Source organism: Falco punctatus, assembly GCF_963210335.1.
Source record: "Falco punctatus genome assembly, chromosome: 15".
Lineage (NCBI taxonomy): Eukaryota > Metazoa > Chordata > Aves > Falconiformes > Falconidae > Falco > Falco punctatus.
This window is the reverse complement of record NC_137595.1, coordinates 11,025,689-11,455,138: the sequence shown is the minus strand read 5'-3', so window position 1 is coordinate 11,455,138 and position 429,450 is coordinate 11,025,689. Positions and strand designations below refer to the sequence as shown.

Sequence of the window (429,450 nt, the reverse complement as noted above, 5' to 3'; positions counted from 1 at the left end):
CCAAGGTGAGGGGGCACCTGGGATTTCTCTGTGCTGCAGCAGGGACAGGCCCTGCTCTCCTTGCGCTGTTCTGGGTCTTGCAGCTCCCGGTGCACCTGCAACTCGCATGGCTACGGGCGGGATGGCAGATCCCAGCATCTGTGAGCTGTGCGTGGCAGGAGGTGTTTTGTCAAACTTTCTGTGCTCTCACTATGAGTCTTGCCGATGCCAGAGCCCAGGTGAAGGCTGAGCTTTGTGTGGGGATGGGAAATTACCTCCTCGCTGCCACGTCTTGTTCATGACAGTGGGGATTTCGGAGCTATGGCCCAAAGAGCACGACCCAGAGGAACAAACCTGTCCTAGAGAAAGGGACCACCAGCTGGTGGGCAACGCACACCAGTACATGGGGCAGCAGAGGGGCAGCAGGGTGATGAGGAGGATGTACAGAAGTGCCTGTGGGAAGTTCTCTTAGAGGTGAGCCCACATGCTTCTCAGATAGTCTGTCGGCCAGGACCAGCAGGTGCTTGCAGAAGAGATGTTTCCTAGTGACTGTGAGGAAGTGATGGGAGAGGGATGTGAGCCAGGGCCTGTGCTCCCAGGAGGTCGACAAACAGTGGTCAGGACTGCTTGCTTCAAGGGGCTGGCTAGTGGCAGGCCAGGGGACATTCAACCCTGACTCAGATTTCACATGCCTGACGGCAGCAGGGACACGGAGATGAAGGGGAGGGCGAAAGCCCGGCGCTGAGTCAGGTTGAGCAAGCGCTGCCTCCCTTGAGCCGCCGATCCCCACGGATTGTGAAATGGATGCTGGGGCCTGGAGGAGGGCCCCTTTCCCCAGCCCTTATCTTTGCTGCTTCCTCCTCCTCCAGGGCTGTGCCCGGGCAGCAGGAGCTTTTGTAAAATGAAGCTGAGAAGCTCCAGGGCTAATTAATTACTAGCTGCTGGTAATACTGACTGAGCCCCCAGGGACTCCAAGACTGGAGCACAGGAGAAAGTGCAGAGAGATACTGGAAAATTACTGTTTAATTTTTCAGCGTTATACTGGAAAATTACTGTTTAATTCTTCAGCATTACGTCTGACTATATGGCATCTGGTAGATGAGGGACAGGAAGAGGCTGATAATGAGCCAGCCACCGTGACAGCACGGCAGGGCTTCTGCTCCCCAGCAGCGGGGGCAGCCGGGGCCCTGGGGGGCTGGCGCTGGCCCTGGGGAGCATTCAGCGCCTGGCTGGCTGTGGGTACCGGCGCGCTGCCCGTGGGTACCGGCGCGCTGCCCGTGCCTGGCCCCGCAGCCATCAGTATTCCTGCTGAGTGTCGCAGCCCAGGAGCTCTATCCGCAAGGCAATGTGGTTGTGCCACTGGCGGGGGTGTATCCTCACGTAGCGGGCAAAGAGAGGGGGCTCCAGGGTATTCATCACTGTGCTGGTGTGGTCTTGGTTTGCCCTGAAAATCTGGAGCGGAGAGAGAAATCAGGGATGTGCTCTCCTCTGCTGGTATAGTGACCTCATGTCATTCAGGACATGACCAACCCAGACAAGCACCGCTTGGGAATGCTTTGGGGAAGAAAAAGCACAGCCCGGCTCGCTGCTCTTGCAAAAAATCCTGTGAGCATGTTGGCTGCCAAGGGCTGTGCTTGCTGCCCCAGGGGTGGCCATGAGCTGCCTCTGGCCATGGAGCAGCTCTGCATACCTTCTCCTTGCCGTCCTGCAGGACTGGGCTCCAGTGCACACCGTTCTGGCTGCTGGAGACGGCGAACTCTTTCACAAACATGTGGGTGAAGACAGCTTTGGCACCTTGGGTTATGATTGCAGTCACCTTCTTGGTTACTTCAAAGTCCACCTGTAACCACTCGTTGGGCCTGTTGCTCTAGGGAAGGACAGACTGCCTTCAACCCTTCAGCAGCAATGAGAAAGACACATTCATTGCAGCTAAAGCCAAGGTGGCCCTGCACATAGTCCTGGACTTCACCTGCCCCACCAGGTGTCTGGTTGGAGCTGCTGGGTGCTAACTCAGTGCAGGAATTCTCCTGTCTGCGTGCAGGCAGCTTGCACAGTGCACGTGGCTGTACACACTCCCCATGCAGCCCTGGCTAGGGGAGGCTGTAAGCACCCAGCCTGCGTGCTGGGATCCCACCTGCCATGCCCATGCCCCAGCTGCCTGCCTCAAGTTCTCCTTGCGTGGGCTACCTTTGGCCTCCATGCGTTGGTCCTCCCCTGCAGGTTCAGGCGGGCCTGGGAGGGTGACCAGCTGGAGAAGATGTTGGTGCTGTAGGAGGATGCAGAAATGCGCTGGTCAGGGATCATTCTGTTCTCCATTCCTAGGGGCAAGGAGCAGCCTGGAAGAGAGGAGTGATGCTTGTCAGAGGAGGGGAACAGACGGACCCATCGTGGAAATGCCTTCTGGCTGCTTGCTGCTCCGGCCATGCTCCATGCACTTTCCTTGATTACAGGTTCTCCTGTGCCTTGCTGCAGCATCATGATCCGTACAGTGCTCAGGGCCCCTGTTTGCAGTATGGCTCTGGCTGGGGAGTGCCAAACTGCGCCTGCCACTAGTCCCACCTTCTTTTCTCACTAGATTTTATCTAGGAGGAATGTGAAGAATTTGTGCGTCCATCAGGACATAAGGAGAACCTGTCAGCAGGGGAAGGACAAGAATACCTGGCAGGGAGACAGCCTGCACATGGCGTGACCGTGTGTGCATATGCACAGCTGCCTCAGAGCCGGCTGGCAGGCTTGTGGCATGGGGCAACAGCACAGCTGCTACAGCCTGTAGCTGCTGGAGGGTTCGCCCTGCTGGTGTGCAAAACTAAAGAAAGGATCCCAGAGCACAACTGCTCCGGGTCACACTGTGGGCTGGAGCAGTCTCACCTTGGAGAGGCAAAACCAGTGGAAAAGCCTATTGGCGTCTGTCTGTCCTTGTTCCCTGCTCCCCAAGACTGAGGCAGCAGCTCTGCAGCTATCAGCTTAGCTGCTGCTGGAGGTTTCTGGTGGTTCAGGAAAAAGTGGTGGTGAGAGCTGGCTCCATGCTCTCCCTCTGGTATTGCTATTGCTAAGACCATAACAAGATTTTCCAGCTTTGTTCCCCCAACATCTCAATGCCATCTCCAGCCTTCTCCTTTCCCCTCCACAACTGCCTGGGGTGTCCTGAAACATGTGGAGCTGATGCCCAGCACCCCACCGGATCAGGCCCTGGCTTTGGTGCTTGGTGTCTGGAGGTGGGACGTACTGTTCAGATCGCAGCCGATGAGCTCCATCCGCAGGGTGGTCCGGATGCTGTAGTGAGTGGGGTTAATGCGGATATACCGGGCTATGATCGGAGGGTTGAACTGATTTTCTTTCACTCCGGTTGCATCCACATTTGCAAAGAACAGCTGCAGGGAAAGGGAGAAAAAGGATTGTTGTACCAATGGAAAGAAAGCTAAATAGAACAAGTATTAGCGGGGAGAAGAACATTTCTGTCTGGCACTTCTGTATCTTATCACCAGCTTTGTAACAGAATGGCAGCTCAGGGAAATGATTTGAAATGTGATTCAGACCAAAGAAGTGTGAATGCGTCAAATCAGGGTGAACCACTGATGAATGGGAGGAGGAAAAACTTAAGGTCCACGCAAATGAACGTGTTTTTATATTTTCACCAAAACGAGAGGAGAAGTCAGGAAAAAAAAAGTAAGTCCTGGGACTTTTGAACCTGGGAAAAGTTTTGGCCACAGCTGGTGTACACTATGGAGGCTTTTCTGGCTATTTTTCTTCTCCCACTGGAGTGATCAGCTTATGCATATTCAGATTGTGTTTTTTTCTGATGAGTCAAGATACCACAAATTGTCTGCATCTGCACAATGTTTTTAGAAAGCCAGATTTGCCTTTGGGGTCAAAAAAGGTATTCAGGCAAAATCTTATGCCTAGCTGTAAGTAATGTGCAACGTAACGTTAAGCAGTGGATCTCACAGCCACCTGGGATCATGGAAAGAAATAGTTCAGTCAATTTAAAATTAGACAGATGGACACAGACAGCAAATCCCTTGCAGATCTGTGATCTGCGATTCAGTCATCTTGGCAGTGAATGCTCACTGTTCCTGCTCTGATAAATTATCCTAGGGTCTTGGCAGATCTCTGCCTTGTGTATGGAGCCCCCTAGTCCTCATCACCGCAGGAGACCCCATTCTAGGAAGACACCCTCCTCAAGACCTGTTCACTTTACCATCTGGGTGCTGGTGGCATTCCCCTTGTATTTCCTCCACCTTTGCCCATCGAGGCTGTAGAAGACAACAAACTGGGAGATGTAAAGGCTGGAGAACTTTTGTCGGGCCCCTTGGGTTTTTATACCATGAATAATCATGAGATGCAAAAGGTCCACCTGAGAACGAAAGTCAGGGATTCATTTTTGATGGAAAACCCAAGCCATGTTCAGGCAATGCACTGCAAACCTGTGGAAATCACTTCCTTGTGACATACCTGAGCATGGTTTACGAAACTAGTTAAAATAGTTCATAAGAGCACAACTCAGCTAACTGCTGGGAGAGGGCAGGGGAGAGCTGTTTGGAGAGATGAGCTGTTCTCACTTGGCCTTTGGGGAATTTTTGCACAATCCAATGCTGCAGCTGGACCACCGAGTGATTCCTCTGCTGCATGGAGGGTGGATCCGGGCATCAGGCCAGCAGCAGCCATGGCCAGACCAACTGCCACTAGGCTCTCAGGGCTCCCCTCCCAGAGGGGAAGCAGGGGAAATAGGATGTAGCTGGGGAGACAGTGGCCATCCTTGTGAATCCTTCTGTACAGTGCATCAGCCACAAGCATGCCCTTGGAATGCCCCCAGCGCTGCCTCCAGCCACAGGGCCCCTCTCACCTGGATCCAGGCATTGCTGCTGCGGTCAGTGCTCCAAGCGTTGATGGAGCCGGTGTTATCCAGCCTGGCCAGGTAAGGAGCCCACTGCCCTGTGAGGAGAGCACACAGAGATGAGGGTGCTGCTGGCTCCTGGTGCTGCCCAGCCTGAGGTGGTGAGAAGTCCACCCACAGGACTGGGGCCCAAGGACCACCCTGGGGTTCAGTAGCCACATACATGGTGGCAGAGAGATGGGCCGGACGATGGGCCAGACATGTGGGAAGGCACCTCCAGGTCCCAAGTGGGATGCTGGCATGGGCATGGATGGAGGAAGGACTTTGCCAGGGACCCGATGTAGCAGAGCCTTGGGCAAGCATGCACCTGAGTTGTGTTGGCTGAAGCTGCCCCAACCTCACCTGCCTTCTCTGCAGCAACAGCCCCTACTCACCGTACTGCCCCGATGCTGTGATCTGAGAGTCTGCAATGTGGCCCGAGGCCAGACCGAGGGCGTTTCGGCAGTCTGCAGCCAAACAGGGGAAAGGAGGGGGAAAACCAGGGAGAGCTGGTTAGCCAACAAAGCTCTTGAAGGAAAAGCCTAGGCTGGGTAGCAGCCTCCAGTCTCAAGCCTCCAGGAGCCCCCAGTCTTGTCTCACACCAAGTGGTGGGTTTCAGATGCCTCCACATCCATCCCTGAATTTTAGGGGTGCTGGAAGTTCTTGCTCCTGACCCTGATGTCAACAGCAGAGAGTTCCCAGTATCCGCCACAGCAGCCTTTTGACAAACTCCTGTCACTGCGCCCTTGGCCTCTTTACCCCCATGTCCTGATGTCCCAGCAGTGATGACAAGTGTCTCTTCCTTATACACGTCTTGCTCCTGGGCCATTTTGTTGCTAGGCAGCATCTTTTAAAAACAAGTATTATGTCGCTAAAGGAAAATCTGCCTGACACCCCTGTCTCTCTGTGTCGCTCTTCTGGTCTGCTGAGCTGTTTGTCTTTTATAATAACCATTATTATTATTAACTAGTCACATCCTGGCATCTCTGCCACGTGGCAATTTCTTCTGGGAAAATGCAAATTTGAAATCTTAAGCAGATTTTTAACTTATGGCTGACATTTAATACTGTCTTAAGAGGAAGAGGAGAGAGATTGTCACTGTGTGATACAATACTACTCTCCCCAACCACTTCCCCCAGAACATACTTACAGTGAGGTAGAAACCTGTTGTTCTGGGGTGAATGGTCAGATGTTTCCTGTGGATTTTCCGGTTGCTCTTGGGGCTGTTTCTATCAGAGCAACCTGTAGTCAGGCAGTGTTTCTTATTGCCTCCTACCCTCACTCCGTGCCTCAGTTTACCTCTTGTTGTGTGGTTAGGCAGCCGGGGACTGTACCTTCCCGACAGCGTGGGCAGGCACCAGTGTGTGCATGCAGCTGCTGGGGTAAGCACATTTTACAGAAGGTCCAGGGACCCTCCATTTGGAAAACGAGAGCTCTCGAAGCAAATATTCACAGGCAAATGAAGCTGGTCTCCCAGCCTTCACCCCAGCTGTGTCCCTGACTCTGTGCTCTCTGCTGGGTTGTGTAGGGTGGCAAGGGCCGAAGTTGTGACTTTCTTTCAGAGTGAAAACCCTGAAGACCCCACTTGGGTCACCCCAGGGAAAATAACTGAGAGATCTGGTGGAGGGAGCTCAAGAATGTGGTGGTCATGACCATGGCAGCAAGTGGGCCAGGGTGCAAAGAGAGTCACTCACTCTGGTTGTACACGAGGAAGAGAGCACTCATCCCAGCTTGCTGGTGCTCTCCCACTTTGCACTCTACTCGCCAGATCCCGGCATGCGAGGGTTGCATCTCTACCGTCCCAAAGACACCTGGCCAGGAATGGAGAGCAGAGCAGAGGAGAGTTACTGGCTGTAATGGGATGCCACAGTGCCAAGCGCTGTGCAAACACAGAGCCAGACTCTTCCAGATCCGTTCCCCTCCTTGCTATCCCCGTGCAGGCTTGGTACTTCCTAACAGGCATGGACATGAAGCCCCAGCAGCTGGAGCGTGCACGGTGCCCATACTGCTTCTCACCGGGATAAAGGTTGTAGACTCCCATGCGATACTCCTGGCTAGTCCTGACACTGAACAGATGCCCATGAAAGTGGACAGAGTGGATATCCTCAGTGCTGCCCATGTTCAGGAGGTGCCATCGGATCCGTTGCTGCTGAGCCATCACCAGCCCGGGCAGCGTGTCACTCACGTAGCCATTGATGGCTGAGAAAGGCAACAGTCAGGAGTGGCTCAAGGCTCCAGGGTTTTTCCATCCCAATGTAGATTGTGGGATGGAAAGGGCAAGGGCAAGGGTCCTCACCGTGGAAGGAGTGGTTTCTCTTAAAGTCAGGGTTGTCCTGCTGGATGCGGCAAGGAGGGCGGCAGTTCCTCTCCATGTTCTCTAGGAAGTACCAGCTTTTGGTCTCATCAAAGATAGTGAAGAGCAGGGAGAACTCCTGCACAGCCAGCTGCCGCCTGAAAACGAAGTTCAGCACCCCACGGCGGCAGATGATCAGTGGCCCAATAAGGCCCGAGTGCAGGTCCTTCTCCTGCCGGGGAGCCAGGAAAGAAGGGTTTGCCTCGGAGTGGGAGGCAGTGCTGATGCCCGCAGGTGGCACAGCAACGAGGAAAGCAGTAGCCCTGCCTGCATCCCTGGCCTGGCTCCCACTCATGCACAGGGCATGGCACGTGCAGGGTGGGAAGGACGTGCTAGGTTCACTGGGAGATCTCCCATTAGCTAAAAAAAAGCCGTACAGCAAGTGTTCGCACATGCTTCCAAGAGAAGTGGTGTCTGTCTGTCCAACAGTCCCTGCCCCACTAACATTGGAACCCACGGGCCAAATTCAGCCATGTTTGGCAGAGGGGTAGCGGGGCTGCAGAGTGCTAGTTTCCTGCAAGCCTCATAAGCTGGTACAGCAGGGGAAAGGGGGGGGGAAATCAATTAAGAGAAGGAAAGAGAAACAAAAGCACAAGCATGCACTCGTCACTGTATTAGACACCTGAGAATCTACACAGCCACAGGCTGCTTTCAGCCCAGCACCACAGCAAAAGCCTTCACCTCACAGCCAGGACCCAGGCATGCTGCCCATCCTGGGATGTCCCATGGAGCAGGCTCCCACTTACCAGGTCCACGTTGGAGAAGTAAGCCCAGGACTTGCAGTCGAACTCCTGCGTGGTGGGTGCCATCTGGGGCAGGACTTTCCAGGAGTACTTCCGCACCTTGCCGGGCTGCACCAGCTGTCCGCTCTGCGTGGCATCCTGCACCTCCTCGTAGGCTTGCAGTGTGGAGTGGAAGGAGAAGGGCCGTGAGGCTAGGTTCTTGAATGTAACCTGCACCAGAGGGAAGGCAAAGCAAAGGGAGTGTGGGAGGGGGCTAGATGTAGTGCTGAGAGCGTCCTGGACCCTCAGGTTGGATCCAGGCAGCTGGTGGGAAGGAAGAAGCCGTGTCCCCAGTGCTCAGACCTCCAGCTGGGCCCCATGCAGTGGACAACCCCTGCTGAACCACAAGCTGTGGCTGTGCATTGTGATCCCCAGTGGAAAGCCCGTCACGGTCATGTCAGCAGGATGAAGCCCTCTCCCTGCTCAATGGAAACAAGGTCAGCTACACTACTGTATCTGGAGCCCAAAGGTGCTGAATCCATCTTGGTGAAGATTTCAGTGAAAACTGGGCAACTTCTCCAGGCATACAAGTCCTGAGCCTGGTGAAAAGCCTTTCACCTCTTCCTTAGGTGGGTGCTGAAGGACCTTTGGTGGTGAGGGAAGTCAAAGCCTGCCCTCACATAGAGCACCCAAAGAAGCTGTACTGAACCCTGCTTACCTCATTACCCTTTTTACAATCCCTTCACCCAAAAAGCTCCCCATAGAGCCCAGGAGCCGCTCAGGCCGTGCTGTTACTGGGGTTGGGGTTGTCGCAGGTCCAGGGCTTTGCATCTGAACACACTGACATTCCCGCTGGCCCATAGCTTCAGACACTGAGGTTCCTCTGAATGGTGGCTCTGCCTCCCAACCTGGCACCACCCACGTGCCACACAGGGTGCCAATGGGGCAGCTCCTGCCCCTGAGCCCTGAAGGTGAACCCACGGTGACTGCAGAGCCTGCAGGCCCACCTCGGCGCTCCCTCTGGCTCAGCACAGCCAGCAATGGGGGTTTCAGGTTGTATAGGAAACGGGAACTTTCAATTCACCATGATGACATCTTCAACTTCTGCCCTGATGTATGGCCCGAGGATGCCCAAGTGCTCATCCAACTCTCCCCGCAGCAGCGGCTGCGTGAAGGAATCATCCATGTACTCTCGGAAAACCACCTTGCGGTACTGCCGGAAAGGCTTCCTTCTGCTGCTCCAAGGGTCCCTGCTGGGGTGAGGGCAGTTAAGCAAGTCAGGTGACACTGTCCCACAGGGAGGGCAGCCATGGCAGGGCTGCTGCAGGGCAAGCATGATGCAGAGCCTAGAGCATCCCTGACCCACTTGCAAGGAAGCTCAAGGTTGCTGGAGTTACAAAACTCCCCAGGTGGAGGGGAAGTGCTGGGCGCATCCTTCCCCTGGGCTGCTTGGCTGGGTCATACAGTCACAGACCTGTGATCCTGCCTGCCAGGACATGCCAACTCATGCATCAAGCCATGCCACACAGTGCAGGAGGAATACACGAGGGACAGTAACACTTACGTGGCTTTAAGGAAGTGCTGGGGTCTCTGGTTCCCGTATTCCCACATCACCTCCACTGCTGCAATGAAGTATTGCCGTACCTCCCCCTGGAAGGAGCGCGGGTCATGCTCCTCATCCTCATAGATGTCAAAATCCTCTATGGTCTGCTCTGTGTCACTGTACTCGTCGTAGTCCAGCTTGTCTGGCTTCAGCCTCGAGGAGCCAGAATGGGTCCCATTGTTCCCATCCAGTCTCTCCCTATGTCCTGGGCCGTGATTCCTCTTCCCAGCTGTGCTGTTACCTTCCCCATCCTCCTTGGGGTCTCTTAGGTCCTGGCCCTCTCTTTTTCTGGTTTCTCTGAAGACATCTTCCCCACTGAGCACCTGCCATCCATCTGGACTGGCTTGCACATATCTGGCTGGGTTTTTGTTAGTGCTGTTGTGAGCGGCACTGCTTGGAGACAGGGAATAGTTCTCTTTGGAGTCTGGTTTCATAGGGATTTCTTCTGGGGTTTTCCCAGATGCGCTCTCAGGCACAGAGTCTTCCGTGGCATTGGCCTTCAGCTGCTGAGGCCCGGGACTGAGCTGACCCAGATGCTCCACAGAATTTGTCTCTTCCTCCATCCGGCTTCTCCCCTCGGCTTGCTTGCTCCCAGGAGTGCCCCCAACAGCACCTCTGCCTGGCTGCAGATCAGCCAAAGCTGGGCTCCACAAGCCCCCGGCACGTCCCACTGCCCCCAGGGAGACCGGATCCCAGTTTGAGGGCAGGTCTGCAGCTGCAGCTTGTGTCTCTGAGCTACTCGCTGCCATTGCTGCCTCACTCCCCGCTGCTTTCTGTGTGGGGAAAGAGCGTCCACTGCGCTGGGGCTCCTCGCTGCTGCTGCGTCCACCCCCAGCTGTGCTTGGCCTCCCCACAGGATGCGTCTCATCAGCACTATCTCCAAGCACAGCCTGCGGAACATCCCTGCCCAGGTGTAGTCTTCCCTCAATCATGTCTGATTTTTCTTCCAGGTTTTGCTGGGCCACCAGCACCTCAGGCACAGTGTTGCCTGATGTCAGGGACCTCTTTCTGAAGCGGCTGCTGCAAAAAGGGGAATGAGGTCCACACACCTTTGGTGCTTTCTTATTCACTGCTGTCTCAGGAGTCTGACTGACCAGATCCTGCTCTGCTCTGTTAACCTCGGAGAGGGGCTCCCTGCTGCCAGGCCAACTGGTGTTGGGAAGACCCAGACCATGCGCCAAGCCTCTGCTCTCCAGTGACCTGGCTTGTTGAGGCCTCTGGTCAGGGCCACTCATGCCTGGGGCTGGAGCTCTGTGTCTCAGAAACTGCTCAGGGCTGTTCAGGAGAGCATTTGGGAACTGCATTGTGTCATTGGCCATGACGTTCGGTTCAGGAAAGGCAAGACTGTTCATGTCTGGCAATTCCTTAGTGACTGTAGCATCCTGAAACATGGCGCCCAAGATTAATTCATCCCTCTCTTCCATCGTTATATAGCTGGAAGGCTCCAGGTCATTGGTGTGTGCAAAGGTGGTTTCTAGAAGGCTTGTGCCTCTGGCAAGTTCATCAGCTTCTTGTTCTGTGCCACTTTTTGCAGGCAAGGAGTTACTCTCATCTGTGAGGATTTGTTCTTGTACAGGTTTGCTGGGTCCCAGATCTGAGGAAGAAACATTTTTCCCTTCAGAAGATTCATAAAAGCCTCGCAAAATAATTTCATGAGGTCTTTTTTCCAGCCTAGCATCTATCTCATTTGATGAATAATTGTTTTCTCTGGTTTGATTGTGAACCACGGCATGAGAAGTCCTGTTGTCTTCTGTCTCATTCAAAGATGCAAAAGGATTGTCCAGTGTAGAGGAAAAGTTATGATCAGTACTTAAAGCCGGTGCTGTATGGATTATATCCTTTGACTCATATGGATTTAAGGATATTTTATCATCCCCTCTTAGCCACTTGTCCTTAGCACTCTCTGAAGACATGTCTTGGAGTCCCACATTGGGTTCCAGGTCATTCTGGTGAATTAAGTTCCTGTTCCCTTGAAGAGGATCTTTGCTAGCAGCATAAGCAATTGAGTCCCACAAGCTTGTTGCATGAGTAGTTGTCTTTTGAGGCTGTGCTTCCAGGATCTCCAATGTACCACCAGACTGGACCATTGTCCTTTTTACTGGCTTCTGCACCTCTGAGATTCTTGTCATCTTCCCTGCCAGAGCATCTTCTGGAGCTGGCGTGCCTTGCTGCAGCCATTGCTGACCTTCTTCTGGGCTCACAGTACCATGGACCCTACCACCTACACTTGCCAAGTGTTCTCCAGGTGGGCGAGCTCCAAACCCTTCATCCTGGGTGATGATATTTGACAATTCTTCTTCATCTTTCAGGAAGGATTCATAGGACACTGAATCATAGTTTGTCTCTGGCAGAGAAGACATGGAAATATCAGGTGGATATGGGATTGTTTCTAGAAGTGTTGAGGTGCCATTAGAAGAGGGGTCAGAAATCCTGCCACCACTCACGCGGGCCCCATAGCTGGGTTCTGGCAAGCACGATCTTGGTTTCTCTGTATCATTTCTGGAAGAGGTGATGTTGAGCTGCTCATTCACACATGGCTTGTGCCATCTCTTTCTTTTAGAGAAGCTCCTGGGTTGGAATTCAAAGGCACCCTCCACCTCCTCAAAATCCTCATAATCTTCCCCATCAGGATATTGCTCATACTGGCACTGCAAGACCGTGAACTTGGCACGCATCCCTCGGTCTCTGAAATCAGGATTCAGGCACCCCAGCATCCAGACACCTGTCTCAAGAGAGGACAAGAGGACACCATCAGCCCACCACAGCAGGAAATCAGAAGAGCTGCCACCCCCATGCTGCTCCCTTGCTAGTGCAACCTGTATTTTCCAGGCAGCCTCTGGTTCATGGTAGTGATTTCATGTTTTCATAACCCCTAGAGAATCTTACAGCTGGACTCACAAGACATCAGGCTTGCTGGCAACGTCAGAGCCAGTCCTGACAAGCACCACCAGCAGGGCCAGCGTTTCCTGCCAGAGCCTGGCGAGCTATACACACCCGCGAGGCCCCAACAACAGCTTGGTAAGAACAGTTTATGCACTGATAACCTCCAGGATTATTGCCAGCAGCAGGAGTAATCACCATAAACCGCCCCCACAGACATGCTGGTGCTGTCGAATACACCTCTCTCCCAGACACAGTCATCACGTCTCTCCCACTCAAGGAGGAAGAAATGGAAAGGCTGCTTCTTGCTCACATCCTCAGCCAACACATTTGCTCCCCGCAGTGAGTGCCTCTTCTACAGGCGCCAAGTGAGTGAGGAGGTGTGTAATAACCAGGCTCTGACACTGGAGAGAGCCGTCATCTGCTGCTGGCTGAGCTGCTCGCCTGCTTCAGATCAGCAGGCAAAAATCAGAGCTCAAAGGGATGCAATGTTTGGCTGGGTTTTAGAAAGCTTCCTGGGGTATCTACAAACCCTGTCAGCTTGGCTTGGGCTCCAGCACTCATGGCCATCATATCAGACTTTGCAATTAGATGGTAAATTATGTGTTTCCTCTGTGAGTGAGGAAATGGTTAACAGCACCACTTTTGCAGATGCTAAGGAAAAAATGCCGAGTGGGGGGAAATAAAACCAAACTCTGAAGTAAATCATTCCTAGTTCTCTATGGCTGTGATTTCTGTCCTTGCAAAGTGTGGAGATAAATGGGATGCCATGACTAGTGGCTAAACCCACAGCAGGGACAGCACTGCCACTCCTCTTGACCTCCGAGCTTGGAGCCAAGGGTGCAGATGCGAGGCCCATGGGGCTCACGTTACTGCAGCCAGCTTACTGGCTTGGCAGCATGTGTGACCTTAACTCATCCTATTAAGGAAGTAAAATACAGTAGTTTAATTCCTTTAAGTTCCAGCAGGTTGTGCATCCTTTTGCCCTCAGGGCTGCCAAAATGCAATTGGGTACCAGAGCCATGGCTGGAGGTGCTCACTTATCTCTGCTGTGATGCCAAGTCCGTGGTTTATAGAACAGCCCATGTTACCAACCTGGCTTTTCCAAGCTCATGAAGACCGTTTCTCCAGAAAACGGGAAAAGGGTAAGCACATCCTCAAAGACCATGTTGTGTTTGAATGTGTTTCCAGAGAAGAAGATGGAAAGGAAATCTGTTTGGGCCCCAACACTCAGGACATACCAATACACGACCTCATGCAGGCAGAGATTTGTTTGGAGGTTGTCAAATACAAAGCCGTTAATAGCTGGAAGAGAGCAGGAGTGAAACATTTCATCAGGACTTGATTCCCCCACGGCTGCCAAGCTGCTGCGTGTTCCCTGCTTGTTCCCTGGGGCAGGGATGAACCTGTGTGTGCTGGGGCTTTGCAGGGAGCCCCTGCCTGAGCACTCACTGTGCATCACGTTGGAGGCGTAAAACTGGGGGTCCTGGGTATCCACATGGGCTGCGTCAGTGCAGAACCGCCTGATGTTCTCCTCCAGGTACCAGCTGCGGTTCTCATCGAAGACCGAAAACAGCACCAACCTCATATTGTCTGACATTATCTGGAAGGCGGAGAGGGAAGCGGTTATTCCTGGTCTGACCAGGGCACCTCTGGGGCCCAGTGCAGCTGCCAGATTTTAGCCTGGGAAGCAGTTTACTGCTATTTCACAGGAATTAGTGTCCAAGTTTGGAGAGAAGGGAGCATGCAAGAGAAGATGGAGAAGGCAGGGACATTGGGACTGGCAGTAGGGTTGAAGAGAACAGGACAGACAAATTTGGTTTTTCCCAAACATTTCACCCACTGCAGTTACTCCAGCCTTTCAGCCTGGCAGTTGGGGTAACAAAAGAAGGACCCACCTGATTTCCCCTCTGATCCATGGACTTCTTAAAGCAGATCAGGAGGGGCCCAATCAGGCCTGAGGCCATGTCTCGGACTGGGTCGATGGAGCTGTAGTAGAAACGGGTGAGGCAGCGAGGATCCGCCTGCGTTGGCCCATCCTCAGTGGTGACCCTCCAGCTGTAGGTGAACGACTGGCCAGGAGGGACAGGAATGTCCTTCACATCCTTATCTGGCAAGGAATTTTTAACTGTTTTTTAAATGAGCTCAGAAAGGAGGTTTCCCAACTATGCAAATTGCATAGAAAACTACCCAAAGCCATGCCCACCCCAGGATGGCACCCTGGCTGCTATCATGCACTTGCACGGCAAGTTGATCTGGACAAAAGGAGCCTCTGGGACAAGGTGTGGATAGAGAGGCATGTGCCTAATTCTGAAAGCCCTTAAAACTCCTGCAAACTGGAAGATCTGCCAGGTCTCAGCTGTGCCTGGGCTCTGGGCTGCTTAGAGGAGATGGCAGATGAAGGTGCAGAGCTGGCCAGGGCTGAAATGAGTGAGAAACAAAGCATCAGATCAATTTTTCAAGTAAATGTGGCTAGACGGTGAGAAAAACAGTGAGGAGATCTGGGAGGAGCTGAAGGAAAATCCAAATGCAAATTAATCCTCTGAGAATTCAGCAGGATTTTGCACTGATATAACCTTAGAAAAAGACCCTTCTCTGCTCCAAGTGCCCAGCTGAGCTGCTGTAAGAGCAGGGTTTGCAAAGCTCATGTGTCAGTCAAAGTAGGAACAACTCTTTTTATTTATAATCCCCTAAAAAGCATCATCCCTGTGGCTCCAGGACCACAACTCACCCACTTTCACAGAGCTGGATCGCTGGCAAAGCCAGTGAGCCGTGTCTGGCTAGGGGATGTTGACAGAGGGCAGGGCAGGGCTCCCAGCGCCCTTGTGTGGCTTGGCACCTTCGGCCCGGCCAGCTGATGGGCCACTTTGCCCTTTTGACTCTCCCGAAGGAAAACCTTGACTTAGATAGTAACAAGCCACAAAGCTGACCCAGTTCACTGAACTCCTTAGCGGCTGCTGTCCTGGTTCTGCTACCTCTGCTGCAGCAGAGGAGCCTTTCTCCAGCCTCTGCAATTGCTCCCATCATGGTGATGCACCCAAAAGGACAGAGAGGAGGAAGGAAGAGGGATGGGGCACAATTTTGCCCTGGTGGGATGGCCTTGCACGAGCTGTGATCTTGGGAGCATGCTGCCAGGGGATGAAAGCAGTTCTGGGAAAGGACCTTGGTAACTTGACAACCTCAGAGCAAAACCCACAAATCTGCAAGAGGGAGAGTCAGAATCATAATGAACGCTGCACATTGCAGCGGGGCAAGGGAGTGAGGACTGTAAGCAAATTAGCAAACACAGCCAGGATCACCAGGGTGGTTCCTGCCGCATCAGAACGTGGGGGCCTCCCAGATGGACCAAACAACATGGTCCCAGCTCCCTGGTTGACAATGCCCCTTCTTCCATCCATCACCCAAGCCTTCCTTACATGGCACCAAGGGGGGGCATGAACCAAGCACTGTCATCATCTCCAGGACTGCAGGGCTCAGGTACTTGGATGGATGTGTTGGACAACCAGTCTTAGCATAGGCAGCAAGAAGCTTTCCTGGCCAAGAAGAATGGCAGTGACCAAGTGATGTCCCAAATTCTCATGGTTTGCCTTACCTTGAGAGGGCTTCATGGCGTGGTATGGCCTTACACTGGTGAGACCGTGAGGGTAGATGTTGTATGGTCGGCTTGCCAGGTTCCTGAACACGATCTGAAATGAGGACAGCCAGCACAAACGTTTAATGCTTTCTGAACATTGTGAGCCCTCAAGGCTGCCCTCAGTGTCCTCACAGGGAGGGAAACACTGGGCAGTGTTGCTCTGGGACTGGCTAACTGCCAGTGTCCAACAGGGAGGAACCTGGACATGTCTGGGACCGCAAAGTAGGAGTCAGAACAGGAGAAATGACTGTTTATTTCTCTACCAGTCTACACTACCCATCTTTCCAGGAGGTGCCTATTTTAGAGAGGTCAGGAAAATAACAGATTTATTAAAAGGAAAATTGCTGTCTTCAGTCTCACTTTGCATATGAGACACAAGAGGTCTGTCAATCCAGGGGGCCTCAGAGGATCTAGACACTAAGTATGCACAGCAGTCAAAGCTTCACAGTGCTCCCCACTTCACTGCATGAAGCCCTTCATCTATTTCTCTAAATAGCTCTGTTGGGGCTTTGCCACAGGCGTCACCTTCCATTCCATGCCCACAACTGCACAGGCAACCCCAGGCAGGGAGCAGAAATGTGAAACTCCTGGAAACCATCTCATTCCTCCTAGCAGCAAAAAAGTCATGTGGTCAGTAGAGGTGCCTGGGGAGACACAAGCGACAGTCCCCAATACTGTATGGTAAGAGCACACAGATGGAGAAGAGTGGAGGATGAGAGGACACTCCTGCCTCAGAGGAAGGTGCTGGATGCCACGTGTCATGGAGTAATTTGCACAATTCCTAAGACGCCTGCAATGAAGTCAGATCAAGGGGACTGGGCCATACCCTGCACAAGGATCTCACCAAGAGCATTTAGCTTTAGCTTTCAGTAATGTCTGCCTTTCTGATGAACTTTGGACATCACCAAATGTGACAGAGCATCTCAAGGACTTATGCCAGACCTTAGCCACAAACCAAGAACTACTAATAACTCTTGAATAAAATATAGATATAGAGAGGAATAGCATCCAGCTTTAAAGTTTTCCCTTCCAGTCCCTATTTGTGGAAAGCAATCTCTCTCTTACCTTAAACTGATCTCCAACCTCCCCCTTAATGACAGGCCCCAGAATTCCCTTGTCCGGTTGATCTGACACCTTGCGCTTCTTGAAGGTTGCATCCTCGTACTCCACAAACATCACTTTCTTATACTTTGAACCGATCTGCCGGGGGCCAGCCTCCAGGAACAGGCTCCTGACGTTTCTGCAGGCAAGGCAGAGAAAGAGCGAATGGCCACGTGTGGGACACTGTCAGAACCAGAACAAGACTTTCCATCGTCCAAGCACCTATACATCTGTCTGGGGACTACCAGTGCACAGTGGGGACGCTCATTCCTGTAATCACAATACACATCCTGGGGAATAACTCCAGTTATTCAAGTGATTCAGTGCTTCTTTAATTGGAGAAAGCTCCCACCAGGTTACGCAGCAGCAGCTTGGGCTGACACTGCCCTGTCCTGGAGGGAAGCGGTGACTGTGAGAGCTGAGGGCATGGCAGGTTGTCCTGTGTCAGGGAGCACCCCCAGTAAGTGGGCATAAGGCAACGAAGCAGCTGCTTTTTCTTGATTATCCCAGCTCCTTCTCAGGAGCAAGGCCAGCCCTAAGCTGGAGAGGTCATCTCCCCTGGCTTACCCTGCAGGGGGCTGCAGGTGGGCATTTCTACCACCTTCCTCCCTTCACTAAGGAAGAAATTCTTCACTATAAGGATGGTGAGGCACTGGAACAGGCTGCCCATTCCTGGAAGTGTTCAAGGCCAGGTTGGATGGGCTTTGAGCAGCCTGATCTAGTGGAAGGTGTCCCTGCCCATGGCAGGGGAGTGGGAACTAAATGATCTTTCCATTCCCTTCCAACCCAACCCATTCTATGATTCTATGCCTTGCTCCAGCAGCTGCTGTCTGGGATCCCCATCTAGGGCAGAACCTGGTGACCCCACCACCAAGCTGGCCCCAGCCCACACAGCCTGTGTCAGCAGAGTGACATTAAGACATCTGTCATCACCACGCACTGCTGACTAAGGTACTTCTGCTGAGATACTGCACTTGCATCACCTCTCCTTCCAAGAAGTGGGGCAACAGCAGGGGCTAATTGCCGCTGCCATCTAGATCATGTCCTTCCAGACAGGGCAAGGACACCCACACTCTGGGGCTGTGGGCACATGTCCTGGCTACGCAGGGCCTCCTGGCTGGAGGGTGAGAAGGGTTACCAGGCATTTCTGCCTGCTCGGAAGGGGCTGACCCTGGAGACCTGGGCCTCAGAGAGACAAACGCCATGGAGACAAACGCCTCTGCGGGGCATTTGGTAAAATGAAGCGAAGCCAGGTCCTGCCTTCCCACGGCCTCCCCAAGACCGTCCTTGCCCTGCATCCATACGGTTAGCATTAACAAGGAAAAATAAACCTGTCCAGGTTGGGCAGAAGGAAAATAAATTTCTGGGTAAAAGGGGAAGAGCCGGCAGGGCTGCCTCAAGGAGCAGCCTCACGAGCACACATGCGCACTGTCACCTGTCCAGAGACACTGGCTTCACCGGGGCGTAGTCCCAGTCCATTTCCTCAGCCGCAATGTAGTGAGTCCAGGTCACAGGTCTCTCTTTGGCAAAAGAGCGCACTTGGATCACATGATAAGCTTCCTCATCTTCATCTTCTTCAGGGTAATCCACGTCCTCTGGCTCATCTGACAGTTTCCCCATCTTCACCAGGCGCTCCTCCAGACACTCCTCCACCTTCACAATAGCCTCCATGCCAGCTGGGTTCAGACAAGCCGGACAGAAAGGGTCACACTGACATGCCAGCACAGACATGCACTCCCCCATGCTTGGGAGATGTCCTCTCCACTACTGTCCCCACCAAATGTACCAGCATATGGGTCAACCTATGCTATCCCGGCCACAGGCCAGGTTGCACATGGATGTAACACTAGGGAGCAGGAGGGGCCTTGGAGCTGCAGCACTGCATAGAACCCTAAGCCCAGGCCATCCCCTGAACTTCTTTTCCCCTGAGCTCTTGCAAAATAAGGTTACCTTGCTGATGGGATGGTATCTGGCAGAACATCCGAAACCAGCCAGCTGTTGCTGGCATGGTCTGGGCTGTGAGATACGTGGCAGAGGAGATTTCTAGGCTGCTGAGACGGTGGCTTCTCACCAGGAATGTGTGGGCTTCCAAGAAGATGGAGTGGACTTCTGGCCCAGTGCCCATCCCGATCACGTGCCAGTGGACTTGCTTCTTGAGGCACAGTGTGAGACCTGCCGGGAGAGAAAGAAAGCACCCAGGAGTCACCACTGTGTCCATCCCTTGTCCCCACTCTTGGTGTCACGGACTCAGTCTGCCACATGCTGAGTAGAGTGCCCCTGCCCTGCAAGGTGGTGGCTTCAAGCTGGAGAAGTCACATGTGGATGTGGACTGTCTGAGCAAAACAGGGGCGCAGACTGCATCACCCTCCTGATGTAAGACTAGTGTTACAGAGTGGGGGACTTTGGCGGGGACTCTGGGAGGCGTGCTGGTGGGAGCTCACAGCAGGATGCAGTGGCAAAAGAGGTAGATGTGATCCTTGACTCTGCGAATAGGGGAACTGGGCACTGGAAAAGGCGATCATTTGTCTGATCACAACACCGGCAAGCCTGATACTGAAATATTGCATCTGAGGCATGTCCTCAGCGGTAGTTGAAATACCCCAAAAATTGCAGATAGAGCTCACCAGGATTATTTGAAGGCTAGAGAAAATTCCCTCCTCGGAGATACTCTAAGAGGTCGGTGTGCTTAGGAAATGGGAGAGGACTTGACTGCATTGTAAAAATATTTTCCTGGGCAGAAATTAGTGTGTGCTGAAGGGCTCTGCAATCTAGCAGGGAACTGAATAACAAGAACAAGTTCCTGGAAGCTGAAACCAAACAAAGTCAAATACCAAGTCAAGCGCTTGATTTTGGCACCGAGTGTGATAGGTGACTGGAACAAATCGCAAGAGCCTGGGGAGGTGACAGCGTGGAGGCTCCATCCTGAGGCCCCCAGCTCTGCACTGCCACTCCATCAGACACCTCTCAGGCGTGGTCCTGCACCCAGACAGGGGGTTGATGGACAGAGGCGGATATCTTCTCAAGAGGAAACCTACTGCAGATACAGAGGTTGACCATGAGGTTTACTCAGCTCTTAAGCTCAATGGATCCACCAGGACAGGAAATTCAGGCGACTTCTGCTTTTGCCTATGACTGGAGAACAGCCAGACCAAGGTGGGAGGTTTCAAGGCGTGGTTCACCAAGGTTACTGATGGAAATAACTCTCCTGACAGTGTTCCCAGTTTGCCCTGGAGATTCTTCAGTCTCAGGCAGCAATGGACCTTCTTTCAGAAGAACATCAGAAAATGCCAACTTTTGTCCTCACTGAGACCACAATCAGCCTTTTCTTTTGCTTTCTGGGGAAAGGAGGCTGAGGGGTGACCTATCAATCAACTACCTGAAAGCAGGTTGTAGTGAGGTAGGTGTTGGTCTCTTCTTTAAGTAGCAAGCGAAACGACAAGAGGAAATGGCCTCAAGTTGTGCCAGGGGACGTTTAGATTGGATGTTAGGAAAAATTTCCTCACCGAAAGGGTTGTCAAGCACTGGAACAGGCTGCCCAGGGAAGTGGTTGAATCACCATCCCTGCAGGTATTTAAAAGACAAGTAGATGTGGTGCTTAGGGCCATGGTTTAGTGGTGGACTTGGCAGTGCTAGGTAAATGACTGGACTTGATGGTCTTCTCCAACCTAAAAGAGTCTATGATTCTATTCCCTAAATCCTACAGAGGTGTGTTGTCAGAGCCAGGCTGGTGAGAGCTGAGTTTTCCCCTCAACACTACCTCCAGCCTCACTCACAGGGCTGCAAGAGATTAACCTTTGCTACCAGAAAAATTCCTGGAGAACTCCGAGGTCAGCTGCACTTGGTAACACAGCCAGCCAGAAATAGGTCCTTCTGCACTGTAAATGGGCAAGGCAGAGCAAAGAGTTGAGATGCAATAGTCGCTCCGGGGTGAACACAGCCTAACAGATCCATCACCTGGAAACTCTTCTTGATGTCATTTCTCACTCCTTTCACAAGCTACCTTGAGCTTACAGACCTGGCTATAGCCCTGGTCCTAGCACCTCCCATGCCCTCCGTCCCTGTCCCCAGCACACCGGTACTCACCAGGCAGCGAGCCATTGATGTAGCCATTGATGGTGTGCAGCTCTGTCCTGTTGTGAGGCAGGGGCTTAGGAGCTGCCAGGGAGCTGGTCTCAGAGTACCAGCTTTTCCCTGTGGAGAGAGGAGGATGCAGTCAGCTTTCATTTCAGAGCATTTCAGAGAAAAAGGAAACTTTCCCACGGGGGTGAAACAGTATGAAAGCCAAAATGCACGGAGGTCAGATGTGTGGTGCCTGCTGGAAATCCACAGCAGACCCATGCAAGGTTCTGCATAAATGCGGTGGTGACCATTGCATGTGATAGGACATTACTGCCTGGCAGCTTTAGCCTGTGTGATGGGAACAAGGCCATGGCATGGGATGGGGGGGGGGGGGGGGCGAGCTGCAAGCTCCCTGCACCTGGAGAACAGAAGGAATGGCAGCACTGCACCAGGAACACATTGGCTGGGGAGACTGTACAAGGCTTGGGAGACAGTGTGGGAGCCGAGCAGCTGCGTTCACACCATGGCCAAAGCACGAGCCATGGACCAGGCTGCATTCAGGGTCCAACACCAGTCAACAGGGTAGTTACCTTCATCAAACACTGCGAAGAGCATCACAAACTCCTGCTGCACGCCCTCGTTCCCATCGCTAGCCAGGGTCCCTGCAAGATGCCATGGGATGGATCTCTTTAAACATCAGCAAGCACCATGCTGGTCTCCTCAGAGAATTCCCTTTGTGCCCTCCAAGAACTGGTAAATCAAGGCCAGGCTGTGGATTGCTTTTGTCATGTCTCACGGCTGGCACAGCCCCGTTTCCTGCCTTGCACTCCCCAGAAGCCCGTGGTTGAGAGGCAGCTGCCCCCAGAAGGCGTTGAAAGGTCAGTTTGTGCTGCCTTTTCCTTGCAGGCTCTCAGGATCCGCTTAGTCACCTGAAAGAGCCCGTTTTATCTACCCCCCTTGTCAGCACCATCATCTGTGCTCGTCTAGACTTGGCTCAGTGGAGAAACTCCTGGTGAGTCACTGGAGCCTGCAGACGGTGCCCTGGGAGGAGGTGACTCGTGCCCATTCCTCTCCAGTGACTACAGAGGGCTATGGACAGCTACCTCCAGGAGATGACTCAGCCAGGGGTGACCAGTTCCACCCCAGGTACATTTCTGGGTTCCTTGCACCCGGCAAGTATTAACAGGATTTCATCACCTCTGTGTTTACAAAGGAAGGAGAGCAGGCACAGGTACCACAGACCAGGTACCTGGGGTGTCCTGCCTCTCTCCTGCCTGATCCTTAACCCTTGCTGATACAAACTTCCCTCTGGTTCTTTGACAAAACCCTGATTGATAAAGCACCCTGGCTGATACTGAACAATCACAGCTTGGTGAAACTCTGAAGGAAAGACAAACATTTGTGCCTCCATAGCAATTCACCTTATGGATAGATAAGGTTCAGGATTTCATCTGTGGTCTGAAATTTTGCAAAGGAAAGAAAAATTTCTCTCCAGAAGAGAAATCTAAAGAGTGTTTGGCTCCTGCACTGGAAAAAAGACTCTTTTAGGAAAGGGCCAAACCCCAAAAGTGTTGTTGATGACAGTTTACTGACTCCACTGCCATGTTCAGCCTCTGGAAGGTGTTTTTGATTTTTCTGTTTTTCAACTCGTGATTGTATGTGACCTGTCCACGTCCTGTCCTGTCCTTACCAGGTCGGCACACAAGCAGGGCTCCGATCAAACCAGAGTTGATGTCCTTCACACTGTCGGTGTTGGAGGAGTAGGAGTGGGTCAGGCACGGTGAGTCACCATCTGTCGGGCCCTGGTTTTGCTGGATTTCCCAGATGTACGTGTGTGTCTTCCCTGGATCCACCCTGTCACCTTCCTTCTCTAGCTGGCTGCTCTCATCCTCATACCCTGCCCCTAAAGCGAAAGGAGCAGCCAGATGTCACTGGAGGTTCATCCCCAACACACCATGGCTACAGAAATGCCTCTTCCCCCAGCCCAGAGCACAGCCCCTCTCCACCCCAGCCCCCAGGACCAGCCCAGCTCCCACCAGTGATAGCTGGTCTCAGGGCAGCAAAGCAGAGCTGTGCCGGAGACTTGCTTGTTGGGGCTGTGCACCCACCACCTGCCCTGATGCTGGAGGACACAGCCTTCCTGGCCCTAAGCATCCAACCTCAGGTTTACCGTATGTATTACCTCTATAACCGATACGGATTTGCTCATCTCAGCTCATTTCTGGGCTAGGCATGGTCTTGTTCCCCCAGGCTAAGCCACCTCTGTGACTCTCTGTCTTCACAGAGGGATGTGAACACCAGGGTCAGGGAGGGATGTGCTCTCTCCTGACAGGCAGGCCGTTGAGCAGGAGGTGCTGTACAGGGCTTGCAGCACCTGGCTATGGACCAACTCACCTTCTGACGCCTTCCAGTAGGACACCCCGATGGCGTGGAGGTTGTATGGACGGGAGGCCAAGTTCTTAAACTCGATGACCACTGTGTCATAGACTTCTGCTCGGATGGTGGGGCCCAGAAGACCTGAAGGAAGGAAGGCAAAAGGGTCAGGCAGCTGGGGTCAAGCAGCTCCCACCCAGCCATGGGCCCCAAAGGGTCTCAGCATTCCACCTGCACAGTTAGCAGTCATCTCTCATGTAGCATGGCAGCATCAACTGCTCTGGCACCAGCAAGGCTCCCTGCATTCCCAGCAGCTCTGCTGTACTGGGACTCTACCCGGGTGCTTTCCCATTCCTGGCCATGGAGCCAGCACCCAACCCAGGGCGAGTTTGGCCACTGCACTGTGGGTGCTCCTTACCCATCCATGCTGGCTTGGGCTTGGGCTGCGTGAACGAGGCATCAGGGTACTCCACAAACACGGCCTTCCTGTACTGAGTGGGGACACCAGGCGCGGGGGGCTGTGGGCCCAGATGCCCCGATGCACTGCAGGAGGAAGGAAAAGCCAAGGCTGGTTGCTCAGCCCCATCCAGGAGCAGCAGCCATCCTCCTCCTCTCCTCCCTGCCAGCTTGCCTGTCCACACTGGCCCCAGGGATCACTCACCCTGTTGTGTTCTTTGGGTTTCCTGACAATCCCCAGGAGTGTTTGGAAACATTTTGATGACAATGCCGCAGTAATTAATGTCACAGTGTTAGTCACAAAGGAACAAGACACAAGGGCAGGAGGTGCAGCGCTGTGCCCAGCTGCAGCCAGGAGTGGGCACAGCCACAGGCATCACTGCCAGCCTCCTGCCTTGTCCAGCTTTATGCTTCCCTGCCAACAGAGACCTGGAGCACTGGGAATGCTGTGATAGCAGTGGCACAGTGACTGTCCCGCAGCCACCCCCCACCCCATCCCCAGCACCTTCAGGTATAGTAGACACATCGCATATAACTTGAACATCCTCCTCAGCTTGTGCCCAGGAAAGAGACTGTGTCAGGCTGTATGGCAGGTCATAGCAGTTTGTTCTGCGGTCTGAGCAACATCTCCACATCCATTTCTTTTCTGACCAAACTGGGATTTAAAGCCATCCCCTAAAAAACTAATCCTTGCCCCAGGAGGATGAAGGAGCCTTGAAAGTATTTCACACCCCACTTATCTCTGCTGGCCACTTTCTATCTGTAAGCAGCTTAACAAATTCATTTTCCAGAAAGGATCCAGCATATTTATCAGGATAACAAAGCTATGAATTTCTCCAGGGATTTTTAGAGGCTGGCTTATCAGCCCCAGGACTGAGACCATTTCCAGTAACCAGACAGACCACTTCCAGTTTTGTTTTGTTTGGAGCAAAAGCCAGGTGGTATTTTCTTCCCTCTGAAGAAGCAGGGAGGATTGCTCTCCCTGTCTGACTAAGCCTTCATTCAAGCAGCGGTTCCCTTTGTGACTCTTCCTCAAGAGGAAGAGGAAGGAGCCAGAGTGACTCAAATTTAGGAAAGGGCGATGCGCACTCGCCCCCGTGCCGCCGGTTGGAAGCCACCTGCAGCCAGAGGATGCTGTGGGGAGAGCGGGGTTCGCCCTCCCTGGGGGCAAAGCAGGAGGGGCGCCCATGAAAACCCCATGCACGCTTTCCCACCGCGGTTATAACCCCTCGTTCAGGCTGGCAGGAAGCCCCCAACAGACATAGCCCCACTGAGCAGGGCCACTGCATTCAGCTAACTTTGCCCACGAGCTGTTATCATTCCTGGCTTGATGGCAGTAGCGTCCTGACAAAGCTTTGCTCTCCAGGGTGACCCCATGCTGGGAGGTGGCAGTGTGGCAGGGTCACTGACACTGGGCTGTCCGCTGTCAGGAAGCTGTGCCTTAATCTCTAACTCACACAAAGCCCAGCGTTGAAAACACATCCCTGACATATGAAGGTCTGGTCCTGCTAATGCCGTGGTAAACAAGGCAGAAATCCTCTGGAGCCAGGGGGATTTTGCTGGCATGTGAGGGCATGGCTGGGAGGAGACTTGGTGACACCAGGGCTCAGCGCTGGGTCCCAGCTGGCACGGCAGAGCCTGGCAGCCTTTGCGGCGGATGGGGAGGCAGAGTTCAGCACAGGGACATCTGATCCAAGTGCTTCTGGCCTGTACTTGGTTCCCTGCACTTGGGTTCCCCATGGACTTCCTACCCCAGGGCCACTGAAGCCAAGGCAAGGAGATACGTTCCTGGCGCCTTCGATCAGCATTGTTAGCCGCACTATCTGTTCATCTCTCGGAGCCGGGAGACAGCCAAGGTAAACAATCTGCACTGCTGAAGCACTCAAACGTGGGCTGCTGCTGCTATGTGGCCAACTCTGAGCCGGAGCCGAGATCCCTGTGGCCGTCGCAGGATGCGACCCCTGCCCCGGGGTTGCATGTAGGAGGCAGAGAAATTGAAACCGTGGGGAAGGCACAAGCAGCTCTGGCCTGGCGTGCCATATCCCATTCATTTGGCCGAGCTTTCCCACAAACATGCCAGAGAAACACTGGATGCATAGAGGGGTTTTGGAGGTCCTACCTGGACGTGCACCCTTGGGGGCTGCCATGGGATGCTGGTACTAGGAGGGAAAGCCGGTGGAGCAGAAGACAGCCCACGCACAGCTCGGGGGCACCTCAGCTCTGGCAGCAGCTCCCCTTCTGCCAGCTTCTCCTGGCTCGCTCCCGCACACCCCTTCTCCCCAGCCTGGCTGTTTTCCTGCGCCGCCTCCCAACCGAGCTGAGGCTGCCAGGCCAGGCAGAAGAAGGCACTGTTATCCAGCTGGGAACAGTCACGCCAAGCAAACCCCAGCTCCCACCACAGCTCCGCTGGGAGCCGTGCTTCCCAGGCGTGCCCTGCCTCTCCGGGGTGGAGCATGCCACCAAGTCCCTCTCAGAAAACCAAAGTTATCTTTCCTGTTCCAGAGAAGGACAATTGACCTCAGGCTGCCTGCTGATGGCCTACTTGTCCCCAGGGCATGGCCAGGTGCCTGAGGCACTCCCAGGTCAGAAATGGTCTGCAAGTGTGTCCTTAAAGCCAGGGCCAAAATGGAAAGACACAGGGTTGAATTAACAGCCTGAGTGACCTCAGCTCCACCACCACACCCTAATGGATCCGAGTGCCACCTTAGTAAAAGCAGGGTGGGAGGCATTAGTAAAACAGGGGGTGCTGGATGCAGTTTTCCAATTTGAAGTAATCAAAATGGGGGAAAACCCAATGTTACTCTGATACAGCAACTATGGCACCAGAGCCTGGTTTCAGTGCCTGACCACAGCTCCCCACTGCTCCAGTCACTGTGGGTCTGAGATGGGGCTGTAGGCTGACACCACCGCAGCACAAAGCCTGGGGAAGGGCACGTGGCAGGGCGGCAGAGGGAATCAGCATGGCTTGATCCACAGGGGATGTAGCCATCCAGCTCTGTTCCCCGTGCTGTAAGCTCAGAAAGCCCATTCACAGCCATGGGCGTCCAAGCCAGCTGTGTCTCCAGACAACATCATCCTGATGCCTGAGCAATGCAACTGCCACTTTTGTTCCTACTCTAAAGTACTTGGGCAAAACTGCCATGCCTTCCTCCTTCTTGTCACGGTGTACAAACACCATTATTTGCCCAAACACTAAAAAAATACTTTCATTCCCTAAAGGAAAAAATTCAGCTCCAGCAATGTAATGTACACAAAGATATAACTAACTAAAGCTGAGTTTTACTAGAGGCAGACACAGTGGACACCCTTTGCTGCCCTGAGTTATGTCAGGAGGGCACAGCCAACCTCCCTCTGCAGCCCCTACAGAACCCCACCTCCCCTTGCATTTCCCCAAAACTTCCAGGATGCAGAAGAGAAAGCACAGGCAGGAGAACCAGCTCTTGGCTCTGGGCACAGACTTTAAAGGATCACAGCAAACAGCACTGAGATAAAGCAGTGCACAGCAGTAGAGCAGAGCAGGTCTGTGTCTCTCTCTGAAGATTTATTGCACCTGTGCATTATCAGGTGTTGCACTTACTGACTCCCCTTTGTGCAGAAACACCCATTCCCAGCTGCACCAGCAGCTCAGTGCACCCACCTTGCCCCCATGCACCTGCCCACACCCGAGCTCACAGGGCTGTGTGTGCCAGGGTGGGACAACACCAATAGCAGGGTGCTGGAACTGCAATAGAAAGAGCTTTACCCTGCAGGCGCTTGCAGCACGGAGAGCAGATCGCTGTGTACGTAGTTCCAGGCAGTTTCCACTGCACCGATGTAGTATCTTCTGACTTTGCTGATGCCCTTCTCAACCAGGCAGAGAAGCAGGAGGCCATGCAGGGCTCCCACCAGCATCATGCCCGCTGGCTGGGAACCACTCTGGCTTCAGGAGGAAAAGTGAAAAGAGAGGAATAAGAAAGGAAAGAGGAGAGAAAAGCCTTTATCTTCTCATCCAGCTGTTGTAATCCACAGGAGATGATGATTTAAAGCCAGCACCCACAGGCTCAGTCAGAGCACTGGAGACTTTCTCAAAGACATCAGGAGACTAATCACTCGAGCAGGTTCGTGCAAAGAAGAGCATGCAAGCACTGGACTCTGCCTCTCTTCCTCTGGGGTGGCAGTGACAGGAGGAGAGGAAAAAACAAAAGGAAAGGGAGGGCAGTGCAGTGGTAAGCTCTGCTGCAGGACCCAGCTGGCTCCGTATCCTGGCCTGTGTCCGGGAGCGAGGTGAGGAAAGGGAGGGTTGCAGAGGAAGGGGAATTTAGGTGTGGTCTCTGCCTGGTCCCACCTTCCCTCTCACCACAGAGGGGAAGGAGAAGAACAGGTTACAGACCAGTGCCCTGCTGCCGCCCAGGTTACAGGAGCCTTTATTTCCCCAGCAGGTTAGTCTGGGCTTGCATCTGGGGCTGGAGCTCCCCAGAGAGCCAGCAGGTGCCTTCTGTACCTGCTAGCCCCCATAGCTTCAGGAAATGGGGATTTCGGGGAAAATTTGTCTTCAGGATGCAGATGGTTTATTGCAACGAAGCAGGAGAGGCTGCTGCATGCTCCCCAGTGCTGCGACCCTCCAGGGCACGTTGCATTGGCAGGGGCAGGGCTGGAGGTGAGGCAATAGCCAGGAATGCCTGTCCTGTGGGTGCCTGCACCCCAAGCCGTGATGATTTAACCTTGATTTGAGCCATATGGGAGGGAGAGGGTTGGGGTGATCCCTAGGAGTCCCCATCCTGCCAGCTGCTCCTCACCCTTCTCTTCTCCCAGGGTCCTGCTGAACAGGTCAGAGAAGATGCACTGAAATGTTTTTGCAAATTTCTTCTGTTTTTAAACTCACCAATTTTCAATATCTCTTTTTTAACAGCCCAGGAAACACTGTGCCCAAATGCACACACACGTGCTCACACACACACACACACACACACACACTAGCAAGTGGTTCTCCCTTGGCTCACAAAGGCAGGAAGATGAGGAGGAACAGAACACCCTGCATGGCCCCAGCATCTGCCGGGTGAGCGAGGTGGGGAAATGTCCCATAAATCACACTGTAGGGCAGCAGCAGTGCAAGGGCAGCGGTGACCCCTTTGGTGACAGTCCCAGTGCGTGCAGATGCATCCATGTGACAGGTCTTGGTGCCTGGGCAACAAAGGGAGGTGGTGGGGATGGCAGAGGGATGGGTGTTTTGGGGGTCCCAGACATAAATCCTTAGTATGAGGCAGGTGGGACTGGTAGGGGATGGGATGGGAGACAAAAGCTGAGCTGCCTGGGTAGGGGCAATCCCAGCAGATGCAGGAACACGTTCTCTGATGTTCCAGTGCCCCACGTAGCTAAGCATAATGGGTATGGGAATGACCTTGAGCATCCCAGCCCCACGGGCTCACCATGCAGAAAAACCCAATGCCTGTGTCCCTCTCATGGCTCTCTGTCCCTCTCCCTCAGCGAGGGTCCAGTTCTTACCACCTCACTGGGGACACCCCCTCTCTTCCCACCCCTCTCCTTATGGCAGCCCCAGGCCTGAGGGGGAAACCATCCTGGGCAGTTGTGCGTGGCTGGGGCTGCCATGGCGGCAGTGAGGAGCACCCGGGGGGGCTCCCCCTTGGCCCATGTAAAACCCCAACGCATCGGGGGGCTGCCCACTCCTTCCTGCGCTCACCATGGGGCTGGCTGACACAGCAGGAGCTGGGGCAGAGAGCGCTCCCCCCGCACCACCCAGCCTGCTCCTGAAGAGGCGAAAAGCCAGTAAGAAACACATTTCCTCCAGCTCGTGCGCTGGCGGCTGGCTCGCCGCCCAGCCTGGGGCTCCTGTTCTTTGTGAGGAAGATGAGCAACCATGCTCCCCATGTTTTTCAGCGAGTATTTTGGGGCAAAACAAGCGGTGTGTCACATTCGGGGATGCCCTGGGTACTTTGCACCACCTGCTCTGGAATGGCGAAGTGGAAGGATATTGTTTAGTGCTGGAGGGGAAAGGGTTGTCCGGAGGTCTGGGTGAGACATGGGAGATCCGGGCTGTACTTCTGGCACTGGTGTCCCTTGCACTATGGACGTGACTAGATTCTAGTCATCCTGTCTGGGAATGTCCCGGTGCTGTGAGAATGTGCTCACCCAGAAAGGCTGGAAAAGGTGTTTCTTCCAGAAACAGATGGGGAAAACATCACCAAGCAGACAATGTGACCGTGAAGAGGGCAGTCGGTGGCGGTGGCAGCGTGGGATGGCCACATGGGAGGGTTGGGGTTGGCTGCCAGGAGGGGTGGTCCAGCTCTGGGTGCTGGAGATCTGTATAGGTCAGCATGGAGGGCATGGAGGCTTATTGTCTCTAACCCTGGCAAGGAGTGCTCCAGGCACAGTGGGATGGCAACATCCAGGGATCACAGAAGGGAGTCAGGCAAAGCTTCCCTTGGGGGGCTACAGTGGCAGGAGCCTGGAGACAGTCAGAAATTAATGGTTGTGACACTGGCAGGTGCTGAATTACTGGGTTTAACCATTTTCAGCTACCCGGAGGCAGCTCCAGGTTCCTGGCCCAGAGACATAAGAGTAAACTGGTGCGATGGGGTCTAACCTGAGGGAGCAGAAAGAAAATTGTATTATCAAGATACTCAAGGCTGTGAGAAGGGGAATCCAGGTGTGAAACTGGAGGACACTTGGAAATAACTTGGGAAGGAGGCCCAGACCCTGGCACTCGCTGCACACAGCAGGTATCTTTGTGCAGACACATGAGAGCTAGTGCAGAGTGAAGTGCATTGAGGACAGCCAGGCATCCGCAGGGAGCCCAGGCACAGCCTGCCAAGGTGCAGCCCACATGTCCCAGCAAAAGCATGCATGGGCCCAGCAAGTGGGGTGGCATTAGCAGCCTTGGCACTTCCAAGGGCTCTGCAAACCTGTGCGGGTGCCACTGCAAAGCATCGGAATTACCCATGCATGGCTGGGCTGGGCCAGGCAGACAGCTGCGCCTTTGAGAGTTGCGGAGACACATTGTCATTCTGGTCCTGTCTGGAAAGATGCACAGCATGAGCACATCCCTCCCTGTGACACAGTGCCGGGGCACTGTCCTCCCAGGGAAGCCAGGACAAGCTATTGCCACTGGGAGTCCCAGAGAAACCTGCTTGGCCAGAGCCAAAGACCCACGTGCATGCAGAAAGTGCTGGTTGTTTCCCTGAATTGTGCAGTTCTCAGCTCAATACGAGGCTGGGGCAGATAATGACTCAGAACAAAGTGAGCTATGTCTAATCTCTCCTGGGACATTTTTTGTGTGTATGTGAGAGTGAGTGACTCATGGCAGCTTCTCAGGAATGCAGAGTATGTCAGAAGTAACACTCACCTTTCCCAGCACTCACATGGGCAGAGGGCACCGAGACACTGGCTGTGCCATGTGGCACTGGTGATTTGGCCAAAGGACCAGGCATGGCCCCTTGTACCAGCACTTCTGAGCTGGAGCGTCCCCCGCTGCTGCCTGCATCCCACCTGGACCCTGCCTGCCCTGGGGAGGGCTTGGTTTTGGTGCATGGGTGCTCCAGCCTGAAGGTCAGCAGGATGCATCCCTGCTCTTCCACAGACATGCCCTGGGCAAGTCCCTGCCACATGGGCTTGCCATGCTTTCTCCCCATGCCGCCGGGCACATGCTGCTGGCTGGCTCCTGCCCAGCCCGCCGGCCATGCCCACCTGGGTGTGTGCCACGCTGACTCATTTCACCAAATGCCGCAGGAAATCCTTGTCATCTTTCCAGCGCCTGCCTGCACAGCTGGAGTGAAGGATGCTGCAGAGGTTTCCAGCCTCCTCTCCAGTGCCAGTTCTGGGGTTTAGTCACAAGGGATGTATTTATCCCATGTAACAAGCGCCATCGTGCTCTACAAGGGCAGAGGTGCTTTAGGGGAGCTGCTTTTTTCAGAACTGTCTCAGAAATAAAAAAATATTAAAACAAACCACCAACCCATCAGCCAAAAAGGCATCTCTCCTGGAATTTTTGTCTTCATCCAGGCTGCTGCAAAACCAGCCCCGATGAAGAGAAAAACACTGGCATTAGTGCAGATAACTCACTGCAGGACCAAAGCCCACACCTGTCTTTGAGGGCAAAAACACCCTCATTTGGAACCAAAGCTCTGGGCTGGAGGACAAATGCCTGGCAGACCTTGCTCAGCCACTGCACCCCAGCAAGGATGGAGCAAAGAGGGCGTGCAGCCCCGTGCAGCTCACAGATCAGCTGAGCCGCAGACAGCACGGCCCTGAGGGAGCAGCGGGACTGATGGCACTGACAGCCCTGAGTATCCAGCAAACCCAGCCCCGAGGTTCCCTAGCCCCAGAGCAGAAATGCCGATATGCAGGAGGTCCCAAAAATAAGCATGGTCTCCTGCCCTGGCTTTCCCCGCAGTAAGCGGGTCAGCAGAGCATTTCTCCTTCCTCTGTCATTCCACACGTTGGAGGCATCTCTGAATGATTCAGGCAGCAGGAGCACAACGGCTGTGATCTTGACACAGGGCGCCCAGGGGTCTGCACCTGCAGAAGCTGGGGAGGACAAGAATTTGGGGGTCTCACCGGCTAGAGGATGCTCCCTGCAGCTGCTGGCTTTGCACAGCTGTTGCTAGAAGATCTTTGCTCCTCAAGTGTCAGAGCAGATTGGAGAAAACAAGAGCAGCCTCCAGAAACACGCGTTCTTTGTAAATCACCTATTTACCCTGGCTGATTAAATGAAGCTCAGAGCAATTGTTCTCCCCCTAGCTTGCTTTGAGGGTTGCTGCTGCTGGGTCAGCCTGGAGATGGGGTCACGTTCCCAAGGGGTGTCTCATTTTTTTGCTGTCTGCCATGCACTGTGCCTAGCTCATCTCCTGAGACACTCTGGCTGCTGCAAAAATTCTGGAATAAGACCCAAGACCCCAGGGCTGCTCATGTTCAGCAAAGATTCCCCTGCACCATCCAAGAAGCATCTCTCCTTCACAGGTGCTGTGCTTGGGGCCATGGGGAAGGGTCATGGTAGTGCCCTGCCTTACTCATCCCCACAACAGTCAGTACTGCTCGACCCTGGCATCCTCACACCATCAGAACTCCTTGGCAAGCCAGAAAAGGGGATAAATTTAACACCAGAATTTAATGGCACTCCACGGGAATAGCTTATCTCAGAAAACTTCTCTCTCAATTGTTGCCAAGAAGAACTGGATGCAGGGAGCTGTAGCAAGCTCCTCCACAGCCTGAAGCCCTCCACCCAGCTGGCCCCCAGCCCTGGTCTGTGCCTGGCACTGGGGCAGAGCTCTGAGCCTGAGGAAGTTGCTGCAGCTACCACCCATGGGTGTCCCTGCACTGCACTCAGCTTGTCCCCACGTGCCCAGCCCAGGCTTCGGGGCTGGCAGGGGTGGCTGCTGGCCAAGCAGCAACAGGAGAGGGTGCAGACTCACAAGATTGAGGGATTGTCAGGGATGATGGGCCAGGATCTTGGCCAAAGGGGCAGAAAACGGGGAAGTCAAATGAAGAGATTATGGTGCATCCAGGAATTGTTATTTACCTTTTTACAGCTCAGGAAACCGCTGCAAGGAGCAGCAGGACTTGCCCATGGTCACCTGCAAGGCAGTAGCAAGTCAGAAAGCGAGTGCCTGTATCACCTGAGCAGCCACTCGGTATCATTTGCTGTGCTCCAGGCTGGTTGCATCCATTCACTGCCAAAATCAGGGCTTCTCAGCAGCAGGGACCGCTCGAGGGGCAGCTGGGGGCTCACTGCCACTCTCAGCTCAGTGCTGTGCCTGATGCCACTCAGCCTGCCTTCCTGTTCCCTAAACCCAGCTGGCAGAAATCCCAGCTGCCCCTCGAGCAGTCCCTGGCTTCAAGCCTTTCCTTTGTGGCTTGAAAATGGGGGAGAGCCAGCCTGCGCTGAAAAGTCCCCCATAGCAGCTGGTGGGGAGAGAACAAGGGCGGTCGCCCCCACCTATAGATATCGAGTAACATAAAGGGCTGGAGTCTGAGTTTGTTTCATTTCCAGAAAATGAGAAAAGAGTGAGAGACAGTGGCAGAAAGAAACCCCGCTGAAAATCCCCGCACTCTTGCTTTGACAGAGCTGAGCTGCAAATTTCCTTTCTGCAAGCTGCAGCATGTCCCCGACCAGCCACCAAGCTGGGGCTGTCCCTGCGCAGCTGCATGACACCAGCACGGATGTCCCAGCTGGGGGAAGGGGAATTCAGACGTCGCTTTCGCTGTACTAAAGGCAGCAACACGGTGGTGGCCTTGGCAGAGTGCTGTGGAGCCGGGGCCGCAAGGCCGGCAGCATCGCAGCCACATCACGCTGAGCCACCGGAGCAGCAGCTTGGGAGCCCCAGGATACTGCAGCCCTGCAGGTCCCTGCGCACGGGGGGCACGTTTCATATCGACGAGGGACCCTGGCATCTGGTGGAGATGGCCAGGTACGGTGCCTTGCTGAGGCGCCCGGAGGGGCGTTGTGGGTCCATTTACAGAGCATTTCTGGGAGCTCTGCAGATGGGGACTTGCCAAGGGGACACGGTTTTGCTGACTGTTATTTCCTGGTACTGCTCGCCCTGGCCGTGCACAGCTGCTGGAAGCCCACATGGGCTGGCAAGCTGCGGCTTAGCCCGGGTGGCACATGCTGGGAGGCAGTGGTGGTGCTGGGGGTAGGGGAAGCCTTTGAGATGGGGAATGGGTTTTTGTGCCTGTGTTTCCTGAGTTGAACAGGGCTGCTTGCCAGGCAAGTGCCTTGCAGGGAGCCCCAGCGGCTGAAGTGCTAGTGCTGGGCTCTGCTGCTGCACTGCCAGCCCCTGTGCCACCCTCTGTACCAAACTGGGCCTGACCCCATTGCACAGGAGCCCCCAGCTCGCCAGCCCCTCCAGCCCCCCTGTCAGCCCAGTTCCTTCCCCACTGTGGAAGAAAGGCAGGTGCCTGCCCCAGGTGATGGTGCAGGTGCGCTGGGAAAGATGGAGCCATGCTGCAGATGCTCAGGCCAGGGGTGCCCCTGGGACCACATGTGCAGGGGACACCCCAGCTGGCACTGGGGAGAAGACACAAGAGGAACTGTGCCTGGCCCCAGGGTTACAGGGGCAGCCCTTTGCCCAGGGCAGGAAGGCAAAACCAGAGACATGTGCTGTGTGGGGATGGGAGCCCACCGCATACCGGACTTGCAGGAGACCCCAGTGTTTGGATGGGATTTCCGAGATGAAACACTACTGCCAGGCACCTACTTGCCCCCAGCCATTCCTCCCCATCAGGCATCCCCCCCCAGCCACCCCATCTTCTTTTCCCAGGGGAAGCTGCTCTGCTCACTGCCAGTCCTACCTAGAGCCAAGGTGGAGACCCAGCAGAGACATGGTGCTCTTGGCTGCTCAGTAGTCGATGTAGGATCTGTCCGACAGTCTCACTAACAGCTACATCTGATTACTGGGTCACCAAAGGGTGACCACGCTGCACCTGCAGGAGCTGCCCTTTGATCTGCTGGAGACAGGAGGACCAAGGCTCTCCAGGAGCATGGCGGGGGCAGAGGGAGCTCTGATCCTGAGCAATGTTGCAGGGCTTCAGCCGCCCAGGAAAGCAAATGCAGCTTTCCAGTTGCCAGAGAGTAAATAAACCCTTGTGGAGTGCACTTTCCTTCTCTGGGTGGTTATGAAAGCAAAAGCCCTTTGGAGCATCCTGTTTACAGGGTCCCTGGGGCTGAAGGCTGGGCGCTGGGCTGGACACCCGGCTTCTCTCCCCCTGCACCCCCATGGCACCCGTCCCTCCAGCTGTGCCTTGCCTGGCCCTCGGCACCTCAGAAGGCCGAGTCCCAAAGCCCAAACCTGCTGTGGGCAGCAGCCCCCAGCCCCCACGGGGTGACTGTGTGCAAGACATCACGCCTCGGTCCCTGGGGAAGTGCTGTCCTGCCACTTTGGCAGGTTGCGCACACACCACTCCAGCCAGTTCCCCCTAATCAGGGCAGCGCAGGAAACACATGCGGTGCTGCTGCGGCTGCCGACACGTCCCGCCTGCCTGCCAGGGGGAAGGAGCTGCCGGGCTGTTTGTGAGGGATGTCCTGGCCACCACGCAGTGCTGCCCTGGTTCCCAGAACGTTGCCTGTTCCACCACCCATCACCTGCTCCCACTCATGCACTGGTTTAGTTAGCCCCACAGGAGGGTCAAGCCTGCTCCTCCTTTGCTTACAATCTCTCCAGGAGGATCTTATATATATCTATATATATATATAAATAATTTTATTTTTATTATTATTAATTCTATTTTTTTTAACCTGTTGTATCTCAGGTTTCCCAGCTTTGCCACTCCCTGAGCAGCCACGTCCCCAGGTGGGAAGCAGGTGGCTCTTGTTCTGCAGCAGCTCAAGCGCCTACCGGCCCAGCCGCGGGAGGGCTGGCGGAGGCGGAGGCGACGGCACACCGTGTCCCCGCCGCGCTGCCCAGCCCAGCTCGGGGGCGCCGCAGGGCACAGCCGGGGGGGGCGCCGGCCGCAGCCCCTCCGCCCCGCTTCCCACCCGAGCCCCGGGCCGCGCCCCCCACCGGCCCCGCTCGCCTGAGGGACCCCCGGCGGGCGAGGCCCCGGCGGCCCGGCCCGGCGCGGCCGGGGCGGTAGCGACTGGCAAGAGGCGCCGCCGCGGCCGCTCGCAGCCGGGCAAGAGCCGCCGTGGCGGAGGCAGCGAGCGGCCGCGGGCGCTAAGACACCCGGGGAGCGGCCTCTGCCCCCGCCCTGGGCACCGCGGGACCCTGCCCTGGGGGACAGCGGCGGGGGGCCGAGCGGGCCGCGCCGCGGCAGTGACAGAGGCGACGGTCCCACGGTCCCCCCCGCGGGGCGCTCGGACGGACGCGACCGGCGGCGCAGCCGGTGCCACGGCGACCCCGCCCCGCGCGCTCGCGGCCGCTGCGCCCCACGCGCCTGCGCGGCCCCGCCCCACGGCGCCGCGTGCTGGCCGCGTCCCTCAGCTCGGTGACGCGCCGGGGCGCGGTCACGTAGCGGCGGCGGCGAGCGGAGCCCTGTGGCGCCATGGCGGGGCCGGGCGGAGGTGGGCCGGGCCGGGCCGGGCGGGCATGGCGGCGGGGGTCCTCCCATTCCCCCCGCCCCCGGCGGCGGGTCCCTGGCGGCCCCAGCTCGGCCTCCCCGGCAGGGAGCGTTTCCATTGACAGGGCGCGGCGGCCGGTACCGGGGCTTGGCGCCGCCTGAGGGCCCGCAGGGCGCTCTGGGGACGGCTCCCGGGACACGGTTGCTCGGCCCGCGCCCTGCCGCGAGCACCGAGGGGGGTGGGGGTCCCGGGGACGGGGTCCGAGGGGGTCTGTGGCCCGGGGGGGATCCGAGGCCCGAGGGGGGAGGGCGTGGGGCCTGAGGGTTCCCAAAGGCGCAGGGGCAGCGGGCGCCAGGCCCCGCGGGCGGGGTGGCTTGGTGGGTTCCGTGTCCCTGGGGAGGCCCTGGGCGGCTGTCGGGGGGCGGGGGGCCAGCAGGCCCAGCACTGAGCCTCTCCGGGTGCCCGCAGGTGCGAAGGAGGACTTGTTGAACGTGCTGGACCTGGCGGAGTACACCAAGAACCGGCCCTGGTGGCGCAAGGTCTTCGCCCCCAGCTCGGGGTCGAGTGCTGAGAAGTACAATGTGGCCACACAGCTGGTGATCGGAGGGGTCACGGGATGGTAAGATGTGCTGGGGTTGCTGTTGCTCGTGGCGGGCAGGATGCCTGTAGGCACTAGCCAGGCTTTCGGGAACACGCTGGCAGGTGCAGGGTGATCATCTGGCAATCTTTCAGAGGAGGCAGGTGTCCAGCTTGCTCGTCCCACTGTGCCCTGGTGTGGTCTGCTGAACTGTGGGAAGTCTTAAAAGCTGTCACTAAACTGGAACTGTTAGAACTAAGACTTATCTGCTAGGGAAAAAAAATGGCATCAGTCTTTAATTTTTGAGGTGAGATAATTCTCTTCTAGCTTCTGGTGTAAAGTGGTAGTGTTGATTTTAGGACAGGCAAATAGAGTCTCTTGGAACGAGGATACCTTCTTCCCTGGAGATGGATGTGCTTTAGAAGTCTGCACAAAAGCCCTCCGTGGAGGTGGCTTGCTGCACCTGTGGATATGGTTCCTGGGGTTTTGTGTCACTTGTAGCAGCTTGGAGCTGGTGGCCTGTGGCTTTATTTGCAGCTTCATTCCCAGAGCAGCATTGTTTGAGATGAAAACTTGGTGTAATCACGTTGCTTTGCTTCTTGCTGTGCCGGTCATCTTCATCTGGCACAGGTGTGACCATTTAAAAGTGTATGACAGACCTTCATTTTCTGATAGAAATACGAGCTGTCCACCTCTCTCGTATCTTCACTATGTGTATGTATTCAGAAATGGGTAAAAGCAAGTTGCTGTGTTGTTTTGCCATGTTGATAAGGAAACTGTGGTCAAAGTAAAGTCTGGTTTGGGAGGTACAATACACTAGCCCTTTTCTGCATGACTGAGCAATGGCCTGGCGCTTGCTTGAATTCTGGTGGCTGCAATGATGTCTTTCACATTGAGAGCATGTAACCCAATTTGGAGACCAGTATAGCTTTAGACCACCCTTGTCTGCTTGTTTCAGTGTTTCTCTTCTGAGAAACAAAAAGGAAAAGTTTGGGGAACCAAGAGGCTTGCCTTGTGATCTGCTCCCTGTGCGCTATCATGAAGCAGCAGCAGATGTGCTGCCTAATTTCCCTTCAGAGATGATATCAGTTGTTTTTTTAAAAAAAAACAACTAAAATCACTTGTTGCTTTTGGTGAAATCATGAGTTTCCCATTACTCTTTTGGGAGAAGATTAACATTGAAGAGATAAGAATCAAAACTGCAAAAGGCTGAAATGTGATAGTGAGAAGTAAAAAGCTATAAAGCGTCATTTTTGGCTGAGTGCAGATTCTTTCTCTGTGGTTGCATGTGGGTTTCTTCTGCTGTTCGTCAGGCTGTCTCCAAGTCTTGGGTAATTACTGTCAAAGGCAGCCTTGCCTGTGGGAAGCATGCTGAGGAGTGTGTTTGGCATCTCGTTCTCCTGACTGGATCCTTGTTGATTTGTAGGTGTACTGGATTCATCTTCCAGAAAGTTGGAAAGCTGGCGGCGACAGCAGTGGGAGGTGGCTTTTTCCTACTTCAGGTGTGTATGAACAGCGGGCAAGCTTTTCAGAGAACTGTGCTGTGGGAGACGAAGGGCTGTCTAGTGATCATTACCTGCTGGGACGTGTGGGGCCAGTTCCCCGCTCTGCCAGGAGCCTTGTGTGGCCATGGATGTCAAGGGTGTGTGTTCCCCAGGGTGCATAGATGCAGCAGCAAAATAGGGTCAGTGTGTGTAAACTTAAGGATTGCCAAAAGGTTCTCTCCGCTTAGGGTCTGCTAACAAAGGCCAGGCCAAAGGTACGTGGGGGCTGTTATTGCAGGGGTACCCGAGTAAAGCAGGAGGCAGCCTTCAGCTACTGCAGGACTGTCTGGTCAGAACTGGGTACTGAGTCCTATGCTTGTAGAGATGGTGTCCCTGTAGGAACAGCCCTGGATGTCAAGAGGGATTTGTCCATGTCTGTAATATGCTTTCTGTCAACCTGGCTACTTGAGGAGTCAGGTCAGCATGGATAGGGTAGAGCATTGGGAAAGCGAAGAAAAACTCAGATCTCTCTCTCCTCAGCCATTTCTCCTGGTTTGCAAGAACCTTGGCACTGAGGGGAGCTGCTCAGTTGTAGACATCTAGCAGGTACATCCTGCAGGAGGCAGAACAGCTCTCAGGCCTTGCCCAGCAGTCTTGTTTGCTTTTCAGGTGTTGTCTTGTGTGTAACTCGTTCTCCCCACTCTTCTGTCTCTGTTTGTTCTGCTGAAAGCCAGAAGCATGCTCTCAGCAGGGAGAGTTTCACAGCTGAATCATCCTGACCAGATAAAATATTTAGAGAGGAACAGGCTATTAATAGCTGTGTCCACCCACAGCAGCAGGAATGCTGCAGAGTCCCAGCGATATACGTGGCAGTTGTGAGTGGGAGGTGATGCCAACTTTAATATATTAGAGAATAGAGGCTGAAACAGGCTAAGCTCCAATGTGTTCCCTGCTGTTAGGGGATTACTGTGGGAGACAGATGTTGCAGGACAGTTAATACAGCTACAGGGGTGGTCCTTTGTCCAATTTTTAAGCTAGTGTGCTCATCCTCTCAGCCCACTGGACCAGTGGCTGTGGTCAGGGAAGGTAGGTCGGGAAGGGGGTCTATTTAGCCATGGTCATGCAGGACTTTACTCCAGGAACTTTCTTTCCACCCCTCAAAACTCTAGATTGCAAACCACACGGGATACATCAAAGTGGACTGGAAGCTAGTAGAACGGGACGTGAACAAAGCCAAGCAGCAGCTGAAATTTCACAGCAGTGGTAACAAAATGTCTCCAGAAGTGAAAAGCAGAGTGGATGAGGTGAGACAACTCTCCCAGGGCGTGTGCAGGTGCTTAGCTGGAGGGACAGCAGGAGACAGGATTTACTCCTGGACTCTTACGGATCTTCTATTGTGCAAATACAAGGAAGGAATGCTTGCGTGACAGCAAGACTGGAGAGATGGCAAAGCCTGTGGATGTTGTCTGCCTAGACTTTAGTAAAGCCTTTGACACCATTTCCCACAGTGTTCTCTTGGAGAAACTGGCTACTCATGGCTTGGACGGGTGTACTCCTCACTGGTAAAAAAACAGCTGGATGACTGAGCCCAGAGGGTGGTAGTAAATGGAGTTAAATCCAGCCAGTCACAGGTGGTGTTCCCCGGGGCTCAGAACTGGGGCCAGTTCTGTTTAATCTTTATCAACAATCTGTATGGGGGGATGGAGCGCACCCCCAGCCGGTCTGCGGAGGACACCAGGCTGGGGCAGTGCTGCCCTGCTGGGGGGCAGGAGGCCCTGCAGGGGGTCTGGGCAGGCCGGGCGAGGGGCCCAGGCCGGTTGTGTGAGGTTCAACCCGGCTCCGTGCCGGGCCCTGCCCGTGGGGCACAACAGCCCCAGGCAGCGCTGCAGGCTTGGAGAAGAGTAGCTGGAAAGCTGCCCGGTGGGAAAGGACCTGGGCGTATTGGTCGATAACTGGCTGTCTATGAGCTGGCAGTGTGCCCAGGTGGCCCAGGAGGCCAACAGCATCCCGGCTTGGATCAGAAACAGTGTGGCCAGCAGGACAAGGGAAGTGATGGTCTTCCTGTACTCGGCACTGGTGAGGTGGCACTTGGAATCCTGTGTTCAGTTTTGGGCCCCTCGCTACAAAAAAGACACTGAGGTGCTGGAGTGTGTCCAGAGACGGGCAACGGAGCTGGGGAATGGTCTGGAGCACAAGTCTGATGGGGAGTAGCTGGGGGATCTGGGGGTGTTTAGCCTGGAGAAAAGGAGGCTCAGGGGGCACCTTGTTACTCTCTACAACTACCTGAAAGAAAGTTGCAGCGATGTGGGTGTTGGTCTCTTCTGGCAAGTAACAAGCGATAGGACAAGAAAAAATGGCCTCAAGTTGCACCAGGGGAAGTTTAGATTGGATATCGGGAAAAATTTCTTTACGGAAAGGGTGGTCAAGCATTGGAACAGGCTGCCCAGGGAAGTGGTGGACTCACTGTCCCTGCAGGTATTTCAAAGACATGCAGATGTGGTGCTTAAGGACATGGTTTGGTGATGGACAAGGCAGTGCTGGGTTAATGGTTGGACCTGATGAGCTTAAAAGGTCTTTTCCAACCTAAACGATTCTATGATTCTGTCTGTGCATATGTGAGACAGCCAAGGCGGCTTCTAGGCATGACACCAGCTCACAGTGTGTTGCTGCAAATTCCTTGGGATGGGAAGAAAATGTGCTGCAGTGCGGGGAGAAGTGTCTCTTCAGTCTGATAAGGATAGCTAAGCAGATCTGGTAGCAGGGGGCCTAGTTACCCTGGACTCTGCTGTACCCTGGTCTGGCATGCACAGACTGTGCTGATTGTGAGAGAGCCCTGGAGCATGTAGTTCTCTGAGGATCTGAGCTGCGCTGGGACTGGACCAGTTCAGGAGCTGTACATACAGTGGGGAAATTAGGGAGGCGAGGTCGTTGAGTAGGATACTTTCCCAGACCTGGACAGTAGTCTCTCTCCAAGCATCAGCCACCTTGGAGAACAGTCTGAGGGATGTCTTGTTACGGGGAGGGTGTGTGAGTGATCTGTTGTTGTTGAACACTGTTGGCTCTTCTCTTCCCTTCCTTAGGTGATCATATTTCTGAAGAAGAATGTTATCCTGACTGGAGGGTTTGCTGGAGGATTCCTGCTTGGAATGGTGTCCTAGAAACTGCGCTCAGCTCTCCCTTCGTGCCCAGTCTCCCCTGCCCTCCTCTACTGCTGTTCTCTCTCACTTCGAAGTCAAAGGATGTTGCCAATAGGCTCAGTCCTTTCTCACAGGTTCCAGCCCTTATTTCTTACAACACTGCTTCTGATTTCCAACCTTTTCCTCTGGCTGGGCTGTTGGGGTGCTGGGATCAGTCTGAAAGCTTATGACTCCTGGTGTATCATTGTGATTCCTTTCCCTGCCAGATATGCCCAGTCCTAAATTTTCTGATAAATTGTAGCCTTATAAACATGTAGTGGCAGAGAAATCTCTTAAATGTGCTTCTTCCCAGGTGCTCAGGGCTGTTACATGTACATTTGTCTGCCAGTATGTGTGTACAACAACTGTCAGCTGTTCACTGCTATTTAGCTTGCACTTCTTCTGCCCTGGTACCTGGAATGCCTGTTCTTCCTTCTGCAAGAGATGGTGTGGTCAATCTAAAACGTGCTTGGCTGTTCTGGGGAGGATGCAGAAGTGTCAGGGGACAGCCTGGGCTGTGTCCAGGGCGGGTGGATAAGGAGCAAGTTCATGCTCTATGCGGTGCTGGGGTTTTTCCTGCCCTACCGCTGCAATTGCACTGCACGTAGATGGCTGTTTGGCTTCTTGTCTGCTGTTATTTATACCCCTTACTGGAACTGCGGCACTGGCATTTCTGATGGAAACTGAGCACCGTGGGTGACTCTCTAGGCCTTTTCCTCATCATGTGTTCTGAAAGTCACCAAGCTTCCTGCCCTGTAGGGCACCTCTCTGGCTTGCTAGCCGACTGCTCAGCCTTTGGAATGTGCTGAGATGCTCTCTTGTGGTGGGCGGGCTTCCAGAGTGCGTGACCTGTCTCTCAGGCTAGCTGGCTCTGCTGTGCATTTCAGCTGCGCCACATACTGTAAATCACCTTGGGCCTCAGACTGGTGTTTCTATGTCTACCATGACCTTCTCTGGCCACTTTGGTGTTGGTGACGCTCTAAGAGCTGTAACGTGTGGGATGGGATTGTAGTCAGGAAATGCATCCCTGTTTAGGATACGTTGTACTGATCTAGGGTCCCTGTTGCCAGCTCTGCTGGAATGGTGGCAGGGGAGGATGTCAGATCTGGACTGCAGTCCTTTACCTGCCCCTGCAGAGCACAGACTCCATCTCCCTGGCCTCTGCAAGCAACTGAAATGACAAAACTGTTGGGAAAACCGGGTTGTGATCTTGTGGGAGTGGCTCATTTCCATACTTTCTGCCTTGGTTATGTTCCCTCCTTGTGTTTACCATTTCCACAAAAAATGCTGCTTGCTTAATTCCATCAGCCATGGCTCTTTTCCTGCAGGTGGTGAGGCAGCCCAGATGCAGAGCTCAGCTGCTTTTGAACAGTCTGTCCCAGTACAGCTGTGTGCAGAGCAGAACTCTTAACCTACAAGAGAATATTACAAAAAAGAAAACAAAAAGTCCCTTAGAGGTGTTCTGCATTGGCTGTGCTGGGCTGGCATTACCACTTTCTAGAGTGTGGGGACTTGCATGATGATGCAGTGATGTCCCCCAGCAGATACATGTAGGAGTTCTTGCCAAGAACACTTTTTGTATGTGGGAGTCAGCCCATCCTTCAGTGGGAAACTGCTCAGGAGCAACGACACGCACAGCTGACTGGGACGCAGCACCTGCTTCAGTGGCTGCACCCCATCTGCAGTGCTGGGTAATGCCTTTCTGATCATCTGCTGCTGCTCTCAGTACGGCTAGAAATGGGGATCTTCCCCCGAGGGCTGCTGGAAGAGCTGGATCAGTGGGATTTTCTACCAGAGGTTTTGGGATGAGCACTTGCCACTGTTTATTTTGTTTCAGCTCTGTCGATTGAAGCGTCAGTGTAGCCACACATTGACGTAGCTGAAGTTTTCTCACCTTTGGGATCTGAAAAGAGGCTGCAGGTGACCAGGAAACAGAACTTATATTTGTGCCTGTCCTGCCATCCATGGCCAAGGAGAACGATGGAGCAGCTGGGCTCACGTAGTTTTAATGGTGGTCTTCCTAAAAGCCATCCAGGACTGCAGGAGTGATGTGATCCAGCAATAGGTCTTCACTGAATTGGTGTTTGGGAGTGACAGGTGGTGGTGGTGGTTTTGGGATTATTTTTTTTTTTTGGTAGTAACCCTGCAAGACTGAAAGTGCATGAATTGATACGTTTGTATTGCAGGATATTTCTTCCTGTAGGAAAACAGCGTTGCTGCCTCTCTGCCTGGTGTGTTGCCTAACACAACTTCTTCTGAGATGCACTAATCTCCAAAAAGCTTTCTCCAGCGACAAAGTTCAAAGTAAATCATTAACAGACCTTAGGGATTTTTTTCAGGCTCAAATAAGTCACTATTTCTGCCCAGCCCCAGGGAAGGGTGTCCTGGGTTCTGCTCCGCAGGGTCCCGACTTGCTGCTATGGAGAGAAATGGGCCAGAGAGGGAGCTAAAACGCCTCAGTTGCTGCTGGAAGGGGCAGTAAGTGACAAATTTACATTGAGTTTGATATGAATGCAGGCAGGGAATGGACAAGAACATCAGGATCTGGCAAAGCTTTCTGCTGTGCCACTGTTGGGCTGGTGGCTGGCAACTTTTGATGCTGTGGGCCCACACTGGAAGCTTTGATGCTAAATCAACCTCTGTGGGGATGCATTTTCATTGTTGCAGGTACCGAGATGAGGTGTTACCCCCCCCCTTCCCCATCCCTGCTCCTTTTGGTCTCGTTTCAACAACTTCTGGCATCTGTTCTAGTATGACAAGATTTAAAACACACTAGGCTTTTAAAGTGTTTTTATATATTGTATGTAAATGCTTGTTGAAGTGATATTTTTATTAAACAGTTTTGCTCTAATAGCTTTTGTGTGAGGTCTGTTAACTTCTTGGGAACCCGCGTGGTTATGTCTTACCCTGTGTGTTGCGTTTGACTCACAGGAGCAGCTACCGCCACTCCAGTAGCATGAACCTAGGTGTGTGCCCAGGTGGCCAAGAAGACCCATAGCATCCTGGCTTGGATCAGAAACAGTGTGGCCAGCAGGACAAGGGAAGTGATGGTCTTCCTGTACTCGGCACTGGTGAGGTGGCACTTGGAATCCTGTGTTCAATTTTGGGCCCCTCGCTACAAAAAAGACACTGAGGTGCTGGAGTGTGTCCAGAGACGGGCAACGGAGCTGGGGAATGGTCTGGAGCACAAGTCTGATGGGGAGTAGCTGGGGGATCTGGGGGTGTTTAGCCTGGAGAAAAGGAGGCTCAGGGGGCACCTTGTTACTCTCTACAACTACCTGAAAGAAAGTTGCAGCGATGTGGGTGTTGGTCTCTTCTGGCAAGTAACAAGCGATAGGACAAGAAAAAATGGCCTCAAGTTGCACCAGGGGAAGTTTAGATTGGATATCGGGAAAAATTTCTTTACGGAAAGGGTGGTCAAGCATTGGAACAGGCTGCCCAGGGAAGTGGTGGACTCACTGTCCCTGCAGGTATTTCAAAGACATGCAGATGTGGTGCTTAAGGACATGGTTTGGTGATGGACTTGGCAGTGCTGGGTTAATGGTTGGACCTGATGAGCTTAAAGGTCTTTTCCAACCTAAATGACACCGTGAGGCCACCACCAGCCTTCTTTCTCTGCAGGTAACCATGGGCTGCCTTAATCCCTCTCCTCGATGATCCTGGTACCCGTGTTCCCAATAGGTGGGGTGGTTCTGGGGCAGGAGGCGATTCTGTTGTCAGGCTGGCTTTAGAGCCTCCCTGCTGAGCAAGTTTGCTCCACCTGACTAGAAATGGGCATGGAGGCGAGGCTTTTCTTTTTAATAGGCACAGCAGAAATGTAAATAGTTCTTTTTTATCATCTGTTAGTGACTTTCCGCCGCCTCTGCTCAGACAGGGCAAAAGGGAAGAATGAGCTCCTTGCCAAGCGTTTGAGCTGCTTCACATTGTCATCACTTTCCCTTACTTCGGAAATATTAAACCCCCTATTTTGTCTTAAGGTTATTTTTTGGGGGGGAGGGGAAGGCTAGCCCTGAATTATTCTGATCTTGAGTCCCAGTTATAAAAATAATCAAGCAGCTTCTATTTTAAACGTGGTATCACATGTAGCTTGGGACTGAATGGCAGCCAAGCTGCCCAGCTTGCAGCTATGTTGTATTCTCAATAAACAACCAAACTGAGACTACAATTTGTTCCAGTCATTTATTTTGTATCATGGTATTTCAGAGCAGTGAATACAGATGGTTTGCTCTTCTAGGCTTCAATACACTCAACTATTGTGCCTAGACTACAGTGGTCTGTTTATAGAAGCTGTATTTCATAAGTTGTACTTGATCACAGCACAAAAGTCCTTTACGGCTAGATCTAATGACAGAGTTAGGAGCCTAGTGGGTTTGAAGTCTGATACTTGGGTGCCTGGACTCCTGCTACAGGGGACAGAGAGACTTAGGCAGCTCTGAAGGGTGATGCAGGAACCTGTCTACCAAGCTCTTCCTACAGGTCACAGGAAATTCTGCTGCATGAGTGAGAGCTTCTGAAAAGCCATCTCTCCCTGGGGTCCAGACACAGCCGGCTTGTGAGTGAATCTGGAATGCCATGTTGAAAGCAAGTGCTACAACTGCTTGTTCAGTAAGCAGCACCTAAATCAGTTCCTTGGATCTAGCCCAGGGCTTTGTGACAGGCCTCTGGGTACCAGCAGGATGGACTACGCTGGGTTCATAACATATTGCTTAAAGGTGTTCAATTATACATAAATTTATAAATTTTGTATCAACAGTCAGATCTTTCAAATGAATATTGCTTTTTTAAAAAACATCCTATTCCTGTAGTAATCCCTGAAATAATGTTCCTGTAACATCTTTGTCATGCAAATAGCAGCGTGTAGGCAATTCAAATACAAAGTAACCAAAAGACTGTCCAGTGGGAAAGTGAGGCACTTAGGCAAAGTGACTTGTAGTCACTCATGATCTATGCAAGACCTAGGAACAACCCCCAGACCTGATTCCCATTCTTGAGCTTGAACCACTGGACAGGCAAATGTTGTCTGGAACTACTGCACAATGGCAGCAATACCTTTGCTGTGTCAAGATGGGCTTGTTTCATGTGTCACGCTTAAATTCACTCACTCTTCTGAGCTCATTTCCTGTACCTCTTGCTCCAGAAGCCAGAAAAACTTGGTTCCAGTTCTCCGTTTTGAGAGCAAGGATGGATTAGAGTAAGGTAAGCATTCTAAAAACATCAAGTTGACTTTTCACAGACACAGTTGCAATGCAAAGACAACGTACATGATATTTTGGTACTGAAAATAGTCTGTAACCAGGCCATCTGTTGGTACTGCATTATACTTTTTGGTGTGCCGGATGGTGTGTTCTAGGAGCAATCTGGCTTTCCTGAAAGTCTAAGAAAGGCTTGAAAAAACACACACGAGCTCTGCAGGTGAGTCTGTGCTCCAGCACCTGCTGGAGCTGCATTGTGTTACTGAGGTGGTTGGGGAATTCCTTCTGAAGTCGCCTTAAACTTTTCTCTCTCCCTTTCTTCTTTCTCAAACCCTGAACAACAGATGGATCTGCCCTTGGGGTACCGGGCACAGCACTTCCGCATTTCCTGAAGCATGGCTTCACACTTAGACTCCATGTAGTTGTTCACTGGAAAACAAAAAGGAGACACTAAGTCTGCAGAGGGGAACAGGTTTTGTCCCCGTAGGTGACACATCCAGCCCAGCCCTTCAGCTGCTGGGCAGCATGTATCTCTGAAAAGCAAGAGCTGCTTACAAGCATTTCATCGCTTTCTCTGCTCTACAAAAATCTTTCTTTAGTTTCAGCTACCTAAAGCCATGCAAAGGCAGCTTTGCTCTTGTGGACGGGAGCGTTTTTAGTCGCCCAGTTTTGTAGCCATCACACCTCACTACAGTAAGAACGAGGCTTCCCTTGTTGCTGCCCTTCAGTTCTTTCTTTAGCCTGTGTGCTTTTAAGCTGGATCTTGTCATCCATGGTCTTCAACCCATCTGCTGTGTCACTGTAAGGTTTACAGCTGGGTGTAAATGGAAGAGCATCCAAAGAGGACTTGGTATAAACAGGGACACGTGCACCCTTCAGCACTGTGGTTTGTAAACGGAAGGGGTGAGGAGCATGACTGCCCACCTCCTACCTGAGGCCTGTTGTGGGCAAGCTGTATCTTTGCAGCCTAACTGAAGCAGGCAGCACGCTAGCAGGAGTGCCTGAATCCGACTGCACAGAGCCAGTGACGTAACCACCTTCCACACAAAGGCCCCAGCTCTAGTGCAGGAGGTCCTTCAGCCACACAACTGTTATTTGACCTCCTCTCACTTTCCTTCCTGGGCTTCTCCTCCTGGACACTGCCAGAGCTGGGACATGGGGCTAAACAAGCTCCTAGTCCAACCTGGGATGACTGGACTTGTGTCATCTTCTGTCAGCTTGTGACAGCTACGTCCACCTCTGTACTTTCTCCGTATTGCCTTTGCTTCAGGCTCGGAGAGATTTCACTCCACCACCAGGTTCAGGCGCTGCAGGACACTGGTGATTTGTCCAGCATCCTTTCTGCCCTAGCGCTTTGCTAGCTGCCACTATCAGCTGAGCTGGCAAAGCCCACTGTGCTTTACAGGTGCTGGCCACCAGGCTCTCAGAGAGAAGCCCTGTGAGCAGACTGAGCCTATGGCTTGAATTAATAACTACCTGCCTGTCTGCGTAGAAGCACAGGGTGTGCAGAGCTACTTGCTCTGCTTTGGATGAGCTACACAACCACTACACAGCTCCACTCACACACCCCCCACCACCTGCTAAAGCAATAGCAACCCAATGTGAGCCAAACAGCACCCACTGGAGAGCCGGAAAGCAGCAGTGAATGCCCTCCAGTTAAAGAGTAAGCCAGCCCGCTCTAATCACTGGGCTATGAATTCCTTGACTGGATTGGTGAGTGACCTGTAACGCAAGCACAGAGATAACCCCTGAGAAAAAGGTTATGGTGATGTTACTGCTTTGTGCAAAGTGGCAGCCTAGGAGGCATGGCAGGCCCTTGGAGAGGAGAACTAGTCTCTCTGTGCCATAACCTGCAGATGATGGGTGCTCCAAGGCTCTCCTAACTGTTCCTCTGTCTGTGCAGGTTGGTTTCTAAAACTATGGCTACATACAGGCACACCCGGCTATCTGTCAGGGATGCATTCCTGAAAAGCACAATGGTTAGTCATGCAATGGATAGCAAAACACAAAAGAGCTTTACAGGGGGCATTCAGTCTCACAGAGGAAGCAGGCAAGATCTTTTGGAACAATGACCCACTGCAAACCCAGCCTTTTAAAAGGCAGCGTCTCCCAAAGGTCCTGCCTTCCGCCCTCCGCCCTCCGCATTGTGTGCACTGCCGCTGCCTATTTGTCAGGCTCCGTATACATCCTCTATCGTACTAATTCTTACAGGGAAAAATTGCTTTGCTGTCAATTCAGCTGCTTCATCTGTGCAACTTGGACAACGGCACGGCACAATCACACATGACCAACAGCAGCACTCCGAAACGGTAGCTAGAGAAGCAGCGGGCAGCGGAGTTTGCATGTAGCAGTCAAAGGGCTTCTTTGCTAACATATAACCATTCAGATCAAAGCTGTACACAAGTAAAACACTTGGAATAACCTCCATGAATGTTATAAAAAGAACATTTCACAGATGGGACCAAAACAAGGTCAAACATTAGCTTTTAAGTGCAGTTACTACAGGGAGAGAAAGCAGCCCTTCATGGGAGAATGCTCCAAACCACGGAGACAGTAAAAGGTATTTTCTAGGCAAACAGGGACATGTAGAAAGGGTTGTTTGAGCCCTTGCTTTGAGCTGAACACAGCTTCCAAAAAACAATCCTGGGAAAGACAGACATCTACCAATAACTGACTACTACTTTTCCCTACTTTTTTCCAGATGGTTTTCCTCCTATGCTCCTTCCCAGCCATCAAGGTTGTGTTACCTGCACAGATTGCAATTACTATATTTGCTGCAGCTTGCAGAGCCACCCCTCTCCTTTCCCGGCAGGACCTCCTCCTCCCTTCCTGATATATTTCAGTTAACCTGCTTGTAGTCTGCAAATAAATTAATGCAGAAATGAGTTGCTGTGGAACTGGCCTGGCTAATTTCAGCTGTGGCATCACTAGTCTCCTGCCTCACTGTTCCTGGACTAACACCATGGGTTATTCTCAAGTGAAGCTCAGAGCACGCTGGCTATGGGTTCCTCCAGGTGAATTAGGAAGAACTTCCCATATGGCTGAGCTGCCTTGGCACAGAGGAGTGTTTTACATTACGCATTCCACAAGGCAAATCCTTTTCCAAGAACCAAGTGGAATTTTTTTAAAGTATTAGTCCTCTGCCAGTAGCAAGCCTGCTCTCCCCAACTCAGGCTCCCAAAACACATTATCACAGAATCTCCCTCATCCCTATAAATGTTTAGCTAGGCGAATAAAAAAACAGCTGTTAAAGGTCTCCAGAGGGAGACCCTTTCATACCTTGAGGCCAGATCACGTATACCCAACCCATTCCTGACAGGCATGTCTGACCTGCTCTTAAAATACTCCTGGGGCTAGAAGCGCTGCAGTCTTCCCATACAATTCACCCACTTCCCTCACTACCCACTCTGCAAGAGAGCTCATTACAATGTCTAGCTCTTCCTGCCTACAGCCGAGTCCAAAGACTACACTACCCACTCTGTAAGAGAGCTTGTTACAAAGTCTAGCTCTCCCCGCCTACAGCGGAGTCCCAAGACTACACATGGGATCTCACTACCAGCATGGAGAACACGAAAATAAGCACAACATTACTGCTACAAACACTCCGTTTTGTACTAATGGTGTCTCGTTATTTACAGTCAAGCACAACGGAATTCTGTTTAAACCAGACATTGTAATTTTGTTTGCTTTGCAACCAGGTGATGCCAATGTGCTTGCTTTGTTCCTTCTCAAGGTGAAAGGAGAACAGGGTTAAGTTAAAAGAATTAAATTCCACCAAAAATCAAGACACCAAAAAGACAAAATGACACTTGGTACCTTGCAAGCATTTCTGTATTTCACAGGCTTGTTTCTGGCAGGGATCCTTCTGGGACATGTTCAGAGAACTAAAATGATAGGAAAAAGTTACTGTAGAAACAACGTGCTTTTCAGGGGGTGGGGGGCAAGACACTGTCATAAAAGCCAAGGCTTTTAAGAGCTCCCAATATCCCTCTCAGTCACAGACAGTTCAGAAAACATCTATTGCTGCTTGCAGATGCTGGCCAACACACACAAGAATTCTGTGTCTGGCTAAAGGATGCTAATATGGACAATGCATACAGCAAGTTTTATGTTTCTAGGCTTGCAGGCCTTTTTCTTTGATCAATATGCTTCCTTTCCACTCAGATGCACAAAGATTCCAACAAAGAATCAAATTAACATGGATGACTAATTTTAGCTGTTCTGTGCTTCTAGATCTTATACTAAAACATGTGTAAAACTCCTCTCTGTGAGCTCTACATAACCAAGGATTTGGTGTTAGTCATATAACTGCAGCTGGAAGAGGCATTTAAAAAAAACAACTAAACAATTTAGTTATGTATGTCCCATAAAGACAACCAGGAGGCTTTTTTTTTTTTTTTTTGGTTCTAGGAGAAAGCCTCTTGGAAACTCCCTCCCACTCTGCAAAAAACTGACTGGAGGACAGCTCCATCTTGTTCAAATCCCTAGACACTCAATTTGACTTTCTGCAGCTGTGAGACCTGTAACTGTGATCTTCTATGAGCTCAAAAGACAAGCAAAAAATGGTAGTACTAGCAGTTGGATGGGAGACCTCTACAGGAAAGCACCGCTGTTAGAGAAAGCGGTGGTGGGCCTTTGGCTTCCTCTGAGCCACAGTTCAGCTCCTGCCCCTGCCCAGGGCTAGGGAGGGTGCTGCCTTTCATATTTCTGATAATTCACCAGCCCACCACGCTTTTCAGTATCGCTAGGGCAGTATTTCCAGCATCCTGGCCAAACTCCACTTGGAGCAATTACATTCTGCCTACCTAGAACTCCCCCTGATGTTTCACATGGACACAATACTCCTCTTCACTGCCTGTCCTAAGCTCTTGTGTGATGTTGCTGTGTGTTGTTTAACTGCTTCCACCTCAGAGGTGGCTGCATTTCAGTGGAGAGAGAATCATTTATTGTACAAAATATACAACGACATCTTCCTAGAGCCACTGCTCCTGAAAGACAAAAATTCATATTAAAGAATGACTGGGAATAAACAGAGCACAGTACAAAGCAGGGGTAATGTCTACACATACCAGATTAATCACCAGGCACGAGTTTAAGCAGCAGTTCTTCAACACCACCAAGCTGTAAGCGACAAGGAAAAGTTCAATACGTCTACAGTTACTGCGGCTGAGCTAATGGACTTCAACAAAATAACAGTCCTTTGCCGTCCCTCAAGGATCTCAAATGACTTCACAAACAGGCATGACTATGGTCTATTGTTGCCACCATCCTTACCATGAGATGGTGCTCTATCTCCCAAACGCGAGAGTTACTATCCCTGTACTGCTCACCCTGGGACAGCTGCCACATATGAGGCAGCCGGGATGGGGGGAGCTGGCTGGGTCGCAGCGCCTCACCCAGGGGAACCTGAACTCTTTGGATCCGAGCCCTCAGCATACCTTCCTCCTGGGGGAAAGTAACAAAAAGAGCAGGCAGTTACTGGCAATTCAGTAGAGGCACCTGCAACAGCAAAGCTACAATCACTGGGAAGCTCAAAGGACACTTGCCTCTTCCGCAGCCACAAGCCACGTTTTGCGGTGCTCATCGCAGTAAACACCTACGCGTCGCACCCACAGCCGGACAGGAGGAGCGCCTGCGTGCCCTCCTTCTGCCATTCCCTCAGTCACTTCAGGATGGTCCCGTTAGGTGGACGGCATCAACTCGCAGGATGCATGCATGGTCTCTTTAGCTCTGAATACATTCACGTAGAAAGCTCTCAGACCTCAAAGGCACCTCTGGGTGGCGTGTGACTTACTGTACGAGATGCTATGTGCTGAAATGTCCCTAAAAGTCAGCTTGGAACACTAAGGTGGTGCCTAAGTGAACAGAAATCTCATGACAAGTTGTGCACTGGGACATGCGTGCTGTATGGCGTTTGTAAGGCATTCTGGGGCAAAAGGTGCTATTGGTGCAAAGTTAAACCCTGTGAATATTGGCTTTGCTTATTCCACTAACAGTCCTATTAACAGTCTTTGTGTGAAATCGGGGCGGGGGGGCAGGGGTGGGTGGGGGGAAGAGAAAGAAAACAGTGATTTACACAGGAGTTCCGTGGCTAATGATGGTCTAAATCCCAAAAGCAAAACTTGTGACAAGAGGTGAAATTAGCTTAACAAGAACGAAGATCACTCTGGAGACAAAGCATGAAACTCCGTATGCACGACTCTCATATTTGGAACTTGCGGAGCTGTCATTGTGAAGGGTCCTTCGTCTCATCTCTCAAGAAGATGGCAGCATTGTCCATTCACACACAAGCTTCTTGTGAATAGCTCTCGTGACTTTGCGTAGTTCAGCTTTTAGATGGTTACAGAGAGCCACCAATACCAGCAGGGGCAAAGGAATTTTGGACATTGAGATGGTTCTTCCTACCGGACTTTTTGTTTAACAGCAAGTTTATCTGTATACCAGTTAGATCAAGCTGAGCCATTAGCAAATGAAGGCCAGGGGGAATGATTCTCTCTTTGAACCCTAGAAGAGGTAATCAAAATGGTACAGACAGTCTTCATTCTTTATCTAGGTTTAAAGTAGAACAGAATTAAGCTTGTAATACATATAACATCCTCCTGCTATGAAGCAGATGCAATATCCCTATCCCAGTGAAACACAGTGGTCTTCTGAAAACTTGTAAAGTTATAAGGCATATTTCAGACAGGAGCAAGAAAATCTGGATACAAACTAAAGCAGGGAAAGTTGGGGAGAAAAAAAATATTGTTATACATTGGGGTACATCTATAACAGGAAATACACTTCCATGTTTCCTTCTATATTTTACATCAGTGTTTCTCAACCTTTTTGAAAACAGAACACCAACCGCAGATCAGTCTGAACAGCACTGTCACAGTATTTTAATTTCTAACAAAGAAAACTTTTTTCCTTGTATTATTTCTTTTTCTCTTATTCTATTTGTTTCCTTGCTCGATGTGTGGGAATGTTTATGTGCATTATAAAAAGCACCACTGTTCTGAAGACCATCCTGTGATGTGGTACAGCCATTCCAAGCAATGCCCCAGCAGCTGGATCACTGGCATTTAGAGGAATGTGTCAGCAAACAGACAAGCCTCACAAGGCCTTCAAGAGCAAGCTATAAGGATTAAAGGGACGTTTCTGTAAGTCCCTTTCATTCTCCTTTACCCTGAGTCACTTTACAAATCTAAGCGCATGTGGGGAAATCACTTTGCCCAACAGTGAAATGCAGCAGTCACCACTGCTCATTTTCAGTCAGCTGAATGTAATCACCAAGGTTGGAATTCGGCCAGGATACTCTCCTACTCTTCAGTAAACTGCCAAAAGCTCCATCATGACCAAAAATGCTCAAGAATTTGCTTTTATTCCATTCAAACTGGAATTTCTACAGCTCATCCCCAGATCCAGAAAATTCAAGACTGACTTCAGTACTGGAAAAATACCACTCAGTAAGTGAACACTACTTCCTACAGCAAGTAAACTCTCCTGGAAGGTCTCCTATCCAAACACTAACCTGGTTCAGTCTTGCTGAACTACAGGTAGGAGGACTAAAGCACAACATGCACGTTTGTGTTTATTGTGTATGGACATGGTAGTAATGATAGATACAGGACCGACAGAACAAGGTCTCATGCAGAGAACACCGTGCAGAATGGGCAGCAGTTTAACATGTGTTTTCACCCTTTGCCCCGCTAATTTGTTTTAAACTTCCTCTGAACTCCATAGTTCCGAGTTCAGTTGCCAAAGTTCAAAGGCCCGCTCTTTTCAACAGTCTCTAAGACTGTTAACAAAGGTGCCCAGTTAGCGTCACAAATAAAATCTTGAGGTCAGACAAAACCGTCACTTGGGTTTGAAGTAAGACAGGTCTGATCTTTAGTACTCAAAACATACAAAAGAAACAGGAGATTTGAAACAGCATGCGCTTAGACATTTGCACTTGAAACTTTAAAAAGAGAAAAACATATACAATTCCTATTTTTGCAGATTTTATCAGAAAATAATAAAAAAGTCTGGAGGAAGACATGGGTGAAAGGAGAAGTAAACTTACTTATATTTAAAGCAAGTTGTAAAACCTGTTTCTTATATCGCTTGCTTCATAATCTATTAAAAAACCCACCACATCAACAAAAAAACAATCAGCTCAAACGTGCAGGATTGTAGCGTCATGCTTTGACGCAGATTTTCATGTTCCCATCAACATAACTGCAGAAGTCTGAGCTGTTTAAGTTATTGATTTGGGGATATTTAAAGCCCAGTCCCCATGGACAGGAACAAGGTTTGCAGGTATTCTGTCCATCTCAGCATCGGGCCTTATAAGTTTAATGCTGTTCTGGGACCTGGGTGGATTTCTGAGCCATACAGTATAAGAATAAATGTGAAAATGGCCAGGAGGAGGACTGCATCTTGTGGTGAAGACAATTTATTTGCTTTTAAATTGGGTACATTAAAATATTTTACAAAAACAACGAAAGAAATTGCTCCAGCTGCTGCTTGGACCATCCCCAGAGCCGGAGCTCAGCATGCTGAACAAACTCCACCCTTCATTACCTTCTATTTTAAAAGGGGACTGGGTCAGATTGTTAGAAGAGTTCAGCTGCCATTTAGGCACCAAGGGAAAAAAAGTGCTGCTGAGGCTCAGTGAACCGGGCAGTGTTGTGCTAACACGGCTACACAGCTTCTGGACCAAGGCTGGCCAGTCTGGCCTTGCGGTGAGCGCGCGCAGCTGCCCGCACACCCCTGTGCACGCAGCCTTCTGGGAGCTAAAAGGGAGCTGAGCTTTCCTGAAAAACCCAGTCTGCATCTTGCAACAAGCCAGGGATCAGATGAGGTGTCTGCTGCTGTAAGAGCATGTTGACTCACTCTAAAGCTTCTTCTTGGGGGTTTGGACTCTACTCTGCTCGGAGCACTGGCCCCAGGCAAGCACCTCCGGGACTCCACTCTCCGCTCCGCCCGACCTACTGAGGGATAACGATGCTCACCGACCAGCCGGGGCTGTCCCGCAGCGTGGGGAGGGAAGGTCTACCTGGGGTACCATCTACAGAAACGGGAAGACAAAAACAGATGCACAGCGTGAGGGGAGCTCCGGGGAAGGAGGGGAGGACCGGGAACGGGTTGCGGGAGCCGCGCCTGGCGAAGGGGCCGGCCGAGGAGGGGGCGGGGGTGCGCTGCGGAGAAGGGGAGCGGGAGGGCGGGCCGGGGAGGTGCGGGCCAGCCGCGGCGGGGAGGAGGCGGGGAGGGCCGGGGAGAGCCGGCCGCCGCGGCGGGGAGAGGGCACAGAGCGTCTCCGTAGCAACCGCCTCCCACCCGGGCCGGGCCTGCGGGGCTCGGCGGCCGCCCTTCGGCGTAGGCGGCACCGGGCGGGACGGGAGGCGCTGGGACGGGCCCCGCGGACCGCCCGCCCGTGACCTACCTGCAGCCCCGCGCCAGGTGACAGCCAGCGCCGTGTGCACCGCGCAAAGCCTTCCCACCCTCCCCTCTGACCCCGCGGCCTCCCCCGGCTGCTCGCAGGCCCCAATGGCCGACGCGCAGCAGAGCCCCGCCCCCACCGGGGCGGAGCGGGCCGCACCGCCTCGTCTCATCCCGTCCCGACCCGTCCTGTCCCGTCCCCCTCCACTCCGCCGCCCGCCCCGCCCCGCCCCGCCGCAGCCCGGCCCGGCCCGCCCCGCCGCGGGCAGAGGCCGCAGCGCGGAACCCGGGATTCCCGTTCGCGTGGGCGACACGGCCCTTCCGCCGCGAGGGACCGCTCGCCTCGCCGGAAGCCAGGCTGCGCCGTGCTCACGCCGATTGGCTGAAGAGCCGACGAGCCCCGCTGGGATTGGTCCCGCGACTGAGCGAGGGCGGGGGAAGCGGGGCCCGTCCCCGCCTCCTTCCGGGAGCGGCGGGGGAAGACGGGCGGGCGGCGGTAAGATGGCGGTGCAGGCGGTGCATCTGGAGGCTGACGCCTTCCTGGTGTGCCTCAACCACGCGCTGAGCACCGAGAAGGAGGAGGTCATGGGGCTGTGCATCGGCGAGGTACCGGGCCGGGCGGGGCTGTCCTGGGCAGAGGCGGGCGGGACTCGCGGCCTGCGCCGGTGCGTGCCGTGGGTGGCGCCTGCGGGCACGGGGCCCGTCGCCACGGCGGAGGGCGTTGTGCGGGCCCGTGTGGGGACGGTTTCCCGGCAGAGCTGTGCCCCGGCCTCGGGCCTGCCCGCCCCACTGCTGGCACCGACTCCCGTTCCGGCCGTTGTGGAAGGCAAAGCTCAGCGTTAGGAAAGCGGCCCGCCTGCGCGCCGGGCTGTGCGCTGGTGCTCGCCTTTCCCCTGCTGAAGGCACGGCAGCCCACCTTTTCTCTGAGAGTGTTTATTTCTTCAGCAGAGGAATGACTGGGTTCTCCTTTTGTGGCATTAGGTTGACACCAGCCGAATTGTTCATATCCATTCTGTGATCATCCTGCGCCGCTCTGATAAGAGAAAAGACCGCGTGGAAATTTCACCAGAGCAGCTTTCAGCTGCTTCTACAGAAGCAGAGATATCCTTTAGCAGAGACAGCAGCAAACTAGCCAGCAAAGTGGTTTACCGCAGACCTTTTTTTATGTGCCGTGTTTCAGACTTGTCCTAGTTGGCTTGAAGCAGTCTGCTGCTTCCCTCCTACAGCCGTTTGGTTTGCAGGGCTGTGCGCCAGCACAGTCACAGTTCTCTGGAGCCTGTGATGGTTCCAGTGTCTGCAGTGGGATTGTGTTACAACTGGTTTTTATAGTTTCTATTTATTTGGTCACAAGTAAAACTGAAGTATGTTTTTAGGGGAGGATAGCAATTCAGCAGGGAGACAGTAGAAGATCAGAGGTTGACAAGTCTCCGTTTCGAGCCATGGTGCAATGGAGAGCCTTTTCCCTACGTACACTTAAGGATGCTGTTTTGGATAGCCTGCTGCCATGTTGCTTCCTGCCGCATGCAAACAAAATCCAATTTGCTTCTGCAGCCCTGGCATCCTGCTGGTGCTGGGGATGAGGCTTCCAGCAGCCTCCTACCATGTGTCTTGTCACCCCTCTAAAGGGATCTGGAAATCTGTTGACTGATGAGAAACTGTTTTTAAAATTCTGCCGTTTTGTCTTGTACAAGAAACTTCTTCCATTTGCTCTATGGATTTCAAAAGCACCTTGACTCACACACAGATTGGCTGAAATGACAGGACGTCCCATGAGAGTCGTGGGCTGGTATCACTCCCATCCTCATATTACTGTCTGGCCATCGCATGTCGGTAAGAGCAGTTTTGGTGTAGATTCTATATGAAAAATCAAGGTGGCTAATCTTATTACTCAACTTCCTGGATTTTCAAAGCTGCACATCCCAACCATCAGAGTTTGGTTTCTCAAACATCCTCTGGTAAGACTTGTCTGGGTGGGCTTCAGGAACCTCTGCCACTATAGCCCCATTCCTGTCCGTGTGCTCCAGGTGCTCAAACTGCATGTGACTCAGTAGTCACAGATCAGCTACTACTGGTACTGCTGTTCTTTCTGACAGGAAAACTAATCCTAGGATGTGCTAAACAGCAAAAAAAAAAAAAAAAAAAAAAAAGCTGTGGGAATCATAGGGTTGTTGTGATGATTTTTGACATCTGTGAATGCTAATGCAAAAATGAAAACTTTTTTGGAAGAACTGCATGAGTGAGTATCTTCTACATCTTGAATGTTGTGGCTATATAGTGATCTGTGGCACCAGGCTGGTGCTAAGATCGTTTCTTGTTTTGTTAACTCATCTTGTATTTTTAAGATTTGCTGTTTAATTACATTTTAAAACTAGATATTTTTTTTTTAACTTAGTCACTTGGAGTAATGACTTTAAAATAAAGCTTGTGACACTTGTTACTGAATTCCAGGTCACCCTTCAGAAGGTGGCAAATCTTTTTCCGCTCCTTCAAGCGACCAGTGCAGTTCTCATTCTCTTATTTCTTTGTCTGCAGATGTCCGCACACAAGCTATGTATCAGATGATGGACCAAGGTTTTGTAGGACTTATCTTTTCCTGCTTCATTGAGGACAAAAACACAAAGGTAGGCAACTTAAAAATGGCAATAAATTCTGTAAGCACTCATGAGAAACATCAGCTCCAGGACAAAGCTGAAATCCTTGGATGCATTGTGCAAGAAAGGCAGAGCTCTGCTTTGAGCACAGTTAGAACACAGCTAGCATGGTGATGTTTTGATTGTAATCAAAATGACAGCAGAACATGTTATTAATTACTCTGTGCTGATCCACAGCCTGGCTCTCCGGCCAGCACAGCTGGGCTGGTACTGGGACTGCATCAGATGACTGCAGCATGTGCATGTGTTGAAATGTGTGAGTGCCCTCAGAGCTCTTTGGTCCAGCAGATACAGCTTATTGCATCTCTGGCCTCTTTAGGAGATGCTGCTGTGTGAGATAAGCTGACAGTGGTGTGTCTTGTCTAGGTTTTCTAGATAGCTATTGTTTAAGATTTTTTTTCCATAGTTAATGCGTCTTGTCAATATCTGCTTGTAAACTTTGCTCTTGGAATCTGACTTTCTGCTGTCTCTATTAGACAGGCAGGATTCTCTACACCTGTTTCCAGTCCATTCAGGCACAGAAGAGCTCAGAGTGAGTACAGCAGAAGAATATTACGTCCAGTGTCAGGTTGTATTTCATCTTGTCTCTCCTCCCTGGGCTGTCTCAAATAAGTGGCTTTTAGGCTCATCATGAGGAACAAATATTTTATAGAGGTGCCTGAACAAGATCTCCTTACTTCTGCTAATGCAGGCTGCTTGAAGAGAATCTAAAAGATTAGGACTGATTAATTTAGCCTAGATAATTTAATAGCTTAAAATTTGGTGTAGGACACTGTTGTCTGGGTGTGAATTTATGCTGTAATCCACTGTGTAGAAGGCTCACCTTTTTGCTTGCAGCTGTAGAGGTTGCAAGCTTGCATGGTGTAGAGTCCCTGCTGATACTGGTGGTTGCCCTGACCCAGTTGCTGGACCTTGCCCTTGGCCTTGTTGAACTTCATGAGGTTCACTCAGGCCCACCTCTCAAGCCTGTCAAGGTCCCTCTGGACGGAATCCCTTCCCTCCAGCGTGTCAACTGCACCACACAGCTTGGTGTCATCGGCAAACCTGCTGAGTGTGCACTTGATCCCACTTGTCTGTGTCACCAACAAAGATGTTGAGCAGCACTGGTCCCAGTACCGACCCCTGAGGAACGCCACTTGTCACTGGTCTCCACTTGGACATTGAGCTGTTGACCACAACTCTTTGAGTGCGACCATCCAGCCAATTCCTCATCCACCAAGTGGTGCATCTGTCAAATCTATGTCTCTCCGGTTTAGAGACAAGGATGCTATGTGGGACAGTATCAATTGCTTTGCACAAGTCCAGGTAGATGATGTTAGTCACTCTTCCCTGATCGGTCAACATTGTAACCCCACCATAGAAGGCCACCAAATTTGTCACGCACCATCTGCGCTTAGTGAAGCCGTGTTGGCTGTCACCAGTGACCTCCTTACCTTCCATGTACCTCAGCATAGTTTCCAGGATCTTGCTGGGTACCGAGGCGATTGGCCTGTAGTTTCCCAGGTCTTCCTTATTTCCCTTTTTAAAAACAGAGGTTACATTTCCCCTTTTCCAGTCCATGGGACCTGCAGTGGACTGCCATGGCTTCTCAAATATGATGGACATATTGTGTTCTTAGTGGCTTAGCCACTTCATCCACCAGTTCTCTCAAGACCCACAAATGCATCTCATCTGGTCCCATGGACTTGTGCACCTTCAGGTTCCTTAAATGTTCCAGATGGAGCTCCGTGTCCAGACAGAGCTCCATGCACTCCAGCTGGTTGCTGACATAGAGGGTGACACCCTCTTCTCTTGGCAGATGGGTGTCTGTACCTCCCAGAAGAGAGTTGCTTTACTACTATCACCCATCGCTTTTTCTTAGTTGCACTGGGTGTTATGTGATGGGCAGATGGGGCTGCCGTATTCAGCTGCAACAGCTCTTCTGAAGTGCAGGTCTCTCCTCTTCAGTCTGCAGAGCAGCAAAGCTGTTCTGCAAGGGCACCTCAGGCTTTGGGGGAAGTCTCTTCCTCCTGCAGGTCCTTGCTGTTACGGATTTCCATTCTTCTGCATTATTGGCCCCCTTCCCTTCTGTGTGCATTGGTGGGGGAGTTTTTGGTTGGTTGGCTGCAGGCTGTGGGTCCATTGCAGGCCGTGCTTGGAACCAGCTGTCTAACTCCTCCTCAGCCTCCCTGATGTTACGCAGCTTTCTCGCCACCTTCTGCAGCACAGCCACCTGCTGCAGAGGTCCTGCATATAGGCAGGATACCTTTTGCAGGCAGGTCTGCTGCCGGTCCCTGACCCAGGAGAAAGGTCTAGGTGCTTCCTGCAGCCTGAGGTCTGCGCTGCACCCCCTCCCTTCAGCAGCTCCGTCTGGGTAGAAGCATTGGCCACCACCAGGGTAGGTGGTGCAGAACCCCCAGCTGGCTGGAGCTGCAGCCTTGGCTCTCAGATGAGCACCCACCATTCTGCCTTGAGGGTTAGGTAGGATGAGTGGCCCTTGAGCTGTGCAGGTGGTCGCAGGGCAGGACAACAGCCTGGTTGCTGGGTTATGTGTGCTACAGGTCTCTCTGCTTGGCCAGTGGAATGTCCCTCCTTCAAAGAGGTGCCCTGCCAGGCCCTGGTTGCTGGTGCTCCCTAGGGCTGCCCTGTGTGGGCGCGGGGGGTGGCCACCATTACTCCTGCCCCTGTGCACACCTTGCCAGCTGCTCTTGTGCGAGCTGCCCTCGGTGCTCCCATGGGGTCTCCCTGGCTCAGGAAAACCCCCTGCATGCTACGACCCCACCACTCTGCTGCGGAACGTGCCTGCACCAGCACTGATCGCCTCAGCGAGGTGATGAACTCGGACACGTGTTCCCAAAAGTAAACCTGCAGCAATGCCATGTGTTGGACAGACTGTTGCAGGTTTGCAGAAGTACTTCTTTTTTCTTTTTTTTTCCCCTGCTGCTTTGAAGTTAATTGTATCTTTTTAGATATGAAAGGATTGAAATTCCTATTCATGTTGTCCCCCATGAGACCATTGGGAAAGTGTGTCTGGAATCAGCTGTAGAATTGCCCAAGATCCTTTGCCAAGAAGAGCAAGATGCCTACAGGAGAATTCACAGGTAACAACACTGGGGCCACACCTGTATCCAAGACTCTGCTAACATGTTCTACCACTGCTGTACTTAAAGTACCGTAACCTTAGCAAGGGTATAGAAAATACGAAACATCAGCATCTCATGTGCCTTTGTAGGAGAACTGATTGAATACCTTCACATGAAGGAGTTTAAGTTCTCTCAACCTTGCACACGAGCTAAGCGTAACTGCTCCTTTGCTGCCAGGAAAAAAGAGCTAGACCATGTGTGAGGTAATGGTAGCACTTCAGGGATGTTTGTGTGTGACAGTAATTAGTGGTTAACCAGGGTGAGAGCGCCGAGAAGTCTGAAAAATCAGATTAAATACCGGCTTTTTTTTTTTTCCTTTCCTGCCTCTGGTGCTCAACACTAATATTTCTGTGCTGTAAGCTCTTTGTTATCCTTGTGAATGTACGTACAGGGCTTCAACAGTGAAGAGGTTTAGATGTACCTGCAGTGTCAGTGACTTGTAGGTAGCTGGTTCTATAGCCTGGGTTTGCCTAATACACAATTCACTGCTGTCTTGTCACTAACCTGCTTTCTGTTCATTCTTTTAGCCTCACCCATCTAGACTCTATAACCAAGATTCATAATGGCTCAGGTAAGGATTCCTTTTTAGCATGTGAGAATCCAGTCTTGAGCAGGGGTTGGTTTGGCTCTGACTTCAGGGGACAGTAGACCACAGCTGTGTAACAGTCCTCCCTTTGCCATAAAAGGCACATGTAGATAACTATAAAAGCACAAACTTTTGTCTTATTCTTTGCCATACAGTTAATTTCCAATCACAAACACTGTGTAACCCAGAGAATTCCCTGAGACTGTCAGGTTGTTACATGAAGCGTAGTGGAAGAACAGAATTTTAGCTATAAACGCTTTAAAGGAAAACATCAAGGACTGTAAAATAACCTAATCCTGGCTTTATGAATGCTGTTGTATTCTTCGACCTTTGTACAATGGTTTGAAATTATAGTAGACTTTTGGTTGGTTTGGGGGGGTTTGGTTTTGTTTGTCTGGTTTTTGCTGTTAGAACAGCAAGGGGATTTTAGATTTGGTGAGTCTTAAAGTAGTGTGTGGCTGATCTACGCACATGCTTGCATCTCCTGGCACTTCCTGTATGTTATATGACATCTTTGCTTTTGCCAGTGAGGTAGGGTGAATCCTAATCCCGCAGGTTTCCGATGTAGCTCTGGCATCTCTCCCCTGAGTGTCTAAAGGTCAGACTGAACTAGCTTGTTTTTCCCTGTTCAGGAAGCTGCTGATTCTGACTTTCCTGTGGGGCTGTCTGGTTGCCTTGGCCAGGGTGTTGGTGGGTTTCCTTGGCTGTCTCTAACACTCTTGGCTTCTTTAGGGTTGTAGCACAGCGAGTCTGTTATGTGTTTACACTGGCATGATATGTTCTTGCTTTTTCCAGTGTTCACAAAGAACCTCTGCAGCCAGATGTCTGCCATCAGTGGGCCGCTGCTTCAGTGGCTAGAGGACAGACTAGAGCAGAACAAACAGCGGGTGCAGGAGCTGCAGCAAGAGAAGGAGCAGCTCCTGGAGGAACTAGCTGCTTTAGAGTGAAGGAGGAAACACAGACCCTTCAGAAAAGAGACACGGAAAAAAAACCAACTCTGCAAGACCTACTCCTGGCTGAAGGGTGGCCCTACATTGCCTTACAGTGAAGATACTAGCTGTGCCTCTTCTCTCGCCCCATGCAGCAAAGAGCAGTTCTACAGGATAAGGGCTTTATCTACCCCAGCTTGATGGAAAGCAGCAGTATCCCTCCAGGTGCTGCATGGTGCAGGGCAGTTTTAGCTCAGTGGTGGGGTTGGGCAGCACCTGAACAGACTTCAGTTCTGGAGGGCACACACCTAGGGAACGTGTTGTTTCTCCCTCCCCTACATTTTCACAGAAGTCTTACTGCTTTACGTGTATTTCAGGGGCCTAGAACAGGAGGGTTAGAAGGGAAGAGCGCGTCCCTGCAGTCATATCTGATGCTGCCAACTTCTGCCGCCGTTTAGTAGCTTCAGTTGACCATGATCTTAGATCTAGTAATGTTCTGGATTACTGGTTCTCCACCTGGGCGGGTAAGAGGTGGGAGGGAAACTTGGGAAGAGACCTAGAACAACTTTGACAAGGACCTGTGTTCAGCATACTTCAAACCAAATAAAGAATTCCAAAGCCAGAGCTGTTTGAAGTAGAAATGAATACAAAATGCCGGTGCCTTCATTTTTTAGATGCAGTCCGTATCCTCTTACTTGATGGAATGCTGTTGTGTGCCCAGCACTGAGGTTCTCTGCAAAATGCACTGTTTCTGCTGGCTCAGTGGGAGGAGCGTGGTTCCTTCCCAGCAGGAAAAAGCTTAATGCGCTGAGAACTGATCGATGTGCAAACCTGTCATTCTTACATGCTGAACTTAATTGCAGGAATTTCATTAGATCAAAATGGAACAAAATAACAGTTGTTGAACTAATCCTTTAAATGTTCTTGCTGTTGCATTTCAGAGTTTCCCCATCACCTACATTGTCATCTGCATTGTTATGTGAAGTCTGTCTCATGTGAGCAAAGGAACCAACAGCAGAATTAAAACTTGTTTCAGCTCCTTGGTTCTAATCCAAGTCCTTACATCCTCAAATAGATGAAAATGACCTGCCTGCATTACTGCAACGGAGAATGTGACATTCCTGACAACTCATTAGCTTGACTTGCTTTGGGAGAATGAAAGTAATGTAGCCGGGAAGGAGGCATTCGCTTTCCAGTGAGCAGCCAGTATTGATGAGCAACTGTAAATTGCTGTCCGAGCTGGAAGCCAGCTTGTTTTTGTCAGACTTCACTTTTCAGTCTTTCTGCATTGATATTAGCAAAACCTCAAACAGTATAACTGTGCAGTAAAACGCTCACTATTTTTTCTTCGCCCTTAAAGTGCTGTGAATAGTATTTTGATTAGTTTTTGAATGGTCAGTGGCTTTGTTCTGTTGCTTTTATTATTGTTATCTAGTTCAAAAGCTCTCTAACTTGATCTTTGCTGGGGTAGAGGGTAGTGTGCCTCACGGCCCTCCAGTGCAATCTCCCAGGGCATCCTGCTAAGCACATCCCAGATAAAGCTAAAACAAGCTGTCCTGCAGTCTAAGCCTAGAATTCTCTTATTTGTTTTGTTTTGCTTCTCTCAAGACATCACCTTGCATCTCTGGATTGCCACCCCACCCTAGGGAGGCTAGGGGCCATTCCCACTTGAGGTTACAGACGGTCTACAGTGGAAAGGAACGAGTTTGGTTTTGAGCATAACCACCCGTGATCCAGTCCCCAAGCAACAGGTTTTGTCTTTTGGGACTCACAGCACTTGATGGGTTCCCATCCCCGCGCTGCCATGTGTGGTCTGAGCTTCAGCACAAAGCTGTGTTTGCCCTTGGATGGAGTGCAAGTGGTAAAATCCTCCTTCCAGAGCTTGGCCAAACAGCGGTTGTCCAACAAAAGCCTAGTTGGAAGCTCTAATATAAAAAAATAACACCTAATTTACACTCCTGAAGAGGGTTGAATTTAAAACCAAACAACCCTTTCCCCACCACCAAAACCTGAACGCAAGATGCTGCAAAAGGTTTTTACAGTTGGAATTGGCTTGAAGAGGAAAGCAACACTGCAGTAAGTAGTTTCCTGAAATAATTCCAGATCAATTTCAATCAATAGGACAGCAATGAGGAAGACTTGGAGCAACCCATTCTTTTAAAGGGAAAGATGCTGGTAAAGCCTCATCAAGTTCTTGACAAAGAGCACAGTCTCTAGTCCATGGGTTGCCCCTTCCAGCCACAACCCTCTCGAGCACCCGTCAGCTGCGTGGCAGAAGGCAACAGCTGAGGTACAAACGGGGCTTTTTGGAAAGGGCTGTCCTGGTCTTCCAGAGGGCACCACGGCCTGGCAGAGCCAATTCAGGCCCCGAGTCCAGAGCCACATACGTTGTAAAAGTGAGGCACTGCTCGAGGTGAGCATGGATAAAGCACCTTTCAGTGCAAATTTCCAGCTGTTGCGGTGTAACCCAGCGCCACGCAGCCGCTTGCTCACTCCCCCACCCAGAGGGATGGGGAGGAGGATCGGAAAGGAATGTAAAACTCGGGCGTTGAGATAACAACAATTTAATAGGTAAAGCAAAAGGTGCACACGCAAGCAAAGCAAGGAATCCATTCACCACTTCCCATGGGCAGGCGGGAGTTCAGCCATCCCCAGGAGAGCAGGGCTCCCTCACACCCAACGGTTACTCGGGAAGACAAACGCCATAATGCCAAATGTCCCCACCTTCCTTCTTCCTCCCGTTTATATACTCTGTATGACATCATATGGTAGGTATACCTCTTTAGCTACCTCGGGTCACCTGTCCTGGCTGAAGACCTGCCAGCAGAGTCATCTGGAGGAAGAAACCTCCATCCTTACCCTCTGGATGCAACCCAGTCTGCAGAGACTCAGCCAGGAGCCACGTGCAGGCCCTCAGAAGGCACCCAGCTCAGCCAGCAGCACACCCAGAGACGCTGTGGAAGAGGCAGGTGACCACCCTCAGCGCACATTGGCTGCTCCGTCAGTAGAGCCCGACACAGAGCCAGCAGCCTTTTGCCTGGCCGGAGGTCCTGGGGACCCAGGGCACAGGGAGCCTCTCCTCGCATCAGCAGCTGAAGCTGTGGAGTTGTTGGCTCCTCCCTGGCCTGCAGACACGCTCCAGGCAGCAGACGACAGTGCCAGTGTTGTGGGAACTGCTCAGGGCATCCTGGGCGACCAGTGCTTGGCAGCGGGGGCTGAGGGCCAGGGGCTCGTCCCTGCTGGCCGCACAACATCTGATGCTGAACTCACAGGCTGGGAGGAAGAGAAGGAAGAGGTCCCCGACAGAGACACCACAGGAGAGGGAGGTGGCAGCACACAGAGTGCATCTCTTACCCTATCAGAGGACGAAGCCACAGCGGTAGCAGCATCTTCCCCAGCTGGAGGTCCTGGGTACAATCGGCACAGAGCACCTATCCCCACTCAGCCCCTCACCTACAGCTCTCATTCCCACACAGGCATCGCCAATTTCCCCCACACACACCAGCTGGCTGGTGATGGTCCTCCATCCTCAGGACAGTTCGTTGGGCGCTGTGCAGGGCTTTCCATTGCAGCTGCCTCACGGGACAGTGAGAGCAGTGGCACCTGGCTGCCAGCACCTTGCCAGCACACTCACCTGCGCCTGACCAGAGGAGCCTGCCCTGTTTCCTTAAATTCCTTCCTGGCTCTGTCCTGGGTGAGGCTTCTCTATCCTGTGTGAGGCTTCTCTATCCTGTGTGCACACACGTGTGCGGGAGCATGAGTGCCGTAGCTGGTGTCAGACCACAGGGTCCCTGTGTCATTGGGGCAGTGACCGGGGCGAGCGTGATGGTCAGCAAAGATCAAGTCACATGAGCCAGTGAACAGGTGATTTGGTGTTGCTCACTCTTGTCCATTTTTGAAAATTTCTTGAGTTCTTCTTTAATAAAGTATTTAATGCTAAGGGATTAAAATTATCTGGAATTCTCTGAAATGCATTCTTAGACACGTTGGACTTAGTTACTTCTACATGCAAAATTTAAGCAGTATCAAGAAAGGAAGCATATGGAGATATTACAAGGAATCTTGAAGTCTAGTTTTTAAAGCAAAATCAGCACTGAGTTTCCGCATGACTTCTGCATGACTCAGCCCATACTGCTCTCTTTTAGTAAGTCCATAGTTTTCTTTGACATACTTTGCAAAGGGCGTGAGATGTGTCCTAGCAGGAGTGCCATCCTTCCGAGTGGGCTGATTCAGGACCAGCTGCCCCCCACAGAATGCACACACAAAGCGGTCTGTGTCCAGAGACTTGGAATGACGTCCAATCCTAAAATGAAAAATAAGTACTTTGATTTCACACTTATGGTAAGTCAGTACTTGTGGGAAAGGGCTCGTTTCTCTTCTGCAAGGCTACTTCGGTCAGATTTGTAAGTTAGCATGTTAGAACAGGAAACAGACTACCTATTTCACACAGTGGAACAATGAAACCTGTATTACACATTTCTCTACCCTAGAACTTTTTCCACTGCCGCTTCAATTTTGTTCCTTCCTCTCTCTTACTCTCAGCCTAGCAGTATGAAGTGCTACAAAATTTTAAAACTCCTCCCCAACCCATGTATCAACTACCCCTTGGAGTTTCTTCTCAATGCTCTGTTGCATCTAAGCAACTAGTGCATTACATAGTCATATTAAACATGGCAGGAACATTCTTCCGAAATACTGTTTCCTTCCAGTGCTTGTGGAATTCGCACATACGGTCCTGAAAAAAAATAATTCTATGCATACTTTCTAAGCATCATAGGATCTGTGCTGATCACAATATCAGAGATAATTGATCAAAAACTTTCATAAGTTGACTCAATATTAGCTACAGTAGAAAGTGAATCCAAATTCGCATAATTTGAGCAATGTTTGAAAAGTGAGAGCAGCCACACGGGGTGTGACCTTTCCCTGCCACGTCCTTCAAAGCTGAGGCACACATTCTGGTCTCTTACTGCTGCCCAAAGACCTTCCATCATCACCAGCTGTCCTCAGAAGACACTTCTGCCTGTCCTGACCTCTGAACTGGACCTGAAACTACCTGGAAACAAATATGTGTAATCACATAGTGAGGTTCTTTTGGCTCAGGAAATGTGAAGTGACAGCTCAGCATGTACCCCAGTTGCTTCACAGATTAAGAGACCCATGATTTCTAGACACAGGAGCCTGCCAAGTCAGAGACAAAGTTACTGCATGGCCACATGCAAGAACAAAACATTACTCACGTAGCTTTGCACAGAACACACTCATAGATGAATTTGTAATTAATCTCATAGCTGTGGCATCGTGTTACTATTGGCAGTTCCGGATGAATCTTAGCTGATTTATTGGCATAGAATCTCCAGAATCGTCCATGTCCATCACGAACACCATTGATCAGCCAGGTGGCTGCATGGCAAGCCTCATGAATGAGCGTGTCTCGAAGACGATCTTGTGGTAAGGCATACAAAAGACAGGAAGATCAGTCAGATACGGGGAAGCACAGACTTTCATCCTGGGTCACTACTTCAGACCTTTGACACTCATTCTTCATTTAAGATACCAAGAGTTATTTTGGGGTTTGGCATTACCTTGGTATTTGGGTAAAAAAAATGCCCCAAACCCAGGTTTTACTTGGTGAATTTCCAGGTTTGTGATTAGCCCTAACTGCATCCTAGTTACTTCCCTGCACATCTAATCCGTTTGGTTTTGGGTTTTTTTTTTGTTCTTGTTGGTTAAGGTTTTGGGTGGGTTTTTTTGTGAGGTTTTTTGGTTATTTTTGCGGGGTGGGTAGATTGGTTGGTTGGGTTGGTTGTTTTTTTGAGACCTGAAACATCTTTTTTTAGACCAAGATTCATTGATTGTTTCTGTAACGTTGACATTTTTCATCCAGAAACAACTACAGCAGAGCACTGAATTTTCTCCACTATTAGAACAGAATATTTCAGTTGGAAGGGACCTACAATGATCATCTATTCCAACTACCAGACCAAAAGTTAAAGCATGTTATTAAGGGCATTGTCTAAATGCCTCAAACACTGACAAGCTCGAGCCATCAACAACTTGTCTAGGAAGCCTGTTCCAGTGTTTGACCACCTTCTCAGTAAAGAAATGCTTCCTGATGTCCAGTCTAAACCTCCCCTGGCACAGCTTTGAACCAATCCCACACATCCCATCGCTGGATACCAGGGAGAAGAGATTAATACCTCCCTCTCCACTCCCGCTCCTCAGGAAGCTGTAGAGAACAATGAAGTCACCCCTCAGCCTTCTTTCCTCCAAACTAGACAAACCCAAGTCTGTAGCCACTCTTCACAGGACATGCCTTCCAGCCCTTTCACCAGCTTTGTTGTCCCTCCCTGGACTCATTTGAGTACCTTCACATCCTTCTTAAACTGGGGGGGCCAGAACTTCACACAGTACTCAGGGTGAGGTGACACCAATGCTGCATAGAGTGAGATAATCACCTCTTTTGACCAGCTGGTTATGCTGGGTTTGATGCACCCCAGAAGAGTTTGCCCTCTTGGCTGCCAGGGCACGCTGCTGACTCACGCCGAGCCTGCTGCCAACCAGGACCCCCAGATCCCTCTCTGCATGGCTGCTCTCCAGCCACTCCTCTCCCAATTTATAACTGTGCTCAGCATTACTTCATCCCAAATGGAGAATCTGGCATTTGGTCTTGTTAAATTTCATCCCATTAATCATTGCTCAATGCTCCAATCTCTCTAGATCCTTCTGCAAGGGCTCCTTTCCCTCAAGAGAGTCAACAGCACCTCCCACTTTAGTATCATCAGCAAACTTGCTAATGGTGCATTCTACTCCTGCATCCAGGCAGCTGATAAACGTATTGAACAGGACTGGCTCTAGAACTGACCCCTGAGGAACACCGCTGGTGACTGGCTGCCAGCCAGACGTAGCCCCACTCACTGCAGCACTTTGAGCTCTGCCCTTCAGCCAGTTCTTCACCCAGCACACCATGAACCTGCTCATCCCTCAGTTGGACAACTTGCCCAGAAGGATACCATGAGGGACAGTATCAAAAGCCTTATTAAAATCCAGAAATACTGCATCCACCGCTTCCCCTTCATCAACTAGGTGGGTGACCTTATCTCAGAAGGATCAAATTAGTTAAACAGGACTTTCCCTTTGTGAACACATGTTGACTGTGCCTGAGATTGCATTATTCTTTAAATGCCTTTCAGTAGCACCCAGTACGATCTCCATAATTTTTCCAGGAAATGAGGTTAGACTAACAGGTCTACAGTTTCTTGGGTCTTTCCTCACCTCCTTGGAAACTGGAATAACATTGGCTAGCTTCCAGTCAGCAGGGACCTCCCCAGACTCCCAAGACCTTTGGTAGATGATTGAGAGGGGTCCTGCCATAACACCCACTAGCTCCTTCCGTGCTCTGGGATGAATCCCATCAGACCCCATGGATTTGTGAACATTCAGCTGATACAGCTGGTTCCTGACAATTTCAGTGTCCACAAACAGAAAGGCACTATTTCCAGTCATGATCCTCTGACCTCGGACTGGGCAGCCCAAGGTCTGTCAGTTTTATTAAAGATGGAGGGAAAAAAAAAAAAAAAAAAAAAAAGCAGCATTGAATGCTTTTCTGCTTTTAATTTATCCCTATTAGTTAGATGTCCATCTCCAACAAGCATCAGTCCAATGTTTTCTGCTATTAACATACCTCATCTGACACAACACTGGCCAGTTTCAACTCAAATTGAGCTTTGGCTTTTCACATCTTCTCCCTGCACATACAAATCACAGCTCCATAACTTTTCCGTGAAGCCTGACCTCACTTTCAGAGATCTTACAATTTCTTTTTCCTCTTGAGCTCTATGAGGAGCTCCCTGTTCAGCCAAGGTGGTCTTCTGCCTCACTTGCTTGGCTTCTGACAACGGGATTGCCTGCTCCTGTGCTTCTATAAGGTTGCTGCTTAAAAACTCAGCTACGCTTGTAGACTCCTAAGCCCTCAAAAGCAGGTTCCTAGGGTACTCTGTTGTATCTCTCAACATATATATCTATTAATCACAGAACCAGTTCCCCTATGGTAACTGCCACATTGATTTCCCCAAATTGTGAGGGGATGAGGGAGAAATAACAGTTACAACACCCACCACATAATAGAACTTAATCTGGCACTGACCTGTCTTTATTCCAGCTTTAAGTACTACCAACGAGGTAGTTAGCTATGATGGAAGAAGTCAGATTTTAGATTGGCATTATAGCACATATAGCATTAGAGTAACCTAAAGGTCTTCACATCAATAATTAATATAAACAAAATACTGCAGTTAGCATGAGTACATCTCTGTTCTCACATTTTGTAAATTTGCCCAGCCTCTTAGGCTTGTCAGGACAAGTACTACCATTAACAGATTTATTTATTCAAGGTAATAGGAAATTTAAAAGCAAGGTCCAGTTCCAGATCCCTTAGGCCTCAGATTCATGCTTTTATCTCTAGAATTCACTTTCTCAAAGAAGAGCCAACACGTCTTTCACCTACCTGCAGAGTCACAGACTTTCTCAGAAAGTTCTATGCGAGCATAACGCTTTGCTTCAGGACCTTCTGTCTGCCCAGTTACACAATATCCTGCTGTTCTTCTCATTTTCTTATTCCAGGTTATTGCCATTTTCTCTGGTAACTGAAAAACATTATATGTAATCTGTTCCCTCCTAACTCTTTTCTTCTGGCCCTCCGGCTTCCCCCTATATTTACTGCAAAGCCAGTACAGGATGTCTAGTAGTGCCCTTAACACTGTTGTCATTTAAGATGCAAACCCACACTCCATGGCTGCTTATTCCCATCATCAGTTTTTCTGTAACCAACACTGGGAGTTTCACAATGCAGGAAGAGACAAAAAGTCCCTCAGTTCCTCTGTTCTGCCTCCAGCATTAAGAGGAAATGCAAGGTCTGGTCAGACATAAAAGAGAATTTTGTATTCAAAAAAAGTACTCTTCCCAACTGCTAGTCATTTGCAAGACAACACCTCACTGAGCCACACGTGGTTCCTTTGCATTAAATAGCCCTTAAAGTTGTTCTCTGTTGTTTTGGGGAGAGTTTAAGAATATATGTGTTGTTAGCATCCACAAAAGCCTACGATCAGAAGTCCTACCGCTTAATAATTTACAGGTCAAGTACCATCTGCTTTGGTTGTTCTGAACCTGCAACTTGCTATTTTAATTTAATGTACTTTCACACTGCAAGAGGGTGAATAATCACCCCTTGCTTATGCTCTGTGCTGATCCTGATTTTGTAAGCCCTCATCCTATCTATCTTGGTTAGCTCTGTTCTTTTACTAACAGTTTTCTGTCATCTAAATTAGTTAATGAGCTTTACAAGGCTGAAGCACGGGGGAGCAAGGTATTTTGCTTTCAGCAACAGCGAGCCTGTTCAGCTCAGCTTTCTGTGAAACCATGACTTCAGCCTGTCCTTGGTCAGCTCAACAATATTTTCTCAGCTGCACAGAAACATTTTTCTTCCTGAAGGAAATTCTACTGGAATTACCAAGGGCAGCAACCTTCCCTTCAACAATGTTTCTCACCAGAGGAGGGTCTCCAGTATCCTAGCAAATTAAAGGTCAAGAACAGCAGTTGTCTGAAAGTGAACCTTCAATTTGAAACACAACTTACAGCTTTAGGTTCATCCAAAACTGTTACACAAAGGAGAAGCAGGTTTTTAATCTGTTCCAGATGGCAGACATGAAAACACAACAGGAATGAATGAAGACAGCATGGAGCATGACCAAGAATGAGGCAACAGGCCCTAACAACAAAGGGAAGTGCTTTTATCCATCAGCTCCCTGCTCCCCAAGATATACTCCTACCACTTGCCTTTTGCCAGCTGCAGGCTGGAAAGTTGTGCTACAACTAGCAATTAGGCCGTGGTAATGCTGCAGAGTTCACTAGTACATGTTACTTCAGTAAAAGCACGAGCAACAGTGGTAGGCAACCTTGAGCTGCTTTCAGTAGCAGAAAGCCACAGCTGCTTTTGCTGGAGTCTACTACCAGAGGCAGCAACAGAAACTGCTCAGGCTGCTGAGCTGATGACCACGCAGGTACTAAAAAATACATGACGATAAGCATCAGTCACCTCCTCAAAGATGAAATTGATCCAAGAGCCACTCATGTAGCAGTCTCTCTCATCAAGGACTCTTGGACACCATCCAGACCGCTCCCTTAAGGATGGTACACCATTACAGCTGGGAAAGCAAGCCAAGCTGAAAATGGCTACATCAGTGGTGTACATCACCCCCCTTCAAAGAAATTGCTTGAGGTAATTCAAACAAAAGCCATTGCTATAAAGCTTAACTTCTACTAACTGAAGAAGATAAAAAGCAATCACATAAAAAAAGTGAGAAGCAACATATTAACCAGCATTTTAGAATTATGGGTTTTGTTTTGAACCAACCTTCTGCTCAAAGATGGTACTATTATACAGACAGTAGAGCTTCTGTGTCAGCTCCTCTTTATTTTTCTTGAAATACTTCACATAGTGGGAAGCTGGATTTGAGAGATCTTGCAAGAAACAGCCAGGCACTGAGCACACCCTGAGCCTGCAAGAAAAGTCATAAAGCAGTTCATTGGTGTACAGAGATATCACACTGAAAAATAGCAGCCACTTTATAGCCAATAAAGATCTCTGGGATGCTGCCACTGGCATAAACCTCTCCTGACTCTTTTCACTAGCTTGCCCTCACAAGGCCATTGGGGCGCACACGGATAATTATACTGCCTTCCTCCCCCTTTAAGGGCATGAAGGGGCAGAGCTCTTGCAGTAGTTCTGCAGTTATTTCATTAATTCACAAAACTAGATTATAAGGACTCCTAACGTAGGAAAAGAGGGTGGCTTATATCTTTGTGACACATCAAGCCACAATTATACCTTGTTCAACATACATGAACAGCTCTAACATTTTCAGAAACAGACTGAGATGTTCTCAGAATCCTCCAGAATTCATTTGGGGGAAGCAGATATTCCACTAGGATTACTAACTCCAATGCTGCAGCATTCTGACAAAACATCAGCTCTGAAGGCATCATTTAAAGGTTTTGTATCAGTATATGCCATTATAAAATGACCAAAGGAAACATCACATGGCTAAAAGGCAGAATAAAGGCAGCTATTAAGAGATGAAAGACATTCTTCTGAAAAGCTTAAGCTGTATCCATGTGTAGAAAAAGAAAAAAATTCTGCAAGTTATCAGGATACAGGTCAAAAATTTCAGGACAAGCTAGTTAAAAGGCATGAATTACTAATACAATCAGTTTTGATTATTTTTCAGAGGTAGGCACATTCAGATAGAATCTGTAGGGCCAGCACCCATTAGAAGTATGCTGTGCCAATACAAGGAATAGCAAGAGAGCTAACGTTTACAAAGATACGACATCAGATTTATTTGTCATGATTTCCTCTAGGTGGAGATTAGCTTATATTCTCCCTGTTATATCCGAGATTGAAAGCTTTGATTTCCAGCTACTTAACCATTAACAACTGTTGAATTGGTAGCAGAAGTTTCTAGGTACCAGAAAAATCAGAATGTCATCCTACGCAAAACACTTAGCATCTCTTTGGCCTAGAATGTAGCAAAGATGGAGAAACACTTGCCTTTTCTCTGTTTTTGCCGATTGTGAGCATCTGACCAATTCACTCCTAGGAATTCTTGCAGAAGCTGTTATCCTGGAAGGTGTTTCTTGAAGTGAAATGGAGCTTGGCCTTGGTGTCTTGACTCCCTCCCCTTTCAAGGGCTGGACATCTTCACAAGGTGGCTTGATGTTTTCTAGTTCAACAAGAAAGAGCCACAGGATTACAAGGTGTCAAAGAATCGGGAGCACAGATATCAGCAACCAGGTAACACAACACTGAAAAAAGTCAAATATTCCACCTCAGCATACACACTTTCACTGTGCATACTTGAATGCAAAGGTTTTTACAGCTGATGTGAAAAGGTAATTTGCTGTTATATACTAGAAAGATTATCATTCAATTAATGAGTGGCAGACTCCAAACTTTCAAACATTCAACTAGGAGGAAGTGAAGGGAAAAGCATTTGTGACCTCACTCGGACATTTCTGTGACACGTCACTGATTCAAAATACAGCACCAGCACATTGGGAGCAGTAATGCAGAGACACCATTTGAACAAAAGAAAAAAATATCCTTCTAACTTTGTCCTAAGTCCCATTGTTTGTTCCACGGGCAAGTCATGACCAGATTTCCCCAGTCCACGTCTGGAGAGACTGCTAAAATGACTGACCCTCACACCAGAAATCAAGGACCACTTCAAGGTTCATGGTTTCAATAGATGTTTTCTCTGCTGGCTTTTCTGTATCTGTTCCATTTGGGCCACTGGTCTCCTTTTACCGTTTAACCATATACAGAGAAGCAAATGCAGCTGCCAGCCCACTTACAGAATATGTTTTATAGGTGCAATGACATATTCCAATTAAAAAAAAAAATTGTCTCTCTCAGGGCATATTTCTATGCTGTCAGCCATCCTCTTCTATAGGTCTCCTAGCCCTGAACTAGTCCTTGTCACTGAGGAAGGCACCATACGCTTACTTTTTTAGAAAGAGATTTGTTTTCACCTGCTCTTACTCAGCAATAGCCCTTTTCTCCCTTTACAGTCTTTCAGTTGAAGCTTACTTTAGTTAGTCAAAGGAGAGAAGGAGCTACTGATTTTGGAAATTCTCATTATAAACTGTATTTTAAATTTTAAAAATTCAATTATAAATCCAAATATTAAATTAACAGCACCTAAATGGCTCAAAATTTCAGTCTTACCAAAATGACAGCTTCACATTAACTGCTATCATACATAAAAAAAGTAATTAACATTCAAAACCACCAGTTAGATTTGTTTTCAGAACAATTTTAGAAACCAAAATCACCTACAATTACAGAAACAAGCAATAATGACTCTAGAATCACTTTGCAGAATGCTCAGAGGAATAATTTCCGATTGCATCATATTCAATTGTAAGATGCTGGGTTGCGCTTCCAAAGCGTATGCACACAAGTTAAAAGAATTGGGTCATTAGCACCACCATTGCTGCCACTAGGTGGCTTGGGAGTTAGCTAAGAACAACTGCTTACCTATTGTGCTTGGCTGGTACACAGTTTTACTTGTGCTTAAGACTGGTTTTCGGGGTACACTTCGTTTCCTTATCTGTTCTATTACTGATTCAAAATCGTCATCTGAGCTATCTGACTCTGCCTCTTTACTTTTTTGTAGTGCTGCAGCTGGAACCCTATTTTCTGTGCTCTCTTCACAGCTTCTTTCTTTCCTTCTAACAAGCAAGTCTAGACTGCCTCTGGAAATTGACCCTTGCAGATTCTGTGGAGGTGGGACTTTCATGCACCTTCGACTCTCTTCCAAGTCTTTCACCCCCCCTTTTTGGTAGTCATGCCATGAATTTTCTAAAAAGACAGAATCTTCACTGTCACTTGAAGCCTCTGAATACTGCAGTTCTTGGCAACAAGTGTTTTTCTTTCCAGAAGTTGTCAACTTCTTTGGGATCTGAACACCCTTCTGTGCTGCAATTGAAAAGAAACAGCTTGAAGTTTTGGTAATTTCATTTATGAGATCTGCTTTTGTCTTAACACACACACACAAATCCTTTGGAAGATAGGAAAACACAAAGAATAGAAAGATCTTTGAATTTTCTTTATTACATCCTGGTCATTTACCATCATACTACATGGAAAGTCACTGAAAGATGTATAAAAAAACAAGTAGCTTAAACCCTCATCTATATATCTATCAGCTATCAGGCCTAGCAATCCTGAATAGGTAGGTAGTGTTGGCATAATCTTCATTCCCAGTAAAAAAACCTACATGCAAATAAGAGTAAGGCCAAGTATTTCATATGAAAGTTTTATAAAACCACCAAGTAAAGGGTGACTTCAAAAATGCTCAGCCTTAGCTCATCAGACCATAGCCTACAGCACAAAGTGCTCACATGCCAACCAACAAGGCTTCTGGCATCTCACGTTTGACCTATCAAGATCAAGGGATCATGTCAGATCTATTGGTGACTTTTTTTTTTTTTTAAATGATGCTTCTGGTCCACTTGACTGCCCCTGTTTCCCCTCCAGAAACCATTCCATTAGTTTTATACAGTCTGCAGCTGGCACACATGTTTCAGGGTTGACATTCATGTCATCTGCAAGAGATCCTGCCCTTCCTGATCAGGGGTCAGAGCTTCTCCAGATTCACATGAGATCACTGTTAATCATCCCTCATCTACTAAAATTCTACCATCTGATCACTGGCCTAGAGGCTGTCTAAAGAATTCCAGAGCTCTGTTCACTCCTTCTAGGAAAGTTCAGTTTGCTCGTATCAATGAGAAGTGCACCAGACAGGTGTAGTCAGGCTCTGCACGTTAGTTAAACGAAGGCACTTTCCACCCCTTGGGGGAAAACAGGGATCCTCTGCTCAGACAAGCACTGAAACAAAGCCTTCAAGTCATGCTTTGCCAGAGTGTCTTGTAGCCAGTGTTAACAGGATTACACACAGGACTTTGGCTAAAGAAGCTCCAAAGGACCCCATCTGTGGCTCTGCAATACCTATAGGCAAGACTTGGCCCGACTGCCAACATCTGCATCGCATTAAAGGTATCTAGCTTAAGAAGTTATCTTCATTCTTTAGTCAGTGTCTTCTGGCCACAGAATGAGCTGGTACAGCCATAGGAACATTCTTTTTCACATCCTTAGCCCTCTCTCCACAGTGACCATCCCATATTTGCAGCTGAGTAATCGACCATGAGTTGCTACTCTGCGCAGACCCAAATACTAGCAGATAGTCACAGTATCTGCAGACCTACAGCAACGCTTCAAAATGTACACTTGTCTGAACAGTATAACCATGCTTTCCTGTTACCCCCAGAGAAAACAGAAAAGCCTCTCCTCTGCTATCCCCAAGGAAGATCCAAATTGATCTTATGTTTAACAAGTTCTCTCAGAAATTCATAAGCACAGCAATGTATCTTTCCACGCATTAAAACACCTGCTTCATATCTGCTGTTGAACAACTACTTGCCATTCTTTGTTGTTCTTTTTCTCACTTCAAAGTCCCAGAAATCATCCAAGTCATCAATAAAGTCCTTCAAACTGTAAAACATGCAAGCAGTGTGGAAAAAAGTAGCATAATCAGGAAAACAGAAGAATAAATTTGCCTTAGAAAAAAAAAGCACCACCCAATATAACATTATCAATTGCTCACAGCAAATGTTACCAACTACATCCAACAGGAATGGCAACAGAGCACGCACACCTCCAAACATCCCATTTTACATTCGACCTGAACACACAGATTGAACATAACAGTTCTTCTGTCTGCACCCCTATACACATATCTGCCTACAAATCACAAAAACTTTTGATTGTTTCTCTGTATTCTGAATAGTAGATGTGATACAGAAAACTAATATATTATAAACTGAAAATTCATTAAGTATAGCACCCACCTTGCATCCTCCTTTTTAGAAACAGATTTTGGAGTTTTCATTCTAGCTAAAACTGGAACAATAAAAGATTAATTAAGCGCAAAGTTCTGTTTCTTTTGTTATACATTTATTTTAAGAAAAAAAGTTTGCAACTGGTAAAAATCCAGTCTAAAACCTTAAAAAAAAAACCCAAAACCAAAAAAACCCAAATGTAAGAATCCTTTACATGTAATTCCATCTCTCAGTTCCTCAAAGCTGACAGCAGCTTTCTAGCATCTCCTTCATTATTCAATCCTTGCCCAACACAAGGGCAGATAAGTGCTGTTACATATCCTGCAGTATCCTCCTCATATATGTGGATCGTTGTGGGTGGAACTGAATGAGTTTATCAATATTTTTCTCCTAGCATTTCAATGACTGCAGGTAACAGTCTTCCTACTGCAAAAGGGTGTCCATATGTTCATTCCACTAAATGTCTCCAAAAAAACACATTGAAATGAAGTGGTAACAATAATCCCCCACTGCTGAACAGCAATTCAATACTACATCTCAGAACCAAATGCATTCTAATCCCTCCAGGAATACTGTGGTGACTGCTAAACACAAAACCAGTTCAGGCAGCAGTACTGCGCATGCTTGAAGTCGTGACTCTTGAGAATTACCAGAAATACCACCAAAATTTCACACGCTTTCAACATCATGATTCAGGAAAGTTGAAGGGGAACAAACTTCATTAAAACATAAGTCAGGCTGGGGAGAACAGAAGCCACTGTCCCTTCCTCAAAACATAATAGGCAAAAAAAAAAGCAATTAAGGAGTGTTTGCTCTCACAGTCTGAAGCTGCATGCATGACTTCTATTGGATTATAAATATTTGCACTATGCTGTAAGCCCAAAACCAGAAGACAGGTTTGCTTGATAAAGCTTTTATGGCTTATTTGTAGATTCTAGTACCAGGAAGAGCAGCTGAGCTACATCCAAATGCTACTCTGAAAGCACATTCTAAGTTAAAAAGCATAGGATGGGATTGAGCATTAACCTCTTTGAAGAGGAGCTCAAGGAGTTGGGGGGAGAATCTAAGACCTTGAAGCTCAACAAGTACTCGGAGAAATGAGTTATTTTCCATTTTAGTACCCAGCAGCCTTCATGACTTCATTACAAAAGAAGCAAGCACACCATCCGCTGCCTTCCATCATCAAGGTGGCTCACTGAAGCACAAATGGCCAGCAGACAGAAGCTTTCCTAGATGATCACAACCACCATTATGGTTCTTAGACAATGAAGCAGGAGCAAACTAATCAGGCTGACAGCTGGTCACAGGAAATCAAAAGCTTACAGAAAAATACAGCTTCCTACTTAATAAATCAATTATCTTTATCTTGTTTCTTGACACATATTTTCAATTCACTTTTTCTTAACTGCCAGTATAGTGGTAGCGTGGCAGTTTAGAAAAAGAAGAAGAGTAGAAAAAGAGAGCGACTGTCAAATACTTAAGTTTAAAAAATTACAGGGGAGTGAACAATGATGTAATGAATGGACAGGATTGTAATATTTATCATCTTTAAAAGCCCAGAGGTAGTGCAGGAACTGTACACAGCACATTGTAATTCAACCGGATACAAGTAGTAAGGCTTGACAAAGCTTACGATCATTCACATGGCACTGAGCTGGAGCACAACAACAACTCCGAAGTAATGAGAACCTACTTTAAAAGCAGCTGGATTAACAAAAGGATGATACGCAAAAGGCAAAAATAAACAGGTATGACTTCTTACCTTATCCTTTCTACCATCTCTGTTCAAATGTTGAATACATAATGAGGAACTTATGGGCAGATTTACAAACCTTTAAATTACTTACCAGTTTGAAACCCACTTGAGATGTGGCCGAGCCACAATTAGTCCATCTAAGGAACAAGCTAAATAGAACTCTTGCAACTGTGTAGTCAACTACCCTCGCGCAAAACAACTGTCATAATGGCTATCATGAAAAAGAAAAATACAACTCTCAGGTTTTGTATGTACAGGCTTAAACAAAGATCGGAAGTTATGCAGAGCAAAAGCCACCATATAAAATCTAGTATTCAAGTTCCATCTTACCAAGACCTTGAGCCACTATGAAAAGCCAAAAACACCCCTTCAACTGTCTAAGACTCGTGCAGCAGAAGCCATGACCCATAACGGAATTCTGAGCAGCTTAGACGTGTTTGGAACTGTAACTGCTTAGAGAAAATGTTTCTTCAAAGATGCTCACAGACTAAGAAGGTAACAAATGAGTGACAGGGAACAGACAAAACTGGGGCAACAAGAAAAAAAATAATGCAAAGCAAAAAGCATCCAAGACTGAGACATGAGATTCAAGAACACTCACTGTGGCATACAGCCACCAACATCGCACTGCAATGAGAAAATTCATTGCTCCTGTTGCAAAGTAAAGAAAGTCACACATAAAAACTACTCTGCTATAACTAAATAGAAATGTGTCCCTTTCAAAATCCTTCAGAAAACAAATTATCATGTGCTATTACTTACACATTTCAAATTCATCATCACTGCTGGAAGAGAAGTACAGGGCACGTCTGCAAAAAATGAAATGCAGAATAGTATCAAGAACATTAGGTCAACAGCAAGTAGATCTGCATCTCCACTTGGGCTGAAATAATTACGAACACAGAGAACCAAATATATACTGAAAACCAGTGAACATCTCCAATAAGCTGAACTGTTCTAAATTTTTTTAAATAGAAATACTATAAATTTTAATACACAAGTTCTAACAACCACGTATGTTCAATAGTCAGGTAGTAATCCATAGCTGCTAAAATCTGAATGACTGAACCCTTTGAAGACACAGGCTTAGGACACCGCATTGGTTTAAATTCAAATTTGCTGTCAGAAGTCCGAAGGTACAAAAACCTTGTTTCCCATCTTACACAGGGGATACGATCAGGCAGAGAACGCTGTGTTGTATGAAGTCTGAAATCTCAAAGCACGCAATGCTGAGCAACAAGCAGCTTTTGTGTAGAGTGCACTTACATGGCTGCCATTATTTAGCTAACTATAGTAGCTTCCACAGAGCTATTGTAGGGCACAGAATGAATGCATGACCACTTGGACTGGAATTCTAATGCAAATATAGTGGCAAACTGTAATACTCTTACCGATTATTTATTTCATCTTTGACAAAAACCATTAACTTGAAAAAACATGCTGCACAATTGCTTAGAAATGCAGACTGCTTCTTTTGAAGTTACTCAAAGCTTAGAGGCTGTAATTCTAGAACGCGCCATTACCTCCCAGTTACCGTACGACAGCTGAGGGAATGATCCCAAACTACGTTTCCCAGGATCGGTACGAGCAGGCCGCTGCCCCCCGCACTCCGCCTCACCTGTCGCCCCAGTGTGAGGGCCTGGGGGTAGCGGCGACCGGGCCCTTCCCATCCCGGTGGGCCAGCGGGCGCCTCTGCAGCGGCGGGGTCCCCTCCGGTGCCTCCTCCGGCTGCAAATGAAAAAGACCGTGAGCCGTGAAGGTGCCGGGACGGGGGCTGGGGCGGGGAACAACGGAAGGAGCCTAACGCACCGCGGCACGCTCCATCCCGCCTCAAACCGCCCGCGCTCCGCCTGACTTCCGGTGTACCATGCCACCCCGTGACGCACTTCCGGTGCGCCGCGTCTCCCGCGCGTGCGCACAGCGGCCGCGGCCAGCAGTGCCCGTAGCTCTGCCCGTAGCCCTGCCCCCGGTCGCTAGCAACTCAGCCCACTTCCCCGCCAGCAGAAAACATGAAACGCCGGTCAAATCAAACTGGCAAACCAAAGCTTTATTTTTTTTTTTCTTCCAAGTCTTTGCTACAGTACCTAGGACTGCTGCGCCTCTATACATAATTCACAATCGTTCCTGAAATCATCGGTTATTTGGCACCAGTTTGTGTTTACCTTCAAAACACTTGTGGGGAAGGGAGGATTAATTTCTGATCAAGATTTGGTTTTTCCAACAGAATAGGAGCTGCCGTCGTGAAGCCAAATTAGCTGAGTTATTGGAGAAGCTTAAAAACAAAAAAAAAAAAAAACCCAAATCCTTACCTAAACCAACACATTACAGAGAGCTCCAAAACAGAGGTCAAACATTAAAAGGCTGATATAGGCTCAAGTGGTTTATAAAACCTATAAAAAAAGACTACACCAGCAAATATGCCCTTTCAGTCCACACAGTTTAGAAATTAATGCAGGGAGCAACACTCGCTAGCTGGAAATCTTGTCATGGGAGAACCACACATATATACCAACAGGAGTACCCCAAATCAAATGTTAAAATGCTCCAATTCCCGATCCACGTAAAAGGAGATTCACAGGAAGATTCAATCGATCCATGAAATCATATTGGTTGGGCAGTTCAAACTTCCCCCAGCAACCACTAAGTCACTCATACAGGCTCACATGTACACGGCTCAATCCCATTCAAATTCCTCATGGAATAAAAGGATCCCAGGCTCTACTGAGTCTTTCCCTATCATGCAAGAAATAAGTCTGGCTGTGCTTTAATCACCATCATGTATTACTTCAGCCACAGAGTACCAGGCAGATTAAGTAGAAATGCACAGTTTTTAGCTCATCATCTGCAGAAGTGTTTGAGAGGCTCAGATCCTGGAGAGTTCTAGGTGGGCACACAGTCAGTCTCTCTTCATGCAGACTCAGTGGCCTCCACTGGCTTAATCATGTGGTCTGGTTTGTTGCCAGCAGCATAGTGATCCCACATCTGAAGATAAAGCCGCTCCAGGTCCATTGTATACTGTTTCGTGTTGAACAAAGGACTGGATATTCTCTGCTTCCAGACTTTGCCACGTATTTTTTTCAGGCTATAAAAAAACCCAAACCCAACAGTTAAAGCAGTCGCAAGAGATTCCAAACACTTCACAGTACTGCTTGCTTTTGAAATCTGCTATTTTCAGCTAACCCAGAACTGCCAGTACAACCGTTTCAAAAATATCTGCTCCCCGACTTCCACCAAATTTATACTGCTGTTCCATCCCCTCATAATTTCAGATACAGACTACCACTTAACTCAGAGAGCTGCCACAGTAACGCATTAACTTGTTGCATTATTTGTAATGTACCTTTTTTTTTTTTTTTACAGTACAATTTTTGATTTGTAATAAGTGACAAACGGCTTAATCTTCAATTTAAAAAGAACAAAAAGGTGAAATATATTGCACTTTTTACCAGGTAAGAGCCTGCACATGAGCAATTTAGAACAGGTAGCATTATTACTCAGTTGGGAGTGCTGTGAGGTTTACTGTAAAAGCAGAAGCTGGCTTAACTGCAAGACAAGAAACCTCTAGATGAGGATTGCCTAGCTATTTTAAATATGTAATCTGCAGGATTAAAACTCCTGATAAATCTCAGCACTGTGCCCAACTACAAGCACTTTACATTCTTGATGTTACCACATCAGACAGTACAAGTTTGCTTACTATTCCAGATCAGTTCCCAGTTTCACAGCAATATCTTCATATTCCTGTCTACTTTTTGCAATGAGCTCAAGACAACCCAGGCAAGTGAGCTGGGAGGCAGCAACTCGCGATGCAAGAGTCTCGCCTGTAAAAAAAAAATAAAAATTTGATAACAAGAGTAAGCTTATCAAGTAACATCAGCAGAGCATGAGTTACTTTCCTTTTGCCTCTATATGAAGCAACAAAGTTTATTGGGTTTGCTCTTCGTTATTAAAAACCTAATAATACTCCAAATCCATCTGTTCTGTGTAGGTTCCCCACTGCATTACCTGGCATAGTGACCATAGGAGTCCCAGCCCAGAGCACATCCATCCCAGTTGTGTGCCCATTGCAAAGGGGAGTGTCTAGACAAACATCAGCCAGTTGCCCTCTCCTCACATGCTCTTCTTTGGGGGCAACAGGAGAGAAGATTATTCGGTTTTGGGAAAGACCCAAGTTTTGTGCATACTGCTGAATATTGGGCTCTCCTACAGCTGGGAAACGTAGCAGCCACAGCACACTGTTCGGAACTCTTTTCAGGATCTGTAACGAAAATAAGGAAGCAAATACAGAAAGTTCAGTCAGAAACATCTCCTTTTCCAAACAAGAAATTACCATATACCAAGATGTAGCAAAAGGCGCATTCAGTACTTCATTTTAATCTTCTGAGATACAGAGCAAGAAAAAAACCAGATAATAATTTCAAGTGAAATAATTCAGATTGCATTTCTAATTCTGCTGAAAGAGACAGCAACTCTGAGCAACAGTTCACAGAACGCTACTTAAGAGAGTAAATCTTAAAATTTATGATCTCATTTATTTACAGGCCCATACTATAGAATATAAAAAAAATTACCTGAGGTAACTGCACCACACTATAAATTGGACCTTGATACAGACACTCAGTGGTCAGATCTATCAATTTACCACCAGCCAAGGTCAGTTAACTTAATTGTGCAGACTAGGGAAGCCCAAAGTTATTTCACAATGGAGTTCCAGCATACTTAAGCTGTGGCAGACAATTTTTCACTGGCTAGAAGCAGAGATGTGATTTGAAGTCAGTTAAAAAATTCTATATTCCATTAACACCAAGTCCTGCAACATGAACATCTGTCCTGATTTTAGCTGGGATAGCATTTTCTTCTTCTTAGTAGCTGGTGCAATGCTGTGCTTCGGACATGGTGTGAGAACAATGTTGACAGCACATTGATGGTTTTAGTTGTTGAGGGGACACAGCCAGGACAGCTGACCCAAAACTAGCCGAAAGGACCTTGTGTATCACTGGGGGAGGTTGGCTGGGGCCTGCTGATTGCTGCTCAGCTGGGTGGTGAGCAACTGTATTGTGCATCACTTGTATCTTGCTCCATTCCCTTTGGATTTTATTCCTCTCCCCTTCTCCTTCATTTTCATTATAATCGTTACTATAGTTGTTATTACCATTACTGTTTTGGGGGTTTTCCCTCCTATTTTATTTTAATTATTAAATTGTTCTTATCTTAACCCTCAAGCTTTACACTCCTTTCCCATTCTCCTCCCCATCTCTCAGGGGCGCAGGATGAGTGAGTGAGCAGCTGTATGGTACTTAGTTTCTGGCTGGGGGTTAAACCATGACAGCATCATAAGGATTCAAATAACTCAGGGTCAATGTTTTCCACAGAACAGTAACAATTTTAACCTGTACGAAGTTTCTACTAACTTGAACAGAATAGGTATGTTCCACAAGTCTGACCTTAGATTTTGTATTACATACAGGTACTCACATTGGCCCACATCTGTAAAGTGGAAGGATCAATCTTATACAGCTGATTAAAATTACAGTATACAACAGCATCCTCTGGTAAGCCATACTGAGAACGAGTAGTAACAATTATAGTCCGTGGAACTTCCTCACCAGTTGCTGCTTTGTTGTTAATCTGAAGAGAAAAAAAGAAAGCTATTGGAACACTGAAATTGCAGCAAACAAGACTACACCCTGTGGGACTGTAATGAGACACACTGCAACATCTGTTAGCATTACAAGTTAATGCAAGCACATCCTTGGTTCTATTATACGAAACAAAATTGTTTACTTAACTCATAACAAGAATTTAATTGGTATGCATCCATGCTTGTGAACACTGGGCATTTTCACGCCCTTGCTGTATCCCCCTGAAAATCCAAGTAACTGGAATAATCGGAATAATGAATCATATAAAGAAGCATTACACTTGGACTGCTCCCCTCCTTACAGTCACTGCATTTCCTTGCAACCAAAAATGAAATTAAGACTTCAAGGAAGAATAAAAGAAGTCTTTAGAAAGCAAAGCGGTTTCTTGTGGTCTGTTTTCTGGTTTGTATGTTTTGTTTTTTCACTGTTGTTTTTTTTGTTTTGTTTTTTTTTTTTTTTAAGATAAAAGACAACAGGCACAGAACAGATAGTCAGGACTAAAGATACAGACTAACATGTAACTGATAAACTATAAAGGAACCAGCTGACAAGGAAATAATGGGAAACGCTGAAAGTTAAAACTAGAAGTGTTATTAATAGACTTTAAAAAATGAACAGATCTTACAGCCTTCACAAAGAATAGGAACATGCTAATAAAAGACAGCAGAGGACAAAGTTGGGATAATCAGAATATCATGCAAGAGTCTTGAAGATTAGTAAAATGTAAGTACGATTTTTAATTTTTTTTTTAATAATAACAGGCAATCATTGGATCAAAGACAGATAAAAATGTCAATACAGACAGGGCAAAACTTAAGAGCCTTTTTCTTTATATGTGTATTTTACATACATACATATTTAAAATTTAGCTCAGTGGCAGTGTGGCCAGCCAAAGTATACCGTTGACAAACCTGACATGAATGACAATACCTCACTGTCACTGACTCCATTAGAAGATGTATGAGATAATCTAGTTCAACGGAAGTTGGTAAAATGCTACTTATCCAGGTCACTGAGCAGACCTCAAACCCACACTGCACATTTCTCATCAACCTATGCCCAGAAGTAGCCGGTATCAAATTAAAACAAGCACAAAGAAGGATTATATTAGTGTGATCCAAAGATAGAAATCCTGTTTTAGAAGTGTACCAACAGAGCTTGGATTGTTACATCTTGGTGGCAGAGTGCCAAGACAAGAATTCTCTATTATTCTCAGGGGACAATAACTTCAGAAAAAAATGCTAATAAGCTTACTGACCAAACTAACACATGACCTATTACCTTAAATGAAAGTCTCTGTTATGAACAAAAGAACTCATGAAAAGAAACCAAGGCATGAGATTATGAATAGAGTAGTGATAATAAAAGGTCTAAGAAAATGATGAAAAACTCTCCTGAAGGACTGTAAACTGAGTAAAATTCATAAGTCAAAAAAGTTATGCCAATGTCAAAATATAGTATTTTTAAAAAGAACAATTCTGCAAAGGAAGAAGTAATAAACAAAACCAGTAACTGTCACGATCACTAAAATCCAATTAACTGTTAAGCACTGAGAGGTGACAGTATAGTGCATCATTAAGGAAGATATAAGGAGATAATACGTGCTGATACAGTGGAGTAACTTTGCCTGTATTACCCAGCCATTTTTTTCTAAAGGAATAACACAACTGAAACTGAGTAAACAGCTCACAAATGCCCTGCAGGCTGCAGGCAATGAACAAATCTTGCCTTTAAATTCTGAACAACCAAGTGTCTTCTTTATGTAACAAGATTAAATTTCTTCGGACTTCAGACAGCCTTGTGATATAACCTGTCTATCTTTGGGAGGAAAGATCATCTTCCAGTACATCTGCAGCTTCCAACACATTTGCAAGTTAACTTCAGTGTGAGACTGACTAAACCATCGTGACAGAAGACAGACATTTGCTTGGAGGTTTTTCTTCCTTGTTATGTTAAAACACACAGACACAATGTAAGACCCAAGAGAACAGTATCTTGAAGTGCCTCACCTGAGTAGTTGCTAATCCATTACTGATGTTGAATCCATTAATAGTTATCTGAATTTGCCCACGATTAATCATCTCAATCACAGCTTCTGCAATTGTGTTCATAGGAATGACTGGCATACTGAGGGCAGCATTGCCGTCTGCATTGTCACAACTGTCAGGACACTTCATCTAAGAGAAATCACATAAGCATCAGAGAAAGTACCAGCTTCAGTCCCTAGAACTGAAAACAAAGAAGTAGCTCTCACCTTAACAATCTTGACATCGGGGAGGCTGTCAAGGAAAGCCTTCAAGTCAATACCATTCAACACAATCCTATTATCATAAATATGACCATTGGACTTGAAATCAATGACTGCTTTTTTCTGTTAAAAAAAAAAAAAAAAAAAGATTTTTTTTAAATGTAAAGGTTCTTTACCAAGCACCATTTTATGAAGACAGCTATGGAAAACACCTGCTTTTCTTGGTCTATTTCCCAACATACCTTCAGATGAGGGAACATGTTGGCATGGTCTCCAATAAAGAAAGTGTTTGGCATGTAAGCTAATTTCTCCGAATACTGCTCAGCCACCTCAACTGGCGAAGTTTCTTTATCTGTGATGATATAATCCATGAACAATGCCCCACTGGTGCCAGGATACCCTAGCCACATTGCCTAAAAAACAAGAAAGCAAGGGTCCAGTCCCAGCTGCATTGCAAAACTAAAGGAAGGTAAAAATCAATACATTTCAAGTTGTATTTTTCACCTACAGATTCAAGTTCCTTCTTGTGCTTTATCAACTGAACAGCAACCACCAACCCAAACTTTTCACTATGGAGACAGTGAACAGTTCAAGGATGTTCTAAAATAGATCCCTCAAGCAAAAGGCCAAAGTATCCAACTTTGTGCAGCTACGGCCAGAATACCAACCATCAGTGATAACAGCTTCTCTTACTTAGCTTGAGACAAACTTTTGTAGCCTAGAGTAACTCCAGTTCAGGCTTCTCCCATTCTCTTTCCACAGGCATTTTAGAAAATCCTTAATCAAAAAAAATTACTCTGACACTGATTCTGACTTATTGTAACTTGAATTTCACTAAAACTTGATATTAAAACACCACAACTAATTTCCACAACTGCTTCAAATACCGTTTTTTTTTGTCCTCACTAATGCAAGAAAGCCAGTGGTGTACAGGAACCTCACAGAATTAAGTTCTCATTCAGGACAGTCAACTGACCATAAAGCATATAAAACAACTCAAGACTCCTCAGTTTCAACAGAATGATCCTATTTGCCTCACATATGCTAAGCCCTATAAAGTCTCTCTCACTTACTGATCAACATGAACCTTCAGAATTTTTTTCCACTCTACCAGAAGAAAAAGAGAAACTTCCTACTCACAAGTGGTTTTTTTGAGATACAGAGCTCTCTAGCTACCTGAATAGGTGCTGGTCTCAGGGCAAATAATTCATTGCGGGCTCCTTTGGTGTAACCATTCATATTAATGAGAATGTGTATCCCATCCTGATGGATGCGGTCTGCTGCTTTTCCATTACATGGTATCTGAAGAATAAAGAAATACATAAATAAAATTTATTTTCTTTAAATAAAAAAAAGGTTTTTTTCTCAGTCTTTCAGTAATAAATGTGGTTAGTCATCAGTGTACCAATAGATAAATGTCAACTGCATAATTTAAGTGAGACTTAAATCCCATTACTTCTGGTTTTATAGAGGTGTAAGTCCTCAACTCAGTCAAAAAAACCCTGCTGAAGCCAAGAAAAACATAAGTTTGCTAGACACAGTTGAAGCAGTTGCTGACAGAAACTGTAACTGTGGCAGGTACTTGAAGATTGCCTCTGCACATTCACATCAGGAGTGATGCCTAGCATTGCCAAGCTCAGCAAGTCATGCAGAAAAATATCACATGTGAACCACAGAAGGAACTCTGAGCAATACTGAAACTGTCCTTGGCTAAATCAAAAACAAAGAGCAGAACTTCACACAAGATATTACCAATGACCTTCAAGAAGAACAGCAAAGCCTTGGAAATTACAACGTGTTTCTTCCTGTCTAATACTGAAAGGTAAATAATTTTCAATAGTTTTAAATTCCTCCAAGAATTATAGTCACCTACAAGCAGATAAAAGAAAATACTTGATAGATGTCTCTAGTTCAGCAGTAGAAAAAAACTCAAAAGCTAGAAACTGAGGCTATATAAACCACCACAGCCCCACCACCACTTCTGTAAGCTCTGATCATTAATTAGCCTTATGTAGGGCAAGATTCCCAATCTAAGGCAATACAGAGAAATTACTTCAAACTGAAGATCAAGAGTAAGCCAATTAGCTACTCTACCACTAATGCTGACTCACCCTGCAATTAATATGCACCATAAAAGTACTTCATTTTTGTAAAAAGGGAAAGCTACTTCACACTTCATAGCAAGGCAAACAGATGCACACAGGCAGTTGTATCAATGAACAGACAACAATTGGAGTTCCCACCTTAGTTTAACTTTCAGTGAGTTACACTGCTAATGCAATAGATCACAGCAAACCATTTCTACCCGTTTAACCCTTCTGTACAAATCTTTTAAGAGCTGCACTATAACCTAAAAATACAAGTTGATGCCTCAATAATTTTAAATAAGAAAACTCAGTGTATCACTCTGGGCAAAGGAAGGAATTCTTCCTAGATAGCTGCTAAGTGCACCAACAAACATGAAATTGCTGTCCTACTCTTACTGTGACCCAAGGCTTTCTCAATGTCCACAGCTGCAAAAGCAGGGGGGGACAACAGATGGCTTTCCACAAGCATAACTGAAGCTCATTATTCTAAAAGAACATTTTAAAGGATCAACTTTGCAAAATTTATCTCAGAGAGCAATTCTGCTGACACCAATTTAGCACTTTTACTTATGAGAGCAGGTCCTGAACGACATGATAAGTTTAAAAACTGCATGCAAGTTTTACCTATCACCTAATCTGGGACTGTCCAGGTGCCAATCCAGTTCCATTATTAATGTACCCTAATTATCCTGTGTTGCTTTAGGGTTTTGCAGATTATCTTGAGAAAGTGTAAATTTTTGACTTCTACGTACACTAAAATTAACATCAGTTTTCACACAGAACTTAACAAATCAAACTCACCTGTATATGTTGCCAAAACAGCCTTTTGATAATGGGGCAAAATCCCCCCATTAATCATCAAGCCTCTGTCTTGCCTCACTGGAGTAAAGCAAGCTTAAATATATTTAGAGTTGTGGCATCTTGACTTAGTCATATCTAAATATCATGGATATTATCTTAAGACCTAATGGAACAGTTATTCAATATTGCTAACATTACTTTCTAATAATCACACAGAGGTCACGCACTAACCACTGCATCCCAGGTAAGGTAACACTAATACATCTACAAACTCCAAAATTCTCAAGACTAACATCAGCCTCATTCAAGAAACATTTGCAACTAAAAATCTCAAAACTACAGGCTGGTCTCTTCCTTCACTTACATCTGCTAAAAGGTCAATGCATCAAAGAAGCTCACCTGAGATAAATCAACAAAATGATTTGCTTCAGCCATCACTTTTACACGGAAGTTTGTACCATCATCAGGACTCAGGGCGTAACAGAATACCTAGAATACGAGGCACCGAAATTGAGTATCTGCAACAACTTGCCAACATAATAACTTCACTATAAAACATACAGTATTACAATTTTAAATTACATTAGCAAAATTACATCTAGTTTCATACAAATTATATTCTATTTGTGTGGCATTTGCCAGCTGAGAAAGAAGTGCAAAAAATAAGGGGCATTTGACACATCTGCACCAGGTCCCAGTTTTACCTAGTTCTGGCGGTAGAGTATGGCACTGCATCTTGCAGACATACACACAACGTTCTCATCTGTGCAAGGTAATTTGAACAAACTTATTTGCATATGCATTAATTTCTCTAAGAATGCCTTTTAAAAGACACCTTTGAACTTGTAATTAGTGAGAATCATAATTATGAGTCAGGTTGAACAGATAAGCTAAGCTTTGGGGAAGCTTTTTAACAGATTATATTAAACAGTGACTAGTTTTCTCCAATTAAGAAACTGCAAATGTATCTGAGAAACTCGAAGTTGCCAGGTTATGTAAACAGGCATCTTAAGCTAACCTAGCACATACAGATATAGAACCAATACAACCAATACACAGAGAGATTCTTGCAGGACGAAAGCATGGTTTTACTAAAACAATAATAAACTTCTATTTAGTATTTAAATTAAGTTCTGTGGAGCTTTATAAATCCAGAACAGGAAAGACTGCCCTTTGTCTCAAGCTGACTCAAGGATAACGGTATATTCTCCCCCACACCCCATGTACTCAGCCCACCAATGTAAATGTTTCATGATCTGATTCATAGTCATGCTTCTGATAACAATTCAAGCAAGCAACTCTGCCACAAGGACTTCAGACTACAAAGACTTCATGACCAGAAAAAATCAAGAGTTAGGAAAAAGTCCCAAAACAAACAAACAAAAAAGATTCATAAAAAACACTTTTGCAAAAAGGAAACACAATCCTTTACAAGGACAAGCAAATTCTCATGTCTTGGAAAGCAGGAGCTCAAGACCAAGGCAATTTAAATAGTCAAAGAGCAAACAAAGTAAGTGGGAATTAGTTTTGTTTACAGCCTCAGTCTCTTATCATGACACCCAAATATAGACGTGACTGTCTTTAGCATTGTTAAATTCCATATGCTCCTACTGGAGTAAATGTAGTGTATCATTTCCTTTTGAAAAAGATGTAGTCAGACCAACCTGAAGTTCATGTTTGTGATTCAGGTATCCCAGACAAAAATACATGTAACAAAACCAGCAGCGGAGCATGAATAAAAGTAAGATGCATAACTGTAAATCACAAGTAACCTGACAGTAGTACCTCGATGCTGAAACACAACTACTCAAAGAAGAGCAGCTGAAGCTTAAAAAAAAAAGTTTTCCATAGGCCACCAATCCTACCTACAGCAGTTCTGAGGACAGGTATCTAATCTGCCTACCTTCTAAATAACACTTCATATTGGTAAAGAAGGATGACTCAGGCTGGAGAACTCTTCAACTCATTAAAAAACACCTGCTAAGAAAAAGCCCTGAACACCTGGAAACTAAAGTTTGCCCTTGCCTAGTTTACCTGTCTGCACCAAGAAAAAGAAATTGCCACTTACAGCTGTATTTAAAGCTTTAAGCATTCCATCTGTATTTTTACCTCAAATTTGTCTGGGTTATGCATGCCTGGGATTGACTGCATTAGGTGTGAGGTTGGATGGTTTCCAAAATCAGAGCTCACGTAGCCAATACGAAGTCGACCTTCACTGGCTTTTAAATCCTTGGGATGCTCATATGGTGGTTTGTGAAGAACATTAATCTGTCAAGAAAATATACACAACTGTCTATAAACTCCGGAACCAAACCCAAATGCTCAACAGAGGGGAAAAAACCCCACCCATGAGTTGTAGAATTAGCCTTACGCCACATTCAAGTGGTCTGTGGGCATCTATTGTTTCAAAACTGCATTATACGTAATCCACTGGAGCCAAGTGTAATGCCCACAAACTGTGTTACAAGTGGGTACTGTCACATACCCACATTCAGCCAAATAAAGACAGACATCACTACTGCAAGCTGACATTTCTACTTCTCTACCAGTTTAACTGTTCCACCCCTAATTATTAAATATACTGACACCACACCACTATGACTAGGGAGTTCTCAAACTACAAGCCACTTGTGACCCGAAGAGTACTCCTGTGAAGTACCACAGTATGCTTTCTGCTCTTATGCTGACCATCTTCCCCAGACATCAGCTTCTAGCCACTATCACTGACAGGATTATTAAGCTATTAAGACAAGCCAATCTGTATGCTAAGTGTTATCATCTGAAGTCTGAGATCTTTACATTAGTTAACCAGACCCTTCCACTGGCTGACAGTGTATTTTCAGTTACAACTGCTCAAGTAGTCCATCTCAACATTCACAAGCGTCAATAGCTGTGACTCTCTGGCTGAAAAGAAGTTGCATCAACTTATAGTTACAGAACTCGCCACCGACTGCAACTGCAGTCTTGGCAGCTTGAGGTGATGTGCGGTCTTGTGGAAATGGCACACAGTTAAATAGTAACAGCAAGAGAAGCTACATTTTTGGAAAAATCTACTATACATAAAGTATTCCAAAACAGATTCACAGCAAATACTCAAGTACCTCCTACTGTGATGCACCACCCTTGCACATTGCTGCCATCACCACTAAAGTGAGTACATTTCAAAATCCCAGAGCCTATCAAAGCTCACAGGTTCCAGCCAGGATTCGCTAAAGGCAAGTTCAGGATCCAGGCACTATGAATGATGGAAGGACAGATTTTCAGAAGTATGAACACAGAGCAGCCTGGATCTGTTTTATGGTCAGGAAAGACTATTTTACTCACTCTGCTTTTCCAAAACAACCCTTGCAAGTACTTTGCAAAACTAGACGAGTACCACTACATCCTACCTCTCAGAAACCTTACAAAGGCTAATAACTATCTGAGTATCAGATTTTCAGTGGGATCAAGCAAAACCACAAGGTACTTCAATCATAACTGGCCTGTATTAAACTTCCTACCTTGTCCAAACACAGATTTCCATGTCTCTCAGCAATAGCCTTCCTAAAACTGTGAGAAAGGGGATACAGCATGCTATGATGTGGGTGGACAGAAGGTAGTCTGTTTTTCTCCAGTTGATCAGCTACAATGCTAACAAGCTTCTTCATTCTTTCATCATAGTCTGTCCAGTCACAGACAATCTAGAAAAAGGAAAAAATAAAAAGAACATTAGGACAACAGCTCCCTTTGATCTTTATCGCATATTTCACAAGTTGAGGCTCATGCTTCTTCCAAAAATGGAAGCAAGAATTTTGGTTATTACTGTTGATGACTTATAATCTTATCTTCTGATTTAAGACTTAAGTTTACCCTTCACATTTAAATTAGTGACTGGTTGAGATGATCGCGTTTAGCATTTGCCGCACAAAAAATCTTAAGATTTACAATCAAAGCCCCATCTTCCTCACCTGCAAACAGTGGGCCAAGTTGCAGTAGGCATCTGGGAAATCAGGCTTCAGTTTCAGAGCAGTGCGGTAAGAGGCAATGGCTTCTGGTATATTCCCTGAATCCTATAAAGACACAGAAATGAGTCAGCAGATAAAAATATACTTAAAAGTAAATACAGTGTCCCACCATACCCTAAGAGTGAATCATTCACACGTGCTACCTTGTGAATAGAGGCCAGGTTGCTGTGGGCGTCAGCAAAAGCTGGGTTTATCTGAATGGCACGGGTGTAGCACTGTAGAGCTCCCTGAACGTCCTGCATCTCCTTCAAAGTATTTCCCATATTAGAATAAGCATCTGCAAATGTGGGGCTGATTCTGAGAAATAAAGATAATATATTGTCATCAACAATTAAAGCTCCTCCTCCATTGAGAAGACATACCTGTACCCAGACCTTATGGTTTGCAAAGCAATTATTTCAGTGAAAATATGCTACTGTAAGTCACTCTCTGTAAGTCACAATCTATGGCACTGTCCTTTATGAAAGGCTGGGACTATTACAGATAGTATCCATTTACCTAATAGCCTCTTTGTAATGCATCAGAGCTTCCTGTAACTTTCCTTGCTGTTGCAGAACACTTGCCAAATTTGAATGCGCAGCAGCAAACTCCGGAAACACCTGGAAGAAAAAGAAGTAGAATCAATCTCTCAAGTGCCCCAAGTAGACCATATTAAAAAAAATACTTGTGCATTTCTTACTCTTTCTTTTACACAACTTGTGTCTCTGAGCAGACACTCCCCCACTTACAAACTAAGAGGGAAAAATCCTCTGTTATATTACACACTCCCAACTTGCATTCCCCACCTGTCCCTCATCAAATTCCACTGTACCTCAAGAGCCTTCCGATAAAGACGGACAGCTTCCTCAATATTCCCCTGCTCCCGTTTGATGTTTGCTAGATTGTTGAGAGAATCTGCATGAGTGGGACAAAGTCGAAGAGCTGTATTGTAGCATTCTTCTGCTTCTACCACCTTCAAAAAAAGGGATATTGTTGATATGGTAATATTTATTTTAACAGCACTGTTTATAAGAAGTCATTACACAATCACTTTGAACAGGTTCAAGGTGCAGGATTTCCTGAATTAATTCTTCCTTATGACTAGAGGGCAACATCCCATCTCAATAGAGCTGGTAACAGCTAGCGTCTAAAATACACTTTCACAGTACTTCTAAAAATTTTACAAAGGAAAAGTAGCACTTCTTACACTGCCTTTCTCCTTCAGGGCGTTGGCCAAGTTACAATAGGCATCAGGGAAGTGGGGCTGTAGCTCAATAGCCCTCCTGTAGGTGTCTATCGCTAGGTCTATTAGTCCTTGCTCATAATACACACAGGCAAGGTTGCCATGTACAACTGCATGATTCGGACTCAAACTCAAGGCTCGTAGGTAAGCTGCTACAGCTCTGTAACAAGAAAAAGAAGGCAAACAATCATCCACGGAGCAGTAATTATATTTACCTTGGTCAAAAGAATAACCCATATTAAAAACCCCCAAACTTCAAGGGATATGTATTATTAATACATTATACACAAATTTGTCCTGTAAGACGTTACTGAAAATGCAGAAGAGCATTGCCTGAATTAGAACCCCAATCAAGGGATGAATTATTATTATACATGTTATTTTAAAACTATGCTGAATGCTGTAATGAGTAGCAGACTAGAACAATTAGGTTGTCAAATAGGAATGTTTTCCTCCCACCTGATGCTGTACAGTAATCACAAGTTTGTGGAAAAAAAAGTAAAGCCTTTGTCTACTTTTGTTAAACACTCTTCATTACTAAAATAAGAATGAGACCTTGGCTCCATTCCCACCCAGCCCCACCCCCCCCCCCGACCCCACTTTATTATTCATTTCATAAATGGTTTGGGTTGGAAGGGACCATAAAGATCATCTATTTCCAGCCCCACTCTTGCTGTGCCACAGGCAGGGATACCTTCCACTACATCAGGTTGGCTCAAAGGCTTTCAACACTTACAGGGAGGATGAATCCACAACTTCACTTGGGCAACCTGTTACAGTGTCTCACCACCCTCAGAGTAAATAATTTCTTCCTAACATCTAATCTAAATCCACCTTCTTTCAGTTTAAAACCACTACCTCTCGCCCTGTCACTATGCTCCCTGGTAAGGAATGGTTGTGCCTTATCCTGTGTAAACAGGTGTAAGGGGATTCATTATTCCTCTGGACAGGACAGTGAAGAGACACTGCACAGCAACTGTTACAATAGGAACAGTAGCATAAGGCTACACGCCTTCATCCTCTCTGCTAACCAAACACATGTATCAAGCTTTACTTATACTTCAGACTTTACTTTCTCCAAAAGAGAGATCTTTGATTATATGCTCCTACAGTGCTATATAGATACTGTACGTATGAGCTCAAATCTGATTTCTAGAAAAATCACAACAGTATACACAGTAAGTAGAATCTCAAAAAGTTGATGTGAAGTCCAAAATGTTGAGGAAACATGCTCCTATTTAGCTCATTAATTTGTGGTTAAAACAGAGATCACTGAATGATTTACACTGTGCAATGCAACTAGTTAAAATAACTAACCTGTTCCTTGCAAGCTTTTATTAGATTTGGAGCCACAAACCACAGCTACCAGAAATTATAATCCAATTAACAGATACAATATAGACACTGCATACAAATAACACAGCCTGGATTTTCTTACAGAAACAAAAGTAAGATATACCAGGTCAGAGGTCTTGAAACAAGTTAGTTCAAGACGACAGCAACAGTACTGCAATCCAGAACAGTAACATGATGCCAACACGTAATAAATACAGAAACACTCATTTTTAACATTTTTATTAAGTACAGGAAAGCGACAAAAAGGAATACATTCCACAGGACCTTAATTTTTTTTAGAATTCAAGTAACTTGCTCTGTATGCATTTCAAAGCGATCTGCCTGCTTAGCTTACAGCACAAATCTTCACTATACAGTCCGAAGATACTTTACATCAGGATACATAATTTCTATCTTGATACATCTGACAGGCCACTAACAGAACAATAGTACTTATCTGCTTACCTGTCAAATATTCTTGCCTCCTTCAGGACATTTCCCAGATTGATGTAAGCATCCAAAAAATTTGGGTCAAGTGTTACAGCCTGAAAATATTTTTGAATATTAACAGTTTTGAGCATTAACAGGAGAACATTCTATGAAACCTAGCTGGTTTTCTGTTTGCTTGGGGTTTTTTAAATTTGACAACCCCAATCTGTAAGCATCTAAGACTTTACCAATAACCTAGTAAAAAAGAAAACTTAAGCTATAGAAATCAATCACAGAGCATCCAAGCTATTTATCTGTAGAAACAAAACCATACGGTACCTTCAAACGTATTCATTTGCTTATCTAGTCAGTTGCAACTACTGCAGAATAAAGCATTAAAACATTTATTTCACATTAGGCTGATTATACTCAACACTCCTACCTACCCACGCCACGATGCCTCTAATTTGGGGGTGGGGGGGGTGGGGGAAGGTATCAGAGAACTAGTTAATGACACCAATCTAAGAATTCTGAAACAATAGTGGTAAAAAATAATCCTGAAGAAGAGGAACTAGTGTGTCACTTAAAATTGTTCTCCTCAGTTACCCATAGGACTGTAATACCTGCAACAAAATCACAATGAAAAAAAGATTTTAAGCACAAAGTAGTTTCTCCCTGTAACACATGAAACATACAAAACATCATTCCCATCAAATTAGATTTTTAAAAAGTTTATTCCAGAAAAGGATTGTAAAACCACTTAATGAATTTTCTTTTACATGTGTGTGAAGTCTTTAGGGCAACTGTAAACATATCTCTGTAGTGGCACACAGGCAGTCCGAAACATCAGGAAGTAAAAAAAATCCTGAACAACTATTAACATAGGATGTTAACTAAAAGGATCCAAAGAACTCTGTTCTCTGCTGATCAAAACATTTAATCTACAAGCAGATAACTGCACGTACGTTAAAATCTAGCAGCGAAGCTGACTGGCTTAGATAGTTAGTTACCTTTTCAAAGTGATGAATTGCAAGCCAAATTTCTCCTTGGGCATTGAAAACACAGCCAAGATTACTCCAAGCCACTGCAAAGTTTGGTTGAGTCTCAATTGCTTTTAAGTAACAGGCCTTGGAACAGTTAAAGAAGAGAGATACAAGGGAAGGGGAATATTTGTAAAAAGAAAAAAAATAAGAAAAAAATAATTGTTAGTATGCCTTCTCTAACCAGCCAAAAGTGACCCTGCAGTATAGGCTAGCTTGCGCCAAAACTAATGCGCTGCAAACTGTTGTTGATCCTGCGCCAGCGCAAACCAAAACCCAAGTGCAAGCCCACCATTTTTCAGTTATGCTGGTAACAAATTAACATGCCTTTAGACACCAGGTCACCACAGAAATAATCTTCAAAATAATTCGAGTAGTTCGGAAATATCTGCCATCCTTAAGTACACAAAAAAACCCTAATGTGTAAATACAACTTTGCTGTGAAATGTAATTGTTAAATTGTGTATCATTCTAAAACAGACAGAAATTACTTAAAAAAATAGAAAAACTACTGAAAAAGATGAAGCCATTCTTCGGTTTCAGCTGTCCTTGTCAAGTGAGATGACATACCCCATCCATATCTTGTTCCCCTCCCCCCCCCCCAAATACATCGAATCATCTGCAGCTTCAAAACCTCAAATGACAGGATTGCATGAAGGTTTAGGTCCCTGTAATGCAAGCGCAAGAAATCGCTGCGCATCCTAAACAGCACGGCGCCACGCTATCGCTGCGAACTGCTTTGCTATATTGATTGCCCCTAGATCCAGTGAACGGCCAACCAGAATCATTAATCTACCAGACAGGCCCATAACAAACTCTCATATTAAATTTGATATCTGGACTCTTAAATGTGTTACAACCCAATTTCATCCAAAAGGCTGCAGCCTGGAGCTTGGGCAGTCACCCAATCAGAGATTAATCATCTAGTCAACCGTTCACGAGGGCTTAATCGCACGCAATGCGCGTTACCGCTGCGCAGCCTTTGCGCTACTGCAGGATCACAGCGCATCATCAGAAGAGCAGAACGCTGCAATCCAAACAAAGAAGAAAAAAGGAAAAAAATGAACAACCAGAAGAGTTAGAAGCTTTTACTATTAACTATCTCCAATTATTTCTTTAAAAATATTTTAATTTACTTTTACTTTATTTCTTTGAAAGAATTTGTGGCTACTAGTATAAAATATTCTTACATTACTTGCTTGTAATTAAATATTTTAAGCTGTTTCTGAAGCCACAAGACAGAAGATTCAGGCATGGAGGCAAATGGTTTTGCTGTGGCAGTTACAAACCCGTTACCATATTTCTCATCATGTGACTTTTCGGTGCGTTCCTTGCTGGAAGAGGAGGAGGAGGTGTGTGTCTGCCCTAGATCCAGGCCTCGAGCTCCCTTCAGCGAGGCACCTTACGCATGGAATAGGAGGTTTCACCCACCTGAAACCTTCTAAATACAATATCAGTGGTGAAAAACCAAAAACAAGAGAGAAAATAAAACAAGATCATTAGTAAGAGTTCAACAAAGCAATTGCATTTTTTTGGATATGTCTTAACACATGGGAATGAGGACAATCTGTCTGTAACAAGGGAGACATGCAGAAGGGAGAGGGTTAATCAGGGTAATTGCATACAGCAGGGACTTTTTTTTTTTGGAAGAAAGGCTCTGAAATATCTACAAAGAAATTAAATTTTAGTTCAAACTGTAAGGAATCTGCTGGCTTGATCTTTCAAATGGACTGATAACCAAAGAAACACATTGCAATTTACTCAAGATGTTTTTCCTCATTTATTAAGTTCTCACAAAACGGAATAACACTTTCAAACTAGGTGTCTCCAGAGCTCTGAAACAAAGAAGTCAGCAACCTAAGGCAGGCGCAGTGTCTTGGCCTATACCAGTCACACTAAAGCTGCAGTGAAGTGCAATTCATGTTAGCTGTCCGCTTGGTGGGCTGAGAACCAAGTGTCTCAAAGACTGTTCAAACTGTGAATGCTGCTACAAAATATTTTCAACCTGGATCCGACCAAATCAATTAGGCTGCCCTAGGATGGTACGCACATCCAAGTTGTTAAGAAAAGTCAAAAAGATAATGAACTTTGAACCCGCACTCCAATTACCCCATAAAGATCATTAACCCTCCCCAAATGGTGCTGCAGCCAAACAGACAGCTACGCTGTTCATACACTCCACTTTTTAGCATGCGCGTGGGGCTTGGAGTGACAGACGTGGAGTCCAGAGTGTTTTCCGATTTCTCCACACTCCTCACCCCTGCAGCGCGGACGCGTAAGGTGGCTTGTAACAAGACAATTTCTTTGTGCAATCCAAGTTTTAACATGCCAAGAATTTTAAACTCATCTTGGTGTTCGAATTCTCAGTTTAGGAAACACAAGACTGCTAGAAGCCACCTTTCCACTACAGCAAGTTTTCTTTCGATCAGTTCATTTCCCAAACAAACCAGCTTTGTCCTTCTGATTTCTTTATTTTGGGGTAGGGGAGAGGGAAGACATGAGAAAAGATATTCGGGGGTTTCGCATACTGCAGCTATTGATCGTTTACTAGCCTTTCTTCCACTATCAAGGGAAGGGAAAAGTTAAAAGAATAAAAATCTTTAAAAGCCAATATTACAAGGTAACATTTGGATAAGTTTCTTCTCCACTTACAAGCCACAAAGGACTTTAGAAGAGCAGCATTTTCAATAGCACCTGCATCGTACAGGGGTCTCGAGCTAACCACAGGCTCTCTGCTTGGCACCAGCAGGCAAGCCTCAGATTTGAAGGACTGTTACTTATTTCCAGATAAGAGCATGATGGAGCCCCTGCCCAATACTTCAGAATGGTATCAGACAGTCTAGTTCAGCAGAAAGGCTTGGTAATGTTCCATTTCTTGACTTAAACCAACTTTTAAACATGGACATGCCATATCTTGCCCTGCAACTACTCTGGGGTGTTTCAGTGCCTTCAGTTTTCAGCAGTTTCTCAGACTGTCTGTAGATCAACGCAGATTTGAAGACTTGGTGCAAAGTTCAAGTTTTCAAAACACTGACGTTTACATGTATTCTACCCAACACCTACCTTGGCTTCTTCCAAGCGACCCAGGGCTTTGAGCAGGTTCCCCAGGTCACTACGAACACAGTACAAGTCCTGGAAAACCAAAGTCATACTATCAGCTTCAGGACTTCAGACACCCCAAAGGTCTTCACAGAGAACTTATAAAGGACACCCCAGCCCTCTACAGCTTATTTTTAATTCTTAATAAATACATCACAAGTATCAATTACTTATTCTTGACCTAACATTACAGCCAACAGATAATCTTCCTGGTTTTAGTACTGTAAAAATACAACTCTAAGAAGCAGGAAGTAGCATTTCATACAATCCCTCTTTATACAGAAATATAAAACTGAAACCAAATGCCTCTGCCTCCAAGCAGCTTAAGTTCTTTTGCCATATGTACATGAAGATCCCCCTTTTTTTTTTAAAGCATGACTGCAAACCTGCATTCTTAACTTACACCATTGCCATTATGATTTTTTAATAGATTAAATATAGCAGTTTTGCTTCCTGTATCCCCAAAGCAGGTTTTCTCCCTGTTTTTCCAACTAATCCATGCATTTTAAACAGCCCTGCCACTTATTCTTTCACTTGTAACCACAGCACAGGCTGCAACTGCATTATCTAACAGTAGAGATCACAGAAAACGGGGACATTTTTGTCAACACTAGCAAATGGAGTTCTAACCTAAACAAAACTCAACTCCTCTAAGAAAAAACAAGATTCCGAGCTCTTGTTGGACTGGGTTTGCATTTGCTTTTCCAAACAAGAAAGGATATATGCACACTAGACAGACGATGCATTTCAAGTGCTTTTTGACAAAACATACAACCAAACAGCAAGCAGATACCATCTTTTTTAGTACTATAAAAATTATTTGAGTACAATGCAAAATGAACAGAAGACAGCAGTCTGGTAGATAGTTTACTAAAAATGTCAATTCAAAGCAGTTACAACCAAAAATCCAAAAACTGGATCTATTTTATTGGAGTCACTTATAAACAGATACTCAGTTTCAGCCTATAAAACATAAAAATGGCATTTCTGTAAACCAGACAACAGTGGAAATTAAACCAGGTAACTTTTGTCACCATGAAATTTCTGACTTTGTGATAAAGTAATACCTGATCATTTTTCAAGATCTCACATTCAAGTGCGAGCAGAGATTCTCTCACCGTAATAAGTGTGCCTTAAAAAGCACACAAAACTACATGAGGTTATTCACAAACTTCTGACTTCGGGGGAGAAAAAAAACACACTCAAAGACCAAAATAAAACCCCAATTCCTTGCTTTTCTGTTATCGCAACAGCACAGGCAAGTACACAACCAGCAGCCCTTACTGTATTGCAACACAGAACTTAGAACTTTTTGTGACAGAAGTCTTCCAATGATCCTTAAGAAAGTATTAAGTAGACCATTAAGTTTATGGTGTACAGGTTATAGGGAAGGATTATCACTTGTTCATTCTTTGAAACCTGCTATTTGTGTGTCCTGGGACAGTACTAAAGCAGGAAGAAAATAAAATGTTACTTACAGGGTTGTACTGAAGGGCAGACACATATGCTTGTACTGCTCCTTCCATATCACCTGCAGCTACCAGCGCAGCAGCCAAATTAATATATCCATCAATGAAATCTGGTTTGAGGCGCAGTGCGTGTCTATAATGTTCAATTGCTTCTTGTAGCTGTCCACGTTCCTTGTACACATTGCCTAGATTTGAGTAGGCTTCGGCCAACAGAGGATTCTGTTTAATAGCTAAAGTGCTGAAGTGAGCAGACCTGGAAAAAATCAGACAAGTTAGCAAAAAAAAAACCCAAACCTAAACAAAAACCAAACCAAACAAAAACAAACAAACAAAAAAAAGCCCACCTCTGACTTTCAGCATTTACCTATTTTCCTAGTTACTTAATGAACATTCATGCTTATTTCAAGCCAAACATACAGCCAACAAATCTGGACTTACAGAGCTGTCCTGTTTGTTTAGCTTCTCGTAGCTTAAACTATCATCTCCACTGTTCCTATTTTAGATTCCACTGAAAACTCTCATTTGCAATCAGTAGCATTCAAGTCACCTCACCAAACCTGAGCTCATCTCAATTGGAGAAAGCACTACAGAAATCCTGCAAAGCCTCTTTCAACACTTGTATACTTTGCAATGTTCCACTCAATACTCTTTTCAAGAAGCAGTAAATAGCTGACAGATGTAGATGTAGAATTCTGTTGTATCCTCCCCCATTTTATTTTTCCATATCAGAACATTTATCACAACTTCATTCAGAAGCTTATAGAAATCTCAGCCGAAAGTTCTTCCTTCCTTCACCATCACACACATATTTACAGCTAGAAAAAGTGCATTTCAAAACGCTTGAGGCACAGAAAGCAAGATCAGTAACAGGCAAGCAGAAAAAATATAGACAACTTTCAGATGACAAAAATCGTTAACTGATCATGCCATTTTGCAACATTTTTGTAACTTAAAAAACAACAACATAAACCCAAAACCCCCCACAGTGCAGGTGGAATAAATAACCAAAAGCTTTTGTTTACACATGTAAATACCTCCAGTACACAGAAGTGTGGCTGACACTCTGATATTAATGTGTTCAGTATGAAAATAATATGAGAATAATGGCAAGATCCATTGCTTGTTGTAAAGCGGGTCCAATTTGTATTTCTCTTACTCTAACAACATTAAAAAAGTAAAAACATTATTTTTGACCAGTCCTTACTGCTGCCATGAAGTCAGTCAGTGCTTGTGTTCAGTGATAAAAACAAAATGTTAGAATAGAACTTCTGCTAGCTGTACTTAGTACTATTACAAGTTCAAACCATAAAGAAAGCTTGACAGAACACCTCAAGTCTCCTACCTGTCCAATCTGCGACACTGGAAGTGAATGGACGATAGTAATAAAAGCACACCAGTGTTATCAGGCTCTTGTCTCCAAAGCTGCATGCAGTGTCTCTCTGCTGCTTCAAAGTCTCCTGCCTGATACTCACGATGAGCCAACTCCGCTAACCCTTGGAAGGAAAGCATACGTTTCGTTGGTTCTGGAGAATCACCAAAACATTTAAGGGGGGAAAACAAAAAGTTAGATAATGGGAACAAAACAAAAAAAAACAGAACAAAATGAAAAAGAAGAGTACACAACTGAAGGATGAAAAGGTTTGAAATTACATAAAACACTACAGCACGTGGCAGTTTGAACTCTCAGATCTTCGTGTCCCCACCTATTACTATTTCTAACATCATCTGTACAAGTCCATGACTTCATCAGCTAGTAATAGGAAGCATGTACACGGTAATGACTGTGAATATTTGCAAGTCAACCGTTTTCCATTAACCTGAAATATATTTTAAAAGATTCCTGGCACGATACTGTACTTCAGCTCACAACAGCAGAAGTGCTGCCAACAGAACAATAACTCTCCTCACTCTCCCCAACTGTAAATCTTATGTTTTGTAGTATTAAAAACAAGTTCTAAAAACCTATTAGGGAAATGAAGGACAGCAGAAAAAGACCTCAAAGGACTTGAACAAAAGAAAGTTTTGCTGTGTTAGTAGTGAAAGTCCCTTAAACAACCAACAAAACAAAAAAAAACCCACAAAAACTGTGTAACATTCCTTGAGTCCTCTACACTCCTACATTCTCTGTAATGAGGATTCCTTCATAGAAAAAAAAAAATGGCCTAGGAACAACATCTGATAAGAGACAAACACACACTTCAATGATTATGCAAATGGTCTACAGAAGGAACCATTACCAGACAGGGTACAGGAAAGGAGTTACTGCTTCTGGATACTTAGCTGCAATGGGATTGACACAATGTTTTTTGTATTTAAGATCCAACTGTGAAGAACAAAATACTTAAATAAAACACCACCTGTTTTAGACAATCTGAAGTGTGAGAAGTAAATTTCTTACAAAGCACAGTTCTGTATTAAAATATAGAGAAGCGTAGCTTGAAAAAAACCACAACCGTTCATCCTAGAAAGAAGTGCTGACCTTCAAATTCTGCCTTTATACCAATGATTATTACTATTAAAAGTCTTAATTACTGCAAGCATCTCTTATGTTTCTTCCTGAAGTCCAGCGTTTCCAGTACTCTGCCGTCACTTAATTCCATTTATGAAACACTTCTAACCTGGACATACAGAGTTTTACAATTCTGAATTTAAACGAAACAGAAAAATCCTTCCTAATACAAGGAAGCACTTCAATATCCAAATACACACATCTTTGCACTTCGGTATTGCAAAACTTCTCTGAGACTCATAGTTCTTTTGTGAGAACTTTAAAGATAGCAAAATAATGACAAAGACATTAGGTCCAGAGTTACTATCTAGTGTTTATTTTATGAAACTGGGATTTATGTAAAATAATTATTTTCAAAATTGCTTTTTGAGCACTACGTTGAAGACAAGATTGTAAACGCTACATAATTTAACTGAAGTTGTTTTTCTAGATAGTATGTTGTCTCTGTCAGCTCTAAAAACTTGAAGCGTTTCACAGTAAGTTGGAACTAGCAAAGCTACTTGCTTTCAGATACTTGACAAATTACTAACCAAGTATTTTCATCAAGATTAGATTCCCACTTCCTAGAAGCCTAGCTTAAGAGTTTTCCAAACCCTCGCTAAGGCAAAAGTGGACTTCAGTACCTAGTTAAACCTGCTGGCAATAGCAGGTAACAACTGTTACCCAACGTGAGAATGACAGCACCACTTATGGAAGTCCAAGGAGCTGACAGTAATGATGATACTGGAGTACCAACACGCTGTTCCTCACTCCCTCCTTCTGCCGTTGTTAGTCCCTCTAGCAGTCGGTGTATTTTCAAGTTCTGCTGATGGCACATACAAGGGGAAGCAGGACAGAAAAAGCCTGTCTCCTGGACCTAACTGAACCATTTCTTCTTCAAAAAAATTTCAATAGTGTTATTAAATTTCAAAGCTAAACCAAAAAAAGAACCCAAAGTTTAGACTTACAATTCTTACGACCACTTGGAAAGAAGCCAAAAAACATTACACAAACGTTACATTTTGCCAACTTAAGCAAAAAGTGAAACTGAAGTTGTAACTCCCAGGGCAAGAAAGAAGGTGGTGCAGAAATACTGTATTTAATACCTCAGAATAATAATTGCTAAAAAAAGCAACAAAATAAGTGAAACACTTAACATTTTCTTTCATTTATCAAGTCTCTTCACAAAACCACCCCCCCCGAGGAGATGAAGGAGACTGATCACTCAGTGTAAAACAGGCAGTCATCTACCTCCAAACAAGTATTTTAGCAATGATCTTTGAAAAGCTCATTGAAAAATAGGAACCAGACAGCTAAGTCACAAAGTTCAAAATGAGCTAAACTTTTAATAGAAAGTTGGCTGGAAGAAAAGTTCTACAACCCATAAAATCCGTAACACAGTGATTGCATAATTCAGTGTCTGCTTACTGAAACCATTGGTAAAGAAAATAACTGCAGCAAACTGTCACAGACAGAAAAATTCTTTATCAAGCCTTGCATGCATAAATTTAGGTACCTAGGCTAACCTGTGCTACGTGCTTTGATTACGACCTTGGAAACACCTAGTACATGCTATGACAATGACCCTTCCTGAGACTTCTACAGAATGCAAGCAAAATAAAAACCCGCACAGAACTACCACAAGTGTACCCAAGGCCGTTTTTTTTCCCCAGAACTAACATCCTAAGCACCCACTACATGCTCGTGCTCAACCTTACATCTGGGTAAAACCTAGGCCCGACAGGAGCCAGAACCATCTGGGACGAGGCGGTGACAAGGAGCACAAGATGCTCTCCAAGCGTGCACACGGCTCTTTTCACCTCCACAGATCAAGGATGCTGCATCCTCGCTGACGAGACCTGCAGATCTAGCTGAGGAGCAATGAAATACTGTATTGCAGCACTTAGCCTCTCCGTTTCCACTTCTGTACCACGACCATTCCTTTTTACCTCCCTGTCTCTGCACTGCTATCCCATCTTCCTCCATAGATTCTATTTTTTTCCTACTTTTCCCAGGCACCTTTTCAGCTTTTCAGACCCTTCCTTCCCTCTGGTTACAGAAAGACCTCAAAAAATCTGGGGCATAAAGCCGCGCTGACCTTTTATCCTTTCAGTGAGCAGAATGCTGCTTTTTATTGCTTTACGGGGACAGCGAGATTTCTCCTCTTCTGTCGCCCGGCCCTCAAGTTCCAGATGTGCAGGCCAGATGTAGGGCAGGCCCTTCCTTATCGAGGGCACGCTATCTCGCTGCCCAGCACAGCGGTACTCCCTGGGCGTAGCTAGTGATTCTAGACCAATTAAACCGCGCTCTGGGTCAAGTTTTCACCCTACTTCGCCCTCCGCAAACACGCAGTCACCTGCTGTAGATAAATTTAGCAGCAGGAGAGCAGGGCGGCAGGAGCCCCCCCAGCGCGGCCCGCAGCGGCAGCACCCGCCGGGGGCCGAGCCAGGGCCCGCCGGCGCCCCGGGGCAAGCGGAGAGCAGCACAAAGGCGGCGGGACCGCGCCGGAAGCCACCGCCTCGCCCACGCCGCCGCTTCTGGAAAGTTCCGCCGGGAGCGGGCCCGGCGAGCGGGGAGCGCCGCGCTCGGGGCGGGCCAGGCGCGGCCCCGCGGGGCACAGGCCGCGGCGTGGCCCCGGGCGGGGGCAGGGCCCAAGCTCCGCAGGGCTGCGGCGGTACCGGCCCCCGGCGCGCCCGGCAGCCCACGGTACCTGTGCTGTCGGCCACGTTCCCCACGGAGGTCGCCATCGCGAGAGGGGGCCGGCGAGGCTCGGGCGGAGGCAGCGGAAGGGCGGCGGGTGCGGAGGGGCCCACTCGGCTGAAGCGGCCGGCGCAGGACCGAGATGCCCGCGGTCCCGGCGCGCTGAGGCGGCGGCGGCTCCCGAAATGGCGGTGGCGGAGGCAGCAAACTGCCGAATGGCTGCTGCCGGAACTAGCTCCCCCTGGCAAGTAGTCCGGGCGGAGCCAGCCAGCGGGCCCGTACGAAGCCGCTGTGCGCCGGCGGAGGGACCTCTACCGGAACTTTCGCCGTCTCCTTCCGCCCAGCGAGCCCCTCCGGAGGCAGCGACGTACGAGCAGTCGCGGGGCTCAGCTTTGTCAGCGCGGTATCCTTCCGCGCAAAGCCGTTGCGACAAACGCCGCCGCACTGCGCGGGCGCAACCGCCCCCCCCCCCCCTCCCCCCCTTCCTCCGCGCTGTCGCGATCCCCCCCCGCCCGGTCCCCGCGAAGCCCCGCGGCTGCGCGTACTTTCCCGGTGACAGCGCGAGGGCTCCCCTGTGACTAACGAGCCTTCCCGCAGCCTCCGATTACCGGGTTCCTCATGCAGGGGACCGGCCGCACGTTACAACGGAAATCAAACTCAAAGCAGGGCAGCCGGTGCCCGAAGCTTTCCCAGCAGTTCGGCAATTCCCAAACGCACCCCGGGGCGAGGCCTCGGCCGCTGCCTCCAGTGCCCTGCTCCCAGCGAAAACCGGCCCTTCGTGAAATGAAAATTGTTCCACAGTTGTTTATCAACGGCAGCATTTTTTCCCCTGACAGACAGGCGTGTATGCCACCAGGCCTGTATTTATGAGAAATTATTTTACATCTATTAAGACCAAAGAACACCACACAAATCATCATCCAGGCTATGACGACCCGCAGCTTCAGCAGGGCATGCTTGCCTAAAGCTTATTTTTCACCATTTACTCAGTCACATAACATGTTTTAAAACCAATTATAATAGTATATACACAATCTACTTCTTGTTAACAGTCCACGCTATGCTGTTCCGTACACCAAACTGGGACAAGGGAAAGGCAGGAGCCCAGAGCGGCCCAGGACACCGCCATCTCGGGAAAGGGCGTTATTCATCCGAGTCCAGGTCGCTGTCTCCTGCAATGGAATGGAAGTCCTCACTGTCTTCCTCATCTTCAGACAGATGGACCTGACTTAATACGCTTGGCCCACAGCGCTGCTGTTCTTCCTCTTCCTCCTCTTCCGAGACCTCATACCCTCCAATACTGCTGAAACTAGTATCCCTTGTGTTGGATTTTGGGTCTGGCTCTTCATAGCTGCCGTAACTACAAGAAAGAAGAAATACATTATCTATTAATTATACTATCAAATATTCAAATCAGCTGCTGATACCAACAATTCTGTATTTAACTCCTGTAAAAGTTCCCTGGCTTGAAGTCCTTGTGGAACACTCGGAGCCACTGTGCACTTCAATTCTGTCAATGGCCAGCTTTTTAAAATAGAAAAAAACCCAAACACCCAGCTCTCCTGGTGAAACAATTGCCTACTAGCATCCTCATTGCACTCTGATATACTCAGGTGAGGAGAAACAGATTGCTCCAGCACCTTCCATCTGTCACCTTTACTGCAGACAGAAAGGCAGACAGCTCATTCTCACCATCTTCTCTAGCATTTTCTGCTGGCTACCATCAAGCTACTGGACTGGACCAAGCATTTGTCTGACCCAGCAGAGCTATCTGTACAATAATTTATTAAACAAACATCAATAATAGCATTAAGGGACAGAATTACACAAGTTGAAAAATAACAGAGAATCTAATGCTAATACTCTATATAATGGCCAGAGAAGGAAGAATAGGTCAGTATTCCCTCAAGTGAATGCAAAACAAAAATGCAAAATAAAGCTGATATTGCTGTACTTGTAATTTTCTAATAATGGAACTCCTTCCAAAATACAGACTATGCATATTCCTATCCTTTTGGATTTCAACTAAGCAGTCTCCTTTCAAGTAAGGAAATGTTTATTCTTAGAGAAAAAAGCCAAAAATCATGAAGTTGATCAGCTAAATCATCTTGTAACTTCAAAGGCATCTTGTACTTTCTGAAACAACCTATAAAAACCTTTACTGGTCCTGCCTTCCAAAATCACTATGTACAGGAAGTCTACCTACAAGAAAAAACTTTTTTACTTCAACACTTTCATTAGTGAAAATCTAAAAGCAAAACCAAGTTTCTGTCAATAGGAAGTACATTGCAATTATGGTAATAATGGTTGCAGCAATAAAAACAATGACAAAATAACAGAAAAGAAAAAATGTGAAATATTCTTCAGCTTTCTATGATAAACACTTCAAAATCTTTAAGAGAAGGGATTTTGTTTTGAAAAACAATTATAACAAGATTCTCAGCTGTAATTACCTGATATTACTGTCCTCCATAACATGAGATGTCTCCCCACCGTCTCCTTCATAAGACATCATGCTCTCTTCATTGTCCATGCCCATTCGTGTGTTCTCTTGAAGAACATGAGGTTGCTTAGGTCTCACTGCATTGGGCTCCACATCTGAGTCGCTGCCACTCTCACTCAGTTGGATAGCTGTGTGATAAGCCAACATTTGGTCACAAATCGAAAGTTTTGTTCTGTCAGTTACATACCTGTTGTCTTTGCTTAAAGGCTATATATAATATTGACTGTAAGGAATGTACACAAAGTAGTGTCTCCACAAGGTAGCAGAAGGGGTATTTGGGATGTGATACCACTTACTGGATACTCAATTCTGATGTTATTCAAATGCAATCTCATTACCACCATTACTCAAAAAGGCCTTATTTGCTTGTCTACTCTGAATAATTCCTCCTTGTTCCCCCCTAATGACTTTCAGAAGCCATCACTAAATGCCACTATAAGCTTTTCTGCATGGCCAGTTTTTTAGTAAAACGGGGAAACACTGTGAAGAACCTCCAGACACCTCTTAACAGTTCTCTATAACACCGACCACTGTTTCACATCAAAATAAATGTTGTGCTTTTACTAAGCTGCTCATTCCTGGCTCTGCACACCAGATCATAGTCCCCTACATTTCAGAACCATTTGCAGTTTCACTTTATGAAATACAGTTGATCAGATCTTGTCTTAACTCAACTTTCTTTTGTGTCCATGCTTACAGCACTCTTACTCCACTTTGGTTTCAGTTCCATTTATGTTTATCCAGTCTTCTCATATTGCCCTTTGGTGTCTCTTCTTTTTTTGACTACTAGACCACCTGGCCTACATATCCCAATTATGTTCTATTCTCTCTACTGCATGTTTTTGTGATGGAAGCATGAGAAGATTAGCTGGGTTTGTGAACAACCAGTTCCTATTCAACCTTTTATAAAAAAGGACACCTACATGAGAAAGGATTATCTCCCTCTTCATCACTCCCATCATCATCATCTTCTCCATCAGACATGAGCAAATCTTCATAGAGGACACTGGCCTGTGGCTGCTGGGCTGATCCTTCTTCTTCATCAGCAAGGTCACCATCTGCATCTTCAACTTCCTAGGTGACACAGAACAGGGCTAGTGAAGATCAAAGAACATAGAAACTACTGCTGCCATTTCTAGCACATGCCTATTATTTATCACACTGTTCATTCTGAAGCGTTCGCTTATTTCACAATGCTAACATTTTAAAACTACATTTAAGAGTCTAGCTGTCACTACTCATACTGCTGTGTTTCAGGGTGGCAGACATAGCAGACAACCCTTATACTATGGAGACTTCTACCACAAGTATGCAAGTCAACACGTAGACTGTTGGCTGGGATTTCTGTAAATATACTCACTGGGGCTGGAGTCTTAGGTTTCCCATCATCATCCTCATCAAACCCTTCAATATCTACGTCAGAGTCTTCCTCGCCCAGCCTACCTCGCCCCTGGCGTGTCTGAATGGAGAACACAAAGAGTAATACCATTGAGGAAGGCACCACTGGACATATATCAAAGGGTATGACTGACATGTGGACCACAATGATGAGTGTGGGAGTACAGGGGCGGAAAGACAAAAAGAAAAGTATCACTCTCAGAGCAAGGATCCTTCCTCTCTTTATTCCAAGATCAGAGAGCACACAGTCTCCACACACTTTTATCCTGATGTGTTCATCCTTGAAAAGGGAATCTCCAGCCTTACAGCACCAAGAGTTCTTTGCTTACCTAGCCATTTCTGGAAAATACCACTAGGTCTCAAAAAGTGCTTATTTTCACAAAATATTTTAAAAGCAGACATCAGTTTCCACTAAATCTTCTCCTGCTCTTCTCTCTCATATCCTTCCCTCAATCACCGTGAGTCCAAGGTAGAGAGGACATGCAGATTCTGTCCCAAACACTACAAATTGAAAGTCTGTAGAAAGCTTGAAGGCTTCCAAATCTAGAAGGCATTCTCAAAGCTACAGCCAGCCACAATACTAGACAGAACTGTTCACATTCAGTCTCTGTTTGGATTGCCCAGAACAGCTCTCACCAGTATTTCTGATACCACTTTCAGTCTTGTGGCCCTCCTCACCTTCTTCCTCCTCCTGGTAATTTATTTTCATGGTTATATTACTGCATCTCCTTCTGCTATTCCCTCTCCTCCAAGATTTTTTTAAAATTTATTTTTACAGAATAAAGAATAAGAAAAAATACTCTGTGGTTACTGTAACAAGTTACTGTAACCTGTCACCTTTTTTTTGTTTTCTTTTACAACTATAAGGTAACTACAGTGGCAACCATCTCTTCCTAGGTGTTTGTAGAGCTTCTAATCATCATTGGATGTGACCATAATAATCTAATTATCTTCTTCCAAATCTGTAGAATATACTTCACCATTTCCCTATTCAGAATCAACAAGGGATTGCATATTAGCCCGCTGTAGCATGAGTCACCAGGTTTTTTACTCCCAGAAGTAGTGAAGCAAACAAATATCTGGCCTTAGGCAGATTCTTCTGCAGCTTTTGATTCTCTATTCTTTGTTTTGCAGTGTCTCAATTCCCAGTGCTCTTTAATTTTTTCCTTTTCCCTCAAAGCAGTCAAAATGAAGGAAATTGTGTAACTTTTGAAATGGATTCTCTTCTCTGCTTGGGAAAACTGCTGATCTTTGTCACCTGTTTCCTACAAAGTAACTGCCTCCCTTCAGTAATTTGCTTATACAACCCAACTCTCCAACCACATGAAAAAATGGAGGATTCTGACCTGAGTTCCTCGCTTCTCTGGGGTAGTGATGGGAGTGTCCATAGCAGACAAATTGCTCTCATCTTGATAGACTGAAGCATCATGTGACATACTGAGGGAAGTGCTGGTATCATACAAATCAGGTGGCTAAAGTATATGTAGAAACAGGAGACATAACATTCTCAGACACTGGACTGAGATTAGAACAGTATCTTGAGAGGCAAGACTGGGATTTCAGGACAAAATGCATTTTTGGGCATGGTGTTTATATTTTTAAATCCTGTTTAATCAAAATAAGCTATTTATTCTTAAAGAACAAACATGGTAAAATGCAATGGATCACAACCTCATGTTTGGTTTGCCAAACAGCAGATTTCAAAGTAGAAGTCAGTACTTCTATACAGTGCAATCCTACAGAGGCCAAAATCGTAAATGGACTCCAAAAGGATTAGATAGATTTATAAAGAACAGGCCTCTCTGCAACTCATAAATACAATGGTCCAGATGCAACACCAGTTTAAGGTGCCTGAACAGCCAATTGCCAGAAGCAGAGAGGCTTCACTGTAAGAAGGATCACTGTACGTTTGCATCCACTTACTTCTGGTCCCTGCTAGAGACAGAATACCTGATTACATGAACCTTTGGTTTGACTCAGCATGGCCCTTTTCCATTCCTACAATGGAAATGGTGGTGTAACCACAGTGCTGCTATCAGAACTGGGAAAAGTCTATTGCATATGAAATAGCAAAGCTTCAGCTTTCAATCAATTCTATGTAAATCACTGTCTCAAGAGTCCCTAAAGCTGACAAAAGCAAGAAAAAAGGGAGGTTTGGATAAAACGTTCTAAAAGCCAATCTGTAGCTTGCATGCCATTTGACCACTGAAGAGATAATGAGGAACTACAGGTTAGGATTTTGATAAGATGCCCTTACAATACACAGTTTATGTATCATAACAATCCTGAAAGTGTTATGAGCAGTAGCAATACTGTTTAAAATAGTCAAAACAAGCTGCCTAAGAATTTAAGCAGACATGTAAACCACAGGCAGCCTTCTACTTGCTGGATTTGCTTTTTATATCCTGGAGTGGAGTCCAGCTCCTGAAGACACATACAGGGAGATAAATATTAGTCATCACAACTGCATTTGAAATAAAGGGAACTAAAGCCAAGCAACCATCACCAGACCTGCCTATCTGTGACAAGTTTGGGAGTGTGGGAAGCAGGAGTGTACCTCCAGCCAAGAAGCAGAGAGAAAGCGTGGCCTTCAGATGAGGAGAAGCTCAGGATGCTGTCTCCTTTAGCAAGCACAGAGAAGGAGCAGACAACTAGTAGGCAGTTCACTGCTCAGGCCTCTCTTCCTTTATCCTGATCATCAACTTCGACAAAAAATCAGAACAGGTAATACAACTCTTGGGAAGGCAACCGCCAGATAGAAGAATGACATTTTTGTACCTCGTTCTCTGAGGTATTGGGATCATCCTTGACTCCATCTAATATTCCTTGAAATGTGTCAATAGATAGTTTCAACAACTGATCTCCAAAGATTCCCTTGCAGCCTGCCACTTCCCATTGCCTGGAACGTCTTTTTGCATGATACTGAGCTTCAGTATTCCCACCCCATTGAATTCAATCATCATTCCCAGCAAGTTTTTCCTAGCTTCCTAAAATGCTACATTTTGGGGTGTTTTTTTGTGGGGAGACATGGAAGGAGGGTGTTAAAATATTGCCCTACAATTGTTTGTAGCCTGCTATCCTGGCTCCAGCCATGTAATCTTTGTATACTTATTGCCTAAACAAAATTTTCTGTTAAAAATAATCTTTGTAAGTTCTAAAATAGATCCTGAACTTCAAGCCCCTCTTTTCTGTTCTGACTTTACTAAAATTCAATGCAACTTTCCAGATGTAATCACACCAGACTTGCACAGAATAAAAAAAAAATTATTGATCTACAGTTGGGATGAAAAACTGCAAAGGAAGCTTTGCTCTGTCTTTCTACACTGGGTATACAACAGCTGAATTTTAATCATTCAGTTACTGGTAGAGAGATCTTTCCTAAGGCTTATGAACTTCAACAGTTTTTCCAAATAAACAGAAGGCAGATCTCAGACACTAGGATGACATTCCTTGAACCATTACATAATTTATCAGGCAAATTCCAATGGCAATTTTATTTTTCAGGAATGAACTTGTCATTCCTGATTAAAATTTTTTTACTGATGTTTTTAAAAACCACCACACAGACAAAAGCAAGAAGAATCATTATCAACAACAACAAAAGGTCTAAATAGCTTATAAAACTTTGTCAAACTGTAAACACCAAAAAAGCAGTCTGTCATACAATCTCCACTATGAATTATGCTTTCAACTTGGTCTATAATCCATGCAATGTAACTGACACACAAAATTGTCTGCTATAAAATAGTAATGAAGAGTAAAAAATGTTATTTCCATTAGAACCAAAATAAAGAAATGTGAAGAATCCCAGCAAAGAATGCAGAGGAGTCATACTTTGCTGACCATATCAGGCAATTTCTTTGCTCATAGCAATAAGCCTTTTCAACAACGCCCCCACCAAACAGGTCTCTGGCTTCTCCTCAGCACTACAGTATTGATGGTTTTTCCTCATGTTTTCCTTACCTTTTCACTGCTTTGCTTTCTGAGGGTTTCTAACTGCTACACTTGCAGAGTCCTTGAATTTCTAACCAACATTCGGTTGTACCTGACTGAACACTACAAGCTCATCTTGAGACCAGTTTTGCAAGTAGCTTGGGAAATTACTTTCTTTGTCTTAGGCAGCTCACTCTCAGAAGCATCATAACTGCTTCTCATATTTATCCTTAAAAAATAGCTGTTAGCACACCATCCAACAAGATACTCTACTAAAAGACAAACTGCAGACAGATGGAAAACAGTAAACAAAGAGGCACCTCTAGAACGACCATACAGGAGACTGAAACCAAAAGAATGGAAGTGAAAACTTAGCTTGGTCACTTGCCTGTGGAGTGTAGGGACCAGGGGTCATAGGATCAAGACTTTCCAGATCTGCCTCCTCTAGCGCTGCTTCCTTAGCAGTAGAGATGTCTCTCTCAAGTTGAGTCAGGTGCTCATCATACTAAGAACAAAGAAGCTTACTGAGGTTGCAGAACAGAAAATTAAAACAGAAAAATCTGACAGCAGAGTTGTCCACATACCTCAGCTAAAGTCTGATAACAGATGTTTACAATCTCCTGGGCTGTTTTTGTGTACTGACTGTCTGGCCCTGTGGTAAGAAACAAATCTCTTTATGCATTCTGACATTTGCTCAGTTCCAGCTACTGAGACAGAAAAAGACAGGTTTCGGTTACATAGCTCTCATGACACAGATCCCTAAATCCCAACACATTCTGATCTAAGGAGAAAGATAAAGCAGGGTTCACATCCAACTAGCAAAGAGTAACCAGTTTGTTCCAGCATTAAAAATACGATTTAGGAGATGGGAAGTTTGTACCCTGTCAATCTCAAGGAAATTCCCAGAAACAAGTCACTGAATGAGAAATGCACACTGAACAAGTAGAAAATCCTCCCCAAATGTAACTGCCCCACTCTGCACAAGATGGTAAATAAAGCACCATATGGCAATGAAAACATCACTGTTTAAGCACCTCTTTTTCTCAGCAGGAATGGAAAACAATCAAGCTTAGGATTCACAGCTTCAGGTTTTCACAGCAGTACAGAACATGTGCCTAGATCTATTTATTTAAGTACAGAAGGCAGCTGAAGCCTTAGTTTCACAACCTACCATTGTACTTAATGCTGTTGGCAAGGATGAGGTTAACATCATCCAGGAAAGTCTCTCTGTTCTGGTATTTGTGTTTGGAGATATTCTGGAAGAGATCATCACTCAGTAAGTAATCAAATTGAAACATCTCTCAAGTAGCTGCTCAGTTCAAGCTACATACCTTGCGGATAGTCTCCAGATCCATTGGATTAGCTATCACCTTGTAATAATCAGGAACAAACTTTTTGTTAACTGGATGATGAAAGGGCCAAGACTGAAGGAAAGAAAACAGAGAAGTTTAGAAAGCTTCTGTGTAGAAATTTTTACAGTTTCAGCTACAATTGTCATAAAGCAAGTCCATATATACACCAATTTAACAGTTCATCATGGTGTGACAGCACAGACAAAAAAAACCCTCTAAAATCTGTTTCTAAACATAGAAATGAGAACTTGGTGACAACAGAGAATGGAACCAAGAAAGTTTTCAAAAGGACAGGCATTAAGTCCTCTCTCATTCAGTCTAACCACTACAAACTCTTGTTGCTTACTCCATTTAGATAAAATGCACTTTATAGATGAGTGACACTGAAGTCCTTATCTGTGCAGTTTTATTTGGTAAGCTTAAAAGTCTGGGCTTTTTTAATACTAATGAACTAGTACAACAGAGGGTAAAGCTGATCCATTAGAAATCAGCTGCTGTTTCATTTGCACCTGAGAACTGCACCTTTTCAGAGTGCTTCCAGTTCTACCAGTGCAAATGCTCTAAGCAGCTGGAGAAGAGTATGTTTTATAATGGCCATGCTTAATGAAAACCAGTGACTTCATAGTAATGGGAGGTTGATACAGGCACTATTCAGGAGTGAGAGCAGCAGGAAAAAAACCTGGAACCCAGACTTCACTTCTGGACCTTTGCTCCAGTGAGAAGGGGGTGAGTGTGCCAGTCAGAAAATGACAGGCCAGCTCCCTAGCAGAGCACTTTTTTTTTTTTTTTTTTTTCTGGTAGTACACTAACAACCACAATGTAAACACACAGTCACAGGACTATAATCACCACGTTTTACACATCATACACACTCTACTCAAGCTACATACATCTGGAACTGCCATCATCTTTTGAGTGACAATGTTATCCAAAATGAAGGAAAATGCCACTTGATCATCATCATCCAGGAGGGGATTAATTGCTTTTTCTAACCGAGCGAGTTTATCTTCCTTCTGCAATAAAAGTAAGGAACATCAGTGGCTGACCCCAGATTAATCACTGTTAATATCAGGATACTCTCTCCTAAAGAGACTCCCATTCACCTTTTAATGTAGACATTTGTAAATAAGGGGGGATAATAGCCTAGATATAAGCCTACATACAAGATGAAGTAACTAGAGTAACAAATGAGCATCTATTTTTTGAGAAAGTCTCCAACATTTAAAACTGTAAAAATCAAATACACCCTGGGGCGCAGGGAACGAGTTCCCTTATTCTTCCACTGTATTTTGCATGCTCATGTCCTCTATCCTCAAACTCCTCAACCACCCCTGACCATCCCTCCCCTTCCACTCTGATCACAACTCATTCGCAAGACTTGCCTCTTTTAGCTTTTCATCACACAGGTCCAGCATGGACTGAGATATCTGTGTCAGTGAGTGCTTTGGCCCTGCAAACACACAGCAAGTACAGTGAGATACTCCAGCCTGATTAAAAAGGCCAATTATGTCACAGTGTGACTTAACCTTTACTCCTAAAGCATCACTGATTATACTCCTAGTGCAGCTGGGAGTATATCCTCAGTATATGCTCAGTACACACAGTTACTATATTTTAGTACGGATTTTATATGAGAAAAGGTTAATTGTAGCAAATATTCATACTTCTGTTACACATTCTGTTAGGGTTTGGAAACCCTATGGGAAAGCAGCTGTGCCTGTGGAAGACTGGCCTCTAAGTCCTCCACCTTTGCCAAACTTCCAGAATATGTCAGGAAATTTCTGTCTCCTTCACTAAATCCAGTCAGTGAAGCAGAACTGCTAAGGAAGACAAGATGGGCATTTAAGGAATATTCAGAAAACCACAGCTTTAAATAATTTCACGATTCCTCAGACATGGAAACAAGTATTTGCAAAAGAACTATGGAAAAAAAATCTCATTTATTGGGATAAAACAGGGACTTAGCTGTCCAAATAATAAAAGAAGCACTAAAGGCACAAAAACAGTGAAGTCAGTGTCACCCCAAATGCTGCACAGCCCACAGAGATTCAAAGCAGCTGTGAGGGGTTTTTTTATCTGTCAAATGAATACTTTTTGGACAAAGACCTTTCTGTCAGCAGTCAGAATACAGCTGACCTATAGTTGCTCAATGAATCAGCACTTTTCCCTAGCAGATGCACGCTCTGCTGCAGAATCTATGGTTTTTTTTGGTTTTCAGACTAGCTTTCTGACCTTCCCAAATGGGGAAAAACATTGCGACTAAGAACCAAAATACGCAAAGTCATTACAGTAAACTCTACTCAAAGCTGCATGCTCCAAGGCAACAGCTTCAGAAGGTGTGAACAATTCCTATTTGTACTGAAAGAACCACTAAAGCATAATGTAGAGAAATTAAGTTCAGAAGCATCTCCCCACCAATCCACGTCTGAAAGCGAAAACGAAGGACACTCATTATTAAATCTACTGAAAATGTTTTGCTTAGCTTCACGCTACATGAAGGGGATATGCAGAACTTTGCTTCGGTGCAGTTTGAATTAATACATGCAACGGTGTCTTCAGTCATCAATAGGTGCATAATTGCACTTCAGTTACAACATCACAGTCATCACTTATTGTTAAATGCTGGAGTCCACTTCTTTCTTATGTATGAATTAGGTCATTAACATTAACATAATCTTTCAGGTATATCTGGAAAAATATACATTTATTGCTGCCAGCTGACAGTGAATTTATTCTGCTTTTCAGTTGCTTTCATTATTTCTAGAAGATGTACAGCTCACACGTGTACAATGTATTAGCAGAAACACAGATCCCCTGTGATATTAATGGCCTACCATTGTATGTTGCACTGTTCTTAACAATTAGTTCCAGATGTTCTCTGAACTCTTCTCGGGATGGGTACTGCCGCTTCCGAACATTTTCACGCAGGGTCTGTAAATCCATGGGACGAGTAATGATCTTATAATAATCTTTGACAACTTTTGGATTTACAGGTGTATGAAAGGGGTATGTCTGAGGAGGAAAAAAAAAAAAAAATGCTTATTAACACAGTACTAGCAAAGCTAATCTTAGTTTAACTTCCACAATTGAATAGGTACTAACATACAAAACCTTTATACAATCAGTTCCTTAACTGCACCAGGGAAATATGATATGCTCAGACCCACAGTAGCTATCACTTTCCTCTACAAAATATTATTTAATACCATTATAAGAAGAAAAATCTCACAAAGAATTCTCAGATGTTATGCAACACAAAAGTCAGGAAACTAACTTTCAATTCTCATTTCAACTCAAATCTTGCATTTAATCTTTTGATTTTGTAAGTTCCTAGTAAAATCTGGTCAGAAACAGTGACGTACACAATTTTCTCCAGTGCCACATACATAAAAGTATGCCACATTGCCACATCGAGTGTTATGCATCTTTTTCTGGTTTTGTTAGGGGGAAAAAAAAAAATCACATCCCAAGCTTTGAATATGTATCCCTACAGAACTATTCAACAGTATTTTCTGATATGGACATTTTCATCTCAAAAAGATTCTGAGCTGAGATAGTTTATGAAATAATGCATACAAACTATGTGCAGGGCAGGAGAAAAGGGGTGGCACACCAGTTATCTCAGAAAAGCCCAGCCTAATTTTGGTGTCTGCAACATATAACCTACTTCAGCCATATTGCTTAAGACCCAGGTTTTTGGTCTCATAGCTCAAGCTTACATTAGGAAGATCCCTTATGTCATTGATGATGCCCTCCAAGATGGATGACAGCGTCACCATGGGATCTGTTCGCCGTCGGTGGATAGATTTATGAGGACGCTAAAAAAATGAAGAGATAGAAAAATTAAGGCAGTTCCAATATATTTACCCACAGAAATTCTAGGCAATTGAGTTTATTAATTTCCTGGGCAGGTATCTGCTTTGCATGCAGAAGATGCACAGGAGCAGCAAAGAAACTGGCCGGTTGGTACAAACAGAAATAGAGATGCTGCAATCAGCTCAGTAACACCTTCACTCACATTCAGATAATCACAGTGAACGGTTGTCCCTACTCGCCGCTTCTTCTTTGGAGGAAGTTGCTGTTTAGGAAACTTCAGAACCAGGGATTTCCTGCGAACCTCATCCGCACTAGGTAAAAACAAAGAGGCGTAATACTTTCTCCAGCCCTCTTGTGAATCGAGACCAGTATAGGCTCTGGTCCCATCTGTCGTAATACCAAATACACAATCAAAGTACTGTAGTAATAGTCTATGTAAAGCCCTGTCACTTTATTCCTGGGATTAATATACATATGAGTGTTCTGCACTAAGCTCTAAACTGTTTTTCTTACTACCCATCAGTATCTCTGCTTCTTCCCTCACCTCTCAATCAGTTGTTTTCCCAGGACAATTTTTGTTCCTTCTACTTTGATGAGTTCTTCATTATCATTGTGAATTACTGTTTTTTCCAGCTCTTCCTCCTGCTCCTCTGTCATTGCAACAGGATTAGAAGGTGGGGCATTTGTTTGGTAGTAAAGAGGGCAGAACTTATTAGTCCTCATATGGCCAATTGCACCACATGCTCCACATTTTAGCTGCAAAAATATAAGAAAGATGACAGATCAGAATTCATACATAGGCTCCTAGTTTAGATGCCAAGTATCATTTAAATCCCCTAGTCAGACCTTTAGTACGTCACTAGAACAGAAAACTTATCCAAATACCCAAGACCCGTTAGCATGCGTTACATATGGGTATGCTTACTTTCAAGTCTGGACGCTCTTTCATTTTCTTGGGCTTCTTTTCTGGAGGGCCCTTGAGTTTCTCTTTTTCTTGGTTCCGTTTTAACCGCCGTAATTGTTCCTGGATCCTGCGCCGCTCCTTCCGCATTTCCTCACGGTGCTGTTCGTCAAATAGAGCAAACTTTCGTCTTGGGGGGGGTGAGAAAAAACACACAAGTTTTTCATCTGAGTTGTTGACTTACCAGGTATTCTTATGCCAAGTCAATCACTGCACAAAATTCACAATACCCCCCTAAATGGACAGCCATTAAATCTCTCTCTACACAATTACAGTGCCGGGCTTCTACACTCAATTCTGCATTTCTACATATTGCCAACAGAACGAAATAGTCTACAGGCAAAGTTAAAAAGAAAAAAAAAATCATACAAGTCTTACATAAACTCTTCATCCTTGGTAGTCCGTATTCGGCAGTAGGCATCAATAACAGCTGGCTTCCGAACTGTCTCACACCTCACATATTCCTTCCCATCTTCATCTCTAAATGTGCGATAGATTTTGAGGCGGCGGCCAGTGGCAGAGGAATTAAGGCTGGTAACAGATGCAGTGTCATCATCTTTGTGAGAGTTTGCTGAGGCTCCTGAAGCTGATGCTACAAGAGAGTGTTTTATTTACTTCTAATTTCTTTCATACTGTAGAAACATCAGTTTAAATACAGCAGATAGTTTTGGCTTAAAAACTTCCAAGACACAAATTCAAGAAAACCTAAGCTATAAAAGTTTTTCCCGTGCTTGTTCTCCCATCAAGACTTAGATCAACCTGAAAGAAAGGTAAACTACTGAATTATCCACATGGATTATAAAACCAGAAGGAACAGCTACAGTCAACAAGGACCCGCAGGTGCCTAAGTGCAAGCACCCAGGGAACTGCAACATGGCCTTGCAGACTGCTTGTCGTTCCAGTGGTTTTGTTCATAGGTGTGGAGATCTGGCAGAAACTGCAGGCCAGCAATTATCCAGTCCTCCAACTACTATTAAAACCAGTGATCTAGCCTTGTCTCACATGACCAGGATCTTTCTAGTGCCATCCATAATTTTGGTTGAGAGTTTTTGTTCAAAAGAACACTGGATATCTTTTCATAAGGCAACAATCAGCAAATCTTCCACATATCCCTTGCTAAATTATTCCAGTAATTATTTAATTAGTGATTTATTCCCAGTCTGGGTTTCCAACAGCAACAATACCATTGACCCAGGTGCAGCACAGCTCAGCTTTGCTCATACACATGCAACAAGTAACAGTGGTCATAAGAAGAGTCATACAGACAGAAGTTCATTCACAGGTCAAACACTTCCACCTGCCAGTTAGGGATACATCAAGTTCTCTGTTGGAATGCACTTAAAATAAGCATGCCTCCAGGAGATTCAAATCTGGCAGCTGCCCAATTACCTCCCAAACACACTGCTGTGAGCCTATATATTGTGCCTATCTGTTTCACATACACAGCTGTGCTCACACACAAGATCCAATTAGATTACCATAAGCTGGTTGCAGGAACTATTTGTGAACACATCTTGAGAAAACTACTCAAGAACACCCAGCCTCCCCAAAAAAGAAAAGCAGCTTAAGCAACTAGCAGCAGTGAATATCTAAACAAATACCAGAGTAAGTTGATAGTTCAAAATAAGCAAAGAAAACACTTTAAATGCATTTTCAGCCAGTAACTGCTCAGGAAAAGGAAGAAGCCCCAATATGCATGCCTAAACATTCTCCCTGTAAGGAATCCACACTTCCCTCTGAAAAGGCCAGATCAGCACACTTTGTAGCCTGACACAAAGCTCTGAATGCCTTCTATTGGTTGCAATTACTTACACAGCCCCTTTTTGTCTCTCCTGTCCTTTTTGCCCCTCTCTTTGTCATTGCCACTGTCTTCTCCCAGAAGCATCCTTTGCAATTCCTTTCGTTCCTGCTCTTCTCTTTCCCGGGAGAGCTGAGAACTAGTTTTCTTGTTCTGTAACATATTCTCAATATTCTTTCCCATCTCTTCAAAGTCACTGTCTTCAGCTGAGCTGCTATCTGTGTCTGTTGACAGGATCTCTGTGGATTCCAGGACCCTGAAAAAGGAGTCACCTTGGAAGTCAGTCAGTTCCCCCGCGCCCCCCCGCGAAAAAAAATGAGCCTGTTACCTTCCCAGAAATACAAAGGTTAAAATGACAGAAAGGTTTGAAAATTAATGTTGCAAATCACTACTATAAGAACAGGCATAATATATGCCCTCCTCAGTCCTCCTGTAATCCCCACGTCCAAAAGATCAATTGCTCCAAGCCAATATTCTCCAACAAGTTGATTTTTTCATCAACAACAGTACTATATTCCCTCTCCACTCTCAGGTCTTGGGCCAGAGCAAGGAATAATACATCAGTTCTGACAGGTCTAAAGAGTGTGACATAGAATTGGTAGCTGCTACCCAAGACAGAGATTGCAAACTGCTGTTAACAAAACAAACAAACAAACAAAAAAACCACCAGACAGACAGACAGGAAATAGGGTGGTGAACTACTGATCTGTGGAACAGTGGAACACCTCATGCCATTATACACGGCAGACTATGCAACTCATTCTACCCTTCCAAAAGGTCTATGACAGGAAGACACTAAGACTAACCCATACGTTTCTAGTAACAGCTGAAGTCTCCTTCCTCAGTGCTGTTATTTTGTTGGCCCAACCAGTTGAATCAAGATCTGTATCACTACATATCAGCGAGTTCCAGGCATACACAGCTCTGGACTTGTCACGTTGGGACAAGGTGGGGTTCAAGTCTGTAAACATCAGATAAGAACTTACTTATTCTGTAAATCAAAGATGCGCTGACACTCTTCTTTGTATCTCTCCTGATGCTCTGCTACAGAAAACCGAGACCCACGTGCAAATTTGCTCATAGGACCTTCACCTGAACGAGCCTGCTCTGTAGACATTGTACGTACAACGTCAATCACTTCCCATCGGGACAGCTTCTTTATCTGGAAAGAGGAAGACCGACTAGAAATTACTTTAGAGACATACAACTGAGGTAGCTGACCTTCAACTTCTTTCCACACAAATCAGAGTAGAAACATATACATCCTTTCTACCATCAGCTACTGAATCTGTTAGAGAAGAGAACTGTGTAACCTGCTCCAGATTCATGCTCACCTCCTCTTCAGGCACGCCAAATTTACGCAGAAGCTGTTTGGCATTTTTGAGAGAAAGTCGGCGCAGATCAGCATCTGTCCCAGTCACTGTCTTTTTCACTGGCTGAGGTTCTTTATCATCCTGTTCAGAGAAAGATGCAGCCTATTAATGTCATCACATAACAGTCTTTCCCAGGCTCATCTTCTGACATTTTCTGTTTTGGCTGCCCCACATTTACTCCATTTCTCCCACATGACTTCGCAGTTCTCGCTCCTTGTCCAACCCAACCTTGGGAACTATACCTTCTGCTGAGTTGGTTTGTTTGGAATCTTCACATAAGAAAATCCTTCACCACAACCGGTAGGATCTGCTACACCAGTTACTTCTAGGAGGCACTTGCCCTTCATAGCAGCAATGAAGGCTCGCGTGGTGTTCCATGGAGCTGTGCGCACCTGCCAGCAAGCAAAGAAACACACCCTCACAATCCTGCTACAACAGAGGAGAATTCCAAGCTTTTTATTTTGGACTCTTCCAATCATACTGAGAACTTTTCAATTGACATGAGGATGAATTCCACTTCTTGATTCTTGAGCTGCTCTGATAAAACCTCTATGAAGAACCAAGGTGCTAGGTAACTCATAAAAATGCATTTAGGGCAAAAAGCCTAGTCCTGAAAGGACCTGACAAGAAGGATCCCCAAACACAGGCATACGCTTGGCAGCAGAGTTCCTGGGAAAGTCACAAGAACATATGATCTACTGAATCCTACTTTACATACGTCCTTTAAATACAAAGACCTCGTTTCTCTCCTGCCATGCAGATTTATATATTAGCATTCATGCTCATGCATCGCTCTGACAGTACCTCATCATCAATCTTCATTTGGAAATCCTCTTCATTCTCCTCTTCTGGTGCAAAGAAGGATTTCTCCCCATAACCTGCATCCTGCAGAGAAGTATTAGGAAAAAATGAGAACCCTAAGTCTTAAAAAGGTTACTGGACAGAGAACTAGAAGCATATCATGAATATCCTGTGGAGACTGATGCTGAACAAGCGTAATTCCACAGACAGTTGTTTGCAAGATTCACTGTTACCCACAGTATCACAGATGTCAAACTGCCCAGTGTTTTGTCAAACTCCATAACTAAATAGTGCACTCAACTTCAAAAAAATAACTGGCCACTCTCACAGCCACATACTCATTACTTTCTGCTGTAGAGCTCCAGGTAGAAACGTACGCCTTTCTTGTACCTTCCCTTTGCTACCTTTGAGCATAGCTAATTCCAAACCTAAATAAATAGGTGGTAAGAATATAACAGCTTTCTTTAAGAACTCAGCTCCCATTTTATGCAGCAGATAACTTAGCAAGTCACCCAGTAGTCAAGAGTCTGATTTGCCTACTTTATAGCAAAATTAGCTTCAGGCAGAAGGTGTTACCTAGCCTCACCCTTCACAGAACTACTTGTCATTAACTTGCCTTATAGCCTACAAGGAGCTTTTACCTTCAGTCGCTGCTCAGCCGCAATCATGCTGTAATAGGCACAGCACTGTTCTGGTGATACCATTGCTCTGATCTCTTCCTCTGTTGGCAATCTGAAATCCGGCTTTAAAACCCACCAATTTGAGTCCATCCCTGAAAAATGCACAGATCCAACACTGAGTAGTTTCCCACAAATATTGGACGCCATCATAATCCTATTTCAAGATTTGGTACCCTGCTGCAATGCTAGCAAAAGGAGCAAGTATGACAAAACCATGACACTCAGACCACTAAAACTGATAGGTTTTTAATTCTACATTTGTCTAAATCAACGTCTCCTAACTCAGCACCTGCTCCATCAGCAAGCCCTCATGCATCCATGCTCATTCAATGTAAAAAGTACATTCCAAAAGCATTTAATCCACTTTCAGTTCCTCACCTCAAACTACTTTTCCCTGTGGCTAGCCTAAAAACCTTTGTATTACCACCTGTTTATTATTCTGTGTATACAAAAATCAGAACTCAGGCTCTCAAAGCATTATTGCACTATTACATTCATGAAGATGGGCCAAGCTTTTGCTGGCATCACGCAACACAGCCATACACAGAGGGAAGGGAATGTGTATGTGTCAGTGTCATTCTTTTAAAGTAACAATGTAAGTCATTGCCCGAAAGGTTATAAAAAAAAAAAATATGTCTAAACTATAGCCATTTCTCACCATCAAGCACACTTGTGCCAGAAGAAATTGCACGTTTATAAAAACTGGAACAAACCTGCCATCAGATTACATTTCAGTTCTTCACACAGATGTTTATAATGGTTTATAAGGAGGAGATGTTGCCTCCTCCTGCTGCGTCTGGAACTCCCAAGAGCAGCAAAGAAAGGCTACCTGCCACATAAAATCTTTTAATACCTGTACGTTTGAAATCAGCACAAAGTTTTAGCCGCTTTCGGATGCTACTCTCCGAGTGTGAGGGAAAGGCCTTCTTTATATCCTCCATGCGAATTCTCCGAGGACGGTCTCTGCTTTTCCAGAAGAGGCGATAGATAAACACCTATAAAACAAGACTCATTTGTGATGTTCAAAGAAAGAATACAACAAACATGCAAAGACATTACAGACAATGCTGTTTCTAGTGACTACTTCAGAATTCCTACTTAAAACCCATTGTTCTTAAAATAAATTTACTTAGTAAAGTTTTCCAAGCTACACATCCACTTCAGGTTCAGCTGCTTCCAAGAATGAGACATGGAAAAAATATTTGCCTTGAAATTGTGTATTATCATATTAGAAATGTTCATGCTTTGGTAAAGAAACTTGAACTTTGGGAATGGCAGGGATTTTCCTGCTCTGCAAACACCTCTTGAATTATAACTTTGAATTAAACTGTCAGTAAATTACTAGAAATTTTCTCCAAAATCTAAATTTGGAAATATTTATTTGAATGGTCACTGATAGTCCCAAAGCTTAACTATCTCAAGATCTAGGAAATGAACAAAGATGTATAAAGCAACTCTAATTCTATGCTGTGTAGTAGGACTGTGCTAAGGCTCCTTAACTGCCTCTTAGTAACCCACGTAACTGTAATTTTATACAGCATACCCACTTCAAAGTTCATTCTAATTTCTTCAGTTTCCTACACTTTTATATAATTTTATAACCTTTTATTTTGGCTAATAAAAAGCCTCTATTGTATACTTATGAGGTAGGATGCAAATAAACAGAAGGAGCATGCTATAAATTGTTGATTAAACAACAACCAAAATGGCCTGTATGGTTAACATCCAACTCTTGCAGCACTCTCACAACCAAAAAACCCAAAACCCGAACAAACAAAAAAAAAAGGGAGCCATAGCAGGGCAATGCTGCCTGTATGAGGCCTGTGCCTACTCCATGTGCTTCCTCGAAAGACCCCTCAGATCCCCAAACTGTTTCTTACAACATACCTGCAGAAAATCTCTGATATGAGTGTTAGCTCGTTTAGAGTTGGGACCAGGTACTTCATAAAGTGGGCACTCCTGACCAACTACAAAAATATCCACTAATTCTCGAACATAATAGCCTTGTCGTGTTCGGATAATCAGGAAATCTGTTTCAGGCATCTTATGTAAATAGATAGGGGCCCGGAAAAGGTTGTTTTCAAATGCCTGGTAAGAGAAATACAACATTTTGAAAGTCAGGTTTTAATCAATTTTTCTGTAACTCCATCTATAAAAAACAGTCATTTAAATGGTACACCATCATTTACATCACAAACATACGTAGATGCACAGTCAGAACATTCCTTGCTTATGCAGAGAATAACCACGGATAAACCCCAAAAGCATAAGAAAACCTAGAACAAATGCAGAGTTTGAAGGGCTCTTTGGACTGACCTTTAAGGAAGTACTTTAAAAAGGGACAGGAAGAACAAATATGCAGAAGAACACTATAAACCAGCCCAGGACACTCGCACAGTCTGGGCATGGGAGAAGGCAACAGAAACAAGGGCTGAAGACTTTGCTCAGGAAAGGAGGTTGTAAGAACCTAACCAGAAAAGCAGAGAGCAGCAGAGTTCAGCATTTTAAGGTAATACTACACTAGACTGAGTGGAACTGGAAAGACCATCTTCTAGAAACGCTTTTTTCTCCACCTGTAGGGCTTCCACAAGCCTTACCCACTGCTGCTCGCCCACACTACCCTCATCCACATTGCAAAGCTTTCCCTGAGATGGCCCTGTCCTCACTTCAAGCTTTCCAGAAGTCCTGTTTTAACCATGATGAAGTCTTCTTAGGCTTGAACAATTAGCATTGTCAGTTCTGTCATGAATCCTTAATATCAGCATTCACCCCTTTTTTCCTGTGGTGCAGCATGGACAGAATTATTGCTGCAGCAAGAGCAGCTAGCATTAACTGAAATCAATTTATTTTTACATTTATAATGGATTTTGTAACCAGGTGGTCCTTACAACACTCTTAATTCCTCTCACTATCACAACTGTATGTATTTCAACAACAGATAAAGGCTCAAAAAAGCAGGAATCTACACACCTGACTAGTAACTGGTAGACTATCCAGCAGACAACTAGCAGTGCATTTCTCAGAAAGTACACATAAGGTTTTGCTCACACATCCTGGACCATGACAAATCCATGTTTTCTATCCGTGTTTCCTATTTACTGAGCTCACCAACACTCAAGCAGCTTTAGCCTTCCACCGAGTCCTCTGTAATAGTATCGCTAATGCCATTACAAAGCAAAGCAGCAAATACTCACTTCCTGCAATTCCCGTAATTCCTATGACAATTTTAAAAACATACTACAGAGATTATTTAAATAAAAAAAAAAGGCCAAGAAGTGAATTATTATCAGTAAACAAAGAGACTTAAACTGGAAATGAAACAGAATCTGTTTTTTTGGAAGCTAGGCATTATTTGTGATTCAATAAACAGGGCACGAAACATTTTGCCTATTACTCCACATTCAACTTTGCTATCTTCTTGTGCTTGCTTTTCTCACCTGCAGTAACTGGCCTGGATGCAGAGAACCCAGGAACGGAGAAGTGTGACAATAAACAGTCTCACCATATTTACAATCTGGAGCTCCCGGATCTTTGCCAGGTTTCTGCAATGTGCAACAAACGTGCAGTTAGCACTCAGTGAAAGGCAGAAGAAAATCACTGTCCAACAGCAAAACCTGCATACTCACCCTTTTGTAATAATTCTTGATCTTTGTTGCCATGCCAACCTGCATCATTAAAGGGGCATTTTCCTCACTGTATTCAGCAAGGATGAGATCCCCATCCTTGCCAGTTAGGTCCTGTGGTGTGCGCATGAAGAACATTTCACCCCCGCCAGAAGCCTGACGCTCCTGCTCTCTCATCTGTGCCAGTCAAAAGACAAGAGTTAGGAAAACAGCACATCAAACAGACCTGCTGTGCAAATGGAGCCACAACAGACATCAGATACAGAGAAAAGTAACTGTACCTTGGCTTTCTTTTTTATATGCTTCAGCAGGGGTTGCACAGCGTGGGGCCCTGGCTGGGACAAGGCACCAAAAGAGTATTTCTTCAAGGGAGGCCGATGAAATTGTCGGAGCTTCATAGGACCCATATGGGTGGGAAAGAATGGCTGGCGAAGTTCCACTGCTGGGATAGAGTGCTAATACAGGAACAAAATGTGTATTAAGAACAACACCTATCACCTCAAAACGAAGAGCATCCTTCTATCCCGCTAACCCTTACATAACAGAACCTAGTAATATTTTTGGGTCTGCTAGCAGTAACACTAGTGCATTGAAATTCACTTGTTATCATACACGTTGCCTTCTGACAGAACGTGCTTAGGTCCATATATAGATCTTTCCTTTCTGTACAGAGGCAACTTTAATTTTACTGTTTCAAATGGTACCCAATGAGACGTTGTTTTTATTAACTAGAAGCATGCAAAGCCATTATCCTATCAGTGGGAGACAAGTGCATTGGGAATTATATATTTTTCCCATTACAGAAGCGGCTGGAATCAGATGGGGTTTTAGAAGAGGTCACTGACTACCACAACAAAGGAGGAAAAAAAGCCCTCACCTCTTCACCTAGGGCTAGTGAGCAGTAGTTCAAATTCATCATTAACTAAATTATTTTGGTAACATCCAGATTAAAACACACTAATAGCAGAAGTACAGCTTCACTTCTTGACTACCTGCACCACTTTCCCCCCTTCCATACTGCTTCAGAAAGTACTACAGAAAGAGACACCAACCAAAAGGATGGCAAGTCTGATACAGCAAGACCCAAATCTCAGTTTGATGGGGCAATCAAGAAAAGCTAGTTCAAATGCTTTTCTAATCATTTTAATTAAACATTAAAAAACTCTCTCATGAACACTTAACTGACCTGCTGTAATCTAAATTGGTTTTCTACAGATCCTAAATCACACTCTCAACTAGAACCCACCTACCAACAGACTCTAGCTCTCCCTCTATAGCCAACACTACTGTGACTACCTGAATGATGTTGCCTCCAAAGGTTCCTCGAAGTCCCTGCTGTTTGGGGTAGTAAAACTCATCATTGGAGAGGTTCCAGGGATCCTTCACCTCTGGCTGAGACATGTTCTAATTCAATTTTAAACAGAGAGAGAGGTGTCAAGAAAACCAAAAAGCCAAAAAAACCCACACTCCTTCCACATCATTCCCAACCTACAAGGTGCTAAAGCTTATGCTGACCTGCTGTGGTTCTTCCTTGATGACACCTGTTTTTCCCAACAGGATTCGACTCTTCTTTAGAGAAGATTCTTTCTTGTTTTCCTTGGACGGAGAGTTCAAAGTCATTTCTTCCTTTTCATCAGGAATTTCTAAAAACACAAGGAATCACACTCTAAAGCACCTGTCCTAGGGTTCCCTTTCCAACACCACAACCTCCTACTGAGCTGCAGCTCGCTCCAGACATCTTAGCCTTTTTGTTCAGTTTCTGGGGTGACTATCCTCCTTCCACACTCCTCCCCCATTTTCCTTCACACAGATTAATATGAAACAAGCTCAACAAACACAGAAAATCTCCATGCTTAAATCTCTAACTTATCTTCTTCAGCAGTGAGTAAATTTGAGTGGGAGGAGGGTGACTGTGGGGATTGCTTGTGGTAACTACTACTCAACACAAAATTTACTAATAATCTAATCAATGAAAGTACAAGAAATAGCATCTGTTCTGCCAAAGCTATTCTAAACAGTTGAGAGTCAAGGCAAACAGGAGTGCCAGTACTGTTTCCCAACTACATGTATTAATAATCCTTTTCTTCCCCACATACATACAACATGAATGTGAGTCTGAAGTCAAAGATAATACAGACCTGAACCCAAAATGGATGCCTGAAAAATTCCAGGAAAGTAGCATGAATTTTAAAACTTAGCAATTTGTGAAGTAAAATTGTCACATGAGAAGCAGGGCCTACTAACATGGGCTTGGGAAACTATCAACGTCATGCACAGACCTCATGTCACTCTATAAGAACGGATTCACCTTTGTCACTATTTACACAAACACCTGCAATTTTGTGGTGTATTTCAGACTTGGAAAGAAAATACTGCAAGTCTACTTTCTTTACTTTAACCAAGCTCAAATTAAGAGTGATTTTCAAGGTTGCTGGCTAATACCAAAACCAAACCAATTAATAGATATAGGAATTCTTAGAACTGACCCGCTTCCCTGAGGAAGTACATGCACTCCAGACCACATGGAAGTGTAGCAAGACATGCCTATCCTTAAACTACATAAGGCTGCTTGAAGATTACCAACACACAGATCTAAGAGAAAGTGCTGATTTTAGTGGTCCAAACCTCTCCAGCTTGTAGCAATACACAGGGAGTACATTTAAATCAAACTCCAGGAACACTGAGCCATTTTGTAGCTTGATGTAACATAACTGCTGACAGGTATTATGCAAAGCCATTGCTCTCATGTGCCAGTACCATAGCCTGAAAGAGGCTTAACGAAATCTGCTTCCACAGGCTTTGAATACAAGCCATGCTGAGAACGGCATGGGCTAGTTTGTGGTTTACTTCTCTACCATCCCTCTTCAAACCAAAATGCATGCAAGTAAAATTAAGATAATCACTTCTAAACCACACCAAGAGTCAGTTTAATTATGTTAAATTTAAGTTTCAGGGCATTAATTTTTACTCTCCTCTTACTGCTTTTAACTTGTGAGCTGAAAGTATATACCACACCATTATTGTGTTGCCGTCTTCTGCTTAGACCTTTGATTACTTGCAAGTTATCTTGCAAAACTAGAACAAAGGAACACCGTAAAGTATTGCCCCAGTCCACTTATTTCCATTACAGTCTGACCATAAATCCTTGCTTCCATTTCCACTTGTCTTTTCCCATTTGAGTACAATTTCTGGATGCCATAAACATACCTAGAATAATGTTTTCATCGTTTGGATCAAGCGTTAAGACAGGGGGATCCAAGTAGGTTTCCATTGCCTGATCATCCCAGATGATACTGTCTTCCCAACGGCCGTATACTAGCTCTTCATTATCAATTGGGAAAATAGAGTACCAGGGCTTGTCTTCATCCAGGGAAACTGCAACAATCGTAAGGTAGAATCCTTAAGAGTTTTACACGCTACCTTGGCAGAAAACCATTTCACAGCTTATCCCCACATCTTATTCCCTCAACTTCCCCCATCTTTCAGGGCCTAAAGAAAACTCATCTTGGAAACAAAAAGGAAGCTGAGCCCCAAGTCTCAGTTTTACCCGTGGTTATAGATTTTGCTCCTCTGAAACACAGAGAAGCCCAAAGAATGAAATAGGGTCTCTATCAGGTCTTAGAGACAACAAATATCCCTTTTATCTACACCTTGCTGCTAAAAAAGGACCCAGAATGCAAGTCTATACAGAAACACCTCTCACATGCACCTATTCATAGGCCAAAGATTGACGTCCTCATTACCTTGCTGTTCAGAGGCCTGCTTTTCTTTGCCCTTTGCTATACCTAGGACTCCTGCTACACTTGGTTTCTGTGCTAGTGGAATTGGTGGATTGAGCAAAGAGCCACTGCGGTTCAAACCTAGAGAAAGGGAAAACAAAAGGAAGGTTAGCTGCAGTGGGAAGGTTAGGGGGCGTTGCACTGCCTTAAATCAGAACTTACGGGCTGCATGCAGTGAATCCCAGCCTGAACCAGCATGGGCCTGCTGCTCCTATCACCAAGGGTCATCTGTCATTAGCACAGGTACGACTTAACAAAAACACATTCACTCACAGCTTACTGCTGGAGTCTGCAGGCTCTACAAAGTTATGTTTGGCTTGCTTTGCACATGCTCCATGGCAGTGCGTAAGGTGCATTTCTACTTGGTATCTATAAAAGTGAGAGGCCTTGAGCAGACAGTTGCCACTGACAGAACAGCTGGACTGGCCTCCGGCAGCTTCCTGTCTTATGGTAAACTGTCATAAAAAAAAAAAGATGGCCAAGCAGACCTCAAGGAATTGTTCTGTGCAGAGAGCTTTTCCCAGGGCAGACCAACTCACCTATGCTCACGTCACTTGTGTCACTTAAGTTAATGCTTCTGGAAGGTGTAAGATCTAACACATGTGAACAGACCAACCGTGTTTAACGTGTTACTATAGCTTTTGATGGGACTGAAACACAGCAAGCCCAGGCCTGGTTAGCTCAGGCACAACTGTGCTGAAATGAAAACTGTTATAAAAAGCTATCTCCAATTCACCTACCCAAATTCTCAGAGTGTCTTGTACTCATAGCTGAACAGTAAAAGCTTGACACTAGTATCCAATAAAGATTTGACAATCCCATTAGTCCTTCCTTGTAGAAGCAGGGTAAGATACAACAACCAGACAATAAACATGCATTCTGCACTAACAATTTAAATTTAAAAAGCATCTGTGTCTAAGAGAAGTCTGAGGCTTGTAAGACTTGTTACTTCCTATCTAGAAAAAACAGAATACCATTATTAGTTCAGGAAAAACTTCAGAAGACTTTTACACAATTCTTCCAACTGAAAAAAAAACCCCACATATAAAGAAAATTCCATTGGCCTATAAACAGCAAATATCCTAAACGTAGCATTGCTTGAAACTAATGTAGTTGTATCTAGCATCTGGTATTTCACATGGAGAGAAGAAAGCCAGAGCTGATATTTTCTTTAACAGAAGGGACCTACCCTGTTTTTGGAAAGAATGAAAAGTTTCAGAATTCTGAGCGGAGTTGTGATTTTGCCTAAAAACATTCCCTGACAGGAAGAATTATGTTCTGTATTTGAGATGAAAGCATGCAATGAGTCAGCTCAGGTACAGCAAGTACAATTCATAACAGACCATTGATTACCTTGTTGTGCATTATATGCGGTGGCATTTCTAGTCATGCTGGATGGCAGCCAGCCTGCCAAACTTGCCCGCTGTGTCTTAGTCCCTTTGTGCTTGACATCTTCTCCATTCCAGATCACATCATCCTCCCATTGGAGCTGTGTCACCATGAGGAAGTGCTCATCAGCTAGCAGATCATCCTTCTCATCCATCAACCCTGCATCCTGGAAGGAAAGAATAGTTACTTAAAGACCTGCACTGATTTTACGACTTCAAACTAAAGCAGGAAAATTAAAACTCATTCTGCATGGTACACAACCACCCACCGGCCCATCACCTGTGCAGCAATCCCCAGAGCCACACACATCTCCACACCTTCTCCCACAGTTCCCCTCTTACCCCGTCATCTGCATGTCCTTTAACCTCCTGCTCTTTCTTCTCTTTCAGCTTGAAACCATAATCAAATCCACTGCCATCTTCAGGGATCCCCAGCATATCATACCAGAGCTGTGCCGGGCCATAGCGCCATTCTGCCACTTTAGGCTTTGTATCTGTCACTTTGTCTGTATCACCAGCTGACTGGGAAAATTTTGATTCCACAGGTGCCATCATGGTAATCTGAAGCACAGCAAAGGAGGAAATGGTTACACTGATGGTCTATCTAAGTGTCAGTAAGAGATTTCTTCCTTCCAAGTTTCTCAGCTTATTCTCGGAGGAGAAAAGTATTTCTCAGAAGTGCTTTTCCATACTTACTAGCTGCCTTAAGAATGTTCTGCAATTAGACTTCCAAGAACACAGAGATTTCTTCTTGAAACAAAGAGGATAAGCTCTCCTATTGATCGTGTACCATGGATGCAGCCTTCTCAGTAAGAAGCAATCACCTGAAGTCACTGACTAGTATCTGGAGAAGAGCTTCTGCACAGTTGAAATACAAGCCAACCCTGTCCTCCAGTTTTATTTTAGAGGAAAAGCTCTTTACCCTAAAAGTCGCTGTCCAATCCACTACTACCCCCAGTGCTAGCTGGCGACCCTCTCAGATATCCCACCTCATCATCTGAAAGGCACTGCTCAGGAGGGGGAGGAGCAGCAAACTCATATTCCCAAGGAGATTTTCCTTCCATTCCACTCTCAACTACAACTTCACCCTCCTGCATCTGCACTTCCTGTGCCAACTCCCGATGTTTCTTCTTGCGTTTCCTTCGGGCACTACGCCAAACCGATGGAACATTCTTTCCAGGGCCAAAGAGACGCAGGAAACGCAGCACCTAGAACAGAAAAAAACAAGAGGGTCAGAGAAAAAACCACTGTGGAATGCTTGTCTGTCTTTCCCTCACCTGAAAAGCAGTAACAAAAGAGACCACCCTGAAATTCAGAAGCTCGGCCTGTACTACAATCCCAGCTGCTGATGCAATGAACAATCTCTTGGTTATACTTGAAAAAAATGTTTTTGATCCATCTGTTTGATAAGTCCTTCCTTTTCAAAACGATTTATTCTTAATTTCAGACACAAGAAAACTCAACAGAGGGAAGAAAGATTGCCTTTACATATTGGGCATGTGGCAAGACACCACCTGGAAATAATTATTTTCATTTTGAACAATCCACAACCTTCAGAAAGACACATGGAGATTGAAGAAGAGCTGACAAAATTATTAGCAAAAGAGACAAAGCTAGAAGAAAGTTATATAAAGCAAGATTTTTAAGCAACATGCATTTGTATTTCCACCATAACGTAGTTCTCCTATATGCATACTCCATAACTCCATACCTCCATAACCTGCACTAATGACAATGACAAACTTTCTCTTCTGTTTCTTCTGCAATTAAGATCGCTGGGTTTTAAGCACTGACAATGGTTTCTTCAGAACACTCTTATAAAGAGGGAAAGCATTATTCCCAAACTGACAGATTTAGGCAACAGGAATTAGAATCCAGGATTTGTAAAGAGACATCCTATTAATGTTCCCTGTTAATCTGTTCCACTGAACCCCAAGGGAAACGATGTTTATATGATCACTCTGTCTATCTCTGCCCACATCCACGTTATCCTTCTTCCCAAAACTCCCCTAGATCACTTCTGAACCCTTTGGCCATTTTCAATAACCCTTCACAAAGGGTAAAGGTCTCAGACATAGTTTAGCTGCTAACAGTTTAAATGAAACACAAAACTCCGCTTCTCCACATGCTATTTTAAGTGGTTTCCTCCAGAAAAACAGTGCTACAATAACACGCACATTCTTAGACACCAATCGTCACAGCCAAATCTACAGAATTTCAGTCTTTGCCAGCTCTGGTGCTCATGAATTATTACGAGAAGTACTCAGCATTAACAGCTTGCACTGATTCCTACACCCATTGGGCGTGTTCAACACCGACATTATATGTTGAGGACCAAAGAAATGAACAGGTCAACTGATAGAGAATACATTAACACAGGAAACATCAAATTTGCAAAAGCCAAGAGAGCATCCAGAAGGCTAACTTCTGTGCTAGAGCCTCACCTAGATTTCTAATAGACAGCAGTTAGCTAAATCATTAAAACATGACATTTAATTATGCAAACTGCTCAGCTCCTTACACAAGGCCTATGATGGAGGCACACATAAAACCAAGTTATACTGGCTCACAACCATCTGCTTGGCAACTGTAAGCTCACCTTTATTCTCCTTCTCCTCCCACCTTTCCTCTCCTCTTGCAGCTTTGAAACTTTCAAAATCATTACTGAAATACATCCACTACATTTGCTATTTGGGAGCATTTAGGAAAGTATTGTAATGAATTTGCTTTGTGCAAAGAACAATCATTCTTTCAACCAGTTTGTTATTGAGCTAATTTCTGATCCACACTCAGAGCAGTTTTGAGGAAGGATTAACTAAAGGATACAAATCACAAATTGTTTCAGGAAAAGCACATCAAGTTCAGGACAGCATGAAAGGAGGAGCAAATATTTTGCCAGAAAAGCCAGAAAGCAGACAGATTAGCATTATGGTTTTTAATCATCTGGCAAAAGTAATCTCTACTACCTCAAAGAAACAATTTTCACAAAGCAACAGCCTGTGCAATGGTCTTACAGAACAGCAACATACTATTTCACACCCTGCTTTATATGACGCTTTTTAAGAGGCTCCTGCAAATGGCAGGAAAGGCATTACATGTTCAGCTGTCTGGAATTAGCAGCACACAGAAAATAAAGAAAATACTGAGATGAGCAAGAACATCTATGCAATTACTTACTACATACCCTTAATACTATCTCATTCATATTTAGAGGCTTGCATGATACAGTTTCTGTCACTTCCACGTATCTCTTACAATACCTTGCCTGGTCGAAACTCCGGGAAGAGCTCTGTAACACTTGGCAACTGTTTGGTAGCATCTCGCTGCATGATTCCTGCAAGAGGAAGTGTGAGTTTGCCTTCCTTGGATTCTGCCTGCCTGGCTTCTTGAGGTCCCATCTCTGACTCAGAATCAGAGCTGCTGCTGAAATCCACCTTGTCGGAGGCAGCAGAGGAAGGAGCAATGATGGAGGGCAAAATGATACCGTCTCCATCTTCAGATACTACAATAGAACAAGCACCTTATAAACAAACAGGTTTCCTCCCTGTCCCCTAGTACAATCCCATAATGCCACATCTACTGTTTATACCAAGTTATGCAAAAACTAAGCCTCTGCAGGTGTTACGAGTACCATACTGGTTTAACCTTTCATTTTATCCTAAGCGTTCCAGGTGAATTTCCCAGCCACAACTGAGAGGACGAGATAAAAAAGTAGTTTCATTGTCAATATCAGTATTTTAACAATCACTGGAAATATTTCACCCTGTGTTTCAGACAGTCCTGTAACATTGTGTATCAGAACAAAGACCCACCTTTAGATGCAGTCTGCAGAGCAAATTGTGACGACGTGTGGTGCTTGCCGCAGAACAAACTGCTAAACAGCAGTGTTTGCTTCCTTCAGACATTCATATTGCTAGAAAGAAAGTCCTCACTCACCAGTGGATGCTGCATCCTTTTCATCTTCTTTCTTTCCAGGTACTGGAGGCGGTGGTGGCGGCGGCATCAGCTTGGAATCAATATCTTCACAATCAGCATCGTAATCATCCTCATCATCATCTAACCAGTCAGGAGACAAGACTGCATATTAAGCAGGCAATAAAAGGGAACCAGGCACCCTTCCCATTTATACTGCCTCATACCTGTCCCAACCTGATGAGAAGACCATTCTCATTTTGTAACTAGATGCAAAACTTACAAATTTGGCTTCCTGCACAAACTTATTTGCAAGATTGAAATTTAAGAAAGAGTGGGAAGGAAAGAAAAAGGCAAACTGACAGAAAGATGACTGAAGCACTTAAAATATACTTTCTTTTTTTTTTCCTGCTACCTCCTCCCCTATTCACACTTTGCAGAGCAAATAAAGCTGCTAAAGCAGCAAGGAAAATGTGGTTACAAAGACCAAATTACCATTACATCCCACTAAACACAATATATCAACAGAAAGGTTAAGCATAAGCCAGCTTTAAGGAATACGCAAAGATTTAGCATTTACACTAGCAGCCAGTGAAAAGGAAAAGCTACATGTTTTTGAAAATCTGTTCTAGGCCAGACAGAGATCCCTAGGACCAACAAAAGAACCAAAGTACCTTCTCAGGTCATTTCAGAACAAGATTTCAAAGGTAAAACAGAAGAGAGATATTAAGATTGAAATGACTCTCTAAGGGATCAGGACCTTATGTCTATCTTTGAGTATCTCTGAGAAGCACCTGGCCTCCTGCATAACCCTCTTCCTAAGAACAGCTTAAAAAACATGAGCAGGTATTGAATATTCTCTGCAGGGGATCCCAGAGCAAAAGGAGGATCCTGGTTTCTCTTCTGCATAGTTTACTGAAGAACTAACTCTTTAAAAAAGTAAGACACCAGGCAGCGGCTGCATCCCATGAACACCGTTTCACAAAACCTTACATTGTGTTCTTGAAGCAAGGAGTGAAAAGGCATGACATTAGCTGTATAAGGCACTGTCGGGGCCCGCTGCCCCAAAATACCTCCTACAGCTAGAGCTGAAACGTGAATCCCATTTACCTGGTCTTCGAACCAGCTGCAGGCTGCCCATTGCCTGCTTATACCTACGGCTCTCGTCTTCTGCCACTTCATTAATATCCGAATAATCAACAGCATCCTCTGTGCTCTTAACCCAGCCTAGGAAGAAAACAAATCCTGTCACACAAAACTTTATCCTAATATATATATTGCTAACTTCAGACTTCACCGTGTACATATGATTTTTTTCCTATGCTTCCTTTTCTTAGAGGAACAAAACCATCTGATTAACATGATGATAACCATCAGAGTATTCTTCCCCTTGTTCCACCCAAAAGCTTCAAGAGCTCTGAATTTACCCTAAAGATTGGTAACCAAGGAGAAACAAGTTAAATAAAAATATATTAAAAAAAGAAAGAGAAGAAGTGCAAAAGTCACCAGGAGAGAACGTGGGATTCACTCTGGCAAGAAGCAGAAGGCAAGGCGTTTGCCAGAGGCCCTCTGACCAGACACCACCACAACATTCCTTGCGGCCCCAGATGACCCGGGTGTGTTTCTTCCTCCCCAGCAGAGCTCTGACCCCGCAGCCCCTGTTACGTGTAACCGCGGGCACCCCAGTGCCAAACCTTCCTCATCCAAGTGGGCTCCATCAGCCTCTGGGCTGTCGTCCTCGCTGGCTGTGATCTCAGTGATCAGGTTGCCCAGTCCCAGCACACCCAGCCCGGCCAGATGCTTCTTGGATTCCTGCAGAGACCATAGCAACGTCCCAGCCGGGAGGCTCCGCCGGGAGGCCGGGCCGAGCCCTCAGCCGCCTGCCCGGCCCCGGCCCGCGGTGGCACCGCCCTACCTTGTCGAGGACGCTGTCCCCCTCCAGCTGCCCCGCCTCATTGATGTTGCCGAAGAGGAACCCGGCCAGGGAGAAGGGCTCGGCGCGGCCGCCATCCGCCTCCTCCTCGCTCTCCGAGTCTGACATCGCGCCAGCGCCACCCGGAAGCGGAAGCGCGACCCCTGCGCTCCCCGCGGGAAACCCCGCCCCGCCTGCCGCGCCCCGCAGCGCCCCCCCGCGGCCCGGCCCGCCCCAAGGAAGCGCGGAGGCTCCGGCCTTCACCGAAAAATCGTTTATTGCGTTTAAGAAACGGGGTCTGGCTTTCCACAGGAAAGAACTACGTTTAGAACAGGTGCGTTACAAACAGCAGGGTGAGTTAATACGACAGCCAGAGAGATGAGGAAAGGTTTATTACAACTTAATTCTGCATAATTTAAAAAAAAATAATAATCATCCTTTAAAACTGTTAGCTGTAATACAAATACTTTTACAGTATAAAATCAAGTTGCCAGTGTATGTATCAGTACCACACTTCAGAGTCTTGGGCTCCCACTGCTGATGGGCCCCGCAGCCCACCCAGGGGGTTGGGACCCCCATGAGCCCTGGCCGCCTCCCCGGGGGCAGCCCAAGCAGCACCAAGGTTCCCACAAAGCCAGGTTTAGCACAGGGGGACAAAGCACAGTGAGGCTCTTCTAGTTTTAATTTCACAGAAATAATTGCAAATGTAAACTGGAGAAAGCACTTAGACATTTAAGCATGCCTCGTAACATCCTTTGGACATAGAATTCCTGAACTGCTCAGCTCCCCTGTGGATGGCTTCAGCTATATTTTAAAACATAAGTATTTCAGAAACAATTCAAACCGAAAGATTAAAAACGGTCTCTGCATAGAGTCTCTTTTGCAAATTAAAACATACACATTGGGTTTCTATCCAGTAATAAACCGAGGAATCTTGAACAGTTCGGGAAACCCGCACAGCTTAACCCAGGTTTTCTGATCTCCTGAAAACAGACAAAATCCAGCTGCAGGGCTGGATGAAGTCTGTATTTGTTACCTGCCCACAGGCAAAAAGCAGGAGGAACAGAATGGATTGTAGACTGAAGCACTGGACTACTTACAATAAAATGCACCAAGAAATGGGGGAGGGGGGTGGTTGAGCCACAGACTGAGAATGCCCACCTAATGGAAAAGCTCATTCAATCCGTGCGCTCCTGAAGCTTGTTCTCATGAAAAGCAGAGGCTGGAGGAAACCAGCTGTCAGCCAGCAGGACTTTTGCTCCTGGCAGAAAGCAACAGAAATATAAGGCATCTAAATGGCTATTGATGAGGTACTCCAAAGTCAGTAAAAGGTTTTTTACAGTTCAAAGTTCACTTTCCGCTCATTTTCATCATTACTGCGTTATTCTCCTCAGTACTATTGTGCAACCCATTTATTAGGTAATCTACATGGGGATAAAGTGTTCTACCATGATGTAATCAATAATGTAATCAATTCAAACAAATTAAGTAGTTGACTTATTTATCTGACCATACTCTCTTCCAGTTAACACCAGGATGGCTGCTCTGTGAGCCTCCAGAAACAGGGTCAGGGCTGTGCAATAATACTTGCTCAAAGGTTTTCTTCACAAAATTATTGTAATCCAGTTAGGAATAACCACAAAAGATGCACAACAAAGATTTGAATATGTAAAAAAGTAAAAACTTTAAAACAGTAGTAGCTTCGGTACAAAATCGCAAATATATGTAGGGAAAAAAAAAAAAAAAGAGGTGCCTGTTGTTGAAATTAAGTCTATTAAGAGCAGTTCAAAGATATCACAAATCTTTTAAAGTACATCTGTGAATGAAGCAAAGGTTATGGGCTTGCACCAGGGTAACTAGACAGTTGATTTAGGCCTGACCAGCATTAAAAAAAAACATGCACTGGCTTAAATAAATACATTTTAAACATGATAAAGTCTATGTACTCAGTTACTGAAATTTACCTATAGAAAATAATCTTGAATTACAAGGCACAGAGTTAATTGCTGCCTGTGAGTCAAGCCCACACTAAAGGCCTACTACTAAAGCAAAGGCAGAACGTGGTGAGTGGAGGTTACCTCACTGAAATACTCCTATGCCCTCACAGCGTGCAGGGCACTGCAACAGGAGCCACATCTGGAACAGCACTTCTTCTATGAGTGCAAAAGATGCAAAGACACTCCAGGCAATGGCACTTGGTGAAGAAAAATATGCAGAGTCTCTAGGCTTCTGCAAACATCATGCATAACAGGTGTTTTGGTGTTGCCTGCAATCAGGCAATGTTTGGAAGTCAGTGTTGGTTCACTAGCCACACATACTAGTATTTGGATTAACTGCAATTTAAAATCTATGGGCTGCAGTTTCAGTAGGAGCATTCCTCAGATATACAAAAGTTGCAGTTAAGTGTCAGCATCAGTTACACCAACTGAAGAAAGGCACATCCTCTTCAAAGAGGGGAATCAGGGCACAAATACAAATGTTTCTATCCACTGGGTATTTTTGCCCATATCAGATAAAGCAAGGTCAAATTAACACAAGATCCCCAATAACCTTGTTGATGTATTTTCTGTTATCTTGCTAAAATGAGGCTTTTTTTCTGCCCAGGGTATACACCAGTGCAGTTTTGCATGTGTGGGAATCACAAGAAAGCAAGTTCTGAATTACCAATTGAGGCTGCATCCGGACAAAGACAGCACTGTCAACTTCAGACAACAAAGCCCAGTCCAGCACCATTGGTTTCACACAAAGTATCTTTGAAGCATGCTGCTTTCATACCACCAAGCTGTAAGGGTAAGTCTAAGGAAGGTTTCATGCGCTCACTCCTCAGCTGGTCCCGGAATCACACATAAAGAACAGTGCACATCCTGAAAATAAAAGCCAGCTGCCACTCACTAAAGCTGCTAAAGAAAGTTTAAAAGTACATAAACAGACCTTCAGTTAAAAGAGTTTATAATAACTGATCACCTAGTAGGGAAGAAAAACTGTCCAGGTAAACCTATCCAGTGCCTGGCTAACAGTTAAAAACTTAAACTGAAACCATCATTGAGTTGCCAGGACAAAATAAGGGTTTCTGGTTCCTGTAAACAGAAACTCCAAATTTTCTGTGAGTATTCTCCCAGAAAACCAATAAAGGAATTTGCTGTAAAAATCTCAGGTTGTGGCCCCAAAAACATTAGGGACTTAAGCAATGAATTCCTCAAGAACAAATGGGCTGCTATCAAGTCTCTGGGATTCAAAGGGATGACACTGAAAATCCCATTTTGATAAGTGTCATCCCAACTACCTCAGTCAGTCTGAGAAGATGACCGTTAACTTTATTCTCAGGGTGCAAAGCCTCTTTGGAGAGTGAAATAAACTCAGTTCAGATGATTATGGAAGACCTGCATCTAAATTACTCTTCCACCTCTCCAATTCAAAAGCATGAAAAAATCACTCATTTGAGTGACTCATCATTATTCCAAGTTCCTTATATCAGAAGAAATCAGCTCCTGCTTCTATTAACAAATGCAGGTGTTCCCTGGGTCCTGCTCACTGCATTAAACATGCCTTATACTAACTCTGCGTATAAACGATCACAGTTCACTATAAGGTGAATCTCAGTAATATCTCAGGTATTTTTGCATGTAAACAAATTGTTTTCAAGCTTTAAACTGACAAATTAAAACAACTGGACAGCCAGACTTCTGTTTGTAAAACCAATTCAATCAGTAAATAAGCGATGGGAAAAGCAGCAGCTACACTTAAAGCCAAGTTATCAGAATTTGCTATTTTCAGCAAAATCTAGTAACTGACAGCTATGTAGTAAAGAAGTCTGGCTTCAAAGAAGTCCCTTCTTCTATTTTCCTCCACTAAATAAAGACAGAAGCCAAGTGATGCCTGGAGAAGCTGAAGACCAGAACTTTAGAAATAAAGTAGATATTTGACCTCTTAGCTGGGGGGGGGAGAAACCCAAACTGTTCTGTTTCAGTATCCCTGAAGCAGTAAGACTGCAAGAATATTTGTTGCATAAACCATTTCTGCTTAGAGCTGTTAGTGCAAGATGCAAATCTTCAATTTAACTCATTAAAGAACCCTCCAATATTCAACTTCGAACATCCATCACCCAAGGTAACTACAATAAGACACATTTTCTTGCGTTCTTCTTTGTCACAGGATACAGAACCGCACGCACAGCTTCAGCAAACACCTCCCGAACACCCTCCTGATTCAGCGCTGAGCACTCCAAATATTTGACTGCTCCAATTTGTTTAGCCAGCGAAGTCCCCTGCTGCGGGGTAGTGGGAGACAAGCTTTGCTCTTTCAACTTTTTAACTGTTTCCAGGTCATTTCTCAAGTCTCTCTTCGTGCCCACTAAAAGAATGGGAACATTTGGACAGTGGTGAGAAACTTCAGGATGCCATTTGTGCCTTACATTTGCATAGGAAGAGGGGCTGCCGATGGAGAAACAGATGACAAATACATTGGTTTGAGGATATGAGAGCGTGCGCAGGCGGTCATATTCCTCCTGGCCTGCAGTGTCCCAGAGATTCAGGCTAACTGTCCGGCCATCAACAGTCATTTGGGCACTGTAGTTGTCGAACACAGTAGGGATGTACTCTTCTGGGAAGGCATTGGTGGTATAGCTGATGAGAAGACAAGTTTTTCCCACAGCACCATCTCCAACAACTACGCACTTTATAGTCTGCATTCTTTACCCAGAAACAAAGTCCTGCACAAAGCAAGAAAAAATGTTAGGAAAAGCACACTCAATTATAGTCATTTTAAAGATAAGCTTTAGCAAGTGTTTTTAATGTTGCTAACACTTTCTTATCACAGCTAGACACACTCAGTGTCTCAGAAGCCATTATGAAGAGCTCACAGGCTAGAAAGACAATAGTGAAATGGAGATGCAATGACTTGAGAGCTCCGTGACAAGTGACTGCATTCCAACCATGTAAGTACAAATTCCCACAGTCTGGCCTTACTGCCAGTCAGTTTCCCACAGGCAAAGGGACAAGTCCTTAGAGGTACCTGCAAATGGAAAGGGATCATGACCTCAAACCTAGTAACAAGATACTCTGTCATTTGTAGGTTCACACACATACACCTCTGTACACCTGTACACACACACTCCAAGATTCACACTTCTCGTCTACATAGTCTCCTGCCTAAACAGTTTTAGCGTAAAGAAAGGTCAAAAAATTATATAATAAACCAAAATACTTGTGCTGGGCTGCACTGCTACTGTTTACTATAATAATTCACTCAATTCAGAATTAATCAGACATCAAGAAACTGCATTAGAGGACACCAGATAAAAGCTCCATAAAGTAGCACATACCAGAAAAGCTGTTCTTTGAAATATAACTAGCCATAGTACCCAGATTAGAATACATAAAGAATTTTTCTGAGAAGCCAAGAACAGATTATTCTCACTAATCAGTGACAGATCAAGCAGAACTTAATAGGCTTCAGCCAAACTAAGAAAGCTTATACCGAGTATTTGAAAAATACATGCTGTAAAAGATCAGCAAACAGCTTTCCTAGGCAAACTGGGGAATTGTTACAGGAGATATTTGACACTTAAATGTCAAATTTCCTGGTAAAGTGAAGAGTAGGTTTGATAATCAAATGGATATAGCCTAAAACTCAATTCATTCCAAATTTTCATCATATGAACAGCAGGAACTTTGGAAATAGCATGGAATATAAGCAGTCATTTGTTGTATGGTAAAGCTTCCACTGCCAGCCTGAACAAGAAGGAACTTGCATCTGCCTTCTCACCCAAATGCCTTTGAGGTACGATCAGTAATCCTCAACTTGCACCCAGCAGCAAATACGCTGCTTCAAAGAGAAGAAACAAACAGTGGGAGGAACTATACTGCATATTCCAGAAAGATCACAGCTCCAAACCCATCAAAATAGCAAAAGGAACATATAAAAAGGAGAAATAGCGAAGTATTTCACTTCTAAAACTTATGAGACCCCCTTCCTTCAACTTTCTCTTCAAGACCATCCAAACAAATCAACAGCTCATTCCTATTTAAGTCTTAGCTTTGTCCTTTTTGACAGTCTTTATCTATATCCATATCCTGCTGTCTTCCCACTGGGAACACACATGATTCTGCTGTACTAAGTGAAAACAGACTACATTAAGTTTTGGTACAAAGCCATAACAGGCAACTCCAGTGATACAGACTGTGGTCACTACAACATGCAGTTCTTAAGGAAGTATCCATGTATGTATACACACACTATTGAAAACCAATCACTGGTGAGAAGCAGTGCAGAAACCTTGTCCAGAAAGACCCAGCAGGACATCGGAGGGGAAAAATTTGGAGGAAAACAAGCTGAAAGAAGATGCAGAAGCAGTTTACCCTTTTCGAAAATGGCAGGAATTAGATTTCTAAAACAACATGAATCCCCTGAAATGAAATCTGGCAAAAACTTTTGAGCTTTGGCAGAAAGGCATAGATGTGAGTTTCAGCATACAGCAAAAAAAAATCAGTCATTCCATTTAAAGGCTCCAGTCAAATGTAAAGAGATGAGTACGCAACTGCATATTGTAAAGGTATCAGTAAAACGAAGAACAGCACTGACCATCAAAAGCTGACAGTAGGACTGCGTATATTATTCCAGAACAGTTGTACCAAGATTTTCATTTAACAGGGCTAGGGAGAGAAAAAAAAAGAAGAAAAATTAAAAAAAAAAAGTCTATCAAATTAGAGGCTTAGAAACATTTCAGGCATTTTGCAAACCCCAAAATTGAAACCCCTTGTAAAATAAAACTATGTAAAATGTCACAAATTCAACATTTTTAGCATTGTATTATTAATAAAGGTTGACCACTGTTACTGGCAGCATACAATACAACGTAATATTCCTGAACACAAAGGGTCTAATGCTACAAGCAAACAGTGACAGAAAGGCAGGTGTATTTTAATACCATAGCACTGCTGTACCTTAAGATGTAACTGTTAACTCACCATTCTAGTCTCTACTGCTGCTGTCCGTGTAGGGCAGATCACTACCTGCTTTGAGACACTGCCACAGTCTCTCCAGCAGCAAGGCTGCCTTCAGAAGTTTCCAAACCACGTTTCCCCTTCCCACCCAAGTAGCACGCCACCTCCTAAGCTGTGACCACACACTGAAAAAGGGTGAGGAGTTGTTTCATCCAGTTTACCAACAAGTACCACAATCAACTGTGTTGGTACAACCAAGCCAGTGGTAGCATATGGTGGAAATGAATCATGGGGGAGGAACACCACACACTGCAACTGCTGCCAAATCATCACTGGACTGCAGCACAGAGAGATTTTAAAGCTTAATTCCTGCATTTACTTCAAACCACTGAAGTATCAGAAGATGCTGTGCTAGAAACCTTCATGGTAACCAACAATTCTAGGGCAGAAATTATTTTCCAAATTAACTACCTATGCAACAGACTGCTATTTTGATCAGTAAGAAGTAGCATCACAGAGATGGTAGAACTAAGTCAGCTGGTTCTGCTTTTTTATAAAAAAAAGTTCTGCATGTTTATAACATGCAATAAAAACTCAAACTATAGCAACAAAAATGCCACGGAGAACAAGTTATACAAAGCCTTCTATATGCCTAGTTCCTAAAATAAAAAAAATGGCAAAGACTTGGAAACAGACCTCTCTTCAAAACAAAAACCATGAGCTCCCCCAAGAGCTTTCACCTCTATGCATTTCTGTCCAGAGCTTTTCACAGAAAGGCAGGGTATCCCAGAATTTCACCCCTACCTGCACACACCAGGCACTGATATCCAGAGGGTCATCACACCCATATTGCAAGATGATACACGCAGTTTCATATATTGGTAAACTACAAAGCCATATGTATCCCATACCCATCAGCAGTTAAAATAGCTTTAGTCAACATGATTTAAGATTTCTAATGAAACATGTTACCCAAGGGTTGTGTTGTTGGGGCTTTAACAGGTTATTAGAGCTTTCGATGCAGAGAACAGTAGTAAGGTAACAAAAAAGCCTGGAACATGCATGCTCTTTCACAGCATTAGTATCTTGAATTACCTCACTAAGGCTTGGATTTTAGAAGAGCAACATTTGCAATAGGAAATAACTCCATGCAAACATGCCAGGCCTCAGGCTAAGTATGAACTACACAAATACAATTAGAGCTTGTAGTCTTTTAAGTATGCTTTTTTGCAGGGCTCCTTTAAAATAGGTCGTCTTAGCTGAAAGGAATCATGTGCGGCACATACAATACCAGAGAAAAAAAATAACACCAGGATACACGTGTTGTAGTACTGAAAAACAAAATTTAGACAAATTAAGCAAAAAAAGAGTAGAAAGAAGCTCCTATACCCCTCAAACCTGTACACTGCGAGCAGGTGTAGTTTGGTTAAAGATTTACATTATGGAAGACACAGGTTTTATTAATGTAAGACACAACCAAGCAAACAATATTACCGCCATCAGGCCTTTTCTATTAAATCCACATACCGCTTTGTTCAAAATGTATGAAATCTCTATTTTTTCCTGTAAACAATTTGCCTAGCAATAAAACTCTCGTAAGATAGCAAGAAGCTGGGGTTGAAATCTGCATGGAAAAATCTTTCTGTTTCTCAAGCACCCTTGAACTTGGCGATGCATGGTATTTGAATATAAATATTTGCTGGGGAAAAAAAAAAACATACTCTGAAAACAAAATTACCAACAAACATTATTAAGAGCAGGAAAATTGGTTTAGGGTTTGTCTGGGATTTTTTTGTTTGGGTTTGGTTTGGGTTTTTTTGGGTTTTTTTCCTGAACTTCAAAACAATTTTTGGGGAAAACCTTAGAGAGAAAAACTCGACGTACAACAGGCAACAAGAACTGAAAAAGAGAAAAATACAGATTAACATGTCAACACATTAAAAACAAGACTTAGAATTTAGAAACAGAAAGCTGGGCATAAGCTTCAAAGCCAAGTTTAAATGTTACTCAGCGAGAAAAAGGAGTGAATGGAAAGTCTACAGTAGTAAGAGGTAATTTGGGTTGCTTAGAGAAAGGACTTCTGTTACAGTTAAGATCATCAGAACATGAAGAGTTCTATCAGTCACAGCAGAATGGGAATAATTTTCAAAGAATAAAAAACCAGAAAACAAATCCAATCACCCCATAAAGAAGTGTTGAGCAAAAATATGTAATTAGAGTTATTTCTATCTTGTCCATCACTGCCTGTGAGAAACTGGCATTCCTGTTTGAGTTAGCTTCCTTCTCAAAAGATACTACAAAGTCTGCATTCACTGCCTGCACACCTGGCACTTCCTTTGGAATGTGCAAGATTTCAATTGACATGTTGAGACATCATCAGGAGAGCTGCTCCTGTTCTGACCTAATTACGTATTTTCTGGTATTATTAACATGGACAGCTCGCTCTCCTGTTACCCAGCCAGAAATCTGCTGGGGAAATTCACTATTTGGATTCCACTTCCCCTCCTCACAAAGCTATCATAACTTCATGTTGCATCAATATTTTTTTGTAGGAGAGAAAAAACTTCTAGATCCTTTCTTTAACACTTCTGAAGGAAAGTTCCCTGTCTGCTGAGAGAAGGGAGAAAACAGTGACAGAAAACAGAGAGGAAACATGAACCTGAATTCTTCTGGGGCTTTCTAGATTTATGCTTTTAATACTTCCTGCACTTCGAAAAATTCTTGGCAGAGGAATTACTTCATAGCAGGGTATGTCTCTGCCCCTTGCTACGTTAACACCAGATGTCCCTTTGTTAGGTGGATTTTAGTTTTGATATTGCTCTTTGATAACCCCGTTTTCACAGTTTGTCAGGTCTTCCATATCTGTCTTTCCAGATTGGATATGGCCCTGTTTTGGCCAAAAACTAGCAGAAAACACACAAGGAGTTCAGCCAAAATCATCTGTACTGAGCTGTGTTGTTTTGTTCAGCCACCACCTTTGATCAATGTCTTGCAGGCTCAGAAGTTTGATACTGCTTTATCAGGAGCAAGCAGAAGTTAAGATATCTAAATGACTTAATTGCTCATCTTTCAGTCACAAAAACTAGATCAGAGATGATTCACTCTGTCCACCTGATACGTGAAGTCAGGCAGAAACTTTCAATATTGAATTGGGTGGGTGGGGCAGTTCTAAGTATATCCTACCATCCTCACCCATGCAAAGGAGTTAAAAATTTTTTCATGTGTGCAGCTTAGCCACCAGACCTGACAAATAAAAGGGCTCCCTGCAATTTAATCAAGACTGTGTTACCATTCCACAACAGCTCAACTTACTCACCATTGTTTTTAGGCAAGCGCCAAATGAATAGACAACTGCCAGACTTTTAGAATGCATGCCAAGAAAGAGTAAAAAAAGTTAAATAGGAGACCTCATCCCTAATACCATTCAGCAATGGAATGACCTACTTGGACTTCTCAGTGCCTTTCAAAGTTTTCACACCACTTTCTGTCCTGCCATATACCTGCAAGAGAAGCAAAACACAGTGGCACCCGGGGGGGTTGTAAAAAAGCAAAACAAAAAAAAAAACCAAGCCAAGCCAGATTTCAGCAGCATAGCAGTCCACAATCCAGAGGTCCATGTGAACACGAGAACTGAAGAACCTCGCTTTCTGCAGAGCTCTGATCAGAGTTTCAGCTCCCATGCACACATTACTGATGCTTAACAAGAGTGCAATTCTCACTGGTTGTTCCCTCAGTGTGAATGCTAGGAGGGTCTTATCCCTTTTGGCACAAAAAGCTGTTCCAATGAAATAAAAGAAACCACCCAAAACCTTTTATATGATGTTTTTGAAACTTCCACCCTTGTCAAATTAGGCTGAAATTGGGTTTATTGATTTAAAATTGGGGTTTTTTTTTCCTGGGATGAAACACACATAAGATTTACCACGTAAGCAGTATTTCTTAGGGAACCACAGTGAAAACAAAGTGGTCTACATGAGGTATTCAGGCACCTCAACCTCAGTGCATCAACACTCTTACTACGGCCACTCATACTCCAGATTTTATATAAGAGCAACAATATTAGTGACCAAATATCAATGACCTTAAATTCTATGAATCCAAGATTATGTTTATTGGATAATACATACCCAAAGGGCATTAGAAACAAGCACCTGAACAGCTGCACAGCTGTGAAATAACACTACGCCGAGGTGCACCCATACAGCTATACAGAAACTAAAAACTAAGACTTCAGTAGATACCTGAATCCCCAGTATATGAACATAACATGTATCCTGCCTTAATCAAAAGCTGCAGAGTATTAAACTTTATTTTCCTTCTGCAACCCCATGCAAAAGCATGGGTTCACCAAGACAGCCACCCTTTGCCATTTATTTGAACACAAGTGACCCTGACACACCTCGAGGGTGAACCCAGTAAAGGTCTAAGACTAGGAGGTGAGACTGCAGGGTTCTGTGCCCAGATCCACTACACACCTCCTGGGTGGTACAAGCAACTTGCAGAGGTCCTGGGTATCACAGTCAGTTCATAAAAAGTGAGTAACATACATCCTTCCTAGCTTTTACAGATTCTGTCAAGGCCTTATTCATTACTGCTGGCTAAAAGGAAAAAAATACAGTACCTCAGGCATGAGGTTCTGTGAAGAGGCACATTAAGCACATTGCAGGATGAATGATAAATCCAGTTAAAGCACCCTTGATTCCTGTTTGAGGTGGAAAAAAACCCTGTTAGTCTATCTTCCCATCATCTTTTGTCACCTGGCACTCCAAATGTTCTTTATTTTTAAGAAAAGCCATAACAAAGCCACTGCTGTATTTGAAGGGCAACATGTATACCAGGAAAACCTAAGCTTTTTCCTCGAGAAAAAAGCCCCCACACGTTTTTCATTCCCTTTGATTTCTACGCTGCCGCCTACAGATTTCACTAGGGAGTAAAAAAACCCAGCCAAACAAAAAATGTACTTGGTCAATCAACAACAGTTTTCAAAAGTACCTTTAAATATTTTTGATACAATTACAACATGAGTTAAAGCATGCACTTAGTGTATATTGTATCATCATTTGTGCACAACAATATTGCAATACTTGCCAGTCTTGTTTGCATCAAGTATTGCATTTCTAAAAAGCGAGCAGAAGTTACCAGCGACAAAGAGCATCGTAGCAGTCTGCCAGATTTACACATACAGTCATAGGGAAATAAAAAAAAAGAAAAATAAAATACACCTTGCAAAGGCATGGACCTTTATGTGATACCAAACAGTGTGAAAACACTTCAGACTCCAAAAGAATCACAGCCTCATCATGTAAGCAAATCAAACTGTGTATTCAGTTTCCTCCTCCTAATTGCAAACTGTGTATTTCATTGTTTTTCCAAGATCTCAGTAAAGTTCCTTCAAGGAACATTTAAAAGCATCTTCTTTTTTTTTTTTTTGTAAGCTAAACCGCCAAATACATCTCATAAGCTCCCTATAGAAAAACTTGTGTGCAGTTGAACACTGGCAAACTGGCCAAACAGCCTTTAAGCTCTGTATTTTACATTTGACACAGGAAGAATGTAAACTTTTTAAAATCAAAAAATAAGTTTGGGACAAAGAGCGCACAGCTAGTGATGCTGGCACTAGGAGCACCGCACTCTAGCGCAGGACACATGTTGCAAGCACAGGATACACGTAAAGAACAAAAGCATTTAAAGCTTTTTTTATAACTCACGAGTAAATATGATGGGAATCACAAGTGTTTATAAAGAGTAAACAGATACCAACAATTCACTGGGTCTTAACAAAAGAACAAAGAGACATCAAATTAAATCAGAAAGACGGAGGTTCAAACCAAGTAAAAGGTAGCGCTGCTTCTCAGGGTTTGAGGTTAAGCTAGGAATTCCTCAGTACAGGATGTTACAAATACTGAAAGTTCACAGGACTCAAGAAAAGAACCGTTACACTTATGAAAGACAGCTCTGTAGCGGCTGGTAAATGAGACAACAATACCTGTAACTCCTGAAACCCTTCAGCACTCAAGAGTATTCTAGGTCACCACCATGCTCTACTCTTCCCCAGACCAGAATTTGGCAGCTTTTAGAGAGTAAACCAAGTATGACTACTCTTACATACCCCTGTAAAGGAAAATTCACTTTCAGCACTGAAACAAGAAACCTTTAGAAAAGGCTAAATCATCATATGCCAACCTTTTATTATATCTGCTGGGAGCAGAGGTCACCTTAAATTTGTCACAGTGCTCCTAACAGGGATCAGCACGGGCCTGGCTGGGAACAGCCCTGCCCAGCCTTCGCCCCGCAGCAGAGGGGAGCGCAGGACTCGCCCGCGGGGCCACGCCGGCTTCCCCCACGTCCCTGGGTGAGAGATGGGGCCGCAGATAAGCTTGTTCCGAAACATCCCCCCTCCCCTACGGCTTCAGCACCCTCGGGCTCCCCGGCCACGTTCAGCTCCACAAGCACCGCCGAGCGCAGGAGCCGGGACCGGCCCCCCCCCGCAGCCCCTGCGAGCGGAGCGAACACGCCCTGCGGCTGGGGCCGGCCGCTCCGCCGCTCCCCGGCTCGCCCTTCCACCCCGCGGTACCAGCCGCCCCCCAGCGGGGCAGGTGCCGCGGGCAGCGGGCCAGCAGCCCCCCCGGGAAGGCGACGCCGCAGCTCCCGGCCAGCAGAGGCCGGCGCCGGCCCCGGGCCACCGCCCCCTGACAGCGAGGGCGGCGCGGCCGGACGCGGGGATGTTCCTGCCCAGCGCCGCCCGCCCGGCCGCCGCCCGCCCGCCCCGCTGAGGAGACACGCGCGCAGCCAGGCGGGAGGCCCGGGCCCGCCGAAGCCGCCACGCCGCCACCGGGCCCGCGGCCAGCGCGCCTCCGGTCCCCTCACGGCCCCTCAGGGCCCGCCACCGCATGTGGGGAGCCCGGGGCGCCGCCCGGCACGGCACCGCGCCGCCGCCGCCGCCCCCCGGCCCGGCCGCCCTTCCGCGCCGCCGGCCCCGCACTCACCTCTCACGCCGCCGGCAGCCACCGCTCCCGGGACGGCAGCAGACCCTCGACCCGGCCGCACCCCGCCGCCCGCCCCTGCCGCTACCGCCGCCGCCGCGCGCACGCGCCCCGCGCACGCCGCCGCGCAGGCGCCCTGTGACCCACCGCCGTGCCCGGAGGGCCCGCCAGGGGGCGCCGCCGCGGGGGGCGGGGGGCGGGCCCGGCCCGCTCCGGCGGTCGGGGCTCGGTACCCGAGTGCTGCACTGCAGGCGGTGAGTGGCGCCCGCCGCCCCCCGGCCCAGCGCCGGGAGGCGCCAGAACCGAAACCCCTCCGGGGACACCCCGCTTCCCCGGCCTCCTGGTCCCCCGCCGCTCGGTCGGTACCGGCCTCTCCCCTGCCAAGGCCTTTGCGGAGGAGGACGCCGAGTCCCTCCGGAGCCACCGACGTTTCCCTTGAGCCGCCATCCCGTCTTCCAGCACCCCGGGCCCGGCGCCGCAGCCCCGTCACGGAGGGAGCGAGGCGGCGGGGGTCCAGCCCGCTCACCCGGCTGCCCCGGATCTCTGCTCCGCCGGGAGTGCCAGGGGCGGGCGGAACACGGGGCTGTGGCTCCCCGGTGCCCGAGGTGCCGACACGGGGGCTCCTCCCGCTGTCCTGCCCTGGCCGGGCGCAGCAGAGAGACACATGGGCTCGGCCCACTGGTGTTTCTTAAGCGCCTGTCAGGAATTTCAAAGTATAACCTTTGCTCTGGATTTTTATTCCTTGCCCCTTCTGACGGGGGAGAGGGCACGCTGCAGCGTGCATGTGGCTTAGGGCTGGATCTGCTACTCCGGAGCTGGTGCCAAGGTCCCCAGCAGCTCAGGAGCCAGCACCGCTCAGCTGCTGAAGCACTTGACTGTCAGTTGCTCGGTGTTCCCATCTCCAGCTCCTCATCTTCCTCCTCTGACCAACTCAAGCTGTCATCTGAGTCCTCCTCCTGCACTGCCCCGGGCTCCTCTGCGTTGGCAGCTTCCTTCTCCTGCCCGTCACAGGAGTGCAACCTGCTTTGGGGGTGCTCTAGCCTGGCCCACAAGCCAGGGCTGGCTTTGCAAAGCGTGATCTCCACCTTGGTAGGGACCATGGTCACAAAGCTTTTCTCTACTTCGATGACCTAGACAGAGGGAAGGAAAGCTGCGGTGAGCTGGGCACGGGAGGGCAAGGAGCATGTGCTCATCCTTTCCCTTACTGGCAGAGCCCTACCAGAGGAGAAGAAATGAGCCAAGAGATGGAGCGGGATGAAACCCGGGCTCCAGCTGAGCTTCAGGGTGTTCCGTTTGAGCAGCACGACAGTGCTGGCACAGAGCTCAGCTAGCCACAGCCACGCACACAGCTGCGGTACAGCCCTCTCCCCACGGCAGCGAGCTGCGCTGAGACACAGCCATACCCGCACCCAGCGGCACGCTCTGCTGCCGCAGGCACAGGCAGCACACCCCAGAAATAAAGCCAAGAAATGTACATGCAAATTCTGGAGTCTCACTGCTCCTCCACAGCCAGCAAGCAGCTGAGAAATCAAGAGAGCTTGTGTCTCCCCCTCACGCCACCGCCTGCCTGCAGGCACAGCAGGGCTGCAGTAGGGGAGAGGGACCTGCTGGGCCAAAGACCCTTTGGGGCAGTCTGGGACCAAACCCAGCACACCTACAGACCCAGCAGCGACGTACAGCTCTGTTCTTGGTGCAGGATCGATTGGTGCAGCCACCAGCAGCCACCGAAACAGCCCTCCTCACAACCCCTAAGGCATTTCCTAGCAGAGATGGCTGTAAATGCTGGTACCTGGGTGACCTGGCCCAGGAGCAAAAGCAAGCACAGGCTGCCTCACAACATTGCAGCCCAGCCCCACAGAGACTATTGGCACACAGAAATCAAAGTAAACAGGATCTTACCCCCCAGAGATCTAGTTCTGTCTGGAAAATCTTATTCCCTTCAAAGATGACATGAACCTCAAGCTGAAAGATCAACAGAAAATTATCTGAATGGATAGCACAACACTTGCCAGAGCTCTTCCCTGGGGCAATGCAGCTGACTTCCAGCATTGTAATGCATCCCACGTCCTGGCTCCAGTGTAACAGCCCTGCAATGGCCTCAGCACCTGGGAGCATTTCACCCCCTTCAGAGCATGCCAGGTTCACCTCTGCCACCAGTCGAGGGATTCGAGGCCAGCAGAGCCACCCACTGAGGCTGAAAGCCACTAAGCCAGAGTGGTAGGGCAGATGCTGCTGCAGCAGCAGTGAAGCCACTGGGCTGTCAGCTTGGGGACAGCAGGTAGGCAGTGCAGCAGCAGACCAAAGAGGCTATCAATGAGTGCCAGCTCCTGGCTGTTGGCTCACCAAAATCAGGTGCCACAGAAGTGTGCATCCCCAGCACAGCCCTGCCCACCCCACTCACCACAGTGCGGTTGGCTTTCACGCTGCTGAGGGCAGGCAGGGGGTTCTTGGCATAGACAGTCACCACCACCTGGCTACTGGTTTGGTGCCAGTCCTGCCGGCTTGACACCGCCTTCTTGTCCTGCTGGTGAGAGGAATCCATCACGGCATGGCATCTAGCCCAAGTACACCCCAAAACAAGAGGGGCTGTCTGTGCCGGAGGATGCTTCTTCACACATCTTCACAGAGCACTGGCTGAGGTTAGCATCAGCTAAGCAAGATCAAACTCTGCCTTTCATGCAGGTTTTTGAGGGGACATCATTCATGCAATGGTGGGCAGCCCCTGCCAAGCTGTCCCATGCAACATCGGGCATCTGTGCTGTGCTTGGGGTTGCTCCAGAAGGAGGTGTTAAGACCAGAGACATCCCCCTTCTTGTTCCAGAGTCACTCTCCTATGCCCAAGCTCACAGGCACTATGCAGTCAGGAAATTTGGTCTGGAGGGCAGCGCAGGAGCTGTTGCTGGACATGAATCATGCCACCATGTTAAATGTGGCACATAGATGAGCCCCAAAGGGGCACGTTTCACATTTCTCCCACGGGATCCCACCTTATCTGTGCCACAGGCAACTTTGGCTCCACTAGACATTTCTGAGCATCACCAGGAGACAGACCCACTGCAGCCCTCAACATTACCAGCCAGAGAAACACCACAGGAGGAACCCCAGCCCCAAACTCAGGTGACAATTAGCACAAACCATCTGCATCACAACATCACAACAGTACATTCACTGCAGCCTCCTTTACATCCACTATAAGTTTTCTTCTTCAGGATAAAGAACAGACTGGGCTCAGAGGGTGTTGCTCAGAGTAGTGCTGACTCAGACTTTCAGGGTTATCCTGGGCCACTTTGCTGCAACTTTCCCAGCTCAAGCCTGTTTCCAGCCAGGAGCTTCCCTGGAGAAACTTACACATGCATACGCACACACTAAATATTGGGAACTGGGGTCTTCGCCCCATTACCCTGCCACACCACTGTGTCGCTATTGTAGATGAGGTCCCTCCTGGGAAGCAGTTGCAGAGTGAAAGCTTCATTAAAACCAAATTCAGTCATCTGCATTCACGTTTCAAAACTTTTGGTGTGTTTTGCAAGGCTTTTCCCATGCTTAGCTGCCTCCCCCTGTGCAGCAGCCTGCAGCGCTGGCTACGCTGTGCCTGGGGCCAGCTCCTGCCTCATTCAGCTTCCTATCATACATCTGCCCGTTGGGGCTGAGAGCTGACACATTTTGTGAATGAGGGAGATGCATTTTAAACAGCAGATGGGTGAAGATTAAGCATTCAAACCCTGCACAGTCATCTGTCAGCAATTATGAAAATTAAGAGAATTAAATGCAGAAACCCGTGTGAATGCAGAGCCAGGGAAGGAGCACTCCTCAGGTGCCAGTAATGGCACTTTGCTCACACAAGTCACTGCTGCCAAGAGCCCCCTTACCCCCTTCCCTGTCCAGCAGTGCTTCCCAGTTCTGCAGCCCGGCTGTTCCAGGAAGGTGCTGAAGTCCGTCGTTTTGAATTTGCAGCAGCTCCAGTACTTCATCCTGGAGAGAGCAGGGTGACCTGAGCAGGGAGCACCCACGGGAGCAGGAGAGGGGACCACAGCAGACTTCAGGGTGGCGGGGGAGAGGAACTCGGAACCAGCATCTCCTCCTGCCCACCTGTTGCTGGGGGTGGGGGGTCACCCGCAACTGCACCGGCTGAGGCCACCCAGCCTTGCAATGCAGCAATTTCAGCCCTCAGCAGGGTCATTTTGCTCCCTGGTAAGAGGTTGTTTCTTACCCCTCGTGGAAGACAGGAATGCCAGGATGGAAAACACAAACCTCTGTGTTGCCCTCTGGGCCCTGGTAGATCTGTGGAGCAAGAAGCAGAGGAAAGTTTTGGCTGTGCCTCTGGCACAGCACAGCACAGCCAGGCATTCACCCATCGGTGCCCATCCCTGCAGAGGGCACAGCACGATGCCCAGCATCACCCTTTCACTGGGTCCAGCATCTGTGAGGACCTCCTCTGGGACTATGCCTAGCTGGCAGCCTGGCACTGGTCTCTGCTCCCTGCCAGCAAGGCAGCCACCCCACCTGCACCGGGACCCCAGTGTCATCCCCCCGACCACGGCAGCAGCCCTTCCATATGCCCTCTCCCAAACACAGCCTGGTCCCAGCCCAGCCACTGGGCAGCACAGGGACAACGGGCAAGTTTGCACACCACAGAAACACATTCTGAGGTGCAAGGGGCTGTTTATCCATCCTGCCCTTTCCCCTCCTTCCCAGAGCATGTCAGTCTCATGTCCTTATCCACCTCCCACCTTTTGCTCCCTGCTTGCTCCCTTCCCTGCTGCTTTCCAAGCATGCTGGCCCTCCTGCAGCTTGGTCCCTTCGCCAAGTGCCTTGAGGCAGACAGGCAGTCTTGGGGCAAGATAGGAAGTGGGCTGTGCTGTGTTAATTAAATGCAGGTGGGAATTATTCTACGTGCATTTTACCTATAGGCCCATATCCTGAACATGTGCTATATTTCATTGCAAGCAATTAGCAGCAGTGAAACACAAATGTACCACTAGTCCAGGAATCTGGAAGCCTCTTGCAGGAACATGGCTGGGAGGTGACAGAGGCAGCCACTCCAGGGATGGGATGAGCAGGAGCATACGGAGCGGATGGGCACTGTCACCTCCAACCCACCTGGCACCCTGCCCCACACCTGATGGTAGCTGGGACACAAGCCACCGCACCAGACCTGCAATGCTCCTGGCCATGTGGCACAGACCGTGCAAAGATGGGACCCTGCCCGGTACTTACCGCCTTGCAGCCTGCATTCTTGCAGGTGCTGCCAGCTCTCACCTGGGCAGCCGCCTCCCCTGTGAGAACAACACAGCTTCACCCTGGGGAACACTCCATCCATGCTTGCCCCCAGACCTTCCCCACAGCCCCACTCCCAGCTCCCGAGCTTCGCACAGACAGCCCCTGAGCACAGCCCATTGCAATGTACCTCCAAGGTGCAGCTCTGTGGATTTGCAGGTGGCTGAGCACACACCTGCCATCCCGTGCTGAACCTGCCATGCAAAACCCCATGCTGAACTTGCCACATGCAACCCCACTGCCACCCATCAGCTCATCGCTACCTGTGCAACTGCCCTCAGGTGACTCGTCCTTGGAGGACAGGTTCAGTTTCTCCAGTGCCTGCTCCAGAGACCTGGATACTTTAATTGGCAGCAGTTGTCTAGGCTCATCAGAGCTGGGAAACAGCAGCAGCAAAAGCCAAGTGGTTTTTTTTTTGCAATGTAAGTGTTGTTGCCTCTCTTGAGGAAGCAGCAGGTCAAGACACATGCAGAAGAAGCAGCACGGCAGGGCAACGCTGTTAGCTGAGGCTGTCTCACCTTGGTCTTTCCCGCTGCATCTTCTCAGCTGATTTTGGTCCTTGGATGATGAGCTCCTGCACTGGTTTGGCCTTCAGCTCATCTGAGGTCTCCTTTTGGCTGAAAGGCTCAGGGGGCTTCTCCTTGCTGTGAAACCCCTTTGTGCATCCCTGAGCAGCAGAGGCAAGCCTGACGCCTGCTTTGCCTTCCCTAACCTGGCAGCTGCTCCCAAACCCTGTGAGTTCCCGTGGTCTGGTGGCTCTGTGTCCTGCAGGGATGGGCTCTGACCCCGCACCAAGGCAGGGGCTATGTCTGCAGGGATTCTCAGGGACGGTGTGGCAGCCTCACTGGTGCCACGGCAGAGAGGTCTCAGCTTTGCTGCACCCCAGCCTGGCAGCTGAAGGGCACCAAGTCTCCCTCACATCCCTGGGCCTCTGCTGCCTCCTCCCCCCTGGCCCGGACAGCCCAGACATTCACAGCTGTGCTGGCACTTGGGACATTTGTCCTCATCCCACAGGATCCTGGTGGGGGATCTCAGCCCTTTCCGACACCCTCCTCTGGGACCGCCTGCCCCACACCTTGGGAGCAGCACCCTTGTTTGCAGGCTCCTGGGCAGCAGATAGGAAATCCCCACCCAGCAGGGCGAAGGGGGCAGCCTTGGCATGGGATGGGGCTGGGCCAGGCCAGGGCAGGGCAGTGGTGAGGAGGAGAGGACAGAGGAGCAGTGGGTGCATTTGGGCTGGCAGGTCACTCACCTTTATGGAGAGGAACTCGGAGAAGTCTGTTGTGCGTTTCTTGCAACAAGACCAGCCCTAGGCACCGGGAGATGACAAAGTGGTCGGGTGCGGGCAGTCCCTCCAGGCACGAGGTCCCCCCCTGCAGCTGCAGCCTGGCTCCTGCCCTACTCACCTTCAGGGCATCGTGGAAGATGGGGACACCCGGGTGGTACAGGCAGGAATCTGAAAAGGGCGATCAGGCAGAACATTTCATGAGGAACAATCCTGCCCACGAGGCACCTCTGATGCCCGGCAGCTCCTAAGCCAGCTCCTGCCATGTGGGCTGCCTGTACTGGGCTCAGCTCAGCCCTGCTTGGCAGCTTGGGCTGCAGACTGGGAAAGTGGCATGCATTCCCACTCACCCCAGTGCAAGGTGGATGAGCCCACTTACCCTTGGCGTTGTGCTCAGGATCAAACCTCTGCCCACAGCCCTTGTTGTAGCACAGCAGCGCCATAGCTGAGGTGTACTCACAGCGTCCTTCACTCCTTCCACAAATATCCCACCAGTCTCATCCCTGCCTGTGACCTCCCATCTGCTTCCCGGCAGTTTCCAGCCCAGGCACAGGGAGGTGGCTTTGCCTATCTTTGGAGGCAGCTGGAGGAGGTGGCTGGTAACTGGAGACCAGGCTAAAAATGGACACAGCAGCTCGGCAGCTGACGGGACCTGGCACCCATGTTATCTCAAGAGGCATTTTTGTCCTGCCCCTGTGCCCAGAAGAGGGAATGCTGCGGGGTGGCTCCACACCTGGGGTGGGCAGAGGACCTCCCAGTGCCTGCCATCCTGCCGGCATCTGGAATGGAAGCATTGGCATTGGGGTCACCCTGGTGTTCACGCTCAGCTTGGGGCAACCTGCGACTCTTCTTGACCAACTGCTCTCAGTTTCTTTGGCATTTATAGAAGCAGCTGAAAGTTTCCTGAAAAAGAAGGGAAGAGACTTCCCAGAGCCTCAGGGCAAAATGTGTGGTGATCTCCCCCAGCCCCAGAAGGCCCTATTCTAAACAGAAACACCGTCACACCAAAGCAGTGCATGTGGCCAAGACATCCTCCAATGCAGGGTCTTGTGCAACCCAGGGATGAAATTTGTCCCCTGGAAGATCATTGTCATCATAGAAAAAGGGCGCAAAATATTATATGGGCCTCCCAAACCCCAAACCCAGGAGCGGTTTGCTTGGACAACCTGCCCCCATTCCGGGACCCCAGGGTTTTTCTCTACAAACAGGAAACCTTCTTGAGATCAAAGGTTTTACTTAGTTCCTACAGACATCTAAAACAACTATTACTTTCTTTTTGTTGTTCCTGTTCACAGACAGCTGTTTCCTGGGTGCTGCCCTGACCTGTCAGAGCACAAAGCACCTGCAGAGTGTTTCTGCTCAGGAACCAGGTTCAACATAAGCCCTTGGCACTATCAGGCAGTGCAAAGGGCAGGTTCTGCAGGCAACAGCCTGGGAGGGGAACCCACAGGGTCCACTGTGGCTGATGTAACACCATCCTGGTCCCATGATGTTTGTTTAACCTAGTTAATCCCACTACAACAGCCTGCAGGACCTGCTGCCACCCCGAGGGGATCTCCAAAGTCCAGAGTTAGGATGAACTCTTGCAGAAATTCTAGAGCTCACCAAGAAGATGACTCCAGAGTCTTTTCACACTGCCCTGCTGCTCCATGTCTAGCTCAGTTTTGCCATCCCCACCTTGAGACACCCCGGCCAGCAGCAACATTGGGCTGCTTGCCCATCAAAGCAAGGCCTTGGTTGCCTTGTCATCTCATTAGCAAGTGAGACAGTCCCACTGGAGGGGAGGTCGTGTATCACCATCAGGTCTCCTTATGCAAGAGTAGCCTGTATATAAACCCACATCCAACCCAAAAGGTAGGAGGGAAATGTGAGGACACTGAGGAGCTGCCACACCAGCATAAGCCACATGGCTTCAAGCTGATACCTCCCTCAAATGACTGCGGTGCCTAAAGACACAATATATGACCTAAGGGACCCAAAGGTGGGTAAAAAAATGCTGCTGGCATCCAGAGCCTCTGCTCAGATGGGAGGGATCACTTGGGACCCAGGAAGCCAGGCAGAGCCCTGTGATGGGAGAATTTGTGGTCCCGGGGGCTGAGCAGAGAGCTATAGGGTTTCAGATCTCCTTGTCCGTCCTTTCTATGAGCTGTCAGCAAAGCTGCAGCTGTTGCCATCCCTGTGCCAGTGGGAATCTGGAGCTCAGGTTACGTTGCATGCCCCAGAGGAAATGCCAAGGGGATGCTGTGGCTGACCTACGCACAGAGGCTCAAGGCTCATCGCAGAGGGACCAGCAGGTAGCTGGGGGGGCTGTGGCTGAGCAGAGCACCCTCAGCACCCAAGGAGCAATGGCAGGCAGCGGAGAGCATGCAGCAGCACTGCTCTGCCCTTGCTCCTCTGCTGCACCACTGCAAATGTCTGCAGGGAATAAGGTGGCTTGACAGATGGGACATAGCATAGTGAAATACAGTAAATCGGGGTGTCCACAGCTCCTAGCCAAAGGGGGTGGTCCCCAGGGAGGACAAGGTGAGGGGGTGCAGCCTGGGAGACAGACACAAGAAACCTGCCATGAAATAGAGATAAGCTCCAGGGGAACCAATCGGTCAGCCACCAACAGACTCAAGGCCCTGCTAGTGCTGGTGCTTTAAAGATGAGGAAAAAGAGGATGAGAGAAAGGCAGAGAATGGAGAGAAACTCAGTTCACCCTTTGGTCATTTGGGGTGCTCTGGAGCTCAGGGCAGTGGGAAGGGAGAGCGTTTCTAAAGCATGGAGTTGCTCCTCCATACAAAAGGCTGGTTAGGAGGAGGAAGATCCCTGACATACATATTACCACTACGAATGCTACACAAAGCTAGTAGGCAGGATTCATGTTTTAGTTATTTGAGAAATAAAATCTTCCCGATAAGAATATGTGCTGAGCAATTCTACAGCAGAAGTTCTGCCTGGATGCTCCTCTGGCAAGCACTGCTCCAGGGTTACATACCAACGGTTGTCCAAGACGTCTGCACTGATTGTACTCAACAGCTCGGAGAACAGCTTTAAAAAAGACCAGAAAACCATCGGAAATGGGGTTGTGGACAGTATTCATCTCTCCATTCAGGAACACTGCCCTTCTGCAGCTCGTGTTATTACAGGGCTGTTGCCCCAATGCTCTGGTCTCACTGAACAATTACATCTTCAAAGTGGAATCAGTTTCCCAGGTGATGGGAATTTTCTCCCTGTAGTTCAGGCAGTGTCTTGCTCCCACAGATAATTTTGTCTCCTTGCAGCCAAACTGCTGAAGGAGACAGTTACTCCAGTGCTTGCTCTGAAAATGCATGCGACAGTCCTCATCAAAAAGCGCGCTTTGGTCCTCAACAGGAACCGGTCCAAAAAGAATAGAATTTGGTCTACTCCTAAGATGCAGTTTTCTTGGCATTAGCTAGCATCCGTAATAAAAACCTGCTGCCCCAAACAGCCTGAACTGGTGGGGAGTATGGGGTTTTACAGGTTTCCCTTTGGAGGGTCCTGCTGCCTTACAGCATGGTCACTGTGAGCTCAGGCAGAGCAGCGTGGCCAGGCTATCATGAGGGAAAGCATCCCAAAGGCAGCGTTGTGCTAGGGTGAGCTCCCTGCTTTCTTCCTCTCCTTCTGGCTCTCTCTGGCACTCAGGTGCCTCACCAGGCAGACAAGCAGGTACCTGAGCCATGACCAAGACAGAAGAGAGAATGATGGCTCTTTTCAGCAAGGCCACAGGAAATCACGTCTTCTTCTTTCAGCTCTCAAAGGTAGCTCACTAGAGAAGCACCTCTCCATATTCTACCATTTGTAGCTTTCTATGATAAATGACAGCTTCTAGTGAGATGCATTGTGCCAGGAAAAAAAAGGAAATGTTTGTCTATTGCTTTCATGTGACAAAATTATCCACGTACCCACTGGATTTTTCAGATTTATCCTCAGTTCTTGTGAATGCAGTCACTGTTGTTTAAGGAGAAGCTGCATAAAGCACAAGCTGTAACTTCTGAAGCCCACAAATGATGAGGGTTTAAAGCTAAGAGTGAAGTGATAAGAACCAGACTGCTCATGAGTCCTTGCTCTGATATGAACTGATACTGTGTTAAGTGGATTTTAAACAAGCTGATCAGATACGACAGCAAAAGGCAAGGGTATCTCTTCGTGATAGTCAAAATACTTCATCAGTCTGCAGTGACGTAACAGACAGCGACCTGGAAAAGCATGCAGAGGAAAGCGTTCCCGTCTGTACACTGCTTGGACCTCAGCACACCACAGCAGTGCTTGTGCAGAGTCCAGCCTCTGGAGCTGCGCTCGCTACCTTACCCAAGCTGTGCAAGACAAGGCTGACAGCAAAACCGCCAGTGCTCCAGCAGACTCCAGTATCTGGAAGTGCTCTGGAGTAGGCAGCCTTGCTTGCTCCTGTGCCCAGCCTTAGATGCTTCTGCACTACAAGCAGTCCCCGGTGCCATTTCCTCCTGCTGCATGCCTCTGAAAGCCTTAGTAATGGTCTGCTTTATAATTTCCTTACTAGATCCTCAGTCACAGGTTTTCAGTCTCCTCCTTTCAAGTAAATGAGAATAGTTACCTCTGTCATTCACAGCAGAGTGTAGTTTTAGTTTTCTTCCTTTGCTGTCATTTGATCTTCAATTTTCACCTCGTACCGGTCTTGTTAGATGGACTTTGAACAGCGCTAAATCCCTCCTTCCCCGCAATTTTAAACACCCTGTTAGTATATCTCTTTTCTCCCAGGGAAAGGCAATAACCAGACCCATCCTCACCTCATACTTGAACAGCATTGAGGCGGCAGCAGAGTAATGCTGAAGGTTTGAGCTCTGCCATTTTCCTACAGCAACAACTTCTCTTTTGAGTGCTCACCAACAGGCAAGCCAGCTGAGCAATGGGCAGGAGAATGAGATAATACAGACACCTGGGTGCAACTTCAGTTTCTTCTCCCAATATTTCACGCTCTGGAATTAAACAATGTACTTAGCAAACACCCATGGCATTAGTGAATGTCTGCCAGCCATGTTCCAGACACAAGCCACAAGAACAGATGCATCCTCTCCACAGGGCAACAGAAAAACTAATCAGCAATTCCCACCAACTTGAGATTTTGCAGTATTGATCTATCCTAGGAAATGGGTCAGGTGAAAAAGATCGGCAAACTCTTCATAGTGTACCTACAGGTAAGTTGCAATCCTCCGACAATCACCATTAAATAGCGATTAGTTATCACTTCAGCAAGCCATCTACTAGTGCTGATGCTTTTGAATGTGGAAAACAAAACAAGCAAAAGAAACAAAAGCATCAGCTGCAGCCTCTCTTCAATGCAGCTTTTCATCAGTCATGTCATTCCAGCCTAATTATAAGCCATCAAATGACAGGGGTAAACCAATAAAACCTCCAGAGCCATTATTTCATCTTTCCCTACTTAAGAGTACCTACAGGACCAAACCCTACATTTTTTAAGGTTATTGCCATGGTAACAGGCATCTGAAAACGTTTTCATCTTCCCTATTATTTCTCAAGTCTGTAAGGCAGCTCCCTGTGCTCTTAGGCTGCGACTCCTTCCCCCTCCCTCTCCCACCTAGATTTCTTCCTAAGCTTTCCCCCCTGCTCCCCCCTCCCCAGCCTCGAGAGCTTCAGTGGGAGAAAACAACTCACAGAAGGCTCCCCCTTCCTACAGATTTCCTCATGTATTACACAAGATGAAGAGTTACTGTTGCCATAGACAGTTCCAAGTCCTCTGCTTCCTGCTCCAGCACAGAAGCTCAGAGCTCTGTGGGAAGCTCTGCACCCCAGCCAGAGGCAACTGCAACCCAGGGGCAGCGACAGACCAGACAACTCTGTACTACACAGATGAGACACGGAGTTGAACTCCACGGTCCCAGTGACACGTGGACAAGTCTTACATCTTGCTTCCACAACACAGATGAATCCTAGGTGCATCAGGAGCTCCCTTGTGTTCCGAAATGCTGATGTGGAAGGTCTCATTCCAACACACAAATAAAACTTGTTCTGCGATAAGGGTAACTTAGAAAATTCTCAGGGGTTGAGCACCCTCTCTATAAAGAGCTGTACAAGAACAATTTTTGTACCATAATCTGAAGCTTGATTTACCTCAACCCATACGTACGCTTTTTCATTCAAAAAACAGAAGAGACAACACACCAGATAAAAAAGGCTTAAAATCCACTTTAATAATGCATTCCTGTAACATTCCTCAGACAAACACAAACTTGTTAGTGGGACAATTACAGCTTGTGTTCAAACAGTTTACACTAAATGAAAAATCTTGTAGTACTTCTACACAAAAGACAGGCAAGGTTAAGATTATACAAACATTTTTTTTCAGTTAAATCTTCAGCATGAGATACAGTATTTTTGTCCAATAGATTGTACTTTACTACCAGTAAAAATAAACAGCGATACAACACATTATCAAAAAATCCATCCAAACAAGAGCTTCCCAGCCGTTCAGGCTGCACATGACAATCAACTACTTTAAAGAAACAGATGGTCCAGATAAAAAGAATAACTACAAGTTAGGAGGGGGAAAAAAAAAAAAAAAAAGAAAGAAATAAACAAACAGAAAACCTCCCCCAGTTCACTACATGATGGATCATTTGGAGCTATATAAATTTACAGAATCATGGGAGCTCCAAAGTGCCCAGATGCTGCCCTAGTTCTCCAGAGACTCCCCTGTGCTCTTAAGCAAGGTACACTACACTAAAAAATGCCAAGACATACCGCAATTTTATCTAGTTTAGTCTCAGGATTCCAGCTGCAAACAGGAAACCTGGAATGGTCAAGGCATTAGGGTCCTTGCCATATTTTATCATTACTGAACAACCATGGCAGCCTCCCAGAATCCATTTCACATTGAAATTATAGGAATGCACCACATGAAATTTTCTAAAACCTTTACCAGTCAGACTGCACTCCCCTTGTCTTAAGAGTGGCTTTACCAAAACAGGCCCTAATTAACTATTTTTAATATATCCCCCACCCCCCAAATATGGCCTGCTAAGATTCCTTTTCTCTTTGGGGTGTGTGCAGGGGGTAGCTTAATCCTGTTAGTATCTGCGACGCTTATTAGGGCCAAAATCACCACCTGGATTTCCTCTGTTGAAGGCAGGTGGGTTCCCTCCCATCGCTCCAAGGCCTTCCATCGCGCCACCCTGGCCAAAGCGATCTGCAGGCGGCGGCGGAGTCTTGTAACGAGGACAAGTGCAGGAGAGGCAGGAAGAAAAACAAGGAACAAAGAAGGGCAGTTAAAAGCCATTTGAGTTGATTCAAATTCTACTGGGTTTCCACAATTCCATCTGACCTTGCTACAAACTTTCACCCCACCAAAAATATCCCCACAGCCCCAAAAGTAGACTGACAGGACCACTGCAGGACCAGGTCTTTTCCCATGTAACTTTTAGTCAAGTGCACTAGAATACAATTTGCACCATCTCACTGACTAGTGCCCTGCTGTAGGCATGTGAAAAATGCAGTCTGGGAAAGAACTTCACATTTCCACCATATTCCTTCACCCAAACTGAATGCAAACGAGGAGCAGTACACCGATACTACAGCCCTATCACAATCCAGGTGTACACAATACTCCAATTCCAAAATAAACCTACAATACTGGTTGTGTGCCCTGATCATATCCTCTTATTTCCATTCTTTGGCTCTCCTTCTTCCAGCTGGTTAGTGCTACTGCACAGTCTCTTCTTTCCAGCAGGGAGAAGACTATCAAAGGATAATTTGGGTTGGAAGGTAGCTCAGGAGGTCTCTAGTCCAACCTCCCGCTCAAAGCAGAGCTGGCTATGAAGTCAGACTAGGTTAGTCACAGCTTGACGCAGTCAGGTCTTGTAAACGTCCAAGGATAAAGACTGCACAACCTCCCTGGACAATGTGTGCCACTACATGTCCTCATGGTGAACATGGCACTTGCTTTAGGGAAGGTACTGGAGGCAACAACCACTGCCGCCTCCATCCCCCTGGACTGGGGCCAAGTGCCTACACAGAGCAGAACTGCTTTACACCAGTCTCCTGAGTTGCATTTATTCTTTGTCCACAGGTTTACAGCAGTGATACATATACAATGTAACGTGATACATATATGCACATCATAATTGGTATTAGTACTGTACCATGACTCCATGGTATTGCCTGCCTGGTTCTACAGAACACAGACCCTAACTTCAGTAAAATTATCAATTGGTAGGTCCCAGGGACTCTCAACGCTCACTTTGCTGGCAGTGGAGGGGAGGCACTATCAGTAACAGCACTCTTTCCACCTTTCTCTCTTTCCTACAGATAAAAAATTCTGAGCAATCATGAAATTTTCCAGCACAACATATCATAGGGAAGGACAGTGCAATCACTGCAAGCAGCTGGAGCAGACATGCAAACTGCTCCCTACATGAATAAAAATCTGGAATGCACGGACCCAGTAACAACTAAAACCAAGCACATGGTCACAAAAAGTTTCCAAAATGTCTATATACATATTTTTCTCCATTAGAGAAACAGCTTATTGATTTTTGGTCTAAATGGTATTATTTCATCATGTTGATCTGAACCCACCTGCCCTTTCCATTCTTATCTTCATCTTACCTCAACCACTCCACTGTCCCTACCACTTAGGCACAAAAGCTTATAGCCAAATAAAACTGTTCTTTATGACAAAAAAAATTTCTATGATCAAGAAATCTAAGTAGGGAGGTTTGCAGGAAAATTGCTTATGAGATCAATTGATATAAACTGCCAAAAGAAGATGAACTTTGAGGACAAATTCGACTATGACTGCTGCTGTTTCTGCTGCTGACTGGAGTGCTGACACTGTGAGAAGATCGATTCTCTGTGTGACAGAGGAATAACAGATGCCACAGAAGCCATGGCCTATTGTAAAGAAAAGCGCAAATAAATAAGCATAACCTCCACTGATTCTTTGCTCTTCACCTCCTAAGCAAGTTAGCCAAATTTAACCATATAGTATTGCTAAGATATTTCTAACAAACATTTTAGCACTCATTACCTTGAAAGTAAGTAGTTATTAGATTCGGCTCAATCTCCTGAAAGTTACCAACTGGTATCAAGGCAAGATTAACTTCTAAAGATTTCAGCAGGAGTTAAGAAACAGGTCTAGGTAGACAATCAAGCTTCAACTTTAGCAGCATAGTGCTTAACAATGGAAACAACAAATCTGCATTTGAAAGGTGTGCACAACAAAAGGAGATACATTACCATTCCCATGGCTCCATCAGGTATCATAGCTCCAGGACCAGTTGCAGGTGGTGCAGCAGCTGGGACATTGGTACCACCCATAGCTCCTCTATTGTTCATGCCAATGGTACCTGGAGAAGAAAATTCAAGAACAGTCCTGGCAGGGACAGTGACTGGGGTCTCCTCATCTCCCCAGAGCCACCCAACACCATGTAAGCTCCCCACAGTGTTTTCCATTCAGGGACAGAGTCCTAATCTATTAACTAGCTTTGCACTATTAGGTCAAGATAAACTGATCTTGCATTCCAGTATCACCTGAAACTCCAGCAGGCTCTAACACTCACCACCTGCCTTAACCACTAAGCCCCCATTGCCTCTTCACTTGCTCTTGTACATGTGGCCTGAAACTCTCAATCATGTAGTCAAGATAGGGAAATACAGAAATCAAGATAATTTCCTGGGCTCGAGGTCTAACACTCACTCTCACACCAGTCTCCGTTATCAGTACAAACTTCTGAAGCACACTGTGTGTCTGATAGAAACTTCAACCAAGTCTTTTGCTCGCTGAACAGAGTCTCACAAAGTACAATACTGCCTCATACCCAAATTCTGCTGTTTCCTGTCAGATGAACACCTCCTGTCACTGAACTTGGAGAAGATTACTACAACTGAGTTTCTAAGTAAGAAACCAATAAAATAAGACTACTCAACAAATGTAACAGATTTTGTAAAGGAGGAAAGGAACATGCATAGGAACAAAGATGGCCACAGAATACTCTTACCTCCCATACCCATCTGTCCCATTCGCATCTCTGGTGGCTCTCTCTGGTGAAGGAAAAAAAAAAGAGAAAAAAGAAAAAAAGAGGAAGAAAAAAAAAAAACGAGACTCATTTCAAATGATAAAAATTCAGGCTTTTAAAAAATGTAATTATACAAATTCAGTGAGTTCTGGGGTTTTACTACTGAAAACTATATAGAGAAGTCATTCCCAGGGTAAACTTCAAAAGATTATCTGAGCTACCTTCACACAGTAACTGCTGAACAAACAGATCTTATACAAAATATTTCCTTCTGTAATATTGTTTTTCACAATTACAGTAACGCATCCAGCAGCAAAGCTGCACATGCAGATTTTACCAAACAGCAGCATAAAGAGATACATGGCATCTGGAGGGAAGGATCTCCTGAGTGGCAGCAGTACATTAAATACAATTAGTTTTGTTACTTCCTCAGCATAGCTAAGAAGCTTTTCCTGTTGAGAGGAATGCAAGCTTACACGAAAAGAGGCAGCGCTGGGTCACTCGCATTATAATACCACTTTGTGAGATCAACGTTTCTCTTATTAACTGAGCACAGGGGACACACCACATCTCCTGCACTGCAAAGCCAGGAGCACCCCCTCAATTCTGTGAGCATACTACTTTTTCCACAGTGGGAACCGAGTAACAGTTTCACTTCACCTGTAGTCTCATTGGCACTATTTATGATATGAAGGCACTATTGTTCAGAGAAACTAGGAGTTCTGCTACACTGGGTAATATCTGCACATTTAGGTCAGTCACACTGCCCTTTTGGTTTGACACATTTAGCCATTTTGCTTAGGGACCAATTTTTCGCTAGGATACATAAACACCTGCCACTCAGTTGTACTGATGCCATTATACCACCTCGATAGCACTGCAGCTGCCTCCACAACAGAAAGTTGCTGGGACTGGAAGTTAATTGTAAGACTTCTTTATAGAGCTAGAGGTACTAATATTAAAAGGCAGGTTACCACACATTTTGCATTACTAGAAAACACTTGACCAACTGACTTTTAAGTACAAGCAATTACCATGCCTGCAGCAGCGCCTCAAGTTGGGATTATTTCATCTAAGCATGACTAAGACAGACTGCAGGCTAGAGATATAGCTAGGTGTATGACCATAATGGGATTCTGAAGCAGTACTTCAAGACAGTCCATCTTTGTCACTGTTAGAATAAAATTAGTTAGCATATATTCTTCTGAACAGCAAGGCAGCTAGTGAGGGTCCTGCATGAACAACAGTGGGATGGTTACTGGGGTATGTATATTTTCCAGGCTAAACTGTATAAAGATTGGAGGGAGTCAGTAATTTAGGACAGAATGTATCCAAGATATAGAGTCCCTCAACCAACAAGTTGAGCATTCACAGAAAACCGCATGCTGTGGAAGGGCAAAAATCGAACATCAGTGTCCAGATGCAATGGGAACGTAGAAGCACTCATACCGCATCAGCAAAATTCCCTTTAAAGCCTTCCTGCTGGCGTCTCATCATCTCTTCTTGCTGCCTTCTCATCTCCTCCTCACGGCGCCTGCGTTCTTCCTCCTGCCTGCAAAAATCATCCAAGAATGCTCAGCACAACATACACCAACCATCTGCATCCCAGCGTTGCAGTGCTGCCTAATGGGTCTTGTTTGGAAATCTACAATTTTAAGAACTGAGGCTGTAAAATATTAGGTACTTTATGATGAAAACAGAAACACATATGCACAGAAAGTAATTTCCAACACTTTCAATTTCAAGCAGTTCATTATAAAACCCAACACGAGCAAAACCATGTGTCTCATGAGGGGTGGGTTGAAGAACTGGGGGTGTTTAGCCTGTTGAAAAGGAGGCTCAGGGGAGACGTTACCATGTTCTACAACTACCTGAAAGGAGGTTGTAGCAGGGTGGGTGTCAGTCTTCTCCCAGGTAGCAAGTAATAGGACAAGAGGAAATGGCCTCAAGTTGTGCCAGGGGAGGTTTAGATTGTATATCACGAAAAATTTCTTCAGGAAAGGGTTATCAGGGATTAGAACAGGCTGCCTGGGGAAGTGGCTGAATCAGCATCCCTGGAGGTATTTAGAAGTGTAGATGTGGCACTTCGGGACATGGTTTAGTGGTCGAGCTTCTTAAAATGACCCTGAAACAAGGAAAAGCCAGAATGGACAGAGAAATCTCTGAGACTAAGTTACCCCTCAAACGAAAGGATAGATACTAGAATGGGGTTTCTCAACCTGCAGCACTGAAACCACTGAATTACCGCACAGATTCTGATTCTTCTATCTGCCTCAGTCAAGGAGCTAAACTAAGACACAGAACTGTAGGAAACTAAATACTAATCAGTGGAAGAAACTCCTAACTCTTCCATTTTAAACCAACTGTACACTCTTCCTATGAACAAAAAGGCCCGAAATAACAGCCGTACTTTAGGTAGTAATTAAATGTCACACTGAACAATTAGGTGCACTGAAGCAGCATTTAATTTCATATTATGGATTCACAGCATTTCATAACCTGCCCCCTTACCTGAGTTCCAACTGTTTACGTTTTTGTACTTCTTGGTTATGCAATTCCTCCATTCTCCTCAGCTCCTCCTGGCGTCTCATTAAATCTGTAAAAGACAACAGTAAAAAACCCAAACTCATCTCCCATGTCCCCTCTTAATTCCTGAACTAGAACCATAACACACAAGAGAACAAGGTAACAGAGCTTCCACCAATACAGTAACATCTCCCCATTCACTTGGCGTTACCATGCTTGGTTACAAGTCAAGCAGCTACACCACGGCTCACCTTCAGTGGGCTCTAGCCCATCTAGTGAGCTACCCATCCCTTGATGCTGCAGGGCCGTGTTTTGATACTGTATTTATCTTTGACTGGTACCTTGCCGCATGAGCATAACTTGGTGCTCATGGCGGGCTGCTTCCATTTCCATTTCCAGCTTCTCTCGAGCTTCCTTGATGTTGCGGTCTACTTGTTCTTGCTGCTGTTTCTCCATTTCTATTAGAGCCTTCCAACGCATGGCATACTCATACTCAAAACTGCCAGGCTGTGCAAATCGAGGAGGCTGCTCACGTTCCCTGTCAAACAAGGAGGAACTAGTGAATCCTTCAATAGAGCAAGGAGGAACCAAGAAAAACACATTTGTGTGTTAAATGTACCAGTAGACCCTTTTAACAGTTAGAAATGCATTTAGTGCAAGAAATAAAGAATCACTTTGTCTTCTACTTTCTCACAAATAGCTACGCTTGGGATACCAGTTTGTCTGCTCCTCAGGAGCCATTTAAAGGAGAAACTTAGGCAGAATCATCCTGCAGGATTAATTATACATGGAAACAGTGTTCCACCTTCCTCCACAACAAGCAATGACACTGCTTTCGTAAGACATCAAAAGATTCTGGGTAAACACATTCAGAAATACTCTTGAAAAGAAACAGCCTTTGCTCCTGCTGCACATCTCATAGACAGACCCACTCCAGAAACAAACACTGCCCAAACATGCATGTGTATTTTACTGATCTCTGCAGCCCATGCACCTGGAGCACATGACTATTCCTAATGCAGCCTCCCAGTTCCTGAAGCTCTCATCTTCCTTGAAAAATTCATGAGCACACATGGTTTACTAATTCCCACTGCTGGGATCACATGATACCTTTCTTACACTGGGAAGCCTTCAAAGACCATGGCCTTACACCTGGATAACTCTACAATCTTTTAATGCTATTCAGATCACTATTTAAATATTCACTGTGGGTTCAAATCTATTTTCCTCTACAGACTTTCCATAACACTTAGAACAAGAAACTTAAGTCTTTGCTTCAGCTTCTCATGTGAGTAAGGGATCTCATGTTATCTCAAACTGACATGATTTTTTATTCCAACAACTGAAACAGACTTATGAAAAATATGTGGAGGCTGCCAGTCTTAGCCAGCAGTATGGATCCAAACCTACTGCTTTCTTTCAACTAATCATGGCAAGGAACAGTGTATGCAATTCTCCTTCCACAGTCAGGTCACGTTTACAAAAAAAGGAGGCCCTTTAGGAGCACTGATGAGCCACCGTCCTAAGACTGAGGCACCAGTTAATGTCCTAGTCCACAGGTAGTCTCATCTCCTCACATACTTGTGATATTGCTGGTTTTTGATGACTAGTTTCTCTGGTAGTCCTTCTTCATCATCATACTGATCCATGGGCTCCACAGTGACAGGCCGAGGGAATCTGTAAAGAAAAGATGAGGTGCTTTCAACAAAATTCAAGAATGAGCTTGTGTGCAGGACAGCATGTGTACTGTGTCTGAGGTTATAAAATACTGCTTTTAGCACTGCTCAAAGAAATATAAAAGCACTTGGGGATCTCAACCAAGTGAGACCAGAAATCACTTTAAACACCTTTTTTTTCTTTCTTTCTAGAACAGAAGCTGAACTGTTAATCAAAATCCTTTTTGAATCCAACCCAAAATTGTATGAAGAACCATACTTCCAGTTATTGGTTAAAAAAAACCAGCTTAAGCAGAACCTAACATTCTCCAGTAGGATTTAGTTGGCATGAAGTCTCGTAGTCCCCAGAGTTCTGGCTTTCTCCCTTTCCTCCACTGCTACATGGCCAACCATGGGCTGCAAAGTCCTTGTGTCCCTTTTTATAACTGTCTAAAGCAAAGAGTAACTATACTGCTCCTCGCTGGAGGTTGCTGGCTGTACCATTCAGTCATAGTCTTCTGGGGAGACCACCACATGCCATTACTGCTCAGCAGCAGTGCTCTTAAGTGCCTGCTGGACCCTGTCTGAACTTCCTCCCCCCAAGAAATCCACTGGTGCACTCTGCAACACAGACACTGCACACATGTGCTTCTGTCCTCCTGGTTTCTGTATGCAGAAGAAAGTATTTAACAAAGGTGTCCCCAATGTCTGAATTAGCTCCCCTTCACAGCACTGACACTGCTCATCCTCGGCACAAAGCAGCACCACAGCCTCTTGTTAGCTCCTCAACCTCACTTGCCAGAGCTGGGGAAACAGAAAAGAAATGATCATGCTATGCCAAGCGGTGGCCAGACTCCGGCAGGAAGGCAGGATACGAGAGGATAAAATCCCTCTCCTCAGCTGAAGATCCACAATCTAGCTTTTCACTTCAGTGTGACATACTCCATTATTAATGTTTTCCAGTGTGTACCAATTCCAATCAGTTCATCTAGCTGCTACTGTCATGAACTAGGACAAACCAGGACAAGTTTAATCAAGGCCAAGCCATAACTAGAAATAAGCAAACATACTGGTTTGCTGTCCTAGATATCAGAATCTAATACACTGATAGCTACAAAAAGATTGATCCTTACCCTCAAGTGCTCTCATTTACACACTGGTAGTGACTTAGTTTGCATGGTTTTTTTTCATGGTTCCTTCAGGATAGAGACTTCTGAATCAGCAAAAGCTCCTTAACAGCAATCCCCCCACAGAGCGCTATGTGCTATGCTGGTTATCCCCATATAGTCTCAGGGAGAGAAACAGGTATAAAAAACCCCAACAACCCAAAACCACCTGCTTTTTGAAACTCAACATGCTTGTGTATGGCTGTGCCATACCAAGAAAAAGGAAAGAAGCAAGAAGCACAAAGCTTATAAAGTTACTTTTCAGGAAGTATTCTATTCCCAGATTGTAGGTGCATATATATAAAATATAAATTACTTCCAAAAGATCAGAAATTACTCCCTCTTAATACTTAAGAGCAACAGTCTGTGCTCTGTGGAACACATCTAGAATTAGTCATTTACTTGAGCAAGTTCACATAATTAACGCAAGAGCATGCTTTGTTGCCTTATGATATTCAAGCACAAGGAAAACAGTTCATTATGGTGAAAACTCCAAACAATCCGATCTATCTGACCAGCTCCTCCAACAGATCCCATGCCCACAGTGGTGGATCAGCATTCCACCACAGCTGTGCATGCTGCTGAGTGGAGTCCCATCCCAAAGAGCCATCTCTGAAGCAATCCACAGTGCACAATTAACACACTTTAGCTTCATTTCCAACAAATGATATGGATGGTCTCTGAAACAGCTCTGCTTCTTAAAGGCTGCTTTAATTGCCCTAAGAAGGCTTTACCAAGAAAGAGCTTATCGGGAAGTTTTACACACTTACCCCACTATCAGCTTCCCAGAAGAAAGTTTTCAGACCTGAGTTTCAGCACAGACTCACTCTTGTTGGAACAAAGCTAATTAAAGTTCTCCCCAAGCAAATCACCGACCACCTCCTACCCCATCTGTCCTGCTCTGATGTTAAGAAACATTGCTCACAAACCAATGCCACCCATCAACCTGCAACACATGCCAGTATAGCACTTCTCACCCTCCACACTTACGTAGTTAGCAGGAAAGACCCATCACTACATCTATCCAGGGCTTTCCTAGCAGCAGGCTTCCCTGAGAACTCCACAATGCCTTTCCCAGAGGATCGTCCTCTGTCATCCACAATAACCACAGCCCTTTCCACCTGGCCAAACACTGAGAAGGCTTCCTCCAGGAGCTCATTGGACACAAACTGAGGCAGGTTTCTGACTGTCAGCGATGCACTGTGGCATGCAAAACGCACTCTTAGCTGCTTCCCACGTAGAGGCATGTTGTCTAGTTCCACCTTTGCAATCTCTGCCAGAGTGCGAGTTTCCTGAAGATAAAAAAAGTTATCATTAAAACCCTCAATGCAGTACACAAACAGCCAGTCACAACAGTCACAAGCCTATTTCTCCTGAACAAGTATCTCAGAGACAGGAACAAATAATCCTCCCATAGCATGGTAAAAAGTGTCCTAACAGACCATAACTATTCTGTTATGACTCTAGCTGAAGAGGCATGTATAGAGATTGGAGGGGAAAAATAGTAATAAAAATTCAAAATGCATCAGAACTGAGATTAATCCAACAGCCAGTACAAACCTAAGCAAACAATTAAATCACCATTATCTACAGACATAATTAAATATTAAGGCTACAAAGTAGGCCTTTTTTTCTTTAAATAAATACATTTTTTAAAATAATCAAGATTTAAGTATTAGCCAAGCCTGACAACTGTAAAAGGAAATGCTGGTTGTATGACAATCCACGAAAGATGATATCCTATGCCAGTTTCACACCTTTCCACTCACTAAAGTCACCACCAAGCAGCTACACTAGAGCAAAGCACCCCAGACTTTGGTGTGGGAACCTCATGCTCCAGTCACTCACCTTGGGGCTTTCAGAAAGGTAGCATATGAGCCAATAAAGTCTGAGAACCATTACTCTATGTTGGTAGCTAACTCCTTCCCAGTCACCATTCAACATGATCATAAAGAGATCCCCTACTTCAAAAGCAGTCATCATTCCAGTAGTACTGCATGACAACCTATGTTCATATAAATCCCATGTTCACACCCTTCCAGAAAATGCAAGTCCACCCTGCCTATAATAGCATCATGTTAATGGTTTCTTTCTGTTTTGTACCAGCTAACTTCAGAATAACTTTATCAGATATCTCGTAAATCCTGCCACAGGCTGCCTGAATTCACATTCCTTCTCATTAACAAGCTCTAGACAAACCACTTATAGAAGCTGATCCCATATTCCTTGTTACTGAAATCAACAGCGGGCTTAATTAGCAAGATATCTGAACACATACTACTGTCAATTAGCAATACTCCTCCAGTGTGAGTCATTGCCACAAAAACACCTCAAAGGTAGCAAGTCACTCACCAGCCTGATAAAGCCAAAGCCTTTGTCCTTGTGTATGAAGACTTCACCGGCCTTGCCATACTTCTCAAATAACTTTCTCATCTCTTCCTCTGTAATATCGGGGGGCAGATTCCCCACAAACAGGCGGCTTCTTTGGGTGAAGGTCTTTTCACCAGGTTTCCGGAAATTCTTCAGGTCAATAGTCAGGCCTTCATCTGAGGGGAATAAGGTACACAGCTGCTCTACAGTTGGGGGGATAAATTCTATTAGGTTTCATCACAGTGAACAGAGAGACATAGGACAACATTGGTAACACCACCCATTCGCTTTGGTCTCAAACCTCTCCAGCCATTTCTACAGCAACAAGGGGATTTTATTTCAGAATGGGGCCCGTGTTCTTTTTAATGAAAACACACGCTTTGACCTCAGTGCTCATTAACGCAAGCGAAAGATAGTCTAGAAATAGAGACTAGAAGTACACTGCAGCTTGAAACAGCGTGAGAGATTTCACCCAACTTTTGGAGATCTGGTCAAGATGACTGACCTGCAACAAAGTCAACTGTAGTCACGATACCGGATTTTGTTAATACAGTCTGAGTAAATATAGAATAGCCACAGTTTGGCGAGCAACCAGATTTTTACTAAAAAACCTGAGCCATCCCAAATATCTAGAAAAATATGCAAACAAGAGAAAATTTTCCTCAAACAGGTAACATTCTACAACAGGGGTCCTCAAACTACGGCCCGCATGTCGGATATGGCCCCCAGGGTCCTCAATCTGGCCCCTGGTATTTACAGATACACCCACACACCCCCCCGCCGGGGGTTGGGGCCGGGGGGGGGGGGGGGAACCAAGCAGCCACAGATGACTGCCTGCCACTTCATCCACGCGCCGGCCCCCTGTTTAAAAAGTTTGAGGAACCCTGTTCTAGACTTGGGTTCTAGACTCTTGGGTTCCAAGCTGAAGAGAAGGCTGGAATGGTGGAAACAGTGGAAAAAAACCCACCCCAAAAACCAGCCATATAGGTGAGACCTCAGAGAAATCACAAAGTTAATCACAAAAATCTGTATCCAGTAAGTAATGTTATATAAATCACTAACAAACAAGAGAGCCGGCATGAACTTTTTCAAATTCTCACATGCATATAATCTTTAACCTTTAATTCTGTAAGAGTCCAGCGTAATCCTGGAAGTTTTACTATACACCAGACACAGGCGTGGCATTATTATCCCTTTACCTTCCCGTGTCCCATTTTCTTAAATGTATATGGTACTTCCCCGCACAGGACAGCCAGCCACAGTAAGCCATTCCTTTGCTTTGCAGAGGACACATCTCATGGCCATGCATATGAAATAAACTACAAACATGAGTGGCTTAATTCAGACTACAAAGCTTGTCACTAACCAGGAAAGCCTATTCAGGCAAAGACAACATGCAAGACATGCAAGGACAACTTTTTAAGAATAAGCACATGGCTAACACACACACACAAATAAGACTGACAGTGTATCTATAGAAGAGTAGTGAGAGTAAGTTATCCACTTCACACAGCCAGGGTGCTTAAGTGAACTGTTTTGTCTTGTGAACTTCTTCACACCGTTGTCAGAAGTATTTGGGGATCAATTGCAAGGCCTGTGAATACACTAGGAGGGACTTATACCACTATCAGTGTTCTGCCTTAGGTAGATCTACTCAAAGGCAGCTGAGATACAGTCACTCACTATAAGCTGATCGCTATGAGAATACCACAATACACTTGTTGTGTTGTATTGTTTCCAACCTGACTGGAAAGGGACTGGTCTGCCACCTTTGTCTATTATCTTCTATGAACCGAAAAGGAGCCTGTTTTACAGGGCCACCTAGTAAAAACATACAGTTTTTTTTTTGGTTTTTTTTACTAGCTCATTATCCCTGCACACGTGTGCATATAGTTAAACCTGCAACTTTGACAGAAAACCCAGAGGAATCACACAAAGTGCATGTGTGACTTCAATATGCTTTTGTTTGAACCAACAAAGTGTCCGAATTTGAAAAAAAAAAATTTCTAATATAACTAAAGTACTTCCCCACCCAAAAACGCTAATGGCAATGACCTGCTGCCATACTTCTAAACTATCAAGTTAGATCAGTTAAGGCCTCAGAAGCCATTAATGCATACTCTCTCAGCTCATAAGCCCCGACTGCATCCCAAGCAACAAGAGCTACAGTCCATGCTGATGAAGAACAAACACGGAAACACACCAGATTAGTGTAACAACCATCATCAATACCAAATGGTACTTGAACGCTAAAATATTAAGTAAAGCTGGGTATCTCCTAGTCCCTCCCATGTAAAAATATTAAGTGTTAACGGGTGACCGCAGATTGCTGTAACAACATTCTTACTACAATTGTATCTTTACAGATAGCAAATTTATTTCGCTAGTATTTAAGATAACCCGTGTTGAGAAGCCATCTGTTATCGTTGGGGGGGGGCGGGGGGAAAGGAAAGAGGCGACAGAATAAGCCACCTCGTATTTGCGAAGTTTACAGAAACACCGTTGAAGGCTCAGAGACTTCTAAACTCTTCAAGTGAGCTTTGCTTGAGAATGAGACAAAGGAGGAACCTCCACATCGCTGCCCAGTTTCGGGATCAGAAGAAACTTACAGACAAACCCCAGCCAAACTCACGGCAGCCACACGCATCTTTGCGTAGACCGAGCAAAAAGAAAACCCCGAGAACCAGCCCAGCTGCAATTCAAACCCCTGTCCCCAACAAGGGAGCAGCCCGACTGCTGCCGGCAAACAGCGAACGCAAGTCGCGGCTTCCTTAAGGCCCAGAACTGTTATCGGTTTAAGCCGAAAGAGCGGGTCCTGTGCGCTCGGCCCGGACCCACGGCACCCAGCAGCGAACCGGGACCCCAAGTTCCCCTCCGCAGCGAGCGCGGCCGCTCAACGCCTACCCAGAGCGGGGCCGGGCGGCCCCCCGCGGCGGGCCCGGGACTCACTCTGGCTGTTGGCCTGCTGCCCGTTGGTGGGGATGGACGGAGGCGGGTGCTGCTGGTGCTGGTGCTGTTTCCGCGGAGTGTGGTTCTGCTTCTCCATGTTGAAGCCCTTGTTGCCCTGCATCTTCCCCACCTGGAGACAGACACGCCCGGTCGGCCGCGGCCCGGGGCTCGACGCCAGCTCCCGCCCGCGACCCCAGATGGCTCCCGCCGCCCCCAGCCCCGCCTCACCGGGGGCCGCCCGCCCGCCAAAGCGGCCGCGTGCAGCGGCGGGGCGGGGCGGGCCGCGCAGGCCGCGGCAGGCCCCGGCAGGGCCCCGGCGTCGGCGGCCGGCCGGGAGCGCCCGGCCCGCGGCGGAGCGGAGCGGAGCCGCTCTCCTGCCCCCGCCGCGGCCTCACCTGGTGGCGGACGCCGGCGCCGAGGCGGATCGCGGCCTCCTCGCCCCACAGCAGCCCGAAGAGGAGCGCGCGCGCGGCCGGAACTCGCGCAACCTAACCCGGCGCCCGCCACCCGCGCTCCCATTGGCCTCCCAGACTACAACGCCGCACTGCCACTGGCCGTGCTTGCCGCCACTCACGAGCCCGGCCGCCATAGGGCGGGAGTAGCCGTCCCCACAGCCCTCCGTGCGGAGCCGATTGGCTGCACGGCGGAGCCTGCACGCCGCGCGCGCTGCCAATCATCGCCTCGGGCATGAGGCTTGGGTGAGCGGCGAACGAGGGACAAAGGAGCCCAGCGAGCCGCCGGCGCGCGCCGCGCAGCCGCACTGGGACGGAGGGGGCGCGCAGGCGCGGCGGGGGCCGCGCGCTTTAAAGGGACAGCGGTGGTGCTCGCCTGCCCCGCCCCCATCCGTCCGCGTGCCCAGGCTGGTGGCGGGAGCGGCGGCCGCTGCGCCTCTGCTCCGCCGGTCCCGCCACCGCCCGTAAGTACCAGAGCCCCGGCGGCGCCTCTGCAGAGCGCCGCGGGCCAGCGGCAGCTCCGTGCCCGCTCCCTTCCCAGGCCGGTCGCGGGCGCCGCCTCACCTCGCCCACCAGCCCCCGTCTCCGCCGGCCATCTCCGCTGGAGCGGCGCTGCCTCGCCGTGGGCAGCCGGGCCGGCCGTGGGGAAGGGCCCGCCGTGCCCTGTCCCGAGCGGCTGTGGGGCGCCGGGAACGGAAGCGCGGCCAGCCGCTGCCTCCTGCGGGCTGGGCCTCGCCACCTTTTAATAAAACCTCCCGCTTCCCTCCGTGTCCCGTCGCACGTAACCGGGACGGGTGCTGCGCGGCCGTGGCCAGCCCGCTGCCCGGGCGCCGCAATTGCTTCCCCCTCGCCCCGGGAGGCACTGGGGGGGGGTCACCCCGCGGCCCGGCCCGTGCTCAGCTCCTGCGCTTTTCTGGGGGTGGGCGCTGCTCCCTGGGGAGGAGCAGGAGAGCCCCCCCCCCCGCCCAGGGCAACGGGGCGGCCAAGGGGGAATGGGGTCCTTCGAGGATGGGGGGGGGGGTCGGAGCCCCTGGGGAGGTGCGAACCTGGCCGGGGGGAGCTGCGGGGGGGACATGGCTGAACCCGTGGGTGGGTGGGCGGGAGGGGGAGGGGAGCTCGGTGGGGGCTGTTGTGGGGGAGGGGAGCCGGGGTGTGTGTGTGTGGGGTGCAGCGGGTGGGGGAGGGCAGCCGGGGGGGGGAGGGGGGCGCATGGAGTGGGGCGGGGGCTGACCGGGGGAGGGGAGCTCGGGTGGGGGGGTGCCGGGGGCGGGGCGCGGGCGGCGGGCGCCGGCCGGGGCAGCTCCTCCTGGGGGCGGTGCCGTGTCCCGGGCCCCCGCGGAAGCCCCGCCCGGCCGCGCTGTCACTCACCGCCCCGGGGAGACGCTCCAGCTCCAGGGAGGCGGTGGCGGCGCCTGGACCCGGCCGGGCGGCTCCCCCCGCGCGCAGGTAGAGGCTTCGGCGGCGCGGCCGGTCTGGGCCCCCCGGGGCGGCACCAGGGCCCGGGCCGCGGGAGTCGGCAGCGAGAGGGTTAAGGTGTGTGTGGTGGGGGGGCAGTGGGGTGGCAAGCCCACTCCGCGCGATCCGCTCCGCACTTTGCGGGTGGTCGCGCGGGCATCGGCGAGGACTGGGTTGCCCCGTTCCGGCCCGCGCCCCCCCCGCCGACCACCCCCGGCACCGCGCCGTGCCCCGCTGGGGTGCGGCCGCTGCCCGCGCTCGGCTCCGCGCTGTCTCTTCGCGCGCTCCTGCTCCGCTGCTTTGATCCGTTCCGGGTTTTCCGGCCTCCCGGCGAAGTCCGGGCTGCTGCGCCGATCCCGGGTTCGGGAATCCGTTCCACGTTTCCGAGGCCGCCGCCTGCAAGCGAGTCTCGCGAGCCTGGGCCCCGCCGCGGCCAATGGGAAAGCGTCCCTCGCTCTGCACAGCCAATGGAGCGCTGCCCCCGCCCTCCTTCGGGCTGCAGCGCGCTGAGGGCTCCGAGCGGCGCTTCCATTTAAAGGGGCCGCGACCCGAATCCGGGCTTTGGGTAGAGAGGGCGGCGCAGCGTCGGGGAGCCAGGTACGAGCGGTGCCGGCCGCGGGCGCCTCCCTACGGCTGCACGGGAGGCACAGGTGGGGCGGCGGCGCGGCGTGGGCGCCCGTGGGGGCCGTCCGTGGGGCGCCCGCCCGTGGGGCGCCGGTGCTTGGCCCCACGGGTGGGGGTGGGGCAGGCGCGTGTGGCGCGGGTCCCGGGGGGGCGGGGCGGGTGGGACCCCCCCACACACACAGGGTGGGGGGCGGGGCGCGGCGCGCGCCTGGCGGGAGGGGGCGGGGCCTACCGCTCCGCGAGGGGGTGGGGCCGGCGCTGCTCGCTCCCCCCCCAGTGGCGACCGCTTGGGGGCGCCCTGCGGCGTGGGGCGGGTCCCGAGGACCCCACCCCGATGCGGCACCGGCCCCGTGTCCGCTGGGGAGGGGAGGGGGTGTGGGAAGCAGGCCCCGCCCCTCGGCTGGGGCGGGGCGTGGGGGGTGGGACCCCGTGGCGACCCTCACACCTGCTGGGGCGAGCAAGGCCACGGGGGCCTGGGGCCCCCGCGGCCTGACACCTGTCCCCCACGCAGCCCCTGCCCTGATGCCGGTTAACACGGGGGGGTGGCGGCGGCTGGCCCCCACCCTGGTGCTGGGGGTCGGCTGTGCCCTCTGCCACATCGGTGCCTGCCCAGGGGGTCGCGGTGCACTGACCTCCCCGGTGTGCCCACCCCAGGGGACCCGTCCCCGCCGTGGGGAGCTGCAGCAAATGGCCCCCAGCCACCCTGGGGCTCGCCCTGCCCCGCCACCCACTGGGCTTGCCTCTCCCCGCGGGCAGCGGCTCTGGGCGACGCAGCCTTTATGCTGCTGTCACTACGCGGAGCAGCGTCTGTGGCGCTCGCAGAACACCGCAGCTGCCAGTCCGTGACCCGGCCGCCCACTCTGTCCACCTGCCCCCGCCGTGTGTGGGGTGAGCCTGGAGTGGGGCACGGTCCGGGGGTCGGTCCCCCTGTGGGCTGGCGCCTGTGCTGGAGCCCTGGGTGCCATGTGCTGCTCTCGAGGCCCAGGCCCTGCCAGGGATGGGTGCAGCCCCGCGGGACCGAGCTGCCTTGTGCCGCTGGAAGAGGCAAAGCCCCCGTGTGCGGGAGCCTGGCTGGGCTGGGCCGCGCGTCAGCAGCATGGCCATGGCCACCGAGGTGCGCTGGGCAGCATCGGCGCCTCCCGTGTGGTTTGCAGAGGCAGGACTGGCCCCAGACGGCAGGGTGAGCACTGGTGAGGCTGGGAGCTGGTGGTGGCAGGGCGAGCACCCGCGAGGCTGGGAGCTGGCTGTGGCGTGTGCCCAGTGTGGGAGAGGGCCCTGGCGGTCGGACATGCCGGTGTGGGCAGAGGGCAGCACCAGACACGGTGTGTGTCAGGTGGTTGAGGGTAGGATGCTCAGCCGAGCACTGGGGAAATGGTTCTGGAGTCTCTTTCTGGTGATGACCAGAGCAGCTTCATTTGTGTTCTTCCCTTCTGTTGTGCTTCAGGTCTGGCCGTTGTTCCAGGCTGTAACTTCTTCCCCTCTCGCTGCTGCTTGCTGCGTTCCCCTTAATCTGCTTTTTCTTGCCTAACCCTGCCTATGCTGGAGTCAAACCTGGTGGCAAGAGCATAGCTGTCATTGCTGCCAGCCCAGCTTTACCAAAGGAATAGCCACAGCCTACAGAGCTGCTGCCTGCAATGGCCAACCTGCAGCCCGTGGCCCCAGCGTGCGTATTTGCACAATCCGGTTTCTCTCCACCTGCTTAAATGCCCCTTCCTGTGAGTGCCCTTGCTTGGAGGATGCCAGCCAGTCACACCGGATTCCTCCGCAGCTCCGACAGCCAGCCCAGGGGGCTGAGGCTGAGCCCACAGCCTGACTCCGGGGACGGAGCCCCTGTGTTATTTCTTTTACAGGTGTTTTATGGTCAGTGATGCTGGGATGCATGACCCTGAGGGACACAGGTGTGCTAGCAGAAGCCTCTAGTGCAGAAGGATCATGGTGAAAGCAATCCAAGGGAAGCATGGAATAGGCCACAGCTGTGACAATGAATTTCTTAGCTTAGCGAAGGCTATGCTAGCAGGATTTCGCTGGAATTATGTTTTAATCTTGGTAGAGTGTTTTAAATGTTAACTTCTTCCTTTGCTGGCAGCATGGGTCAGGAATGTGCAGTGCTTGTGACCATCTTCACCCGTCCTGCTGGCCGTGGGCTCCCCGTAAGCCCGCTCTGCTGGCTTGGCCCCCGGCAGGGTGAAGGGAAGGGAATCGGTCAGCAGGCTGGGGGAGAGCTTGGTCTGTGCAACACGGTGTTACATCCCAGTGCCGGAATGCCTGTTTGTGGGCCTGGCAGCAGGCACCTTGCAGAGGGATCTGGGACTGTCCCGAATGCTGAGGAGACAGCTCACCTTGCGCTTCCAGTGTTTTGGCTCTGTAAGGCCACTTAAAGAGCCACTTAAGATGTTTTGCCCTCAAAGATACATCCTCCCTGAGACACTGCCCTCTTGTCTTCTCATTCTTCCCGTTGTAGTAAGGTTTATTCAAAGAACCACAGACAGGTTTAGGTTGGAAAGGACCTCTGTGAGGTCTCTAGTCCAGCTGATCTGATGCTCACGGCAGAGCTGACTTGAGATCACGTTGTTCAGGGCTTTGTCCAGCTGAGTTTTGAGGACCTCCAGGGCTGAGGAGTCCATGGCCTGTTCCCAGGCTCTGGCACTCTCCTTTGGAGAGTCACCTGCTCTGCCAGGGGTTTCCTCCAGCTGGCTGTGGCTGCTTGTGGGAGGTGTCCAGGACTTTGCATTAGGTGGCCCGACACCCTCCTGCAGCATTTGGGCAACAGGTACCATCTCTTTATGATCACTTTCAGGTCTGCTGTCTATTTCTGTCTTTTAATCAGTGTCTTAATATCATCAGGGCAGTTTCAACAGCTGCTGCTCAAGCATGCTGTGTGCCTCCATGGTTTTTTTTTTTGCGCTTCAGACAGTACTCCCAAAGCTTTTTTACCCACCTGCTCCTTTCCCCTGTGTATAACATGATTTTGGCAGATGTCATGTGGCAAGTAGTGAGCCTTGGAAGAAATGTTGCTTATTCATGCTATAGACACAAGTGGCCGGAGAGTTTTTCTCTCTGACTTGATCTGTAAGTGGAGTTGGTTCTTGAAGCTGAGTTGCCGCTAAGACCTCTGCCTTAACATGTGTAAACAAAGCAAGTTGTGTTAGTGTACCTGGACTTGCTGCTCCTTTCTCTGTTGCAAAGCCTTGACGCTTTGTGCTTGGGGGGGGATCTTGGTCTTACAAAAAGATGTGAAGAGTATCCAAGTGGTTTCAGACTGCTGCCAGGATGGCGTTCCAGATGGATGAACATGCTCCTCTTGTCTTTTTTGGCTACTAGTACAGAGGTGTTAGTTTAGCAGCAAATAACACTGAGATCCAGGAATAATGTTGAGTACCTTTGAAGTGTTGCAGGGAGTCTACAGGTAAATGTAATTCTAGACAATTCTGCAAGATTTCTGAAATTTGTCTTTCTTGCACTTTCTTGAAACTGGGATGAAGTTTCTGGAATGCAAACTCAAAATCTAGTTTGGTCATTCCTGCCTTGGAGGAATTAACAGGAAACTCATGGTGCTGTTTTGCTCTGTGTTGGAGGGTTCGGGATTTCTGGATTCTGCGTGACTCTATACTAACTTTGAGGACCACACCCTAAGCTGGTGCTCCTGCTGTAGAAAAATCTAGTGGTCGTCTTGGTACCTCCTGGCTTTGGGAGTGCTGGAAAACCATTGCTTGAGGGTTGAGGCTGCTGCTGATGCTCTGGGGAGGCCCTTCTTTTCCCCATCTACCCATTCCTGTTGTGTAGACAGTTCCAGTCACACGTGAAGACTGGTCCGAAGGGGACATGGTGACAGCTACTGCTGTTTGCACTCTAATTGAGAGAACCAGTAATATGTTTGGAGATGAGAAGAGATAGCTGTTCGCTAAACCTGGCCTGCAAAGCACAAGCTCAAGAGCTTGACTGGTGACATCTGCAATAGCTATGCTGACACGGAGGGAGTCACTGAATGCTGTTGTAAAATCTCCAGGTCACCGAGGGTTTACACGTCCCTGGGTCAGTTGTTTAAGTAATCAGCTGTAGTGTTAATCTGGAAATAGCTGTTTCTGAGTTCATCCAACTTTGACTTCCAGCTTTTCGAGTCCTCATGTTCATTTGTCTGTGTCTCTGAAGAGTCCTCTGCTGTAGATCTTACGTTGTGGGGTTTTTTTTGTTTTTTTTTTTTTTTTCAAATGGGTCATGTCTTCCCATTTCCTTTCAATAAACAAAATAGGTTTGTCACTGAAAGGTGTTTTCTGAACCGTGTTTGATTCTTAATGCAGTGGGATTCTTGCATGACTGTGTCAAATATTTATTAATTTTTTTTTATTTGAAACATCTCAGCTCTTCCAGTATCTGTCATCAAGTGTACACAGTAGCCAAGAATGAGACGGTAATGGTCTAACGTGGTACAGTGTGCAAGCAGCACGGACCAGAATGTCACCGATGGGCCTTGTGCTCTTTGAAGACTGAGCCTGGGCTGCCAGGTGGGAACTCAGGCAACTGCCCCTCCGAAAACACTGGTGAATAATGAAATCATTTCTGCTCCTTTCTGGAGAATTTCGACTGGACTGAAGCCTGGTCCTCAGCAGTGTGCTTAGTTTACTGGTGAATCTTCATACATTCATTTGCTTTAAAATGAGTTAACCAATCTGTAATAAACATTTGCAGTGCTTGAATCTGGAAAGCTATCAGCTGCCCAGATAAACTGGGATTAGTCACAGCAATGAAGTTGGTTTTTGCCATATTTGTCACTCGGGGTATAATAGTGTTACTGAAGATCTGTTGACTGAAACCATGCTGGTAGGACATGATATTATTTTCTTAATGTTTTATTGATAGAACTGTGTATTGAACACTGTTATTTTTGTTGAGAAATACTAGGTTGGGTGTTACTGTTTATTCTAAAATTTGGCACAAAAAATAGGAACTTCTTCCAGAGCTTTGCTCAGGTCTTACAGAACTCACAGGTAGGAGTTAGCTGGAATGTTGATTTAAGTGTCTTAATTTTTGTAGGTTTTTATTGAATGTTTTTTCTATTTCAAATTATCTCTAATAGTGAAAACGATAAACCCTTCAGCCTTCAAAAGTCTTGGAAAATCTGACTCCATATCCACAAATAAAAGTCTAGGACAGGTACCCAAGCATTTGCTGTTACTCTGCTAGAGGAAAGGAGTAACTGTGTGGCATTTTCGTAGGCAATAGAGACTTCTGAGGTATTCAGTTCATCATGAGGGAGTAACAACAGTGTTTTTTCTTACTGTCTGATTTTAATTAAATATTTGATGGTGGCTCCTTATTTTTGTAGGTAGGCCATGTATTCCCCCGCTGGTAGTTAGCTGAGGACACTGACATGTGGAAGATCTGTGCAGATACAGCATCGCTGATGTCTTTAATAAGCTAAGTAACGTCCCAGGTAGTCACTTGGGGTACCTGAGTGTCCTGGTAGAGATATCTCACTCTGAGCTCCCAGGTCTGAGAGGAGACCCATGTGCCCTTTCTTTGGCAGAAAGGACAGGGCAGCTCTGGTGGTCACACATGTCGGATTTGGTGGTCAAAGTTGCATTCTGTGGTCAGTCCTATGCACTCGGGGAGGGCCCTCAGCCACCCCATCACTTCTTTGGAGACTCTTGCGTGCTACCTGAGAAGCACTCTGCTTCAGGCTTTTGTGCAGGGCACTTTGGTCCATGAACTTGATCTTCCCAGGAATATCTGTTACTGAATACTCTGGAGAGTGTGATGCCAAGTCCTAAGTAAGGAATTCCCAATTGTCCAATAGAAGAGTTGTATCTACTGTAATGTGCAGGATTTCAGCACACTGCCTCCTCTTTGTTTGGCCAAGTCTGTTCCAGTGTACTCTCCTTGCTGCCAGGTATGTGGCTGGGAAAGAGGATGATTTTAAGCAGACCAGAGCCTGGTGACAGAGCTGTGCATTAGACGGTCCTGGAATAAAAAAAAAGGTGATGACTTGTTGTGGATCATTTCAGCATCTGCCAGAAACAATAAGCTATTTTTCTTCTGTTGGAGAAAGTGAGAAGAGCCTTTACCACAGCAGCAAAGTGCAAATTCCGTTGGCATCTTAACTGACTGTGAAGCTCAGCAGAAAGCCCAGGTGAATCTGAATGCTTGGAGCAAACAGAAGAAGTAGCGTTTTTCACCCTGATGCAGCTGGGCAGCTCTAATTTTCTCAGGTAGAGTTTGACTTCAGAGCAACCCATAGAGCTGGAAAGCATCATTCTCTCCTGTTCTCAGGGCTGCTGTCTTCATCCTCATCATCTGGCAGTTGAAAGCAGACCTCATTGTCAGGGAAACAGAATTGCAGCGATGGACAGGGACATTTCTTGCTTTCTCAGTCAAACTGCTTGTCAGCATCACCTCCTTGGGTCCTGCCTCAACTCTTAACTCCATCAGCTTTTCCAGACTCTTATAAATACATCTTAAATCAGCACTCATCTGCTCCGTATCGCCTTGTCATGGAGGTCTGCTGCAGCAGGTTTAAAATAAACAGCAGGAAAATACTTTTTAAAAACTAGATGTTAGGCTGCAGAATGTATTGCCACCTGGAATTTTTGGAAGCCCAAAGTACAAATTGGTTCAAAGGGGGATTAGGCAGATACATAGAGGATTTGTCCACTACTGAGTCTTAACAGTGCCGGTCTCAGTGCAGCTCAAGCCAAGCAGTTCTTCAGCAGCTGATTGCCGCTCTGTCAGAGGATGTGCTGAAGAGGAACGTCCTATTAGTTATGTTTCTTATACTCTCTCCCCAGGTATCCATTCTTTGTGTGAATAGGCACAGGTTGTTCGAATATATGGTCTTTTTGTTCGATTGACTGCAGCAATCCTTAGCTTTGTAAGTTTTGGGTCATTTGCTAGAACGTGTGAGCTGTTCTGCCAGGGTGATTCGGAGAGAGCTGATTAAAGTGGGCAGGACCATGAACACGCAGGGCAAGCGCCATGCTTCCAACCGGAATGTACAAGTGAGTGGTCTGCAGAAAGATCTGTGTATCTGTCCCAACCGCATACTGATTGTTTGGAGCTGACTTAATCTCCAGAAGACTTGTTCTCTTTTAATACCATTTTGTTGGTCAATCTTGTCATCATTAAGTTTGTCAGAGTCTTGCCTTGCATCATAATGCTCTTGTGCCCAAAGCGTGAAAGCAACGTTAAGGTGCGTGCTATTGAAACTGGTTGCTTTTGGTCTATTTGTAAAGCCTGAGTAGCCGGGCAAGTTCATGGATGAATTGTTGCTTGCCTTATCCTCTGGGAGGGAATGCCCAAATGGATTTCTTATGCTCCAGAATTATTCCCATGGTCTATTTCTACCAAGCAGAGACTAGGCCACCTGAAAGTGGTAAATACTGTAGGAGTATCACCTGCGTGGTTCATTGCAGACTCGGGCAAAGTGTCTGAAGATGAATTTGAGGAGTATGCTAGTCCTGTTAAGTACACCTATAAATTAACTTTCCTTATCCATCTGGGTGGCTTAACCTTTCTGCTGCTTATTGTTGCAAGGTCTGCTGTCTGCCCTGGAAGGCTGCGTGGGGGACATCCTCAAGAAGGAGGCATTGTTTGTGTTCCTAGTAGGAGAAAAAATGTGTTTATCATCTTGGGCAGGTTCTCACCTGCTTCAAATCCTTAGCACCTTTCTTTCATATGTCTTTATTTCTATTTAACTTTGTTCTTTCTGTCAGAAACATGTATTAGATCCTCTGTTGCTCTGGAATTGTCTCATTGTAGGAGCTTTCTCTCCTCTGTGACTAAAAAAAGTGAACAGAATCACCAAAGTCTTTAGTGGTGAAACTTGCTGAGCGTCTCTGAAGATTACATCTTCTGTAGTTTCTGTTTGTGATTGTGGGAACGGTGCTTATCTGCCACTGTGAAACAGAAAATGTCGCTGTGCTTTTAGATAAAATAAGGAGGCAATGACTTTGAACTCCAGCTGTAGGGTATGATTCCCTAAACTCCTGCTTAAATGAGTTTCAGAAGTTCTCTGTCTAAATACGTCCTGTTAAGTTCTAAGTAAACCGTTCATGAGTGAGACTGGGTTATCCTTTCAGAGGGAAGGATATAAAGAAATAATTAATCAGCCATCATCAGGGGAATTATTTCAGGCTTCCTCCTTCACTGATATAGATGAGTTATGCCCATAGTAAGCCCCAACAGAAAGGAATACTGAATCTTCTGCTTCAGGGCTTAAAACTGCCAAATCTAGAATTAGAATGACTCTGATAGGGCGGAATAGGTTGGTGCTATATCTTTTGATTCTAGTGCCTTCCTTGTAGTGTCTACTTACAGCCTCTTTTGAGGATGTCATGCTACTTCAGCTCTTACTCTGCCTCACCACTTGTAGACTCCTGCTCCTTCTCCCTTTCCCCCTTCAGGTTTCTCAACCGTTATCTCTTTGTGGAGGTATAATTAGTTTCCAGCCAATATTCATACAAATGCTTAGTTGCATCACCTCAGAGTCTTGCCCTTTCTGTCCTATAGTAATGTTGACCATGAGGAGGTGGGCTGTAACTTTGTCCCTCTGATGTTAGCAGTCAGCGTCACATCTTCCTGTGCAAGTGCACTGACTGTGCCCCACAAAGTCACGCTGGTTTTTTCCCCCCTAACTCTGCATTGCATGCTTGAGTCTACCATGCTACTTGTTGTTCCTCTTCTAACGACTACTTTTTAACATCATGGGCTTTACACCTTTCTTCTTGCCACTCTCCAGAATTCCTCATAGTTCTGACTTAGGCGTTTCCAATTGTTCTGTGTCTGAATATTAGCCCACGTAATTTTGGGGCTATGCTGCAGCTGTAGTTATACAGTGTAATACAGTTTGTATCTCTCCTCTGCCAAAATTAACGCATCTTGTCATCTTGTATCTTGTTCAAGGCACAGGCTACAGAGGAGTAAAGGAGTTCTTTCTGCCTCCCTGTTTAAGAGAAAAGATATTTCAAAAATAAAATGTGTTAGCTCCGTGAGAACAGATCAGGGGAAAAGGACAGACCAGATTATTTGTGTCTGGTGAGATAGAGAGGAAGGCAGGGAACGGGGTATTACGTACCGCAGAACAGCCATGGGAAGCCTCCTGAACTGGTACTCAAGTAGTTTCTGATACCCCACTGTGTCATTCAGCATAAGCAAGTCTGTTTGCTGAGCTGGAGTGAGGTGTGTGGAGGCTGTGGAGTTCCCAAAGCTCTGCTATACCAAGCTACCGCATCATGCTGCCGCTGTTTGGCTTTAGAGTTTTGTAGCCTCCTGAGTAGATGTGGTTGGCCTGCTGGTAGCCTGGTTATGCCTAGCAGTGGTCCTGGGTCTTGCTTTACTCCAGCAGTGTTCAGAAGAGTGGACAATTCATGCACTGTGTTAGACTGCTTTTCATTAACTTGCAAGTCTTTCTCTCATTTCCAGTTGCCATCTTCTAAATGGATTCCAGTGAATTTTCAGGATCTTTGGAGCCCCTGTCCTTGCCTGACAAACCGCTTATTGGTGATCTCCCTGCTGACATGGAGTTCGGTGAAGATCTCCTGGGCTCCCAAACAGCTTCTACCCAGGAAGTTTCAGTTCTTCAGCCCCCTGACTGGGATCCATCCAAACAGATGACTGTAGATGCGGACTTGGACCTTCTAGTGAAAGCAGACAGCCTGCCTGAACTAAACAAATCAAACGACCTCGTTCTAGATAAACCTAGTGTCTTGGATATGCTGGAGAAACCTGATGTCTTAGATGAATTGGATAAAACTGCTGACTTGATGGAGCTAGATAAATCAGAGGGTCTGGATGGGCTGTATAAGGCACATCCTTCCCAGGATGTGGAGGATGGACCGGTGGACTCAGCCCTCTCTAGAGAAGCCCTTGTTCCAGAAACATGGAAAGAAGGGGAAGATGCACCAAAAAATGATTCTGGGGACCTAAAGGAAGATGGTGCTGCTGCTATTCCTGCACTATCTGATGACAATGCCCCTGAATTACCCCCCCAGGCCATTCCCGACTCTGGGAGCCTCAGCAGTGCCCCAGCCACAGAAGAAATCACAGCACAATCCTCAAGTCCGCCAATGGCCCCCCCTCAACTCACTCTTAAACAGACAAAGAAGACTAGGTTGAAGGCACCAAGGAAAAGCTCACCCACACAGAGGGAAGGGCTGGCAGGGGAAGCAGAGGCGGAACTGAGCCCAGACAACAATTCTGCCGCTTTGCCCCCTGAGCCCACAGAGGAAAACCAGGCAGAGGAAGGGGATGATAGTGGGAAAAACTCGCTTAAAGAAAGTAGTGTACTGAAAGCACAGGAAGCCTCACCACCAGCAGGTAGGTTGTTATCTGTCGCAGCACTCAAAACTATCAAGCTGCAACACGGTCTTTTACCATCTCATACCAGCATACTCTTCATGCCAGTCCCTCTGCTGCCTTCTCCTAGTCTCACCCAGGGCATGCTCTCTTTCTTTTCCTCTTCTCTCTGCTTCTTCCTCTTCTCTCTTCCTTGGCTGCCCAACCACTTAACAGAACCAGCCGCAGCTGCACCTTATCTACATCGGCCAACCCGCTGCCCCTGAAGCCAGCCCACAGCTGTATATTATCAATGCTAATTAACCCAGCTTCATTCCTCTACAGTTATCTCTGCAGAACTTGGCTTCCTTTTGCTGAGGAGGTCATCCTGCTGCACGTTGCTGAAGCTGGAGTCTCTTTTGTGCTCCAGCTTTTCCTGTCATCCCCTGCTATGGAAATTGTCAACACTACTGATGGGCTAGATTTGGGGAAGGTATCTTGCTTACAGGGAATAACTGTCTGGAATGTGCCCCTTAGTGCACGCAAGCTCTTGCTCTGACTTTTGTAGCTTTAACTTTGATTATCAATGCTTGCGTCAGCTAGGAGCTTCCCTGATAAAGCTGCAGCTGTGCATCAGCCTAGCTCACACTCTTCATCACTGGAGTCTTTGCTGGAACTGCAGATCACTAGGAGAAGGTGTTTCCAATAGGCAGAGTCCCTCTCGATTCAAGGGATGCTCAGTCTAAGTCAGAAGCAGTTGGAGGTAGCTGCCCAGCATGCCTCCCCCATCCAGGGAGGTCTTCCCTTGACAGGACTCCTCCTAAGCTGCATGTTTGGATCTCTAACTACAGGTGGTGGGTTTAGGAGCTGTCCTGTGTCTGATCACCACCAGAACTGTGCTTGTTAGCCAGGACTGCCTTGAGGTTTCATGTGCAGACTGACCCAAAGGGTGCCTGCATTTGAAAAACACCTGTCCTCTTCTGTTGGAGAAAAGCAAGATGTCAAATGCATGCTTCTTCTGTGCTTCTGTTCCAGGAGAAGGCCTGCCTGGGAAGGGAAGCGAGCTGCCAGCTGAGAAGGTGAGGAGAATGCAGTCAAGTACACATGCTGCAGGAGCATGGAGGGTGGCTGGTTGTTGTCAGACTCTGTGAGGGACACTGGCTGTCTTGTCACCCCTCTGGGAAGGAGTTTGCCATGTCTCCTGTGACAGTGATCCCTGTGCACTGCCACAGTACTGTAATGTGGTTTCAGTGCATCCCTGTTACCCCCCGCCGGAATGTCATCCTCATAAGCCTGCTTTCCCCTCTCCCCCATCTTGCCAACTCTGGTCAGGTATCCATGGAGTTTTATCCATTTTCAGCCGAGTTACTGGGAATGCAAATCCCAGAAGCTGGAACGTCACCATGACCTGGGATATTTATCCATGGTTGTCCTAGCAGGTAGTTAGCCTAAGTATTTTCTGAATGTCTTCTAGGAGCAGAAAAGAAGTGAACGAGCCAGAAGATCAGAAGCTGCCAGGCCTGAAACTGTGAACTCCTCTGAGAGCAGTGAGTAACTGGGGCTGGGCAGCGCCTGTTTCCAGCCAGCGAGCAGGGCCCAGGCTGTTGTGGGCAAGTGGTTTGTTGTGTGAGTGCGGTGGGAGCTCTGGAGCTTCTGGGCAGACTTTCCTCTTACACAGGACAAGTCCCTTCACCCCATGAGTCATCATCCTGGGGTACGTGTCTTGCTTTCTCAGGGCACTTAGGTTGAAGGAATGGTTGTAGAGTTTTTACAGTGGTGTATGGACAGCAAGCACCAAGTAACAGGATGAATCTCTGGGGGCTCTTCCCAGGAAATCCATCTTCCATCTCTCTCAGCCAGGAACTTTTTTCCTTTATCTCTTTGGCAGCATGCTGTCTGAAGGAAGGTTGCATTTTGGGGGATTTTCCTGCAGAAGTACGTGAAGTCTCTGTTCTTTGAGATGTTGTGTCACCCTGCCTTTCCCTAGTATTTGTGTGTTGCTCCTTCATTACCTGCCTGTGCTGGAGGCTGGTGCCAGCTTGTTCTCTTTAAGGTCTATCAGTTCTTGGAGGGTTTTCTGCTGTAAATTTTCACACTTTGGGCTTCCGCTCAACCTTGGCAAATCTTGACTTCCTAGAGAGGAACTGTACTTAAGCCCATTTTGCTCAAAGACCTCCCGACTCTTCTCCAATTCCAACAGAGTATCTTTCAAGGGTTCCTCTGTTATTCCCAGGTACAGAACATGTAGAGGGACTCTAGGAAGGTGACCCCAGAAAGCCCCAGCATGTGTCTCATGGCAGAGGTTTCTGTCTCAGTTCCTCATGAGGGTTTTCTGTGCATCTTTCTCTGCTGCTTTGCAGTTCCAGTCTCTGATGAAGACTCTGATGCAATGGTGGATGATCCCAACGACGAGGATTTTGTTCCTTTTCGTACCAGACGCTCAACTCGCATGTCTTTACGCACTCAGATGGCTCAGCGAGCTGCCCGCTCTACTGTCACCAAGATGACTTGTGCCAACTGCCGAACCCCGCTGCAGAAGGGGCAAACTGCCTACCAGCGTAAAGGGCTCCCTCAGCTCTTCTGTTCCAGCTCCTGTCTCACCACCTTCTCAAAAAAACCACCTGGCAAGAAGATATGCACCTTCTGTAAAAAGTGTGTGTTCGTTCACCTTTCCTCAATGCTCCCGTGCTTGTGAACCCATTCACCTGCCCCACGGCCCTGCCTGCCAGTCCCCATCTCTTTGACCCCATGCATCCTATTCACCCACATCATTCCTGCCAACTGCCAGCTGCTGCTGCATGTCTTCCTTCACACACTGCATATCCCATGCTCCCTACACCCCCTTCACATTATTACCTTTCCCTGCCTATCCCCAGGCTCGATGCCCCATATCCCCACCTCCTCTCCAAACAACCTCGTGCATGGTCTGTCTTCAGGCACTGCCCCTCTGGGCCAAGACAGAAGCTGCTGTGAGACAGTTCTTGCCACCCTTTTGGGACACCAGAAAGTCCTGTGCATTGCAGGGTGCCATCCTATTCCTTCATGCCAGGACTGGTGTGTCCCTGCACTAACACATCCCATCCTGATCCCCAGGGAGATCTGGAACACCAAGGACTCTGTGGTTGCCCAGATCGGTTCAGGTGCCTCTTTCCACGAGTTCTGCACCTCTGTCTGCCTCTCCCTCTATGAGGCCCAGCAGCACAGACCAGCACCTCAGTCCGCAGATGCCTCGGACACCAGCCACTGCAGCGTCTGCCACAAACCTGGCGAGGTAAACAAATCCCTTGTCCTTCCCATGTCCTGGGTGAGGTGCTTGTGACCAGCAGCACTTGGCCCTGCCTGGGAACATTGCAAGGCATTTGCCAAGTTCTTCTGTGGTGTGAGGCCTCAGCCCCTGAGCCGGCTTAGGCTCGCTCCCAGGTCCTTCCTTGTTGCTGTGAGCCAGCCCTTATTCCAGCAAAAGAAGGAAGGTTTCTGCTTCTCCCCTCCCTGAAGGTCATTGCTTCCTGCCATTCCACTCTCCCAATTGCTCTGCTGTCTTTTGGCGAGGGAGGCCAGCCTGAGTCCACACCAGCTTCCCATATGGCACATACCTGGGTTTTCGTGTCACAGCCTGTTATCCCCAGGACTGTGGTAGTAGTGGTGCACGTGCGTCGGGAGGAGGCACCTCGTGGTTTGGGGGGAGTGACAGCAATGTTGTCTCTGCAGATCCAGCATGAGGTCAGCAATGGGAATGTGGTTCACCGCATCTGCAGCGACGCTTGCTTCACCAAGTTCCGGGCCACCAAGGGGCTGAAAACCAATTGCTGTGACAATTGTGGACTTTACATCTATAACAAGGGCTTGCCTTTGGAGTACCTCTTCCACGAAGGCCAGCAAAAACGCTTCTGCAACTCTGCCTGTCTCAACAGTTACAAGAAGGTGTGTGGAGTCAGCTGCCTAGGGTGGGGGATCTCCATGGGCACACAGCCTCTTTGCACGGTGTGGCACAGGGCACTTTACGCAATAGCAGATGACTTGAATCCCCTTGGCCTTTTACTGCTGACAAAACGTTTAAGAGATTCCTGTGGAGAAACTTTAAAGCAGGTAAACAGAATTTATTCATTCTGCATGGGGCCCATCTTGGACCCAAGCACAGGTCAGGCACTGGGTAAGCTGGACTGTGCAGCAGCACTGGTATATGCAGCTAGCAAGGGCTGGCTTCTTCTGGGTGTCTCCCCAAAGCTTGGCTGGATGTGTTCTCTGTGGTGAGCCGGCTTCATTTAACTGTCTTGATGGGATTGCCAAGCTCTGTATTCCTGCCAGGCTACCCTAGAAATGAGAAGCTGAGGTGCTGAAGGCAGCCTTTTTTGCTACTACCACCTGAACCTCCAGACTGCAATCCTGGCTCCGGTATCAGGTGTTCCCTGCAGGAGAGCTGTCCTGTGGTGGATACAGGAGTGGAGTGGGATAAGAGAGTTGGACCTTACCAGCTGTGATGGTCTCTCTGGCAACTCTGTTCTTTGTGTTTGCAGAAGAACACTCGGGTCTACCCTTGCATGTGGTGCAAGACGCTGTGTAAGAACTTCGACATGCTGCCCAACGTGGACCGCAGTGGCAAGATGGGCCTGTTCTGCTCCATTTGCTGCACTACCTCCCACAAAGTGAAGCAGTCAGGCTTGGTTGGTAAGAGCGCCTACGTGCAGGGAATCGGTCACCTCTCCGCTCTTAACTCCTTCCTTCGTACTATTTATTGTTTGTGGATGAGACTGGAAAGGAGGCATGTTGCTTGCCTGGGGAGGAGCCAGTGAGACAATGGAAGGAGAGAGGAACCTTTGCAGCATGTAGGCATCTTAATACTGAGGGTTAGTGTACAATGCTGTTCTTGAGAGCTCAGAAAGCAGTTGTAGTGCTGTACAGTGCTGGCATTGCCCTTTCCATTACATGGAGTACAGTGGTGTCCAGGAACGGGTATGGTCTCTGGTGCAAGTATTGCAGCCTGTTTTGTCCAAATGCCTGTAGAGGCGGGGTCACTTCCCTGGACAATTCTGCTCTCCATCAGTGTTTAATATTTCTGTCCTAGCAGAATCTGATGCTTTTAGTTTCCTGGTGTTCTTGTCCCTTGCTTTTTGATAATGGCTTGGCAGACTGAGGACGAATGAGTAGTTTGCATGTCATCCTCAGAATCCAGACCCACGTCCTGTGCTGCTGCCCTCACCAACTCCTGTCTGTTTCATCAGGTCCCCCTAGACCCTGCAGCTTCTGCAGAAAGAGTTTGTCTGAACCCTGCTATTACAACAAGACAGACCGGGTTGTCTACCAGTTCTGCAGCCCCAGCTGCTGGACCAAATTCCAGGTACTGAAATATCCTTCATGCTGGGCTGTGCCATAGAGCTCATGCCTCTTTTCACCCGTAGCAGAGGCTCCACCTTCCTCAAGCTCCTCAGGGAGGGTCCATAAGAAAGTCTCTGCTGGAGCACAAGAGCTGCAGTGACTGTAATTGCCAATAGCTCAGTCTTGGCCTTATCTCCCCCTTCGCTGGGATAAGGTGGTTGTAATTCACTCCTGTCTATCAGGTTATGCCCAGCAGGAGTGCAGCGCAGAGCTGTGCTGCACAAGTGGTTTGGGATGCAGTGGCCTTATGAGGGCACAAGCAAAAGTACAAGTAAGCTAACAAAGCACAGTGAGCACCTGCTCTGCTAGTGGGGTGACACCTGCCCTCTGAGCCAGGTGTCACCAAGGAACATAAGTCTTGTAGGATGGGCTGTCTAAAACTTTACAACCAGCAGACCTGGATATATCATGTTTAATAATCCTCAAACACTTGATTGGTGGGTTTTAATCTTCTGTTGTTAAGTTTCAGCACATGTGAAAAGTTTGTGATATTCAAAGGCAACTGGAAAAATACTGGGTTTGTGCAGTCATCAAAGAACATAGCAACAGCCAGAAAGACCTGTGAAACTTAGGCCAGGACATGCCTTGGGCAACTGAAAAAACTTAGAGGATCTAGAAGTAGAGAGTTAGTTACTGCCAGTTGCAGCATTTAGTTTTGGTTATTGGGTTTTTTTTCTTGTGGTTTTGTGTTGAGTTTTTTTTGGGTGGGTTGTTTTTTAAAAAAAATATCTTAATGTAATCCTTCACTGAGATCACAAATGGTGTTGGTAGGGTAACTAGAGTTTTTACAGTTGCAGACTTCGTAAGACCCGAATCATAGAATAGTTTGGGTTGGAATGGACCTTTAAAGGCTATCTAGTCCAACCCCCCTGCAGTAAGCAGGGACATCTTCAACTAGATCAGGACACTGAGAGCCCCATCCAACCTGACCTTGAACACTTCCAGGGATGGGGCATCTACCACGTCTCTGGGCAACCTGTTCCAGTGCCTCACCACCCTCATAAAAAATCTCTTCCTTGTATCTAGTCTATATCTGCCATCTTTTAGTTTAAAACCATTACTCCTTCTCCTATTGCTACAGACCCTGCTAGAAAGTCTGTCCCCGTCTTTCTTACAAGCCCCCTTTAATTACTGAAAGGCCGCAGTAAGGTCTCCCCGGAGCCCTCTCTTTCCAGGCTGAGCAACCCCAACTCTCTCAGCCTGTCTTCACAGGAGAGGCGCTCCAGCCCTCTGATCACTTTTGTGCCCCCCCTCTGGACCGGCACCAGCAGGTCCGTGTCTTTCCTGTGCTGAGGACCACAGAGCTGAACACAGTACTGCAGGTGGGGTCTCACCAGAGCAGAGGGGCAGAATCACCTCCCTCGACCTGCTGGCCACGCTTCTTTTTGGGTAGCCCAGCATACAGTTGGCTCTCTGGGCTGTGAGCACACATTGCTGGCTCATGTCTAGCTTCATCCCCCAGCCTGTATTGGTAGAGGGGGTTACCCTGACCCAGATGCAGGACCTTGTTGGACTTCATGAGGTTCACATGGGCCCACTTCTCAAGCTTGTCCAGTTCTCTCTGGATGGCATCCTATCCCTCAAGGCATGTCAGCAGCACCACTCAGCTTGGTGTCATCTGCAAACTTGCTGAGGGTGCACTTGATCCCCACTGTCTTAAGTCATTGATGAAGATATTAAACAGTACCTGAGGGACACCACTTGTCACCAGTCTCCATCTGGACATTGAGCCATTGACCGCTGCCCTCCAGTTGTGACCATCCAACCAATTCCTCATCCACCAAACAGTCCATCCATCAAATCCCTAACTCTCCAATTTGGAGGGAAGGATATTGTGGGGGACCATGTCAAGGGCTTTACAGAGAGTCTAGCTAGATGATGTCCATAGCTCTTCCCTTGTCCACTGAAGTAATTGCTCCATTATAGAAGGCCACTAGATTGGTCAGGCAAGATGTGCCCTTGGTGAGGCCATGCTGGCTGCCTTGAATTGCCTCCCAGTCCTCCACATGCCTTATTACAGCTTCTAGGAGGATCTGTTCCATGATCTTCCCAGGCACAGAGGTGATGCTGACAGGTTGGTAGTTCCCAGGGTCCTCCTTTCTACGCTTTTTAAAAATGGTTGCAATGTTTCCCTTTTTCCACTCACCAGGGACTTTGCCTAATTCACCTAATTTGAATTATTGTCCTGTAAAATCAGTGTTGTAATGTATGAGTAAACTTATGCATAACCTGCATTAGGAGCTGTCTTGCTGGTAGATGTCAGAACATACTTGTCAAAGAAAAACCGCTGAAGAGAGTGTTTCAGGATAGCTTCTTGGGGATCAGTGTTAAGCCCAAGGAGTTCAACATCTTCATCAGTCATCTGGCAATAAAGTCAAAGTAAGCGTGATAAAATTTTGCAGATGAAACAAAAACTGGTGAAGTGTTAACTCACGCTGAGGTCAGAGCAGTCACAGGAAGCAAAGCAATGAGATTGCTTGACAAGACTGGTTCCTCCTAATGGGTACTTAAACACAGTTCGGTGCAAGATCCTGTATCAGCCTTTCTCAAGTAGTGTGGGAACATAAGTCTTGGGAAAGTAAGGATTTTGAAAAGGCGCTGGGATTACAGAAGATAAGCCATTCAGTATGTGTATCTCATTGTACAGCCACAGAGGGAAGGAGTAATTAAGTTATTGCAAGTAAAAGCAGAGGAACAGGGAGTTGAAGTTTGGGGACCAGGGAGGAGGAGAGCTACCTAGATTGTTGCACATATAGGAAGGATGTTCGCCTGAGGTCTGCTTTATTTTCAGTGTTGAAGAAAAGTTGGAAGTATGTTGAAAAAAAAGATAGAAAAGTTACATTTGGGCTTGAAAAATGTGTGTGCTGAGGCACTCGCAGAGCACCTTACCTGAGGTTATCAGAAAAAAACCCAGGAAAATCACTTTATTAATAAATATATCCTTGTGGACAAGACACAAGGTGTTAAATGGCTGTTTAATCTAGCAGATGAAGGTGGGATGAGAACAGTTGCTTGGATTCTCAAGTTGCGTTACCTTGAAAATAGAAACCAGGCACATGTACTTCAAGATCTTTTGGAGAAGCTCTCAGAAGAGGTAGCGGAGCCCCTGTCTCTTAAGGTTTTCAAATCCAGAGGGGTGGCAGCTTGAAAGCTTGCTTTCCTGAGAAGAGCTGGACCCAGTACACTGGAAGCAAAGGGAAATTGCTCAGGAATCCACTCTCCAGGAGCCTGAGACATGATCTGATGGATTGACTGTGAGTCACTGACAGTGACAGCAAGCACAGGTCTGAGCAGGGGCAGGCAAGCTGCTGTGAACGGCGGAGGAGGCAGGAGGTGGTGGCAGTGCGAAGCGGGTGCTGCCTGCCCTCTGTGTGCCTCTCCTTGCATGAGCTGTCTCTGTCTCCTGCAGCGCACCAGCCCGGAAGGTGGGATCCACCTCAATTGCCATTATTGCCACAATCTTTTCAGCGGGAAGCCAGAGATCCTAGACTGGCAGGTGAGGACTTTCCCCAGGGGGATGTTGAGCCCGGGTGAGGGCTGCAGGGCTCCTTCCTCTCATTGCTCAAAGCCGAGCTCCTGCGCCGGTGCTCTGCGTGCCTTAGCTGCAGAGATGGGACCGTACGCTGAGTGCTGCGCTCCTGACGTTCAGCAGCATGTCAGAAGGGCAGGAGGAGACCATTCTGCCAAACCCCGTGCCAGGAGAGCTGGGGACTTGGCTGCGCCCCGTAGTCTTGCTCTGGCTTCCCTGAGAAGCATTGGGGACCTCCTGCCAGCCTGGCTGACCCAGTGGTGGTCTCTTCGGCAGGACAAGGTGTATCAGTTCTGCTGCAAGGACTGCTGCGAGGACTTCAAGCGGCTGCGCGGGGTGGTGTCTCAGTGTGAGCACTGCAAGCAGGAGAAGCTGCTGCACGAGAAGATCCGCTTCTCTGGAGTGGAGAAGAACTTCTGCAGCGAAGGTACTTGGGGAAGGCACGGGAGAGGCAGAGCCCCCATGCCAGCCCATGCTGGGGGAGGAGAAGAGAGCATGGAGAGGAACAGAGGGGAGACTGTCTTAGCCAGGCCCTGGGGCGAGAGCCTTGCCATGCAGTGAAGGGAGGACTGTTGTGGGGATGGCTTGCTGTCCAGCCAGGCCCTAGGGCAAGATCTTTACCGTTCATTGTGTCCTTGGGGAGGGCTTTCTCACAGCTTTTCTCTCTCTGGGGGCTGGGGAGACAGCAGGTGGCAGCTCCGCTCCTCCTGTCATCATGCACTTCTACGCTCTTGCGTCTGGGCTGGCCTGACCTGGCCTTGCCCTGCCTGCTGGGTTCCTGCACACAGGAGGTTGGAGTCAGACTCTTCCTAGAAGCATGGAGGTGAGAGATGGCAAGTCCCCATGAGGTCCCATCTTATCCCAGCCCCAGGGGCCAGTGCTGGATTGTTCCCTACAGTGTGTTGCGTGTGCTCTGTTGTCTCCGCAGACCTGGATTCTGGTCATGTTTGGGTCAGGGAGGCCCCCAGTTCATCCTGGGAAGGTTTCACTCCTATTGTTTCTCCGCAGGGTGTGTGCTTCTTTACAAACAGGATTTCACCAAGAACCTGGGCCTGTGCTGCATCACCTGCACCTACTGTTCTCAGACCTGCCAGCGGGCGGTCACCGAGCAGCTGGAGGGCAGCACCTGGGACTTCTGTAGTGAAGACTGCAAAAGCAAATACTTGCTCTGGTACTTCAAGGTCAGTATTGGCACTGGCAGGTTGTGCTAAGTGCTGTGGTGGGCACGGCACCCAGATAAGTGGGCATTGCACTGAGGAAGTTCACACTGCTGGAGTCTGGCTGGCACTGCTGCGGAGAACCTGGCACTGCTGGAGTCCTGCCTGGCAATGACGGGACACTGCTACGGGGAAGCTCACGTAGCTGGAGTCCCCAGCTGATCCTGCCAGAGCACTGCACTGAGGAAGCTCACAGTGCTGGATCCGCGGCTAGTGCTGCTGTGAGAAGTTCGCACCGCTGGAGTCCCTGGCTGGCACTGGCAGGGCACTGCTGTGGGGAAGCTCACAGCACCTTGCTATGTGCACCTTTCAGTGGAGAGTTGTGTTGCACTCGGAGGGGGTGTGGTTAGTTACTCGTTGTTTCTCTCCTGCTGATGCGGGCTTTAGGCAGCTCGGTGCCATGCCTGCAAACGTCAGGGGAAGCTGCTGGAAACCATCCACTGGCGGGGGCAAATCAAACACTTCTGCAACCAGCAGTGTCTGCTGCGATTTTACAATCAACAGAACCAGCCCAACCTGGACACGCAGAAGGGGCCCGAGAGCCTGCTGAACAGTGAGTAGGAGGGAGGGAGGGGACCTGCATAGCTCAGTCTGAGAGACACAGGGAAGACTGAACAGTGAGGGGTGGAAGCTTCCTGCCCGGGACTGGATGAGACGCTAGGGAACAATCCTGCACTGGCCCTTGGGGGGGAAAGGATGGAGTGGGACCTAATGGGGCTTCTCCACCTCTAACGTCTATGGTTCTATGACACACAGGGCCCAGACGGGAGGAGCCGGTGCCAGCGTGCTGCCTGTAGCTCACACTCTTAGTGAGGATACTCGGGGATTTAACATCCTCATGTTGCCAGCGGAGAGCTCCATTTACAGGGTTAGGGGACAGCATGGTTTGGCATGATAATCCACCTGCAGCCCCACACCACCTCCGAGCTGTGACCTTCTCAGATCTCATAAGCTAATCAGGATTGGGCCAGGTCAGTGCTTGGATGGGAAACATTCAAGGAAAACACAGGGTGCTGCAGGAAGTGGTGCTGGTGATGCTGTAGGTGGGCTCTCCTCAGCCAGAGCTGAACCTAGAACGATCTTGAGGGAGCGCTGAGCTGCTGGAGGCACTCTCATTCTTGCGATGTTAGATTGGAGTCCTACCACTTACCCAAAGATCGCTGCAGCTTTGGGGAGTTGCCAACCCCGTGTCCCGGATAACCCCATTCTACATCCGTGGAGTTCCACCTGGAGAGGAGATTTTCACTGCCTGTTGCCCCATTTCCTATCATTAACTTGAGCCAGTTGCTTATGGAAGATTGCAAAGTGCTTTGGGGTCCCTCAGGATGGAAGGTGCTCATAGTGACAGTGACAAGACATCGCTTGGCCCTTGGGACACTCACGTAGTCTCATTCTGCTTGGTCTTTCATAGGCTGCAATCTTCTAGGCAGTCTGTGTGATCTAGTTACAATGCCTGCAGCCTATGCTGGGACTCGCTTCGGTGCATCAAGCTGCGACAGATACCTGCATGACAGGCTCAGGGCTTTGCTGCCCTCCCTGGGATTTCATGAGGTGTAAAACCCTGACTAGGGTGCGCCAAGGAGGGGAAACAAAGACGAGGACCTTCCCGTGAGAGACCTCATCCTCTGTTTCCAGACTCTTCTTGGTTCCTCTCCTGGACAGCAGCGGGCTGGTTGCAAGACGGGGGGAAGCCCTGGATGTCCATGCTGCTTAGACAGTAAAGCACAGCTGCTCTGCCAGAAGCAGCAGGTTCCCCCAGCCGAGGGAGTCCCAATCTGCCGTCCAAAGAGCCGCGCTCCGTAGGCAGCTGGCTGAGGCAACGGCTCAAGCGGCACACTGGAGTGACCTGGATAAGGAACTGGTGGTTTCTGCTGGCGCTGGGGTGCCCAGGGGAGTCTGCTTGATGGGGCGCAGACTGTCCTGCTGCCTAGGGGAGGAAGAGGTGTTGAACCGGCTGGTTCCTGTAGCTTGCGAAGTGATTCCACAGCCCTAGCCCTGCTGTTCCATTCGTCCTCTGCTTTCAAGACATCTCGCTTGTGAGGGACCAGTAACTGCTTTTGGGACACAAGCACAGTGAGCAAGCTCTGCCTGCAGAGGGAAGCATGTCTCACGCCATTTGGCCATTGCTGCCTTGGAGCCATGGACTACAAGACAGAAGTACCTTCTCGACTACCAACAACCTCGGGAGTCCAAGCCCCCGGCCCTGCCATGTCTCTGGAGGACCCCAAGAACTTTGCTGTTTGGCATGTTCACTGTGCCCATGGCTGCCTCTCTGTGCACCCAGTGAAGCAGAAGGCAGCCAAGGAAAAGCCGGTCAGCAGTGGTGGGTGCTCGGCTGAGCACAGGCTCCAGGCTGCCCCGGCAGCTGCCGTGCTTGGTGAACACTGCTGGTGGCACCGGGCCCTCTGTGTGTGCTGGCACACCCACCCCCTGCCAGCTGCAGGGTGGCTGTGGACATCCTTGTCCCAGGACTGTGGCAGGCTGCTCAGCTTGCAAAGGCAGGATGCTGGAGCTAGGGCCTGCCATGTGCTGACGCAGAGAGGTTTCCAGCCCAGCCTGCTGTGCAGGGAATTTCGGGAGGAGCAGCTTGTCAGTGTGTGGTGAGGAGCCGCTTCTGCTGAGCCAGGGTCTCCTGTAGACCTGGCAGCTGTGTTGCTAGCTCAGGGTCTGCCTGGATTTCAGGCCTATCTTGGACAGAGCTGCTGACTACTTGCTTCTTCTCTTGCAGCCAGTGGTTGCCTAAAACCATTCATTCATGTGACCCAGTGGCTGCTGCCAACCTGGTGATCCTGTGAGTGCTTGCTGACAATAAGTGGCCTTTCCTTTGCTGGGAACAGTCTGTGTAACGAGGGATGGAGGAGTTCCTGTCATGAAACTGTGCCCAAAGATTTCCAAGGGGAACTGGCTTTGCATGGGGCTGCCCAGCTGGAGAGGATAGAGGGCCAGAAGTCACGGTTGGAGCAGGCAATACCTTGACAGCTCTTTGCTGGTGTTGGGATGAGAGTAAAGAACAAGCTGCAGCTTTCCTGGAAGCCTGGACATGTAAAACATGGAGCTTTGTGGCAGGAGGATCTTGGTTTCCCTTAGTCCTAAATCATTGGACTGCGGAGCAGCCAACTTTGCTTTTGATTCTGCTGCAGCAGAAACTATTCATACTCCATGGCTTGTCTTTTCTCATGCAAGCCATTGACGTCTCCCGCCTAGACCTGCTGCCCATCCGTTTTGGGCTGGTCAGGGGGAGTTCTTGGACCTATTGAGACCATTGCAGATCCTATGGCTGAATGCTCAGCTGCAAACTAGGGAGCTTCCTCCAACTGGAACTTAGCTGTCCCCGCGTGGTGGTCAGCAAGCAGACCCTGCTGAGCTTCCAATTCCTCGCGAGCTCTCCTGTGTTTCCTTGGGGCAGAGGACATCTGCACAGTGCAAATGCCCATGTGTTGGACCTTGGGGAGCCTGGGGCCTTTCCTGAAGGGCCTGTCTTGTATGTAGGAGGTGCAAATGGACCCGCCACTCCCTTCAGGTGCTGAGACCTGCTGCTTTCCTTGCAGGTGTCTCCTTCATGCATGGCCCACGGTTAGTCAGTGCTGTAGAAGGCAGTTCTTTTTCCCAGCCACATGGGTAACCAGGGCTCACAGGAGACTTGGATGAAGGTGCTCTTTTAGCTCATCAGCTTTTGAGGTGGGTGCAAGTTCTCTGCAGAGCAAATGAGCTGGAATTATCCAAGCCAGGATGATACTGTCACCACCTGAGACTAGTGTCTGCCACATGTGCCTCTTACCTGCAGGTGATTGCCTTTTTCCTTAGGGGAATCGACTTCGTTCCTAGGGCTGGGGCAAGCTGTCTCTCTGCTTTCTGGGATATCTTGTAACACTACTGCTAGCTCTGTCACCTTCTTCCTAGGGATCTCGAAGCACTTTGCCATGATATTTGTAGCAGGGAGATGGAGACACAGGGAGGGGCCATGGCTCGGTACAGCAAGCCAATAGGCAGAGCTGGGAATAGAGCCCTGGATTCCTCTCTCTACAAGGGGCTGGGATTTCTCCTGACCTGCTGTGATGGGGATGGGGTGGACTGCAAGGGAGGACAAAATGACATGGGAATAACTTGATTTTGGAGTTGTAGTGTCTTCTGAGCTGCTAGGGCTAGAGACTGTGGAAACACTAACTGTTCCTGGAGTGGCCGGGAGCAGTTTCTGGGGAGCCTGTCCCTGCCCTCTGGCTGCTACCACCTCCAGTCCCAGCAGTGGGACCTGTTGGCCCAGAAGCTCTTGAACTCAGAGTCACTGCTTTCTCTTACAGGTCAGACGTCAGAGCCAAAACCACCTGCCCCTTCCTCACAGAAGGCGGAGACTAACATGGTAAGGCCCGTTGGAGGTAGGAGTTTGCAAAATAGCACAAATAGGCTGTCCTGAAAGAGAGGACAGATCTGCCGTTACCCAGGGAGATTTCATTCTTCTACAACCAATACATTTTAAGATGTCTGGGTAGCGGGAGCTGGTAAGAGCTGCTGGGGAGGGCAGCATCAGCATATCTCCTCAAGGGGGAAGAGTAACCATTCCCCAGGAATTGATGATGGGCTTCAGAACAGCCTGCCACTGTGGCACTGGCTCCTCTTTGCACGGTGCTTCCCTGTGCCTGGGTGTAGTCGCTGTCCCACTGTGTTCCTCGCTGCCCCACGGGGCCGGAGTGACCAGTGCCAGTCCCCGCTGGCTGCTGCAGAGATGCTGCCTGCCAGGAGCAGCTTGGCAGTCCTTCAGCCAGGTCTGACCATGGGAGTGGTCGCATGTGTGCGTGGGTGTGTTGGGGACTGCCGAGCTCCAAGAGGTGCTTCGGGAGTCTCTCCACCTTCCTCATGGTGGGGAAGAGGTGCTGCTGCCTTAGGTGGACACCAACCTCCTGCTTTCTGCATTTCCTCAGCTGTCAGCAAAGACCTCCTCAGCCCAGATGTCTCCAGCTGCACCGCCTCCCCCACCCCCTCCAGTTCCAGCCACCCCTCGGAAAAACAAAGCTGCCATGTGTAAACCATTGATGCAGAACCGGGGTGTTTCCTGCAAGTTAGAAATGAAGTCCAAAGGATGTCAGACAGGTAGGAAAACAAGATCTAACTGCAGGATTACAGGAGCGTTTTTGGAAAGGCAAGTGCACGTCCCTGCTCCGTGACTAAATGTGACTTCAGCTTGAAATGCTGTACAGAGTGGCTGCGTGTTTGGCACCGTGCTGAGGAGTCTCAGGGCAGTGCAAGGCACACGTGGCAGGGCTGGAGGTAGGGAGCCCGTCTCCGTCACCAGCAAAAGGAGAGACACAGAGAGCACTGCAGCATGATTCCACCTCTTGTGGGACAACTCCTGTTCCTCTGGAGATCATCAGCTTGTCTGAGGGGCTGTCTGCTGAGCAGGTTCCCGTTAGGCACGTGTGCGTGGTCTCCAGCAAGGCCACTAGACCTCTCAGCAGGGCCACCTCTGGCTAAGGCAAGCCTCTCGTTGCAGGCCTGTTTGGCTTGCTGCTGCTCCAGCTCTGCCCATGAGTTACAGAAGCTGGCGGCTGGAAGGGCCATGGTGCTGGATGGCTGGGGGCATGGCAGTGCGCAGCGGGGCTGGGTGGAGGAGCTGCTGGGAGCAAGCTCACTGATGTACTTTTGCTCTTGTCAGAGGCTGACTGGAAGCCCCAGGTGATTGTGTTGCCAATCCCCGTCCCGATCTTCGTGCCTGTGCCTATGCATATGTACTGCCAGAAAGTACCTGTGCCTTTCTCCATGCCTGTCCCGGTAAGCGACACACTCCACCCGCTTGTGTTCTCTTACTGTCTCAAACCTGCCTTGCTGCAGCCTCCTTGCTTCTTTGTTCGTCCTCTCCTGCCTCTGCTTGTACGTCAGTTTGGCTGAGTGTCAGTTTTCTGCCTGATGTGCTGCTGCTGACAGGTACCTGTGCCAATGTTCCTGCCCACCACGCTGGAGAGCACAGATAAGATTGTGGAGACCATTGAGGAGCTGAAGGTGAAGATCCCCTCCAATCCCCTGGAGGCTGACATCCTGGCCATGGCTGAGATGATTGCAGAGGCTGAGGAACTGGACAAGGCCTCCTCGGACCTGTGCGGTAGGTTCTGCCGTGGCTTGGTCTGGCCCAACAGCTGGGATCACATGGGGTTTGCCGGCTCTTGGAGGTAGAACCTCTGCCTGGATCGCAGCTCTCCCAAAGCCTTTGAAAAGGGAGCAAGGAAGAGCAAGTCCTCAGGTTCTGCTGAGAAGGTACCGGGAGGGAAGAGCTGCAGCAGGGAGCAGTGTCTGCGACTGTCCCTTTTGGAGGTGCCAGTCTTGTGGCTCGTGCAGCACTGTTAGTTTATTCAGGTGCCTCTTCAGGCTCCAGAAGGCTAGCGGTCCTGATCTCGCAGGTCTTTTTGCTTGCAGGCTGCATTCCTCAAGCCCCATTGACTAGGGCTGTGGCTGGGGAGAGGATAAACATCCAGTATCTTGCTGTCCAGGGAAAGCTGGGCAGCGCAGATGTCGTGGGGCTGCTCTGAGCACAGGACTATGCTGCAGGGAGCCCGACTTCGTTTTCCAGCTGTCCCGGGAAAAACAGACAAAAGACTTTCATGATAGTTGGGTTTATGATCTGCTTTTGCATTGCAGACCTGGTGAGCAACCAGAGTGCAGAGGGTCTCCTGGAGGACTGTGATCTGTTTGGACCGGCACGGGACGATGTGTTGGCTATGGCTGTCAAGATGGCAAATGTCCTCGATGAGCCGGGCCAGGACCTGGAGGCTGACTTCCCTAAGAGTAAGAGCAGGGTGAAGCAGGCACGCAGGGCTGCTGATGCTGCAGCAGGGTCCTCCTGCTGCCCTCGGCCAACCGTTGCCAGCAGCATTAAGAGCTGTGTGAACTTACCTCCCCATGCCCTCTGACTGACCATGCTTGAGGCCAGGAACTGAGTCTTGCAGATGACTGCTCACAGCAGGGGTGAGGACACCACCACTTTTGAAGGAGTGTGTGTTTGTCTAGACTAACTGACCTGTTGCGAACATAGGTCTGCAGAGAAGGGGGAGTGAGAAGCTGATTTTAACAGCCCAAAGAGCAGGGCAGTGGCACTGGTGTGCTTATGGGTGATGATTCCATAGGATCCAGCGAGGTGAGAGAGAGACCTGGACAGGGCATGGCATCCTGGGAGACAGCTGAATTTCTGAGTGTCCGTTAGCAGGCAGGAGGTGGAAGAAGAGGCAGGGGACTTGCAGGAGCACAGCAGTGCTGAGGCAGCATGTTAGCAGCAAAGGACAGAGAACTGGCATGCCTGTGCCAGGCTGTCCCCAGTACTGGCCTGGCACAAGGGGATGAGGAATGTTCTTCGGGTGTAAAAAAAAAAAAAAAAACCAATCAAACAAACAACTGGCAGAGGGGAGAATGTGGGGCTCTGGTTAGTCTGAGAAGGCTTAGCATCATCTGCCAGAGCTGTATTTCCTTTGCTGGGCTGTCACTAAAATTTCATGCAAGGCCACGGTGGAGGGTGTGAAGAGTTGGGCTGTGTGTTCCTCCTTCATTGTGCTGTAAGAACCAGGCCAGCACGGGGGACGAGATGTGAAGTCTCAGCTGAGCCCTTCTGCCTGCAATTCCTTTCAGACCCCCTGGACATCAACCCCAGTGTGGACTTCCTCTTTGACTGTGGGCTGGTGGCACCAGATGAGGTGTCCACAGAGCAAGATCTGCCTCGTGCTGTCCGAAAGGTGAGCTCTCCGTGGGTACTGCCCGCTTAAAACTATTTGGGTTGGGAGCGGGAGCTGCCATCATGGGACATACGAGGTGAAATGTGCCAGTCTTGCGTGTGCTGGGGAGGTTGTGCCCTCTCCCTAGGCATGCCTGGCCTGTGGATCACTCCTTCAGTGAAAATACTTGCCTGTCACTTCAGAGGAGCTTTGAATGCTACAGGTTATGTGAGAGCTGGCCTCTTCTCTGCCTGTAGTCCTCATGATTAATGAGCCTTGTTGGCTTGGCTGTCCAGCAGAAGTGTGCCTGCTGGCATGGGCACAGGTACGCTGGGAGGGAGCTGACAGCAGGTGTGAGGGCTGGCCAGGACTCTTCCATCTGTCCCAGGTAGGTGCCCAGTCTCACAGTGCACCTCTCTGCAGGGGCAGAAGCGTCTGGTGCTCTCCGAAAGCTGTTCCCGGGACTCAGTGAGCAGCCAGCCCACCTGCACAGTGCTGAACTACTCATACGGTGTGAATGCCTGGAAGTCCTGGGTGCAAGCCAAGTATGCAGGGGGAGAGACCAGCAAGGGAGAGGAGCTACGCTTTGGCCGTAAGTGCTCTGGATGGGGTGGAGTGGCAGAAACCTCCCAAAAGCTGGGTCCCTGGGTGTTAAGGTGCTGCTGGCCTTGCAGGCTGTTGTCTGAGGCTACTGTACTTGTCTCTGCAGCCAAGCCCATGAGGATCAAAGAAGATATCTTGGCCTGCACAGCAGCTGAGCTCAACTATGGCCTGGCCCAGTTTGTTAAGGAGATAACACGGCCCAATGGGGAGCGCTACGAACCGGACAGCATCTATTACCTCTGCCTTGGCATCCAGCAGGTGAGGGAGGGCTTGCTGCCCTCAAGTCCTCCATAGCCAGACCTGGGGGTCAGATCTGGTGAGGGGAGCTTGCACCTTTTATTCTGCCTTCTGGGTACCCAGAGAGGCTTGCTGGGCGCTCCTTCAGTGCCTCACCCCAGGACAGCAACCCACCTGGTTTGGTCTTTGTTCCCAAGCCCAGTGAGTAGGGTGGCAGCTGTTCTCCAGCCTTGCACCCTTCTTGCACATCCTTGAGGAGGGCTGGCAGATCTCCCCAAATTCAGTCCCTTCTTCATCACTGAGTCTGTCTTGTTGTGTCCTGGCGTTTTCCTCACAGCTCTCAGAAGTGGCTGGTTTTGGGTGTCCATCCTGCAGCGCTGGCTGTACGAGGGGCGCTCTGCATGTGTGCCCTGGGCTTTCTGGGGAGGGTTTGCATTCCAGGTGCCGCTGTGTCTCTCTTGACTGTGTGTTCTGTCCTTTCTAGTACCTGCTCGAGAACAATCGTATGGTGAATATATTTACAGACCTTTACTACCTGACCTTCGTGCAGGAGCTGAACAAGTCCCTGAGTGGCTGGCAACCCACAATCTTACCAAATAGTACGTGTCTCCAAAGTACCTTCAGTCACCACATGTACCCAGTTTGTGCTTCTAGCCTTGGATCCTGTGGTCTGTTTGTGCTCCCCTAGCCTCAGCCCTCTTCCTTGGCATAGGCAGCACAGTCCCGCTGTGTCTGGGGGTCATACTGACCCATAACGACAGCATATGCCTCAGCAGCTTCTGTTGCCCAGAGTCGGAGCAGCTGGGAACAGAGCATGACTGCTTTGTGTCCTGAGACAGTTGGAACTTTTAAAACGTTTCACAGTGATGGCTCCACCCTTTGGCAAAGACGATACCAAGCTAGGAGGCATGCTGGCCCATGCCTTTGTGTTCCCAGCACAGGGGTGAGCCCTGCACAGTGTTAAGCATTGGACAGAGTTGCTGTGCTACTGCCTTGTGAGCAGACTAACTTAGAGCTCTGCAGAGGCTTTGGCTTTTCATGATGCTGTGATCTGGGCTGCCTTCCCTGCTGTGTCTTGTCAGTGGTTAGTTCACAGATCCAGCCTCACCTCTGCATATTGGCTGTCCCAGGCAGAGGCATTTGGCTCCAGACCTGTGTGTCTACACAGGAGCTGGCTGTGTCTGTCCTGCCTGCTGCTTTTCCTTTGTCTCACTGAATGTGGTGGAGCACTGACCTGGAGTTCACTTTGTGGCCATCTATAGGGATGAGCATTTAGGATTGATTTGGGTTCTGGCCCGTGGTTTGGCTGCGCTCTGGGATAGCTTGTGGCTGGGCAGAGCCACCATCTAGCTCTGCTGATGGCTCTGGAGAAGTAACCTCGTGGAAAAGGGGATGTTGCAAAGCGTTGGTCTTTTGCAAGGAGTTTGCCTGGACAGGGTAAAGGGATTGCCACAAGGCCACCATTGATGTGACCTGGTTCTTCCTCTGTGCATTGCAGACACAGTTTTCTCGCGTGTTGAGGAGGAGCACCTCTGGGAGTGCAAGCAGCTGGGCGTTTACTCACCCTTTGTGCTCCTCAACACCCTCATGTTCTTCAACACCAAGTTCTTTGGGCTGCAGACGGCAGAGGAGCACATGCAGCTCTCCTTCACCAATGTGGTGCGCCAGTCCCGCAAGTGCACCACGGCCCGTGGCATGACAAAGGTGGTGAGCATCCGCTACTACGCTCCTGCCAAGCAGAAGAAAGGCCGAGGTAGGGTCTGATGGAGCATCTTTGTCCCTCCCCCTGCCTCCCCCATTAGGTCCCAGCCGTGATCCTGCTCTCTCCCTCTCTGCAGATGGAGGCTCTGGAAAGCGGAAGCGCGAGGAGGAGGTACCAATGCTGGAGCAACGGGAGAACAGGATGAACCCACTCCGATGCCCAGTCAAGTTCTATGAGTTTTATCTCTCCAAATGGTGAGCCTTCCTCTGGAGAAGGAGCTTGTGCATTATGGGGCCACCTCTCAGTTTTGCTGGGACCCTGTGGAGTGGCTCCTGCTCTCCAAACATTTGTACAGGGGTGTGAAGCCTTGCCCAGTGTCTGTGCTGCTTGCATAGACTGTGGTTGAGAGAATGCTTCTCTCTGGCCCCTTCCACTGCTCGCCTGTCTCCAGATAAGACAGCAGTGTGCAGTATGAGTCTTGGTACTTGGCTGGTTAGGGGCTTTGGTCCTGAGCAAGGAGCTTCAGACTCAGTTTCTGTCCTCATCCTGCTGAAGGCTGTGACAAGCCTTGAGCCCCACTTGATAACCATGAGAGCAGGCCAGGCAGGCTGAGCCTGTGGAGCTGATAGCCCAGGGCTCACCTTCCTCTCTCTTTACAGTCCTGAGAGTTTGCGGAACCGCAATGACGTCTTCTACCTGCAGCCCGAACGGTCGTGCATCGCCGAGTCCCCGCTCTGGTACTCTGTCATCCCCATGGACCGGAGCATGCTGGAGAGCATGCTGAACCGCATCCTGGCTGTGAGGGAGATCTATGAGGAGCACAGTCGGTTCAGTGGCCTGGAAGATGACATGGACTAAGAGCAAGGTGCTGCTGGGCTGGCTGCACTCCAGCCCTGGATGCCTCATTTCCCTGCCTCCGCTGCAGGGTGGGGGCCGTGCAGCGTGGGAGGGGATGGTGCTGTGGCAGTGCTGTCCCTTCATTGTTACCAGACTTGGACATCCCATCCTGCTCGTTACAGGCCTCTCCTATGTACGTGGCCCCTGCGCTCAGCCCTGCCTCCTGCCCCAGCTGCTGAGTGAGCCATCTTCCCTGGGCCTAGTCCCCACAGCACAGGGGTGGCAGAGCTCCTGGGGCAGCTCCCCTTGCCCCAGCCCTGTTCCCCGTACCCCTGGCCCTAACTCTGCCCTCCTCTCCCCCTTGTCCTGGGGCAGGAACCGCACAATATGGCACAGTGCCATCTGGGACCAGCAGCCCCCAGGCTTTTAATTCCCCCTTCTTTTAGCATCCCCTTGCAATGGTGTGGGTGGTACAGCAGGAAGGGTAGCTCTGCTGCTGTCGCAAGAAGGTGTTTTCAAACCGGTGGCCCCACTGGCAGCTGAAGAGTTGTTGGGGCAGGGGGAGGGCTTGTTCCCAGGGGTGGGAGAGGTTTGGGCTGGCTGTGGGGAGTGGATGGAGCCAGCACTGGAATGTGGGGGCAGAGACCTGGCCTTGCCTGGGAACACCTGCCTCACATGCAGCTGGGCCACCTCCCTCAAATTTGTCAGTGTTTTCTTGAGTTGGTGGAAAACTGATGGAGACGGGTCTGTGCCAGCACTGCTCGCTCCCCTCTGTCCCCTGTCCTGGCGTAACCCCCCTCCCCGGTGCAAGGTGCCATCAGTGGGTCCCTCTGTTCTGGCCAGGGGCTCAGGCAGCGAGGAGCTCTGCCTGGCCTCCCCCTCCCTCCTCAAGCAGCAGCGGGGTGCCAGCACCCTGCCCGGGGCAAGCCTGGCTCTGGCTCTGCTGCTCCCTGCTGCCTCCTGCCCATCGTCGTGTTCTGGTCAGTTTTCCCGAGCTGTACATGGGTCTCCTGTTGAGCCTGTATATATTGTTCTGGGCCCTGGCCTGGGGCCATCTGTTCTCTGTGTCCATGTGGAGAGTGAGCCGCTCACCAGTCTTGTTGTAGTGATGCCAGGACGGTAGGACTAACCCTGTGTTTCTGGAAACCATTCATTTCAAATAAAGATGCAGAAAACTTTTGGCAGCCCCTGCTTTCGCCCCGGGGGCGGTGGGATGCTGCAGGAGAGCACAGCCGCTGTCCCACTCGCTCCTGTCCCTCCCTGCCTGGGCTTCCTGCCTTGTCTGGCTCCCAGTGCGCTGCCCTCTCGGGAGTGCTGGGACCCCACACCCGCTGGTGCCCCCCTGGCGAGCCCTACCTGTCCCTTGCCCACAGAGCTGCAGCCCAGCCCAACCCAACCCCGCGGTGGCCCTGCCCTGGCCATGCAGTGTGCCCGTGAGACAGACCGGTTGGAGAGTGATGCCACAGAGCCCGCAGGCAGAGCAGGAGTCGAGTGAGGTGCAACGGGTATTTATTTACTCCCCCAGGGCTGACAAGCCCCTGCCCCAGCCCAGCCCTGCTCTCAGCCCTGCTGCTGCCAAGAGCACAGGGAGGGACCGAGCCTTGTCCTCGGGGCTGTGCCCATCTCTGCTGCTGGCCGTGGGGTCCGTGGCACAAGCCTGGCAGAGCCCGGAGATAGAACCACAACTGCGTGGCCACTCGTGCATCACCCATCCCTGAGCATCCGAGCAGTCCACATTCACACTGCCAGGTCTGCTGCTCGTGCCTTCCTGTAGGGTCCACTGGCTACCCCCAGCCATGAACCAGCCTTCTTCAGGGGTGCCAGGCTGGGGGGGCGTCTGCCAGCAGCCATGGGGCTGGCATGGCCAGGCAGAGTGCCACGGGTGCCACGGGGCCCCACAGGGCCAGCGGGACTGGGCAGGATGCAGGATTTGGGGCTGGGCCCCTGCCGGCACTTGGTGAGACCCAGGTGGTAGATCTCCACCAGGTTGAGCAGCAGGGACGTGCAGGCCACCCCTAGCATGAAGAGGATGAAGATGGTCTTCTCGGTGGGCCGGGAGATGTAGCAGTTGACAGTGTTGGGGCAGGGCCAGCGGCTGCAGGTGTAGAGGGGCTTCAGCTGGAACCCATACAAGGCATACTGGCCCACAATGAAGCCCACTTCCAAGAGAGCCTTGAAGATGACATTGCAGATGTACGTCCTCAGGATGGCCCCCCGCATGCAGACCCGTCCCCGTGTGTCCCCCACAGGGAGCCGAGGCTGCCTCAAGCGCTGCCGCCTGGCCCCACTGCCAGCCCGTGCAGCCACTTGCTGCTGTGCCTTCTCCTCCAGATGCACCAGGTGCAGGATGTGGCCCAGGTAGACGAGGCTGGGGGTAGAGACGAAGATGATCTGCAGGACCCAGAAGCGGAGGTGGGAGATAGGGAAGGTGCTGTCATAGCAGGCGTTCTGACAGCCAGGCTGCTGTGTGTCACAGGAGAAGCCAGACAGCTCATCACCCCAGACCCGCTCAGCGGCCGCCCCCAGCACCAGGATGCGGAAGACGAAGAGGACAGTGAGCCAGACCTTCCCCACCACTGTGGAGTGCTCCTGGGCGTTCTCCAGCAGCCGCCCCAGCAGGCTCCAGTCCCCCATGGCACGCGCTGTGGTGCCCTGCAAGACAGTTGCCCTCCAGACACAGCCACCCCACACCCCCAAGAACGCCCCCCCATCCCCCAGCTGGGCGGGCATGCAGGTTGTCCCCGGGGTGTCCCCACCCAGTGTCCGACGGGACCCCCTAACCTGCCACAGGGAGGGAAGTGGGAGCAAAGACCTCCAGCAGAAAGCAGCCTTGCCACATTGGGAGCACCGTGGGGGACACCACAGTGGCGACCCAGCATGGGGACCCCTCACCGTTGGTGGGCACGTGGGGCAGAGCCCGGTGCTCCCGCGCCGTCAGGTGCCCTTGGCGGGGCGGGGTGGGATGCTGCGAGGCCCCTTCCTGGCTTGTCCCCAGCTTCTCAGTGGGGCGCAGAAAAAGGATCTGCCCGGCTCCGTCCGTCTGCCCACCCGATGGTGGGCACAGGGTTATTGGGGCATGAGGCGGCTGCGTGCCCCATTGGCTTTCATTGTGACTGGCAGATGAAACAGCCACTGGGGAAACCTTTTCCCTCTATTTTTGGTCTGGGCACTTTTCTAAATATATTCGGGGCTGCAGGGGCTGGTGCTGGGGGAGCGCAAGCCCTTGGACTCTGCTCAATGCCACCCAGGGGTCACCGCTCCTGCATGCCAGCTGCCAGGGCACAGTGGCCATGGCCCCAGCGCAGCCTGGGCACTGCAGCCCCCACAGCCCCTGGTAGCACCCACCTGGACTAGGGTGCAGGGGGAGGCACCCCACACGGACACCCCAGCCCCCAGCATGTCCTGGCCAGAGCAGAAAGGAGGGAGGCAGCGCCTGAGAACGGAGATTTAATGGCCCGAGATGCCCTTCTGGCTGTCCGGTAGGGCTGGACCGGCGCCTGGGGGATGCTCTCCATAGGGCAGGGACAGCACAGGGCTGTGGGGCGGGGGCAAGGGCTGAGCCCCCAGTGGCTCTAGCCCTAGCAGGCAGAGCAGCGGTCGCCCTTCTCCTGCAGCCCGGGGTTGCGGCGCAGCATGTCCTTGAGGGAGCCGTCCTGCTCCGTCAGCAGCTGGTTGATCTCATTCTGCTTGTACTCAGAGGAGAGCTTGTGCCCATAGAAGGAACTCTTCCCCGACGAGGGGTTGGAGTGGTGCTGGCCTCGGCGGGCACACGCCCGCACCACCAGGTAGACCAGCTCCGCCATGTTGAGGATGATGCAGATGCCGGAGGTGACCAGCATGAAGACGGTGAAGACGGTCTTCTCGGTCGGCCGGGAGATGAAACAGTCGACAGTGTTGGGGCAGGGGTAAGCCTCACACTTGACAAGCCGCACCATCTGGTAGCCCGGGTAGAGCATGTAGAAGATGTACATGAACACGGCCTCAAAGAGTAGCCTGAAGACCACGCTGCAGACATACGTCCACCACAACGAACCTGATATGCGCATCTTGTGCTTCTTCACCTCTTCCATGTGCTTGGGGTCTGCGTGCCCTGTCAGCACCAGCAGCTTCTTCTCCTGGTGCTGCTGGTAGGCCACGTGCATGGCCACGAGGAGGGCTGGTGTGGTGACGAGGATGAGCTGCAGGGACCACAGACGGACGTGGGAGATGGGGAAGAAGTGGTCATAGCAGACACTGTTGCAGCCAGGCTGCTGGGTGTTGCAGGTGAAAGCAGATTTCTCATCCCCCCAGACGCTCTCAGCTGCCACCACCAGCACCATTATCCTGAAGATGAAGATGACAGAGAGCCAGATGCGCCCGATGGCGGTGGAGTGGCGGTTCACCCCGCTCAGCACCGTGTAGAGGCCGGCCCAGTTCATCGTTCCTCACGTCTGCAGGAGCGATCAACGAGAGATGGTGTTATGAGCGGGACGGGCCCCTGGCTGAGAGCCACCACATCCTGGCCCTGGTGGCAGCAGCAGGAGGGACCCAGGAGCAACTGGCCACCACAGCCCTGGTAGGTGGACAGCAGGATGGATGGATGGCAGGAAGGCAGCGTGGCTCCTGCTGCTGACATGGCTCAGGGCAGCGTTTTGGCAGGAGCAGACAGGAGACCCCGCAGTGCCAGCTGCTCCTGCCCTACTGCCCCACACTGCCACGGGGATCCTGATCCACAGCCGCACAGGCAATGGGGTGAAGCTCTCACACTTCCCCAGGGACCCCCCTATCAGCACCCAGCACTGAGCCCTCTGGCTAGGGACTGACCCAAAGAAGCTCCATGGACTCCTCTACACCAGCACCTCACTGCCCTCACCCCCCCATTCCCCGCAGGAGTGGGGCCAGGGAGCCCCAAGCTGGGGTGACCCCCTGTGCAGCCATGCATTGCCACCCTCCTAGAGCTGTCCCTGCATGGTGGTCCCTGCACACCCAGCATAGACCCCCCACCCCACTGGGGCCACCCACCGGCACTGGGCAGCCCCAGGAGCTGCTTCCCACCCCAGGCACGAGGCTGGGGGACTGGGACCTGCTCTCCGGCTGCCCCTGGTGTGGAGGGTCCCGGCAGCACATACCTGCCGGTGAGGAAGGGTCCTCGTGAGCTGCCCCCAATGGCCCCTCTAACGTCTCATGTCTCCTGCAGGAGAGCTCTGCTCTGCCTGCCCTTGTCTCTATCCACCACTGCCCTGCGCTGGAAGTCATATGCTGCTTTATAAACTATTTGCATACAATGGGGCCTTTATCGGCCCCTGAACAACACACTTTAGCATTCAGATCCAACGCCCTGACTTCCGCCCACCCCGGCCAAACAAAGTGCCTGTGTGCTGCACTCCCGCTGCTCGGCCCTGCACCCGCTCCCACCTCACCCCGCGCCGACCGTGGCCACAGCCCCCCCCCCGACCGCCAGCCACCGGGTGCTTGTCGCTCTGCCTGGTGGGACCCGCGCCGCAGGCATCACCAGGCTGGACAGCCATGTGGGGTGCCTGGGAGTCCCTTCCCCAGGCCGCATGGCAGAGCCCAGCTGTGTGCCCATCCCGCATGGATGGCACTGGGTGCCGTGACCGGAGTTGGGGTCTGCTGCTTCCCAGCATGGCAGTGAGCAGTCCGTGGGACCCGTGGGGCTGGGCGCGCTGGGTTTAGCCCCCATGAGTCCTGCCGTGCCCTCAAGTCTCTGCTGCGGGGGGGGGTGGTGCCAGCGGCGATGGCTGCGAAGGCACTGGAGCTGCCCTGCGCGTGCTTTGTCCAGTTGGGAACTGGGAACGTACGGAAGAGCCTGCCGGGGTGACACTGTGCGCTAACGGGGGCTGTGCTCAGTGCCCAGAGCCACGTACCACGGGAGCTGTGCTCCTCTCCTGGAACAGAGGGCCACTGACACTGCTGCACAGTCAGTGGGACACGCTGGTGAGGGCAACAGCCCCTGTGCTTGCAGGCCCCCTGTGCCCATGTCACACAGGGCTGGTGTCCCAGCCACACCGTTGTGCTGTGCCCCAACCCTGCTGGCTGGGTAACATGTCCCTCAGGTTTTGTCCCCAGTCTCAGATGGGGAGCAGTACACCCAGCAAAACCTACCAGCTGGGGGCCCGCAGGGTGGTGGGCACAATGCCATCCCAAACGCCACCTCCACCCCTTAGCCCAGGGTGCAAGTGCCCGGAGCCGCGCAAACAGTGCTGGGCAAAGGCTCTTCAGTGAAGCCACAGGGAGGGCAGCTGGTGCCCAGACCACGCTCTGCTCCTTGTCCCATTTCCCCCCCTTGGGGCCAGCAGCCCTGACTCTACCCTCCCTGGCCCACGGCTGAGCCCTTTTGTAGCCCCCACTCTGGACCCCCTAGTGCCCCCCAGCCGGGGGACAGGTGACCACCCCCACAGCAGTGCCATGCACACCAGGCTCTCACCTCAGCGCCGGGACAGGCAAAGTTCTTGGGCAGCACAGTGGCCTCAGCCTCCAGCACAGCACCCTGGACTTTATACTGCCCTCCGGCACGTTACCCGCCCCCTCCCAAACAGCCTCACTCCTTCCAGGACTTGCTCCCTACCAGGTAAACATTGCAGGTATGCCCAGCCCACACTTACAGCGCTGAGGCACCCACCAGCACCCACTGCCGCAGCTGAGCATCCCTTGGGGACAGCCCAGGGGCCACCACAGCACTGAGGCAGGGCCAGTCCCCCAGGATGGTCCCTATGGGAGCTCTGTGGTCCCCCTGGCCACATCCCCCTGCTGCGAGCATCCTCCCCGCCAGGACCCCTGCAAGCCAGGCACATGCACTGTGGTGGGACCCCGCTCTCCATCCCGGGGGACAGCTCTGGGCACCCTTAGCACCCAAAGCACCTTGATCCGCTGCTGCAGGCTGCCGGCTGGTCCCTGGGGAGCCACGAACACCCAGATTTAATGTGTAAAGGTGCAGCCGGGGCAGGCAAACAGCCTGTCAACGATTAACCCGGCTAACGGCCCGCTCCAAGGTCTCGCCGCCCAGTACCCGGTGCGGTGTCGCGGTGCGCCGGGACATGGCGACCCTGCCCCGCGTCTTGGGGCCCCGGGGCGGGGGCGGGTGGGTTGGGGGTGCTGCAGGACCCCGCGCATCACCCCCTGCGTGAGGCTGGCAGCGGTGCCACTGCCCCTGCATGGGGGTGGCAGGGTGGCAGTGCGGGACGGCGGGGGGGTTCCCCCGCAGCGTGGTGGGGGCGGTGGGCAGCGAGGGGCCGGGGGTGGCCCGGGGGTGCGGGGCGGGTGGGGCCTGCCCGGGGCCGCAATCACGGCCCGCGATAAGCCGCCCGCTGAGTCAGCAGCGCCCGGCGGGGAGCGGGAGCGGCCGCAGCCGCCGGCACCGCCCCGGCCACGCACCCGGGGACCGCGACGTGCCGCGGGACCGAGAGGGCCCTGCCCGGAGCGGGGTGCGGGGGGTGCGGGCAGACGGGGAGCACTGTAGGGTGTCGGGGGGCAGACTAAGGGGGATCAAGCTGAGCGGGGGGAGCTGGGGGGTCCCGGGGGGCGGGGCCGGAGTGGCGTACGGGCTAGGTTAAGTGGGGGAAGCGCTGGGGGGGCTGCAGGGGTTAGTCTGGGGGGGGGGCACTGGGAGCCAGGCGGGGATCAAGGGGTGCTGCCGGTGGCAGCACAGGAGTGGTCGCTGCGCCCGGCCGCGGCGGCAGGTGGCGCTGCGGGGCCGGGCCGGGGGCGGCGGGGCTCGGCGGCACCCGGCGGGGCTCGGCGGGTGGGAACCCACCTAAAAGTATAATTAAATAAATAAAACAACCAGGAAGGAGGGAGGAGGAACGCGGGGCGTTGCTGCCCAGCCCGGTGCCCGACCGGTGTCCCCAGCGGGAGCGGTGGGAGGGCCGGGGGCTGGGCGGCAGTGCTGCGCAGGCCAGGGGCGGGGGGCGCGGGGCAGCCGCCGCCGCTTCCCGCCGTGAGAGAGCTGCCCCGTGCGTGACCACGCGGACCAGAAACAGGCTCCTTGTTAATGACGTTAATTGTGAGGTTAGTTGGGTGTCCGGAGCTGCAGTGAGGAGCTCGAGGACGTGGGCACGTCGAGCGCAGACGAGCTGATGAGAAGGGCAGGGCTGAGCCAACATCCGGATGGGGGGTGTGGGGGGGTGGGGAGTGTGACGCAGCTGCTGGCACCTTGCTGGGGTCGGGGACCTCACAGCCCAGCAGTCCGCATTGGTGTGATGGAGGAAATCAAGCTCCAACCACCACTGAGACATCTCTGCTGCCAGGAGGAAAAGGGTGCTGGCAGAGCAGGCTCTCCGAGCCCCCCTTCCCCCGCCATCCTGCCCCAGGCGGGGGTGTCCACATGCGTGGCTCAGCCTGGCCACCAGCCTGGATGGTAACTGCAGCGCAGGGGCCGCTGGGCTTCCAGGCTCTGGCTGACAGCAGCACAGGCGTCCCTGTATCTAGGCTGCTGCCCTTGCAGAGACAACACCCTCTGGTTTGACTCAGCCCTGCCAGGAAGGGCATTGGTAATGGGTGAGCACAGAAATCCTTTGTGCTGCTGCAGCATGGGGCAGAGGGGGTTGCAGCACATGGCATAACAGCTTGTCCTGCCTGCCTGTGGGTCTGCTGTCCTATGCCCTGGGTGCGTCAGGGTGCAGGGACCAGGACCAAGACACTGTCCTGGTGCTGCTGCTGCATGGAGCAGCATCGCTGCCCTCCTGCTGGCTGTGACTCCTGGAGCAGGCAGGGGCCAGGCACAGGTCCTCCACCGCCTCCCCATGCCAGGGACACCTTTGCAGTTCAGTTCCCTTATGCTTCTTTGGCAGCAGCCCTACACTTGTCCCCTGACGCTGAGGATGTCCCACATTCGTCACACAGATGTGAACTGCACATATCCTCTGGGATAGTGTCCCCTGGGCTTTGCCAGGTCTCTAAAGAAACACTGCTGGTGGTCAAGGACACCCTGGACAGATGGTAGGCTTGGGAGTTTTGCAAGGGCAGTAGCATAACAGAAACGTGTTGTCCGTCACCAGCTTGCCCTTGGGGTCCTAGCTGGGGTGACCGTGCTGGCACATGGGGACAGCAGGCAGCTGGGGCCGTGCAAGGATGAGGGAGGACAGAAGGACATGGTAAGCCCCTATTCTGGGGCAGAAAGTCTTCTCCCCTTCAAGAGGGCACTAGTCACTGCAATGTGGCCAGTTGGCAGTGATGCTGGTCCATCATTGGGATGGGCCACTGGCCACCAGGCAGGGCTGGCCCTGCTGCTAGCACCATGGTAAGGTGTCTGTTGTTGGAGCTGTGCTGCAGAGCACCAGTATTTCCATGGTAACCCGGCCCCATGGCCTCATGTGGGTTTTTCATCTTGGTTCCTTTTGCAGCCAGTCACTAAACAGGGGCACCTGTGGCTGCAGGGGAGGGCCCCGGGACTGCGGTCCTAGGGCTGCTGCATAGTCGGACCAGATGGGCCAGCATTCGGGGCAGCACTGGATGAGGGCTGCAGGGTGGGCCACCATCCCTTGCCTGGAATGCTGAGGACATAAGAAGCCGCTTTGCCCATCGGCATGGAAAAGCCCAGGGGAAGGCAGCCCTGTGTCCTGGGCAGGAGTCCCATCAGCCCATCAGAGCCCTGCTGTGGCTCAGCTCTGCTGCTGCCCGTCCCAGGTGCTCTGCAACATCCCTGTCCATGGCAGCATGGCATGGCACAGCACAGCACATTGCCTGACTTTGGCATCTTCCCCACCTTCTCCATTTGCCCCATGCTGCCATCCCAGGCTGTGCCCACACTGCCTGCCGTGTGCTGCAGCTCCAGTGCACAGGGCACTGGCTGCCAGGGGCTGTGAGACCCCCACATTGGGCAGCACCGGGGGTCTGGCACAGGGGCTGGAGCATGGTGCTATGTGCCAGTGGCCCTGCAGCTGCAAGGGCCCCTGGCAGAGCAGGGCAGAGCCCCCCCCCATTCAGTTCCCTGCGCAGCCCCCTGCCTATTCCCTGCCTGCCCCCCCCCTCCTCCCTCGGCCCCCCTGGCTTGGGGCCTCGGCCCTGGCTCGGCTGCCTGCACGCTGCCTGGAGGCGATTCAGGCTCCATGCCTGGTTTCCATGGCAACTCCAGTTGAAATTACATTAAAAAGAAATGAAACCAGCAGCTTTTCTGGTTGGCAAGCAGGGGGAAGGGAGCTGGGCTGGGAAAGGGGGGGGGCTTCAGTGGGAGGGGACTGTGGGGCAGATGAGGTCCCACATGGGGTCCCAGTGCTGGGAGGGTGCCCAGCAGGGCTGGGGGCATGTGGGGACCCCCCCACTGTGGCAGCTGGTGTTGGCAATCCTGGGTCGCATGATGCTGGCTTGCATCTGTGCTGTGCTGGGGGTCCAGCACCACAACCTGGCGGGGTGGTACGGGGGTCCTCCTGCTGCCCCTGTGGGGTGGGTGCCAAGGACACGGGGACTGTCCAGACCCTCTGCCAGCAGGCACAGCCATGGCTGGAGTGACTCTGAGCCAACACAGGGCACCCCACCCGGTTGGGGAGCCCCCAGCCCCTCCACACTCCAAGAAGAGGCGAGACACACCGCTATTAAAAATACCACTTCTGTTTTATTTGGAATTTGTTACTCTGCGTGGGTGACAGGGTATAAATACATTCTCCAACGAGCATCCTCACCCTCAGCCCTGCCTGGGGGCCAGGGCAGGGTGCAGGGCCAGGGGTGCGCTGGCCCCAGGCAGTAGGGCCAGCCGGCACCGGTGCGTCACGGCCGCCAGCGCGGGCAGCGTCTGCCAGCCGGACCGTCTTGCACAGGGATGACGTGTGGTGTCCCCATAAGGATCCATCCTTTCTCCCTGCCTCCCCAGGCCCTGGGTGCCAGCGCCCACTGGGGGGGGGGGGGGCGGGGGGGAGGGGGGCACTGAGACTGGGTGCCCTCCGTGGGATGCCAGGCAGCAGCCTCTCCACACCCAGCCACACTGAAGCCCCTCACCTTGAGAGATGCTACCCGCAGCTGCGTGCGGTTCGGTGGCCACCACCAGCCCAGCGAGTGCCCCAGCACCAGGGCAGGTGCTTGCAGCCCCAGCTGGTCACCCCGTGACGGGCAAAAGGCCCCAGCTGAAGCGAGGTGGGAGGCAGAGTCAGTGTCGGTGCCTGGCTCACCCTGCTGCTACCAGCCCCACAGCTGCCCACCCCTGCCGCAGGCTGCAGATCGCTGACTCTGCTTTCAGGCAGTGGCGCAGGCAGGGAGGGCACAGCGTGGCCCTGGGGCAGTGACTAAGGGATGGGATGCTCCCCGGGGATCAGGGCAGTGTGGGGAGCACTGGGACACGGTGCTGGAGAGGGGATTGCCCTGGGTTGATAGGGGTGGGCAGATGGTGCTCACAGCGGGTGATGCCCAGGCAGGGCAGTGGGTGGCACTGGCCGGTGGGGCAGCGGGGTGGGCTGGGGTAGGGGGTGCTCACAGGCGGGCCATCAGGTAGGCTATTTGGCTGAGATACGTGGGCACAGGCGACAGAGGAGGGAGAATATCAAAAATACAAAAGAGCGCAGCCCCGCGGCGCAGGAGGCAGTGCCCTGCCTGGTGCCCGCCCGCGGCAGGTGGGGGCCGTGGGGGGCTGGCACCGCGCGCACACGCTGGCTTCTAACTGGCTTTTTATTTTATATCAAGAACACTTGGTTTTAAAATCTTTACAAAGGACAAAACGCGGCGACTCCGTTAGTGTGTAAAGAACTAAAGATCTGCTTAAAAAACGTCTCTGCAAAGAGAAACGACTGACACAAAAGAGATTCTCTGCAGCGCAAAGAGGGGCAGAAGTGCCAAGTCTCCAGCCCGGGGCCCCACTCCCAGGGTCCCCGGGGTCCCTGAGCCCGGCACTGGCCCCAGCGCCCGCACCCAGCACGAGGCCGGATCCCCGGACCCTGCCCACTCCTTCTGCCTATAGCACCATGGCCCGGGGCCGCTTCTGGACATGGTGAAGGAGCCTTTTCGAGGGCACTCGGGATGCCAAGCTGCCAGGGGATGCTTGGGCACCGGCTGAGAGGCATTATCCAGCCCTGCTCCTCATCAGTCCCGGGGTGCTCAGCAGGTGGAGCGCTGGGGATGCGATTGCCCCATGGGGAGGCACAGCCCCGGTGCAGGGAGCCCTGTGGCCGCTGCCAGCAGGGTCCCCCATGCCTGCCCGTGCCGGTGCGTGGGCACAGGGGCTACACTGTGTCCCCCCTGCACCCCATCGGCACCCCGGGGCAACCCGTGGGACCCTCTGGCTGGGAGCCAGGAAAGTCAAAGCACTTCTCAAAAGTTAGATAGGAACGAAAGAAAGCGCCGGGGGAGAGCGGGGCATCCAGCCACACCAGGACCCCGCAGATCTCCGGGCTCAGTGCCACACTGTCCGTGGGCGCTGCCCCTCTGTCCGGGGGCTCCATCGGCCCTGCCGGTTCCTCTGCCAGTGTCTGCTGCTTGCGTGTGCGTGCGTGCATGCGTGTGCGCCGGTGGCGGGCAGCTATACCCTGGTGGTGGAGTGTGAGTGCGGGAGCCCCGTGCTGTTGAAGCCAGCGGTGAAGGTGTTGTAGGGGTGCAGGGTCTGCAGCCCCACCAGCGAGTTAGGGATCATGGTGATGGTGTTGGGGGTCATGAGCGGGATGTCATCTGGAGAGCGGCGCAAGGTGAGGGTGTAGTCGGGCAGAGCGGCCAGGCGCAGGGCGTCGTGGGGCGGCACAGCCTCACACTCGTGGTGCCCCTGGCTCACCTGCAAGGAGGGCATCTCCTCGTCGGGCGCGTGGGCAACGTCGTTGGCGGCACCGCGCTGGGGGCTAGGCTGCTGGTGCGTGTCCTGCCGGCGCTTGTCCTTGCGGTAGTAGAGAGCAGCAAAGGCCAGCACGTTGAGGAAGAGGAGGGAGGCACCCACAGCAATGGTGACACTCAGCTCGGTGGAGTAATCACGAGGGCTCTCCAGCAGGGTGCCTGCCTCCTGCTCCGGGCTCCACTTCTCCTTCCCGTTCTCACTGTTGTAGGCAGGCGAGATGGCGGGGCGCTTCGTGGTCCAGATCTTGCCATTGGGCCGGCGGGTAATGTGGGAGTTCTGCGTGGTGTCAGGCGGCGGCACTTTGGTGGTGGTGGAGGTGTAGTGGAACATGTCGTGCAGGTTGTACAGGTGAGGGACCAGGTGCTTCCAGAAAGCCACCTTGGTGGCCCGGTAGTGGTCACGTACCCGTGGCTTCAGCCCGATGTGCAGGTACAGCTGGTCACGGGGGTTGTACTTGGACCAGGCCACCTCCTCAAACCGGTTGGCCTTGGTGTGGATGAACTTGGTGTCCTGGGGGACAGGCTTGTTGGGGTCCCTGTGAAACACAGGCAAAACAGAACTACCACCAGGAAAAGCTGGTGAGGCAAGGAGGGAGAGCCAGACGCAGAGATGGAGACTGCGGGACCTTTGCCCGTGGTGGCACAGGGTGGGCTGGCAAAAGGTCCTGCATGGATCAAGTCTAACCCACAATACCCGCGACCAACCAGCCTCCCAACCCCTGTGCGTGGCTGGGTCCTGTCCTGGGGGCTGGCTGCGCTCTCAGCCCTCACTGTGGGTTGATGCCCTGACCCCAGTGAAGGCACAGCACACAGACCGCTGGGCACGGGTGGGCTCAGTGCCCCAAGCCAGGCATGACACCCCCCCACCACAGCATGCTCCCAAGGGGTGCAGCTGCAGTGAGTGCAGACCCCCCAGGCACAGCACCCATCCCCACTCACCCTGTCTTGGCAAAGTTGGTCCAGTAGGTCATCACCACAGCGCTGAGCATGACATCATTCTTGGAGAAGTTGCAGGGAAAGAGGTCTGTGGGGCCAATCATTGGGATCCCGAACACGTAAGGCACCTCATCCCCGTGGGCCGCGTCGGACCACGCAGGCTTCATCAGGCTCTGGCAGTGGTGGTAGAAGGCGTAGAAGTAGGTGGGAGAGCCATAGCGGGCGTGCAGGTCAGCCGTCACCACCGACGGCTCTACCCACTGGTGGTCAGTGAAGAGGGCCACCAGAGTCTTGCGGCGTGTCTCGGGGTTGTCCCTGTCAGCCCAGTCCGTGTACATGAACTTGATGGTCTCCCGCAAGGTGTCCTTGCCCTCGGGGTAGCCGTACAGGTTATCTACAAAGTTGGAGACTGAGTAGTCAAAGTCACTGCCCGAGACGCCGTCCTCAGGGTCCACCACGCCCTCCACGAATTTCAGCCCCTCGCCCTGGTTGACCCCCAGCATGATATCGTAGTTGAGGAACTCGCCCTGCTCCATCAGGATCTCTGGGTCATCCGGGATCACATCCCCATCAATTACCGGCCCAAAGGCCACATGGTAACGAGCCGGCTGGATGTCTTGCTCCACCAGCTCCTTAGCACTCTTCTGCCGCAGGCAGTCCACCATGTCCACTGTGTCCAACACATTGCAGCCCACCTTGTCGGCCAGCATGCTGGTGTACTTCACAGGCTGGTAGTTCACCGCCCAGCTGGAGAGCGCGGAGCCGCTCTGGATGATGGCTCTCTGGAAGAGACCTGCAAGACAGGCAAGGAGCGGAGGAAGCTCGCAGCAGAGTGAGCACCATTCCAACACCCCAGCGCTGTAGTGTGGAGAAGGCTTCGATGCCCTCGGACCCCTGCAAGAACGCAGCGCTCCAGCCCGCGCCTGGCCTTGACCCAGGCTGTGCTGCCCACTGAGCCTGGCTCACAGGGGGGCTCCGCTCAGGGCCACCACGAGGGTGGCAGGGTAACAGCTGGGCATATAGTGGATGCTCCTGGGAGCAACCAAGGGCTTCTGTAGCCTCTGAGGATCCCATTGCAGGGGCTGGTCGGGCACCCCTCTGTCCCGGTGCAGGGAGCAGAGGTGCCATGGCTGCACCGCAGCCTGGCTTTGCCGAGCAGCCTGTGCAGTCCCAGCCGCCCCAGGACACGTTGCCTGAGCCCCCGAGGGGCACACGCTGCCCCCGGCTCGGTGTCATCCTCCAGCCCAGAGTGGCACCAGCTTCACTGAGCAGCCAGGCTGAAGGCTGGCAGCAGCAGGAGGGTTAACGCCTGCTCAGGGACACTTAACCCTGCACATCCCACCCCACTGCTTTGTCAAGGTCCCCCGGCCCCCTCCCTGCTGCTTCCTGCCCAGCTGGGGCTGCTCGGTGCCAATCCGGCCCCACAGGAGCACACTGCCAGATGCACAAAGAGGGCCTTTCTGCCACCGGGAACACAGAGGGAGTGGACTTTCGCCCTGGAAAACGGGGCCACAAAGGCCCTGGCCCAGGCGGAGGAATGTGTGGCTGCGCTCCAGCCCCATGTCAATGGAGCTTGTGCTCAGAATACAAAGGGCGGTGAGGAAGCGGAGCCTCCGGGGTGGTGAAAGGCAGCCAGGCTCGGGGTGCACCCTGGGGTCCCTGCTTTTTGGCCAGCGCTCTCCTGCACCCTGAGCGCTGCCTGCACCCTTGCTGGACGACTCCGGCACTCACTCACCATGAGGGACTGTCTCAGGCGTCCCTGGATGGTGCTGACGCAGCAGCCTGGTGGCTATGGGGCTGCCCCTGCCCCCCTGAAATGCAGAGCACCTGCGTGAGACCCTTGTACAGCCAAGGCTGTGCCGCTCTGCAGGGCAGCGTGCACCTTCCCTCAGCAGAAGCGTTTCAAGTCTCCTGGCTCCTGGCCACCATGTCCATCGCTCTTGCCTGCATGCACAGTCCTTGCTCTGCCAAGTACCTGACGTACAGTCCCATGTGCTGGGACAAAGAGAAGTCACAAGCTCTGTTTGTCACCTCCTGGTGCCCTAGAAAGCTGTACCCAGCCTACAGGCTGGAGACTGGCCATGGGCTTGCTTGCTCTGGGCCGTCATCCACATGCCAAAGAGCCAGAATGGGGGTTCCCTGGCTCCCAGGAGATGCTGTCCCAGCAGCAGCTATTGCTCCCCACCAGCAGCATCACTTCACAGACAGAGCCACCAGGCTGGACTCTGTTCCTGCCTGCCCCTGCCTGGGGAAGCACAGGCAGCTGGTGTCATCAACAGCTGTGCATGTCCCTGATGGAGCCCCCTCGCTGTGTCAACGGCCACGTCCATGGCCATGTCCTGACACAGGAGGACCCGCAAGTCTGTGAGAGCCCAGACTTCCGCCTCCATGCCAGCACCCAGCTGAAGCCCAGCAAGCACCCCAGGGATGTATCACCACCCTGCAGCTCAGCCTGGAGCCCTCCAGCCTGCTGGGGCCAGGCAGGAAGATGCAGCTCTGCCTTCCCAGCCTGCTCCCCTCAAGGTGAGGGTACCGATGCAGCCTGCAGAGCTGGCTGTCACAGCACAATGGAGCCAAGCAGTGGGACCAGGGCTCTGCCGGAGGATTCCCAGTGCTGCAGGCTGCTGCCAGCTCCTGATTTCCCCTTTGCTTTGGGCAGTAGCTGAGACTGGAAACACCTTTGGGGTTGTCTGCGCCAAGCCCTGCTCAAAGCAGAGTGCTGGCTGCCTTGTCCAGCTGAAGTCTGAGCATCCTTGGAGCTGGCAGTGAAGGGCAGCAGCCCCTATGGAGCAGGAGATAGGGCAAAGGAAGCACAAGAAGTTTGCCTGGCAGCAGCATGGCTGCCCGGAGAAAGAAACAGCATTTTGGTCCTTGGTGAGGAATCAACCCACCTACAAGGGCTGAGGCTGGCAGGGGAGCTGCGGGTCTCCCTGGCAGCCAGACACAGTGTGTGCTGCACCAGCCTCCAGTGTCTGCCTCTCACAGCACCTGGCAGAGCAGGCACAAATTAGCAGCTTCATTAATAGCTCTTGATCACTATGAGTTTTATTTTGATGCGATAAAAACAAACCCGCCTGGTCTGCAGGCTGCATCTTAGCACAACTCCCCTGCTGTGCTCCGGAGCTGGCTGCCCTGTCCCTGGGGAGATAGGTGCTCTGGCACAGGGTGGGGTTTGAGGTCATTTGATGGCCATTTGCTTTGATGTAACACTGTCAGCAGCACCGAGTGTTCCCCTTCCACCTCATGGCATTTACAGCCAGCAGCAGCTCCCCTGCCACAGCAGCGAGGGTGCCTGGCAATGCAGCAGGGACCACACCACTGGCATTGGGGCCGGGTGGGGTGGCAAAGGACATGCACCAGGTGCAGGACTTAGTGGCAGAAAGCCTAGTGTCACCTAAAAAGTGCTATACTGGATGACAGTTTTTTTCATGGCTGGAAAGTCAGGGAGCAGCCCCTCCAATCCAACCTCAGCCTCTCTCCATGCTGCTCCCTCCATTCTGGGCCTGTACAAGAGGTTGGGGCCACCTGGGCAGCCAAGCACATGTCTTGCTTCCAAAGAGCTGTCACTGTCTGGCTGAAAAAAAGTCTGCAGCCTTGGGGCTGTCCTGCCAGAAGCACCCAGCCCCAGAAAGGAGACTCCTGCACAGAGAGCACCTCCCTGTGATCCCCACCTCCCTCCCAGGCACTCCTGTGATGGAGAAGAGCACCCTAAGAAGCATCACGAATGCGTTACACCCAGCATCCCCTCCCTGGCTTTTCACACTCAGTATGGGCAGAGAAAATCCTTTTTCTTTCTGCAGGAGCTTTCATTCTATAAAAGAATAGGTGCCTGTGCAAGGGCAGGAGGGCCCAGGGTGCCTGTGCAAGGGCAGGAGGGCACGCAGAGCCCTGGGTATCCACACAGGGACAGCATGGTCCCTGATGGGCCCCTGCAGCTGCAGAACATCCCTTGCACTGCCCACCGCTCAGAAACAAGTCTGCAAAGACCTACCCATGCTCCTTTCCTACATACTGCTCAATATACCATCTAAGACAAGTGAAGCAATCTCTGGCTTCAGTTGTCAAAAGCATCTCCTCCTGTGGGCTAGAGAGCTGCTGCCTGCCCTGCATGGCTCTGGGTAGTTGGGAATCCTACCCCAGGAGCCTCAAGGCCGGTGAGGGCAGCCCTGGTGCTTCCCTCCACTGGCATTGCACCATCGGCAGCGGCTCTGTAGGTATAACTCGTATTTTCTATGTTCTTGAGCTTACTGTAGTCTAATACCCTTTAATATTTGTTCAAGTCACCTGAAGAGGATAAGGCAGCAGGCTGAGAAGGATCCTGCTCAGGGGCTGGCAAGGGGGGAGCAGAATGACAGTGGCACTGACTTCAGGCACCAGTCACTCATGCAGGAGCATGGACTGAGCACAAGCATCCTGAGTGCCCTGGGGTGGCAGGGAAAGGGCTGACCCAGAACAGACAGGTCCTGAGCAGTCAACAGCAGCTCCATACATGCTGCCAAGGCTGGATCACTTTGGTTTCACCTGTCTTTTTGTTTCTCCCTGCATTACTCAAACATGGCAGGGCACTGGTGACAGCGACAGCAGAGCCAGCAGGCTGCAGGGCAATTGTGGAAGACCAGGGACCACCATGGACTTAATGTGGAAGTGCCCAAGCTTCCCAAGGAAGCAGTTGCCCACCAGGTCCAGACATGCCTCTGTTGTCAGGTCTGTGGAGCAGAGCATCCCTCAGATCTCTGGTCCTTGCGGCACCAAGGGGAGCCCAGCAGTGGGAGCAGCTGCCCCAGGAGCAGGAGCACCCTGCACAGGGTGGGTTGGTGCTAAGTTTGCCACAGGCTCTGGCACAGCGGGACCGTGGAGCACTGGTGGGCTCCAGAGCCCACTTGAGATATCCCACCACCTAGGAGGGTCTGGAGCTCCTCTGCATCCTCTGATCCATGGGCCACAGCAGCATGTCTCAGCCTCTCCTCTTCAGTTCCCTGGTCCATCTGAGGAAAGGCTGGCATCCAGCTGTGACTGATGGGCAGCAGGCATGGTATGGAGATGTGGCAGCCTGTCAGCCCCACTCTCATCCCTGGGGAAGGGCTATCAGTGGGAATCAGAGCCCAGCACGGTGACGGGTCTCTGCATGGGGATGGGGTCATTGCAGGGCAAGCGGTTTGCTGGAATCAGGCAAGCTTAACCAAAAGGGCAGCTGGAGAAATCTGGGAGAAGAGAGCTGGTTTGGGTTTGCCTTTGACTCCACGGTGAACTGCCAGCATCCTACGAGCCCTGTTTCATGTCCAGGCTCAGCAGGGTGCTGCCCTTCACTCTCCACCATGAGCACAGGTCCTGCCAGCTCTCATCACACCTAACACCAGCCTCATGCTGCCCACAGCACCTGCAGACCCCCACATCTACCAGTATACTACCAAGCAGCCTGTGATGCTGGAGCTGGTGCAGCCACCTTCGCAGCAGCCAGGGCTGAGATCATTCTTGCTTTCCATATTGGGGCAATCAGTCCGTCAACAGCTCCCAGGGCTAGAGGAAGGCTGCCTGACTTTGCCAGCAGCCTGGCCAGCACCAGCTCCTCCCATACTCCCTCTGCCATGCCATCAGCCCTGCTGAGGTTCTGAAGGTCTCCTTCATTCCTGTGCGGTTCCCATGCTGTTGAGCAGGGCTGCAGCTCTTTGCAATGGCTTCAAGTGCAATTTTCGGTGTGTCCCAGTCTCAGTCTTGTGTCCACTGTCCATTTGTGTTCCCTTCTTCCCTGCACCATCCTTGGGGACACAGCACTGGAAGAGGGCTGCACCCTCATATAAAGCCCCTGTGACCAAGTCCTTGGCAGGCTGGTCCCCTGTAGACCACATCCAGTTCAGGCTTTGCTCCTGCAATTTCCTTTAGGAAGTTTATCGAGAACACCTTTACTCCAGTGGTTATTTCCTCCCCCCCCAGTGCTCAATGTAAATGTCTTTACAGGTGATTTACATGCATTTGCTTTTATGCCAACACAAGCTTTAGTGTAAATAACGCCTTTCTTTATCTAGAGTAAATACTCTGCTATATTAACAGATACCAACCATATCACTTTCACCCGTGTTTTGCTCGTCGCAGCACTTCAGCTCTCCCAGTCTCACAAGATGGGACCTTCCATCCCTCCCCAGGCTCAGGTCTGGCTTCCCCTCTATTCCTAGCACTGAGATCCATGCTTCTGGTGCCCTGCATGATGCCCTATGTCCCCTCCACACCTGCAAATGGGCGAGCCTGGGCACCTGGGTAGGGTGCCGCCCAAGGGTTCCCACCTCTTCCCACACCCAGGTGCTGGCCCTGGGCTGCAGACCCACACACTGAGAGCACCAGCTCCATCCCTGGCTCCCACGTGCTCTGCTGCTGGCCTCTCCCTGCCCATGATGAAAAGGTTCTGCTTGCCAGCACTGGGTCAGGCTCTCACCAGCGACTAACCAAAAAGCAGCCCTGACTTTGCTAGGGTGGCCAGTGGTACCCGGGTGGGCTCCCTTCCCTGGGTTAGTATTAGCAAGGTGCTTGTCACAGCTGCAGCATCCTTGGGCACAGCTGGCACCTACCTTCAGAGTGGTGAGAGAGGGTAAGCAGGCTGACGCAGGAGGCACCGATGCCAGAGCCGAAGACGGTGATCCGCAAGGGATCTCCCCCAAAGAAGGCGATGTTCTCGCTGACCCAGCGCAGGGCCTGTATCTGGTCCAGCAGCCCATAATTGCCCTTGGCAGCCTGGTCCCCTGTGCTCAGGAATCCTGTGGGCCAAGGGGAGCCTGGTTAGGAATGAGGAAGCAGGGGGTGTCCTGACCTCCCACTCCCCTTCCGCAGGCCTAGGGGAGCTTCTGTGGGACCCTGTCCCACAACAACAAGAGACTCCACTACCAAGAGAGTCCTGTGAGCTCTGAGCTGGAGCAGGGACACCACCAAGCTGCTCCAGCCACCCTCTGCACAGCACAGAGAGGCAAAAGGCTGGGAATGCAGTTGCAAGCCCTGGGGAGCCTCTCCAGCCGGCTGCAAGCAGTGACAGGGTGATGGGCACAAAGCCCTGTCCTACACATACCAGCACCTGTGCTAATAACGAGTCAAGATGTCTCACTCATGCTCCAAGGAAAGCTGAAAAAGCCCCGGTGGCTGCAGGCGGGCTGAGTGCGTGCACAGCCAATGCTTTCCATGGACTAGCGTGGCCTGGAGGAGGCTCTATAAATGTAAGGTGGTGGGCTGGGCAGAGAGGAACCGACTGCAGCTTAAAATACAAAGTCTCTCAGTGAGGATGATGCTGAGAAATGCTTTCAATAACAAAGGGAACACCCAAGATAAGTTATCAGTGTTTAATTTGCTTTGACTCAAAGCAGGAAGCCAAAATCATGTCCCAAGGCAAAATCCAGGTGGATAACCCTGGCAGGCAGGGAGCGGCACCGGTGCTGCTCCAGCACTGGAGGTGCTCTGCTGGGCATGCTGCACCACTTCAATAGAGATGACAATGGCACCATTAAAGTCTTATTGCATATTGTGACAAGTCTTTTAAATTTGCACCTGTCCATCTTAAAGGCCTGATGTTTAATATTGAAAGGACTTGAATAGGCTTGTTTTTACTGCAAAGCAGGTAACTGCCATCTTCCCCAAGAGACTATGGGGTCTGAAGGCCATCGGAGCGATATGGTGCCCCAGGTACTGGCCAGGAACTCAGCTGTCCAGGGAGAGCACTGTGCCAGGCTGGATGGCAAGGAAGAGAGCCATCCCTGCCAGCAGTCTGGCTGGGAAGGAGCTCTCCCCAAACTTCTGCACTCCTTGTTCTCCCTGCTGCTAAGGGCAGGCAGCAGTGATGCTCTAGACAAACCTCCTGTGTCCCAGCCCCCGGGGGTTTCTGCTGCAGCAGGCAGGGGACCACACTGCCTTTTGACCCCGTGTCCCCATTTTGCCTCTCCAGGTCATCAGTGTTCACGAAAATGGGACCGCCACCCTCCTCTATATGGCACCTGGCACCCTTCAGCCATCCCCTCTGCAGACAGCCAGGCCATGGTGCATGGCTGTGGGGGTCCTGGCAGCTCAGCTGGCTTGGAGGCAGCCCGTGGCCAGGGAGGGAGAGCCCTCTCAGGAGGAGATGCTGGGTAAACACATTTATTATTTATTTAACCGCAGACCAATATTTGCTTTCAGTTGAGCCAGGTTGTGTAAATGAGCCTGGGGGGGGTGGCTGGTGCCAGGAGCCAGACCATGCTGCAGCCACCCAGTGGGGGCAATGCCACGTGGCACCCAGCTTGGCTGCCAGGGCAGAGGGCAGGGTCAGCACCTGCAGTGCAGCCCCCATCCTGCTGGGCCCCACACCCCCCACCACCCCCTTCCCAGCTGGTTCCAGCCCGGTTGGCCATGGGGACTCATCCCGCCGCCTGGCCATGCTAGCAGCACAGCCCACGCTGGCCAGCCCATACCGAGCACTCCAACGCGGTAGTTCAGGGTGATGACAATCACGTTCCCGTAGCTAGCCAGGACGCTGCCGTCTATCATGTTCCCTGTGCCCTCCATGTATGAACCACCGTGGATATACACCATCACTGGCTTGGCCCCGCTGTCCCGGATGTCTGGAAGGAGAGGCAGTTAAACACAGGATCCCACCGGTGGTCGCCGCACCCTGCCCGACAGGCAGACCAAGGACGAGGGCAATGCCAGCTGCCAGGACCAGGGAGGGGGCTTAGGAGCCAAACTGAGAGCTCTCCTGGGGACCACAGCGTGGCCCTCCAAAGCCGACCACCACTGAACAAACCCCACCAGCCCCCTTCCGGATGGCAGCAGCCACCGTGCCATCCCCACACTGCTGTGTCCTCGGGGGTCTCAGCACATGCAGATGAGATGCTGGCTGGACCCCGCTGCTCTTCCTCAGAGCCGGGCTCTGGCTGCATGTGGGAGTCAGACCAGTGGCACCTCCGTTGCAGGTGGGAGTTGCAGAGTCTAGCCCCAGGATGCAGCTTCATGTCCTGTCTTTGTCTGGACCCAAGCCCTCGGCTCCGGGAGTCCTGGAATCTGGCATTGCAGGGGGCAGGGATGGGGGTGTGCAGGACCTGGAAGGCGGGGGGGCACTGGTGGGTGCTCCAATGTCTGACTCTCCCGTCCCCCACTTCCCATCCCCCTGGGAAGGCAGAAACCTGCCAGCTGCCTGGATATGAACCCATGGCACCCCAGTGCCCAGACACAGACATGGTGATGATGCAGACAGTGTGTGCACGTGTGCGTGTCAGGGAGGTGAGCACGGTGTCCGGACGAGGACAGGGCATGAGGCATGGAGTGAGGATGAGGAATGAGACCCCGATGGCCGGGGAGGAAGAACAGTGGGAGCCTAGGGGACAGGGAGCAGCCATGCTCCCTCTCTCGACTGGCCCTGCCTGGGGGACATCCTGCCCCTTCTGCCCACTGGCCTTGGGTCCCTCATGGAACCAAGCCCTGGTGTGAGGAAAGAATGCCCGTGCTCGGCTCTTGGTACGTCTTGCCCACGTGACACAGAGGAGGGAGCTGCGCCCATTGTGGAGACAGTGCCAGGTCCCACATGCCCTCTCCTGGGCTGGCGAGCCAGCACCGATGGACTTTGCCCTCCCCTGTGCTCACACGCACCCAGCACCTTGCTTGGGCAGGCTGGCATTGCTTGCTGGGGCTGCCTGGCCTCAGCTGCCCCAGCCAGCCGCTGCTCCCTGCCTTCCTCCCTCACTGGTGCACCACATTGTCCCGGCAGCCAGTCCCCATCGTGGTCCCTGCAGGGCTGGGACTCCTGGGGCGCAGCCACACCAACGCAGTGGGGATGCCCAGCCAGGGTGGACATGCTCCCTCGCACCCACCTAACCCCTGTGCATGTCCATGCCTCCCCACGGCTTGCCCATCGCAGGGGGCTACAGGGCAGGCTGATGGGTACCTCTGTCCATCCCCACCTGCACCTGTGGCCTGCAATGTGGCTAAAGGTGGCCTCCTTCCCATACAGAAAACCTCTTCCCTCCAGAAGAATGAGGATATGGCAAAACCTGTGCTGGCTTTTCCTGTCACCAGGATGCAGCCAGGCAAATGCAAAGACTTGGGGAGCAAAGAGTACTCGTGGCTCCTCTGGGACAGACGTCGCCCATGCAGCAGAACTATGGCGAGACAGCTCTTCCCAGGGCCACCTGGCCACCTGCTTGAAATGCAAAGGGCAGGAACGTTGGTGCCTGCGCCCGTGTCCTCTCCTCCCTGCCACATGCTCCCACCAACACACAAAGGGACATCCTCACAGCAGAATGGCAGCGATGTGTGGAGATGTACCAGGGAATAAATGGCTCCTAATTGCTGCAGAACATTTCAGTGTGCGGGCGTTTAGCACAGTCAAGTCACTTAGGCTGAATGCCAGTTTATGCCTTGGTACAAGAGATCCTGGGGCACAGGTTAGTGGGAGAAAACAACAGGGTTTTGGTACTGCCAAGGAAAAAGCTTTTCATCTGTTTCCCAGATCCTAAACACCATCTGCCAGGCTGTGCTCGAGCTGCCCTGGGACTCCCGCACACCATGAGGTTTTACTGTCCTCGGCATGTTAGGGCTGCACCCTGGCTGACCCTTTCTCCTGCCTCCTCTTCAAATCCATGCAGTCAAACACACCGACTCCATACCCTGCAGATGAACAACCTTGTTTTACTAAAGCTAGCTTATTCTGCAGCTTGCTTAGCCCTGGTGTACATCTAGAATCACATCTGCTTGAAAGCCCACTTGCTGTGCCTGGGCTAGTGCTGATACTCTGGTTGCAAACAAGACCTTGCTTACACTGGGTGGAGAAGGAGAGAAGTTACCAGAAACCATGTCCAAACAGACCTCGGGTCTCCTGGGCATGGCCAGGTACCCTGTGGGTACCAAGGGTGCTAAGCTGTTGGCACGGCCAGCCTGTGGTGATGCCCACAGCAGGGCCAGGCAAGGGTGGAGGGGGAGGTCGCTGGCTCCCAGCTGCATGTCACCGACTCCGGAGGGATGAGGCTGGAGGTGGGATGTGACCGGGCTTGGGGTGAAATGGGCCCAGGTGCCCAAGGGCTCCTCTCCTCCCAAGCTGCCATGCTTACTCCCTGCCCTCGCTCAAGCAGAGCAGGAGCACACTTCTCCTAAAGCAAAAAACCCCCACGAGCTTCCCCCCCATCCCGAGGAGAGGAAGGACCTGGGTGCCCTGCACAGCTGGCCAGCCTGCCCCCCGCCCCGCGCAGCTGCCCGGCACAGCAGACGGACACACACAGGGCTCCCTGGGGATGGCAGCAGATGGCGGGCAAACGGACTTGCTTTGCGTGTCATGCAGTGGCAGCCTCGAGCACAGAAATACCTTCGTCTTCATCACCGTCATTATCCGCTAAGTCCTCGCCCTGTTTCTTAGCGCTGGCTCCTAGGGACCAAACACGAGGAGACAGAACAAAAAGGAAAACAAAAGGAAACAAAAACAAAACAAACAAAACAAAACAAAACAAAAAACAAAAGAGAATTCAAAAATAGCATGATAGCAGAGATGGTGGGGCCAGGCCTGCGCCCCACAGCACTGCTGGCTACTCACACTGCACCTCTCCCAGAGCCAGGGCGGCGCAGGGTGCGGGCAGGACTGCCCTGGGAGCTGCGCCAGGATGCTGCTTCACCTGGACCCCTTCCCACATCCTCCCCAGGGAGTGCCGGGGCGGCGGGGAGGAGGAGAGCAGGCCTGTGGCAGCATCAGCGCTGGAGGCAGATCAGCCTCTCAAAGCACTCACTGATCCTCCTGCATCCCAGCCTGGCCCCCGCCTGCTCGTGCACCCTCGGCTCCCTGCGCGGCGGCAAGGCTCCTTCTCCCACTGCCAGCTCTGCTGCCACCAGGGACAACCATCCCCCTACCACCAGCAGAGCCCACAAGAAGGGTTCCCCTTGGTGGCCACTGACCACCAGCCGGGGTCCTGCCCATCACCCCCACGCAGTGCATGGCCCCTTGTTGTGCCTGGCACAGCTAGCCACAAACCACCAGTGCCACAGCGCGGACCACCATGGCACGCTGCAGGGAGCCATCCTGACAGGTGCTCCCCTGCACTGCCTGGCTCCGTCCTGTGCCAACTCCCTCCTTAAAAGACCAGTTGCATGGTTCACCAAGGATTGAAAAGGCACCAACAAGCTTGCCCTGACCCAGGCAGAACCCTAAAAATACCAGTTTCTGTAACAGCCTGAATGTCTTCTCACCGTTGCATGGCCTTTAGCAAATCTGCGGTGCCAGGGCATGGGTCGGGTCAGGCCAGCAGCCCCAGCCTGGCACCGTGGGATGCTGCTGTGGATAGTGTGCACTGAGCACAGCACTTTCCAAGCTGCACGTGCCTGGCATGAGCCAGGAGAGGCAGCCTGCATGCTGGTAGGGAGCAGATGCAGTGCAGACCTGTACCGAGGCTCCATTGCTGCAAAGGGCTCCATGCCTTTGTGGGCACGAAGCTGAGTTGTGCCATCCCTGTACCCTGCAGCCCCAAATTTCAGGAAGAGGTTTTGCTCTCCTTATCCCCTTAGAGCTGCAGACCAGCACCTGCGGTCCTCTGCTCCCTAATTCCTGCACCAAAAAAGTTCCCCAGGTAATGGTGACAGCAGGGTTTCCCCTAGGTGGGATTGCCAGTGCTGTGCCTGTGCTGCCCAGTGACCTCCCCCAGATATACAGGGCTCTGAGGTCCTGCCAGGCCCTGCTGCTATCACCAGCCAGCTCCATCACCACCACAGCGAGGGTTCTGCATGGCCTCCAGCAAGGCTCCCACGAGCAAGGGCAGCCCTGAAGCTGGATGAAGCTACGACAAGGAGAAACTGGCCAGGAAGACTAAATCAGGGAGTCATCCTCACTACCACTCTGGGAGTGGGATCTCGCAGGTGACACAGGTAGTGGATAACAGAGATGGCAGCATGACAAGGGGCGGGATTTGAATTTAAAAGAAATTTGTGTGGGGGTCTGAAATGGCTGTGGGGCAGCTCCACTTGGGCAAGAGGCTTGCACAATGCCTTAAGCAGCCATGACCTGCTGAAGAAAGTCTGGAGGAGCAATGACCAGAAGTCTAGAAAAATCCAGCAGGCATGAAAAGTTTGCAGGAGGCTGAGTCATGCAAATCCTGGGAGCAGATGAGTGATGGGAGCTACAGCAGCAACCCGACTCATGAAAGGCCACTGAGAGGTGGTGAGGTGGAAGAGCAACTCCCTCCTCACTGTCAGAGGACAGGCAGCCCCAGAGCTACACAAGGCAGGTCAAAGCTGGACAAGAAGAGAAGCTTCCTGGCACAAGGTGCAGGAAAGCACTGGAAGAGGTGGCCTGGGGAAGTGCTTAAGACCAGACAAGACACGCTGCCGGGAAGAGGTGAGGTAGACCTGTTCCTGCCCAGGGCAGGGATGGATTGGCTGTCTCCAGAGCACTCCTGATTCTCTTTGATTGGAAGTTCACCTCCTGACCTACTCTTGCCAAGTCCCAGCCCTGCCTCCTCACCTCTTGCTTCACCATCCAGCCATGCCCTGAGCTCCTCACTTCGTTCTCCTGTTTCTACCCAATGCCATCCCCACCCCTGCCACCTCTCGCCCCCACTTCTGCTGCATCCTTCCTGCATGCTCCCCCCCAGCCCACCCACCAGCTGAACACTTGGCCAGGCATGTGCGGCTGCCCAGCCTTTTGCAAGCTTGACCTACTGCATCTTCATTAGGAAGAGCTGCAAGCCCAGAAAGCACTTAAATGACGAAGTACTCATGCAATATTTGCTAACCAGTGCTATGTGCCAACCTCCTTGGTACTGCTAAGGGATAGGGATTTTTCTCTAATGAAGACCACAGGCAGCGAGCCTTCATCTACACCGTGCTTCAGAGCTGGGAAGCCAGTCACAGGCATCTGGAGATCCCTTTCCACTGCTGAGGGCTCTGGTGCTGTTAAAGCCCCAGGACCAGTCGGCTGTAGCCCTGAAGTCTGGTCTCCTTCAGGGGACAAAGGTCTCCATGCAGACAGGGATGGAGGAACTGGCTATGAGGAGCTGTCAGGCTGTAAGAGAGGGCAGTGGACAACATCCCTGTGATATGAGCTACTGTCCTGACTGAGCAGGGAGGGATCTGGCTGGAGACCACTGCCCCGGAGCTCAGGGATGGCTGGGACAAGCCTAAGGCAACCTGAGCTTCACACACCGCAGAAGGGGCAGTAGAAAGCAGCACTGGGAAGCTAAGCAAAGCAGGAGCGCAGTAATGCAGGCCAGGGGGAAGGGGAACAGCAGCGGCATGTGTGTGTGGCAGATGCAAAGCATGAGCCTTCCCCATTGGCAGGAAGGTGCCAGGGTGGCTGGGGTTACAGTGAACACAGACTACTGCAACCAAGCGGGCTTTTTGCCTTGCACTACATTGTTCACCTCCACAACAACCCACCGATGCCCCACAGCTCATGACAGCAATTACAGCTTCACTTCCCTCACCCATCCCTTGCACTTCGCTCCACCAGTTATTGCCATGTTCAAGGACACCCATCCCAGGAGATCTTCTTCTGCGCTGGCAAAAGCCAACACATAGAGCTCGCAGCACCTACTCTCATGGGGATGGATTTAAGCTTGTTGATTCACAGCTGGAAAAACCAAAAGGACTCATGGCTCTTACTCTCTTACCCATTGAAAACTCCCTTGCACTGTAAATGCCTGTTGTGCTGCTTCACTTTAAGCTGACTACGAAGTGACATTGTTCAGGATGATAGGAAGGATGCATATGCCCTTATCTGAAGGCTCTAGAAAGATTTAAGCTCAGGTTCAGTAAAAAATAAAATCACTTTCCCTGAAACAGGGGCATCCATGCCGGATTTATACTATCTTAAGTAAAGCATGCCAACAGCATTGACACCAGCGCAAACAGAGATAAAGGAGGGCAAGGAGCCTCAGTCCTTGGAGCCTTTGCACTCAGCATGGTACGGATAAGAGAAGAGCAGGCGCCTGAGCTCACATCTTTCCAGATCCAAATGTCTGCTCAGGGCAGCCCCGGGCAACCCCAGCAGCCCCTCCTCTGTCCAAGCTCCCTGGGACACCCACTCCCATGCAGCAGCTGCAATGCCACAGAGAGCAGGAGCCCACAGCAGTGCTGCCACCGTGTCTGACAGCCACATGCACCCAGAGGCATACATGCTGATGGCCACACTGGCTCAGGTGTTTCTCCAGGAGCGACAAGGAATGGGACCAGGACTGATGACAGTCGTTGAACCTGCTGCTGCACAACCCCACGGGCAGGGGCAGCTCCCCTGGGACCTGTGTTGGGTGGCTCCTCCAGCCACCAGCCCTTGCTCTAGGACTGCAGTGCACCTTGGCGCTGCCCTGCCCCTCCCTGTCCCTGGGTGATGCAGAGGAGTTACCTCCATCCTTGAGCAGACTCCATAAAAGCACTGCATCTTCTCATGATCTGCTGCGTCCGCCAGCACAAACACCTACTCTCACCTTTGCAAATCGCTCCCCGGAGCAGCAGTGGAGCTCCAGGGCAGTGGTCTGCTCCCAGCCAACTCTGCAAAGCAGCAGGCTTTGCAGGAGGCTGCTGAGAAGCCTTCCAGAAAGGGAGCACTGCAAAAGTCTCAGCCGTAGGGAAGCCTCAGCCAGTACTCAGGCAAATTTGCTTCTTGGAGAGCAGCGGAGAAGCCATAGTGCTTCTCCCGCAGAGCAGCTGAAGTGTATCCCAAGCCTGGGAGCTGCTGGGAGGTCAGACACCCTCACACAGCACAGCATGATGCTGGACTGGCACATTTGTCACCGCAGCAGCGCGGACTCTGCACAGCCCCAGCCAGAGAGATCAGGGCAGCCGCTAAAAAAATAAACAGGGGAGGGCTTCTATGTACAGGGCAGCCACGCTTTTCCCCTCCAAAAATTGCATCCACCTCCTCACGCCTTGCAGCAAGACCTGCCCAGGCTGGTGGTGAAGGGAAGGGGAAAGCATCCCAGCACCCGCCGCAGCCAAGCGCAGGCTGGAAGTGTTGGCAGCACAAAGCAAAGGGCAGAGCTGTGTTTCGCACAGGTACTGTACCACGTGTGTGTGTACATGCTCTTCGGGTGAGCAGCATTATTTTCACAGCAAAACCTGAGCTGTCAGCTCCCCCAGCACTATGCGTTCTCAAAGCACCACTGCCCTGCCTTGCTCCCAGAGAAGGGGCCAATGTGTATGGAGGAGACTGGCATGCAGGACGTTTCCATATAGGAAATTATTATGGGCAACTGGGCAGGGAAACAGGGATGTTTTTCTGTCCCAAGGATACATTTTGATGAATTCTCAGTCCTTTGGCTGCTATGAAATACACTGAGCTTAGGGCTGACAGAAATCATGAAAACTCCAGTAAGGTGGGAGCCGAGGTGTTTTGAACCACCAAAACACTGCACAGCTGCCTGCTCTGTGAGAGGAGAGCTTATTAACTGCTCATATGTGGCCTTAGAAATAATAAAGAATATTCCAGAACGAGCCAATGTTCAAACGACATGCAGCCTGAGGAAATCAGCACTGCAGGTACGTTATTCTCACCCCAAGCATTACTAACCCAGGATACATGACAAGGGGCGGGGGAGCCCCCCTCCTTGTCACATCACAAGTGACTCAATTAATTTGAGCCAATGGCCACCAGAGCTGTGGCCGGGGCTGAAGGACAGCGCCAGTGTCTGGGTGCTTTATTCCCGGCACGTCACACCTGGACGCCCAAGTGGCCAGCACCGGGGATCCGCTGGTCCATGAGCCAGCAGAACCAGGCAGGGACAGGGGGTACATCCCCCACCAGCTCTCGGAGAGGTGACCAGAGGCAACTGCAGATGGGCTGCAAAGAAACGCTGCTCCTGAGCAGAGCCAGTGGGGAAGGGAAAACCAGGATACAAGTATGCCCAAGGTGTTTTGCCATGCCTTAAATGTTGTCTCCCTTCTCCAGCCGTAACCCTGGACTCTGCTTCCCTGGCCCCAGCCATAGGGCTGGGGGTGGCGGGGGTCCGCCAGCCCCAGCAGCCGGTGGGAGGACCGGGAGAGGAAGTGCTTTGAAGTGGCTGGCGATCGCTGGCACAGCCAGCTCCGGAGGCAGCGTGCGGAGACTCCCTAATGCGCCAGCCCTTTCAGGGGCAGCCTTGGCACTCAGAGAGATGGCGTGTGAATAGCCAGGACAGCAACAGGAAAAGCAAAGCAAAGAAACCCAACAACAGAACTGGGGGAAATGGCTGGAAGGAAAGCGCTCCCCAAACCTCCAAGCCCAGCTGCGCCAGCCCCGCCAACCCCAGGGGCGCAGGGAGGCGGAGGCCAGGATGCAGGGACCATGCTGCCACGGGACGCCCAGGACGGCAGCCCCTGCCCACCAGACACCCCCTCCCTGCAGTGAGCCTTTCAGAAGAGCTTGGCTGCCCAGCCGCCCACACATCCAGCTTTGGGATGCACAGAACAGCCCGGGCTCTCCCTGCCTGCAAGAGGGCTGTGCGGTGGGATGTGCAAAGCGTCGTGTCCAACTAGGGGCCGGGCCAGCTCCCGTTTGCACGTCTCCACTCCCCAGCCCACAGCGCTAGCCAGAAACACGGGATCACTTTGGGGCAAGGGGGGATGAGCTACCCCCCTTGCCCCAAAATGCAGCAGGATGAGCCCTGCATGGCCCTGGGGATGGAGGCAAGGCAAAGTGGAGATGTGTCTGGAGTTGCTCGGCCACCCGAGGGGTGGATGGGGCTCAGGGAAGATGCTGTGCCAGGGGGTAGAGAGCAGATCCTCACTGGCAGAGCTGGCAGAGGCAGGGGGGAGCAGCCCTGGGAGGACCACGGGCTAGGGCAGAACATGGCAGCATCTACACAGCCAGGAGAGGTTTTATGCTTTTAACCAAGGAGCTTTGGATGCAAAATGACCAGGGATGCAACAGGGAAAGAGCTCAGCCCAGGACAGGCTGCAGTCCACCATCACACAGGTGCTTCCCTGAGCAGGTCTGTACACTCTCAGTGGGGGATGCACCCCAAAGAGACAGGTGCGTTTAAGTGCTGCCCACCATCAGAGGCTCTCCCTCATTTCCAAGGGCTGGGAGGCTGCCGGTGCCAGCAGGATGAAGGCGGGAGCATGGGCTCAGCCCAGGAGAAGCTGTTCTGAAAGGCCGGGAGCAACATGAGCGTCTTCCTCTGACCTGACGCCAGACCTGCGCTGCCAGCCGGCACTGGTCCTGGCTCCCCCGGCCAGGGAGCGGAGGTGGCCGGAGCATCTGCGGGGCTCCTCCGAGCAGGAAGCGGGGGGCGGCAGGGTGGGCTGCTCGGAGGGCCCACAGTCTGGGTGGCGGCACAGAGAGGTGCCAGAGGAGCATGCCGCAGGCCGGGGGCCGGCCAGGCACCCTCTCACTCTCTCACTCTCTCTCTCTTTCCTCTCTGTGCCTCTCTGCCGGTCGGCTTGCTACATACCTCCTTTCCTACATATTTTCTTGTTGGGCTTTCGGGTGCATTCCTTGGAAATCCGTTTTACTGTAAAATGAATAAAAGACTACAAAATAACAGGAGGCTCCACTGGCAGGAGAGGGCATGCAATCACAACCACGCTGCCGTCCTCCCGCCACCCCTGGGACCGCAAGAGGTGGGGAGGGAGCGTCACCGTGGGAGGAAAACTCTGGGCCAGCCGTGCCGGGTGGGAAGGAAGGCACAATGCATCCCATGGCCAAGGGCTGCAGGGACAGAGGAGCGGAGCCAGCCGGCCTGAGAGAAGCCACCAGCCTGCCAGGCTGCTCCGCTACACGCAGCAGACCTGCTGCGGGTCCCTTCCAGCCCGCTGAAAATCCCCGGGGGCTCCCGTTGCGGTGAGGCTGGGGCAGGCGTGCGGGCAGGCGCTGCCTCCTCTGCCCTCTACTTACAGTTCAGGTGGGATCCCCTACAAAGGAAAAGGTTAGACAAGGAGGCACCCAGTGCCACTCAGCCTCACCCCAATGGGACCATGCCCCGCGGGTCCCCGGCACCCCAGGCCCATCGCTCTGCTGTGGTCCTGCTGGAGGAGGGAGGAGCAGCCAAGCGATGCGCCTGTCAGTGCCCCCAACCTCCCGTCCGTACCAGGGCCTGCAAAAGGGCTCCGCAGTCCCTTCCTTGCCAGAGCATCTCCTCAGGGAGAGGCAGAGAGTGTTCCTCCCAGCCGCAGCCGCAGCCCACGCCCACAACTAGCGCATGGACCTGGGGAGGGTGGGAAGCGGGGAGGAAGGACAAACCCGAACCAACTCAAGACAGAACCTGGCACTCGGCGCCTAGGGAGCACAAACCAGCTTGTCGCTCTGTGGATCTGCTGTCAGAGAGTCGGATTCAGATTTAGCAACACAAGAGAGGAACCCGTGACGATGCCATGGAGGTGGAGGGAGGGGACCGGGAGGTGTGGAGGAGCAGGAGCACGCGAGACAGAGATGGCAGCTGAGGGCAAGAGGGCGAGCTGCGTAGCCAGAGAAAGCTTTCCACAAACAGACAGCATGCTGCAGGGTCCACAACCACATGCTTCAAACACAACACCCAGGTGAGACCAACCACTGCTGAGGAGGGGCAGAGCGGCCCCCCCCGCCCTCCTGTGGGCACCCCGGTGGGGACTCACCATCCTCTGTGGGGATGTAGATGTTGAGGTACAGACAGTCCTCGTTGGGGTCCTGGATGTACGTGGCCACGATATCCAAATTGGAGGTAAACCAGATGGGCAGCATGATCTCAGGAACGGCATTGTGGATGTTCTGCGGGCAGACCGGCGAGAAGTGGGTAGCGTTCCTGATGCCCGACCAGGACGGCGGTGGCTCGGGAGGCATGAATCTCTTCTCCCCGACGGGAGGGGCAGCGTAAGGCACCCCCAGGTACTGGTCCACGGGCCCCAGGATCTCGCTGGGCAGTGGCACACGGACCCCCCGTAACTTCCCATAGTGCGTGTTGACAGTCGGTGAGTAGACCTGGCCCTCCATCCGCACAACTGCCGAGGCGAAGCTCAGGACCCAGAGTGCAAGACGCAGGTCCCAGCTGGCCACCAGCTCAGGCACTTGGAGAACAGGGGGCAAGAGAGGGCTTCTCCAGAGTATCAGCCACATTGTCCGGGAGGAGCAGCACCAACATCCAGGCCTGAAGCTCCTGGGGCGAGGGCTCAGGGCATCCCCATCATGCCAAGCCTCTGATTTGCCCACCGGGAAGAGATGGAGCAGAAGAGCACACAGCCCAGCCACACCTTCTGCTGCGTGAGTCGGGAGCACGGATGCAGGGAGATGTGCTACCGCTTCTCACAGCCTCCCAGCTGCCTGCTGCTGCCCGCCTGCCGACAGCCTGGCCTGGAGGGGACTGCTGATACTGCGGAGAGATGGAGGGAATTAACAGCAGACTTGCTCTGGGAAGAGTCAAATTGCTGCAGCGCAGAAGGAGCCAGGATCCCTGGCCCGACCCTCCCCACCACGGGTGCTCGCTGGCTCTGCCGCCATCCAGGCAGGCAGCTCTGGGAGTAGGCAAGCATGGGCAGCACAAGCAGAGCACATGCAGACGCACAGACTGCATCTGGCCATGCCTGCAGAGCCTGTCCCCAGCGCTCGGGGCCAGCCCTGCTCCTGCCCTGCCTGGGTGAGCGCTGCAGCCGCCCGCCCTGGGTGGTGGCACGGTGCCCTTGCCCCATGCTGCAGGAGGTTATCAGCAGCAGATTGTGGGTGCCGAGATAAGCAGCACAGCGCCACTTCCCTGGCAACATCCCTCCCCACAAGGAACCTGTCAGGCACTACCCTTGCCCAGCACGGCCCCTGCACCAGAGCTTGCCAGCACCTCTTCCCTCCTGGCTGAGCCGGAGCCACCAGCGCTCCCACGCCTTGCAGTCTGTGCTCCTTGCCTAGGCTCCATCCCAGCACCACTCACCTGTCCAGATGCCACCATCCCACCCCACACACCAGCAAACTAGAGCCACGCACCCCACCCAGACACCCGTCTTGCCCGCCCACACACTCCCCAGCCAGCTTTCTCCTTTCACGTGCTGCTGGCCAAAGTGGCAAGACCCCAGGAACAACCCAGGGCAGGAACAGCCAACATGCTTCTGGGCAGCATCCTCCTGTGCCGGCACCGCAGCCCCCCTGCCACCCCCTCCCCACTCTGGCTGCCTCCTGGCCACCCAAGCAAACCCTGGGGAGGCAGAGCCCTGCTCTCATATCCCCATGCCAGGCTGCTGGCACAAGGGGGAAGCAGATGTGGCAGCCCCCGCAGGGTCCACGGGGAAGGGAGGGAGCTGCAGGCAGGCAGGGCAGGCAGTGGCTGCAGATGGGGACCTGCAGATGTATGTCAGCGAGCAGAGCTCCTGCGCCAGGGAGCCCTTGCTGGAGGCTGTGTGGATTTTCAGTGCTCTGCCCTTCACCTCCCTGCAACGCCTGCCGCATTCAGTGCTTATGTAAGTGGCCACCCTGCCTCCCCCCGCCAGCACCGCTGCTCCCGGGGGACCTGGGCAAGGGGAGATGCGAAGGCTGCGCTCACCCAGGGCTCGCCCACACCCCAGCCAGGCGAGAGCAGCATCAGCCGGAGGCCCGCTCTGCACCTCGGCTTTGCAGCCTGGTCCCTACTAAAAGGCACTGCTTGGTGGTGGGTCAGAAGATGCTCGTCCTGTCTTAGCCACTTGTCCTTACCCAGGAAGAGGTGGCAGCAGTGGCAGGACACCTCCATTTTGCCCCGGAGCATCCTTACATGCCCACCTGGTAAATCTCTCCCAAGCTCAGAGGGGAGCAGAGTTGCCTTGGAATTATTGGAGCGCAAAATAAGGGCTGTATGCAGATGGGAGGACACGGCTCAGCTGGGCAGGGACTCCACGAATGGAGAACACCTCGTCCAACGAGGAAAATCCGCAGGAAAAAAAAATACAAACAAACCACGGAGGGCGTCTCAAATCTGCATTGCACATGTGCAGGCAATTCACTGCTGGTCATTAAGGAAATGGGCCCGTGCTGTGCCTGCCCTCCTGATATGCCCAGGGAACACAGCAGACTCAGAAATCAGGGTATGGCAGGCATAATAAGAAACACTCAGCCCAGAAAATCATGTTACCACATCCAGCCCACCCGAGCAGCGAGGCCTTGCAGGGCTGGGCGTGCAGGCACCTTTCCAGAGCCCACGGAGGGACTGTAGGTATATGCCAGACAAGGAGGGTGGTACAAATGACGGGGAGAAGCAATCACACCTACTGCCCCATCCGTGGCACGGGGATGACCTGAGGGCTGAGCTGTCATGACCAGGGCTGATCCTGCTTTACCCCTGACCCCCATCACCTCTGCACATCATCCACCTTTAACTCCTCCTGCCCCACCAGACAGTGACAGAAACACACTCAGCGGGAGCACAACACTGCCGCATTATCCTCCAAACAGCTGCCAAAGCCTAAGAAACAAAAGGTATATCAAGGGACAGAAACACAGCCGAGACATGCAGAGACCCCAGGCTCTGCTCTGCCCCCCCACCACTGGAGCTGCCTTTGCAGCACAGAGCTCGGCAGCTCCGCTCTGCCTCCAGCTCTGGAAGAAAACCATCATTCATCCAGTATTCCTTGCAGCAATGCTACTCCTTCAGTGGAGGACTGACCTTTGCCTAACAGTGACATCCCAGGGGCGCAATGATGGCTCAGGACCCCCCAAAGCTGCGTTCCCAAGTGGAATCTCAGACCCCACCGCTCTGCCTGACATTGCTGGAAGGCAAACCGCCCAGTATAAATCTTCTGCTCAGGTTCCTTCGGGTACCACAGGTTAGGATAAAGCCAAATTATTAATGACTGTCATATCTAATTTGTATGACTGGAAGCTACAGGCAGCTTCCAGTCTTTATGATAGTGCCCACAACTCCCTGCAGAGCCATTTCAACCGACCCGTCATCGTTTTCCCTCTGCAGGAACACCACAGCCCTGCCAGCAGTGGTTTACCAGCCCATTTCCCGACTCAAGAGCTTCCTCAGGGCTGCGGCTGCACGCTGCCATGGGCATTGCTGATCCACCAGCTCCTCCAGCCAAGCAATTTCACAGCACCAGGCAGCGCCGCTGCACAGCTGCCCGGATGGGCTGCACACACCAGTCGCTGCAAAATCAGGGCTGAATTCACCACCCACTTAGTGGCCTTAGAGTGGCTGCACACCCAGCGTAACCACCCTGTCCTGGCACAATAAGGAATCTCTTTTTATAAGACACAGCCAAAAATCAGCTTCTCGCTACAGCTCCTCAGAATTATGTTATGATGATAGTCCTTTGGGTTTTTGTTTAATCCTCATCCACGGTTCTTTCAATAGCTTTTAAAAACCATGGAAATCTGAAGACAAAAACCATAAGCTAAGATAGAATTAAAGTTCCAAGCATACATCCTTAAATAAAATGATGCTACAGGACTTGCAACTGTCTCCAATTAGGAGTTTCATGAAGCGTCAGGCACAGAGGTGAGTTATGTTAGCAATAGCCAAGTACGGCCAGATACGGGTAACACAGCCAAGACCCAGCAGCCCTAACATTACATTGGAGAGCCACGATGCCTTAACACTCAAATCCAGATCATGGTATTTTAACATTTGTAATTCCACATTTGGTTCTATAATTTTTTTAAGACTTTTCCCCTCCATCTGCCCATGTCCTCACAGCACAGAATAAAGGCACTCGAACAATCTCAGCGACATGCTCCTAAACCTTCCTATGTTCAGATTGTTTTTCAATTACATACCCAAAAAACAATGCAAACCCTAAATCTGGAATTCCCTGGGTTTCAAATGCCTCATTTGGGATGATTACAATACCCCCGTAACACATCTTATACCCTCATATTGCTGTTCTGTGCTCTACACTTTCTGCTGTAACTTCATGTTAACATAACATTTAGGATGGGAATTTAGCATTAATTTAATATTGACAGACTGCCGTGAAAACCTGAGCTCAGCCCCCTTCTCCGGGGGCTGTTGCATGCGCCTTGCACCACTGCCTGGCTGCCTCAACAGCTCTCAAGCCTCCCCTCGGTCTTTTAAAGCATGCAAAATAACCAGGAGATCTGTGAAAGGACATTTCATTCAGGGAAGCGATTCCCCTCACATCCCACAGGAGGTGGGAGCAAAACTTCCCCAGTTTTGCCACCTACAGCATTCCCGTTCTTCCCTCCAGCAGTGAAGCCAAACGCATCCCCCAGCGAAGATGGCTGCTGCCTCCCTGCAGCCCTGCGCCAGGAGCAGCTGTGCCTGCCAACTGGAGGGGAAACCGGGCCGGGCTGGGCAGATACGGCCAAACTGGGGATGCTCAGACAAGCGCGCAGCAAGGAGCCGGGAGGATAAAGCCACCACAGGCATCCCAGGTCACTCTGCCAGACCGCTGGTGAGGCGAGCGGAGGAAGTGAGGCTGCTAGCTGTTAGGGATGTTATTCATCTGCTTTGGAAAACAAACACTGTATCGGTATTTCCACGGCTGTACTGTCTGCCAGACAGCTCCCTCCTCAGCAAGGAGACGCTCTCCATGGAAACCTGGGCGGGCAGGATCCTCTGGAAGCCTCCCTCGCAGATACACAGTCAGGCATCTCAACACCAGCTAGACGAGCTGGATCCACACCGTCCTTGGCAGGCAGCCCAGGAGATGCGAGCAGACAGCCTGCCCTCATGTCAGACCCTCCATCGGGGTCCAGCCTCCTGCCCTTGAGCGCTCCAGCTGCCCCAGCCCCAAGCTCATCGCGCTGGTGCTGTGCCTCTATGTCCCATGTGGTTCAGAGCCAGGACAGACGGGGACCTCAAACCGCTCAGCTGGCACGGATGGATGATCTCCACCAGGGTGTCCCAGTGCACCCTCCAGCCACTCTGCCTCGTGCAGCTCTGCTCACCATCTGACCCCATTGTACCATGGTGAGAGGTAACTGGGGGCCAGTCCATTCACCCCAGCACAGACACGCAGCCGGCAAGCGGCATGAGAAACCTCTGCCTCCTCCTCCCCAGGGCGAGTGAACTCCAAACCTTTCCACCAGCCTGTGCTCTGGGACCTCAGGCTGACGCTCAGCTCCCAGGCAGCAGCACCTGCCAGATGTGCTCCCCACCCTGCCAGCTGCTCTCCCTCACTGGGCAGAGACCCTGGCTCTCACCAGTCCCCGGTCTCATCCCACCAGGCCTGCAATGCTGCAGAAATCCCATAGGAAACCTTGGGGAGCACAGAAGCTGCAGCACAACTGGACTGACATGCTTGTGTCCCTGTGTCCTGGTGGCTCCTCAAGAGCATCCCTCTGCCAGCAGGTCTTGGCTTGCACGGTCTGGTGCTTGTGGCCTGGATTGATGCTTGAGGATAATACTACAGAGCAAAGCTGGTGGTTACATGCTATGGATTGTGCCCGGTGGGTCTTTCTGACCCACCACAGGTTACCCATCCTTGCAAGAGGCAGTTGTTTCCCAGTCCCACAGCAGTGTGGGAACAATTCCCAGGACTTCAGGTCCATCACAGAGGTGGTGCACGGTAATAGATGATTACCAGTGGCTCACAGTTACACTGAAAGGGGACAAGTAAGGTTTCAGAAAGGTCTGCCCTGCTGCTGCTACTGCTCTGCTTTTCCATGAACGACCTAAATGACAGAACAGAGTATGTTTTAAAATCTGCACATGACACCCAGAGCCTTGGAGGCCAGGACAGGAATTTGATATGATTTTCTTTTTCCGACAGACTGGGGAAAGGACTGAGAGATGATGGGCAGGGCTGTAAGTCATTGGGAGGTAAAAAACTGCACAAATAGACCACGGAAGAAAAGACAGCAGCGTTTCTGCCAGAAGGGTCATAAGAGCTACAGAGGAGTACAACCTGAACGTGAGCCAGCATGTCATTGCCACAAAAAAGCAAATACAGTAGGATGTGTGAAAGGCCAGCTTATAAAGACACATGAAGTAATTACTGTGCTCTCCTTCCAGCTCATAAAGGCACATCAAGTAATTATACTGTTCTCCTCCAGAGAACCAGTTCATTCCCCAAAAGATCTGGACCAACTGAGAGAGGTCATGGCAGACCAGCAAAGACCACCAAAAAGCCTTGGACAAAAGCCTGGAAGAGTGGGGCTAGCCTAGACAAGTCAGAGGACAGAGGTTTGTTACATGTAAAGGCCACTGCAAGAAAGGTCAGAACAGTCTGACACTGAACTTTGTGCTAGGTAGGAGACACCTTCATATCAAGAAAGCAGAGTCAAGTGTACACCAGGGAAGTTAAGGCGCCCCATGCATATCTGCTACATGGCAGATGGATGGGCAAAGACGCCTTGGCAATCCCTCCAGCCCAGTCTCCTACACTCTTTATCACCCTGGCTGGCAGCTCTGTCCCTGCCCTCATTCACTCAGTTTGCCACCATCTGGGCAAATAAAGCCACCCTGGCCACAAAGCCTTCAGCGTTTGGGATGCTCTGAGAGTGCAGAACACTTAGGAGGCTTTCCTGCACCATGGAGCCCATCACATATGTTCTCCACTCTGCAGAGGTCTCTCCCAGAGTCCTGTGTCCCCTATCTCACTCTCCTCCTAGAGGGACACTTGCAGCAGCTCCAATATCTAGGCACCACAGTCACTCTGGTGGGACAGAAGGAAAAACAGTCACAAACCTCACCCTTCTTTGCTTCAAGTGCAAGATACACCCCAGTGACTTGCCCTTCCTAACTTCTACCCACACCACCACCAAAATTTAAAGCAAGCTGAATGTCAGAAGCCTACAAGACACTCCACTGCACATCCTTTACCCTGGGGCAAGGATGAGACACCACGTGAGAAGTGTCAGTTAAGTTTCTCAATGCTGCAAGAACATATGTGGGACAGAAGCTCTTTGACAACTCCCAGACACATGCCAAGATCCTCGAGAGCTCCCATTCAGAACAGAAGAATGTTACCCAAAATCCCTAGAAACAGACAATTTCAAGTACCACTTCTGCAGTGGTGCCAATGGCCTCCTGCTGCAATGTGGCCTGTTCCCATTTTCTCCATGGCCTTTAACGAGTCCTTCATAAAGGAGCCAAGACTGCCTTGGGAAGGACACAAGGGGCAAAGCAGACCTTTCCCTTGTCTACATTTCAGCCTTTCCATACATTTTTGGTGTTGAATGCCGGTACATCGTGCGATGCCCAGCTCCAGAAGGCACGCTACCCAGCAGGTGAGATAACCTGGCTCATTTCCAACTCCTGTTTAGCATCAGAAGCTCCAAAAATGCAGGAGGTTTCTCAGTGTCATGGAGACTGACAATGCTGCTGAAGGACAAGCGCAACAGGGATGGTGTTGTGGTCAGCACCCAACACTGCCAATGCAAGCAGTGGGTGACCCCTATAGAGGACTGAAGGACAATTGTGCTTGAAAGCCTGGGCTCTTTCGGAGTGGGCTACATGCTCACCTTGAGCTGGTCTAGATTTTGAGTGACCTTCCCACTCACTGCTTCCCAGGAGTCAGGTGGAAAGCTGAGGCAGGGCCACGTGGCACAGGCAGCAGCTGCTGTGTAAGCCAGAGGCTCTGCTGGGGCACACACCTGGCTGTGGAGAGGGCGGCAGCAGCAGCCCCTTGGTGGGCTGCTGGGTTCCCGTGTAGCTCAGGGATAGCTGCTGCAAGTAGGCCGTTTAGTGCCACGTTCTGGATAGAAATAATCTGGATTATCTCACGTTATGGCTTCCCTGACCTCACCATGAAGAAATGGTGGCAGCTTTTCTCTCCTTCAACTTGCTGCTTGCACAGTTTTAATTTACAAATGCTTCCCTGCCGGGGCAGAGGTTAATGAGAACCACTGGCTAAACAGCAGACCCAGTGCCCTGGCGCTGGCACGGATATCCATGCACTTGCTCCCCCGCCAGAACAACTGGCAGCCGAGGAAGAGAGCCTGCCCCATCCTGGAAGATCGAAGACCCCCAGAGGAGCCTGCAGAATCCCCTGCAATGGGGTCACCACACCCGCTGCCACAGCTGGATGTGCCATCGCTCCGTCCCAGCCTGAACCCGCCTGCCCCGGCCTGGCAGGGCCCACCACACGCGGCGGTGCGTGGGGCTGCTCCCTGAAGACCGTGGGAGGGGGCGCCGGCTGGCAGCGACCCCCAGCCCTGCCGGCACCGCGCTCCCTGCGGCTGCCCCGGCCCGGAGCTGTCCCTTCAGCACCGCCGCTGCCGCCGCCCACCGCCGGGGGGGCCCAGCGCGGCCCGGCAGCCCCCCCAGCACGGCCAGGCAACCCCCCCCAGCGCGGCCCGGCAGCCCCCGCAGCACGGCCAGGCAACCCCCCCCAGCACGGCCAGGCAGCCCCCCCAGCATGGCCAGGCAGCCCGGCAGACCCCAGCACAGCCCGGAAGACCCCCCAGCACAGCCCTGCAGGCCCTTCAGCACAGCCCTGCAACCCCTCAGAACCCAGCACAGCCCGGCAGACCCCCCAGCACAACCCTTCAGTTCCCCCAGCACAACCCTTCAGTTCCCCCAGCACAACCCTTCAGCCCCCCCAGCACAGCCCTGCAGCCCCCCCAGCACAGCCCTGCAGCCCCCCAGACCCCAGCACAGCCCGGCAGTCCAGATCCTCTGAGAGATCCACATGAAAAGTGCTCGGGCTCTCTCGGGCTCCAGCCAGCCATCTGGCAGCTGGAGGAAAGGCAGGATACACAGGGATATCTGCCAAGCAAACTGCATCACCTGGGCGAGGTGAGGGGTGACCTTATTGCTCTCCACAGCTTCCCGAGGACATGGAGCACGAGGTACTGGTCTCCCTGGTACCCAGTGATAGCATGCATGGGGATGGCTGAAAGCTGCACCAGGGGAGGTTTAGACTGGACATCAGGAAGCATTTCTTTACCAAGAGGGTGGTCAAACACCTGAACAGGCTTCCTAGGGAAGTGGTCAATGCCCCAAACCTGTCAGTGTTTGAGGCATTTGGAAAACGACCTTAATAATTTGCTTTAACTTTTGGTCTGCCCTGAACTGGTCGCAGGCGGTTGGACTAGATGATCCTTGTAGGTCCCTTCCAACTGAAATATTCTATTCTATTCTGTCCTAGAGGAAACAGTGCTTTGTAAATAAATGGCAGAATTACTCCAGTGCTCTCTTTGTGCGGGCAGGTGACTGACAATGCAAAAGTGCATCCACAGAACCCTGGCATTTCCAGACATCTATTCAGGAGTGAACTGACAGACAATCTGCTTTCAGCAAGCCCTTGGCACCAGCACAAAGTTCATGCCAAGACAACTCGCTTGCTCTCCAACACATCACAAACAAGCACCAGGCACCTACTTTAAGGCAATATAAGCTCACTCACAAATCTGAGATCAACACTCCACAGCTACCAACTGGAGCGCAAGCCTCACCCAGCAAAGAGAGAGCTGTCTGCACCAGCAGCATTCCCCTCACTTCCTTCCCCAGCTTTGGCGAGCCGCGCGTTGACAAGATCCCAGCTGCTCATCACCACCCCCCTCACATCTGCCAGAGCAATGGCTCCTATGTCCCCTCCAAACAATTGCCCCAGAAACTACCGTGGCTAGCAGGGCGCCCAGTTTTTAAGTTAACGTGAATCATTATGACTGAACCATGCCAGGGAGCAATTACAAAAGCACAAGGCTCTTTTCAGAGCAACAAGCTTCTGAAACTCTAAATCCAAACACGTTCACATTTCTTATGTTAGCAAAAGCAGGTTTGAAATTTAACAAAGAAAAGAGACTTCAGTGACCCAAAGAGGCTGGTTCGATGCAATGACACCCCCATATCTGAAATGCCCCAAACTAAGCAGCAAGTATGAAACTCAGCTGCTGATGGAATGTCCTTCCCCAAAACTCTCATACCCCAGTCCCTCAAACCCCTTTCCAGGCTCCCAGCCACGCAAAGGGCATGGACCCCCTCCAACAAACTGGGCCATGGGCAATGTGCACAAAGCTCTGTCCTACCCAGGCCACCACCTGTGCTAAGAATGGGTCAAAATGTCTCACTCATGCTCCAAGGAAAGCTGAAAAAGCCCCGGTGGCTGCAGGCAGGCTGAGTGCGTGCACAGCCAATGCTTTCCATGGACTAGCGTGGCCTGGAGGAGGCTCTATAAATGTAAGGTGGTGGGCTGGGCAGAGAGGAACCGACTGCAGCTTAAAATACAAAGACTTCCTGCAAACGCGACTGGAGAGGGTGGGCAACAAAATCCAAGAGGACTTTGAATGGGAACAGCTACACCCAAATTAGTTGTCAAGTGTTTCACTTTTACTGACTCAAAGCAGGAAGCAAAAAACACTTAATCACAGGTTGTAACCCAGACTGTGGCTGTAAGAACCTCTGGTTTCACCAGCAGAACTGATAAAGGATTGTTTCCTTTACCGACATATACCAACCACCTATTTCTGCCTGACATCACTGCCCACCGCTCTTCATCAGCTGTGCGAGGTTTTGTGAGGCAGAATTGTAAACCAGGTCACGAAGGTGATCTGGGCTAAGGGTGATGAAACCCAGGGCAAAGAACAAAGATGAGGAAAATAGTTGGAGACAAGCAGGAGCTGACTTTTCCACAGCAGTTGAAACACGACATAATTAGTCAGTTTTCCTGTGCAGAGATAAGGTTACAAGTTATCTGGCAGTGTACAAGCACCACCTTCCTACGCTGTTACCACCCTGTCTCATACCATGGGACACCAACCCAGCCACCAAGTCCATGGAGCAGGGTGGCTCTATGGACACAGCAAACCCCTGTGCAAAAGGGGGGTGTGGGCCATCCTGACAGAGCCACCCCCCCAGGTTCACAACACAGGCAGCAGGGCCATGCGTGCTGCCTGATGGTGCTGGAAAGCCCAAGCACTGCAGTCGAGCACCAAATCCTTTCCTCACTGCAGCATCCTTGGTGGCAATGCTCAGGAAAGCTGTCCCAGAAGATATTTGAGCTAGCATCACCTCCACCCTCCCCACCACTGCCACTTTGCTACAATAGTACCTACTTCCAGGTGAAACACCAGACAGGCTGTGCGCAGACCAACGCGCCCAGAGCCCAGGCTGCAGGGCTGTGCCACCCCATGTGCCCTGGCTTCCCACAGCTAAGAGAGCTACAGGTCCCATCCTGCACCAGAGAGACGCCCCGGCTGAACCCCAGCCCATTACCCTCCTCGGAGAGGCGAGTGCCCCAGCACATCCCACCTGACACAAGCTGCTGAATTGTGTGTTAATGCCAGTGGCCCTGACCAAAGACCAGACATGATTTTCTGACCATATTGCAAGAGTCAGGCCAAGGTCAGGGGAGCAGTGCTTTCTCTGCCCAGCAAGGAACACCCAGACAGACCAATCATCCTGGCATCACCATGCTGGTGTCCCTTCCAGGCCTGATGGCATCAGCAGTGACCCATCGCTCCATGACGCTGTGGCTTGCCTGGGGACACAGTCAGCCTTGGTGACAGTCACCACGGAGGACCAGGGCACTGCTCAGTCCCAGCTTTGCTGTGGCTGGCCTGGGTGACCATGCTCCCCTCCTCACAGCACTGATCTCTTCATCCACAACAGAGGTCTGCTCCCTGCAAAGCATTCAGAGGTGGGGGGCCCAGAAAGCTCTGGACTGGTACAGAAGGGGAGCTGTGACCGCTGGTAGTAACGCACACAGAGGACAGAGCATGGGCCAGTGCAAGCTGCATTTGCTAATGCTGTAATGCCCATTCCCTCTGCTCCCGCCAGCAAGTGGGATTCACTGGAAACACCAGGAAGGGAAGATCTGAACGTGGAGGTGGGAAAATGCCATTGCTGCAGGCTGCAAACACCACAGTCTCCTCCGTCCACAACACCCGTCCTCCCTGCTGCCCAGCTCGGAAGCTGCTGGTGGCAGAGAGCACCAGATCCCTCTCACTTCCAGCTCTGCCATGCCCGTTGCCTCCGCAGGGCAGGAGAGCCCAGCCCTGGGGCAGCACCTCCCGGCAGGGCTCCTGCCAGCGGCCGGGGCTGCACACCCGGAGCCAACATGACACAGCGTCGAGCAGCCACGTCCTGCAGCAGCCACTGCTCCTCCAAGGTGACGTCAGCCTCTGCAAGAGCTGGCAGGCAGGACATGCCGTGCATGCCGGCCGCGCTGCTCCCAGACACTGCCTGGCTCCAGCAGACGTTGTGGCCCGTGTTCCTCACCAGCTATGGCTTATCTACAAATTGAATTTCACACTTGCATGCTCCAGAATAAGGCACAGGTGCCGGAGAAGCCACCCTCCCCCTCCACATCTGTCTTCCCCCTCGCCCCACCCCGCCACCAAGCACCAGCACCAAGGATAAAGGCTGGTGGCCATCGAGGAGCTCCTGGGCAAAGCCACTGGCCGTGCACAGCCCGTGTTGGCTCACAGCAGAGCTGCCACGCTGCCGGCGGAGCCCTCTGTGCTCAGGGCAGCACCAGGGCAAGGGCGAGCCCCGCAGCCCCTGGCACAACAGCCACCCACAGATGCTGCTGGCATGGCACAGCATCCAAAACCACCCATCTGCAGCTTAATGAGATAAAAGCCCATCCCAGAGCTACTGGTTTCCCCAGAAACCCTAAAGGCTTTCCCAGGAACTCTGGGAACACACAGATTTGCTATGTGCTCTCGTGACCAACCTAAAGGGTTCATACAGGATTCATGGCCAGAGATCACCACGGTCACAGGTCATACATATAGCTGGCAGCCTGGACAGATGCGGTGTCAGTCACCTTGCAAGGACCTCAAGCAGCTAGATGGCCCAGCTGAAGCCCACAGCAGCCTCGTACTCAACTAAGACAAGCAGCTTCCTCAAGCAGGAAAGCCTGCCCTCAGCAAGAGCCGCCAGCCACTCACATTCCCTATCCAAAACCAAAGCTGGCGTGACTGAGCAGAAGAGCATGGAAACCCCCAGGGCTGGAGGGTCAGACTGTAGCCAGGGCAGCTCCGCAGTCTGCTCCTGCTCATGCAACCAGGGCTTGCTAAGGACTGGAGGCCAGGCAAGCCAGCAGCTAGGAAGGAAGCCTGTTCAAATTTAATCCAAAATGTATTTTCTATTTTCCCTTGTAGCTTTCTCCTCCCATATGTTCTATCTTCCAAGCACAAAAAAGCAGAAAGCCTAAAACCTCTGGCAAAAAATCCTTTAATGTGTTTTACTGTAAAGGCTGCCTAGTGTTAAGAAATAAGCTGGACCGAAGAAAATCAGGCAGTCTGGGAATGCCCTGTCTCTCCAGAGGGAGCAGACCAGGATGAAGCAGGACATACAGGCAGGCTGCAAGGACCAGCAATGCCAAGGGAAGGCAACCCCCAGTGCCAAGGCAGCTCCTGTGCCTCGATAGATGCCCACTTTGAAGCATCATTCCTGGTAGACATGGGAGGAGGTTTTTGTTACAAAGAACAGGTAACCACTTGGCTCCTCCTAAAGCTGTGAGCATCAAAGTACAGCAGCTCCCTGCCCAATTCTGCAGCCTCAGATCCTCATCAAGAATGCCCAGGGGCAACAGAGACCCAAATGGCAATAAGGCAGAAACTGAGATCATTTCTGTCTTGAGGCACAGGATCTGTCCCCTTGTGGCCGCTAGCCAAGGGCAGATTTCAGTTTGGTGGTTGCAGGGATGCTGCTGGGCTGGCTGGATGCGTCACTCAGCCCTCACAGACCAGGTCCTCCTGGGAGTCATGAGGATGGGAAACAGTGTTCTCTCCATGAGCTTCAGCTTTTCTTGGCCTTATCCTGCTGCCCCCCACCCAAAGCCCACTGGGGACTGTAGACACCCAGCTCATCCCTGCATCCTCCTCTCCAAGTCTACTTCTCCCACAAAAAGCAAAACTCCCAAGCTGAGCCTTAAGTCCCGCTGCTGCCCTTGCATGTCTCTGGACTACTCAAGAGCTGGGGAGCAGCCTTGTGGCACCTCACATACACCAAGGTAAGGCTGAACTGGACCCTCACCAGTAGCAGGACATACGCCTTCTCTTATCTGGGCAGAAAACCAGGAATAAAACTGAGACTGATGTTTCCTGATGTGCGTGAGAATAGGCAGAGCCAGGGGACTGGAGGAGGAGGAGATGAAGATCAGATCCCCAGTGATCCCGCAGTGCCCACCATGTGCAGTGAGTACCAGGCAACTGGGACAACATCGGGACAAGATTCCAGCTCTGCTGCCAACCTGTCAGGCAGGTGTCCATGCCCAGGGAACCAGAGGAAGCAGAACTGCCAGGTATCGCAGGAGGGAAGGGATATTGCCATCCGTTTTCAAACCAACCAAATTTTGTTCAGTGGACAAAATTCTGTCAGAAGTCTCCAGCAAAGGGCCCTGTGATGCCGAGGCAGAGGATCGATGCTTAGCACAGGTCCCACCATCTGCACCTCCATCACGTGGCGGGAGCATCCTGTGCGAGAGCACGGAAACAGAACTGAGCAGGCATCTGTCACCCTGTGCCAAGCAAAGTAACACAGAGCTGGATGGGGATAAACCCATCCTTCTGTACCACAGCCCAGTGCTTCCTGCTGGCTCCGTCCTCTCTGCTAGGCACAACTTTATGAAAATAACAGCTCAGACCAAGGGCCCACCTTGCCCTATATACTTTCTTGCCAGTAATCAGAAGCATGAGCAATTTGCAGCTCAGCAGTTGCCCAAGTCAGAGGTGGATCTTGGTGTATTTATTGGTTCTGGAGAAATCTCTTGTCCTCTTTGAATTCATCCCATTTCTCCTGGAACCAATGTAAGGTTTCACTGTTCACAACACCTTGTTCTGAGGACTTCTGCAGCTTGACAGCAAGTCTGCAAGAGGCACCTCCTCCTGTTTGGCACCTCCTGCTAGCTTCGTTTGATGTGACCTTGTACTTGCATGGAAAGAAACAGTGAGCAGTTAACCTCTATCCCTTCTCTCCTGGCCTCCTGTAGACATCTTATCCATCTTCTGTTGTTTCTTTTCCAGACTGCAGAACCCTGCCTTATTCAGCCATTTTTTGCACAGAGCCTGTCAGACCCCTGACCATTCCTGCTGCAACTTCCAGGCATTGACTCTACAATGATCTCAACGCCCACGCATCATTCCTGAGCTCCCAGGCACCTCTAGAGACAAAGACACAGAGCAACCCCTGCCCCCTTCCCCTCCACCGCTGTCCCATGAGTCCTCAAGTTGCTCAGCGGTGCCTGGAGTCACGTAAGAGTAGAGGAAAGACATGAAGGCAGCCGGACTCACAGACTCACCTCCATAACTCCTTTAGCACTGGGTGCTGGCACCAGGACATGGCCATGGCCACCTCCATGGTGAGTGGCATGCAGACACTTCGGCCACACTGCAGACTTGGCCTTCTTCTCCCATTCCTTTAGAGTAGCAGCTAATGAATGCCTGATGAAGGCGAAGTCCCTATAGCCCCTGACCACCACACCAAAGGGCATTCTCAGCATTCCCCTCCCCAAGTCCACCTCAAAAGCCTTCCTGATCGGCCTCTGCCGACTGTCCTCACCCTCAGGGCGCCCCAGCAGCCCAGACTCAAACAAGGCTCACACACAGTACAAGCCCCGTAACGTGCTCTCTCTGCAACCTTTCCCAGACTTTCCCACCTGCTCTGCTGGCGTGGCCAGAGCATCTGGCCACCAGCAAAACTTGGGCTCTGCTTGCCAGGCACCTCGCAGGATATGCTCACACTCAGATGCCGTTTGAAAATAACAGATGTTACTCCACTGTTCTGCATTTTGCAGTGTCAGGAACAAGGCTTCTTTACCAACAATCCCCTAAGCTCCTTGCCAAGGCAGTCTCAGCCCAAACAGTGTTCCCTGGCACAAAGTCTTGCTCACAGACACCCCCCTCACCATGCCACGTGCCTGCCCCACTGCCAGGCAGACAACACGGCAAAAGGAGCATACTGCAAGGGCAGTGTCCCCACACAACTGCAAAACGAAGCAGGAACACAGGTGTCATCATGGACTCCAACACCACACCGTTACTGAGCCCAGACAAGCCTCCAAACAAACAGCACATATCCTCCTAACCAGAGAAAACTTCCAGGAGCCGCACACACCAGACATGACCCGGCAGCCGCAGGCAGAAGCCCCTGTGTCTTTCCACTGCTCCCACTTCATCCCTGTTTCCCTTCAGTCAGACTTGCTCCAGGGCCTGAATGATGTGGGTTCAAACTGCCAGCTCTGGCAATTGCAGGACCTTTTATTCATTCCCCTCACACTCGTTGCAGAATCCTGCTGAGGCCAGCACACAGCGCTGGTCACAGCCTGCTCCCTGCCCCCAGCTCCAGGGAGCATCACATTAGGGGACCACCAGAGCATTTAGTTCACCATGCAGCAACGCTCAGCTCTGTCACAGCCCTCAAACCCAGCTCTCCTCGAGCACCCCAGGCACCCAGGATCCAACATCTCTCCTTCTGCTGACGTGCCCCTGCCAACCAGCTGCTGACCCAGGACCTACACATGCCCCTGGTTGTGGATGCAGGTACAAATGCCAGACCCTGGAAGCATCTTCCAAAGTGCTCTGTCAGCGGCAGTCAATAACCACAGACCATCAGGGGAGGAACCTCTGTCTGGGATCCCAAGTGGAGCAAATAATTGTCGAATCCCAGTGGCACAGAAAGCCCTAAGAACAGAGCCAAGCTGTCCCTGCCCCATCCCTCTGCACTTTGTGCATAGCCCCAGGACAGCAGATACTTGGCTGTGAGATTTCATAGGTTCCTCCATGGCTCCTCCACAGCTCATGCCCAGACACATGCTCCATGTCTCCATCCCCAGCACTTCCCACCATCCTTCCACCCCCCTCCTGTTACTAGATTCCTCCAGCTGCCACCAGTGCAGCACAGACACACCACACCGGTCTGTTCAAGGCCACAGTTGCTCCTAGACAGCTAAGAGGGCTTCCCTTCTCCCCCACCTGCTGCACAGAGGCAGCTCCTAGCAGGAAGGATATGGGAAGAAGGCAGCAAACAGCCTGGGAGGCGGCAGAACCGCTGTGACTGGGGGGTTTAGGAGCTGGCTTGAGCTGATGCTGCTCAGGAATGGGTTAGATGGAGCTTAGACCCTCAATGACCTCGAGGGCCCTTCCATACCTGCTGTCCTAAAACTCCTCCTCCTTTGCCATGAAAACCAACGTGGACTTGCCAGAGGATTTTAGCAGTTGCTATTTCCTTGCCCTCGCTGGTGGACTGAATGTGAACCTGGTCAAAAGGCACCTGGACCAGATCCCTGTCTGTGTTGGACCTGAGCACCCAGAGCAGACCCCACAGAGAGCCAGGAGAGATGCAGTCACCACAGCTGGAGCCTCAACACAGCGCTCTGCCAATTCTCACGCTGCCTTCTGAAGCCTTGGCAGGCCCCTGCCTGCGGGCCAGGCGCTGCCAGCCTGCGCCACGGCTCCGCTCGCCACTCCCAGGCTCTGCCAGCCCTCACCACCCTCCCTCGAGCACCTTCACTCCAGTCCTTTGGGAGAAGGGCCTCCACACAGGGTCTGAGAAGGAGACAGACCCAGATGTAAGGTCCAAGGCAACACCCTTGGCATGGGCACAACCTTCCTCTCTGACAGCACTGCCCTAGATACACGTTGCGTGCTGAACACGGGCAGTTGGAGGCTGTGCAAGGCAGCAGCATGCAGACCCTGTCAAGATGGGCACTGTAATTCCGTTTCCTCAGCACATCACTGTGCAGGGCCCACACGCTCAGGGCTGAGGGCTGCCCTGCATCTTGGGGGCTGTCACTCGTGCCCTGGTCCTCCGGAGGTTGAGGGCTGCATGTTTGCAGGTGTCCAACGAAACTCCACATCCCGACTGCACATGTAACCATGGCAACTGCACATGCAAGCGGCAAAGCCTCGAGCTGGGCTAACTGCAAATGCAAATGAAGCAAACACATGCACAATGCTAAAAGTGTGACCTCTAAATGTCAGCCTTTAACCATTTTGCAGACACCAGCTCTGGTGGTGGCTACCTGCAGCATGCAGAGCAGGAGGAGGTCTGCTCCAATGGGGGATCTCGGGGTGCCCACCCCTGCGCCAGGGCCTGGCACGTTTGCTCCGGTGCAGAGCAGGGAGAAAAGATGGCACACACACGTTTCTCAGAGCTAAAAGTGATGACCCCTGTCTTGGCAACCCACAGCTCCCTCTCTAGGGACACATCCCCTCCTTCTTCAGATGCCCTCGATTCCACAGAACATCCTGGTTTCCAGAGGAAAGAAGGTCCCGCTGGGCTGACACAAGGCATGGCCAGCGCAGGGGCTTGCAGGGAGCTGTGTCCATCAACTCTCCCGCTGCACCCACACATGCCCATCCATGGGGGCACCTCCAGCCCCTCTGCTGTTGTCGGGGCCTGAGCCAGCAGCAGCAGCAGACAAGGCATCCTCAAAGGACACAAGGAAAACCCCAGCATTGTGGGGACTTCACGCCAGAGCTACCTCCCCAAGGGAGGGCCATGGCCTTGGGAAGGGCTGCCAGTGGAGGCACCGGGAGTTGTCACCATTTGGGAGAGTGTGGTCCAGAAGGAGACTGGCCTCGTGTCCCGCATCACTTCTCCTCTCCCTTGCTGCTGACAGCGCCAGGCGCGGATGGACCGTGGTGTGAACCATCACCCACTGTGCCTGTCCCGCTCTGAGGCTTTGAGCCCGGCAGAGCCAAGCTCAGGCGAACGGCACCAACTTCAGCCACAGCACATGTGGGTGCCCCCTGCACCATGTGCCTGACCCACCACCCTGCTCCGGGACGGGCACAGCCAGCACCACAAAGCCCCTGTCTGCCACCGAGCCTGCCTCCATCCCAACCCCCTGCCCACGCAAGGAAGAGACAGGGGATGCCCTTTAGCTCCGGGAGCCCAGTGACTAATGTCATTCCCCACGCTACGCCAAACAAACCGAGCCAAGGGGATCTCCTGCCTGCCCTTGACCCGGGGATGCTCACGCCAGCGGCCTCCTGCCGGGTGGCTCCAGGCGCATCCTTGCCCCCCAGACAACCGACCCCGCCCGCACCGGCACCCCCAAGCCCCGGGAGGGTCCCAGGCCCTGGGGCGGCAGCGCCCGCGCCGGGGCAGCCCCCGCTCCGCGCTGGGCCCGACGGGGCGGCCCCGGGCCGGGCTGCGGGGCCGGGGCTGCGGGCGGGGGCTGCGCAGCTGAGGCGGGCGCACAATCCCCCTTTCAGCGCGTCGCCATGGCAACCCGCCGGCTCGCCGCGGCCGCTCATCCGGCCCCGTTAACCCCCGCCGTTACCCGCCGCCGCGCTCGGCCCCACCCGTTAACCCCCGCCGCGCCCCGCCCCGATGCCCGGCCTGGCGGCGGCCGCTCTGCCGCGGGATCGGGGTGGGGATGGGGACCGGGACCGGCCCGCGGCCACCCCCGCCCCGGGACCCCCATCACCGCCGCGGCGGCCGGCCCCAGCCCCGCGCCGTGGGGCCGCTCGGTCCCGCCCGGCCGCCCTCCCCAGCAAGAGCCGCCGCGGGCCGGGCGGGGCGGGGCGGGGCGGGGCGCACTCACCGTCGGGGGCGGCGGCGCGGCTGGGCCATGCCGGTGGCGGCAGCGGCAGCTCCGCGCCCCGCGCTCCGCTCAGTCCGGCCCGACCCCGCACCGGGAGCGCGCGGCGCGTGCACGGCGGGGGCGGGCGGGGGAGGGGCCGTGCTGCAGCACCCCTTCGCTGCCGCCGCCGCCCGGTACCGGTACCGCACTGAGCGGGTATGCCGGCCGGGCCCGGTACCGCACGCCCCGGCATCGGCACCGCCCCGGGTACTGCACCGAGAGGGAGCCGCACCCGCCGGGCGCTGCGCACTTCGGTACCGCGCCCGATGGGTACCGGCACCGACAGCGCCTGCACCCCCGGTACCCCCCCCCCCCGGAACCCTGGCACGGCACCGGCACGGCCCAGCTACCGGCCCTGGGTAGGAGGGGTAAGCCCCACCGTCCCGACCGGGACACCTGCACACCCGGCGGCACCCCGCACCGCTCCCACAAATGACCCCATCTGCGGGGACATCCCCGCACCGCCCCGGGCATCTCTGCACCGCCCTGGGCATCCAGAATCCCGCCCCACTGCACCCTGTCCTGCCCCAGTTCCCCCCTCCACCACCCCGCATAGCCCTGGGCTGTGCTGCCCCGGCACACCCCACAACAGCTGGAGCACCCCACATCAGTTGCAGCACCCCACAGCAGCTAGAGCACCCCTTAGCAGCTGGAGCTCCCCACACCCTCCAGCCCCGGCATTTTTCCCTGTGGCCAGAGGAGCATCCCCTGCCTGTACCACTGCTCCGTAGGGCACAGCTAGTCCAGGGAGGATTGACCAGGTCCTGGTGTGGGATGCGCCATCCCAGCCTCAGCCCTGCCACCCAGCCACCCCCTGCCATAGACCAGACTGCGGCCTCAGCAGCTACAGTCCCATAGGCCCCAGCAGCACCATGCAGCAAGACCCAGCGGTCCCCTTGCCTCCTGCCATGCCCCTTCGCAGCGTGGGGACATCTTCCCTTCTCACACACAGCCTCCTGGCAGGAGCCGCCTCTCCTCCAGCCTGCCTCTGCCCATGGCAGAGCTACCTCTCTGTTTTAGTCCTGCCTGATGGGATTACAGAAATAATTTGAAACAGGACATGGATTTGGGTCCTGCTGGATGCGTCTGGTCTCTGCATCTCTCTGTCATAGCCAGGGCAGTGTCAGCCACGATGCCTGATCAAAGAGGAAGACATGCAGTTGCCAGCAAACACTGCCATGCTTTCCAGTCCGGGTGAGGGGAGCTGGGCTCTGCCCCCCGCTGCCAGAGCTGCAACCCAGACCCTACCCTGGCTCCACAGAGCCGCCACCGCTTCCTGTGCTTGTGCGGCAGCATGTGAAGGGCAGGCGTTTATTTCAGCTCTCCCGCATGCCACCGGCACGTACACTGAGCTGGTGAACCTGCAGTCACAGGGAGATGCCCACACCGTGACACAGGTTGGGTTTCACCTGCCCCAGCACCTTGTGGTTGCTGCTGCAGCCCAGGTCGGAGCTTTCCTGCCCCTCCTGTCCCGCTGTCTCCCCAGGAGACTGCTCCCTGCCGGTCAGCAGCTTGACCGATTTTGTTGCTGGCCTGTTACACGCAGGGTGAGCTGTACGCTGCCACCCTGTATGCCCTTAAGCAGGCAACACGATCCAGTGCTACGTGGGATGGATGCACAACACTGCCCCCTGCCCACCAAGGTTCATTAGCCCTGAGAAGCATCTTGAAGGGGTCCCTGGACCTGTCCCAGGCTGTCCCACAGCTAGCAGCGCCCCAGGCATGGCTCCCTGTGTCCCATTGCCCCACAAAACCAGCCCAGGAGGGGGTCACAGTGCATGGCTGCAGTGGTGCCTTTTGAACCACTCCCCACCATGGGTACCACACTCACGGAGCTGCTCCACTCCCAGCTTTGGCTGCTTGAGCGGGCAGCAACCGATTTTCTCGCGGACCACCAGCTCTGATGGTGCCTGACAAGCTGGGGCCCTGGTCCGCAGGGACCACCTGTGCCAGGCTGCTGGGTGGGGTGGCTGTATGGGGTATGACCTGCTCCTACTGGCCCATCACCCCACCGTGCCAAGCCTCACCCAACCTCGGGCTTTTCCCTGCATGCTGGGCACACACTGTGCAGCATCACCTGCACGCACCACCTGCGGACCCTGTCCAGGTGCCCCGTGGGGCTGCCCCCCAAGCCCAGAGAGCCCCGCATCAAACACACCCACCCCAACCCAGACCAGTGGCCACAGCGGGGCAGCCGCCTGCGTTACTCAATGGGCAGCGGTAATAAAATCTCCCCGGTAGCCTCTGGCTCTGTCACAAGCAGTGTTTGGCCGTGACTTGGAGAAGGAGCAGAAGGGCTGGAAGCTGTCAGACCCGCTTAAAACCGCTGCGGCTCAGTACTAACGTGTAGCACAGCAGCAGTGGCTGCAAGGCACGCGGCTCGGCTGGGCAATGCACAGGTCACCAAACGTGCCCTAAGCTGTGACTAGGTCTTGGCCCAGTCCCCATGTCCCCCCTCACCCGCTGGAAACTTTTGGGCAGCCAGAGGGTTTTGTGGGGTCTTGGACACCGGCAGGCCTGGGTCTGTTACCATGATGGAACTCTGGCATCCTGCTCGTCCTGTGTGGACCTGGCCTGCCAAGCAGCTGGTATGGCTGGGGGGAAGCCTTTTGTGGGAGGAAAGAGCAGGGACAGCCCTGTTGCCGGGCCACGTAAGAGAGTCCCGAGTCCCCTGGCAGCAGGCACCTGTCCCCAGGGAGGCACAAGTCATCCGCTTTCCGCCAGGGAGGCAGGGTGGTCTCTGGGGCGCTTTCACCAGAACCCTGGGGCCCTGAAGGGCACAAAGCGGGAGGTCAGCACCCGGCTCTGTGCTCTCCTGCTGCAGTAGCCCAGCCCTGCCATTGCCACCGTGCAAGCAGCACCCCATCCAGAACCAGCCGTGACCATGCCGCCTTCTGCCACTCCGCTCGGGCTGCTGCAGAGCCGCCCTCCTCCCCCCTCCGGCACAGCAGCGGTACAGAAGGCAGCATCCAAGATGCCGCTTGGCACAGGCTCAGCTGCCTCCCAGGGCCAGGAGAGGAGGGGGCTGCCAGCCACAAACACCAGAAAGAGGAGCTTGTTCTGCCCAGGGAGAGCGCTCAGCTCCCCCCAGGCTGCGGCTCCACCGGCCCCGGGACACTCCCTGCCCACCCCCAGGCAGGATGGCGGGGGGAGCACAGCCCCCCTCCTGCCCCAGCTACAGCCCCGGCCCCGAGGACAGCTTGCACCGCTGGGGTCACCCAGCACAGGGCTGCGGGCGAGCAGACCCCGGCCCCAGGCTGTCCTGGGGTATAAGGGGATGGGGAACCCAACAGCCAGCTCGAGGCTGCTGACTAGCCGGGTCCTCACGGAAGGGGACAAGCAGGGAAGCAGAGGAAGCAGCCCGGCACACAGGCCTCCAGCGAGGGAGGCCACCGCCATCAGGCCCGGCCCGCAACACCCTCCAACCCACCTGCGGCGCAGGTGCACGGGCGGTGCAGCCTGGGGGACGAGCAGTGCGCAGGGTCGGTGCGGTGCCAGGCGGCCCACGCAGCTGTCCCACACACACCTGTCCCCAAGAGCGGCCACACACCTGTCCCCAGGAACAAAAGGGCTCAGCTCCACTGCCCCTGGGGCAGCAGGCACACACCCACCAGCCAGCACATGGGGCACTGCCCTGGGTGGCTGATGTCCCTCACAGAAATCTGAGGGCTCCCTCCCCCCCCCCCAAGCTTGCCTTCTTGCTACAGCCTACCCTCCACAACTGTTCACTTGCTCTTAATTAAGAGCAAGCACAGCTCTTCCATGAGTCCCTGCAAGCCTCACCACATCTCACAGATGGAACAGAAAGAAGATATCGGTCAAGAACCAGAGGGAGTCCAGGTCAAACGGTCCACAAGCACACTGCTAAGGAACAGCAGAAGAGAGAAGAAAGGTGCTAGTGATGGTGGTTTCCAGGTTCAACAGACAGCAAGAATGGAGGGCACTAAGCTAAAGCAGCCTGCTACAGACAGAGATGAGACTCCATGCCAGCAGGCTGCATTAGCCAGGTCAAAAGTTGAGAATGCAGCATGTTACCCGTCCAGAGAAAGCACCGTGGCTGTCAGGAAGAAGCCAGCAGAGAAGCCTTGGTGCTTATCAGCAAAACCATGCTGCGATGAGTAGTGTTGTGAGTGCACTCCATCTGCAGCTCCTCCGAGGCTGCAGAGGTACTAGCTTGAGCATCTCAGTAACTGCTGTGGCTGGGAAGCCAGGCTTGTTGGGGCTCAGAACTACCTTGCAATGGAACTCCCCCATTGCTTTATACCTCTGTCCTGGCAGAACATGCCAGACTACTAGTAAAGCTCTTAATCAACATACAAATCCTACAAAGCTTGCACAAGCCCTTGCAAGCATGTGAACATCAGCTTGTGAAACAAACAGGGAAGAAGGGCTTTCTTTTCCAAACCAAAATGTTCAGCCACTCACGAAAGCTGAAAATGCAGATGCTAGCTCTACTGAGAAAGAGATAAAGACCATGTGTAGAGGTGATGCTGGGCTATACTGGGAGGAGTACTGAGGAGGAAAGGCAGGCTCTGAATACAACTCCTTTTGCAAAGTAAGCTCTCTGTATTCATCCGAGAATGTCTGCAGTACAGGGTTCATCTGGTATAAATAAAGTACAAAATTTTACATTGTCTTAATCATTATTTTAACAAAAATACTAAAAACAGAGTAAAAACTGAAACCAAAGTGGGAAAGGGAGACTATCAGCCACAAGGGATCTGCATAAACGTTTGTAGAAATCTGATAGTAAAAACACTTTCTCTGTACAATAAAACCATCCTCCTGGCATCTCCCTGTGAGATAGGCAGCAGCAGTACTGGGGGCACAGGCCCAAGGACAGAAGTTGGGGGCAGCCCCAGTTTGTGGGTCAGGCTGAAGAGGCTGTATCCAGTCCACAGTGATGTCTCCCTCCTGGACCAGGCTGAAGTGCCATAGGTCAGTAGCGTCCGAATGGGTTGTTGTTCTGCTGTGTCTGTGTATCTGTTGAGGTCAAGACAGAGTTAGACAGTCACAAAGTCTGGTTCAGAAAAAAAAAAAAAAAAAAAAAAAAAAAGAGATCCCTCTCCCCACATCACCAGCACAGTATGAGAAGTGTGTTGCAGGCTGTGAGAAGAAAAATATAACCTTTATGGCACTCCCTGCTCTGCTCATTTGTCTGAGCCTTCAGGCAGCAGCACAGTCAGGACCCCACATTCTTTGAGGAAGAGACAGATATGTGCCAGTCCTGATCCTGAAGCTTCTGCAGAGATCTTTCCATCCCTCGTGGTGGAATTGGTGCACCATAACAAAGCCCTGAAAGGTGGCAGCTAGCTGGGAGGATGTTTATGGATGAATTATTTCTGATTCTGAAAGAAAACCAGCCCTATCAGATCGCACACCTGCAGCCATGCACGCTGCTTAGACAGCTAGTGTCAAACATTCATCCTGAGGCACACCCAGAAACCAGTTAGTGGGAGACAACTATCCTGGCTCCTGTCAGTATTTCGGTACAAAGGAAGGATATTCGCAAAAGACTTTTGTACGGTACAACAAGGGCAGGACACATGGTAAAGTTATATTCAAAAACGTCATGAACTTCCAAACTGCTGGGAATGTTTTGTGATGTACACTGCTCACAGTATACTTTGGTACTGTCCCATTAATAAAATTCTGTAGGGTTTTTTTTCTGAAATCCCATCAGTATGTTTGACCCTGTCAGATTAAGTAAAAGGAGACCAGTGTAACCTGGCCAGCCTCTCTCCTTCTCAACTCTGCTGGACAACAGCACATTCAGGGATACCCTGGAGCCTCCTACCATAGCCACTCATGGGCCCCAAGTATTCTTGTCCCCCTCCTACAGGCTGTTCTTGGTTTATGTCCTGCTTTCTACTCCATCCCAGACACTACAAATAAGAACTCCAGATGGCTCCTGGTGGAATTGATGCAAACCCAATGAGGGAGCACGGATACATGGCTGCATTGGACCCACGCATCTGTTCCATATAAAACAGCTCCATTTGCTGTACAGACAGGATACAAAAATATGGCTATTCTGCTATATTCAGATTCTTATATGAGGTCTTCCTATACTTGAATGTCCTGGCTGGGATCCTTGCACAGACTTGTGGTTTGTGAATCAGGCCAGTGGGAAGCTTAGCACATTAAAACTTCTGGTTTGGGGAGATTTTTTTTGGTCACAAGGACCAAAAATTTTCCATCAGGGAACAAGCATAAGCACAATTTCCAAGCCTCCATTCCACACATCATTACATCTAGCACAGTCTCACACTTAATGCACTGCAAAAAACCCTGTGCTGTCCATTTCTGGGCATTTTCATAGCATGTCTGCCATTTTTATGGCAGGAAAGCCAGTGAGGTGTCAGTAAAACAGCAGGCCATTCAGAAGGGAACAGCACAGACATTGGGTTCTGTTTCTAGATCACCCAGCCAGTACTTCAATGCAATTATAGGAATACAGTGCCAGACTGAACACCACCTATGCCATTACTCTGTCTGTGACAGCAGCTACGGAAGCCCACCAAACACTGCAAACATAGCAAGTGTGCAGCAACACTTCCCAGAGCACCCTCCCTGCCTCCAAGAAGTCTTGTCCTGATCACAACACGAACACAGTATCTCTGGGTCATCCACTGAGTGCCCCAGGAGTACAGCCTCCCTGTGCCCCTCAGAAGTCATCTGCAGCATAGGAAATACTTCTGAATACTTTAAAGCTGCAGACTGGATCCTTTTGGGAGAGCTACATGGTAGCTCCTACAAAGGCTCAGCTCCCTTGTCCCTCTGCAGACAGTGGCAGGAAGCCGTCTTCAGCAAGCACTGCCTGCCCTGCTGCTGTGCCCCCTTGAGCCAGGAGCTCGAAGCCCTGATGCCACCTCCCTGCCAGCATCATTTATGGCCTCAGACAGACAGTCTGGCTTGGCCTTGCTTCTCTACACCAGGGTACCTGCAATAGAAAACGGCAGGGAGGAGACTAGGGACAAGATCAAGAACACTAAGGCTTACTGGAAAGCTGCTGTTGAAGCTGTCGAACCAGAGCAGCTGTTTGCTGCTGCTGCTGTGTTTGTTGAAGGCCCTGGCGCTGGAACTGCAAAGAGAGAAACATAGTTATAGCCACACCACCTGGCTGGCCATCTCTGCATTCATACAAGCTCTGGGAAGCACAGGGGAGGGAGAAGAGGGGGATGCAGGTGGAACACCGTTGGATTTGTGCTGGACTATGGTGTCCCTCTGCCTCCAAGGGAACACTCACAATGGGCTGCTGCGGGGGAAGAGCCTGCATCCCCAGCCCTGGGGGCTGGCCCTGCGCCTGTGGCTGAGGCACTGTGGAGACCTGGGGTTGCTGCTGTGGCTGTGGTGGCTGCGGCTGCTGCTGCTGCTGCTGTTGCTGCTGCTGCTGCTGTTGTTGTTGTTGTTGCTGCTGCTGTTGTTGTTGCTGCTGCTGCTGTTGTGAAAACAAAAGAGAAGGGACCATCAGGGAACTGCCTGGGCAATGCACACAGCAACCGGGCACAGGAAGGGCTAAAGGAGGAAGGATGCTCCATGCAGTGACATACCATCTTACACCATTTTCCTTACAGGCGCCTAAGTACCCACATTTCACCAGGACCCTGCCCCGGGCTCAGAAATGGCAGGGACAGTAACAAAGTTCTTCTGCAAGATGAGGTATCAATCAATGGCAGGAAGAGAACTACAAGTCTACTGGTCAGCTGGGGAACGACTAGCAGCAAACAAGATACAAGAATAGAAAACAACCAAAGAGCTGCCTCAAGAGGTTGGCTCGTTCATCTCGCACCTCCTGGTTAAGCACAGCAATACTGACTTTGCGGAGTATTTGCCTGCCCTGTTCTCAAAATTCTTCCACAGGTAGCAACAGAGCTCCTATAACCTCCCTAAGCAATCCACACCAGGTCAGTTACTCCTACGACTCAAGTTTTCCCTAATCTCTACCCTGAATCTCATAAATCATGATTTAAGTCCATCTCTTGTGCTACAGCCAAGGGACAAGAACAGATTTTTTTGGCTTTTTTTGAAGACAAAAAACCTGGAGACTTCTCTCTCCTGTTATCTCTGCCTCTCTAACTCAATGCCCAGCTATTTCAGCCTTTCCTTCTCAGGCACATTCCCCAACTCTTTGCTCTATCTTGCTGCCCCTCTCCGCACTTGTGCCAGCTGGTGTTGCACTTCAGTAAAAGCATACGGATAAAACTGGATGCAGTGTTCCAGCCTAGATGTTGACAGAACTAGTTATGGTGAGAAGAATATTACGCATGTTGGGAGTCAGAATGTACCCACAAATCTCAAGGTTTTTTCGTTTCTCCTAATTTTCAGACATTTTTCCCATCTGCCAATTCAATTTTGAGCTCTCTACATCAACAAAAGGATTTCTACCAGAAAACTACTAACGCTATCATAAAAAAACCAACATGGTGACTCTAGGTACAGTGCCAACCACTGGCTCAAAAGAGCACAGTTCAAACCTTGAAGAGACTCAGAAAACAGACAAAAATACAATCAGGAAAAGGGACAGTATCTTATGAGAGGAGGTTAGAAAAACCTGACCTATGGAAGATGCAAGAGCTCCCTAGGGATTCACTGGGTAAACATCAGAGAAAAAGAGAACCAGTAAACAACAGGACAGAGTGGACAACAGTAACTGGATACAGGAACAAGTCACAAACACACTGAGGCTTAGATCAAGGATTCTACTCAAAAGGGAGTGATTTTCTAGAATGGCCTCCTAACTTCCACCTCAAACCAGTTTGGCCACTTAAGTTCTTGAAATGGATGGCATGACCTGGGTATATAAGAAAGCAGATGGCTGACTAAATGAGCCAGGATACCCCTCCTGATTTCATGTCTTACGTTCTTGCAACAGCTGACTACCAACCCATGGAAGACAAACCAAAAGGCCACCCGTCCCTTCTACAAGCCACTGCATCACGACAGTCAACTCAAGCACCAGGAGTCTGTTCTGCATCTGGTATGCCTCCAATAATGCAGCAGGAGTCACAGTAATAAGGGAGATTTTGGGCACTCCAGTTTTTTTTGTTTTTTTTAAGCAACCCAGCACTGTCAGCTAAAAGTTGGAGGTACACATGAAGTTACTGAGCTAGGAGAAGTGCTAGCAATTTGTCTGAGGCAAGTTCCTTTTCTAAATATGAATGATGGAGAATGTTAAAAGGAACCAAGTGAATAGTCAGGGGGTGCTACTCATCAAAAGGACTAACAAGTTGCTGACCATGCTACAGGCAGCCTCTTGTCCAACGCGAGGCAGCAATTCTCAAATAGTGCTGACCACAGCTCCCTGCAAGAATTGCCGTCTCACTCGGGCCCCTCTCAGATCACAAAGCCTCAGCACTCCATGCCATGTAAAGTCTCCCCATATTCTAGTCTTGTCATAAGGTATGCAATTCACCAAGTAACCCAAACTATTTCTGTGTTTCTCTGTCAATTCAATATATTTCTGTAACTCCAAGAAATGTATTCATATTTGTATATAAGTATTTAATATTGATAAGACCATAATGCAAATCCATGGAATACTCTTGTCTGTTAACACACATCTGTGAACTTCTTCAAAACTAGAGAGTTGGGTCTAACAGCTTACTTTGGATCAGTTTTTCACCATCCACTGTTAGATGTGAAGTACATGGACTGAGTCACATCAGATTTGCTGCCATTGAAACTGCAACCAATGCTTATTTTCATTGTGTGAAAATGCAGACATTCCCCTAAAAAGGATCTTGTAAGGAACAACTCTACTTGCTCCTGTGTGGGCATGGGGATTTTCACTTTGTTTCTAGCTCCTGCAATACTTCTAAGACAGACAGCTTTCTGCACAATCTTACAGGCTCAGCTGGAGCAGGAAGAGGTGTGATGCAGGCCACGGAAGACTAAACAAACCTCTACTGCTCCTAAACTCCCTTTAGCTCATGCTGGGTGACTGGCAAAAGGCAGCACAGCAGGTGTCTCCATCAGGAGTGGCCAGCTCTAAGGAAGGGAGGGCCACCTAGCAAATCATTAGAGACAGCCCCCAACAGAGCTGACACCCTTCCTGACACAGAGGGGCAGAGCAAAGCATTGCTGTTGCTGACGCAGAGGTATAAGCAGCACTGGGCAAGCCTGCTTCAGCAGCCTTCCTCCTGTCAGCAACCACTCACCCTCAGCATCTGCTGCTGCTGCTGCTGTTGCTGCTGTTGCCTCAGGTACTGCTGCTGCTGCTGGTCAGGCAGTATCTGGCTGGGTCGAATTCCCGAGGGGACTCCTTGTGGACCCAAATGGTTCATCCCACTCATCATGGGGGCCTGCTGTATTGACTGGTGAGGAAACCTGCAAGAGAGAAGGACAGACTCATGGAGTACAGGATTCATGGGCCAATCTAAACCAAATTCTGCATCAACAAGACAGCCCTAACAGCGCCTTGCAATCCATGCTGCCTCTGCAGACACCAGGGCCTCTCAAGGGTTTCATCCAACCTGTTTTTCCAGAAGCCCTAAGTAACAGTCCTTTGTCCACCATTCTGCACGGCTTCCCTGCTAGATTTATGCCTGCTCAGGAGCAGTGGGAATCCCAGATCTAGCCCTTTGATAGTGATTTGCTGGTTAGATTTAAAACCAAAACTACGACTTTCCCAGGTAATTTTTGTCACACTTCCCAATTCCATCTTTCTCTGGCTGGTAACACTGTCTTCTGCCTGCAACTAACATCTCTGAATTTCATTCTGTCTGTATCTTCCTAGGACTGAAAGCTGAATAAAGATGTTCCCCCAAGGGTGTGAAGGACTCACACAGCACAGAGCACAGATTGCTGTTAGGGTTGTCTGAGCAGAGTGGGTTCAAGAAACACAGCTTGTAACATCCAGTAGGGTGGGAGGTACCTCTGTGTGTTACTCAAGCTGTGCCCATAGCCAGGGGCCTGCTGGTGTACGTAGCCACTTGGTCTCTGCTGCATCTGCCTAACAGGATCCACCAGAGCAGGATTAGAGCTGGGGTGGGAATTCTGATAGGGCTGGCCAGAATAGGTAGGAGGTACCATCGTGCCTGACTGGGAAGGGTGCTGCTGAAGGCCTATGTGGGAGACATAAGGTGTGTAACCCTGAAATGAAACAAAAAGCTTTTATCAGTCATGAAGTAAGGTACAAAAGAGAACTTGGAACACAGGACAGCAGCCTCCTGTAAATACTGTCACAAGGCTGCTCATCTCTGCTTCCCAGTAAATCAGGAGTGAGAAAAGCCAAGAGATTTCCGGATTTAGCAGCAGAAATGAAGATGCTGATGAGTGCTGGAGTCAGATTCCAGTCTTACCTGCAGTCACTGCCAGTTACCTGGGAGGGCTGCAGTCCTCCGTAGGATGGGGTTGGAGCCATCTGGCGCACAGGCTGCTGTCCCATTATGCCTTGGCCTTGCTAGAAGGCAACAGAGAAACACTTTTTTCAACATCTCCAAAGAGCAGAACACTGCTGCTTTCTTCTCAGCAGCTCCCAAACCAGGCAAGTAGCTTCACTGCTAAACCTATGAGGCTGCTGCACAGCATGCAGATGCTAACAACTTCTGCCTCACCCCAAGTTGGGACACAGAAGCCACCAACATCCCTACTATCCCACAGCCAGGATGTGCACCTCCCACTGCCCAACAGCCAGAGATCTCCCAGTTCACTTCACTGACAGCCTCCACCAAGTGTTAAGTGATACGGGCCCACAAAGCAGGTGGCAAACACAGCGCTGCACCAGAAGGACAGAGCAGAAATAGGGACGGGGTTGGAGAGTTCTGACTAGAAGAGACAGCCCCAGCAGACAGCTTGGGCTTGCTGTACTGTGGGGTCCAGCAACAGCAGGAGCACAGCGCTGACTTACCAACTTTGCTTGAAGCTGCTGCCTCAGTATCTGTCCCTGGGACACTGGAGGCTGCTGTCTGTATACTGCTGGCTTGTAAGAGGGGTCAATGCCCATCATGCTCCCCATCCCTGGAGGCAGCACACCACTATAGGGAGGACGACTCTGAACAAGTTTCCCCAGTGGCATGCGTACAGGCCTGTAGGATGTATCCAGACGAGGGCCACCTGCAAGAGGAAGAGAAACAGTCTCACTAGTCACGTGCTATTGCTGAGCCTTGTAGCTCCAGAAGGACCGCTCATCACTGTATCTAGACACACGACAGGCAAATGGGGAAGCGTAAGAGCCTGTGTAGGACGATCTCACAGAAGATGTTCTTACAAGAGGTTCCCAAAGAGATGCGATATGCCCACCTCTCCTGTGCACCCACCTGCTGGAAGAGGCTGATTCTGAGCATAGAGACCCACTGGTGATTGCCCGTAAGCCAGCCTCGACATAGTGCTTCCTGACTGGTGATGCAAGAGATCTGTAGGCATACCAACTCCGTATGAAACCCCTCGGCTAGGACCCAACACAAAATCCTGCAAAGACAAAGAAGGAACAAGAAAGATTAATGTGCACTGGGAATTCATGAATGGATGAGGAGTATGAAAGGGCTGCAAAGTCCGCAGGAGGAAGCCTAGGATGTTGTCTGAGCTGGGCAGCCTATTTCCCTCCCCACCAGGGATTAAGAAAATGTTTGCCCTGCCCCAGGCTAGGGAAAGCAGGAGAGAACTCCAGCACACCCAGCTTAGAGGAAGCACATCCCATCTTCACCATTACACCGCTCTCAGGCTCCTCAGGAAGCCTCAGGGGAGTGCTCTGTGACTAGGAGGGGTGGACACAGGAAGTCCATAGCTGTTGGGCAGTCAATTACCTCAGTTTTGCTGGCAGATTGGTTACGTTTCTTGGTTTTGCTCTGTTTCTTCTTGCGTTCCTCAGTAGAGGTGGCAGGGTTGGAGCTTGTTTTATCAGCCTTGGCTGGTTCCGCAGCTTTCTTCTCTGGCTCTAAAGCCACAGGTGTAGGAGGCTCTTCCTCTTCAGGGGGCAGTGGCAACGGCTCCAGGTAGTAACTGCGGGGCTTGGGTTTCAAGTGTGTGTGGTACAGAAGAAGCCTCTGCTGCTCCTCAAATCTAGACACCTTGCGATCCACTCGGACTGTCCCAAACCATCCCCAGGAGAGGGGAGCTGAGTGCTTTAAGCCCTCAAACAGATCCCAAGGGGAAATCTTCTGCTTTGTAGAGACTTGTAGACCCTTTAAAGCAAGAGAGATAAGAACCTCTAAGTCCCTGTTGATTCTCCTACAAGGGTACAGGAAACTATGCTTTCTTCAGGCTCCACCCCGCGTGTCCCAGTAAACAGCCTGAGCCCTTACTAGTGGTCCCTGCTCTTCCACATGGCAAAGCAGCGATTTCTAAAGGTTTTCATAAAAAACTGCCCATTTCCTTCATCCTATCTCTGCCAGTCTTCTGCACACTGGCACTGCCCAGTAACTCACATCACAGGGATTATGGGTTTCTCTTTATGTCTTACATAGCCGTAAGTACAAAACTAAAGTTTAAGTAACTTCTCAGGCCACAGCAGCATGTATCGCCGGGCACTAACACGCAGCTTTGCCCTTTCAGGACACAGTTATGTGCCAGCTTGTCTGTGTGCAGCCAGTCACTTCAAGCTCAGCAGGCAACAAGGCACTGCATACAGATGCCTCCCAAGCTGTACAGACTCAAGGTATCAGAGGACAAGGTGACACCTGCACTCAGGAGCTGTGATGCAGACAAAAGAGCTTCACTTACCTCCTTCTTGAAGATGGAGTCAAATCCAGCTATTTTATTGCCTTTGGTGTCAATGAGGGATCCCTGAGGTTCACAGGTGATGACATCTCGGGTCTGCTTGGGAAGCGGCAGTAGCTGTCGCACCTTCTCCAGGCTGTCAGACTGCCGGTCCCCCAGCTCTTTCTGCACAATTGGAATAAAGACTTGAAGAATCGCTCAGGAAAAATCATCCAAAGTCCACCTGTGCCTCTTCTGCTGCCAACCTCCACCCCTGAATTACCTCTCACCTTTGCACCCTTCAGCTCTACAGAGCTGTCAGGGACACCATCACTGTTTCATCTAAACAGCAGCAACAGGCCAAGTACCATTCATTAGATACAGGTAAATCTGCATAGTTGGACAACCACAACACAGCACATACTGGTCTCCAGAGACCTGGTGTCCCTCACCCTGAGTTTCTTGACAAGATTCATGTATGCCCGCTTGTTCTCCTCCATGCTGCCCTGAGAAATGCTGGACATATCAGCAGCCAGGGTGCCATTGATGAGAACACTCAGCATGTCCAACACTGTGGTGAAGAGCTCACTGTTGGTGAAAGTGAAAAGGTCAAAGTCACCTGAGAAGCAGATATAAACCCTCTGCCATCATAGTAAGACCAAACATTATTAGACTGCCTACAAGTCAGAAGTGCCAAGTGCTCTTCAGACTAACATCCCACACTAATCCTCCTTTTGCTTATACACCATGGGGTGTTCACACCTGAGACAAGTGCAGCATCACAGGTTAAAACTGGCCTCCTGTCTACCCATTCAGCTTCTTCAAAAAGCAGGTCCAGATTCAACTCTCCCCTGCTTATCTCTCTGTATCTGGAAAGTCAAGTTTGCTCTGGATATACCAGAGTGCACTTGGATACTAGGACCTAAGTTGTGTGTAGCCTCTTTTGGCTGTCACAGTACTTCTGACAGATCATCTAGAGACAGCTAGCTCACATGAGAAAAGGGGCCATGTTAATGACTGCCTCCCTTGGGAAGTGTATGGATCAGAAGTCAGCCAGAAAGTTACTTGTTTGACTGCATGTCCACGGTGCCACTGCTGATGATGTCCAGGAGAAGCACAGCCCACTCAGTTGTCTGCTGTGTACTGCGTTGAACTGTGTCAAACATTCCCCCCACCTGGCAGAGAAATGTAGTTTAGTCACAAGGACACCATGAAGAAACATAAGATTTAAAAGCAAGAAGGGAACCTAAACCAGAGCAACAGCTGTGCTACAGCAACTCCTACTGAGAGCTGAAGGACACTGCAGTCAGCAGGACAAACCTCAGGTGCAAGTAGCAGTGCTGTGGACTGCAAAAGCATTGAAATGGGAAGGCACATCTCCAAAACAGAGACCAAGACTGTGGATTTCATCCAGGAAAAACAGAGCAAGGGAGTTTTTTCATGCACCCTATCCCACTCAGGACTCAAGGCCTAGAAGCAGCACAAATGCCTCTCCTACTTCCTTGCCTCAGAACATATATAGTCCCTCCAGTGTGTGCATGTTCCAAAAAAAGGAAAAAAGGCAGACAACTCCTCACCCCAGATGGTTAAATTCTTTTTTCTGCAACTGCTCACCAAATTCAGCCGTAGTTTCAGGGCCTCATGCATCAGCTGCTTGGCTTTGCAATCATCTTGGTACTGATCTTCCCGCCAATTGGTAACAATCTAAGAAATTTAGAAGAGAGGACAGACCTCACAAGCTGTACACTGAATTCAGTTTATAGAGCAGCTGGTACTGCCTGCTGTCCAGTGACTCAGAGATGGTCAGCTCAAGCACCCTATATTAACCAGGATAAGATCTTTTCCTTACTGAGCATATAATCAGGCAGACGACATCCCCAAGGATGTGCCCAACAGCCTGCCTGCTGGAGGAGCAAGCCCTTAAGGAAAGTGAGGTGAGAAGCAAGACACCTACCTGCTGCACCTGACTGTACAGAGAGGTGAGGAGGCCTTCCCGCTGCTCATCCTGTCCTTTCAAGCATGTTAGCACCAGTGACAGAAATGGCTGCTGGCTCAGGAGGGACATGCTGCAGAGAGAACAAAGATGGAGCTACACAGCCAGGCTGGGGGATCAGCACAGCAAGCATTGCCTGCCCTTTCCTCAGGACTCACCTCTTCTGTTTCTGGCGGTCCCGCTCTTTGCGGGATGATGACCCCAGGTGTTGTCCTTTCTCTAGTTCTTCTCCAGCGGCTTTCAGCACGTGGCCCTGAACTGATGTTGGAAGCTTGGCAATCAGAGGGGCCACCAGCCACACTCCTGATCTCTCCAGGGAGCTGTGACAACACAGGAGGAAAAAGCAGTTTGCAATCCAGCCTATGATTCCAACTCATCTACGTGGCAGCTGCATGCCAGGACTACACCTACCTGAGGATGGGTTTGGATTTGTTGCTGGCAGGCGTAGCACTTGCTGAGCCACTGATACTGTTGACTCCATTGCCAGCAGAGCTAGCAGAGCTGGTCTCTGCTGACTGCTGGAATACTTCAATGGTGGCCTTGGCTATATTTTCTAACAAGGAGTTCATCTCCTGGTGATAGGGAAGAAAAGACAGCCAAGTCCTTCTCCGAGAGCACCGACAAGGACTGCACATTTCAACACAACTCAGTACAAACCCAGTTTGCCAGCTTCCCCGTGGCTGCTGCTTTTTGGGTCTCACGCTCATTGCATCCTTCTCATGCGTGTCTCTCACAGGGCTGACTCCCTCTTCATTTACTTTCTTTCTATTCCCACTTCTGCCAGGCCACCTCCCACCACCTCACAAGCAGCCACTTCCAACACTGGCAACACACATCCCTGTATGGTCCCTCTGAGCAGAAACTCACGTTGTTTGCTGTCTGCTTAATCATGAGCTGCAGCTCCAGTGAGGACTGCCTCATGGTCCACTGGTCCAGATTCTGCAACACACACACATGCATACTTCATATGAGTCCTTATTTCTGTTCCATGTCAACCCACACCCTCAGCTCCCATTGCTAATGAGTGTCAGATCCCTCAGAGGGCTGCATTTTCGACAACCCTACTCTAATGCTACATTAGGCAATTACTAGGACACTCTGACAGATTCTGCCAGGAGCCTGCACCTGTAAGATGCGTTTAATCCTCTGCCGCTGAGGATTTTCTCCTTCCTCATTGTCCAGCAGCCGGTGTGGATAGCAAATCAGCTGCATCAGCCTCTGGGCTTGAGTGCTGCTCAGGACAGGATCCTGCAAGTCATTGCTGTCTTCACAGAGGGACTTCAGGCATCGCTCACCTACCCACTCCTGCAAGATGAAGGCAGAGTCAGCACAGTGAAACTGATGTCTGATTCCAGACCAGTGCCCCTGCTTTCGATCTCGGAGAGATGAAAGGAACACGTAAATCTCATAAAAACCTGATTAGTGCACAGTTATGCCTGATAATAATTTCTCTTCATGAACTGTACTATCCTGATTCAGCATGTGTCAGGCACAGCACAGCAATCGCAGCAGAGGAAACATCAACTTCGACAAGTCAGCAGCAGTGAAACACAGTAGCTGCTATTTCTTTTGATAAAATATTGGTATGATTTAACAGTACATAGTCACTGCCATGCCCAGGCTTCATCAAGACTGCCACTTGGGCTCAAAAGATCAGAAGGGATCACTGAAAATTATTTGGTCTATTTCCTGCACAACAAAGCCCTGGAGCTGTCCTAAATTAAATAATTCAAGGCTGCAGCTAAGGCTAAACTAGAACACGTCTTAGAGAAAAGCACACCCCTTAATTCTTAAATAGTGATGGAAAACACACTGCCATCCTTAGTAAAAACCAATGACTTTAATTCTCAAAGACTGGAAGGGTAAACAACTGACTGGATGCAAGCCACTTAAAGTCACAAATCATGAGAAGGTAGACAGAAGAGTCAGACTCTCAACTTCAGCTGGTGGTACCTAAGCGTACAATAATAAAGGCAGCAGTTTCCAAAACAAACATGAAGTAGGCAGTACTTCACGCAATTTACAGTTAACTTGCAGCATTCGTTACTGCAGGATTTTTCCATATTGAAAATCAGGCAAATTCATGAAATTAAAATCTACAAAGGACTGTTGTATAAGCACTGCTGCAGCTGCAGAGCAAGCCTGATCAGAGAGCTCTTCCACTGAGAAGTGACAATCAGAGAAGAGATGAGAATCCAGTTCATGAAGCACAGGTGCTGGTGCTAAGCCTAGAAAGCTGGGAACAGTCCCTCTCAGCAGCACTTCAAGCACTAGGTAAAGCACAAAGATTGGGAAAGCTAAAACTCTGGTTTGAAATCCTTGTGAAACCACAGCCTAGATCTTCACCTTCATCCTAGATGAAGTTTCCACTTTCCCAACACACATGACCTGGTGAATTCTCCAATGCCTACTGCATTTCTCCCCTTCAGTGTTGCTACATCAAACTTCTCTTCCTTGCATACATAATATGCACATCCTCGGGAAGACCCTTTTTGGCACTTGCTCAGCTTCCTACAAGAATTCAGATGTCATCTCTGATCCACTTTATGGATATAATCTCACAAATAAGTATGAAGTAAACTATCATCTTCAACCTTGAGAGACTTCTAACCTCTCTTAATCCCTGCAATGTGTCTTTACAAAACAACCACCTCCACAGGCTTCATACTACTGAAACAGAGTCTCTCATTTGTCTCTTCCCAGGAGAGCACTATGAGCATATTTTCCAAGCACAATGGACAACTCTACCACCCCAATCACCAGATTCAAGTTAGCAACTTTGACTCAGTCCTCCCTCTTGGTTCCCACTGTGGTTTATCGCAGCTCTATGCAATTAACCTTTTCAAAAGGCCAGTCACAATTACATTTATTAATTTAAACAGGCTAAAGGTCAGACCAGCAATTATGTCATAATCATACGCACCCAAGAAACAAAGCTTGAACTTAATTCTGTAGTCTGCTCCTTTTCCCCACCCTGTCATGATGAAATCTATTATAAACTATGCACCTGAATATGAGATGCAACATCACAGTCTGTAGTTATGAAGGCATTCTACAGACATTCAGAATTAATAGTCCGAGTTCTGCAGCATCCATTGCTCACACTGGAGGTGTTAATATTAAACACGTCATTTTACAGCTCTTTACAGCTGCAGGAATCCTGCAGGAGCTCTGGCACGACTTGGTGGTACTCACTGTTATCTGCTGGAATACTCACTCCTATATAGCCAGTGCTGCCAACAATTGGTACAAATAGTGATACCTGACACTGCTACTCCCTCCTGTATACACACACACACACACTTTCCACCTGCTGTGAGTCCTTTCTACACAGACTGGGACCAGCAAGGGACTTATCTACCTCTATCAATGTTACAGTCAGGTTTCAGTAACACTAAGTATGTTGAATTTATGCTTATAAATAGGTGACTCCAATTCTTCTTTCATAGGCTGGTAACATTACTATATAGCAAGCCAATTACTAAACCACAGCATCACAACGCATGAAGACAGCACAGCACTGATGTGTTGTGTTTACACATTAATAATATGGACTGCAGGTTTCAAATTGCAATATGGACTACAGGTTTCAAATTGTAGCTCTATATCTTTCCTGCTGACAGGATAAATTTGCAACTGAGGCCAAGAACACCCTTCAACACCCGCTTTCATACAGTAGTGCTAACAGCCACTTCACTTTGCAACCAAGTACCTTATTAGCCAGGTTTCAGTTCCCCAAATGTCAGTTTTTTACAAAGGAACAGAAATACTGGTGCTATCACATTAGGCTAAGCAAAAGATTTTTGTTGTTGTTCCTTTAATTAAGTAAACAGGGCACTGCAAAGCCCAGGGATACATTAACAGCCTAGCTGCAAGCAACACTTAAGCTGCATTCTGAAAGGCACCATTTATCACTTCAACAAACTGTCTTTCTTGCGCTTATCTTCTCTGCCTCCAGCACACATCTCAGCAAACCACTCCCAGCACTCCCCTCCTTGGACATGAGCCCCGTGCTGTTGCCAAAGCAAAGGGGACGTGCAGTCCCTGCATACTGCAACACCTAATTCTTGACAACTGTTTGTGTGTCTATTTTTTTGTCACGGTGAGCAATTCTTAGCACCATCAGGCAGCAGAATCATCACAGGTTTCTTGACTGATGTTTTGAAGAAATACCTGCCAAACCCAACCTGCCGAAAGTCATGTGGGATATATCTGTCTGCAGGGGGAATAAGGACAAACCTAGAGATGGGACAGACTCACCTGTTGACATATACTCCTTAGCACATACTTGGCATAAATATCCAAACTAGCCGTTTCTACAGTTACTACCCGACTACCAGCCTTCCTGGTGCCCAGCTCATCATCCATGAGATCGTCAACACCTCCAGGGTGGGAAAAGCCAGAGCCTTTCAGTTCTGCATCTCCTATGAGAAAAGCACAACTGTCACTTAATCATCAATGCTAAACCTAAAGCAAAACATCCTGAGCGTTCATAAACTCTCTGCCATGATCTCTCCTGCAGCTAAGAGATACAAAGCTTATTTACAGCTGAATCAAAGGGCTTCAGACAAGCCACATATCCACCAAAGCAGATCCCTGGCCATCGGTACAGCCAACACATGCAATACAGTGCTTTTCTCCCACCACACTAAAAACATTCTTACAGGTTCAGGCTAACACAGGTACGCACCCAGAACAAAGACAGCCTTCAGCACTGCAAAGACCGCTCCATCCACAATACGATTTTGGGAAGCTGCCAGTAAGTGACGGTCACAGGAAGAGCGGATTCCCACCGTGGGTTTGTCTGCAAAGAGGACAATGGGGAAGGGCAATATCCAGTAAGAGAGAAAGGCGCAGGCTCCAGAGCTGCCTGAATTATGTGACAGCTAGTACCGTAGAATCCAGCTCAGAGAATCCTGAGGCTAGTCCTTTTCCAAACTGTAACATGGAGTCAATTTAATTAAGTTTCACAAAGCACAGTGCCAATCATGCTGTGACAACTGAACCATGAAATCAAAATGGGGCGCAGTGCCTGTGTCATGAACTCCAAGCTCCAACAGGACCCTAACCTAGAACACAGGCTGGGATTAGAGATTTGAGCTATCAGGATACTTATGAGGAGCCAAGAACAGAGCTTCCTGGACTGTTTCCATCATCAGACAAAAAGGGAGCGCTGTAAAATAGCAGTTTTTGGCACCATGTTAAGAGGCTATACAAAGCTCAAGACATAAAAAAAAGAAGTGATCATTACTCTAATGGCTTAGTGACAGCAAGGCCACCTCTACTGGCTGGCTTCCTGCCTCCAAGGGCCTCCTCCCCAACTTGTGGGGCTACCATGGATGAAATAAATGGAAGGATATTGTTCTTTGTCCTCTGCAGAAAGCAGTGTATCAGGCCTTGCCTGCTTTATTCAGAGCAAGCAGGTCATGACTCTAATCATAGGGTCCAGTATCTCTTTTCTTAGGGTGCAAGAGCCTCAGTACTTTCACAATAAAGGCTCTACTTCCATTCACTTACTGCCATCTTGCTGGCATGGGTTCAGCTGTGGAGTCTTAAACAGATGGAGTAAAATCCGGCAGGTCAGACGTGCTCCCGGTTCTGAGTCCTGTTCACTGCAGGCTATGTAAAGAAAACAGTCAGCTGAGATTTCTTAAGCACTGAGACAGCTGACTCTCAATCCAAAAGCTATTCACAGTACACTGCCCTGGAGCAACCAGTTGAGAAGCTGCAGCAGCCTTATTGTATTTACAAATATAGAGCATGTGCAGCAATTAACATGCAAGTGAGCAAATCCATCAGTATTATCCCCAATGAAATGCACTACATTCTGCTTGCTCTGTCTTCCCAGCTTCACCCTGTCAGAGTCTGGATGCTGCAATCCCCAGAGCACAGCTAGGAATGCTGGTGACAGAGTAAAGGCAGAGTGAACCAGGCACTGTAGGCCCAACTGGTCAGCTGGCCGCTTTAGCCAAAGTGTGAGCTGAACCGTATCAGCAGCGAGAGGCGGACTGCTGGAGTTCAAAGCTGAGGACACTGGTCAGACAGCATGGCTGATAATATCTCCATACTCATTTCAGCTCCAGAGAGTAAGACACTGAAATACCTTCACACAACCAGTTTTTGATAGAAACCAAAAGGCCAGAAACTCTCCAAAGCAAAATGTTCAATTCTTAAAAGATTGATACCATCAATACCATAAAAGAAGTATTGGAGGCATGTTTCACAACTATGGGCTCACAAAGTATCCAATAAGAACAGGCCTTTGGGCTAGAACTGAGACTAAGACCAGCTTTCTGCAGGGATGCACTTACCAGCATTGAGGAGTGAGGGGATAGCAGCACAGCGAATCAGGTCCTCCAGCAGCAAGCACTGCCGGGCAATGAGAATGGCAACAAAGGTGGCCAAGGAATCATGGAAAGATAAGTCACTGACCTGGAAGAGAGGAGATCAGCCAGTGATCACAACAGCCTCTGCCTCATTCCCTCTGTCAGCAATTCCTCAGCTTGCCTAGGAGCTGGGGGGTAGAAGGGCCCATAACCCCAGGTCAATGTCCATGATCAGCCCAGGCTGCAAACACCAAAAGGTAGCCCTGGTATTCAAAGCCTTTCCCCTGTCCTCAGAAGACAAAGCCTCCATCCCTTGTTCATTTCTGCCTTCTCCCAAGGGATCCCTCCACTCCTGCTTCAATTCCTTTTCCCCTTTTGAATGTTTGCACTTGCATCAACATTGCAGAGGAGGTCATTGAAGCCACAGGTCCCATTATTGGAGGAACAGCACAAAGCTTTGAGCACACCCAGCCACTCGGCGCTTAGAGACTTGCAGTAGCCAGTTAGCTCAGCACACAGGATAGCAATGTCGTTCACCCTGTTAAATAAATAACGAAAAAAGCAGAGGGTCAACTTTGCTACTAATGCATGCCATCAGGTGAATGATTCTCTAAGGGATCCCAGCCTTGGCTCCTTCCTCACACCCCAAGACAGCCAAGGAATGGCTACTAGCTTTCTTACCCTCACCTGAAAATTTTACTATCTCAGTAGAGCCATGAAAGTTCTGCTTCTCACCTGTCTGGATCGTGGTGTCCCACACATACATGCATAAGTGCATTACAGACAAAACTGTAACGGTTGGCTGGGTTTTCATTGAGGCTCTTTCCCAGGTTGGTGTATGTAAAGTTATGTGCAGATGGATTTTCAATAGTATCAATCATGAACTCTGGTTCCCATAGCATATTGGAGTCAGATGGCTCAACATTGCAGTAGATTGTGTTCTTCACCTTGGAGCAGAAGTCACTAAACAGGACAGGAAGGAGAGATTAGGAACACAAAAACCTAAGATTCCACTGAACTCTGACAAGCAAAGCAATCCTGTGCAAGGCAAGCCCTCCCTCAGCATGAACGTGGAAACTCAAGATCACTGTGTACCAACAAAGTCTCTTCCAAAAGAGTGAAGCTGGTTCTTTGTTGGGGAAGCACCTGGTAGTTATCCAGGTAGCGTATATCCACCACTACAAAAAGTTTAGAAGGGAACAGGGACAATCCTGTGAGTATTATTTTATGATTAACAACACTAAACTTAATCTGCCAGTTTAGTACTCGTCACTATCACTGTGCCCTACTACAACAACCTGCAGCCAACTTCTATTGTTACATGCTGAGTAACAGTTTTATGAAAAGTTTTGCTATCACCACTCATACAACTCCCAATATACAGAACAGCACAAGCACTAGCCGAATCCTATGAGACTCCTCAGGGAGGGATCACCCTCAAAATACAAACTCCTTCTCACTCCTTGTCTCCATCTCTAACCTATTGTTTGCCTGCTACAGGATATTCCCTTTTATCTGTGGCCATTTACTTCAAAGCCTTGCTGAACAGCTTTTAGGAATTCAGTTAGTCTAATATCAGGTTTCTCATTTCCATATGTGTAGTGACTCCCTCAAAGAACTCCAATGCACCTGTGACCACAGCACGCCCTGTTCCTCTCGATTCAGTCCAGAGAGAGACTTCAAAGGCTCTCAGCAGCCAGAAGCTTAGCCAACTGACATCAAGGCACAAGCCACTCTCACAGCCCCTCAACAGGGGGTTACACGGAGAGTTAGATGTTCCTATGGCATGCCTGCACAGGAAACGCTGATAGGGAGCAGGGGCTGTGAGAGAAGACAAAGTGAAGCACTGTACTGGGAAACAGGGCTGTCAGGAGAATTACCCGTTCACAGGATCATGTAAGCAAAAAGCCAGAGAGATCTGTGGACTCCATCTCTGAGCTGCTAAGGGAGGAGATCCACAGGGAGCTGGTGAGGGGGACAGTTCCCAAGTGAAGAACTGCAAAGAGCGGAAGACCACAGAGTAAAGTGAGCCCACAGGACAGAGCCTGGGGGCAACACCAGCAGAGCAGAACCTGAAGAGCCAACAGGGGCAGAACAAGCATAAGGACTGCAAAGTAGCACAGGAACAAACCCAGAACCAAACAGTGCAGGTTCAGAACCAGCCCAAGGATTATCAGGGTGCTGAGCATAAGCAGAGCACAACCTTCAGGATGAAGTGCTCAGTCATCAGAGTTTGGTGGGAACAGATCTCTCTACTTCTATCCTCTAGGAATGGGGTAAGAACAGACATGTGGATGTGCAGAGGACTACCAAAGGCAATTTACCAAAACCGTGACGGTCTAAGAGTAAAGATTACACACTGGGTCATTACTGCCTGTAAAACAGGCACTACTCCCAAGGCTTCAGTCCTCCCCTGAGACGATATCAGGGACAATCACATCAAACAAGACCACAAGCAAAAGCTTAAGCTAAAGGTGCTATACTAGTCAGCACCCACCGCATCCCACCTGCCTCAGCCTCACCTGAAGAGCTCCCCAAATTTACTTTTGAGGTGACTGCAGGACGTATACAGGTCATAGAGATAGGCCAGGATACAGCGCTCCGCTGAGGACCCATCCGAGCGGTTCATGCCATGTTTCACCACCCCACACAGACTGCACAGAGACAAAAAAAAAAATGCTGCAGCAACACGAAAAGAAAATCTGAAGGAATAATTTCATTACACAGATATCTTCCTGAGCTCACAGCAACAGCGTGCGCTAAGTAACATATCCTGTCCCCCACAAATTCTGTGAGCTGAACTCTCAGGCACAAAGTTGCTGCCTTTTAGGAAGGATATAGATACATCCCTGCCCCTTACAAGCCCCCAGAAGACATGCTGCTTCATTCCACACAGGGAGGTGAAGATTGCCTTACCCTTCAAAGACCTGAGCCATCTGGTCCTGGTTCAATATAAGGCAGGAGTGGTAGTGCCGCAGCACAGCCACGATGCACAGGCACAAGCTGGTGGTGTAGCTGCCAACAAGGTCGGAGGATTTCAACAGCAGTTCTGCCTCCACCACGCTCAGTTCATTCAGCAACTGCACCCAATGACAGAAAAACCCTTCAACAGCCACAGGGGTAAGGTATGGTCAGAAATGGAGCAGGCACACCACACTCACAGCCTATAGGACCTGCCAGGAAAGGGACTGGCAGGCACTTTCTGCCTAGAGATGTACCCCTGGAACAGTTGGCACCCCAAACTTAGGCACAATGTCTCACTCAGGCAGTACAAGGGGCTGTCAGTGCTTGGGTATCAGAGGGCGACTGGGATATTGCCACGGGTAGTAGCAGACAGCTTGTTCGGTAATTCTGTCCTGTATAAATCTAACTCGGCTCCCTTTTTAAGGTTAACAGCCTCAATTCCATCAGCAACCGTAGCAAGGCTTCAAGAGACACCTGGCACAGGCTGCAGAAACAGCAACAGGATTTTAGCAGGATCCAGAAGGCAGCCTGCACTGCCATGTGCCAAGGATCCTTCCAGGGGAGCAAGGTGGGAGAGCTGCCAGAGACAGATGATCCCCTTCTCACTCAGAACAAGGCCTTGCTGCAGCCAGGGACAGAGATGCAATGCAAGTCCTTTGGAGACAACCTTGAAGTTGCTGGAAGAATAATCCTCACAACAGAACATGTAAGACTACCTACAGCTGCAGCCCAGGAGCACTGCAACAACCACATAATCTGATCACCTCCATAACACAGGTTAGAGGGTCACCAATGATCCCAGGAGCAGCTCAACTATCACAGCACAGATCTGCTGCCTTTCAGGCTGATGAACCCCTCCCAGGAACCAACTGAGCACAATGTGCTTACCTGGATGGCAAAGTCGATAAGACCACTGATATTGAGTGAATACTCCATCAAGTCAAATATGAACTGCACGTGCTGTACCAGAGGCAAGTGGTACGACATTCCCAAGGCAAAGCTGGTGATCTGTTCCAAGACATTGCGAGATACCTGCAAGGGCAAGATGACACACAGTACTATCTCCCCTTGCAGAAGTCCCCCAGCAGGCCCATCTCCCTTTCCCTCCAGGAAGCTGCTCTCAGTAATGCAAAGGGACACAGTCAGGGCTCAAGAAGGACAGCAGTTTTGAAAGGGTCATACCTGAGATGTGACTTGGTGCTGATCAAAGTGAGAAAGGTGCTGGAACTTTGCAAATATATCTTCAGCTGTTGGGAATGCTTCTGGCTTGCTCTTTTTCCTCTTCTGACCTTCCTCTCCACCTACCAAAGTTGGAAAGGTCAGCAAACGGTATTAGGCTATGTTCCCCATCAGAGGAAGACTAGACATCAGTCATCAGCACTGTCAGTCCCTCAGCAAGACCAGCCCCTGCCATGCAGCATAGCCAAAAAGCCCGAGTCCCACATCTTAAGCTGATAAGGACCATTTTGAAATCAAAACAATAAACTGCTGAGGAAGGAATTCCTAACCAGAGAATGACAGCAGGGTTAACACCTAGTTTATCCTAAGTGAAGGTACTCTTTGGATGGAGAAAATATTTTTTCTCTCAATTTAGAGGTACACTGATTCACTGATGAGAACAGATGTCCTAGACTGGAGATGTCCAGCCTCAAAATTTGTCAGAGCACCCCACCTTTTAAAGAATCATCTTTCTACCACATTGCAAGTTGCCTTTCAGGAATCGGAGTAAGAGAGAAAAAAAAATTGTAGCCAGATTCTCAGCTGATGGAACGCAGAGGCTTCCTACTGATTTTACACAGCTATCCAAATTTCCTATACTATGCATTTAGCACGTGCCCCAAGCATGATGGCGTGCTCCATTTAATCAAGATCTTTAACAAATATGCATAGGCAAAGTCCTCTTTGTTTCTTGTACAAGGATCTAAATGCAAGAGCTAAAGCAAATAAAATTTGAAAAGCCAAAGTTTTGGCCAGGGTCTCACTCGGAACCTGGTATGATCTAATCCTCTTCTGAAGAAAAGTTCAATTAAACTGATACTGTCAGCAGGAAACCGGTCGTCTTAGTTGCTGGTTAGTATGTTTGGGAACAGAGCACCATTCCAGACTCTCGGTGACTGATACAGCTTACCAGGCACTGTAGATTTTCTATAATCCTTTCACTGTGAGACTCCAAAGGAGCCAGCCAACTGGAATGATGCTCCTACTTCAGAAAAGAGTGGCTCAAGCTCTACTAACCTGTCTCTGCAGTGCTCTTTCTATTTAAGACTTTTAGAATGTCTTTGGTTATTTTCTTGATTGTATGCCGAGCATCGTCCCGTTGTTTTCCAACCCCAAAAAGAACTACCAACCGTTGGTTACACTCGTGGCTGCATGACTCCTCCTAGGGAACCAAAAGACAACTGCATTAGCAACTATGAGGCTGAATGCTTTAATTTTGTTTCACATCTGGATCTCTTAAAAGAAAAGGAAAGCTTCATCTCAGAAGTTGTTCTGGGAGTAAGCAAGGAGACATCTTACGCAGATCACTTCCTGCAGCAGTGAAGGAAAGCATGACTGCTCCTTACCCACCCACAGCTGTACTGCAGGGAAACACAGCAGCCTCATGACCAGCGCACAGGGCAACAACAGGTGAGCAGATCTCATACCTGAGGAATAGGAAAGTGTGTTGCATACTGGATGTGCCGAGGCTGGTCATACAGGGATGCTAACATTCCTTCCACAGATTTATCCTTCAGCAAAGGCTTTGCTTCCTTTTCAGGATCTGGTTTCTCAGGGGAAGGGCTGGCTTTAGATTCACAATGCATTGGAGGAGAAAACATCTAGGGAGATACAAGAATAACAAAAGGTAGTTAGGAAATACGGTCATGCAACAGTGAAGATGCTGAAGGAAGGTTTATCTGCTCAGGCCTAAAAACAAGCAGGAAGAGGGAGGGTTGGAGAAGCATCCTGTTCTTAAGGCAATGTGCGAAGTGTTCCCATATCTGCTTCCAGTCCATGTTGTATAGAGAGTTAAAAACAATAGGAAATAAATAACCACAACTTAGAATTTTGGGAACAACAACATCCACAGAACAAGCAAGGATCCTGGGAAAGCCTCATAGCTCTGCACATCACACCTGCCTAACATGTACTTTGAAAGGCCAGAAATGGCTGGAGGAATGTAGGTACTCAGGGATTTTTCAACCACCCCAAGTTACTTTTATTATCAAGTGCTTTAGAGTGTCGTGCAACCACGAACTACGCACACAAATATGAAGAACTGTAAAACTGAAAAAGTACTGGCAGCCACACACACGAGGATAGCAGAGTCTTCTCCCAGGTGACCAAGAAAACCCTGGCTGACAGTAAGTCACTCCCAATCTCCTGGTGCTGTCATAGTCATCCAAGCAGTCCACTTCCTATCCTGCCCAAACACTGGGCTGGCAGTGGCTAGAGCCTAAGAGATCCCAAGAATGACTGGGACTCACTCTACTCTGATGGACTCCCAACCTGCATCAGTAGTTATATGGGCCTTTTTACAGTGTCAGCTGCCTTACAACCCAGCCACTTCCAGCTTACTGGCTCTACAGCAGTGGAGGGAGCACTCGTACAAAAGCAAAGCACACACTGTCCCCGGTCCCACTACAACATATTGACCTATGTACTGAGTAGCCAGCAGAAAAATGCAGGAACATACCGAAAAGTCTGTCTTCTCCATGTCATCAAAGAGCATGTTGGAGTTGTGGTCAATGTCCATGGTTTCAGAAAGACCTGTGTCCTGGGAACAAACAGAGCAGCTTTGCATCTCAGTGATGCACCAGGGAGCAAGAGAGTATTTATTTACTACAGCACTCGATGTCCTTGTTGGACAGTGACAGCAATATGTCAACACACCCACAGTACTTGGCAAGTTGAAGCCTAATACACTGCAAACATCAAGGACAGGCCTCACACAGCACCTCATGATACGCTGCTCTGCCCCGAGCAGTGCAAGATTTTCCTGTCTACCCCTTTACATTCTAAGCCACTCTAAGACTTCTACTTTTAAAACTGAAAAGCTAAGGAAATAGGTTGGGGGAAGGAGAAGCACAAGTTGCTGGTATACCCTCCAGCAGGTAATAGCAAGGAGGCTGCAAAGCTGGTAAAAACGGACAAGCACAACAAGGGGACATGTACAAGGTGGCCATGGTGCTTGTGCTCTCACCTCTAGTTTGATGCCACTGTTTCCCTCTGTCTCCTTCCTGTCGTGCTCTTCAGCAGGATCATCGAAGGGTGAGGGCGGGCGAGGCCCATGAGAATCCATGGCAAGATCACCCCGGGAGATGAGCGTGCACATGTAGATGTTGTGAGAGAAGACATCATGTCGGATTAGCTCACAGAACAGCAGCACCAGGTTAAAGAACTCCACCTTCTCATTTTCCTTCCCAGGATCAGCTGAAAGGACAAGACAGTCAGGGCTGTCAAGAGTTCTCCTGCAACACTATGAGCAACACCAGCCACCTAACCTAGGGCTAGAGAAAGTGTTTCCAGAGATTTAAACGTAGTGACTGATACACAGTTCTGAGATTACAGCAGGGACTAAAAGCAGAAAGCTCAGTTTCAACAGGTGGTAATTAAGTCAAACGTTCTCCAGTTAGTTGCACAAACCAGAGGCATAGCCTGGAAGTACCATTCCCAGGTGCATAAACAGTTGCCTACATCATTCAGAGTTGGATCCTGTCCCCCTTAATCTGTTCACAGTACTTCCACTGAAAGACTATTCCAGACCTTGGTCACTTACTAGTTAAAACTGAAAAACTTTTAAAAGTTCTCAGCCTGAATTAATTCCCTATTAGGCTATACTCATTTATTCTTGGCTAACACTCTGTTAACAGAAGTGCTTCTGCATTATCTTTCTGTCATCTGGCCTTCCAGGCTGCTTCCCTTCCCTCTACAAGGTACGCTCTGGATCGCAAGGAAGCCAGAGAGAGAATTCAGGTACATTCAAGACCTACCACAAGAGAATAGCATACAAATCCAAAGTTTGCAGGAGAGGGAAAGCTAGAAACTGGGAGACCACAAGTTCTTATTACATACTTAGCATAGGAGCTTGAGTGTCAAGGAACTGCATAAGGACATCCTGAAAGACAGGAGCGCTGGCTGCTGAGAGAGAGCCTGAGGAGATGGAGCCCTTCTCATCCACAACTTCAGAGTCCCCACATCTCTGTAGAAACAGGAAAAAATTACCAACTGCTGTCACAGAGGAGAAACTATCTGTAAGACCCACAAAAGTCTTCAAGAGACTTTTTCTATCTTGCATTTACAGGAAAGTCCCCCCACAGGTTTCTGTAAGCTACTTCACAGTCTCCAAGTATGCCAGTACTTCCACACTGCCATCACTTGTCTTCAAACGTACCCAAGAAATGGGATACACACCATCCCACAGGCTCATTTATGACCTACTTTGGATTAGATGGAGCAAATACCACAATTAACAGCACTAGCGTTGAGAGGCATGGTGTTGATCAGCCTTTGCCTTTCAGTGTAATAGTTAGATAACTGACTTAGGTAACCTCTGCTCTCCTTTCCTGCTACTAGCCTTCCAGGAATAAGGACTTACCTCAGCCTCTATCTCTGCTTGACGCTTCTCCAAGAGTTTGGCCACAACCATAGCCCTGTGGCGTCCAGAACGTTTATAACTGACAGCCCATTCGCACAGTAAGGCCACCACTGCATCATCATCGGGGGAGATCTGCTGAGATATAAGCCCTACAGTGAGAACCTGAGCCAAACTGAAGAGGTGAGCAGTCCTAAAGCCTCCATTTGCATATAAGTGAGTCTACTTCTAGTAGAGCACAGCCCGAAGACTGCTATATTCCCCTCTTCCTAACATGGAGGACAGGTGTCAAACTAGAGCCTTCCTGCTTTCTCTCTGCTTTGACTCCACTTTGCAACATGAGGTGATCCACAGCCCTTAACAAATCTCCAGTCTGGCTTTGCTTCAGAAAATCATCTCTCTTCCAGCAGCACATCTATGGAATGCTAATCTTAGCACAGAGCGAAAACCAGCTTCTCAACAGAATTATACGAAGTATGCAAACTGCCAGTCCTGCAGCTCACTTCCAGGAACCAATGCAGTACTGGCTGCACCATGGTCCTACATATCAAGTAGGCTAAGAGGAACTTGAACTGTGAGCTCCCAGACTCCAAGGAAACAGCTACCAGCCCAGAATTTGACAAGACTAGCATTTACTTCTCTCAAACACATAGCATGTCTTTATCATCGATCCGCCATCTGGACTCATGTCTTCCATCAGAAGACTCTCCTCAGTCAGCTGCGTGGATTCTCTCAAGCTTATATGTATTTGTTAGCATAGACTTTCTAGAGCAGACCCCCCATTCTCAGTTTAGTACCTCCCTAACTTACTGCACGAAATCCTTTTTAATGGAGAACACATCTCTTGGCCAAAGGCCACTACCTAGTTAGCTCTTGGCAAACACAGGACAGTAACAGTGGAATATAAACAAGAATATAGCCACATCCAAGACCAGGGCCCAGCACCAACATCCCAAAGCACCTCATGACTGTCTTTGGTTGGACCCAGCCCAAATATCCTGTTATACAAGGAATCCAAAGAGTTGCTGAAGTCAGATCTTTCAAAGCTGTGACTGTCCAGAACTTCTAAAGTGTGCAAGACACGGCCGATAGTGAAACCTAGAAGAGAACAGAGAAGAGAAGAAAAATGCATATTTGGAGACCGGTACAATGGACTCTGTAGCAAAAGTCTGTGTGAGCTCATTGCTCAGGAGACTGCCTAAGGAAAGCTGCACCAGTCAGGCAAGGGTCCACCTAGCTTTGTATCCTGACTCTCACAGTGGCCAACAGCAGACATAAGGGGAAAGCATCAGCACATGGCACATGTACCAGAGAACTATACTCTTGTATATGTTTCCAGCTTCCAGTAACAGAAGCTCCCCCTGGGAAACAGACCCACGCAAGATTTTGCACTGGCAAGAAACTATTTGTGGTTTTTTTAACTGCTGACAGTAAAACACCAATGTCATCAAATAGGAAAAACCAAAGAAAACAGGCAGACAGGAACTTTCTCAGGGTAACACATGAAACGGGGAGAGAAACTTTAACCTACAGCAAGTTACCTGCTGTGGTTTCCTGGCACTTGTCAAATGACCAGCGAACCTCCACAGCCTGACCACGTTCCTTTATCTGCTGCTCAATTTCACGCAGCTTTGCCCGAACCTAAAAGTAATGGATTGTGTAAACATACAAAACCATGCCTTAAAAGTCCCGTGTACAAAATTATCAGAAAACAAAGAGCATGACAGTAAATCTACTGAAGATTAGACTTCGCCTATCTTCCAGGACACCAGTCTTGCTTATAGCAAAACAGGAGCAGTTAAAGCCTTGGGAGCGAGACTCCAAGCTCCAGTTCTGCTTATCACACAATATGAAAAGAAAATCCTGAAAGAGTTAAGATACAGCTATTATCCTGGACCACAAGAGCTGCCTTTTTTGAAAGCTGCTCACCTGCTGTGTAAAGGCTGAATTCCCTCCTGGCATGGGCAAGTTGGATGGGGCTATAGGCAGGTGGTCCAGTGGAGAGCCGGTCTTTATCCTGCTGTCAGTCAATGAGTAATGCCACACAAGGGCACTTGGGCAACACAAAATTATACTCTGCAACAGATGGAGCAAAACAAGGTCAAAACAATTAAGTTAGATCACTTTCTACAGAAATAACCACTACTTTATCCTACTGCCCGGGCATTCATCGTCCTGTACACGTATTTACTATTTGGGTTTTTTTTGTTCCAAGCTCTGAAAGGGTCTTTGTGCTAAAGACTATACTACAGTAGAAAGAAGTAAACTAGTATTCTTGCCACACTGAGTTTCTTGCCCTAGGTATGCTCAGGAAGCCAAGACCAGAGTTCCACGCTATCCAAAAGCAGTAACACGTTGCTGCAGAGCTCCTTGCTGCTTCTAAACAGAACTTGTTTTGTACAACTCACACCACCAATATAAAATTCAACCCTCGTGGTCCAGAAGCAGCATTTACATCAGTGACCTACAGCCCTCATCAAGAGTGAAGTGTGAGAAGAAATACAAGTCAACAGACCCAAACTCATTATAATATATTAATAATTACAAGTATGATTACAGTAATGATTATAATAACAATACTATTATATATGCATTTTCATTCTTTTATGATCTTGTACACACACCCACACAGACAAAAACTTTACTGAACTGTTCCTAGGATATGCTCCTACAGCTTCCAGCTCACAAGAAGCTGCATGTTAAGATGTGCAACCAAGGCTGTTACAAACATCAAACCAAAGCATCCATCCTGTCTCGAGAACATGTGAGCAAAGGTTAATTACATACACAAAAATGCATCTGTTTCCAGCCTGACTTTACCCAGCTGCAACTTCCAACCACTAGATCTTACTCTGCCTTAGCCTTATCTACTATCTGCAGATCAGAAACGCTCTTCTGAGACACACTAAACAAGATCAGATCATTATTAACCAATCTGACCTTTTTAAGAAGGTTGTTTTCAAACCCCAAATCAGCCAAATCTTTGAGGTGTATATACTCATATTTTCCCTAAAGTAAACTCCCCAAACGCAGGTTTTTTATATTTAGAAAGACGTGTTTTATCACACAGAAACCAGAAAACAAACTAAACTTTTAAAAGTGAAAGTGACCAAGACAGACGTAATGGGAATATAAAGGGGTTATTTATAACTCCTGCATTGCTCTCTGGTCCTTGCAGGCAGATTGTTACTTCTAGCCAGCTGTACTCCAGGAATTTTCTCTCTTTCAAACATGAGAGCTGGCTGGCTGTTTCTTGATCCTGTCAGGGCTCCTTGATCTCAAGTTTCTTTGTTGAGTTGCAGGTTCCCAAGCTCTGTGCTTGCCTTCCTCCTCACCTCATACTCCATCCTGCACTCTCTGGAATCTCCTCTGCTTTAATGCGCTCCTTTCCTCCCCTGCAAGGAGCAAACTCCACTCCTCCTGCAGGGACCCACCTGACCTAGTCACTCTCCTCTCGAAGGACAAAAACACAACCATGAACACACACACTGAACAGAACTCCTCTATCTCCCTCTGACAAAGGATGGTATGCACCAAGTCCCACAGTGACACAACAGCATTTGCCCTTCAAACATCTACCAATACAGCTTCAGGAACCTTGCCCTTTTTACCGCAAGGTAAGGTTTAATCAATTCCAAGTATAAAGATTATGAGTTGAGAGTCGTACCTTTTCATAGCCTGCTGCTGCTCCTGAGTGGTCTGCCTAAACCATTAAAGTTCTTCCATAAAGAAGTGGGAGGGGTTGTTTTTTTTGTGTGCTGGTTGTTTGGTTTATCGGGGTGTTTTTTGTTTTGTGGGGGTGGGTTTTTCTGACGAGGCGCTGTTTGCTTTTAAGAGCTCAAAATTACTCTCATTTTTGGCATAATTTCCTTTCCTAGATGACAGCCTGTTATTGACATACACAAGATGAAATAACCCTTTCTTTCTCATCCCCCATTCTGCAAAGCTTTCCCAGCCATCTGAGGCACCTGTGAATGGATCAAAGGCTCTATTCCAACCTATTTTTCTTATGCAAGCCAGTCAAGGGCACTGCTAGAGCACTGATGTCTTGTACAACAGCTGTGCAACACATCATCAAAGACCAACCCTTTGACAATCATGGTTTGATATTTCTGTACTCAGGAAGTTGCTGACTCAAACTGTAATGATTTTTTCTGTGATAGCATACAACAAACTGTCCCTGTTGATCCAACTATCACCAGTCACTACTCAAACTTACCTGGAGGATGCAGCTAAGCCCATATACCACTGGCCGGTGCTGAGGGCACAGCAGTAAGTCACTGAAAGGGCTGGGAGGAGGATTCCCTGCAGCTGGCTGAGGGGTGGGAGTTGAAGGAAGAGCATTCCCTGTCTGGGCAGACAGGATGTGGGGTGGGTGCCCACCAGCACCATCCAGCTGCATAGCAAGCCTGCGGGTGCAGAAGTAGGCCAGACGTCTGGACAGGTATGCAGACTGCACAAACTCTCCAGAGTACTGCAGGGAAGAGGGATGGGGAAAAACATCCTCATTACAAGCAACAAAAAAACCCACCCCTGACCCTCCCAAAGTAGTATACTGTGTGGCACTGCCTGGTAGATACAGTCCGTTTTTACAGAGAGCTCCTTAGCATCGTTGATCACCCACTGGCCACTAAGCATCAGAAGAACCCTTTCAATGCTCTACAGCACGGATTCCATGTATCAAAATGTACCCACACCCAGACTTCCCAGGGCTTAAAAGGTCTGCCTAGGATCTGCTGCACCAGAAAGAAAGAAAAGCAATTTCCATGCAGTGGTGCACAAAGAATCCAGCTATCACAGCTATACATGGGCAGGGATTACCAAGTCATACATGGAAACAGGGTAAAGGAGAAAAAAACAGAAAAGAACAGGACTAAAAAGGTCTCCTTGCACAACCTAAGAATGATGCTCAGAGGATGCAACAGGGTAAGTCAGCACTCTCCTGAAGCAAGCTGGGTACACATTTCTCACCCGCAACAGCAGGGGCAGCAGCATTTTCAGAAATTCATCTTCTCCTGACCGTATCTTCTCAAAGCACTCAAGGACCCACGTCAGGAATTCATGCCGGTCCAGCATGCCGTCCTGCACACAGATAAAGGCAAAGCAAATGCACAAAAGCTGAAGCAGCATCCACTAAGGAAAGGCAGAACAGCAACAGCAGCTGCTTGCTTTCCAACAGTGGAAATAACTCTCGAAGTTCGCACAGTTCTGTACTACCCCTGTTCTACTACTAAGCTTAAAACTGCATCCAGCCCTAATGGTCTATTCACAGAAAGTGAACATTCTGCAAAAATACACATCACTTTGCATCCATTTCCTCTAGCCCTCCTCTGCTACAAACCCACCCAGTAGCCCCCTCCATTTCCTCACCTGGAACATGAACATAGCTAGTTTCTCATTGTAGTCCCACTGCTTCAAAGCTTGTTCCACCTCTTGGGGCACTGGCCCAGGGGGTGAACCACAGCCTTGCCCTGGGAGCTGTCTATAGAACTCCGCAATTTTCTGCAGCTGCTCTGACAGGTATTTGGTGATGATCTGTGTCCATTCTGAAGAAGAAGAAACAGGTTAGCAACAAGTGCTGTGGTAAACAGAAGCAGGAAAGAACCAGGCTGGTGCACAGACAAAGAAAGAAAAGTAAGTACCACAGCATTAGCTTTGCTTGTGGCCTGGAGGTGGCACGGAGGAAGAGGCATCCACAGGAATGGAGAACAATGGGGAAAATCTGTGTTTGGGGGGCAGGGTAACTTTGTACAAGAAAAGTTGGGAAGATTCCTCAATTGCAGCTGTTGAGAATCAGCAGGCAGAGAAGAGGCTTTCTAGCAGGGAACAGCGCTAGGCCAGCCTGGTTTCACATTCTCAGTAATCTGACAGACAGCAGAAACACTGGAAACACTTCAACTCTGCACTTTGTTCTTTTCTTTTTCAGATTTCAGCGTAAAGCCATGATCAACGATTTTTTAAAATAATTGTTTTTTAAAAAAACTAACTGCATAAGAGACAATCTCCATACACAAAGTGGCAGCACAATTACACTCTGCTGGGACAACGCAGATGGCAAAACAAGGACAAAATACGCAAGAACGTGAAATAAACACTTATAGCAGTAGGTCAAGGGTCAGCAGTAGGACAAATACCCAAAGGAACAGGATAGTAAATGGAATAAACATATCTAACAAACAAATCAACCTCCAGAAACAGAGCTAAGAAGCCTGTGTAATTTTTATACCAAAGATAAACAAGGAGGGGAAAAAAAATATCGATGGACTTCAGCGGCTAATACTGCTTTTCAAAGGACTGTGGTCAGGGCCTGTAGTCACAGCCACACAAACCAGAACACAGCCAAGGGAGCTCTCCTAGACCACAGTAATCTGAGCAGGCCAGGATGCAAATGACGTTAGATATGGGATCCAGTAAGGCTTAAAGAAATTCAAAACAAACAGGGAGTACCATACCAGAATTCTCTAGGAAATGCACTTACTCGCTTATGAAGCAGCTAATCAGTCAACACTAAATTATAATGTTTGCAGTCTTTGTAGAGTAAGGAAAAAACAGGTTATACAGCAGAGGAGCATAACAGAACTTAGCAGGGAGAAAGAAGAGGTAGGTGCTCAGGAAGTACTTGCAGCTGTTAAGACTTATTTTGCAACAGCATACTCTTACAGGTGGGCCCTGTTGTTTTAGACAGTTATGCACATCAGAGCACTAGGACTCATCAGCAGGAAACAAGTTCATACGGATTTCCAGGCTACCTCTTATTATTCAAGAGCAGGCTGAGAAGGAAACATCTGAGATGAACAAAACCAGTGTTCCAAACAAAGTGCTTACCAATGAAGGGATCAATGACATGACGCTTTTTCACCTTGGTTTCTGTGATGGCAGCATAATAGGCACAAGTCATTTTGATGAGCCAGGCTGCTCTCATTACTGGAACAGTGTATTTTGCCAAATAACCAAAGACCTCTTCCTTCTTGCTAAAGATGGGCACCTGTAACAGAATTGAGAGGGAAAATTGCAACCAAGGACTTACATGGGAATTATTCCAAAGCAACTGCACATGCTGTAGGTGCTGCAAGGTGTGAAAAAGGTAAAAAGGGAAAAGGTAATCTGTTGTTCTGTATCTCAAAAAACCTACTGCAAGAATTCACCTCTGGTCAGAAAGCAACAAGTACCAGAACTGCACTTCAGTATAAACAGAGACAAAACAAATCAAAAGACAGAAAACATCATTACACATCGCTGTAAATCCACACCCTGAATCCTGCGAACACCTTTGAGGACATCCTCCAGAGAGGATATAAACAACTACAAAAAGTACACACTAAGAACTGAGTCAGAAACACCGAGTATCTACTATACAGACTGAAGATCAGACTCTTCATTTTATGAACAAAAGAGTGGTGACAAAATTCTTCAAATACCATGAGTAGCCAACAGAAGACTGTGAGAAACAGGGAACCAAGTACCATAGTAGGAAGGAATTCATTAATCCGAGATTCAAAATTCAAGATACAACATGGGAGGATACCAGTGAAATCACCAGACTGCACATATATAACCAGGAAGCAACAACACCACATCACAGGAAAAAGTACAGCTGCAGGCCTCACTTCTGCAGGATACTACGGAGAGCAAAAGCATGCACGTGTCCACAGAGGACAGGTCCATTTAGTAGGTATCTCAAAGTCTGTGAAGTACGAAGAGTTCAATCACTTACTTGCTGTTTCTTACATTCTTCCCACTTATTCTCTGATGCCTCAAAGACACAGGCTACTTGGCTACCAACAGTCTCTGCTTTCATGTCTCTGTCCATGAAAACCGATGGAACTCATTGCAGAAAACTGGGGAAGACCTTGAAAGGTACAAGCTTTCACACTGACCTCAAGAAACTCGACAGCCAACATGGAAAGAAGGACACAAGGACTAAGTTTATAGAGACAGATTCTAGGAAAATCTTACTACTATCTTTTCCTCCCCAAGAGTGACTCAGAACACCAAGGAGCAGACAAACTCCAGCTTCTAAACTATGTGTTCTGTTAACATTTCGCACCCGAGCGCTCTGTTTTTCCACCATGCATGTTAGATTCACGAGTTCTTGTTTATAAGCCCACCCTGACAGAGAGTCAGCTCCCCTTGCTATGAGGCCTCATAATATGGCAGATTAAGACCTTTCTTTCTTCTTTGATAATCTGTAGAATTCAGTGCTACCAGAGAAATATCTAGCTCTAGACCCCAGGGCACAGAAATGCTGTAGCCTGGCTGAGACCAAGCTATAATACACATACTCTTCTCACCTTAAAACCAGAAACGTGAGTCACTGAAACAGAAGTCTAGGATTATCTCCAGTAATTCTCACTATGACTTTTGAGAACTTGAAAACCCCTCCACAATACAAATGGTCCTAATCTAAAATAACAGACCAAAGGCAACAGTGGCAGCTCTTCTGAGAAACATCCAAAACTCAAAATAAATCAGTCGTATCATACAAGCCAAAAGACAAAGCTGAACACAAACCCCAAACAACAGATGAGGGACCAGTTCTTTGACAACTATAGCCAGTGCACTACATATCCTGGGTAAGTTCTTCAAGCTGAAAGCTTCAAAAGATGTAGAGAGAATAAACTTCTCCCAATAGTAAAAACATTCTATTATACAAACACTTCAGAAACAAGCATAGCCTAAATGCTCTGCCCTGCCAGGCAGCCTCTGCTGTAACATACCTTCTTAGCAAGATGAGTGAGGGGCTTAGTTCCAGCCAGATCTGTGAACCAGTTGTTTATGGCACTCTGAGAACGTGCTGTCACCAGCCAGAAGTTATCCTTCTGATTCACCTGGGGCTTCCGTCTTCCAGTGTCAGGCAGTGTATTACACCGCAGCTTTTCTGCAATAATACTGCTAAAATTTGAACTGATCTAGAAAAAAAAAAGAAAAAAAAAAAGTTGAATCACATTTCACAGGTCAAAGATCTATTCTATGTGCTTAAAATCTCACTCATCATTCCTACCAGTAGTCTCATCAGTATCAACTTTTGAGACACAAAAAAACCTGCCAATAATTTCCTTTGTTATACTTGGAAAGAGGAATGCTTCTAGTCAACATATACAATAGCCAAGCAGGGACTCAAGTTGAGACAGACGTAACTCTGTATAAATACTTGTCAGAACAGACAGAAGGCTTCTCAGACATCGGCCAAGGAAAACAAACATACTGTGCTTATTGATTGCTTTCCATCCCAGGTCATTACTAGTCCTCTTGCCAGGGAGGCCAGGAAGTTAACATCTTGATTTTAGAGACTGGAAAAATGGTGTTGAAGCCTGTTATGACCCATGTTTAAACTGCCAGATATTTCAAGAAATCTTACTTCTCTTCTACCACGACCATGATGTAACCAAACCAATAAGAAGTAGTTTCCTGCTTCTGGTATCCTAGTCTTCTGCTTTATTCATGGAATACAGGGAGTTTTAGATGCTGGTTTAACACAGACTGCAGACACAAACCTGCTGCTAAGATGTACAGAGCAAGACAAGAAACTGCTCTCTCAGGGGTAGGACACAGTTCCAAAAGTATGATGAACTTTGATTCTACAAGGACAGAGGGTTAGGTCCTAAAACACCCATCCTAAAGGGAAGAGTTCCGTACACAGCAAAGGAATGAGACCCAGTACTGCCCCTGGACCCTGCAGCCCGCTCGTACAGATATCAGGCCTTGCCAAACCCCCACACCATCCCGACCCTCTCACCTTCGCTGGGTTGAAATTAACATTTTTGGCACTGCCATGCTCATCCCCGGAGACCGCTGGCTGGTTATTGAAGCCTTGCTTGACGTTCAGAGCAGTCAGCTCATCCTGCAGGGGAAGGACGATCAACAGGGCCCGGCTACACGCCCGCAGCCCCTGACCCTGCCAGGCGCTTGGCCAGCGCGGGGCCACAGCACGGCGCGGCCCGGCGGGCCCCAGCCGGCCTCCCCCAGGCCCTCGGTGCCAGGCAGCGCCCAGGCGGGTGCTGGGACACAGGAGCCGCGGGTCCCTCGGCCAGCGCCCCCCGGCCCAGGGTCCTGGGGAGAGCCAGCCCCCTCACCCAGCCGCCGCGGGGCGCAGGGCTCCCCACCCCCACGCCAGGCCCCCCGGGGGCTCCCAGCGCACCCCCGGGCCCTCCTCAGGGCCAGCCCCGGCACAGCGGCCCCGCACGCCAGGTGCCCCCACACACTCGGCCCCCGCACCTCCTTCTGCTTGGGGTCCTGCGGGTAGACGTCGGGCGGGCCGAGGCGCGGGCGCTTGAGCGGGCGGTGCTCGTAGCTGAGGACGCCGAAGGCCGCCATCCCGGGCCAGCCGGCGGACAGAGGCGGCCGGGCCACAACAAGGGCCGCCCGCGCCTGCGCCCTGCGCCGGGGCCGCCCGAGCGTTGCCGGAGAGGCCCGACCGCCGCGCCGCTGTCACGGGCGTCGCCGAGGGGAGCCGGAGCGTCCCGAAGCCTGGCCGAGGAAGACCGAAGAATCCCGAGTGCCGCCGGGGAGGGCCCGAGTCTGAAACGAGCGGAGGCGGAAAGTGTCGAAGATGGACAGGGCGGCCCGAGGGGCGGGTGGCGCCCCCTGGCGGAGGAGCTGCGCTGGGCTGAGGTCACACGACCGCCCCCCACCGCCGGCTAGCTTCGTCATTAGCCTTGGGGGCCCGCAGCGCCCCCCTCCGCTGCCCCTGATACCGCCCCGTGCGCCCCACGGCCACCATCCCCCCGGCCATACCCCCACTGCTGTGCCCTGGCCATCCCCCCTGTCGTTAACCTTCACAATCACCTCCCGTCACTGCCCCCGTGAGGCCCTTTGTGACCCCTCAGCTGCCCTTGGCGCTGCCCCAGTGGTGCCCAGTCCTGCCCAGTTCTCAGGGACCCAGCCCAGGACACCCGTGGTTGGGCCGTGGGTTGGGAGCCCCACGCTGGGCCTGCTGCTGGGGGGCAGCCCTATGGGGGTGGGCCCGGGTGAGGCGGGCGGTGGGCCCCAGAGGGGTTAGCCATGGGACCTGGGCAGGAAGGGTGGTGGGGCCCGGTGGGACGAGCTGTGGGGCCCTGCTGGGGTGGGCCGTGGGACCTCGCTGGGCGCAGCCGTAGGTGGGTCCCTCGGTGGCGGGTGCTGTGGGGCAGGAAGCGGCGTGGGTGCGGAAGCCGGCAGCCATGCGCAGTGGGCTGCGCGCTAAGGCTGTTTGCACGCGTCCCACGGCTCACCCCGCCATGGCAGGTCCCGGCACCTTCGTCGTGCCCATCCTCCTCCTCCTCTGCAGGCTGGGGCCCTACCTTGCTGCTGCCCACAGCCCCCCAGGTAAGGAGGCACGTGGGCCCTGGGGGAGGGCAAGAGGCCCACAGTGCCCTGTGGCTGGTGAGGCCGGGGGGATGTCACTCCACAGTGGTGGCGGGTGAGGAGGACAGGACGTGGCGTGGAGGTGCAGCGGGCTGGCGAGCCACTGGGGCATGCACCGGAGACCCCGTGACCCCCCAGTGGACCCCAGGACCCCCAGCAACTACATGGCCCCTTGCAGTGGGGCTTCTGGGAGAGCTGGGCTGTGTCAGGAAACCCCGTTGGGTGCCCCTACTCCCACCCCGGCGCTAGAGCATCACTGGCACCACCACCCCCATGGCTATCAGCCCTGCAGCTCTCCTGGCCCGATGGCTCCTGGCCTGATGGCTGTACTGGCCCCACAGCTCCCAGCCCCACAGCTCTGCTGGCCCTGAGGCTGCCAGCCTAGCAGGTAGTGCTGCCAGGAGGGACCCTGGCCACGGGGGTCCCCCATGGCGGGCCAGGGCGGGGGGCAGCAGCAGGATGCGATGCACAGATCCTATCAGCCCTGCGCATCAGAGCTGCACCAGCTGTACTTTCCATCCCAGTCACGTCAGCAGTGCCGTGCGCAAGCAGGGGATGGGACAGGGCACAGCGGATACTCTTTCCACCCAGCACTCTCACCCCAGCCGTTGTTTTCCAAGAAAAGATCCACTTCTTGGTTGGCTGTCAGTAAAATACCAGCTTTCCATGGAAATGCAGCCCTTCTGTATCCCTGGACTTCCTGGGCTGCTGGGAAGGTGCTCTCCATTTTCGCATGCAGAAACAGTTCAAGCACAGCACCTGCTCACTCCATCTTGTTACATTACAAGCCAGGAGAGCCTGGCTCTGGCTTTTTCCTGCCTCTGCAGCACTAGCTGATGCATTTAGACTTCAGAAGGGACCAGGTGTCCCATTGTCTGATTTTTAGGGGGAAAAGTTCCATTTTCTGGGAGCCTCCAGGGCAGCTGTTATCTGCCAGCAGCTGGTTTGGCACTTGCCAGGGCTCTGTGTGGCATCTTGGTCCATCGGAGATGTTTGTCCCACAGCGAGCCATGCCCACAGCCATGTGATAACTGATGCAGGGACCAGCACCACCCCGGTGGTCATGCAGCCCCCAGCCAGCCCAGGATGTGGCCTCTGACTGTGTGGGCAGGATCAGGGTTGGCACAGCACAGCGGAAGGAGGGGGAAGAGGAGCCAGCATGGGCACCTGGAGCAGCTGCTCAGCCTCCGGGGGCTTGGCAGTGTTTCCTGCAGAGATCAACCCTCTGGGCTCAGCCCCTGGCCCTGTGGTGGAGGAGCTCTGCAGTGGGAAGCACAGCCCAGCATAGCACCCATCACCCAGCCACAGGGACACATGGGCACCTGCAAGCACCCAGAAGGGTAACAGCAAGATGAATTTAGCCAGGATGTCTATCAGGCAAAAATCCTGGAAAATCCCCAGTTTTCTTATGGGATAAGCAAAATGGGTTGGCAGGGAGGGGTTTCTGTCCTGTCCCACAATGCCATGAGCTGCAAACAGAAGCCACAGGGTGACTAAGGGGATCACATGGAGGAACCAGGGCAAAACAGCACATCTGGAGTAAGAGGAGCTAATGGCATGGGTGCAGGACAGACAGCTGCTTGGCTGGCAGTCCTTTGGAGGAAGATGTGGGGCTGCCAGCAGCCCAGGCATCACTGACACAGTGTGTGTGAACGGGGCGGAGGGAGACTGGCATTGCAGGCAGGCTGCATTGCAGCTCCACCAGGAAGAGCTGGGCTTGTTTGGCTCACATGAAGGAAAGCTGACAGGGGTGTGCAGGGACTCCTGGCACGTGTCGTGTAGCCCATCCATGGGCTCTGGTGCAGCTGCCTACCACCACAATGCCTGTGTCTGTCTCTTGCAGGAGTGGAGTGTGTCCTCTTCAATGAGGACTACATGACCTGCACGTGGGGGAGCAGAGAGACGCTAACGGCCAACTACTCCCTCTACTACTGGTAGGTGCCTCTTCCCTACAGCCAGTCCCACAGCAGGGTGTCCAGCAGTGGGTCCCTGCACGGGAGGCTCTTGCCAGCATTGCTGGTCTCAGCATCGGCCTGCTCCTCTTCCCTGAGCTCAGCATGGGGGAGGCTCTGTCTCTGGGGCAAGCAGGAAGGGATGTTCTGGGGAGAGGGCTCCTGGGGCAGGTTTGGGGTGTGCGGGGTCTTGGAGAGCCCCAGTAACCTGCTGCTGCACAGGTACGAGAACAGGTCCCCTGTGGTAGAGTGCAAGCGCTACCTGCAGGACCAGGACATCAATGTTGGCTGCTACTTCAACCAGAGTGAGATCATCCAGTTCCAGGCTTTCCGTGTCCTTGTCAATGCTAGCCTTGGCGGCAGGACCCTGGAGATCCGAAGTGAGCGCATGGACCTGCAGGACCTGGGTATGGAGTGGTGCAGGGCACCCATTCTCTGTGGAGCTGCTGTGGGGCAGGAGCAGGGCTGTCAGTCCCTAGGGCCGGTCCATCACACCCCAGGTGGCAGCAGGGCCACCAGGGCACGGGGGACAGCACTCACTGGGCATCACCTGTGCCTTGCAGTGAAACCGGAGGCACCTGTCAACCTGACAGTCCGCAACATGAGCAGCAACCAGCTGCAGCTGAGCTGGACCTCCCTGTACCCCAAAGCCCAGTGCCTGGAGCACGCTGTCAAGTACAAGAGCAACAAGGACACCAGCTGGACGGTGAGAGTCCCCTGGATGCAGCACCCCAGTGGTTGTGTCCAGGGACAAGCTGTGCGCCAGCCTCCATGGCAGTGCTGGCCCTCATCACATGGCCCATGTCTCTCTGCAGGAGCACCGGGTGAAAGGAGACATCTTCTCCTTCCCCAGTGTGGACTACGAGAAGTACTACACCTTCTATGTGCGTAGCAAGATCAACAGTTACTGCGGCAACACCAAGCTCTGGAGTGAGTGGAGCATCCCCGTGGTCTGGGGCAGCAACTCCACCAGCAAGGGTAGGTCCTGTGGGCTGTGGTGGGATGGGACAGGCTGGGGCATGGTGGGGCTCAGCAGGCAAGGGGTGGCCAGCAAGCGGAAAACTGGCCCAAGGCAGCGGCTGTAGGGGGGAGACCCATCCAGGTGCCTGGGGCACAGGCAATGGCAGCGGCCCTTGTGTCCTTTGCACTTCTGCAAGGCAAACACGCACTGCCAGCAGGACCTGCTGGCTTTTGCCAGTGTTTCTTAGCTCTGGAGAGCTGCTCTGGCGGGGCTGGTCCAGGACAGGGTCACCAGCCAGTTGTGGTGACAAAGTGACATGGCTTGAGGACAGGCCCCTTCTCCATCCTCCAGTCCCAGCTGAGCCCTGCCATGGATGATGCCAAGCTCCCATGGCCACCCACAAAGGGCCACTGGCATGGTGCACTGGTCAGGGGTCCATGTCACCCCGGCTCTTTCCAGGCATGGCGGAAGACCAGCTACACTGGTCCTGGATCCATACGGTTTTGATCCCCATTGCCTCCTGCCTGATCTTGTTGGTCCTTGTCATCCTACTGGTGCGCATGGAAAGGTGAGCATGGGGGGCTGGTGTGGGGCAGCAGCACTGGGGCCTTTCCCCTCTGACATGTCTCTTATGCGCAGGGTGTGGGTCATCCTCATGCCCCGAATCCCCAATCCTAGTAAGAACTTCGATGAGCTCTTCATCACCCACAATGGCAACTTCCAGGTAAGGCGGCTGTGGGCAGCCCTGCCCTGGGCTCACCCCCGGCCCTGCAGGGTTGGGACTGGGCTGGGTGGTGGCTCCTCTCACCCTGCTTTGCTCTCTGGAGGAATGGGCTGGAGTCCCCAAAGACATCTTGGAGAGCTTCAAGCCCAACTACAGCGAGAACATCTGCTATGTGAGTGAGCTGCCCCCCAAGGAGAGCTACGAGCCCCTCTGGGAAAGCAGCAAACACGCACCACCAGTGACACCAGGGGCTGTGGCCACCCCCCATGAGCATAGCCCCTACAAGAACAGCTACACGGGAGTGTGATGCACTCCTGCACCCCTGCACCCCACATGCTCTGCACCACCGCTGCCTGAAACCTCACCACCTCACATGCCTCGCTTCTTGATCCCACCCTGTCTCCACCAAATGCCTGGGACCCCCAGCCCTGCTCCCTGCCACGGCCACACTTGGACCCCCATGACACAGCAGCTGTACTGCACTGCAGGGTGCTGGGTGCACTTGCAGGGCGCTAGGTGAGCGCAGTGTGCTGGGTGCACTGCCCACTGCACTCCGTGCTCAGGGCAGCGCAATGGGTGCAGGAGGCAGTGCATCGGGGGCAGTGGGTAGTCCCCTGGGTGCACTATTTTTTGCACTGGGTGCTCTGTGTGATGCATTGGGTGCACTGCACAGTGTGCCAGCACCTGCCCTGTCCTTGGGGTTGTCCAGGAGAGCAGAGTGACATCTCACCATGAGCCCTCCTGCATGCAGTATCCCTCACGGGGTTGCTGCGGTGAAGCAGAGGGGAGGGCTGATGGGCTCCCACACTGCTCTCCTGTGGGCCGCCACACTGAGTGTGTTGGACCTGCTGGGGGCTTGCTGAGCCACCCTCCCTGCTCCGAAGTGCCTGCAAGCACACCCAGGGATGTACCCCAGCGAGGGGGCAGGCGAGGGGGCAGCTGTGGCCAAGCAGGCAGGAGCCACTGGATAACTGATGGGGACGCCAGGGCTGAGGAGCACGAAGGGCCAGAGGGGCCAAGCCACTGTGTCACCCCTGGCCTTGAGGGCTGCTGCCCCGGGGCACCAGGTGAGCCTAACTGTCACGCGGAGGCCTCGCCTCTCCTTCGCCTGTGCTTCAGGTTTGCTGCTGCAATAAAACTCTGCTGCACTGGGGGCTTGGCCAGGCTTTTCTTGCAGGGTCTAGGGGTACCACCAGCAGAGCCCCCAGCCACCTCTGACCTCGCAAAAGCTGTGAGGCAGGGTCCAGCCCCACCATCCCACCCCCATGGTCCTGGGCTCACAGCAGCAGCATGTTCAGCTACTTCAAGGATGGGGCTGAGTCCCCTCCTGGCCATCCGGGTGCGTGCTGCCTGGGCACGGGGGAGACACACCATGGCCTCACCAGGCAGTGGGCTCAGCTTCTGGGCTGTGCGGCCGCTGCCAGGGCCAGCTGCTGCTCTCAGCCACCACCGCTCTCTGCAGATGACCAGAACTTCCTGGCCAACACCAACTGCACCATCCTGTGGCTGCTCTCCTACCCGAGAAGAATGGTGGGTGTCCTTGACACCAGTGAGCCCTGGCTGCAGGGCTGCAGCTCCCCCCCACCCAGCCTTGGCAGCAGCACCGGTGCTTTGTCCCATCTCCAGTGGGATGCCACACAGGCTCCCTGTGACATGGACGCAGTGGTGAGGTGGGGAGTCCTCAGCTTGCCATGCTGGCAGCCCACACCCCTGCTCCCTGGCTTTTCCAGATGTCATCATCCCCACACCCGAGGTGCTGTTCCAGGTGACCAGCCTGGGTAAGAAGGCTAGTGGGTTCCTCCGGGCATGTGCCACCTGCTGTGTGTGCAGGGTGGCGTTTGGGCTGCCTGGTAGGTGCTCAGGCAAGTGGAGCCCCCAGCCCCTGGGAGTCCTGCCAGTGCATGGAGTGGTGGGGCAGGAGTGAGGAGGGGCACACTGTGCTGGTCCTTCACACCCCTGCTGGAGCACCCTGGCCCAGTGCTGACAGGTGGGCAAGGGGACAGGGATGTGGAGCAGCTGGGTGGGCGGGCACAGGTGTGGGGGCCTGGCACTGGGGCCAGGGACTGCCACGGAGTTTGTGGCCCCACCTCTGGTGGCCCAGGCCCTGCAGCTGCTGCAGGGCCAGTGCTTGTTCAGGAGGCAGAGGTGCCCAGAGGTGTCAGAGGAGTGGGGTGCCTGACAGGGAGACAACGCCCTGCATGGTGCAAGGCCAAGGGGCGGTGGTAAGGGGCTGCTGGTGGCCCCCAAGGTTGGCCAGCATTGCCTTGCCCACCTTCACCAAGGCCACCTCTGCCCTGGGGACAGGGGGACACCGTCAGCCACAGGCCTGCCCTGCCCAGGGGACCTTCCCACCCCTGCAGCATCCAGCATCTCACAGCCCCATGGCTCACGGCAGGAGCTGCCCCATCCCCATGTCTGCCATCCCCACACCCCCTGCCCTTCTGTGCCAGGTGCCAGGACCCTTATGACCCACTTCCCTGTCCCACTGCCTGCCATCCCCACACGCCTTCAGCCTCACGGCCCGCTGCCCTGTCCTTCACCCCCCAAGCTCCATCCCACCATCCCCATGACCACATCCTTGTGCCTTGTTGTCCCCGCAGCCCCTCAGCCTCCCACCGCAGCCCCCAGCATGCTGCCTCGCGGTGCCGAGGAAGGTGTCAGGGCGAGGCTCAGGCAGAGTGGGGACAGAGGGGACCCGGCACAAGGTGGCTTCACCCTCCAGAGCACGGCCAGTGCTGGGCCGGTGGGGCAGGCGGTGCTGAGGCTCTGTAAGGGCTGGGGCCATCGATGGGGCCAGGCAGGGCCCGGCTGAGGGGCGACAGCCACGGGAGGGGACGAGGACGGCGACAAGGGGACAGCCAGCCGCCCCCGGCCCCACAGCGCCACCCCGTGGCGGGCAGGTTCGGGCCCGCCCCCTGCCCCAGGTGGGCGGGGCCTCAGAGCTTGACGGACGGGTAACTTTTCACCCCCGGCCACGTGGTGCGCTGGGCTCCCGCCCCTTCGCGGCAGGCTGGGGCGTGTTAAATGAGGCCACGCCCCCTCGCAGCAGTGATTGGCGGAGGCGGAGCCGCGGGCACGCCCCCCCGCAGCTCGGGCTGCCGCGGTGCCCGGCTCAGCGCTGCCGGCGGGCAGGACGGGGCGGGCAGGACCGGCGCCGGTCACCGGCACTGCACGGCACGGCGTTGCACGGCACGGCGCGGGCTCACCATGATCGTGTGTCCTCAGAGCGTGGAGCACCCTCGAGGAAGCCGGTGCCAGCGGCTGCCGGGGCAGGTAGGACCCGCCCCGCCGCCACCGGAGCCCGTACCGGAGCACCGGGTCCGGCCCTGCTCGCCGCCACCAGGCCGGCTGCGACAATAGCAGGCGGGGGCATTCCCGCCGGCGGTGCGCAGGGCCGCGCTCTCCCGATGCGGTGGCCGGCGTCCCGGTACCGGCACTGGTGCCGGTGCAGCGGCGCCGTCCCCGTTCCCTTTGTGCGGGATGCGGGAGGCGCCGTGCCTCCATCACTGCCAATCAAACTTGTTTTTCTCTCTCCGCCTGCATTGCCCGCGCCGCGCACCGGGGGCGCTGCCGCCGCCGCCGCCCGCACAATGGGGCCCCGGTTACCGGCTGCCGGCACCGGGCCCGGTACCGCTGTGGGGACTCCTGCCGCGGGCACTAGCACTTCCCCTGTCCCCTCGAGAAACGGGGCGGGGGATCGGGCGAGAAGTGCCCCGCCGCGGCCGCGGCTCCGGCGAGCATCACCGGCGGAGTCACCGGTACCGGCGGAGCCGCGGTCTCGCCTCGGGGGGGGTTGGAGCCCCGGGGGCTGGCGGGGCTCACACTGCAGAGTCTTGCCCGGCCGGTCGCGGGGCGAGGCGGGGTCTCCCGGCCCCTCTCCCGCGGCTCCCGGCGCTGCCCGGGCTTGTTCCCGGTCGCAGGGTGCAGGACCGGCTGGGCTCCCCCAGCCTCCTGCCTGCTTTACATGCAAACTGCTGCCCGGCGATTGGCTGCCCGGCCAGCGCCGGGCATCGTTCCCCCGGCAGCACCTGCCCGGCAAGGGAGGGGGTGAGGCTGGCGGTGGGTATGGGTTCGGGGTACCTTTTGGGGTTCAGGGGGCTTGAACACACGAAAGCCCCCCCCCTCCCCGGGAGAGAGGCTGTAGGAGGGGGTGATGCTCCCACCACCCAGGGCTGCAAGTGGGCATAGGGGAGGAGGAGGAGGGTTATGGCTAGGGTGGGTGAGGAAGGTAACGCTGGGGGCGATGCAAGAGGCTGGATAAGCAAGGCTCGGGGAGATGCGGCTGGTGGTGCCAGCAGGAGAGACCCTGGGCTGAGCTGGTGCCGTGGGGAGCAGGCAGGAGAGCCTAGCCGGGGGACCGGGGACCTTCCTTTCATCCTCCCAAGCCATGTCTGCCTGGTTGCTTGCTCCATCATCACCTGGACAAGCAGAACAAGGAGAGCTGGTGGCCCCAGAGGCTGAGCCATGGGCTAGTCACACAGCTCCTCGCTGGGAACTACCTTCACCCGGGGGAGCCGAAGGGCCCCGGCTCCTCCACCTCTGCCCACCAGAAGGGGAAGACCAGTGGCTGCAGCCCTGTGGGTGTCCTCGGGGCAGCTCATTCCCTGAGCACAGGGACTTTGGGGGTACTTTTGCAGGTCACTTCTGCTTTGCACCTTCTCCTGTGGGACAGAGAAGCTGGTGTTCTTCATCCCTCCCCACTTTAATTTGGGCTTCGGGGTCTTTTTTGGACTACTTTGACCAAAAGTGAAGAGGAAGCTCCAAATGGCATCAAGTAAATCTCTTGACCCTGACTGATGGTGTGTTTTTCAGAAGTGCAGGACAGTAGAAAATAGCCTGAGCTGCTTCCTCTGCTGCCTCTGTGGGTGCAACTGCTCCGTGCTGCTTCACAGCTCAGCCCCCTCTCTGTCCCTCTCACCCTGGCGTGCTCTGCTCTGTCCCCGTGGCTTTGCCATCCTTGCCGGTGCTGCTCCGACCTTCTGGGTTGCTTTATGGCAGCACACTGAGTTGCTGTAGAAGTCAAGGCCTGATGTGGCTCTGATTAGTGAGATAGCTGCTGGCAAGGCACAGGGCATCAGGGCTCCTGGTCAGGGCTCCGAGGGCTGTGTGTGGGTCCTGGCAAGTGGTGACAACCCAGGGTCATGGTGGAGCAGGGGCTGGTTTGCAGATGTGTTCCGGGTTTGCTGTTGTGCCACTGTGGTCACTGTGCCCCAGTCACCAGCCTTCGGGTAACTGCACCAGAGAAACAGGTGGGAGGAAGACGACAGCGGTGTCAGTGTGGCCAGTTGCTCCCAGGGGAGATTTTGGTTAGAGCTCAGGATGGGATGTGCACCCTCTGCATCTGAGGGCACTGCCTGGGCTCCTGCGCAGGAGCCGAGACTTTCTGTGTGATAAGGGTTAGCACCAGCTGCGCCCAAGCCTTGGTGCAGGTGGGCTGCAGGTGCGGACCCGCTGTTGGGTATGAGGTGTGGCAACGGGGCCGTTGGGGCTCAGCAGCTGCCTGGGCACCTTTTGTACATCCCTGCCCTCAGCTCCGACCACCCTCTTAGGAGAGACTGGGGTGGCATGGCTTGGGGCTGTGCTTGACTGGGGCCCCAGTGCAGGGCTGGGGCAGGCACTGCTGGAGGTGTATGGACACCCCTTGCTGCGTTGCCCGTCGGTGTTTTCACTGGTGGGCGCACTCAGTGTCAGCTGTGCCACGCACCCGTGTGCTGTGGAACCTGCTCCCACACTGTCTCCTTGAGCAGCACGTGGGGAGACTTCTGCGCCCCTCCATGTGCTCCCAAATGTGTGGCAGGTGGCAGGACATTGCTTGTCCCATGGCCTGCTGCAGCAGGAGCCCAGCATCAGCTCAGTTGGCTCGACGGCTCTCCCCCTGTCCCACTGCTAGATGGGTGGGCTGGGTGCTGGTGGTGCAGGGGCCTGGCATTGAGGCTGATGGGTTGGACCATTCTGGGGAGGTCTTTTGTCTGTCATGTTTCTCCTGCTCCAGCCTTGCATTTGCCCCTAAGGCTGCAAGGAAGCATCCCTCCTAGTTTGCCCTTCGCTTCTGCCCACCAGGCAGTGCCCTCTCCGAGGCAGAGACCAACCTGTGTTTCTTGTAGCCTGTCCTCCCACTAGCAGTGACCCTGCTGAGCTCTGAGCTCTGCCCAGCTCCCCAGCGCGAGCCCTCTGTGGTGGCTTCTGACCTGGTGGTGTCCCTCTGGGGACACAAACCAGGAGAGGGGATTCCAGCCCTTTGCAAAGCCTGGGCTTGGCTGCGGTGGGATGCTGCAGCAGGGGCTGCTCTGGGGAGAGCTAAGCAAAGCGTGTTCCCCACAGGTAGTGAAGATGTCTGGCAGTGACCCCGAGCGCCCTCAGTTCCTCTTTGTGAAGGTGCTGGCGAGCCGGGGGCGGCTGGAGGCAGTGACCCAGCAGATGGGTTACCACCCGCAGTACCTCGACAGCTTCCTCAAGACTCAGCACTACCTGATGCACATGGACGGCCCGCTGCCCTTCGACTGCCGGCACTACATCGCCATCATGGTGAGCCCCACTGGGAGCTGCTGGAGGGAATGGGGAGCTCTGCTCAGCCCCATGGGGCTCCCTGCTCTCGCCCCAGCATCCAGCCTGTGCTGCGGGCTTCTCTGCAGGGGCCAAAACCCTGATGTCCTGGAGGTTGGGCGAGAGGTGGGTGTGGGGTCCCAGGACACCTGTGTCACCAGTGCAGGGGATGCTGATGTGCTGCTTTTGCAGGCAGCTGCCCGGCACCAGTGCCGGTACCTGGTGAACCTGCACGTGCTGCAGTTCCTGCGGGCAGGGGGCGATCCCCAGTGGCTGCGCGGCCTCGACTTCATCCCCCCCAAACTCCGCAACCTCAATGAGATCAACAAGATCCTGGCACACCGGCCATGGCTCATCACCAAGGAGCACATTGAGGTATTGGGGAGGGGGCTACCAGCCAGAGACCAGGGTGGTGCTGAGGACAGCAGCATCCCCAGGGGTTGCCAGCACCCTGCCCACCTGCTTGCATTGCATCACTGGTCTGTCCATGTCCTGCAGAAGCTGCTGAAAATCAGCGAGTGGAGCTGGTCACTGGCAGAGCTTGTGCACGCCGTCGTCCTCCTGGCACATTGCCATGCACTTGCCAGCTTTGTCTTCGGCTGTGGCTGCGAGCAGGATGAAGGGCCGGGGGGCCGAGGCTCAATGAAGCCCTTGTCACCCGGGAACCAGTGCTTCTGTGACACCACCGCGGGCAATGGCTACAGCCAGGAGCTGCTGCGCATCAACCGCAAGCGGGTGAGCCCCTGAGGGTGGGTCCACAGGGGGGATGTGGGACACAGCTGGGACCACTGCGCTCACCCCTGAGCCTGTGTCTGTGCAGTCCCTGGACTCCTGCATGGAGCTGGATTCCCTCCGGGAACGCATGCAGCGGATCCATGTGGAGACCGAGGGGAGGGAGGAGACGAGGATGCTGCAGCAGGACCGAGAGGAAGGTGAGGGGCAAGGAGCGGAGGTGGGTGTGCAAGGTGGGAGTTCATATGGCATCCCTGGGTTGCTCCCCCATGTCGTATCATGTTTTCCATGATGTATCGTTCAGAGAGGGGCTCCTGGGATGCTGTCATGGGGGAAGAAGGCAGTGGCACTTCCCAAAGACACACAGCAAGGCCCAGCTTTGGATGCTTGCTGCAGCTGGGAACAGGGCAGCTGAGCATCACTCTGACCCATCTGTGGGGCTCTCCCCTCTCACAGATACCGACGGGGAAGTCACCGGTGCCACCAACCTTGCATGCTACATGCAGGACCCTGACTTTGGATACCAGGACTTTGCTCGGCGCGACGAGGATCAGACGCAGGTATTCAGAGTCCAGGTGAGGTTCCTGCTCTCTCGGCAGGCAGCAGCCCGGGCTGCCACCTCTCCTCTCTGCTCCTGGTGGGGAGTGGACGGTTGTGGGGGTGCCCGTGCAGCTGGGATGTGGCGCAGCTGCTTTTGCAAAATGCCTGAGCAGCGAAGCGAAGCTCTGAGAGAGGGGAGCTGCCCCACTAGGGTTGGGGAGAGGGAAGTGACTGGTGACTTCTGTCCCCAGGGGCTGCTAATTTCTTCACATTGCCCTCATGGAGGCAAGGGTTAAAATCGCTCAGAAGCTGCCTGGTGAGGGATGTTGTGGTTTGTGGCAGAGCCACCCCTAGAGCGAGTTCTGCTGTGTCCTGAGGTCTCAGACCTTCTTCCTAGGAACATGCCCTGGGCTCCTTTTTGCAGTTGCGAAAGCCTCTTGCTGTGCCAACAGGATTACTCCTGGGAAGACCATGGCTTCTCGCTGGTCAACCGGCTCTACTCTGACATCGGGCATCTCTTGGATGAGAAGTTTCGGATGGTGGATGGTCTGCAAAGCAGCGCCATGGCCAAGCGGCAGGGCTGTGAACCCTCCGTCTTCAAGCGGGGCATCTGGAACTACATCCACTGCATGTTTGGCATTAGGTAGGGAAACCATCCTCATGGTCCAGAGGAGAAAACTGAGCTGACCCAGGTGGGAGGAGGGTAGGGCACTCGGGCTGTCTTGTAGATGGGCTTGGAAAAGAGACAGAGGTGAAACGCCTGCCTGGATGTTGGGCCAGGCAGGGAAGAGGTACTCGGCTTCTCTGGCCAGGGCAGCGTGCTTTGGGGACGGCACTTTGGTGCCTGGTGGCCACGGCCAGGTGTACCCCTGCCCCTGCGCCATGTCCTGGGCAGACTACAGGCAAGATGCTGCCGGTGACTCGTCCTTGTTGTCCCCGCAGGTACGATGACTACGACTACGCAGAAGTGAATCAGCTCCTGGAGCGAATGCTCAAAGTTTACATTAAAACTGTAACCTGCTACCCAGAGAAGACAAACCCAGAAATGTTTGACAGGTTCTGGAAGCAGTTCAAGCACAGTGAAAAGGTGGGACAGCTGGCCCCTGGCCCTGACAGGCTGCAGTGGGGCTGGGAATGGGCAGGAGCTACAGGCTGGGGTGCTTCAGGGGGTGCATAGGAAACCTTTGAGCCACCAAACCAGTCCAAGGCTGGGGGCGGGGAATGGAAACTGGCTGTTTGTAAGGAGCTGGGCTTAGTGTGGCATGGGGCGGGCTGCCTGCAGTGTGATGAGCACAGGGGCCACCGGCAGTGCTGGGATCTCCAAGGCCGTTACCTCATCGGTGAGTGCCTCCAGGTGAGCTCTGGGTCCAGCTGTAACTCTCAGGAGAAGCTGCTGTGGGTGGCAGGGACTGTGTGGTGCCAGCCCAGCGTGCTGGTGCCAAGTGCGCTGGGGACTCCCCAGCACGTGGCTGTGGGAGGCAGCCACAGCCCGCAGGTCTGGGAGCAGGGAGAAAGGGCAGCTGCCCTGCGCTGGAAACATCGGTGATCTTTTGTCCCATGCTAAAAGTCTCGCTAGCCTGGGTGAGCACTTGCTTGCACTGCTGCCCACAGCACACTGCAGCTGCCTGAACCTCTCTTACTTCTCCCTTAGGTCCACGTGAACCTGCTCATCCTGGAAGCCCGAATGCAGGCAGAGCTGCTGTATGCATTGCAAGCCATCACCCAGTACATGATCTCCTAAACGGTGGGGAGCTGTGCTGCGGCAGGGCCGGGCAGCAGCCTCTCTCCCTGGACTTGTGTGTGACCTGTCATGCTGGGATGGACAGCGAGGGATTACTCAATTTAGTTTACTTGACTGTCTTGTTCCTTTTTCCCCCCTCCCCCCGCCTTGTGGGGCTCGCTGAGTGGCCCCGTTACGTGCAATTACCAAACTGTGAGGCAAGTCCGTGCTGCTGAGATGTCGGTGTGATGCTGGAGACTTGAACATGTCCAAGGAGGACTGCCAAAGATGCGGAGGGAGAGGGAGGTGGGAGGGGACCAGGGCCAGTTTAGAGGGATGCTCCCCCCCCCCGAGCAGAAGCTCCTCACCCGGGTGCTGCCGGGGTCTCGGCCGCTGCGGGGAGGGCAGAGGGGAGAGCTGGCTTCCTTCCCTGGCTGCGCCAGCTGCCCTGCTCGCCAGCCGCCCCGCGGTGCCTGGCCTCGCTGGGGTGATGCATCCTGCGGGCAGCTTGCAGGTGCGTTGCAATGTCCTGAGTTGCGTGGCCAGGCAGGGAGGGGGGTGGGCTGCCAGCGAGGGCCCTTCCCCAGCCTGGGACGAGGAGGGGATGCACTTGGCTGCCTACACGTCCTGCCCTTTTAGATCTATGTGCCAAACCCCTCTGGGCTGGACAAGAGATGACCCAGGTGAACTCCAAACTGTGAAGTTCTTGCTGGCAGGGTGCCCTAGTGCTCTGCCTTCTCTGACAGCAGGGCGAGGAGGTCTCTGGCAGTGTTCAGGCTCTGGAGGTTTCCGCAGGTGGCTTTGGGCAGTCCTCAGGGAGCTTGCCCCGAAGCCTCTCCTCTGCCTCCCATAAACAAGGGGCAGGAGGAACAAGGGAGGCTTCGTGAGTTAACGTGGCTTGTATCTTATCTTCTTGCCACCACGAGAGGGCTAAGGTCCTGTGTCCGGTCACTTGCTGCTTAACAGCATGGTGGAGGAGCCTGTGGTCCGTGCAGGTGAGCTACAGGAAGCCTCTTGATCTTGGGCTGGGGGGACTCCCTGGGCTGTCCCCATTCTGAACAGGGACAGCCCACGCACCAGCCTTGCCCTCTGCCCGGTGGGCAGGAGCATGCACCACTGGTCCCCCCATCCTAGGGCTGCTCCCAGCCCATGCCGCAGCCCCTGGCTGGGGAGGTACGAGGGATCCAGTACAGGATCCAGAGCAGCCACAAAAGGGGAATGAGGCCACCTGTGATAAGTGGGAGCCTGAAGCAAGAGCAGCTGTTGAGTCAGCCCAGTGCACGCTGCTTCAGTCGACCTGTTTACTGCGTAAATGTACGGGGAGAAAACCTTGTGTATGGAAGCTACAGAAAAAGCCTATTTTTGCTATAAATATATTACGTTTGACATGGATGTGTGCTTTATTTCTGCCAGATGTTGGGAAGGGATCCAAACTTACACAGCTGCTCTGAAGGCAGGACAGTGGTGCCTGGCTGACTGCAGCCCCAGCATGGCTCCAGCTCCAGGAAACCCGACGTTCCCAGCCATGGCAGGGTCCTGGGCTGACAACTCTGGTCCAGGGCCAGCAGCTGGTTACTAAGGCTGGACCTGTCCTGTTCAGCTCAACTACATCCTCTTCCCATACTCAGATGAGTAACGCCCACAGTGTTGCATGTTCAAGAGGAAGAGGGAGAAAGAAGGTTTTCAAGGGGCTGTGGTGCTCCAGCAAGGAGGGTGCTGGAGGCCTTTCCCCTGCCAGGTACCTGGCCACAGGTGGGTGAGGTGTGGGTGCTGCTTCTGCAGCTAAGGAAGAAGCATTTTGTTTGCACTCACTCAGTGAGCACCGCCAAAACCCAGGACCAGCTCTTTTCCCAGCCTGCAGCACAGGCTGGGGGAACCTGCACTGGGGCTGGACCAGCTTGTACTGGGCCAAGCTGGTGACCAGGCAGTAAAATGCCAGGACAACAGGTGCTGGGCAGTACTGGCTAAGTCAGTACCGGTGCCAGGACAGCGGCACCAGTGCCCGAATGACTGGTGCTGGGACAGCTGCCACCAGGCTTGGCTTGAGAGTAGTGGGAGAGGCACTGCTGTACCATCGTTTAGCCCCAGCGAAGGCTGGGCACAGACCGGAGCAGCTGGGTGTCCTGCTCACCGTCAGGTGCAGCACTCCGATTAACCGTAGCAGCCCAGCTGCCTGCCAGTCCTTTTGCCAGCCTTTCCCCTGTGAAAGCAGCTCTGTTCCCTGCAGGGCTGGGATGATCCGAGCAGCCAGTTCTCCGCAGGGCTTGCCTCTCCCCACGCAAGCAGCACACCCGCAGCCCCGCGCTGCCCGGGGCTGGCTCCCAGCGACATCCTCACCACCTGCTAGGCGAAGGGAAGGCTGCAACAGCACGGCACTAGCTGGGGGCAGAGGGTTTTCCACCCTCGGGAGCCATGAAACAGGTTCCCTTTTTCCCTCCATCTCTGTTTATGCACCAAGAGCTGGCCTTGCAGCTGCCGCTTGCTGTGCTGGCAGAACAAGCACTGGTCGCAGCAGCAAGGGAGGGCTCCATGGGCTGTCAGCCCTAGCCAGAAAGCAGCATAGCAGCTGGCAAGGCCAGGGGAGACCGTCAGCCTCAGCTCCCCCACAAGAAGAAAACATCCCCACATGACCTCAGAGCTGGAAAGCAAGAGATGAAGCAACCACCTACTCCCATTCCCGCAGAGCCAGCAAAGTTACTATCTTGTCCCAAGTAGGTCTTGTAGCAGGTAACTCAAGTATGGGGGATTGTGTCACTAGACGAGCCTGTAAGAGCCTGTTGACCAGACACTTCGGGGCAGTTCTACACCCACGCCAGTAACTACAGCTTAGCTTTTGAAACCCATGAGCTGGTCCTTCATCTTATCAAGCCCCTCTGCTCTTCTCCTGTGCCCAGCCAGGCTGTGAAGCTCTTGCACTCAAGGTCCAGGCTTTGAGGCTTCCCAGGAAGGGCAGTGCAGGTAGTATGCCACTGCAGTAAGCCGATGACTCTAAGCCACGTGGCACACCGTACATCTGGCAGCTTCAATGCTTGGGACCCTGCCTGGTGTCCCCTGCTCCCTTCATCTGCTCAGACTGGGATATTCCTCGCTATTGCTCTGTGGCTGGAAGGAAGAGAGCTGCCAGAGCCTGGGGTACCTCTCCGCAGGAACCCTCCGGGATGTCCAGCACACCCATGCAGGAGCCAGGTTACTGTGACCTTACCTGGAATTACTCAGGGGAGGATGCAGGCACATGTTCAAAACAGTCAGTGAGTTTCTTGCAACAGCCTGTAGCAGAAAGGCATGCTGGCAGGCACAGCCAGGACTGCTTTTGTAACAGTTGAGCCATCCCCGAGCTTCATGGTGGGAGGAACAGTGTGCCCCAGCCTGCAGAAACCAGCAAGCTGCACTGCAGCAATGGTTCCCATCACAGCTCCTACAACCCACCCATTAAAAATCAGGCCTACGCCTGCTGGTCTTACCATAGCAGCAGAGGGTGGAAAAAAAACCCGTACATGGGAGCTGGGGACAGATTGTCCTGCCAGGACAGCTCTGGAGCCAGCAGCATGCACCCCCCATCTCCCGACTGCCCAGTCTGCCTTCCCCCCACACCAGCCACTCCACCACAACAGCCACACGAAGTAAGGCAACAGAGCGCCCCGCTGTGCTCTCACACACGGTCCCATCTCTGGTGGCACAGAAGTGTTCCTCAGCCAGCAAGCACCTGGGGCAAAACAGGTCTCTGGCCAGAAACCAAGCAGAAAAGGTGGTGAAGTTTTTGCACTGGCTTCAGGTACTACTGCTCAGCAGGCAACTACTCCATAAGCCAAAACGCTTATGGTGACAGCTTTGGAGAGCTAGGAGGTCTCCTAAGACAGCAAGAAAGGCCGACATACTACAAACAAGGTGCACCGAACCCACGTAGCTGTTAGGACAGAACACAGCAGGACTGTGACTGGTCACTACTGCAGACCATCACGCGCATCAAAAGCAACTCTGAGCCAAAGCATCCAAGCCTGGCATCTATTCTGCACTTTGCTCTCCTTGGCAATGCTTAAGCGTCACAGGATAATGCTCAAATCAGCATACGAAGTGTTAACAGCTACTGGGAGAAATGCGTGGCCCCCTGTTCTATGTCAGGTTTTGAAGGCATCCACTCTGACCTGATCAACAACAGCCAAATCCACCCTTGGCGTACTGTTCCTCCAGCAGCACCTACCGTTATGTGCTTGCAGGAAGCCCTAAGGGCCCGAGGAACAGGTGAAGGACAGACAGGTCCCTTAAGGGTCTCCTCCTAATCCCCCATTTTTGGAGACTGGCTTAAATCATGAAGCAGGAACCCTAAGATCCTTTCCAGAGATTTTTTTGCATTAACTGTTTTAAAGAATACCATTGAAAAACAGTAGTTCCATCAGAACTGATGGAGTATTACTGAATATTGAAGGCTTTGAATGCAAGTTTTCTGGCCGTACACACCACACAATTTCATGAACGAGACTTTCTCAACTTGCTGTCTGTGTGTCTAACCAGGCCAGGGGAATCCATGGTCTGTACTTCCCTTGTTTCTCTCTGACCTCCTTACCCATCCCCACTCCAAAGCAATGTGACCAAGGCACAGAACCGATCTCATCTTCTGCAAGACCTCTCCTGAGCTGTGGTACACAGAGCACCAGGAGGGCAGAGGGCAACAGCACGTTTTCAGCCTCATCCCAGCTGCGGGAAGACAAGACCAGCTGGAATGCCACACTGTTTTAAGGGCTCCACGATGTTCCTCACAAGCTGCTTCACTGGCTCAGACTGCACCTGCATTCCTACTTGCCTTATGTCAAGGTACCTTAGTACCTAGCTGAAGCTGCCTCCTGCCCAGAGGCCTCTTACCCACTTGCATACCTCTGAGCAGTCCCAAGGAATGACCAGGCTTCCACTCTGACATTCATATCACCTTTGATGGGCAGCTCCAAGCCATTATCTTCTAATATATATAAAAAAAAAATATGCTCCTCAGCTGTAGTAACCTTTTCTAATGGAGGATTTAGGGTATGCAAGCAAGGATAAAAGCTCACTCACATGCTCATCTGTCCTAATTAAGTGTCAGCATCTGCTTGTGGATGGGGTGGCTGAAAGAATAGAGTAGCAGCAAATCCATCTCTATTCCTAGAGATAACTGGTAGAGTTGCTGACACTCAAAAGATTAATGTAGCTACATAAAATGAAGAGAGTCTGCCAGCAAGTTGTAACAAGGGGCTCTACATACTGCAGAGCATACTGGACACTTTCAGGGCTGTCACTCCGCAACCCTTCCACCTCTGGCCAGCTAAGGGGTATTTTGCCAAGGGGTGGCCCTAACAGGTGAGGAGGAGGGAGGAAAGAAGCCAAGGGCCAGGAAAAAAATAACTGGTCCTCACCAGTGAAACAGAACAAACCGCATGAGACACAGAGCAGAGGATTACAGGTTTTTATTTGTCAAACATTCTCCCCTAGTCTAGCACATTCTACAGTCTTGCTAGCACAGATGGTAACAAAGAGCCTGTAATGATTCAGAAGTTACACTGCTACAGAGAGCAAACAAAAGCAGAGATTTATTATGTAAAAAATGTATTGTGAGAAATGGGTAAAAGAGTGCAGAGGGGATGGGGTGGAAACTATGTCAGCTAGTGGTGCCTGCCCTGCGTGCAGCAGACATCTGTGCTAGCAATGCAGAAACCCTTCCCGGGATCACACCAGGTGAACACTCCACTGTGCTGGAAGCATCATTTCACAGAACCATCCCAATTGCCTCATGAAAAAGGCTCCTTTCAGGAGAAGTGACCTATCTTCTATGTAGCCAAACCTCTCAAGGCACCTTGGGGAGCACCACAGGGTAGCACCACACAGAGCACCATGGCACCAGCTGCGAACATCCCCTTCTACCACACGCTGTAATGCTGCCTTAGCCACAGAACCATAAATGCAACACTATCAGCCCTTTCACCTTCAGCTTCTGCTGCCTCATCTCCCTGCTTTACCCCACAACATTAGATGCAATTTTGATTCCATCAGATTGTTTTCCATTGACTACAGACACATCCAGAGCGTGGGGAGATAAATTAAGGCTACTGAAGAGTGGGGATCCCTTTCTTGCAGGGCAAGCAACTGTGGTGATGGGTTACCACAGGCTACTGAGCTTTCACATGGGCAGATCTTTCAGGTTTCAAGACTCATCTCTTGCTTGCTTTTCCCACACCGATTACAACACGTTTTTCATTAGACATGCAGGTGAGGCAAACCCAAAGCTATCCCTGTTCATGCTTATGTCCCAAAGTTGATTGATTTGTTGTGTAGGGTTTTGGGGTTCTTTTGTTTTTGCCACACCCCCCCCCCCCTTTTATTTTTTTTTTTTTTTTTTTACAATGGTAAAAACTTGCACATTATTTTGGTGACAGTCCAGGACACCACGCTCAAGGCACTCCGACCCCTGGCACCAGACACAGGTTTCTCATTCCTGGAGCAAGGCTAGCCCTGAAGCATTTGAGTGTGGCTATAAATAAGCAACTAAGTAAGAAAATTTAAAAATTATGATCTACATAAAAGCTTTCTAGGCATTTCCTTTGGAAAAGCTGATTAGTACTACTTGCTTCTAGTATGAGCCTCATTTATGAATACACCCAGGCTCTGGAACTCTCCCACTGCTTTCATTTCTCTCACTTACCAGGATGATTTGACTGTTGTTTTTAAAGCAGCACAGGGTAGGGTATGACATGTTTTTTAGACACACCAACGAGGAAAATTAAAGGCTCTAAGAAGCTTTCAGTACTCCAAGCTCTCATAGGAAGCTGGTAGTAAAGTATGCTTAACTTATAAAAAAGGCTCAAGCAATCTGCTAAACCCAGGTGTAAACAAAATCAACAAGTCTGCCTCCTACTACGCTCCATGGACCTAGTTAACCGGAATCCTTTGCGCCCCGTGCTGCATGGTGGCTTCATGCTGTGAAAGATGGCATTTAATCCTCTGGAGACGAAGAAAGTTGTCTTTCTTGTCTTTCTTCGAAGAAAGACGAGCTCAGCAAGGACAAGGAAAACACAACGCAACATAAGGCTTCACGCCAAGAGTGCCCTGCCCACTCCCAATAGACACTTATCCAGAAGCATCACTCCCCATGTCACCGGCCCCCTCCCTCCCCACCCAGCTCACAGCTACTCTCAAAATCCCAGCCCAATCCTTCATTAGAGCAAAAACTAGCCCACAAGTATGGGGCCCGCAGTGCTAAAGCAGAACAAAGATTCACCAAGACACTACCCTGAATCCAGCAGCAGTCAGTAGCAAATGCTTTGGGCAAGAATACAAAACACTGGACAAATATCGGGCGACCCTCTGCCAGGTACAGCCTTTCAGCAAGCAGCAGTTTAGGAACTTCAAAAGTCTCCTGTGTCCTATAAGGAAATATCCCAGGCTAGAAAAGCTCAAGGTTTACAAAAAGGAAGTTATCTGTGAAGGGACTGGAGAACTCCTGAATTCTCTGCACCCCAGCCCTCCATGCCCATGATCCAAGCTATCCTGCTACACATACAAACAAGAAGCCAAGTGCCTGCCTGAGCCTGCAACATTACATTCATGGTTTACTGAGCACTCCTGAGCACTGTTAGTCCTCTGAACACCATCCTCATCACTAGCGTGCTCTCAGGCTTCTCCAGCCACTGTCTGCTCCTGTTGTGCTGAGGAGACAGTAAGCACCTGCATGGACCACCGCAAGACAGAGACATCACTGTCAGTGCGCTCGTACGGCAGGACTCCAGTCAGAGATGCTCCCGTCTCCAGTGCTGCCCCCAGGACAGCTGACTCCCCAGGAGTCTGGCCTGGGAGTATTAAAAAAAAAAAATAAAAAATATAGGTTGTCTATTCCTTGATGAAAGGACAGAGTGTCTTATGAACTCACATTGTAGGGCACCAGCCACGATGAGCCTTGGTGTACTTGGGCTGCAGCTCCTTCAGCTGGAAGAGGTTGAGGGCATGTACTAGCTGAGAGCATGTCAGACCTCCCAGGGCACTACTCAAGTGTTCGGGGCCAGCCTCTCTGCAGTCAGAGATCAGATCAGGTCCCTAGTGCTGTCACACCTAGAGGACACCTTGCAACAGTATGAAGACAGCACTTCTTCCCCACAGACCAATCCAGCCAGAAACAGCTCATCGTGGATTTGCAGGTCTGAAGCTCTGGTTACTCATGTTGTCCTTCCTATTGATTTGGGGTCTGTTTTCATGCGAAATGAGCTAGAGATTCACACAGAGCATGACCACACGTACTGATGTCTTGTCCTTTGATCCATGGCTATGAAGAACAGGTAGCCAGTCAACTTGCTCTGAAAAATCACAGGATTCATTTCCCCTCAGAGCCCAAGCTGACAAGATGGCCTATTATCTGCCAAATAACACAAATCCCTCCAGATCCATTAGCTGAAGCCCAGAACAGCCGATTCTTATGTGCAACACATGCCATCAGGTGTCTGTGGAAAGGTTATCTATCCATTTGTGTAACGAGCTAACTGCAGTGAGAATGTGCATCCACGATTCAAGCCTGCAAGATCTGGGATCCCAGCTTTGGATCTGCCTTTTTATTTGTTTGTTACAATGAAGTATGGCCAGACATGCAGATTATGGGTAAATTTGAAACTTGTCACCATGAGGTCTCCGCCATGAAGGCAATCTTCAAAGCAAAGGTTATCTAACTATAGCATGGTCTGCCACCGAAGCCTTTGAAAAGATAAAACTGTTGATGATTCCTTGTGGCAGGTAACCAGACAAACCACTCCTGTTCCAATCTCCACTCAAATGAAAATGAAATTCAACCCATTAAAACAGAGCAGACAAGGTGGTTGTACTGGGTCTGGCTGAGTCCCATAGCAGCCTTCAGTGCTGTGCTTTGTATTGGTGGCTGGAGAGGTGCTGGTAACACAGCAGTGCTTTGGCTGCTGCTGAGCAGCGCTCCCACAGCATCACGGCTGGGGGTGGGCAAGATCTTGGGAGGAGACATAGCCAGGACAGCTGACCCAAACTGACCAAAGGGAAATTTCATACCATACAATGTCGGCTCAGATGTAAAAGCTAAGAGAAAGGAGGAGGGGTGTGTATGTGGTGGCATTTGTTATTTACGATATTTGTCTCCTGGAGCAACCGCTACACATACTGAAGCCCTGCTCCCCGGGAAGTGGCCAAACATGGCCTGCTGATGGGAAGTAAAGAATAACACCTTTTGTTCTCCTTCACTTCTGCACACACACCTTTTGCTCTTGCTTCATTAAACTGTCTTTACTTTGACCCACAAGTTTATTTTTCCCACCTTACATTCTCCTCCCTCTTCTGCTGAGGAGGGGAGTTATAGAGTGGCTTGGTGGGCACCTGGGGTCCAGCCATGGTCAACCCACCCATGAAAACAGAGCAGACAAGGTGGTATAACAGTATGGCTCATTCCACTGCATGACAAAAACCTTCTGAACAGAAGCCATGCCACCTTCAGAAAGCATTGGAGAGGCTTTCTGCCAGACCAAGCCTACCAGAACACCATGAAAGCACCATGTCTCCCACAGACCCTGCCACTGTAAACACCAAAAACATAACAGGAACATGCCAGCTAATGCTCTGAACTAACCTCTTGACTCCTAGCTTCTGGCCTGCAAGAACAAAAAGACAGGGCAGGACCCCAGGCATATCCCCCCAAGGGTGTGCCTACAGGTTTCAAGTTCCACAGAAGTAGCAGAAGCTTCAGGAGGAAAACAAAAACCTTTGGAAACCAAAAAGCAAGCTATCAAATACAACAGACTGTTGTCCATAAGGGTTACCAGAGTGTCAGCATATCTAGCATGATGTAGTCCACACCATCTTCTCAGCAGATGTGGGAATCTGTCCTATGTATCAGCTGCAGTCCAGCTACTTAAGGGATTAGCTGAGAACGAGCACGTTGTTAATGATTAGCATTCTTTAACATCGTGCTCTAGGCTTGGTGGGAGTGCCCAGCTGAGGAAAGAGAAGCTTTCTGCATAGCTGTGGCTGAATGCCATGCCACGCAGGCACCTTCCGCCTGTTCTGGGGAGAGCAGCCATTCCCCAGTTACATTGTGGTGCCCTTCCCACTTTTCCAATGACATTTTCAGCTTCTTGACCCAAAATGCCTTAGGCCTGTCCCCTCCCATACTGTAGTGTTATCTGGTATCAAGGGGACAGATGCAGCAAATGCGGGTTTTTTAATCCAATAATCTCATTTTCAATTAAAATATATAATATATATATTTAAAAAGGTTTAGAAAAGCTTCTATGTAATTTGCAGCTACTTTTACATATAGATTACAATAGTGTACAACTCTTCCCCAAGGTGGTTTGAAACCACAGGGACCTGCCAATTCTTTCCCCTCAGTCACACACATTATCAAATATCAAATGCGTTTGTTCTTAATACAGCTCTGAAAAAAGAAGTCTGTCACTGGTACCTTCTCAGAGGGAGAGATGCCTAAAACACCTGATGGGGACACACTTAACATTGGCTTCATATTCACTGTAGAAAGTTCCCAGATTAGTAAAAAAATATTTCATCTATAGAAAATGCCCTTCTGAAAAGCAACCAGGGCTCTGTTAAGGCCACACCCAGGCTTTCCATTTCTCTGCTGTAGCAAGACAGATCAGAAACAAACCCAAAATGATGTTTTTATGTCCCAGAAACAGCTATTAGCATCTGTGCTTATTTTACAGCAGCCTGGTGTATCAGGAAAGTGCTGAGAACAGCATAGAGACTTCTTGAAACATGCTTCTGATTCAATGGGGCTCAGTTGGCACAGCGAAAAACTCCATGTCCTCCTGTTCCACTCAGGTGGACAAGAGGAAGCCTTCTACACTGCAGTCACCACCCCTCCCTGCAGAACAACAGCGGGCGCTCCCAAGATGGGCACACTGAAACCAACCCCCTGAAACAGCACACCCTTTTCCCACAGGGCATCCACCAACAAGCTCCTTCCAATTCCTCTGCGAGTCCGTGGGATACCAAATGCACATCTGGTGGTTTAATCAAAATGGCCAACTACTTTGCCCTCGAGGGCAAGCCAAGTGAGCGCAGAGCCAGTCCGAGGCACGGGAGACTTTCTGCCATAGCAGAGAGAGGATAGCCATTGAGAGATTCCTCCAGCAAACCCAGCTCTTCACATGGGAAAACGCTATTGCCTGGCACCTCTTCTGGCCGAGGTTTTTACCAGGGCTCCTCTTTGGACAGGTACAGACCAGGGTTTCTCCAGATGGTCCAAGGTGGGGTCAGGTTTGTAGGAAGAGCCATGGCACGTAACAGGATTATTATTTTTAAACTCTTCCTGTTGCAGCCAGATGCAGGTTGTCCCTTCTTCCCAGGCGGGCAACCCCTTCTGCCCAAGGTGTGGTGTGCAGGGAAACCGAATCCAACATGCTTCATTCTTTTCTCTGCCAGGGGTGGGAAGTGAAGTCAGAACCCGATGTTCAAAACCTGAAGGACACTAGGAAGAAGAAAAATAGAGTGAATGGTTAGATCTCAGCTTCAGCGGGAATCCTCGACACATAAGGAAATTACTATCAATCAGCCTCTGCTGCTCAAAGGATGCCAACTTTCAGCAAGGAACAAACAGATCACAAGAGACCTTGATCAATGGAAAGTCAAGTGGAGGATGCAACTGCTCAGCTCCAAGCTTCAGAATATAATTGAGACACAAAGACAAAACAGAAGCACAAAGGTCAAAAGTAAGCACTTCTGTAAGCCGACAGACCCAGAGCACTGCAAGATAAAGAGGTTTATAGGAGGACTTGGTTATTGCAGGAAAGCAGCATGGAAGAGGAAAATTACTCTTCACTTTAAGAAACTACAAATATCAATTGACAGGGAAAAGGCTAAAAAAGGGATTTTTAGAGATCGTACGCTTGAACTGCTTATGCTCACCCACTAAAAGAAATCCTGTATCTACCCACGAATAATTAAGCATTTCTAGATATCTCATTCCCCTGCAAGTCTAAAGATCCCTTTTCAGGTCTTCTGCCTCACCTCAACCAAGCTGCCTGTCGTGGTTTAACCCCAGCCAGCAACTAAGTACCACACAGCTGCTCGCTTACCTCCCTCCCGCCTCCAGTGGGATGGCGAAGAGAATCAGAAAAAAGGTAAACCCCATGAGTCAAGATAAGAACAATTTAATAATTGAAATAAAGTAAATTATTATAACAATAATAATAGCAATGAGAAGAGGGATAACAAAAAGAGAAATAAAACTCAAGGAAAAAACCAAACCAAGACCAACCCCAAAACCCTGCACAAAACAAACAAGTGATGCACAATACAGTTGCTCACTACCCACTGACTGATGCCCAGCCAGTCACCAAGCAGTGATTCCCCTCACCCCTGGCCAGCTCCCCCCAGTTTGTATACCAAGCATGACATCCTATGGTACAGGATATCCCTTTGGCCAGTTTGGGTCAGCATTCCTGGCTGTGCCCCCTCCCAGCTTCTTGTACCCCTCCAGCCTTTTCGCTGTTAGGGGATGAGAAACTGAAGAGTCCTTAACTTCGCATAAACACTGCTTAGCTATAACTAAAACCATCAGTGTGCTATCGACACTATTCTCATACTAAATCTGAAACACAGCACTGCACCAGCTACTAGGAAGAAAATTAACTCTACCCCAGCTGAAAACAGGACATTGCCGCAACTCACTCAAACAAGCCTTTGAATAGGTCTAAACAGACTTAGGACACTCACATAAAACCTCTATCGCAGGTCTGTGATTCGCTTTAGAAAGTAGAATAGTGAGATAAATGAGGGGCATCCCATCAGTTGCATTCAGCAATAGTGAGCATGAAACAAATTTGCAGAAAGGGAAAGAGGCACCAAGAGTGAATGAGCCCTAAACGAGACAAGATAGGAACTTTAAACAGAAGCCAGAGCAACATACTACTTTGGGAAACTGCAAGTTGATGAGGGTTTTATTTATTTATTAATGATCTGGTAGACAAAAATACAGCATTTGGAACAAAGGGAACTAGATAGAGCACAGCAAGAAAACCATGACTTCACACCAAGCTGGGCAAGGGATAGAGTTCTCCAGGGTATAAAGCTATAGGGAGTCTAACTGAACGACTAAAGATCATTAACTAATGTCCACCAAAAGAGTGGATGGAGGTGCAAAAGGTGTCAATGAGGTGCAAACTGTACCACTGTACAAAAGAGGCAATTCTATTCCCATGTATTCCTCCTACTGGCTTGCAGAAATACGTAACAGAGGTGGATGAACAAGCCCCAAGACCCTGAGCTGCTCAGGGACAGCCGGGTGGCCACCCACACTTCCCATGACTGGAATGGAGGACACTTGAATTAAGTGCTGAAGGCAAGAGTGGTTGCCTGTGACTGAGCACCTGCATGCCACAGTCTAATTCTAGCTGTGGCTACCCTTCTTCCATGACCTGGCTCGCTAAGGCTCCTGGAAGTCACTGTATGGCTTGCACAACCAGTGCCTTAACCAGTGAATGGCAGGTTTACAACTGAGCTGTAGCTACCAGACAACAGCAGCAGAAATTGTAGAATTTATATTTTTCCTGGTCAAGGAAAGTATTCACACGCTGACTTTCTTCCTCTGTGGCTAAATAACTAGGTTAGTGGGTGTTGCATCACTGCTGGGCAGAGGCAAAGTTTCAATGTTTGATCTCTAATCTCCTAGCAAAGACACACAGGGTTCAAACAGACTCCTGGTGAAGCCGTGGACAAGTTCTTCAGCATTTAACTTGCAAGAAGGGGTGAAGTCATGTCAGCTTTGAGCACCATGGCTAACATCAACTAGCTTGCATCTTCCCAAGTGCGACAGAGAGACTACGTACTTATTCCTAAAGATCTTCTCTTGCCTACAAAAAGTATCTCCCCAGCTTCAGTTTCATTCTGGCTGCTCAAGTTGCCGAGTGTAATTACTGGCATTTATTGATGAGCAGTTTTTGCTCAGTATTATACCTGTAACTGACCCTGAAAGCTACAGGTTAAACCCACAGTAACTACCCAGGACAGCTTTAGGCTAGCAATCAATTAAAGTAGCTTTTGCCAATGTGAATTAAAAAAACCCACCACATTCATAGGAAGGATGTGAAAGGAAAAAAGCCTGGCACACTGGAACAATATATACAGTGACAGCCATGCTTTCCCTGCACAGTGATTTCCAAAGAGGGACCCCTGAGAACTCACTGCAGTAACAGATTCGGAGAAGGGAGAGATGACACAATCTTGACCTCGTCACAGACACTGATGTCTGCAGCTCACGTGGTTTTGGAATTTGTAAATTTGTGAAAACATTCTGCCTTCTTTTCCCAGGGTCCTTCCTGGCCTCCAGGAACCCTCCTATTTCTCTCCATATACACCCTGTTCCCCCTTTCTTAGAAACCTGACCCACCTCTGTCTTGGCAGCATTTTACACAATACTTGCTCTCCTTTGGGAAAAAGTGCCCCTTGATCCCCTTCCATGGATTCCAGGATACAGGCAAAACTGAAAAGCTTTGCAAAGCTCAGAAAAAGCAAACAATCTAAGGACATACTAAAAGGCTCGACACAAAGCACGCTGAACAGGGCGTTACTTCTCCAAACGCAGTACTGCTGGTAAGAATTGTTCGCTGGGAAGGCATGTAGGAGCTACACTTTCTGCTGAAACAGGATACCCGTTCAGAGCTTGCTCCAGATCTCGCTCCTTTCTTGGTGAGCACGTGTCCAGCATATTTCCCAGAAAGTATCACTTCAACTTCACGCATGGAATAAAGCAAATCCAGGGTGTTAAACATCAGATAGCTCCCCTGTTTTGATTAAGCAATCCACATGCTAAGTGTGGAATAATATAGGACAGGAACACAACCATGCTCTTAAGAGCTCATGTTCTCCCTCCTAAGTGTTTGATTATAGCCACATCTTCAGCAGTACTAGACCTTACCCTCGGATAAACATTCCTTCAGCTTCTCTGCTTCACCCTCAAAAAACAGTATGCCTGGTATTCTGTGGACAGAGGTCTTGCCTATCCAACTCAGATAATTAATGCAACCAGGACTGCAGGACGGTTTGCCTATGTTTTGAAAACACCCCTGTGCAAAACACTTCAACCCTACAAAGTCAATGTATTCCCCAAATATGACGGCCTGCCCTAGCATGGCATGAAAAATAAAAATAAAAACAAACCAACCACAAAAGCTCAGAGCAATATCCAGTGGCAACACTGCTCAAAAGGCCACAGCCTCTGTCACTAACTTGCAAACAGTCCTAACACAGGTTGAAGGATGCCAATGTTTTGTCAACCAAATTTGTCTCTGAAATCAAAACTGAGTTGCCATATTCCACCTGAAGTCAGGATATTCAATTTAAGACATACACTTAGTAACTCAGTAAAAGCACAGTTAAAAAATGCACCAGACTATAAAAAGCCCTGTAACAGAACAGAAAAGCTTGATTGTTCCTCCTTCTTGCTACAGTGAAGTTTGATCTGTTAAGTAGGGATAGAACATTACTAATAAATGAAACCCTAAGCAGTGTGGTGGGACTTGGAATAAAAGGAGTTAAATTGTGTTTCAAATGTCAGTATATAGTGGTGGATCAATAACGTTCACTGGGTTTAAGTACCACTGGCTCAAAGGACAGCATTTCACATCGTCTAGACCCAAGACACTTGTCTAGAATGGCTATACTGGGACAGTGCAGGAAAATATTTAACTTAATATGCGGTCCCCAGCATGAACAGCAACAGAGATCACCAGAAAAATTAGGCTGAAATGGGCCTCCAAAGGTCACCTAGTCCAAACCACCTCCAGGTTACTCAGGTGCCTAGGAAAGAGTATTAAGGTCAAGTACATGATAATTTCAATCTCCATCATTTTGAAGCTCAAGGGCTTCCCACAGCTAAAGCAGTATCTTCATTTTGCCCTTATTTCTGCCAGCTCAGCTGGCCAGTATTAGGCATTGCATTTGCAACACTAACAAATGCCACATCTACCTCCTAAACAGGAAATATTCTTGGCAAGGCTTCCTACTTTTCAACCAACATCCAGCCTATGCTCCAGTCCGTAAAAAACCCGGCCATTTTCTGTTAGCTAATTGAGCTCCAAGTGTGAAGTACACCTTCAGCTCCATTTCTCTAATTCTTCAACTGCCTCAGCTCTTTAGCACTTCAAATCAGGGTGTCACACCCTCAGAATAAGTCATTTTTAACTCTTGTTCTCATATACACTATCTGCCAAGCTGACTTCAGAAGTTTTTGTGCAAATATGAAAGATCACTGAAGAAGCAGCTTTGCTGTGAATGGGATAGCACCAACACATCCCTCCTCCTTCCATCTCCCTCCACACTGCAAACTCCCCTTCCCATGCTCATTCCAATAATGGGTACATCGGCAATTCAGTAAGTGCTGATGAGCCAACTTACCAGACTTTACAGGCACTATCCCAGATAAGGAGAGGGCAAAAGGTCTGGTAACAGAGCGATTGTGTCCTGCTGCAGGCAAAGCAGGCAGTCATGACACAGACACACTTTGCAACTACACATACTAAAAAATTTTGCAAGGGTAATAACCTGAACAGAAACACAGTGTGTGCTCGGCTCAGCCCAACCATCCTGTATATATAGGATCATGTCTTTATGGAAGTAGCATACGCTTACATGTCAGCTTCAGAGCTACAGACACTGCATGGCAGAGATTAACGTCCTGCAACACAGTCATCTTTGGTAGCAAGAGACAACAAGAGTTTCATTCACGTTACTGCTTTACTCCATAAAGGAGTTTACTACCCAGTAAGTTAAATCTACCTACCTTTACACAGCTTTTTCTCCTTCTAAAAAGGGAATGTGGCTCTCCCAGAAGGTTTTTACTGAAACACCACCTGTGCTTCCAAAGAGGTATCTTGTAACTGCTGCAGAGTTGGGCACAGGAACCATCCCAGACAGGGCTGTTCCCACTATAGAGCTGTACCATTTTACATAACTGCCCCTACCTTTTTGTGCTCCTGAAGTTAACTTGGTACCCAGGTATGGTTGGAGGCCTGTGAGGTGCTGGGATAGCTGGGAGTAGACAAAATGGGTTCAAAATTAAAGTCCAGTCCTTCTCCATCCATGAGTTCACTGTTGATTATGTAATCCATATCACATTCGAGGTTCTCCATGTACATGTCAATGTCCAGGTCAGTGGGCAGCCTGTCCTGGTTCAATCCCAAGGGAGCAGGGCTTGCAGAAGAAAGAAGCAGTGGACTGCCCAGCTGGACTGACTGGGTAGTTGTTGCAGAAACGGGAGCCTTCAAACTGGTGATGCTGGCAGTGTTTTGAGGAGATGTTACTATGGGAAGTGTTGATGGCAAAACACTGGCACTGACTGGTTCTGCCTGCCGCTCTGTAGGCTTTCCTTGTGGATTGCCTGAGCTCATCTTACTCTGGGCAGCTTGACCACCTAGAAGCAGAAGAGTTCGGCTGCTCATCCTGTTACCAGACTGAGGGAGAACTGGATCGACCTGAGTCATCATAACATCCCTCGGAGGCGGAGAGCTGGGTGTCAGAAGAGCTTCCAAGGTCTGAGGGGCAGAGAAATGGCTGACCGAACTTTGCAGCGAGATATCAACAGGGTTAAAGAGGGAATTGCCAAAAGTAGTGGTCTGACCAGCTGCACTTGGGCTCCTCAAGGAAAAGCTGGAATCTCTCTGGATCTGACCACTCGAGGCGGACTGCTGGGTAGGTAACACAGATGAGCTGGGAGACATCAAATTTAACCCATCGATGAGTTCAAGCTCCTCAGTCACAGTTGGTGGAACATTGCTGGATGCACTGGAGTATACCAGAGAAGGAAGCAGCTCTTCATCGTGAAGGTCATCCTGCTCTGTCAAGATAGGAGAAAGTCTGGCACTAATGGTGCTTGCATTTGAACTGGTTCGAGGCCGGAAGGTGTTCCACATGTCAGAGTCCTCATTGCTTCTTGAGGATGGGCTCCCAGGCCACTTAGGGAATTGGGAGCCAGGACTGTCAGCAGTAGATTCTGGAGCAGACTGGAGAGGAGGCTTCTTTTTGGATGCTTTACTTCTGACTTTTGCAAGTTTGCTGCTGTTGTCCATGGAGGCAGCTCTTCTTCTTGGTGCTTTTCCACTTTTACCACCCTCAGGATTGAGCATCCACCAAGAGCTCTTCCCTGTAGCTTCATTATGGACTTTAATAAACTTGCTGTGCAGGGACAGGTTATGTCTAATAGAGTTCTGGAAAAAACAAACCAAAACCAAGGTATGAGGACCTGACAGTTGACACACTTCCCACCTAGAAATTTCACAAGCATGAACACATTCAGACAATATCCAGAGAAAAAAAGATGTAACAAAGACCTACCCATAAAAATCTGCTATTTCTGCTCAAACATGCTTGACAGCACTGGCAAGCAGTGCCATGTCTCACTGCAGCACCAAGGGTGAAACTACCATTGACAACTAGCGACTTCCAACCAGCTGAATACTAACACAGAAGCGCTTTTCAGGGCCACACAGAATCTGCGAAAACTAAGTATACTACAAAGCAAGTAAGCAAATTCCCAAACACAGCTTGCAACTTCAACATGAGCCTAACAGTCTGAGCTAACGCTGCTCCCACCCTTCTGCCAACCCTATTAGCCAGCATAAGCCTGGCTGAAGTTTTTAATTTTTATATGGCTAGGTTTCAGATAGATTCAAGCACAGCACAGCAGTGAATCAAATAGACTGGGTAAAGGGAAGTAAGAAAACACTTCTAATTCAGTACACCTATTACCATCTTTATCCTAACACCAGAGAAATGAGAGAAACTTTGTGGAACAAGAGTCCTAGTTATCCTGGAACCTGCCAGCCTCGCTTTGCAAGGAGGCAGTACACTTTCCTCTGTGTACATTTCTAATGGGGTAAGATGTTCAGCAGATAGTACACTCCCACACAGTACATGCCAGTTTTAGCCTCTCCCATCTTTCCATTTGGCAAGGCACACATTCCTTGCCTCTCCCAAGTCCCTTATTTTGGTTTAGCTTTGCTGGAAATTGCAAGCCAACATATATGTAACACCACCAAACTGAATTTTCATCCTGCAACTGATAAAAGTCCCCAGTATTTTAGAATTAGCAAGTAATAATCTCACTGTTTGAGCAGATCCTCCATGAACTCCCCTTGAGACCTGTGTCATGCATTTGTTTCATATTTGCATTTAATTTGTTCAGATGGTCAAATTAGCCATCATTAAAATGTGCTACGCTGCTAGCATAACAGAGGTCCAAGAGCAACATCTTTTTCATATAAACTAAAAGGTATACTGCAGCCTTCAGCCTTCATGCATGCTCTCCTAATTCTGAACCAAGTTAACTGTGCTTTTATCATCCTTTCCCACCACCTCTGAACACAGTTCTTTCCTGCCTGCTGCTTTCCCTCTCCCCACCCTTTTCCTCTCAGACAAGTCCTCATCATGCTAATTTTGGCCACCTCACCAAAAGTACTATCCTAGAACAAAGCAGATGCAGATAAACAATACAGGCAAAGTGGAAAGTTTTCACGCAGAGGGAAGGAGATGCAAGACTTATTCTGTGATAGCTTTCATTTTAACCTCTGGCCGTTAAGGACTTGGAGAAGACTGGCTGTTTGTTGTGATTGGCATCAAAGAATACATATGCTCTTACTTGGAAAGCACCCCAAGGGTTACTGCGGAACCAGGGCCTGACGGAACATGTGTCAGTCAATGCTCTTACATAGTTTTATTATTTGAGTCGTTCACAGTAATAGCTATACAACACTCCTGCTTGGCATCTTGTCTTGAATTGTAATTTAGACTGGTACCCTGTCTCCCAAAAGACTGTTGCTTTCATTTCCAAAGAATCCCCCTCCCCTTTTCCCAATGTGCATGATTTCAAATGCATACTGCTACAGCAATAAGAACCACTAGGTTGTCACTAATTCTTCATTTATTCTCCTAAAAATAATCTGTGAATTTATGATGACACCCGGTCCCATCAGGCGTGGCCCAGTAACTTGCACACACAGTGCACATTTGGAGTCTCATAACCATCCATATTTAGCTCCACTTAGTAAAATGGAACTTTAAACCAATAGGCTCAGGATTTCAAAATTTCACAACAAACTATATTCTGTTTTTTTCTCATGTACGGCTATAGGTTTTAATTCCTGTGCCAACAAAAGCACACTGCACGGGTGCAAGCATTTCAGTAACACTGAAACCTCAAGAAAATTAGCACCACTTTGCGTATCATAAGTGACAGTTTTAGTAACTAGTTTTCTAGTTTTTTTTCGCTGAAAAGCAGCTTGAAATAAGACATCTTGGAATAAGACTAGGATTCACATGAACACAGATAAGTGAAGCGTGGTACCTTTTATGAAAGAGTCTCAAAGTCCTTTTACGTGTTACTGCTAAAATGACATAACAGCTAATAGCTGTAGAAACAGATAATTGCTGTACCACTCCTTCCTTCCTCATCTTCAAACTCTCCTCCTCTCCTCTCATAACACAAGCACCTATGACCCTATGAGCTAGTTCAGAGAGCTAACCCAACCAAAAAGCAGCCTCATCCTTCCCTTAAAATTACTGTTCCTGCCTCTCTTATCTCTGCCTGCTTTTTGAACTACCTCACTGTGGGGGTCAAGCACTGAAAACTAAGGAAGAGAACAGCATGTGTGGTTGGAGGCAGAGGAAAAAACTCGGAACACGTTTTACATTAGGGTTAACTGCTGTCAGAACTGCAATACACAAATTATCACTTCTCTAGTGATTATTAGCACCTCTCCCGCAGACTTTGCAAGGCAGCTCACCACTGCAGCATGCACAACTATAACCCACAAGCATGACTGAGCTTGCCTGCATATGGGAGACTCACGTCCAGAGAGTCCCAAAATACAACTGAACCAACACACCTACCAGCCTGGGTGCTGTAAGAAAGCACAAGAGATTCAAACTTGCATACCACACGCTCCCCAGCGCAAGAATGCATCTGCTAGAATGATTTAATATACCTAACATATGAAGGGCACCCTCAAATCTCATTGAGAAAGTGAGGGACAAATGAGTTATGCTAAAATAATCACAGAACTCCAGGTCAAACCTGACAGGAAAGGAAATGACAGACTTCAGTCACCCAGGCAACCCTGACGTATTTCCTTTCTTGATGGTAAGCAACTCAAACCAGAAACATATAGATGACATTAACTTTTTAGATGCTCAACCTCAGCAGTGCAGGAGCATCCCAGCTGGTCTGAGCACCTGCAACCCACACAAGGTCTTGACTCTGGAACATCTTTGACCATAAGGAAGCATGACCTGAAGGAAGAGGTACAGGCAGGAATCCTTCAAATTCTTAAGGACCTCTTGAACAATTAGGGGTGGTTATTGCTGTTTGTTCAGCTACCTTACAGAAGTTCTTATGGCTATATATTAAGTATTATAGTGAAAACAATGCCAGTCTGTGCGTCTGTACCCATCACAGATCGAAGATGATTCCTGTAAACCACATTCAGACAAAATCATTCTGAAAATCATCACAGATATTATACAAAAAATTAAAATTTGGTTAGAAACATTTATTGTACACTGAAGGGTGGACCATTCACTAGGTTCCAACCACTGCACGTACAAGCTAGGATGTATGGACCTGCCACAGAAGTGTGGCTACCAGCACACACAAACTATTTCCTAAATCTCAGTTACCACAACAATAAACCACCTTCTTTGATAAAATCTCCTAGCCCTATTTAAAGGATAGGAACATTCCTCACCATTGTGCCAGGCCTGCCCCCACACCAGCATCAGGGCTGCTGTGCACGCTGCCCAGCACCGAACAGTGCCTCAGTCTCAGAATGGGGAATTAGCCATGGGAACTGGCAGCACAACCAAGCAGTCACCTACCTGGGCAGCCTTCTGGACAACCACCATAGACAGCAAGATTCTATGGAAAATGCCCAAGTGGGTCATACAGAAGACAGAATGCCAGTGACAGCCTTCCCAGGGGACTATATGGCTTTGTAGGTAAGGCTGAGCTTATCTACCATGGAACTGAAGTTTTACTCAGGTTGGTTGGTTTGTTCAGATGTTAAGGCTCCTCACACTAAAAACAAGCTTAAATTCACCCTCCTGCAGTGTACTTTCCTCTAAGCACTGATGTGACAAGAGCAGAAGGAGGCTCTTGTGCCCTGCCCAGAAGAACTCGTCCATGCAGCAGTGGTGCATGGACTGTGCTAGCAGAGCGCTCAAGGCCAAGCACAAGTTATGCTGAGAAAGACCTAAGAAAGAGTAGCTATGCTTGGAAATTCTGTGCTTGCCCATATTTGCCTGGATTTTCAATCACTGCTCCCTAGTGCCAAAGCCATTCTTCTGGAAAACATCAAGTTGCTACTACAAACCACAAAGGCACCAGATTTCTTCACAAAAAAGTCTCTCTCAAGAATGAGCGACTGGGAGGAAAAAAAAGCTATGAAATCACTGCAGCTGCTTGTAATATACTTTGCCTCGGAGGCATACAAAGAACATGGTCACATCCCAGCACAGGGCCATGTTCCAAAGCCAGGCCTATAATTGTGCGGAATTATCATTTGCCATGGCATTCTTGGGAGGCTGCAAGGGGAGAATGCCCCACCTGCTGCATTTGTCAGTGCCTGTCTCAGCACTCACCCAGCCACTTGGCTCCAAAGGCTTCAGGGAAAAAAAAATAAATAAAAGTCATCATTGCAGAGATTTTGCAAAGTTATGCTCCAGCAAGTAAACAACTCCTCCAGAGCCAGGGAGCTGAAACATTCCCCCAGCAATCCCCTTCCAGAAGGCACACGTGAGCACAGACGTCAAGCTTGGCAGATGGGGAGCTGTATCTTAGGAAGAACATTTTCCTTTCTGTAATCTTTCAATGGCAGCCCAGAAGAAAGTCCTAGCTCTCTAAAAAGCAAAGACTGAGGCAATTTGCAAGTTTACCAAGACAGGCAGGCATATACAACAAAAGCTGATCAGGATTAGATAGAGCAGAAGAAACTTGTTGGAACAAGTAATACCAGCAGCCCAGGAGCAGCTTTCTCTGAGGACTGCTGGGAAAACTAAGCCGTGCTGCAAGGAATAATCTTTCAGCAAAGCAGCTTTCCAGAACAAACTGGCAGGGAGCTGGAAAGAGTAACAGCAAAAATCTTCAGGTACTTTTACTGGCATTGCACAGGGCAGACAGACTTTTGCCAAAAGATAATCTCTCCCCCACTTCTGAGGGGGACAACTACACTCCGTAAGATTTCAAATGAAAATTAATTCAAGGCATTATACCTTCTTTGGGAGAAGGGGCTGTTAACGTCACTTTAATGAGGGCTAAGTATATGCTGCTACGTTGCCATGGTGGGCCCTCGCCATAGCTGACCACTTGTCACAGTTTTATCCCACCTGAGAAACAGGACACACGGTGACCCCACACGCACACCATTGTCCTGCTTCTATGCACTGCCACGGCCTCATGTTTCACATCCAGCACTTCACCATCCTCCCACCATCAACACCCTGCCATGCCCAGCTCCTTCCCCCCCTCTTCGCCAAGCCCTCACCTAGGCCAGCCACCATTTAAAGGACTAATAGAATTAAAAGGTAAAACATTCTATTAAAAGAAAGACCGATGGACAAAAGCATCCATGCTCCTCAAGTTTCCACACTAGACTCTTCACTATAGCCTCCGAACAACCATCATTCAGCTTCTGTTTGTTATTTCCCCCTCCTGCTTTAAGGAAACCCAGCGAGGCTGTCAGCAGCTGGGACAGAGAACATCTCCCCACTGCCAGGACTAAGCACATTGCTAACGCCACATGAAGGCATTTGGGGGCATACAAGGTAATGGCAAGAGTCCAGTAGTCAACATGCCAAGAAACAATAAACTTTTCATCTTTACCAAAACAAGCATTCACATACTTTCGTATCCACTGAACTGGAATTTATTTGCAAGGTGTGAAGATAACCTGGCAGAACCTACCAGCTGCAGCACAGAAGATATAGTCCAGAAGATGGACAGGTTTGCCTTTGTCTGCTGGCTTATTACTCTTTCATGGAGGGGCTTCAGAGGGACACAGGATGAGTGGCTGCTCCAACCTGAGGGAGCTCTGCACGAGGTCTGCCAGAAGGTCAGACACCCTAAGCCCTGGGGGAGCCCAGGGACCTTCAGAACCAGCACTATGGCACTGGAGGGCAGTGAAGTTTGTCATCACAAACTGAATTGCAGGGTACAGGCAAGGAAGCACCTAAGAGCCCTCAGCCAGGTCTCCTAATCTGGTCAACAGTCAGTATCAACTATGGGCAATATGGATGTAACACAAGTGTGGAATAGAAGGGTTTAAAGTAAAATGCTGCCCGCTATATAATGAAGATTAAGAGCTACCTGAGTTTCTAGAGGGATGACACCTTCGGTTTCAGACAAGCAGAGTGCTTAGTAATTTTAAATTCATAATAGAGCTACTTGAGTTGTTGCACGTATGCTTGTGTATATACATATACACATGTGAATCAAAGTTAATGCAGAGGTGTGACTTCAGCCTCCTGTACCTAATGTGATACCGTGGAATCATTTATTCTTTCCTTTACATTGCACGCATAGGAAACACCTGATTTTTGCTTTAGTGAAGTGCCTTTGGAAGGTGAAAAAGATGGGTTTAAAGTTCATCCTGTTCCTACAAAGGGAAAGACAACAGCTTTGGGAGAATACCCAATGTTTCACTGAAAGGGACTAGTTCTTAACGTTGCTCCTCACCGTGTCAAACTTACTCGTAGATGTGAGAAATGCAACCACCAGTGCAAACTGCTTCAGCGGGGTTTATGCACTTCTAGTTTATTCAAAAACCTCAACACCCTCCTCCCCCAAGTAATCTCAAAGCCAGAAGGAATTTATCCTCTTATTCACAGAGCAGCTTGCAAAGCACCAAGGGGAGGATTACAAAGGAGCCCTATGACACACCCCTTGAAGGACACTTCTGCCTTTCAGGCTGGTTAATTCTTGGCTTTGGCTGAATTATTGCAAGGAAAGGACAGACTGCACACCCAGCAAATCTGTCCTTTACAAATTGCTTGAAGCAGTTCAAGAACAGCAAACACCACCTTCCTCGAAAACACAGATTCTTCCGGAATTCACAGAGGTTACACCACACCCTGGCAGTCTGTAACAGCTGTATTTCCCCCAATTGTAAAGTAGGACAGCCGTAAAGTAATTATGAAGCAACAATGAGTTTATGGGGTTTATATTAACTAAAGTAATTTTAATAAAATGTTTTTAAAGACACATTTATTTTAATTTCCCCATTTAGAATTCTCTATCAGAACTACACTACATTCAAATAGAACATTATCAGTACAGTTCTGCCCAAATACTAGAACTCTAGGAGCTGTAGTACTACCTTAACAGGCATCAAAATGCTACATCAGCATTTAGCAGCAGTTCCACATTATTTTCCTTTATTCAAACTCGTGCTGTTAAAACCTGAGAAAACAATAAAGCTAAGACAACTCAAGAAGTTTTCATTTTACTTTACAAATTAAAAAAAAGAAGCAAGCAGAGCTACACAGCTCTAAAAATAACAAGGAACAGTGAAAAAAACCCAACAAAAACAGGCAGATCCATTCCTCAACTGCAGAAACATGTTTTGCTTATTCCATTTGTCTTAAATATAAAACATGCACCTGTAAAATTTCCACTACATCTACAAAATCAAACTGAACTGATTTGATTGATTCCACATCTTTAAAACTGTAAATGTCTAACCTCCCTTCATCTAATGCACCTTGATGCAAATAGACTAAAGTAAAACAAACAAAACCTCTTGCAAATCTATGTGTGTTAACATAAGGCAAGACTAGAAGTCAGAGCTCTGTGGTCACACGTGATAGGGCACGCATCCTGCCAAGCCCTGCCAACAGGATTTGAGAGAGTGAGCAGGAAAGAAAACTGAGCAAAGGGAATATACCACAGCCCCTTTTACCTCTCCTGGCCACGTAAGATTAACTGCCTACTTCCTACATAGCAACCCAAACGTTGGTAATATTTGTTAAAAATGAAAACAAGTTTTAATGAGTTTCCCCTAGCATTTGAACAGTTTCAACTATATTTATACCACGGTTTTCTGTTTGCTGGTTAGAATCAAGGGTTTTAAACTGCTCTAATCATAACGGCAGGCTGATTCCCACCACAGCTGCTGTTGTTCTGCCATCCCTCATCTCTCCTGGCAGAAAGATTCTGTTCTCTCCCTGTACTAAAGCCAGCCTGAGTTAGTCCATTCCCAGGCTGAAAAAGTGCAAACGAATTTCACACTGAAAAGTCATCACAGAACAGCAACAGCCTCCTGAGCAAGCACCTCAAGCAACCCTTGTATGTGCACAAATTCTCATCTCTGCCTTTCTGCAAGTTAAATCCAACTGTACGTGTCCCAAAAGCGATACATGATTACAACACAGGGTAAAACCAAAGACTGATGGTCCTATTACATGTAGTGAAGGACACTTCACTATATTCTTCCACCTTCCCCACGATATCCAGGGATGCATTTTGGAAGCCACAGTGAACTTTAGTCTAAGGCACTACTGCCAAAGAGATACAGACACATCCCTGAAGAGAAAATGCACAATTTCCATAGATTATCTGCAAAATAACATGACTAGACAGCAGCAGCAACATACCTAGGACAAGGACAACATACCTAGCCTGAGGAAGCAAGAACTATCTTCCAGCAAGACCATTAAGTCTTCTGAACAGAAAGAAAATGCACCCAAATACTCTCCCAAATCAAAACTTAGTAAGGAGGATTCAAATGACAAAGGAGAAAAAAAAAAAACCCAGTCAATTTTAGTCAGACTATATGCACTCTCAGGGAACTAACTGTCCAGAAGCCAGATAAGTGGGAAAGGTGAAAAGTTTTCTATCAACCCATGCCAGCCTAAGCTGTGACAGCTGTGTCCCTCTCACCGCACTCCTACCCCCTCTCAAGCAAACATTCACTCTCATGCAACCACATGGTGTGCCACTTCAGAGAGCTGAGCCAGCTGAAAGCTAGCCTACCAGAAAAAGCTATCTTTTTTTTTTTAAATTAACTCTGTGCTGACTTACTGCTCAGTCACACAGGCAGAGGAACGTGTGGCTGGAACCACAGAAACCCCAAACCACACTGGCTCGAGCTGCCAGAGAACTGCAGCATGGACGAACTGCTAACCAACACCGCAAATGGAGAGCTACACTGCAAACAAGAGCGTGGCATTAAGCGTAATTCCAGTCTGCAAGGAGAGCAACAGGTCACACTCTTTAGACTCTTGTCACTGTAGCATCCACTGCAACACATCAGGACAGCCCCAGGTACTATTTTGCAAGGCAGCACTCACATGTCCCTTTCTCTTTGCTGGAGTTCATCTGACTGTAGAGAAGGGGAACAGCAGGCTGCCACCTGCAGAGCACGGAAACAAGAGTTTAGCTCTTGCCACAGAGCTTGGCACGTGTCTATTTCCAGGGCGAGAGGAGAAGCCACCACCAAGACTCTGGAGCAGCATATCGCTTTCCCTTTTCCCAGCTCCTGCAGAGGTCCCCAGCACTGGCACCACCTGGGACCCTTTTTCAAGAGAACCTCTTAGAAGTCAAGAACGCCTGCTACGAAACTGTTATTTCGATTGAGCTTTAGCACAGTCCAGCGAAAAAGAACAGCGACCCCGTATTAAAAACCCTTCCAGCTGACGCTCTGCCTTGCACAGACGCTTAGCTACAGCCCTTACACTGCCGCTCGCTCCTCTCCCGGAAACCTTTCCGAGCCCACAGGGTGCAAGAGGCAGCCCCGCTGGGCCCTGCCGTAACCGCCCAGCCCCATGACACCACCACCCACCCCCGCCCCAAGCCCACTCCTCCCCGCTCCCGCCGCACCGAGCCGGGGCCTGGGCAGGGCCCGCGCAGCCCCTGCCCCGCTCCCGGCCGGGCACACCGCGCCAGCCGAGCGCGGCGGGCAGGGCCGCGGCCCACGCGCTGGCACCGGGGCCGCCCGGCCAGGGACGAACAGCGACAGGTGAGCGTGGGGCTGGCGGCGGGGCTGCACCAGTACCGGCTCGGCGGCGGGCAGGCGCCCCGAACAGCCGCCCCCCGCCCGCCCCGGCGGAGGCCAGGCCCGTCCCTCCCGCCCCGGCTCGCCGCGCACCTTCCAGCCAGCAGAGCTGTTGCTGTCGCCCTTGTCCTTGAAGTAGGGGACGGAGCGGACCATCCACTCGTAGATCTGCGCCAGCGTGAGCCGCTTCTCGGGGGCGCTCTCGATGGCCTGGCTGATAAGCTCCGCATAGGACTGGTTGCCCCAGGCGTTGCGCCGGGAGCCGCCCTTCCGCGCCGCCGCGCCGCCCGCCCGCGCCCCCTCGGCCCGCCCGGGCCCCGCCGCCGCGCCGCCCGCGCCCTCCTCCGCCGCGCCCGCCGCGCCGCCCGCCTCCGCCGGCGCCGCCGGTAGCTCGGGCCGCGGCAGGGGCCAGGTACAGGAGCGCGGCCGGCTCTGTGGCTCGAAGTCAGGGTCGATGTCCGGCGCCACCGCGGCGCCGCCCGCCTCCGCCATGGGCGCCCGCCTCAGCGCCGCCGCCACGGGGTCTGAGTCGCTCCGGCACGGCGCATCGGCCCGGCCCACCGCCCCTTTGTGAGACCCGGGCCCCGCCGCCGCCGCGCCGCTCTGTTTACCAGGGAGCAGCGCCGCGCCCTGCGCCTGCGCGCGTGGGGCACGCCGGGAGCCGCAGTCCCGGCCAGGCGGCGGCGCGCGGCCCGGCCCCACGCGCGGACTGCAATGCCCAGCGGCCCCCGCGCCGCGGGGCGGGCCGCGGCCCCCGCCGGCAGCGCGTGGCAGGCGGTGCCCCGGCGCGACTACAACTCCCAGCGGGCACTGCGACGGCCGCGCTTACATAACCCCCTGCGCCGGTCTGCGAGCCCGGTGCGCTCCCGTCCCCAGTCGCTTCTCCGTCCGCGCGGGAGCGCGCCCCCTAGCGCTCTGGGGCCTGCGGGTCCGGGACCGCCGCTCCCTCGCGCCGTCCCGCCACGGACAGGAGCCCGCTTCCGGGACATGCCCAGCGCGAGGTGTAACGCGCCCCGTGTCCCGGTGCCGGTCCGTTCGTCGGAACCGCGACAACCAGGTTCCGGCACGCCGTACAGCGCCCGGAGCTGGCCCCGCCCAGGGCGCTGTATGGCTCAGTCCCTATTTACGTTTTGAGTCCCAGCGGCTCCGCTCCCAGCTCGAGCGCCCAGCGCAGCCAACCCGGACCCGGGCTGCGCGCCGCCCCGCGGGTGCCCGGCTGGCGCGGCCCAGGTGACGCGGGGCAGCGTCGACAGGGAGCCCGGCGTGCAGGTTCCGGGGCTGCGCAGTGGCGTGCCCCACGCCCTGAATACCCGCTCCGCTTATTCAGGCAGCGGCCGGGCGGCGGCGCTGGCGTGCGCGGGCGGGGCAGCTGCTTAGCGGCCCCGAACCCTGGATACCCACCGTATTATGCAGGCGGCAGGCGAGCGCCGTCGCGTCGTGCGCGGGGCGGGGCGGGCTGCGGCAGCGGGCGGGCCGGGCCGGGCGGGGCGGTGGCGGCACCATCATGTCGGAGGCGGCGGTGGCGGACACCCGGCGCCTGAACGCCAAGCCGCAGGACCTGACGGACGCGTACGGGCCGCCCAGCAACTTCCTCGAGATCGACATCTTCAACCCGCAGACCGTGGGCATGGGCCGCGCCAGATACACCAGCTACGAGCTCCGGATGCGGGTGCGGCCCCCGTGGGGCCTGCGGGCCCGGGGCGGGCGGGGCGGGGCAGGCCGCGGGGCCCCGTGTGGGTCCGGTCGGGGCTAGGCTGCCCGGTGGCCGGGTGTACGGCCCGGGGAGGGGCAGCGGCGCTTGGTGCGCGGTGCCGGGGTGGCTGGGGGAGGGCGGCCGAGGGAGGGACGGGTGGTCTCGTCGCCGTGGCCGAGCGTGGCCTGCGCGGCCGGGACAAGGAGCTGCGGTGAATGTGAAGGGAGCCCGGCCAGGGAGGCCCCGCGCTGCCCGGGCACAGCTCCTGGGGCTCGAGGTAGCCAGGCAGGGGCTGTTTTCGTCTGCGATGGTGGGGAACGGAGGGCGTGAGTCCCGGCGTTGGAAACCGGGCAGGGCTGGGCTGGTGCTGGCAGCTTGCCCGTGGCTTTCCAGCTGGCCAGGGCTCAAGGTCAGAGTGCTCGCAGGTGGGGGGGTTTGCCGGGACCCTTCGGCATCCAGCAAGAGCTGGTATGCGCAAGGACGAGGAAGGTGCTGCCTCAGCAGGCTCCTGCTCCTGTCCCCTCGCTAGAGCTCCAGGCCTGGCACTTGGGCACTGTTGGGTGGTTGCTGAGCAGGGCATGGCTGCATGCAGCTCCTTATCTGGAGCAGGGGAGGAAAGCTAGCCAGCAGTATCTTGGGACCTGATCACAGTGCAGTCTAGCTACTCCTCCTGAGTCAGCTTGATCGCTGTACAAAGAGCCTGTGATCTGGGAGTGCACGTAGCAGGCTGAACACTTCTTGCAAGGTTCTCTTCGCTGGGCCTTAACCAAGCCAAATGGGGGACCTCTTCATAGCTCTGTGTCTGATAGCTGAAGGCAGTAAAACTATGCTTCCCCTGAACCAAGCAACCTTTAGCATATGTGCTAGCATTGCCGTCTGTTCATAGCATGATTTAGCTGTTAAGTCTCCACTGCAGTTCAGAAGAATTGGGTGTTAGTTTTTTTCTATTCTGATGCTCAGTTTCCATCAGCCTGCCAAAGAGTGCTTGGCAGGTGGCAATGAGAACCTCTTAGTCCCCCTGAAACTAGCTCTTGCAGAGATGCTTTGAAAGCAGCTGGTTTTATTTTGCAGATCTCATAAGAATATAGTTAAAACATGTTGCAGTGATACTTGTGTTCATCTGGGTGCTGCTTGTCAGAAGGTTTTGCTACCTCAATTCCTTCAATGTTTCAGGCTGCATGGATAGGGTAAAGGTGACGTTACTGTAGCTGTGAGTCTTTAGTGGCAGGGGTGGAGGTTGGGGAATTGCTGCACATTCCTCTGGTGGCACAAGCCAGATATCAAAAAGCTGCTCACCTGTTAGGGTACGTGATATGTTCTGAGAGAATATTGTAGCACAAGGTCTGGCCTTGAACAGTTGCTGGGACAACATTTCCTCCCTTAGTTCTTCCTTGGAAACACTGGTGCTGGGTTGGAGGTTCTTTTGCTCTGCAGGCTACTGTGAAGCTATCTTGTAGATCCCTTCCAAATGGAGTGAACTTTGGGGGGGGGGATCAGCCTTCTCTGTATTGTGAGCCCTTGTTCCAGCACATGCCCCTGGGACGGGGTGTGTTCCTGAAATAGTCACTTGAGGAGGAGGGAATGGCTGGCTCAGAGTAGCCTGGCAAGTGCTTGCTTGATTCTGAAGGGCTTCAGTACTTGTGCTCTGTCCTGAATAAAGAAACTGGGTGTTCTCATGATGCCTCCTTCTCAGGGGGCTTGGTTTTCTAAACACAGCTTCAGGTTTCAGCTACATGTTGAAATACTATCTGGCTTCCAAAGCAACCTGCAAATTAACTACTTCTCCTTCATTACAGACAAACCTCCCAATCTTCAAACTGAAGGAATCTTGTGTGAGGAGACGATACAGTGACTTTGAATGGCTGAAGAATGAGCTGGAACGAGACAGCAAGGTGAGGCCTGGCTCAGACCTGCATATTCCTGAAACCAGGACATGTGGGAATAGTTGTAGCAATAATCTTGAGCTGTCCATAAGAGAGGCTGTGGTGGTGGGCAGCTGTTGGGGCTTGATCTCTATCCACATAACAGGGTTGGAGACGAGTGTCAAATGGCCAAGGGTATCTGCTTGCAGGTGGCCATTCTGCTGACAGGGCAATTCTCTGCTTTCAGATTGTAGTGCCACCGCTGCCTGGAAAAGCTTTGAAACGACAGCTTCCTTTCCGAGGAGATGAAGGCATCTTTGAGGAGTCCTTCATTGAGGAGCGGAGACAGGGACTAGAACAGTTTATTAACAAGTAAGTTTGGTGTCCTATGTGCTGCCTTTCTGGCTGCTGCCAGTAGAAGAGGGCTGTGGGAAGGAGTCTTGATCTGCTGCACAGAGGTGCCTTGCTAAAGGATGGTGCCTGCAGCCAGGTAATGACACCGTGGTTCTTGAAGCAAGTCCTGCCTTGAGTGTGGGTTGTGTTCAGCCCTCTCTTCTGAGAGTGAATCAAATACTGGCAGAATAGCTGTGCTGCAGAGACCCACTGACAGGGTAGCGCTGGTTGCAGGAGGGAGCGCCCTGTGCTCAAGCACCTCTTGCTGGCCCTGTTGCACGCTGATCTCATCACCTTGGCCTGAGCCCAGTGCAGGTGTACTTGGAACTGGCTGCCTGTTAGTGAGGAGAGGTCTGCCTTACTGCCTATGGAGAGTGCAGGTGTGGGGGTCTCGGTGGTGGCTGTGCTAACCTCTGCATCTGATTTTTCTTCCAGAATTGCTGGACACCCGCTGGCACAGAACGAGCGCTGCTTACATATGTTCCTGCAAGAGGAGACTATTGATAGGAATTACGTCCCAGGGAAAGTGCGTCAGTAGGAGCACCTGGCACTGTCTTCCTCCATTCCACCCTCCCTCCTGCAAAAATGACATTTATTTTTACACTAAATCTGTCTTCTCTGAACCAGCTTTTCCTCTCTTGAACCTCCCAGTTTGTTCAGTATTTTCCTCTTTTGTAACTGGCAGCAGCTTGTTCTACTGGGCTGTGGTCTTGGCCTAAAGGTATGAAGATTTATGCAAGTGAGCTTGTTGTCCTGCACCTAGGGGCACGTGTGAATAGGTGTGGAGCGGGAACTTGCTTATGGCGTTATGGTGTAGGAGCTGCCTCTCTCCCTGTACAGGAAGGTATGAGATGACCTTCACTCCCCTGTCCGTGCAGCCCCAAGCATCTCTGCACGAGACTCTGAAGAATAGCAGTTGTCATGTTGGTCAGTGATCGCATCGGGTATTAGCGTTTTAGTAAGGTTTATCCAAAACAGTGAGTAGGTGCCTGGGTGTGTTGGTTTCTCGTCCACCCCATTCACCCTGCATGAAACCCTCATTCTTCACTGTCTGGAAGTGCTGAGACCCAAGACCTACTCTACCCCTGCTCTCAGCCTCCTGCATTACAGACCCGTTTGGTGTATTCGTGTTAATCCCCCTCCTTTCTAATGTGCTGCTGGCAGCTTGAGGGGTTTCCATGACGTGTGCTCTCATGATGCTCTGTGTGGGCAGTTTGGAGAGTGGAAGCTGGGGTGGCCTAGGTTATAGCAGCGTGTGCTGTGATGCCTTGGTCCAGGGTTTAAAAAAATGCCACAGCTTGCTCTGCCATGGGCTGCTGTGGTGGTGTTTCCAGCAGCGCCCTGCTCAGCTAAGTTGCGGTGACCTTATCCTGTGCCCCAGCTGCAGAGGGGAGGACGTGGGTCTGGCTGAGGAGGAGCAGGAGAGGGCTAGTGGGGGCTGTTGTGATGTGTGGCCGTGATGGCTGCCACAGGAGGGGCCTGGGGTGGGGCCACCTCTCCAGAAAGGGACGGCAGAGAATGGCTGGTCAGGCCTGGGTTAGACATTTGTTTACGAAGCAGGAGAAGTAACAGTGGCTTTTTGTGTGTTCTCCCCTGTTCTGCAGTGAGCTAGGCAGTTATTTTTGTGGACGTGAGGACACAAGACTGGTCAGGAAAGCATTCAGAGCTTGAGGAGGGCTGCTAGGCTGTGATTTGCTGCAGCAGAACTGTCTGTTGGAGGCTCCTCCAGCTGCCACAGCTGTGACAAGCAAGGTTGGGTCTCAGCTCCAGGGCTCCTTTGGTCGAGGCCGGCTGGTTTATAAGTGCTTGGTCACTTTGTGGTGGCATGGTTGAGCCTTTCCTGGAGCATAGGCCTACAGTGGCTGCCCTCCTGTTCCTGCCAAGCGTGTCCCCCAAGGTCTCCTTGAAGTCTCCTGGGTGTTTGGTGAGGAACTGGTGCTGCTGGGCGAGAGGTGGCTCTCGGGGAAGAGGGGAAGTTGCCGAAACCGGGAGGGAACTGCTCCGGGGACCGGCTCGGCTCGGGAAGGGTCGTGGGGCAGCGTGGGGGTTGGTGCCGGTGGAGGCAGCCGTGCCCGCAGCAGGGCTCAGCCCGCATCCCCCCACCGCTGCCGGCCCCTGCTTGGGGTGGCCCCTTCCTCCTGCTTGTTCTGCCGTGGGGCTGCCATCCACCCAGCTGTCTCCACCCTGTCCAGTGTAACGTCCCGGTTCCGTTCGCATTAAACCACTGTGAAGCCAAGTCTCTGCCTCGTCCTGGGGGGGCTACCGGGGCGGGGAAGGCACCGGGAGGGGGCGTGGTCTGGCGGGCGCTGCGCGGCGGCGGCAGGTGCCCTCCCCGTCGGCAGGCGGCGCTGCGCGACGGCGGGAAGGGCCTCAGCCGGCGGCGGCGGGAGGTGTGTGGATGGCCCTCCTCGTCAGCAGGGGGCGCTGCTTGGTGGCGGATGGCCCTCTGGGGAGGCAGGGGCCGCTGCGCGGCGGCGCCGGGGCGGGATGCGGCGGTCAGAGGAGCTGGTGCCGCCGGCGGGCAGCGGCTCGCCGAGCTGCCCCGACCTGCTGCAGAACGTAGGCGGCCCGCACTCGCCGCTGTACTATAGCTTCTTCGAGGAGGAATGCCGCGCCATCGCCACCCGCCTGCTCGTGGGCGCCACCGTCGCGGTAGAGCCTTCGCAGAGCCTGGGGGAGGCCAGCGTCCTGGGGCTCGGTGCCGCCGCGCCCGCCACCTCTACGCCGCTGCGCGCCTCGCCGCCCCTCGATGAGGGGGCCCCGGCCAGCGCCCCGAGCGCGGATGCCAGCGAGGCCGGGGCGGCCTGCGAGGAGCCGCCGTGCCTCCCGCAGCCCAGGCCCGGCCCGGCACGGCCCCGCAGAGCAGCACGGCGCGGGGCCGGGCAGTCCCCCTGCGCGCCGCGCCCCGCCGGCCGCCCCCCCGCCCGCTCCCAGGGCCGCGGCGGCGCGAGGGTCTCGGTCTCCCGGGGCTCTCTAGCTCTGGAGCTCCCGAAGGCCGGCAAGGGGCTCGGTGCCCCGGAAACGCGGCTCCCCCAGCCCTCGGGTGAGCCGGGCCGCGGGCGGCTGCCCCGGGCGGCCGCTGCCCCGCGCTGCGGACCCCTCTCTCCTGCAGGTACCAGGCCGAAGCTGGCGTCGGCTGCCAAGTCCAGGCTTCGGTGTCCCGGCTGGGCCTCGCAGCTGGCGCAGCGTGCCGCCCTTCCCAAAGCCGCCCGCTGTGCCGCGGACACGGAAAGTAATTCTGCCCCTGCCAGTGGCCTGGCACGGAGTGGGAAGCTGGGGAGGGGGGTTGATGCTGCGGGGAGAAGGGGGAAGGCCTGGGCTGCGGCGTGAGATGGGGATGGGGACGGAGCGTGGGGAGTGGGGAGTCCCTGGAAGCGGCGCAGGTAGGAGCCTGGGAGATGTGCTCGTGCCCCAGGTGCTGCGCTAATTAGTACTGCCAGGCCTCCCACCAAGGCGGGCTGGCAACCTGTCGGCTTGGAGCCCTCACCCCGTGGTCTTACAGGGTTGTCGGGGTGCTGGTGCTCGTGGGCCGGGGATGAGCAGCCTGGCTGAGCCCCTAGGAGCTGTGCGGTGTGGCAGCTTCGGGGTAGCAGCCTCTGTCCTGATGTTTGTCCGCTATAGCTGCTGTCAGGGTTGAGGGTCGCAGACAGCCCTCCCAGAGGCTTGCTACAGCAATTCCTACTGTGGCTTCTCATGCCCGACTGCGGACACTGGGAAAAGAGGCTTCCCCCAAGTGCTCTTGCCTTGATAAGGGTGAGTCTGGGCAGAAGCCCCAGGGGCTCTGGTGTTGTGGGAGCCTGGAGCTGCTGCCCTGGGGAGAACATCTGGGTGTTGGCTGCAGGGTTAAGGCTGATCACGGGGAAAGGTCGGGAGGGGAGCAGCATGTGCTCGGGCTTAGAGGAGGAGGGGAAATGTGATGTGGAGCTGTAAGGCTAGGTGAAGTCCCTTTCCCTGTCACCCAGCAGAGAGCCAGAATGGATCTGATGTTGTGGGACATCTGTAGGACAGGGAGCAGCCCTTGTCAGCACGTGTTGTTGTCCGGGCACTCTCTGAGCAGGGGTTGATGCTCTTGGCTTCTATTTCCTGGACTCCAGGATCAACTACCCAGGAGCTGATACGCAATAGGACCCAAGAGCTGGAGGAAAACGGTGAGAGCAAATAATGGCTGGTTGCAGTTTGAACTGTCTTGGGAGCAGGTGAGCAGTGTGGAGGTGTGGTCCCACACAGGAGTGGGGAGCTGGAGCTTGCTCCCCTGTAGAGAGGGGCCCCTCTGGAGCTTTCCTGACTGCCAAAGGCCTGCTGAAAACCAAGTGTCCTCTGAGTGTACCGCAGTGAGGAGAGTCTACTTTTCTGTGTTGGGCTCTGGTGGATTCTCACCTTGTGTTGGGGTGAGAATAGGGAAACATGGGCAGCTGCTTGTTGGACAGAGCCACTCCCCAGCAGGGCCCTTGCTGAGCACCTCGGGGTGCTCCAGTCTGTGATGCCTTCCCCAAGGACTGCAGCTGGGCAGCCTGCAGTCCTGGGCCCTGCAGAGGAAGACGAAGCCATCCCCACTCTGCTGGGACAGCCCTGCCCTGCCCAGTGCAGCTGTCTGCCTTCCCTGTGCAAGCAGACTCCAAGCGGGAGCCCAGAGTTGCTGTGAGCTAGGCCGTGCAGAAGCACCTTCTCCCAGCAGCACCCGTACAGGCTAGGCCAGCAGCATTGGGTTGGAGGGGCTTGAAGACCTCTGGCTGCCTTGGACAGGTTCTGCCCCTGGTCTGGAGCAGCTCTGTAGCTTGGTTGAAGAGAGGCCGGGGATGGCAGTTATGCTTCTGGTGGCAAGACTTCTCTTTATAGGTAAGGTTGACCAGACGTGGGTGTGTGTGGAGTCCTCTTTATTCAGTGAATTGGCCCCTGGCCCGATCCCAGGGTGTGGAGATGCAGTCCCTGCTGAGCAGGTAAGAGACAGCTGTGTCCTGGCACTGCAGAACACCATTCAGCTGATGGGCAGTTATGCCAGAGGTGGGAGGTGATGGGACCTGGGGCTGTCAGTTTCTAGGCTGGCACCTGAGCTGTTTTAGCCTTTCCCTGGGGTTTACACAAGACCTTGTGCTTTTGCTGCATGGTTTACCACCTCTCCGGTGCTCAGGGGGCTGCAGGCTTCTGTCCAGTTCATCTTTTTTAAGGGGTTTTTGAAAGGTGCACACCCCCAGTGTCTTGTGTCACTTTTATACTTCCTGACACGTTGGACATGTCCCCAAGACGGGGTGAGCAGAGCCTGCAGCAAGGTGAGATTCCATGCTGGAAGTCTCCTACCTGTAAAATATGTTTGTGCATTTGCCAGCATTTTTAGGGCTCTTCACTATGAAGCAGTAGCCTGCCAAAGGATCCTTGTGACCCATGGGCATTGGCAGTTGCTTGCCTACAAGCGAACAGTGGCTCCTTTGCCAGGCACCACTGCTACAATGAACACTCCCTGGCAGTGGTCCCATGGGTGCTAGGCTTAGGGTGTTGTGCTTCAACAGTTCCAGGCTTGTGAAGCAGAGGTGAATGTCAAAATGATGCCCTGCTCTGACATGCTGAGGGGGCTGAGCAGGGCTCTCCAAGCCCAAGAACCGCTGGTGTATGTGTGCTGCCTGCAGAGATGCTCCTCCACAGGAAGGGCTGGGCTGTGGGCCACTGCGTGGGGGTGACCGCCCCCACCATCACACTTACACCCTGCTCTTGCCAGTCTGCAGGTGATCAGCTGTCCCAGGAGCTGAAGCGTGTAAAGAATGAGTTGGAACAAGTGAAGGGTGAGCTTGGTACGTCGGACTGGCTGTTTTGGGGGCTGTGGGACACCCACAATCCAGACGACACCCCTGCACTTCTAACTGGAGCCCAGGGCCTGCAGCATTGTGGGGATGGGGATGGCTTCTTGTTTGGGTGTAGAGCAGGATCCCCTACTGCCCAAGAAGGTGTGAGGGTGAGGTGTTTAGGACAGGCTGAGCACACACCTATTTGCCTACAGCTGACAAGACTGCCCAGTGTGAAGCCTATTGCCAGACGATCTCCTCCTTGCAGGCTCAGCTCAGAGCAGCGGGTATGTTCCTTTCCTGGGGTGAGCCTTTGCCCCTGGGCAGGTTGCAGGAATGCTCTGGTGATCCCTTGCTGGTACAAATGAGGGCTGCCAGGTGGAAGGGACACAGCTCGTGGCCTTTCCCATGAGGCAGGTGCTGAGTGTTGCGAACAGCAGTGCTTTGATGCTGCCATTGCTTCCCAGGAATCTGTCTGGAAGACGCAGCAGTGGAGGAGTGTGGTGACTCAGGGAGGGACTGACAGCTGGCACATGGGGACAGACTTGAAACAGCCAGTTGTCCAGCTGCCTGAGCTGCTGAGCCAGTGATGTATGTAGAGCTCTTGAATGAATTGAGGTTTTTAATTCATTCTATTTAAAATAAAGGTGTCTTTTCTCAGTGATGCTTGTTGTCTGCTGGGATAGGGCCAGTGCCTAGTGCTGCCTGCTGATGCTGTTCTCCAAAGGACTGGGCAGAAAGAGCAGGTCTGTGTACAGCTGTGGCTGGTTCTGTTCAGCCAAAGGCTTGAGGTCTGTTGGGTGCAGGAGGTGGGTGATGGTGGGTAGAAGCACAGCAAGGCTCTGGGGAAGCCTTTCTGGACAAAGCTGGTGCTTCCAGGTGGGATGCTTGGATGTGTGGTGGTGGCAAGCAGCTGTACGAGTAGGTTTCTGCCTTAAACTACCTTCATGCTGGATGTGGGAAGAGGCAGTGCTGGCTGATGGCATGTCAGGCTTCTGCAGCTGTTAGCTGACTGTCCTGGTTTCAGCTGGGGTGGAGTTGATTTTCTTCTCAGTAGCTGGTGCAGTGCTGTGTTTTGGATTTGGTGTGAGAACAATGTTGATGGTTTTGGTTGTTGCAGGGTAATGTTTATACTAAGTCAAGGACTTTTCAGTTTCTTGGGCCCTGCCCGTGAGAGGGCTAGAGGGGCACAGGAAACTGGGAGGGGACACAGCCAGGACAGCTGACCTGAACTAGCCAAAGGGATATTCCGTACCATATGACATCATGTTGAGTATATAAGCTGGGGGAAGGAGAAGGAAGGAGGGGGTACTGGGCATTATGGCATTTGTCTTCCCAAGTAACTGTTACACGTGATGGAGCCCTGCTCTCCTGGGGATGGCTGAACACCTGCCTGCCGATGGAAAGCAGTGAATGAATTCCTTGTTTTACTTTGATTGCACGCATGGCTTTTGCTATACCTATTAAACTGTATTTATCTGAACCCACGAGTTTTCTTGCTTTTACTCTTCCGATCCTCTCCCCCATCCCACTGTGGGGGGAGTGAGTGAGTGGCTGCGTGGGGATTAGTTGCTGACTGGGGTTAAACCATGGCACTGATATTTGCTATTTTATTAGCTGGTGGCGTGTGTCGGTGTCTGGGAGCAGGTGGTGGGAAAGCAGCACGTGGGACTCAGTCCCTGACTGTTTGTGCCTGCCAGCACTGGAAGCCCTGCCCTGCTGCCTTTCTGTGACAGGTTCATGCAGGCACCTTGTCATGCTGCCTCACATCTGTGTGAGGCCCTAGAGAGTCCTGCTATCTGGTGTTGGCAGCACCCTGAGGCTGGGCCAGGAAGGCTGGCCTGCTCCCACTCCCCCGTTTTCTCTGGCTGGTGTTCCTGGCTGCTCCAGAGTGCTGCAGGCAGCCCACACCCCTTCCTGGGGCAGCTGCCCTTGACCGTGCACAGGGACGGCTGCTGCACAGGGATGCTCCATCCACTGCCTCCCACCTCTGCTTGGCACTTGGCCACGGAGGCGAGCAGCTGCAGCGCTGGCATCATCTGCAGCAAAGTGCTCTAGCACAGTGAGCAGCGGCGGTTCCTGTACGTGCATGTTGAAAATACCTTCTTGGTGCAGGTACTGAGGGAGCTGACTAGGAAGAGTGCCCTGCTAGATTGTTTGTTTGTAAACAGAGATACTTGTGGGTAAAGCAGTGACTGGTGGCTGTCTTAGTCACAGTGATCATGAAATAGTTGAGTTTTCAAATCGTTGGTGATGGGAGAAAAACTCCAGCAACACTTTGACCCTGAGTATCAGGAGAGCAGACTTCAGGCTGCTGAAAGAGCTAGTTAGTAAGGTCCCCTGGGAATCTGCTTTTGAAGTATTTGGGTCCATGAATGCTGGTCATTTTTTAAGAACCATCTCTTAAGACATGGGAGCAGGCAATCCCAAAGTCAGAAGTCAAGAAAGCGAAACAGAAGACTGGCTTGGCTGAGCAGGGATCTTCTAGAACTTAGGTGGAAAAGGAAAATGTGTGGAAGCAAGGACAGGCAACGTAGGAGGACTACAGAGATGCTGTCTACCACTGTAGGAAGAAAATCAGTGTGGCCAAAGCTTTACTAGAATTCAGGCTGGCCAGCACTCTGAAGAACAATAAAAGGGTTTTTAAAAATACGTTAATATCAAAAGGAGAATCAGAGGTATCTTTGGTCCATTGCTTGGTCAGTCACCTCATGAACAGGGATGTAGGGAAAGCAGGAGCACTTAATGCCTGCTTCACCTCTGTCTTCAACAGCAAGGATGGGCCCTGGGACCCCTGGAGCCCTGTGTTGGAAGACCATGGCTGAGGGGATGATAAACTCGCAGCTGCCCCCGAACTTGTTTGAGACTTGCTGCTCCAGCTGGATTCACATAAATCCGTGGGGCCTAGGGTACTGAAAGGGCTGGCTGATGTCATTGTGGGGCCTCTTCATTATTTTTCAGTGGTCCTGGGAGTCTGGAGAGGGCCAAGTCAACTTGAAGCTGGTGGATGTTGTCCCAGTTTTCAAGAGGGGTAAGAAGGAAGACCCTGAGGCCTGTCAGTTTCACTTCAGTGTTTGGTAAGATTATGGAGAAGGTTATTCTGGAAGTTACTGAAAAACAGCTGAGAGACAGTGCAGTCATTGGTCAGAGACAACACAGATAAACAAGGGGAAAGTCCTGCTTAACCAGCTTAATTTCTTTTTATGGCAGAGTCACCTATCTGGTTGACCAAGGGAAGCCAGTAGATGGGGTGGATTTAGGATTTAGCTGAGCTTTTGATACCATCTCTCATGGTATCCTGGATAAACTGTCCGGCACACCACTCAGCAGGTCCATAATATGCTGGGTGGGCGGTGGGCTCATGGGTCAGGCTCAAAGGGTTATAGTAAATGGGGTCACATCAGGTTGGCGGCCAGTCACCAGTGGGGTTCCCCAGGGCTCAGTTTTAGGGCCAGTGCTCTTTAATGTTTTTGTAAATGATCTGGACGCAGGAATCAAATGTAATTTTGCCAACGATACTAAACTAAGAGGAGCTGTGGACTCCCTGGAGGATAGAGAGGCCTTACAGAGAGATCTGGGTAGACTAGAGCTGGGCAATCACCAACTGTGTGAAATCTAACAAGAGCAAGAGGCGGATTCTCCACCTGGGACGGGGTAATCCTGGTTATACACACAAACAGGGGGGCGAGAGGCTGGAGAGCAGCCCTGTGGGAGGAGATCTGGGGTCTGGGTTGATGGCAAGTTGAATATGAGTCGCCAGCATCCCTTGGCAGCAGCTGTGTGCTGGGGTGCATCGAGCGCGGCACAGCCAGGCGAGGGAGGGGATTGCTCCTCTGCTCCGCGCTGGTGCAGCCCCACCTGGAGCACTGCGTGCGGTTTGGGGCACCTCACCACGAGAAGGACATCGGACTGTTAGAGTGTGTCCAGAGGGTGGTGAAGATGGGGAGACGCCTTGAGGGCACGACTCGGGAGAAGCGGCTGAGGTCACTTGGTTTGTTCAGCTTGGAAAAGAGAAGGCTGAGGGGTGACCTCATCGCAGCCTGCAACTTCCTCAAGGGGGGCAGAGGGGGGAGAGGTGCTGGTCTCTTTTCTTAAGAAAAGGTTCTTTACTGAGAGGGTGGTCAGTCACAGGAACAGGCTCCCAGGGAAGTGGTCATGGCACCAAGCCTGTCAGAGTTCAAGGAGCATCTGGACAACACTCTTTAGTCATATGTTTTAGCTTTAGGTAGTCCTGCAAGGAGCAGGGAGTTGGACTCAGTGATACTTATGGGTCCCTTTCAATTTGAGATATTCTGTGCTGCAGTCATAAAAGGTGATGGGGCTCCAAGAACTGATTTACATCTGCTTCTGCAGGGCTTTTGGCCCCCTTTCCAGGCTGGAGCCACCTCCTACCCTCCTTGGAGCTGGCTATGCACGCCTTGCTGCTGTCTGCTTTCCCGCCGTTCCTGTCGAGATGTGGCTTGCTCCGTGCTTCTGCCGGCTCCAGGCCCTTGGCCTGTGCTGCTGGATCAGGGCCCTGAACTGGGTAGGGGGGAGAGTGGTAGACTGGGAGGTGAGGATGGGGCACTGAGAAGATGGATGTGGAGCTGCGTGTGAGGTCAGGGAGCTGGAGCCACAGTTGCTGCCCCAGTACTGCTCCCCGCCAAAATTGCCTCCTGAGAGCTGCTGTAGCGAGAGGGTTTCCAGGAAAAGGCAAGTCTTGATGTTATTCCCGCCCCCGCTGCTCTGGGTACCCAGCCTGTGGTTGGCTGGGCTGGGATGTCACCCCATGGAGCCCTGCTGCGCCCGCAGTGCTGCGGGTCCTGCCCAGCAGCACCCTCAGCGGTGGGGCCGGAAGCATCTGGGCGCGATGAGCAAGGCTGTGGGGGATTCCTGAGAGCTCACCGTTTCCCAGTGGGGAGCGTGGGGGCAGGGAGGGGAAGGGGTGTTGCTGCGTCATGGTTCATTCGCAAGGGCTGAGAGCGGGAGGGGGGCCTACGTCACTGCCTGCCAGCTGCGCTTCCAGGTTGCTGCGGGGGGGGGGCGGGGGGCAGGCTTGAATCGCTGCCCGTTTGAATGGGTGCTGGTGACTTGCGAAGGCCGGATTGCGTGTGCAGAAAGGTGCTGGCTCCTGCCTGCCGGCCCGGCTCCAAACAGCTCTCCGGAACCTGGTGTTTCCCATCACTTAGAGCTGCCTGTTGCTCCCGGAGTTGAGCAGACTGTAGCAGAGCAGCGTGGGCGCTGGCCGGGACTCGCTGCCGGCAGAACACATGCGGGTGGGGGCAGAGCCCCCCTCCGTGCCTCGGGCTGCCTGTGGCAGGGCCGGCCGCCCCGCTGCTCCCCGTCCCGGGGCAGGCTTTGCTCTCCCGGCACCTCTGGGCTCAGGGGACCCTCAGCCGCCTCCCCCGCGGCCTTTGTTGGGGGGAGCACGGCGGATGCCGCCGGCCGCATGGTCCTTGACCTGGGCTCGGCATTGCCGCCCGCGGTAACGTTGCCCCGCCCCCCGATGCTGGGGGCCCGGGGGGGGGTGGGTGTCTGTGCCCGCCCCACCCCCCGGTGCCATTTATAACTTGAATTTATATTTTTTTAAATCTGTCAGCTGGGGAGCGGCACGGCGCGGGGCAGTGGGCAGGAGTGGCACTGGGAGGTGACGGGCTGCCCCGCACCGGCTGCCCTGCTCGCCCGTCGCTTCCTCCGGGGCGCGGGGAGCGGGAGGAGCCGCCCGGGCGCGTCCAGCCACCGGTGCCCGTTCACGGCGCTTCGCTGGAGGTGGGGGCGGTGCGCTCCGGCATCCGGCGGGCGGGGCCGGGAAGCTCTTCATCACCCGCGGCGGCGGCAGCGGCGGCGGCAGTCCTGGTGCGAGCGGAGCGGTGCTGAACTGAACTGAACTGACCTGACCTAACCTAACCGGGACCGCACCGGATCCAGCCGAGCCGAGCCGCCGGTGAGTCGCGGCGGGCACTGCCGCCGGGCCGGGCGCGGTCTGGCGCAACCGGTGCTGCGCTTGCATCAGCCGCCGCCCCCGCGTGGGGCCGGTCCCGCCGTCCCCGGGACAGCGCCGGGCTCCTCGGCCATACGGAGCCTGGCTGGGTAGCTCCCCGGAGCTGGAGATGCTCCCGCGGGGGCTGGGGCGAGGGTCCCGATCGGGGGCTGACGGCCCCCGGCACCTGCCCCGAGCCGCGGCGGGATGCGGGGGGCACGGGGATGCGGCGGGAGGGTGCCGCCGGCGGGAGCTGTCGCTCGACACGTTGTTTTTCCTCTGCCCCGCCCGTGGCTCGCTGCGTGCTGTCCATCCCGGGTGGCAGCGTGGCTTTCTGCGAGACACCTCTCCGGCCCGGGGCCAGCCCACCCTGCCCTCGGCGGGGGTCTGGGTGCTCAGTGTGTGCCTTCCGCCGGGCACGGCCAGTCCCGGCGCGGCGGGGCCCGCGGGGGCTGGGGGGGCGCTATCCCACATCCTCGTGCTCGGCGCCGACCACGTTTTTCTCTGCGCTGCTCTGAGAATAAGGGCCGAGTGCGTTTCTGCTGCCAGCCCCGGGCTTGCAGTTTTTGCAGAGCATGTGTCGGGTGTCAGAAATCCGTGGAGCCATCGAACAGCCCTGGGAAAGGCAGCCGGAGCTGTCAGGGCAGTGGCTGGCGAGGGTACCAGTGCTGGGGCACTTGTTGCCTTGCAGCCTGGCCCAGAGGCTGTCCCACGCTGGGGTGGCACCTTTGGCCAAGGCTGAACACGGCCTGTGCCAGCTCATGGGGAGGTTTCTCCTGAAACGGGCCTGATTTGCTGGTTATGGGGAAGCAGCCAAGCCGGTGGCTGCCACTAGCAACCCTGGTAATCCCCTCAGTGAAAAACACCACAGTTACCCCCGGGTGTACTTACGCTGACCCATACAGGGTGATGTTGGTGCTGCCCCAGCTGCCTGGCCTGGAGCGTCTTTCACTTCCCAGTTAAGGGAGCAGCTGGTGCAGGGAAGGCGCTGGTGGGCAGGCAGTCCTGTGCTGGGCAGGGGGAGCCAGCCATGGGCACTGGGAGCCGATTTCCTTGCAGCTCCTCTCGCTCTGTGCCAGCTGCCTGCTCCACAGGGTGCTCATCTCCCAGAACTTTTTTGGGATGGGCAGCTGCTGTGAGCAAGGGGAATGGGGGTGTCGCACATTTAGAGCCAACTGCAGCCTGCGGAGCATGTGGGCTGCTGGGCAAGCACCATCAGCACACGAGGGATGTGCTCCAGGGGCCTGTGCTGCGTGTTTAGCCTCCCTGCCGAGGTGAGGTACAGATGCTGGGAGCAAGGGAGGAGGAATGGCCGTATCCCAGTGAGTCAGCCCAGCCTGCCAAATCCTCCACTGGAGGAATGCTTTGTCTCCCTGCCATCGCTGCTGTGCATGCCCACACACCAGGCCAGAGGGATGTGCCAGCAGTCAAGTTTGGGCTGAGGTATCTCTAGGCTGCCAAATCAGTGGCGAGTTGCTGGGAGACTGTGCAAGCTCTGGGGTGTGCCTGGGGGCGCGGTGGAGGGGACCACGCAGGGCTCCTGCAATGACCCTGTTTCCTATCATGAACCTGCTGGGTTCATCCCTGGCTCACTCTCCTGACACAGGGGCTGCGCAGGTGGGGTACGTGCAGTCCCGCGGTGCCTTGGAGGGAGCTACCACAGGCTCTGCCCCACCAGTGTGGCAGGGGCTTGGTGCTGCTGGGTCAGTCAGGAGCAGGCACAGCTCCTGTGGGCATTGCTGCCAGCTCTGCTCCCTGTGATGTGGTCTTATGCTCCTACAGTCCCTTCTCTTGCAGGGGTTTTGAGCAGCTGAGCACCACCCACGCGAGAAGATGCTTAGGAGAAAAATGACCAGTATTGGGAAGAAGCTGATCCGCCGGCGCATGGTGGATCTGAGCTCTGAGGACACACGTTTTGCTCGCTGCCTCTCCACACTGGACCTCATAGCTCTGGGGGTGGGCAGCACGCTTGGGGCCGGTGTGTACGTGTTGGCCGGGGAGGTGGCCAAGGAGACGGCTGGTCCCTCCATTGTCCTCTGCTTCCTGGTGGCTGCTCTCTCATCGGTACTGGCCGGACTCTGCTATGCAGAGTTTGGAGCCCGCGTTCCCAAGACCGGCTCTGCCTACCTCTACAGCTATGTCACTGTTGGTGAAATCTGGGCTTTCACAACCGGCTGGAACCTCATCCTCTCCTATGTGATAGGTACGGGACCAGGCAGGGTGTTGGCATGTGTGCCTGGGCTCCTTTCAGCACCGCACTGGCTGTGAGGGGCTCATGGAGGCAGCCTTTGGTGCTGTGGAAGCAGGGTGTGAGGTGGCATCATCAGGGAGGTGGGTGCTGGGTTGAGGGTGGCCAGTGCTGCTTTGCCCTGGGCTTGGACTGATGGACAGATTTGCCATCAACCAGGTACGGCCAGCGTGGCTCGAGCCTGGAGTGCGGCATTTGACAACATCATTGGTAACCACATCTCTACCTTCTTCATGAACAAGACCACACTGCACCTTCCGGGGCTGCTGGCCGAGCGCCTGGACTTCTTTGCCCTGATCCTGATTGTGTTGCTCACTGGTGAGTGTGTAGGAGCAGCTCTGTGTGACTGTGGGTGGTGGCACGGGAGCCTAGCGGGTCCCCACTCATCTCTTCCATCCCTGCAGCACTGCTGGCCTTTGGCGTCAGTGAATCTGCCCTTGTGAACAAAATTTTCACGGCGGTGAACCTGGTGGTGCTGGGCTTTGTCATCATTGCTGGCTTTGTGAAGGGAGACATCAGAAACTGGCAGCTTTCAGAAGAGGACTACAGCAACCTCTCGTACTTGGAGCCGACGAATGATACTATGTGAGGAGAGCAAGCAGGCCAGGGTCTAGCACAGGGCTGGCACTGGCCCTGCTGTCCATGCACTCCATGGCAGCTTCCCTCCTCCCTCCTTTCCAGGAAAAAGGCCTTTGGCTCTGGTGGCTTTGTCCCCTTTGGACTGGAAGGGATCCTGACTGGTGCTGCCACTTGTTTCTATGCCTTCGTGGGCTTTGACTGCATTGCCACCACAGGTACGGCCTTGGGCGATGGCGGCGTGGGCATTTCCCCACGAATGCCCATCCCACCACTCCTGGGAGGTTTCCCCATGGTGGTTCTGTCCCCAGCTGGGCCAGAACAGAAGGGCTCACAGCCTGCCCTTCCCCAGGCAAAGGGGCTCCCCACACCATGTGGTGGGAGCAGAGATGCTCCCGGGGCAGCAGGGAGCCTTTCTACTGATGACTCCAGGCTGTGATAGTGCTGGGAATTGCTATTGCCTCCTGGTTATTTCCTAGCTTCAAGCAACATTTTTCTAAATGACTTGAGTTCATGCAGAACTGCTGCTCTGTGGAGCACAGGGAGCCCTCTTAATTTCCTCTCATTCCCCCAGGAATCTACTTAGTGGGTGGCTGGTACAGGCTGTTCTGCCTGACCTCCCTGCCTGTGCCTCCCTGGCCCCAGGGGCTGCCCAGCAGCCTCCTCCTTCCCTCCTACACTGGCCGCCAAGCCCCTTGCCAGGGAGTGCGGTGCAGCTGGAGAGCATGCCTTTGCAACGGCCGGGGGCAGAGGGTGGCTGTGTTGCTGTGCTGATGCAGACAGAGGATCTGCATTCCGTGCGATCTGCAGGGAACGGGAGCTGCTGGTGGGGGCGGAGGGCCAGCACAACTGGGAGGCTGCAAGCCCTGGGTGGCCACATGCCTGGAAGTTGGGGCTGCAGCCTTGTGCCTCTGCTCTTGGCAGTGCTGAAGCCTCTGCCAGTGCAGCAGCATGGCTGGGAACCCCTCCTCTCCAACAGCCCTTGCCTGCTGCTGCCGCCCAGCCCCATGCTGCCATGGAAAGTCCTTGCTGTGGCTCATCCCACAGGGCCAGCTGCCCTGTGCTGTGTGTAGAGCAGGGGTGGATGTTGTCTTTTGTCTCTGCACAGGGGAGGAAGCCAGGAACCCACAGCGCTCGATCCCCATTGGCATCATTGTGTCCCTCCTCATCTGCTTTGTGGCTTATTTCGGGGTCTCCGCGGCCCTGACACTCATGGTGCCCTACTTCCTCCTGAACAAGGAGAGCCCCCTGCCTGAGGCTTTCAAGGTGGTGGGCTGGGAGCCTGCGCGCTACGCTGTTGCCGTCGGCTCACTCTGTGCCCTTTCCACCAGGTAGGACTGGCTCCATCTCCGGCACTGCCTGGCATGGCATGGGGACCGGCAGCACTCATCCCGGCTGGGCTAGGGGTTTGCCCTGTCTGGCTGCTGTCCTGCTGCTGGCACAGGGCTGGTCCCATCCCCGTCTGGCTGGTGGGTATGGGCAGTTTGCCTGGTGGGCCCTGAACCATCTCTCCCCGCGGCAGCTTGCTGGGCTCCATGTTCCCCATGCCCCGTGTGATCTATGCGATGGCAGAGGACGGGCTGCTCTTCAAGTTCCTCTCCAACATCAACAGCCGCACAAAGACCCCTCTGTTAGCCACCATCACCTCTGGGCTTCTTGCAGGTAAGGCTCCTGGCCACTGCCTCGCACTTGGCCTCACAATGGTCTGGAGCCACGCTCATGCTGCATGTCCTTGTTGCAGCGATGATGGCCTTCCTGTTTGACCTGAAGGACCTGGTGGACCTCATGTCGGTTGGCACGCTGCTGGCCTACTCCCTGGTGGCAGTGTGTGTGCTCATCCTCCGGTGGGTGCCTTCTCTTGTGTGGCAGTGCCTGGGGTGGATGTGCCTTGCACTGAGCCTGGGGCTTGTGGCCACAGCTTTTTCCCGGGGGGATGCAGTTTGGGGAAGCATCGAGCCCTCGGGATGGAGCCTGCTCACAAGAGCCTGTGTGGTGTCTCCGGGCACATCCGTGGAGTGGTTGTTGCAGGGGCCAGAGCAGCACATGGGGCTGGGGGAATGGGAGGGGTATGAAGGTGCTGTCCACTGTCCTCATGGGCTGGGAGGTTCCCTGGCCTCACTGCAGCTTGTCCCGTCTGCTCAGGTACCAGTCTGGGCAGTTGAACTCTCCAAAGGCCATGGAACTGCTGGAGCTGAATGGGAATGAGGAGGAGAGGGTGATCATGAACCCAACTGTCACCACCACCAATGCCCAGCAGAAAGAGACGCTGTCCCTGGTGACACTCTTCAACCCACCCACAGACACCCCCACTGCACTCTCGGGGCGCATTGTCTACGTTTGTGTCTCAGTCATTGGTGAGTGAGCGGGAGCCGGTGGCCGATGTCCCCTCCTGTTGGGGGCCAGAGGGCCAGAGCATTTTCGCGCATCTCTGCAGAGCTGGGAAGGGATGGTGGGCATGCTGGGCAGCAGAGAGGGGCCGGGCAGCATAGGCTGCCAGCTGCTGTTGGCAGTGCCAGCAGGCACTGGACCTCCTCTGCCCTGAGCAGGGTGCCAAGCGCAGGGCACAGCTGGGGTTTGAGCCTCACGATGTCTGATGGAGGACGTGGGTGCTAAGCCAGGCATGGGCAGGTGGTCATGGGAGCTCCCTGTTGACAAGCGTGGCCCAGGCTGGCCACCCAGCAAGGGTGGTCTCCAGCCCCCTGAGAGCACTCGGGCAAGATTTGATCCGTCCATCAATGGCTTGATTGTGCAGCTAGAACGGGGCAGCTTAGCCAGGTCTGGGTAAACATCAGAGCTGGGTTTGAGCCCAGCCAAGTGCAGGCTCCCCTCGGCTTGCCAGGCTGGCGAGTTCCCCTGGCAAAGTGCTTTTCTGAGGCTTTGGGGTGGGTGTTGGAGACAGCATGTGCTGCACCCATACCTAACTGAGAGGAATGGGTGCCTCAGCCCAGCCGCTGGTGAGGCTCAGGGTCCCAGGGACACCACATGCCATGCAGCTCCCTGACTGCCCCCTCTTTTGCAGCCACACTGATCATGGTCATCTGCGTGGTCCTGACCCTCAAGGTGTCTGCATTGAAGAGCGGCAGCGTGGGCTGCATTGTGGCCCTGGTGCTGCTCATCGTGGCTCTGCTCATTCCCACCATCATCGTTTGGAGGCAGCCGCAGAGCAACGCGCAGTTGAACTTCAAGGTGAGTGCAGCCCCCGGCAGCTTGGCGTCTGTGGCCCCACAGGCTCCTGGCAGGGTCTGGGCCATTGCAGGATCTGCCAGGGCTCACTGCCAGGCAGTCGCCATCAGGAGAGCCCAGGGTCCCAAGACACAGCTCTCCAAGGTGCAGTCCCACCGTGGAAGGGCCTGGGTGCTCTCTGGGCTGTGGCAGGGGTGGGGGTCCCTCTGTAGTCATGAGGACCTTTGAACCCAGCCGGGTGCTTCAAGGAACCGCTACAGCTGACACAGCACCTCTTGTCCCTCACCAGGTACCTTTCCTCCCGCTCCTGCCAATCTTCAGCATCTTCATTAACATCCTGTTGATGGTACAGCTGAGTGCCGGCACCTGGGTGCGGTTTGCCATCTGGATGGCCCTCGGTAGGTGTTCTGCAGAGGAGAGTGTGGTGCTGCGGGGTCTCCCCTGGGGGGCTGTTACACTGGCAGCCTGCTGCCACACATTTCATTGTGGAAACTGTCCTGCAGGTTTTATGATTTACTTCGGCTACGGGATTCGGAACAGTGTGGAAGGGAAAAATGCAGAGTAACCCTGTGCCACAGTAGAAAAGCCTCTGCACCACCCTGGACTGGACCTCAGCCCTGGGGCTGCTGCGGTCTGAGGGATCAGGCACCAGCACTCCATGGACCTCTGCCAGTGTTCCCGGTCAGGAACTACATGATACAGTCATGATCTACATGGTATATCCATTCCCTCTCCCATGGGGAGCGAGCTCCAGAGTCAGGACTGCGGAGCCAGGTTGTGCGCTGCCCTTTACCTTCACAGACCAGAGGTCACAAGATGAGTCCCCGGGCCATGTGGGAGCGTTTGTGGCACGAGGCTGGTCTCTGCCATCCCCTCAGCCCCATTGACTGGTATGGCCCTCCTGCTATGGAAGCTGCTGTTGGAAATGCTGCTTTCCCTGCGCACAACAGGCCCCATGTGATGATGCAGCTGTATTCATTCCATTTGTCCTTGTCATGTGGCTGTGGTCACACCTCCTCTCCATGCTTTCCAAGCACGGGGTGCGTACATGACAGCCATGACAAAGCTGGGAGCATCTTGTTCTCGTGCTGCCAACAGTCCGGTACTCCGCAGCAGCACGGGGCTCAGCTGGCCAAAACCCTCTGTGCTGGGATCTGCATCCCACACTGAGCCCCGTACTGCCCTGGCCATGCTGCTTGGTGTGAGCTTCTAGCTCGGGTGTCTGTGAAGATGTCCGTAGTGTAGCTGTACCAGTGTCCAACCTCGTGTATCTTTGTATAATTGGTGGTTTAATGTCAATTTTTATACCTATTAAAATAAATATTTTTTAAGTGTCTGGGTATGGTCCGGCTGTATCTCATGTTAATGCCCCGTGGTGACAGACCCCCAGGCAGGACCCCACGTGTTACTGGGCTGGGTGCCAAGCTGGTGCCAGCACAGAGCAGGGCTTGGCCACAGCTGGCTGTGCTGGGGGAGCTCCCTGCCCGAAACCTGCTGCTTGGAGCCACCAGCCCTCATGCTGTCCGCTGGGACAGTGAGCCAGGGACTGTGGAGCAGTGCTCCAGGCCAGCTCAACCCAGCACTGCTGGTACCTTTCTGGCACCTGTGAGCAGGACTCCAGCCTGCCACGGTCCCCCCTGCAGGCTCTGTGCTGCGTGGGAGTGTGTCACCAGGGCAGTGGCTGCAATAAAGACCTTGGAAATATTTCCTGGAGGCTCCAGTAATAGCCTGCAGAGGAAGCACAGCCAGAAGCTGGGCTGCATCCATGTGAGATCATGATTTCCCAGACTCTGGTCTGGTCTAAATCAGCCCTGACATTATTTTGCAAAATAAACTAATTTAGGGCAGATGTATCTTGTGTGGGTTTGGTATCTCTCCCTGTTTACTGGCAGTGGAACAGGGTCACTGCATGGTCAGCAGCAAAGGCCTCACACCGTCAGCTCTGCTTGGCCCCTGGGCTGGAACTGTGAGCCCTGCCGGGGGTGGGGGGCGGGGGGTACCTGCCAGAGCCTCAGGCTCCAGCCCTCAGGCACAGCTGACTCCTGGCACTGGCTCCTCGCTGGTTCTTCCAGCTCTCCTGGTCATGCCAGTGCCTCAGTGTGCTGTGCTGGGTCTCACCACCCCACCTCAGGGGTACCTTCGGCCAGGGGCAGCACACGGGGCCCTGCTGAGCCCTGAGCGGGCAGACCCCCAGCACCCGTGCAGACGGGTTCAGGTGCTGTCGCCCAAGCCTGGTGGGCAACGGGCCCACGATGTGGCTGCAGCCCTCACCCTCTGGCTCAGTGCTGCTGCGGCCCCCCGTGCCTTTGTCTGTGCCCCTGTCCACACGCGTGGGTGCACATCCATGCCTGTGGCCACGCGTGGGTCTGTGCCCGCAGGCGTGTCTGTACCTGGCTCCAGGCCATCCCACTGAGCACTGGCATCCCATCCCAGGCACCCATTGGGACTGGCAGAGCTCTGCACATGGAGCTGGGTGCTGGAAGCTCTGGGCAGCTCCCACCACAGCAGCCTGGCAGGGAAGCAGCTGTCTGGCAGCTGCCAGCCCGTGCCGGTGCGGTGCGTTGGTGCCAACCCACCACAGGCACAGGTGCTGGCAGGAGCACAGCAGCCCTGTCCCAGGGCCCTGTGCCCCAGGCCCTGTGCTGGGCACCCTGCTCTTGGCTGCCTGCCTGGAGGGGTCACCCCGGCCCTGGGAGCCCACTCTTGGGGGGACCCTGCCTCCCTCTGCCTGCCACCTCCTTCCACTCCACCGGCACTGGCAGAGCTGCCGGGGGTGGCACTGCATCCTCTGCTGGGCAGCAACCCTGCCTTTCCCAGGCCCCGCTGGTGCTGTACACCTCCGCACATCAGTTGGTGGGTGAGTAAAGCCCAGTGGAGCCCCAGCGTGTTGTCCAGAACTGCCACCATACCAGCCTGCATGTGGCCTGCTGAGATGCTCCTTGTGCAGAGAGGGGTTGGGTGAAGGCTGTCGGGCATTGGGGGCTGTAGGGTGAGCTTTCCCCTCCTGTGCCGGTCTGGAAGGGGGAAAATTCTAAAAACTGAGAAAATGCAGCAAAAAGCAGAGCCTGGCTTTGCTGCTGAGATGTCTGGTCCCCAGCCCTGCACACAGCTGCCTGCCGTTTGCCCTGTCAGCGGGGAGTTACCACCCAGATTTGCAGCACAGGCTGTGTTCCCATCTGCTGCCTGGCCGTGGGCCTCGACAGGTTGGCTCCAGCCCCCACAGAGCGGCTGGCAGAGCCCTGGAGGGAACCAAACAAGCCCAAAGCTGCTCCCCTGCCTGTGCCTCTGCCGATGCATGGGTGCCAGGCAGACTGGGCACAAGCACGGGCTGGTGCATGGGCAGGAGAGGCAGAGCAGGCTCCTGTTTCTGTGCTATCTTGCTGGCTGTAGTGCCAGGCAGGCACTCAGGAAGGTCCTCCTGGGAGCTATAGCCAGGTCGTGGTTTATGATCTCCCCGTTGCCATCCCCCCTGGATTTAAAGGGGAGCTGGAGGGTTGTTGGCTCCAGCTGTGTTTGGTCCAAGCCATGCTGAGGGGGCAGGCAGATGGGGAAGCATTGCAGAGGAGACCTGCCTGTGGCCACCGTCTGACGGTGACATAGTCTGGCCGTGGGCCATGCTGGGGATGCAGCACTGGTGGCTCAGGGTGCAGGGGGTGCCAAGAGCTGGTGGGTCTCTGCCTCCCTCCCCACCTGGCTCCAACCCATCCCCTGTGGCTTTCATACTTTAATAACCGCATGCACTGCCACGTGTCCAGTGCAGACCCTGGCTGCCTTTGGGGGACACAGGGCTTTCCCAGCAGAGGCATCGAGGCAGCTCACTGCACATCAGCTGCTTGCTGAGGAAGAACCTCCTGGGGGGCTGCTGAGAGGAGCCTATGTGGGTACATAGGCTTGGGGCAGGATGGAGGGGTGCTGTGCCACTGAGCCATTGGAAGGAGAGCTGGCACTTTGGATCCTGAGCCCTGCACTGCTCCCCTGCCACAACAGGGTGTCCCTGGCACTAGAGATGTAGCAGCAAATTAAATTTTAAATGGGGTACAATGATATATTTGGGAATTAAAATAGGCTGGCTGGTCCACACTGCTCTGGGACACCAAATACTTCAACCTGAGGAGCTAATGCACCTTCTTCCCTGTAAGACCAGCAAGCAGGTACCCTTTAGATCCTCCTTCCTGCAGGTGACCAGTGGGCTGCTGGGTGGGATGCATCCATCAGCAGCGCCTGAACCCTGGAATCCAGGGAATCTGCCCTGGGGAAGACAGGGTTACTGGTGTGACAGAGCAAACTCCTCAGGTGGTGATATTTCTGCAGTGCTGGGTTGCCTGCTGGGCCTCGCTTCCAGAAGGGCTCCAGGAGATCAAAGCCAGTGCTGGGTGAGATTCCTATCACACCTTACTCACCTGGCTCCAGGCAGGTCCCAACCCTTCTGCTTTCTGTGGTAAGAGCTTAAGCATGCAAGACCCAGTAGCTGGCACGATAATCCTCCCAGCCCTGAGCCACGGCAGGTGGCCGGCTCTCTAATCATGCAGGCTTAATGCTCTCCTCACTTTGCCTTTGCAGGTCTGGCACAATGACTTGCTGCCAGGTGGTTGCTCTTCTCTTACTTGCCTTTCTTCCCAGTGCTGCATCTGGTGATCTGGTTGCTGCTTTTGTTCCCCCATCCACGCTGCAACTAGCCAAAGTGCAGTTCTTGTCACAGCCTGTCCTGGAGCTGGCAACATGCTGTGATCATGCCTGCACCCATCAGGAGGCTGCCTTGGTCCCTCAGGACTTCCAGGAGTACCTCTCATATGAGACTGTACCCCAATGGCACCTGCACCCTCACATGGTGGAAGTGAGTTCCCGGGCAAGTGGCGTGGAGAGGAGACAGCGGAGACAGTGTGCGCAATGCAAGTACCAGATTTATGGCACAGACAGGCGGTTTTCCATCAGTGGGATGATGAACTACCCCTCCTCTGCCACTGTTAAGATCTCCATGGGCTGCACGTGCATGCAGGTGTCTGAGCACCTTGTCCCCACTGCATTCACAACAGCAAAGGCTACGTGAAGCGGGACAAGAAGATCAAGGTGGGTTTCCTGACACCAACGCAGGGCACTAGCGACAGGACGAGAAGGCTGGTGATGCGCTGGGCTTGTGTACAGCGCATGTGGGTGCCCATGGGCTGGTTCCGGGGCTCCAACTTGGTCAGCATGGACTACATCTGTACCCTTTTGAAGCTGTGCAGACCACACCAGCACCTGCACATGAAGCTAATGGCAGCTCTGGCAGTGGAGGAGGCAGCTGGGAAGAAGATTGATTTCTCGGGTCTGACAGTGATGGGCTGGGCGAGCTGGTCTGCTGCTTCTGTGGGGTGGAGGGTGAAATGGTCCAGCTCGTCGACCCAGCACGGTGATGCGGGCCTGGTGTGTCTGCCTCTGGGGTCTATGGCAAAGTGTGGGATCCCATATGGCACAAATGGGAGAGGAAGGTGATCAGGGTTTCCTCAGGGCACCAGTGGCTGGAAGTAGCTGTGGAGCACCACGACTATAATCTTGCCATTTGCCTGACCACTCTAAAGTTTGCTCAGATTTGCTACTGGCTCAGAGGGGACTCCAAAAGCTGTCACACTGAATGAGAACCACAGCTTGCCTCTTCCCCTCTCCAGTGCAGATGGCTTTGAATGTGGTGCTCCTGAGTGAGAGCACAGCCAAGGAGCTTGAGAAGGAACATAACTTTCTGGAAAAACTGCTCCACTTTGTTCTCTATGGTGAAGGAAAAAGGTCTCCACAGATCACAAGAGATCCAGCAGAAACTCACTGGAGTCCAAGTCCTGATTCCCCAGGAAGCCTGAAGGGTGGTTTAGGCTCCTTTGGTTGGTGCTGGCATGGACTCAGCATCAGAGTTCTTCACAGAAAGAGCTTGGCTGTTGGCTAGGGAAAGTGGCCTCTGCTTCCAGCGTGTTAACTGCTCGTGGCTTGGAGAGGCAGCCTGCTGCTAAGCTGTGCCTGGGCTCTCTTGGGTCTCATCTCTTCTCAGTCTGTTGGCTGCACAGCCAAGCTTGGCTCTGCCCCAGCAATGTGAGGACAAAGGGTTACCTCTCCTAACAGGACCTTTGTGTGCTGATGAAAGGTGTCTGAAAGGCAGCCCTGGAGCTTGAGCCTTCTGGGCACAGAGTGTGCCACAGTCAGGAGCTCAGCCAGGGCAGGAGGGGCTGATCCAGGACCTTGGCAGCCGCTGTGCTTGGCAACACTCTTGGCAAGGACACCTCTTCCGATGGATGCAGCACAGTGCCACGTGGGTACCTACATGTGGCAGCACGGGCCAAGATCTAGGAGCACCTACTGACTTGTAAACTTTCTCATCTCTCTTTGGTTCTGTCTGGGATTGCTGTAGAAGGAAGGGATCCTGACATTTACTGCAGCTGTAGTATTTGAGGTGGATTCTTTTAGGCAAATACATGTATTTGAATAAAAGTCAGCACAAATCTCTTTGCAAATGTTTTGTTGAAAGAGGAATGGTGCATAGATTGCTAGCCCTGATTTGGGACTGGCTGAAGGAGACACTCTTCCTTCAGACTGGAGTGGAACAGGGAGATCTCTGTAGAACTGAAATCACAGTATCTTGCAAAAATATGGGCTGATGCCTTCTGCAGTCATAGGCACCTGACTGAACAGATTTCTGCATGTTCTGTCACATACATAGGACTGATGTGTCTAACAGGCCACACCAGGCTCTTCCAGGAGCAGACTGAAAGCTTGCCTTGTGTTTCCCTACTCCATACACATGAGATTCCTTTACTAATCCTAGAGTATCATGGCTGATACCTCTCCTCATCTTCCATAACTTTTCCTGTTTCCCTGCTGTGTTTGCCCAGGCAATTATTCCCTCTGTAATTCACATTCTCCACAAGGGACCTCACACTGACGCTGCTTTGCCAGGCTAGACAGATGACTGCTTGTACTTTTTGCTCTTAAGTCAATGTCTTGCTCCTCGTCACTGCACCTCAGGAGCAGCTCACATCACGGGCTTCTCTGGTGCTGTCATTGCTTAAACCTGCTGAAGACTAAACATGCAGCTCCTTCAAGACTTGTGACAGTTGTGCAGGCACAGCAACCTGACTTGCAAAACAAACAGGTAGGAGACATTTTAACAAACTAGTAACAGCCTCTCCTGCTCAGTTACGGAGACATTGGGGTAATGTGAGTGTTAGAGTAATTCAAATTGTATGCCTGGTCTGCAGATGGGTGTGCAACAGTTTCTATCTTGGATGAGATAATGCATGAAAAATCATGATTACACATTACTGGGCAGGGAGCAGCTGCTATTATTTACATAATACAAACCTAATTTACAGACAGAATTTAACTTGTTCAATGGAATTACTTGCCCTAGCTGAGGTGTTCTTGGGGACTGATCAGAAAGGGTTTTCATCTCATTTGGTCCCTTGTTTGGACCCTAAGAACAGATTAGAGAGTATTAGCTGTGCTCTTCTCAAAATGGGAGGAAAACCTCTCATAAATGCAGGGAAGGGAGTTCCTGGTTCCTTTCTGTCTGAAGTGCACATTGAGCCTTTGTTTTGCTTTACACACTGTGACCGTGAAACAGGTGACAGGATAGGGAAAGTTCTCCTAGAACCTGCAGATGTGAAACATAGGGACTTGTTTTATTCAGAGCAGCCATACACTTTATAAGCAACTTTCTTCTGACGTCAGCCATCAGCTATTGCAAAAAGAGGAGGAAAAGCCCCCACCAAGAAAAAAGCCAAGAGAAACACAGCAAAACTTGTGCCACGTTTTAGTGTCCATCTTTGTGTTTGCAAGTGACAGCAGCTTTAAGATACCAACAGGAGATGTTACACCACCACACACCCCCCCCAGTTCATGTCACAGAGCAAATGGTTTTGATACACAAACTGCACCAAGTGCAGGACTCACTGTTGTAGTGGGTTGACCTTGGCTGGACACCAGGTGTCCACCAAGCTGCTCTATTACTCCTCTCCTCAGCAGGACAGTGGGGGAGAAAATAAGATGGAAATAGGAACTTGTGGGTCAAGATAAAGGCAGTTTAATAAAGCAAAAGCAAGGTCACATGTGGAAGCAAAGAAAAACAAAAGATTTATTCTCTATTTCCTTACTTCTTTTTACAGTGAAACCAGCTTTCAGAAGAATCTGATTACTCTTTTCCCTTCTCAAACACTTCTTCTGCCTTGTTGCCCCATGCCCATGACGATGATGTCATTAATGTATTGTAGATGTTCAGAGGCATCACCCTTTTCCAGTGCACTTTGGATTAGTCTGTGACAAATGGTAGGGCTGTGCTTCCACCCCTGGGACAGTTTGTTCCAGGTGTCTTGGACACCCCTCCGTGTGAAAGCAAACTGTGGCCTGCATTCTGCTGCCGAAGGAATTGAAAAAAATGCATTGGCATTGTCAGCTGTAGCATACTGCTTGGCTGCCTTTGACTCCAGTTCCTGTTGGAGCTCTAACATGTCCAGTTCAGCAGCACTCGGTGGTGGTGTGAGTTCATTCAGGCCACGATAGCCTACTGCTAACCTCCACCCTTCGTCAGACTTTTGCACTGGCCATGTGGGACTGTTAAAGGGTGAGTGAGTCTTGCTGATCATTCCTTGGCTCTCCAGTTGATGAATCAGCTCATGGATGGGAGCCAGGAAGTCACAGATCGTGTGATACTGCTACCAGTGCACCGTCCCGGTGGCATCTGGCACCCGCTGTTCTTCAACTCGCAGCAATCCCACCATGAAGGGATCTTCCAAGAGGCCAGGCAGGGTAGATCGCTCTTTGATCTTCTCGGTGTTCACAGTGGCTACACCAAAAGCCCATTGGTACCTCTTGGGTCCCTGAAGTACCCTCTCCTGAGGCAGTCATGCCAAGAATACAAGGGACCTCTGGGCTGGCCGCAATGGGGTGCTTTTCCCACCTGACCCCTGTTAAGGTCACTTCAGCCTCTGATACAGACAATTCTTGGCACCCCCGCCACTCCAGAGATCCGCACGGGTTCTGTGCCTCTACACCCTGATGGCACCAGCGTACACCGTGCACCAGCGTCTACCACAGCCTTATACTTCTGTGGGTCTGATGTGCCAGGCCATCGAATCCACACAGCCCAGTATACCCAGTCACCCCTTTCCTCCTCCTGGCCAAAGGCAGGGACCCTCTGTTCCTGTTCCTGCTCAGAGTATTCACTGTCTGACCCTTGCAATGCCAGGCCAGAAGTCCCCTCACCAGGGGCAATGGAGGTGACCTCAGTCTTTCTATGTCTGGGAGATCGCTGATTGCCTTCTTGTGTCTCTACAGCAACAAAGCTGCCAGGCTTCTTGCGTGGCCCCTTTGTAACAACTGCCTTCCCTCCCAGTTTGCATACACGGGCTTCCAGCTTGAAGGTGGGTTCACCATCCCACTCCCCATCGTCCTCCCCCTTGTCACACAGGAAGAACCAGAGTGCAGCCCATGGCATGTGCCTGGGGCTCCCTTTCCCCTGACCCGAGCAGGAGGGGACTGACCCCTTGGGGTGCCCCTGACAGCCAAGGTGCTGGCCTGTAGCGGTCAAGAGGGACAGAAACTTTCTTCAAAGTTTTGGAGCTAAGAAGACACTCTCTCCACAGCTGGTGTATCCATATCTGGACAATACATCGCTGCCAAGCTGTTAAGAGTATCACTTTGATTCATGGCCTGTGTGCACAGGCCATCCTCTGGATCTTTGGAGACCTCATCACTGTCTAGGTCACTGTAGATGACTTCCAGCACTGCTAATTCTCTCAGCTACTGGATGTCTTTGGCTGTGGTAGTCCACTTTCCTGAGGAGCTCACAAGACTTTCCTTGAATGGGTATCTTGCACTCAAACTCAAGAGGAGTTGCCTCCAGAAACTGCAAATTGCTGCTTCTTTTCCAATTCCTCTCTCAATTCCCTGGTTCCTAGCAAGGGATCCCAGCTGCTGGGCTTCCCTACATTCCCTTTGCTGACCGTCAGCCCCACTGCCCCAGCATCGGAGCCGCCAGGCAGCAATCCACTCACCCGGCCGGCGGCTGTACTCCTTCCACATGTCTCAAAGTTCTGATGAGGTCAGAGACAGAGACCAGGTAGGTTCCTATTTCTTACCTGAATTCCCTCACTCCTTCCTTTAATTTCTTTGCCAAAGGACAAGCTTCTTGATTAAACCCTTCCTCTTCTTTCTCCTCTCTTACTCATTGGTGATACGGATCCATAGACCCCATTGTTGTTTCTTTTTCTCTACGGGGACAATTACTGTAGTTGTTGTTGTTTGGGTCCCCACCTCAACCATGGTGTCCTCAGATGTGGTCTGGATCCCTATCTCTACCATCATGCCCTCAGGTGTAGTTTGCATCCCAGCCTTAGTCAAGGTGTTCTCAGAGGTGGTGTGGGTCCCTGCCTTAATCACAGTCCTCTGACAGTACCGAACTGCAGCTCGGCAGGCACAGGCCAAGCCCCAGCAGTGCTAGAAGCTGCTGGTTTTTACTGGTAGGCAAGGCACCCTTCTATCCAGTGGCACATCAGTTTGCCTGTTCAGGTGTAAAGTCCCAGGCTACGGGAGGTGATAACCACCCCAGGCACCTACCCAAATCTTTCCACGCACCCTGCCACCCAGGGACCCCTGCCACCCAGGGACCAGCCGCCTCAGGGCATGCTTCAGCATCGCCTCACCCAAAAGTTGTCTTCTCCTACAGCAGGATGACACCACATTCCACAAACCCCATAATATGTCAACAGCGTTAATTAGTTGCATTAAACAGCTCATGCAAGGGTGAGCAAGGACCTCAGGAGCCTGCACAATAAAACCACCCACATCAATCCCAGGCAGGAAGAGGGAGATGCATTCCCTCACCCTTTCCACAAGACAGCTCCCCCAGCACAGCAAGGCCATTAATGCCAGGGCAAAGCCCAGGCTCAGCAAAATAAAGACAAGCAGTGCAGTCAAACTCCATGACCCACGTGGAAGCTTACTACTGAGTAACAACTACTGCTATAGCACGCTTAATACAAAACTGCCAGTCTCAGGCCCCATGTTGAGCATGAAAAAGGACTGCAGTGGGTTGACCCTGGCTGGATGCCAGGTGCCCACCAAGCCACTCTATCACTCCCCTCCTCAGCAGGACAACAGGGGAGAAAATAAGATGGAAAAGAGCTCATGGGTCAAGATAAAGGCAGTTTAATATAGTAAAAGCAAGGTTGTGTGTGGAAGCAAAGAAAACCAAAAGATTTATTCTCTATTTCCCATTGGCAGGCATTGTTGAGCTGCTGAGAAGCAGAGCTTCAGTAGGTGTAGACAAAATACAAATATTGTAGTAACGAATACACCTCCCCATCCCAAACCCCTGCCACCTTTCCCTTAGTTTTTATTATTGAGCAGAGGTCATATGGCAATATCCCTTTGGTCAGTTTGGGCCAGCTGTCCTGGCTCTGTCCCCACCCAAGATCTTGCCCACCTCCAGCCTACTGAGTGAGGCAGGGGGAAACACTGGAGACAGCCTTGATGCTGTGAGCACTGTTCAACACTAACCAAAACGCTGGTGTTTATCAACACCTCTAACTACCAAAACAAAGCACAGCACTATGAGGGCTGTTAGGGGGAAAATTAACTCCATCTCAGCCAGACCCAATACAACTGTTTATTTAAAAAATTAAAAGAAACTTTTAACAAAATCACGCTGAACAGTGAGGATCTGAAAAAGCCAGGCAGCACTGGGGGCATCATTAAGAGAAATGCTCTGCAGGCCCTCACCAACCCAAGGGCTAGATGTGCAGACAAGCACCTCCAAGGATGATAAGACCTTGTTCCACTTCTCTCATCCAAACAGCGATACTGCTTTGGAAGCTGATGAGGTTGTAAATTAGAAACCTGAATCATCTTGTGCATCCCCATAAGGTGCCCAGACACCTGGATGGCTCCGATGGTGGTATGTTTTTAAGAAGTTCCATTTGAGAGCAAACATGGCTGCAGTCACAGCTTGGAGGACGCCACCTGCTTAGCTGTGTCATAGCACAAGGTGTGTGTGACATGCTGCATTTCTTCTTACCCAGAATCCTGCAGAGCTGTCCATTTTTTTTTTCCCTTGTTGCCCTGTATCAACACAGAACATCATCTCTAGCCCAGAAGGAAGGGGGAATGAATACATGTATATCCACAGTCTAAGGAGGGTCACCTTTTGCTGGAACTTGGATATCACTCCCTACCCCAATCCAAAATGCAAGAGCAGGGCTAGCTCTGGAAGGACAAAGCCCTCTACGAGCTAGGACCCACGAGGCAATTAATAGATTGCAGGCTGATGATTTGCCTTCTGCATCTGAATGATCTTGCCAAAGCCACCTCTTCCCACATCGTAGTCTGTCCGGTACTCATCTCGCACCTGAGGCAGAACAGTAACACAGATGTTAGTACCCTGCACTGCCTGACTCCTGCTAGACTTCAGAATCATCACCCTCTCCTTGCTCAGTTGCGGGGGAACTGGAATTCAGGTTAGAAGAACTTAGATTCATTTGAAATCTCTTCAAATAATCCCCCAAAAAGGTGGTAACGGTAGTGAAAATGACAAATTAGCATACAGCTGATGGCTGAGGTCTTTTTAGACAAGAAGCAAGTAAGACCCCAAACTATTTTCATTCAGCTTTGTAGTCCAGCTTTCTGAACTGCCAGGCTTGGCCTCCCAAACATTTCCTCCCCTCCACCCTGGAAATCTGCAAAGGAACCTCACCTTCGCACTGGGGCAAAGTGCTGCTTTATAAGATTGGCCTAGCGGCTTTGCTGTCCCCCTCCATTCAAACTCTGCATCTCTTTAAGAGTACTAGCTTGGATTAGGGAACATTCTGAACATTCTGCTTACATGGTGGGATATGTGGCCTTAAGTTCTATTTCTAGCTTTTTAACCAGGCATCAGTCGCCAAAACAACCTGGGAGTGACTAAAGCTCATTATCAGGTCTTTACAGTTTACACATTGGTCTGCATAAGACAAAACTAGCAAAGCAGTACACAGTCTTACGGGGATCAAATTCAAGGTATGAAGTGGTATTGTCTTCACCTGTCCTCCAGTCTTTCCTCTTCCATACTGTCGCCCCTCCTTAAACCCTGCATCCCAGTCAGTTCGAATGATGCGGTCATCTAGTCGTGTGCCATTGATAAATCGCATTGCGTGCTCAGCATCTGCTCTTGTGTAGTATCTGAAGCATACTATAAGGAGAACTAAGTGTGATATTTTGTTGGGTACAAGGAAAATAAAAAAAGACAACTATTCCATTTGAGAAGCAGAAAAACCCTGCCTTCCAGCCTCTTCTATTCTTTCTGCTCTCCTCTATGGGATCAGAAGCTGTGCTCATATAAATCAAAGCTAAAACCAGCTGCCACCCAGAAAGGATTCTAAACTGAAAGGATTAATGTTAGTACCTGCACAGACAAGAAGTAGTTTTGGAGCACTTATTCCACACGTAGATGAAACAAAACATGTTAAAGCCTTGCTAACGGCAAGAAAGCTGTAATACGTCTTTTTGTACTATTTGAAACTTGACTGAATTTGAACAAGAGGGAGAGGCCTCGCAAGAGCTTTGCAAAGACAGCTCATGGTACAACTTGTACAAGCGTGTACCCTGTACTTGGGAATACCGCCATGGCTTATTCTGCTGCCTCATTCAGGTGTAAAGTTAAGGTAAGAAAGTGACCGTGCTCTGGCCATACAAGACCTCAGAATGACGACTGTAACAGTTCTGATTTTGGCCCTAAAATCATTAACGAAAGTAACAAATTAAAGGAGCTCTTTGCCACCTCCAGGAAATACAGCAGTGGTAGCACTCTCCGCCTATGGCACTGCTGTCTCAGTTAAAGCAGTGGTGAAGTAGCAAGGGTGGGAGGGAAGTGCCTGGTAGAAAGCAGCTGACTGTCCCTCCTCCTCAGCTAACCTTGCTGCACAAAGAGGAACTAAAGGTGGCAACCACCCAGGACCTGAGGGTAACAGGGCACCAGAAAGGATACTCGACAAAGCAGAAACCACAGGGAGTTTTCTTGATCTTGTCCAGCCCCATGACAATCCTCTTGACATCTCCACACTTGGAGAAGAGCTCCTGGATCTGCTCCTCGGTGGTATAGAAGGACAGGTTTCCAACATAGAGCGTAGAGGAAATTTTCAGGGATTTCTCCTGCAGCTGCCTGCTACCCTGAGGGCAGAGGGGAGCACGCAGCGGGGTGAGCACGCCTGGCGCCCCACTTCTGCCGCCAGGCCCCGGCGGGCACCTGCCGCCGCCCCGCAGACGCGGTGCCCTCCCGTTCGCGGGCTGCTCGCACGGCCTTGCCACAGCAACGGCGCTCCCGCCCGGGCCCCGCTCCCGCCCGGGCCCCGCTCCCGCCCGGGCCCCGCCGCCCCTACCCCCACGCCTCAGGCCCGGCCGCCGGGCGCACCCGGAAGTGCTGGTCGCGGTACTGGCTGATCTCGCAGTAGGAGTCGCTGTTAAGCCCGCTCAGCGTCGTGTGGAGCAGCCCCGACATATCGCCTACGCCCGCCCGGGCCCTGCTCCCGGGATCCTTCCAGAACGGCCGCGGCGCCCACCGCACGGCCAGCAGGGAGGCCGATCCGCCGCGCTGTCCGATTGGCCCCGGCGCCTGTCGCTCGGGGGCGGTAGGTGGGGCGGGAGCTCCGGACGGCCAATCGGCGCGCGGTGCCACCGGGAGCGCTGGGTTCGGCGCGGCCGTGCCGTAGGGCCCGGCATGCTCCGCGGCGGCGCGCGTGCAGGGCTGGAAGCACGCATGCGCGGCGCGCGCACCGCCTCCTCTCAGGTCGCCTCACGGGGCGCGGGCGGGGCGGCGGCCGCCATGGCGGGGGCACGGCGGGAGGCGGTGCGAGGTACTGCCTGCCGTGGGGCGAGGGCCGCCTTCCCGATAAGTTTTTGGGGGCGGCTGTTATCACCCCCTCCCCTCTCCTGTGTTACAGGGCTGGTGCAGGAGCTGCTGAGGGAGGAGGCCCCGTCCCGCATCGCCGCCCTCACCGAGGAGCTGTTCCAGGCGGCGGGGAGCATCTCTGAGGGGGATGGGGGCGCGGCTGGGGCAGAGCCCCGCTCCGCCGGCCCGGTGCCCCTCTCGGGCCCGCCGGAGGCAGCGGGGCTTTCCGCTGCTGCGCCCCAGGCGGCGCGGTTGGCCCAGGTTGGTGGCTGCGGCTGGCGCCGTTCTGCGGGCGGGGGCTCCCGCTGCCCCTCAGCTGCGTTGGAGCTGAACCTGTAACTGCAGCGCTATGGAGACGTAGACAAAACAGTTTAGCTTTTCATCTTTTAACCCCATAGCATGAAATTCCAAAATAAAGTGGGAAATGTTACGTTTAAAAACATCGATGCGAAAGGATGATCCGAAGTATAAAAGTGCATCATAATGGGAAAATTTACTGGTGGCTTAGTAGTGTTAACGGTTTTTATTATTTCAATTTTCAAGTAGCCTCTAATCGTAATTTCACATAAAAATGTAAGCATGGAGTGCTGATACATTAAGAGTTGGGTACAGGGCCAGATAAGAGGTCATTCCTCATCTTGTACACGGATTCTGATAAGGATTGCAGATATTTGAGGAAGAAGAAAACAAGGAAGCATGTCCTTTTAACTGCCTGATAAACCCAGTACATAGTATCAGCATGAGAAGTACTTGTTTTCATATGTTATAAAAGTGAACTAGGGGTTTTTTTATAATGTTTCTCATTTTAGGAGTTTTTTCCTTCTGTATTTTTTCTAGAGCAGTACTTGTAAAGTAATAAATGTCTGCTTTAAAAAGCCTTTCAAAAAGAAGTCTGATGGGTAATATATGCATCTGGCGTAAAAACAGGCCCAGTTGAGTACAGGCCAACCTTTTCCTCCACAGTTTGTGTTTTGAAGAGAGATTTAACTCATAGTGATTATCATCTAAGGAAGACTGATTCTGAAAGTCCTAAATTTGTGACAAGAAGCAAGATAGGCTTGCAAGTGTCCATGGCAGAAAGTATGCTCAGTCTGTAGAGAAATACAGGAGCATGAAACTGGTATCCTTCAATTCTTCCTGGATAAGTTGGGCTAAATTATTTTTAAAGAAATCATTAATTTGTAATCTGATGTCCAATAAAAGGGCCTGTGAAATGTCTCCTACTTAGGCAAGAGTATATTTGTAGGCAAGATCTATCCTGGAAACTAGGATTTGAAGTGATGGGAAGTGCAGCCCTTCAAGGTAGGTTGTTAAAGAAGCTTCTTGTCTTTAGGTAGAACTGCGTCATCTTTTTAACCATAGTATATATACAGTAGCCCTTGTTCTTTCTTTGTTAACATCAGAAGTTTCCTGATGTAGGTAGGTATTTAAAGTAATTCAAGCTACTTAGTTTTCTTCTTGATAGGCAAAAAAGATGAAGCGTTGCTATAGATATATTTTCAAACCTGAAACAATTCTTACAGCTCTTTTCCAATCCCTTCAAATTCTTCAGCACCTGTTTAAGATGTATGTGATGTATTCTGAAAGCCGCCAGTGAATCAGTTGTGTTTTGGACATGATGATGTGCTGTTGCACAGATTTTGTATCTGTGAGAAACCCTGTCCATCTGCGATGAAGTGAGGTCATGTTTTGATAAGTTTGGGAAAGGACTTGATAGAAACATAGGTTAGGACATTTCAGTAATATGACAGATTAATGGGATTTGTTTAGGAATATATTTGAATGTTTCTATAATCCACCACTTCACTTACAGAATTCACTGTTATGCATAATTTCACACTGGAGCTGAAGGCAATGATGGATGATGTAACATATGTGCTATCGGTCATATGATTAATTAGGTTTTTTTAGTTCCAGGTCTTGTCAGCCCTGGATTTACAGTCATGTTCTCTTACCTTGCTTTGTCTTGGAAGTGCTTTCATGTCTTTAGAAGATATGAAATAGTCTTTTATAAGACTGAATATATCTTCTGAAATGATGAATCTGTAGAAAAGAATGATGCATACTTTTAGCTGAAGAAATGCTAGTCCATTCAGTGTGCTTGTTTTCAGGTCACTATCCCAAATCTCCCTGTGGGATCATGTTAACAGTTTTTTGGAAAACCCACACCCTGACTCCAATGTAAAAGGAAGTTGTGCAAACATCCAGACAGATCGTTACTGTGATCCCCATGACAGAAGGTTCCTTTTCCAGTAGCAAATTTCAATATTGACACAAATCCAGGACAAAGTTAAATCTGATGGAATTCTTCTACTCAGGTTGAAGAGAGTGCAATAAACCTGTGGAACTGGACTGTGACCAAACACATGGGTTGCATTGTCAATGATGAGCAAAGAGCTAAATGTATGTATGTGTTCTATACCTTCTTAAATGTTTGTGTGCTGTAGCATGAAAAGGAAAAATGTTGCTGACAGGCATATATGTAGTGCTGTAGATTTGTTTGGATCTTTGCAGCTATAGGGTGTAGACAGGAAAATACACAGCTGTTCTTCTATAAACAGTTCAGTAAGGAGCACCCTAGTGTAATGGTGATCTCGTTGAGACACAGAATTGGCGTAGACAGTCGACCCCTGCCCCCTTTTCCATGCCAGAGCATCAGTAAAAAGGTGATGTAACCAAAGAAAGCTGTAATTTGCCTTCTAATGCTATGGTTTTAATAAAAAATGTATGGAAATAACACAAATGTAAATTTTAGACAGTTGTCTATATCTTAATTTATATCAAGTGAGAATGTTTCTTTAATAGAACTATCTCATCAATGTTTACATACAGAAAAACTCAAAATCCTCTTTTTACTTCCCTGTTTTAGCTGGGTATACAGCTAGTGGGTTTGCTTGGAGCCAGGAGCAGGGCCAGGAGAAAGCAGAAGTGAGCTTTTGGTCTTTTCCCTCAACCTGGTCTTTATGTGGTCCTGCAGGACTGCAGTATCTGGCCCACATTTTTGTCTTGAGGGATTATAGTCAAAATTATGTATAATCTGCATCATATAAATTATATCAGGTACAGGGAGAAGGTTAAGTTTACACAAAATAAGTAGTAATTGTAGAGTGTAATGTTCTCAGATCTTGTATCACAGCTGAAGGGCCAGGGAGAGGCTATTTTAAATACATTAAGTGGTGTCTTTTCCATCCCTGATGTGTAAGGAAGGCCTGAAAATATTTTTGCTTTTTACTTTGGAAATGTCAAGATTATTAAACTTCATTTCCCTATTTTGCTGAAGGCTGTTTTGAGGCTCTGAAGACATGTTACTGTAAGCACATACAATGTAATTAAGTCTTTGAATACCATGTATTTAACTTAAAGTGTTTAATAGGTGTTTTGATGAGAATATTTTTTTTTTCTTACTGCCTAAAAAGCAATTTTAAGCAGCTTGGCTAAAAATCAGACTGCTTTGACTCCCGAAGCTTTCAAATTCTCTCTTGTAATTTAAAATGGCAAGCAATCTTTGAGATATGGCAGGGCTTGACTTTCAAAAAAAAATGCACTGTTTTCTTGCAGTACGGTTTGTTGCTTGCAGACTGGTGTGCTTTTGTGAAGGCAGCGATCCTCCAGAGGCAACTATTCGAAGACAGATTTTGGTAAGGCTAATGGTGGGTGAGTAATGAAGTACAGTTGATCACCAAGGGAAACCTTAAAACCCCATTGTGGTTGCTTTACAAAGGCAGTGAAATATACCTGTAGTTCTGGGGAATATGTATATTGAAGGGGGCCTTTATAATCACAGGGGACACCTTGCTGAGCCAGTGCAGTTAGGAATTTCTGGACAGTGCAGCTAGCATCCCATCTTTGTCATATGGTAAAATGTTGTATGAGCAGCCTATTCATTTATTTTAGTATCTTACTGTATTTTCTGGTAGGGCACCATAAGCCTTGTGCTGCATCTAAGTGTTAAGGACTTGATTCAGTCATGTGAGGCGCATGTCAGGAATCGAAGACCTGAAATACCCCTCTACTATATTAGATATGTACATCAAAGAGAGCTAACATTGCTTTTCTTGAAAGTGACTATATTTTCACAAAGCCACCTGTTTTCTCCTTCAGATGTCTATGAAAACTGGGAAAGGGTGGATAGATATCGGAAAAGCAGATCTTGCTGATGAATTTCTAGAGATTGCCATGAATGTAAGTTCTTTTCCAGTTGTAATTTCTTACAAACACACCTATTTGTAAGTTCCTTGGTTGATGCCTACACTTTGTTTTCCAGAGTATAGAAAAACTGTATGCGAAGTTACTTAAGGGGAGCGATGGTGAAGCAGATATTCATGTGCACAAAGCTGATGTGGAGAAGAACCTCTTCAAAGTACTCTCTTATCAGGCTGAATCAGTATGTGTTCTTCCCAGTTTTCCTTATAAGTCACTGGGGTTGTAGAGGGAAACTCTGACCCAGTTATTAGTTGTATGAATGCTTGGCATTGAAGACTTGCTGAGGGATACATTTCCTTCACTTAGATGTAAGATAGCAGATCTCGTGTTTGCATTCAGTGTTGCAATCATTTAATGGTTTTTAATTTGCTTAATTTATCGCAGTCATTTCTGCTGTGGTGTTTATATCTTCTAGTTCAGATTTGTTGCTTTATGATTTGGCTAGCGTGGCTGATAATAAAACAAACAGCTGCCTTTCTGAATCATAAATGTGTCAGGTGGCCTGTGCCTGACTGAAGAAGGGGGATAGGGCTGGTATAGAGCTCAGGTCACCCTGCTTTCATGTAACGCACACAGCAAGACTAGTCACTTTGGAACACTCATCATAGTGCACTAGTATTTGCAGCTGGGCTGATTGAAAGTATATTATGGTAGTATTCATCATGGCTGCAGATAGCCAACGTTCATATATAGCAAGTAGATATTATTAGCCACATGTGCGAAGTCTTCTGTAACTTAAAACTTTCATGACTCTACAAACTCTTGAACATCATCACAGCTATTAATATTATATGCCATCAGACAGAGATCTTTCTATACATTAATACCCTCTCTTCCACGACCTCATATATGCTGCTTTCCACATACAAAGGCTTTAAACAGTGGGAGGATCAGTATAAAATTACAAGATCTGGAAATACTGAGATCTATGACATTTGATATTTTCTTTAAAGTCTCAGTCTCTGGCATCATACAATGAGGTAAGAATCATGGTGATAATTACAAAAAAAAGCACCTAGCACAATATGAGAAAAATCTGAAAAAAAACCTGCCAAAGGTTTTCTAGGGGATCAACAACACAAATTACAATAATTCAAAGTATGTAATGTAGAAATTCAAAGTTTTGTGAGGCATGGTTGTGCCTGACTGAAGTTTCTGAGTGCTTGATCAGTGCTACAGAGTATTACAGACATATAAGTATAAATATGAGAAAAAATAGTTGCCTGCATCACTGACCTCACTATCTAGAAGGGGAGCACTGTCTCCAAAATTCTCAAGAGCCTCCCTAAACAGACAAAAGCAGTGGCCAAAAGTTTTAATTTGATCGTGGAGACAAAAGGGGACCTTAAATTATTGCAGAAGTGGTTTGAGATTTGCTGAACTGTTGTGTCATCTTAACATCTGAATGAATGAACTTGTCCCATGCATCTAGCCTGTTCACGCTACCTGAGGACTGCAGTGTTTTGCTGGATGTCTTTATTATCTGGCAATATATAGCAATATACAGAATTATTGTAGCACTCTAAGGACAGATATCTAATCCCAAACCTAGCTTTACTGAATGTGAAAAACCAAAGTCTTATTTTAGAGAATCAGTCTTTTAATGAATTTTAAAGACAAGTTGCTCACTAACAGCTTGTTGGCGTGCTCTACTGCTTTCTTAGGCAGTTGCTCAAGGGGATTTTCAGAAAGCGGTTATGTGCATGCAGCGCTGCAAAGATATGTTGATGAAATTGCCAAGAGAGGTAGGTGAAATCATCCCTTCTTTATCATTCCAAACTTTGAAAATCTGCTTTCTTCTTTATATATTAAAGAATGACATATACCATAAAACATTTTGAAAAGTACTGTGAACTGTGTTATCTCTTCTGTGGTTGGTTGCTTTTTGAGATTTTCTTACTAAAAATGTTGTATGAAAATAGCAGGGTTTTTTTCTTCAAACTTCATTTTTTTTCTTGTTTCTCATAGTTTATCATTCAAAATAGAATGATAAAACTCTTCCTAAAGAATGAGAGAAGACAAATCAGCAAGCAAGGCAAAAAGATTTCTAAACTGAATATGCCAGCTGCATGCCAGCTGCATTTTACATCTTGCATCTTATATATTGCTTCCTCATTTGTTCCCATGTAAACTTTTGTCTGGAGACAGATGGGACAAGAGAAGAGCTGAGTTACTAAGGTTTTGATTTGCAAGTCTATCACTGCCCTCAGTAATAATCTTCATGAAACTGTAAAGCTATGAATAGAGGCTTCCCATTGCACTAAACCGTGTTCTCTGTAGTTCTTGTATCACAGAACAATGTCTAGAGAAAACAAACTCTAGCATATGCACACTAGTTCTTTGTTTGCAGAGATAGAAGTCTGATATGTTTATATCAGAATAAACTTCACGTCTATTTTCATTTGCTCACTTTAATGTTTTCCCAATATTTAGGAAACATTTTGTTCCTCTCTTTGTGGCACAGGTAATTGGGCTTTTAACCAATTAAACTCCAACAAATTTTAAACTGAAACTGGGTTTTGTGATCTGCAGGCCTTGTTGAGTGCATCTGAGTGACAAAGTCAGTTGCAGGGGTCTAGCTTTGATTTGAATCATAAGAGCAGAATTTCCCACTGTGGGTTGTTGAAAATGCTCACTGGGATCTTGGCACTACTGTTCCTCATTTAATTTTAAATTAATCCCATACTTTCTGCTTAAACTTCTCCATTAAACTTCTCACGATGAATGCTCTTCACAAACCAGGAGCACTGATGCAGACAAGGAAAATGCTTCTGATCATGAGAGGTACAATTTACTTGTGGTTTAAAGAGTGGTATTTAAACAATGAGAAAAAAGGAAAGAGCTATTGGTTGCTGGGTGACTTTTAAGTTTTTGGACTACTAGGTAGCTGTCAGTCCTTAACTCTTCCAGGCTCCCACTGTACCAGAGAGCACTTGCAGAGCGCTTGCACTATGGTCATGTATGGTACCACAGACCAGCTGGAGAGGATTTGCAGCTTGTGGATCATCAGTGGTCTATGAACCATAACTGGGAGCTCTTGCCGTACAGGGTGAACTGCCACAATTGTTCCAAACACCTGTTGTTCAGAGCAGTGCCAGGTTTATTGGGATATTTAGTGTTACACTTGATGCCTGGAACACAGTCATTCACTGAAAGAATATTTTAATTATCTTTTAAAATACTTCTTTTCCAAGCATGCAGGTAAATGAATGGGGCATGCCACAGTACGCCTACAGCATTACGCTGAACACTTTGCATGAAACCTCTCAATACAGTAAACTTCCTGTTCTGGAAAGAAATCATTCACAAATGAACTTATGAAAAATAAGGGTTTCACATCTGAGAGTGATCATTATTTCTGTTCATGCATACTGAATGTGCTTTTGTCTCTGAATTGTAATGAAATGATAAATTTGAAGCAAAATGTTGTGCTACCTCTCTCATTCTTGCCTGAGGATTTGAAATCTGTAGTCACTTGAAGGAAGCATCATTTATGCTTGGAAAAGAAAGTTTCTGCAGAGGCAAAATAGTTGTAAGTGTTGGCAGTATATTAGCATATAAAATGACTTTTCTGTCTCTTCTTTGGACAACATATGACAGCTGCAAATAATTTCAAAGGAAAGACAAATTGTTATGAACAGACATTGTCAGGGCTGACTGATACAGCAGAAAGCAATAGTGCTCTGAATAACCAGGCATTCAAAAACAGTTGTCTCCTAAAACTTGTATGTGGATGATCCTTTTTTAACCTCTAAGAGACATGCCGGGAAGAAACCTACCATGGAAGATGTATAGTCTTCTTACCTTAACTGTGTAAAACTTTTGTCTTTTTTAAAAATCAAGTTGTAATATTGCAGGTTTTCCTCTCAAGTTTTAATTTTTATTGTTTACTTTACACAGTTCTAGTGCTTTCAGTTTGGTATCTTGAGGAATTATTCTACCTTGTGTGTCAAGAATCCTGCTGTTTTGCACACCTCGACTGGTTAATGATGCTTCCCTTTCCCACACGGTTATGATTCCATTTTAGTCACGGTCAATATCTGCTTGTATAAGGTCAGAAGTGATAATGGTGGATATATCTTTAAAGTAAAAAGCATTCTAAATAACTTGAGACTGGAGTGTCATAGATCTAATGTTGTTTCTACAAGAATGTTATAGGAGTCTTTTATTGCAGACCTGTTACCTGTCAATCCTCTGCTACAATTTTGGAGTGGAAACCTATGAATGGAAGAGGTATGAACAGAGCTCCTTCTGGCTCAGGTAATGTGCAAAAGCAAACAAAATAAAAGCCTACTTTTGAGATCTAAAAATATGTGTGAAGGGGAGTGGGAGCAAGGGAAAATAAGAGGTTTGATTAAAAATGTGAGAATACAAAATTTTAGGTGAACAAAATTAGCTGAGCAGATACTTGGTGACTGTCTTACCCTGCTGCCTAACATTTATGCCTGCTTTCCACATCTGTTTTCCTGTCATTGGAATGAAAATTGTCTTTCCATGGTTCTCATTAATTCTCTCCCTAACACTTCTTCCAAAGAGATTATTTTTATGAGGAGGCTGCTCCCAGTTCTTGTGCCATTCATAAGTGATAGTGAAGGGATCTGAAAACTTCAGAAAAGAGTAGGTGGATTCTTCTGATTGGTTTTCAATGGATTTGTTTTAAAAATTAAATATTAAACATTAATTTCTCATAAAGGAAATGTTCATCGAGAGCAAGTCCTTTACTGATGAAAGACACAAACATCAAGGTGAAAAAGAAATAGAGATGGTTTGGGTAGGATCCAAATAAGTAATGTGGTACTACTAAGGAAGAAAAAACGTAGGCTATTGGGAAGAGTTTCTCGTGCCAAGGTCACACCCTTAGCTCAGAAAAATTGTTTTTATTTTTCTTTTAAATAGAAGAAAATGCACAATATCTGTTCAACTTATCAAATTCAAAATAGTTATCATCACATATGTTGTTAAAGAGGATTTGTAGAAATACTTAAAATTAATTACAGCTGGTGCTTTGGAGATTACTTTGTATTTTATTCTTGTGGAAAACGAAATACCAAGTCCCGATGGCAAAATTTGAGGAAGAAATAAACCTTTGCAAAGTGCAAATAATTATTTGGAGAAAGAGATGCAGCTCCATCTAGTGGGTTAAAATTCCACTGTACTGAGAATAGATTAGAACAAATGCCCAGTTATTGTTTTTCTAACAGTTCTTCGTTCACAGCGTTTGCTGTGAGTCAGATCTGGTTTTGTGGCATTACCACTGCCTTTTCACTTGAGTGGTCCTTTGTGCTGTCATTTAACTTTTCAAAAAAGAACGGGGAATCATGAGTCCCAGGTTCTGTTTCTGTCTCTGATCTTGATTTGCTGTGATCTTGAGACCAGGTCACGTATAGCCTGTGTGTATGACTATATTATATGTCAGGTGAGAATGAGAACACTTGCTTTGTCAAACCCCCTAGAGTTAAAACTGATAAAGCCTACTGAAATGCTTGAATAGAAGATGTTACAGAAGGTGGTGCAACAGATTGAAGAAAGTGATTGAGTCCAATTTTTAACATGAGGATGTAGAAAGAAAACAAAATTTTCTGTTCTGTGGTCAGAGAGAGTACTGAGATTAGTTTGTATGATATATGTGGTTTCTGGCAGGTTAAGTGGGAAAGAACAGGAATGTTGCACGTATCAGAAGATTGTCTGAATTTGTTATCCCATTTAATTCTAACTTTCGCTTATCATTGATAGTCAGAGTTATGACATTGGGAAGATGGACATGGAGTATTCTGTTGGCAAGGAAATGCGGGTAAGAAATAGAGAAATCGCTGTTTACAAATTGGAGGATTTTGTTAGTGTGACTGTTGTATCATCAGCTTCTGCTGTGCCAAATCTGACCAGTGATTTCTTTGGCCTGCACTTTAGGACTCTCTGCTATGAAATTTGGCAAAGTTGCAAGGTCAGTTGCTATGAGTGTCAGTCTGAGAGTTCAGTCACTGATGGGTGCCCTTAAATCACATTTGAATCTAATGTTTTACAGAAATTAAATTATAGAAAGTAAGGCTGAGATAGACCCTGAAAGGCCATTGCTTCTTCCTTTCCTCCTCTTCTTTCAAGGCATCATCAATTGCATCTGTGTCATTTGACAGATGTTTGTCTCTGTCATTCATAAGCCTGTTACTCCTTTTGCTACCCACAGTGGATATGGAGAAGATTTTAATCTCTTCCTCTTCATATAAATTATTTATGTATTTGAAGGTTATTATCATGTATATCTTTTTGTTGTTTTTTTTTCTCTCAGTGAAGTTTGTACCTCCTGTTCCTTCAGTTTCTTCTTTCGTTCTGTTTTTTCCAGATCTCTTTTTCCTTGCTACCCTTGGCTTCTCCTCTGAACTGTAGTTGATTCATGTTCTGTGTGAATAGTAGTGCTGAACACTGGATATGCTTCAGAACTGAGCAGTCACTCTATATGTCTGATACCAGGCAGGCATTCTTTTGACTCAAGGAGCTTTTATTTTTTGTGACCTTAATTTTTAAGTCTTTTGTATTCGTATGTATGTTCATCTGTGGCTCTTCCCCCTGCCCCCAGCCCCTGCTCTTCAGGCATTTAAACTTCCTGTTTTTTTTTCTGTCCAGGCTAAAGTGCTGCGATTATTAGCTACAGTCTGTTTCGAGTGGGATTGCAATCTGTATCTTGACAAGGCATTGAAAGCTATAACCTTGGCAAATCAGGTAGTAACATCTTACTGTATTTGTGGTGAGCAATAGTCAAAACTCAGGCATTTATCAACATAATAATATGGATCACTGTGTGTTATCCTTGACATCAGATAGAGGTGTGTTTGCTTTGCTTTGGTTTTCATACTCATGTTTTGGTGTTCCCAGCTTTTTTATAGAGAAATATTTCTTTGCATGCAGATGTAGAACTGTCTTCCTGCCTCAAATCTATTAACAGTGAGGTCTTCTGTTAATGATATGACTAACATTTTTCTGTTGTGTATTCATGAAAACTGTCCAGAATAAACTACAGCGTGGTCCACCTGAGATTTATAGCAGCTGTTTTTTTATGCACCAGACCTTTTGTCTTGCTTTGGGTTATAATGGATATGTCCATGCTACATTTTGAGTCCACAACTTGTTATCTGTACAAATACTTGAGCAAGCACCAAACAGAGTTCAGTTTTGAAAGCTGTGTAGCCATGCTACATCAGTCTTATTTTAAGTAATTAATTTAGCTATTGGACTTTACGAACATGGTTGTATTTCTTCTGGAACCTGAAAAATGAGCTGTATACACATACCAGCTAACCTGAAGAAAGTTCATGTATCTCTAAGCAGTCACTACAGTGAGTTCTTTTGCTCTAGTACAAATTCTATTTCTTATATAAAGTCTTGGATTAATTTTGTGCTTCTGTCTTTTTGGGTTAGCTAGAGTGACTTAAATCTGAAAAATTTGTATTTGTCTTTGGTTGACCATTTTAAAATTTCCATTATCTGTTTCATACAAAACAAATTTTAAGTACAATTACTTAAATAAGTATAATTAAGTATAAAATCCTGTTTTAAATGAAAGCTCAGATTCAGTTTTCTACATGCTGTTAAAACTTTCAGACAGATGATGATGCATGTGCTGGTGAGATCAGAATAAAAGGCAGTGTATTTTAATAATTCAAATAACATCTTACCACAGTATCTCAGCCCTTTGCAGTTTTTATTGTATTTACTTTCACAAAAACTTTTGAGGTGGAAAGTGTTTTTATCATAATTTTGGTAATGTATGTTTTGATATTGTGTGAGGATATGGAAAACTAGAAAAAAAATTATTCTGGAGTCTGAAATGTGCAGTGTTTTAGTGAGGGCTGTAGTATACAGTCTTCATTATTTCCATTTGCTCCCATTGTTGTTCTCTGCTAAATGTTGTATTATTATAAGCTACTTTGAATTCTGCTCATTAATTCTAGAGTAAGCCAGCCAGTTCACACATAGAAAAACAGGAAATGTTTGTATCATTCAGTATTGTTCATCTTCTATTTATAAGTATTGAAAATGGGCCACATCAAATTGAGAATCTTGTATCTCTTGCTTTCATTGTCCTCATGGCCTTTTGGCAGTGTAAGAATGAATAATGAAGATGAACATTGCATTTAAGAAGAAAATATTACCAGTTGGCTACCCGTTGCTTCAGTCATTAAAATTGAACTGAAGAATGTAGTGGAGTGTCTGTGACGTACTGGTATCTGTCTGTGTTATGAATGTGCTGGACTCTCGCAGGATCCGTATTCTACAAACAGCTGTCCAAGTAATGTATTGTTTTTCATTGTGCAGGAGAATATGCATCCAGCAGGGGTTTTTTTGAAAGTTAAAATTCTTCTTAAAAGCGGAGCATCAGATGAAGATATCAACTCAGGTATCACAGTTCTGTATAGGTTTCTTAGTAAGATCATATGACTCCATATCCATGAAGGTGGACTTGAGTTGTAGATAGAAAAAAAAAATCCCTTTCTCGTGTGTTTTAGAGGAATCTTCATTAGTGAAATGCCCTTTTGGTTTTCGACTATGAGACATAGTAGTCAGTGTTCACAGAGGAGTTATCCAGGTGCTGATTTAAGTTTGAATTAAGCATGACTATTGAGAATTTAAATAGACATGCTGAAAATAGGGAAGGGTGAAGACTTGGAAGCCTGTTAGACTGAGGACAGTGAAAATCTAGCAATGTAAAGGTGTGGTTTATTTTAGACACATGTCTAAGATTACTCAGAAGGGGTGAAGGTGGATTGTCTCTTACGCAGTCAGCATAGAAGAAAGGCTTGTGAAACACCGCTGTTCTCTGTGTGTGACTTTGCAGATTTTAGCCAAGAGACATCAAGTGCCAGTTGGTGTGTTGTTATAAACCTGCGTTACCGGAGTTTGTTTAGTTTATCTAGGACATATAAACTCTTTTCTCCTTATTCCTCAAACTTGTCATTTGAAGAGAATTGATTTTTCTGTTGACATGAGAGGAGAAGAAAGTTTTTTCAGGGGAACTTTCATGTAGAAAGGGTAATGTATCAGGAGAAATTTATTTCCATGAATGATGTAATCTTAAGGAAGAGAGGCTTTGTACTCTTCATGGTTGGAAAGCATCAGATATGTAATGAATGCTCTGAGAAATAAATGTAGGATGAGACAAGGAACTTGCAGAGAGCTCACAAATAGTTTGAATGCTGCCAGACTAGCAGGAATGGAAAGTCCACTTTGGATTGCTCCGAATTTCAGCCAGCTTTCAAGTGCAGTATTCAAAACTTAACATTGCAATAGTTGGCTTCTGTTTTGCATTTGAATTGTGAAGCCATAGTGTTACCTATCAAAAAACTCTGCACATGTCTAGTATCACTAAGACTCCAGTCAGTTTTTCAAGCAAGTTAATTAATGAGTGGGTATCTGTCTTTTCTTGTGTGGCTGGCAGAAAAGAATGTTGTGTCCATGTGCTGCAAATTCTCTGTCTTTTGAGTAAAGATTCCTGCTAAGTTTTAGGCATTTGACTAAAATCTTGTATTGTGCACTTGTACACAGCTACCTTATAAATACTTAACAACTATTAGTCATGTCCCTGTGTGTTCTCTGATCTCATCCAAGCTACAAATGTATACATCTTGATATTAACCATCCAGCATGGTCTAGCAATTTTTAAACTTTATCTGAGTGGCCTAAAACTGATACCTACTTATCAGTAACAGTTAATTCAACAACTGATGTTAAAGGCATTAGGTTTAAGTAGTTCCCATTGCAATGTGATACCAACACACAGCCTGAGCACTGACCTCAGTCTTAAATGGTTCCTGCTGGATAAGGATGAGACACTGATGGAAAGCAGCTTGAGGCAAAAGTTTGTGCTACTAATGCGAGACAGAGGGCTTGAATTCCAGGTCTATCAGTCTGTCACCTCTCTGTAGTACTACAGTAATTGTACAGTGAAAGTCAAAGCACAATAGAAATATTTTATTCTTCCTTTTGTTTAGAACTTATGTATTGGTTTGGATTTGGTGTTGGTTTTTTGCTGCAGGCATGGGATTTTGGTTTGATTGTTTGTTTGTTTATTTGTTTTTTTCCCCAAAGAAGCTGTAAGAGGCAAGTGGTAATTTGAGCAGTTAAGTGTCTTAAGCTGATTAAACAATCTCAACTGCTTTGTGTTCTGTTCAGCTGTTTCAGAATTGCTGCATCATGAGATGTCTCTAGACTTTTATTTGAATACTGTCAAACTGCTGCTGGAGCATGGAAGGTATGAAAGCATCACTAAGTGGGGTGAACACTATTTGGGTTTTGTAGTTGTTTTTTTGTAAGCAAATAACATCTATTGTACAATGATGCTTTATTTTAAATGAAAACTCCCAGAGGTAGGTAAACAATTTTGAGGGGGAGCCTGTCTTTTCTGTAGCAAGGGGATACAGATTATGGCAGCAGCAGAACAGGGTATGAAATAATGTTGAGTGGCCATTTGCAATGCTGTAGCCTGATTTTAAGGTTTTCCCTATGTAGTTTTAATGTATATCTGGAATAATGAGTCTGGAATTATCTGAATGATATCTTTCTTCCATGCTAACTAACAAATCTTCAGAATGAGAATTTGGAGTCCTAGAATCATTCTTGTGGAAAACAGTATAAGGTTGAACAAGTTACTGCAAAATAAATTGAGACATGAAATCTCACGCTCTTGAATGCTCTGTCATGATTATATATGTATATGCTTCTATCTTGCAGTAAATTCTTACTCTTTCATTGTGAGGAGTAAACTCTAATGAATACTGTGGAACAAGCATGCGCTAATAGGAAGTTACTACTGAAAGATGAACTGCAGTAAATTCATACCTTGACTCACTCAGTGTGATTGTGTGCCAGTAGCATTAATTAGAAACATGCTGTATGGTGTGAATGTTATTCTTTAGAATGGAAAATTAACAGCTCTTCTTATGCAGCCTCTTAAAAATGCATCTGTGTGAATAGGGAATCAGTTGGTTTTGATTTTCTGAAATCTGTTCCTGAACGATTTGAATCTTCACCTGACTTTGGAAAAATTACCCTGTTCCACATCGAGTTCCTGTTGCAGAATAAGAGGGAGCTGCTTGCTAAGCAAAAGGTTGAAGAAGTTATTATAGGTCTGTATTCATCTTTTGCTGCTGTTTACTGAAAGCTGAATTTAGTTGACTGAAATCTTGAGTTCTGATTTTCATGTTTTTTGCTTATTCTCATCTTTATTTGTGTCTGTTTTCCCTTATGTTTCTTTTGCATGGTAACTTTCAACTTCCATAATGAAAGACAGTCATGATAAAGCTCAGGGTTAAATTAACTTGCTAAACAATTCTTCCTTTTTAGTGTAGACTGTGTGTGACTGATTAGGAACATTTATCAGAAGTTCTTTGTGATGTTAATACTTTGTCCATCCAGCCCAATGTGGGTTTTTTTGTCAGTATTAAAGCAGGTTGCATATCCTTGTTTGAGCAGCTGAATAATGGTTTGTTTTTCAGGTCTACTGCACTTGCAGCGCTGTAGTAATTTTTGACTGTCTGATCTGCTGGAAATCAAACCATATTTTATGTAGCATCAAGCTAGGTTCAAGAGCCACATTTATGTTGGGTGGTTTGTGGGTTTTTTTTCAGCAGCAGGATATGAAACTCTGGGTCCTGGCTGAAACTATTGCTGTGTCAGTGTTGTTTGTTGTAGACTATGGGACAGTCTTTCTCAGATAGTTCTTAGGTGCTTCTCAGTGTGCTGCTTAAAGTTTTTGTAAAGTGATGATTTGCGGTATCTTTTCAGGTCATTATACTGGGAAACAGCTGTTGCCTGAAGCCTTGAACCAGCTGCACATCATCTTGTGGGACAGAGCTGCCAAACATTATGAGGTCTGGAATCAAACAGTAGTGTTGTTATTTGTGTCAGTGAAAATGAAGATAGGCTTTTTCTGACCTCTTTGGTATGTCTGTTATTGGTTAGAGTGCAAGCTGTTATTAAGATCCCTGTTCCAGTTTGCACTAGTTTTATTTTCATCCAGCTGGGTGCTGTTTTCCATTACAACATCAAGTTTCGAGTAGCCTCATCTCAAGGTTTGTACATGGGGAACAGTTATGGTCAGAACTGATCAGCAAAGGAACCTGTGCAGCCCATCGTTTTGGTTCTGTCCTGGAACGGTGTCCTGGTTTTGGCTAGAAAGCATGCAAAAACCTGAAAATATTCTTTACATTGAGCTGCTTATTTTATAGTTCCTACCCTCTGATGGTCACTTGTTGCTTTAAGGAGCATGAATTTTTATCATTTGTACATTGATTTTCTTTTTAGCCTATATAAAGTAGCTTTGGATGCCAACATTGTATCTTAATATACAAGTTCTGTTATTCAAATCCAAATACCTTCTTATTCTTTCAGTATTTGAAGAAGATGAGCTCGTGTTCTACTCTTATATTTCTGTCATATGCACGTTTCTTAAATACATAAAGAAAAACATGTGCCATTTTATTACTTCTCATCTGTGAGGTCAAGAATGAATTTTGCTAATGACACAGCTTCCTTCCTCCTAATTTTAAAATAAGTTCTCTATCCAAATTGGAACTATAGTTGGGAGTACCATCTTCAGCATAGTACCATCAAGTTGCACAGTCTAAATGGGATAAACACATTTGTCTTTTTCTCTTAGTTTCCGTTGCTTTGTATTATGGAGGGAGAGGGGGTTTTAAATAATATTTCTGTTCTGTATTTAGTCATAAGAATGTCTTTTCTGGGTCAGATGAATGACACATCTAGTCCAGTGTGCTGTCTTTATAATGGCCATAAGAATAAGGGAAGAGTAGGAATAGGTAAAGCGTCAGTTCTGCTAACGGGTGTTACCTGTGTTGTGGGATCAATGATTGCTCTTCTGGGGGACATATTACACTAGAACATACTTGGTTATCTAAATCATTCATTTCCTATGAACTTTTTTTTTAATTAAATTTGGGAAAACATAGACAGTTTAGGTGATTTGGATGGTTTTTGGATTTTTTTTTAATTTCTTAGGCAAAAAACTATTCTGAAGCTCTTCACTGGTACAGTTATTCTGTCAGCTTCTACACACCTGGGCAGATAGATCAAAACTTGGCTAAGCTGCAGAGGAACATGGCTTCTTGCTATCTTCATCTGAAACAAGTTGACAAGGTATATATATGTATACATATTTATTTACTTATTTATTTTCATTGCTTTTGTTTTTGTAGTTATGTCATTGGGACTTAATTTACATCTTTGTTACTGTACCTCTTTTGCTTTGAGAGAGGGAGCTGTGTCTTTGCCTGTCATGCATCATCTGGCAAAGAGACGTAGTTTGTCATCTTAGCTGCTATGGGGGCCTCTGTATCACCTGCCATTCTAATGGGAGAAATCATCCACAAGCCGTGTGACCCTGCCTTAGTGTATCCGGTTTCTTCTCAGGTTAGAGGTCCTCCTCTCTTCAAGACAGGTGAACCCTGATGGGAAGCGTGTTTGATGTGTCTAACTAGAACTTCCCACAACAGCGTGTTATCCCTCACCTCTGCAGACAAGTGCATCTGCTTTACCTATCTAGGCTTTCTGTTTTGGGGGTGTTAAACTTCGCAGTTCAAAGTGACGGGGAGTTTATTTTTTCAGCATTCTCAGGGCTTCTCTTGCTTTCTGGTTCTGTAGGTCTAATTTTGAGGAACTGGCTTTTTCCTCAGTCTGGTTACTGTTGGCCTTTGGTGCCATCTTCTACTCTCATCACTTTTCTTTCCAGGGAAGATGTTGCTAAATCACTCTTCTTGAGTAATTATATTATTATATATATTTTAATATTATATCATATATATATTATGTATAAATATTAACAATGTAGCCGTTAACATTTTGGTATCTCATTAGCTCTCGTCTGTTGCAAATTATATTACTGATTTAAAGATGTTATGTACTGATTTCCTTGAATCTCTTCTTTGAATAGGCTAAAGAGGCAGTTAAAGAAGCAGAGAGGTGTGATCCAAACAGCATCTTTACTAAATTCTGTGTCTATAAGATTGCAGTGATGGAGAAAGATACTGATAAAGGTAGAACTTGAAAGATAAAAGGGTCCACTACAAGGAAGCAGAAGTGCTGAATATATTAGAAAATACTAAGCAGATTTGGACCTGTTCATCTTGAGAAAGACACAGTAGAGGGTAGCTAGAAGAAGCATCTATAAAGTCATTGAACTGTCAGGCTGTAAATGTAAACTGTCAGAGTGGGATGCTTTTTGCATACAATATGTAAGATGCGGAGGCCATCGCCATACCTGGTGCTGTTTGGATGGAGCCTCTGGCTAGGAAAGCTCTAATCTTCTCATGGGCATAAGCTGTAGTAGCATCCCAGGGTGAGAATCATTGTATACTTACTGTTTCTAATATTTTGTATGCAAATATGATGTTAAATGAGCTAAATGAACCTTAACGGAACCATTATAGCTGTTCTTCATTTCTCTGGACAAATAGAGCCTGAAGTTACCAGAAAATACATGAATTACTGAGACAACTTACAGATTGACATTTCTCTGTAGATTCTTCCTTCTTTATAATGAGTTCTGCCATTTCATATTTTAATGATAGTCTTAGCTCAAGAAATGAAAATTGAGAAATACAGTCTATACTTACTTAGAATACAGAGTAACACGCAGAGCTTATTTTCTGATGAGTTCTGTGCCAATTAATTGTTCTCTATACATCTTTTTAATGACAGCATAATTTGCTCACATAATGTAGAGTGGGAACCACAGCAGAGTGTGAACATAAAAGCAGCAGCACCCTTAGCGTAAGCCAAGATGTGGGAGCTTGGAATCATGCCCAGAAAATGTATTAGAGAAAGTCTTCTGTCTTTGGTGACAAACATTTAGCAGAACAAAATTAAGAGTGTGAGATAGAGTATCATTTGTATGGCATCCTTGTTTCCTTGGATTAGCTTGGAAAGCCTTTTGGCACCTCTGTAGGAAGAAATGCATAATTATGGAGAAGTGCTGGTAGGGTCAGGTTTTCTTGTCTTGGTTTTTCATACTAAAAAATAATAAGTAAGTTTATATTTAATCTTTCATAGGTTGTTGAAACAGTAGAACTTTCCACCTTCCAATTGCTTCTATAAAAAAAAATTATAATTTTTCCCTATGTATATTTCAGCTGTGGAAGCAGTTATTGAAATGGGGAAGCTAGCAGAAAAGCTATCTCAACATGAAGGCAAGCTGAGAGTGGATGAAAATACAGGCACTAACCTCCTGAGTTTAGTTGCCCAAATTGCTTTAGAGGTAGAACAGATAATGTTGTGGTTACTTTGCTTTATTGATATAAGTGGGACAGCAATAGCCTCTGTAACCTGGCCTGCTTTCAATATTTATATGTATTTTATGCATTTCTAAGTATGTCATGCTTCTGTGACCAAGGTCTCACTCAAATGTGTTGTGTAATGCAAACGAAAAATTAATTTCATGTATAAATACGTTGTATTTTTTAATATTTCTTCAGGAAAATAAGGGCTTTCAAGTTATTAATGTTGGAAATGACATGATGTATTTCTGTAAAATTCTCCTCAGGAAAATGTTACATCTTTTTCTGCCTCTGGGATTTGATCTTTGACATGCGAGGGGGAATGTGTGTACAAAATACACATAGTCAGTGATAAAAGACTGAAAAGTCACTTGTCCCTCCTCTTTGCTTCTTGGTTGGAGACTTGAGTGGTGTCTGAACTGGCTGATTACAGTGGCATAATTAGAAGAGGCTTTTGGTTGCCTTTTAGGACTTTGTTCATGACTCTGTAAGGCATGAAAGCCTTGCCAGCCTGTACTGATCCTGTTCTTACCATGGGCTCTTTGTGCATGGAATCGTATGTTCTCTCCTTATGGTTTTCTCTTGACTCTGAGGCAATTCAGTGCAGGGTCCTTTGTTCTTTTTCCTGCATAGACTTGTGGAATATGCTGTTGTTTGGGGTGGGTTGGTTGTTTTGTGGGTAACGGAGGCAGTGCAGTTTATACAAAACGTGTTTTAATTTCTTTTCAGAATGAACAAGAAGTTGTGGCTATAAAAGCTTTGGAGTATTTGTCAGAACATTTACGAGACTGTCGACAATTATTTGCAGCTTTAAAGTGAGGATTTGATATATGTACAGGGGAAGAAATTTTTCTTGTTCCTTTTTCAAAAAGAATTTATTATATTGAGGAAGGTGGAAAACAGAGTAGATCAAAGATTAGTTAGCAGTCTTTTTGGTGCTGCAGATGTACCTCAAGCCTGAGCTCTTAATATTTACAGATATTCCAAGACTCCCAAGCAAATAGTGTTAGTTGCTTTGAATTTCATGATATGACCAACAGCGACTAATGAGATTGCAGCAATGTATTTGGTGAAAATACCTGTTCGTTTGTATCCTCTGATACAAATCTGACAGTGGTATCTTATTGAAATATTCCATCATGTTTATAAAAACACATATTGTGAGACGGATGTATTTATTCCAGTATTTGCCAAAAGCCTTTGTTAAAGTACATTTATTTACTTACTATTTCATGATTTAGCAAAGTGATATACAAAATAAGGCAATAGGGTGGGAAATAGTATAATCTTATTCTCAGTTTGATGTTTTGGATTCTTCTGTGAGTTCCACAGGCTGATAGCATGGGAAGAAAAGTGGGATCCTTTCTGGAAAATTAGGACATTATACACTGTTGGAAAAAAAAAAATCTTGTTTCTTTATTGCTTGTTTTTCTCATATTTAGATGTTTGGTTCGTCTTACGTTGTCAAAGGTCATGACAGAAAATGAAGAGAAAAAGTGAGTGCATTTGCAAAACCATTTTCTTATGGTGAATTTGAGGTACAAATGGTGTAATTGTTTTTTTTTTTTGCTGGGTTTATTTTCTTGCAGAGTAATCAAGAGATTAGTTTTTATGCTAGTAAAAGGTCCAACCAGATGAATCCCAACTTTACTAATGACATCACATAAGAACATCTTTCCTGTGTTTTAAATATTTGCTCTTTGCCTTCCTCTTTTATTAATGCGTAAGACTGTCAGGTATTTTTGATGGGGAGTGTGAGCTAAGCAACCTCTTTAACTTTGACACTAGGATATGATACCTTTCAGAGGTTTTGAGTGAGGATTACAGAGTGGGACCTTCCTTGCTGAAGACTAGCCACTTTGCAAATGGTATGCTGGCTCAGAAGTGGAACTGTACTGCTGGATTTGAGTGTCAAGTAAACAGTGTAGTGTCAGTGGGGTTTGAAATTTAACCTGCAGCCCCAACCATTGAGAAAATCTCCTGCTGCCCTTCTGCAACGACCTTCACTGCTGCAGATCAATAAAACTTTTTGCAGCCTTAGTACTCCTTCAGCATCTTCAAATGCTAGAAGTTTATAATGCTGGAGATGTCAGGGGAAGAATGATTATATCCGTAATTACGGAGATGTTGTATTCCAACATAAATAATGTGTTCTCTTGTAAGAAAGTTAATCAAACATTTTCTAAAACTTAATTTTTTCTCCATTCTAGAGATGAAGATATCAGCTCAATGCTGACTTACTTGACCTTGGGTATGCTTTTGTTTTATTTACATTTTCTGTAGTTTTTCCATCTGCGAACATGTTATGATATGATCAGGTCCATAGTAACCAAATGTTTAGACTCCTTATTTCAGTTTAGGTTCCCATCTTCCCACTGAAATCAGTGGAAATTAGAACTGAAGATTCAACAGTGTCGTGAAGTTGGATCTCAGTGCTACAGGTTTTTGCTACAGAAAACTTGCAGGCTAGCATTGGAAAAACCGTTTCTAGTAAAGCCTGTACTTGGGAGCTTCTCTCAGACAACAGGGCAGTTTCTTCTAGGCAGTTTCCCTTTAATCCTTCATAAGGCCATGTATGCAAACAACAGATACTTGGGTAAAAGCCACAGCCTGGGTGGCGTCAAGTGACAGGCTCCTACTCTGACTCCATTGGCAAGGGACAAAGTTAGTATCTTTAGTAGCAGGGCTACCACAAAAGGAAGAAGTTTGGTTTTGTAAACTGAATTAACAGTCTGAGTTTTTACTGATTAATTAAATGGCAGTGGTGGTCTTTGCTGTTTTAGCTGTTTAAAAGGAAGCATTTTTTAAAATAAAGTTAATGCTATTTTTTTTCCCTGGAATGCTTAGAAAACTGCAATGGGTAATAGCAAATTGCTGACAGACAGGATAGGCATGTCAAAATTGGTTCCCACTTGTAAGTTGTGCTGTCCTTTGAAAAAGAATTGTCTTGTTTGCATTGGAAAAGGTACAGGAGTTTTACAGAGGACTTTTCTCCATCAGAAGAAATACTTATTTACACTAAGGCTTTTTTACCCCCCTCTTCCTATCTTGGACAAGAAAGTTAATGAAATGGTAGAACTTTTCCACACTAGCCATTCTTAGTGCAACTAGGAGAACAGAATGAAGACTAGAATTAAATTAATTAAAGGTTCCTTGAAGAAAGGCCTCAAATGTGTTATTAGATCTAGAAACCCTCAGCTTTTTGTGAAATTAAGTAAAGCTCCTCTGCATTAGACTTCAGTGTCAGTAAACTTTGAAGAGGCAGTATTTGTTGGTAGCCTTATGTATCTTATCTAAAATGCTGTTTGAGGCACCTTTTGATGTTTTTTGTAAGCCTTCCTGGTCAAGCATATTAGATTTAAGTTGTGAGAATAACTATTCATCAGGAATCATATGGGAGTTGTGGAAACTTCTGTTTTGTAGTGTAGTTATTAGACTTGGAAATGTTTTTATTCTGCTCAAAAAATGTTACTTATGTTTTGAACAACCCATTTCCTGCAGCTCACAAGAGACTTGCTGAGTCTTTCACAGAAGAGAATTTTACAGGGGACATGAGGATCTTTGAAGCTCACTGGTTTAGAAGAGTTGGTAGGTTGCCCTCTCAGCTAAACTGAATCCCCTCCATCTAGACAGACCTTAAGGAAGAAAGAAGTGTTTAAATGTGTAGTAGATTTATAAAACTCATCACTTTGGCAGTCACTGCCTTGACTAGTCTTAAAGCTATATCCTGCTGCATTTTCTGTCTTCTGAAACTATCTGATACGTTTTAAGTCAGTTATCAAGACAAATACTTACACAAGGCCTGTTTGACTGGTGGGATAACTGATACATTATTCCTTTCACTGCAGGAATTGTTGTGTGTGTCCATGATACTACTCTTAAGAGTTCACCATTTTCCTCTTAGTTAGCCCTTTACTACCAAGACTCTGTTACAGAAGTAAAATTTAAGATCAGGCAAATAGAATAATGTTTTTCTTCAATGTCTGAAAAAACCTGCTGCTAACAATAAAAAAACTTACTGTTGATCCTGAATATGCGTGTTATCATGTAAGCAAAATAAGAATTGGGAAGTTCAGGTGGATACTGGTCTGATTGGTGCAGGACGAACTTACCTCTGCCACCCAGATACAGTCCCTTAAACAGTCCTGGAGTTTGCTTTGAACTATGCTGTGTGAAATCTAAACAGCAAATATTATCATAGATAAATTGTTTCCTAGTGGGAAATGCAGGTCCCATGGAGGTGTCCTAAACATTAACTGTAGTGTGTCTCTGGATCCTCATTTAGTAGTCTTTGTTATGCTTTTTTTGGTAAAGGAGTCAGCGCATTTGCTGTGTATAAATGAAAATACAAGTGTAGGGTAATGGGTTGAACCAGTTTTTCAGATTCTTGCTTCTGCCAGAGCATGCAGGAGAGAAAATAGTTGAAATCAGTAACAGAAGACGTCTGCCATGATGAGCTTGTGCACACATCCTCACGATGCAGCCATGCTCCAATAAAGAGTAACAAAGGATGGAGAGAAGCGGCAGAAGTCAAATACAGTAACATGAGTGTGAATGGAATCTGGGGTGGCTATGACCTTACCAAGCTTTCTCATTCATAGAATAAACAATTCAGAGACTACAAAAACATGTCCTAGGGAATAAATTAATGTGAAAGTTAGAATCTGCAAAGTCACTGTAGAATCTAATAATTTAATTGGGTCACATTCTCATACATAAATGGTTTGAATGTCTTTAGATAGCTCCTAATCAGAATTGTGTATTTAATTGCCATGTACTTGACCCTGCTGGGGTAGAACCAGAGAATATTTCAAAATGTTGTGTTTGTTTTTTTTTTTAAATATTTTTTATTTGTCTTGGGAATATTGTTCAACACTTATTCAGATACTAGTTTTGTTTACTAACAAAAGAAAATGCTTCTTCCAGTTCATACTTTTGTGGGAAGGGTATGTGGTAGAATGAATATTTGGTTATGATGAAATTAAAAAATTTGCAAGCATGAATAAGCTGTTTTAACAAATCACTAATAACGGTGTTTCTTGCTGTTGTTAAATGAGCTGTTGATGATAATTTGATTAAGAAAATGTATTGTAGAATCTGAACTGCCTGTTACTAGAGATTAGATGGGCATACTCATAACACTGAAGATTTTTATTCTAGGTCTCCTTTTTTGTGTCTTTTGTTAGCTTGGAACTTAGCTGTACAGTTCAAGGACTGCCCTGACAAGATGAGAGATTTTTTTCTGCTTTCTTTCAAGGTATGTACTCTTGCTAATAGTATCTCTGAGGAATATTGTCATCTGTCTAGTTCTGTTAGAAGTTACACCCATATACCTCGTATCTCTCTGGAGACATGCTTGTATGTGCTTAAAATGGAACACTTGTCACAAGGAGATTGACTTGCCATACAAAGTGTAAGCATTATTGTCATATTTTACATTCTGTTGCTTAAAAATGTCATAAGAAACTTAGACTTCAATGAGAACTTTCTAAAATAAATGGATTCTGGTGTTTGGAAATTGAAATAAAAAATCTGAAAATGAATACAAACATGTTAAGTACTTGAGTCCTAATCTCCATGCAGAACTTATACTGACACTGTCAGTTTTGTATGTGTTTGTAGAGAGGGGACTCCAACACTGTTTTACACTTTATATTTAAATAATCTTTTGTAATTGTACAAGTAAAATTACAAGATGAATACATACTATTCATGACTGATTATTGAAAGTGTCATAGAGGAGACTCAGCAATCATCTGTTCACAAGCAAATTGCTTTATATGGGCAGAATTCTCAGTACCTTTTTTTATTTTTGGTGTCAGTTTTCCCAGTTTTGTCCTTCTGACAAAGCTGTTCTAATTGCTCAGAGGACATGCCTGTTAATGGCAGCTGCAGTTGATCTGGAAATGGGGAGACAGCAAGTAACACCTTCTGAACAGGTACGGCATTTCTCTGCTAGCTGATTCTGTATGTATTAGTGCAGCATTTTTTTCTTTTGATCTTGAAGTCTCAGATTTTTTTCACTCAGGACAGGATACTAAGAATATAAGCATGGGAACCTTTCATAGTTAACTAGAATCAATGCACCTAGTACATTCCAGACAATTTTAAATGTTGGATTTCTGTAAATTAGTTGATTTCAGTGGATTTGTACAGATTTATATCAGCAAAGGGTCATAGTAATACCTTCTCTTAGAGGAATTTCAGTCTACCTTATATATTATGTAAGGAGTCTGTTGCTAAACATGGTTGATCAAACAGGTGATCACTGCATTTTTTGTTTTATGCTGTTGCTTAAAGTAGTTACCAGTATGGTGGTGATAAAGCTCATGGGGTTTTTTTATGCATACATCCTTTTTTGTGGTGTTCTACTTACTGTGGTAATAAGATTAAGGAAAGTGTACAGTGGTTATGGAGGAAGTACGGAAGTCTGCTATACAGTGATTATTGTAGAAACTTACTTTTGTGGAGAGCAATGCACAGCAATTTGCGTTGTGGGATTTAGTGGTTTGTCAGTCTCAATAGCAGTATTTTATGCTTGGGAGCTAAAATAAATGGTGTCCCATAAGAACCCATATGGTTCTTTCCAGACCAATGGAATGTTCAGTGTGAAGAGGCTTTGTCTGAGATGTGGAGGTCTTTGAAAAAGAGGAAAAAAACTCTAAAAACCCCAGAACAGTAACTTGTGTAGATGATGTACTAATTAGGCTGATTCTTAATTTATTTTATAGTTAGGTGTAAAGATCCTGTAAGTTGTGACATGTATATGTCTTTTAAAACTATGACAAAAATAACTTCTTAAATTTTGTGAAATAGATGGAACTTTTGACTCAGGCCCTTCAACATCTCCAGGCATGCAAGGAGATATGGAAAGTTCTCAAATTAACAGGTAAGCTACAAAGTGTGTCTGTTTAGCGTGTGTAACTGTTAGACTTAATCACTATATTCATGAAAAATACAGGGCATATGGAATTGCTGTCTCAGCTGAAGAATGTTATGATACGGCAATATGATAAGAGAACTTGGCAAAACCAACTGCTGGTTTTTATATGTCGTTACAGGGTTTTTATTGTACAGGTGCTGTGAAGTGTGGAACAGTCTTTCAGAGGGAAGCTGGATTGACTGTTCTGTCTTAACTGTTAAGAAATTCCAAGCTTTTTGCTCTACAATGGAGTTGCTCTTGCACTGGTTTAATAGTTTTACTAGCCTCTTTACATATAAGGCATTTAAGACTACAGAAAGTTTTGCTACCATGCTTTGAAGTGCCAAACCCCATCCTCTGTTCCCTGACTATTCCCTGTCAATTTAGATCAGATATTACTGGAGAGTGGTGTGCTGTCAGCCAGCAGTTGAGATACTGAGTGACTGTTAGCGTAGGGGATGCATGGTTCACTTTTTTGGTAGTATATTGGTAGAAGAATTCCATTAGGCATTCTTTGTCTGGCCTGTGGTCTGGTTTCTTTTCAGTTATAGGTTTGGGACACTGTGGAATTTTCATTGTAAGATGCATTAGTATTTAACTTTTGTCAGGAAATTTACATGCTGGAGGTTTTTTCCCCCCATAAAATTTCAGAGTACAAGGTATATGGTCTGGATTTGGGATTCTCTTTGCCCTTTTGCACTGAAGGCAAGATAACTCAGAAAGACTTCTTCCCTTTTAATTTTCCATCCTTTAAATCCCAAAGGGTTGAATATCTCAGGATGGGGACATACTGGAGTTTCTCCTGCAGAGGTTTGTAGAATGGTAGCGTGGTGCTTCCTTCACTTCTTCACTAGGCCTTATCCAACACGTGGGCAAGTCTGTTGCTCTGGAGGGAGCTGAGAATGTCTTTTAGGTGTAAAAACAAAGGTCTTTGTAGATACTTCAATAAAAGATAGTTTGGTGTTTGTTACAGGTTTACACCTTCCTAGCAGTTCTACTGTTCTCCCACTCTTCTTCTGTGTTTAAGGTTTCCTGAGAGCTTTTCTACCAAAAAGTGGACAAGTCCTATAGAAAAATTTGAAACTGATGATAAATTCTTTTATAAGCTGACCTTCTGTGAGCTGGTGGCCTTGAGTTATCTCTTTTTCCTGTCTATGGTAAAATGGCTTCACCAGTAGCTATTACTTTGCCTAGCAGGGTTGCATTAATTTAGCCAATTACAGGCAATCCAGATTTGTTTTTTTTCAGGGGAGGCATGGTGATCGATGGGGTTGTGCTTTGGACATCTGAGGTTTCTGTCCAAGACTGCTTTAGAGTTCCACTCACTCTGCTGTTAAATCTGTGTACCGTAATGGTTTTCCTGCCTGTTGGAAGCAAAATTTGTACCTTATGGTACGCCATATGACTTTAAGAAAATGAATCATTACATATAGGCAATTCTGTCTCTTCTCTAGGAGATTTTGCTAAAGACCCAACAGACACATTGTTGCTGCTTTATGAATTTGAAGCAAGATCCAAACTGAATGATCCAACACTCTATGACCTTATGGAGTCAGTATGGGAGCAACCACAAATAGAGGTCAAGACGCTAGAAATCATTGCGTGTAAGGACTCTGCATTTGTATTTTCATAGTTCTTCAAGTAATGAAAAACAGCTTTTCTTCCTCTTTCCTGTTCATTTGGGGTGACCAGGATTATCATGTATTGTGCAGCATGCATAAAATGAGTCTAACCATATATATTTTGTCCTGAAGCAAAAGTGCTTAGGATCTCAACAACGTTAGGAGATCCGTGTTTTGAAATACTGTATTACATGGATGATGAACCAGAAGTTTGTGACATCCTTCCATTGCTAGACTCTGAGACATTTGTGTAGGTTGTGAGTCTGGAAAAGATGAATTTTTACAAGGTCCAAACTGGCAAAGGCCAGAGAATGATCCTAGCTGATTCATGCCCCAATACAGAAGTTTTAGGATGTGGACTTTGAATAGATAATGCAGTTTCAACTTAGTGTAGTTAATTTGTAAATAACACTTCTCTATATTGTACCATACTTTCATCACAAAGTTCTAGTCATGCCTCCTTGAAAATCTAGAGTAGGATCCAAGGAAGATGAGTAACATTTAAAACTGCCACGGCAAATATTTGGAGGGGGTTCTGTAGGATTGCATAAACCCCTGCTTACCTCCCTTGTTTGAGGGAAGATACACCAGGGCTTGGAAACACCATACTGACATCCCATTCCCACCTAATTTTTCCATCCAGATTTTCATGTTGAAGGACACAAACAAAACTCTTACCTTAGACCCCTCCTGACATCTTCCCCCCCCCCCCCCCCCCCTATTTTTTGGGTTACTGCACCAGAAGTAAACAGCAGTGAGATTATTTGTAAATCATGAAATCTACTGTGTTTCTGCCTTACTGTCAGTCCTCACTGACAATGTGCACAGTAAGAAAGTAGTAGAGAAGCACTAGCTTGTGATCAGCCCAGGTATATTAAGCAAATCTCTTTTCATTTGTTTGTCACAGGGATCTGGCAGTATGCTGTCATTGTATTTTAATGACCAATGAAATAAAAGCCTGGGTCTAGTAATTTCTTTCTTCGTCTCTATTTTCTTTTGCTTTTAAGCATTAGCAATGGAATCTCCAGCTCGGTATCCTGTACTGTGCAAGAAAGCTCTCAAGAGTGCACTAAACCTTCACAGAAAGCAGACTGGCATTGATGCTGTGAAATTTAGGTTAGTGATATCACATCGCTTTGCCATGAGCCTGTGGCTGGAAATGCTGACAGGGGATAAAGCCTTCAGTCTGAAAAAAGTGGATTTTAGCTTATGTGGAAGATTCCACTTCTCGCTGGCTAACCAATATACCTTCCAAGCATGACTGTCTAACAGATGTGTTAAGTGCAGTTTGTTTTCTTGGCATGTTTTCTGAAACAGTCATATTTCCAATAAATGAATCTGTTGAGGAAGGAAAATTAAAATTGGATCCAGAAGTTTTCTGGCTGTTTCTTGTGAGGAAGGTGTTAATTTCAAATGTTGCCCTGCAGTAGTGAGCTAGGTATTTCAAAGACAATCAAGTGAAGAGAAACGAAGGACTGACAAGAAAGCCATGAGTTGTAAGTTAGTGATATGGTGCCATAGTACCTATGTGATTTATTTTGCTGGCTAACTGTCTCTCTAACAGCTGTACCTTATGGAATCTAAAAAACAACCTGATGTGTGTCCTTGTCTCTCACTTGTATCCCATAAAGGATTTTTTGCTTCTTTTCAGAGTTCCTTGCAGTAACCACTGGGCAAAACCAGCTGCTGATACTGCCTTTCACACTTCACACTGAGAAAGACCTGTTTTCAGAAAAAATGTATTTGTTACTGATATTCTTGAGGATGCTGCCTACTTAGTTCTTGTTGGTGAAGTTAGAAAAGATACTTGCTCCTGGCTGTCATGTGTGGCACCCTAGAAAACACTGTGTCTTTCCTTCTGTGTTACTTTGGAGCCCAGCAATGAAAATAATGAAGTACTTGCTGCTTTTGGCTCTTTTTTTGAATAGTTTGTAAGAATGAGATCTGATACTAGAAAAATGTATGTTTCTGCTCTAAGGATGTGAGTGTAGTAAGCACCAAGTTGGACATGTCTGTCTGACAATCATAAGAGACCGAAGTTAGTGTGCTGCTGATATTAAAAAGTAGCTGTTTGTGCACATATTTAATGTTTCCTCTTTTGCTCTGTTTTGATTCTCAGCAAATGCTTACATAGTTTGATTGATCTTTCATTGCCGGCTGGATTAACGGACTTGGATATGTGTGTACTGCAGGAGGTGTGGGACTACTTTGAAGATGCTCTGAATGTAGTGAGCAGCACAGTAAGTTGAACAGGAAAACAAGAGATTGGGAAGTGATCCTGAGCACATTTTAAAAGAATTCTCATTGGACTGAGACTAATTAGTAGACTGAACATTATATAGTGTTATATGTGGAGCACCTAAGACTTCTTCAGTAAAAGATACACTGAAACTACCTCAAAAGAAATGCCTCTTGAATATTTATGACTGAATGACGAATTTCCTTGGATTTTGTAAGGGCTTTCTTAGAGACATTTAAGGCCAAATTTTCAGTGCCTATTTTAGAATCTTCTTGAGCTAGAACATCCATCTTTCGTCCTTGCTTTCTACGTTCTTACACTGAATATATTTTTTTAAATGCAGATTGCTTTTCCAGATCAGTTTAAAGCCAGCTAAAATTTGGATACCAGTCTTGCTTTTTTTCCCAGCTCTGTTTTGTTAAATGTATTTGGGAACTTAGTAAGTTACTATTTTTTCCAGATAACTAGAACTAGATTCTTGTGGCACTACGTGTCTTGTTTCTGTGAAGACAGGTATATGGAGAGTAAAATCTTTATTTCAGTAAGCATTTTTGCTGCTCCTTTCAGGGCTGAAGCATAATGCTGTATAGTGAAGGCAGTTGTACAGAGGAAATCAGACATTTCCACTTAAAATTTCCTAGGTAAAACTCAGTTAAGGAGTATTCCTGTTCAGGACTAATGAAGCCAATACTGTGTTTCATAGCTTCATTCCATTGTATGGCTGTTTCTTTGGTCAGGTTTGAATGTCTCTCCTTCTGTAAAGGTGGCATAAAGATACGCTGTTTCTGACTTCCGCAGAAAAGAATGTGTCCGCATCCATGCCTGCCTTTCCCTGAAGTTCTCATCTATAACTTTGCTAATGTCAGATTTAAAGTGAAGAGTCTATTTTCTGATGAGCTGCTGCTTCTTGTTTGCTCCACCAGGATGCTTACCCAGAGATGGAGATACTTTGGTTGATGACAAGAGCCTGGAATACAGGAATACTTCAGTATACTGTTGGTAAATATAATGAAGCTGAGCAGTGGTGTGGATTAGGAATGCGTTTCCTCAGTCATCTAGGACCTCTGAAGAAAAGCTATGAAAGCCATGTAAGTGAAAGCAGATGGATTTGAGGATGTGGGATTGGATGTCTGGCTTGAATTTGAGATATGCATCTGGGTGAAGAAACCACTGCAAATGATCTTTAAGGGGTTTTAGGAGAAGCGTGGTACCTAAGTACTTTGGGAGAGCTTGATGCTAAAACATTTTTTCAAAGTGAGGCCAGAAAATATTTGATAGGCAATAGAAAGAGTAATGTAGCGTCCTTTTACGGGAAGGATTGTGTAGATGGATTACTGGAAAAAACTATTTGTGGCCATGGGAGAACCCTTGTACCTTGCCTTCTTTCACTGAAGTCAAGGTGCTGTACCGGTTTACTTAAATCAGCTGTTGTATGATCTGGTTTTTTTTCTAGTATAATCTAATGTCTTGTAAAAAGGGTTTAAGCTGATGTGAATAAAATCATTGTAGCTCATCTTTTGAGGTGTAGCTTAGCCACTTCATGTGAGGGAGAAATTTCAGGGCTAGTATCTCTGTAGAAAGCAATGACACTTTTTCTTACTCTGTCACAACTAAGCTTCTCTCTACAGTTTGTAGCTGGTGCTCCTACCTTGATTCAGCACAAGTGCAAGTGTGGCTGGTGTATGCAGTCATTGTTTATTCTCTTATGCACAAGCTGAGCAATCAAGAGCTGGTTGCAACTTTTATACCACTTTAAGTACATTTGTTAAGACAATAAGAACTGAGATCACGCCCTTCCAATCTCAACCATTCTGAAATTCTGGGAATAGGTTTATTCACTGATGTAAGACTCAGCTATGAGCTTATGCTTTATGTCAGTATAAATAAAACTACCTTTGTTAGGTTGCACTGATTTTAGTATTTTTTTCTTAAACCACTGTAAATCTGTGCCAGAATCTTTGTATCAATCTGAAATTTTAGGTTTAGAAGGTGGTGGTACTTCCACCTATTCCTTTGCTTTTGTTCCCTGTTGGTTTGTTGTATTATCTAATTGAATGTTACAACTTTATCTATCATTGACAACTGTGGTGCTTATATTCTCCAGATGATTGGTCTTTATAGTGAGGTTCTGGACAAATTGGACAGAGCAAAAGGGTTTCTTCCAAATGAAGAATAATGACAGCCACAGCTACAAAAAAGGAGGAAGCAGTCATTCTTGGACATGTTCTGATGAATGAAAGAGGCTGATAGCTCTGCAAAGGCATGGGGTCATAGGAGCAGTGGAAAAGAGACCGGGATCTCCTTGTTGGCAATTAAGTTATGTACTTTTTGGGAAGTGTTTATAAATGTAACTGTTTTCCTCTAGGAAATAGTTTTCGTTCTCTGGAGTATTATAACAGTTAGAAATAAATACTTAATTTTTTCATGAGACATGTCTGCTGTTGTGTAACAGGTTGGTTTAAATACCTGATTTTAGTAAAGTGACAAGGAGAACAATAAAAGTATTCCAAGACCAGGCATCCCCTCTGGATGCCATAGCTGCCTTGCTACATAAGTATTTATCAGATTGTTTAGTATTCAGTCCCTTTCAGTATGGACAAGAATTCAGAAGCTGTTTGTCAGTTCCACAATTTAGTTAGAATAAAAAAGGGCAGGTACTATACAGCTCACAGAAAAGCTAAAGCTTTGACTAGGTACTGCTCTTTATGGACTACTGGGACACATGTGCTCCTCCTGTTTGAACTAACTGAACTTTAGTCCAGGCAGATGCTCAGCAAGTAGGCCTAATCAAAGTTAATCCTGTTGTGTAAGGCTATCAGTGAGAACTCGGCACCAAACCAAAAAGAAAGAATGGTTTGGCTGGAGACTGGGCTGGTAAATGGCTGAAACTGCATTAACACCGCAGAAGGTCTGACTACAAATCAGTCACTTCACGCTATAAATGTCTGCAGCCATCAGGGCCCTGAGCTCTCCCTCCACAGCACCTGGCTGTGCGGCAGTGATCTCCCCTTCAGTAGGGATGCCTCTCAAGGTTACCCCTTGAGGCTGAGAGATCCCTTACCTGACACCAGACATCGATGAGTTGGTAAGTGACCTTTTTTGCATGCATGTAACATTTAAAATACATATAGTATGCTTAAGCAATAATCTTCGTGTCTCTCTTCTTTTCATAGTTTGAGTAAATCAAATATTAGTGACTTTAGTGCTTTTTGTGTGCACCAGGCACCACTTTGTATCCTAGAGCTGAAGCTAGAAACCCACCCTTTGCAAAGCTGCCACATCCTCATGTCTGTTGTGCAGCTGCACACTGTCATTCCCTGAAGGCAGCACCATGGGGTGGGAACGTACTGTGCTAGATGCTTTGCAGTACTGCACAGGTTAGTGCAGCTTCTGGATAGTAGTGCAAAAATGGGACTCCCCGAAGGAGTGAATTGTATTGAAGGTGCCAACCAGAGAAGTATTGGGAAGTTTATAGGATCTGGTGCCTGCTGATAGCAAGATACTGGATGCTGTAGCTGAGACCGGTGCTGTGCCCCTGCTCGTTTGTCGTGAAATGTCATGTTGCTCTTCAGGCTCAACTAGCTAGAACTATGCAATGGTAGGAACAGCAAGGTTCCTTTGTGGAAATAAGCAGGATGCAAAGATGAAAGCAAAAATAATTATGTTCGGCTGAAGGTTATGTACGTGTTCTTGTTTGTGAGGTCATCTACAGGGCCTTTATTCTTCAGGCTGAGGTTTTATAAGCAGAGGAGGCCACTTCCACTGAACTTCAGTGGCATTCTGCTTATGGTACCCAGGCAAATCACCCAGGCTGCCTGATGCAGATGGCTCCTGTGAGACACATAGGAGGATGGGTCTGTTTAAATTCTCCACCTAGTGTGCTTGGTTTACCAGGTCTAATTTGAATCTCTCTGAGCCACTGCTTTCAGATCTTTAATGCACAATGTTCTGTCTGTATAAGAAACACCTCTGAACCCATAAAAAGCCAGATGTCAAATGCCACAGCAAATTCTTTTGGAGTCGCAGTTTTGGAGATGTATGCTGCATCACATTAATGGAGGGACTGTAAACGATGCCATAGAGTCAAAGGTATCCATTGCTGCTGTAGTATCTCCTTGGTGCCTGCTGGGCTGGTTTTAATTACTGTTCTCAGTTCTGACTGGCACAAACACATAAACAGGTAAAGGTGTCACACTGTACCAGATGAAAAGGTCATGTTTGCCTAGTAAGCGTAGCAGGTAATTATATACAGCCATAGAAGGCAGCAAGCATTAAATGTGGGTTTGCCTACAGCTAGAATTGTTTGAATTTTTTCCTTGGAGATGCTCAATTTGATTTCTTTTATGCTACAGACTTTGCTAGAGAGTCCAGATCAGATCAGTTACAGAATCTGCTGATAGTACTTTTCACCTCTTCTCTGTACATTTTTTGTATTGTACGTTTTAGTCTAGGCTTAGTATTTGCCACAGGTTTCCAATAGGGAAAAAATTCCTGTCCTAGTTGAATCAGACCTTAATTGGCTGGATTTCCAGTGGCCATTCCCAATAGGTAATTTGCGTGTAGTCACTCTGTTTTGCAGGTGTTTGTGCACTGAATTTGCTAGTATAAATGCAGGCTGGTCTAGTGTTTACTAAGCTAAATGTTGCTCTATAGTTCAGTAGCCTAGCTAGGATGACTGTGGGATACAAGCCTTTTTAAGCCAGCAACAGCTGACCCGGAGGAAAAAAAAATAAATTAGTGCTGCTTATTCCTCCCCCAGTCTGCTCTTTTTATTGATCAGTTTTGTTGCAGCATCGTTTCAGCTTTAGAGAGTCGTCTGGGTGCTCATCCTGAGATGTTGCTGGTTGCTCCAGAGGGTGGCATTGCAGCAGTAGTTTCTGATTTACACGTTATTGGGGAAGCTACAGGCTGTGCTGGACATTTGCTCTGGGAACACAACTGTATCCTCTAGAGTAGTAGTTCACAAATTTCCCCCCTTTCCCCAGCCTGTATTTTATGCCCTGTCTTTTTTTCTAATCTGATAATTTCTTAACAGTATGGGGAGCAGCAACAGTCTAGAGGCACAAAGGAAATGCAGTGCCACTTGGAGAACAGGTCTAGGGAGAGGGTATTTTTACCGCCGAGCCACTAGGAACGTGGCTGCAGGGGACCTGCCCAGAAAAAACAAGTTTTTGCTGAGAAAAGTGTGGGAGTGGGGCAGGGCAGGGAAGATAAAGCCATAGATGCTGAGCCCTGGTGCCCCTTCTGCCACCTGTCACCACCAGAGGCACCTGCAGTAGGAGCACTGGCTTTCCAGCAGCTTTCCACCTGGGGTGCACCTGGGACTGCCTCCCACCACACAGCTTGGGAAGAGCTTTGCTGCTGTGAATTTTGTGGCTGCACTGAGCATTCTGGAGAGGCAGGAAGAAGAGGGGCTGACCTGGTCACTAGCACTTAGAATTGAAGTGATCACAGTAGTCAGAAATCAAGGTAATTGGAAGAGGGCTGAAGCTCATTAGAGGATTGGGCAGAAGCCTTTTGTCAAGTAGTGCGCTGGAACTCAGGGGAGGAAATACCACCATCACCCCTGTGGTAAACCAAATGTGGCCCCAACAAAGTACTGCTTGTCCCACAGTGTGTGCTTGTGCCATTAACAGATGCTGCATTGACTGACCCAAACAACTTTAGGGTTTTTTTTAACCCTAAGGAAAAACATTAAGTCAAACAACACAACCCTCATTTTGGAGGCGAGGGATATAAATAAACACTAAAGGCCAGGGGGTACCTAAGGATTCTTTAAGGAAAGAGACACCTGTAACATGATGATAACTTTTTACCTGCTTCACAGCAGATGTTTTGGTGCCATGAATCCTGCTGTGACAGCCTGAGGGAAGCAGAGAATAGCAGTCCTTGAGAATTTTGCTGCCAAGCATCATTAGCAAGACAAGCCATACCTAAGAGCTGTCCACCTGCCTCCATCTCTGGCACCAACAGAGAGAAAATTTTTGAGAAAACTATTACTAAATTCCTTTAAATCCTCTCTTCCAGTAGCCTCAGAGATCCTGTGCTCCTCTGCTTAACAAGGACCAAGACAGTTAATTAACCAGAGCTGCAGACAGAAGCATGGACATGTTTCTCTCTAGCACAAGCAGCTTATGGCCTAATTTTCTAGAAGTGTCTTAGGGCAGATTAGTTTCATGCCTGTTGCAAGCATCTGTAGCAGGACATCTTGGGAGAGAAAAGAAACCCCCCCTTACATTGCACAATGAGAAAGGACCATTAACAGGATAATGCTCTGCTATTGTATGGTCCAGGACTTTGCGAAGGTCCTGATAGGCACAGCAACTTGTCCTTAGCCAGAAAAATTGCTCGTTAAGAAGTTTTAAAAGAGCAAGTTCTTCTTTACTTACATGCCACCCTCATCCTCCTAGCATGTGTGTTACTCTTCTAGTGGTCACCTCCCCCTTAACAGGAGCGGCATGATTTATTTGAGAACATAAATAACCTCTTCCTCTCCCCCCTGGAACTGTCAGAGCAGATCAAGATCGCACATCAGCTCAGTACACACCATGGATTGTCTAAGGAGGAGTGGCAGCAGATCCACATACTGCACGTACAGAATTACTGGAACAAACCCTGTGGACTGGACAGAGAAGCCTGGCAGCTACCATGGCAGCCGTTAACAGACAATGTTCCTGTGATGCTCTACATCAACAATTTTATCATTCCAAATCCGTCACTATGTAAGGAAGCAGTTTGATTTTTGGCAGTGGTAACACTAGCATCCGATCTGCTTAGCAACTGTTCACTCTTCCAGTATTTTATGGACAACAACCACCACAAGACTGTTGATCTGATCAGTTAAAGGAGTTTCTGAGCTGTTTTATTTGTCCAGTGAGCTTCACGCATTGTGAATCATCTGCAAACTGCATGCCCATGCCTGGTATAACACCCCTCTTCCCCTGAAATCTGACTTTACTTCCCTTGTGTGCAGTTTGAAAGGAAAAAAACCCCAGATTTTAAAACCCTCTCACCTTTCAATTAGCTCAGCTAAATGAAAAGGCAGAGTCAGGCAGGAATGTGTAATGATACCCCGTTAACCACATTTGTCTTCCAGCACACAGTCTTGTTCTCTGCACTTAAAGGTACTAGAAAAAGATACTAGTTGTCTTCCTAACTTCTTTCATATTCTCTCCGATGTCTAAACAGCATGTTAAACTGTGAAAAGATGCTCTATATTAGCTGGATTACATATTTACTTTGCTGTCTTTATATCCAATACAGGAACAATTACATAGCAGTATATAAACCCTATTATTTGATCTGCATTTGTAAAGCAAAGTCCCCACAATTCAAGCCATGACCCAAAATATATTTATGGCATCAAGTCATCAGACTGGAGTCAACTTGTGTTCAGCAACCCAACCAAAAGAGCTTTTCAGTGGCCTAGTTACAGCTGTAAGTAAGCCCACTTCCTTTTTTTTTTTTTTTTTTTTTTTGTTAATTTCCTTTTCGGCAAGTTCTCAGTGACCACCTTATACTTAAAGTTTTTAGTTGTTTTTTTTTTTTTTTAAACCTCTGTCAAAACTTAAGTATGCTGTGGAGAGACCATATGAATAGTTGCTAAGATCAGCACCAAAAACCCAGGTCTGGCACACAATGAAGGACTCTACAAGAAGGTCTCAAAGACAGAGTTCTTTGCAACTCTCTGTTTATTAAAAATATATGTCTCCTTGGAAGAAACACTGGTAACCAACTAGTGATGTCATGATCGATTCGATACTGTCAGCTATGCCATGGAGTACATCATCTTTTTCTCCATGTGACTTGATGAGAGGGAGACAGGCTATTAGGAAAAAAAAAAAAAGAAAAAAAGAAGAAAAAAAAAAAGACAGGAACAGCGTGACTAGCATCTTAATGACTTTTGTTTCACTTACTCCACGTCTCCGAGGACCAACATTTATAGCAGCCGGAGCAGGACCAGCAGGGCAGGGGGCCAGATGCTGAACAGGAATCCATTGCCAAAGTTCCCTCCTTTATGGTCAGTCCAAATGATGGCAGAATCCTTCCTGCTCTCCACCACGCTAGTGGCCGCATCTCTCCTGCAGCACTGCTTTCTGTCCCAGGAAGCTGCTCGGTCCCTGCAGGGCTCCTTGTGATGCAGGACGAGCAGAGACAGCTTCTCACCAGGCAGTACGTGTACAGTCTTACAGCAGTTCTTGTTCACACTGAAACGCTATGGCCTGTGCACACCATGCACTGACACACTGCCAACCGTGACCCGGCACCCCGCACGTTCACTTATCTCTACGAAACTGGGGAAGGGAGAATGGGCCAAGACTTACCTGCGTGTACGGTGACCTCC

General features: G+C 49.7%; 23 protein-coding genes across 81 annotated transcripts; 9 read left to right on the top strand and 14 right to left on the bottom strand.

The window, feature by feature from the left end:
- Nucleotides 1-984: 984 nt before the first annotated feature.
- F8 (coagulation factor VIII) lies at nucleotides 985-34,136 on the bottom strand. Of its 2 annotated transcripts, none has more exons than XM_080365466.1 (26): nucleotides 27,776-34,136; nucleotides 23,996-24,120; nucleotides 23,599-23,721; nucleotides 22,895-23,107; nucleotides 21,795-21,866; nucleotides 21,229-21,336; nucleotides 19,096-19,317; nucleotides 18,581-18,821; nucleotides 17,110-17,284; nucleotides 16,003-16,096; nucleotides 14,309-14,520; nucleotides 13,863-14,013; nucleotides 13,506-13,715; nucleotides 9,492-12,252; nucleotides 9,012-9,180; nucleotides 7,952-8,158; nucleotides 7,149-7,377; nucleotides 6,869-7,051; nucleotides 6,547-6,663; nucleotides 5,248-5,319; nucleotides 4,823-4,911; nucleotides 4,178-4,333; nucleotides 3,206-3,350; nucleotides 2,167-2,315; nucleotides 1,670-1,846; nucleotides 985-1,431 (listed from the first exon to the last, which is right to left on the bottom strand). In XM_080365466.1, exons 1-26 carry the CDS (start codon nucleotides 27,925-27,927, stop codon nucleotides 1,276-1,278), a joined length of 6,708 nt encoding a protein of 2,235 aa, XP_080221592.1. In that variant the 5' UTR covers nucleotides 27,928-34,136; the 3' UTR covers nucleotides 985-1,275. The 2 variants fall into 2 exon arrangements, with proteins under 2 accessions (XP_080221592.1, XP_080221593.1); XM_080365467.1 differs by having other exon boundaries at nucleotides 9,012-9,177.
- A 151-nt stretch (nucleotides 34,137-34,287) lies between these two features.
- FUNDC2 (FUN14 domain containing 2) lies at nucleotides 34,288-45,109 on the top strand. Of its 2 annotated transcripts, none has more exons than XM_080365564.1 (5): nucleotides 34,288-34,433; nucleotides 35,286-37,024; nucleotides 37,490-37,640; nucleotides 39,025-39,100; nucleotides 40,252-42,156. In XM_080365564.1, the coding sequence occupies exons 2-5, from the start codon at nucleotides 37,006-37,008 to the stop codon at nucleotides 40,507-40,509; spliced, it is 504 nt and encodes a 167-aa protein (XP_080221690.1). In that variant the 5' UTR covers nucleotides 34,288-34,433; nucleotides 35,286-37,005; the 3' UTR covers nucleotides 40,510-42,156. The 2 variants fall into 2 exon arrangements, with proteins under 2 accessions (XP_080221690.1, XP_080221691.1); XM_080365565.1 differs by lacking the exon at nucleotides 34,288-34,433 and adding an exon at nucleotides 42,163-45,109 and having other exon boundaries at nucleotides 36,881-37,024; nucleotides 40,252-40,386.
- LOC308053822 (cx9C motif-containing protein 4-like) lies at nucleotides 44,377-56,982 on the bottom strand. 13 transcript variants are annotated; one of them, XR_013923818.1, is made up of 6 exons: nucleotides 56,860-56,948; nucleotides 52,997-56,484; nucleotides 52,725-52,895; nucleotides 52,520-52,571; nucleotides 51,267-51,334; nucleotides 47,809-47,879 (listed from the first exon to the last, which is right to left on the bottom strand). XR_013923818.1 is itself a non-coding variant. In XM_080365570.1 (6 exons), the coding sequence occupies exons 3-5, from the start codon at nucleotides 53,102-53,104 to the stop codon at nucleotides 52,524-52,526; spliced, it is 327 nt and encodes a 108-aa protein (XP_080221696.1). In that variant the 5' UTR covers nucleotides 53,105-53,999; nucleotides 56,310-56,484; nucleotides 56,860-56,948; the 3' UTR covers nucleotides 52,256-52,438; nucleotides 52,520-52,523. The 13 variants fall into 13 exon arrangements, 11 of the variants coding, with proteins under 11 accessions (XP_080221701.1, XP_080221699.1, XP_080221700.1 ...); XM_080365570.1 differs by lacking the exons at nucleotides 47,809-47,879; nucleotides 51,267-51,334 and adding an exon at nucleotides 52,256-52,438 and having other exon boundaries at nucleotides 52,997-53,999; nucleotides 56,310-56,484; XM_080365569.1 differs by lacking the exons at nucleotides 47,809-47,879; nucleotides 51,267-51,334 and adding an exon at nucleotides 52,256-52,438 and having other exon boundaries at nucleotides 52,997-53,954; nucleotides 56,310-56,484.
- Nucleotides 56,964-64,765, top strand: BRCC3 (BRCA1/BRCA2-containing complex subunit 3; the record flags this gene model as incomplete). Of its 2 annotated transcripts, XM_080365527.1 has the most annotated exons (8): nucleotides 56,964-57,461; nucleotides 57,837-57,957; nucleotides 58,599-58,685; nucleotides 59,388-59,476; nucleotides 59,983-60,038; nucleotides 62,455-62,586; nucleotides 63,156-63,199; nucleotides 64,010-64,765. In XM_080365527.1, the coding sequence occupies 8 exons, from the start codon at nucleotides 56,964-56,966 to the stop codon at nucleotides 64,159-64,161; spliced, it is 1,179 nt and encodes a 392-aa protein (XP_080221653.1). In that variant the 3' UTR covers nucleotides 64,162-64,765. The 2 variants fall into 2 exon arrangements, with proteins under 2 accessions (XP_080221653.1, XP_080221652.1); XM_080365526.1 differs by lacking the exon at nucleotides 63,156-63,199.
- A 1,926-nt stretch (nucleotides 64,766-66,691) lies between these two features.
- GCNA (germ cell nuclear acidic peptidase) lies at nucleotides 66,692-83,310 on the bottom strand. Of its 4 annotated transcripts, XR_013923800.1 has the most exons (12): nucleotides 83,168-83,310; nucleotides 82,977-83,086; nucleotides 82,121-82,167; nucleotides 79,612-79,663; nucleotides 79,185-79,255; nucleotides 77,240-77,680; nucleotides 75,752-75,923; nucleotides 74,555-74,699; nucleotides 72,650-72,788; nucleotides 69,384-69,588; nucleotides 67,888-68,446; nucleotides 66,692-67,853 (listed from the first exon to the last, which is right to left on the bottom strand). XR_013923800.1 is itself a non-coding variant. In XM_080365507.1 (11 exons), exons 1-11 carry the CDS (start codon nucleotides 83,180-83,182, stop codon nucleotides 68,194-68,196), a joined length of 1,650 nt encoding a protein of 549 aa, XP_080221633.1. In that variant the 5' UTR covers nucleotides 83,183-83,310; the 3' UTR covers nucleotides 66,692-68,193. The 4 variants fall into 4 exon arrangements, 3 of the variants coding, with proteins under 3 accessions (XP_080221633.1, XP_080221634.1, XP_080221635.1); XM_080365507.1 differs by having other exon boundaries at nucleotides 66,692-68,446; XM_080365508.1 differs by lacking the exon at nucleotides 83,168-83,310 and having other exon boundaries at nucleotides 66,692-68,446; nucleotides 79,817-82,167; nucleotides 82,977-83,155.
- Nucleotides 83,311-83,379: 69 nt separating this feature from the next.
- Nucleotides 83,380-110,184, bottom strand: OGT (O-linked N-acetylglucosamine (GlcNAc) transferase). 3 transcript variants are annotated; one of them, XM_080365480.1, is made up of 22 exons: nucleotides 109,933-110,184; nucleotides 106,077-106,257; nucleotides 104,744-104,987; nucleotides 103,230-103,298; nucleotides 100,137-100,253; nucleotides 99,163-99,242; nucleotides 97,327-97,522; nucleotides 96,952-97,092; nucleotides 96,639-96,739; nucleotides 96,284-96,437; nucleotides 96,084-96,185; nucleotides 95,637-95,816; nucleotides 94,246-94,404; nucleotides 92,536-92,625; nucleotides 90,425-90,550; nucleotides 89,491-89,661; nucleotides 89,255-89,371; nucleotides 89,010-89,177; nucleotides 86,834-86,986; nucleotides 85,364-85,616; nucleotides 85,056-85,179; nucleotides 83,380-84,440 (listed from the first exon to the last, which is right to left on the bottom strand). In XM_080365480.1, exons 1-22 carry the CDS (start codon nucleotides 109,967-109,969, stop codon nucleotides 84,266-84,268), a joined length of 3,138 nt encoding a protein of 1,045 aa, XP_080221606.1. In that variant the 5' UTR covers nucleotides 109,970-110,184; the 3' UTR covers nucleotides 83,380-84,265. The 3 variants fall into 3 exon arrangements, with proteins under 3 accessions (XP_080221606.1, XP_080221607.1, XP_080221608.1); XM_080365481.1 differs by having other exon boundaries at nucleotides 106,077-106,227; nucleotides 109,933-110,183; XM_080365482.1 differs by lacking the exons at nucleotides 106,077-106,257; nucleotides 109,933-110,184 and adding an exon at nucleotides 101,463-101,607 and having other exon boundaries at nucleotides 104,744-104,758.
- Nucleotides 110,185-110,878: 694 nt separating this feature from the next.
- TAF1 (TATA-box binding protein associated factor 1) lies at nucleotides 110,879-143,316 on the bottom strand. Of its 7 annotated transcripts, none has more exons than XM_080365469.1 (40): nucleotides 143,155-143,316; nucleotides 142,934-143,051; nucleotides 142,350-142,466; nucleotides 141,264-141,383; nucleotides 140,588-140,829; nucleotides 138,317-138,535; nucleotides 137,670-137,888; nucleotides 137,293-137,494; nucleotides 135,904-136,020; nucleotides 135,368-135,535; nucleotides 133,676-133,803; nucleotides 133,457-133,564; nucleotides 132,442-132,615; nucleotides 132,164-132,337; nucleotides 131,975-132,079; nucleotides 130,425-130,625; nucleotides 129,391-129,532; nucleotides 128,499-128,629; nucleotides 127,861-127,941; nucleotides 127,299-127,448; nucleotides 127,018-127,137; nucleotides 126,670-126,845; nucleotides 125,698-125,939; nucleotides 124,264-124,477; nucleotides 123,850-124,015; nucleotides 123,469-123,680; nucleotides 123,127-123,235; nucleotides 122,828-122,926; nucleotides 121,943-122,120; nucleotides 120,491-120,558; nucleotides 119,999-120,121; nucleotides 119,088-119,180; nucleotides 118,928-119,012; nucleotides 118,341-118,408; nucleotides 118,145-118,261; nucleotides 115,170-115,295; nucleotides 113,786-113,884; nucleotides 113,349-113,499; nucleotides 112,376-112,553; nucleotides 110,879-111,282 (listed from the first exon to the last, which is right to left on the bottom strand). In XM_080365469.1, the coding sequence occupies exons 1-40, from the start codon at nucleotides 143,278-143,280 to the stop codon at nucleotides 111,066-111,068; spliced, it is 5,883 nt and encodes a 1,960-aa protein (XP_080221595.1). In that variant the 5' UTR covers nucleotides 143,281-143,316; the 3' UTR covers nucleotides 110,879-111,065. The 7 variants fall into 7 exon arrangements, with proteins under 7 accessions (XP_080221595.1, XP_080221598.1, XP_080221596.1 ...); XM_080365472.1 differs by having other exon boundaries at nucleotides 140,588-140,661; nucleotides 143,155-143,315; XM_080365470.1 differs by lacking the exon at nucleotides 113,786-113,884.
- A 94-nt stretch (nucleotides 143,317-143,410) lies between these two features.
- On the bottom strand, nucleotides 143,411-157,661 carry LOC308053816 (rho-related GTP-binding protein RhoG-like). 6 transcript variants are annotated; one of them, XM_080365558.1, is made up of 5 exons: nucleotides 157,079-157,661; nucleotides 156,079-156,203; nucleotides 154,714-154,794; nucleotides 149,731-149,801; nucleotides 143,411-147,859 (listed from the first exon to the last, which is right to left on the bottom strand). In XM_080365558.1, exon 5 carries the CDS (start codon nucleotides 147,836-147,838, stop codon nucleotides 147,263-147,265), a length of 576 nt encoding a protein of 191 aa, XP_080221684.1. In that variant the 5' UTR covers nucleotides 147,839-147,859; nucleotides 149,731-149,801; nucleotides 154,714-154,794; nucleotides 156,079-156,203; nucleotides 157,079-157,661; the 3' UTR covers nucleotides 143,411-147,262. The 6 variants fall into 6 exon arrangements, with proteins under 6 accessions (XP_080221684.1, XP_080221682.1, XP_080221681.1 ...); XM_080365556.1 differs by lacking the exon at nucleotides 154,714-154,794; XM_080365555.1 differs by lacking the exons at nucleotides 154,714-154,794; nucleotides 156,079-156,203.
- Nucleotides 157,662-157,796: 135 nt separating this feature from the next.
- On the bottom strand, nucleotides 157,797-169,705 carry ITGB1BP2 (integrin subunit beta 1 binding protein 2). Of its 2 annotated transcripts, none has more exons than XM_080365532.1 (11): nucleotides 164,017-169,705; nucleotides 163,759-163,808; nucleotides 163,605-163,661; nucleotides 162,871-163,019; nucleotides 162,616-162,728; nucleotides 162,293-162,351; nucleotides 161,286-161,356; nucleotides 160,945-161,047; nucleotides 159,477-159,599; nucleotides 158,975-159,037; nucleotides 157,797-158,205 (listed from the first exon to the last, which is right to left on the bottom strand). In XM_080365532.1, the coding sequence occupies exons 1-11, from the start codon at nucleotides 164,078-164,080 to the stop codon at nucleotides 157,954-157,956; spliced, it is 1,104 nt and encodes a 367-aa protein (XP_080221658.1). In that variant the 5' UTR covers nucleotides 164,081-169,705; the 3' UTR covers nucleotides 157,797-157,953. The 2 variants fall into 2 exon arrangements, with proteins under 2 accessions (XP_080221658.1, XP_080221659.1); XM_080365533.1 differs by having other exon boundaries at nucleotides 159,477-159,596.
- Nucleotides 169,706-169,805: 100 nt separating this feature from the next.
- On the bottom strand, nucleotides 169,806-184,867 carry NONO (non-POU domain containing octamer binding). 4 transcript variants are annotated; one of them, XM_080365517.1, is made up of 11 exons: nucleotides 184,712-184,867; nucleotides 184,272-184,446; nucleotides 181,350-181,570; nucleotides 179,988-180,289; nucleotides 177,758-177,853; nucleotides 176,518-176,714; nucleotides 176,162-176,246; nucleotides 175,100-175,202; nucleotides 173,633-173,675; nucleotides 172,872-172,981; nucleotides 169,806-170,842 (listed from the first exon to the last, which is right to left on the bottom strand). In XM_080365517.1, exons 2-11 carry the CDS (start codon nucleotides 184,435-184,437, stop codon nucleotides 170,705-170,707), a joined length of 1,461 nt encoding a protein of 486 aa, XP_080221643.1. In that variant the 5' UTR covers nucleotides 184,438-184,446; nucleotides 184,712-184,867; the 3' UTR covers nucleotides 169,806-170,704. The 4 variants fall into 4 exon arrangements, with proteins under 4 accessions (XP_080221643.1, XP_080221644.1, XP_080221645.1 ...); XM_080365518.1 differs by having other exon boundaries at nucleotides 181,350-181,543; XM_080365519.1 differs by having other exon boundaries at nucleotides 184,317-184,446.
- Nucleotides 184,868-185,936: 1,069 nt separating this feature from the next.
- ZMYM3 (zinc finger MYM-type containing 3) lies at nucleotides 185,937-219,477 on the top strand. Of its 9 annotated transcripts, none has more exons than XM_080365930.1 (25): nucleotides 185,937-186,214; nucleotides 196,262-197,155; nucleotides 198,149-198,192; nucleotides 198,588-198,660; nucleotides 199,474-199,765; nucleotides 200,207-200,384; nucleotides 200,822-201,034; nucleotides 201,628-201,778; nucleotides 202,333-202,448; nucleotides 205,896-205,982; nucleotides 206,292-206,442; nucleotides 207,024-207,196; nucleotides 207,620-207,785; nucleotides 211,531-211,589; nucleotides 212,149-212,317; nucleotides 212,880-212,995; nucleotides 213,149-213,323; nucleotides 213,857-214,003; nucleotides 214,838-214,941; nucleotides 215,344-215,512; nucleotides 215,630-215,781; nucleotides 216,245-216,359; nucleotides 217,259-217,513; nucleotides 217,599-217,716; nucleotides 218,122-219,477. In XM_080365930.1, exons 2-25 carry the CDS (start codon nucleotides 196,276-196,278, stop codon nucleotides 218,318-218,320), a joined length of 4,302 nt encoding a protein of 1,433 aa, XP_080222056.1. In that variant the 5' UTR covers nucleotides 185,937-186,214; nucleotides 196,262-196,275; the 3' UTR covers nucleotides 218,321-219,477. The 9 variants fall into 9 exon arrangements, with proteins under 9 accessions (XP_080222056.1, XP_080222060.1, XP_080222059.1 ...); XM_080365934.1 differs by having other exon boundaries at nucleotides 185,937-186,301; XM_080365933.1 differs by lacking the exon at nucleotides 185,937-186,214 and adding an exon at nucleotides 186,312-186,820.
- Nucleotides 219,478-219,571: 94 nt separating this feature from the next.
- Nucleotides 219,572-221,728, bottom strand: LOC308053953 (gap junction alpha-3 protein-like). Of its 2 annotated transcripts, none has more exons than XM_080365937.1 (2): nucleotides 221,645-221,728; nucleotides 219,572-220,951 (listed from the first exon to the last, which is right to left on the bottom strand). In XM_080365937.1, the coding sequence occupies exons 1-2, from the start codon at nucleotides 221,696-221,698 to the stop codon at nucleotides 220,037-220,039; spliced, it is 969 nt and encodes a 322-aa protein (XP_080222063.1). In that variant the 5' UTR covers nucleotides 221,699-221,728; the 3' UTR covers nucleotides 219,572-220,036. The 2 variants fall into 2 exon arrangements, with proteins under 2 accessions (XP_080222063.1, XP_080222064.1); XM_080365938.1 differs by lacking the exon at nucleotides 221,645-221,728 and adding an exon at nucleotides 221,192-221,292.
- On the bottom strand, nucleotides 221,049-225,774 carry GJB1 (gap junction protein beta 1). Its single transcript, XM_080365944.1, has 2 exons — nucleotides 223,408-225,774; nucleotides 221,049-222,729 (listed from the first exon to the last, which is right to left on the bottom strand). Exon 2 carries the CDS (start codon nucleotides 222,715-222,717, stop codon nucleotides 221,878-221,880), a length of 840 nt encoding a protein of 279 aa, XP_080222070.1. The 5' UTR covers nucleotides 222,718-222,729; nucleotides 223,408-225,774; the 3' UTR covers nucleotides 221,049-221,877.
- Nucleotides 225,775-228,823: 3,049 nt separating this feature from the next.
- NLGN3 (neuroligin 3) lies at nucleotides 228,824-271,549 on the bottom strand. 4 transcript variants are annotated; one of them, XM_080366015.1, is made up of 8 exons: nucleotides 271,202-271,549; nucleotides 251,477-252,207; nucleotides 250,318-250,377; nucleotides 243,276-243,335; nucleotides 240,394-240,543; nucleotides 238,534-238,719; nucleotides 231,977-232,766; nucleotides 228,824-231,573 (listed from the first exon to the last, which is right to left on the bottom strand). In XM_080366015.1, exons 2-8 carry the CDS (start codon nucleotides 251,952-251,954, stop codon nucleotides 230,736-230,738), a joined length of 2,562 nt encoding a protein of 853 aa, XP_080222141.1. In that variant the 5' UTR covers nucleotides 251,955-252,207; nucleotides 271,202-271,549; the 3' UTR covers nucleotides 228,824-230,735. The 4 variants fall into 4 exon arrangements, with proteins under 4 accessions (XP_080222141.1, XP_080222143.1, XP_080222142.1 ...); XM_080366017.1 differs by lacking the exon at nucleotides 250,318-250,377; XM_080366016.1 differs by lacking the exon at nucleotides 271,202-271,549 and having other exon boundaries at nucleotides 251,477-253,915.
- A 4,234-nt stretch (nucleotides 271,550-275,783) lies between these two features.
- On the bottom strand, nucleotides 275,784-312,777 carry MED12 (mediator complex subunit 12). Of its 5 annotated transcripts, none has more exons than XM_080366010.1 (44): nucleotides 311,952-312,777; nucleotides 311,473-311,577; nucleotides 310,454-310,645; nucleotides 308,562-308,721; nucleotides 307,107-307,282; nucleotides 306,708-306,818; nucleotides 305,956-306,210; nucleotides 303,666-303,812; nucleotides 303,278-303,377; nucleotides 302,698-302,834; nucleotides 301,740-301,874; nucleotides 301,217-301,343; nucleotides 300,345-300,574; nucleotides 299,838-299,918; nucleotides 298,807-298,980; nucleotides 298,397-298,541; nucleotides 297,344-297,462; nucleotides 297,050-297,193; nucleotides 296,114-296,277; nucleotides 295,720-295,851; nucleotides 293,933-294,160; nucleotides 293,591-293,735; nucleotides 293,183-293,303; nucleotides 292,389-292,490; nucleotides 291,562-291,675; nucleotides 291,132-291,295; nucleotides 287,997-288,176; nucleotides 287,739-287,810; nucleotides 287,283-287,443; nucleotides 287,030-287,191; nucleotides 286,833-286,944; nucleotides 286,493-286,582; nucleotides 285,944-286,053; nucleotides 285,331-285,466; nucleotides 284,903-285,064; nucleotides 283,987-284,364; nucleotides 283,501-283,651; nucleotides 283,092-283,297; nucleotides 282,564-282,644; nucleotides 282,117-282,334; nucleotides 281,401-281,569; nucleotides 278,490-278,681; nucleotides 278,243-278,324; nucleotides 275,784-276,223 (listed from the first exon to the last, which is right to left on the bottom strand). In XM_080366010.1, the coding sequence occupies exons 1-44, from the start codon at nucleotides 312,048-312,050 to the stop codon at nucleotides 276,180-276,182; spliced, it is 6,513 nt and encodes a 2,170-aa protein (XP_080222136.1). In that variant the 5' UTR covers nucleotides 312,051-312,777; the 3' UTR covers nucleotides 275,784-276,179. The 5 variants fall into 5 exon arrangements, with proteins under 5 accessions (XP_080222136.1, XP_080222138.1, XP_080222139.1 ...); XM_080366012.1 differs by having other exon boundaries at nucleotides 278,490-278,678; XM_080366013.1 differs by having other exon boundaries at nucleotides 278,490-278,660.
- An 88-nt stretch (nucleotides 312,778-312,865) lies between these two features.
- Nucleotides 312,866-317,869, top strand: IL2RG (interleukin 2 receptor subunit gamma). The gene is made up of 8 exons (XM_080366028.1): nucleotides 312,866-313,040; nucleotides 314,923-315,013; nucleotides 315,254-315,438; nucleotides 315,595-315,737; nucleotides 315,847-316,009; nucleotides 316,452-316,560; nucleotides 316,632-316,716; nucleotides 316,820-317,869. The coding sequence occupies exons 1-8, from the start codon at nucleotides 312,896-312,898 to the stop codon at nucleotides 317,021-317,023; spliced, it is 1,125 nt and encodes a 374-aa protein (XP_080222154.1). The 5' UTR covers nucleotides 312,866-312,895; the 3' UTR covers nucleotides 317,024-317,869.
- A 138-nt stretch (nucleotides 317,870-318,007) lies between these two features.
- LOC308053975 (sestrin-3-like) lies at nucleotides 318,008-332,523 on the top strand. Of its 4 annotated transcripts, none has more exons than XM_080366024.1 (9): nucleotides 318,008-319,989; nucleotides 323,038-323,241; nucleotides 323,452-323,634; nucleotides 323,758-323,994; nucleotides 324,080-324,191; nucleotides 324,448-324,566; nucleotides 324,984-325,174; nucleotides 325,474-325,618; nucleotides 326,183-332,523. In XM_080366024.1, exons 1-9 carry the CDS (start codon nucleotides 319,741-319,743, stop codon nucleotides 326,270-326,272), a joined length of 1,530 nt encoding a protein of 509 aa, XP_080222150.1. In that variant the 5' UTR covers nucleotides 318,008-319,740; the 3' UTR covers nucleotides 326,273-332,523. The 4 variants fall into 4 exon arrangements, with proteins under 4 accessions (XP_080222150.1, XP_080222149.1, XP_080222148.1 ...); XM_080366023.1 differs by lacking the exon at nucleotides 318,008-319,989 and adding an exon at nucleotides 319,996-320,474 and having other exon boundaries at nucleotides 324,448-324,551; XM_080366022.1 differs by lacking the exon at nucleotides 318,008-319,989 and adding an exon at nucleotides 319,996-320,474.
- A 1,699-nt stretch (nucleotides 332,524-334,222) lies between these two features.
- FOXO4 (forkhead box O4) lies at nucleotides 334,223-355,599 on the bottom strand. Of its 2 annotated transcripts, XR_013923878.1 has the most exons (4): nucleotides 354,370-355,599; nucleotides 343,201-344,442; nucleotides 340,771-340,970; nucleotides 334,223-337,709 (listed from the first exon to the last, which is right to left on the bottom strand). XR_013923878.1 is itself a non-coding variant. In XM_080366026.1 (3 exons), exons 1-2 carry the CDS (start codon nucleotides 354,766-354,768, stop codon nucleotides 343,219-343,221), a joined length of 1,623 nt encoding a protein of 540 aa, XP_080222152.1. In that variant the 5' UTR covers nucleotides 354,769-355,599; the 3' UTR covers nucleotides 334,223-337,709; nucleotides 343,201-343,218. The 2 variants fall into 2 exon arrangements, 1 of the variants encoding a protein (XP_080222152.1); XM_080366026.1 differs by lacking the exon at nucleotides 340,771-340,970.
- A 137-nt stretch (nucleotides 355,600-355,736) lies between these two features.
- SNX12 (sorting nexin 12) lies at nucleotides 355,737-360,460 on the top strand. The gene is made up of 4 exons (XM_080366029.1): nucleotides 355,737-355,945; nucleotides 357,766-357,861; nucleotides 358,079-358,203; nucleotides 358,660-360,460. The coding sequence occupies exons 1-4, from the start codon at nucleotides 355,781-355,783 to the stop codon at nucleotides 358,760-358,762; spliced, it is 489 nt and encodes a 162-aa protein (XP_080222155.1). The 5' UTR covers nucleotides 355,737-355,780; the 3' UTR covers nucleotides 358,763-360,460.
- Nucleotides 360,461-360,546: 86 nt separating this feature from the next.
- LOC308053977 (uncharacterized protein) lies at nucleotides 360,547-364,658 on the top strand. Its single transcript, XM_080366027.1, has 7 exons — nucleotides 360,547-361,456; nucleotides 361,846-361,977; nucleotides 362,319-362,372; nucleotides 363,061-363,161; nucleotides 363,935-364,007; nucleotides 364,214-364,285; nucleotides 364,466-364,658. Exons 1-7 carry the CDS (start codon nucleotides 360,712-360,714, stop codon nucleotides 364,519-364,521), a joined length of 1,233 nt encoding a protein of 410 aa, XP_080222153.1. The 5' UTR covers nucleotides 360,547-360,711; the 3' UTR covers nucleotides 364,522-364,658.
- A 139-nt stretch (nucleotides 364,659-364,797) lies between these two features.
- On the top strand, nucleotides 364,798-377,300 carry SLC7A3 (solute carrier family 7 member 3). 3 transcript variants are annotated; one of them, XM_080366020.1, is made up of 12 exons: nucleotides 364,798-367,075; nucleotides 371,755-372,160; nucleotides 372,365-372,523; nucleotides 372,610-372,790; nucleotides 372,887-372,999; nucleotides 373,890-374,112; nucleotides 374,304-374,443; nucleotides 374,523-374,625; nucleotides 374,924-375,135; nucleotides 375,801-375,967; nucleotides 376,254-376,362; nucleotides 376,468-377,300. In XM_080366020.1, exons 2-12 carry the CDS (start codon nucleotides 371,791-371,793, stop codon nucleotides 376,527-376,529), a joined length of 1,839 nt encoding a protein of 612 aa, XP_080222146.1. In that variant the 5' UTR covers nucleotides 364,798-367,075; nucleotides 371,755-371,790; the 3' UTR covers nucleotides 376,530-377,300. The 3 variants fall into 3 exon arrangements, with proteins under 3 accessions (XP_080222146.1, XP_080222147.1, XP_080222145.1); XM_080366021.1 differs by lacking the exon at nucleotides 364,798-367,075 and adding an exon at nucleotides 369,060-369,921 and having other exon boundaries at nucleotides 371,740-372,160; XM_080366019.1 differs by lacking the exon at nucleotides 364,798-367,075 and adding an exon at nucleotides 369,061-369,921.
- A 10,276-nt stretch (nucleotides 377,301-387,576) lies between these two features.
- On the bottom strand, nucleotides 387,577-390,500 carry NCBP2 (nuclear cap binding protein subunit 2). The gene is made up of 4 exons (XM_080366008.1): nucleotides 390,366-390,500; nucleotides 389,943-390,124; nucleotides 388,999-389,137; nucleotides 387,577-388,328 (listed from the first exon to the last, which is right to left on the bottom strand). Exons 1-4 carry the CDS (start codon nucleotides 390,450-390,452, stop codon nucleotides 388,230-388,232), a joined length of 507 nt encoding a protein of 168 aa, XP_080222134.1. The 5' UTR covers nucleotides 390,453-390,500; the 3' UTR covers nucleotides 387,577-388,229.
- A 171-nt stretch (nucleotides 390,501-390,671) lies between these two features.
- TEX11 (testis expressed 11) lies at nucleotides 390,672-423,741 on the top strand (the record flags this gene model as incomplete). Of its 2 annotated transcripts, XM_080365946.1 has the most annotated exons (28): nucleotides 390,672-391,103; nucleotides 393,161-393,245; nucleotides 394,401-394,480; nucleotides 394,944-395,024; nucleotides 395,107-395,226; nucleotides 396,710-396,790; nucleotides 399,220-399,305; nucleotides 400,779-400,836; nucleotides 401,664-401,759; nucleotides 403,353-403,434; nucleotides 405,207-405,285; nucleotides 406,008-406,159; nucleotides 406,818-406,903; nucleotides 408,051-408,188; nucleotides 408,982-409,084; nucleotides 410,180-410,304; nucleotides 411,053-411,138; nucleotides 411,766-411,819; nucleotides 412,534-412,574; nucleotides 413,825-413,911; nucleotides 415,510-415,580; nucleotides 416,146-416,262; nucleotides 417,140-417,212; nucleotides 418,700-418,849; nucleotides 419,875-419,983; nucleotides 420,987-421,107; nucleotides 422,030-422,194; nucleotides 423,211-423,741. In XM_080365946.1, the coding sequence occupies 28 exons, from the start codon at nucleotides 390,672-390,674 to the stop codon at nucleotides 423,280-423,282; spliced, it is 3,030 nt and encodes a 1,009-aa protein (XP_080222072.1). In that variant the 3' UTR covers nucleotides 423,283-423,741. The 2 variants fall into 2 exon arrangements, with proteins under 2 accessions (XP_080222072.1, XP_080222073.1); XM_080365947.1 differs by lacking the exons at nucleotides 408,982-409,084; nucleotides 410,180-410,304.
- Between the last annotated feature and the right edge of the window lie 5,709 nt (nucleotides 423,742-429,450).

Bases quoted from the DNA above. Each gene is read 5' to 3' on its own strand.
- MED12 (XM_080366010.1), bottom strand. From the start codon at position 312,050: ATGGCGGCCTTCGGCGTCCTCAGCTACGAGCACCGCCCGCTCAAGCGC. The intron at 292,491-293,182 runs GTAAGTGCATCC...TTCTTTACATAG, and splicing joins CCCCTCACTCCTCAATGCTG to CCTGCAGTGAACAGGACTCA. The intron at 286,054-286,492 runs GTGAGCAGTTGC...TTTCTCTGCCAG, and splicing joins TGAAACTACGGCTGAATTTG to GTGGGGGGAATGTTTGACAC.
- NLGN3 (XM_080366015.1), bottom strand. From the start codon at position 251,954: ATGTGGCTGATACTCTGGAGAAGCCCTCTCTTGCCCCCTGTTCTCCAA. The intron at 240,544-243,275 runs GTATTTCTGTGC...CTCTCCTTCCAG, and splicing joins TGACGGTGATGAAGACGAAG to ACATCCGGGACAGCGGGGCC. The intron at 238,720-240,393 runs GTATGGGCTGGC...CTTGGCCCACAG, and splicing joins CTACCGCGTTGGAGTGCTCG to GATTCCTGAGCACAGGGGAC.
- OGT (XM_080365480.1), bottom strand. From the start codon at position 109,969: ATGGCGACCTCCGTGGGGAACGTGGCCGACAGCACAG. The intron at 103,299-104,743 runs GTAAGTAACATT...TTGGTTTTCCAG, and splicing joins CTGCCCTTCAGTACAACCCT to GACTTGTACTGTGTTCGTAG. The intron at 84,441-85,055 runs GTAAGCAAACTT...GTTTTTTTATAG, and splicing joins CTGGGAACTGATCTGGAATA to CCTGAAAAAAATACGTGGCA.
- IL2RG (XM_080366028.1), top strand. From the start codon at position 312,896: ATGCGCAGTGGGCTGCGCGCTAAGGCTGTTTGCACGCGTCCCACGGCT. The intron at 315,439-315,594 runs GTATGGAGTGGT...TGTGCCTTGCAG, and splicing joins CATGGACCTGCAGGACCTGG to TGAAACCGGAGGCACCTGTC. The intron at 316,717-316,819 runs GTAAGGCGGCTG...TGCTCTCTGGAG, and splicing joins CCCACAATGGCAACTTCCAG to GAATGGGCTGGAGTCCCCAA.
- F8 (XM_080365466.1), bottom strand. From the start codon at position 27,927: ATGATGCTGGTGGGAGCCCTGCATGGCCTCCTGCTTCTCTGCCTGGTT. The intron at 5,320-6,546 runs GTGAGTGACTCT...GTTTGGCTGCAG, and splicing joins CTTCCTCGTGTACAACCAGA to ACTGCCGAAACGCCCTCGGT. The intron at 4,912-5,247 runs GTGAGTAGGGGC...CTCTCCTCACAG, and splicing joins CACAGCATCGGGGCAGTACG to GGCAGTGGGCTCCTTACCTG.
- ZMYM3 (XM_080365930.1), top strand. From the start codon at position 196,276: ATGGATTCCAGTGAATTTTCAGGATCTTTGGAGCCCCTGTCCTTGCCT. The intron at 207,786-211,530 runs GTGAGTAGGAGG...TTTCTCTTACAG, and splicing joins GCCCGAGAGCCTGCTGAACA to GTCAGACGTCAGAGCCAAAA. The intron at 217,514-217,598 runs GTAGGGTCTGAT...CCCTCTCTGCAG, and splicing joins CAAGCAGAAGAAAGGCCGAG to ATGGAGGCTCTGGAAAGCGG.
- SNX12 (XM_080366029.1), top strand. From the start codon at position 355,781: ATGTCGGAGGCGGCGGTGGCGGACACCCGGCGCCTGAACGCCAAGCCG. The intron at 357,862-358,078 runs GTGAGGCCTGGC...CTCTGCTTTCAG, and splicing joins AGCTGGAACGAGACAGCAAG to ATTGTAGTGCCACCGCTGCC. The intron at 358,204-358,659 runs GTAAGTTTGGTG...TTTTTCTTCCAG, and splicing joins CTAGAACAGTTTATTAACAA to AATTGCTGGACACCCGCTGG.
- SLC7A3 (XM_080366020.1), top strand. From the start codon at position 371,791: ATGCTTAGGAGAAAAATGACCAGTATTGGGAAGAAGCTGATCCGCCGG. The intron at 375,968-376,253 runs GTGAGTGCAGCC...GTCCCTCACCAG, and splicing joins ACGCGCAGTTGAACTTCAAG to GTACCTTTCCTCCCGCTCCT. The intron at 376,363-376,467 runs GTAGGTGTTCTG...ACTGTCCTGCAG, and splicing joins TGCCATCTGGATGGCCCTCG to GTTTTATGATTTACTTCGGC.
- LOC308053816 (XM_080365558.1), bottom strand. From the start codon at position 147,838: ATGCAGACTATAAAGTGCGTAGTTGTTGGAGATGGTGCTGTGGGAAAA.
- GCNA (XM_080365507.1), bottom strand. The intron at 74,700-75,751 runs GCAAGTGTTTCT...CTTTTCTTGCAG, and splicing joins TCGGCAAAAACAGAGAAAAG to GCTCAGGGTGTGCTCAGTGC. The intron at 72,789-74,554 runs GTTGGTTCAAAA...AATGTTTTTCAG, and splicing joins GTACCATCTTTGAGCAGAAG to TTACCAGAGAAAATGGCAAT.
- GJB1 (XM_080365944.1), bottom strand. From the start codon at position 222,717: ATGAACTGGGCCGGCCTCTACACGGTGCTGAGCGGGGTGAACCGCCAC.
- FUNDC2 (XM_080365564.1), top strand. The intron at 37,641-39,024 runs GTAAGATGTGCT...GTTGATTTGTAG, and splicing joins ATCGGAGGGGTCACGGGATG to GTGTACTGGATTCATCTTCC. The intron at 39,101-40,251 runs GTGTGTATGAAC...TCAAAACTCTAG, and splicing joins GTGGCTTTTTCCTACTTCAG to ATTGCAAACCACACGGGATA.
- LOC308053822 (XM_080365570.1), bottom strand. From the start codon at position 53,104: ATGGCAGAAGGAGGGCACGCAGGCGCTCCTCCTGTCCGGCTGTGGGTG. The intron at 52,896-52,996 runs GCAAGTGTCCTT...ACTTTCCCCCAG, and splicing joins GGCTTGTGGCTGCGGAAGAG to GAGGAAGGTATGCTGAGGGC. The intron at 52,572-52,724 runs GTAAGGATGGTG...TGTCGCTTACAG, and splicing joins AGATAGAGCACCATCTCATG to CTTGGTGGTGTTGAAGAACT.
- LOC308053975 (XM_080366022.1), top strand. From the start codon at position 320,124: ATGCGGTGGCCGGCGTCCCGGTACCGGCACTGGTGCCGGTGCAGCGGC. The intron at 323,635-323,757 runs GTATTGGGGAGG...CATGTCCTGCAG, and splicing joins TCACCAAGGAGCACATTGAG to AAGCTGCTGAAAATCAGCGA. The intron at 324,192-324,447 runs GTGAGGGGCAAG...CCCCTCTCACAG, and splicing joins GCAGCAGGACCGAGAGGAAG to ATACCGACGGGGAAGTCACC.
- LOC308053977 (XM_080366027.1), top strand. From the start codon at position 360,712: ATGCGGCGGTCAGAGGAGCTGGTGCCGCCGGCGGGCAGCGGCTCGCCG. The intron at 361,457-361,845 runs GTAATTCTGCCC...TGTCCGCTATAG, and splicing joins CTGTGCCGCGGACACGGAAA to CTGCTGTCAGGGTTGAGGGT. The intron at 363,162-363,934 runs GTAAGAGACAGC...TGCTCTTGCCAG, and splicing joins ATGCAGTCCCTGCTGAGCAG to TCTGCAGGTGATCAGCTGTC.
- LOC308053953 (XM_080365937.1), bottom strand. From the start codon at position 221,698: ATGCTGGGGGCTGGGGTGTCCGTGTGGGGTGCCTCCCCCTGCACCCTA. The intron at 220,952-221,644 runs GTGGGTGCTACC...ACTGTCTTGCAG, and splicing joins CCCCCTGCACCCTAGTCCAG to GGCACCACAGCGCGTGCCAT.
- NCBP2 (XM_080366008.1), bottom strand. From the start codon at position 390,452: ATGTCGGGGCTGCTCCACACGACGCTGAGCGGGCTTAACAGCGACTCC. The intron at 390,125-390,365 runs GTGCGCCCGGCG...CTCTGCCCTCAG, and splicing joins ACCGCGACCAGCACTTCCGG to GGTAGCAGGCAGCTGCAGGA. The intron at 389,138-389,942 runs GTATCCTTTCTG...AGTATGCTTCAG, and splicing joins TGTGGTTTCTGCTTTGTCGA to ATACTACACAAGAGCAGATG.
- NONO (XM_080365517.1), bottom strand. From the start codon at position 184,437: ATGCAGGGCAACAAGGGCTTCAACATGGAGAAGCAGAACCACACTCCG. The intron at 177,854-179,987 runs GTAAGTGTGGAG...TTTTCTTTACAG, and splicing joins GGGTCTTTCCTGCTAACTAC to ATTCCCTCGGCCTGTCACTG. The intron at 175,203-176,161 runs GTAAGGGGGCAG...TGATTTTTGCAG, and splicing joins CGTAAACAGTTGGAACTCAG to GCAGGAGGAAGAACGCAGGC.
- TAF1 (XM_080365469.1), bottom strand. From the start codon at position 143,280: ATGTCAGACTCGGAGAGCGAGGAGGAGGCGGATGGCGGCCGCGCCGAG. The intron at 120,122-120,490 runs GCAAGTCTTGCG...CTTTTATTGCAG, and splicing joins GTGATGAAAAGCTAAAAGAG to AAGGAAGATAAACTCGCTCG. The intron at 112,554-113,348 runs GTAGGTGTCCTT...CTTATCACACAG, and splicing joins GGGAGATAATCCTTTCTCAT to CTATCCAACTGAGTGAGAGT.
- ITGB1BP2 (XM_080365532.1), bottom strand. From the start codon at position 164,080: ATGGCGCTGCTGTGCTACAACAAGGGCTGTGGGCAGAGGTTTGATCCT. The intron at 163,020-163,604 runs GTGAGTGACCTG...TCTGCTGCTCAG, and splicing joins CCGAGTTCCTCTCCATAAAG to GGATGCACAAAGGGGTTTCA. The intron at 162,729-162,870 runs GTGAGACAGCCT...GCTGTTTCCCAG, and splicing joins ATGCAGCGGGAAAGACCAAG to CTCTGATGAGCCTAGACAAC.
- FOXO4 (XM_080366026.1), bottom strand. From the start codon at position 354,768: ATGGCGGAGGCGGGCGGCGCCGCGGTGGCGCCGGACATCGACCCTGAC. The intron at 344,443-354,369 runs GTGCGCGGCGAG...TGTTTTTTCCAG, and splicing joins ACAGCTCTGCTGGCTGGAAG to AACTCTATTAGACATAACCT.